Source organism: Sciurus carolinensis, chromosome 1 (assembly GCF_902686445.1).
Source record: "Sciurus carolinensis chromosome 1, mSciCar1.2, whole genome shotgun sequence".
In the NCBI taxonomy this organism is placed as follows: Eukaryota; Metazoa; Chordata; class Mammalia; order Rodentia; family Sciuridae; genus Sciurus; species Sciurus carolinensis.
The window spans coordinates 39,705,816-40,140,381 of record NC_062213.1 but is presented as its reverse complement, the minus strand read 5'-3'; the positions used below and the strand labels follow the sequence as shown (position 1 = coordinate 40,140,381).

General features: G+C 37.1%; 3 protein-coding genes across 3 annotated transcripts; 1 reads left to right on the top strand and 2 right to left on the bottom strand.

The window, feature by feature from the left end:
- Nucleotides 1-80,828: 80,828 nt before the first annotated feature.
- Nucleotides 80,829-81,321, bottom strand: LOC124980024 (polyubiquitin). The gene has a single exon (XM_047545147.1). The coding sequence runs from the start codon at nucleotides 81,288-81,290 to the stop codon at nucleotides 80,829-80,831; it is 462 nt and encodes a 153-aa protein (XP_047401103.1). The 5' UTR covers nucleotides 81,291-81,321.
- Nucleotides 81,322-94,110: 12,789 nt separating this feature from the next.
- Nucleotides 94,111-96,575, top strand: Kcns2 (potassium voltage-gated channel modifier subfamily S member 2). The gene is made up of 2 exons (XM_047526971.1): nucleotides 94,111-94,235; nucleotides 94,858-96,575. Exon 2 carries the CDS (start codon nucleotides 94,901-94,903, stop codon nucleotides 96,332-96,334), a length of 1,434 nt encoding a protein of 477 aa, XP_047382927.1. The 5' UTR covers nucleotides 94,111-94,235; nucleotides 94,858-94,900; the 3' UTR covers nucleotides 96,335-96,575.
- A 21,690-nt stretch (nucleotides 96,576-118,265) lies between these two features.
- Stk3 (serine/threonine kinase 3) lies at nucleotides 118,266-434,049 on the bottom strand. Its single transcript, XM_047563286.1, is given in 13 exon segments — nucleotides 118,266-119,631; nucleotides 187,667-187,713; nucleotides 187,716-187,760; nucleotides 187,763-187,840; nucleotides 206,214-206,406; nucleotides 232,393-232,518; nucleotides 249,170-249,307; nucleotides 338,448-338,615; nucleotides 339,118-339,282; nucleotides 368,517-368,631; nucleotides 378,272-378,400; nucleotides 384,893-384,973; nucleotides 433,836-434,049. Coding segments are annotated over 13 exon segments (1,470 nt in total). The 5' UTR covers nucleotides 433,862-434,049; the 3' UTR covers nucleotides 118,266-119,472.
- Between the last annotated feature and the right edge of the window lie 517 nt (nucleotides 434,050-434,566).

Here is a 434,566-nt window from a genome sequence, read left to right as displayed (position 1 = left end):
TAAACAAAGTTCACATTGGAATTTTACATTTTGAAGACTTTATGTGGTTATTGTCCTGGGCATGTTCCCTGGGGACAGCATTATGAGGCAGTTCCAGGCTTCCTGCTGCGTGATGAAAAATGCACATTTTATCTAGGAATAAAAGGTCCTCTTTTATCCTAGAAGTTTGTATCACTGGCAGCTTTATGCTTGAAGAGAAATCTTTTGAAATATTAATCTTTAGTAGAAGAGAAATTGTTATAGTCTTGGTCCTTTGGGACAAGAGGAAGAAAAATTTGGCAAAATATCTTGAACTCTACTTATAAAAGATGTAAATATATCTGCTATTGTGTTTGTGAAAAAATAACTTTGAATTTTTTAGAAAGTTTATCTGACTTTAAAATGTTCATGAAATTTACTAGAAACGGTTCCTTCCCTCCTCGAGTGCACATGCATGTGTATTACTTCTTCAGCTCATGGAAATGGCTGAAACCAATACTTAGGGATTCTCTCTATTGGATAATGTCAAATAGGGAATTTTTAACTTGATAACACATATTTTATGACACAGACCCCAAAGTCATTGTATTTGAATATTTGCACTCATGTACCATCGTAAAGCCTTAGAAATCAGAAAATTTTTGCTTAGTAACTGAAAGCAGATGCTCCAAAAGTCACTCTTAGACAAATCTTACTTGTCTTTGAATCTTTCCCTATAAAAACTCATTTCACAAAATACAGAGAATCCCACCTACTCATCAGTTCCCCGGGGAATTTCCACCACTTACTTCTAAATAATGATAGCTCTACTACACACTTATTTATTTTACTCATTAAAACTGGTTTCCAGGCAATCACTAATCTTCCCAACAGACTGTTAAGACAAGAAGATGGGATATAATTAATGTTTTAAAGCTGGAGAAGGAAAACATAAGAAGGGGAAGGCATTTCACACACACCATCTCATTTATTCTTTAAGAAACCCTCTGAGGTGGGAGTTACCCTCTTCACTTAGCCAATAAGGAAGCCAACCCAGATGGATTAATTAATGTGCTCAAGGTCACTATCTTTTAAAGTACCAGAACCAGGATTTAAACTCAGATCTGTCTGACTCTAGAAACTGTACTCTGTCCAGTGCAAGCTGTTTTTGTTTAAGTGACTTATTCAAAATTACATGATGAGGGATAATAGAATTGGACACAAAATTCCATGTCCATGTACTGGATTATGTTTGCACAGAATTCTCACAATAAAGCCCAACAGTCAATTTCTACTCCTCAATTGATAATATCCTACATTTTTCTTTCTTTTATTGCTAGTCCTGATTTATTCCACATACTCAATAACTTAACTAAATTTCAGATTTCCTTTCTCTTGAAATCTGCAAACCATCCTGAGAAGTTCAGTCCATAAAGCACCAAGGAGCTAAAATGTAAGGAAATCTCAAGAAGGACTACCATTCAAATGTGGTTTTTAACCACAGAGATGTACCATGGATATGATCAGCAAGCTTCTGTGTGCCCATGAATCAGGTCAATTGGGGCAGGATGAGGGGCATGGACTTGGCACCTTCTCATTGGTTCCATGCTCCAAATGTCATGTTCTCTGTAGCTCATTTCCTTCATTTCTTACTCTAGTTCAAATCATTGTTTCCAAAACAGAAGAGAAAGAGAAAGAAGAAAAACAAGAGTGCATGTACTTAGATTAGTTTAGTATTAAGTTATGTGAGGTTGATATCTCCTTAACAAGTAGAGGGTCAAAAAATTGAGGCAGTTTAAAATTCAGTCTTGTTTATTCAACATGGATCTCAACAGACTTAGGTGGTACCAAGTTTTTAAACTGACCCTAAATCAATGAGAGCAATGGAAATGAACCACTTTCTAACCAAATCGCTCTGGGTGATTGAGGCAATTTCTACTCTTGTGTCTAAAAGATGATCTCCAGTGTTTTTGAAAAGCTGCTAAGATCCTTCATAGGGTCACTTTGGACCCTGTTCTCAAAAGATTAGAGTACTGGGTGAGAAAGGACACAAGCCCTTGTTGAAAATTCAGTCTAATTGTTACCATTTTGTTCTTGGGAGGATGCAGAACGGGAGTAACCAGGGAGAGTGGAAGACTAATTTCACAGGAGCTGCACAAGTATTGTTTGTTGCTTCATTACCTTCTGGGAAGGATCATGGAGTTTAAGACACCTCTTCACTGGGATGTTTACTCTCAAATTGGTCCTGTGAGGGCTATTCAACACCTCACCCAGTCATGATCTTAAAAGTTGTCTTGTAAAAATACCAACTGTTCTGACACTATGGGAAAGAAGTTTCCATTGTTATGTGTTTGCATATTCTGTGCAAGGAAAAGAGAGAGGGTTTACCCTGGCTTATCTCTTTTACTAGGATTTTGGTTATGAAAGACCCAAAGCCTGGGTCACAGACCTTGCATCACTCTAGAGGACCTAGGCTTCCATGGCAAGATGACTGACAGCGTGGCTGCTGTCAGGGCCACCCTGAGATGAGCTAGAGATTTCAAATACTTCATATCTTCTACCTATTTGTTTTTCTGGGGTAAGCAAACTTTAATGCAAAGGTAAAGGGGAAAAAGGAAACTAATTCATGTTTCAAAATGGTAAGGTCTGAAACATCCATGTAACAAAAATAATCTAGGCTAGATAGAAATAACTGACTTTTGCAAATATTTGTACTGCAAGTGTCAGTGTGTGTATTTAAATGTTGTTTTATAGAATACTCAAATAATTCTCACCATAATGGACATTTTTCTTAATAATGGCATATTTCAAAGAAAATTGACTGGCTTACTTACCTTCAGTTGTTCTGATGCAATGAAAAGACAGCTGCCCTTTCTCTCTTTTATTTTTAGAAAGCGTTTCTTATCAAGGTTTGTATTCAACCTAACACTGATGACATGATTCTCTTCTCTGGCTCTGTACTATTATAGCCCAAGTCCACACTCTCAGCATTAATAAAGAAATAATAAAATGAATAGCAATAGCTATGAATTGATTAATGAATTAATGTATGGGCCATCATTGTGCTGAGAATTTCATATACATTACTTAATTTAATCCTCATGAAAGTAAGTAATTAAATGGGCAATATTAACACCAAATGTTCACTATGCGTGACGGTCAGTTGTGTCAACTTGGCTGGATAGCAGGTGCTCAGATTGGGCCACAGTTAAATGTTATTTCAGGGTGTATCTCTGAGGGTGTTTCTGTAAGACTTCAGCTTTTGAATTAGAGGACTGAGTAAAGCAGATGGCCTTCTTTGATACTGAAGGCCACATCTAGCCTGTTGAAGGCCCCATAGAACCAAAAGAAAGATTAGATTTGCAGTCTATTCCTGCTTGACCTGGGACACAGATCTATTCCCTCAGTGCTCCTAGCTCTCAGGCCTTCAGAGCTGGACTGGAATCCTCACAGTTAGCTCTCTGACTCTCAGGCCTTTGAACTATATCACCAGCCTTCCTGGTCTACAGTTTGCAGATGGCAGATCATGGGGTTTCACAGCCTCCATGATTGAGTGAGCTAGTTGGTTCTGCTTCTCTGGAGAACCCTGACTAACAGACTATGTATTTGGCATTATGAACATAATTTTTACAAATACTAACTTATTGATTCTCATAATCTTCATTACTCCTATAAGGTAGATATATATTTTATTTATTTATTTATTTATTTATTTATTTATTTTATCTACCCATTTATTTAAATTTACTTTATAGTACTCCGGGTTGAACTCAGCTACATCTGAACTACATCTCCAGTCTTTTTTTTTTTTTTTAATTTTAAAATTGAGACAGGGTCTCGCTAGGTTTCTGAGGCTGGTATCAAACTTGTGATCCTCCTGCCTCAGTCTTCTGAGTCTGTGGGATTGTAGGTGCATGCCACCATGCCCAGTTCTGTTTTATTTGTTCTAGAAACTACTATAATCACTTTACAGTTGAGATGAAGATATCTTCTGATAGGCTTAGAAATATTCAACAATCTGGCCCAAGTTTTGCATTTGGATAATGGAGAATATTAACTTCCAAAATGGTGACAATTCCTTCTTTGGTCATTCCATCATTAAGAGATATCAGAGTCTTGATCTTTTTTTCTTTTAAAACTTCAATGGCTTGCCATTGCTTCTACAGTGAATTCCAAACATCTCGGCATGGCCAAGATCCCCCTGGGCTACAGCCTGATTCCCATCTGTTTCTGCCATTCACTCTGGTTTGTGACTACTTTATGTGCATCTTCTCTGTGATACTCGGGTTCTTCTCCCATCTCTACATGCCATATTACTCTTTCCTAGGACCCCATCGTTTCTCACCTAAATTACTGCAGACACCTTCAGATGGGCTTCTTGCATCTACTCCCTCTCCCTTCCCATGTATTCTGTACTAAAGGACCAGAGCAATCTTTCTAAGTGGAAACCTGAACATTCATGCCCATGCTTAAGTCCTTGCAATAATTTCCCATTGCTAGAGGAATAAAACACAGATTTCTTCAAAGTGCCCTTTATGACCTCTTCTGCTGATCTCTCCAGCCTCCTCTCTCACTACCCTCCTCAATGGACCCTTTCATTCCCCAAGCCTTTGCACCAAAGGGCCCTTTTGCCCAGGATATTCTATCTCAGTCCTCACCTGGTTAATGCTACTTCAGATGGTCTCAGTTGGGAGGTTGTCTCCTCTAGAATTCTGTCCTTGACTCTTGGCCATGCTGATGTCTTCTCACTGGGAACATACTGTGCCTCCGTATGCCATTCCCAACAGAATAACTACTCACTCTTGTCCATGTCCCACTCTATGGTGATGCCCAGTTCTTAAGTTCTAGTCCTGGACTCTGCATTCCCTAATGGCAGGATTGTCATCTTATTCACTACTGTTGCTTCAATGCTTGCTACCTAATAGGAACTCAATAAATACTCAGCAAAGAAAGTGAACAAATGGAAAATAAATGAGTATCTGAATTCCTGGCTGGTAGAACCTTCTGCTTTGCTTCCAAAGTTGACTCAAACCTTATCTCTCCTTCCCCTGGCCCCTCTTAAGAATTAATAGTGCTGCTCTTCTTCCCATTTTTGGAAATGTGCTATAACACAAATACTATAGTTAGCAGGACTAAAATTATGGTTCTACAAAATTGAAAGCTCTTCGATGGTAGGGATTATGTTTTTATCCACTTCAAGCTTAGGCATTGACTCAGGGCCTGGCATTCAGTAGATGGTCAATAAACATCTGCTGAACTGAACACTGTACATCACATTGCTTGTCCATTCACCTCAGTTGAGATATTTTATTAGGATTATGTCACCACCAATGAAAGAAAATTAATTATACAAAGAGAAAAGAACTGAGAAAAGATGTAGCATTGTGACAAGAAAATGCATAACACCCATAAAAAGCAGTGTTCTGTTCCTGGAGCTCTCTGCTCCCTCTGCCTGGACACCTGGATCATACCTCAGAGCCTAAGTTCATCCTTAGCTTGGGAGCAGCACACATTTAGCCACTTAAAGAGCAAGTAGTGGTTCTTCTCTATCATGTTAACTTTCACTGATGAGCAGAAACTGTATGCAAGCAGGTGACAATCTCTCAGGAGGCCATGCCTTAATGTCATTTGACATCAGTCTAGGACTCATCCACTCGAAGGAGTTTTGTCTTCAAAAAGAGACAAGTTACCCTTTCACCTGACTCTGTGCTCTGTCCAGTCCATTCCTGGCCATCCAGCTAGAATTTTTTGGCCACTCAAATGCCAACATGGACACTATGCCTCCCTAGCACCCACTTCCATTCATTTATCACATCGCTTTTGTCTGTTTGGAGTTTCCCCTCCCCTCTTTTTGATTGCTCTTTTTGGGAGTTTATTACCGTTAGGATATGAAGGATCTCCCAAAGACTCATGTGTTGAAGGTTTATCCCTAACCCACCTTATGCAGAGGTGGGTGGGGCTTTTAAGAAGTGCTTGACTCATGAGGGCTCTGACCTCATCAGTAAATGAATCCATTGTCAAGTTCACAGCCAAATGGGCTATTAGGAGTGGGGCCCCGTTGGAGGAAGCAGGTCACTAGACTTGACTAGAGGGCATGTCATGTCCCTGAATCCCTCCTTGCTCTCTTCCTCTGCTTCCTGGTTGCCAGGAGGGAAGTGAGTTTCCTCCACTATGTCCTTCTATTGTACTGTTCTGCCTTGCCTCAGACCTAAAGTCATGGATCCAGCTGACCAAGGACTAAAGCTTCTGAAATTGTGGACCAAAATTAATCTTTTCTCCTTTAAATTGTTTTTCTCAGGTTTTTTGTCACAGCAATGAAAAGTTGACACTAACACAGAGTTTTTCAAATCTCATAATTAATTCGGTTTTTCCTCATAACCAGTTCTTTCTAAATAACTTTCTTCTCTTTGTCTGTATATCCATTGGTTCATATCTCTAGATCTCCTCATATCTCTAGATCTCCTCTAGGTGGTCCCCTGTGCTCCTCAGACTCCCTTTCAGTTCATTTCAAAAAGCATTTACAGAAGGTCCATTATGTTTTAGGCATTGGGGATAAATAACAGCAAATAATGAATAAGGCCTTCCCTCAAAAGAGCTATCTTAGAGACAGAGAAACACACACAACAAAGCAATTACTTAAAAATGGAAGTTTTTATAGGAGGTCTCTTGCTCCAAAAGTAAACCCTGCAATGAGGATTTGGACATCATTCATTTGTTTTGGAGGTGATCCAAAGAAGCACAATGAGGAAATGAAAAAGTGAAACAGAGAAGAAGGAAAAGGTGGCTACTAGTGTATTAAAAAGTGAGTCAACACTGGGCAACCTGAACTCCATCTTGCTGGGACCCCTCTGAGAAACAGTGTGGAGCACACTTTGGAATATCAGTGAATTCTTGTCTCTGATTAGTTAAGAGATTCTACTTGGGATTTAAGTCCCTGACCTCCCAGGGCTAGAGAAAGTCTTTAAGTCAAGATGCAGATGCTTGAGGAACAAAGCCATAGACATACAGGAATCATCCAATTCCCTCCATGTCATTTCTGGATAGTTCCAGGGAATTTGAGTTGAGGTGCCAACAGCACAAGTTACATGGACACAGAAATATGGGACGTGAGAGGGAGGGTACTGCCAATCAGGAAAATGTTCATCAAGGCGCTATCTGGGCAAGGTTATGATGGTGAATAAGAGTTCTCCCAGGTGCACAAGGGGACATTATGCACAAGAGCATGAGGGTGTGAGCTAGCATGCTAACATGGGCTCTTTCCAGTAGCTGGAGGAAGGAGGTGGGGTAAGTTGAGATTGGAGAGGTCTGATAGCATTTGTATTCTCTTTTTCCTGTGTCAAGAGACAAAATCCACAACAAAATGGTGACAGGGTTTTTGTCAGCATTGGCCACAACAAAAGGATTTGGTCATCATGGCCAAAACCCTCTCACCATTCTCTGGATCTGCAATACCCTCCCCGCCACACGCACACAAACTTCTGTGTCCATGTGACAGGTACTGGCTATGGATTTGAGGAACATGTGGGTGGAGAGGGAAGGAAGTCAATCAAGGATTGAGGATTTACAGAACAGATTTTAAATCTTCTATAGATTTTAGTTTCTGGCATCTTGTTTCCTTTGGTTAATTTACTCATTTGCATGAACGGAGAGTTTGTTCTTCCTGAACTTGTCAATTTTATTCTAGTCTCTAGCTGACTTGTGTGGAATAAAGATCTCAAGAAAAATGTGACATTTTCAACTCTTAGGAGGGAGTATAATTTGGGGCCCAAGGAAAACAACCTGTGTTATTGACAGGAGAAACATGATCCTCACAGGGGAAAAGAGAACAATATGGATTGGGAGACTCTGACTTCAAACATATGCCACTGTGTTCAAATAAACAAATAACCCAGAAATATCTACAGTGGAGAAAACACAATTAACAAATTATAACGATCACATTTCATCTATGTTTGAGGTGTTGGCCTCTCCGAATAGTTCACATAAGCAAGGTTTTTCTCCATGAGCTACTGTTAATCCTCAGCTGCAGCCTTTGATGATGTCTTTTCTTCCTTGTAATGTGTTTTACTACATCATCAGCAAAGAAAAAAGGGAAAAAAACCAACAGTTAAAATCAAGGGTATTGGGGGGTGTTGTTCTTATTTATTTAGTTTCCTTTTTCAAAAAAAAAAAGCTGGGAACAGGGGTGGGGGAGAGTATTTAATTATAGCATAAAAATCTTTTGAGAGCTCCATTCTGGCTTCTGTCACTGTACCAGCTTTGTCCTTATGTGTGAGTCAGAGCTACCCAGGGGTCAGGCTTGTGACTGTTGAGAAGCACTGTGGCATTTGGTTATGTTTGTGGAATTTTAGAATGCAGCTAGTGTGAGTCCTATCCCGTAACACAGGGCAGGGCTTCTCAACGCTGGCACTGTTGACATGAGGGCTGGATGATTCGTTCTTGTGGAGCTATTCTGCACATTGCTGGATTTTTAAAAAATGCATATATAGAGATATAAGTTGTAGATGGACATAGTACCTTTATTTTATTTATTTATTCATATGTGGGGCTGAGGATCAAACCCAGTGCCTCACGCGTGCCAGGCAAGCGCTCTGCCTCTGAGCCGCAACCCCAGGCCTGTAGGATGTGTCACACACCTCTGGCCTCCATCCACTAGGTGGATCCCAGTAGATATTCCTCTTTCAAGTTGTGACAGCCACAAATGTCTCCAGTCATTGCCAAATATCCCTCGGTGGGAGGGGATCACCCCTTTGAGAACCATTGATTTAGGGCCACAAAATCATTGCTAGGGAAGCAAACTTGTTCTACAAAATCTTTCAAATAGGTCATTTCAATTTTTCTTATCCAAAGGAAAAAAGAAGAAGCAGGTCTTTTGTCTTTCCCCTCTTTGGTCTAAAGTTGTTTTCTTTTAATTTCTAGAACCTTTTTCTTGCCCCGAAACACACATTCCCTTATAATACTTGTCCTTTGTTTGATTTTCTCAGTCTTTTCAGGCAGCCCATAGTTACTACACAAAACCTAGGATCCCTGTGGCTTGGGAAGCTTAGGTGAGCTGATAATCAAACATTTTCAGACTCTAAAAGGGAAAAGAAATATTATTTTCATGTCCTTCCTATGAAAAATGATCTATTATAGGTGAGGTTATTTTAAATTTCCAGAAAAATTATGGAGGTTATAGTCTCCTTGAAGCAAAGACTGTTTTCTGTTCCTATGCATATAATTGTTCAAAATGCTTGGCAAATAATAGATGCTCAATATATGTGCAATGGCTATTTGATTGAAATAGATCAACTAGCAGTTAGACTTCAGCAGTCTCAGCCATAGTGGACCTAAAAACAAGCAAGCAGGGATCTAGGAAGTGCTTTGTATATGAATGAGTCATTAGTGAGGAGATAAGTCTCCAAGTTCTTCTCAGTTCAAAACAGTTCAGTAAACATTTACCAAGTGCTTGGTGCAGTGAGACGGGAACACAGACATGAAAAAAGAGAAAGCACCGGTCTCTACACTCAAGGCACTCACGAAAAACTCATCATGGATAATTTCAATGGAATGTGGTACATTCTGAGACACAGGGAGTTAACCAGCTCTGTGGGAGCCCATTAGAGGGGCATCAATCCAGACTTGGCAAGAAGGAGCAGGATTGAAAGGGGCAACATCTGAACTACACTGTGATAAGGGACAACCAGCAGGTAGGCATGTGAAGAGGAATGGGAGTAAAGGAGTGAGGTTTCCACCTCCTCCCAGTCATCCAGTCATATTTTTTTAATCCATCAAATGGATTGATTAATCCACTGATGAGGTCAGAGCCCCGTGATCTAATCACTTGCTAAAAGCCTCACCCTGGGTACTGCTGTGCTGGGGACTTCAACACATGAGCTTTGAGGGAGCATTCCAGATCCAAACCATAATACTCATAGATGCCTTTGTGTTTATAAAGCTCTCTAAGTGTATCGAAGAAATAAAGTTGGATATCAAAGAAAGAGAAGTTAGTTTCCCCAAAGGATGGAGCTGAAGTGATGGGAAAGAAGAAAGGGGAGTCCAGACTTTGAAAGGAACAAAGGGTTGGTATCTCCAAGATGGCAAAGTCTGCAAATGGCCTGAGTCAGGAAACTATATTTACGTGCTGAATACCAGTGAGTTCAGGAATTCGCATGAGGTTCAAGGCAATGCTAAGATCTGGATAGGAACTGAGCAGGTCGAAAACTCATAAGGCTAGTAATGTGTTGGGCGGGCCATCCACAAAGCCCCTGAAATGTCCCACGGTAAAGTAGGGATTCAGTCCATCCTTAAGATTTGTGAAGCCTTGGCAAGAGGTGGAGGTGCCCTCCTTCTCCTTCCAATCCCAGCCTGTTTCATGGTGAGATGTGGAGCGGGAAGAACAGGGTAGGAGGATGAAGCAGGCTTGATTCCCATACCTGTGTCACACAAGCCCGAGAGGTGGAATCAGGGCTGTTTGGCAGGACGGAGAACCTGGATTCTAGGTACCAGACATAGTCTTGAAAGAGAAGGCATATGCTCCTGTGGGACTCTTTCTTTGGTCCTAAACTCCTTGTTCCTTGAAGAGTAGTATATTCTAAAAGATGTAGACCAGGGGGAGAACTCTTGTGGGCCACATCAAAGGGTAGCAATGACAGGCACTGAGTCAGGGACGTGGTCTTCATTGACTGAGTGTGTGTGTTTGTTTCATGTTGTGGGGAGGTGGACAGCAGTGATGAAGAATACAGAGGAAAAAAATATAAAGACATATAAGGAAAATAAAGAGGAAAAAGCAGCTTCATCCAACTCTATTGCCTCAGAATCAAATGAAATGTAAGGTTACTGCTCTCGCAGATTGATTCTCTGGTTTTCCCTGGTAACCTTAAGTTCCTGCAGAGTTAAAACAAGCGAGCAGAGTGGGACATGGTGGGAGACGACCCACTAAGCGGTAGCTGTCAGCACCAAAAAAAAAAAAAAGAGGGAGAAAGAGAGAGAGAGACAAAAGAGTCCCCAAATAGAAAAATGCATTAGTTGAGGGTCAGTTAGTGCCAGGGAAAATAGCTCTACATGCCTCTTCAGGACAAAACTCCATTACAGCATGGGACAATAATGAATGTGCTTTTAGAAGATTCCATTTTTGGGGAAAAGCATTTGCTTTCAGTTGCCTAAAAATGCATTAATTTAGAGGTCTTCATTCTCTTAACAATTTTGATACATTGGATACTGCTGCAGTTTCCAAATTAATCTGAACAGACTTTCTGTTGCCTCTCCTCTGGCTCAGTGTCATGGGACCAAGTTTTGGCATTGCTCCCCCTCCCCCTCCTCCTCCTCCTCCCTCTTTTCCTCCTCCTCCCTCTTTTCTTCCTCCCCCTCTCTCCCCTCCTCCTCCTGCGCCTCCTCTCCCTCCTGGGGAATTCCACCTGCCCCTCCACAGTGCTGCACTGCATGGCCCATTTCCTAGTCAGGCAGGATCAAGTCAGACCGACTAATCTAAGCCTGAAAATGAGGCAGCAATTCAGCTGTTATGCCCTAATTCACAGGCTCATCATTAAATTATCACAGTCTCAGATGGAACTTTCAATTCTCTTAAAACAGCTGGCAAAATGGCTGGAACAGACGCTCCCACTCAGTTGAGTGGCTTCCTCAGGAGCTGTGGACAAGACAGAAGATAATGGATACCAGCAAGGAAGGTCCAGCCACCCCTGCTCCCCAACTCCCAATGCTGGAACATCCAGGCTTCCACAGTGGATGCTTGTTGCCACTTACCAGGAGCTGGGTCATAGCCTGGCAGCAGGAGGAGTGGGCCGAGGAGAGCCCTGGCCTGGCCTTCAGGAGTTCACTGTGGTTCAAGGTGGAATCTTACCACTTCCCAGCTTCAAAGTCTTCTCCTTTGAAACCAGCCCTAAAAGGAAAAGTGGTTTTGACACTGGACTTATCCTCTTTCTCCTGAGCAAGAAGGCATGGTGGACCAGCCTAGCAACCAAGCCATTGTGAAGAATACAGGTGTTATGGTTAGGGATTCCAAGTGCCAAATGATTGACTTACAAACAAACGAGTAGGTTGGGGTCATCTTATTCGACCATGTGCGTTCTGTGCCTGTTTCCCCAAGGCTTATCTGCAGAATCAGCACCCAGGCTCTGGGGCCAGGCCTGATAAAAACGGGAAGATGAGATAAGGTGATGCTGATGGCAGTGGGGGAGGACAAGAGCTAACATGATCTCCACCCTTACTCCACACACTTAATTAAGTTTGGCCTAAAAGTTTCTCCATACCTAGTGAACTGAGCCCTCACTTTTTGTGTAACAGACTGTGATCAACTCATAACAAGTGCTAAGTCTCAGCTAATCACAGCAGCTGAGCTTCAGTCAACCACAGTCAAACCAGATTCAAGAAAGGCAAATGCTGAGCCTTAACCAATCTGGCTAATTGGAAAACCTCGTTTCTGTTTTCCATACATCGCTGCCCCTTTTCAGTCTATGATGTTACTCAGCCATGTGGAAGTCCCAGAGTCACTCTGAACCTATTCTGGTTCTGGGGACTGCCTGACTCACAAATTGTTCCTTGCTCCATTCCACTCTGTTAAGTTTAATATGTCTGAAGTTTTATTTTTAACAACTCCACTCTGTAGTATCAAGTGCTTTGAAACTATACTGCCATTGAAAGTCTCCAACTATTCTGTGAGTAGCAATTGCTAGCACCCTTTTAGAGATAAGGAAGCGGGGCTGGGAGAAATCATGTCACTTACTCCAGGTCCCTATAGGGGAGGTCAAAGAGCCAGGATTCCAAACTCTGCCCCTGTGCTAACCAGTGTGGAGCAGCGTCCCCTGTCAGGCACCTGGGGGTATTTATTCTGTGTACTTTGACAGTTCAGTTGTACTCAGTTGTCCTACAGTCCAGCTCTGATCTTGTCCCTTAATTCTAACAATTAGGGTCTGTTTTGTCCCCTGTAATCAGGACCTCCATTTCTCTCTCTCTCTCTCTCTCTCTCTCTTTCCTTCCCTCCCTCTTTCTGTGGTGTGTGTGTGTGTGTGTGTGTGTGTGTGTGTGTGTGTCCAGTGCTGGGATCAAACCCAGGGCCTTGAGCATGACAAGAAAACGATCATCAAGCCACCTCTCCAACCCCTGGACCTTCATTTCTCTAGGACGAAATAATTTGTCTGGGCTGTACCAGCACAGTCCATGAGTCCCAGTTACTGATTGGGCCCGCTCCCCAACTTCTTCTAGATTCATAGACACTTGTCACTTTCTTTCCCTCTTTCCCCCCGTTTCTGACCATCTTCTCACCTGATCCACACACATGCTGTCTCTCTGACCTCTGCACCTTCTCTCCTAGGCCCACCAATAAGCCAGACCCATCACTGTGGAATGCCTCGTCAACTCATCCCATCTGCCCCTCAGGTTTAGACCACTGAAGCATTTGGAGCAACAACAACAACACTCTACAAACAAGACTGGACTTCCTTTGGTGGGTGCCAGGGAGGCTGGACCACGCATTCTGCTTCTGCCATCACCTGGGCCATCCTGGTCTTCCCTTAAAGATCTATCCTTTGGAAGCCTTGCCCACCCCACTGTGTTGGCAATTAACGACCTTGGCCAACCTCTTAGGACCCATTTCATTACTACTGTGGTCTCCAGGGGCTCATTTGAAAGTGTTCTCAATTGCATTTCCCATCATTGATTAAATAGATAAGGAAGGAGAGTTTTATTCATTAGTAACTCTCCCTTAGACTGACTTCCAAGAAAAGCATTCAGAGCAAGGGAAGGACACAATTCCCAGGGATCCTGTGGAGAGCAAGGAAGGGCAGGGGAACATGGAGCCACAAGGTCTCACAGCTTTCCTAGTGTGGTCTGATAGGTGTGCTAACCCCTGTGGCAACTTCCGGTGGGGGAGTAAAGAAGAAAGTAATGATAGTGGAGAGAATCAAGTGTGAAAAAAGACCCCCAGGAAGTATGTCAGAGAAACTTTCAGAGAAGGTTGAGACAGATGGATGCTATCAGGTAGCCTTGGAATAGAGGGAACTGAAGAGGATCAAAAATTGATTGTACCTGCTATTGCCTGGGACTATACACTGGTCCCCATTTTCAAGAGATACAAGGAAAAACTAGTGTGCTTTGGAAAGCACTTTCAGTTTCTGAAATGTATTTCCTTTGAATATGATTTGGAGAAGATACTGAGTCATGTGGAACTCTAGAACCATAAAAGCTCCATTTGGACACTGTCCCAGGCCACCGAAGAACATGATTGTTTTGCAAATCATCTCGCAAGTCCTCAGGAGGACACTGTTTCCATCTGGAACTAAAGTTTAGCCAAATTTCACCACATTTTCTAATGCCACCATCCTCAGTTAGAAATCCCACTTCCTCCCTTGACTCCCTATATCTCTGGTTCAAAAGAAACAGTAATATTTACCTATGGCAAATACTCTGAGACTCCTCACAAAGCCAAGTTGCCAGGAAAACCCAACAACCCAAGAAGGAGAAAGAAGGGGAAATACGCTCAGCATAATTTAAGTATACTCCTTGCCCAAGGGCTTGTCGTGCTCTTGGCAAATGGCTTGGGTTTATTTCAAGAGTGGGCAAGATAAACTCAGCTGGGAAAAGGCAGCCCAGCTGGAGCACAGGAGCTGAGTAGGAAGCCAGGTGCTCCAAGACCCCGTGATCCCCTCACTACAGTAGTGTTGCAGGACAGTGGAAATCCTGCATTCCATCTCCAATCTTATAAAGGAGGCCTACACTTTTTTAAAAATCTGTCAAATATTTTTAGATCCACAGAGGCACAGAATGTTGGAGTCCTAGGTCTATGTGAGAACGTGGAAATAGATCATTTTAGTTTAAAACAAAGCAAATACAAAAAAGTATATTGCAAGTTACTGAATCTGATGTGGCTTAAGATGTGTGGAAGCTGGATCTAAAATATACATCCAAACTTCTGTAGCTCCTCTTGACGCTGATAATGGAAAAATGAACTCATAGTTATGAAGCAGAAGTGAACAACACAGCATGCTCCTCCCCATCCTTCCCCAGTGTCTACCCCTTGACCTCAGCACTATAGGTGCTAGGTGAGTCCCAGTGTTTTCCTTCATTTCTTCTTACTAGGAATCTCCACTCCCCTTTCCTGCTTTTGATCAGTCTAAGACTTTGGCAATGAGGAAGAGTTCCTTTCAAAATACTGGACACCAGATACAGGATTTGGAGAAATGGTGGTGGCAGCTGGGAAATGGGCTGGTGAAAAAGTAATAGCCTGAAGGTTGGGGAAAGAATCCTCTGAAAAGTTTCAAGTGAATGGTATCTGATGGTCGCACAGAGCGAGAAATCATGCCTGTTCTGACCAGGCACGCAAGAGGCAGGTAAACTCAAGCTCTAATAAAAATATTTGCAAAAGACGTATCTGATAAAGAACAGTTATCCAAAATACACAAAGAACGTTTAAAAGTCAACATTAAGAAAACAAACAACCCAATTAAAAAATGGGCAAAAGATCTGAACAGACACCTCACCAAGAAGATAAGCAGATGGCAAGTAAGCATATGAAAAGATACCCAACATTATGTGTCATTAGGGAATTGGAAATTTAAACAATGAGATACTACTGCACACTGTTGAGAACAGTCAGAATCCCAAACACTGGGAACACCAGATGCTGGCAAAGGATATGGAGCACCAGGATCTTTCCTTCACTGCAGGGAATGAGAAGTGAACAGCCACTCAGAAGACACTTTGCTAGTTTCTTAGAAAACCAAACTTATCCCTCCTATCATTTGATCCAGAAATCATGCTCCTTGGTATCTACCCAAAGGAGTTGAAAAGCTGTGTCTACACAAAGACCTGCGCATAGATATTTATAGCAACTTTATTCATAATTGCCAAAATTTGGAAGCAACCAAGATGTCCTTCAGTGGGTGAATGGATAAGTAAAATGGAATACATCCAGACAGTGGGATATTATTCAGTGCTAAAAAGACTTGGACTGTCAAGCCATAAAAAGACAAGAAGGAGCCTTAAACCCATATTACTAAGTGAAATAAGTCAATCTGAAAAGACTGTCTGATGCCAACTATATGACATTCTGGAAAAAGCAAACTATGGAGACAGTAAAAAGATCAGGCGTTGTCAGGGACTAGGGAATAGAGAAGGGGTAAAAATGCAGGACAGAGAGGGTGTTCAGGGTTGTGAAAACACTGTGTACTAGAATGATGGGTCCATATCATGATCCCTGTGTTCAAACCCACAGAATGTACAGCATTAAGAGTGAACCCTAATGCAAACTGCGGGCTTTGGGTGATGATGTGTCACTGTAAGTAACGACTGTGCCACTCTGGTATGGGGTGTTCATTGTTGGGGAGGCTGTGTATATGTGGGGGTAGAGAGCACATGGGAATCCATTCCAATTTGCTATGAATTTCAAACTTCTCTAAAAAATAAAACTTATCTTTTAAAAGCAAAGGGATGGTTAGAGATATATCACATTAAGCACTAAACTAATCAAGATGAAGCTGGAGTGGGTATATTAATAGCTGACAAGGATTTCAGAACAAATAATAGTATGAAGGACAAGCAAGGCTATTTTATAATAATAGCGTGGTCAGTTCTCTAGGAGGAAAAAGCACATCATGTACCTGGGAATACTGATCAGAATGACCAACTCTAATGTTTTTAAATAATGTAGATCTTTAGAGAAAAAAAAAAACCACTTTGAGCATTTAGAAAAGAGAGCATGTGGCATAAAAGAAAAAGAACATTAGATCATTATCATACTTTTTTGACAGTAATGCTTTGTGCCAGAAGAAAATGGAGTATGTTCAAGATGCTCAAGAAAAGAAAATAGGAGCCAAGGATTGTGTATTCAGAGAAACTGACTGTCAAGTAGGAAGGCTACAGACATTTTGTGAACCAACAATTTAGGGAAACTGGTCCCATAATCCCTCCCTAAGAAGTCTCTTAGAGAAAACCCTCAGATAATCAAAGTGACTAGAGAGACACCTGTGAGGAGCATTAGTTACTTGTGAAATCAAGACTGCACAAGGGCTCTATTTTCTGACAGTTCAGATAAACAGAAACCATATTTTTAAATGGGAATGGAAAGATCATATACAAAAATGTCTTAAAAATTTTTTTGGTCATCATAATATTGGTAGGATCAGTATCATTATTCTGGGTCTGCTCTGCATGCAACATGGGACAGAACAAATGAGTAATCATGGAATAGTCTAATTCTGTCATCCCCTCTTGGTGTAGAAAAAAGGGGATACAGATTTAGGAGGCTAATGAAAACTCTCAAATCAAATATGCTTTCTCATATATATATTATATGTGTACATATATAATACACACACACACACACACACACACACAAACACACACACATACACACACACTTCCTCCCCAGTCCCCACTCAGATCTGTTCATTGGAAAGGCCTAGAAACAATGATCGATTCAGTAACAATGGACATCCCTACACTCAAGCTGTTGTTAGAAGTCCATTTCATACTCAAAAGAAGGCAAAACTCCTTAAAGAAATGGCTGATTATAAATCCAAGGCAAGAAATGCACAAAATGAACAATTTGATATACCAGTTAACAAAGAAGTTATCAAAACTACTAGGTAGTTATCAAAACAACTGTGATAAGAAGGCTCAGAAGCAAACTTGTAGAGGATGACACCAATGGAAGATAGGAAAATTTTAGCTTCAATAATAATTGATAATAATTTCAGTGGATTGAAAGCCATTGTCTATGTTTAAATCCAGAATTCCATAACAGCTTTTAATATTTTAAAAGGAGAAATAGTCATCGAGGGAGGAGGTAGGCTTTTTATTTAACCTGCTTTTTCTGTACCTTGAAACTACAACTTTGGGTAACAAAATAGTAGATGGCAGCAAGAGCCTGTTTATAAATGTATCTCAACTGATAAATAAATATTGGTATATTACTAATTTGCAATTTCTGATGAATGAACAATCATAGGTAGATATATGTATAGAGGCCAAAGGAACCAGGAGGAGAATTATGGGAAAGACAGCCTTTTGTTGTTCTATAGGCAGTTGGAAATGATAGTGACCACACCTCCCCAAGCTGAGATGAGTCAGAGACAAAGTGGTAAAGCCAGCACATCAAGATCGGATCTTGACATCATTCTCTTCCCAGCCCCCTCTTGGGGCTCTGCCCTCTGAGAAACTCTCTACCTTAATTATAATAATGAGAACTCCAACAATAATTCCTATATTGGCGAGGTGCTTTCAGGTTTGATGAAGAACCCAGATAACACTGGGTAAAGAGGATTACTACAAGGATACCTGGGAAGGACACGACCTCCAAGATGGTGCCCTCTAATGCGCCTAGAACTTCCAAGTCAGGTGTGTAAACAGAACCCATGGAAATATGGAGCGATAGCTCAACTCCATTTTGGGGAGAGCCCTAACTCTTCCTGTGTGAGGTGATATCTGATTGGATCTTAAAGGCACCATTCATTATGGAAAGCCCCAACTAGACAGAAAGCTTCAACTAGAGAGACTTTCGAACCAACTCTCTTTCAAGTCTGAATTTCCTCATGTCAGTTCTACCTATGGTTGTAGGTAGGTTGAGAAGTCTTAAAGGAAGAGGGCACACCCTTCTCCCTTCCCTCCACCAGTAGCCAGGAGCAAGAACGTGGTAGTGCTTCTCCAGCCGTCTTATAACACAAGGGTAAGGTGTTCTGAGGGATGGTAGACCAGAGAACTGGGTGGGGAAGGTGGTACTTCAGTGACGATTTTGAGGAACTGCCATGACTGGCCTCAGGTTACTTACCTCCAGACTTTTGTGTGAGATAAATAAGCCACTGTTACTAGGTATGTACGGGTGTGTGGGTAGGTTCTCTTATAAGCAATTGAATATTTTCTTCATTATTATAACCTCTCTGTTTTCTAATTTATCAAAATAGACTTTTCCCTAATGACATCACCTAACCTGAAAAACATATCCACCATAGAGTGGCTATGATCACTAATAGTACTAGGTGTTAACTTTTCCAAGAGTCAGTATTCTAATAGGAATCTTCCAGACACTCAGTGCTCTTGACCTAAGTAATTACTGTCTGTGGTTAACCATCCTTTTTTGCATATGCAGTGTTGCCAACAGAGTTGCCAAATTTATTCTGTTATCAAGTATCTGTGTGCCAATGTGAGGCTGGGATTCTCTCTCTCTCTCCATGTGGTTTCTTCTGCCACAAGCCTGGCCCTGCCATTCAATTTTCTTGGTGTCTCCATGCATATGGCAGAAAATGGCTTTGCTATAATATACGTGTAACATACAGAGAAACTGTTTCTGAATCAGAATAATTTCTGGGAGAAAGAATGCTGATGGTTCAGCTTTAGTTAAGTGCATTCCTTTGATCCAACCTACTGACCCAAAGGAGGGCTGTGTAGTACCTACTTTGACAGCAACTGCTGGGACCATCCCATGAGTACGTAAAGTAAGTGAGGCACTCAGAGTAGAAGTTCAGGGCCTGGGCAGACACCTTAAGAGTGTCTATTACAAGCCTGACTGCTGTTCATTCACACTGACTGTGCTCTTACTGAAGATGGAGTCCAGAAAGGCCACTAACTTGCATAGGTATTGAAGAAGAACATTCACAGTTAAGTAGGTATGATGGACACAATAGCCATCTTGGACTGTCCTCCAAGATGTTGTCTTCTGGGAAGGTAGGATTTCATTCCCTGCCCCCACCCCAAGGTTGGGTGGCCCCATATGACCAGTTCTGGTTAATGAACTGTGAGCATTTAATTACTGGTGAAAGGCCTTCAAGATTGTCCTTGTTTTCTGCCATGATCACTGACAATGCTGCAGATAGTACTTTCTCCATCAGCTGTACTATATTGTGGATATTAAAATGCAACGAACCTATAGTAATCAGGCACTATTAGAAAGAAGTCACTGAGATCTGAGGTACTTGTTACTGCAGCACACCTACCCCATCATAGCTAGTACTCTGAAAACTGGGCTGGGCTTAGCAGCATTTCTGGAAAAAGACACTCAAAGACTCTAACTCACAGCACCAGGTTTGTCACAGAGATTCTTCTTCCCTCTTCTACGCTAGGTCTCCTATGAATCCCTTGTCTCTACCTCATCAAAAAAAGGGCTATATCCTAATAGCAATACCACCAAGAAGCAATATAGTCAGGAGTTTCTTTCTTGCTTGGCTGGGGGTGGTGCCTAAGGAGTGCTGGACACATGGACACAGTTTTGTCAGGGGAATTTAATGCTCAATCCAGCCTTAGAAAGGGCTGTCTCTTTGCTGAAGGTGGACCTGGTTTTCAGAAAGAACAGGGCTCAGGGCAGGGAGTACAGCATAACCCCAAACTGCCAGGTAAAGATCCTGATGCTGTCTCCAGTTCTGCAAAAGTCATGGAAGAGAGGCTTAAGAGACTGGAAAACTGAACTGCAAGGCCTGGGTGCTCCAGCACATGCAGATTCCAAAATGTGGGAATGCTATGTGATGATTTTATGAAATATAAAAGTCAAATGAATTTTTCATGAAGAAGTTATCTTCCCAAGATGCAATAATGGAAAATTCCTTTCAAGAACTTGTGTTTAGACCTCACAAAAATGCGCGGCAAATTGCATTGTGATTTATTTGTCAATGTTTTTATAGGTTAGGCGTTACTTTCTACCCCACAGCTGGAGTCAATTTTTAATATTTAAAAGTGGAAAGAAAGCAAAACCTAAACACATCCAGAGCTGTCTGTTTTAGATTGAGCTTTTCCCAAACAGTGCTGTTTAGAACTGAACCCTGAGCGTGGTCGGTCAGCAGCCAGCTGGCACTTACTTCCCTGCAACATAGAATTAAAATACCTGGGCCTGGGCAGATTACATATAAGACCTCCTAAATTGTAGTTGGTGGGTCTGGTGTTTATAACTGATTTCAAATGCACGTAGCCCGTCTGCCCTCTCAATTGAAGATGGAAAGAATCTTTAAACATTTTTTTCTGGGTTTCCCTTCATGCCTTAAGCTCAAGGTGAACATAATTTTCAAGTTCAGTGGTTTCTGGCCTCATTAGATGGCAGGTGAGCAGGGATCCCACAGTACGGAACCCTTGATAATTTCCCAACATGCCACCCAACTGCAGAGGAGCAAGCTGGTTCTTCCAGACTTTGACTCCCGTGAAATCTGGTCTGGAAAATGCCCATGGCCCATCTTGCCAAGCTTCTAGGTAAAACCACCACCTTGAATGTGGGTTCTCATGACCAGGATTCAAAACACCGAAGAGATGAAGCCTCGAAGCTTAATCCTGTTCCCTTAGACCAAGTCTCCAGGACCTAAGGAAGACCTCATTCTGTCAAGTGACAAGGAGTTCACAAAGCAAGACTGGGCTTCTGCATTATGGAACCCCACAGAACAGTGTTCCCAGAGCACAAGCATTCAAACCTCAGTACATGGCACGTCAGACTGCATGCTCCATTGTAGCCTCCATTGTTGAAGCCCTATGGCTGGCACTGGCAGTTGCTAAGGCAGCCATGTGTGTGCTTACCAACAAAGGATTCAGTAACACACAACATCTGGAGGGAGGAAAAACAACTCTAATTGTGACAGGCACAATCCCTTTGGGTAACAGGGTTGATACCCTTCCGACGGAGGGAGTATTTCTCCTTGCCCTCTCCTACCCACTCCCTCTTGATCATTCTGGAGCCAAGACCCACAGGAGGAGTTGACCTATTTCCAAATGTGTGCGTTGGTCCAGTTCAATCTGCCAGTGGAGGCTCCTGAGGCTGCTGACAACATCCCCCAGCTGGGTTTCAAGAAGTATCAGCCACTTCATGGAGACAAGCCTCAGGTTACAAGGAACCTCAGCAAACCATGAAAATGTCAGATGTGCAAGCATTTTGAGCTCAGTCTGAGCTACTGTGGCCTTTCTCTAAGAACATGCTCAGGGTTCTCATCAAAAATACCATCCTCAAGAAAACCCCTTCAATAACCCCCCACCAATCCACAGCATCAACCCCTGAAAGGAAGGGGAAGGGTAATGGGTAGTGATTATTCCCCCATCACAAAAGGATTTCTTGCCTCACAAAAGGATTTTCTACGGATTTCCTTTTAAAAGAGCACACCCCAAGAACACTGACCATATGATTGAATTTAGGCGAAAATCTTCAGCAACACACCCAATGCATAAAGCATGGTACACAGGCAATTGCAACCCAAGAGCAGCAGACCTGCCCACCAGCAGGGGGAGCTCTTCCCCCGATTCAGTCAGCTATGGCAGGTCTCAGTCGCCTACCCCGCTGCTCAATTAAAAAAAACTGGTGAGGATTAAAGAGGGAGGAGTCTGGACAGAACCTACTGTCCTAAAACACAGAGGGCAATGGGGAACCACTGAAGGATTCTCAGATGTGTGGCTCTGTATTGAGGCATCCTGTATTTTTCGCTCAATGTCTCTGATCTCTTTGAGGAACTCATTTTCCGGAATGGTGTTCCCTGTTTTCCGCTCCTCTTAAAATGCATCACAGTAATGATTCATGAACCAAGCACTTTCCAGGGAGCAAGGACAGGTTCAAGCTCAGGGAGTGTTTCTCAGGAAGTGTATTGCTTTGTTCTGTTGGGGGCTAAGGGAATGGGAGGCAGGTGGGAGGCAGAACAGACATCATTTTCTGTTCCCTTGGAACTCCAGACTTTGAAACAAGCAGCTTGGCACTGAAAACAATGCTGTTAGAAAGTTAATGGGCAAGACATTCTGTCAAAGGGGTTGTGCAGATAAGCATCAGGAGAAAAGTACACTGTTTTAAGTTCATCCACATCCAGGAAACCAAGAAAAGCAGAGCCACCCCTGAGCTGGACCGCAGCTCGCACACAAACACACGCATGGAATCCAAACACTGTCCAGAGACCAACAGCTCACAGAAGCAAATGAAGAGTGACTTTTCTGAAGAAAGAGCTGGGGAAATGGTATTTCCTTCCTGTGCCGAGGAACAAAGTCACGATATTCTGGAGAAGACATGAGCTCCCGAGGGCAGTGCTGGGGCACCAACCCTTTCTTGACTCTTGCCGACTGTTGATAGTAAAAGCATGAAGTCTTGACTTAAGAGACGCCAAAAGGCAGAGCAACCCAAGGCAAAGTGATGAAAAGGGGAAATAAGTGTTTTCTTGAACACTTTATACCAGAACCAGGCCACTGTGTTCTCCCTCAGAGTGACTGTAGTGTAGTTGTCTCCTCATGGTTTCCACTTCTGCTCTTCATCTTCTCCCCCAGGCACCCTCCATAGTCGGGGATCTTTTTAATCTGATTTGCTCAGAATCCTTCAGTGGCTTCCCACTGCCCTCAGGATAAAGTGCCAGCTCTTTAAGTTCTGAGGTCCTCCGACTCTCATCTCTGAGACCTCTTAGTCTCAGCTCTTGCCCATTCCTGGTATTGCCTTTTCTGCTCTGAAAATCTCACAACTCCTGGAAAGTACTATCTTCAGTGGCATAGGAAGGGTGAATGGTACTGGGGACATGGTAATGTACTTTACGTCCTTTCTCCTGGCATTGGCTAGATGTTGCCAGACTCACCTCTTTGAGGAGCCCCTGGAGAGTAGGATATGTGTCCTCCTCTGCCCTCTTCTTGGCTCTGTCCCTGTTTGGTTTTTACCCTCTGGGTCTTTGCATGTGGCTGGTGGCTCTTTTTTCATCCCCCCTCTTCTATTTTATGCTTCAAATGTTTGGCTATAAATTATTTCATTATGGAAGCCTTTCCTAGCCCCCCAAGACTGGGAAGACACCCCTGCTCTCTCTCTTCCTTGTTATCCCATGATTTTTCTCTTGTACCATTTGTATGTTGTGTGTGACTACCGCTGACCTCTCCAGTGACCCCTCAAACCTGTGAACTCTGCAAATGTGGAACCTTCTCTCCTAATGTGTCCCTATCACTAGTCTAGAACCTGTCATATGGAGGAGATCAAATAATGTTTCCTAAATGAATATATTCCTTTCCCCAGATTGCCAAGGCTATGTTAACTTTTGGGGCCAATTTTTCTGATCAGGAAAGATTGGTTATTAGTGATGCCACAGCTGGACTTGTGACTGATGCATCTGGCTGCCCTGCTTTTACTATGAGGAATATTCCTGCTTCCTTGAGAGCTCTCTCTCACACACAGACACTTCCATAATCTTAATATTTTATGATGTAGCCATTATTTCTGGATATAAGGGCATCATCTGTGTTTAACTGAATGCCTGGGTAGAGTAGGCAAGGCTAGTGGTTCACTTGGCACTCCAGCTAAGTTTAGAAAGCTTGGTTAACAGACCAGTTGGACTATAGCTACGGAATACATGCTCTCAACTTAGTTTAATGCAACATAATGCAAAGAAATAGAGACCAGGGATGGCTAAAACGCTTTCCAGGGGTGCCAGAGGGTCAGTAGAGTACATATTCAGTTTACTCTTTTGTATCTTCCATAGTTATAGGACCCAGTCTCTGAAGGAGAGTGTAAAATCAGATATTGGGGGCTGGGGAGATAGCTCAGTCGGTAGAGTGCTTGCCTTGCAAGCACAAGACCCTGGGTTCGATCCCCGGAACCCCCCCCAAAAAAAGGGAAAAAAAATCAGATATTATCAGTCTGATATTCTTCTGTTTTCAGACTTCTATAGACTCGGAAACCTGCGAAATGTGTACAACCCAGCGCGTTAGATTACATCAACACCCTCTTCCTCAACCAGAGTGGGAGACAGAGATTGTTCGCCTGATTTTAATGAGCACGCAGAGATGGCCAACACCTTTAGAGGCTGCAGAGCCACTTCCTGAGAATGTTCTGCATTCCAGGCTCTGCCTCCTTCTCGCCTTAGTGCTAGGGGCCTGGCTACAGAGAAGGATGCAGGGCTTCTTTTTAAAACTGGCATGATACCCTGTATCTAGCATGCTGTGGTGAAGGACACAGGCTCTCGTGCTAGGCTGTCTGCCACTTCCTAGCTTTGTGAACTCTGGGAGTCTATAAAACTCTCAGTACCTCTTTCTCATCTGAAGAATGGGAATAATCAGAATACCTACCTCTCAACGTTGTCGAGAGGATTAAATTATCTGAAAAAGTGCTTAGAATAGTTCTTGACACAAGTTAAACATTACAATAACCTGAGCTGTTTTTGTGATTTTCAGATCCACTTGCAGTGCCTGAAATTCTAAGAGTTCAGAACCCCCACCTGGGGCTCCCTAGCTGTGTCAATAATGCCAGAGCAGAGTACCTTGTGTAAAAGGTGTGGATTTGACTGGAACATTTGACGCTTTGACCCCTGGCATGCTGGCCTCTGGAAGGGACCTATAAATTAAGTGATTTTGTTGGTCTGATCAGGCTGGAGTGGGATATGGAGACAGGTCTTTAGAACGTGGCCTTGTGGTTTCAGGACAAGGAACCACAAGTGAGCTCTGTTGCTTCTTGGCTCAGGTCACACAGCATTTTGAACTCAAGCCAGTCCCAAGGGTTTGGTGATCTCAACTTAGTCCTTGCTGCCAGCCTGAGTCCTCTGTAAGCTGGAATTGGCTTTGTAGATGCTGCACAAGCTCCTGGCAGAGTCAGTTGGGCTGGATTCCAGGTGGCAAATGTCCCTCCGGGGAGGATTGTGCAAAAGTGTTCCTTCCTCACAGGAGGAAAGTAGGTTGACCCAGGCAAAGATGTTCTCAGAAGAGAGTAAAGTGGAATTCAGCCCCCCACCTCCCACCCCATAATAGTAAACAGACTCCTTCAGAGAGAGTACAGAGGTGAAGCCAGATGACTGTAGCTTGGCGGAAGCAGGAAGTGCCCAGGTTGGGGCTCTCTAGACTGAGTGGCAGTTGCATGTGAGGGGAAGACAATGGGCTCAAGAATGGCTCCAAGACTTTTTTGGAACAACTTAGTGGTTGATGAAGCCACTGTCTGCACACCCGCTTTCTAGGCTGAGCTGGTGGGGATGTGACTGCCCTGATGGTCCCTCCTCCATCATTCAGAACTCCCTTCCCTAGAGGTCAAGACAGACCCACTTTCCTTTAGAAGATCCAGGGTGATGGGAGACATATTGGGATGCCTTTCACTGGAATCAAGTCTGCATCCACCCAGCATCTAGCTGGTTCCCAGGTGAGTTGCTGGGATGATGTCCATCCTTTCTGAGATGGAGGCAAAGCCTGCATACAGGAGGGGAGCATCAGTTCCTCTGCCTCCCAGAGTCCTCCAGTGCAACTTTAGAAGTTGGGGTTAAAGGGAGCAAAAGGGTATTGCTTCCATCTGAATTACTGCCACACCGCCATGGCCAGACCCAGGGCTGTGCGGGTGAGGAGACTCCCTTCATTTCCTCAGCTGCACCTCTTCCCTTCATCCTTCTTTAGCCACCAAGGAGGATAGATACTCTGCAGTTCTAATTTGGGACAGCAAATTCTTTTTGCAGAAAATCATTTTAGATCTGACAAGAGTTAGCTATGTTTCTAGAAAGCTCCTATACAATAATTGTCAGTGATGCTCTCTCTCTCTCTCTCTCATACACACATATACACAATTTTGTTTACAGTTCAAAAAAGGCGCATACATTCTGAATACATACTCCACCCTCATCACAAACAACTGTAAAGTTCTAAAAACCTACACATGCTTGTAAATAGATCACCCTTAAATGGAGCAGAATCTCTGAATACCCCATGACTCATGCAGCTAAAATGTCCCCTGGGGAGCCCAACTTGGCAGTACACATTTTCCTATTTAAAAAATTGAGTTCAGAGCTTTCCATGGCACCCAGCTCAATGCCAGGAAGAGCCCATCTGTGTTTGGTGGGGAAACCAGTGGTCAGGAAACCTGTGAGACCAAGTGCTATGCTTGTCACCTGAAGGAAACACTCTCCCTAGGAGTCACTTAGAATAAGGAGGGAGCAGAATGAGCAATGGACAAGGAAGAAAAGACCCTGGTTCTAGTGCAGCCTCTGCCCTCACTGGATTCCCCTAGGAAACATGTCCACCTTCACTGGGCCTTCGTTTCCTTGTCTCTGAGAAGAAGGGGATAGACTGAATTGAACAACTACCGAGTGTCAGAAAGATGAAGGAGCAGTTTGTTATGGAATAAAAAATGATGGCAAGGGGTCCAAAATTCAGATCCAGTTCTCAAGGAACATGCAGATTCACTCTCTTCCAAATTCAGCAGGCTGAGGCTGGGGTCCCATCTAAGCCTTCCTTGACTGGAGCACCCCAGGTTGGGAGAATGTCATTACAGCTGAAAGAGGACCTGTGAACACCTTCTTTCCTTCTGCTACTGGCCAGGGCTGAACTACAGAACCTCTAAATTCAAACATCCCACCAAACACTAGAAATGTGCTGATGGCGACGTGAGAGGAGAAAAACAGGGCCAGGACCCAGGACGTGGCTCTGGCCTGAATTGCTCAGCGTTCTTCTTTCTCTGTCTCAGTCAAGCCAAGCAGACCTCAGAGAAGCCCAGAACTGAAAGAAATCTTAATGAGTGTCACTTTGTCTGCTGGAGGGCCACTGAGGGAGGCAGCTGGCCTGGGGTTCCTGGAGGTATCTTCAGTCCCCCACCCCCAGAGGCATCTGCAGACAGCCTGGAGCCTGGTTAGGAGGACGAGCAGCTCCCCAGGCAGCCTCAGGCTGAAGGGTGGTCTTGGCGGTAGGATCCTGCAGATGCTGAATCTCACCCACAGTGCTTCTCCTTCCCGCTGGCCTGCGTTCCATCAGCCGCCTGCTTCTTTCCACATCTGTGCACTCAGCAACCATGGCTACCTACAAACTCCTTGCTTGGAAGAAACAGTTGGGGCTTTTTAGCTTTTTAGCCAGTGTCAACTCTCCCTCCAGGCCCACCTTGAAGTCCCTATCCCCCGATCTGCTTCTCACACTGGGTCTCATGTGTCCTGCCAGTCTCTTTCTCTAGGGTCTCTGCAACAGCCCCAATTCCAAGCCATGTTATTTTCCCTTCTCTGGTTTCCATTTTCTTAACAATGACCTCTCTCACAGACAGTGTGGCTCAGTCTCTCCTCCTCTTCCAAACAAAACTGTGGCTATTACTCACTTAACTCCATGACTTGGATTCTTCAATTCTCTTTTTGTCCCTACCCACAGTAGATCTCTTCTCTGCTCTGGATGGTGGGGGAAGGATGGACTTCTGTGGACTTCATCTACCAAGATGCCTTATTTCTGGCTTCCTGTTGGGTTTAGCCAATGGAAGTTACCCAGAAGAGGTTAGTGCTGGGAGGAAAGAGTCAGGGTATTTTCCTTAGCCTGTGCCTTCTTGATGTGGTCTCTGGGTTTAGTGGAGGTCCTCTATGACTGCAGTTGCCATCAGGCATTCCTTCCTCTGGATTTTCAGTATTCACTGGGCTATAGTTACACTCTTCCTAACCCTTCTCCCTTTAGTCTTAGGGTCCTAAAGACCTGCCTCTTGCTGATTCCTGGGTCTTCACCATCCTTGTGTGTCCCCCATAATCCTGCCCATGCATTCTCATTTCTGAGACTTCCAGGGTGAATTCTGTTTCCTGTTGTGGCCCCACAGATGCAATAGTCCTCTAGCTTTTATTTCAGAGTTTGACTCATTGCACTTTTAGAAGTTATATAATTTATTTCCACCAAGATCACTGGAGTATTGCTTGGCTTTTAATATCATGCACGCTGTAAGTTCTACAAGGACTCTAGAGAAGTTAAATGACTTGATAAATCCAATGAGCCCCAGGAAGAAAAGACATTCTCTCAGAGACTAGATAAAAAGTCCCACAGAACAGCAAGAAGACACACCTGTGATTTATGGCATCCCTGACTGTTATTCCTTGATGAACAAGAGCTGGGTCATGGAAGGAAAAAAATGATACAGAATGATCTCAGGTCTGTTTATTTTATTCTATTTATTTATTTAGTTTTCTTTTTGGTACTGGGAATTGAACCCAAGAACCCAGGAACGCTTAACCACTGACTGACATTCCCAGTCCTTTTTAATATTTCATTTAGAGACAGGGTCTCATTTAGTTGCTTAACACCTTGCTAAGTTGCTGAGGCTGACTTTGAACTCCATCTCCTCCTGTCTCAACCTCCTGAGTTACTGGGATTACAGGCGTGTGCCAACAAGCCCAGATTAGAATTTTTTTAAGGAAAAAAAAAATTCTGGAGAGTTTCCATGTGCCTGCCATTCCAAATGATTAAATACTAACTTTGGAATTATTATTTCAGATCTTTACAGAAGAAGAAAGAAATTATTACAGACTTAAAATACTCCCTGTCCTCACAGCAGTCCTAGTCCCCTATTTCCTTCCTTAGAGCAACCACGGTGATAGATTCCACGTGTCCCAGGCCATGTCTTTATATGTTCACCATACCAAGTGAACAGATAAACAATATGTAATATTGTTCCAGGTTTAACTTGTATGAAAAATGGCATCATCCTATACTTAATATTCTGCAACTCATTTTTATCACTCCACACTGTGTTTTTAAGACCTAGCTATGTTGATACATGCAGATTTGATGCATGCATTCCAGCTACTGCATAGTATTTCCTATGGGTGCCCCATAGTTTACTAACTTTTTTCATACCCTCTATGGTGGGCACTTGGTAGGATTCATTCTTATTTATTCCTTTTGGTTCCTCTAAGCAATGTTTACAAAACACAGAAAAGTTTCACTAGGACATATCCAGAAAGGAGAGAGCTCAGTCATTGGGTATGCCTGTTTGCAATTTTGTTTGATTTTTCTGAAAATTTTCTCCAAAATGATTCTATCTACCTGCTGAATTCCTGTTTCCTCTACATTTTCACCAACACTTGGTTTTGTCATAATTTTAACAAGTTAAAAATGTGCAGTTAGATTACCTCTGCTTACTGAGGCTCAGACATCTTTTTGTATATTTATTGGACATTTAGCATTCCTTTATGATTGGCTCTTTACTCACTTTAATATTGAGTCTTTACTCACTTTAATATTGAGTTTTTATCCTTTTAAAAATTGACTTAAGTAGTTTTTGTATATTTTGACTATTCTTTTTTATGAATTATCTTTTACTTTATATATTTGAAGTTTTACATTTTAACATTTTCCATTTTGATTTCTGATATTAATGTCTTATAAAATAAATCCTCTTATTTCTAAGAAGCTAACATACCTATTGAATGGTTTGTAATTTCTTCAGTAATTTATAATGCCTCTCTATCATAACTAAGCTCCAATTTATGTTCTATCTATTTCTGGGCTTTCTATTCTGTTTTATTGATCTATTTTTCTATCCCTGTTACCATTCTTATTCTGGCTGAGGAAGTGAGATAAAACACATAGTCTCCTATCTCAACTCTTCTTCTCCAACATCTTCCTCCTCACTTTTGCCCCACACACATCTGCTAGATCTATCTTTCCAAGAATCATCATCGCCTTATTTATTGAGTGTCTACTCTGTGCCAGGCAGTGTGCTGACTACACATGCATAATATTCTCCAACGTGATTTCATCACTCATCATTGTGTTTGCAAGATCTAGCTATGCATACATATTTGATCCACTTATTCCTCACAACTTTAATAAGACAATCCCTTTTTGCCAATCAGGACATTGAGGCTCAAAAATTGAGTAACTTGCCCACTTCATCCAGCCAGTAAAAAGACAAAACATGGGCTGGAAGTCAGGTCTAACTGATTCTAGAGTATTAGTGGCACTTGATTTCCAACTTTTAGCCTTCAAGACTTCCACAATCCTTCCATCAGTAAAATGGGGTATTAATCCTGCCCTCAGAGTGTTGTCTTTCTTAAGACAACTGTGTGAAAGGATACATCTGAAAGCACTTAAAACACAATGTCTAGCAAGTAATAGGTACTCAACAGACATTAACTAACTTTGAATAAGAAGCAGGAAGCAGTGGATAAAAGCTTTAAAATATATACATATCAAACTTTACTCCATCCCACTTGCCCTGGCTTTGGAATCCCAGTAGGAGTTGAGAGTGAGTGAATGACTAGGGATAGAAATCATCTTTGGATAGCCCCCTTGCCACTCTGCTTCTGGTCACAGGTTCCCAGGAGCAAAAGGAAGACCAGCCTAGGGGAAGCTTACAAGGATGGGAAACCCTTCAAAATCTTATTTATTTCATGCTGAGCCTTGAGGGCTGAGGGCCAACAGCTGTTGTGCAGCTCTGGACTTGCACAGCAAGCCTGCGGATTGAATGGCCATCATGACCCAGATTTCACATCTCCCGGCACCCAGAGCTGGAGGAGGGTATCTTCTTCTCTGTATGGGTTGCCTGGGCTCAGGTTCAGGCTTGAAGCCCCATTCTTTCAAGGCAACATGGGCCTCCCTCGGAAGAGCAGGTGAAACAAGACAGCCTTTCTGGACAGTTCTCTGGCTAATGGGAACCACATTGATGAAGGAAGCTGATTGACTCAAAAAAATCCAGCATAGAGGCTGCTTTTAATGCTAGAGGATTACGATCACTTGCAATTTTCTTGCTGATTTAAGTGTTCTAGGAAAAGCAAACACACACACACACACACACACACACACACGTATGTATGTCCTTCCACGCTGATGCTGTTTCAGAAGCAGTGAGCTGTGTGCTTTGGTTATTGGCTTTCTTTGACTCCTCTGCTCACATCTGCACTGTGTCATTGACAGCTCTGGCCATGGCCCCAGGGTACTCTGCAGGGGTCAGAATAACAGAAAAACAGCAGTGGGGAGGATAGCACACCCGCTCCCTTGTTTGACTTGGAAATTCTTTCTGAGTCTTTCAAGAAGCAATATGTTGGGTCCTAATAGAGGTGAAAATTACATCAGGTTGCTGAGAAAGAAACCCAAAAGGGCTACAGCTTATTTTCCTAAGGTCTGGCTGGGAGTACTAAGGCATCTGCTCATTGCCATAGGATTCCTCTGAAAATAACTGATTTGGAAAGGGTAGGATTTTCCCCTTAATCAGTCTTTCTGGTTTCCAAAACCAAGGGGGCACCTTGGGCCCCATAACCTTTCTATATGGTTGAGAGAAAAGAATAACATTCAACTATTTAAGATTACAGCGGTCTGAGGGAGAACCTGTCCATCAGAGGATGCTAAAGGACACACCCCATTCCTTGACATGCTAATGTAGTGTCACACAGGTTCCCACACATGCCCAAAACACTCGACAGGTAACCTTCATTCACATACTACACACCAGTCCATGGACACATCTGGGGTTAGTCCAGCTCCAGGGAGTGTCGTCTACGGCCATGTCCACTTCTCCTGCATTCGTGGACATGCCAGAACACAGGTAAGTTACAGAAACATTGGAAAAGGAGCTCACTCACAAAGATAGGCTTGACCCTCTCTCACAGACTCATTGTAATGCATCTCACCACAGATGGTGCCATCTTGGAGGCAGGACACCCAGTTTCTAATGTTGGTGCTGGCCCTGACTTGGATAGAGGACTCCTCTGCGTGTTGCTCTCCTTAACTGTAAACAAGTTTGAGTGGGTGGCCTCTGAGAACACTGGCAGCAAAAACATTATCTAAGTCAAGCTCCTGTGGTACATTGGGTCACTAGACATTCTGAGATCCCTGGAAAAGATAGTATACCCAAACTTCCGGCTGTCTGACCCTTCCTGTTGGGTCCTGCAAGTCTTCCACCATGGAAGTTTCCATTTACTTTCTGCCTCCTTGACTACCAAACATCCTCCTCATCTCCATCCTTCCCCCACCCCCAAATTCTGATGGGATAATGATGTGCACACTGGGTATCAATTTCCAAAGGAGAGAAGTTGCCTTTTAACAGAATGAAAGTGTGAACCGAAGGAGTGAAACCCTAATTATGGAATTTTAACTGAACAGTTGAAGGTGAAGATTTTTGGAAGTGGGAGTCCTGACTACACAAAGCCTTTTCCATGGCTGTTGCCTAACATTTCACTGTTAGCAGTTGAGTCCTTTTGCTAAAACTATTGAGCTTCTTCTTTCCAGAAAAATAATGGACTATGATTTAGCAGTCATTTAAGTCTTTAAAGAGGAGAATTTTCTGATCCTTTTTTTTTTCAGTGCTTTTTAAATGTAGAGGGATGTATAGAGGTGAGGCAGAAAGTTGAGGGACTTATAGCTGAAGGATGTGAGAGGAATTCCTGAAGGAGAAAGAAAAATCACAATGGTAGACATGGGACTCCAGAAAATAAGCTTCATGTACCCCACAATTTTGGAGAGGGCCTGCCTGACCTAGGAACTTCCTGCAGGGAGGAGGAGGAACCCAGTAAAGAAATAAGGACAGAGAATTCCAGACATGTTGGAGCAGCACAGGTAGAGATAAAACAGAAGAGGCTGTGTTGAGTCACTCTACAGAGACCGGATGTCCCCTTCACCAGAAATTTGGTTTTCAGATGTCAAGATGGATGACACCACCCACACACCAAGAGGCTATTCCAAAGGCTTGTTCCTCACACAAGAAGGTTTGGAAGGGAGAGCATGACAGGGAAATGTCTTGGGGTTTCATGGTGGGTCAGCCAAGATGGGGGATAGGTTCCTGTGTGGCAGCAAACACCTGTGTGACTTGAAGCTCCTGCTAAAGAAAGATGAGCCCTGACTTTCTTCTTGGCCTGCCAGGATGTGGGCAGAAGGGGAAGGTTGTGATAGGGCTTGAAAGTTACCAGTAAACATCAAAAATGGAACTCGGATTGATTTTTACAGGCCGGCAAGGAATGATAGATCCTGATGTCTCCAAAGTCCATCGAGACCCTCCTTAACACTCCTAGACCCCCAGAAACTCTGGGCCTCCCAGGCCTTCAGTGTTGGGCAGAAGTTGAAGTGACTTCAACATTCTCAGGCAAGTAGACAGGGAACTTTCATTCTTTTAAGAAAGAGTGGAGTCTGTTTTCTGATTCCATAGACCTCCCAATCTTTGTGGCGTGCAAGGGTGTGTTTAAAAGAACATTGACTTTAACACTGACCCCAAGTTTCAGAGTCTTGTATAATGAAATGACTGAGCCTCTTAATCAAAACCCTACCATTTTGTGCCTGAAAAACTTGAAATATGCTAAAGAGAGTAGGATGGTGACTCCAAAGGCAAAGTCCATCTTGTCACAGCTACTCATGGAACACAAGTAAACCAGAGTCTGAGTGAAAATAGAAGCAGAGGACACACCAGGTTGTGGACTCTGATGAGCATTGTCCTTCCCAGCTGGTTGGTAGGAGTCCACACAGCATCGAGACATGCTGACATATCTCTCTTGTTCTTGGGACCAGCTTTCTGTGGGCAAGACTTTAGAGTCAGGTGAAAGCCATCTCGTTCTTGCAGAATTCCAGGTTTATAATGGTAGGTGGTATCCATCAGGACACAAGACTTTGGATCCTCACAGGTCAGGTTAAACTACATCTGTTCTATCCTCACATCTGAGCCTCAGTTCTCTCACCTGAAAAACAGGGATACTAAGACCAAAGAGGATGTTGTAAGAAGTGAGGGTGTTATGTGTGAAAGAACTTGCATAGAGTTAATGTATTTTAGGAAAGGAAAGAAGTGGGGAACGCTCACAAGATCTCAGTCCAGAAGGTTCTTAGAAAGATGAAGAGCCCAGAGGAGGGCTGGAGGGGAAAAATTACTATATTTGTTATTATATTTTTGTGCATGTCAGGACAAGCATTGATCTTATTATTCATGATATCCCTAGGACTGATCACAAAACCAGGTATACAGCAGGTGCTCAATAAACATTTGTTGAACTGGTGAAGCAATAACTGGTAAGTCCATCCCCTCTGGTTCCACTTAGTAAGGACAGGAAAGGGAAAGAAATGAACTTGTGATTCGTATCGGTTCGGTTAGGCAACTCTGATTAAGTATCAATGGTTGCATTTTGACAGGTACGAAGAGGTAAGCCTCCAGGAGGTTTGGAATAATACTCCCAAGGTTAAATTGCTAGTGAGAACTGGAGCTGGGCCTTCACCGGAAAGCCCACGGTCTTTCTAGGCTGCCAGACCACAAGTGTGGTGGGAGGCCATACAGGGCCAGCACATCAGAGGGGAGCCAGCAGGCAGGAATGTCACTCCGATATTTTCTTCAAATGTTCAACTCTCCTCAACACAAACACTTCCCAGATGTTTCCAGGACCTGGCAAGTCTTCAATCACCAAGCTGGGGATGGTCTGTCCCCACACCTGCAGGAGAACAGAACTTTGTAGACTGACCTTTCTAGATTGTTCTTTTTAATTTGTCCAAGGGCCATCATTAGAACCTTTGTCTCAGTTGCCTTGAGGGCTCTCAGACCACATGAGGTAGTACTTTTACCAAGTCCTAGGAAATGGCATTGCAGTGGGTTAAGTTGTGTCTCCCTGCCTCCAGACTCCCCCCAAAACACACATGATGAAGTCCTCACTGCCAGTACCTAGGGAAATTGACCTTATTCAGATATTGGGTCTTTGCAGATGTAATCAAGTTAAGATGAGGTCATATTGAGTCAGGGTAGGTCTCTAATCAAATACAACTAATGTCCTTATAAGATGAGAGGAATCTGGACCCAGACAACAACACCGGGAGCACTGTGCAGAGACAGAGGCAAAACTGCTGCCAGTCAAGGGATGGACACCTAGCAGAGCAGCCACCACCACAAGCTAGAAAGCAGCAAGGAAGGAAGCCACCCGGATTTTCAGAGGGATCATGGCTGTGAACATCTTGTTTTGGGACTTTTAAGTCTTCGCAACTGTGAGATAATCAATTTCTGTCGTTTCCAGCCACCCCGTTTGTTAAGGCAACCCTTGGAAACTAACACAGAAGTATCTTCCGGGCAGTCTCCAAGTTCCTGAGCCTGGAGCCTCAGCCATCAGTGAGGTAGGGCCTTAAGTCCCATCCGCCAGGCTCCCTCCACCAGCTCCTGAGAGCCCTGCAGACTTCACTTCCCTACACACATTTCCCCAGCAGGCTTGTTATTCCTCAAGCCTGGGCTCTGAGTGTCTTCCGTGGATTGAAGGAATAATGCAGCAACTTTCTGAGAACATAATCACCAACATCCTTGCTGCTATTTATACACTCCCCCAGTGTAGGCAGAAGGTCTTAGAACACTCCATCCCCTTCAGTCTGAGACACTGTTCTGTGCACGGGGAAGAGGCAGAGTGGGATCATGAGAAGAGCATGGGTTTTGAACTCGAACAGTTCAAATTCGAGCTCTGCTCCCGTCCAGCTGTGTTACTTTGGGAAAGCCTCTTGATCTCTGAACCTTGGTGTCCTCATCTTCAGTATGAGAAGGGGATACCCAGGCCATTGGGTTATTGTGAGAATTTTATGAGATAACGTACTTCAAGAACCTGGCACATAGAATATAACCAGTGCACATTGCTACTAATATCTTTGTCAATATTGTTGCTCTTACTTCATCTTTATTTTTAATGTTTCTGAAATGGGACAACCCACACCATAACATAACACCCCGGGGGAGACGTAGGAAGAAGCAGCTGAGGGGAAGGAAAGTCACTGGGTTTTTGGCCTAGCCTGTACTATTTTCTGAGACCAGCCCCTCCCATCATAGCTGGTACTCCATAAATGGCAGTTATTATTATTTTTTTTTTTATAATGTTGTTTCTAAGCTGTATCCAGGCCTCTAACAGTTCCTCTGTGCCTCTGCTAGGGTCAAAGTCACGGGTGACTGTGGTAGATCGGATGCTTTTCCTCCTCTTCGCTCCTCTGTGATAGGATTACTCATCCACAGTACAGTGCTTTTCATTCCATCATGGGCTGAAAATGCCTTCCATCTGACTTCCTTTGGCCAGTAGAATGTCGGAGGCATGACATCAGTGGAGGATATGGGCTGGCTAATTCTCTTGCCTTCCTGGAAATATGTACTGAATGCTTTGTGGCTACCTTTTTCGCCTTATTGAATTGTCACACTACTCTGTAGATGGCTCTATTTTAATGGCTGTTTTTACAGATAAGAAAACCAAGGCCTACAGAGATGAAGAAGGCTGTCCAGATCCACACACTGTGGCACCAGGGCTGAACCCAGGCTTGCGTGGCCACTGTAATCACTGCACCACCTAGGAGCCTGAAGAAGGCAGTAGAAATCTCTTCTAACGGCACAAAAAGGTAACATCTCTTTGTTTGTTTGTTTGTTTGTTTGTAGCACTAGGAATGTGCCAGGCACCATGTCATGTGTTTTATATTTCTTACCCCTTCATCCTTATAACCATTTCAGAGGTGTTATGTTTTGGATATGAGGCATTCCCCCCAAATTCCTGTGTTAATGGAGGAATATTCAAAAGAGCAGTATTTAGAGTATGAGAGCCGTAACTCAATGAGCTCGTCCTAGTTTGAATGGACTAACTGGGTACTAACTGTAGGCAGGTGGAGTGTGACTGGAAGGGGGGTCACTGGGGCATGCACTGGGCTTTATATCTTGTTCCCCCAGTTTCCCCTTCCTCTCTCTGCGTCCTGGCTGCCATGAGGTGAGCAACTTTCTTCTGCTGCACCCTTCAACCATAACGCTGCTCCTTATCTTGGGCCCAGAGTGATGGAACTGGCTGACCATGGACTGAACCTCTGTAACCATGAGCCCAAAATAAACTTTTTCTCCCCTAAGTTGGTCTTGTTAGATATTTTCATTACAGAAATGTAAGCTGGTACCTAGAAGGTGGATCATTGCTGTCACTAACCTGAACAGGTGGTTTGGAAGCCTTTGGAACAGTTTTGCAAGAAGAATTTGGAAAGTTTGGAGATATGTGATAGAGATGCCTTACAGTATTGTAAGTGACGCTCAAAGGGCAGTTCCAGTGGGAGCTCAGAAGCCCAAATGCCTGTAGGAATGCAGGTAGTAAAGATTATGAAACCATGAGGTTTCGGAGGGAACACGGATTTTATTGGGAATTGGACTAGAAGTCATTCATGTTATATCTGGCAAAGAATTTGTCTACATTTTGCCCATGTACTCAGACTTTTTGTGAGGTTGAATTTAAAGGCAATGGACTAATTAATCTGGTGGAGGAAATTTCAAGGCAGCCTGGCATTCAGGCTGTGGCATAGATACTGCCAGCAGACTTTAGCCAGGTTTACTGTGAGGCTCAAGGGCAGAAAGCAGAAAAAAATGATTTTTCTTTTTAAAATTTTTTTTATTGGTTCTAATTGGTTATACATGACAGTAGAATGCATTTTGACACACTGTACACAAATGGGAGCATAACTTCTCATTCCTGTTGCTGTACGTGGTGCTGAGTTACACCAGTAGTGTAATCACACATGTATATAGGGTAATAATGTCAATTTCATTCTACCGTCCTTCTCATCCCCACCACCCCACCCTTACCCTCACTGCATTAGCCAAAGTTTCTTCATTCTTCTCTACCCCTTTGCCCACACTATGGATCCGCATCTGCTTATCAGAGAAAACATTTGACCTTTGGTGCTTTGGGGATTGGCTTATTTCACTTAGCATGATATTCTCTGGTTCCATCCATTTCCCTGCAAATGTCATAATTTCATTCTTCTTTAAGACTGGATAATATTCCATTGTGTATATGTACCACATTTTCTTTATCCATTCATCTGTTGAAGGGCACCAAGGTTGGTTTCATAGTTTAGCTATTGTAAATTGAGCTGCTATAAACATTGATGTGACTGTGTCACTGTAGTATGCTGATTTTAAGTCCTTTGGTCATAAACCAAGGAATGGGATAGCTGGGTCAAATGTTTCCATTCCAAGTTTTCTGAGGAATCTCCATACTGCTTTCCATAGTGGTTGCACCAATCTGCAGTCCCACCGGCAATGTCTGAGTGTACCTTAGAAAAAAAGGATTTTAAACACTTGCAGTTTGACTAAAAAAGTGCCTGAAAAGTTGGGGCTAAGGAGGATGAGGTTGCTGAAAAGATTGCTGCTACTAAAGAGAAACTAAGTACTTTGCACAGTGACAATAGGAAGGATGGCTTGAAGGCATCTCAGGAATCAACAAATCACAATTATGCTATGCTCAAGGGTGTAGAGGTGGAAAATTCTTCAAGAGATCATGGAGGCACCCTGCTTACACAGGAGCATCTAGGAAATTATTTTCCCAAGATTAGTTTCACAGTGCTCAGATACCCAGGTACTCAGAGGCCACTGCAGCCATGATTCCAAGGGGCCCATCTACTGCTCAAGTTGGCATCACACACATGGTGCTGGTTCTGTAGGAAGTAAGGATGCTGGAATTATGGGGTCATGGAGGTTTCTACTCAGATTTCAAAGGAAATCATGGGAGGCTAGACAAAGTGTAGAATGGTCAGAATACCTGCAGGCAGTCCCTGACTCTGAGAGGGCAATGCATGAAGCTGTGAAGGTAAAGCCAAAGCTGGAATGGAGACCCCAGGATTATGAGATGCCAGTAACATGAATTCTCTACCAAGGAAAGCTACTGTGGAAAGAGCCAGGCAAAAAGGCCACAAGGACTAAAACCAGCAAGGATAAAGGGGAGATCACATCTTTGCCTTTTGGAGATCACATCTTGCCACCCTATATCCCAGATTTCTGATGTGGAACTATAGGAAATGTTTGCCCATTTGTTTTGGTCCCATTCCTTCTTTCTATGCCCTTATCCCTCCCTTTTGGAATAAGGATATTTACTCTATACGACTGTATATTGGATGTATGTAACTTGCTTTTAATCATTACAGGGTCTCACAACCAAGCATTTTCCCTGAGTCTCAGAAGAGACTTTGGACTTGGACTTTTGGGCAATATTGCAACTATTAAGACTATGGGGAGTCTTGGAAACTGACTAAATGAATTTTGCATTGCAAGATGGACATGAGCTTTTGGAGGCCAGGAGTGAAATGTTATTGTTTGGATATGAGGTATCCTCTCATGTGTTAATGTCCTGTGTTAATGCAGGAATATTCAAAGGAGCAATGGTGAGAGTAGGAGAGCTGTGATCTAATCAGTTCATCCTGGTTTGAATGAACTAACTGGGTGGTAACTGTAGGCAGGCGGGGCTTGACTAGAATAGGTGGGTCACTGGGGGTGTGACCTGAGGATTCATCTTCCCTGCAGCCCCTCCTCTCCCCTCTGCTTCCTAGCAGCCATGAGGTGAGTAGCTTTCCTTCGCTGTGTCCTTTGGCCATGATGCTCTACCTCACTATAGACCCAGAGTTATGGAGTCAGTGGACCAAGGATAAACCTTGAAACTGTGAACCCCAAATAAAATTCTCCTTCTCTAAGTTGTTCTTGTCAGGTATTCTGGTCACAGTGATATAAAATTGACATTAGTCATTATTTCTTCATGTCTTCCTCAGCACTGTACTCTTCCTCTTCTCTTTCTGGAACTCCCATGATATGCATGTTAATGTCTGAGTATTTTCCCACATATATTGAAGGCTCTATTCATTAATTTCTCTTTTTTCCCCATATTGTTCAGACTTAATGATTTCCACTGAGCTGTCTTTGAATTTATTAACTGTTTCATCTGTCATCTCTTTTCTGCCATTCAGTTCATTCAGTGAGATTTCTTTTTTAATTATGTGTACAGTCCACCTTCAATAGACTATGGTTCCAGTAGCCAATTCAGTTCTCAAAAGCCTTCTCTTGGTCTGTGGCTCAATCTTAGATATGCACCACCCAGGGGTCCCTCTGGGACCTAGCTAGAGGTTTATCAGTTCAGTTCTCAAAGTCTTTCACTTGTTAACAAGGATCATACCCACACATGTGCAGCTTAATGGTGAACTCTGAAGTTCACAAGCACCTTTATAGAGCTTTTCTTCCCTAGATCTCCCTTCTGCACACGCTCCCAGACACTTTCTAGTTCCCTGAGGCTTTCATTTGGTTCTCCGATTGGAACTTGGGGCTGTAGTTACTCTCCTCTGTTGTGTTTGGCCACATACTTCATCACTTGGGTTCAATCCCAGCCCACGTGGTGTGAGGACAGAAAGAGGGGTGGAAAGCACCAGGGATTTGCCACATCATCTCAGAACTGCAGATCGACCAGAGAGAGAGTTGCCCTTTCCTTAGCTCCTGTGGGTTTCCCAGGAGCCTGGGACACAGAGAAAGGAGAAGTGAGAAAATAAAACATTTTCCTCACTCCCTCCACAGCTAGAAGGTCCTTTGTCCAGTCCTTTAGCCAAAGCCAGAGGGATTCTTCTCAAGTTCTCTCTGCTCAACAGTGCTCACATCCAATTTTCTGGATGTTTCTGGTCATGGGATTACTGGTGGGAGGACAAATGGGAACTCATCACAAGTGGCACTCTGAGTTCTGGTTCCTTCTCAGTCTGACTGCTGCTGTTTACTTTCCACAGGCTTCGAATCCTCCGTATATTCTGCTTGGGCTTTAGAGTTATGCTCACTGCATTTGAAACTAGAACACACTCTTTCTAAACTAGAGCACACTCTTTCTATATTTATATGTCATATGAATGTATTGCCTATTCCAAATTTTTTAAAAATATTCAAATCAAGTGTGAAACACAGCCACATGAGTCCAACATTTTATATCCATATGAGCAGAGCAATCAAAAAAAAATGAGAGAATGCATATAACTTTCTAAAAAGCACAAAGGTCTTTAGAGTTTGACATAAAATACATGTATATAACTTAAAATTATATATTTATACAACATCTAGTGAAGCAATTAATTTAGATGGGAGTTTAAGACTTTGTGAATGAAGAATGCCATTGGTACCCTGGGACCTGGGCTAAATGTCATATAAACCCATGTTTCATAACACATCAGTGATTGTGGATTCTTTAATTTTGGTAAAAAAACAAACATTTACCATCGATGTGTTTTCCTTTTGCTCCTGCCCTTCTCCTAGGTGTTCCTTGACCCTGTTATGTGGGCTCCTTCCTCTCTCAGCATCTTTTCATTACCTACTCTTTTTACCTGAAGAGTCTTCTTCCAGATATCTGCTAAATCCCTCATGTTGAATGTCACCTGGGTGAAGTCTTATCTGGCCATATTAATTTTAATAAAACCAACCTCCCTAACCTCAGCTACCTGTCTCCAGCACTTACCGTCAACCAATGTGGTGAAATGATACCTACATCCATTTAAAACATGGTCAATGTGCCATTGGTTAGGAGCCAGAAGCTTACACTATTCTTTCCCACCTTGAGTCTGTATTTCTGTATTACTTTTCTAGCAGAATTTTAATTTAATAGAATTAGTTTTATGCTTGCAATGTTTATATTAAACATTGTTTCTGCAACAAAATAGACATTTCAATATATATATATGAACCATAATGTTCCCAATGTTGAAATATTTCTTCTGACTTAAACTATTGAATTATTAATAATTTTTAATAGTAAATGTCTACTGCACTTCACTGCATAATTGTCACAACTTCTATTCCAATTTTTTTTTTCAAAAAAGTGGGATAAGGCTATTATGTGAAATTTTTTTTAATTGTGATGGTATTACTTAAAAATAATTTATTACTAAACTGTCTTTGTTACAAGATTAGGCTGTATATTAATGTATATTAATGTGAATATACATTAATGTCACAATTATGCATTAAAATATGGTAATTAAAAAGAAATATAAATTATATTTATAATATTTATAAATATTAATTATTTGAAAATGTAAAAAAAATTTGAAAATCAGTTTTAAAAGGAAAAATACTTCACACACTACTTACATATGCTGTTTAATTCAATAGAGATCATGAGCCCTGAGAGGTGATCTGCAGTGCCTCCCTATTGTGGGCTACATCCAATTCTACTTCTTTTCTTCCTGGTTGGAAGCAATCAGTTAGGACATGGCTCAGGTCCGGGACTCCAGGTACTGCCCGCCTCAGTCACCCCCCATATTTGGGGCCTTGCAGCATATGAATGAAACAGGCCTCAGACAGGGAAGGGTTGTTTGTTGCCTTTTTTTTTTTTTTTTTTTTTTTTTTTTTTTTTTTGCAGTACTGGGGATCGAACCCAGGGCCTTGTGCTTGCAAGGCAAGCACTCTATCAACTGAGCTATATCCCCAGCCCTGTTGGGAAGGGTGTTGCTTAAGTAGCTGGTAAGGTTGAAGTTGCCCTGAGTCAATCTTGCCTCTTGTGGGGATGTTGATGCGGTGACCAAAGGTGGAGCCAGCAACCACACCAGACAGGAGATTGTCTGACTTCCTCAAAGGACTCATCTCTTGCAGGGCCGCATCCAGTCACATCTTCTGATCCAAAGGAGAGGTGAGGAGCAGAGGCAGACAGCCCTGGAAGGGTAACAGGCTCAAAAAGAAGCCATGCTTGACTGAGTGGATGGTTCCAGAAAGGCAACAATGAATTTAGAGGGCAAGAAGATGAGGTGGGACAGAGGAGCAGACCCCACAGGTCCCAGTCACCTACCCTGGACAGTTGGTTTACAAGAGTCTACCTTTCTCTGCAGCCAGGGGCTGAACAACAGTCTCTAGCACTTGGCTTCCTGAAGAGTTGTTTTGCAACTTTCTCATGTGTCAGAGCACTCTCTGCTTGCTCCCTCTTCTGTACCAGCTTTCTCCTGTGTGTTTCAGGATCAGTATCTTTATGTGGTTAAGAGCTTGGGTCTCAGATGGGCTCAGTGGCACATGCCTGTAATCCCAGTGGCTTGGCTGATGCAGAAGGATCAAGAGTTCAAAGTCAACCTCAATAAAAGCAAGGCACTAAGCAACTCAGTGAGACCCTGTCTCTAAGTAAAATACAAAATAGGGCTGGGGATGTGGCTCAGTGGTCGAGTGCCCCTGAGTTCAATCCCTAGTATCCCTCCCCAAAAAAAGCTTGGGTCTTGGAGAAAAATCTGAATTTGCACTTTAGCTGTGGCACTTACTAGCTGTGTGACTTGGGCCAGTCACTCAGATTTCCTAACCGTTGGTTTCCGCAAGCCTAGGATGAATATGAGAATAGTATCTGGAGTGTGTGGATCATGTGTGTAAAGCACTTTACTGCCTGACACACAGTATATGTGTTGCTATATGGTAGCTGTGCTTATCAGCAACCTCCCAGCAACACTTCCCCTCATCATCATCATGATTATTATTGATTTCAGGTTCCACTTTCTTCTCTGTCCTATTTAGTATTGGGAGGGCCCAGGATGGAAAGATCACACTGGCTGAGCATCACCTGCAAATATCTGTCCAGCCCTCAAAAAACAATTCTCCTTGTCAGCCCCTCTCCCCAGGACAAGGCCTCTCTGCACCAGTTGGACTTTGGCCTCCTTGATCCCCACTGACCTTTGGCAATGCTTTCAAGGCTCAGACGTTAGTGTGAAAAGCCCACCCAGAATTCTGTGGTGTTTGGGGGATGGGGTTGTAAATGGAGGAGGAAGCTGTGGAAAAACAAGGGCCACAGGAGGCTCCAAGTCCTGGCTGCTGGAGGTATTAATGACCCAGGTTTGAGGGTTCCTGAGTGTCTGTCTCGGCTAGTCTGCTTCCCACCTTGCTTAGGTGGGGCTTCGAAGAAGCATGGCTGGGGTAAGCCAAGTAGCTCAAGAGTTAACATCTCAGAGGTGTGCAGAATCATTAGAGTGTGTGGATTCTCAGCTCCTACAAGGAAAAATAAACTCTGTGAAAATACATTAAATTCAAAAATCAATTTGGTATTCCCCTAACAATGATCTGATCTGTTTGCAAAACTTACCTAAATGCAGCCACTAAGGGACACAAGCACTATTTGACCTTTACAGAATAATTAGCTTTAAACAATTATTAGCAGGTCTGCTCACAGGCTCTGTAGTATTAGATAATGCAATTGCTCTACTCCAAAACTTTGTTCTTTGTTATTATTAGGAGTCATATGCTGCAGTAAACTACACCAGGCCTCACAAATTCCTCCCACACTGTTCTGGCCACCTTGTTTTGCAATGACCTGCAGCTGGGAATCTGCTTCCAACCCCATTCCTCCTTCAAGTGCCCTGGGACTAGAGAACTGGATGCAACAGTTCCAAAAGTCACAGGTGCAGGGTCACCCACACCACACTCCCTTGCTCCACAGGACAATGGGACCCTCAAGTTTCTTCATTCTTAAAACAAAACTATTATAAAAGGTAACATGTGTTCGTTGTAGAAAATTGGAAGTACACAGAAAGCAGAAAGCAAAAAATAGAACTACCATATGATCCCGCAATTGCATTTCTGGGTGTTTATCCAAAAGAACTGAAATAAGGATCTCAAAGAGATTAAAACCCCCTGTTCTTAGCAGCACTATTCACAAAAGCCAAGCTACAGAAATAACCTAAATGTCCATCAACAGATGAATGGATAAAGAAAATGTGGTACATGCGTACAATGTAATACCATTCAGTTTTTAAAAGGAAGGAAATTTTGCGGTATGTGACATTAAGGACATCATGCTAATGAAATAAACCAATCACAGAAAGACAAATACTGCATGATTCCACTTACATGAGGTTTCTAAAATAGTCATATTATAGAATCAAAGAAAGCAATAGTGATTACCAGGCCTGGGAGGGAAAGTGGGAGTTACTAACCCACAGGCGTAAAGTTTCAGTTAAGCAAGATGAATAAGCTTTATAGCCAACCATAATGTATTGTGCACTTAAAAATGTGTTAAGAGGGTATATCTTGTGTTAAGTACTCTTGCTACTTTAGAATAAATGTTTTTTTAAAAAAGAAAAAAGCATAAAATGCAACTTACAATCATCACAACCATCACCCATTAATTCCCATTAACACTTTGATATCATCTACCTGTCTTCCTAGAAACTTAAAAAAATAATAATTCTCTATTGTAGGACACTCAGGTTTGTTCAGTGTCCCATTAATCAATTCTTTGTTGTAATTAACATTTTTGTCCACATCTCCTATTATTAGTTTAGCATAGATGTTATTTCAAGGAATGTCATTACTGAGTCAAAGATCTGGCACATAGAGCTTGCTGTTCAAGTTGTCCTCCAGAAAAATCTGTTCACTCTCCTTTCAGCAATGTCAAAGACTACCTATTTCCTTGGACCCTCATTGGTACCAGGAATTACCACACACAAAAAAAATTCTTGATTGGTATATGAAAATTTTTCATTCCTTTGATTATTGGTAATGTTGACCATGCTTTCATGAAATTCATGATCCTTTGTATTTCTTTATTTGTGAAATTACCTGTTTATATCTGCTTTCATTTTCCCACTGGGTATTCTTCATCTTTTTCTCATAGATTTATAAAAGTATAATATACAAAAGAAAATCAAACTGTCATATTAATTGCACATATTTCCATCAGATTGTTATACGTATTTTAATTTGTACTATCTTTGTTGACCCAAACATCGGCTCCAGGGTCCCACTGATCTGCACTTCCAGACTCTGACAGGGATCTTACCACTTCCAATCCTATCTGTTGGTATGCTTTATCCATCAATTAGTAGCTCTGGACGAGTTTCCTTTAACAAACAGACGTGACTCATCTGCTATGGACAGGTACTTGGGTTAGGTGCTAAAGAGATTATTTCTAGTTCACAACAACTCCTGTGAGGCCCAGGAGAAAACACCCAATGAGAAACCACAGAGGTGAGAACAAGGATTTAGGGACTAGCTACTACCTATTTTGTCTATCACCCCCCATTTAACCCACACAACAACTTTTGAGATAGCATTAGTGCCACAGTTTTACAGAGAAGGACGTAGAGGTTCAAAGCATTTTGGTCACTTAACCTAAAGTCACCCATCTGGTAGGTGGCAGAATGGGATCCAATGCATTGGGCAGTCTACACAAGTTCTGGGAACGAGAGTGTCACTTGGGGCCCAGGGAAGCGAATGAGTCATGTAAGTGTAAGTTGGATCAGACCTTTATTTAAGTTTAATGTTTTGTATATCATGTGTTGTTTTTGCATTCGTTTTGATTTTTCAAAATATATTGCATTAACATAGTGAGTGTTGAATAAGTGAGTGTTTCCCTTACATCAACCAAAGAATCTTCAGAGGAAACCAGATGGGTAGGCCCTGTGGACTGGTGAGGCCGGTGAGCAGAGCATAGAGAGGAAGGGAGGCCTGGGTGGGTCATGGTTCCCACAGTGGCACTGTGTGGCTGTATCACAGCTTGGCCCTTCTGTATCTCTGGGTTGGTCAGGCTTTTCTTTGCTTCCCACATAGGAATAGAAAATGAATTGAGGCTCCATAGACCCACTTTTTGAGTGAAAAGAAAGTTCTTCCACATAAATGTGCGTGATTTCAAATCTTACTGATGAGCAGTGTTCTCAGCAATGACAGAGTACATATCATTTTGTTTAAAAGGTACACGTTCTTCCCAGCCCAGGCTCTCAGCAGGCACAGGAGGTCAGACGAGACGTTCCCCAGTCAGCCAAGGTGACCTCCTCCATCCCCTAAACAAATCTTCATGAGAGTGGCCCGTGTTTCGAGGACTCCAGGGAGGAGGGGTTAGGTGGGGGACCTGAAAGGAAGGCTGCTTTTTAGCTCTGAGTTCACAGACCGCCCAGGGTCTGTCCAGGTCCCCAGGGCTCCCGCGTTCCCCATTCACATCCTAGCCTCTAGTCCCTCTCCCCATCTGAGACACACTTGCCTGCCTGGAAAGCGTCCTGACAGCTAATCACATTCCCACCAGCCTGTGTTGTCCACTCCAGCCGCCACATGACTGAAGGGAAATGGCAAGAAACCCGACTCCTGAAACAGGGCCCAACTGATAGGGTTCAGTTCCTGGAATCACAGCAGAGAGGCAGCCGGCAGGGGTGGGGACCAGTCTTCCCAGGGCTTGGGTTCCATCCTGTGTGGCAGGATTTCAAGGTCCAGGCAGGCCCAGCTGGGCCGCTTGCCTCTCACAAAAGAAATCCAGGCCCTGAGGTCCCTGCCTCTCTGGGAGGCAGCCTGAGGGACTCTGCGGGTTCCTAGCCTCCTCCTGGGCACCCTCTGCCTTGGCGCACAGTTGCTTGTGCTCTTACTTGCTGCTGGGTTTAGATATGGTTTGAGTGTGTCCCCCCAAAGGTCATGCATTACAAGTTTGGTCCTCAGTGAGAAGCGGTAAACAATTAAGAGGTGGGTCCTACAGGGAGGTGATTGGTCATGGGGTCCCCACCCTTAGAAGGGATTAATACTGGTCTCAAGGAGTGAGTCAGTTCCTAGGAGAGCACAATGTCATAAAGTGAGGCTACTCTACACGCTTGGCCCCTTCTGAATGTAGAAGTTCCTTTTCTGTTTCTCTGCCGTGATGTGATGCAGCCGGGAAGCACCTGATTCTAGATTTTAAGCATCCAAAACTGTGAGCTAAATAAACTTATTTTCTTTAGAAAGTATCCATCCCTAGGTATTTTGTTATAGCAACACAAAATTGACTTAGATACTTGCTTTAGAGGGTTAGACTCTGGTAAGCAGGGAATTGGTCTTGTCTTTATAGTAATGGCGTCTGTTTCTTAAGCTTCTATATATCTTATTTGCTCCTCACCCTGGGAGGTAGGCAACTATTATCATTGCCATTCTATAGACAGAGAGATTGAGGCTTCAAGAGGTAAAATTCAAGATCACCAGCTATTAAATGAGTCAAGATTTGAGTCTGTACATTGAAACCCCCATCCAGAGGTTTCAGACATAAGGTCCACAGGTGTCAGATCAGAAGTGTAAATGAGAGATTCAGGGAAAGCAGGATCTATCATAAAATAGAAAACACATGCCCATCTGAGGGAGCAGGTGCTCTACCCTTCTGGATGATTTGTCATTTGGGCCCACATGGCCATGTGGATTTTTCAAGGAAAGCTTGAAATCTACATTTTCAGGTGAAGTATCTTGATTTTTACATTTCAGCAATTAGTTAAAAATAAAATAAAGGGAAAAAAAAAAAACCACAATGGTCTCTAAACAATAGAAGTCATTGGATCAGATACAGTCCCTGAGCTAGCAGTTTGCAAATTCTGTCCTATGTACTTTTGCCATGTCGTTCCAGTGCATATGAACTACACAGTGAATGTTTGTTCTATTAAGTAGGAAATGTAACTGTCCTACTTCTGGGAGTCACTTTATCTGCAGGACATCTCAGACATGTCCAAGGGTGCACGATTACAAATGACTCAGCTCAGGTGTTGCCTGCTGGGCAGCAGATGGTCTGACAGACGCACCATGCAGACCGGCTAGTGTGATTATAAAAAGTCCTGAAATGAACTCCCTTCCCAAGTACCTAGGTGAGACCTCATCCTGAGAAGAAGGACATGACCATGTATTGCTTGACCCTGCAAAGAGTTGGCCTCTGAGGTGTCTTTCCTCTCTGTCTCCCTACCTCTTACACGTGGAAGCACTCCAGGACTTGGCCCTGGAAACTCAGTGACTGTCTCACTGTCTCATCTTCCAGAAAAGATGGGCTCTCAGCCCCTCCTGTGGATTTAGATATCACTTCTACACCTCACCCAAGCCTAAAGCCAAGTTCATGATCTTTCTTCCAGAACTGGCATGCCCACCTCCTGCTGGCCTTATTTCAGTCCCTTGTACTCTCTTAACCTTTAGCTTGGGAAACTCTAAAACCCAGTCTTGAAACTTCTCCTTCCTTCCTTCCTTTATCAGTCAGCCCCAGACCCTCAGCCAATGTCTCATTCCACCTCTCATCACGTCATACCTGGGCCATTGCTACATGCTTTTGACTGCAGTAATCAGGATACTGTCTGGAAATACTGAGGTCCCCACCCCCTGTGGCCCTCTTCCACCCCAACCAGACTCTGAGGCACTTATCCTTTATTACAGTTTAACCAAGCAGTCACCTTTAGAAGTCAGTGATTAGGGCTCCTTCAGAGCTTCCTCTTCATCTCTCTTCCATAGGTGAGAAATATTCCCTAAGCTGGGTATGGGGAAAGCTATGGAGGGTTTGGTGGGTTTCTGAGAAGAAACTCTGTACCTTCTATCCATACTCAGGTTGAGCCTTAGATATATATGGGGGGAAACATGTCTCATTTTCCAAGAAGAAGCCCAGCATAGCCCAGGGACTGGGGAGTAGGAATAGCTTCAGGAGGTGTCAAGAAGATAAGGACCTTAAATATCCTCCCAGAGTGTCCTGTGGTCACTGAGTGGTATGGTCACAGGGCTGGGGGGGGGGCAAAATCTGAATGGATAGAGATTAAATTTATAACCCCAGAGAAGAGGAAATATAAAATATGAATTGTTATCAAAAAATAAATTTGTGTCCTAAAATTCATAAGTCCTCCTTGCCTCTGTTCTCTCCATATTTCAAACTATTCTATATTCTGCAACTAGATTAATCTTTCTGAAATGCCAATTCATGCTTTCATGGATTCAAAGAATAATTATTGAATGACTTCAATGAGTCAGAAGCTGTGCTAGGGGATTAAAACCTTAAACTGAGCATAATAAGAATGATGTAAAATAACATTGCACCGAGATGCCATTTTTCAAGCAAAAAATCTCAAAGTTTGACAACATACTCTCTTAGGGAGGCAGTGTGGAACCAGACACTCAATACATTGCAATTGGAAATTAAAAAATGGAACAATTCCTAGGGAAGGGAATTTAGCAATAAATATCAAAATTGCACATGCATTTGCCCTTTCAACGATCTACCTCACTTTTAGGAATTGTATCAAAGGAACATTGACAAAACTGTGGAGGAACATGTGAAGACTATTAATTGCAGCACTAGTTAGAATCATAAAGAACTGGAAACAGCCCAAATAAATGCCTATGGATAGGGAACTGGTTGAGTCAATCATGCAGCTTATTTTTATTAAAACAGATAGTAAGATTTACCATGCAGCTATAAAAAGGAAGGAGAATGTTTGTACACATTGCATGAGTGATCTTAAGAATGTATTATTAAATGGAAAAAAGTGCTAAGTACCGTGAATAGTATGTGTATAGTATAGTATTTTGTCTGAAAAAGGGGTGAGATTATTTGGTTTTATAGACATACTGATTATGTATTCTTTAAATGCAGGCATGAAAAACCAATGGTTACACATAGAAAAAAGTAGCAAATAAAACAGAGAAGTTGGGGATGCAACAAAACTTCTCTGGATATACCTTATTTTATTGATTTTTAATTTTTAACTTAAAACCATGTAAATGCTTTATAAATTATAAAAATTAATGAAATAGAAAAATGCAATCCTTGAAAATGGAAAGTAAATAAAACAATTAAGACTAACTGTGTATCAATTCAGGGGCTAATTCAAATAGGGAAGAATTATTTCAATAATTTTAAAACAGTTATTTGATTATATAACTCTAGGGAGGTAAGGGAGATACATCATGATGATTTAAAAAAAAACCCTGCGTGTAAATACTAAACTATGATTCAGTAATTACATTGTTAATAATAATAGTTCTATTGCATTCTAAACCATAATTGTATTAGGATAAAACAAACAAATAATTCACCTTGGAATCCAGAATTTTCAGAATAAGAGAAAAGAGATACAAATATAAAGTCATAGAAGTAAAAGCCATGTGTTTTTACAATTGAATGGGGAACCCCAGCATGAGTTCATAATGTATTTTCTCTTTTAAAGAAAATTTGTTTCCCTTCTCTGTCTGCTGAACAGCCCTAGAGGCAATGACCTGTTTAGTCCTCATAAGCACCTCCAGTCTCTAAGTACTATTTCTCACCAAGAGGAATTGGAGTTCTTTGTGGAATGGTCTTTTATTCAGGTCTGGAGCAAAAAATGTACAAGATAAGCCTGGAAAGCAAAGGCTCCAGCGATCATACCAAAAGGCTCCAGATAATTTGGGCACCAGATCCATAAAATGACAATGGACTGAAACATATCAACATATTAAAACTCATGTGCCCACAATAACAATAACAAAACAAACTAACTGGTCATCTTTGGAGTATGCTAGGCAAATAATTCATTATTCTGAAACTTGCAAATAAAGAGAAAGAATCAAACATTTATTCTACCTTTTTGGAGTAGTCAAATAATTGATATGTGAAGGGTCTTTCTAGAAGAATTCTAGTCTATAAATAAGGAAGGAATGATAGAATAAGAATGTTATAATGGGACTTAGCAATGATATCAGTGGCTGCTAAAACCATTAGGTGAAGAACCTTGGGGAAACTTCATAAAGAACGGGCCAGGTGACTGGGGAACAACATTGGCCAAATTATATTGTTCTATTGTGAGCATGTACAGATATGTAACAATGGATCCCACCAAAATGTACAATTAAAAAAATTTTTTTTATTTGTTCTAACTGGTTGTACATGACAGTAGAATGCATGTATACGTTTTGATAAATAATATATAAATGGAGGATAATCTCTTATTTTTCTGATTGTACATATTGCAGGATCACATTGGTCATGCAGTCATACATGCACATGAGGTAATAATGTCTGTTTCACTCTACTATCCTTCCTACCCCCAGGCCCCTTCCTTCCAATGTACCAGCAAAAATATGGAAAAATAAATAAATAAAATAAAATCAGGAAAAAAAAAATGAGTCAGGTTGACAATGCTTGAACCCAATGATGACGAAGAGATGACCAAACACTGCATATCTCCTGATGTGATGCATTTGGAAGATCACACAACAACTTACTCCAAAAATAAACATGACTGTAATCAATCTTGAAGATCTAACTTAGGTTTCCAAGAAACACAAGGGACAAAAGAACATGCCAATTGATGCCACTGGGCTGAAGCCTGCAAAACTGAGAATCTCTCAAATAAATTGCAAAGAAAATAAGACGGAAGGGAACCTACAGAGTTTTAAGGAGACTCATAGTCTTTACTGACTAAATTCAGTTTCTGAACCTGAGATAGGATAGAAGGAATAAAAAATAGGTAGGAAGGAGATGTAAAAGAAGGGCAAGGAAACAATATCTTAATTCAGAAGCTCTGCAGACTCTCCAAGGCCTGTCCCTCCCTAAGCCACACTCTCTTTCAGGCCTGTTACTCCCAAATTGCTGGGAAATCTGTAAATCCATCTCTTTGCTCTTAATTAATTCCCTAATAAATAGATTGAGAAACCTATAATTTAGGGAACTTCCCAGCACCATCGACTAGTCAGCTAACAAAAGCCAAAGCAGCCTGAAGATACTGAGATTAACCAGACCACCATCAACTATCTTAAAATCAATAGATTGCTATCATTCATACATACTATTCCACCCCTCACCAAGTTTCCTTTAAAAGAGGAGCTGGGAATCCCCAAAAATGTGTCTCACTCTTGACATGGCCCATATTTTCCCTTTAACATGTACCTACTTTCCTAAACAAACCTCTGTCTTTGTGTCTGACTGATGTGTGATGAAATTCTTTTCCATCATATAAGACAAGGACCTGGTCCTGAGTCCAATTTCCCCTTCTCTCCAGGACTCCTCAGACCCTTCTTAGGAGATAACTCTTCTCCCATGACAGATCTTGTTTGGATCTTGAATCAAGCATGTCAATTTTCTTTAAAAGAAAGTTAATACAAATTTATGATGGACAATTTTAAGAAGTTGTTCTTGAATACTAACTGACATCTTTTGCTATATGATAAAAATTCACTCTGTGACCCAGCGTTCAGTGCCTCCATCTGAACCAAAGACTTGGTTTAAGCTCTATATCTGCCATTTACTAGATCATGTAGTCTCAAGGAAGCCATGAGTGACTCAGACCCCCTGTGAAGTGGACACCTCCCACTATGTCACCTTACCTGGTCCAATGACTAAAGTGGCAGTGCATTATAAAACACACATGCCATCTATTGTGACTGACTTCTGTGATTCCTTCAAGCATACCTGATTTTTGCCTTTGTTCCTGTACTTTCCCCCACCCAGAATGTCTCCTCTGTCTTATCTACCTGTGGATGACTCATCCTTCCTTCTACCTCCAGCCCAGGTTTTGCCTGCCCAGGAAAACCTTTTTAATCATGGGAATTTGTCCCCTCTCCTTGTCACTGCCTATCTTGTCTGTAATGCTCACTTGCTTTATGACACTTCTGGGTAAAAGTGTTTACACAACTAAACCGAAGGACTCTTGACAACAGGATTCTGTCAGTTAACTACTCTTCCCTGCACTGAAGACCCTTACACAATGTTAATGTACAAGAATGTGTTCCAAGATGGTGGTAGCTGAAGCTTCAAATAAATGGTATTATTAGGAACTCTTTTCACAGTGACAGTAACCCGATTCAATATAGCTTAAGTAAAAACAGATTAACTGACCCACATAACCAAATTACAGGGAGAACATGGGTAGCACTGGTCGTGAAGATGACTGCTGCTGGGGACTGGACATACTGGACTTGCTGTCACATGATTTTCCTGAATGTGCAGGAGAATGAGCTTTCCTTTGCATGTGACAGCAAGCATGTGACACGTCACTATACCTTTGCATGTGACAGCAAGCATGCCTGTAGATAGCTCCCTGTCCCACATCTCCCTGCTTAGTTGTAACTCAAGAATCCAGGAGGAAGCAATACAGAGCTCCTATTTGAATCATATACCTGACACGGAAGAGGCAAACAGTTGCCACCAGGTGGAAGAGGAGACAGATAGCTAAGCCACAATGTGTCTGCTTTGTGGGTCAATAATTGTTTAGTATGCGAACTACTTGAGACGATGATTATTCTATTTACTAAAAGCTACTCAATTGCCTACTCTGACAAATTTATTAAGCCATGGAGAACAACTGGATGTTGAATCTACCCACTATGTGCCAGGCTCTGTGCTAGGCATAAAGCCCAGAAAGTTGAAAATTTCAGTCTTCATGAAGTGAGACCTGACAGACCAAAAATAACAAAAAATATATATCATGGTGATGTTGAGTGCTCTGGAGAAAAAGCAGGGAATGAGATTATTGACAGGGTAGGAGGGGTTTTCGTTTTAAATAGAATGCTCAGGGAAGATCTCAATGAGATGGTGACATTTGATGAGATGGGACACCCCTGAACAAAGGACGCACATGATCTGATATTATCTCCCACTCTTATTCCCCTCCCATGACCCCTGCTTCCCCTCAAGCATTGGTTTTTAGAATTGCATTTTTAACTCATGCCCTTGGAGAACCCTCCAGATTGATATAAGAAACAGCTGAAATAGGAACACCTTTGCATTTTCAATGAAACTGTCTCCAGTCATTTACCATTTCTGTTGCCCTTCCTTCATTCTAAATGTTCCAAGTTCCCATCTTACCTCATTTTTCAGATGATGTAAGCTTCTTCCAAAGAATATCCCTTGCAATTCTTTTTTCTCCCACACTTCTTATTGGTGCATGATAGTTGTAAATAATGGTGGGAGTTATTGTTACATATTCATACATGCACACAGCTTAGCAATATGATTTAGCCAATATAAATTTTCAGAACTTCCCCTCTCCATACCTACCCCTTGGTCCTTTTCCTCTACTGATTTCCCTTGATTTTTAGGAGATCCATCCTACCTTTCTTTTTCTTTTTCCTCTCTAACTTCCACATATGAGAGAAAACATAAGACCCTTGATCTTCTGAGTTTGACTTATTTTGCTTAACGTGATGGTTTCTAGTTCTATCCATTTTCTTGCAAATGCCATAATTTCATTTTTCTTTATAGATGAATAAAACTCCATTGTGTCTGTGTGTGTGTATCACATTTTCTTTATTCATTCATCCATTGATCAACAGCTAGGTTGGTTACATAGCTTGGCTATTGTTAATTGTGCTGCTATAAACATGGGTATGCATGTATCACTGTAGTAAGATGATTTTAATTCTCCAGGGTAAATACCTAGAAGTGGTATAACTGGGTCATATGGTGGTTCCATGCCTGCTCTTTTGAGGAAACTCCATACTGATTTCCATTGTGGTTGTACTAATTTACAGTCCCACCAACAGTGTAAAAGTGGTCATTTTTTTTCTCTACATCCTCTCCAGCATTTATTATTTTTTGTATTCTTTTTTTTATTATCGTATACAAATGGGATACATGTTGTTTCTCTATTTGTACATAGAGTCAAGGCATACCATTTGTGTAATCATACGTTTACATGGGGCAATGATGTTTGATTATTCCCCCCCACCCCTCCCACCCCTCTTTCCCGTCTATACAGTCCTTCTTTCCTTCATTCTTACCGCTCTCCTTATCCCTAACCCTAAACCTAACCCTAAACCTAATGCTAACCCCTCCCACCCCCCATTATATGTCCTCATCCGCTTATCAGCGAGATCATTCGTCCTTTAGTTTTTTGAGATTGGCTTATCTCACTTAGCATGATATTCTCCAATTTCATCCATTTGCCTGCAAATGCCATAATTTTATCATTCTTCATTGCGGAGTAATATTCCATTGTATATATATGCCACAGTTTCTTTATCCATTCATCAATTGAAGGGCATCTAGGTTGGTTCCACAATCTGGCTATGGTGAATTGAGCAGCAATGAACATTGATGTGGCTGTATCTCTGTAGTATGCTGATTTTAAGTCCTTTGGGTATAGGCCAAGGAGTGGGATAGCTGGGTCAAATGGTGTTTCCATTCCAAGCTTTCTGAGGAATCTCCACACTGCTTTCCAGAGTGGCTGCACTAATTTGCAACCCCACCAGCAATGTATGAGTGTTCCTTTTTCACCACATCCTCGCCAACACCTATTGTTGCCTGTGTTCTTGATAATCGCCATTCTAATTGGGGTGAGATGAAATCTTAGGATAGTTTTGATTTGCATTTCCCTTATTACTAGGGATGTTGAACATTTTTTCATATATCTGTTGATTACTTGTACATCTTCTGTGAAGTGTCTGTTCGTTTCCTTAGCCCATTTGTTGATTGGATTATTTGTATTCTTGGTGTAGAGTTTTTTGAGTTCTTTATAGATTCTGGAAATTAGCGCTCTATCTGAAGTATGGTTGGCAAAGATATTCTCCCACTCTGTAGGATCTCTCTTCACATTGCTGATAGTTTCCTTTGCTGAGAGAAAACTTTTTAGTTTGAATCTATCCCAGTTGTTGATTCTTGCTTTTATTTCTTGTGCTATGGGAGTCCTGTTAAGGAAGTCTGATCCTAAGCCAACAAGTTGAAGATCTGGACCTACTTTTTCTTCTATAAGATGCAGGGTCTCTGGTCTGATTCCGAGGTCCTTGATCCATTTTGAGTTGAGTTTTGTGTAGGGTGAGAGATAGGGGTTTAATTTCATTCTATTGCATATGGTTTTCCAGTTTTCCCAGCACCATTTGTTGAAGAGGCTATCTTTTCTCCATTGCATATTGTTGGAACCTTTGTCTAGTATGAGAAAATTGTATTTATTTGGGTTTGTGTTCATGTCCTCTATTCTGTACCATTGATCTACCTGTCTATTTTGGTACCAATACCATGCCGTTTTTGTTACTATTGCTTTGTAGTAGAGTTGAAGATCTGGTATTGCAATACCCCCTGCTTCGCTCTTGCTACTGAGGATTGCTTTAGCTATTCTAGGTTTTTTATTCTTCCACATGAATTTCATAATTGCTTGCTCTATTTCTGCAAGGTACATCATTGGGATTTTAGTTGGAATTGCATTGAATCTGTATAGCACTTTAGGTAGTATGGCCATTTTGACAATATTAATTCTGTCTATCCAGGAACATGGGAGATCTGTCCATCTTCTAAGGTTTTCTTTAATTTCTTTCTTTAGTGTTCTGTAGTTCTCATTGTAGAGGTCTTTCACCTCTTTTGTGAGATTGATTCCCAAGTATTTTATTTTTTTGATGCTATTGTGAATGGGGTAGTTTTCCTAATTTCTCTTTCTGAAGATTCATCACTTATGTATAAAAATGCATTGGATTTATGAACATTGATCTTGTAACCTGCTACTTTACTGAATTCACTTATGAGTTCTAAAAGTTTTCTGGTGGAATTTCCAGGTTCCTCTAAATATATAATCATGTCATCAGCGAACAGGGATACTTTGAGTTCTTCTTTTCCTATTCGTATCCCTTTAATTTCTTTGGTTTGTCTAATTGCTCTGGCTAGAGTCTCAAGGACGATGTTGAATAGAAGTGGTGAAACAGGGCATCCCTGTCTTGTTCCAGTTTTTAGGGGGAACGCTTTCAGTTTTTCACCATTTAGAATGATATTAACCATGGGCTTAGCGTAGATGGCCTTTATAATGTTAAGGAATGTTCCCACTACCCAATTTTTTCTAGTGTTTTGAGCATGAAGGAGTGCTGTATTTTATCGAATGCTTTTTCTGCATCTATTGAAATAATCATGTGATTCTTAACTTTAAGTCTGTTGATATGGTGAATGACATTTATTGATTTCCGAATGTTGAACCAACCTTGCATCCCTGGGATAAAACCCACTTGATCGTGGTGCACTATCTTTTTAATATATATTTGTATGTGATTTGCTAAAATTTTGTTGAGAATTTTTGCGTCAATGTTCATTAAGGATATTGGTCTGAAATTTTCTTTCCTCGATGTGTCTCTGTCTGGTTTAGGTATCAGGGTGATATTGGCTTCATAGAACGAGTTTGGGAGGGTTCCCTCCTCTTCTATTTCATGGAATAGTTTGAGGAGTATTGGAATGAGCTCTTCTTTAAAGGTTTTGTAGAACTCGGCTGAGAACCCATCTGGTCCTGGACTTTTCTCTGTTGGTAGGCTTTTGATGACCTCTTCTATTTCATTGCTTGAAATTGGTTTATTTAAGTTGTGTATGTCCTCCTCGTTCAGTTTAGGTAATTCATATGTCTCTAGAAATTTGTTGATGTCTTCGAGGTTTTCTGTTTTGTTGGAGTATAGATTTTCGAAATAGCTTCTAATTATGTTTTGTATTTCACTCGTGTCTGTTGTGATGTTTCCTTGTTCATTCCGAATTTTAGTAATTTGAGTTTTCTCCCTCTTTCTCTTTGTTAGTGTGGCTAAGGGTTTATCAATTTTATTTATTTTTTCAAAGGACCAACTATTTATTTTGTTAATTTTTCCGATTGTTTCTTTTGTTTCGATTTCGTTGATTTCGGCTCTGATTTTAACTATTTCCTGTCTTCTACTACTTTTGGTATTGGTCTGCTCTTCTTTTTCTAGCGCTTTGAGCTGTAGTGTTAAGTCGTTTATTTGTTGATTTCTACTTCTTTTTTTGAATGCACCCCATGAAATAAATCTTCCTCTAAATACTGCTTTCATAGTGTCCCAGAGATTTTGATATGATGTGTCTTTGTTCTTGTTTACTTCTAAGAATATTTTTATTTCCCTCCTGATGTCTTCTGTTATCCATTCATCATATAATAGTGTATTATTTAATCTCCAGGTATTGGAGAAGTTTCTGTTTTTTATTCTGTCATTTATTTCTAATTTCAATCCATTATGATCTGATAGAGTACAAGGTAGTATCTCTATCTTCTTGTATTTGCTAACAGTAGCTTTGTGGCATAAAATATGGTCTATTTTAGAGAAGGATCCATGTGCTGCTGAGAAGAAAGTGTATTTTTTCTTGGTTGAATGGTATATTCTATATATGTCCGTTAAGTCTAAATTGTTGATTGTGTTGTTGAGATCTATAGTTTCTTTATTCAATTTTTGTTTGGACGATCTACCCAGTGGTGAGAGAGGTGTGTTAAAATCGCCTAGTATTATTGTGTTGTGGTCTATTTGATTTCTGGAATTGAGAAGGACTTGTTTGACGTACGTGGATGAACCAATGTTTGGGGCATAGATATTTATGATTGTTATGTCTTGCTATTTATGCTTCCCTTAAGCAGCATGTAATGTCCTTCTTTATCCCTTCTGACTAGTTTTGGTTTGAAGTCCACATTATCTGAAATGAGGATGGATACTCCAGCTTTTTTGCTGTGTCCGTGTGCATGGTATGTTTTTCCCCATCCTTTCACCTTTAGTCTGTGGGTGTCTCTTTCTATGAGATGAGTCTCTTGCAGGCAGCATATTGTTGGATTTTTCTTTTTAATCCAATCTGCCAGTCTATGTCTTTTGATTGATGAATTCAGGCCATTAACATTCAGGGTTATTATTGTGATATGATTTGTATTCCCAGTCAATTGACTCATATTTGTTTTTGACATGATTTGGTTTCTCCTTTATTTGGCTATTCCTTTAGGCTAGCGCCTCCTGTTGCTGATTTGCATCGTTGTTTTTCATCTCTTCCTCATGGAATATTTTGCTGAGAATGTTCTGTAATGCTGGCTTTCTTTTTGTAAATTCCTTTAGCTTTTGTTTATCATGGAAGGATCTTATTTCATCGTCAAGTTTGAAGGTAAGTTTTGCTGGGTATAAGATTCTTGATTGGCATCCGTTTTCTTTCAGGGCTTGGTATATGTTGTTCCAGGCCCTTCTAGCTTTTAGGATCTGGATTGAAAAATCTGCTGATATTCTTATTGGTTTCCCTCTGAATGTAATTTGATTCTTTTCTCTCGTGGCCTTTAAAATTCTGTCTTTATTTTGTATGTTAGGTATTTTCATAATAATGTGCCTTGGTGTGGGTCTGTTGTAATTTTGTATGTTTGGAGTTCTATAAGTCTCTTGTACTTGGTTTTCCATTTCATTCTTCAGATTTGGGAAATTTTCTGATATTATTTCATTGAATAGATTGTTCATTCCTTTGGTTTGTTCCTCTAAGCCTTCCTCAATCCCAATAATTCTTAAATTTGGCCTTTTCATGATATCCCATAATTCTTGTAGATTCTGTTCATGATTTCTTACCATCTTCTCTGTTTGGCCAACTTTGTTTTCGAGATTAAATAACTTGTCTTCAATGTCTGAGGTTCTGTCTTCCAGGTATTCTATCCTATTGGTTATGCTTTCTATGGAGTTTTTAACTTGGTTTATTGTTTCCTTCATTTCAAGGATTTCAGTTTTTGGTTTTTTTTTTCAGTATCTCTAACTCTTTATTGAAATGATCTCTTGCTTCCCGTATTTGGTCTTTTAACTGTTGATTGGTGCAATCATTTAATGCCTGCATTTGCTCTTTCATCTCCTCCTTCAATGCCTGCATTTGCTCTTTCATCTTCTCATTTGCTTCCCTGATCATTTTAATTATGTACATTCTGAACTCCCTTTCTGACATTTCTTCTGCTGTGCTGTCATTGGGTTTTATTGATGTAGTATCTAGGTTTATTTGGGACATTTTCTTACCTTGTTTTCTCATATTGGTCAGCTGTCAGTGGGACCCTGAGATATTGCAGATTTCCGCTATTGGCTTATAGTGTCCCAGTAGATTTCCAGTGTATCACCTCCCAGCCTTCAGTAGCCTGATGTCTTGGAGGAATTTGATAATGCAGTGCATCCAAAGAAAGCTGCCCCTAGCCCCCTACTGGTTCCAGGGTTTGGAGCTGGCTCTGTGCGGAAAGGCTCTCACTGGGGGCCTGCACTGTGCAGCTGGCCGTGTGGGAGGAGCCCACCGCCGGAGTGTGGAAGGCTACCTGGGGAAGACTCTAGCTGCCCTGCCCTGCTCTGATAAGCCACCCCTATCTGTGCCTGCCACCCAGGCCGAGCTTTACCCAGTGGGCAGACTCACCCGTGGCTCTATTTCAGTCCGAGTCTCTCAATGCCTCCCCTTCTTAACTCCTGGGTTCTGGAGTGACTGGGGATGCAGTCACCCTCTAGGCCGCCATCTTGGAACACCCCGTGGAAAGAGCCTGTGGCCAGAGTGGGCAGAGCCGCCTGAAGAGGTCTCTGGCTGCCCTGCCCTGATCCCAGAGGCTGCTTGCAGATCAAAGCTCTCCGTTGGTTCGGGGACTTGTGGCTGGTTCTATGTAGAAAGCCTCTCACTGGGCGGTCTGGTCTGAGAAGCTAGCCTTGAAAGGCACCTCCCACCGCCGGGGTCCAGGGTACTTGGGGAAGTCTCTGGCTGCCCTATCCTGGTCTCTGAAGCTGCTTGGGTGCCGGAGTATGCTGCGCTGCGCTGGCTCCAGGACTTGGAGCTTGTTCTGGTCAGAAAGGCTCTGACTAGGGGGCCTGCTCCGAGAACCTGGAGAAGCTGGCTGTGTGGGCGGGGCCCACCCCCGGAGTGCGCAGGGCTGCCTGTGGAAGACTCTAGCTGCCCTGCCCTGCTCCGATAAGCCACCTCTATCTGGGCCTGCCACCCGGGCCGAGCTTTACCCAGTGGGCAGACTCACCTGTGGCTCTATTTCAGTCCGAGTCTCTCAATGCCTCCCCTTCTTAACTCCTGGGTTCTGGAGCGACTGGGGGTGCAGTCACCCTCTAGGCCGCCATCTTGGATTGCCCCATGGAGAGAGCCTGCGGCCGGAGTGGGCAGAGCCGCCTGAAGAGGTCTCTGGCTGCCCTGCCCTGATCCCAGAGGCTGCTTGCGGATCGAAGCTCTCCGTTGGTTCGGGGACTTGTGGCTGGTTCTATGTAGAAAGCCTCTCACTGGGTGGTCTGGTCCGAGAAGATAGCCTTGAAAGGCACCTCTATTTTTTGTATTCTTGCTGTCATTCTAATGGGTGTGAGAATCTCAGTGTAGTTTTGATTTGCACTGCCCTAATTGCTAAAGATTTTGAACATTTTTTAATTTATTTGTTAGTCACTTGTGTTTCTTCTTTTGAGAAGTATTTGTTTAATTCATTTGCCCATTTATTAATTGGGTTATTTAATTTTTTTGGTTCAAAGGTTTTTGAGCTCTTTATATGTTCTAGATATTAATCCTCTGTAAGAAGAGTAGCTAGCAAATATTTTCTCCTATTCTATAGGTTCTTTCTTTACAACTCATTTCCTTTGCTGTGTAAAGCTTTTAAATTTGATGCTGTCCCATTTATTAACTCTTGATATTATTTCCTAAACTTTAGGAGTCCTATTGAGATCATTGTCTATGTCTAAAAGCTGGACTGTTGATCCTTCATTTTCTTCTAGGAGTTTGCAATTCTTTGTTCTCTTTATTCTGAATTTGTCTTTATTCCACCTTCTTTCTTGAAATATATTTTCATGAGATACATATTTCTGGGATGGCAGTTCTTTTCTTTCAACACTTGAAAACTGTTGTCGAATATTCTTTTGGCCTCCAAGATTTCTAATGAAAAGTCCTTAAGCATTTGAATTGTGTTTCACTGAAAGTAATGTGTTTTCCCCACTCTGGTTGTTTTCAAGATTTTCTCTTTGTCTTTAGTTTTTAGTAATTTGATTATGAAATGGGTGAGCATGAATTCTTAAATTTATCCTGTTTGGGGTTCATTCACTTTCTTCAATCTGTAGGTTTATGTCTTTCATCATACTTTGGGGGTTTTTAAGTCTTATTTCTTTAAATATTTTTCTCCAGCACTATACTCTTTCTCTTTTCTTTCTGGAACCCTGAACTTTGGGGTATTATGTGACAGGTCTCTTAGCCTCTATTCCCTTTTTTGATATATTTTTTCCTATCTGTTGTTCAGATTGGATCATTTCTGTTGATCTATCTTTAAATTCACTGAGTCTTTCCTGTCACTTCAATCCTGCCCATTCAATGTGTTTTAATTTCACTTATTATGTTTTTCAGCTATAAATTTTCTAGTTAGATCTTTGATGAGTCCTTCTTTTCCATTCATGTCAAGAGAATTCAACCCTTCTTTTTGGATCATTTTATTATAGCTACTCTGAAGTCTTTGTCAGGTGCTTCCAACATCTGTGTCATTTGAACTTTGGCATCGTTAATTCTATTTTCCCATGCAAGTTGAGGTTTGTCAAGTTATTTATATGCCAAGTAAATTTGAATTCTGTCCTGGACATTTTGATTATTATGTTAGAAAACTTTGGATCTTGTTTAAATCCCACAAAGAACATTGCTATTTTTGTCCTAGCAGGCCATGACCCTTGTTAAGTTCAGGACTCCATTTCCAATCCACCTTTTGAGGGCCAGAGCTCCAACTCCAGTTCAATTTTTCAGTCTTTGCCATACTGGTCAGGGTAGGCACCCCCTAGTGGTCAGTCTGGGATCTAAGTAGCAGCCCACGGGTTAAGAGTTTAGGCTGGTGTTTGGGTAGGATCAGATCCACACATGGGAGCCTCTGGAGTGAACCCTGCATTTTCTAAACACTTTCATACAACCACTTCCCTATGAATCTCCTTTTCTACTCTCCATTACTTAAAAGTCTCTCCTTTTCAGGTCCTTGGTCAGAAATCTGGGGCATTGGTTACCCCACTCTGCTGTGCACCTCCTGCAACTGTACCCACCTTTACGTTCAAGCTTCAAGAGGTCTGGAGGGGAAAAGTGGAAAATTCACTGCCAGTTCGATGGCACATCAACTTCTGGTTTTCTTCCCCAATTTGTCTACTATTTTATTTTCAGAGTCCTCAAGCAGCATCTTGTGCAATCTCTCCAAATGTTACAGCCACATTTCCCTGGGAGAGACAGGGTAGAATGTGCTAATTCCATCTCTCCTGGTGCCCGGACATAATAAAACTGCTTTAGAGGACATTCTTCAATATGCTCCTTGATGTACTTTATATCAAGACCCATTTTAGAAGCCAAAGCCAGAAAAAGGTGGCTTCCTAATGAATCTATGCAGATTTCTCTTATTAGAATTTTCCCTTTACCATGGCTACTGAAAAGCTCAGAAAAAAAGTGGTTTGGCCCACATGGTGGAATTGCAGTGTCTGGGACACAGGCGCTTCATAAACATTGGTCATCTCTGCCTATCCATCCGTCTATCCTTTTGTTCCTCAGGAGCTAAAAGCTGTGCTCAGTAGAAGAAACTCTTCTCGGTCTGATTTTTGGATATAATTTTACTCTTTCCATGCCTTTTATTACTTGGCTTTTTCTTGCAGTTCTGTGATAGTAGTTAGGGGACCTATTTTCACCACATTAATCTTGTAAGCTGCCTCAAATCCTGTTTGGAAGTAGCCAAGGCATAAATGGAAAAAAACCTACATTCATGGAGTGTTTCATATTGCTAAAGCTGCTTCTGTACCTTTTTCCATATTTCATCCTAAACAAGACCACAGATGAGTGAGAAAGAAAGATAGCATGAATCTTCTTTATAGAGGAGAAGCTGTTCTATAGTAGTATCAAGGTTAAAACAGTTTGGTATCCACACTAGAGAGCTCTGGGTATCCTCTGGGACCCCCATCCTAGGAACTCCAAGCCTGGGACTTCCTCACCAAGACACCCATAATTAATTTATGCATCCCCTTGGAACCAAAGACCTTAGAGGTGCTGGAGGTTTGGTGCCACTTGAAGAAGCTCTCCTAATATGACTAAAAATAGGGACTCAACTCCTGAGTCTACCTTTCCCCCAGGTGGGCTCTCCACTCCTGCCCATGAAACCAGGTAGCTCTTCTTGGGTTGGCACTGAGAGACAATCATCATAACCCTTTCCTGCTTTTCCTCTGCATCCAGGAGCCTCTTATCAATTCAGAGGAGGGAAATTTCAAATGAGCCCTGATCACAGAAGCATCAGGATGAACCCAGGATCAGGTCAATCTGTCTTATTCCTTCCCTCTCTCCCTCTCTCCTCAGTGATACTCAGGAGGCAAAGATTGCAGTCATCTCACTGTGAGGGGGAGCCTACCCAAAAGTGACTTACTTGCCAGGTCAGTGACACTAATAAATAAGCCAGGGACTAGGAAGGAGAGAATTGCTCAGGAGTCCCTTCTCCCATTGCTTGGTGAATTTTAGCAGTCACATCCAGGCCTCACATTTCTTGGGCTTAACTTGAACTTGGGCTATGTTTACTACCCTGGTGTTGACGTGTCTGAACATGGACAAGGTCAGCAAATCAGTACTGGGAGCAGGAGTGACTCTGAATGAGTCTAGATGTAATTCGGATGTCCCCTAGCTCCATGTCCATGGACTCTCTCCTCAGTTCCAGGCTGTGGAGGGTTACAAACGTGGCAACAATCCTTTACTTCTCTTGTGTCCATACCCTTTTCATGTGACTTTGTAGCTCCTCTCATCAAGAAACAGAGTCTCTCTCCCATCTCCTCGGTTCTGGGATGATCTAATAAATTACTTTGGTCAACAGAACCTGGTATAAAGATGTTCACCAGTTCTGAGCCCAGGCCTTCAGAGGCCTCACACCCTTGTGCTTTTTCTCTTGGGACCGTTGCCTCAGTCATGCTAGAGAATAAGATTCCGTGTGGATCAGAACTAGTCAGCCCAGTCTCCCAAATAAGACCCCAAGCATGTGAAAGAACCCAGTCAAGGGAAGTTGACCCACAGCTGGCCATAGACACAGGGGGAAACCCATCTAACTCCAGCCTAAATCCTCAACCTACAGAAGCAAGTGCTCTTCATTTTAACCCCTCAACTTTGGTGAAGTGTGTTGTGGTGCATTAGCTAGCCACTGCAGAGGCTGGGCACTAAAGGAGCTATTTTCCTACCATTTCTTGGTATATTGGGAGCACAGGGTTTTAGTGGTACCAGTCAGCCACAAACGAGGACAAGAAAGGATGGTGTGGTGGTGAGCTGCAGTATAAGCTTGTGTCTTTGGGGGATATTGCTGTGGTCCAGCTCTCACACCTAACCAGAGCAGGAGGAAATGAAACCAACAGAAGCCTGCAGTGGCTTGAGAAGAACTCTGAAAACCATCTCCAAGTACCCCCAGAAATAAAAAGAGACCAGAGATCTCACAGAGTGGATGTGGGTTGAGCCAGAGAGTCTGCAGAATTTGCATCGTACAGAGGAGGATACTCTGGTTGAATTTTTTTAACCTCAAATAAGAAAATTCAACTTTCCAAAAAATATTAGAAATAGGAAATTTTCACAAACTGATTGCAAACAAATTCTTACAAATAGTGAAAAAAAAAGCTCTCACTAGATTGAGTTACTTTATTCTTCTTCAAAGGATTCTATACTTTTGACTCTATTGCCAATTCTTTGGGAGCAAGAAAAATTAAAAGTGAAAAATGGGGGCAAAGAGTAGCAGCATTTATCACATATTCTTTGTAAACACGAAGAGCACCAGAACAACCATGGCAGAGAAGTCTGGAACTTACTTATATATGGTTCTCTTCTCCTTCCATCAAGCATGAGAATTATTTATCTCTGTTCCACTCACCAGTGAGAGAGGCCACAGGCTACCACTTGGCCAACAGGTGGTGATGGCAGCAACCTTTCTGAGACAAAGTATTTTGTTGGTATAAGACCATCCACCATTCTCACCTGTCACATTGACTGAGGAGGCTCTGGCTTCAGGACAATAGAACTGCAGGGTGTCTGCCTGGATCATTGAGTCAGACCATGGAGGGAAGCTGCTCTGAAAATCACAGACCTGCAATAGGCATTACTCAAACGTGAACACAACTTTGTTGTGTTGGGTCACTGAAATCTTGGCATTGCTTGTTACTGAAGCATCTCTTGACCTTGTCTGACTAATACCATATTGAAAAATCGACATCTAACTTAAAAAAAACTATCAATGCTGCTATTCAATTACAAACATGAGGGAAAATTTTGTTGTGCTATTGTTGAATGCAGATTATACATGGTTTAATTTTTGGCAAGAAAGATCTATTCAGAGGAACATCCAAAAATCTTTATGAGCATGAACATGATAATGGAAATTTATCCATTTGGCAGAAGTCACAGCAAAATTTGATAATATTATGGCAGAACATTTATGCATAATATAAATATTGACACCAAATAATATTGTACCTAATTAAGGAGTAAAATACAGAGATAAATAATTAAAATTGTAGCAGATGAAATCAATCTGAATAAGGTAAGAAGAGCAAAATATTACTCATTATTTTGACTATGCCATTGATGTTGTGTGTGAGACACAAGCCCTGATGAATGCACTAAAAACAATAATTTTTGTTGGATTCGTGGATTCTCAAAATGCAAATATTTCTCCATGTAAATGTATTTGGGAATTTTTCACTAAATGATACAACTGGAGAAGGATTATAAATAGGGTTAGTAGACAACTTACCTAAGCAATTAAAAAAAATAATTTCAGGGACCACAGATATCACAATGCTACAAATATGTGCAGAAAATACAACAGATTGAAACAGATGATTCTAAGAAACAATTCCAGGACATTTTCCCTTCCTGGACTGTGGCTATTTTAATCTTGTAGTGAATAGTGGAGCAAAAAGCTCTTCTGACACCACTGAAATTTTTTTATACCATTTGGGATCTATACAACTTCTTTTTAGCTTCACTAAAACATGTATTAAATACACATTTACCAAACATAAATTTGAAACATTGTCAAATGAATGATGGGAAAGTTGACTTTATGCCATTGTGGCAATAAAAATTCAATTAGAGATTATGCAATTTTTTTTAGAACATTTTAGTATATGAATAGAGACAGAGATTATACAATTCAAGCCAAAGGTAAACTTTCAAAACATCCACTATTAAATTTACTTTCTCAGGACTAATTTGGCATGTTTTTAAGTATGATTATTTCTATGTAGATTCAAAGTCATACAGGAGCTGAAATTCAACCTACCACCCAAGAGGCATCCAAAGAAGCGGTGTATCTGCAGATGGTGTTGTGTTGACTGGGAGGTGTGGTGATGGGGAGTTGCTTCCTGCTGAAGCCTGGAGGTTGTTTGCATCTGGACCCTAGGTAAGAGGGTGTGGTGGAAAAAGGTCCCTGGGGTATAAGCAACATCAGCCAGGAGAGGCCCCTGGGAAAGGACCTTTGCCCTTGAGATTTCAGCCTCTTCGGGTCTGACACGCAGTTATCAGTGATCTTCTGTCACCCAGACTTCAGCAAAAATGTGCCAAGCTCCACAGACTCCATATAGGTTCAGATTCAGAGGAAGACGTGCAGAATGTCCACCCCAGCCTGGGAGGCGGTGGACTGGGCAGCAAGACAGAATGAGATGCAGTGAGAACAGGCGGCAGAGGTGACAACCAACCGCAGTTCTCAGAGCAGAGCTTCCCACTGGTGTGCAAATCTGACAACTATGACAACTTTGCACCACACAAAGTCATTTACCATGTTTGACTCTGCCATTTCATTCCAATACCACAGATAAATTTTTGGAGCAATGACTATGTACCAAACTTCATCCTAAGTTCTTTGTGAATATTAATTAATTGAATCCTTGCAACCACCTTCATTGTGCCCGTTTTACAGATTAGGAAATTGAAACCCAAAGAGCTTTCTCAAGGTCAAATTAAATGTCAGAATCTGGCTCTAGCATGCATATTCCTAATCAGGGTGTGACAGAATCTGGATGTTACTCTTATAACCAAAGGGTTCACCAAGGTGTTTTAAGTTTTCATTCCTAAAAACTGAACCCACACACACAGAGATACCACCACTGCCAGAGATAAGTTCAAAACCTGCTGCCAGCTTGAACTGCTTCAGACCATCAATGTTTCAGGAATGCTGATGCCTTCTCAAAAGGGTCACATCATCTTCTCTAGGACAGGTGCTTCTCCTTGTCTGTGCCCCTGTGGAGTCTGTGGGATTCTCTAACCATTAGAGTGGGCCCAGAGCCTGTCACTGCCCTATACTGGGAGGAAAATCTGCTGATACTCCTCAGTACAGGGAGAAGGACTTGTACCTGAGAAAGGGACAGGTGACCTTCCACTCTTACAATGTGAGGGTAGGTGGGGAATTATCTCAGTCCATTTTCTGTAGTATAACATAATGTCACAGACTGAGTGATTTATAAGAAAAGGAAGTTTATTTCTTATAGCTATGGAGGCTGTGAAGTCCAAGAACATGGCACAGCCTCTGGTTAGGACCTTCTTCTGTGTCTTTCCAAGTGGAAGAGTGGAAGGTGAGTGAAAGTATGTGAAATAAAACATGAGGGATAGGATCCACTTACCAACAGTTGTTCTCACAATGGCCATTGGGTTTTTAACGGCCTTAGCCCACTCATGAGGGTGGTGCCCCCATGGTCTAATCACCCCTTAAAGGCCCTACTTCTTAGCACTGTTATAATGTTGCAATTAAATCTCAACATGAGTTTCAGAGGAGACAAATATTCAAACCAAAGCTTCAACATTTCATCCCAGGGCCTGAGGCCATGCAGCAGCCTTTTGGAAGAAAGTGACTCTCCCATCCCAACCCAAAGCTCTGGCTACATCCTAAGGCCTAACTTGCCAAAGTCAAGGGACATCCAAGTTAGGGTGATCAACTTGTCTTGCTTTGCCCAGAACTTTCCACTTCTTAGTACTGAAAGTCCCACATCCTGGGAACCTTCTTAGTCCCGGGCAAACTGGGACAGTTGGCACCATGATCAAAGTAAAATATTAAAGGAAACTCTTTTCACCCTAGCCTCAAGCTTTGAAAGGCCACATTTCTCCCATCCCATGAAAGCCGGAAGGTCCCAACACCCTCACTGTTGGACTAGAATCTGGTCTTCACTATTCTTAGTCCAAGGGGACTTGACATACCCTTGTAAGACTGAATCAAGTCAATGTGGACACAAGACACCAAATTCCATTGACATGTCCCCATGTCCCTAGTGGCTGAAAAAAAATGGACACAAGATGGAGATGCTTGGCAGACCTACATGGCCTGAGATTCAGAGATGCAGGGCATTGACCAAAGTGCCTTTTTCTGTGTTAAAGAAGCCATAAAGTTAAGTCCTGTGAATTAATCAAAAGGTAACAAAGCATTTTACATGATTTAACCAGGATAGAAAAAGAAGTCATGGCACCCCAAAGGGGCTTCCTGTCTCTACTGGTCTCAATCCTCAGCACAACTGCAGACTTCCACTGCATGTAATCCAGACCCATCGGATGATATAAGTAAATAAACTCTGAATATTCAGAGAAAACAAATCACCAGTCCATCAAAATCCTTGGGGTAAATTAGTTCAGCAGACTGGACCCGAGACACACTCCATGACTCACCCCCACCCAGAGTAAATAAGGGAAGATTAAGCACAACTTGATTGAATCATGCTGAAGCTTGGCATAGCTCAACAAACAGATCAGCCTGAAATCTCACATTAGGAACACATAATCTCATAAAATTTATGACTGTTATTGCTCACCACATATGTTTCTGGGTTACTGTGTGCTGGGCTCTAAGCAAGCTGCATTGTTGGGGTCTTGGAGGGCCTGCCTGCCTATCCACAATGTATTTTAAGAAGGAAGACACGTTCCTGGTTGACACTCTTTGGCATGATCTCCAGTATGGCCTGGCCACTGCAAAGAAGGAGGCTGGAGAGCGGTGTTGGCAACAGAGAGGGAGGTTTGTGCTGTGCCCCAAGTGGGCCCCTTTGCAAACTCCAGTTGAGATGCTGGTGGGGAGACTGGCAGGCAAACCTCCCTCCTCCATGCCTCAGTTTGCTGACTTATAAAATAAGGAGGTAGAATTAAATAATCTTTAAGTTCTCTGGGGGTTTTCTGTGGGGTTTATGAAAGAAGATCAAGGGGACAATGTATATGAAGAGAAACCTGAAAGTGCTGATCTCCTGTTCTCCATTGCCAAAGAATCCAGATCAAGAACTGACCCAAAACATCAACCACTGAGATCACTAGCACGTAAGGGTACAGGGGATGGAGGTGTGGCTTACAGAGGGCAGGACGGGTCCAGGATGACATGCAGTGCCAGCCCTGAGAATATGGGAGGAAAGGTAGATGACCAAGTGCTTGGAGAAGTTTGCCCTCAATCTTGCTGCCCAGAGTTAGGGAATTGTGCGAACTTCTATCACCACTTCCCTTCACTGCCAGTGGATCAAGGCCCTCTTTCCCTCTGAACCCAAATAGGATCCCTCATGATCCCTCCCAACACAAAAGCTGCTGTCCACCCATGAGATCCAGGATGGTGAGAGAGGGCTGCTTTCCAGCCAGGTCTGGCATCAGGGGTCCCAGGTCTGTCTGAAGGGACACACGAATGCAGAGTCGGTGGAAAGCTGCAGCAACGAGAGAGGGAGCAGGCATTGGGGGAAGAGCCCTCGTTTGCAGGAGATGGTCCCTGAGGTCAGAGTTCAAGGACTCCATGAAGAAAAGAGTTGAGGCCTGCAAGTCCTTGACCCACCTGCTGAAGCCCACTGTAGGGCAGGAGAACCCCAGTCATCACCATTGAGGGAGAACACACAAAGAAGCAGCAGGGGACATGGCAGAAAGTGCACTGGGGTTTGTCCTTTCCCCGCACCCAATCCAGGCTCTGCCCTGGATGCCTCATCTCTGCAGCGTCTCTCATGCATGCCTCTCTGCCAAGAGCCAAGGTCTGACCCTTCTGACCCTCAGGCACTCTTCCAGGCTTGTCCTGTTCAATTTCCAGCACTGCTCGCTCCTTCCAGAAAGAGTTTGAAAAGAGGCACACCACATTTTCTTTCTGGCTCGTTCATTTTCATTATGATTTTCACAGCCAATTCTGGTAAATCTGCTACAATAAAAGTCCCTAATCATCATCTATGTTCTTCTAAGTACTTTTAGATTAGATTTGAAGTCTACTTCTGTTAATATTTTGCCTTTAAAAAAAAAAACAAGAAAATAGTTTTGTTGTTTTTCCTGATTGTAATTCAGATATCAGCTGAGGGCCGCCCTGCCCCTCAACATTGTGAAATGTCTTATGCTGACTGTATTTTCCAAAAATGGCCACAGTGATATTTTCATTCCCATAGGCTCATTCCAGAACTTTGCTACTTTTCCATCAGGAGATGGGGGCTCTGTCGTCTCCCCTTGAACCTGGGTGGGCCTTTTGACGGCTTTGACTAATAGAACGCAGTGGAGGTGACTCTGTGTGACTTCCAAAAATCTGGGTCAGAAAGGCAGTACAGCTTCCACCTGGTGCTCATGCCCTCTCTCTCTCTCTCTCTCTCTCTCTCTCTCTCTCTCTCTCTCTCAGGACAGACAGCTTTGGAACCATGAGAAATTCACCCCAACCTCACACCCCAAAGGTACCTGCTGGAGACACCACATGAAGAGACCACATAGAGTCAGAAAGATGTCTGGAGGAGCCCCAGCTGTTCTAGCCTTTGCCGTCCAGCCCAGAGAGTAGACATGTGAATGAGGAAAGTTTTGCCATGGATGACTGCAGCTGCCATCTGACACAGCCACCACCTGATGGCCCCCTCAGGAGGGCCCCTGAGCAAGAACCACCCCTCTGAGACCCATCAACACCCAGAAAGTGAAGAAGTAACAACAAATGACTGTAATTGTTTTCTGCCACTAAGCGTGGGATGGCCTGCGGTGCAGCCATGGATAACAGGATCATTTGCCTTAAGCTCCATTGGTTCTATGCCCTGTGGAACTCCATAGTCTTCCCAAGATTTCTGCTGATTCCTGGGAGAATAGAATCAATTACTCACATGTGGGTAATGTGTCCTCACATGCTGCCTCTCTCCCATCCCACATTAACTTTGATATGAAATTTGGCCCCAATTTCAGTTCTCATGATTGAAAAAGTTTGGGAACAAGCATTTGGGTAAGTAGTAGAGTGAAAGCAAAATCCAGGATCATGTTGCTCACTACACAGGATCTGTCACTTTGCGGTCCCTTCTGCCACCTCTTCCTAGTCTCATTCTCCATTCAGTTTGCTCTGGTAACCCAAACTCTTCTGCTATGAAGAGTAATGTGTGCCCCCCCAAACTAACCTAAAAATTCTATTTCATGCACATCAAGAATCTAGCCTTTACTGGAATTCCTTGAGGCTAAAGGTGGGTGGTGTTCGTTATATGCATGTGCATTGTAAAAAGAAATTCAAGGAACAAACTGATAAGCAAAAGAAGAAAGTAAAAATTGTCCCTAAATCCCATTACTCAGAGAAAACTGCTAATGCTTGATAATCATCCTATCAGAGCACCACAATTTTACACACATGGGATCACACTATCCTTTCTCCAGGTATCATTAGTATTAACAAAGCTTTGCCATTTATTTAGCACCTGCTAAGTTCACAGCAGCTGCATAAATGTAACATCATATAACCCTTACTACATGTGTGAGGTATCTGCATTCTTTACCATGACCTTCTCTTTCTCAAGGGATCATGGGGGATCTAAGCCCAATTCTGCCCAACTCCACTCAACTCAGGCTTGTGCACTGTCCACGGCACCATTCAGTCATAGCAGGATCCTTTTCCAAAGGGACAGACACCACAGAAAGACTCTGCTGGCCCTGAACATCCTGACCTGGAGGTAGTGCCCTGACACACTCCTCTTTGTCCTTCAGAAAGTCAAAGGAATCAGAGCTCACTGGAGTCCGTGTGGCTCCTTTTGCCTGGTGAGGCTGACTTTCTGAGAGGAAAGGAGGGTCTAGGTGCCTTCGGGGGACAGGGAAGGTTCTTCGTCCCCAGTGTGGCAGAGCAAACCAGATAGGAGCCCCACTCTGCCTCCACATCTTCTGGATCAAGGGGGTTCTACTTTCCTGAGAGTCTGGGAATGGCTTCTCTGAGTTCGGCATGTGTCTCTGCCTCCCTGGAAGTATTTATCCCAAGTCACAAAGTCCAGTTCAGGAGGGAGGACACACCTTGGGGGTATTCTGTGCCTTTTCCCTCAGTCCATAGAAGGAACCACACCAGGAGAGACCTGCTCTTTCCTAGGAAGGAAGGTGGAGTGTATTCTCTGTCCATCTTCAAAGATGACTAATGTATTTTCCAGGCATAAGCCCAGGAGACCAGCAACTACTCTAGCCCCTCCCAGTGGGTGAAGTAAGAAACCCCACACTGGATGGACTGTACCAGGGAGCTGGCCTCTGATGACTCCCATGAGCCTTGAGCCTCCCAGGAAGAAGAATTCACCACACAGTTACCAATCTGTCCTTAAGCTGTTCCCACAGCTGCTGACACTGGAGGGAGGCCAAGAGTATCCAAATCCTCCCCTGCCACACAACCACACTTAACCCCCTCCTGAAGGTGGGCCCTGCCTTCAAAGGCCCTCTTTAACTCTAAAGACTCAGACACAGTTCTGGGTAGGAGGCAGTTCTGGGTAAAGGAGGCAGGGTTTGAATTTGTCAACCCCAGAGTCGAGTCTTGGCTGCTCACTAGTAACCTGGCAGCCTAGATGGTTTGCTTTACTTCTCTGAGCTGGAGGTACCTTGTCATCTTAGTTGAAACAGCGCCGATGTATGGATTGTAGGGCAAGTAGTTTCACTGGGAGGTGGTCCCAGGAGGCACTAGCAGGAGAATGGGTAAGAAAGGAGAGCAAGCCCATGAACTTGTCAGCAACAAGTGGGCAAAACTAAATCCCACTGGGGAATTCTTGGAGATGGGATAGAGCAAATGTTGGGAATTAGCCACCTCTCCTCTCCTCCCCTCAATGGCAAGGGAGATGGGGTATTGATCCCCAATTTCCATCTGTCCCTGGTTGAAAGTTGCTCCTGGGGAGGAGAGAGGGGCTCATAATTGTGTCCCACTGGCCTGCTCCATGCACAGAGAGCTCTCTGCTCTAGCAGGTAAAGAAAGCCCTTAGGCAGAACCACTTGTGCCGTGGTAAGTGCCAGGGGGACATGGCAGGCCACCCATGGACTCTGCTAGAACCACCTCTTAAATGAGGGAACTGACAACTCCCACCTAGAGTGACTGTGGGGATACACGCAGATTTTGTTTTGTTTGATTTGCAGTTAACTTGGTTGAACTCGGACTGCACATTCTGTCGCTTGGATGGCAGCTCTCTTCCCTGCCTGTGCATTGTTGAGGGGTCAGACAGAAATGTGGGCAGAGGTTATGAGAATTTGGGACTCCTCTTTTTTGATTGTTCCTTTCAAATGTTTCCCCTTCGTTTATAGTGATTACAGTTGCATCGAGCTCTGTCTTCCTGCCGGAAAGACGATGGGTTTCCTCTCAAGGCCTCGCCACTCTCCAGGACATAGCAAAGACACTGCAGCTCAGCCTCCTGCTGACTCATTGGAAGTTGTCCGTAGGCTTCCACTCTGCTCAGACAACGAGCCAGACACATAAGCACACATAACCAGGGTTTAGAGATCCAACCAAATAAACCTGCAATCAAGTTAAAGACCAACCCTGAATTCAGATACTCTGTCCCATTGTCCCTTCCATCTCCAACCACATGACTCAATTTCCAGTTTGGGAAAAAAAAGTGATCCTGTTATTATGTGACCTTTTATTGTTTCTGTAACACATCCATCCCATAGATATCAATAACCAAAAGTTCCTTTTTAGGCCCTGTTTTCTCATATCAGACCCCCTACCCTTGGAAGATCTGTTAATCCTCATAATCTCTCCCTACCCTCTCCTGGTCAGCTAAAGCTTTCTGAGAACCCACTGTGAGGATGCCCTTAAGAGAATGGTAGTATTTTTGTATGATGCCACCATTCAGGGTGTTCTGAGGATTGAACAATGCATGTAAAGTCCTTAAAACATGACAGGCACCATGTGAGCCCTTGATAAGGATGTGGTGGTGATGTTATTATATTATCATTATTTTCTCTTGCTTGTATGCTACAGAAACATAGAGTAGGAGGAACTCAACCATTTTGTGTGGAATTTAACTTAATTTGAAACCATGGCCTAGAACTTAGAAACCCTAGGGCCTCTCAGCAATGGGTTAGAAAATACAGATGCCACCTCAGAGGGGGTGATTAGAAGGGGACTTGGTTCAGTGTCACCAGGAAGCCTTCATCGCCTTCTGAATTCGGCACACTTTTTTTGTTTCCGTGGCCTACTTCTCTTTTACTAAAATAGACTCTGTTCAACCAAGCACCATGTCCATTCTCTGAACCTCCAGTGCCTGATGGTGCACAGCAAACAGACAGTAAGTGTCTGCTAAATGAATAAGGCTTACTTGTCTGCTCATGAATTTGAATGTCCATCATAGAACCTGGCCCACAGTAGGGACTGAAAGCTTTATTGCATGTATGAAGATCAAGGATTTCCTTCCTTACCTCCAGGTGAAAGAAACATACTTTTTCCCTTCTAAATCTAATTCAGCCTGACTCTGACCATCACGTGCCTGACAGACTGTCTGGTTGATTTGCCAACACCCAATTCTAATCCCCTTCTTTTGTAACTGCATCCACTATAGAAGGTACAGAAGCTAAAATGCTCTTTTTTCCCAACATCCCTTGCAATCAGGGGTGGTCATAAGACACAACATAGACCAATGAGATGTGAGGAGAAGTTTGCTAGCCCTGTTCCTTCCTCTTTCCTTCTTCTTGTCTGACATATAGAACTAAGTCTGGAGGTGCAGCAGTCCTCTTGAGAACATGGGGTAGCAGCCTAAGGAAAAGAGGAAAAGACTGAGACCCATGAGCCAGCCTTGGTGTTCCTGAGCCCTGAACATCTGCCTCCAGGCTGTTGGTTAAAATGGCTCCAGTTAAGTCTTCTGTTACTTGCAGTATAATGCATTTCGTCATTTAGAGCAGGTGGGGTACTTCTGATTATTTCCAGAGGAGCCTGCTGATCAGTAAATAAGTCATGGTTGGTCCAGTTATCTTATCACAAATGAGTGGAGACATCTACTTAGTCCTTAGTCCTTAGTCCAAAATTAAACCTGATTGCCCTTCTGTAAAAGAACAGGTTGAACCAAGTGACAGTAGAGGTTAGTCCCAGCCCTGGAGTCCAGTCTGAAAGAGAAGGCCACAGGAAGCTTCACAGGATGTCACCACAAGCTTCCCTTGCTGAGGGAGTGTGAGACCCAACAGGGATTGTTCAGGGTTATTGTTACATCCTTCACCCAACTTTGGACAAAAGAACTTCTGGACAGGAAGGGAGAGAGGACACATGCAGCAGGGGTTTTGGGACTGGAGGAGCCCCAAAACTGTGCATGAGTAAGCAGGCAGAAAGTCAAGGATCTAAAAGGGTTGGAAATTTCAGATCTGAGGAGCAGGTTGCCATGAACTTGTGGTGGGGGAGTACTCAAGGAGCTGATTTTCGAGATAAGGAACAGAGGCTGATGGGAAAGAAGTACCTCTCTCCTAACCACTGTGGATTTGAAATTCAGAGAGAAGCTCATCTGCTAGCTTGTAAAGACGTGTGCATGCGTGTGTTTTCACGTGCACAAGTATGCACCTGTACCTGTGTCTGTGCGTATGGGTGTGGCATGACTGCTGGGCCCTTATCTCCTGGCTGGTTGAGAGGGCTTAATGCTGTCACATCTCAGCCCCAGTGGGTTTCAGGATCTCTAAATGGAAGCTGTAATCACTTGGAGATGGGAGGAGAATGGGAACAGCTAACACCCACCGTGTGTCAGGTGTTGTGCTGGTATCCGCCATTCTCACGGAGAGCTTCAAGGTGAAGATGATCAAACCCACTCCACAGACCTTGGAGAGAGAGCCCCTTGAGGCAGGAACTCAGGACAGTCAGAATCACTCACCTTGGCCTCCATTCCTGCTGCCATAGCTTACTTCCACATAGCCAGGGGAACTTTAGAACCTCCATTTACCATCTGAAAAAGAGGGACTGTTGGGAGTTAGAGACCAAGATGAAAAGTCCTACTTTTCTGCATGATCTTCAGTGTTATAGCAAAGATGGAATTAAATAACGTTTGTGGATTTTTTAATTGTAAGGTACCATGACAATTAAAGGATTATAATTATTTTCCACAACAATAATAATAATCTAAATTTGATTCTAGACTAAAAATGCAAATAGTTGGAATTCAGTGATGGAGAACAGATAAATTTAGGGAAAATTATATTTCATCTGCATTTCACAAAACTAGTGGAAATGCACATTGCCACAGCCATGACAAGGACCAGAAGAAGAGAAAAGGTTCATTAATTCAGTAAATCTACCCAATTTCTGTTGAATCAAAGACACAACAATTTATTCATGAATACTCTGCTGGCTTAGGGGAAGACTCAATGATTAAAATATATTCTTAAAGCCTTTAAGAGAGTTTAAGCCATCATTTGTATTCCAAAGAGGTCTCACTGACACAACTTCCTCAAAATGTTGATCATGAAAAATCCAAAGCCAGAGGTTACCTGAAAATGCTTCTGCTGATTTTACAAAGCTGAACATGGGTTCCTCATTTGCTTAGACAATGGGTAGGAAAAATAAACACATAACTGGTTTAGGGATCTAAGCGAGTGAAACTTTCAATCATGTTAATCTGACACTGCTTTGGCAATTTTTCTGGGCCATTCCTGACTTTAGATGCACTATCCTATTATTCAATCGTGTTCCCCACCATATGACCCAATTTTGAGTTTGAAAGAAAATGGACTTTGACCATTTCTTTAATGCAACTTCCCTTGCTGTGCCTCTTAAAGATCAATGACCTAGAGTTCCTCTACTTGTCCCTCTGTTCACACAGGACAGCTCATCACGAAATCGTCTACTACGCCCCATGGTCCTGTCACTCAGCTGAAGCTTTCTGTGAATCCCTTTCTGACAACACCCCTTGAAAAAGGCTGATTATTTTGGGTGAGAGAGAGATGTCTTTTCTTGGGGTATCCAAAGTCTCCAGCTTGTGATATGTAAAAGCAGTGTTGGGTTCCTGCAAAGAGATAAGAATGGAGTCTCCCATGTTTTGTCTGTGAGCCTCATAGCATCCCTACTTATATACCCATAGTGTCCTTAACTTCCTCAAGAAAAAAAAAAAAAAACCCTTTGGTTTTCTTTATTATAAGCTCTCTATATTCATGGGAGGCCCCTGAGGGACTTTCATTCTGCCACTTGCCACATTCCTTAGTTTTTTCCCCTGGAAGGAGGACCACCAATTCCTTTCATGCTATCCAGGCAGCTAAGGCCCCATGCTTGCTCCCTTGTGTAAACAGGTGCTCAGAATTCCACAGATGGGCCATCAGCTCAACCAACAGCTAATCTCCAAATCCCACTCTGGACTCAGCTACAACATTCTGCAATGTGAATTTTCTAATTCCAGATTTTCTGTCCTATTGTAACCCATGTGCCAAACCATGTGTTTCAACTTTAAGGCTAGAAAAATATGGTCAACGTGGTTCTGGGACCTTGTACTGCCCTTAAGTCCCTTCTGACTCATTCTCAGCTGTCTTCAGACTCAGGGCAATCTCCCACACCTTCTCTGCCAGATGCCTTCTAGGCCAGGCTGGGTGACGGAGGAATGCTTGTGTCCCTCAAATACCCTAGTGGTCCCTCTTCTACCACTGAGTGCCAGGCATCCAAGAGGAAAGAACTGACCCAAGTCAGAGACCCAGTGATCAGATTTTGTTTAGGATATAAGGCCATCAAACGAGTCTTATTTATTTTCTCTGCACTCGTGTTTCCTAAGTTTTTCCACATTATTTCTAATTTTGGGCTGTTAGAAAAGGGAAAAATTAAAAAACCACTGATCTAGAGATAATGGAATATCTTGGTGGTTATTGCATTAAAAACCAGACATCTAAAAAGGGTTTGGAAGATCTTAGAAGGCAATCTCTGACTCAAACTCTGTACAGCCTGAAACTGGGAGAGTTCACAGGCCAAGGAGCAGCTGAAGCACTGAAGGCTCTGCCTTCCTCCCTAGGGGAAACACATGTGGAGACACGTGCACGCGGGCCTCCACCTTCATCTCCTTCTGGAAATACTAGAACACAGGAATAGAAATTGTCCTTCAGACTGGGGATCCTCAGACATCCCCTTATGTGTGACTCTATCCCCCTTTACCATCTTGCTCAAAACATAGTTCTCCCTCAATATCTGTAGGGCATTAATTTTGAAACTTCCACAGATACCAAAACCCACAAATGCTCAAGTCTTTTACATAAAATGGCAGAGAATTTGCATATAACCCATATACAACTTCCCATATACTTAAAAAACAATTTTTTTTTGAGACAGAATCTCTGTTGCCCAGGCTGGCTTGGAATTCATAATCCTTCTGCTTCAGCATCCTGAGCTCCCATATACTTTAAATCATCTCTAGATTGCTTATAATACCTAATTCAATGTAAATATTTTATAAATAGCAATTATACTGTACTGTTTAGGGAATAATGACAAGAAAAAAACTGCATACTCAGTACAGATGCAATTTAATCTTTCAAAAGTTAGAGATGCACAGTTGGTTGACTCTGTCACTGATACACAATTGAATAATTAGTAGTGAGTTTGTCTATAATATGACTCTGCTGTGCTCTGTTCTATCGTCCCTCTTACTTCTTACCTCACCTCCAGTAAGATTCTCTCTCTCTCTCTCTCTCTCTCTCTCTCTCTCTCTCACACACACACACACACACACACACACACACACACACACTTATTTTTTGCATGTCTACTGAAAGCCATTCACAGATGGCACAGGAGCTAGGAGGAAGAAGAAAGGAGGGGAATGGATTTCAAGTGCTTCTTTTCACTTAATAATTTACCCTCAGATCTTTAGGTACTTTGGTATAATCCATGGTCCTAAAACTGGGAACTAGTAACCAGCAGCATTTTCTTTTCTTTTCTTTTCTTTTTTTTTTTTTTTTTTTTTTTTTTTGGAATGCAAGAACTTTATTGAGAGAAAAGTGCAATGAAACTTGTCAAAAGCTTAAAAGAAAAGGGAAAGAAACTTAGACACCTCCCCTCAAGTGCAGGACCAAGTGCAGAGTGGACTCCTTCTGGATGTTGTAGTCAGAGAGGGTGCGCCCATCTTCCAGCTGTTTGCCGGCAAAGATCAACCTCTGCTGGTCGGGGAGGATGCCTTCCTTGTCTTGGATCTTTGCCTTGACATTCTCGATAGTGTCACTGGGATCCACCTCCAGGGTGATGGTCTTGCCTGTCAGGGTCTTCACGAAGATCTGCATCCCACCTCTGAGACGCAGCACCAGGTGCAGAGTGGACTCCTTCTGGATGTTGTAGTCAGACAGGGTGCGCCCATCTTCCAGCTGTTTGCCGGCAAAGATCAACCTCTGCTGGTCGGGGGGGATGCCTTCCTTGTCTTGGATCTTTGCCTTGACATTCTCGATGGTGTCACTGGGCTCCACCTCCAGGGTGATGGTCTTGCCAGTTAGAGTTTTCACAAAGATTTGCATTGTCGGCGGCGGCAGCACACAGCAGAGCGGCGACGGAACGACGGGCCTCGACGGAACTCCTTTCTTTTTTTTTTTAATATAAATTATTTTAATAATTAGTTCAATTACTTAGAGCAACTGTATAGCTTTTAACAAAAGCTAGTAAAATAGCAGCATATTCTTTATAACAATATTTCCTTATTACAATAAATCACATACTAATAAGGCATCTGTTACTACCTCCCAAAAGTTTGATCAATTGCTTTCAATACTTAGATGAGACTGACAGTGGTTCCCCTTTATCTTCAGTTTCATTTGCTGAAGTTTCAGTTACCCACAGTCGATAACAGTATGAAAATATTATATAAAAAGATCCAGAAATAAACCATTTATAAGTTTTACACTGAGGCCAGTATGAGAAGTATGATGAAATCTCACCCTGTCCTGTTGCATCCTGCATGGGATGTGAATCATGACTGTCCAGAGTATCCATGTTGTATATGCTAACTGCCCATTAATCACTTAGTGGTTCTTCTCAGCTTAACTGTGATTATTTTGCAGTGCCTGTATCCATGTAACCCTTATTTCACTTAATAATGTACCCAAAGTGCAAGAGTAATTATTGTGAAAGAGGCACCAAGACCTAAAACATGGGAAGACAGGTTAACTCTGATACTATGTGATAATGCTGCAGGGCATACAGGAAAATAGATAGTATACACAGGATTCAGTACCATCTTTAGTTTCAGGCATTTTCAGGGGGGCCTGGAACATATATCCCCCACAGATAAAGGGGTACTACTGTATTTTCAACCAGTCATAGCCACTTGTATGTGTCCATAAATTTGAGTGTCCTAATGGCCCTCTCAGTGCTTATGTAGTCAAAAAATAAACATTCAACTCTTAAATCCTTGAGGAATGGAGAGTTAGAGATGGATTTTCTGGATGGATGGCACAAGAAGTTTGTGATGCTCCAAATGTACTTCTCATGAAAAGTCACCAACCCATGCTTTGAATTTGATGCAATAAAATCCTTCAATCTTATTATAACTTTTCTAGAGCCAACAAATACATTTTATAACTCCCTTTCAGAAGTATGCAGAAACAACTGAAATACAGTATTGCTGTGCCCAATGAGTCCCTCCTCACACTCAATCCTTTCCCTCATTCATCCCAGATTCTCCTTTCTTCTCTGGTGATTTGGGGGTTTCAGGTGGAGGAATCTGCTGCCTCTTCAGCTTGCCCTGTGTACACCACCCCCAACCAGCCTCTTCCACCAACGTCTGCCCTCAGTGGTCTCCACAAAACCATATTAATTTGATTAACTAGATAAAATGATGGTTCTTGCCACAGATAAAGCACACATGCCACTTACTCCAAAGTTCAGGACATCCTGGGAGTGACACTCTCTCACTCATGTGGGGGCCTGAGAAATGCTGTGTGGTGTGACCCATGTCACCCCTAGGGATAAATCTGAGAACTTATCCAGGGATACTGTCTTCAACCTAAGTCTGGGCTCTTTCCAGGGTGTCCCCTGAATGGGACTAGAGAAGCTGATCTCCCACCCATCCTGCTTCTCAAGTTGAGGTATACTGGTCCCCAAAACCACCCTGGCTGCCCTAGTTTGACCTCCATTACTCAATCTTGCTTAGAGAAGTTGCCAAATTGCTTTTTGTTTCTCAGTCTTGATTAGCCACAGCAGTAGAAGAAATTCAGGAGGCCTGTCCAGTTTAAAATCAGACCCCAAATTGCTCAGCACTCTTTGCCAAAAGTTCCTGATCTTTTCCCCACAAGGATGGATCCAAATGCTTCTCATTATCCAGGCTAGCTTCTATTGCTCCCTTGAGGATGCCTTGCTGTAAGCAGCTCCTCCTACTGCAACATGGGAAGACATGTGCACCAGTGACAGATCCCTAGTTATGGATTCACAGAATAAACCTTCACTCTACCCTCTACTTCCTCTAAGCCTGTGAGGTGAGCAACCACTAAGTCAAACATCTGGTGGTTTCAGAGTTGCAAAAATATTCTCTACTGCTCAATACCATCTCTGCCATCTCTGAAATCTTCCAATGCTAATACAACCCAAAGTCCTTTTTTCTGGTTCCTTGCATGGAACTTCCTGTGAATTTCTTGCATTTCTAGATAGAGATCAGTTTGCATAGGCAGTCTTGAAGCCAACTTGATAGCAAGCCTCTTGATGGCAGGCCTGCTCCTGGGCAGCTGTTCTGAGCTAAAGGAGGGCAATCACTTGAACTCTGCTGAGTGCACTTGTCATTGACATTCATTCCTTGATTAAAGTTTGTTTAATTTTTTAGTTGTAGATGGACAGAATATCTTTATTTTTATTTTTTTATTTGTTTTTATGTGGTGCTGAGGATCGAACCCAGTGCCTTACAACTCTAGGCAAGAGCTCTACCACTGAGCTACAACTGCAGCACCAAGTCTCCTATTTCTTAAAACAGAGTTGGGCATCTATGAGGATTGGTTTAAGATTAATACTCAACTTGCAAGGAAGATTTTTTTGTAGGTATCTTCCATTTAACCAACTCACAGGACCCTGCATTATTTTGACTCTCTGTACAGTACTAAGACCTGAAAACCATATTCTTTTCTAAAATAGTAATTTTGATGTCCTGTCCTGAAAACAATATTATCCTATGAAACATTAATTTTGATGTCAGAGTAGTTTCTACCATTATCTCAGCCTTTTCCATGTCTTTTGTCTAATTCACCTACATTTGCTTGTATTATAAGCCCCCAAATTTGGCAATCCCAGAAGATATATCTGTGGCTCAGATTTATGATTATTATTTTAATCTAAAAAGCAGAAGCCTGCCTTAGACAAATTCCCACTCACCAACCCCCCAAATGTAAGCTACACAAAGCTGGGTTTACATGTGTGACTTTTTATACATGAAGTTACATTCTAATGCCCATTCAAACCCAACTTGGAAAGACTGGAGTCCTTTTGTAATATAAACTGGGTAACTCTTCATCAGACCTGATTCCCCCTCCTCCTGATCACATGACTAGATCACATTTCCCAGCCTGCCTTGCAATTAGGAGAGGTCATGTGACTGAATTCTGACCAGTGAAATCCTGGGGGCTGCTATGCAGCCTATTTCTAGACCTAAACTATGAAAACATTCCAAACCCATCAGCACCCTCTTTCCCCTTCTCCTGGCTTGATGTCCATGATCTCTGCAACAGAGGAAGGATATGTTGAAGATGGGAGGGAAACCAATCCCCCAAATCGACACTTGTATGAGAGCTGCCCACCAATTTAGATCAAATATTTTGGATTCTATGTGATAAGAAGTAAACTTCTCCCATGTTTGAGCCATTATATTATTTATTACAGCAATTAGCATCACCTTAACTAATACACCACCATGTGGGTTTTCTTGAAGGAGCAGCACATGACACAGAAAAGCTTCTTAAAATTCTTTACTTTTTTCCCTGCTACTCAGTCACTATTCTCTTCTAAAAGTCTGTTCTCCCCTCCTGAATCTGTCTGCACCCACAATCTAACTCCCTTTCTGGCCACTGTTCTTTTGAGGAGATGACTATACCCTTTCCCTGGCATCTTGGTAAGTTTCGTCGAAGTCATTCTGCCAACACACGTAAGTTTTATTCTAATAAGTCACAGATGCTGTCAGACAATTTCATTTAGATGCAGCAAAAGCAAACTTATCCCTCCTCCAGACTAAACTGGACAGATGATTTTTGAAATTCCAAAATAATCTAATATAAAAATAATTAAAATAATATGGCATTATTGTAAATGAATATTTAAACATTACTTAAATAGGATAAGAAAGACACTGCTGGAGAAACCACCAACTCTTCTGCTGTCAGTGAAAGAACCCGATCAGTTTCTCTCTCAAGCATACAAAATTTGCTTTGGACCCAGGAGATTCCAGGGCTGCTGGTCTCTATGGGTAACTCAGGGATCTGGGCTGCTTTGATCTTGGGGCACCATGGTCTCAACTTGTACCTCCATAGCAGAGGAAGGGAGCGCCAGAGCCTTGCACACTGGCAGTCGGTTGAGCAGGTCTGTAAATGGCTCGTCACTCCCAGTCACAGCTCATTGCCCGAAACGATGCACAGGGTTCCTCCTGACTTGGAGGGGGTGGGGAATGTGATCTTTTCATATGCTCAGAGAGTGAGAAGAACTGGATATGGGTGAACAGGAAGTTCTACAAGATCACCTTGACACCTTTGATTTTGATTTCTTAATATATATATACTATGAACTTCTGATCTAAATTTTTCTCAAAAATAATCCTGTAATTTAAACTTTTTGCATCAATTTATTTGTACCTTTTCTTCCCAGCCCCAGCTAGTTAGAGTGAGTGCAGGGCAAGGAAACCACTTTCCTTCAATATAAATCAGAGAAAAGGAAATGAGAATCCCAAGGGAAGACAACTCCCTCCCTCTGGAGATGTGCTCAGTGGGGGTGGTCTGGGAGGCCAGTCTGGGGTGGGAGGGGGCCTGGGATGGAGGCATTTCTAGCATTGTGTTCCCCACCAATCTTCTTCCCAAGTCACATTGCTTCCTACCATGATAAAAATATCCAGAGCCTCCGTCATTTTAGCACGATTTAATTAAAACTACCCTAAATTAAGAAAATCTAGTCATTGTTTGCATTCCTAGATGCCTATGTTTAGTTGAATCACACGTAAGCAGAGAAATGGAAAAATTAGCTTAATTTTTTGGCTGCAGGGAAGAGTGTGAATTGGTTTTCTGTCACTCGTGGGAATCCCACTCAGCTGGGTTTCTCTGACAGGATTGCTTCTTCCCCTCCCAGAGGCCTCTGAGGATAAGCTGCAGCTTGGTTCTGACCTGGAGAAAACTCTAGAGCCCACAGACAGACCAAATCAGGGGTCAGAGGGCAGGGGGCTCCTCCTGTGAACAGCTGTGGCCCACCCTGGCTTATGAGTAACTGACAGCTGCTCCTGAGTGGGCCTACAGTGGAAAGGGGGGCTTTACACATATGGGCACTTCTCACCCTCAGAGCAGAGCTGAGTGCTGGGGAGGTGTTCAGGAACCTCCTGTCTGGAAAAAATGACTCAGGGAAACTTCCAGAATCCCTAGGTGGGAGGAATGGCTACAGAGAGGCTGTGAACACAGTGTTTAAGAACACAGCCTCTGGAGTGAGCCCATTTTGCTTTGAATCCCAGTGCTAGTCCTGGTTAGCTCTGTACCCTTAACGGTGGCACTCAAGCTTTCTGTGACTGCTTCCCCCTCAGATAATCACAGTGCATACCCCATAGGGCTGTTGTGTGGATTAATCTGATTCCTAGATGTTAATCCTTAGAACAGTGCCTGGATTATAGTAAATGCCCCCAAAATGCTAACTTTCATGATTATTACAAAGGGATCCTCCCTCCCAAGCACCTCCCTACTTCCAGGGACTCCCACTCGGCTCCCTGTGGCAGTTTACCAGACATCCTTCCCGAGTGGATTGCTGTTCAAATACTGGAGTTTGGGGTTCTATTTTTAATCCCAGTAGCTCACCACCGTGATGGGCCAATATGCAAGCAATGTGGGATCTGTGGGGAGGGAGAGCTGTAAGTGGGGTGGGACCACAGAAGCCAGCCAGAGTTCAGGTCCAGCAGCAAGGCTGCCATGGGGAACAGCCTGGAGCTGGAGAATCTTTCAGCAAACCCAGAGCAGACTCAGGCCCTGGAAGTAACCATGGAAACCGGAGCCCACAGAGGCATCCAGGGTGTGGGATGGGTAGGTGGGTGGATGGATCGATGGGCGATGGATGGGTAGAAAAGTGGGTGGATGTCACTTTCACAGCAGAAAGGTGAGGGCCAGGGCAACAGTGGTGAGCACCTCTGGGCTGGGGGAGGTTTGGGGAGTTGGGAGGGTATCCTAAGTGGACAGCTGGGCATGATATAGGACAAACGGTTCAGGGCAGAAAGGAAATCTTTTTGTAACAGTTTCTCCCAAGTTCCCAGACTAGGGAAGGAGTAAAGTTCAAGGGAGAAGGGGCTAGAGATCTTAGAGTAGGGTCCGCGTGCTTCTGCCCCACGTCTGGATGAACTCTGCCTCACCTGTAGTTCTGCATGTGAGGCTTCCCCCTGGCACTCCCACCCCTCTACACCAGCTGGGAGGCAGGCACAGAAGAGCAGCTAGTGCAATAAGAACCAGTATGGCTGAGTACCTCCCACCAGCCTTGGTGCTGCCTGTGGAGTCGTGCCCTGCACTGTGGTGGGACTAGAGCATCTTGTCACTAACTGTGTGCAATTCCTGACTCTGTAGCTTCCAAGTCTGGCTCCTGGCCTCCAGAGTCTATGACCTACCTAACATCCTTTATTACATTCTTCTGCCTAATTTCCTGCTCCTTCAACCCAGAATCTGGACCAACACCTTTCTCTACATATGCATCACAGATAAGTGCAAAGCAGAAAACCTTGTTCTGAGAAAAAGGAAACAAAATCTTATCCAAGACTGAGAATGTTCTTCTGTGTCAGCCCAGGACTCCTAGGAAGACAGAGCACACTGGGCCTATGTTCCAGAGTGAAGTCCCTATAGCTAAGGATAGTGACTGGGACCTTTGCTGTGCTCCCTGTCTCCATCTTAGGAGAAAGGAACACAGGATGTCTGCCAGCTTCTACTCATCCATTAGCAGCAGAGAACACCAGTGTCCCCAATTTCTGTGATCCTCTTTATCTTCCTATGACATCAACACCCACCCTGTGCCTATATATGGGGCAGCATGATTGAGTTCCAGCCAAGCAATATGGACATAAGCCACTTCTATACCTGGCTCGAACCTATCTGGTGCCATCCTTCACATTCTTTCTTTCCTCTCATCTCTTGACTTGGTACAGAGAATCCTAGGCAAAGATTTCCAGGCCCTAGAAACTGACAGAGCTCTAGATGGAAGAAGCTTGGGCCTGGAATCCCCCTGTGGAAAGCTACTCCCAAACACCCAATAGGATTGTAATATATATGAGAAATAACCTCTGTATTACATTAAGCCCCTGGGGTCGGAGGGCTCTTTGTTATAGCCATTCGCCTACCCTAAGTTATCCTACACCTCCTTGAGAGAGTTAAGAATGCAGATCTTGGTACCAGAGAGACATGCTTGAGTCTAAGTACTCCACTTAATGGATTTCAGTAAAATGAAGGTCATTGTAGTAGCCAAGTGAAGGGTCAGAGGCAAGCAGAGAGTTTCCCAGGGTGAGCATATAAGAGCTCACAACTGCCACTAGGCCTGACTGACATTGCAAGCACTTACTGTGCTAGACCTTGGCTCTTTAATGCTTCTTTTTATTCTTGCCATAATCTTACGAATTAGGTGCTATGAGGGTTTAAATGGGCAATGCCAGGTACAGAGAGACTAAGTGTTGTGCCCAAGGCCATGTGCTAAAGGAGCTGGATTGGAATAACCTCACTCCAGGACACTCACTTGGGCCAGCCTGGTTTTCCTCCACTGCTGCCCTCCTCCTCATCAACGTCATTTTCTCTGCTGTCTTTGTCTTCATTAGTCACCTGACACGATTGGTGGTTGCTGAGATGCTACCACTCCTTGAGCACACAGCAGACCCTCAAGGTGAATGGTGTTGATGCAGGCATCCCACTGGATTGAAAGACTACCGCCTGTATGAGGGGCTGGGGACTTCAGTCTAGCTCTCAATCACACAGAAGGAGGTTGGCAGGAGAGAATGACAGTCCAAGTCAGAATATACCTGGGCAGATGCATAGGGAGCTCTTGGGTGTCTGGACTTCAAACTAAATCTATTCTGTGGGGTATAAGGAGGACGAGGGGAAGAGGGGAAAGATCATCAGGCCCCCAGGGCAGGTGAGGATGGGGCTGAGAGTGGCTCCTAGAGGAAGGTGACTGCTCCCACTTTTGCAGCCATGTTGTCCTAATGTCATTAAATGGTTGTGGTGACCATAAGCCTCAAATTAATCAAGTTTCTCTCAATTGTTTCAGCTTTGCCCTAGGATGTTCTAGAGAATTCATTGAAAGGCCCAAGGGAGTAGTGCCCAGTAGGGCTGCCCACTTCTCCTCCCCTGCAGAAGGGACTCAAGGTAGAAGCATAAGAGGTGAGACTCTAGCCCTCCAGGAGCAGGCTTTGTGCATGCCAGGTGTGGATGATCTGGTCCCCTTTTTATCAACGGGCTCCTCAACAACCACAGCCTGCTCTCTCCTGTTGGGCTCCAGAGAGCACACAGGGATGGAAGGGAGGTCATTGGATAAGGGAGGCAACCTCTGGGGATAAAGCCGAAAGGCCTACAAAAGGACTCACAACCATTAAGAAAATGCAGTCCTGCTTCCAGAGACGATGCAAAACTCCGTATACATTTACTGTTGCCTCCTGACAAAACACTTAATGAGGAATTGCACTCACAATGTGTAGCCAAACTTCATAAGACACTTTTTCCCCAACTTTTCTCCCCATCATGCCCCTCCCCCACTCAGCCTTCCCAAGGCTCAGACATGGCTTCCCCCACTCAGGGTCTCCCTTGACTGCTTTCCTCCTCTCCCCCAGGCAGGCCTCCATCCCCAACCCCCAGAAACTCTCTGTGTCTTCCCTACTGTTAATCCACCCAGACAGACCTTGTCTCTAGTCCCATACAATTGTCAATATGTAACACCAGGAGCTAACTGCCTTCTGAGGAGAAGAAACTGTAGCTATTCCTAATTACAAATTATTCCCACGGCAAAGGATTCTGAGAGGAGCAATCACAAGGACTCCTGCAGGAGGTTGGGATGGAGGGACGTGATGGCTAAGAGAGTCTTTGTGATGTGACCACTGCAAGTGTCACTCCAAGAGCTGGCAGTGTGGGGAGACTACCAAGCTGAGATGCAGCCCCCATCCTTGGTGCTGACCACTGGGTGCAGGCTCCTGGGCACAGAGCTCTGGGTGGGCCCCCGAAGACAGGCTGCTCAGTCTCTCAACCCTGACTCCACACTGGACTCTCACAGAGAGCTTTAAGAAATCATTGATTTCTCATGTCCTCCACCAGAAATTCTGATTTAATTGATTTGGTGTGAGACTCAAGGGATCTAGGAGCACAGGCTATTTTGTTATATGATTCATTTTTATCAGTGCATTATAATTATACATAATGGTGGGATTCACTGTCACATACAAGCACATAACATAATTTGGTCAATTTCATCCCCTGTACCTCCTCTACTCCCCTTCTCCTCCCCCTAGTCCCCTTCCTCTACTCTACTGCTCTCCTTCTATTTTCAGAGCATTGGCTATTTTTAAAACTCTCCAGGTGATTCTAATGTGCAGCTAGGGACAAGATCCAACTGGGTTGCTAGACCAAATTGGTTGCTGCGGAGAGTACCCCAGAGCCTAGGGCCTCCAGACCATAGTCCCAGGCACAGCAACACCCCTCCAGGCCCTTTTTTGATCCACCAGGAGGAACAAGAGATGGGATCAAGACTCTGGCTGGCACAGAATAACTTAAGATAGCAGTTAGAGTCTCCTTCATTCATCATTCAATTATGTATTCAGCAACTATCTGAGTGTGGTGAAGACAACGGTAGACAGTGACTGAGGGGTCCAGCTTAGACTGGGTAGTCAGGCCTCTCTGAGGAGATGACATTTAAACCAAGACCCAAGTGACAAGACAAAGCTTGCCATGTGAAGCTGCCATGACAAGCGAGAGAACAATGGATGCAGAGGTCCTGCACAGAAAGCAAAGGGGACATGTGGCTGAGGCACAATGGATAGAGAAGAGAAAGAGATGCTATCTGTGAGGTGGGCAGGCCAGGACACATCATGGAAGGTCTGGGAGTGGGTGAGTGGCTTTCCTCCTCTGTACAGTGGGCAACCCCTGGAAGGTTTCAGGAGGGAAGGACATGATGCAGGTGTGTTTTTAGGAGACACTTGGGCTGCAGTGGGAGGGTGGCTGGTGGGTAGCGGGATGGGCACAAGTGAATAGCACATTGCCATCAGAGTCCCAGGCACACCTGTGACACCACCCATTGGAAGGACTGGGACTCAGCTCTTCCGGGCAGTAGGGAATGTAGGCCAAGGAGGCCAGCTCGCTCAGCCAAGCCACTAATGCAGCCCCCTTGCCTGTCAGGGGGGAAAACTGAGTCTGAGATGCGTGGGCTCAGCTGAACTCTGTGTTGGTAGTGGAGACAGAGATAATCACCCAGGTGCAAGGATCAGGGTCATTCCTGGAGTCCCCTGGTCCTCCTTCCCAGGGTGCCCTTCCCATGATCTCCCAGGCCAGCCTTGACATGTGCAGGGAGCAGGCAGCTGTATTTTAAGATCAGGATTCAGACCTTTAAATAAACCATAAACAAAGCCAGCCTCCCCCGTACAGAAGGAGGGAGACGGCTCCATTTCTCTTCAGCACAGTGACTAGGAAATAAACAAGTGGCTCTGCCTGTCACATACACTTAACCCTCTGCAGAGGCATCTGTCAGACCCAAAAGCTTCCACCTCAGCCTTTCCAAGAAATAACTGATGTGCCCCAAACTCCCCCGCCGTGGGTTCCAAGTTCCCTTTGACGTTTCAGGAAAGGTTGGCATGGGGCTTGTCCCTGGCCCCAGCCTCACAGGTAAAGCTAACCAAAAGCAGATACAGATGAGGAACACAAGTGTAGCTCAGGACACGGAAGAGGACAAGGGGGATGAGTGAGTGAAAGGAAAAGTAGGAGGCAGAGTGGGGTTGGCAGGGGTGGGGGCTGAAGCAGTGTTGAGAGGGACAGAGTGACCCCTAATAGAGACATAGGAAGGGTTAGAGCCTCAGCGGCCAGGCAGAGCCCACGCAGCCTGGTGTGGGAGGGACAAGGAGAAGGCAAAGGGGCTCTCTCTGTATGGGCAAAGTCTCCCACAAGCACAAAGGAAAAAGGAACAAGCAAGAACAAAACAACCAGGAGCAGAAGGAACAGGCAGATAAGTAAAGCAGGGGAGGAAGGAAAACTCCAGAGTCATCAACCCAAGAGTTTCCAGGAGAAAGGACCCTCCAAGAACAACAAGTACAGGTGATTTATGCATGGAACACAACCAGAGGAGTCAGAAGCTGAGGCCTTAGGCGCGGGAGTGACTGGGAATGAAGGGTGGCACTCAGTGGGAGGGGTTTGAAAAAGAGTGAAAGAAGCAGCAACCCAGTGATTACACACACACCAAAACACGCCCCTCTGCAGAGGCTGGCACGCTTTCCCATGGAGATGGAGCTGGGGCCTCTGGACTGCAGCCCAGCCAGGTGTGGGGGAGCCACAAACTCAAGTGATAGATCCAGCAGAGTTAGACAGAGGATAAGGTGAAAATATGCCCAGATTCTGAGAGAAATTGACGTGGAGACCAATGGCCCCCTCTCCCCCCCATCACACACACACTCAGAGGCAAGTGGTTGGCACAGGGGATGGGTCAGGCTTGCATCCAGGAGTCCCCACATGACACCAGATCAAGGGTTCTCCCAAAGCACTCTACTGCTACAGAGTAGAGTGGGATGGCATTGCCACAGCTGTGTAAAGAGGATGTGCTTCTCACTGTGGCTGTGGTGGCTGCTCTATGAATCCAGCCACCCCGTAAGGGCTGTCCCAGGACTTCTAACCATGACACATAGATTCTCGCTCCCTGTTAAATTATTCACACACTCCACAGTGCTCCAGTCATTGCAAATGGGAACCATGGAAAAAGGCTGAGAGGCCAAAGGGAAGGGACTCACAGGGACTGCAGGTCCATTTCTCACTTCAGCTCATCAGGAGAGTCTTAAGGACAATTCTAGGACACCAAGAACTCAGATCTGTGCCACAAGTCTTGTGAATGGGGATACAAATACTTAGCATATCTATGCTGGGTACAGACACTGCACACAACACACAGTCCCACATTATATACACACATCACACACATGTCCCAGATTCTGCCTATACTGACACTACATACATCTCCCCGCCCAGCAGAGGACTGATTTCAGTGTCTGAAAATTCCTACTGTTCTCAGACCACACCACACACACACACACACACACACGTACTTCCTTGCAGCCTACACACCACACTAGCCTGTACACACACGGTGCCCACACAGAGTTCCCAAACAGAACTCCATGACTCCCTCCCACACTGATGGGGCCTGGACCCCCGCCATCTCCTCAACCAAGGCCTCTGGCAAGCTAAGCCAAACTCAACCTTAGGCTTCCCTGACCTCTCCTCTTCCATTCAGCTTCAGTTTCCCAATGACCCCAGACTCAGGCTTGGGGAAACTTTTCTTCAGGTCCCTAAACTAGAAAACCCAGAGATTTCTGATTCTGCTCTATTCCTTGAACAAGCACAAGTCAGGGATCTCCTGCCAGACCCAGCAGGGCAAGGTCACGGAAGGCAACCCTCTGTCTGCTCCCTGGGGGTGGTGGCAACAACAGCTGTAATCGGAGGATGTGTCGGGGGTAGGGAAAGGTGTCGACCCCGCGCCGAGTTGGGGGAGCTAGGAGGGTCGCAGTGACGCGCCCGAGAAGCTCAGAGAATCTGCTGCTGCTGCTGCTGCTGCTGCTGCTGCTGCTGCTGCTGTGCTGCATCTTCCAAGTCTGGGGCGACAGCCGCGCCCCCGGCTGAGGCGCGCGGAGCTGTCCGTTCAGCACCACCGCGCCGCGCCCGGGCGCAGGGCCCGCGCCAAAGCGCACCAGCTCCGCTCCCGCTCCTGCTCCGCGGGCGCCTGCAGCGTGGGTTCCTGCCTCTCCCAGAGGGTGAGGGGCACGCGGATCTGGAGACCGGGGCTCCAGGAGCGTTGGGGCCACGCAGACACCTGTGAGCCTCCCGCAACTGCTGGCCGCGGCGGAGTGCGGGACCCGAGACTGGAGGAAACGCTGGGTGGACCCCGCCCGCTGGCCCGCCGGGCGCACACACAGGCGCACACACACTCGCACCCGCGCGCACACGCACAGCCAGCCGACAGCGGACACCGCTGCGATGCTCGCTAGCAGGTCGTGCAAGTTTCCCGCCGGCCTCGGCCACGGGCGCCGGTGCTCCCAGGTAAGCGCTTCCAGAACGCGCAGGGCGAGCCCGGGCAGCTCCGCTGGGTTAAGGCGCAGCGCACGCGGCCCCGGGGCACCGCGCCAGGAGGGCGGGGGAACCCAGGGAGGGGAGATGCCAAAGGGGCTTCAGTCGTGGGGGCTGGACACAGGGGACGCCGAGCAGTCCCCCTTTCTCCCGGCCCGGGAGACTCGAGTGGTGAATTTCCCCGCCCCCTCCCAAATCTACGTGTCCCCCTTCTCGGCCCAGCCCTGCCGGTGCGTATCTCAGCTGTGGTCCCGCCTGTCTGCGGCGCGCGGGCGGGGGCGTCTTCTCCGCCTGCCTACGGGCAAGGTCAGCACTCAGCCCCCTGGGCTCTCAGAGCCGCGGGGGCGGGACGCTGGCTCGCGAAAGACCCCCGGGGTGGGAGGGGAGGAGCTGCCATACTAGTAGAAACATAGACCCCTGCCTTTCCTTGTGAGAGAGCCAACCCCACAGAGCCGTCCCCCACCCCAGTGCCCTTCAGCACTCAGAGACCCTCCTGGAGAGTACTGGGCCCGCCAGGTACTCCTGGGGCGAGAGAGGAGGGCGCTGGGGCGGGGAGCGCCGGACGCTCAGCTCTTGCGGTTCCCTGGGCTTTCAGGTGTAGCGCCCCCGCGCGGTGCGGGCTGCTGGGCATCTCCAGCATGACCGGCCAGAGCCTGTGGGACCTGTCGGAGGCCAACGTCGAGGATGGGGAGATCCGCATCAATGTGGGCGGCTTCAAGAGACGACTGCGCTCGCACACTCTGCTGCGCTTCCCCGAGACCCGCCTGGGCCGCCTGCTGCTCTGCCACTCGCGGGAGGCCATTCTGGAACTTTGCGATGACTACGATGACGTCCAGCGTGAGTTCTATTTCGACCGTAACCCCGAACTCTTCCCTTACGTGTTGCATTTCTACCACACCGGCAAACTTCACGTCATGGCCGAGTTGTGCGTCTTCTCCTTCAGCCAGGAGATTGAGTACTGGGGCATCAACGAGTTCTTCATCGACTCCTGTTGCAGCTACAGTTATCACGGCCGCAAAGTGGAGCCTGAGCAGGAGAAGTGGGATGAGCAGAGTGACCAGGAGAGCACCACGTCCTCCTTCGATGAGATCCTGGCCTTCTACAACGACGCCTCCAAGTTCGACGGGCAGCCTCTGGGCAACTTCCGTAGGCAGCTATGGCTGGCGCTGGACAACCCTGGCTACTCAGTACTGAGCAGGGTCTTCAGCATCCTGTCCATCCTGGTGGTGTTGGGGTCCATCATCACCATGTGCCTCAATAGCCTACCAGATTTCCAAATCCCGGATGGCCAGGGCAACCCTGGCGAGGACCCCAGGTTTGAAATTGTGGAGCACTTTGGCATTGCCTGGTTCACATTTGAGCTTGTGGCCAGGTTTGCTGTGGCCCCTGATTTCCTCAAGTTCTTCAAGAATGCACTAAACCTTATTGACCTCATGTCCATTGTCCCCTTTTACATCACTCTAGTGGTGAACCTGGTGGTGGAGAGTTCACCTACTTTGGCCAACTTGGGCAGGGTGGCCCAGGTCCTGAGGCTGATGCGGATCTTCCGCATCTTAAAGCTTGCCAGACACTCCACTGGCCTCCGCTCCCTGGGGGCTACCTTGAAATACAGCTACAAAGAAGTAGGGCTGCTCTTGCTCTACCTCTCTGTGGGAATTTCCATCTTCTCTGTGGTGGCCTACACCATTGAGAAGGAGGAGAATGAGGGCCTGGCCACCATCCCTGCTTGCTGGTGGTGGGCCACAGTCAGTATGACCACAGTGGGGTATGGGGATGTGGTCCCAGGGACCACAGCAGGGAAGCTGACTGCCTCTGCTTGCATCTTGGCAGGGATCCTCGTGGTAGTACTGCCCATCACCTTGATCTTCAATAAGTTCTCCCACTTTTATCGCCGCCAAAAGCAACTTGAGAGTGCCATGCGCAGCTGTGACTTTGGAGATGGAATGAAGGAAGTCCCTTCTGTCAATTTAAGGGACTACTATGCCCATAAAGTTAAATCCCTCATGGCAAGCCTGACGAACATGAGCAGGAGTTCACCAAGTGAACTGAGTTTAAACGATTCCCTACATTAGCTGGGAGGACTTGCTATCCTCAAACCCACATTACTGAGCTGCCTCTTGTGCCTCTGGCACAGTACAGGCACCTTAGGGTTGTGGCGTAAGGAGTCTGCCTAACCCCAGAAGGGAGAGATGCATGGAATATGCGTCCCTGGTTGCTTTTACAGTATTTAAAATAATTTTTAGAGGGTGGTGTGTCTGACACCATGCCTTTGCACCTTTCAACGAAATGACACTCACTGGTCTTTGCATCGTGGGTGTAAAATGTTCATCTTTCTGCCAGATGAGTACCCAGAATTCCAATTTCTCTGTCCACTGTGTACACTATTCTAGTGCTTGTGCCCTGGTATTATGTGTGAGTTGTTTGTGTTCCTGTTTCTGAGGTTGTTGTGTGAGTTTTGTATAAAAAGCCCCCTCAAGTCTATCCAGTGGAAACGCATCTATCTATAAGGTCAGCAAGGATATCATGGGATTTTGCTCACAGTCATGTGAAAAAAAAATCTCAGCTATTTATCCATTGCTTTCATTTAGTTTTAATACCAAATCAAAGAGAATGCAAAGTTAAGCACACAGGACCAATGCAAGCCTGTGAGTTCTTTTTCTAGATGATCTGTAGCTCTGTGCCTTGCATGGGTACACCAAACATATTTAGAAAGATATATACTGATGTTCATCTCGTAAATGTCACTCTTTAGAGAATGTTACTGTTAAAAATGTAGTGAAGATGAATTTATTTTTCCCAAAAAAGAGGTACATTAGGGACAGGGACTTCAGCTAAGCACAGGCCAACTCCCAGGATGCTTAAATCTGAGTTCATGAGTCCATTCGAGCTAAGCTCTTTCATCCATGTCTAGGCCTCCCTTTTTCCTAGGGTGATCATACAGACATTTATTTCTGGCTGAGGTAGGTTCCTGGCCTAAACCATTTGACCAAAGTTTGCTGTGTCTTAGATATTAGCATGTTCTTGAAATATTTAATTTTTAAGATGTTTAGGAATAAGGTTGTGTTGTCTTTCTCAGCCTAGAAGAGGCATACTGTTATATCGTCTCCCTAAGGTGAACATTGTTAGTTTGCTAGCAAGGGCAGTAGCTTAAATACTTTTGTTGACTGCTCTAAAAGCTCATAAAATAAGAGCACTTTATTTCCAAGCAGAATTTGCCCAGATAGTTTTGCTTCTAGGATATAGTATATTGTATTTGATGTTAAGGTCGCCCCAGAATTCCTGCCATGACATGGGAACCTGGTGATATAGAAGTGTATACTCAAAATTTAGATGTGCATGAAGGCAGTGTGACTTACCCGGGTTGGAAACACTAGAGTTTTATTTCCATTCCAATTGCCATTTATTGGGGGAGGATGGGTAGAGGCCATGAGAAAGTTATAAACAAAAAATTGCTACTTCATAAAATGTTATAAATGATTGTGAACTTCTTGAAAAGCGTAAGGCTATTTAAAAGACCTTTAAACTGCTAAGCTTGTGTTGTAGGGAGACTTCCATTTCCTTCTCCAAAATGCCCTACCTCCTCTTCTTCAGTTAACCAGCACATGACATTGGGAAGGGGAACCTGGGTCCCTTTGTAAGATAATTCTTTTCTGTCATCTTCTAGGTAATCTGATGGTTTTCCAGTCCAGGTGGCTTTCAATATAGTTCAGTCTTCGGCAAAGCTGTAGAATCCAGGGATCTATGCATGAAGTTCGGCAGGCTTTTATCCAAAGCTTGGGCCTTCCCTTATGAGGTCCATTTTGTGTTAGTAGGTTGAGGATAATCCATACCTCACAAGGGTGTGGAAAGGATCTTCTCAGAGGTCTTTGTGTACTTGTAGTTGCCATGGCTACCACAGTGTGGGCAATTGTTGAATGAATACATAGGCCAGTTAACCCCTTGAGCCTCCAGTTCAAATCCTTCCATCAGACCGAAGTGTCATGGTGGGGGCTGGGGGAGGTGGCCACCTCCTAGTGCCTACGTGCAGATGTGTCTGTCTGTTTCTTAAAAGCATCAGGAAAGAGAGATGATGTAAAGACAACAGGCCAGTGAGTCAGAAGAGCAGGGTTATTTTTCAGATTTTGCACATGGAACTCTTGGCTTTGGGTGTTGTTTCCAGCCCTGAAGGGCAGAAAATTTACAAAATCATCCCAGCTGCACTGAAGGTAGGTGAAGGTACAAACTTGTGAGTACTGTCACAAGTTTGCCAGGGTTGATGTTATCAGGTCACTGAGCTTGGTATCTATAGTCACTGACCGTGAAGCTGTGCAAAGTAGAAACAAGGAAGGAGGCAGAATAACTGAGTCACTCTCCTGAGGATCTTTCTAAACGAACAGGTTTACCACCCAAAAAAGAGGTACCCCTAGTGGTTACCTTCGCAGATGTGAAAGCTGGAAAACTTGACTTTTCTTTTTGGTAATGACTTGCATTTATCTGGTGCCTTTCATTGGGGGAATCCCAAAATGCTTTACAGACTGTCTTTTTAACATCTCTTGTACATATATATATATATATATTATATTCACTTGTAAAAATATTCCTTTGCCCACTTGGATCTTCAGTCACTTTTCAGCTTGAGAATATCTCAGTAGTATATGAGATACTCAATAGTATTGAGTGGTGGTGGTTTCAAATAACTGAAAGATAGCAACCCAGCCAGCTTGAACACTGCAGTGAGTTCCCACAATAGATGGAGAGTAAACTCTAACCAGGGAACCTTCCCCTCCCACAAAGTCCCACTGAAATGTGAAGTTCACAGTGCTGCCTCAGAGACAAGGTGTTTGGTTGACCTTGCTAGATTACTTGACCTCTCATAGCAATCCCCTCTGGTCCGAGTAGCTAATCAGGGAGGTTGATTTTCTGTTCCATTATGGGAGTAAAGGTTACCAGCATGAGGTGACATGTTTGGCCACCAGGCTATCAGACAGACCAGTAAACCTCCTTAGGAGGACACAGTAGAAATGATATCACTCATTTCCGAAAGCTGTTAGCTTGAGAGCCGTGTGACTTCCAACATTTGAAGATGGTTCTTTTCAAAGAACATTGGGACAAATATTTGGGCCGGGTTTTCTCACAATACATGGGATGAGCATTTTGAAAGAACTGGGTTGGGAAGTGATACACATTTATTGCATGAACGCATTTTGGTCACAGGTTTGTGTTTGCCGCCAAACCCCCATGTTTCCTGGGTTTGCTATTGAGGAGGGGCATGTTGTAATGCCGAGCTGATTTGTAGCTCATCAGGTAGTAATTGATATTTAATATTTGGGTTTGTTATTTCTACTTCTCTTAGCACTCAAATAATCAAACCACCTGCTAATTCTTGTCTCCTTTCCAAGAAAATGATTTGTTATGCAGTTTGGGATAGTAGCGGTCTGTACGGGCTGTGTGGTGTCTACTTGAAGGCTTAACTGGTATTTCTTGTATGTTTTAACAGCATGACTTGTTACAGAGTTGTAATTTTAAACATTGAGAACGCTGTATTTGCGATGTCAGTTTTAACACTCATTAACACACTACTGTGCAAGCATCGAGGCGGGCTCTGCTCAACCATTATGTCTGATTGCTACACTTCAATCTCCGCGCCTTGACTTGGGAATGAGGAGCGTGGCCAACACACTCAGGACTCCAGGCTTGCAAAGCGTGCAGATTAAATAGGAAAGTATGAGGCCCTTCACTTACATATGGAGTTGCAAACACAGACTGGGGACTGGATTTCCTAAGGAAGCCTGGGCTTTTTCAGCAATGGTTGGGAATGGTTGGTTGTCTGTCCTTCAGGCAGATAGATGTGGCATCCCTTTCTTGCCAGGATATAGAGCCACTGGAGTGCTTGGTAGAAGGAACAGTCACATGCTCTTGGAGCCCTAGTGAATCAGAGGTGCCTGCAGGGCTTCCCCTGCACTGCTTGGCACCTTTGCTGGCAGCCCTGCCATTCTGGTACACTTCCTGCGACTGAAGTAGCTCCCATGGTGAATTGGGTGCTGGGTAACCATGAGTGTCTTGCCTTGTTGGATGTGAATACTGGTGGGAATTCCTGGGGCCAGCTCTTAGCTCTACTTAACCCTGGACTTAATCTGAGCCCTATGGGAGACTGTGGGGGAACCTGAGGAAGGGCGCTGGGCTAACTGGCCTCCATAACCTTTTGCCTCTCTGAGACTCATTTGCATGGCTGTAAAATTAAGAGATTAGATTAGAAGATCTTTATGGCCCTGTCCAGTTGTTTACCTCATTGTAAAAACAGAATTTTGCTTGCTTCCCTATATTCTCACGATAGCAGTGAGTAGTTTCTGATATACCTAATATATTTTTAAGCAGAGCAGAGGGACTGCTTACAAACAACCTCCTATTTGGCTTCATTTTTCTCTGCAGCAGGCAGCTACAATAGAAAACAGTTTCAGGGACAACCGTACCAGAGAAATGCTTGGGCTGGTGTCTGTTCCAAGTGAATAGAGTTTTAAAATCGTCAGTGATTGTCTCTTTTGGGCTTTATATTATGTACACTTATTTACACCTAATTTGAATTCCTGCTATTAAAAATCATTAGGCAGAGAAGAAAATCATACTGATCCCTTTTGGTTTTAGGGCTAACTGCTCACTTGTGTTTGCCACTTTGTGATGCCTGGCAGATCCCCTAACCCAGCTCCCATAGGTTCTTGGTCTGCACCAAAGCCCCTGAGTGTGCAGGGCAGATGAATCTCCCTATCCCACACTTCACTCAAACTGCTGAGCGGAGGAATTCACAGTGTCCTCTGCCTAAGTCGAGCCTAAGAAAGGACCCATGGGGCCCATGTGCTGCACTGAGAAGGTTCTGGAACCTTACCATAGCCCTTGAATTTCCATGATTCATCTCCTCCCTCCTGCAGGGGTATAAACAGATGTGAGGGCTATTTTGGGGCCAGGAGGCCTTGCATCTTAAGAGGAGAAGCAAGCACCTCCTCTGGAAGGAAGAGCTTAAGCATTGCATTCATGTGGTTATTGTCTCCTCTTCTTTTCAGGAAAACTTTTAACTAGCACTTGCAGCCAAGGACCTGACATGGGCGTCACATCCCATTGATACTGCAGATCTGAAAAATGGCAGCGCTTTCCTCCTTCTATGACCCCATTTATCACTAACACCATCCTCCTGACTAGATTCTCCCAAGCAGATGACGAGGTCAACAGCTGACAGCCCAATGCATTTGGAAAGACAGACATAAGCCCAGCCTCAAAGACCTGGCCTAGGGACAGAGGCAGGTGGGGGAGGGAGAGAGTGCAGGCATGACTTGGAGCTGGTATAAGTTCCTACTGAAGGAAAAGGGGATAGTAAGAAGCCAGGAAAAAGAGAGAGGGGAGAAAAAGATACAGGAGAGAGTGAAAAAGAAAAAAGAGAAGGGCAAGAGCAGAGGGAAAATCAGGGAGAGGCAATTTTAATGAAGTTCTTTTAGGCCTTCCTTTGAATTTATTGCATTTCCAGCAAACATAGGATGTTCCCAGACCTCTGGCCCCCATGGCCTTCTGAGAGGTTACTATTGCTGGATCATTCCCTTCCTCTCCTCCAAGAGCCTCCCCTTTCCTCCCACCTAACTTAAGGTTTCTGTGGAACAGAGGCCATGGGGAAGACTGAACACATTTTGGGTGTAGAGGGTTGTGAGGACACAAAGGAAGGAGTGGCTCCTCTGGGAAGATAGGACATTGGGCTGTAAACAGGGAGGGAGCTGGGTGTGTTGGCCAGACAGAGGATGCAGGTGGGAGTCAAGGATGGAGAGGTGGAGGGAAGAGAACAGGAGGAGAGCTCTTCCTCCATAAGCAGGAATCTGCACAAACCAAACCACAGAGGCAGAAGCTGCCCATTCAAATCAGTATGACTGAAAAGAATCCTGAGCAAAACCATCTACAATGCTTGAGCTGCACTCTTTTGTCACTGTGTGGGACATCCTGACTAGATTTATGATATTAGAATGTGACTGGCAGTAGCTTGGTGGCATGGGAAGGGGCCTAGGCCTCCTTGAGGTCACGGCCTTAGTGCAGGCCAGATTCAAAGGGAGTGGGATGAGGAGGAGAGGGCAGGCAGGCTGACCCGGAGACCTGCATCAGGACAGGGTGGAGGACAGACAGAGGGACAGGGAGGACAGCTTCTGGGTTCTGGCTGGATTGGTGGCTGCATGGACAGTGGTGTGGAGAGGGGCAGGGGACCCTCAGATCCCTCCCTGAGCCTATGAGATGCACAGGTGGAGGTGTGGAGTGTGCAGAGGGAGGCCTGGATGAGAGTCATCAGCTTAGAGGTGGAAGCTGAGGCCACAGGAGCAGGACAGGAGCACAGACAAGAAAGGAAAAGCACTCCTTTCAGAAGACTGGTATTTGAGGGGCAGCCAGAGGAGTGAGTGGGCCCCAGGACCTGGAAAGCCCTTCTTTCCCCTGAGAAGTGCCAGCGTGGGCAATCACCACCGGAGCCTCAGCTCTCCTCTTCAGCCATTTCCTTATTTTATCTCTGTGATTGGTTTCTGTTCCTGCCTCTCCTGCAAAACTGCTCTCTTTGATGGTCAGTGGCCCAACACAGTGGCCTATCCTCGGTTCTCAGTTCCCAAATTCTTTGACTGCATAGGTGAACCTCTAAGTCCTCTGTTACCCCTCCTCTGAGTTTTGGGCCCCACATGCTGTTGGCTCTGCTGGTTTTTCATTCTCTGCCTGACTTTCTTCATCCCCCATAGCCTGCAGTGCTCCTCAGCCACACCCCAGCCCTGCTAGTATGTGGATGAGGCCCACATCTCTTCCTGGCCCCACCTCACTCCCAGGCCCCTTGCCCAAGTTACCTATGTGCATCCAGAAGTCACCAGGTATAAAGTGGGACTTACCACCTTCATTCCAAATTTCCTACTGACTTCTTCCTCATTTCTATTAATGGGACCACAGTGCTCCCAGCCACTTAGGGTGAAATTTCTTTTACTCTTCCTCATTCATTTATCTTTTTTTTTTTTTTTTTTTTGCCATAGCAGTCATTTACCAACAGCTGACTAACTACCCAGTACTACACTAGATTTAAGGAAGTAAATGGAAGGGTTTATTCACAGTCATTAACCAGTATAGACTTTCAAGTCACTTGGCATCAAAATCACCTGGGGAGTTTTCAACAAAGTAGATCTCTGGACATCACCCATCTATAAAATCAAACTCTTGGGGTGGAAGCAGGAATCTGCAGTTAAAAGGCAGTCAGTGCTGGGGATCAGACCCAGGGCCTCATGCATGTTAGGCAATCACTCTACCACTGAGATACAGCCCCAAATGTCCCAGGTGATTTTTCTTTTGCTTTTTAAAGACAAAGTCTCACTAAGTTGCTGAGGCTGGCCTTGAACTTGTGATCCTCCTGCCTCTGCCTTGGAGTCACTTGGGATTACTGGCATGTACCATCACCACACCTAGACCAGTGATTTTGAAGCAGGTGGTTTTCAGACCATGCCTGGAGAAATGTCACCTAGGGGTGCCCCTTCACTGTCCAGGCAGTCTCCCTCATTCCACACCCACTGGACCTCAGCTCAGGTCGTACCAATGCTTTCATCAGAGTGTAGCCATGCACAGGCCCATCATTTCTGTTTCCAAGAGACTCTCACTTGGCTTCAGACCTTATTAACTTGTGTTTTATTAATTCCCAACAGACTCAGGTCCTGGGCTGCCCCAACTGATTCTCCCTTTACCATCTCATATCTCACCCCCCGAGCTCATCCTTCCCCGTCCAGTATCTTAGACTTACTGGTGACTTCTTTGGCCACTACTGGTGCTTATGTTAAATACAACCACAGACACAAAGGCTAGGATTGAGAAAGTGTAAAATCCTCATGGGCCCATTAAGGGTCCAAGACAGAGAAAAGGGCCTGTTTAGAAAGGAGCTGCCTTTCAATGGGGGCAATGGGGGTAGGCCACAGGGTTATAAGAGGTTTGTAGCAAGGGACACAAAGTTGACAGCACAGAGAGTCTGGGGATATGTTGGAGGATGGGAATTCTCACCCCTTCACCGATGGCCAGTTCTGAGTCCCAGACAAACAGTCTCTCAGAGATATATGGGCTGTCCAGTGGTCCCTGGACATCCAGGGATGTGGCCTGGGCGTACTGACTGGGCGATGTGGCAGGAACAGAACTGGGGTTCTTGGGGAGGGTTTTTGCACTCAAAACTCTTTTCATCGCCTACATCTCCAGACATTTAAAGAATTCTGAGCTATTTTCAGACCTACTATGAAAAGAACCGAGGTGTCAGCAGTCAGACACCCGTCTAACTGTTTCCTAAGAGCAGAGCTGGCACGACTCACTTTTGATCTGTCAGCCTTCTATCGACTTTTCTGGCAAACTTTGTGAGTCTGTCAGGGCTGACTCTACAGGGAGCAGCTGGATTGTAACCCGCTGTGTTCAGGGTCAGTTATTACAAAGGTCACCCTCATGGGGCTGCATTCTGCATTTCTTTTTGTGGAAAGTGTGGGAGGAGAGGAGGGAAACAACCATGCACAGAAACCAGGGTGTCCCTGGGCTTTCCCTCTGGCTCCTACAGAGAAGCCAGGCAACTTTCTTTATGCCTTTCTTGGATTTGAGGATTGCTTTTGGAATGAGGAGCTGGTGGGAACAGACAGAACCCCAGAAGTAAACCAATTCCACTCTGGCCTTCACTCTGCCTAGGAACTTGGGAGCCAATGAGTTGAGGCTCAGAAGGAGGATGGTGATGTTCTATGTGCAGCATTTAAATATATTGCTATGTAATTTTCCAATTTTAAAGCATGAGCTCACTGATTATTCAGTAGCTTCCCCATTTTTTTTACATCTGTGCGTGTGTGTGTGTATGTGTGTGTGTTTGTGTGTGTGTGTGTGTGTGTGTGTTTAAAGCCCTTTTATGCTTAAAAAAAAATTCCAGCCAACCCCAAATCTATTGACCTTCACATTTGCCTGGGCTTCTCTTCCTTCAGTGGAATATGCAAATGTGTGTGGAACCTTTAGCACAAGCAAGACTTTTCTGTGTCTAAGGGACTCGTTTGTTGTGCTGATATTTCAGGGAAGAGTTTGATGCTTGAAAACTGGAATGTGCAGATGTCACATAGTCAATGAGACTGGAGTGCAGGCCTCAGCACACACTGCCAGCAGAGCAACCAAGAAGCAGAATTGCATCGAGCAAGAGCCATTGTTTACTGGGTGCAAAGTCATTGGCCACACCCTGTACCAGATGCAATGAGAATGACCCCTGCCCCCCACTTCCCATACCCTGAGCCTCCAATATTTTTATATGGGAGCCATGGGGTGAAAAGGCACCTCAGATGGCCTTTCAGAAGCAGGTTTGATAAGCCATAAAGGGATGTGTGTCTGTGTATGTGTGTGTGTGCACGTGCCTGTGAGCATCTGTGCATGTATTTGTCTATATGGGTCTGTGTGTGTGTTTCTGTGTAGCCACATACATGCCTGTTTGTCTTGTACATACCTATGTGTGTGTGTCTGTGTATGTATGTACCTACGTGTCTGTCTTAGTGTCTGTGTGAATCTCTGTGTTTGTCCACGTGCCAAGTTGCATGTTTGGATCCATTTGTGCCTTTGTGTGTCTTTGAACAGTGTCTTTGAACAGGAGACAGGGCAGCCTTACCCTTTAGGAGAAGGGGGTGGAAACAGCTGTTCCCCGGGGCTCCCGTGAGACGTTACTTCCATAGAGAGCTTCCTCTGCACCACCCGAACTACATTTAAACTACATTTTCTGCCACAATGTCTCTCGCTTATGTTGTCTTATAGCATCTGATCCTTTTCTTTCCTAGGCATTATAGTAATTTGTCATTTGTGTTAGTGGGTGATATCTCTCACCCCCACTGGCCTGGAAGCTCCTCCAGTGTGGGAATATTTTTCTCCAGTGCCCAGCACAGTACCTGACCAGAATAAATGCTGACAGATAACAAATCAAGGACAGAGGGCCTCTCTCATTGCCATGATGCTGGGTAAATTGCGTAGCCCTGGGGAGCCAATTTAACCCACAGCACAGCTGAAGCAAGGATTGGGAGGCCTCTGTATGGGTTTGCACTGCGCAGCACCTTTAGCAAAACTTCCCAGGCTAGAGACTTCTGATGTGCTGGTCAGGCAATGCCACCAACGAGATGGCAAGGGACAGCCTTCCTGGGAGACCCATTTCCAAATGAGTTCTGGGACTGAGAAAGACTTGTCAGATGTTCCCATTGGTTAATGACTAATGTGCGAGCCAGTTTACAGGTGAATCATGTCAAAAAGAATATAAGCACCTCATTTCTCTGGGGCAGGGTCCAGCAGAGAGCACCCAGGTTGCCAGGCTTTAGAGTGGAGATCACTAGATGTGCCCATGGTTGGAATGGTAAGTATCTCTTGGGCTGGTTAGAGGGACAGTCTTAACATTAATTAATATTTCATTGCTTGTCTTCCAGCAACAAACAAAACACAAAAACCAAATGTGAGCTCTTCATTTAAATGTATCCTCTCTGTGGCAAGCTAAGCAGAATGTGGTCTGCATACTGATTCCGCCCTGCAGTTCACTGGCTGGAACTCAGATGGAGCTGGGAGGGCTTGTGCTGGTGTGGAAAGAGCAACTTGCAGTGCGCGGGAGTCCCCCTGTCCTGTGAGATGCGAGGCAAGACGGCACCTCTCTGGCCTTCGCTGAGGTGGTAACGCAGAGCTAGGACTTACCGGGGAGGGGAGAAGGGTCATCAGAGGGACAAGCCCTGTCCAGATTCCTGGGAACAGGACCAGGCAGGACCAGGGACAGCTGCTGCCAGCCTCAAACGCACTCCACTGAGTCAAGCTAGACCAGACGAAAAAGGCAGGGAAGGCTTGGGCGGCGGCTGGGAGGCACTGATGGGTGGATGGTGGGGCCTCGGGTGAGGGAAGGAATCCAGACCAGGCCAATGTGGAAGGCGCAGCCGGAGGCCGAGAGCCCCACGCATAGGCAAGGACATTTGGCTCGGGTTCCAGTTTCTAGGCTGACAGTCTTCAGGCAAATTTATTCTATTTCGGTTATTAAAAACTTATTTTTCTAAATTTTCATTGTGATAAAATACATATAGCATAAACTTTATGATGTTAAGTGTGCAATTCAGTGGCATTAGGTACATTCACATTGTAGGGCAGACATCATCTCTGTCTCTCGAGGACTTTTTCATTATCCCAAAGGAAAACTCTATATTCCTTAAAGCACACATCCCCGTCCCCTGCCCTGGTCCGTATTTTGTTTTCTATTCAGTTTTACTACGTGTGTGTGTGTGTGTCTACATACCACTGCCCAGTGTAAAAACCTTACAGAGATCTTCGTTAAAATTCTAGGTCAGACATTTACTAGCTGCGTCAACTTTAAGTAATATCTTTTTGAGCAGTTGTGTTCTAAGGTCAAGAATATAGATGATAATGTCACGTTAATAGTTAATATTCACTAACCACTATTCCAAGAACTTCATATGTATCTAATTTCTTAACATACCTATAAAATAGGTCTTATTATTATTCCCTGTGGTAGATGAGGAATCTGAAGCACAGAGAGGTTAAGTAACTAGCCCAATGTCACACATAACATCTACCTTGTAGGAAGGCCCATTGTAAAGAAAGTGACTGGTGTGGAGTTGGGGCTTAGAACTGAGGTTCTCATTGCCCCTACCCCAAGTAACTGCTATTACTGAATTGGGGTTATCCCTTCAGAGTTTTCTATGAATTTACGTATCTTCATACCTGGAGAATTGAAAAGTGGTTTTGTGGATGGCTCTATTCTGGAAACTTCTAAGCACTTTTCAGAAATTTTCTATAGCCATTTAAAAAGATCATTCTCATTCTTTTCAACTGCATTGTGTGTTTATACCTGACTTCATTTAAACACCTCCCTCTGATGATCAATTAGGCGCATAATAGCTTCATCTGGAGCCTGGGTGCCTTGTTCATGGCCAACCCTGTGGAAAGTGGCAGAGCTGGGCTCCACCCCCCTTCTTTCTGTCTCCAAAGCTGAGCCACACCACTAAAATATAAATCAATGCAATGAAAAGGGTTTTCTTTAAAGTCAGATGGAAAGTCAGTATTACCCTCCACATTTATTTGTTCAAGACTCTGCTCTGTGCCATCACAGATATTGGGGAATCTCTGGGCTTCCATCTCTGCCCGGACCTCCTGGTCTGTTGTCAAATCTGTCAGCCATTCCTCCTGCTCTGCCTTTCCCCCAGGTTTGGCACAGTTCTCGTGGTCCTTTTTACCCACTCCTCTACCTGAAAAATAAAAACATCTCTTCATTTTCATTCACACTTCTATACCAACTATACAATTATAAGAACAAAAAGCAACTGTTGTATAGCTAAAGCAAAAAAAAAAAAAATTCATTCTCTTTTTCTTATTTTTGTGAAGCATCTGTGACACATCAGTCTGTCTTGCATGAATCAGTCTAGACATGAAGAATTCTGGAGATGTGACCATTTTCACTCCACACTAACAGTAAAGAAGCTCACATCTCTCCCTTTAGAAACTGGGCCTTATTCATCCAGGCCTTTACAATGTGGTTGAATGCAGGCAACAGAACAACATGTGTCACCTAAATGTTCATGACCAATTAGATAATTATTTGTTCCAGAGCAAAATAAATGCTTCCTCAGGTTTCAGGGTACTGTGACTGAATGATCTGATGTGGGTTTGGGAAACGATACAGATAATAATTTTGTGATTGTTAGGCCTATTGTCACGGAAGCAGTTTGTTTTCAATACACTTCTCTGCCTGCATCTCTGTTCATTCACTCGTCTTTCCATTCACTCATCCTGCAAACACTGAATGGTATTGGAGACGCAGTGGTGAGAAAAATAGGCATGATTCATGTCTTCATGGAGACAAACAAGGGCATTTACCACTTAAAAATTGGGTTTTTAAGACTTTAAGCCATTTTTCTAGATTCAAAATTTAAGTCACATTTCTTTTACCTGCAGTTCATTAGTATTCAGCAAACATTGGTTAAGCATTGTTATTTTGGGGTCTGCAGAGGTGCTCTGGAGATGAAAAAAATGTGGCACAGTCCAGGCCCTCCGGCAGCTTATGGTTGGCAGGGAAGACAGACCAAGTAGATCCTATAACAACATGGAAGGTACAGTGGTAGTGATCCTTATCTGGACATATGGGGGAGATGTTCCTGAGCTGGGCTGACAGGATGAGGAGTTGGTCACTTCAAGTTCAGGAGGGTGGGCAGGAGCTCTGGCAGACACGGATCACTGAGAGTATCCAGAGATGGGAAGAGAGAGAAGGAGGCAAGGTTCTGGTCATAGAGAGCCATGTCTGCTTTAATGAACTTGGTCTTACAAGTGATGGAAATTCGTGGCATTCTAGAGTGACCATGCCAGCAGATGATGGTGGGGATCGATTTAGGAGCCAGGAGCAAAGATCAGTTAAGGGGTTGCTGCAATAGTCCAGTCGGGAGACATTAAGGACCTGGATAGAAGCGGGAGAATAGACAGGAGGACTCGGATTGGAGAACTATTTGGAAGCCTGAACTGGCAGAGAGATATAATGTCATGAGTGAAAGGCAATGAAGGTTCAAGGTGGAATCCCGATTACTAGCACTGACCACTGGAGGGAAGATGGTGGTACAAACTGGACAGAAAATACAGGGAAAGAGTGTTTGGTCACATTTAAATTGAGGTATCTGTGGGGCATTAAGAATGCCTGGCTGTGGAATTTTAAGAAGTCTAGGTTGAAGGTAGGAATTTGGGAGCCATTAGTGTGGAGGTCCTCTCTGCCACATCCTGTGTGGATGAGAAAAGTGTTAACTGACAGAAGATGATGTTGGCGGTTTTTCCATTTATTACCCAAAAAACTTATCTACTCAATGAACACACAAGAGCCAATACTCTTTTTAAATGAGAGGGGGCATGACAGGTCTGTCCATACCACCTCTGGCCTCTTACAACAACAACACGCCCAACTCTCTTTTATATATAATACACAGGTAAAGGGGACCAGAAGTGGGAGGAGCTTCTTCTGTGATGGACAGATTAGGGTGGAGTTAGGGGAGCCATTCTCTTAGGGGTAATATTCCAGGAGACAGGGAACCACTCCCACTCACTGCCACAGGCTTCTGGGCTGTTCCTAGAAGCCAGGCATCTGTGCCCCATGGGTCAACCTAGTCTGATTCTGCTAAATAAGGATGGCTTTCCCACACATTAGCATACATATATTTACAGAATCAAACATGATGCCACTGGAAAATATTGGAAACACCGTAAAAGACAGACCTGCATAATTCACCCATGTGTTTACTCTTGAGAATATGGATAATTGAATACTGATATTGGATTGAATATTGATGGTGTGCTATCCAGAGGTTGCCCTTAGAGAGCCACTTCCTATCGGTGCTAATAGTTGGGTTTTATGCTTTTATCTTTTGTTTTCTCAAGTTCAAAAGCTTTTTTCATCTTTATGGTTATAATAAAGATACGTTCATTTTTTAAGGTTTATAATTCAGTGGTTTTAAACATATTTACAGAGTTGTACAATCATCACCATAATCAATTTTAGAACATTTTTATTACCCTAGAAAGAAACTCTGTACCCCATTATTTCATTCCTTTTTAACTGATGAACTATATTCCCTGTATGGATATACCACATTTTATTTTCCATTCATTGGTTGATGGATGCTTTTATCTAATACGTTATCACTATCCAATAGAAATATAATATGAACTACAAATGTGAACTACATATGTAAATTTTCTAGTAGCCATATTTTTAAAAAGAAAACAGATCAAATTAATTTTAATATTTTAACCTAAAATATTATTTTAATAGGTAATACATATAAAAAACCACTATATTTTACCTTTTTTGTACTGTTTGGAATACAACATGTATTTTATACTCGCAGCACATCTCAGTTTGAACTGGTGACATTTCAAGTGCTAGTGGCTGTCATTTTGTGCAGCGCAGTTAGACAACATAAACTCTTTCTGGTTTCCTTTTTCACTTTGGCTTCTAAGGAAGCTTTAGACTAAATTTGCAGTAAAAAATTTTTCATTAATATGATCCAGATTTCTTTCTTACATTTGGTTTCTATTAACTTTTCTCATTTGTCTTAATTTATGCTAATTTGTTATTCTAGATACATCTTTCTTAGTAAATTGCATTAAAAGTGGGGTCTGGGTGTTGTGCTTAAGCACTGAGGTTAGTATCTTTTCTACACTTAGGCAAGCCCTCTGCAGCTAAGTGGTAAAGCAGTCTAGCATGCACAAGGGCCTGGGTCCAATCCCAAGCAAGGGAGTGGGGTGGAAAGTAGAAATTACTGACAAAATGAAGATGAACTTTCCACTCAGAGCATGTGGCTAGTGAACCACAACTGAAGAGCTAGACTTCAGCCTGTTTCCTCAGGTGCTCTGCCAACCATCTGCCCACCTCTCTCCACACTCTTTGCCCAACACCTAACTTCAGCAAGCTTCTGCAGGTACCATTATTTCTAAATACTTATTAAATAATAGAAATAAGTACAGTTGAGTATAGCTAGTACATCTTGGAACCATGGAATAGCTCAGCTATTACTTGGAATCAACTTATCTAGAAAATAAAGAGTTTTGTTTGTTTGTTTGTTTTGTGGGATAGACCACATGGTTCTGTAAATTCTCCTCAAGTGTAGACAGAGGGCAATACAAATCATCAACACATTTTTCCTAAATGTTTATTACTGGGTAATGAACTTTCTCAGACACTGAAAGGTACACTAAAGATTCTTTCTCACCTCTGCCTTTCTGTATGTTTTTCCCTCCTCCAAATGCCATTCTCCCTGTCCTGTCCTTCCAAGCCTCAAGACCCAGTTTGAATATGTCTTCAGTGCGGCCTTCCTCACTGCCACTTGCTACCACAGGACTTGTTTATGTCTCCCTTAGTGCCATGACCATGCTTGCTCTCCAGGCCTTCCTCTAGGCTATAAGCACTAGCTGTTGGGCAGAAACTATGTCACCTTTTCTGTGACCCCACTTAACATAGAAGCTGGCACAGAGAAGTCATCAGTGGATGGTTGTGGATAGTAGAGAAAGAGCAGGCCTCTGGTGCTCGGTGGGTTCCAGGTACTGTTCTGAGGGTTTTGTATAATCCTGTCGCATTTACTCTGCGTAACCCTCAGGTTGTCTTCTCTTGAAAAGAAGGGGAGATGTTTAGGAAGGATTAAGTAACTCATTCATGTTCATAAAGCAAGTTAGTGGCAAGCTTCAAAAGTACCTACCTTTGATGAGTTTCAGTGTGTAGGAGATATGTGTTCTTGTCTTTTACAACTGAAGAAATGGATTTACCTCAGTTTGGACAAGGTAAGGATAGGTCTTTTCTGCCAGGAGAAGCTGTTGTTTCTGTTCAGTCAAGTTAGAAATGGTTCAGAACCATGGGCAGATATTATGCGTATTTGTGTATATTTGCTATCACTGCTTTGGATAAATGTCAGGGTACTGGGCAAGGCATCAGGGTTCACTGAACAAGAATAAAACCCCAGCAACTCATTAGATTTATGTGAAATTGAAATAACCTCGCATAAAGCACTTTAAAACATTCTCAGTGAACTTCTATGACTGCCTACCACATTCTAATTCAAATCATACTCCAAATGATGTGTTAAAGTGATTAATTTGACTTCAAAATAATGAAACGCTTTGTGGCAACATTTAAGGCCCAGATTCAGTAGTCCATTCATATCAGGTACTGTCAGGTATAATTCTTAAAGATCACATTCTAAGTGTGTGAACTGATTTATGGTCATTAGCTGGCATGCTTTTTTTAAAAAAAGTTTCTATATGCTTTCTGAAAGGTCAGCAGAGAATGAATTCATGAATTTTCATATCAATTCATTAATAATGAAACAGTTCTACATTTCAGATTTCTCAGTGTATCTTTTTTTTTAACATCAAAGTCTTCTGTTCCAAGTGCTATTATGTCTTCTCATTTGAATATTCTTGCCAAGAATATTTTCTTTTTAAATAGGAAAGAAAGCTGTCATGGAATAAATGGAAAAGCTGAAAAATGCACAGCTGCAGGATTGCCCCCATCCAGCATGCTCTGTACACACTGGAACATTAGAAAGAGAATATTTAAAAGCTGAGTGCTCTAGTCTTAGGTTTTATTTAGCTTCCACTCAACTAATTACAGTTCACCTTGGAAAATCCTATAAAAATTTAAAAGACAACTAGTTGCTTGGTTAAACACAGGCAGACACTGGGTTTTCTACAAGAAAAAATTTTAGAACTCATTAACTCTTAGTGCTTTCTCATAAAAGGGATATATGGGTATGATTCTGTTTTGTAATTTTTGGTTAAAATTGTCATTGGTGTCATGTTTTAAAATTTTTTCCTTTTGTTCTTGTTCATATCCTTCTCTTTTCATTTTAAATATGTAGTAGCTTATGAATAGAATAATAAAAATGGTAAAATACAAAGCTAAACAGGTTGTTTTTAGGGATTATGACCTGTCAGTTCCTGAGAAGAAGGTACTTGCCTGGTCAGTTTTTGTGTAAATGTGATTTGAACAGGTCAGGGGGCAGGAGGTGTGAGAACCAAGGACAATTATGGAATTTTATCTTAGTTCCTTCCAGAAGAGGAAGGAGAGAGTTTTCTGAGTCTTCTGGAACTCAGGTGGCATACCCTACTACAGTAGTGCTCCAGGTCCAGAACCTGAACAACTAATCACCCTGACACACTCCTAAGTACCCTGTGAAAACAAGATAAAGACTACACATGGTATGGAACCAGCTCTTTCTAGGTATAGTGAAAGAACTCATACCTCCAGATAATTCCTTTAAAACATATTTTCCCTTTTTATAAATACAGGATCAGGAAATGTAGATTTGCAAATCACAGAATCTCATAAAGCTATTAAAAAATGTAAACTTGATTTTGAGTTTCCTGGAACCAAAGTAAACTGAAGCCAAATCAATTACATAATTCATCTTTGTGAGGAACAAGAATGCTAAAACTTTGGTGAAACAAAACTCCAGGGGCTAAAATTTCCTAATGGGTCTTCACAGATGGCAATAAATGAATAAATGTTGATCTTAATAATAATCCCTACAACAAAAATAGTCATAAAGTGAGGGTAAAAAAGCCCCTGCAACACTATGTCCTCTCTCTCTATATATAAAGGAAATACTTTTAAAAAAATCAAATGTTAGATTTTCCTCAGTACAAACCACTACCACCTGAGAGTAGACTGAACCCTTAATGGAAAACACGTCTGGGTTCTAGAAGGGTCTAATGCACCATGGAAGTAGCAATAAATTTGCTTATTAATGAACAGAACCTTTTTCTTTATTCTTACAAAAACAATGCACTAAACTAAAAAGGATTAAAAATTTCTTTTTAAGCTAACATTCAGTGTCCTATGCTAAGAACTTTATTGTGTTACATATACATATTTGATCTTCACAACTGCTGCATTATTACAGATAAAGAAATGGAAACATATTGGTTAGTTATTTTTGCCCAGGGTAACAAATATGTAAAGGAAGAACTGGGATTTGAACCCTTGTCACCTAGCTTCTGATGCCAGGCTCCTTCCACTATGCTGACTAATGTTTTTCTAAAGTACTCATTATCAAAGAAAAACTGGTAAGGGAGGTAACAGAATACATCATAATTTACCAAAAAACAGTGTTCAAGGTGCAAGAACTCCACATGTATCCTAATAATAAAGGAAAAACACCTTGTATAACTCATCTTGGAAGTTTGAGTAAATGCACCCTGCATTTTTCTGAACGTGCAGAAAGGATGTCATTTCAGGAAACGTAGGTTTCCAATGAAATGTGAAATGTAAAATCAGCTAACAATGATCCTCTTTTAAGTTTTAATTATCTCCTAAATAGATGAGCAGACAGGCTTAGCAACCCTCTCCAACATTCTAGAGCCAGACCTCCTGTGTTTATTAGGCAATGTGGTCTGGTGGAAAAAGCAAAGATTTTGGAGACAGACAGATGGAAGTTTAAAGCCCATTCTGGCATTAACTAGCTATGTGACCTCATTTAATCTCTCTAATCCTTTTCTTTTAATCTTGCCTTTCTTCTTCATTGTAAGGAATATGCATCTTGCTATAAAGTTGTGAGATAATGTATCAAAAGTACACGACTTGGCTCAAAAAATGGTAGATGTTGTTGTTACAGTGACTGGATGCTTAAGACACAGCCTATATGATTAATGATGACAATTTCATTGTCTGAGCACATTGCATTCAATGAAACTTTAATATCAATTTACATCTAATATACTGGCAAGAAATGTAGTGAAACAAGATGGATAAACATCTCTGCTTTCAAAAACCTCACAACCCAGCAAGATAAAAAATAATTATAATGGGGTTGGTAGCAGTTCTCTTTAGAAAGAAAGTTCTCAAATAAAGAAATAACAGTAGATGAGGCCATAAATGTCAGTTGAGGATATTGCAGGTCTTGAATATCAGGATGCAGAGTTCATCTGTAACTTGGTAGGCAATACAGTGTGAGCAGAAAAGTAAAAAAAAAAAAATCAGAACTTTTATGTAGATCGATTAATTCAGTGAAGAAATTAGAGGCAGGAGTCTGGCTAATGATGTGACCCACTGTGAGGATGACAAGAACTTGGAATTGTTTTTCCAGGATTGATGGAAGAATAGAGTTGGTTTTGTGTCTTTCTATGACCCATAAAGGACTGGGAAGTGGTTGGCTGAGGTTCAAGGAGTTTTGTGTGGACATGGATTGGGTCCCTGGAGGACATGTCACCTTGGAGGACATGTTCAGTGGTATCAGACTGTCCACCTAAAATACACAAAATTTCTTGGGTCTAGCCTGTATCACATTGCTCAAATAGCAAAGAAAAATGGCTCTCATTTAGATTCTAGATTCCTAGTTTTGTGCTAAAAAAAGAATACCTGTACTCCAAAATAGCATTTTGATGAACTATCTAATTAAATGTCTGTGACTAATAATGGTTAAGTGAAGCAATGTAACTCCAATTATTTTTTTAATATTCTATTTAGAGTATCAGTATTTTCAGGGTTTATTTTTATCATTAATCTTTAACATATAGAATAGGAAACAAAAATAGCATTCCTATTGAATGTTAATGTATCAGTAATTTGAAAAGATTTCCTGTGACTAAGTTAAAAACATCTTATTAAAGTATTATATAATTTCCGTTAGAGAAGCTACATATCCGTGAGTGAACAGAGCGTGACTTGGGGGCTGTGATTCAATAAATAAGCAGAAGAAAAAAATATAAAAGCATGTAAGTAATGTAGGTAAGGTTGTCTGACACATAGTAAGTGCCCCAAAAGTAGGTGTTCTTATTTTGACATCCATTTTAATAAATACTTTTTCCCTCCAATTTATATTGGCCAAAGTAGCTCATAATTTGAACATAAAACTATGCTAAAAATAAGCTGTGTAAAGGTACTGTAAGTCTGGAGAAATGAGTCATCTAAGTTCATTAAGTCAAAGAAAAAACTTTCTTATCTACAGGACAATATATACAACAATGCTGGTTTTGCAGTGAGATGAAACCTTGACTCATTAGCTTCACTTACATTCACATACTGTATTTATTAAAGGGTGGGGTGTTCAGAAAGTATGCTTACCTATTTTTGGAAAGTTCTCAGCAACCAAGGTCAAAATAAGAGGTTTTTTCGAAGACACATTAAAATAATTCAAAAAACTCTTCCCTAAGTTTCATGATTAAGAAAAGCTTAACTAGATTTGATGGTTACTTTCATGGGTTATAGTTCTTAAAAAACTGTTTTTTTTTTTTTTTTTTTTTTTTTTTTTTCAGGTAGGGGTGGAAGCTAGAAGATAGGAAAAGGAAAAATTTAGAGATAGATCATCCTAAAATGTTTTGGAGTTTCCTACAGTTCTAAAATAAAACATCACCCATTGTTCTTAATTTTCTTAAATATGTTTGTGTTCATATATGTAGTATTTAAATAGACATAGATACAACAGGGAAAAGTCTATTCACATAAAATTTACAATGTGATTGGAACATGACATTATTAAAAGATGAACTCTTGTTCATACTGAATTAGTACAAGTGGCTAACAAACAGGCCTCGTTGAATTAATTTGCGCAGATTTTCTGATTTAGCAAACTGAAGAGAACTCATCTTCATTAATGTAGGTGGTTTGCCTTGGATGATAGCAAATCAGTCATTTGATTCTGTCATATTAGGTCAGGTGTTAGGTTGGTGGAGAGGAAAAAAAAAAAGTTAAATTGGGTAGAGTAAGTTGATCAACTCATCTGACTGACCCAAATAGATTCCAATAAAGATCAGCTGAAGGACTAAGTTAAAAACATCTTAATATATAAAGCTCCAGCATATGCAAAATAAGCTGTTATTTTTAGTCATGTCTTATTTTATTTATTAACCTTTATAAACTTCTCAATACTTATCACTATTTTCACAATCTTACATTTTATATGCAATTATGTACTTTACTATTTTTAAGGACTTAACAGAGCAGAGACAAATTTGATTTCAAAACACAATCTTGTGTACAAATGCCATTTTAAAAAGGAATGGAAGCTTTCCAGAGATGACATACCTACTGTGGTAGACACTGGCAGATTCCAGCCACATGGTAAGGCTGCACTAAACTTGCTTTTTTTGGTCCAAGTGTTCATTCATTTCTTTGTTTTTAAACATCATTGGTCTGTTTGGGCTATATAGTTAGGAGTGACCATGTGACTGAATACTGAGTTGTGGCTTACTTGACACATGTCACTGCTGGCTAGAGTGAGCGTGACTTGCCAGGGCCCTCTTCCAATTATGGTAACCACAAATGTTGTATCAGCATGTCTGTGGGTGTGGATGAGAGAAGCAGGGTGCCCTGCCAATATGGGATGGACCTGGAGCTCAAGTGACTAGCCTTGTCAAGTTAAGTCACTGAAATTTTAGGTTTGCTATCCCTGCATAATCTAGCCCTTCCTGCCTACTATATCTTCTTTGCTTGGAAAAGACAGTCTAGGTTGTGAATTTTAAAAAAGATACAGAGATGAAATGTGCTGGGTGGCACAGTAAAATTTATTTGTCTTTATGACTTACACATAATAATTAAAGACAGAAAAGAACAAACACTGTCAAGATGGCCATATGTAGCTTAGGAAACAACTGGTCCCAGTTCAATTATACAAATACAAATGTTCATTCAGCTTAGAAATGAGTTTCTTTTTAATGTTTTTAACCTTTTTTTTTTTTTTCAGTCCCCAAGGCTTGCACAGTTTAGTACAAATGTTTTTGCTATTTTGTTATCATCAGGCACATGATGTTTACCAATTCCAGGAAATAAATGAAATCAACAAAATGTCCTGGCCTATATAGAGCCCAGTTTCACAGAAATAAGTTTGATGAGCTTAATATAGTTTGATTAAGTTTAGCTATCAGACCTACACATGAAACTTGAAAACAGTATTAACAAATTACATTCATCTTAAGGTTTCGTTTCTTTTAAAATATTTAGCATATTTCTTTTTGTGCAAGTTTCATTCCTTTGGTTTTACACATTATTGGTTTGTTTGACTATATATATATATTTCTACTTGTACCAAATATCAAAAATCAAAAAATTAAAAATTTGAAAAGTAAAAATGTATTGTTTCAATATAAAAAGACCTAGCCCATTTGGGTACTACTCCTATTACTGCTTTGCTTCTATTGGAAAACTATCCTGGAAATCAAGATATGTACCTCATAGCATAGTTCCCTGCTTAAAATATAATTTGGTTGAACATTATCACCTGTTAACTTTCACAAAGCTATCCTGTCTTGTTTTTAAAAACAAAATTAAGTGAAACAGCATAAATAAATAAGTCTATCTAAGGAGATACAATAAATAGGCTTCTAGATAGGAATAAAGGATATTGTAACATAAAGCCCTTCAGTGCTATACAATTAAACAATAGCTTTGGATCTTCAAGGTCTCTACATATAGCCTTCATTTTATAAAAGTTTTATTGCTGGTATTCAGCTGACGGACAAAGAAAAGAACACATTTCTATTGTTTTTATAGTTTAAAAAAACAAAACACAGTGGATACAACTGTAAATTGTGTCATTTGGGAATTTACCTAAGTATGTGTCATCATTAGTTTTGATCTTTGCCTAGTTGTAGAGCATAAATCTTAGGGATTAAAAAAAATCATAATATTCTTTTAATTCTTAGTGGTTTCTTGGTCTCTAGAGTAGCTACAAAACAGAGAAATTAGACTGACTCAAAAGTTTTGCTGCCTTCTTTTCTTCGCATCCATTGCATCCAGAATAGGCTGTCTTTTTGCAGTGTATCTTTGACGAAGTTCTTCTATTTCTCGTTCCATCATGGGGTCCAGTGCTTTTAACCGCATCTGTAGTTCTTCTAAACTTAGATTTTTTAACTAGATATTAAGAAAAACACACAATGGTATTAATATAGTAAAATTATCCATGATACATTGAAGTCTAATGAGTTTTAGCATAAATAACTCAGCAGATTCTTTACATGGCCTTTGAAGTGTGGTTTAAATATTAAAACAGGAATTCCTTCCCTGAAAAACCCAGAAGCCACACTTTGCAAGATCTTAAGAAATTTGCAACAAAACAATCAAAACTTCTGCTTTTAGGAAAGGGAAAATAAGGAAAAATAAGCTGATGAAAAGTATCTGTTAAAAAAAAGTACAAAGACAAATCCATCACTCTCAACAAGCAGATGTTCAGGATATGTTCCAGTCACTATAATCTCATATCTTTGCTGGCCATCTAGTGTTATAATAATCACGAACACTTAACAGAGATCACTTAAGAATGGGTCAGGATCAAATGAACATTAAATTAACAGGTTTATCCTCCATTTTACTAATTGCTTAAATTTTAAGCACACAGTTAAACAGAAAATTACTTTATCCAGAAGAGTTTTACCCTAAGTATTTTGATAAAATAAGATTTTAAATTCATGAGTCAAAATATCCCAAACCTGATATAAACTGTGTAAGTGCTGATGTGGGTTTGGCCAATCAGAAAATGAAGTGCCTGTGAAATTTTCACTGTATACATTACAGTTTGATTATGTTGGTTTCAGGAGATGACAGCAGCATATCTTTTACTGGTTTCCTGTGTAACAGCAGGAGAGAGTCCTTGTGTCATGTGTAAAGGGGATAAAATCTGTTCTGCTATATAACAGGATCTATGGCATCTGAGCTTTACTGTATTTATTTATATGTTAAAACAGGAAGATATGGATTATCTCCTGAGAAACACATTTTAGGGACTATCATCTGGGGCTTAAAGGATGCCCTATAATATGTAACCTAACATGCTGAGCTTTTATCTTATAAACAACAAAAAAAAACATTAAAACTCTGTCTCTTAGAAAAACCAAATGTGACAGTGACAGCAATGGTAGCAGACAGGTAGTTCAAAAAAACAAAAAACAAAAAACAAAAAAACCTGTTAAACCCCAATAACTTTCAGAATGCTATCATTACATACTCAGCAATTTGGCAAATACAGTAAGGAAAGCAAAAAAAGTGCTATTTCCTTACTCATAAGAAACTTGGAGGTTAGCTGGAAGGGTAAAGATCGAAGGACTGATGCAAGACCCCATACAATAAAGCTCCACTTGTACATGGAAATGATAGTGAGAAGTTCATGAACGAGCTTCTCATGGGTAAAATTCTTCAACATGTATGTTTTTTCCTGTGATGGCATCCTTTTTTTTTTGTTTTGTTACTGAAGATTCAACTCAGGGACAATCAACCAGTGAGCTACATCCCAGCCCTCCTCCCTATTTTTTTATTTTATTAGAGACAAGGTCTTGCTGAGTTGCTTAGGGCCTTGCTAAGTTGCTGAGACTGGCTTTGAACTCAAGATCCTCCTGCCTCAGCCTCTGGAGTCGCTGGGATTACAGGTGTGTGCCACCTCACCCAGCCATCCATTGTTTTTTGAATAGACCTTCACTCAAAAAGAGAGGAGCCTCACTATAAATTCAGTGGAACTCAGGGAGTGAAAAGATTCCCTTCCAGGAGTAGGGAATGGACTAGTCCTTGAAAGGGAGGGTACTTCAGAGCAGTGCATAGGGCCCTGAGGAGGAGGCTTTCCCATGTTAAGTCAAAGGACTTTGGACACCAGAGAACAAGAGGCTCAGAAGATGACTCTGTAGTGGGAATGTGGGAAGAGAGAACGGACAGGTTTCATGGGATTCAGAGACAAAGCAGGTCAGGATTCTGGGGAACAACAACTAATTCTGGGGCAAAAAAAATTACATAAGAGCAATCAGACTAGGCTTTAAAATGATCAAACTTCCAATTTATCTTCTGTTTTATGATGATAACTATCTTTGGTTATTTTATGAGTCAAACTAGAAAACACTCTCATTACTTATAGTTACCAAAAATAGCACTTCTCAGCTGATTTTCTGCTTTACTCACCATTCCTGACCCTAAGTGACTTTTGCTTCCTAAATTCAAATCTACTCTCAGTTGAAAAATATTCTGAGGATACTGAAAAGAGTGAGTCAGCCTCTGAAGGAAATTCAGAGGAGGAGTTCCAAAGATATTTTGAGGAATGGCAGTGTTACGGGAAAGAGTGAACAGGTTCCCATAATAGAATGGGAAGGTGAATACCACTCACTTTGGGGTAGAAGCTCTGGTATGTGCAAAATAAGTCCTGTTATTCTTTGTGTCACAAAATAACCTAGCTTTTAATGTTATGGTATAATACACATATAAATATATAATTTGTAGCATTATATCTTTATTAATTTTTAACCCAAGTATTAGTCATACATCTGTTTTATGCTCAGTTCTGCTCAAATTACTGTAAGGGATAAATGAGCCAATAGGGAACCTTGAAACTTTCTCAACAGGTGATACTGAGTTGAAGGGCCAATGGACACCTGGTCACATTTCCCTGAGAAAGAAAGACAAGCCCAGTTGTGTCTACCACGAATCCAGTTTCACTTCAGTGTTCTTCAAGACATCATTTCTATTTTAGTCCACATTAATCTTTCCCATTTCTGAACTTCTGTATCACTCATAAACACCACAATTTAGCATTTAGTTTTAAAGTCATGTAGAGATTGTACACACTTCTAGAAACTATCCAATTATACTGCTAAACATGATGACATGAAGGTGAATAAACAGGAAGGAATAATAAAAAATGAATGGGCTACTCTAACACTAGAGGAACTAACATCATACAAAGGAAACGATTATTGTTATTTTAATTTTTTTTGCACTAAGATACACCTGTGAATATCTTGTATTACTTATACTGGGGGCAAAGTGCCAGTAATTTATAAATATTATATTATATTATGGTAATGAACTGAATTCAGGAAAGAAACTGCACAAAAGAAAAATTTCCTTCCTTCAACAGACTTCTATATTTTCAATATGTAAAATCTGTGAAAAAAAAGCCCTGTGATACTGAAGAGCTTATCTGACAGCATTAAAGAATTAGATGTTCCATATAAGGTAAATTAATAAACTACCTAAACTGTAGTTATTTAAATGATAAAACTTCGTGTCAATCATTTTGAACAGAATATTTCTTTATGAAGTATTTTACAGAATATACTGCCTTCTAAAGCAGAAGACATAGGAACTAAAACAACCTTTCCTCGATGATGATTCATCATTATTAATTCATATTACTAATCTGTGCCAAAATTAGTTTTCTCCTTTTTTGGGGGGGAGGTTTTATCTTCTTCATTTGAGGAAAATATGTCAGCCCATTTTCCTGCCCATCATGGGACATACACTCTTATATTTCTACACTGAGTCTGTTCACCTACTGGGAACTAGAAAAGCAAATAAACAATCTTAGAAAACATTAAACTGAATAAGAATAGGTTGTGAATAAAAGTCTAAGGCTGTGTGAAAATGATAGCGCATGTCTCTAATGCTGAAGCTTGTTATATCTATTTCTAGTGCTTGCATATTTTTAAAAATCTGATTTTGTGTAAGGTACATATTTGGTTGACTAAAAAGGGCTGGCAAGGAACTTCAGAGGACTCAATATATTTATTGCTATTTCCTACAGATTAAGCACTGTAGACACAGAGATGAATAAAACAGTCTTCTCATAATGAGCTTGCAATGTGGCTGGTAAGACAGGTACATGCACAGATAACTTGCTAAAGAGCAGAAAATCAGAAAAAGGATGGTTGTGGGGAAAAAGCAAAACAGATGAGCAGATACATACAAAGCATATGAACGTGTGGCATCTTAGGGTATGTCTAACAGGTTGTTGAGATTCAAGAAGATCTATGTGGGAAGAGGAATAGAAGATGAAGCAGGAAAGAATGGGAAAAGTCAGATCAATAAGGATCTTAAGTGTACTGCTACAAACTTCATGTGATAAGAAAAAAATGCTAGATGTGACATGATCAAATATGAGCTTCAGAAAAATATTTCCAATAGCAGATATGGAAAGTGGATTACCATGGGAAAAACGGAGGCAGGAAAGCCCATCAGCAGATTACTGCAACAGTCTAGTAAGAAAATGTTTCAATAGGGAAAATGGAAGTGAAGACTGGAAAGGAAAGAGGGATATGAGAATGTGAAAGTAGAATGGGTAGGGCTTTCTTTGCTTACTGGATGATTATGAAGGGTTTGGAGAAAGGAAGGTTACAGGGTGATTTTGGTTTCAAGTTTGGTGACCCTATAATTCTTGAATTCTTCATGCCTATAAAACCAGCATCATGCAGACAAGGTCAAGGTCTGCCACTGATTTGAAGAGTAGCAGAGTCTTCTTGGATCACAAATGCAAGTGGACTCTGAGTGCCTGGACATCTGAATATGGAGGACTGAATTCCAGGGGACCAAGTCCCTAGGCAAACTTGTATAAGAAGCAACCTTCCCCTAACCCACAAATAAAGTCTTTCAAACAAGCTTACACCTTTATGTCCTTGACCCTGTGAAGTTGGGGGTGGGGCAGGGGGTCTAGTCCATTCCTGAGATGCCCTCAAGGCATCTTTTTATTTTCCCAGTGCAAAGTACTTGGCTTCTTCTTAATTGTGTTAATCTCTTCAGCAACCACACCTTCCATGGCCCCAACTTTACACAGACTTCTTTTCTGGTTAAACTGTTTTTTGCTCCTTATTCTTACTGCAAATCTGAAAGCAGCCTTGAAATTTCCTTTACCACATAAACTAGTCCATCACCTTTAATCACAGTCTTACTCAAAGTTCCAGGGCATGGAAAAAATATAGACAAACTCTTTGGTAGTATATAACATGAATCACCTCTACTCCAATTCCAAACAGAGTCCTCATTTCCCTCATTGATCTCATGAGCACAATCTTCACTATTTGCATTCCTATCAGCATCCTGGTCTTTCAAGTTCACATCAGAATCATCCATTAAGCTCCACTTACAATATTCTAGGCTTCTCTAGAGTGCATTTACAAACCCTTTCAAACTTCTTTAACAAATCAGTTCCAAAGGCTTCTGAACCACAAGGTCAGGTACAGTCAGAGCAACAACTTTACTTCTCAATACCAATTTTCCTAAGTTAGTCAGCTTTTTGTTGATGTGGCAAAATATCTAAGAAAAACAACCTAAAAGGTGGAAAGATTTATTTTGGCTCACAATTTCAAAGGTTTTAGTTCACAGCTGCTTGGTCTCATCTGGTGGGGCTTGTGGTTAGGCAGAACACTGTTGAACAGGGGCAGAGGGAGGGAGGGAGAGGGTGGGTGGAGAAGGGCAGAGGGGAAAAGGAGAGAGGAAAGAGAGAATAAATGCTTCAAAGGCATTACTCCTTTGATCCTCCTGTCTCCAACTATGTCCCATCTCCTAAAGCTTCCATCACCTCCCAATAGTACTATCAATGGAGATCAAGCCAACACATGAGCTTTTGAGGTACATTCCAGATCTAAATCTGGAATGGGTAATGAGGTAGAGATTGATACTCTCAGTAAGGCAGGTGGTTAATAAAACTGACTTTAGTCCTAGTAAGTTTGAGATATGAGCAATGTATCAAATTGGAGACATCATATATGGGATTTTAATTTTGGGGGTGTAAGAAGCCAAGAAAAGATTCGAGCTAAAAATATAGCCTGATGTATAACTAATTAGAACAAAAAAAAATTAAAAAAATAAAAATATAGTCTGAGGGTATCATTAGCATTTAGGCTACCACTGAAGTCCTGGTTGAAGAGAATATCCAGGAAAAGGAAGTTTTCTCCCTGAGGTTACAATCTATCTATAGTGTCCAGTAGAAAACGATCCCCAAACCTTGGCATTTGCACTCAGAGGCTCTTCTCATTTTAAAAGAACATAATATTGGTAGGTTTCTAAATAACTCTAGATTATGATGTTATGGTTTGGACCTAGAAAGTCCCCAAAGGTTCATATGTTGAAGGCTTATTCTCCAATGTAGTGATGTTTGGAGGTGGGGATTTGGGGAAGTGATTGGATCATGAGGGTTCCGACTTCATCAATGTATTTATGAGTTAAGAGATTCATAGCTGAATTAAATACTGAGAGGCGGTAGAAACTGTAGCAGGCAGAAACTACTTGGAGGGAGTGGGTCCTTGGAGGCATGCCCTTGGGGACTATATCTTGTCCCTGGTCTTCCTTCTCTATGCTTCCCAGATACCATGAGGTGAGTAGCTCTGCTTCAATCTACCCTCTCTGCCATGATGCTTTGCCTCATCGTAGGTCCACAGCAACTAAGCCAGAAGACCATGGACTGAAATTTCTGAAACTGTGAATCAAAACAAATCTTTCCTCCTTAAAGTTGATTTTCTCAAGGATTTTGTCACAGTGACAGAAATATGACTAATATAGATGTCAGATATAGAAAAAACAAAGAAAAAATTAGATTAACAGAATTTTTTACTTTTAATATACTGGGTATCATTAATAGATATAAATCTGTGGCTGGGTTTTATTTCTGGTTAAACTCTACTAATATATATTTGGCACTTGATTTCTGTAGCTATTAAGTCTCCCACAGGAATGAAAATGTTCGGGAAGGGAAACATGGCAGAAATGGCTTTTTTAGTGTCTTGGAAAACAGAATTGCTCAATGCCTTAGTAGTAAAGAGACTCACAGATCAGATAAAATTTTATGGATACTCATAATGATAAGAATGGCCCTGCAATAGCATAATATCCACTATCACCATTTTAAAATGCTAATCCAAATTGAAACTTTTTTCAGCAAATAAGAATAGAATTAGAAGGAAAAGATGAGCTTCCTGAATTAAGTGTTAATATTATTATGACCACAGTTTCCTTAATCACAATCAGGTTCCTGAAATCTTTATGAAAAGGAAGGTAATCACTTTAGAATTGCTATGTTTATGAATTAACACAGTTTATGATAAATCAACTTGAATTTACATTTTTCAATATAGGAAAAGAAATGTTACATATGAGCCATCTTTCAATGGTGTATAAATCACAATGTAGCTTATTATCATAGCTTTATACCAGTATATTAATTCAAAAATAAATTCATATGTGAACTAGAATTGAAGTAAGATTATTTGTTGGAATTTAGAATCTGGTAAGCCAAGTCAGCAAATAAAATAATTTTAAACTATACATACATTGTGGGTTTTGTACATTGTGAACAAACGTAAAAAATGAGTAACTCATCTGGAAATGGCTTTCATATGTTTTAAGCTAATTCTGTTTAATATAATTTAATTTTGAATTTAATGATGACATAGAACTTATACAACAAATTGTTCTTAAATATACAAGTGTTCACACTGTGAGAGAATACTGTAGTCTGACAATCTTTACAGACATTACAGTCACAAGCTTGATTAATGAACAAACTCATGTGCAGTGAGAGGAAGACTCTGAATGCAAAGGCAGTGGAAAGTACAACTTTTTCAAAAACAAATACTGAAATGAGAGGGAGGAAGGATATGAAAAATGGTGGAATGAAACAGACATCATTTCCCTATGTACATGTATGATTACATGAATGGTATGAATCTACATCGTGCACGACCATAGAAACAAAAAGATGTACCCCATTTGTGTACAATGAATCAAAATGCAGTCTGTAAAAATAAAAAAAAAATAATTAAAGAAAAAATATCTAAAAAACAACAAATACTGACTGAAGAAGTGATGTTTCAGAACAATATTGGTTCATTATCTGAGGTTTTTTTTTTTTTTTAATCTATTCACAATTTTGCTTTTCCTGGAAATCTGAGATAATAAATATCAGGGGACAAGAAGTATTAATGAGAATTAAAATCAATTTCCATAAAAACGTTTAAACAGAGATTGGATAAACTGTATGGGCCTGAAAAAAAAATTTTGGTATGGCATTGTTAAAAGTCATTTTTATGACTAAGTCATCTATTTCACAGAAGGATAAAGATAGGTTATTATGTTAAACTTTCATATATCTCAATGAAAAATGGAATTTCGGCAATAATGTACTTTAACTTCCTTATTTTAAGTGAGGAAACAAAAGCTAGTTTGCTCAAGGTTATACACTTGGTTAATGGCTGACCTCTGCACCAATGTCTCCCTTTCCCATTATACCATATTGACTACTGGCACTCAATTACTACATTTTGTACATAAGTTTGGGGTGAAAAATCTCAAATTTACCTTTTCAAATCCTATTTCTTCTCTGTGTGTGTGTGTGTGTGTGTGTGTGTGTATAGACTGGGCCACTGGTAAAACCATGCTGGGCATGGTGGTGCACACCTGTAATCCCAGTGACTTGGGAGCTGAGGCAGGAGGATTCCAAGTTCGAAGCCAGCCTCGACAACTCAGTGAGACCCTGACTCAAAATAAAAAGAACTGGAGATGTAGCTCAGCAGTAAAGTGCCCCTGGGTTCAATCCCCAGTAATCCACCTCCTCCTCCCCCCCAAAAAAGAAAAGAAACCAAATTGATGAGACAGCAAAAGTGTTGTAAAGGGATGCAGTAAGCTCAGGTTCAGAAACAAACAAGACCCATAATCCAGTTTGATTTGTATCATTTGGGAAGGAGAAGATTCACAATAGCTTCTAATTATTTCTGACCCATTAGGTTTCAACCTCAACAAGCTAAAATGTTTTGTTCTTCTTTGATGAAAACTTAACAGATTTTCTTAAATGGTTTTAAAATAGGAAAGAGAAGAAAGAAGGCAGAATAAAGTAGAGACATGTTAACTACTTTCTCATTAGAGGACAAACATACCTTTTCATTTTGTAAGTTCAAATTAACTAATTATTTAACATGACATTTCACTGGAAACTTGGTCATGTTTCCAAATAGCACAAGTTATTCAAATGGAAATCCACAGTAACTAAGTGTGATATTCTTAATCTCATTAGCACTGTCAAGAGTTGAAAACGTGAAATCACCATAATGGGGTGCAGTGCTGATAAATTCCCACAGTCTTCAACCTGAGCTGAAAATGAAAATATTTTGTAAGTATTCAGATAAGAAGGCCACAGTGAATTGAAAATCTGTGTGCAATATGTTTGTAGAGCCGTCTTCTGCAATGGAATAAAAAGCAAAAAATCAGCAAAAGGTAGAATTCTTTTTTTTTTTTTTTTTTTTTTTTTTTTTTTTTTTGTGGTGCTGGGGATCAAACCCAGGGCCTTGTGCTTGCAAGGTAAGCACTCTACCAACTGAGCTATCTCCCCAGCCCTAAAGGTAGAATTCTTTAAGCTTCATATCAGCTGGTAATCTAGGATCTCCCAGCTTTTTTTTTTTTTTTAAACAAATTAAAAACTTTAAAGGAAAGCCCCAAACCTCTTAAGAATAATAATTAGATAGATGAATAAACAGATGCTTGTTCTCAAGTTGAAAAAGTCAAAATTTTTTTATAGACATAAACATTCTGGTACTGGAGTTGTGGCTCAGTGGTGGAGTGCTTGCCTTGCATGTGTGAGGCACTGGTTTGATTCTCAGCACCACATATAAATAAATGAATAAAATAAAGGTCCATCAAAAAAAAAAAAAAGAAATAAACATTCTCTTTGAAAATTGGTAGAGTTTGGTATAAGAAACTCATTTTGTTAATTTGGATTATCATAGGAAGGGAAGGAAGGGAAGGAAGGGAAAGAAGGGCAGGAAGGGAAGGAAGGGAAGGAAGGAAAGGAAGGGAAGGAAGGGAAGGAAGGGAAGGAAGGAAGGAAGGAAGCCAGGCAGGCAACCCACCCAAGTAAAAGATGCAAACTAATAACTCATTTTTTATTTCTTACATAAAATAGCAGTACAAATAACTAAGTGATATGAGAAGTTAAGATTAAGATTCAATCAGCAAGATTAAATCAAATCACTGATAATATTAGAATTATTTCTGAACTCTGAGTAGTGAAAGGCTGCTTATAAATGATCAGGAAGAGCAGTCAGTAAAATTAAAACTTCCTTTTAAGTTTACACATCTAATCTACTTATAAAAACTTAAAACACCATAGTCAAGTGATAAGATGGAATTACTTTCTAAAATAATTTTTTTTTTGTCTATGGGAAGACCCTTAGGTTTTTATATTATTTTCTGTTTTGTCAAAACAGTCCTAATTACATTAGAGATTCTTTAAGTCTTAATCTCAAAAAGTAGCAGAAAGGATTATAAAGTTTTTAAATGTACAAATGTGGTAACATTTCAAGACTTAATGGATCTATAAATTGCTGGAATAATCAGTATGTCAAAATAATGAGACAACATCACAATGAAGTAAATGCTCCTATATGTTAAGTCAAACACATGTACATACATTTAAAGAGTCAATCAAGAAAATCCTGTACAAGGTTTGCTGTGTTTACTGAGAAAAACAAACTCTTCCTAGCAACTATTTAAATAAATCTCACAGATGCTACAGACCTTATTAGTAGCCTGTGATTAAAAAAATATGGATTGCTAATACTGTATCCTGACTCATCTATTTTCCCATCTGCTAGCAATTCTAACAATATGAACTATCAACAGAATGGCTAACAACAATAATCTTCTATGGCGATTTTAATGTTGAATTGCCTATAGCATTTTGTAAGACTTACCAGTGCATGCCTTAGACTATTTTGAGATGTTTGTGGCCTGGAGCAACATATTCCTTTTTCCCTTAATGTTCCATTTTAGCTGAAATTTTTACTGTGTTGAACAGAATCTGATTTGGTTTTAGAAAACATTGTTCATGGAGGCTGCCACACTCATTTTACTAAATAAGAGCAGGAAATACACTGAAGAACTAGCAAAACTCAGTTAGGTCCTATGACTGGCTTCTATATATACCAGGTAAGATGCTTTTACCAATAAGATTGAGCAACAGGGATCATTTTTCTGGTTTATTTTCTGGCACTGAGCAGAATATGATAAATTTTCAGATTAATTCAAATAACTATGAAGCCTGTTTAAAGAAAAATCTACATAAACATTAAGACAGGCATTTTCAAAATAACTGAGTGATAATTTCAGGCACTTAATACATTTAGAAGAAAAGTAATTAACTGTAATCCCTTAAAACATGATCTCAAATATCTGTATTATCATCAAATCTACTAGTAGACCTCTTCTTCAAACAGACATTATTACCCTGTTTGGGGCTAAGTAACCTATGTGTCTTCTGGTGACTGAATGACTATAAATACTCTGGGACTGTAACTGTAAACTGCTACAAAGTGTTGTTTTGGCTTTTTAACCTCAGAGCATCTAGAAGAAATTAAAGACATTTAGATTTTCATTCCCAAAGAAAAGACAGAAAATGGTTTCTTGTGGATATCAATGAAAAGAAGGGGACAGTGTCAATTACTGATCATTTGCAACATGCTGGATACTATCGTAGGTCCTGTGCACAAAATCGTTTCATCCTAACAATCACCTTTAGGAGTAGATGTTACCAATCTCATTTTACAGTGTGGGCACTCAGGTGACCCGTATTAGATCAAATAGCTAGAGATGCTTATGCAGGACACAAAGGCAACATCAAACCCACTAACAAAAGAGCTATTTCTTGGGTCTCCAAGAATTACAAAAGCACTTCTTTATCATATCCAGCATTTTTTAACAAGTAGTTTATAGACTGAAAATAGTGAAACAATATTTTTTTAAAAATCTCATCTTTCTTCCCAGGTTGTGCCTAGTGAAATATTTTACTAAGATTAATGTATTTTAGTCATAATTGGTCTTATGAAAAAGTGTATACATTTATTAATCATTTTTCTGTTGAACTGGCTGTTTAGCAAAATAAACATTTCTACATAGCCCTTTGGGATCAGTTCCATAATTTTATCAATATGCTCTGACAAAACCAATAAGGCATTTTTTTTTTTCAGATACAGGCAAGACTTTCAGACTGTCCCCATGCTTGATTTGGTGCTGTATTCAGTTTGGATCTAGTAGATGAGCTATAAACTGATGAGTATTACAACAATTACCTTGTCTTAGAGAAATCTTGGTCACCCATTTAAATGATGAATGATGGTATTTTAGTTGCACTCCTCAATAGCAGTTGGATAACATTTCCTTTTATGTTTTTCAGTTTCTATAAAGTAGTTTTGTCTGCTAAGAATATCAGGTAGGACTGGGGAAATAGCTCAGTTGGTAGAGTGCCTGCCTCGCATGCACAAGGCTCTGGGTTCAATCCCCAGCACCACACACAAAAAAAGAATATCAGGTAAAACATGATTCACATGCTGTTCTGCTCTTAAAATATATTGTAAGTAGCTTTAAAGTTATAGTCCCAAGATAACAAAATTTGACTAATTCGAAACCAACCAGCAATGAAATTTTTCTGGATATACTAAGGGCAGATGAAAAAGTTTTATTACCTTTGTTTGATGTCTTATCTCAGTAACACTTTGAATAGTTTAAAACACTGATGAAGCCACAAATAAGTGCTTCACAAATTTATGTACTCAATTCTTAAAAATTAACAATATGACAAACATAAGATCATAAACATCAAACAAAATGGCTTAAATATATCTGTAAGTAGGTGATTGTTAGTTGAATCTCTGGAGCTATTATATAAATTTAAAACAACTTAATTTTTCTCCAGTCACACTTTTTCAGAGCTATTATGCCAAATTTCCCTGACATATCCCTTAAGAAAACTTGGACAGATCTCACAGATTTCTGGTCACTTCTAGTTATTCAAAGTCCAGAGCAATTATTAACTTTAATCTCATATTGAATATGAATCTTGCCCCTTCCTGTCAGCATGGGTTATATGAAGAACCTTTTCCCCATTCCTTTCCAAGGTCTAGCACCTCCGTTGTTGGGAACCAGAAAAGAGACAGGGATCTTCTTAGGTAAATGATGACTGTCAGTGAGTGAGGGTTCCCTGGGCTTACTGTGCTGTGGGTGATTATTTATGGTGTTTGCACAGAAAGAGCCTGTGTATTTCCTGGGCTTGCTGTGTTGTGGGTGATTATTCGTGGTGTGTGCACAGAAAGAGCCTGTGTATTTCCCGATGTGGTCAATATTATCCTGGTGTAAAGGGGCAGCCTAGTCCTCTTCTAGGTTGGGTATTATTTCCTCTGGCCTGGGAACTATCTGTGCAGCATTAACACTCCTGACCTCCTCTTCTAGAGGACAGAGATCATGGAAATTATGCTTCACACTCTCCAGGGACCACCGGGACCCATGGAAGGTGAGAAGTCTCCTTGACTATTCTTTCCTAGCATAGTACAACATGGTCCTGTTATCCCGCAGGACTTAGCTCTACCTACAAAAGTCTCTTACCTGCAAAACTCTTAGAGAGAAGCAGGCATGAGTGTCTATGTTAATAAACCACGCTTCCTCCTGGAATAACTGGAAACTTGCTCACTGAGCTGTTTCAGTGGATTTGCAGGCTTAACTACCTCAGTAGGCAGCTGGCTGGGGTACCACATGCCAGTCTCTTTTTCTAACAGAACCACCATACTTTGTGAATGGTTCTCTGGAAGTCCCTTCACTTGACTTTAATCTAGGTAAATAGAGTTCCTGTCTCCCCTTCCACTAGATTGTCAATTCCATTAGGATAAGGATTTTGTCTTGTAAACAGCTGTATCCCCAGTGCCTAGAACACTGCCTGGAACATAGAAAGTGCTTAACAAATAGTTACAGAATAAGTGAATAATCCCCAGAGGGAGGTGTGTCTGGCCTTAATTGTTGGTGACTTTCTTTAGAACATGGGATTCCTACTGTAGACTCTAGTGTCAATTCTGCAGTAACAGTTCTTTTCAATAATGAAGTGTACATATCTAATTACTTTAACAAGTGCATATGTGATATATGCGTGTGTGGGGAGGGAGATAAAGTAGGTGAATTTGTAATTGAAGCAAAGCAAAAAGAGTATCTGGGAAAATTAGGGTATTTTTCACATATCTCATTAATTTTACTCCAGGATGGTCTCATGCTCCATTACATGTTTATTCTGCATGTCTGGTAATACATTTAGTTTGATAAAGGACTCATCATTTTCATTCACAAAGATGTAAAATTTCACTTTTTAAATCTATAAAAATTTTAAAATAAAGATGAGCTAAAAGCCATAAATCATGAAATTCAGATTGTAATGGCTAATACAATATAATTATTAGGATATTTTATAATTATTACAATATAATACTTTTAGCAGTGAAGCAACTGGGAAATAAATAGGATCCCTAAATTCTTCAGTTTTGAACCATTTAAACCAGTAGTTCTTTTAAAATACTCAAGAATCATGGTTTGATAACTATCTATAAAATATGAACTCCAAATACAGCAAATGTGGTTTTAGAAAAACTTAAAAACAAAATAAATTTGATCAAAGTTCTTCATTCTTACTTTAGAAAATAAAATTTACCAACAAGAAAACATTTTAGCATTTTCAAACTTAAAGTGGTATGCTTTGTGGCTGAAATGGTATTTTCATTTTCCCAGCTACTAAGACAAATATACAAATTCAATTAAAACTCCATGGTGGGGCTGGGGAGATAGCTCAGTTGGTAGAGTGCTTGCCTTGCAAGCACAAGGCCCTGAGTTCGATCCCCAGCACCCAAAAAAAAAAAAAAAAAAAAAACAAAAAAAAAAAAAAAAAAAAAACTCCATGGAAAGAGTCAGGTATTTAAAAGGATAGAAGGGGGAAAAAAAAAAAAAAGAAGGATAGGAAGATTCCTGTGAAAATGTTTAAACATAAAATCCAAGCCTACTCTAATAATAATCACTTATGCAAACCACTAACTGAATCAAACATAAGCTGACAGCCTCTGCCCTTGTCCTTTCATTAATATTTGTTTAAAAAATAAGTCCATAAATGCTACAAATATAAGGGAGAAAATGATACTCAAGGACATAAAACTAGCTAATTATTAACTTAAATGTGTCCTATGAGTGAGATGCCAATTTTCAAAAGTAAATGCTTCATACTTTAGAGAGAGATGCATACCCACCCATGTTTACATCAGCACAATTCAAGATATCCAAGTTCTGAAACCAACCTATGTGCTTGTCAACAGATGAATGGATAAAGAAAACGCAGTATGTATGTAGAATGAAGTTTTACTCAGTCATAAAGAACAAAATTATGAAAATAAAATTAAGAAGAACAAATTTATGAAAAAATGGTCAACATCTCTAGCATTAGAGAAATTCAAATTAAAACTACACTGAGATTTCATCTCTCTCCATTCGGAATGGCAATTATCAAGAATACAAGTAACAATAAGTGTTGGTGAGGATGTGGGGGAAAAGATACACTCATACATTGGTGGGACTGCAAACTGGTGAAACTATTCTGGAAAGCAGTTAGGAGATTCCTCAAAAAACTAGGAATTGTTTGACCTAGTTATCCCACTCCTCAGTATATATCCAAAGTAGTTAAAATCAGCACACCTCTGTGACACAGTCATAACAATGTTCATAGCAGCTCAATTCATAATAGCTAAGTTATGGAGCCAACCTAGTTGCCCTTCAACCAATGAAAGGATAAAGAAAATGTGGTACACATACACAATGGAATATTACTCAGCCAGAAAGAACAACTTCATGGCATTTGCCACTACATGGATGAAACGAGACTATCATACTAAGTGAAATAAGCCAATCCCAAAAAACTAAAGGTCAAATGTTTTTTTCAATCGTGGAAGGCTAACCCACAATGTGGGGTGTGTGTGGTACAGAAGTTCAGTGGATTAGATAAAAGGGAATGAAGGGAGGGGAGTGAAGATAGGAAAACGAAAGACTGGAATGAATCTGACATAACTTTCCTATGTACATGTATGAATATACCACAGTGAATCTCACCATTGTGTACATCCATAGAAATTAATTTTAAGAAATAACTGGGTAAATGGCAGAAAGATCAATAGAGGGAAGGGAACAGGAGGTGGGGAAAGGGAAGGGGAAGGAGAGGTACTGGGGTCAGAATTAGAATAAGACATATTCAGTGCTTGTATAATTACATCAAAATGGATTCTACTGTCACATATAATTAAAAGAACCAGTACAATAAAAAATCATGTAATTTGCAGGAAAATGGATGGAACTGGAGACTATCATGTTAAATGAATAAGCCCGACTCAGAAAGAAAAGAATGACATGATTTTCTCACATAAGGAAGCTAGAGGGACAAAAAGAAAAGAAAAAGGGAAAAAAAAAAGGGGGGGGTGCTGGGAGGGGAACCCATGAAAATAAAAGGGAGACCATTAGGGGAGAGGAAGGGGATTGGAGGAGGGGGGAAGGAGGGCAAAGGAGGTACTGTGGAGGGAAACAGATCAAACTATGTTACAGGCATATATAACTAGGCCACAATGAAACCACTATTCTGTATAATTAACATGCACCAAAAAACCACAAAAGTAAATGCTTCAAACTCTCATCATTCTGGTGTGTGGAGCATACAATAGCGTTTGTGGGTTATGTCAACATCTTAGACTGAAAATAATGACAAGAAAGTAATATGCCAGTGTCATTTGCAAACATAATAGCTTACAGTAAACATTTATTACAAACTAAAATTTTCACACTTAGATGACTACAGTAAATGAATGGCCCACCAAGTAAAGCCTTATAGAGAGGAGTGTCTGAGAATTGTATCAAATTAAGTTTTCTAAGATTATTTTTTGGTATCAACTAATTTAGTAGAGGATGTGACACTAAAATTTTACCTCTAATATTACCTTATAAAATGAGTGCCTTCCCAAAGTTTCCCAGAAGTTGTCAGGGCTAGGTGGGACCCAGATGCTGCTCCTCCCAGAGGAAGCAAAGCTTTGGTTTCCTCTTCCCTTGAGCCAGACATCTACTTTCTGAGTGGCCTCACTAGTAAGACATGGAAGTGGAGGCAGAGACTGTGGTTGGGGGACTTTACAATGAGTAACTGATCTCACCTTGCATCTATGAACTGGAAAGTCAGGAGATTATGGTCTTGAGTGGAAACTTGGGGATCAGAATTTGAGCTCTGGTTTGAATAATGTACATTAATATGAAGTAGTTTTACTCATAAATCTTTACATTTTATTTTTCAGGATGAAATTTCAGCTCAGTCTTTAAAAAGTCCATTTTAATAAGGATAAAAGGAAAAATGCATCTTTAATTACTAACCAAATGAAAGACATACTGTTAGTTTACTTCCTGTGGAAAAAATAATAAAAGAGCTATGTGCATATTAAATTCAATGTATTCCTGAGGAACTTTCCATAAGATATTGTTAGCAAGTGACTGACATATACTGTTATTCAAAGACTAGTATATCTACTGGATAGTTATTCGGATATTGTTTTATAGTCACAGACAATGTCATGTAACTCTCAATCCCAAACAAATGCTTCATCAGCCCTAGTGATGAGTACCTAGTACCTGGTATCAACAGATACTGGAATTCTCTAAAGCATGCTTAAACAAGTATAGTGTTGAGTGAAATTTTCTTTGCCTTATTAGATTCAGAGTAGAGATGCAATACCAGAAAGAGAGAAATTAATTTGGAAAAACACTGCATGCACACTCAAATACTGCAAATTGGTTCACATAACAGCACATTTCTTGATGCCCCTATTTACCTTAGTTCTTCTAGTCTACTTTCAGCTAGAAATGTCCATATGACCAAACCTTTCCCTGCTGGAGTTCTTTTAACCAGAGTGCATGATCTTGTAACCCTGTGAAGCCCACTCAGTCTTGCCACCCCAAACCATAGATATCTTCTTATCACCCTCAGCCATGGGAAACAGGCAGGGCTGGCCTGCCCTAACTGTTGCTTTTTTCTTGGGAATATCTATTTCTCATAGGTGTGTTTACTGCCTCATCTCACCTGTACCTACTACAAAGGTTTGTTCAGCAGACCACTCTCACTCTCATTGTTAGTCACAACTGCCAGCGGTGCTAGGTCATTTTGCCAAAAGAAAAGAGAAAGAACTCTTAAATGTTGAGGCAGCTTTCAGGTTGTTAGCTACCTTCTAATTTTCAATCGCCAGAAATTGTTTTTCACTGGTCTTTTCCCTTGGCAAATCTTTGCTCTAAATATTAAAACAAAACCAACCAAACAAAAAGACACTGTTTATTGACTCTTAAAAGATAATGAGTTTTTAACCTTGCTGAGTGACCAAGTATTGAATAACTTAACTATTCTGTAGAATCTTTTAAATTTCGTTAATGAAGTAACTTACAGAATGCCTGAGTCGTAGTGGCAAAAGGGCAACCAGTAGAATGGAAAAAAATTAAACAATACTAAATCAACTGAACTGTAACCAAAGCAAACTCTGAATAAGCAGGGCTGTTCTGAAAAGGGTGTGGATGAAGTTAAACTGTTTGACTCAGGGAATTTAAAGGTTTGTGGAGGATGGGAGGCTTCCACCTGCATCATTGGTTCCGAAGAGTCAAGAAGATGGGCCATCTTCAGATCAATGATATTTGGAACTCAAAACAGAGGCCACTGCACTCCATGGATATGAACAGAGGCATCTGCAAAAAGCCTCTCTCAAGAGGGCAAGATTTCAGCCTCTAAGAGAGGCCCAGGTCGCTGGCTATCCAGCACCCTCTGGTGGTCAGATCTGGCCCTCAGATTATCTACACTTTAAGAGACCTGCTTCCCACTCTCTTCTTTTTTTTTGGGGGGGGGGGGGGGTGCTGGGGATCGAACCCAGGGCCTTGTGCTTACAAGGCAAGCACTCTACCGACTGAGCTATCTCCCCAGCCTCTCTCCTCTTTTTTTTTTTTTAGCACAATATATTTAAAATCTTTTCTAGATAAAGAAGGTATCAACAATAGCACTGCTATTGGTGTGAAACTACTTCTGTGTAAATTTGGCACCCAAAAAAGTAAGCTATTATAATGCTTCCAAGAGAGAAAATGTACTCTGAATGTGTTTAAAATCCCATGGGTGAAGCTACTTAAATGAAAAATATCTGGTCAATATTTAGCAATTTAAAACTAATTCTTTTCAGGCACTTACACTACATGAAATATTCTTTTATATATAGATTCATATTACTATGAATATCATGCACATAATAGCTAACACGCATGAGTACTTACCACTAGCAAATACTATGCTGTTATCTCACATAAAAGGCAATAATCCTATGACACAGTATTATTAATATCACCAGTTTTCAGAGTTTAAACTTTCAGATGCACCATGAAGTTTAAGTTTCCCCAAGATATTTAGCTATTAAAAGGTGTGACTAGGACTTAAATCCAAGGTAACTTAATTTCAGAGCTATCTTTTTTTGGGGGGTGGGGGGTGCCAGGTGTTTAACTCAAGGGCATCAACCACTGAGCCACTTGCCCAGTCCTATTTTGTATTTTATTTGGAGACAGAGTTTCACTAAGTTGCTTAGTACCTCGACTTTGCTGAGGCTGGCTTTGAACTCAAGATCCTCCTGCCTCAGCCTCCCAAGTCCCTAGGATTACAGGCATGTGCCACTGTGCCAGGATAAAACTAGCATTTTTAAAGACTGAACAAAATAATTAGAGATACATAGTTTGGCCATAATAAACTTTTCCAGAAAAAAAAGATTTTCTTAAAGATGTTAAATTAGATTCAGATTGGCAGAGATTAGGTCAATGATGCTTAAAAACTAAACTAAAAGAGCATGCCAGCTGAGTGTTCATTTCCTAGAATGCTTATTCACATAAACCTTACTGAGTGGGTGGGGAGCTTATAACTGATCGCAAAAGCCTGAGATAGAGTATTTTAAACATCATAATATATTTTATGGTACTTAACAATTCACATAGCATGTTTACATAGCATGTTTACATGAAATCCTTCATAATCATTTTGTGAATTGAATTTGTAAATAGGCATTCTTACTTTACAGGTAAAATTAATGAGGCTTAAAATTATTAACTTCCTTAAGCAATAAAATTCCCCCAGAATCTAAGATAGCCCAATGACTGAATCTAGAATGAATTTATAGTCTTTACACTCTGTTCTACAGAATAAAAATGAAGCTTTTCACAACAGGCCAAAAGAAAATTTTACTTATGCTAGAAAATGTGGTGTCACTTTATTTGTGCTTTATCTACAATAAATATTTCAACAGTAATTACTGCTGAATTGCAAAAACCCATATAAACAGGAAATAAAAATCAGAAAACAGAACAAGTGTAGATCACAAAATCCACACTGATTGGACAAAACGGTACACGAATTACCAGAGAAAGAGCAATGATTATACCAAGCATTCTGCATTTTTATAATTTTTTAATTTTGTAAAGGGCTTTCAAAATGTGTTACTCTTTTATAACCCCTAAGAGATTGTTGGGTGGCATAAAAACCTTTATATGATTGATGAAGAACACTTCAGAAGTACTATGAAAATAAGTTACTACTTTGTTTCAAAGAAAACTTCTTGCAATTCTCATCACAACACAAAGCCCTTGAAGCTTTCTGAACACAAAGTAATACCATTTACAAATATTCCTGCTGCCTCATCTACTGCACTAGTTTTAACGGAGCCTCCCCATATGACAGGTGACTTACTCCAGGGCGGTCTTCTTAGAACCTAACAAAAAATTATTTCTCCCATCTCAAACAAGTCAAGAAAACTAATCCTGCCATGACTTTCACCTACCTACCCCTCCAGTTGTTGCAATTCCATCTTTTTCTCCTTTTCAAAGTAAAATTTCTCAGTATGGAGAGAACAGTCTCCACTTTGAAAATTGAAAATCATTCTTCAACTCATACCACACTGGCTTCTGTCTGTCTCATGCTTTCCAAACTGCTCTTGTTAAGTCACCAAAATCAAACAAATTCTTTTTAGTTTCTACCTTGTCTCTACAAGCTGCACTTTGTATTCTCTTCACACCCTTCTTCTCAAAACCTTCTGGACTCTCTCATAATTTTGTCCTTACTATATGGTCACTTCTTTGCCTCTTTTACTGGCTGCTGCTTCTCAGCTTCTAAGTTACAGAACTAATCAAGGTTCTCTGAGTTTTTACCATATACTCCATTTTCTAGGTAGTCTCATGTATGCCCTTAGCTTTAAATACTATCTCTCTGATAACAACTCTCAATTTGGTATCTCTAATGTACACCTGTCTTCTCAGTTCCAGAACTTAGCAGTTCTGTCTAGAGGCCTCCAGGGCACTGCAGTATTCAATAAGCCCATCTTTTCTGACCCATCTATCTTTGAACATTTTCTATTTCACTAAATGGCTCCTCCTCCATCCATCTCATTGTTACTGCCAATAACTTAATCATATTCAAATGTTATCATGCTTTATCATACTACCTACCAATGTATGTGCTTCTCTTCATCTATGCTGCCACCTCCTTGGCTAAGGCCCTCAGCCCATGTAGGCTGTTTCAATAGCCTACTAACTAGTTTCCTTCCTCAATTCTTGCTTCCCTGCAATTCACCATACAGCAGGCAGAAGAAGCACTATTTAAAAATTTGTATTGGGCCATGTCATGTCTCTAAGACCCTAAACTAGTTCTTTCTTGCATATGAAATCCTAATGTGGCCTTGTATGAACCTACCCCTGCTGAAGCCTGCAGTTTCAGCTTGTGCTACTCTTGCCATTAAGCCTGTTATCAGGCTTTCTTTAGTTCCTCATCTTCAACAAGCTCTTTCCACAATGAGTTAGGGTAACATGGTTCAAAAATTAAGAGCTAAGGATTAATGACTACATGCCTCTCCTTTACTTAGAACATTCTTTCATACTCCCACCTTGGATCTAAGGCTTTGTTAACACAGTTCCTGTGGCAAGTGTTCCTGGGCTCAATCACTGGTAAAATAAATAAATAAATAAATAAATAAATAAATAAATAAATAAATACCCATTTATAAGAAAAACAATGGGCAGAAGAGACATGGCAAAGATGGCATATTTTGGCTTACTCCAAAAGTCATTCCTTTCTTTCTTTTTCTTTAAAAATCACATTATTAGAAATATTAATCAACAAAATTATTGAACACAATGTAGTAAAGAATAGATTCCATGTAATATTACAAAAATGAGATCTGAGCTGAAGTACCATGAATCCAAAATATTGAAAAATAAAAATAGATGACTTTCTTAAGGACATCTTTTAAAGCATTGTCTGACATCTATACTATGATAAAAACTCAGCATTTAAAAAGAAGTGAAATCAAACATTCTCCTCAAGGTCCTGTTGGCTAAAAGGTTGAGAATCTTGTAGACAGCAGACTTAACCATGACCACCTTCCTTTTTTTGCCAAATTTGAAACAGATAGTGCTAGTTCCTCCCCAAGAATTTCTTGGTCTTTCTACCTATGACCTTCTCAGTTTACCCCCAAGTAGTATTACAAAAATGGCTCTGACTAGACTGCTGTTTTATCATAAAAGTTTGTCACAGTTAAATATGGTGAACAGAGGAACATGATGTTCTAGTTCACTCTGTGAATTATTTAAGACTCAAAGGGTCAGATACACTTCAAGCAAAGGTATACTGGGCAGAAAGAACATCAGGATTTGACTTCTAATTCTACATATAACTACCTATAAATTAAAAGATTTTATTCAAACCCTTAGGGTAGAAAAGTTTAATGTTCCATAAGCATTCAACATAATAATATCGGGTTTTATCCAGACATTTGTCAAAACCAGGAGGGTGGAGGGAAGGGTGAGAATCATGCAGTGATTTCCTTACAGACATGAAACCTGGGAACACTTTAGTGCAGTGCAGAGAGCTTTATTGCCCCACATTTTAATACTGAACAAGTTGGGTTTATACTGGTTAGGTGATGAAAGGTTCAAGGTAATTATGGGGACTAATCAGAACTGTAAAGGGCATTGACATGAGGTCATTATAATAGAGTTATACTTTATATTTATCTCCAGTGTTAAAGTATATAAGTTAATGTTTGGGTTGTATCCACCCCAGTCCCCACCCTTGTAACTAGGATTTTCCAATAGAGAAATGAAAAAAAAAATTGATTTCAGGTGGGAACAATGTTCCCTGCCTTCTGGTCACCCCTCTTTTTAAAGTTGAGAACTGTTAATCACCTTGGGGGGGGGCGGGGAGGCAAATTCATGAATGAATTTTAGTGCTGCAATAAACTTTAACACAAAACTGTGGCATCTTAATGACATGAATAATAGATATTGAGCAAGTGATAATTATTCATAATTGATTTCATCTAAAAATAACCATATCCAAAATTATTTTTATGGTCAATCCAAAATGTTTTCAGATTCTCTTAACATCTATAAATTAAATCACCCTTGATGATTTCCCCCATAACCATGTATGGTTACTTTTACAACAAAGGAGTTTAAAACATGCCACCTCAAAATAAGCCACTGTAGCATGCTGTTTTGAGTTAAAGACAGTTGAAAATGACCAAGTGCAAAAAGATCACACTGACCTTCCCTCTTCTTAAAAAGCAGGAGATGAAAAATTCCCATGTGAAACATGTCTCCCTATGCCAGAAGCAAAGTGTCATTTTTATCATTAAGTATGGGGAACTGAGAGCACAGGAATCTGTACAAACAAATCACACTGAACCAGTCTTTATCTTCCTAGTTACTTCTCTACCCAGTTACTGATCCTAGTCTAAGCTCTTATCACGTTTTTACATTTTACTACTTTTTGTCCAATTCAGTGTATGTGTTCAGCTCCATTTGCATTTGTATCTTTGTTTCTTCATGAAGGCTCCTGTGCCATGTAAAACAAACTTATATAAAACAAATTGGTATGCTTTTCTCTTGTTGATCTATGTCGATGTAATTTTCAGGCCCAGCTGAAAAAACCCTAAGTATATAAAGGTTAAGTTTTTCCTTACCTACAATATCCTTAAAAAAGCACACATCTTAACTCCAGCTCCCTAGAAGCCACAGTTCACTGTCAATGCCCACACTGAGGACTGAGGGTTCCTGTATTCCTCTACACAAATTCCACCAGGGCTCCACTCCAAAAGTCCATTAAATACTCATCTCTGTTCTCCATCAGAAAGGGCTAACCCTGTAGTTCTGAAATGTTGGATGGGTCTGGGAAGCTATAATTTCATGGTATAAATTTGCAATGGCTTCCCTAACACAATCACCACACCAGAGGCGTGGCCTAATTAGGGGAAGGGATGGTGAAGGGACACAGAAAAAAAGGCTCTAGGAGTCTTCAACCTCAGCACTAGTGATGGGCAATTCTTTGCCATGTGCTTCCTAGTGTATGTGTGTGTGTGTGTGTGTATATATATATATTTTTATAAATATATAATTTTTAGTTGTAGTTGGACACAATACTTTTATTTATTTATTTATTTATTTTTTGTGGTGCTGAGAATCAAACCCAGTGCCTCCACAGGTGCTAGGCAAGTGCTCTATCACTGAGCTACGACCCAGCCTCTGTTTCCTAGTATATTGAATAGCATCCCTGGCTTCTACTCACTAAATGCAAATAGAATTCCTCAAGTTGGGATACCAAAAGTTTCTAGACATTACCAAATGGTCCATGGAAGGCAAAGTCCCTCCTAGATGAGAACTAATGATCTATTCCAGGGTCTTGGGCATAAAAAGGAGTAGGAAGAAAATTAAAGAGAGAATAACTTGGATTTAGACCCTTGGGCTATGTGTGGAAGAAGTTAAAAGTCTCTTGGTTACAAGATTCTCTCTCTTCCTAAAGGAAATTTCAGAGTGAGCATGAGGACAAGAGCATCAGAGATCAGAGGGCATGAGAGAATGTGTAAGGAAGAATTCCAGGCCCAAATAATCTACCCCTCACTGATAAGGTAATCCCTGTGTATCTACTGAACAGCACTCAAGTTCTTCTTAAGGGTCTGGTTCATAAACCCTCTTAGGAAGCAGATGACTTGGGAATTGGGGTGGGGTAGAAGAGGTAAAGAGCTAACCATGGCTGAACTAAGTTGAAGATCAATCAAGTTTACTTTTTGAATAAAGCAAAGAACTGGGGGGGGTAGGGTGTGGTTCAGTAGCAGAGTGCTTGCCTAACACATATGAGATGCTGGGTTCGATCCTTAGCACCACATAATAAATAAAATAAAGGCATTCTGTGTGTCTACAACTACCAAAAAAACAAAACAACAACAACAACAAAAAAAAAAGAAGCAAAGAACTGGAACATGTAAAAGGGTTGTAGTGCAGCTTTTCAGCTACTTTTCCCAAGCCAGGAACCTGGGGTTGCCACTGAACAAGTTGGCAGAACCTGAAAGACCCTTACCACTCCCTATGGTTCCCAGAGGAACTTCAGATGACTCAAACAAACTAAACTTAGGAAAGCAAAAGGGCATCTTCTTTTCTGCCTAGCCATTTATAAAATTGTGTGTGGGGAAAATCATCTGTGTTCTTTCAGTTTCTGAGACTCAAATACAATGGAAATACTGCAAATCATTTTGGAGTTGTTCTGAAGATTACAGAGACCACAGATGTTAAACGCCTAATGCAAAGGCGGGTACAGCTGGCTCCTTCCCCTCCCTTCTTAATTCTCCTTCCGTTTTGGTTCATGTACATGCATGCCCACATCTGTGCCAACAGTTTTCCTTCATTAGTTTTCATATACTATTTTTATCTTTATCTTGTTGTGGGATTTTCCTCTTTCCTTTTGTTCCTGATGAGGTGGCAGTGGTACTTGTCAGTGCATCTAAATCCTTTCATTTCTGGTGACCAAAGAGTACATGTTATGAGTAGCAGTGGGGAAGATGCAGGAAAAAGGACGCAGTTCTGAGCATGACAAACTTCATTCTTACCACTGTTTTACCATGGCAGCTCTGACTGACTCCACCTGGGCAAAGAAATGAGGGAATTTCTTTCTGCATAATAGTGCAGGGCCGTAGTTTAACAGGAAATTTGAGAAGCAATTAAAGGATAATGAAGTATATCTGAAGTTCAGCTTTTGCTATGTCAGAGAAAGTTTTTAATAGATAAAACTCTTTCACAGATAATAATCTTAAACTGTGGACAAAAACCAACTACTGAAGGCTCTGCAGAACAAATGAAACAAAATTTCCTCTCCATAGGAAAACATTTCCCAAGAAAACAGACAATCAAGAGACCAAGTAAAGGACTGTAAAGCTGCTGTAATTATACTCAGTGAGATAAGGGAAAATATGCTTATAATAGATGAAAAAATGTGAAGACTTAGTGTAGAAATAGGATATACAACATCAACAAAACATGGTCAAAAAAAACAAAAAACAAAACATGGTCATTTTAGAAATGAAAAATTCAATATCTGTTACTAGGTAGGCTTAATAGCAGAATGGAGATGACAAAATAATCTATTGGAAAAAGATCAATAGAAATAATTCAATCTGAAGAGAGAGTAAATATTGGGGGGAAAAAAACCCACAACAGTTTCAGGGAACTTGTTACCAATAGCAAAAGGTGTAACATAAACCTTCTTTGGAGTCCAGAAGATGGGAATAAGAGAATGTGGCCGGACAAAATGTCTGAATAATAACAGCTGAAAATGTTCCTAAATTTGAACAAGATGAACATTTACAAATTCAAGATGCTCATGAACTGAAAAACAACATGAAAGAACATAAGCTCAGGTTTGATAAAAACCAAAAATAATGAAAAAGTTTTGAAAGGATAATGAGAAAAATGATAGGTTATGTACAAGGGGGCAACGATTTGATCATCAGACTTCACCCTAGAAAATATAAAGTCCAGAAGACAAGTGGAAGAACATTTTAAACATTTGGGATGCGGAGTGGAAAGTATGCTTTGCTTTAAACATAGAGGCACAGAGAAGTCAAAGTGAATGGATATAAAAGCATATGGCATGTAAAGAGTAAAGACAAAAAGAATAGAGTGACTATATTAATATCATGGGGAAAGGGAAGCCTATTGCTTATCTAGCTGTCACAATATAATTTTTAAAAACCCACTCATCAAGAGCAAACAAAAACTCTTCAAATGTACCATGACACTGAATTCAGAATGCATCAGATAATCTAGATGATAACATCTCTCTATAATAATCTCGAGCAGCACATAAACAATACTGTAGAGGCTAACCGAAAGGAAATCCAACCTTAATATGCCTTCTACTACTGTCTTCCTATCCCTGCAATAAAATCAAACAGAATTCTTCATCATCATCATCATCATCATCAAAGTCAAAGATTCTCTGGAGAAATAATTCAGAATACACTCTTGCATCAAAATTGGCTAGGGAAAATAACAGCAAATATGGAAAAATGTTTATAGTTGTTGGATCTAGAAGTGTAAGTCTTTACTGCACTTTTTCAGCTTCCTGAATGTATAAAGATTTCCATAATGAAAAAAGTTAAAGGAAAATTAGCTGGAAATTATTCAAAATGCCTTCATTCCCTTTCCTCCATATTTTGGTATTCTCTTGTTGGGGAGAGATGTTAAGGTACCACCAACTATGTTTTGAAAAAGAATCTCACATGATTCTGATATACATCAGCTACAGCTAGAAAATTCACATGAATAAACACTAGAATGAGAACTAGAACTTTTTCTAGTTTGTCCACTACTGCACCTGGCACCCAGTAAGTTTTCAAGGGGGTATTTGTTTAATCCATGAATGAAAAATAGCTACCCTGGATGGTTAAGACTCCTAGATTTTATACTGTCAAGGTAGATTTTTTGCATTTGTTCTTTTTAGATATACATGACAGTAAAGTATATTTTGACATATCATACATACATGGACTATAATTTATTCTAATTAGGATCCCATTCTTGTCATTGTATATGATGTGGAGTTTTACTGGTAGTGTATTCATACATGAACATATAGGAAAGTTATGTCTGAATCATTCTACTGGCTTTCCCATTCCTATCTCCCTCCCTTCCCTTCATTCCCCTTTGTCTAATCCAATGAATTTCTATTCCTCCTTCCCCACTGTGTGTTAGCATCATGTATCAGAGAACATTCAGTCTTTGATTTTTTGGGACCAGCTTATTTCACTTGGCATGATAGTCTCCAGTTCCATCCATTTACTGGCAAATGCCATAATTTCATTCTCCTTTATGGCTGAAGCAAAAACATAAATTCTGAACATTATCTGGAAAAGTAATCAGAATATGTTTGGTGTTTTTTAAATGATGGAATGAAGTTTTGACAATCAGGTTTTTCCTGTACTTGTCACTTTGTAACCTTTCATAGAAAAAAAAATTCACTGCAGTGTAATATTTTTCAACTGATGCTAGTTCCATACATTTCTCACACTGCAAAGATTAACTTAAAAGGGCATGGAGGGATTAAAATTCAAGTTTTTCTTTTTTTCTGTCTTCCCCATCTCAACACTCTGCAGTAAAAGCAAACATATACTAATGTCATTTCATCTATAGCATTCACCTTTTTGAGGAGGTCTAGAAGAAAACAGCCTTTCTAGAAGAAAACAGGTGAATTTTTGACAGGCAAGTCTTGCAGATAAAATAATACAGCATTCTTCCAGATCAATTACATATTTTTGAAATCTTTTTCCCTCTTGAATAAATAAACCCAAAGGTTTTCATCCTAAGAGGGATTAAGTTTAAAGCCAAATGTTGTCAAAATTATTGTATTTAGTTCTTTCTAAATTGTTCTTATTATATTTTAAAGAATGACTAATGACAGCTAAATGTTTTTTATCTAAGATTAAAAAGAAATATACATACAAAATACAATAAGTTGTAAATGAAGGCAGAGACTAGCAAGGTCTAGAGTGGGTAAAGACTTGTTTTCTGGCACTTAGGTCACTTTGTCCTCTATGAGATGACCCTCAGGAGTTAAGTCTCAACATTTGCTCAGCAACTATTCAATTCAATAACCAATATTTAAACAGCGCTCCTCAGAGACTGTGCATGACCTCTAACTGCTTGGTGCCTAACTCTCCACATATGTCAAACAGAGAGAAGAATAATTGCTAGCTACCTCCCAGCAATTCTAGAAGATTTAATGAGACAAGGAGCCAGACCTCCATGGTGAGTCAATTATTCCCTGGGTAGAAGTTATGTTATTTGTGAGGTGCTGTAACTCTTTAAGGATAATAGAGTATTGTGCAGGCATTTCAAACAGCTATTTCTTGATTTCCCACAATGTTTACATTAACTCTTTCAGAAAAACACGCCAGCCTAGAAACAAATGATCCAATGTTTTATAAAACAGTTTGAGTTTGATGGAATGAAATCATCATACAGATTTTATAATGTTGTTTCTCTTTTGATTATTAATGAAAGAGGAAGAACAGCAATGTTTTAGAACAAATAGATTTAAAGGAATAGATAAGGTAGAAGCTCTCAAATTGAACTATCAGAAAGGCCTGTCATCATAAACTATGTATTCCATTAAGCCAAGTCCACAGTCTACTAATTTCAGCTTGTCCAAAGCGAGGTTTAGGATGCTGCCCTGGTTAGAAAAGATATGAATCTGCTGATGAAATGTGATTCAATTATTATTAAGAAATGTGGCCCAATATTTATTTACATGATTAATATAGTACACATAAATAACAGCAGTAACAAACAATTTTGGATTAGTGAAGTCACAGGCTCTTTAAATAGTTCACACAGGATGGTCATGCTCTCATAAGTTAAAATGGATAAAATTGATTTTTTACAGTGGATTAGCCACACAATATTAATCATATAAAATATTTCCCTGAAAGTCTTGGCACAAAAATGGGCCAATGTGTTCTGCTGTGGCAATTTTTTTCCAAAGTAAATTCAGGCTGGGGTTGGGGGTGACTTTAGAAAGTAATCACAAATTTCAAAATCAATAAATTCAAATTGTTTTGAAGGCAGTAAATACACAGTCCTGCCAAATGCTGCAGGAAATTGATGTACAATCTGTCTGGCAGCTGGACCATGTGAAAAAATTTTAGGAAAGACCTTAAAATAACCAAAACTCTGAAGGCTCAACAAATCTTGTTTTAGTAAGACTATTTTCCTGGTTCATAAAAAAGATAAAGAAGCAAGGAGTGGAATAACCAATTTAACTTAGGGTGTGGTGAATTATCTTGGGTATTTTAAACTGGTAATTTCATTTGGCTTGGACTCAGAAGAAATGGTTTACCATGGTGATTCATGCCAGCTGCTAAGTGGCATGAATTTAAGTTATCCAAAGGAACATAGGGGTCTGCCTGAAGACAGGTGGTAAGACAGTCTCAAAAAAAACCTAAGAGTGCTACCTTGATTCAGTGAAAATTAGACAGTCTTTTATTGCCTTTTAAGACCTGCCTCTACTGATTTAGCCTTGAACATTAACAGAGTCAGAAGATTCAGTTTTCCAACATGTGTGCCACCATGGTTTAAAGACAATATAGTTTACTTTATTCTAAGTTCCACAATTTTTCAAGACCAGGAAGCCATGTGAAAAAGAAAATAATTGCCTTCTTTTAAAAATTGAGGGAAAATGTCAAATTTTGTCATTAAAAATACTTCTAGTTCAATACCAAAGTTATCACTATTCTTTGAAGAGAAGCACTACCTTATTTTATTGTTCACTCAAAAATTAGAAAAAAGTAACAAATGCTTAATTAAAAACCCAATAACATTGCAAAAAATGTTCAAAATAAAGTTTGAAAGTCTATCTCTGACTCTTCACCCCCCAACCACTCAACTCATCCAGGGAAAACTACTGTGATTTGTTGTGCAACTTACAAACCTTTTCACAACAGACATATGCACATATGAATATTTTTATAAAAAATGCATGCAACTATTTTCTGTCCTGCAACTTGTCCCACTCTGTTTTTTAAAATGGGAGCATTTTAAAATAGAACCTTTGCTCAATGGAGATGTACATATTTAATTGCTAAGTTTTTTCACTTGTTCATTCATTTGTTCTACCAACTTCTGTTGAATACCTGCCATACATAGTTCAGGTGTGAAGCTAGGCTGGGCGAGGTAATTGTTGGGTTGAGAGCAACTTCAGGTGTTTCAATTATAGATTGAGTGAAGAGTTAGAAAAACTTTACTGGATGACAGATACCTAAGATTAGTCTTAAAGAGTAGATAAGAGGATTGCTCAATAAAGAATAGTCCACATTAAATTAAAATAGAATAACACAGGTTTATGGACTACTAATACCAATGTATGTTCTTTTAGTGTAAATTATTTTACTGTTTTTCTTTTAACAAAGTAAACATAAAGAAAATAATACTGGAACTAGGTTTTCCACAGTGCAGTTAAAAATGACTAGTCTAAAACAAACACACACACACACACAAATTAAGATTTAACATGTCGATACTCTTTGTGACATAAATCATATATGCATATGTATAATACACACATGTACATATATACACAAAACTATATATGATAGTACACTATTGAAGAATAATCTAATCTTTTTTAATATTCTTGGCAAAAGTAAACACAATCATTTGATTTATAAGGAGAATTTTATTTATAAATTTAATGCTTTAATGGCAGGCCAGCAGACTAATTCAATTAGTCAATTGAATTTTATGTAGAACCAACAGTTGTTCCAGAAGACAGATTCATTTTAGACATACAAAATTTTAGGTACAAAACTCTAGAAAATAGCTAAAGACACACTCCTTATTCTCAAAGGACTTCCAATGAACTATCAAGGACATAACCTAGTCACAAACAATTACAACTCAAATGCAACATATAGAAAAAGAGATTGATTCCAACTAGAAGAAATATTTAATGGTAGAGATAAATTTAAACTGGATGGAATTTCAACTAACAACACAGAAAGAAAGGGAACTCCAAAACAGCACAGTAAGACACAAGTAAAGGCAAAGAAGTAGAAGACAGTTATGTATGTGTACAGGATAGTGATGTGGCAGGGTAAGATTAGAGTTTAGGATGTACAGAGAAGGCAACAGTGGGAGGTAAGGTTGGAGAGGTAGATAAGGGCAAAAGTGGAGATGAGTTATGTACCCCAAAGTTCCGCTTTTATCCTACAAGAAGTGAGGAGCTATTCAAGGCTTCTCAAAGGGAATAACATGATCAGAATAACAATGCATGAGCTAGAGTGGAAAAGAAGACAAGAACAGATAGGTAGAATAGGGGCATATGACAAAATTCAAAGGAGATGTCAAGTTGATTAAAGACAATAACCATGGAAACTAGAAGAAAGGAATACACTGAAAGACATATTTTGGAGGCAAAAAAAATTATATATATAGAAGATATAGGGAAAAGCGGCTGGGCCTCAGGAAGCCCTGAATTTGAATTATAGCTCTTCCAAGTATTTGTTCTTTGGTATTGGGTAAGCTTAACTCCTTTAAACTGTAAGGTTCCTCATCTATAAAGTAGAAATAATGCATCTGCCAATGTGGAAAAAAACTATGACAAAAATATAGGGAGTTATCTAGATATATCACATCCATACTTATTTATTCAATATCATAAAATAATAAAATGTAGCCCCTATATGGCTATGGAAACATATACAAACATCTCAAGTGTAATAATATAGTGTAACCAGATCTATACTAGAAGGAAGATCAAACACAGAAACACAGAGGAAAGAGGGTGTATAAGGGTGTTAAAGACTGTGTAAAAATGGTGAAATGATTAAATGAAGTCTTTATGGAAGTGATATTTGAACCAGGCCACTCACAACTTTGATGTGTTTTACTTTCACTCTGAATGACCAAGTTCTCCACTTTGTCACATAAATTATAGTATACAAGTTCTAGGATACTGTTTGCTGTCTGAATTCAAGGGGATGAAGGGAAAGTCAAGAGGAAGTGGTGGGGAAAAACGATGTGAGATGAAGTGGGGAAGGGGAGAGGAACATGAATGATTTTAGTCAAATACCTTCTCAGGAAACAATACTTGAGAAAAAGCCAGATAATATTTAGACTCCTGGTGAGACACAATGTCAAGGCTGCAAAACTCAAATGGGAGAATCTAATGAATTCCAGGTACTGTTTGGTAATTTTTTTTTTTTCAAGAAGGTAAAGCTGAGTTGAGGTGATACTATCAGTGTCAATGCCTTGTCTGAACAAGTTTTAATCCAACCTCAAGTAATGAAGTTGAAGACTTTTGTTCAAACTGTTTATATGCATTTGTCTACTGCTGATAAGAGTCAAAATAACCTTTACTGAGAAAATGAGAGAAAAACATGATTGCAAAAATGTTTGTTTTTAATCCTTGCATGCATCAGGTAAATTTATGTAATTCATTCAACAAGTGTTTATTGCATGATTACTCTGTGTAAGGCACAGTAGGGTATAGAGTAAATATAATGTAATACAGATTTTGCTGCCAAGAACCTCTGAGACTTGTAAGTTAGCTGTAAAGGAGAAAGTGATAAATTAAAAATAAGGTATAGATAAAACCACACACAGTATAATGGAGTGGGAGATTTTTCTGAGCTGGGAAGATCAAGGATGTGGTACTGGTATTAAGACAGAGGTACTATGGTATGCCGTTCACTCAACAAACATGTACTGAGCATATACAGCATGCAAGTCACTTACCTAAATGCAATGAAACTCTGGGGTAATTTAGTCCAATTCCTTCACTTAATTCACCAGGAAGTCAATGCTCAGAAACTTAAATAGCAAATTCAAGGCAAACAGTATATCATAGGAGATAAAATTTTAATCACTATCTGTGGACTCCAAGCATAGTACTTTCTATTACTTCACTGTCTCAGTCAATTTTGTAATTCATAATCATTATTTCAAAGGCATTCCGTTTCATTCCTTTTCTGCAAATTCTATTTTGTTATAAAATATCTTCTCTAACAATTAAAATTTGTCTTCATTTCGAACCAGTGGCTCCCTCTGGAACTACAAAGAACAATCCATATAATCCTGTGGCCATATGACCATACTTCACATATATGAAGACCATCCTCATGTCCTCACTCTTATTATTAGGGACTCAGTATATTTCTTACCATGGATGGAGAGCAAGAACTAGTATTAGGCAGTATTAGGTAGACCTGGATTTGATTCTCAGCTTCAACATTCACTACTTTGGTAATAAGCAATGTGCAGATCTGTGTGTCAGTTTAGACAACAGGAATGTTTATGTCTTTCATGCCTCCTGTTCAATATAGGAGCTAACAGCTATAATGGAGAGGTAAAAGTTGGGTATAACTGTCAAGAACACCAGTTTCTCTATATGCATTAAGCTACCATTGAATCATTTAAGGGACAAAGTTGAAAAACTGAAAAAGATAGCAGTGTCTGTCTGTCTCTCTTGCCTACTCCTTTCCCTCTCTGGCACAGATCAGTCACAGAGTGATAACTGTGAAATACTGAATTAGACAAGTTAAGTAGTACAGCTTCACCAAATAACCCATGAGATAGAGCTGCCGGCAAAAGTATACTCATTTTACAGAGATAAAATATTGAAAATAATTTTCTTATTATGTAAGGCACAGATGTGTTCTTTTTAATTAAAAAGAAGTTAAGAAAAAATTCAGGGTAGAATTTGGATACAGTTTTGAAACTTGCAGAGTGCCTTAAATTATTAAGAGAGAAAATGGTAGAGGGACTGTCCCCTCTATACCTCTAAGTTCTCCTAAACAATGCAGTACAAAATGCTTGTGTTTCTAGTTATTGGGGTAGGGTTTGGAGAGGGTGGAAAGGAAGAACAGAAGATTTACAGTTTATTCTTTTCCTACTTCTAAATGCTACAAACCAGCTGGTAATGTTTAGTAGCAATAACCTCATCTGCTATGCACTGTAACTAATTTCCCATATTTGGGTAGGAAAAATACATCTTCTCAAAGAATGACATATTGACAGAGAATTTAGTGACTGACTGACACTAACAGTGGATATGTAGCTCCAGAGAATGAGAAAGCAGTCAAGGATTCACCTAGATGATCTACGGACTGGACACAAAGTTTGTGGAAGTAAAGACAGACTGAGTTTCCTTTAAAAAAAAGACAGAACTAAGAATGGAAGATGAAAATGCAGAGGATATGTGGTATGGCAGATGGGTGGCTGTCCCCCAATATCTGTTCTTTCTTCCATAGAAATAACATTTTTAGCTGGGCATATGACCATTTAAAATAAAGACAACACTTTGCAGTCTCTCTTGAAATGAGGTGTAGCCATGAGACTAAGTACTGGCCAGCATTACATGGCAGCTTCGGGGCACCTTCCTCAAAAGATGGCTAGTCTCCAACTTGCTGCCTGGAATGGAGATGTTTTCACCTTTGACCATGAAAATGAGAGCATGAGGAATGGTGAGTGGGAGCTTGGAAGGAGTGGGTCTCTAGATAAAGAATCATTAAGTAATACTGTCAAAAATGTCCTTAAAACTGTCTTTTGCACATATCTACTTTCTTAGCTTACATTTCTAGAAGTGAGTAAAAGGATATGAAGCCATTCTAAAGCTTCTGATAGATATGACCAAATTGTTCTTTCAAAGTTTAAATTTACATGTGTTCTCTGTCTTCCCAGTCCAATATTAGGAGTTAATTTTATCATTAATTGGTAGAGCTCTTTTTATCTTAAGGGTGTAGACACCATGTTTGATACACTTCATTCCAATTTATTTATTTTTACTTTTTCAATTTAGTCAATTATTTTGATGTATAGAAGCTTAAAATATTTATGCAGTCCAATCAAATCTTTTTAAAAAAGTGACTTCTGCTTTTACTATTATACACTGAAGAGCCTTCCTCCATGTGAAGTATATACACATGTGCCTATATTTTTCTTTTAAATTTTTACTTTCAGTTAATCTTTAATCCACATTGAATTTATTCTTCAACACATTTAGCTGATTGTACCAGCACTAAATTGAACACATTCAATAAATATTACTGAATATTTTTACTAATAAAAATTTCAAATTTATTATGATTTCCTGAGCTCGTACTAATTGTTTTAATTATTGTGACTTTAAAAATTGGTTTTTAATATGTACTCATATAAATAATTCACATTACTTTTTTGTTTTCAAAAGTCTGCTTGGTGTACTGGCCTCAAATAAATTTTAGATATATACTGTTAGTTTTTGCAAAAATAAAAACAAACAAAAAACCCTGAAATTTTAATTCTAATTATATTAAATAATAGAAATGGAAGGGGTAGAATACATAACTTTCTTTTTATTGGTGCACCAAAATTACATATAATAGTGGAATTGGTTATGCCATATTCATACAGGATACCTAATTTTAAAATATTGTCTTCCCATTATTTCCACAAATATGGAATGTTTCTTCACTTACTAAGTTGTTTTTATGTTCCCCATTAGTTTACTTCCTAAGTTGTAGAGTTTACTTAAGTTCATAGGCAAATTTCTTAAGTATGGTTGTAGATCTTATATACTACTGGATTTATGATAAGAAAGATCTTTAAACACATACTTCTCTGTGCTAATATAGAGGAAATATTAATTTAAAAATTATTTTGTAACTGACCATCTTACTGTAATACTTTTAATAATGTTCTAAGTGTTAGTTGATTATCTTGTGTTTTCTTAGACCATAAAATATTTTCAATTTCAAATAATGATGGTATTTCTCACATCCTCTATAATATTTATACTTCATTTTATCTTTCAAAACAATATTAAATAATAGAAGTAGTAACTTGACATTCGTACCTCCTCCCCTTTAATTCTTAGGGCACTTTCCTCTTTTACCACTATATAACAGCTGCTACATATCCATCTTTTTGAGATTTTTTTACACTGGACCCAACCCCAACTCCCAAATATACTGTAAGTTCCTTGAAGCAAAAACTATGATTTGCTAATCTTTTTGATCACTGTAGCATGCAGCACAGTATCTTGCACAGAAAAAAACAAATCATTAAACTGGTGGTTCTCAAACCTGGTGAATCACTAAAATCACATGAAAGCTTTTTAAAAAACCATCTGAAAGTTTCATAAACTATTCACTAACTACAAATTCCCTATTTGTGAAGGAGGGAATCTAAAAGCTTTTTTTGTGATTCTGATGATCCACTAGGTTAAGAGATCCACTAATATTATGTTTGAACTCCTGAATATTCTGTTTCAGAGCCAGGGGCTTGATTTTTAATAAATCTTCCTACATGATTCAGATAGTGGTAGATTTAGAAATTATTCAGTTAGACAGTAAATCAAAGAGGGGATAAGAGTTTTATTTTTTTCTTATGCTTCCTGTAATTTTTATTTTTCATACACAAAAGTGAAAAAAAAAAACCCAGAAAGGTATATCAAGTAAAAGCTAATCTTTCCCACTTGTGACTCCTAAAAGTACCATTGATAACTGCCCAGTGGTATCCTTCCATACCTCTTTCCTTGTTACCACAAAATAAACATGAGAACGAGAGAACTTATGTATGTAAAACAAAGTAAAAGAAAACATTACTTTGTAGTTTGGTAGTATGCCTAAAATAATTATTTCAAACAAATAATGATGAAAATTTTGGGAAACTCAGCTAGGAAATTCCAAAACTAGAAGTGAAGTTAATATACCAAAGTATATGGGTTCATAGGTCAAACAGTGAGAGAAGAATGGAGGAACTTTAGATTATAGGAATTTAGAGGGAATTGAGAGGGAGGAGGCAGCAGGGGTATGAAAGATGGTGGAATGAGACAGACATCATTACCCTATGTACACGTATGATTACACAAATGGTATGAACCTACATCATGCACAGAAATGAAAAGAAATGAAAAGTTGTACCCCATTTGTGTACAATGAATCAAACTACAGCCCGTAAAAATAAAAAATAAAAAAAGAGGAAAGCATTGGCATATAAAACTCTTTTCTACACAGATAATTAAGTAATTTAAAACCATAAAAAGAACTCCTGTTATAATGTTGCTTATGCTTAGCTATTACCTATCTTTTAAGTAGAGCTATTTCTAATACACAAGCAAAACGAAGGCTAGCCTGACCTCCACTTGCATGTTTTAACAAAATATAAAAGGTCGCACTCAAATGTATGTGTGAAATACAAAACATTGTCAAAATAGAATTGCAAATAAAAGGAAAGTAAATTACCAGTTAAGACAAAAAGATTATATTTTATAAGACTAAGTCATGACTGGTGAAATCACTACATTATTCACTTGTTATTAGTAAATTTTCATAAAGTTTCTCCAAAAGCTCAGTGCAACATACTAATGATGATTAAATAGTACAATGAATATTTCTAAATTCTCCAATAATGAACATTAGGCGACAGCATGAGAGTGGCAGAGAACAAGAATAAAATAAAAGCAACAAGGAACACAAGTTATTTTCCACCATCAAAGTTAATTCAGTTGCAACCTGATTCACTACACAACACAGGCAAGATTTGGGAATAATCTATAATAAAAGACATCATAAAAATGATGTCTTCCTGCCTATCAGGAGTTTGTGAAGGATATTTGATTCTGTTAAATTACGAGAATGAGAACACATTGGAGAGCCAAGTTAATCTGAAAAAGGTGTGAAACTGAAGAAAGGCCTAAAAATCAAATATGAACATGCTGAAAAATATATGAAAGGAAAATAAAAAGGGGAAATAATTTTTAAAAAGAGAGTAATATTCCATGTAGTGGTTGATGAAAGTCATCCTAAAATAGTGTTTTGTTAATTTGGGGATAGTGATGGAATGGGTTTTATGGGTGGAGAAATCAGAGACCTACTCCAGCAGATCTGGTTTGAAATTACTAGCTATTTGGCAAGAGGATTAATAAAAAAAGAGAGAAATAATTACTAGGTGGCATTCATAGCTCCAAGCCTGCACCAACCTTATTCTCTAATTTCTTTGACCCAGAATACATTTCTCCCTCTTTTCATTCAGACTTAGGTTTCTCAGTCAATGCTCTGGGTCCCATTCCACCGGTTATCTTTAGTCAATCCTCACATTCCTGTCATCAGATCTTTCTTTTAGCATTAAGTAAATCCTCAAGTTTTTTCATATCTAAAAGCAAATAAGACAAAAAGCTTCCTTGCTGAGCACAGTGACACAACATCTATAGTCCCAGTTACTGGGAGGCAAAGGCAGGAGGATCATTTGAGCCCAGGGAATTCAGGGCGAGTCTGGACAACCCAGTGAGATGGAGACAAACAAACAAAACAAAATTTCATTAACTTTATGTTCCCCTTTCCCTATCTACTTAGATCTTTCTTTTCACAATTAACTCTTAGAAAGAGGTCTACTTCTTTCTCTCTAGTCACTTCTCGTCCTGAAGCAATATGGTTTTAAGGTCTCACCATCTCAGAGTGGCTGCTTCACTTAAAAGCAACACTGACTTCCTAAATGTCATAACCAATCTCCAGTTTTAGTTCTCTCATGATTTAATCTCACCTGAAGCCTTTCCTACATTCACCTCTTTCTCAAAATGCTCTCTTTCCTCAGCATCTAAGATATCACATGCCCTCCTGTTGTTGCTCCATAGGAACCCATCTCAGTCTGTCTAAAAAAATTCTCCCTCTATATTCATGACTTCGACTATACCAGTAAGAAAATGACCTGCAATTCTGAATCTCTAGCCCAGATTGACATCATTGTAGAGCTCAGTTCAGAATATGTCTATGAAAAAGCTCTTCCTGAATATCTGATAGTACTTATACATCCAAAATTGATTCATCTGAAAAAGTCACATGGATCCTTGAGTGGATCCATGACTCCTCCCCGCTGCCTGTCCCAAGAGTTAGGTAAACATTTGGGAATCATTTGAGATTATTCCCTCTCTTTTGCTTCCCAGATCTATTACCAAGGACTAGAGGTTCTCTTAAAACTATCCTTTTCTACCAATTTCACTGCCTTTCTTCATTCTTATTCGTATGCGTCATATTGCAACATTCTCCTTCATGATTCTCTACTTCTAATAGGTTTCTAGAGGACATCAGTTCACTGTAATTTCTCCAATGCCTCTTAATTACTTACAGGCTAAACTTGTAACTTTTCTGTATGGCATAAATGTACCTGCCTACTCTTCAGTCTCATTTCCACCACTTTCAACTCAATTTCATGTTCTGGCAACACTGAACATGTTTTACCATGCCCAATTCTTCTGTACATCTCATAGCACATTTTTTTCCCACTTGTCTGTCTGATACATTCTTACTTGTTTTTTGGTATCCGTTTAAATGCTAAGTTCTCTAACAGGTTCTCCTTTCTCAATTGGTCTTTGGTCTTTGTTGTTCCCTACAGATTTTCAATTGTAGTTTTGATGACTTCCACTGAATGATTATTTTATTGCATTATAACTGGTTGTGTGAGCATCTTAACTACTTAAGGGGTAGGGAATTAAAATAAATATTGTGTGCCAGATCAGTAGTTATCCCATATTCTGCTAACTTAAAAAAGTTCTATAACAACATATGCCCAGACCAGAAAAAGTTTACTAAGATCACTTACTATTTTTTAACATTACCTACTACAGTGTCTAGCACACAGTTTTTAATACATGCATTACTTTTGATTTAAATCTTGTTCTTATTAAAAACTCTGTAGCATTATGTAATAAATATTTCCCTTAAGCAATACTGTTTGCGCAACTACTATTGGCCAGAAACCACCTTGAGAGCAAGGTTTCTGTGCTGAACACAACAGGCACAATCTCTATCCCAGAGGCATTTAAAACATGGAAGAGAAGGGAGTTAAAAAAAGGTTAGTTACTAAAGTATATAATGGGAGCCTAACAAGAAACTATGGAAACATTCACTGAGAGACCTAACATACATATGTTCATACATACATACATACATAAACAAATATATATATATTTTTCATTGAAGAAATCAATCTTAAACAATGCCTAGAAAGACAGCCAAAGGGTAGGTGGATAAAAATAAGAGTGATGCTAGAGAACAGTAGAAAAACTACAACACAGATATTACAGGCGAAAGAATGTAGAAGAAACTGGATAGGCACCAGGAGGCAAACTGCAAAAGGGATTTCTACGAGAAGTTTACATTTTGTGCTCCCAGTTACTGATTCAAATTTTCACCATGAATCAAACCTCTAAATTAAACACCTGTTTTCTAAAAGCACCACATTCCTAGACCATAAAAAATATTCCAAATAAAACACTTCCCAGAAGAAAAACATACCCCATGGCACCCACTGTGACTAGGCACGAGGAAACAGATTAAACCAGGGAGGTTTACTTGCACATCTCCAGGCTGTGTGAAATGAAAACAACTGAGACTCAGAACGCTCACAAGTTACACAGTTCTAACTGGGAGCCAGTGTGCCAAGTAACACATTAAATGTTCATTTATGAAACAGGAGGAATAACGTTTTACCTTTTAACGAGATAGGAGATTAGATTCTAATCTTTTCTGGTTTTCCCTTTAGATGAGCACTCTAAGTGGGATCACACTTCAATATTACAGGTACATTTTTTTTTGAAAGTCTGTGAATACTTTAATTTAAAGCATGGACAGCAACCCAAAGGATCTCTGATCATGCAAAATGTTTTATAAATAGTTCCATGTGCACTGTTCATCTGGAGTCTCACTAGAGATGGATAATGACCTTGTATTTTGTACTCATTTACTCTGAATTAGCCAAACCTTCTGTTTTTAATTACATACTTAATTCACCTACCATGGTCTAATTACAGAAAACAACACATAATTTAAACAAAGGTGCCTTGAACTTAATCTATCAAAACACCAGTTAGTTTTAAAAGTTTTCAGTTCTCAACAAACTGCCAAGACATGCAATAGTAATTTTCCAAATGTGATCATAGGCTTTTATAGCAACAGATTTACTATATAATCAAAACATCTGCATATACTTTGAAAATCTGATGTGTTATTAATGCAAATCTCCTTAAATTCTGATAGACCTAAAAAAATCCTAAAGCTGAAGTTTGTATTATACAATAATTTATAAATATCCAAGGTTATTTGGCCTTGAAATGACAAGTTCCCAAAACCATGGCTACTTATTTACAAAATGGTCCAGATCTCTATACACTCATGTATAGAATTTCCCCTAACTCCCCCCAGTATAAATTAGTAGCCCTTCTCTGTGCTATTGTAGTTCTATATATCTCTCACAGTACTTACAATGATGAATTGTTTTATTGGTTTAAGGATCTGTTTCCTAACTAGATTGAAAAATTCATGAAAGCAAAGTTTGTGCCTTTATCTCTATATTCCAGCATGGAGCACAATGTCTGACACAAAGTAGGTTCTCATATATAGACATGCTGAATTGCTGTATTGATACATAGTGCCCTTTGTTTTAACTAAATTTTCAGATTACAAGATCTTGCATATAGAAAATCCTAAGAAGACCACCAAAAATCTATTAGAACTAATAAGTGAGTTCCACAAGGTTGCAGAATACAAGTTTAATATATAAAATCAATTATGTTTCCATACAACAGCAAGAAGGAGTTAAAAAATAAAAATTCCATTTATAATAGCATCAAAATCAATAAAATATTTAGTTATCAATTTAACAAAAAAGTATAAAACTTATATTCTGAAAACTATAAAATTACAGAAAAAACTAAAATGAGCCAAGAAAACGGAGAGATATTCCCTGTTCATGGACTGAAAGAATATTACTAAATATCAATACTTCTCAAATTGATCTATAGATTGTAGACATTCAATACAATCTCTACCAAAATCTTAGCTGACCTCTTTGTCGAAACTGACAGGCCAAATCTAAAATTCAAATGGAAACCCAAGGAATTCAAAATATCTAAAACATACAGTGGAGTATTATTCAACCTTAAAAAGCAAGGAAATTCTATCACATGCTACAACATGGCTGAACTTGAGGACATTATGCCAAGTGTAATAGATCAGTCACAGACAACTACTGCATGCATCCACTTAAGTGAGGTACTAAAATAGTCAAATTCAGAGAAACAGAAAGCAAGAATGGAGTTATGGGGGGATGAAGGAAGAGGAAAAAGGAAAGGTGTTTAAAGAGCATAAAGTTTCAGATTTTTCAAGATGAAAAAGTTCTAGAAATCTGTTTCACAACAATGTGAATATTATTTGTTTTAGCTTTTGCATCACTGTGACCAAAATACCTGACAAGAAAAACTTTCTGAAGAAAAAGTTATTTGAGACTCACTGTTTCAGAGATCTCAGTTCATAGATGGCCAACTCTACTGCTCTGGCCCCAAAGTGAGGTAGCACATTATGAGGGAGGAGCCCAGTGGAAGAAGCTGCTCAGAGCTCATGGTGGGGTCAGGGAATAGAGAGGGGCAAAGGGGAGAAAGAAAGGGGAAAGAAGTTGCAGGAAGATGTACCCTGCCAGGCCATGTGCTCAGTGATCCTACCTCCTCCAGCCATACCCCACCTGCCTTCATTTACCACCCAGTCAGCCCATTAAAACAAGGACAGACTGATTAGGTTATAGCTCTCATAAACTAATCACTTCACTCTGAATGTGTGTATTAACAGGAGTTTGGGCAGGACACCTCACATCCAAACCTAAATACTGTGGAATTTAAAAAATAATTTTAAAGATTAAAAACCTCCAAACAAGCTTGAAAAAATAACAAAATTGGAGGACATATACTTCCAATTTCAAAACTTCCTACAGTGCTATAGCAATCAAGACAGTGTGGTAGTGGTATGAAGATAGGTTAGGCCAATGGAACAAAACTAAGAGTCTAGAAATAAACCCATGTATGGCCAAAGTATTACTATTTTTTTTTTTTTTTTTGCAATGCTGGTGATTGAACCCAGGGCCTTGTGCTTGCAAGGTAAGTACTCTACCAACTGAGCTATATCCCCAGCCCAAAAGAATGCATTTATTTATTTATTTATTTTGGCAGTGCTGGGATTGAACCCAGGGCATTATGCTTGACAGGTAAGCACTCTACAAACTGAGCTTATATCCCCAGCCCCCAAATTGATTTTTGAGAGATGTTCTAAGCTCACTCAATAGAGAAAGACCAATTGTTTTAATAAATGATCCAGAGACAACTGGTGGCTATGTGTAAAAGACTAAAGTTGGACACTGAACTCACATCATATACAAAAGTTAACTTGGAATGGATCAAAGACCTAAATATAACAGTTAAACTTTAAGACTCTTAGAAGAAAACATAAATGTAAATATTTGGGACCTGTATTGGGCAATAATTTCTTAGCTATAACACCAAAAGCACAAACAAAAGGAGACCCCCCCCCAAAAAAAAAAGAAAAGAAAAGAAAAAACAACAACAACAAACCGAACCTCACTGAAATTTAACAATGTTACATTTCAAAGGATACTTTCAAGACAGGGAAAATATAACCCAGGTTATAAACCTAGGAGTAGAATTGCTATAATGGAAGAAAATACTTGTAAATAAAATAGCTGATAAAGGACTTGTATGCAAAATATATAAAAATCCCTAACTCACCTTCATGCTCAAAACACTAGAAAAAATTGGGGTAATGGGAACATTCCTAAACATTATAAAGGCCATCTACGCTAAGCCCATGGCTAATATCATTCTAAATGGTGAAAAACTGAAAGCGTTCCCCCTAAAAACTGGAACAAGGCAGGTATGCCCTCTTTCACCGCTTCTATTCAACATCGTCCTTGAGACTCTAGCCAGAGCAATCAGACAAACCAAAGAAATTAAAGGGATACGAATAGGAAAAGAAGAACTCAAACTATCCCTGTTCGCTGATGACATGATTATATATTTAGAGGAACCTGGAAATTCCACCAGAAAACTTTTAGAACTCATAAGTGAATTCAGTAAAGTAGCAGGTTACAAGATCAATGCTCATAAATCCAATGCATTTTTATACATAAGTGATGAATCTTCAGAAAGAGAAATTAGGAAAACTACCCCATTCACAATAGCATCGAAAAAAATAAAATACTTGGGAATCAATCTCACAAAAGAGGTGAAAGACCTCTACAATGAGAACTACAGAACACTAAAGAAAGAAATTCAAGAAAACCTTAGAAGATGGAAAGATCTCCCATGTTCCTGGATAGGCAGAATTAATATCGTCAAAATGGCTATACTACCTAAAGTTCTATACAGATTCAATGCAATTCCAATTAAAATCCCAATGATGTACCTCGCAGAAATAGAGCAAGCAATTATGAAATTCATCTGGAAGAATAAAAAACCTAGAATAGCTAAAGCAATCCTCAGTAGCAAGAGCGAAGCAGGGGTATTGCAATACCAGATCTTCAACTCTACTACAAAGCAATAGTAACAAAAACGGCATGGTATTGGTACCAAAATAGACAGGTAGATCAATGGTACAGAATAGAGGACATGGACACAAACCCAAATAAATACAATTTTCTCATACTAGACAAAGGTTCCAACAATATGCAATGGAGAAAAGATAGCCTCTTCAACAAATGGTGCTGGGAAAACTGGAAAACTATATGCAATAGAATGAAACTAAACCCCTATCTCTCACCCTACACAAAACTCAACTCAAAATGGATCAAGGACCTCGGAATCAGACCAGAGACCCTGCATCTTATAGAAGAAAAAGTAGGTCCAATCTTCAACTTGTTGGCTCAGGATCAGATTTCCTTAACAGGACTCCCATAGCACAAGAAATAAAAGCAAGAATAAACAACTGGGATAGATTCAAACTAAAAAGCTTTCTCTCAGCAAAGGAAACTATCAGAAATGTGAAGAGAGAGCCTACAGAGTGGGAGAATATCTTTGCCAACCATACCTCAGATAGAGCGCTAATTTCCAGAATCTATAAAGAACTCAAAAAACTCTACACGAAGAATACAAATAATCCAATCAACAAATGGGCTAAGGAAATGAACAGACACTTCACAGAAGAAGATGTACAAGTAATCACCAGATATATGAAAAAATGTTCAACATCCCTAGTAATAAGGGAAATGCAAATCAAAACTACCCTAAGATTTCATCTCACCCCAATTAGAATGGCGATTATCAAGAATACAAGCAACAATAGGTGTTGGCGAGGATGTGGTGAAAAAGGAACACTCATACATTGCTGGTGGGGTTGCAAATTAGTGCAACCACTCTGGAAAGCAGTGTGGAGATTCCTCAGAAAGCTTGGAATGGAAACACCATTTGACCCAGCTATCCCACTCCTTGGCCTATACCCAAAGGACTTAAAATCAGCATACTACAGAGATACAGCCACATCAATGTTCATTGCTGCTCAATTCACCATAGCCAGATTGTGGAACCAACCTAGATGCCCTTCAGTTGATGAATGGATAAAGAAACTGTGGCATATTTATACAAGGAATATTACTCCGCAATGAAGAATGATAAAATTATGGCATTTGTAGGCAAATGGTCGAAATTGGAGAATATCATGCTAAGTGAGATAAGCCAATCTCAAAAAACTAAGGACGAATGATCTCGCTGATAAGCGGTATGATGACATAAATGGGGGGTGGGACGGGCTAGCATTAGGTTTAGGGTTAGGTTTAGAGTTAGGCCAAGGAGAGCAGTAGAATGAAGGAAAGAAGGACTGTGTAGAGGGAAAAGAGGGTGGGAGGGGTGGGAGGGGTGGGAGGGGTGGGGGGGAGGGGAAAAATATAATAAACATCATTACACTATGTAAACGTAAAAAAATAAATAAATAAAAAAAAAAAGAAAAAAAAAATCCCTAACTCAGTAAAAGACGAATAACTCAATTTTAAAATAGGTAAAGTGTCTGAATAGGCATTTCTCCAAAGAAGATATGCCAATGGACAACAAACCCCCAAAATGATGTTCTACATCATTAGCCATGGGGAAAATGCAAATCAAAACCACATGGAATACCATTTCACACCCATTTAGACGCCTATAAACAAGAAAATAGAAAATAGCAAGTGTTGCATGAAAGTGAGAAAACTGGAACCCTCATACATTGCTGACAAGAATACAACATGGTGTGATCACTTTTGCTGAGAAAATCAATCCTCCTCAAAAAGTTAACCTTGGGGCTGGAGCTATGGCTCAGTGGTACAGTGCTTGCCTGGCATGTGTGAAGTCCTGGATTTGATACTTAGCACCACATATAAATAAATAAAAGATCCATTGACAACTAAAAATAATTTTTAAAAATAAAGGAGTTAACCTTCTGCGAAAAGTTAAACATATCACTATCACATGATTTAGTAATTCTATGCCTAGGTATATACCCAAGAAAAATTTAAAAAACACACCTACATAAAAACATGTACAAAATTATTCACAGCAGCATTTTACATAATAGTTAAAGGGTAAAAGCAACCCAAATATCTATCAATTGATGAATAAATAAAATATAAAATATTCATAGAATGGAATATTATTCAGCCAAGAAAAGAAATGAAGTATTGATAAATACTATATAACATGGATGAAAATAAACTAATGATTGCCTAAGGCAGTGAGAGGGAAGTGGAAGAGGGAGAAGCTAGGGGGTGCTGAGTTTCTTTTGGGTTAACAAAAATTTTCTAAAATCGATCATGGTGATGAATGCCCAAACTGAATATACTAAAAGTCACTGAATCATACACTTTACATGAGCAAGTTATAAATTATAACTCTATAAAGCTGTGAGAAAACTTACATTATATTTAGAATACCAAATGACCCAAATATTTTTCTTAGAAAGCAGCAAATGATATGAAAGTAAAAGGCTGAAAACAACTGAAGCAATGTCTTCATATCTACATTGTTTGCTGATTCCTGAATGAAGTTACCAGAAATAGAAGCAACTTGATTATACTTTAAATATAACAGAGATAACTATACACTATCCTCAGATAAGAATGTGTGGCTGATATATTGATAATAAATAATTAAGGAAACAGTAGTTAAAATTTTGGAGTCACTTTTTTCCTAAAAAATGCAATTAGACAGGCCATAAGAAAAAAACTTGCCACAAGAGAATATTAGAAATGTTCATATACAAAATGGTAGCAGCAATCAAAGAAAAACAATCATTGAATAAGAAAAGACCACAAAATTGTGGCAGTGTAGTAAAATGAAAAACTCGAAGTGGGTCTACTGAAATGAGATCTGGGTACTTAAAAGAGAATTCATAAAAGAAAAAGTCTAGAAGTACCTGAAAGATAGAAAGGAACAGTAATTAGATAAAACTAAGGCTCAGAAAGGCATAGAAGTTTGAGCAAGCAAGGGCTCAGAGTCAAAATACATATATATGTATAAATTCATAAATAAATACAAAAATACATATGCATGTATGTATATATACACATATATCTATACTTCCCACCCATTTATAGATATATGTGTGTACATACACACACACGTCTCCCCAAACTCTGTCTTTAAACCCCTGTGTGAAGATCTGGAGTGATTAATGAATAAAAAAAAGGCCTGTTATCAATCCTTCCCTTGCAGTTGTGGTCTGGATGGGGCAGGTGGGGGAGGGAGAAGTCTAAGCAAGCTACTAACTAGAAGAAATCCCAGAAGCCATTCCCTGTGTTGCATTCTGCAATAACATGTCATCTCCACTGAGTGACAGCACAGGAATAGTACCCCCTGTGGTAGGTACTACACAAAACGTGATGTGGCTCTGCCTTCTGAGAGATTCTGTTCATAAAATAAATCACCATTTTATGTTACTATAATAATTTTTTGGTCATTATCTGGAGTATTATGGAGGATTTTCTGCACTTAAAGTGTTAATAAACCAAAAGTGCTCTTGTCAAGATCATCAATGACATCCTAGTTACTAAATATCCAATAGTAAATTATTAGTCCTCATCTTGAGCTTTAGTGGAATCTGAACCAACTCATCAGTCCTTCCTTTTAGAACTCTTTCTTCTCTTCACTTCCAGAGTATCACATTCTCCTGGTTATCTTCCTACCCCAGGAGTGGGCTTGTAGCTGTGACTAACTTGACCATGTGGTTCAGAAGCTTTTGGGGCTTTTTGGAATTGGTTGGAGGAATTTTGAGATACTTAGCAGTACAAGCTGGAAATGCTTTAGATTGTTGTAAGTGGAGATTAATGGATGATTATGGTGGGAGCTCAGAAAACCAGAATGCCAACAGGACAGTGAACAGTGAAGACAGGGATCAAGAGGAAAATAAGGATACTATTGGAATTTGGAGTAGAAGCCATCTGTGTTATGTTCTGTGTTCTGCCCATTCTATTATTGTATTTTGGGGGCAAATAACTTGTTTTCTAATTTTATATGTTCACAGAGAGGAATTCTGTCCCAAGATAGATCATAACTACAGAAAAACTCATGCCTGATTTATATAATGAAATTTGGGACTTTTAACCTGATAATCTTTAGATGAGATTTCAAATTCTGAGTTGGTGCTGTAGTGAGTAGAGACTTTGGGGAATACTGGGATGTGAACCCCTGGGGACCAGAGGGCAGACTATGGGAAGGTACATAATGGCCTCCCAATATGTTCATGTCCTGATTCCTAGAATCTCTTGATGTTACTTTATATTGGAAAGACTTTACAGATATAAACTAAGGATTTTTTTTTTTTTTTTTTTTTTTTTTGGTACCAGGGATTGAACCCAGAGGTACTTAATCACTTAGTCACAATCCCAGCCCTCTTTTATTTTACTTAGAGACAGAATTTTGCTGATTTTCTTAGGTCCTCACTAAGTTGCTGAGGCTGGCTCTGAACTTGAGATCCTCCTGCCTTACCCTCCCAAGCTGCTGGGATTACAGGAGTATGCCACTGCGCCTGGCTATTTTAAGAATCTTGGGGCAGGGAGATTATCCTGGATTATAGGAATGGGTCTGAAATGCAATCACAAGTGTCCTATAGGAGAGAGAGACAGGAAGATGTTACATAGAAGAAAAAAGTCAGGTGACAGAAGCAGTGTAAGGAGCAAAATTAAATGTGTGATATTCTGTGTGCTGTGTAACTTGCAAAAAAACAACTTGTTTACTCTGTGCTGTGTAACTTACAAAAAACAACTTGTGCTGTGTAACTTGCAAAAAAATAGAGTGCTCTGTGCTGTAATGAGGTAATGATGTGGTATTGCCCCAAGACAGGATTGACGTTGCCCCCAAGTTGGAGACATGTGCAACTGATCCCCAGTAAGATAACTAACTTCCCTCCGACCAACACCGGCTGGCAGGGTCTGATAAAAAGGATTTAAAAGGACTCATAATGAGCCTAGCTCCAGTCCCCATTTTACACCAATGACGCCAGTGTTGTGTCAAGCCTGAAGGGGACTCACTGACTTGCTCGTTGCTTGCTGGAACATCCATCATCCTGACTGTGACCTAGACATTCCCGTGGAAGTTACAGCGGAGCTGCCCGTGTGCATCCTGCCTGAGACGTCTCCGCCCGGCCTGCCTGCCGTGACCTCGCTGCCCTCATTCGCCTTCCAACCGTCCTCCCCAATCAGGACTCTGGTCGGAGGGAGTTCCCCAGTGAGATCTCCTGAGCTGTCTTCCTGACTGACCTCTGGGAGTCGCTGCCCTTCAACTCAAGACACGTCACAGGACTTTAGGAATGGGTCTCAGTAAGGAGTGAGTCTTGTTTATTCGGGGCTTATGATAATTAGTGATTAAGTTATGTGTGATATTGGTGTGACTAAAAGAATAACTATAAATAATTGTGTGATCAGCATCAAATAAAAGCCAGTTGATTTTGGACCAAATTTACTCTCATTGACTCCTCCTTGCCGTTCGTGACAAGCAGAAAGTAGCAGAATAAGAAAGCAAAGATGCTACACCACTGACTTTCAAAATGGAGAAATGGGCTTTGAACTACGATTCAAGGAATATATAGCTCTAGATGCTGAAAAACAAAACATATTCTCTGCTAGAGTCTTTTCAGGGAGTGCAACCCTGTAGACAGCCTCATTTTGACTCCTAAGATTTTTAGTTCAGATTTCTGTCCTCCAGAACTGCTAAAATTTTTTTCTATTGTTTTGAGCCACTAAATTTTGGTAATTTGTTACAGCAGTCACAGGAAAGTGATAGAGACCCCTTTCCTTTTCTAAGCATATTCATTCCTTTGGAGAGTTCCTGGAAGATCCATTTGGTCTTAAAGCTTTAAAAACCATTTATACCTATTTCTTTTAGAATAAATGCCCTAAACCTCATGATGCCCTACACCTTCAAGACCCTACTATCTTGTCACCCTGACATTTCAACACCCTGGTCTTTTGACTTCATCTTTTTATGCTATGGTCTTCATTCACTTAGTTCCCACAAATGTGTTTCTTTGCTGTTCTCCCAACACACCAAAAGAAGCTTCCACTTCAGAGTTTTTGCAGTGGATGGTTCTTCTGTGTAGAATCTTCTTCCTCCAAATATCACGTGTTCACTCCCTGCTTGACCTTTATCTTCTTTACTTAAATGTCTCTTTCAATGAAGCCCCTCCAGGCACTCTATTTAATATTGCAAACTCTTCCCCCTAATGCTGGACCCACCTGACTTTTTTTTTCCTCTCCATAGCATCGATCATCTTTTATCACATGGTATAACTTAATAATTTATCATTATAACTTACTAATTTATTATTATTTTCTCCATTAGAATGTATACTCTAATGTGAAGGTAGAAATTTTTATCAGTTTTATTTACTGATATATCACTAAATCTAGAAAAGTGTCATATATTAGCCACTTTTGGCTGTTTTTGACACCTTACAGTTAGTTCCATATACAATTCAGAATCAACATGTCAGGTCCTACAAAATACCATTTTGACACTGTTGAATGAATTCTGAGCAATGACGAAAGCTTATCACCCTCACCTTTACCCTCTCAAAACAAACAAATAAACAAAACACAAAAGTATCTACATATGTTAACAAAGTGTAGTTATTTGTGGAAGCTTTTGAAAGAATCAAATCACAGAATACACAAAACAAAACCAGCAGGACCAAAGAATGTATTGTTTAGGAACATATATGTGGATGGTAAACATTCAAAGAAAGGAAGAGGAGTAATTACCACAAAATCAAGGATTGTATGTATATTTCTATGGGGAAAGGAAGAGAATATGTAGGGGTTCTCAGGAACTGTAATTTATTTTCCTTGACTTAGGTGGCAAAAATTTGGGTATATATAATAATTCTTTATACAGTGTTTGGTGTATAATATATAAGAATATAAATAGAAATGTAAGAATTATAAAAGGTAAAAATAGAAACAAATGAAATAAAGCAAATGCAGAAAGACAAACAAAACTGATATATGCTAAATCCTGGGTTATTTTAAAATGTCATATACCTTGACAAAAAGGCACAGATTACAGAAAAGGCATGTATATATTTTCCCTCTTTATTATAATTCCAAATATCCATAGAAAATAATGTACACATTCTTATAACTCCTGTTTCAATAATTCACATTTATCAGTTTCGTTTACTTCCTTGCTTTCTATATACACATACACAATTTTAATATTTGAACCTTCCTGCACAATACTGTGTGCAGAACATCACAACACTTCCCATCTAAATACTTAGCATGCATCCTCTAAGAACACATTATCACACTGGGCTGCAGCTCAGTGGCAGAGCATTTGCCTGGCACATGTGAGGTGTTGGGGTTTGATCCTTAGCATGGCATAAAAAAATAAATAAAGGCATGTTCTTCATCTACAACTACAAAAAATAAAAATAAAAATGAATATTTTATCACAGAATTACTTTCATGCTTAAGAAAATGGTTGCTGAATCTATAAAATACCTAATATCCAATGAATATATAGTAAGAACAGAAAGTATGGGAAACACACATAATAATCAACCTAACTGAAAAGTTACCCATTAGGTGCTTAAAAATCTAGATACATAGCATTAAAATAAGCATTAAAATAAGCTACCTTGTGTCAAAAATGTTTCAATTAGATGATTACTATGCAGACTGGAAAATCTAATGAAAATACCTCAATGAAGTTATTAAGAATTACTTTGATATACCTTAAATTTGATTTGAAATAATCCTATTAATCAAATAGCTCCTTTAGCAATAATTTAGCAATAAATTACCTCAAAAATCTAAACCAGAGTTCATCATTGATTAAAACTTTTAAACTTTAAATTGACCAGAAAGCAAATAAATACTGGGAAATAAAACAAATACTGAATGAGAAGTACTATGAAAAAGTTTTTTAACAAGAGTGCAATTAAACCTAAAGTTTATCATTATTAAATGATCACCTATATATTAAAATTAGTATTCCATATTCTATCAAAAATTCTATTTTCTACTCAAGAAGTTATCACATAATAAAATGTATTTGAAATTAATCTAATATTTTGATCATTTGCTAAGACTTTATTTGAAATATATCAAATGTTCCTTGATATCAGTTCATTTCTTTTTAAATAAAAACAAGTTCTCTACTTTGAAATTCTGTAGGGTTCATTAATCAGGATATTTTGTGAAATGTGAACTTAGGATGAATTCAAAAGGAAGGTTAAAAAAAAGGAATGAATCCTGTTAATACTGGTGATCAGGTGATCATAAATATAAATCAAAGCAGAAACTGGTAAAATGGAAAAACAATCTCAACATTTGTTATTCTAATACACAAGAATTTCTATAATAAAGAAAGTATTACTAGGGACATTAAATGCCATTTTCTTATGTGCTATTCAGTACTGTTAACTGTCAAATTCAATTAAGACTTAATCCAGAGCACACTGAAAATATGCAAGCCATATTTTTGTCTATGTAAGAATATAGTTATGTATATTTTTCTCCTTCTGATTTCTTAACTAGTTTTGCCAATAATTAAAATATTTTTACCAGGTCCACCCTCCTTACATTCACCCATAGATTTCCCTTCTTATTTTAGCCCCTGAAATATCAGAGGTTTTTTTTTTTGTTTAACTGTAAATAAATCCTAACTAGTTACAAGACTAATTTCTAGCTACTCTCAATGAATGGGAACTATTGTACTTTTCAACTATTAATCATTTGTATAAAATATTTACATTCAGCTTTTTTTGTTTGTTTTTAGAATTTAACCTTTATTTATTTGTTTTTATGTGGTGCTGAGGATTGAACCCAGGGCCTCACCCATGCTAGGCAAGTACTCAACCATTAAGCCACAACCCCAACCTTAATTCCAGTTTCTTACAGTTAGAATTCACATTTGAACAAACAAGAAAAGGCCAAACTGAAGGTAAATATGCCAATTTAAAATTATGCTTACAAGTAATTAATTCTCTGTTAAGTTTAATAAAGTAGCTAGCAGAGGGATGGAGGAATTAAAGCTATTTGCTTTAATTGCATCTGATCTGACTGGGTGGCAAACCAATTGTCTATATTAGACTTTAAACCCTACCAGCCATATGGAATAGATAAAATAGGATGCCATTTATTTTAAGATGGGAGAAACAAATGATTGCAGAAGGGTATTTCACAAGTCTCCACTGACTAAGTTACTTCTAGAAAAGAAAAGAAACATAGAGGGTACTTAAAATACTTTTGTTGACTAAATGAAACATTAAAAACTAAAAAGGAGGTTTAATTGTTAGTATGTTATTCTAGAAAAAGCTAAAACTAGACATTAAATATTTATGTTTAAATCAAATAATTTCAAGTGAATCTTAAAAAATATGAAGAAAAATATATTCTAACTCACTAACCTTATTAAAAATTTCCAATGTTCTGGGAAGTTAATTAAAGCAAAAGTAGTTGCTGTTAAGTAAACAAATAAAACCTGCAAGATAACTGCTTGTCAGATTTGTTAAATTTGAATCACCTCAAATGCAGTACCTAGTAATTCAATATCTACATATCTCACTTTTTACATACACAATGTAACATACTAGATCATAAAAAAGGAAGTAGCTATTGCATATCTTATATACCTGTGATTATTTTAATTTATTAAATATGCAAAAATTATTTTTAGCCTAAAAATAAAAGACTATAAATATATAGTCACACATAAGCATTTTACAATATTTTCCCTGAAAGGAAAGCTAACTGATGATACAAAAACTAAAATATTGTAAAGTAGATCAATATGAAATTGAACACTATGAACTCTTGAATGTTTTCTCTTATATTATTACTACTTATATTTAGAATTTATCTTAAGTTTAAAATATTATTTCCTAAAAAATCTTTAGGTAAATATATGGATACAGACATCCCATCCACTTTCCCCTGGAAATATATTATCCACCCAAATAAGATTGGGTAAAATCAAAATAGATTTCCTATTCAGATTAAGAGAGAATCTAAATAGAAAAGCTCAAGTATTTTAAAAATATTTTCCCCAACTGTAGAAACTGGTTTTATTATCTAATGCTTGTTTAAAATATTAACATAGAACTGGTTTTCCCTAAATTATAAAGTAAAGGTGACTTTAAAGGGTTTTCATTTCACTGAGAGAATATGCACCAAATTGTCATCAATAAATAACCTGATATACATGAGACTGTTTTTAATGTTTTAGTTATGAAACAGAAATTAGGTGTGAAAAAAATCCCATATGCATTATATTTAAAAATAGCCTTTAGTTTTTAAGATGGGTAAGATTTTTTTAACTTTCAAAGTAATAATACCATAACCATAAAAGGAGATAATGGTATTTAATTGGCCTGAATCTTCAATTTTTCTAAGTTCCTTAACATGGGTTGTTGTTTTTTTAAGGTTAAACTTTCAAATTCAACATTTTGAAATTTGAATTTGAAATTTACAAGATAAATTATAAAACGCTACTCTAGAGGCATAAGATAAGAATAATTTTGAGGAAGTCTCATTATTGAATTCCTGATGAGACACATAATAAACTGATGCCACATATGTGAAGTACTCATTACTTTACTTTATTAGTATGAGGTTCAATGTTTCTTGGCAAAAAGTTTAATAATACCTTTAAAGTACACAGTATCTTATTATCTTAAACTCTTCTCTTTGAAAAAACTTTAAGCCTTTAAGAAACTGATCTGTAAGAATTATCAGTGTGGTCCATGTGACTGCATTACCTTGTGTACATAAGGTCACCCTAAATTCTAATCTCACAGACAATGAATTCTGAATGTCAGTGAGACATTGCTGGTTCAATAAAAAAATGACTTCAATTAAAACATAACATTTTAACTTTCTTGTAATTATTTATAAGCTCTTCCATAGTGGTATCTGGTTAATTTATCTATGGGTAAATAAGCCTTCACATATCTATCCTTGTCAGTGCTTCTTGGAAAGCAATCTGCTTAAATTGCCAGTATCTAGTGCTTGGCATCTAGCAAGGACAGAAAATGCTTAATGGACAAATGATAAATGAAAGAACAAAAACTTAAATATTTCTATAGAAACAGAAATATGAAATACTCTAAAATATATTTTAAGTAATTGTTTATTCTTATAAAAGAATACTGAGTAGAAGTTTTTAGCTGCTCCTGAATTGAAGATTAAGACTCACAATAAAGATAATAGTGATGTATAAGCAACCCCTTATATTGAAAAAAGTCACCAATCAAATGGGTCAATTGCTGACTTCATGTTTACCAAGAGGTTGCAGAATAAACCCCACCACTCTCAAATTATCACCCTAGCCTACATAAGAGGGAAAGGGTGAACCAGGAGCATCGGGATGCAGTGTTTTATGAAAGTTTCCTCATTCAAGCTGAGCTGGAGAGCACTAAGATATTCCACCAAAGACACTGTGGTTCCTTGTAAGAAGGGGAGATGTCTTTCACTTCTTAGCTGGACTGATTACTGAACAGGGAACCTGCAAACTTGCTCTGGTGCTGCCAATGGACACCATTAGATGACTTGATGTAGTCTTGGAAGTAGGAAAAATATATTTACCTAGAAACTTGTATACTTATTGTCCAGAGATTTCTGAGGATGGGAGCAAGGCTTGGTGAAGCCTCCTACAAAAGCAGAATCAATAGGGCCAGAGAAATAGTATAGTCGAGAAAATGGGAGAACTTCATGTTTTCCCTGCTGACTCTCTGAGACACCAGAACTAGAACATCATTGATGCCTATGGCTCATGTGAAGGAACCCAGACATTAGGGAATAAGGGCTTCTGGTCAAATGTGTCAATGCCTTGCCTCAAAAAGGGTAGAGGTTGAATTGATAGAATGGAAAGGAAATACAGCTGCTCATTTCTAAAGGAGAGTTCAGTGATAAAGGGAGCCAAGAGAAAATGATCACTCCAAGAAAACCATACATATCCCCCATATGAAAACTGCAACTCCGTTAGAGACACACTGCAGCAGTTAGAACCAGATTATGCTAGTGTAATACTACTGTCTGAGATAACTAGTTTTAGATGATGACCCCTGCCTCTTCTATCCTTCTATACTGCCCCCTCCTCCACCTCTCCATGAGCTAAAACAGAAGGCCACCTACGGTCACTTAGGTGGCTTGCCCTAAGATGCAGAATGGGGAAGAAACAGGTGGGATTTAAATCAAATATGAGATTAAAATTTTTAACTTCAGACTTTTGCTGACCAAAAATGACCAAAAGCTGTAGCATTTGTCTGAAGTCATACTTAAGGGCAGAAAAGAAGATTAGAAAGATAATGCTTCAAAGGAGATGTGTTTAAAAAAAAAAAAGAAGGAAGGAAGGAAAGAGAGAGAGAAGTCATTTCAGGTCTATACTTAATAGGTTGTAACTGTTTTAAAAGTGTTTATGTCATTTACTTACATATCCTGGCACCAGGAAAAATCCTTAAAGAACTGCTAACAAAAAACCTTACAGCTCAAACTATTGTTTAATTCAAGGACAGGCTGATATATTTCCCCACCAAAGAAACAAACCAGCAGTAATATCTTATCTATGATAAATTCTCAGGTGACAGTTGTTAATTTGCCTTCACTTAATTTAAGCTTGGCTGGTTGAATATATACCCAATGCTAGATAAAGCCAGTCTCCTCTGCTCACTGCTCCTGCTCTGCCACCTTAAACCTGGAATTCCTTCGAAATCCTTTTTGACAACCATTTCTCCTTACTTCAAGGTCCTTTCTGATTCATTTCATATATATAAAGTGTGTGCATATACATACAGATTATGCACATATAATTTTTAATGATGCATTGTACTTATACATCCTAGTGGGATTCACTGTTAACATATTTGTATTTCATGTACTCTTCCTATGCTGAATATTCCCCCAATTCACAGGTTCATTCTATATTTTCAACCACCTAGTGGATGTGTATGTAGTCCAGGAACTGCAAACCTAACACATCCACAATAGAACTTACTACCTCGCCCTCCACATAAAATCTGTTCTTTCCACTTTTTCTACTCTCTGCTTCAAGCAAAGGCAATATCATCAGTCTAATTCTCTAAATCAGAAACCACCTTTGCCCTATTTCTCTGTACATAACTGGTTATCAGATGTGGGTGATTTTTAAATGATCTAACCCAGATGATTTCTTGAACCTAGCCTCTCTTTGCCTTAATCCACTCTGACAATTTTCAAATGGTCTTTAATCCAGTTCTCCTAGATCTCCAATGCCTCAATTCCTGTAAATTTCACCTTGACACTAAAGACCAAGTTTGATGAGTATTCCTTTGGTAACAATTCTGTACCAGCTATTCACTGTCCAAAGGATTAGGATTAAATCCATGCAAGCTTGGTAGCATGCCTCAGCTTGGCAGCATAGGTCCCTGCTTTATCATATCCAGTATTACTCTGCTCAGTAGCTTCCTGTCATCAATCATGGCAAAATGTTTCAGAGTAGCCCAAATTAATGGCAGCCTAATAGTTAAAAAAAGAGGGAAAAAAGGTATAGGTAACTACAAATAGGAAGTAAATTCTTTTATTTTTATTAGTTTTATATTTATACATACTAGTTGGGTTCATCCCAATAAACTCATACTCGAATTTCAGTTCGAGATTCCCCCCCTTTTCCATACTCCTCTTCCCTTCCATTCTCCCTTCCCCCTCCCATTTGCCATCCTCTACTAGTCTTCCTTTCGTTCATCTATTAATGTGTATTTGATTGGTTCTTCATGTTATCCTATCCTGCCCTCCCCCTTTCCTTTATTTTACTCTAGCTTCCACATATGAGAGAAAACATTCAACACTTGAGTTTCTAAGTTTGGCTAATTTCACTTAGCATGATATTCTCAATTCCATCCAGTTACCAGCAAATGTCATAATTTCATTCCTTTTTTATGACTGAGTAGAACTCCATTGTATGTGTATGTATGTGTATGTATGTATGTGTGTGTGTGTGTGTGTGTGTGTGTGTGTATCTCACAATTTCTTAATCCATCATCTATTGATGGGCATCTGAGCTGATCCCATATTTAGCTATCAACATTGATGTGGGCTGTGTTGCTGTAGTATGCCAATTTTAGTTCTTTTGGGAAACACTAAGGAGTAGGATAGCTAGGTCACATGTGATTCCATCCCCAGTTTTTTGAGGAATCTTCACACAGCTTAGGAAATAATTCTTAAAAGTGAAACATGAATTTCTAGCATACTGAAAGAGCTGTTCTGAAATGATGTCTACTTGGATAACTTGGATTATTTAGTTTCCTAACTCAGTTTTTTCCCTGGAAGATTAAATTCTCTAATAAAGGGCATATGGGAAAATAGATGTTTGTAGGCTGTAGTTGCAATTCACCGGCTTCTGCAAACCAAATGAGAACTTATCTGCACTATATTTCTATTGTGCCTTATACTCTAAGGGAAAATCTTTAGTGTTCATAGGACAAGAATGATTGAATGTTTAAAACCAAAAATAAGGCCATTTCAAGAATTTGTCTCACTGAAGTTATAATGAGTTAGACTGTAAATTTCTTCTCACTGAAGAATAGTAAGACTACAATAATATAAAAATGACTGTTTTAGATCTTCTCTATTAGTAAAGATAATCCGCAATTGACTACTCATTTCATTAATACAAGAACATGGCTAGTTATTAGTTTTCATGTACTAAGTATTATGTATTTGTAGCTTTGCATATTATGCAGCTTTATTTGCATTCTCATATCAAGATACAGAGTTCTAAACTAAAATGGAGGTCTGTGGAATTACAATTTGGTACTACAACTACAGTTGCTGGGTTAACAGTATATAAAGTATACTACATATCAAATTTTAACATGCGTCATTTCTTAATGCATAAGGAAAAAGTTTCTTAAAACTATGAGGTAAATCAATGAAATTAAGATATAATTTTCTAAAACTCTTTTATATGCTATGATATATACCTTAGTTCATCTCCTTAAGATCTGTCTATAATTCTGGGGAGAAAATGTTTTGCACTATTGATAGACAAGTTACAAACAAGATGACTTTGATTTTGAATCAAGAAAATTAGGTTTCTAATTTTAAAAATAGTGGTTACTAAGAGAAATTCTTCCAACATGAATGCAACTTAATAAAGCTTTCTATTTAATAAGAGAATGGATACTACGGAAAAGGCTGCTAACCTATAAGTAAGGACATGAAAAAAGGTGTCAGTTTAGCTCAACCAGATCAATAAATGAACAGACTCTAAGAATAATCTACTTCTAAACATGAATATAAACATCGGAAGTAAAATAAAGATTCAATTATGGAAAGTTTTCTAATATGAATTACTATGTCCATTCTGAAAAGCTGACTAAATTATGAAAGTATAAAAGTATTTCAGATTTAAAGAAATCTGAGTTATGACAAGTTTGACATAAAAACCAACTATTCCATTATCAAAACACCCTGATAAATGCATTACTAATTGCCTCAAACAATTATAACAACTTATTTGAAATCTATTGATTTCAAGAGGTAAACCAGTATGGGTCATCAGTCTTAAACTAAAAGATTATAGATTAGATTGCCCACTCTTTGATCCTAAATTCCACTATTGGTTAACATTTCTTTGTTGTCATTCGCTCCCAGTCCTCAAAGCTTACTGACTAAACATCCAAAATGAGGTTATGAACAGAAAGCCTCAGAGTCAAAATAACTTCCCAGACATCAACATTAGCCAAAACATATGTTTGGAGTTCAACATTTTTTAAAAATGTAAAATAGCCAATTTTTCAACACAATCTTCTAAATAAATTACAATTTAAAAAGAACAAATTACTGTGAGGAAAGTTTGTACTTTCTGGAACTCTTTTTTTTGTAAGACATTTTTCTTTTTGCCATGTGCTTTAAACATCTTAATAAATTCCAACATGGTGACAAGAAACCACATACTGCACCTGTGCTTTCTATTTTAATTAATCCAATAAGTACAGGTCTGCTCACTTTAATTGTAAAGGAAATGATATGTGTTTTAACTTAAGGTAAGAATTACCTAAATAAGCAGAATTTGCTTAATGTTTCAATAGACTTTACCTAGTCATACCATAAATAAAAATTTCAGAAACTATGGAATCCTTAAATGACATATCTAGAAATAAGAAAGCAAAATGCTCATGCTACCTCGGTAGCCCAAGTGAATTACTGAAGATAGAAACCAGTGGAGCAATTCAGAGTCACTAAATTTTTTATCTGTAACTACTACAGAATCAGTTAAATCCAGTTTAGTTGCTTAATGACTATTAACCTTCATTTCAACTTGTATATAAACACTGTCTTTGAAGCAGGTCACTTTCCTTTCTGAACAATGGTATGTCTGTCTTAAATATCTCAGTAGACTGATGGTCAAAACCTTACAACAAGTCTACATGGACCTAGACAACCACATGACACAACTGTACACACACTGCACCATCTGTTGGATATGGCTGCCAGTACAATTTCGTGAGCTGGCAAAGGACCGAAAGAGTCAAGAATTCTGCAAGTATTTCAAAGTGCAGGCTTCTCATTAATTTTAATTTCCTGTTGGCTCTACAAGGAATGACTGAGAAGTGAAAGCACAACTGTGCCACATACACTCGAGTTTATGCCACATGTACACCTGTAATCATAAACTCTATCCAGTGCTATCCACTGGCACATTTAAGATTTTTATGTGTTTTCTTTTTTACCCTAGAAGAAATAAATCTGAAACATACACAGTTATCTTTTCATTACTTTGCTAATACTCTCCCAAACATCTGGAAATGCTTGACGATACATTTAATTAATGCAAAGCTAATGGATGACAATGTGCTTAAAACCTTCACTCAAATTAAGTGGTTTCCTCAGTCCACAGAACCAAGAACTGAAGAGAACGAGCAGTCCTTTGACTAAGAAGTACCCTACAAGAGAAACTTTTAGTCATCATCTCTTTAAAACACAAAGACATCATCTGTATTTAAACAGATAAAGTAGATGATAGCAAACTGCCAGTGGGTAAGAGTGGGAAAGAAACTGGTCACTGCTGCTGCTTAGGTTCTCCTTAAGGCTTTCTACAGGCCTATCTTGTTGAGGGCTTTCTAAAGCGCTGCCTTTTGAGAGCTGCTGTAATCCACTGCTGTCTCCAAGTCTCTTAATTGCCCTTTCACTACTGCTGGCAACATAGAAAGGTGAAAAGACCCTGATGAGATAATGTTTCTCCAGAACAAGGGGAGATGCTGAAAAGGCCCACGTGGCTCCAGCAACAGAGCTGTCACTTTCTGAGTTTACTATTTTCTGCATATTGCAGAAATAACTTATTTTGTGTTGTTTCCCTATAACCATACTGAATTACCAACTAAGGAATCAGAGGTAGGATGGCAAAAACCTAGAAAAGCTCCAGGCAAGTTTACACTTAGAGGAGAGGATTTGTTTATCCTCTGCTACAATTATTGAGATTTTTTCCTCCAGCACTGCCCTAGAAGATTCTTATATGCCTTAGCTCAAAAGAACAACATGAACTGAATAAATATTTAAGAATCAGAGTAATCAAGAAATGTTAACTGACAATTCAGTTTGGGTCAAAAACAAAAATGATTGATTTACCTAATTCCTCCACTAGTAATTATTGTCAATCTAATTTCTTTCTTTTTTAAAAATTTGGAACCAATATAGTGGGTTTAACAGATGGCTTTTAAAGTTTTTGTTCTTATTCCAAAATCTTTATGTTACCCAAAATATATCTATTTAAATATGATACTGTAATTTTTGCAAAACAAGATCTACATGTGCTCTATTTAACACTAAACAATCTGGATGCTAAGGCTGTTTGGAAATAATTCTAACAAAAACCGAAACATTAGACAAGTGCTATAATAAACAGATTTGCCTTTTACATTTGTTTTGGAAATCTTCATAGACAGTCTAAATAGAATTATTTAGTAGAATTAAAATTATTACCACAGGTCAATTAGTCAAAATGTACTTTACCTCCTATCTTTATATGATAACCCCCAAATTGGTGACATCATAAACTATATTATCATCTTATTACATCCAGTAACATAAGATGAAATACACTTCACAGAACATCCAAAAGACAAATGCTAAAATGACTTAAAAGAAAATACACAAATTATATGGCATTCAGGCTTAAGATTAAAAGTACTTCCTACTCTGCACATCTGTCTAGCAGGTGCCTCAATGAATAAGCTTTGCCATTTAGTAATCTGCCTGAGTGCCTCAAGACAATGAAGTGTCCTCTCTCATAATTCTTTCTTGAAACCTATTTTCCTCAAGGCAGAAGGATAAACATTCTATGTCCTGCAAATATGGTCAAAACAACTGCAGCTTGTTTTAAGCAACTTGTGTTATTCATAGAAATCAAACAAATTCAGTTCTCTTCTGGAAGGCAGCTTTAAAATACATCATGAAGAGAGGAGATAACAAAACCTTAGCACAATTTACACTTTGATGAGTCACATTTTTAAACATCTATATCTAAGAGATGACAGAGTGATTGAGACCAGATTTTCCGTATCATTAACAGCAGGCATCTCAAGTGGAAGTCTACCTTTGCTCTTAGTCCACTTCCCTATTTTGTGAGCAAAGTATTCTGCCAAATCACTTACACTGTGCCCATCTATGCCTCTTCTCCAATTACTCTTTCTGTCTCCTTACACACTTTTCTTGTCTTTTGCCACACTCACTATGACTCTTAGCAATTCTTTACTAATTTCCTGGCAATCATTCCTTTATTCATCTTTATTTATTCCCATTTACACTTCCTCAAAGGGATGAGAGGGCTGAGCACAGTTCCAGTCAACAGTGTAATAAATGCTGGGGAAGGAAGCACTGTTCTCGTCACTCCCTTACTCTCCATTCCCCAGTCAAGGCTATCTGCCCTGTAAAGTCAGAAAAGTAATTAGTCTGTAAAAATGGATCCAGTCATATAATCCTGTCAGATTTCTTTCTTACTGAAAGGGCTCCTTCCCTGTTTTTAACATTTTTACCTTTAATTCCTCACTTTGATAGTACTCTTCAATCTAGTAAGTCAGCTATTTTGTTGAATGATCTTTTTTAATGTTTCCTACATCAATTTCTGTTTTCATTTTTCTATTTCATTATTATTTTATTTCAAGGCCTTGCTACATACCTGATTTTCCCATCTCTAGTCAATTAGCCCAAATATAGTTACAGATATACAGCTCTACTTCTCCCTCCATCCCTGCCCTTTAAGCTTTTCATTTTATAAATCATTCTTTGAAATGACTGCCTTTTCTCTTTCTTCTCTCTTTTTTTGGGGGGCGGGGTATTAGGGATTGAACCCAGGGGCACTCTACCACTGAACTACAACCCCAGTTCTTTTATTTTTTGAGACAGGATCTTGCTAAGTTACTGATCTGGCCTCCAACTTGTGATCCTCCTGTCTCAGCCTCCGAAGTTGCTGGGATTATAGGTGTGTGCCACCTCACCTGGCTTCTGCTATTCACCTATTAATACTCACAAATGGTCACCCACCACATAATTTCATAAACAACTCCGTCCTTTACTAAATTCCCTTTTATCCCAAATCAAAATTATTACTCTGAAACACAACTTAACATTTCTTAATAAATATGTATAAAATTTATTTTTACCCATATTGCTTAGCACAGTCCAAAGCACAAAACAGTAATTTGTTAAATTAGCTTAACATTTTCTAATAAAATTCTTAATTCCTAGATAAAAGGTCTCCAAAATCTATGTTAAGCCGAAAATGTTACCAAAAATTTACTTATAAGAGTTAGTTGGCTGGGCTGGAGCTATAATTCAGTGGTACAGCACATGCCTAGCACACATGAGGTTCTGGATTAGAACTTAGCACTGAAAAAAAAATAAATAAATAAACTTAAAAAAAAAGTGCTAGCCACTGGGAAAAAAGTCTTACAACTAGAATAAATTTAAGAGAGACAATGGAAGGCTACATGACAAAAACTGTTGGCATGTATATGAAAATTTTAAAAGTGGGGTACTGAAATGGCCCTTATTGAAGTCATTAAAGTTCTTCCATCTCCTGAATTCAATATTCTAAGTTCTCTTGAATTCTAACTATCACACTTTCAGTAGATTGTTTGCAAAGATAACTGCCACCATTTCTTAGGGTCCTTTGCAAATGTGACTGCTGTTTTTCCCAAAATGAAGTGAAATTTATTTCGATATCCCTTGAATCTGGACTAGTTTTCTGACATATTTGGACTAACATAATACGGCAACAGTGATAGTACTTATGAATTTATTTAAAAAAATTTTTTTAGTTGTAGATGGATCTTTATTTTATTTATTTATATGTGGTGCTGAAAATGAACCGAGTGCCTCACACATGCTAGGCAAGTGCTCTTCCACTGGGCCACAGCCTCAGCCCCAATGTTTTTTTTTTTTTATTGTGGTAAAATATACATAAAATTAACTCTTTAAAAAAACATAATTCTTATGTTTAGATCTTTGATCCATTTTGAGTAATTTTTTTTTATATAAAGTAAGGAAAGGACTGAACTACATTTTTTTTCATGTGGATATCCAGTTTTCCCAGAACCATTTATTTAAAATGTTCTTTACACACTGAATGGTGCTATAGTTTGGATGTTGAATATCACCCAAAGACCCATGCATTAAAGGCTGGTACTACTGGAAACTGTTAGACTGTTTGAGAGGTGGGATCTAATGCGAGATTCTTAGGTTATTGGGGGCATGCCCATAAAGGGGACTGAAGAGACATGGCCCCTTCATTTTTCTCTTTTGCTTCCTGGTCATGAGATGAAAAGTTTGCTCTGCTACTTGCTCCCTGCCACTGTCAGGCAACACTCCCACCAGAGGTTTAAAACCAATGGGTTTACCTGATTATGAACTGTAACCTTTAAAACTATAAGCCCAAACAAACTTTTTATTTTCATATACTAATTACTCAGGTGTTAATTAAGAATGGCAGAAAGCTAATACAAATGGTCTTGGTAATCTTGTCAAAATCTTTTGACCACAGATACGAGGATTTAGTTCTGAGCTCTATATTCTATTCTACTGGTATACATGTTAGTTTTTATGCCAATATCACACTGTTTTCATAAGAGTAGCTTTGGAGCAAGTTTTGGAATCAGGAAATATAAGACCTTCAACTTTGTTCTCTTTTCCAAGATTGTGTTCACTATAAAGGGTACTGTGGAAACCCAAATCAATTTTAGCATGAACTTTTCTACTTTTACAGAAGTGTTACTAGAATTTTGATGAAGATTATACTGAATCTATAGATCACTTTGGGTGGTATTAATATCTTAATAATATATTAAGTCTTCCACTCCATGAATAGGAGATGTTTTTCCATGTATTCTTTAACTCTCTTCAGCAACATTTTGCAGTTTTCAAATGTACAAGTCTTTTACCTCCTTGGTTAGGAACATTCCTAAATATTTCATTCTTTTTGATGCTACTGTAAATGGACAGTGTGTATGTTCTAAACTGAGATCAAGAAAACTTGCAATTTCTGTTTTCAAGCTCTTGGAAGGCTGCTACTGCCACATAAAAACCTCAGGCTTGCCTAGTGGGATCACATGAGATACCCAACACTCAGAACAACTGCCAGAAACAGGAGCAGGTCATTTTAGAGAAACTATACAGCTGCCTTAGTCAAGTTGGCAGATAACTACAGCCACTTGAGAAACCCCAAGTGAAACCAGCAGAAGAATCACTTAGCTAAACCTGACTAAACTGTTATCCCACAAAACAGTGAGCAAATAAAATAGTTATCTTAAGTCATTAAGTTTTGGAATGGTAGCAAAGTATAACAAAAACAAAATTAAATCACTTTATGTGCTCTTTCTTAACTATGATAATTTATTCATTACTTATAGCTCACTCATTTCAAACCACTTCCCAGAGGCTGTTAAGATTTATTCCAACTGAGACAAGACAGAGTTTTTGATTCTAAGTACTCTACATTATTCATCATGTTCATGAATGTTTTAAAGCTTGAATGTCAGCATCCTAAATCATTTATAAATTTTTTAAAAAGTAGATAACTTAAAATGAAATCTTACCAGAACTAAACAAACGCAAATTTTTTTTCTAATTTCTTACTTCAATATTGAAAAAAATGGCAAACAGGCATTACAACCTGTGATTTACACTGCTAATATTTGTTAGTAATTAGTACTAAATTTATTGAGGATGGAATTTTAAATTTTAACCTCTTGTTATTAGAAAACTCAAATAATCACACTATTTAGGAGAACAGTACTTAAACTTAAAAATATTCCAAATCCCAAAGCATTTAGGTGACATGGTATCTAGGAAAGTGGCTTAATATTGCTTAAAAATTTTAAAGATATGCAAGTATCAAAATTTTTATTTACTTACAAGTTATGTGTTTATTTAATAAATATAAAGAACTGCAATTTTATTTGGAAAAAAATCTTCAGAAAACTATCAAAAGTAACAAATTATTTAAAATTGCAAAAACAAAGATTTACTTCATAAAAATTTTTACTTCATTAAATAATTTATTTTGAGAATCTATTCTTTCAAATTCTGCAAAAAGTTGCTTTAAAACAGAGTATCTAATTTCTTGATTCTTAAAAAGAAATAATAATGAGTGGGGCAAAAGAAATAAAGAAAAAAATGTAACTAAATAGGCAATAAAGAGGTTTATACTGAAGTTTATATGTGACCTAGATACATATAGTACAGGACTATTATTTCTGACAAACCAAGTGGAATTATCACTCAAGTAGAAACTAATTCAGTTAACTTTCAAAGTCAAAGCAAATTCTTCAAAGTCTATGTCATAAATACCTTTGCATCATTTATTTTGGTAACTAGTTTACAGTCAGAAGTATCTCATATTTGCACTATTGAAAATATTTTTTGTAATAGATGTCATTTTAGTTTTAAGGAATTTATTTCTCTAAATTTGAGGTCGTGATTATTTAACTATAAGCAATTAATTATTTTTCCCTGTAAATATATTTCTGCAACTACAATTTCACCATTTCCCTACTCATACACATGGCTATATGTTAAATATTAATAGTCCATAATTTCACATACATAATTTGTATTTATAAACTATATGTCTCAATGTGATGATAAAATACAAATGTAGAAAACATAAGTGGAAGAATTAAAATGTACTTACAAAGTCAAAGTCTCCATCTTGAGGAACTTTCCAGTTATCAGGAAAACATTTTTGGGCATAGGGAAGGGTTCATGCATGTTCTGATTACAGTTTCATGATTCTTATTCTTGAAGTCCTGCTTATCAAAGTAGTCCATGAAAGATGGTCTTTGTACTTGTGGTGAGGTTGCATTTCCTTAGGTAAACAAAGAATATAAAGAGGGTATAAGTCTTAGATATAAAGAAGTATGATTTTTATTTAAGTGTGATTTTTTAATTGAACCATATAATAAATCTGTACTGCTCAAAATCAAAGCTGACATATCAATTTATGAAAGTAGAATAAAATACACATTTTTAAAATATCCAAACCAAATAAAAATTAAACTAATAACAGACAGATCTAGAATATTCTCAGAGTATGGAAACATTTTAGACTTCTAGCAGAATATCATTTTATTGAAAATCACATCAGATGCCTTTGAATTTGTCAAAGAAAATAAACTTTAAAAATCCAAGTGTTTTTGGTGTTCTTCTTAATATTTAAGCCTGTATTATTATTGAAATTAACAAAATTTCAGCTGTTGGAAATTATAAGAACTTACCCAAGGTTTCTCTTATGTCTATTTCACTACTCCCTCATCATCTCACTAGCTGATTTTCCTTCCTCTGGTCTTTCAAGGCTTTGCCTGACATATTTATATCCATGTCTTCCATAGCTATTTTCCCCAGCCCAGACCTTGCTCCTAAATTCCATATCCAACTTTATAACTGCTTGCTGTTATACTATTTAATCTGACATGACTTTGAGTTACTAAACACCAATTCTCAAAGTAAATACAAGATCCTTTCCCTCAAACCTGCAGCTCCTCCCCAAATGTTCCATCTTGGTTAAGGTCAACATTATTTATTGAATCCCCAAACTAATAAAGTTAAGAATTAACTAAAAGAATCTCTTCTCATCATATTGAGGCAAGAAAGTAGACCCTATACCTTCAGACAGTTAGGACAAAGGGCCTCTAAAGAAAGGAAATAGGAAATGAGACCATGCCATCCTAGGAGGAGACACTGTGCCTGAGGAACATTCTGTCACTATCCATGAAAGTTTCAGCCCCCAACACTCCTTTCTTAGCTAGAACATTCTCTTACTGTTCCTAACAGCTTCAATCACAAGAGTTCTTCCTTAGCTACCTCTAACCCCTACTGCTAGCAAATGCTAACCACCAGATTTCCCCTTACTCAAAGCACTTCCTCTCCTGAACAGATATGCCAAACCATAAGGTTGAACTTATCCTCTCAATTTTGTAAATAAGGGATTGAAATTACACATTTCTGATTGGTGCATAAGCTCAGAGCTTGAAGAGCTTGATTGGTCCATGCAAGCATCCCTCACCCCACCAATCACCTGTGCTAGGTCATCAGATATAGCTTTAAAAACCCCTAGATAACAGAAACCCACTGGTGTCCCTCTCTTGAGAACCCTCTCTTTTCAGGAGCTCTGCTCTCTTTCTATTACTCTAATAAATACTGTTACTTTGCTCTTACCCTTGTGCCTGTGGATTTCATTCTTCAAATATGTGAGATGAAGAACCCACCTGACACAATACCAAAATGATCATTAGGTGTTTTTAATTCTACTATTCGACTGAGTTTAAATAACCCTTTTTCTGTATACATCATGCTATCATCTAGTTTAGTTTCTAATGATTTCTTGCCAAGGGCACTGTAGCAGCCTCCAAAACTAGTCTCCATGCTTCCAGTACTTCAGTTTTGATTTAAACTGTCAATATAGTGACATTTTTCAATACAAATCAAACCATGGTCATTCTGCTTAGAATCTTTCAATCAGTCCCTATTTTTTATACTGAGAATTAAAGAGGAAAGTAAGCATCTAGAATAACTAGATTTTTAATCTGGCAGTTAAGGTCTGATCAGTAGTTTCCAAATTAAATTCTTTAAAGCTCTAGGGCTCCAAATGAATTGTTAGGGATCACCAAGAAAGGCATTTCCCACCCAATTTTCCAGAAAAGAAAGCAAGCTACCTTCTAAAAACTTCATGAGGGAATATAGGACATTAAGTCATCTCTCCTGTAATTTACACTCATGCTCCAAATCCTCTTTTACAATTTTTGTCTTTCAAATATATGAAGACAGAGATATGGCTCCTGTCTTGGCTATCTGTTTTTCAGATGAAACAGTCCAGTTCTTCTTATGTATGTTTTTCAGACTCATCACCATCTTGTTTACTTGCCTCTGGGGGACACTTTTGTCTTGCAATGTTCCTATAAATTGAAACATAATATTCATAATAGTGATCCAGCTAATCTAGAATGCATTTTGCAATCGTACCAGGTAGGTTGAAACTACTATGAGTACTACTATTACAACTAAGTAACACTGTTGGCTGAGGATAGACAGAAGGTCATTTGGTCCAAAGAATGCCCAAATCTTTTAGTTTTTTAGGAATATGAATGAATTGGAATTGATGCCTATTTTTTGTGGTAAATGCAAGGATCTACAATTCTTCAACATCAACAATAACAAAATAGAGTGGGATGAGAAGAATGGAATTGTCAGGCAAGTATCCCTTCAGCTCTTTCCTTTCCCTGGTTCTTAGATTTCTGTGTGGGCTATTTGGCAGAATTGGAGTGTAGGTGAGTATGCTTAGGTGAGGACACAAGAGAAAGTGGTACTGATGGCATTTATTAATTAAAAAAAAATTTCATTGCCTAAAAATGACATGATTTCCCCAACCAAACCAAGTTTTTATTGTCTTCATAGAGTAGGTGTTTTTCTTTTATAAACTGTGGGAAAAAAAAAATCACATAACACAAAATGTACCACCTTACATTTGGTTATATACCCAAAAGATTTTTAAAAAGGGTCATGAAGAAATAATAGAGGTATTTGTATATCCAGGTTCTCTATAGCATTATTCACAAGAACTAAACATGGAAGCTACCCAATAGTTTACTGACAAAATGGATAAGCAAAATATAAGTAAGGAAACTCTGACACATGCTACGACAAGGATAAGACTTGGCTAACAGAATGCCAGTCACAAAGAGACAAATATTGCATGATTCCATTTGTGTGAGGTAGTTAGAGTAGTCAAAATCTCAGATAGCAAGAAGTCAGAGAGAACAGAAAATGGGAGGAGTTAAAATTTAACAGGTACAGAGTTTCAGTTCTAATTCTAGAAAGTGAAAAGAATAGCTGGATATAGTGGTGCATCTCTGCAATCCCAGCTACTTGGGAGGCTGAGACAGGAGGATCTCAAGTTTGGAGGTCAATATCTGGCAATTTAGCAAGACTCCACCACAAATCCAAAAATAAAAAGGGAGGGGATATAGCTCATGGTAAGAGTGCTTGCCTGGCACCCATGAGGCCCTGGATTGAATCCCTCCCACTCCCGCAACCAAAAAAAAAGAAGGAATGGATATGAATAGTGGTGGTGACTGCACAATATGATGTATTTAATACTACTGAACTGTATGCTTAAAATGGTGAAGACATTTTTCCACTTTTATTGTGCTAAAATATACATACATAACATTTAGCCATTTTTAAGTGTATGATTCAGTAGTATTACATATTACTTAGGGACTGACCTCCACAATGCATCTTGCAAAATTAAAATTCTGTACCCATTAAACAAAAGTTCCCCATTTTCCCTCTCCTAGCCCCTGGTCAACCACCATTTTATTTCTTTTTTATGAATTCCACTTCTTTCTACCTCTATTAGTGGAATCATTACAGTATTTCCCCTTTTTATGATTGCTTTATTTCACTTAGCATGTCCTGAATGTTGATTCATATTGTATTGTGTCAGAATTTCCTTACTTTTCAAGGCTAATATTCCATTGTATATATTACACCACATTTTGTTTATCCATTCATCTGTCAATGGACATTGGGTTGCTCCCATCTTTTAGTTATTGGGAATCAAGCTGTTGTAATGATGGGTATACCAATATACCCTAGACACATGGTTGACTGTGGTTTTAAATTAACTATCAATTTAAGTAACTAAGTCTTTTTCTATATATGTACAGATATTATTTACAAGTGATCTTAATTTAATACCTACACAGAAGCCTTTTACATTTTCTTGTGGGTCTTTTTTTTTTTTTTTTTTTTTTTTTTACATTTACATAGGGTAATGATGTTTATTTTACTTTTCCCCTGCCCCCACCCCTCCCACCCCTCTTTTCCCTCTACACAGTCCTTCTTTCCTTCATTCTTGCCACTGTCCTTAGCCTAACTCTAAACCTAACCCTAAACCTAATGCTAGCCCCTCCCACCCCCCATTATATGTTCTTGTGGGTCTTTTGATGGTTGAGCTTAAACTCTGATCAAGTGAATCATGAATCAAGATATGTGAGGAATATAACTTTCAGTAATATGCTTATTTTTATTTTTTTTCAAAGTCTGAATTATATCTTTTAAATGTGTTTCTGTCTTAACTTTTCATTAAACTGTAAGATCCCTAGTACAGGAACCTAAACCCTTTGCCTGAATAATTTCACAGATAATTCTGACGATAAACAAGTGTTTCTATCTGCCCAGAGGTTCAATCTCTATATACCTGGAGAGGAGCTATGAGATGCTATGTGTTTTTTCATCAACAATTTTTAATTGGTGGAGGCTACTGGTCTTTCATCACTATCAAGTGTATTGTGATAATGTACTTCAGACATTATTATAACTAGAAAAATTGTCCCAGTAGAATCAGGAAAACTATGATATTCATAATGTGCATATATTAGTAGAAAAACAGAAGCTGATTCTCAATACAACTCTTTGTCTAAGTACCCATTTTATAATTTCAGGTGTTAAACTGCTTGAAAATAAGTTTGATAAAATATACAGAACTCAAATCATACCCACTGAAAATATACTGAGGTATTCAAAATTAGAATAGTATAAAGTAACAGTATTTGAGGCAAACCCTCTGAACTTAGAGCATCTTCATATTTCACATACAAAAATACACAGAATAAAATTTAAAAACCTAACCAACCAAACAAATAAAAGCTCCTTTTGTACAGTTCATCAAGATAATAGCTAAAACTGCCTTTAAATCACTGGTCAGAAAAGATTTTACTAATATGTTAACATATTAGTTAACAATGGAAATATATATCTCAGGCATATTTGCACAAGGCAGGTATTCTATTTCAATGATCAATAAACATGTTAAAAGTCAAGATTTTGTTTTTATGGTGTTCAACTTCAACTTTGTTTCCCGAAATCCCAGAAGAAACAGAGGGAGGGAAGATAGTTAATTTGACAAGATTGTATGACTGACATTTGGACAGGACACAAATATTCCATTAACATTTTCAAAAGATTTTAAGTATCCTTGATTTGTCTCTGGGTCTCATCATTAACTAGACATACTTCTCTATCTCCAGAATCAAAATTTTGTTCCTATGGCAACCTCTTATTCCAAAATAGTGGTTAGAAATTTAACCTTGATTATTCTCCACCTCTGCCCCATTTTATGAGAATAAGGGGGAAAGTACATTGAAGTATGGCTAAACTTAACAAACTTCCTACAAAATATTTGAGAAAATCAAGGTCACAGAGTAGGGCATGGGATAAGGAGATATCCCATAAAGGAATCCTTTGCTCAATATTCTTTTTCTATTTTGCATGCTTGCAAACATGCTCTTTCTTAAGAGATGAGTAATTTTTTTGGTTGAACTGGGGATCAAACCTAGGGCATCATGCATGCTATGCACAAATAAACTGAGCTACACACCCAGTTCAAGAAGAGTAATTCTGTAATGGAATTACATTTTAGTTCTAAATTCTGATTTGCATCAGAAAGTCTAAAATGGTTTAAAACACATAAAGACATCTTCAAACTTGAATTTTTCAGTATATTAAGGGTTATTAATGCTTATATAGGAAAGTAAAAATCAGAAGAAAGGGAAATGGGATTTGGGGGGAAACTACATTGGAAGATTAAGAACCCACGAAGATTGCCATTATCAACTGACAAAGGTATAGAAATGTTTCATTGAAGTGTATTTTTAAATAGTGTTCTTTAAAAAATAACTTCAACGGCTTTGGTAAACCAACACACACAGACACATACAAATGGCACTTCTAAGCATCGAAGAAAACAGTACTCCATGACCCATGTCCCTCCCCAAATCTTCCTATTCTCCCTACACAGGGCCAGGACCTCATTGCTCTTACTGTTTTCCTTTCTACCCACCACTTGCTTCACTGCAAAGATTCTAGTTACGGTCTCTTTGTTCTCTCTTCAAGTCAAAGTTAGGGAAATTCTTCATCCAGAGTCTTTACCAATACCCTGGCACCATAATGAAAGAGTCAGGGGTATTTTGATAAACCAGTGACTCTTAATTCAGATCTTTGAATCAGAGAAAATACACCCATAGCATTTTAGGAATAAATAGAAGACTAACTTTTTCCCACCAGAAACTAACATAAAGCAGCTACTCTAGTATGACCTATACATTAAAAGCAGTAGTATATACTGGAAAGGAGGAGAAAAATAAAATCTCAAAATTTATTTATTTATTTCTATTATGGAGAATAAAGTGGGAAAAACTTTTTATCTTTTATAAAAACTTTCACAAAAAAAAAGTAAGATGGGCTCAGGAGGTATTTCCTTAAGAGAAAGAACAGGGAGAAGGCTAAAAGAAAGATAGTATTCTGTTCTGGTAAGAGTCAGCAAAGTGGGGCTGGGGTTGTGGCTCAGTGCTAGAGCGCTTGCCTAGCACATTCAAGACACTGGGTTCAATTCTCATCACCACATATAAATAAAAGGTCCACAGACAACTAAAAAAAAAATTTTTTTTTAAATGTCAGCAAAGCAGAAACTAGGTAACAGTAGCAACAGAAAGGGCAAAGGCAGACCAATCTGTAAGGCTGAACAAAATGAAATCATTGGGAAATTTCATTCCAGAAATCTACTTTCCCATCCCTATAGTCCTGAGCCTGCTTCTAACATTCGCCTATCAGAAAACTTCTAATCTATTCTATGAGCTACTATCAGCATTGAAGTTTCTCAAACAGTTGCCTACCTAATATCTATAATCCCTTATTCCAAAGCAAGAGTGCCTCTATTATGGGTAGAGTGACCATATAAATTAATTGTGGTCAATGATACATAAAATAGTCCTCTATGAAAGTTCTGTTTTCTTGATTGAGGCCACCACCCCTTCTGTTCTTGCTTTTCCCTCCTACCTGGAATGCAATCTGGAGAATAAGCATTATTCTGTAAGCAGAAGGATGAGAGTAACACCCAAAAGATGGTATTACAGAAAGGCTTTTTAATGACATCACAAAATCACTTTCTCAGTGCAAAATTCTCTGCTTCTGGATTCTTGTTAAGTGAAAAAGAAATGAATCCTATTTGTATTTAAACCATTGCTACTTGGGTTTTCTGGTACATGCGGCCAAGTTCAGCACTTAATGGTACATTTCTATTCACAAGTGGAAGATGTAGGAAGAAGTAGAAGGAGCGGGAATGAAGGCTTTGTTACAGGAACATCTCGATTTGAAATTTGAAATCCACTATTATATAATTGAAATCCACATAACAGTTTAGTTATCACTACATTTCAGACACATTTATAATTTTAAGTATGTTTTACCAGCTGACTTAAAAATTGATGGTAAAATGCCTCAGTAGTTATACACTCAAAAGTTTGGAAAATTATCCATTCTTAGGTTAGAAATAAACATTCTTACAGAGATGTTAACAAAGTCCAAATATCAAACCAATAGGCAGTCTGTACCATTAATTTTTTTGGAAGACCTTATAACAAGATGATTTTATTCAAAATATGCTTATACCACAATTTTCTGTTCAAATGTGTGCTTATATCTCTAAACATTTTCCATTAATTTAAAACGAGTATTAACATTTAGAATGTCTTTGTTATACACAAAGAAAGGTAAAGAAATAATTTTTAAAAAGTTTCTAAAGAGGAATAGACAAGTTTGTTTTGAAAGTTAATGAGAGGGGGCAGCTGTAATTGTCCAGTAATGTTTAACTATACAATACGAAACACATGCCACAGTGTGCAGTTGAGTCTCCAGGGAGATACCTATTCACAGAAGTGGGGCAGAAAGGATGATGTCTTGAACTTGCAATTTATTTAAAGGAAAGGGAAAAAAAAAAAAAAAAAAAAGGAATCCTGGGTCCTTCCATGGGAGAATGAAGCAGGAAATCTCAAGATAGTAACCACTGTCATATGTGATTGTGGTTGCTATGGCAAATACTTTTTTTAAACACAGAATCATCACATAAAATTGACATCAATTTCTCAAGCTGCAGTTAAATTTTGACCCTAGCTTATAAAAATATATTTTACTCTAATAATAAAGTATTTTCAAAATTACCCAGTTTCCTCAAATTTGGCCCAAATCTTCAACTTCCTTGTTTGTAGAAATAAAAACCCATTAGTAATAAAATAACCACTACTCATTCCTTTGAGCCTGTAAATTTTAAAGAAAAAGATGTCTTCTCATTTCCTTCATGTATTCTTCAAAACATTTACAAGGATATTATATTGTGTGGAATACAATACCTTACAAATATGCTAATCCAGTCACAATTATTCATTAGCTTTCCCAATCTGCATGTTTTCTAAATAAGTGAAGTCTTAATGAAAATTTTAATATACAAAGAAATTTAAAAATACTTTAACAAAATGTAAATTTGTTTTTAATTCTTAGAATGATTATGACACAATACCAAGTGTAAAAAATGAAATAAACAAGTATAATTTTAGTATAATATGTACCACATCAAAGGTATTTATGAATATTCCCTAACTTCTTCTTCCAAAAATATTTTAAGTTGTAGGTATTTCACCTGACTAAAGACCTTGGAAATGTGTCTTTTAATTTGCTTCCAAGAGTAAAGAGTATACATATAAAACCAGGATGTTAATACGGAAGCTACTGACATCAATTTTCCCCCTAACTTCATCAGATTGTGTTTTAAAACAAAGGAGGATACATACAACAAGGAGAAGGTCCAGAGGCTAGTCAAAAAGAAATTAAGAGCTTAGAAAATAATATTTGCACAAAGGTTAAAGGGCCTGAAATTATCCAGTCAGGAAAAGAAAAGTCTAAAGAACAATTAAATAAGTACCTGAGTACATATGAAAGGTTCTTACACATAAAATAGTGACCAGCTGTTTTCCATCTCCAATGAGAGCAAAATAGAAGGAAACAGACAAATTGAAGCCCAGGATTTTAGTTAAATAAAAGGAATGGTTTCCTGTGTGAGTAATAAACATTAGAATGTTCTGTCCATGTCTATGGAAGTTCTTTCTTCAGAGTTCTTTGTAAGAAAGCGATTTTCATGCACAAGGAAGAACTAAGATTGGGGCTGGGATGGTGGCTCAGTGGTAGAGCTCAGTGGTAGAGTGGAAGCCCCTACCTAGCAGGCGTGATGCACTGGGTTTGAGTCTCAGCACCACATATAAATAAGTAAATAAAATAAAGGTCCATCAACAACTAATAAAAATAATTTTTAAAAGGGAGAATATTTACTTGCGTGCCTGTGCTTTGAGGTAATAAACCAGGCACCCTACAACCAAAAGACATACAATGACAGGACTCAACTGGGTCATACCTCATTAACCATCTGACAGACACAGGGAACACAGAAAAGTAGACTATGTTCCATGCTTCCAAGGAGTTCCAAATCACTGTAGCCACATAGAAGCTAGATAGCTAGTACTTCTGAAGAGAAAAACAAAGTGTTTCTAATATCCCAGATAAATTACAGGTATTTGCATCCTGTTTTAAGAGGGACCTGTTTACTACTGTCACTTTTACTGCCATGTCCTGGCAAGATTAATGAAATAGAAACATAACCCTTCTACACACTCTTCTTCCCTTTTTGATTATTTCTTGGTCCTGGACACTCCATCCTTACTGATTTATTCAAGCCTTTGCAGTTATGGGGCAAAAAAAGTATTTCATGAGGATTTCATACATTATACCTATGTATCTAATCCTTTCCTGAAATGGGTTTTAGAAGGAAAAAAGGAAAGGATGCAAACCGGAACTGGGAGAGAGAAAAAAAAAAAAAAAAGACTGACTAAGGTCTGGGAAGATAGCTCAGCTGGTAGATAGAGGGCTTGCCTCGCAAGCACAGGCCCTGAGTTCAATCCCAGTACCACAGAAAAGACTGACTAAGCAAAGAATCAAACTTAGAAGTGGATGCCCAGGGCAAACTGCGTTGGACTTAACGATTCTGACTAGAGATATAAAGCAAACTAGGGAGCAGCAATATTTAATGGTCAGTCTTCCCTTCTTGGTGTCTCTCCTAAACATTTTGAAATCAATCTATTACCTCTTTCCAGAATAAATTCCTAAATATATAAAGGAGAATCCCATTTCCTCTCTTTCACTAATTAAGTGAAACTGTCTATATAAATACTAACCAAAATAAACTGATTTTTTTTGGTTTTTATTTTTTGTGGTGCTAAAATTTAAAACCATAGCTTTATACACACTAGGCAAGATTCTACCATCAAGCTACAGCCCCAGTTCAACTTTTCATTTTATCTGAGACAGCGACTAAGTTACCCAGGCTGGTCTCAAAACTATAATCCTCCTGCCTCAGCCTCTTAAGTCACTGGGATTATAGGTATGTGCCACCATACCTGGCAACTGTGATGCACTCTGTAAATCCCTATACATTATAGGTATGAAAAAGAAATTTTAAAATGTGTATCCAATTAAAATTTCTTAACCTAGCAATAACTGATAAAAAGTTATGAAAAGTTAATGTAAGTGAAGAATAGAAAGCCTAAATTTTACCAAGTGTTTCTTTTTTTTTTTTTCTTTCTTTTTTCTGGGGGCGGGGCAGGTACCGGGGATTGAACTCAAACCCAAGAGCCTTCTACCACTGAGCTACATCCCTAGCTCTTGTCTTTTATTTTTGAGACAGTCTCACTAAGTTGCTTAAGACACTGCTAAGTTTCTGAGGCTGGCCTTGAACTTTTGCTCTGTCTCAGCCTCCTGAGTTGCTGGGATCATAGGCATGAGCCACAACACCAGACTCTACCTGTTCTTAACACAAAATGTATTACTTCACTATCAAGGTCCCTCTTTGCTCAGTGTGCTCCAGGGTATCTCCATCATTATTAAATACTCTAGGTAGGTTCTAAATGTAACTTGAGTTCTGGTCCAGAGATTACAAAGTAGGTGTTATTTCCTTGTTCCAAGAAGTGGTTATCAGTCCTAGTTGCACCTCAGAGGCACTTGTAGAGTTTTGTTGCTGTTTGTTTAATTAGGGTTTTAAACAGAGATGCCAGGCCCTGCTCTGGCCTGCAAAACTAGCATCTCTAAAGGGCAACTGCTATGATATACGTTCTGAGGTTAGTGATTTGTATCCAAGAATAGAGTTCATCTTGTAAATCAAGTCCACTGCTTCAGCTCATGAAAATCTTTTAAGAATCTGATTCTATCTTAGAATGTATTTTTATTTTGCCTCACTTCATGACATTTGCAATTCTGATGGACTTCATTCTAGAGCTTCATCCCAGTTTCTATAAAAAATGTTCAGTTAGCCAGCATTGAGGCTTAGGCTCTGTGGCACACAATGACAAACTTTCTCCCTGAAAACAACTTATTATTTAATTGTATGTTTAACAGAAATTTAGCAACCAATGACACCTACCTTTGGTCAGCCTTCATATTACACAGGTTGGAAAGCTAAACAAACACTACATTTCCTAGAATTCCTTGCAATTTACAGTTCTGAGTAAATACAGGAAAGTTACCAAATAAGCAGAGGCCAGGTTTTTTCAGTTATTTCCTTCTGGTAAGCAGTCAAAGGGACCTGGAGGTTTTTACAGCAGCATTCCAGCATCTAGTCACCAGTTTCACAAGTGCTGAAGAGGGCAAAAGTAGCACTGGTAGCTTTCTAATCACTGAGTTGCAATAGGGTTAATTTCAATCTGTATTACTCAACTCACTAAGTACCGAGGACAGCCTTTGGATTGCAATTCCCGATTGTGTCAATCATAGCAGCTCCACACAAGCTCACTTTTGTGATTTTGTGGAGGTCGGTCCTGGAACCTAATACAATCTTTTCCTTCAGCCCCTTCCACTGATTTTGTTAACAAATATAGCTCTAACTTAAATCTCATTATGTTTAAAATACCTATAGGAATTTCTATATCCTCTTAAAAAAAAAAAAAAACCCTCTGACTGATAAATGTACATTTGGGTGTTAACAACTGGGTCAAGCTATATAATGTTACTAAAAGATATCATTAAAGACTTGTCAAAGACTTTTCCAGTGTCCTGAGACCCAGCACCTATACCCTGAATTTTCTCTCACCTAGTAGTGTAGCAATGATGTCAAAAAAAGGACATTATGTTATTCTGGCATGATTTGTTCTTGGGAACCTATGCTAATTTATAATGATCCTGATCTCTCCTAAAAGACTCACAGATGTTCCAGAATCCTCCCCAAGAGGGACATCCAGCTCACCAGCCCCTGACTAGTTATGTGATTTTAATGTCAAATCTGAGTCTATATGCTGGTTCCATCACTGACTTGCTAAGAAATCTTGAATAAGTTACTCAACATTATCAAATTTCCATTTCATTAGTGGTAAATGGTGATAAAATGCTATTTAACAGGATCTTTGTGAGGAATACATGAGACAATGTATATAAAGTCCTAAGCACAATGCTTGGCCCAAAGTAGGCCCTCAATGATAGCTGTAAGTTGAGAAATTCATTTTTCCCCTTTCCACAAAAAAGTAACTTATTGTACTCTTTCAAGCTTTCATGGTACTTTTCCCATCTGTTCAAAAAGATGTTGAATTTTACAAACAGTGGAATATTCTCTCGTCTCAATTTATCTCAATATACTTCATCAAATATACTTCCAGTCAGGAGATGCCAGGTCAGCTGATCACTCCCTGACCATTCCCTTGTCTTGTCACATTTCAAATCCCTCTTATTCATCTTGTGCTACTCAGTTCATTTTGTAGATCATTGTTCTCTACAGATTCTTTCTGGCTAAAAGGAATGGAACAAGGTATAGGAGGAAGCAGGGAGAGGTGGGAGCAAGAACTGCTATGGGAAGAGAAAATGGAGCTGTTCAATGGCTCTGGGCCCAAGAAAATCAGGCCTTTATCACTGCTTGGGGAAGCAGGGCTGGGCAAAGTTCACAGCTCCAGATGCTCCAGCTTCCTAAGTTGTTATGAGGATAAACTGACAGGATGAGTAGATGGGAGATGAATCTTTATTGACTACCTGCTATATTTAATGCTTTCTGCTAGGTGCTTTATGTATTTACATAAATTCATACACACATGCACACATACACAGATATACATCACTAAAACTCAGTAAAGATTAACTAATACATAGTAAGTGGTCTGACTTCAGATTCCATTTTCTTTTCACTATGCCACATTATTTGTTCAGAAACTCTTTAATGAACTTATAAATGTGCTAAGTATTTTATTAGATACTGAAATAAAGTGGAAAAAAACAGATAACCACACTGAAGCAGGAACTTACAATACAGTGTGATGGGTACTATAAAAGCATGAGGTAAGATGGCAGCATATAGGAAGGGGGCCCATCCCTAACCTGGGTCAATTGGGAGTCTCCTAACTAAGCCTAAGAATGAATTAGCCAAGGAAGCAGGAATCCAAATGGAAAGATTAGGGCAGTGTGAATACTCAAAGGTAAGAAAGAGCACTGTAACAGCTGAGGAGCTGAGGGAATAAAGAGACACAAGAGTAGAAAGATAACAGGGATCTGAGCATGTACTACCTTTTAACCATGTTGACCTTTAGGCTGAGAGCAACCAGGAGTCAATGGAAGGTTATAAACAGCAGAGAAATGTGATGAGATCTGCAGGGAGAGTAGGGAACAAACAATGGAGGAAGGCAATCCATTAGGAAGACTTACAAGTGAGAGACTATGAGCACCTGCACTAGGAAATATAGCAGATGGAAAGAAGAGGACAGATATTTTGCAGCCAGTATAGTTGAGAGTTAATGTTAATACAATGAGGGGTGAAGGCAGAAAGAGAAAAACCAAGAAGGACTTCAAGCTGGGCGTGGTGGCGCATGCCTGTAACCCCAGTGATTCAGGAGGCTGAGACAGGAGGATTGCAAGTTCAAAGCTAGCCTGAGCAACTTAGTGAGGCTCTAAGCAACTAGATGAGACCCTGTCTCTAATAAAATATTGGGGGGGGGGCGCACAGCTGGGATGTGGCTCAGTGGTTAAGCATCCCTGGGTTCAATCCCCAGTACCAAAATAAAAACGAATGACTCCAACATTTCTATCTTATTTTAAAGTCCACATTCAAAACAACTACACACCATCTCTAACTTCTTTTATGATAGTATTCCCCTTTAGTCTATAAAGTAGGAAGAAAGGTCATCCACTAAAACTAAAAGGGAGGGTTGCAGGAAATTTAGAAGGTCTAAAATAGCCATTCTGCAGAACAAGAAAAGAGTTGAAACACAGGCCTATAGGAAAGCTCCGAGGGCCCAAATGGGGCTGAAAGTCTTGAACTGGTGGCCTTCATCTATGCAGATTTGAGATTTTTCTCCAGCATCACTCAGAAACCAGTGTGAAAATGCAGAGAAGATGGGCAAATCAATCCTGCCAATTTTTTCAGGAGGGCAAGTAAGAAAAGACATTATGGCACAGGAGTTAAGGATATGAGTAAGAGTGGCTGAAAGAAATGAAACATTGCCTTGAATCTGAACACGGAAGTGAAAGGTGGGTGTAATAACAAAAAGAAAGCAGCTGACTCAAGGAATTAGAGGACTCCCGTGACAGCATTTCCTCAAATGTGTTTCTTAGACACTAATTACATAGGATATTAATCACTGAAATGCTCCTCATTAAAAACTTTCATGGCTAAGTAAGTTAAAGCCTGGGTAAAATCTTTTGAACAGGTTTCCCTTCTGCATTACCTGCAGACCACTTAATAAGCTAGTAAAATATTACTATAGTCTCCAAACACTTCTGAATACTGTAAATTGTCTATATTTATTAGAGAATCTCCATTGATATGAATCTTAAGGAACACATTTTCAGAAGGTGTGCTCTATGAAATGAAATGTATGGTTAGTATAACACTTTTAAAGAAAGTAGTCTTACAGATAATAGCTTACTAAGGCAGGGGGTTTACCTGAAAATTCTTTTAGTTCTGAAAGCTTTAAATCTTTAATCCTACTATAAGCAGTACCTAAAGAGAAAGTTTTGACTCTGACTATAATGTAATTAGTATTCATCAATGAAATCAATATTCCAAGGACATCTATTTTTATGTGGCAAAGGAGATTTAGATGGCATTCTAACAAGAACAAAACTCACTATCTGTTTGAGAAAAACATACACACACACACACAACTTGGGTGAAGAGCATGGCTCTTTCTCACATATCAACAAGGTAGAGTTTCCCAGGGCAACTTTATTTATGTCCTCCATAAAGACAGCTACAAGGTAAAAGGCAACAGTCTTCTCTTTGTTGAAGCAACTACTCTCCCGGAGTCACCACAATGAAATAATTTCCACTAGCCCATCATTTTGCTAACAACAGATTCTTAACATGATGCTAATGAAATCTTTCAGGATAAAAAGCTTTGAAAGTTAATTTCCTTAAATGACAAACAGTGTTAATCATTCAGAATTCCAACTGGCATGGACCAATAAGGGTAGAACATAATATACAAGGAAGAAGTAAAGATCCATGTGTAAATATTGGTGATGTCATATGGTAAAGACCTTGGTTACCAAGCTGATGCCCAGGCATTCCAAGGGTAATGGAACAGGAAGAGTGAGAGTAAGAGGGTAAAAACAATGTCATGACTGCTGAAAACAGGTCTGGAATTCTTCTTGGGACATGACTGCAGGGCCCATGCCCTTTTTTGTTTGTTTATTGGTTTGTTAAAATAAATCAAATTTTAAAATATTTTTCTGTCAATTTCTTTACTTCACTTCTAAAGGTCTTTGAATAATTTTGTTCCTAGATTTAAATTTCCTTTTCAGAGGAAGGAAAACAGATCTGTAATTTCTAGCTTTGTGGATAAAAATATAAAAGAGAAGACATAAACCTAATTTAAACTGACAAGAATGTTAAATCAGGGAACTCACTTGAAACACTAATGGAAAGGGAGAAGGAAATGAGAATCTTCAGCACAGAATGTAACAATCTAGAGTGTTTAGAAAACAAAAAATAATACATTGCTATAATCTTTTTAGGTAACAAAAATGCTTAAAACACAAATGAGGCTTTGATGTGACATAACCTCGTACCAACTAATGTCATCTTTAAGAAATATGTATATCATGAGTAAAAGCAAAATTAAAGTAGTTACGTGGTTAAAGTAAATATTTCTTCAAGGACACATTTGTTACTCTTGCTATATACTACAGTATGGCAATCCCTAGAGGTTAGACTAATATCAGCTGATTAGATTTTGGGGAACATCAAAATTCCACACCACGGAATGATGTCTCATCTATAGAAACACAAAATACAGATAGTTGGCCCAGGGGATTTAAAGCTTGCTGAGGCACATAAAACAATTGCAGCTACATAAACCACTATCTGCTTAACTTAAAAATGGACTTTTAATAAAATCATTTTGTGACAAAAAGGTACAACTATGTAATCATTATCATCAAATTATAACATATGTTGATTTCTGTAGTGTCATAGCTAAACATCACAACGTGAATTATGTGGAAATCTGTAGTGTAATTTTAAAGTGTGATATTTTTCAAATCATCATCACGATCTCCTCCTTGAAATATAATAACTTGACCCAAATGAGATTCCATTTTTACCACTGTATATATGCTGATGTTGAACTACAACTACATAAAAAGCTGTTATATAGTTATTTTTTTAATTTTTAGTTGTAGATGGACACAATATCTTTATTTTGTTTATTTATGTGGTGCTGAAGATTGAACCCAGTGCCTCATGCATGCGAGGCAAGCGCTCTACCACTGAGCCACAATCCCAGCCCCTGTTTATATAGTTTTGTAGGAAGCTCCATAGTTCATTAGAGACATAATAAAGCATAGCAGATCTCCTAACTTGTATGCTAAAATTCTAACCTTTGAAAGAATTTTATCAGTTGCAGAAAAGTAATGCTACATGCGGATGGGAAATGTGTTAACTACCTTAACAAAGGGTATTTTTTATCTACAGGACATATGCCTTGTACCCAAACACCAACTGGCTTTGGAGGCCACAAGAACATCCTTATGCTTTTGAGTTAGGCATGTTATGGTGTAGAAGGTCTGTTCTATTCAGGAGCCCAGTTAGAAATTTTAGGAAATCAAAGATTTAGGCTGTTTTCCAGGGCAAAGCAGGAGATCCACAAGTGGTAGGAGATAGAAAATTTATACACTTCGGCATCTGTTTGCATTTCATGCTTCATGATTTTCCCCTTCAAATATGCCATCACAATGTACACTAGGAATGTGAAGAAAGCATCAGCAGTGAGGCTAATGACTTGAAGCTATGAGACAGGACCTCAGAGAGGGAGCAACAACATGGAGGCAGCAGCAATAAGAAAGGGGTGGACTAAAAGAAAATAGAAATGTCAACAGAGGAAATTCCAATATCCATTTTGCAGTTCCAGCAATCATTTGAATATTAATAACTTCTCAGGCTGTATGATAGCATTAAGTCATGTAATCCTGCTTTCCTACCACTTAGAAGCAAAACCGTATAGTAGAAAACACTTAGGGCTTAGACTTCAACATTAACCACACAGGACTAGGGTAGCAGGAAGAAAAGAAGAGAAGGTCAGTAGATATGAAGAGATAATTAATCTGTTTTTGCCTATCACCATGAAACACAATGTCCTACACTGTTAACTGCATTATCTTCAAAAACTTTTTTTAAAATTTATTTTAAGAAAGAAATGCTAGTCCATGGAAGAACTCCTATCTTCATTGCTCTCTAAGCAACAGAGGTCAGAGAAAATGGCTTGATCAGCATTTCAGCCCCTGCAGCTCCCCTGGCATTGTGCCTCAAACACAAATGATAAGCAGCAGTAAACATGCATGGAATGTAACTTTCTCTATGAGCACCCCTGTCTCCTGATCCCTCTTGCTAGTATTTCTTATTTTCTCACCTCAGCTCTCATTTCTTTCTACAGCACTTCTGTCTCTGTGGCTTAACTGATAATTTAGACAACATGAAATAATATTATGTTGTACTTATTGGAACAGAATTTTAGGTTTACTTTTTTAATTGGAAAAGTAAATGTTAGGAACACTATCTTCTTTTCTCTAGAATACTTTACAAATCAAATTATGGGCTAGCAACCTTCAACAGAAAAAAAAGTTCCATAATCCTAAGTTAAAAATGCATTCCTTTGTGCTATATTAAAATAAAATTTTGAAAGTTGACTTGTGCCATATTCTTCTTTTAATTGTCAAATAAAGTAAAGAAACAAAATTTTCCACATCTGGCTCTAAAAAGTAACACAGAACTACTCTGGTTCCTTGTACACTTTGAAAGAGAAAACTAATGTTCAATGGGAAAAGCCACATACTTTTCATAGTTCCATCTTCTTCTTCCTCATCCTCACTGTTTATAACCATGGTCCCCAAATCAGACTCTAACATCGTGCTGTTATGTTCAATCATGGTCTGGGCTCCTTCACTCATTGTGCTTGTAGCCCGCATCGTGCCCACACTTTCTGAACTAGTCTTCACCATGGTGTGGGAATCCAGCTCATCTTCATCCTGCAAGCAAATTACCACAGTGAAGAAAGACTTCTCTAAGACAGCTGCATTTCTTAATTCTTAACAAGAGTATACATATATTATATCTTAATAATGATACTACTACTATTATAATTAATTTTAAGGTAAACACATACAAATGTTATCTTAGTTAAAATTATGAAAAACAACCAAACATTTTCAGTAATTAAACTCCAGAAAGCCAGGTGCACACCCCTGTAAGCCCAGTGACTTGGGAGGCTGAGACAGAAGGATCACAAGTTTGAGGTCAGCCTCAGCAACTTAGTGAGACCCTGATTCAAATAAGTACTCCACACTAAAAAAATAAAACAAAAACCTAAAACAACAAAAACTGTTTTATGAAACAGAAAACTACTAGATGCCTTTGAAATAAGAATTAAAATTGGTAATCATGGGCTGGGGTAGAGCCCTGCCTAGCATGTGTGAGGCACTGGGTTCAATCCTCAGCACCACATAAAATAATAAATAAATAAATAAATAAATAAAGGTAATGTGTACATCTATAACTGAAAATATAAAAAAATAGGTAAATTATCCACAGGTATAGGTATATAAAAATATGGTGACAAAGTAAATAAAAATACAAAAGAGAATACCTTTAAGATCAAAGATGTTGGCACCTTCTTTTATAATAAGCATAATGATGTTTATATCCTCTATAATAGCCATTAACTTTTTCTCTTAAATTGTGGTAAAATACACATATAAAATTTACCATTTTACAGATTTTTAAATGTCTAGTTCAATGGCATTAAGTACATTCACAATGTTATACAACCAATCACCACAACACATTTCCAGAATGTTTTCATCATTTCATTCAGAAATTGCATACCCACTAAACGAAAATTCCTCATTCCCCACTTTCCCCAATGCCTGGTACCACACTTTTTTCCCCTATGAATTGCCTCTTCTAGATACCTCATATAAGTAGAGTCATACAATATATACTCTTTGGTGTCTGGCTAATTTCACTTAGCATATTGATTTCAAGATTAATCCATGCAATACCATGTGTTAGAACTTCATTAAGGCTAAATGATATTCTATTCTATGTATCTCAAACATTTTATTTTCCCATTCATTTGTTGATGGTTGTTTGGGTTGTTTATAACTTTTAGCTACTGTGAATAATGTTGCAATGAACTCTGGTATACAAGTATCTGTGTGAGTCCCTGCTTTCAATATTCTTGGGTGTATATTCAATACAGTGCTGGTAACTTTCTGTTTCATTTTTTGAGGAATCACCAAATTGTTTTCCACAGTACTTTTACATTTCCACCAGTAATGCATAAGTGTTTTAGTCAGCTTTTTCACCACTGTGACCAAAAGACCTGACAAAAACAATGTAGAGAAGGAAAGTTTATTTAGGGCTCACAGTTTCAGAGGTCTCAGTTCACAGATGACCAACTCCATTGCTCTGGGCACAAAGTGAGGCAAAACATCAAGGTGCAAGGGTATGGCAGAGGAAGGCAGCTCAGGACATGGCACCAGAAAGGAGAGAGAACTCTTGCTCACCAGGGACAAAATGTGTACCCCAAGGCACACCCCCAATGACCCACCTTCTTCAGCCACACCCTACCTATCTACAGTTACTAACCAATTAATCCCTGCTAGGGAATTAATGCACTGATTAGGTCAAAATGCTCATAAACCAATCATTTCACTTCTAAACTTCCTTGCACTGTCTCACACATGAGCTTCTGGGGGACACTTCATCTAAACCATAACACTAGATTTCCAGTTTCTCTACATCTTTGACAACACATTATTTTTCATTTTAAAAAATAACAGTCATCTTAATGAATATGAAGTGAAATCTCACTGTGGTTTGGTTTGTATTTCCTTTATCTGCAATGATGCTGAGTCATCTTTCACATACTTAGTGGTCGTTTGTATATATCTTCTTTGGAGAAATGTCTACTCAAGTCTTTTGCCCATTTTTTTTAAAATAAAGTTTGTTTTTTGTCATTGTAGAGTTGTCATATATTCTGAAATTATTGAATTATATATTCTAGATATTAATCTCTTATCAGATAAATGATTTGCAAATATTTTACTCTCATTCTGTGGGTAGTTTTCACTCTGTTGTAAGTCTTGATGCACAAAAGTTTTTAATTTTAATGGAGTCTATTTTATCTGTTTTTCTTTTCTTGCCTGTGCTTTTGTCATGTTCCAGCCATAATCTTTTAAATATTTCACAGGAAAAAAAACAAGTCTATAATAGGTATGAACAAAAAATCTTCCATAAAATATTCACCAAAAGATGTATCAGAATAGGGTGGTAAAAGTAAACTAATAAATCCATTTGAGATATTAAAGAATCTGCAATTTGAAAAAGAAAAAGAAAAAAGAAAAACTTGATCAGGCACTGAAATTCATTTATATCTATTCCACTTCTAAAAATACAAGCAAAATCTAGTTCTGGCAGAGGTCAAAATGCAAATGAGGAGAATAGGAACTTCAGTGCTGTGTGTCAGCAACTTAAGTGATTTGAGGCAACAGCTGAACAGTGTGTGATAGCCCTCCTCTTCCTAAACCTACATGATAAGCTTGGATACTAGATATTAAAAGTTTTTTGCTCTTCTTTCATGGTCCTCCCTCTTTTAGAAGACCTCTTCATTCTCATGATTTCAATTATCTAATATATCTCTACTACTTTCATGACATCTAAAACAATATTTTCGCTCACTCTTTGCTTTTTCTTGGCCACTGTGGTGCATGTGCCTGATTCTGTTCTTCACCATATCTTCTCACAAGACTCTCGGGATCAAGTGATTTCTGTCCAAGAAACAAAAGCAAAATTGTCCCATTTCCAATGGATTTGAATGAAAAAGGAGACACTAGAGGAGAATCAAGCTGGGTCTATAAGGTATCATACCATGAAATGTCACACATATTTATGCTGCATCTGGATTATGATCACCTCATCACATCAAGCTACAAATGTCACCGCTGGATAGTGGGTATATTTAGCTGCAGATCCTGAAACCAGTGCTATAGTACTGGTTTGGTTGGTTCAGTAATAAATATGTGGAGTTTAAAAAATACCTCCACATTCTCAAACTGAATATTATTCCATTTCTCTATTCCCTTTTATTTGCCTCACTTCCTAACAGTTACCACTACAAAACACAATAATTTTCACTAGCTTCACAATTTGATATCTTCTTACATTCATTCTATTTTATTTCTATATTCAGTTCTCTTTAACTTTTATCTCTTCTCTTCCATTTCCATGGCAAGTGGTATATGCACCATTGCCCTATACCTGGGTTACTGCAAGTAATACCTCCTGACTGAAGACGCTTCCATCTAACCTTCTACAATCAGGCAGATGTTAGTTCAAATCTCATCTCAAATCACTTGCTAGCCATCAGATCTTTTGATAAACTATTTAAATTCTCTAAACTTTAGATTCTTCCATTGGTGTTATGATGACTAAATGAAAAAAGGTATGCAAAATGTCTACGTGCTACCTGGAATAAAGTAGTTTCATACCCTCTTCAAAGTACACAGCACTACACAAATCTTTCCTGAATACTATTTGTATCAATAATATTCTACTGAATAATCTATAATGACTCCTAGTCCTTGTCTACAATAAAGCTAAATATTTCTGCCTAGGTTTTAATGTTCTATTTTTATCTCATTCTACCTCACCAATCTTATTTTCCCATTATTCATATATCCCCCTTTACAGGCAGGCTGACTTTGAATCCTCCTATATATCATAATCCCATGTGATGCTCTATTCATTAAGACTTCCTCTTCAATCGTGTCCTCTTTACCCAGAATGTCCTTCCCTCTAACCATTTAACAAAATCTACTGGTCATATATATATATTACCTCAACAGCTAATGCAGTTTTTGCTAGTTTTCTTCTTCTCCAAGCTTCTGCAGAACTTACAACATGCACCACATACTTTTGCATTTAAATTTATGATCTCTTGTTTTATAAAATGTTTTAAAAATGTCAGTACCATATGAACATAATGTCTTACAATACTTCTCAATCCACTAAAGTGTTTCGTTCTATATTCATACAGTAAGCATTCAATATATATTTATTTTTTAAAGAATCTTTCTAGTTGGAAAGAAGTTAGTTCTACCCCTCAATTCATATTTGAAAAACTAAGGGACACAGAAAATAAGAGACTTCCCTAAGGTCACACACACTTAAAAGTAGTGCTGGAACTAAGAAAGAAGTTCTTGGGGCTAGGGATATAGCTCAGTTGGTAGAATGCCTGCCTTGCATGCTCAGGACCCTGGGTTTAATCCCCAGCACCACAAAATAATAATAATTTCTTAGCCTATTATTCCACCACATACATATACCTTACTTACATTTAAATTTTTACCTGCTTTGAGGGTTTAGGTTAGGGGTACTGGTTTATAATGTTAACAGCTTATGTTAACAGCACCTATTCTCAGAGTCCTATACAAATTATTCAGTCCATCCTACTCCAGGTCACCATCTTCTCTCATTTGGACTATTAAAATACCCTCCTGTTTTTACCGTTCCCATTCTTGCCTCTCTTAGCTTCGCATACAACAGGCAGATCAAGCCTTTTGAAATACAAATCTCATCATATTATTCTCACTGCAAATTCTGCATTTGGCCTTCCATTACATTTAGAATATAATCCAAAATCTTTATCATGGCCAAATGTGATCTGGCCTAGTAACATCTGCCAATCCCATCTCCTATCACATTCCTTCTTGCTCACCAAGCTACAGTCACTGGCCTCCTTGCTATTTCTTGATCAAGCAAAGCATGTTCCTCTTTGAGTCTTTAAATTGGCTCATCTCTCAGACTGAAATGCTTTTCTACAAGACAGTTTGATAAATTATTTAACTGGGGTATCTACCTGTTATCACTTCCTCGGTGAGGATTTTTGTGACTACCAATTTAAACTGAAGCCTCCATCATTCTCTGTTCTTTTATTCTACATTTTTCACAGTCTGTACCTTGCCTTGTCTACCTCTAGAACTTAAGTTTGATGAAGGCAAGAGAATTTTTCAAAATTTTGAATTCCCACTGCTAAAATACCTAGTACATAGTAGACACTTGACAAATATTTATTTAATGAATGAATCAATTTGTATTTTAACTTATTAATACCTTCAATGAGTACTTATCACACATTTGTAATATCTCAAGTAGTAAACAAGGCATTGGAGATACAGAGATGAGTTAAGACAGTTTTGTTTCCACTTTGTTTTTTATGTAGTTTAAGTCAAGGAGAAATTTTCTGGCATGTGAACAATAAACTACAGGATAATTTTTTTAAGTGCTATAAGAAGAGTGTTGACAGTACAATGGAAATCCAACAATATAGTCTCTAATTTTGCCTTTAAAAAGTGAAGGTCTCACAAAGAAGACTGCCCTGGAGTTGTTATTTTTTTCCTTAAAGACATTTTTAAATTTTTTGATTCACATCTAATAAGTACAAATTTGTGGAGCATAGCATGGTATTTCAATACATTTATACAATATGTACTAGTAATCAGGGTAATTACTATTTCCATCTCCTTATCATTACTATGGTTTTTGGATATTTGAGCTTTTCTCTTTTAGTTAGTAAACATATAAACATAGATTTGGGTGGAGTATTTTATATTACAACTACTTTTTATATCAAAATGACACTCAGATAGTTTCTCAGCTCACCATCCCAAAATTGAATTAGGTGTCACAGATTCCTGTAGTACCCTAGTGTTTGGGTTGCTCATATACTTATTACACCATGCTATAATTGTCTATATACTTGACTTGTCTCAATTCCCCACTAGATCTAAAATATGTAAGAGCAGTAATCATATTTTTAAAAGTTATTCCTGATAACCAGTTCAAAGTATTGCTCTTATTATGTATTTACTGAATGAATGCTCAGTTTTTCATTATGAAGTAGTCCTGAAGCACAGAACTAACAACAACGTTGTGAGGTTCTACTGATACTATTTTATTTAACTTATTACTATAAACATAGTGTGACTATTGAAGAAACATTGGGAAGAGAATGCTACTAACTAAAATTATTTGGTTGATCATTTAATAATGATAAACTCAGTTATCATCAATGAGTTAAAGCACTTGATTAAAGCACTACATTTTTATAGGCTACCCCCATTTAATTCTCTTATTAACCCACTAAGGTATTATTCTCTCTCTTGTACCAATGATAAATCTGAGGCTCAATTAGGTTTACAAATTTGCTCAAAGTTGTATAACAAATAAGAAGAGAAGAATTCTAAAAAGGTCTATCTGATGCTAAACCTCAAAATCTAACTTCCAATTGTGTAAGGTATTAAAATATCAATAACATTTTCAAGTCCAATTTCACTTATATTACATGTTTCCTAGAGCATCTTTCATTTTGCTAAATTAAGAGATGAAGAAAGTTACATACACAAATGATGGATTTGCACCTGGTCAGTTCATTTTTTTTTAAGTTGGGGTTTATTCTTTCTAATACTCTGCCTCAAGGACACAGACAAAAGCTGATTTTCTATCACTTCCTTTTAAAAATCTACTTCTTTAATATTTTATCATGGTTGCAACCTGTTTATTCCCAAAACATTCAATCTATTTTTATATGAGTCATTTGTCTCTTATTCCTGTGAGATTTAATGCTGTGACCAGTAGAAATATAAAAGCCAGTTGGTATAAAATAGGATTTTTAGTCTTCCTATAGTCTATGTTGGAGTTGAATCTACAAAAGAATAACGAAGTTTGTGCCTCTGAATTCATACAACTGTCTTAGATGATCTATAAAATTGTAAAAACACTGATCAAGTTTGGAAGGGATGTTCCTTACTCAGATTATTTTCATATATATAATTACTTTGCTAAAGAATGACAATATGATTTACAAACTGACATCTAAAAATAGCAATGAACACTCAATCCGCTAACAAAAGGGTGGTACATAAACAGTAATCAAAGAAGTACAAATGAAATGAGAACTAATTTATTATGAAATTAGAAAATTCAAACACTAATAACTTGGTGATGGTGGTGAAAACTTTTCAGCAACACTTTCTTTTTTTAAAAAAATCATTACTTCTGAACTTATTCTTGATATTTTAGAGCACTATTAAAATTTTATTTGATGCTTTTATATTTTTATTACAGAAAAATTAAAATGTTTTTTTCAAAATTACACTTTACTTATAGTCTGTTATTCCTTAGGTGAAGAAAAGCAGAAGAAAAACATGTTGATATTTTATAGAAAAAGGTCTGCAGAACAGATGCTTCCCCACTGCAGAAAGCAGCCAATTTCAGTAAGGAATACAATAGCATTTTCAATCAGTGGCCATCATGTGCCAGGAATGCAAAACAGAGTACTGATGATAATCCAAGCTCATGAATCATAAAATCCACATGGAATACAAATATTTGAAAACATTATTAGGAAATCCTACTCCATTGCTAAGACAGATTTATGCTATAACAGTCTAAGAAATAATCAGAGACTTTTGCATTAGGTATCTTCACATATGCCATACCTACTGCCTTAAATATTCAGCAAATAAATGAATGATTTCAAGGCTATTTACTCAAACATTCTTAAAAGGATCTGTCATCTATAATACTACTGAAATATTTAGGCTGCTCCTCCTCTGCTCTTTAGGTATATAGATATACTAATTGAGAAACATTTAAATCATTTTCTCTTCTTGAATGATATGAAATAATTCTTTATTGCAAATGAAGTCACATAACAGTACAGTATCACTTTTACAGCAGAGATCATAATGACTTTCATTCAGATGGACAATGCTAATGAGTATGCATTTTACTTCAACATGAAAAAAATTGTTCTTCAGGAATAAAATGAGCATGTAAAATTTATATTTTAATACCTCTTAAAGAGGCTAATGAAACAGCAAACAATGTAGCAAATATATATAAATGCATGACTGAGCTTTCAAGATAGTAAGGGAGATCCCCAAGTGCCCAGAACATATACAGCTATGATAGTAAGATAAATCTGATCTTAGGGCTGCCCCTAAGGGGCATTGCCATAATGGGAATGAAAGATTCTGGTTAACTAAGGTTTATAATTTGGTAGATAAATAGGAAAAGAAGTCCCTGGGTTCTCTTCAAAGTAAAACTGGAACCCCCTGCATAAAATCAGGAATTTTGATGTTCTATATCCATAGTGGAAGGGTAAATGAGGAAAGATTTAACCACAGGCAAAGGAGATGACAATTACCTGAGTTAAGGGTAAGGGTGAGGATAAGCAAGCCCTCCTTTAGAATTTACAACCATGTGTTTGGCTTTCAATTTCACATTACCCACTTGTTTTGCAGAACTTCATACTCAGAAAGTAACTTACTGCAGTCTTAGTATAGTAGCACCCCAGATGCCTGATAGAAACAAATGCAAATACATCCTAGAGGAAATCATTTATATTCAACCCTCAAGCCAGAACTGACATTATTTTTTGAGATAAAATACAGATAAACAAAAACCCACAATCCCAAAGATAAATACATGAATAAACACGCTACTGAGAATGACAAAAAATAATGAACAAGAGAATTAGGACACACCCTTAGAATTAAGTTAGGGCCCTTATAAAGTTGGATCATAGTATAAAAATAGATGAGTAGGCACAAATGTAGAAATATCCTGGCTAGAATGAAAAGCAATAAGGGATTGCCTATAGTTTACAAAATGCTTTAAACAGCAGACACCTAAATAAGTTGCTTGTCAGAGAAGTGATAGGAAATATGGAAATTAAAGGATGAACTGGTGAAAAACAAGACTGAAAAAAGAGATTGGAATCGGAAAGCTATTACTGAAAGCTGAGCATGGCGGCACAAGCCTGTAATCCCAGCCTTTGGGAGGCTGAGGCAGGAGATGGCAAGTTCAAAGTCAGCCTGAACAACTCAGTGAGACTCTGTCTCTAAATAAAATATTTTAAAAGGGCTGGAGATGTGGCTCAGTGGTTAAGTGTACCTGGGTTCAATTCCTAGTACCCCCCCTCCCTCCACTTCCAAAAACAGATATTACTGAAATCCAGATTTCAGGTTAATTAGAACCTATACTAAAAAGTGTCCTACAGCAACAGAAGTGCTAAGTTAAATCCGAATAAAATCATGAAAAAAAAAAAAAACCCAACATATTCTAGAAATTTTCTAACAGTCAAACATAATGGATCAAAAATAATTATAATATTCTGGACCAAGAGACCAAATAGATTCTAAAGAGAAGCTATTAAAGATTCTTATTTAAATAAATAAAGACAAAATAAAATAGATGATGCTGATTTTTAAAACCAAAATATGACTTAATGGACTTCTCCAATTCAGCACATGATGAAGGAAACAAAACTAACTGTTTATTTATGGTGAATGAGTCAACTAAGAAGTCAGCAAAGGATGTGCCGTGCAACTTCAAGGAGATGTGCATAAAACAGGAAAGCTATGGCAGAAATCTTTCACTCCATTCCCTGTACATAACTGAATTTGGCGGCTGGTGATTACTTAAAACTAACACACTAACCTTGTGCTAATCATGACTTGAGTTAGAAAAGGCAAAAAAAAAAAACCAAAGGCCTCTTTTATATTTGCCTTAAGGTCTCCAATCATGGAAGAGTTCTATTAAATCTTCTCATACAGCAACCTGAAACTACTTAAGTGACCCAACTGAGCATATGCGCAAATTCCACTTCCAAATACAGTTACAGACTGCACTTACTCCACTGTCTTTGTTGTAACACACAAGGTTGTATCTGTTTGTTCTTTCAGTGAAAAGAACCAGAGTAGGATCAACTGGTTGAATCTGGTCTCATTAATACCATGCTTAACCTAAATGGGATAAGAACTACTGAGAAAACAAAAAATGTTCTCTCTCACACAGCAGCCTGTAAGCACAACTTCCATGTCTGACAGGCAAAAAAAAAAGAGTAACAAACAGATATTCAACCACTTAAAATGACTAAGATTTTCAGTGTCTAAAAAATCGGCACAAAGAATGAAGTTTCTCTCCACTGCTATAAGTAGGTGGTCCATCCATTCACTACAAAGTCAGTATATAGATTATACAGCTGCCGTCTTTGACATACCTGTCCTTGACAAACAGAAATTTCATGGATCCTAACTTTTTGCATGTTCACAGGCATGTTTTAAAGTTACTTCAAAGCATTTAGTATCTCCAAAAGTCATAAAAGACTTGTTCATCAGTACAACAAGCCTAAATGGTGAGAAGGCTTATGGGCAGGACTTCAGAGGCACCATGATGCAAGACTGAACAAGTTCTTGGCATCATACTAAAAGTTTCCAAACAAAAGATTATCTTCCATTCCCTATGCACAATACAGATGTACAACAGAGTAAATTAAGAGTAAAAGCAATCTCAACCATGACTTTTATTTTTTTTCTCCAAGCCAAAAGCATGTCAAAAGATTAACAAAATATAAAGGAGACTGTAAATCAAATATTTTAGAATAAATGTAACACCTTTAAAAACTATCGTGTTGTTACAAGCAGTTCACTAAAATTCCACAAGAGGGCACCAAAGACAAAAGACTAAATTCCATTAACTGGAGATTCAAATAGGTTCATAAAATAGGTCAACATATTTACTAATATACTATCAATATTTTCAGAACCAAACTGGTAAACACTTATATTTTTAAATTTGAGATAGTTAAAAATACTGTAACTACTTTCATGTCATATTTTGTAAAAAGTAGTTGTATTTTATAAAAGCAATATTTAAGGTCAATGGATATCATCTACATTTGGGAATTTCCACAATGACTTGCATATAATAGCAAAGTTCAATGAATAGCTATTGAGTCCATAAAAGTAATAAAAGGATACAACAGGAAATAAATTTTCATAAAACTTTATCATTGCATTATAAATTGTTTTTATATAAAGACTTCTGACTGTATCTCACGTTCCTATAAAAAATATATTTAAGTGCTAATTCGTCTTGAAAAGAATTTTTTTCTTCACTCTTTTCTGTTCCTTTATGATGGTGTTAAAGAGCAAACAGAAACTTTAATACACATTTAACAAAAGAATCATTGCTTGCATAAATTTAAAAATGATACTATTAGTGATTTTAAGAAATCAACCTGAAAAACATACAGTTCAAAAGAAGACTGCTTGAAACACACTAAAATAATAGTATTAATTTTAACATGCAGTTTAGATTACTGAAACTTCTGATACAAAAGAAATTTGGGGGCAGATGATGATAAGCTAAGTAAAAAATGACCACCCCCCACAACCCAAATATTTATCATATAATTGACTTAAGCATTGCTGGAGAAACCCCTCATGTACAAGCATTTATATACCTTATTAACTTTTAAGTGTACATACAAGTTGAGTATTCCTTATCTGAAATGCCTGGCACCAGAAGTGTTTCAGATTCCTTCAGATTTTAGGATATTTACATATATTTACATATGAGGTATCTTAGGAGATACAAGTCTAAACATAAAATTGTTTTACATCTCCTTACATACATGGCCTGAAGGTAATTTCATGCAATATTTTTAGTGTACCTGCATTTTCACTGAAACCCATTACATGAGGTCAAATACGGAATTTATCACTTCTGGTGTCATGTCAGTGTTAGAAAGATTTCATATCTCAGAGCATTTAAGATTTCAGATTTTCAGATTAGGGATGTTCAACATGTACATTCTGTGATGATAATTTTGTAGTACTTTCCAAAACAACAGGGAATAAAAAAGTCGGGTAAAACCTACTATAAAGCAGTTTGTATATATGTAGTTTCAGTATTTACCAATTAAATATATTCATAATAAATACTTTGTGCCAGTCAGTGTGCTAAGATATGCCTTTTGTCCTTGAGAAAAATATACTTTAATGAAGTAAGTGAGAAACTAGACAAATACAACAATATAAATATTCTCGTAGAGCTAAATAAAGTATACCATTGGACCATACAGGAGCACGTGACCAGCTGAGGCAAGAAGAGCACCAAGAAAGTTTCGCTCTTCCCAGAGATAGCAATGGCTAACATGTCCAAGCAAAAGCAGCAACGTAGGTTTTTCTTTAAATACTTTTGAGCAATCCTACCTGTGTAATCATGGTTTAACTGCCAACTATAGAAAGCACTGATTCCCAAATTGCTTGAGTTCTCTCTTGGGATTCAGATCTACACATCCAACCCCCTGCTACACAAAATGACTAGGATGAGCTCCCAATTAAGTAGGTGCTGAAGTATTCTCATCTTACCCAGAAAGTCATCATGAAGACAGTATTGCTGGAGAATATTTCAGCCCCAATATAGAGTGAAAAAAAACAAAGGCTTTGACTGTTCTTTCAAAAAAAAGTCTGTTAAGAATGATTTGTCTTTTTCTGTAAAGTTTTTCAATGGTCAAAAGATAAATACATTCTTAGAATAAGGAGAAAGGCCCCAGAAAGTGGATAATGTGGCTGGACTGACAAGACACGCAGAAAAAGGATCTTTTTTGAAGGAGGTGAAAAGTTAGAAAACAAAAAGTAAAAAAACAATTTCTGCATATCTCAATCACAGTACTTGTTATACTGCACTTGGGCTATCAACAGTTTACTTGTTGTCTCACTCACTAGCCTACAATAATATCTTTACAGATAAACACCATGTCTGATGTTCTATATCAATATTTATGAATGGAAAAAAAGACATCCTCTGAAACAGAAAAAGAAATGCACTCAGAGTTGGATGTGGTGGTATACCCTGTAGTCCTAGCTACTTGGTAGGTGAAGTGAGGCCTGAGGATTCCTTGACCCTAGATTTTCAAGACCAGCCTGGGTAACACAGCAAGACCCCATCTTGACAACAACAACAAAAATAAATAAGTATAAAAGAAAGAAAGAAAGAAAGAAAGAAAGAAAGAAAGAAAGAAAGAAAGAAAGAAAGAAAGAAAGAAAGAAAAGAAAAAAGGAATGTATGGAGCGTACAAAACATATTAAGAATTAAAGAAAATGTACATCCATTTAATATAATAAATAAATGTTATAAAGACCAGACAGAAATATCTCTATTCACAGATGACATAATTATCTATGTAGAAAATTTTCAAAAATGTACCCAAAAACTCTTGATGGATTGGTTGGCAGAATACTTACCCAGCACATGCAAGAACCTGGGTTTGATCCTGAATACTACCAAAAAAAGAACAACAACAACAACAACAAAAATCACACACACACACACAAAAACAACACCACTCCTAGAAGTTATACGTGAGTATGGCAAGGACACAGGACATAAGGACAAGTATGCAAATTCAACTGCCTTCCTATATGCCAGCAATAAACAACTAGAATAAGAAAAATTTTTAAATCTTTTTCAATAACATCAGGAAGAAAATATGACACATTTGGGTCTTAACATATAAAAATATGTACAGAATCTGTGCGTGTTAAGAAATAAATGATGATATAAATAGTCATTACAAGTTAATGGATTAGAACGGATTTCTTTTATATTAATGGACAGATTCAGTTCCATCCAATAAAAATTCCAGTAAGCTAATTTGTAAATGTTGATAAAATGATCCTAAAGATCATGTGGAAAGGCAAAAGGCCTAGGACAGTCAACACAAAACTGTACTGAATACAAAAAATAAAGTTCATAGACTCACATTATCAATTCTTAAAATTTCTATAACGCTACAGTAATCAAGATGGCAGTAATAATATCAGCAAAAGGATGTTGACTCATATATCAATTATATACCAGTGGAACAGAATAAAGAGCTCAGACTCAGATCACAAAGATGTGGTCTGATTTTTGAAAAATGAACAGAGGCAACTCAATGGAGAAAGGATAGTCTTTTAAACAAATGATACTGGAATGAGTGGATAGTTATATGCCAAAACAGACAAAAACAACAAAAAAACCCAACCTAGAAACAGACTTTAAAGCTTTCCCCAAAAGTTTCACAGAACTTAATATAACATGCAAAACCATTAAATTTTCATGAGAAAACACATGAAAAAATAAAAAAATTTGTGTATCTTGAACTTTGTGTTGAGTTTACAGGCACCTAAAATATGACCCATGGGTGAAAAGTTTATAAGGTGACTTAACATTAAAATCTGCTCTGTAAGAGACACTGTTAAAAAAATAAATAAGACAAAACACATAATGGAAGAAAATACTGGTAAAACACATACTTTGGAAAAATACACAGAAAACTTGAAAATCAGCAATATGAAAACACCACCATGTCATTCTAAAAATGTGGAAAAGTACTAAACAGACACTTTACCAAAGAAGATATATGAACAGTACATAAGCGCAGAGAAGATGCCCAACATCTTTATCATTATGGAATTGCAAATTAAAAAGGAAATACCACTAAATACCTATTACAATGGTTAAAATGTGAAAAACTGACACTATGAATTGCTAGCATATATTAACAGAAACTCTTGTTGATTGCTGGTGGGAAAATAAAATGGTATGATTTTAGAGTTTGGCAGTATCTTACAAAGCTAAATACACTATAAGATCCAGCACATTTCAGTCCTAGGTATTTACCAAACTGACTTGAAAACTTACATCTACATGAAAGCCAGCATTGTAAATGTTCTTAGCAGCTTTATACATAATTGCCCCAAACTAGTAAGGAACTAAGATGTCCTTCCAATAGGCTAATGGATAAAGAGTGATAACATGCATCAAATAATCCTATTTAGTGATAAGGTGAGATTAAGCCACAAAAAGAAATTGATGAATCAATGATGTATATTGTTAAGTGAAAGAAGCCAGACTGAAAAAATGCTGCATAGTGTACAATTCAAATTATAGCTATTATAGAAAAGGCAAAACTAGGAACTATAAACAGATCAGCAGTTGCACAGTTTAGGGGTTGGAGAGCACTGAATAGTATTCTTTTAGGTTGGTGAAATCTTTGTTTGATACTGTAATAATGGATACAAATCACCATATACTTCATAGAACTTAATAAAGAGTGAACCTTCATATAAACATATTTTTACAAAATCATTTAGGAGATCAGGGGGAAAAAATCTTTGTTATACATGTATAAAAGAACTTCACTGAAGGGTGAGGGGAGAAAAGGTATAACCTTAAGTAATTCTGGAAGTGAGTGAAATCTATAAAACCAAAGACAAAAGGAATCGTACACAGGCACTGTAGTCAATAACATTGTTTCCAATGTGGAATAATTGGAATAATATGGGATAATGACTGAAGTCACTATACATGTACTGGAAGTGAAAAACTCAGTGAATGAATGATGGATGGTGGGAGTTGGGTTTCTCAACACTGGGGTAGTAGGTTATAAGTAAGCAAGGGAAAACAGCTAGAACAATCCATGTGGTAAAAAAGTCAGAGACATCAAATGAACTCATATTAAATTTAATATAGATACAGTTGGATACATATACACATGTGTGCATACACACACACACACATATAATTATGATTTGTATATATTCACAGCTTAGTACACATATACATATCTTGCTTTATTAACTAAGAGAGCATAGAAACAACAACTGTCCAAAGCAAACACACAGAGTTCTTCTTTGTTTACAATACTATCCTGCAGTAAAAAGAACTGAGCTCCATATTCTAGATCTTTAAACTCTTATATGATAGGGACAATTCATGTAGATTTGCTTTATACTACTGACAATATACTATAAAAGCTCCTTAGTAACACTAAAGTATTGTAAATTTGTACAGCATAGAAAATTGGTTAATACACACTTTTTAAAAGGTATATTTCCCATAGGTAATTCAGATATTTATAGTAAATATGAACAAATATAGATATGTTATTTAATTAACTCAGAGTAAAGATCTGGGAATGTGCTCCAGAAAACAAATTCTTTCTTACTATGTAATACAGATGACCTAGCACACCAATAGTATATCACTGCTGGGAAAAGCTCCCCCTGCTGCCCTGGCCAAAAAAAAAAGAGATGTTTGTCACACTTAGCAATGCTTAAACTAACACAAAAACTTTGATACTGGGATTAGCCTGTTAAAGAAATCTGTTTGCAATTTGTTTTATTTTAAATATCTGCACAATTACCCTAGGACCTATTAAAACATGTCAATTTAAGATGTATTCTAATCAATGAGAAAATGCTTTTCCATAAGAACAAAAATCAAATTCATAAGACACTTTTCCAATAATGTTCCAAATCTTTCTAGAATAAAAAATATTTAAGGAGGTTTGTTTATAGTAGTTACACAGGGCACAGGAATACAGCACTAAAATTTAAAAACCAACATATTTTGAGATGGTTATCATGTACTGTTTCCTTTACAAAAGTTACACTGAAGTTAATGGAAATGTCAATTTAATTTTAGGTCATTAACTTTCCTTCAACTCTTAAGTTAAACTATATAGAAGAAAATTAAAATTGGAAAAATGTTAAACAGATAATGGAATAACCCATAAACTCTCTGAAAATTGCACTTACTCAGAATGGAAAAATCAGGATCCACAATTGGTCCATATATTAAGATTGAATATCAAATATAAATGATCTCTTATAATACAGAAATTCAATATGGTAAATTTCACAATTCTGGAATTTTGAAATCAGGGAAAGAATGTGACATACATTTTCTCAAAATTTAGCTTTATAAAATTCTTCAATGGTCCAATGTCAAAAGTGTTCTGCGTTATATTAGCCCAATTACTGGATAAGGACTAATCCAGGGTCTGGACTAGATGTAGCTACAATAAAGTCCACCAAAGAACATAGGTCCTCTGGGCTAAATATTAATGCAAAAGCAAAACTTGGCAACACAGATCTCCCACCATGCTGAAAAAAAGCCTTTGATTTTTGAAATAAATATGAAAATGAAAAAAATGAAAAATGGAAAAAATAGGACAAAGGAATGAGGGAAAATGCATTGAAAACAAACAAGATACTAAAATGTTAATCCAAAAAGACAACTAATACACAGTACCATAACAAAGCAGGTATTAAAAAATTAATTTCCCAAGTACAAGCAAATTAAAAAAAAAAAAAAAGCAGCAAGTGTCATGGCCAAAGGTAACCTCGATGAGCTGCAAATGGAAAGTTAAGAGGTTACAAAGCAACAATCTTGACTTCATAGATAGAGATGAACGGGAAGAGAAGACAGTAGACAAAGGATATCCAAAAATCTAGAAGCTAGGAAAATTTTTTAATGTTATAAAGCTGGTAAATATTTAAACACTAGCTAACTCAATAGACCAAAAGCACCTGAAACTTAGGGTTGCAAGCTGAGAAATCACAAGAACTAAGCAAAGTCAAGCCAAAAGAAGTGAACCTTAACATCTTTTACAGCAAGATTTATTAGTCAACAAGTTCTGTTCTTCCACACTTAACTTCCAGAAGGTAATTTTAGACCTTCTCTCAAATATAATTGCTAAACATCTGAAGAAGTCCATAAAGTAAAAAGTTGGAGATCAAAATAAATATAAAGGCAAGAGAGAAAAGGCAGGGAGTAAAGAAAAATTCAGAATGATTATGACAATGTAACAACGAAGAGGAGGAAGAGGATATATTGGAAATTAAATAATCCATAGCATATGGAAAAATATAGAAAAGTTAGAATATAAACTGGGGGGACCTGCCAGAAAACAAAGAGAGAAAAAGAACGGGGGGTGGGGAAGGGAGCATAGAGAGATGAGATCATTAAAAGATTAATCTAAGAGGTTCAACAACCAAATAAAAGGAGTTGCAGAAGGAGAGAAACAGAAAGAAAAAAAAAAGAGTTGGTGAAAATTATCAAGAAAAAAATTACACAAAACTGACTGGTAATTCCAGATTGAAAAAGCTAAAAGATACTCCACACAATGAATTTGAAAAAGAGGTCCATAAAGGCACATTACAAATAGAAGGAAGAATGTGAAGATCCATACATTCAAAGGATAGGCTTCTGTCCTTCCATCAGCATTATTGCTGCAAGCAAAGAGAGCAAGGTCTTCAAAATTGGAAGGGAACATTATTTCTAATCCAGAATTTTATACTCAAATAATCAAGAGTAAAGATTTTAAAAAACAGTCATATATGCAAGGCCTGAAAAAAAGTTAATATAAGAAGAGACTACCAGGAAATAATGGCACAACAAAATACCTAAGTTAAACAAGAAAGCCAAAGACAAAATCCAGGCAGCACAGATCAATTACAAAGAGGAAGAAAAGGAAATTCTCATAATAATGTTGAGGGGAAATCTAAGGTTAACAGCTGTACAGTACTCCAAAAGAGCAATGAGTTCAGATGACAGTGAGAGAAGGAATAAGTCAAGAAAAAAGTAAGATACTAATAAATTGCTTGTACTTGGATTTACACAGAAGAGTTTACAGTTCCTGAAGAGAGTCTGGGAATATACCACTTGAGAACAAATTATTGATAGGTACACAGAAAGCTAACAAGAATAGTAAAAGAAACTGATACAATTATTAGTTCCAGAAAACATGAAATACACATTATCATTATATACTACAATGTTTATGAACAGAATTTACATAGTCATAGCAATGGAAACAGCAAGTAGGAATTTTTCTCAAGTGTGACTTAATTACCCAGGAAAAAATAAGAAATAACAAGCAATCAATTCTATTCAAAGATTTTGATTTGTGGTTAATAATTTCCACAAATATAAATATTTCCCTACTAAATCTAATGTACTTTTCAAGAAGCAAAGAAATAGGAATAAATAAATTTTGTTTATTCAATTTATTTTTTTACAGTTTAAAGGTACATTTATAAAAATTTCTACCCACTCTTTCAAACACATTTGGCCACTTAAAATTTGTTTTTAAAAGTTTGAAAAAGAAATCTTGAGTCTGTTCGTGCCTGATCAATGCCATTGTTTTAGTGGTTCTTAGATAGCAAAACAAGCAGCAATAACAATTACCATCAAAGAAACTAGAAATTAAACAAAAAACAAAAAACAAAAACAAAACCTGGCCAAAATGTTATAGTAAAGCAGTAGTGGCAGTACAAGTAGTAGCATTAAAAGAAACAAAAGCTAAACATTGAATATGCTATGTGTAAAACACTGTTCTGAGTGCTTATAGATATAAAATCATTATATCCTCTTAATTCTATTATAGATGGTGAAAATGAAGCAAAGAGTTTGCCAAGGGCCTAAGAGTCATTTGGGAATGGAATTAGGATTCAAACACAATCTGTCCCGTGACAGTTTCAAGATGTTGGAAGAGAGGAGGTTGAGTTCCATCGCATGAACCCAAGAAAGCATACAGGTAGCTTATCGGCAAGGTGGGTGAAGGGGGGCCACTTTACTGGGAATTAATGCTAGACATTCAAAGCAGACTGGGGAGTCAGGAGGTTGGATGGAATAAAATAAACCCCCAGTGCCACTGCCGCCAAAGGTGCTAGTCTGAGCAGTCCCCCAGTGAGCAAAGTGGAGGGATAAGAGAATCAAAGCAATCTGCATTTTTAGGAGGCCTGTAGTGTATCTTGAGTCTGGGTACAGAGAGATCAAAGACCAAAGACACTGCCAGGCTAACCTCAAAGGCATGCTGCACAATATCCTTGTGCTGGAGGGAAGCTGCATCTCTCCTGGCTGGCTATGGAAGACATGGGAAGGAGACATTTTGCACTCGTGCCTGGGGTCCCGCAGCTGGGGGAGCCAATTCCTTGCAAACTCAAACTGGGCCCCAAATAGAGGCCTGGCAAACCCACATAGCACTACATAGAGAGTGCCTAAATGACCAGGAGAAAATCAAACCCAAGAGGGGTTTACACAGGGGAATACAGGTCATGGAAACCCACATGGGTCCCCTTCCCTTTCAGTCCATCAGCTCTCAGGACAAGCTGGGAGAGAAGCGCCTGGCAGGGAATTTGAAAGGGGGGGGGGGTGCAGGGAATTTGAAAGCGGGGGTGGTGTTTGAGTTTGGAGACTGAACCAGAGAGACCAGGAAACGGGGTGGCGGGGGGGACAATGGGTAACAGAGGGGACAAAGTATGGGCTCTTCTACTGCACAAGTAGAGTTCAGGGGAGATAGCTGGGGTGCAGTCTTCCAGGGTGGACCAGTAACTGCTGAGCCCTTGATGTGCACTGACCTAAAATCTTCAGACCAACTGCCATTCAATGAAGAATCTGGAGCCTACCTAGGATTAAAACACCACTTCCAGGAATTCCACCTTTGGGAGTCTCATCTCATACTCCAGCAACCCCACCCTGAGGATGGAGCAAACAAACATCACACTCCAGCCCACCTCACCTAACACTGCGGAGAAGGGAAATTGAGAAGATCTTGAACTCCAAGGAAACAATTCTTTAACTTTTTATTGAGATTTTTTTTTTTCTTTTCTCTGTTTGTGAACTGAATGATTCACACAGATTAATATATATGTATATTTGTCTCTTTGTTCTCATTTGTACCATTTTTGAAGGCAGTTATTTTTCAAGGCTCAGTTTTTTGAGGGTTAGGATGTTTGATGAGTATATTTCAGTTTTCTTTTTTATTCTTTTTTTCATTTTTAAAATTTTTATTTTATATATTTTTTCTTACTTATCTGTTCCCCTTGATTCTCTTTCTTCTGCTAACAGCCAAACTCTATTGTTCCCTTTTTCACTCTTCATTTAATTTTTTATTTCTCTTTTCTCTCCTCCTCCCTTATCATCATCATATCATACATCTCTTCTGTTCTCTCCCTGTTCATCGTCCAAAAATTTAAACCCTTTTGCATACTTATGTTTCTATTGTGGACAATAACTGATCACATCATTTCTGTTTATTGGGACAATTAGCATTGTAGATGTCATAGCAGGAACTATTTGGTTCAATGCTATATATTGTTTGTATTGGTTGTTATTATTTGCCTCCCCCAAAACCATGAGGTACTGGAAACCTTCAGGGATATTATAAGTCCACAGGGTAGAAACTCCACTGTCTCAAATCCATCATGCTAGATGGGTATTCACACAAATAACATGAAAAAAGCAAGGAAACAAACTACCCCAAGTGAAACAAAATACGTCAGTAACAGAATCCATGGACACCACAGTGGAAGAAATGTCAGAGAGTTTAGAAAGTTCATTATTAAACTGATCAGCAAGGTAAAGGATAATGTAATAAATGAAATCAGAGAGAAAATGCAGGAAGTGAAAGATTACTTCAATAAAGAGAGATTCTGAAACAAAATCAAGCAGAAATCCTCAAAATGAATCAATAAACTAAATTAAAAATTCAATGGAAAGCATCACTAGCAGACTGGACCACTTAGAATACAGAGTTTCAGGCAACAAATACAAACTACATTATCTTGAAAATAAAGTTGTCCATGGAGAAAAGATGTTTAGTGATCATCAACAGAATTTCCAAGAAATATGGGATAACATGAAAAGACATAATTTAAGATTTATTGAGATAGATGGAAAGCTCAGAGATACAAACCAGAGGAATACACAATCTTTTCAATAATATCAGATAATTTCTCAAACTTAAAGGATGAAATGGAAAATCAAATACAGGAGGCTTAAAGGACCCCAAATATATAAACTTAAAACAGACCCACACCAAGACATATTATTTTTAAAATGAATAATATACAGACCAATCATAGTATTTTAAAGGCTACCAGAGAAAAATGTCAAATTACATTTAGAAGGAAACCAATTCAGATCTCAACTGATTTCTCAACCCAGACCCTCAAAGCTAGGAGGTCCTGGAATAATACACACTAAGCTCTGAAAGAAAATGGATGCCAACCAAGAATACTATACCCAGCAAAACTAAGCTTCAGATTTGAAAATGATATAAAAACCTTCCATGATAAACAAACTTTAAAAGAATTCACAACTATACAGCCTAGACTACAGAACATTCTCAGGAAAATATTTCAAGAAGATAAAATGAAAAATAAAAATGAAAACCAGCAAAGGGAGGAAATACACTAAAGAAATAGTCATTAAAGGAGAAACTAATTCAAATCAAACACCAGAAATAAGCCAAAAAGTTTGGGAATACAAATCATACCTCATAATAACTTTGAACATAAATGGCCTAAACTCATCAATCAAAAGACAGACTGGCAGACTGGATTAAAAAACAAGACCCAACAATACACTATCACCAAGAGATTCACCTCACAGGCAAAGACACAGACTGAAGGTAAAAGGATGGGAAAAAAACATATCAGATAAAGTAGACTTCAAAGTTATTCAGAAGGGACCAAGAAGGTCATTTCATACTGCTTAAGGGAATTATACAACAAGAAATAACAATCATAAATATTTATGCCCCAAACAATGGAGCATCTACATACATCAAACAAACCCTTCTCAATTTCAAGAATCAAATAAACCACAACACAATAATACTGGTTGATTTTAACATTTCTCTCTCTCCTCTCTCTCTCTCTCTCTCTCTCTCTCTCTCTCTCACATACACCCAAAGAAAAAATTAAAGAAAAGAAACAAACAATTTAATCAATACATGGGCAAAGGAACTAAACAGGCACTTCACAGAAGAAATACAGTCAACAAATACACGAAAAAATGTTCAATATTTCTAGCAATTAGAATAATGCAAATTAAAACTATGCTGAAATTCCAACTCAGTCCAGTCAGAATAGCAATTATCAAGAATACAAACAACAATAAATGGTGGTGATGATGTGGGGGAAAAGGAATATTCAAACTCTGCTGGTAGAACTGCAAATTGTAGCAACCCCTCTGGAAAGCAGTATGGAGATTCCTCAAAAAACTTGGAATGAACCACCATTTGACTCAGTTATCCCATTCCTCAGTACATATTCAAAGGACTTAAAATCTGCATACTACAGTGGCACAGGCATGTCAATGTTTACAGCAGCTCAATTCATAATACCTAAGCTATGGAACCAACCTAGGTGCCCTTGAACAGATGATGGATAACAAAAATGTGGTATATATATACACAATGGAATATTACTCAGCCATAAAAAAGAATGGCTTTATGACTTTTGCCAGTACATGGATGACTCTAGAGACTATCATGCTGAGAGAAATAAACCAATCCTAAAATACCGAAGGCTGAATGTTATCTCTGATATGTGGATGCTAACGATGAGAGGGGGAGACTGAAGTTCATTGGATTAGACAAAGGGGAATAAATAGGCGATGGGAATAAGAAAGATAGGAGAATGAATCAGACATAATGTTCTTATGTTCATATATGAATATTCTGCCAATGAAACTCCACATCATGCACAACCACAAGAATGGGATTCTAATTAGAATAAGTTATATTCGATGCATGTTAATATGTCAAAATATACTCTACTGTTATGTATATCTAAGAAGAACAAATTTAAAAAAGAAAAACAAACATACATAATCTGTCATATTCTTTTATCATTCTGCCTCTCTCATTTAACCAGCTAGACACATGAGAGGTTTCTGGACTGGCATGGGCTGATTCTGGTACTGTTCTATTCTTTACCCAGTTCAGATGGTTCTTGAAAAGTGACTTAAAGTTTCCTATTCAATAAGAATAGGGAAGGTTCTAAGAAATGCTTATCTATAGGCTATAACATCAGCAGTAAGGGAGGGGGGTTCCAAAGCACCCCGGCATTCCTCCCCACACCCATGATGAGAACTACTGCTTCACTGAATCAGATTTGATAGGGATACGCCATTGTTGAGACATAAAGGACCACAGTCTGAAAGCTCAGAGTTCAGAACATTAAAAAGTCACCAGAAAGTCCCCATTTCTCTTCCAGAGGTAGAAGTTCTAAGACATAGTATAAGGACAATTAATAAGCAAAACTGTTTTCTTTGAGTCTTTACTAAGTTAATACTTTCTTTAGATAAAAGTGGAAATAAAGGGCATGTAAGTGAAAAAAATCTCATGCAAGTCTAACATGAAGAAACCTGAAAGGCATATGGGTGTAGATCATGTTCCTAGCATTCATGAAGCCCTGAGTGCCATCACCAACATTGCAAAAAATAAAGAAAAAAGTACCCCATCTTTTGTTCATTATTTCACTTAATGTAAAATTCTATATTCATTCAACTCCTTCAGTTAACATCGTTACCTATAAAGGAAATACCCGAGTTCCAGTGACAAAGCAAGTTTTGTAAATTCCGAATTGGTCTTTTCATTTACTATAAAAACTAGTGCTTGTCAATGATGAATTCTATGCTTTATCTTACAAATTCAATTTAACACCATCCATTTCACTTTTAAATAATCATACAATGTAATATGTGTGGAATTTTTGCCTTGTATTTTATTTAAAACAGCAGGCACTAACTCTTTCACTGTGTAATATGTTTACACTCTTTTAAAAGCCTGTATAGCATATCAATAAGTCATACTGGCAGATTTAGAATTGTCATAAAAATCATCAACTCATTAGTTAGTTTAAATATTACATGAGAATAAGTACTGCTTGAAGTATAATTAATAAGTTACCAAATGTCTTGCTTACATCTAGAATCTACAGGTAAATTATCATATCTAAATCAGAATAAGAAAATGTCCTATATTCCTACAACATTTATACATAACCTAAATCAAAGTTTGTGTTAGTCTGTTCAAAAATAAGTACAATGATTGTGAAAATATTTGACTTTTATGAAAAAAGTATCATTTTAATGACACAAATTGGCCTTCTAACAAACATCAAGAGATGCATAGTTCTTTGATCAGTTAGCTATTTTGAAACTGTACATGTGATCCTATTTAGACCCATTTGCAAAAAAAAATCCCTAAAGAATGAATAGTATAAACTCTCTATATAAAATGTGAGACTTCAATGTGGATAAACATTTCTGAGAAAATATAACTACTGATTTTAAATTTTGCCAAAAATGAATGGCAATATAGAATATACTTTTTACTATGTGTAAAAGTACTTCAGAGTCATTCTGCATATTTCTGGGTTCTTATAAATGTTTCTATGTGTGTGTCACGTACATATATACATATGTATTTTATATTCGGGGCAACAATTCATGAAAGCTGCTGCCTGAGAACATAGTCTTTGTAAAGCAAAGTATGTGAATATTGCTCAATGTGTGATTCTGGAATGACTTTTAATCTTTTTCATATAATTCAAGTTAAATATAAGAAGCGTAATAGTTTCACTCAGAACCACCTTACTCCAGGGAATAAATGCTTATTTGAAGGAAAAAAAGGGAAAAATCCTAAAAACATGATAGGATGTTAAAATTTGTCCACAGCATTTTCACAGTCTCATCCTCAAAAAGAAGAACCTAATTCCTGTCACCTTGAATACAAACATTTAATCCACCTAACCTACTGAACATCATAGCTTAGCCAAACCTACCTAACATGTGCTCAGAACACCTACTTTAGCCTGCACACGGACAAAACCACATAGATGATATTGGAATAAAGTACTGAATATCTCAGGTAAATTAATGAACACTGGAGTGAGAGTGAGAAACAAAGGGTTGTATGGGTACTTTCACATCACTGTTAAGTTGAAAAATCAGTAAGTTGAACCATCATTAGTTGGGCACCACTCTATGCACTCTACAAGTCAAATTACTGAATCTGTTTAACTTTCTACAAAACCACCAAACTCTTCTCCTCAGAGGCTTTACCACTTCACATTTACCAGTGAACAAATGCTTCAATTTCTCCACACATTTATCAACACTCGTTATTTTCACAGCAAAGTTGATGACCAGGTAAAAGTTCCAGAAGATATGACACAAAATTGTCCAAATGTAAAACAACTTTTGTTCAACAAACAAAAAAAGTGTTAACCAGACACTAGATACAGTGTACTGCTACTATATCAACTTTACATTTCACTAATTATTAATTCCTAAGGCAAAAGGAAAGGATAGCAGACATTTAATACAAAGAAAATGTATTTTTTAAGATTTAATGAAGAAATATACCTCACTTGTGTAATAAAATGATAAACTCTATTAATATATCTTAAGAAAAAAATTATAGAAAAATGACCTGGTAGATTTTTAAAAATCAATTTTTGAGAAAAATTACAAACCGAATTTTCTTCTTCCTCTTCTAATTCTCGCTGTTGTTCTTCATGTCTTTTAGCTTTGATCTCCATTGCTTCTGTTATCAGGTCTCTTAATATTGAAACAGGTTTTGCATTCTTGATAAAAGGATGCTAGAAAAGTAAAATTTAATGATACAAATTTAAAATTTTTACAAATTTTTACTAACAAATAGTAAAACAGAGCTGGGATTGTGGCTCAATGGTAGAACACGGGTGAGGCACTGGGTTCGATTCTCAGCACCACAAGTAAATAAAAAATTAAATAAATAATCCATTGACAAGAAATATTTTTTTAAAAAACAGTAAAACAACAGTAAATGCTAACCAGGATTATAGACTTCAGTAATTATTTTTCACCTACAAGTAAATGTGTTAATTAAGAAAGTCAAATTTTGGCTGCTTTAGAAAAAATAGAGTTTGTGGGTAGTTGTTTTAAAAAAATCATGGAAGTACACACACAAAAATATAACTCTTGTCAATACTACTACATTATCTTTAAAGATATAACTGTACAAAGAAAGTATACATTAGGTTGTAAAAATAATTTTTTTAAAGATCAGTGATTATGTTACATATATAATAAACTTATTTTGGTATTGAGTTACAAAATTTAACTAATCTTATTGATAAAATGATAGCCAAAAATCAGTTGTCAAAAGAAAGGCAACTTATTTGTTACTTTTTTCTCACAGTCTCTATTTTATTTGAGCTTGAATAATTTAACCATTTCCAACAAAAACAGAAAAATATTTTTCAAAATATAAGAATGGCCTCAACTTTATACTATATATAAAACAATTTATTGTTTCTTGTTTATGTCACTCTAATCTAGGTCAAATACCTAAGTTCTCTATTATGTTACATATTATATACACACTCTAAACAAAAAAGGGAACCCATCATAATAGAATGGCATTTTTTATTGAGAGGGAGGACCACAAGAGGAGGAGGGAGGGAGAAATCATAATTTGAAATAGATAAGCTTATTTTGAGGCAGCAGCTTCAAAACGTAAATTTTATAATTATGTCAGAGGTATAAGGTAAAATCAACCGGTTTATTTTAATGAAGAGCAATAGAACACAAAATATACTCAAAGACAACAAAAATTAAGTGATAAAGAAGAAAATATAGACACCTAAGAAGGCAAACATATCATTTGGAAAAACTACGAATAAGAATTTTAGCAGAATCCAGAAATTCTAGGATCAATTACTAAGAACAACCAAATTCTTGCATAACAGTACAGATTAATCATCAGATAAATTAAGTCCTATTAACAAATCTGTGGGAGAGACTCCTGGTCATCTACTAAAACAGAAACTCTTTTAAATGGTCGTGACCACGAAACAAAGTTGTCACCAAATGAATGTGAGTGCAAGTGCTGTGTTCTATTTCCTGGTCTGGGTAGTAAAACACTACATATACACTTATCTTTTAACCCTTCCTTTTGCGCTAAGTTAGAAAACAGAGGTACTGGTGATGCAACTGCAAATAATTACAAAGACAAAGACATGCCCTCCAGGATGGCAGAGCAACAAGAAGCAAGGAACTCCTCCTACTCAGAAAGTTTCTGAGGAATGCTAGCAAAAAGTCACCAAAAAACACACATAAAAAAGAAGCTATATTCTTTGCCCTCAAGGAACTTACTAATTAGAATGAGGAATGAAAAATAAACATGTTTAAAAGTTACAACATGACATATGAGCTACAGTCATAGAGGTTTAGCACAACCTATATGTTAAAAAGATGTAAAACAGAATAGGCTAGAGGTATACAGCTCAGTGATATGGGTATGGTTTTCACAGATGCCTCATACATACAGAAGAAAATTGTCATTTTAGGAGAACAGAATGAAAAAAGACACAAAGATAGGGGTATATCCTGGAACACAATAGAGCACCTACCTGGACAAAGTGGGTACACCATTTAGGGAAATGGTGTTCTGTGAGTTCAGACAAGTAACAATGAAGCAAGTAGAATAATGTTTAGAATGACATGCCTCAATTCTGTCTGAGAGCCACTTCAATTACATAAAAAAGACAACAATATATAGAAAAAATCTTTGATATAATCTGGTGGTACAGCTTAGAAATGAATGAAGTGGGGAGAGCCTGTAAAAATACAAGTGTTCATTATTAGGAAACTGGCTTAAAAATATTATGCTAAGTGAAATAAGCCAATCCCACAGAATCAAGGGCCAAATATTTTCTCTGATATGCAAATGCTAATTCACAATAAGGGGGAGAGGGATAGGGAAGAATAGAGGTACTGTGAATTAGAGGGGAGTGAAGGGAGAGTAACGGGTATGGGAATAGGAATGATAGTAGAATGAATTGGACCTTATTTCCCTATGTGCATATATGATTACATGACAGGTATAGCTCTACATTATGTACAATTGGAAGAATGAGAAGTTATAATCCACTTATGTATGATGTGTCAAAATACATTCTACTGTCATGTATAATAATTAACTAGAACAAGTAACATAAAAAGTATTTTTTAAAAAGTATTTGCCAAAATAGAGGGGAAATGTTGAATTTTATGAAAAATGAGAGGGATTTAGTAGATACAACATATAAAACAAAAAAATATCGTCATGAATAACATGACCAAAAAAAAAAATAGAAGGAAGATTTAGTGAACAAGGCGGTCAAAAAGTTTCACAGTATTCTAAGAATTCTGAAACATTTTTGTTGTGGTTTGGATATAAGGTGTCACTCAAAAGCTCCTGTTAATGCGGGAATATTCAAAGGTAAATGATTAGATTATGAGAGCTATGACCTAATCATTCCATCCTTGTTTGAAGGAACTGACTGGGCAGTAATATCGACAGGTGGGGCATGATTGGAGGAGGTGGGTCATGGGGAATGGGCTGCTAGAAGGGTTTATTCTCCTTGGAGCCTCTCCCCTGCCCTGCCTGCCAGCTTCCTGAGCTGAGCAGCTATTCCTGAGCTGGGTCCTTCCCCCATGATGTGCTGCCTCACCTTGGGCCTAAAGCAATGGAGTCTGCCAGCAGAAACCTCTGAAACCATGAACAAACTTTTCCTCCTCTAAGGTGTTCTTGTCAGTCTATTGGTCACAGCAACACAAAAGTTAAAACAATTTTCAATGTCAAATTAGGAATCCAACTGGTAATCTATAAATATTCCAAAATAAAAAAAAAAACTCTGAAGTCTGAAACATATTTGGTCAAAGCATTTCAAATAAGAAATATTCCACCTAATACAGAAGTAAGAGATCAACATAGGAAAACCGGGAACCACTAAAGTTACATCTCTTGAAAAACACACAGAAATCTCAAACTGTATTATACCTTGTTATCTCAGGGAAAATTATGACTCATGCCTTCAAGTCATAGTTATTTCTAAGAAATGATAAAGTACATATCTGGGTTATCCAACCTACTGCAACCTTGCCTTTGTGCATCACTATGTTCGTCTATGAAGTTCAACACTCCTAAATTCAAAATCTCCCTATGTCCAATTCATTTCTACTTGTCCTTTCTCTATGTAACTGCTATACATATAATACTGACCAAAAAGGAGGGACTGGTTAGTAAAGTTAAAAAGGTACTTGAAGAATACCACCATATTATTTGAGCATTCTGGATAGTAATGAAAGCAGTTTTATGAGAAACACTGTTAAATTTTTAAGTATATCTTTGTTTTTAAAACAGCAGGTGGGTAAAATTAAAACTGTAAAGCAACATTAAAAACAATGCAGAAAAAACAAGATGGCAAAAGTAATATATGAAAATTGTGGTAAAAATGGTATTATCATATAATTATATACCAGTGTAAAAAAAAGGTTGAATTTCCATTTACTGTGTTTTATTTAAGTATTAAGAAACAAAGATTCACTTGATTTATAAGATAATATATAATAAAAACTAGACATAAGGTTGATCTAAATAAGTAAAACAAGGGAGATTTTAATGCTCCTTTTTAAAAATAACTGAAAATAATACAGGCAAAAATAAAGATATAAATAGTCTGAATAGTATGAATGATTGAACAAAAAAAAATCATACTTTATACCCAATAAACAGAAGCTACGTTTTTTGTTAAAAAGCCTATAAAAGTATATGGTTTCTGTATGAGAATAGAAAGAACAACAAAACAAAATAGAATGCCTAGAAATGGAATGTAATATATGAAGGAAACTGGCATATTATGAAGAAAGCATTGCTAATCAGTGAGGTGAAAATATAATTAAACCAAAACTGAGTTAACTGCCAGCCTTTTTTGTGGGGGGGGGGTATATGGTGGGGGTATTAAACTAGAGCCTTACCACAAAAACACCAAAATAAATTTCAGCCATTTAAGGAGTTAAATGTTTAAACAAAATGGAAATAGGAAAGAACTACAGGGTAATATTGGAAAATATTTATATATTCAATTCAATGTCATAAAATGAAAGAAAAAGGATGATTTGAATATAGAGAACTTAAAAATGCATAAATGGGGGGCTGAGGATATAGCTCAGTGGTAAAGCATGTACTTAAGTCATGAATGGCAAAAAAAAAAAAAAGATAAACAAAAACAATATGTCCACAAGGGGCTGATTATACAAAGGTGCTTTTTTCTTAAAAAGTACTTTAACGAGAAAAAGATGAGCATATCAAATCTAAAAGTAAAAAAAAAGGTTTCACTATTTCTAAATGTATATAAAGTAAAAATTAGGAGTAGGTAAGAATTCTTAAATCACCTAAATTAGTTTACAAAAAACATAAATTATCCCTAAAGGAACCTATCACATTCTTGATCAGGTATTTTAAAAATTAAGACTCCATGAAAATTTGTTCTTTTAAAATCTGGAACACTCTTAAAATTTCTTATGTTCTGAATTATCAGTTTCTAAACTGATAATAGTTTAATGACTTAACAAAAAACTTTCAGAGAAAATGAGTTAAAAATGATTTGGAAAATGATTTCTGCTTCTAGATAGAATGAGAAGATTTTTCTCTGTATTTCTCCATTGAGGTACTACTGATATCTTAGTTATGTATAAAATCAATCTAGAAAGGTTCTAAAAGGTAGAAAGACAACAGTGGACTGCCTAGAGATGGTGGAATGGAAGCAAGGAACAACAGAGTGTATATTCCATGGGTTTTCTTTTTACCCCATTTATCTGGGTACTGGAAAAGCCAGAAAACACCAGAGGGCACAAACTTTACAAGCCCCTACAGCTGGGGTTGTGGCTCAGCAGTAGAGTACTTGCCTAGCATGTGTGAGGCACGGGGTTCAATTCTCAGCACTGCATATAAATAAATGAATAAGATAAAAGTCCATCAATATCTAAAAAAAAATATTTTAAAAAAAGGCCCTACAAAAGTTTGCTCTGTTAAGCCAAAGAACTAGGAAATGAACAGCCTAGCAATACAGAAAAATTTTAACCAAACACCACAGGGAAGAAAAAAAAAGTGTGGCCCCCAACCCCATTAGCAAAGTATGAGTAAGGAACTTAAGACTTCAACCCTTTTGAACCTGTCCAGGTTTCCTACTGATAAGTGCCAAGCTCAGAAATTCGGGTATTCATCTCTACAAGGTATTCTAAAAAGAACCCACTCCCCAACCAACTTCACTTAGTGTGTCAGTGAAGACCACACTGGAGCCTGGACCTAAGATTCCTACTAAGTAGTAATCCCCACATTCTCCCTCGTAAGAGTGGGGTCACAAGCAAACAAGTGGAGGGACAGAACTATCCCCACCACTCTGCTATAATGAGACCATGCCCCACAGTACCAACAGAGGCTATGGGGGAACTAAAGCTCTCACTGCCCTGCATGGCAAAAGAGACTCTAACTAGCATAAATATGAAGTACTCCCTACCCTCAGTGGAACAGTTACTGAGGAGACCTGCTATAGACAGAAGACTTAAATAAGGGGCTAGAAGTGTAGCTCTGATAGAATACTTGCCTAGCAAGCACGAGGCACTGAGTTTGATCCCCTTCATAAAAAAAGGAAGAAAGAAGAAAGAAAAAGATGATGAGGAAGATTTAAATAAGACTCAAGAGTCTTATACACTGTCCAGATTTCAACTGAAAGCACTTCATTGTACCAAGAAAAAGGAAATGTTCAATTTAAATGGGAAAAAGGCAATCAGAAGACCTTAACAGAATAGCATGGATGTTACAATTATACTATAAGGATTTTAAAACAACCATCATAAAAATTCAATAGCAATTACAAATATGCTTGTAAACAAATAGAAATTTGAATTTATCAGTAAAGAAGCAAAAGTTATAAAAAAGAAACATGAACATTTTAGAACTGAAAAATATAACAATTTTAAAAATTCAATAGATATACGTAAGAACAAAAAGGAGAGAAAAAAATCAGTGAATTGGAAGATAAGAGAAAATACACAATACATACAGTATAAGCAATAAAGAAAACAGACTGGGTGTTAGGGACTTGTTGGACTAAAACAAACGATCTAACATTTGTGCTGTGTTAGACTGAGTAAAAGAGAGAAAAATGTTGTGGCTAAAGAAAGTATTTGAAGAAGAAATGTGGCTGAAAACTCCCTGAATTTGGCAATAGATGTAAACCTACAGATTAAAGAAGTTAAACAAAATTTCATCAGAACAAACCCAAATAGGTTCTTGTCAAGATACATCATAATTAAACTTCTGAGAACTCAAACAAAAAAAAAATTCTTGGAAAAAGCAAAGTGTAAAACAATCCAAATTACAGTAGATCTCTTATAAGAAACCATGGAGCACATAAGGAAATAGTGTGATATTTTCAAATGTTGCAAGAAAAAGAACTGTCAATCCAGAATACTATTGTCCAAGGAAAATATCTTTCATGAGTGAAGGATAAATCAAGACGTTATCAGATGAAGGAAAATTAAGAGAATTTGTCACAATAGACCTATCCTAAAAGAATGGCTAAAATAGTTCTCTAAACAGAAAGGAAATTAGAAAATGTATTAATTTTTTTTAAAAAAGGAAATAGAAAAGAGGAACCTGTGAAATCAAGAAAAGTGAATAAGAGAAAGAGCAAAAATAGGGTAAATACAATAAATTTCACTCCTTTTGAGTTTTCTCAATTATGTTTAAGGTTAAAGTAAATATCATAATACTCCATGGTTCTCCATGTGTGCAGAGGAAGTACTTAGGGTGACTTTATTGTAACAGGAGGTTTAGAAAGGGAAGCAAAGTTTCTTCTACATCACACTTGAACTGGTAAAAGGCAAGTAAGTCACACACCATGGGAGTTCACAGAGATAACACCTGTTCCAGCAAAGCCCAAGGGTGACTCAGATAATGGCAGATCTCAATTAGCCTAATATGCTAATATAGTAAAATATGCACAACATGTTTATGGGAACACAAAGGAAGGCTTCCTGGAGATCTAATTTGAATTAGAAACAAAAGCAATGAGTAAGAAAACCAGATAAAAGGGGGAATTTCCAAACTGGGGGATCCAAGGTATAAGAAAAGGTACAGAGGACTGAAAATACATGGCCTAAAAAAAAAATGTTGATTTCAGTATTATAGAGGTACATGGAGGTAGAAAAAGGGGAGATAAGAGACCAGACAAGGACATTTGTAAATGTCCGTGTAACAGACGGCCTTGAGTGGTAAACAGTACGACAGAAAACATAAAAAACAAGGAAGCAAATACTGGCTAATAAAAATACTATATAAGCATTATGCAAAAACAGTTGTGTTGCTTGCCTTATTATAAAGAAGGATGCATGCTTAAGCCAAATCCAACTAGAGATACAGGGTAACGCATCTTGTTAATGTAATCCATACTAATCAACCTTCAAGGACAGAAAGGAGAGAGAAGAAGGAGTAAAGAACAGGGCTAGAGTCAATGGAATATGCCTAGTACAATATTTAATCACTATGGGATCTTTGAAGAGTCGATTAACCTTTCTGGGTTACAATATCCTTACACACAAATATTTTCAAGTGCTCTGGTAAAAATTAGAAAAGATTGTAGAAGGAAAAATTAGAAAGAAATATAGGTTAATCTATAAAAATAAGTTATCAGATACATTTGATTTATTTTCACCATCATATTTGGTGGTGTTTCACTTTTTCAACTTTTCCCCCCTTCTCCTTTGTTGCCTTCTTTGGGTTGAAAAATTAAGGTACTTATGACAAAAAATAAAAAAATACCAATAGGCCTTCAATTTATTTATGTGCTTGAAGCATTCTTTTGAAATAATGACAGTATTTTAAAATTTTTAATACATATAACATAAAATTTACCATCTTAACCATTACTTTATTTCTGAAAAGCAATACCTGCATATAACTCTAAACTCAAAAGTCTCATAAGCAAAAAGTTAAGTCTCAATCCCACTCCTGCTGCTTACCCTTGCAATTATCTTCTCTGAAGGCCAGTTTCTTACTTTTCTAGAGATACTCCTTTAAGAACATTGACATGAACATATAAAATGTATATGGATGTGTATGTATTTTTCCCAGTCACTCCTTCAATTATTTCTAATTCATTGGCAGATATTTATGCTGCTTCCAACCTTTTGCTACTATAATGTTCTATGTCTATTTTTACACATACATCATTTCACCCATGACTGAATTTTTCGGTCGAATAATTTCTTAGAAGTGTAATTTCTAGGACAAAGAACATAGAGATTTTTATTTAAAATACATACTGCTAAATGAGCTTCCATGGATATTGATTACTAAGTTAAATTTTTCACAACAATTAAAATTATATTTATAAGCCCATTTGCCCCTCAACAAATCTTTTTTTTTTTAAATGGAAATGGGCTGGGCACAGTTCATACCTGTAAGTCTACCACCAGCTCAGGAGGTTGAGGCAGGAGGATTGCAAATTCAAGACCAGCTTCAGCAACTTTGCAAGATCCTGTCTCAAAATTTAAAACAATAAATAAAGGGTCTAAGGATGTACTTCAGTGGTAAAGCACCCCTGGGTTCTATTCCCAGTACAAAAAAAAAACAAGAAAGGAAGAAAGGAAGAAAGAAAGAAAGAAAGAAAGAAAAAGTAAAGAATAACAATGGAAAAGGAAACTTGCGAACTGCGGATACAGCTCAGTGGTAGACGACTTGCTAAGCATGTGCAAGGTCCTGGGTTAATCCTCGTTACCACCAATTTAAAAAAAAAAAAAAAGAAAAAAGGAATCTTTTGGAAGTCACTTTTTTATCAGAAAAATGTTTTGAATTCTTTTGTCACCTAACAGTAAGAAGTATTTTACAAATATCAAATTTGTTAATGTTAGACACACTTACTAGTTGAAGGTCCTCAGGCAATTTTGTTGGAAAAACAAAGATTCACAAATACTTATTGTAAGTAGCAAATTACTTATTTTTTGCACTGAATTATAAGGCAGATTTTTTTAAAAACAAAAACAAAAAAACCCACCAAACATTCTGGATACAAAGTTTAATAAAGCAAAGATACTAAAACTCTTCACTTAAGTAATCTTGTAACTAATATTATAGCATGTAATAATTTTTTCAAGGTACTCAGGAATCTTGTTTTTGTTTATTTATTGGGGGTGGTGATAACTGGGGACTGAACTCAGGGGCACTCGACCACTGACCCACAGCCCCAGCCCTATTTAGAGACACGGTCTCACTGAGGTGCTTAGTGTTTCACTTTTGCTGAGGGTGACTTTAAACTCTCAATCCTCCCGCCTCAGCCTCCTGAGCCACTAGAATTACAGGCATGCACCACCACTCCTGGCCAGAAATATTTATATGTCTCATAGTGGAAAAACATGTCAATGAAGAAATGCTGAGTCAAGGAACATAAGGAGGGAGGGTTTCAAGATGGCGGACTAGAGGGTGGCTGCATTTCATGTTGCTCCAGGACTCAGGATTCAAAAGAGGAGATATTGAGAGACTTGGAACCAACTCAAAACCACCGGGTGAGTCTCTCCCATTGGGGAGGCGTCCTGGATGGGGCGGTAATCCCAGAACGCAGGGAACTTTGTGAAGTAGAGTTGCCCAGCGAGACACCCCTCCCTCCTCTGGAGCAGTGAACACAGACAACTGGGAGCTTTGTAGAGGAGACCGCTCAGCACAGCGCTTGGTTTCAGAGCAACCCGCTGGGCTCCAGTGGCTGCCCAGAGGAGGGGCCGCATAGACAGACGAATAGGTGCAGAGCAGGGTCCCAGGACCTAGGCGGCTTCTCGGTGGAAGAGCTGCAGAGACAAGCTGAGGGGTGGAGCGAAGGTTCCAGGACTGCGGGCAGATTCTCTGAGGAGGGGCAGCCTAAGGAGACTCGTCTACAAAGGGTGAGGCTCCCAGAACCAGGAGGTAGGTTCGGGCGTCTGGGAATGTTGCAGAGAAAGTCAGCCCAGCCCAGGCGGCAAGACACTCCTCCCCCCGCTGGAGCAGTGAACACGGACAACTGGGAGCTTTGCAGAGGAGGCCGCTCAGCACCATGCTTGGTATTGGAGCAACCCGCCGGGGCTCCGGCGGCTACCCAGAGGAAGAGCTGCGCGGCGAGCTGTTTGGACTCAGAGCAATCTCCTGAACAACGGGGGGACTGCCCTGAGGAACAGGAGGTGCGCAGTGAGTTGCTTGGTCTTGAAGCAACCACACAGAACACCGGGTGGCTGCCTGGAGGAAGAGGCGTGCGGCAGGTCACTGGGACTCAGAGCATCTGTATGAGGCTCCAGGTGGCTGCTCAGAGGAGGGGCCACATAGCCAGGCGATTAGCTAAAGCAGGGTCCTGGGACCTAGGCGGCTTCTCGGTGGAACAGCTGCACAGAGACAAGCTGAGGGGCAGAGTGAAGGTTCCAGGACTGCGGGCAGCTTCTCTGAGGAGGGGCAGCCTAAGGAGCCTCGTCTGCGAAGGGCAAGGCTCCCAGGCCCAGGAGGTAGGTCCAGGCCCCTGGGAACGTTGCCTAGGAAGGTTGCCCTGCCCAGGCGGTAGTTGTGGATTGAGGGGAACCTCCAGGAGGGGAACTGACCACCAAGACCTCCCCACTGGGTGAGTCTTCCCCGCTGGGTGAGGTTTTCCCACAAGGATGGTAAAACCAGAAACACAGGCACAAACAGGCCTTGCCTCAGCCCGCAGCCTAGTTCCCCTTCGGTTGACCATTGGTCAACAAGTGGAGGCACCTCTGCCCACTAGCAGGGAATATACCCCACCTGAAGGCCAACACCCCTAGAGAGGCAGCGTCCGTGTGGAGCACTGCATTATTAACTTCCTCCAACACTTCAGGCTACTGAAGGCTAAGAGGGGATATACTAGAAATCTTCAGGGACATTATAAGTCAATAGAGGAAATCGGCAACATTTCAACAGTCCACTGATACCTGAACAATATGAGAAAACAAGGGAAGAAAATGCCCCAAACAAATCTAGATGTTACATCAATAAAATCCAATGACAGCATGGCAGAAGAAATGACAGAAAGGGAGTTCACAATGTACATAATTAACATGATAAGGGAAGCAAACGAAATGAAATGCAGGCATTGAATGATCACACCAATCGACAGTTAAAAGAGCAAATACAGGAAGCAAAAGATCACTTCAATTAAGAGTTAGAGATATTGAAAAAAAAACAAACAGAAATCCTTGAAATGAAGGAAACAATAAGCCAAATTAAGAACTCCACAGGAAGCATAACCAACAGGACAGAACACCTGGAAGACAGAACCTCAGATATTGAAGACAAAATATTTAACCTTGAGAACAAAGTTGAACAGAGAGGATGGTAAGAAATCATGAACAGAATCTCCAAGAATTATGGGATATCATGTAAAGGCCAAATTTAAGAATTATTTGGATTGAGGAAGGCTTAGAGAAACAAACCAAAGGAATGAACAATCTATTCAATGAAATAATATCAGAAAATTTCCCAAATCTGAAGAATGAAATGGAAAATCCAGTCCAAGAGGCTTATAGGACTCCAAATACACAAAATTACAACAGACCCACACCAAGGCACATTACAATGAAAATACCTAACACACAAAATAAAGACAGAATTTTAAAGGCTGTGAGAGAGAAGAACCAAATTAAATTCAGGGGGAAACCAATACGGATATCACCAGATTTTTCAATTCAGACCCTAAAACCTAGAAGGGCCTGGAACAACATTTTTCAAGCCCTGAAAGAAAATGGATGCCAACCAAGAATCTTATACCCAGCAAAACTTACCTTAAATTTGACGATGAAATAAAATCCTTCCATGATAAACAAAAGCTAAAAGAATTTACAAAAAGAAAGCCAGCATTACAGAACATTCTCAGCAAAATATTCCATGAGGAAGAGATGAAAAACAAAGAAGCAAATCAGCAAAGGGAGGAATTATCCTAAAGGAATTGTCAAATAAAGGAGGAACCAAGTTGTGTCAAAAAAATAAGTTAATTAATTAAATTAAAAAAATGAACCAAATGACCCGGAATACAAATCATATCTCAATAATAAACCTGAATGTTAATGGCCTGAATTCATCAATCAAAAGACACAGACTGGCAGATTGGATTAAAAAAGAAAGATCCAACAATATGTTGCCTGCAAGAGACTCACCTCATAGAAAGAGATACCCATAGACTAAAGGATGGGGAAAAACATACCATGCACATGGACTCAGCAAAAAAGCTGGAGTATCCATCCTCATTTCACATAATGTGGACTTCAAGCCAAAGTTAGTCAGAAGGGATAAAGAAGGACATTTCATACTGCTTAAGGGAAGCATAAATCAGCAAGATATAACAATCATAAATATCTATGCCCCAAATAGTGGCTCATCCATGTATGTCAAACAAATCCTTTTCAATTTCAGAAACCAAATAGACCATAACACAATAATACTAGGTGATTTTAACACGCCTCTCTCACCACTGGACAGATCTTCCAAACAAAAATTGAACAAAGAAACCATAGATCTCAATAACACAATCAATAATTTACTTAACAGACATTTATAGAATATACCATCCAACCAAGAGCAAATACACTTTCTTGTCAGCAGCACATGGATCCTTCTCTAAAACAGACCATATACTATACCACAAAGCTAATGTCAGCAAATACAAGAAGATAGAGACACTACCTTGTATTCTATCAGATCATAATGGATTAAAGTTAGAAATAAATGAAAGAGTAAAAAACAGAAACTACTCCAACACCTGGAGATTAAACAATATGCTATTATATGATGAATGGATAACAAAAGATATTAGGAAGGAAATTAAAAAATTCTTAGTGGTAAATGAGAACAAAGAAACCTCATATCAAAATCTCTGGGACACTATGAAAGCAGTACTTAGAGGAAGATTTATTTCATGGAGCGCATTTAATAAAAGAAGTAAAACTCAAAAAATAAATGACCTCACACTACAGCTCAAAGCCCTAGAAAAAGAATAGACCAACCAAAAGTAGTAGAAGACAGGAAATAGTTAAACTCAGAGCTGAAATCAACAAAATTGAAACAAAAAAAACAATACAAAAAATTGACAAAATAAATAGTTGGTTCTTCGAAAAAATAAACAAAATTGATAAACCTTAAGCCACACTAACAAAGAGAAGACGAGAGAAAACCCAAATCACCAAAATTCGGAATGAACAAGGAAATATCACAACAGACATGATCGAAATACAAAACATAATTAGAAGCTATTTTGAAAATCTATACTCCAACAAAATAGAAAATTTCGAAGACATCAACAGGTTTCTAGAGACATATGAATTGCCTAAACTGAATGAGGAGAACATACACATTTAAATAGACCAATTTCAAGTAATGAAATAGAAGTCACCAAAAGCCTACCAACAAAGAAAAGTCCAGGACCAGATGGGTTCTCAGCCGAGTTCTACAAAGCCTTTAAAGAAGAGCTCATTCCAATACTTCTCAAAGTATTCCATAAAATAGAAGAGGAGGGAACCCTCTCAAACTCATTCTATGAAGCCAATATCACCCTGATACCTAAACCAGACAGAGACACATCGAAGAAAGAAAATTTCAGACCAATATCCTTAATGAACATCGACGCAAAAATTCTCAACAAAATTTTAGCAAATCGCATACAAAAATATATTAAAAAGATAGTGCACCATGATCAAGTGGGTTTCATCCCAGGGATGCAAGGTTGGTTCAACATCAGGAAATCAATAAATGTCATTCACCATATCAATAGACTTAAAGTCAAGAATCACATGATTATTTCAATAGATGCAGAAAAAGCATTTGATAAAATACAGCACCCCTTCATGCTCAAAATACTAGAAAAAATAGGGATAGTGGGAACATTCCTTAACATTGTAAAGGCCATCTATGCTAAGCCCATGGTTAATATCATTCTAAATGGTGAAAAACTGAAAGCGTTCCCCCTAAAAACTGGAACAAGGCAGGGATGCCCTCTTTCACCACTTCTTTTCAATATCGTCCTTGAAACTCTACCCAGAGCAATTAGACAGACCAAAGAAATTAAAGGGATACGACTAGGAAAAGAAGAACTCAAACTATCCCTATTTGTTGATGATATGATTATATACTTAGAGGAACCAGGAAATTCCACCACAAAACTTTTAGAACTCATAAGTGAATTCAGTAAAGTAGCGGGATATAAGATCAATGCACATAAATCTAATGCATTTTTATACATAAGTGATGAATCTTCAGAAAGAGAAATTAGGAAAACTACCCCATTCACAATAGCTTCGAAAAAAATAAAAATACTTGGGAATCAATCTCACAAAAGAGGTGAAAGATCTCTACAATGAGAAATACAGAACACTAAAGAAAGAAATTAAAGAAAACTTTAGAAGATGGAAAGATCTCCCACGTTCTTGGATAGGAAGAATTAATATTGTCAAAATGGCCATACTACCAAAAGCACTATACAGATTCAATGCAATTCCAATTAAAATCCCAATGACGTACCTTACAGAAATAGAGCAAGCAATTATGAAATTCATCTGGAATAATAAGAAACCCAGAATAGCTAAAGCAATTCTTAGCAGGAAGAGCAAAGCAGGGGGTGTCACAATACCAGATCCTCGACTCTACTACAAAGCAATAGTAACAAAAACAGCATGGTATTGGTACCAAAATAGAAAGGTAGATCAATGGTACAGAATAGAGGACACGGACACAAACCCAAATAAATACAATTTTCTCATACTAGGCAAAGGTGCCAAAAATATGCAATGGAGAAAAGATAGCCTCTTCAACAAATGGTGCTGGGAGAATTGGAAATCCATATGCAACAGAATGAAACTAAACCCATATCTCTCACCATGCACGAAACTAAACTCAAAATGGATTAAGGACCTCGGAATCAGACCAGAGATCCCGTAGATTATAAAAGAAAAAGTAGGTCCAGATCTTCAACATGTCGGCTTAGGACCAGACTTCCTCAACAGGACTCCCATAGCACAAGAAATAAAAGCAAGAATCAATAACTGGGATAGATTCAAACTAAAAAGCTTTCTCTCAGCAAAGGAAACTATCAGCAATGTGAAGAGAGAGACTACAGAGTGGGAGAAAATCTTTGCCATTCATACTTCAGATAGAGCACTAATTTCCAGATTATATAAAGAACTCAAAAAACTCTACACCAAGAATACAAATCACCCAATCGACAAATGGGCTAAGGAAATAATAGACAATTCACAGAAGATCTACAAGCAATCAACAAACATATGGAAAAATGTTCAACATCTCTAGTAATAAGAGAAATGCAAATCAAAACCACCCTAAGATTCCATCTCACCCCAATTAGAATGGCGATTATCAAGAATACAAGCAACAATAGGTGTTGGCGAGGATGTGGGGAGAAAGGTACACTCATACTTTGCTGGTGGGGTTGCAAATTAGTGCAGCCACTTTGGAAAGCAGTGTGGAGATTCCTTAGAAAACTTGGAATGGAACTACCATTTGACCCAGCTATCCCACTCCTTGGCCTATACCCAAAGGACTTAAAATCAGCATATTACAGAGATACAGCCACATCAATGTTCATAGTTGCTCAGTTCACAATAGCCAGATTGTGGAACCAACCTAGATGTCCTTCAATTGATGAATGGATAAAGAAACTGTGGCATATATATACAATGGAATATTACTCCGCCATAAAGAATGATAAAGTTATGGCATTTTCAGGCAAATGGATGAAATTGGAGAATATCATGCTAAGTGAGATGAGCCAATCTCAAAAAACCAAAGGCTGAATGATATCGCTAATAAGTGGATGATGACACATAATGGGGGGTGGGAGGGGTTAGTGTTAGGGTTAGAGCTAGGGTTAGGGAGGGGGGCAAGAATGGAGGAAGGAAAGACTGTATAGAGGGAAAAGAGGGGTGGGAGGGGTGGGGGGAAGGGAAAAAATAACAGAATGAATCAAACAACATTACCCTATGTAAATTTATGATTACACAAATGGTATGCCTTTACGCCATGTAGAAACAGAGAAACAACATAAACAACATGTATCCCAAAAAAAAAAAAAAAAAAGGAACATAAGATAAAGCAATAAGAAATAACTATAGAGACAAGAACTCATTTCTAAAAAGAGAATCCTTTGGAAGTTTTGTTTTAAAACCGCTATAAGAGGAAAAGAGAAAAAAGGGAAAAAAAAAAAAAGGAAAAAGGCAGAAACTAAACCTGGAAAACAGAATATGAGACAAATAAAACTTACAGCAGAATGGGCTGTGTGTGTTTTATAGCTCCATATTTCCTAGAGACGTTTAAGTTTTCGGAAAAAAGTTGTAAAACTCAGAGCATTTCTAGCCAATGTCAAATGCTAAAAGGTATGAAGAAAATGTTCTTTCCTTACAAGTACTAACCTGTAATAGTTGTGTTGCAGTAGCTCTCTGCTCAGGATTCTTCACTAAGCACTTTTTAACAAAATCGGTGAAATCATCAGACCAAAGTTCAGGCTTCCTGAATGTTGGTGGTGGATTGGTGGGAATCATAAAAATAGCCTAGTACAAATGAAGCATCCAAAAGACATAGTTAGAATCACAATAGCACAACCAAATAAACAAATCTCTTTATCTTTTTATCAGTCTTCAAATATCAAAAACAATTTTAGGCTCTTCTAGGATTTCCAGTAAGACTGCAATAAAGGAAGTAAGTCCATTTGCTGCTAATGTAATCATTTCCCATTAAATTTCCTCTGTTTGAACTGTATGTCATTGAGCACATCATTCTTTATCTATTATTTTCTTATCAGTCTCCAAGGAAAGACTTTGCATTTGTGACCCTTTTACCAAAGACATTCCTAGATAACATATATATATTCAGAAATTATGGTACTGCACACCAGACTTACTTCCCATTTCAATTTTATATAAATATCCCTGCTCAAAATGGCTAGTAGTTGTTCAATTTGCATCTGCAATCCAAAATATTTAAGTATAAATGAAATTTATGCTGTGATTTGAAGTAATGCTTGAAAAAGCCAACATTTTCATTTCTCTTCTTAACTAAAGGCAGGATGCCAAATGAAAAAGTTTCAAAGGTGATATACTACTTTATTAGCAATGATTTAATACTTGTAATTTAAAAGTAATGAAAAAAGATTCAGATAGTTCAAAATTTAAAAGCTACAAAAAGCCTCCATCTCATCTCTGTCCTACTAGTTATCCAGTCACCCATTTTCAATCAAGAGAATTAATCCCCAATGTTCTTAGGAAATCACTGTACACAATGAATTAGCTTCTCTTCTTGGCATCTGGAGTAGTTCCTGTTAAAATACCATCACTATTTTATGTTTAAAACATCATTTTCCTTGAAAAGATATAAAAACAATGAAGTAAAACAAATGTATCAAACATTCAGTACATGTTATCATTTGTATTTCCATGTAATATAAAAAGACAAGAGGCCAACACAGCTATGACAAAAATTTTACAAAGTGAATTGGCACATGTTAAAATTAACTGTAGCTTAAGATAAGTTTATGCAACTACACAATCAACAAAATGTCTCTTAGGTAATTTTAATCCATATAAGCATGTGTAGCCTACAATCATGGGCCTCTCTTAGACAGATCCAGTCATGTAGCATGCCCAAATCTCCCTGTTTAAGCTTTAGAATTCTTTGACTTTCCAGAAGATTTCTGTCTCTGGAGTGTCACTTTTCTGTCCTGGTTTTTGGTGGTTCTCTCTTTCATGTGCAAACTAATCCATGCCCATTCTCCTTAATGCATTAAGAAGATAAAGGAAGTGGGCTGGGGTCGTGGCTCAGTGGTACAGCACTTACCTAGCATGTGTGAGGCACTGGATTCAATTCTCAGCACCACATATAAATAAATAAATAAAAAATAAAGATCTATCAACATCTAAAAAATGTTTTTAAAAAAGACAGAGGTAGTAATACTATAAATTACTATAATACCTAGAAACTGCCAGGTGCAGTGGAACATGTCTGTGATCCCAATGGCTCAAGAGGCTGAAGCAGGAGGATCAAGAGTTCAAAGAAAGTCTCAGCAACTTAAAGAGGTCCTAAGCAACTCAGTGAAACCCTGTCTTTAAACAAAATATTTAAAAAGGGCTGGGGAGGTGGCCTAGTGTTTAAGTACCCCAGGGTTCAATCCCTGGTACAAAAAAACAAACAAAAATAAACCCCAGAAACCAAGCTTTTTACCATTGAAAGAAACTAACCATGACTATATTTAAAACATCTATTCACATAAGGAAAAAACACCACAACTATAGACAAAGTTATAAAGATAATATATTATAGGAATATCAATTTTAATATATTCCTTACATAATATAAAGGTCTTCTATTCTCTACTAAATTTTTATTAACCAATTAAAAACCACTCAAGTACTTCCACATTGGAGGATATACAGCATACATTTAGTTCAATTATTTCATTTTTACATTAAAAACATTGAAAATTCAGAGGTTAATTAACTAAAAAACAAATTTTCAGACATACAAAAGGGCAATCACTTAAAAGATTAAAAACATACTCCATTGCTTCTACTTCTATGTTTCAAGTAGCAAGATGGTAAAGTACAAAGCAAAGATGAATAATTAATCTTAACAAACACCTAATTAGAGATATGAGCTGATAAATGGTACATCTGTTGTCAATGTATAGAATCTGTTGAGTCTTTCCTTTTATTTTCAAGTGGTAAAGAAAGTAAAGCAAATTCTGAGCTTTTAAGATAAGGTAATAACAGGAAAGATTACAACTTTTACTACAATTACAACTGATAGTTGATAAAGTTAAAGATCATTCGATCAAATATAAATGAGAGAAAGAACAATGGAAAAAACGGTCTTTTCAAAAAGAGGGGTGGGACGGGTGAGGGTAAGAAAAAATAACAGAATGAGACAAACATCATTATCCTATGTTCATGTATGATTACACAAATGGTATGACTCTACTTCATGCACAACCAGAGAAATAAGTCGTACCCCATTTGTTTACAATGAATCAAAATAAATAAATTATTTTTAAAAAAGTCTTTTTAACAAATGATGTCAGGAAGACTGGATATGCAAAAAAAATTAAACTGGATGATCACGTTATAACATATTCAAAAACAATCTCAAAATGATCAAAAACCAAGAGCTAAAACTATAAAAGTCTTAATAGGATACACAAGGTCAAAGTTTCATTGCATTGAATTTGGCAATGATTTCAGGGATAGAACAAAAGTCCAGGCAATAAATGAAAAAATAGATGAGCTGGACTTCATTAAAATTTAAAAATTTATGCATCAAAGGACATTATCAAAAGAATGAAAAGGCAATCCACAGAATGGAGAAGATATATGCAAGTCATATCTGATAAGCAGTTAATAGCTAAAATATATAAAGAACTCACAAACTCAATAACAACAAACACACACAAAACCCAATTTTTTATATGGATAAAGGACTGAAATAAACACTTCTCCAAAGAAAATAAACATATAACCAACAAGAACACAAAAAGATACTCAACATTACTAGTTGGTCAGAAAAATTAAAATTAAAACCATGAAGATAAACCACTTCACACCCAAGAGGATGGCAAAAAGGAGGAAGGGGATGAGAAGGGGACTGGAGAAAAAGAAAAAGAAAGAATGAAGGAACCAACCAAATGTTGGCAAGAATATGAAGCAATGAATCCTTGCTATTGGAAATGTAAAATGGCAGTCACTGTGTATAGTGATTCAAAAAAATTAAACACAGAGTTACCATATGATCCAACAATTCCACTTTGGTGTATACACCCAAAAGAATTAAAAGTAGAGACTTGAACAGACATTTATACACCCATATTTATAGCAATATTATTCACAATAGCCAAAAACTAAAAAGTGTTCCATGTGTCCACTGACAGGTGTATGGATTTTTTTTTAGTATGGTCTATAAATAAAATGGAATATTACTCAGCCTTTAAAAGGAAGAAAATTTTGACACATACTACAATATGGATGAATCTTAAAGATATTATGCTGTGTGAAATAAGGTTACCGGTAGCAAAAGAATAAATATTTTATGACTCCTTTTATACCAAATGCAAGAAGACAGAGTAGATTCATGGTTCCAAGGGACTGGGGAAAAGACAGAACAAGGGATCAGAGTTCAATGGGCATGGAGTTTCAGTTGGTCAAAAAGAAAAAGTTCTGGAGACAGATGGCATTGACTGTTGTACAGAAATGTGAATGTACTTTATTCCATGAACTGTATATTTTAAAATGGTGAATTTTAAGTATTATACATTTACCACATAAATATGAATGAAGGAAGATATAAAGTAAAACTCCAGTTCAGAAACAGTTGTTGAGTGCTAGTACATAAGAGCATGGTAGTAGATATTAAACGGAGCTCAAAGGTTCAGCAGGGAACAAACTCACTATACCTAAAACACTTCTAAACAAGTCTGGTGATAAAAGAACAAAAAGTAAATGATTCAAAGAAAAGTACAATAACAGAAGAAGTGATAAAAGGTATAAAAAAGAGGAGTCATCCCCATTAGAAGAAATACCATAATGGAAAGGAAAAGAGTAGAATATGGCTGCTTGTAGAGAACAAGTCCTTTTAAAGGACAAGGGAAAGATTAGGAAGAGACGAAGTGTAGGGGAGTTCCACAATAAAGAGTTCAGTCTTCAAGAAGTTACCTAACTGAGAGGATGTGGGGTGAGAGGATGTGAGGAGGTCCTATGTTTATTTTTACTTTAAATCAGAATATGTTTATGACTCACAATGTAAATTTTTTTAAAATCTGGAGACAGAATAAATATGGAATATAAAAGTCAGTTTGGGCTGTATTTACAGGAATGAAAGAGGAGAAATGAAGCAGGAAAGACTTCCATTAAGTACCAAGAATGCATGTTAACAATGTTCTTTGGGAAAGGTGGAGAAAGAAAGAATGAAAGATTAATCCAAAATTCAAGAAATAAGAAATAATAAAAGAAAAATAGAAACCTTAATTGGAAAGCACATAGGTTTTCCAATAATTCACTATATCATTTTTTGTTTTGTTTTGCTTTGTCTGCGATGGGGTCTTACTACATCATCAAGGCTGGCCTCCAACAGGAGATTCTCCCACTTCGGCCACCCAGGTAGCTGAAGTATCATTCTTTTCATGGCCTCAGATATAAAGCCATTTTATCACTGATTCTAATTTGGAAAGTAATTCAAAGGACTTTCCATGGACATAGCAATAAAGACTCAAAACCCAAGCCTACTGCTTCTAGGGTAGAAGTTAATCTCCTTCAAAAAGAGAAAATCCTTTAATAGATAAGAACATTCTCACACATCTTATAACACATTATACATGTTACATCTGTGATAATCCTGCAAGAGTAGTGTATCCAGTATTACAAAACAATAAGCAACTTTTAGTCAAACAAGTATTTATAAAGCCATTTTCTATGTGTTCAGAAGATGCACTAATTTAAAAGCAGTAAACTAAGAGATCACAAGCCAAATAACTCCAGTGGGTTAATTTTTAGACAACATCAAGCTCACAATCCCACAAGACAAGAATATTCTGGAATTAATGGCTGATTTAAAACGGGATGCTTATTCAGTCTTTTGTCTGGGCCCATTCTACCCTGGCTCAAATCATCTACCGAATAGTCCCTTTAAGTATCTGACTTTGTAAGCTCTGCTACTACAGATTTTCAAATAGATTTTCAAAGATTTTCCAATCTTTGACCCACAGAGTTTCTAATCAACTTAGAGAGGAAAAAAAATTAACATATTATAAAACAAATTGCAAACAACGTAGTGCCATTTCATTAATTTTATCTGTAAATAATTAATCTAAGACAGTTCCATAGTTGTTAGAACCTAATAAGGCTTTGAGGGTGGATAAAATGGGGTTAACAGCAGTTGATGAAAAAGGCATACAAATCCACTGCTACTTCAAATTAGAAAATAAAAATAAAATTGAACGTCTCTGCAAAACAGTGCAAAGGACTACATAAACCTCTGTATAGAATGACCTCAAACTGTAGGTAAAAGATACTAGATTGTCTTGATAAATGTTGTTCAACTGCACTTTTGTTACAAATTGGTAGATAATGACTCAGTGATTTATGTCCTTGAAGCTAATGCTCTCCTTTGAACTTTGAGCCAATAAGCAGTGGTCTTATCTTAAGATAATCTTAACATAAAGGGTCACCTCAGCAGTAGCTATTAGAAGCCCAAGGATAAAAAGCTTAACTCTAACTCTTATTTACCCAGTACTATCATAAAGAGAACCTAAAATATCTCATTCTAGTCTCAAACAAGCAAGAAAACTAAGCATATAGTTCAAACAAATAAGTTTTATGATCTACTAAAATGTCTCCAGGAAAACCACTATACCTTTTATTTCCATTTGTAATGTTAGAAAATCAGTAACAAACTAAATGATTTTCTCACTGACATTACTCTGTTTAACTCATTTAACATAACCATGGATCAGAGAAGATCCTCTTAAGAATCTTCACATTTTGTAGGAACTGAGTAGGTAATATGCCCCTGCTGTAGAAAGTGGTTAGCCTTAGATTAACAATTCACTCCCTTCCCACCAATCAGATCACACAGAGACACATTACAGCCATAAAATTTATCTTATCTCTAACACCATTTTGATTGAAGAATGTTAGTATAATAACTTTTATGATTATCCTGTATTTGTTTCTACACAATGTGTTCCTTAACTACATACTGAACCTCTGATTACGTTTTAAAAAGAACTTCCCTGATCACAAGTAGTTTTAAGAAGCCAAGAAACAGAGGTGCCTCAAAACAACTAATTATCTTCATGCTTGGAATTCCATGCCTTGGACTCCAGGAGGACCCAGAAGATGTGGAAAGGGGTTCACCTGAGAAGTCACGATGCCTGAACTGCAGCCTCAGTGGAATGAGTGAACACATACGTCTGAAGCTAAGGCAGCTGGATTTGTGGATGTGCAGAAGCAGTGAGCATGCCAGAGTAACAAGACACAGGCCACTACTTAAGAATCTCAGGTACATGAGCCAAAGGTCATCTTCATGATAAATAAATGAGACAGATGCTGAGAAAGCACTTTACAAAACTACAAACACCTAAACAAAGAAAGTTGTTTCCTGACAACAAACACAATGTAAGTAGCTATCAAGTAAAATAAAAATTAGTAATTTCTGAGAAAAAAATATAAATACATTTGGTTTTGGTTTTGGTTCTGGTTTTGTTGTTGTTGCTTTTATTATTGTTGCTTTGTTTTTTGTCCTGGGGATTAAACCCAAAGGCACTTTATCACTGAGCTATATTCCAGCCCTTTTTATTTTCTATTTTGAGACAGGGTCTCACTAAGTTGCTTAGGGCCTCATTAAGCTTCTAAGACTGACCTCAAACTTGGATCCTCTTGTCTCAATCTCCTGAGATGCTGGGATAACAGGTATGCACCATTGCAAATGGCTCAGTAATAACAATTTCTAAAAGACCACTACAAACATACGGTACAATGCAACAAAGGCAACATTTCCATCATTGCAGAACATTCCACCGGGCAGTCCTACCCTAGATCTAACTTCTTGGTTATAGGAAACACAGGGAATAAAGGAAAAGCTAAAAGTTTTACATTAAGGCAAATCCAGATTATGGGAGATTCTACCAAAGGTGGGGGGAGTCTTATTTATTCAAAAAGTCAATGTCACAAAGAAAAAAAAATGTGTATGTATGCTGAAGGAGGAGGAGGTGTGAATGAATTCAATTTAAAAAGGTCAAACATAACATGTCAACTGAAAAAAGACTATTAGAAAAATCACCGATAATTTTCTTAGACATACATTCTTATTATTCAAGGATGCATGTAAAAGTAAATGTTCAAGGATGAAACACAAAATGCTTGAAAAAATGAAGACAGACCAACTAGATAAGAAAGGGAGAGAGAGGAAAGACTGGATGGATGGATGGATGGATGGATGGATGGATGGATGGATGGAAAGAAGGAAGTAAAGATGGACAGTGTAGTCACAAGAGTCCAGAAAAGTGGAAGAGGGAGGCAAAAGAAGAGTCAGAGGGAAAAGTGACTATGGAAGAATGTTCTTTGAAACGTTGTTCAAATGCAGTTGCTCTGATGATGAGGTAACAACTAAGGAATGTGGGCAGTCTTCAGAAGCTGGAAAGTTCAAGCAGATAAATTTTCACCTACTAGAGAGCCCAAAAAGAAAGGCAGCCCTGCCAACATTTCAGTTTTAGTCCTGTGAGAGATCTGTGTTAGACTTCTAACCTATAGAGCTGTATAAATACACTTGTGTTGTATAAATCATTAAGTATAAATCATTAAGTATGTTACAGTAGAAATAGGACACTGAAATAGGATGACAGTTGGGGATGGGAGGGAAGATAGGGCAGTAAGACCAAGAGAGGAAGAAGCTGTCATGATCCAGATATGGGCAGGACAAGGCTAGTATAGGAGAGCTACAATGCCATCAAGATTTGTTCTCCACATTTCAGGTTACCTCACGGCCTGAGATGGGTATCTACCATCTCCAACACTATCTACCACATCCTCACTTCAGATATCAAGGAAGAAGTGGGGGAATGGCAATACAGGGTATCAAGTATCTTTATCCATCTTCTTTAAAGGTCCAACCCAACACTTTTCCTTTGAAGTGTTCTAAACATTCTTGGAAGCTCTATTCCAAAGACCTTCAAAAACCCCTGGAATTTCCTTGGAGTATATTTCTTGTGCTAATAAGATGAATCAGGTAAGGCCCAGGACAGCTTCAGGATGACAGCCAGGCATGGGAAAGAAACAACTATATGATTAATGTAACTTTTCAGCAGCCTGACCTCTGGGAAGGGGAAGTTGAAGACTGAGTCCAAACACATGGTCCAAGATTTATTTACTCACATATGCCTACTGAATAAAATCCCAGTAAAATCTCTGTCCACTGAGGCTTGATGGATCCTCCTGGTTGGAAAAAACATTCATGTGCCAGGAGAGACATCTCCTGATTCTGCAAGAAGGCACAGAAGCTCTGTGTTTCTTCCCAGACACTGTGGTATGTGTCTCTTCATTTGATCCTCCTGATTTCTAACCTGAAACTGTAATCATAAATTTAGAGCTTTCTTGAGTTCTTTAGTCATTTTTGCAAATTATCAAGTTGAGGGGGTTAAAGAAACTAGTGAGTTTATAGTCAGTGAATCAGAAGTATGGATAATCTGGTATCAAATAAATAATCTAATATTACATCTCAAGAATTAGAAGAACAAACCAACACCAAAATCAGTAGAAGACAGGAAATTATTAAAATTGGAGCCAAAATCAATGAAATTGAGATTAAACAATATGAAAGACTGATGAAACAAAGAGTTGTGGTTTTATTTTGAAAGGATAAACAAAACTGATAAACCCTTCACCAAAGTAACCAAAAGGGAAAAAATTCAAATTATCAAAATACAAGATGAAAAAAAGAATGTCACCACAGACACTACTGAAATCAAGAAGATCATCAAAAGATTTTTAAAAATTTATACTCCAATAAGCTAGTATATCTTGAAGATATAGACAAATTCCTAAAGACATACAACCTATCCAAATTGAACTAGGAAGACACAGAAAACTTAAACATATCAATTTCAAGTAATGTAACTGAAGTAGCCATCAAAAGCCTTCCAATAAAGAAAAGCCTAAGTCTGGATGGATTCTCAATCGAGTTCTCCTATACCTTCAAAGAAGAACTAACACCTATCCTCCTCAAACTGTTCTATGAAATAGAAAAGGAGAGAACTCTGCCAAACTCATTCTACAAAGTCAGTATCACCCTGATACCAAAATCAGACAAAGACACATCAAGGAAAGAAAATTTCAGACCAATATCCCTGATGAATATAGATGCAAAAATTCTTAAGAAAATATTGGCAAACTGCATACAAAAGCACATTAAAATGATAATGCACCACGATTAAGTGGGTTTCATCTCAGGGATGCAAGGTTGATTTAACATACAGAAATCAATACATGTAATTCACCACAAAAATATACTAAAAGACAAGGATCACACGGTTATTTCAATAGATGCAGAAAAAGCATTTGACAAAGTACAGCACCCATTCATGTTTAAAACACTAAAAAAATTAAGGAAAGAAGAAACTTAAACTTACCTCACAATTGTAAAGCCTATCTATGACAAACCCAAGGCCAACATTATTCTTAATGGAGAAAAACTAAAAGCATTTCCTCAAACAAGAACAAGATGCCAACTTTCACCACTGCTATTCAACATAGTACTTGAAAGTCTAGCCAGAGCAAATTAGGCAAGAGAGGGAAATTAGAGAGAGAGAGATATGGGAAAAGAAGAACTTAAATTATCTTTTTTTTCTGATGACATGATCCTATATTTAGAAGACCTTTAAAACTCCACCTGAACACTTCAAGAGCTCCTAAATGAATTCAGCAAAGTAGCGGCATACAAAATCAACACCCATAAATCAATTCCATTCCTATACTCCAATGATGAATCTGCTGAAAAAGAATTAGGAAACAATTCCATTCACAAAAACTAAAATACCTGGGAATCAATCTAACAAAAGAGGTGAAGGGCCTCTACACTGTAAACCTAAGTACACTAAAGAAAAAAATTGAAGAAGACCTTAGAAGACGGAAAGACCTCCCAAGTTCATGGACAAGCAAAATTAATATTGTCAAAATGACCATACTACCAAAGGCACTAAACAGATTTACTGAAATTCCCATCAAAATTTCAATGACATTCTTCACAAAAATAGAAAAAGCAGTCATGAAAATCATTTGGAAAAGTGAGAGACCCAGAATAGTCAAAGCAAACCTTAGTGAGAAAAGTGAGCAAGATGCATTTCCATACTGGACCTCAAATTATACTACAGAGAGCTATAGTAACAAAAATATCAAGGTACTGACATCAAATTAGACATGCAACCCAATGAAACAGAAAAGAAAACACAAAGACAAGCCCACATAAATCTCATATTAGACAAAGATGCCAAGAACATGCATTGGAGAAAAGATACCCTTTTCAACAAATTATGCTGGGAAAACTGGAAATCCATATGTAGTAGAATGAAATTTAACCCCTATCTCTCACCCTGCATAAAGTTCAACTCAAAGTGGATCAAAGACTTAAAATTTAGATCAGAAACCCTGCATCCACTACTGTTGCCCAACACTCCAACAAGTCGGCTGGGGAAATGACTTCCTTAACAAGACTCCTAAAGTACTAGAAGTACAATAAAAAAAATCAATAAAGGATGGCACAAAATTAAAAAGCTTCTTCACAGAAAAGGAAATAATCAAGAGTGTGAAGAGAAAGTCAACAAAATGAAAGAAAATCTTTGCCGCCTGCTCCTCAGGGCATTACCATCCAGGATATACAAAGAACTCAAATAACACCCAAAACAAACAAAAAAACCAAATAATAAATGGGAAAAGGAACTAAAAAGGCACTTCTCAAAAGAAGAAATACAAATGGTCAATAAATATGTTAAAAAATGTTCAACATCTCTAGCAATTAGGGAAATGTAAATTAAAACTACACTGAGATTTCACCTCACTCCAATTACAATGGTATAATCTTTAAAAATAAATAATGGACCAAAACACACATTATAAAAGAACCAAATAAATGTAAGATTATGTAGAAAATATCAGTGCAGCAACTAAAAGTTTAGAAAAAATATACTTACTCAATATGAAAATATCAATAAAACAGACTGATGAACTAATCAAAATAAAAATGTCATAATAAGAATCATGACCTAGTTGGTTTGCATTTACCAAAAAAACTTAAGGGAAGATAAAATTTTGGAAATAATGGATATACATTAGCCAGACTATCTGCATGTGTTATCAAAGCAAATTTCAGAAACAGATTAAAATCTAGAATCTAGAAGAAAACTTCTATTATAAAGTATTGTAGGAATAAAAGAGAAAATCATGTCAGCACTTCAAAAGGCATAATGAGGAAATATTCCTATCCAAAGGAACTATCTGGTATGTATCAAAATGTTTCAAAACCAAAACAACTAACAAATAATATGATTACAAGATGGAAAATGGAAATCCTAAACAAAAGACTCAAGAAATGTTACTTATAGTAACTGGACCATGAGATCAGGAAAATAAATTAATACTCATCATTAATAGTTTTTGTATCAACTGGTTAAAAGGGATTTCTAGGACAAGTTCAAGACATGAAATACTATTCAATGATCAGAATACTACATGCAACATCAATAATTCCTGGTTTCATTTTACCAATATTTAATAGTAATTCAAATCAATCCAAAGTAAATCAACAGCATCCATACCTATTATTAGGCTTCCTATTATCATTTGTGGTGCCCAGAGCAAGACCTGAGATCTACAGCTTAATTATCTTCTATTCCCACCTGACTCCAAGAATAACCTAGCACATACTTGGCTCTATCTCAATGTTCCCAAAACCAAATGCCAGCTTTCTAATAGTCTACCACTAGCCTATTGCAGTCTGCCTTCATGTGGACAATCCCAAGAAAAACCCTTAAGTGCCATTTAGACAGGGAATTCTGGGATCTTGGGTATGCAGAGCATGATCTAGGAGGAAAAGTTACAGTCTCTGGCAGAGGGATGTAGCATGGCCTGAGGAAGTCAATGTGGAAAACTTGTGAAGAACAATCTCCAAGTAAAGGTTTCAAACAACTAGGTCTAGTACCTCTAAATGACACTCCACCCTCAAAATTATCATTTGGCATTAAATCACCCTATGATTATAGTTTTAAAAAATGATTCACAAGCAACAAAATGCAAAGACTGAATTATTATAGAATCTATGATAGTTTATCAAATAATCAAAGCAGCAAAATGTGAAAAGGTAATACTAATTATAAACAACATATTAATCAATCTGTATCATACAGAAATTGCAAAACTTAAGTGGATGCTTATACTAAGGTCTATAAATCCAAACTGATACAAACACTGTGTTAAAGCTAAAAAAAAGCACTTGCTGATAAGTAGATGATGACACATAGTGGGGGGTGGGAGGAGGGCAAGAATGGAGGAAGGAGGGACTGTATAGAGGGAAAAGAAGGGGGGAGGGGTGGAGGGGAGGAAAAAATAACAATGAATCAAACGCCATTACCCAATGTAAATGTATGATTGCACAAATGTATGCCTTTACTTCATGTACAATCAAGAAACAACATGTATCCCATTTGTTTACAATAAAAAATAAATAAATAAATAAATTCAATGGAAAATATCAAAAGAAAAAAAAAAAAAGCAAAGGTCAACATAGAGCTCCAAAGACTGAATTAAAATAAAACAATAAACTAGTCCTAAGATAATAGGAGTGTCACTCAATAAATGTGACTTTAGTTCAAGCAATTACAATACCCAGTAAAAATCAAATTTAACAAAATCACTATCGATATAAAGTCAGTATAAATTAAGAAAAAACTCAAAATTATTTCACAAATGATATATGATAAACAAATAAACTAATAATTGAAAATGTAGAAAGTCTAAAACAAAAAAAGACAGGCACATGTGCACAGAAGCCCAGTCAGGAAAATTTATCTTCAGAATTCAGTGTGAAGGTTTACAAAGTACATTTGAGAAGACAAAACATCTGTTGACATGGTCCTTCATCTTGCCTTGGAAATTCTTTTATCTATAGCTGTGGTCAAATATGATACCCAAATAAATAAATTTTTAGATTCTACCAAAGGTTAGCAAAAATGATAAAAATTTTCATATATTTGTGTTATAGTTTAGGTATTAGGTGTCCCACAAAAACTCACGTGTAAAACAATAAAGAAATTTAGAGGTGAAATGATTAGGTTATGAGATCCTTAACCCAATCTGTGATAGAGAGTAACTGAGTGGTAAGTGAAGGCAAGCAGGGTGTTAACTGGAGGAGGTGGGTCACTGAGGGTATGATTTTGGGGTATATATTTTGTCCCTGAAGAGTGGAGCTCGTTCTCTGCTTCCTGGTATGATACCTTGAGCTGCTTTCCTCTACTACACCCTTCCACCAAGATGTTCTGTCTCACCTCAAGCCCCTAGGAATGGAGCCAGCTATCAACGGACTGAGATGTCTGAAACCATGAGCCCTCAAATAAACATTTCCTCCTCTAAAGTTGTTCTTGTCAATCTCTTGGTCACAGCAGCAAAAGAGCTCACTAAAACAGTTTCTTATTCTGTACTCTTCAAGGAAATCTTAAGAACCATAGGCAACCACCCAATTCCAAATACTAAATCAGTGGTTCTGAACATAGGCTACATACTAGAATAACATGGGAAACATTTTTAAACGATTGATGCTTGGACCAACCCAAAGAGTCGGATCCAGATTGGACCTAGATGTTTGTTTGTTTGTTTGTTCTCCCTGTATCAGTACAGGCATATCCAGGGTGGGAGAAAAAAAAATTACATTCTGAAGGAAACAGTACGGAGCCAAAGTATTTACTTCCAAAATCTACTACATTAGGCACAAGTTTCGGGGTATTCTGAAAACATAATATTTTTAAAGACTTAGAATTTACTCATAAATACAGGGAAGAAACCGTGAAAACATACTAATTCAGAGGTCAACTCTAGTCAACAACCACCAAACTGTTTCCCTTGCTACATATATACATAAAATACATATTTATATATTTTCTATATATGTTTATGCATCACTATATTTTACCTAAAATTCCATCAGTTACAAAGTAAATGCCATTTAAAAATTTTACATGAGTGGAGTATATGTACTTTTCGTTATTCCTTCCATCAACTGCAACCAAAATCCATGGAAATTAATTATGTTTAAGCAAACACAAGAAGATCTAAAAGGAAAGATGGCAGACCAGCGAAGGACCTTGAAATCCAAGGAACAACACTGGTGAGTTGCCTGGATATTTGTTTTTGCCTTATATATTGCAGACTAGGAGCTGAAGAAAGTCAACAACAAAAGAGCCAACAAGTACAAATTTTTTAAACTCCAACAAAACCTACTTTCTCTAGCTAAAAGACCTGGAAAAGAACAGCCTAAAAAGGAAAAAAAAAATAGTTCTTATTCTACTTCAGCCAAATATTAATTAAAAAAAAAAAAGTAACCAATCCCAATTACATCAGCAAGGCGAGTGGGCAACCTGAACTTTCACTTTCATAAGACTAAAAATAGGTACCATAATTCTCCTGCCATGGTGTTGTCAGAAAAGACCAAATAGGGAACTGAGCCTTTCCCCAACTCTGGAGATAATAAGACATCTCCCCCTCCCTCCAGCAGTGTCACTGGATAACCATTCAGAGCCTAGACTTCCACCTCAATTAGCAGTGATGAGGTGACCCTGCCCCTACCTACTGCAGAGGACTTGGAGAACAATTAAGATGTTCACTATTGCCCAGCAGTAAAGGGGTTAGCCCCAGTGTAATGAAGACTGCCTGGGAGCCAGAATCACCACCCCTACCCAGCAGTAACAGGAGTCACCTCTACCACTGGGTGTCAACAAAGACTGAGTGGGGAACCTCAAATTCTACCTGGCAATAATTAGCTCCCTTCCCCTGCTGAAGCAGTATCACAGAAGTCCTGTTAAAATAGAAAGTGTAAATAAGAGCCAGAATCTGGGAATATGATTTTTTTAATGTCTAGTTTTCAACAAAAAATTATTCTTGAGATGTGGCCAACAACCAGGAAGATCACAAATTGAAAAAAAAAAAAAAAAAAAGATAGTAGATGTAGACCCCAAAAGGACTGAGATGTCAGAATTATATGAAAAATATTTTTAAAACAGTGATGGAAAAATGCTTCAATGAACAACTATGAAAATGGCTGAAACAAATATAAAAATAGAAAGCCTCAGCAAAGAAAATGGAACTTTAAAAATTTTAAACTATAATAACCAAAATAAAAATTTTATTGTTTGGGCTTAAGAACAAAATGAAGGAATAGAGAAATGAAACAGTACACTGGAAGATAGAACAATAAAAGTATACTACATCAACAAAAGAGAGAGAGAGACTGGGAGGAAAAATGAACCTAGGGACCTATGATATAAAATCAAAAAGATTTACCATTCATGTCTTTGTAAGTTACAGAAGGAAAAGAGAGTGTGGCTGAAAATGTATTTGAAAACATAATGACTGAAAACTTCCCACATCTGGAAAGATGTAAACCTATATATTCAAGAAGCTCAACAAACCACAAAGAAGATAAACTGGAAGTCCACACCAAGACACAACATAATTAACTTCTGAAAGTCAAAAGCTAAAGCAAAAGTTTTGAGTGCAAAGAAAAATGATGCATTGATTCACAGAAGGAAGAAAATGATGGTAGAATTCTCATTAGAAACAATGGATAATAAAAGGAAGTGGCAAATAGTACTGAAAATTTTAAAACTGTTAACCCAGTAAAAATATCCTTGATGAGTATAGAGGAAATTAAGTCACTCTCAGATGAAGTAAAACAATTTGTTCTCACAGTCAACAATTAAAAATAAATGGCGATTCCTGAGACACCCTCAATCCATCTTTCCTATTGTCTCTATGCAAAGTACTTCTCTTTAGTGGTGGTAATCTCTTCACACCTTCCATGGCCTGTTTTTTTCTGGCCAAATTACAAGTTTTAAAAATCTTTCTTGAGTTTCAAGATGGCGGCCTAGAGGGCAGCTGCATTTCACGTTGCTCCAGGACGCAGGATTCAAAAGAGGAGATAGTGAGAGACTTGGGACCAACTCAAAGCCGCCAGGTGAGTCTCTCCCACTGGGGAGGCGTCCCGGATGGGGCAGTAGCCCCGGAACGCAGGGAATTTGTGAAGTGGAGCTGCTCGGGGAGACGCCCCTCCCCCCGCTGGAGCGGTAAACACGGACAACTGGGATCATCGTAGAGGAGGCGGCTCAGCATAGCGCTTGGACTCAGAGCAACCACTGGGGCTCCGGGCGGCTGCCTGAGGAGGAGCTGCGTGGTGAGCTGTTTAGACCCAGAACGACCGCTTCTGAACACCGGGAGGCTGCCCAGAGGAAGAGGAGGAGCGCGGTGGGTCGCTTGGTCTAGGAGTGACTGCATCAGAGCCACAGGCAGTTGCCAGAGGAGGAGCTGCACAGCGAGCTGTTTGAACTCAGAACAACCCCTCCTGAACACCGGGGGGTTGCCCGGAGGAAGAGGAGAAGCGCGGTGGGTCGCTTGGTCTAGGAGTGACTGCATCAGAGCCACAGGCGGTTGTCAGAGGAGGAGGCGAGTGGTGAGTTGATTGCACTCAAAGCGACCGCTCCTGAACAACGGTGGCCTGCCTGGAGGAGGAGCGCGGTGGGTCACTTGGTCTCGGAGTCACCGCCCCTGAACACCCGGGGGGCTATCCCGAGAAGGAGGAGGAGGAACAGGGCGAGTCACTTAGACTTGGAGTGACTGCCTAGGGCTACAGGCGGTTGGCGGGAGGAGGAGACGTGAAGTGAGTTGCTTGGACTCCTAGTGACTGCGTCAGAAACCGGGCTGCTGTCCAGTGGAGGAGGTGTGTGGCGGGTCTCTGGGTATGGAAGCTAATGTACAGGGCTCCAGGTGGCGGCTCAGAGGAGGGGCTGCATAGCCAGGTGATTAGGTGCAGAGTAGGGTCCCAGGAGCTAGGTGGCTTATTGCTGGAAGAGCCACACAGAGACACGCCTAGGGGCGGAGCGAAGTTTCCAGGACTGCGGGCAGATTCTCTGGGAGAGGCAGCCTAAGGAGACTCGCCTGTGGAGGGTGAGGCTCCTAGGCCCAGGAGGTAGGTCTGGGCCCCTGGGAACGTTGCAGAGGAAGACAGCCCAGCCCAGGCGGTAGTTGTAGATTGAGGGGAACCTCTAGGAGGGGAACTGACCAGCGAGACGTTCCCACCAAGTGAGTCTTCCCTACCGGGAGAGGTTTTCCCACAGGGACAGTAAAACCAGAGACACAGGCACAAACAGGCCTTGCCTCAGCCCGCAGCCTAGTTCCCTGTTGGATGACCATTGGTCAACAAGTGGAGACACCTCTGACCACTAGCAGGGAATATACGCCACCTGAGGGTCACCACCCTAGAGAGGCAGCTTCTTCGTGGAGCTCTGCATTATCAACTTGCTCCAAGACTTCAGGCTACTGAAGGATAAGAGGGGATATACTAGCAATCTTCAGGGACATTAAAAGTCGATAGAGGAAATCTGCAATATCTTAATGACCCTCTGATTCCTGAACAATATGAGAAAACAAGGGAAGAAAATGCCCCAAACAAATCTAGATGTTACATCAATAGAATCCAACGACAGCATGGCAGAAGAAATGACAGAAAGGGAGTTCAGAATGTACACAATTAAAATGATTAGGGAAGCAAACGATGAGATGAAAGAGCAAATGCAGGCATTGAATGATGAGATGAAAGAGCAAATGCAGGCACTGAATGATCGCACCAATCGACAGTTAACAGAGCAAATTCAGGAAGCAAAAGATCATTTCAATAAAGAGTTAGAGATATTGAAAAAAAACCAAACAGAAATCCTTGAAACGAAGGAAACAATAAACCAAATTAAGAACTCCATAGAAAGCATAACCAATAGGATAGAACACCTGGAAGACAGAACTTCAGATATTGAAGACAAAATATTTAACCTCGAAAACAAAGTTGAACAAACAGAGAAGATGGTAAGAAATCATGAACAGAATCTGCAAGAACTATGGGATATCATGAAAAGGCCAAATTTGAGAATTATTGGGATTGAGGAAGGCTCAGAGAAACAAACCAAAGGAATGAACAATCTATTCAATGAAATAATATCAGAAAATTTCCCAAATCTGAAGAATGAAATGGAAAATCAAGTTCAAGAGGCTTATAGGACTCCGAATACACAAAATTACAACAGACCCACAGCGAGGCACATTATAATGAAAATACCTAACATACAAAATAAAGACAGAATTTTAAAGGCTGTGAGAGAAAAGAACCAAATTACATTCAGGGGGAAACCAATACGGATATCACCAGATTTTTCAATCCAGACCCTAAAAGCTAGAAGGGCCTGGAACAATATTTTTCAAGCTCTGAAAGAAAATGGATGCCAACCAAGAATCTTATACCCAGCAAAGCTTACCTTCAAATTTGATGATGAAATAAAATCATTCCATGATAAACAAGAGCTAAAAGAATTTACAAAAAGAAAGCCAGCATTACAGAACATTCTCAGCAAAATATTTCATGAGGAAGACATAAAAAACAAAGAAGCAAATCAGCAAAGGGAGGAATTATCCTAAAGGAATTGTCAAATAAAGGAGGAACCAAGATGTGTCAAAAAAGAAATAAATAAATAAAATTTTAAAAATGAACCAAATGACCGGAAATACAAATCATATCTCAATAATAAACCTGAATGTTAATGGCCTGAATTCATCAATCAAAAGACATAGACTGGCGGATTGGATTAAAAAGAAAGATCCAACAATATGTTGCCTGCAAGAGACTCACCTCATAGAAAGAGATACCCATAGACTAAAGGTGAAAGGATGGGAAAAAACATACCATGCACATGGACTCAGCAAAAAAGCTGGAGTATCCATCCTCATTTCAGATAATGTGGACTTCAAGCCAATGTTAGTCAGAAGGGATAAGGAAGGACATTTCATACTGCTTAAGGGAAGCATAAATCAGCAAGATATAACAATCATAAACATCTATGCCCCAAACAGTGGCTCATCCATGTATGTTAAACAAATCCTTCTCAATTTTAGAAACCAAATAGACTATAACACAATAATACTAGGTGATTTTAACACACCTCTCTCACCACTGGACAGATCTTCCAAACAAAAATTGAACAAAGAAACCACAGATCTCAATAACACAATCTATAATTTAGACTTAACAGACATTTATAGAATATACCATCCAACCAAGAGCAAATACACTTTCTTCTCAGCAGCACATGGATCTTTCTCTAAAATAGACCATATATTATGCCACAAAGCTAATGTCAGCAAATACAAGAAGATAGAGACACTACCTTGTATTCTATCAGATCATAATGGATTGAAGTTAGAAATAAATGAAAGAGTAAAAACAGAAACTACTCCAACACCTGGAGATTAAACAATATGCTATTATATGATGAATGGATAACAAAAGATATTAGGAAGGAAATTAAAAAATTCTTAGAGGTAAACAAGAACAAAGAAACATCATATCAAAATCTCTGGGACACTCTGAAAGCAGTACTTAGAGGAAGATTAATTTCATGGAGCGCATTTAATAAAAGAAGTAAAACTCAACAAATAAACGACCTGACACTACAGCTCAAAGCCCTAGAAAAAGAAGAACAGACCAACACCAAAAGTAGTAGAAGACAGGAAATAGTCAAACTCAGAGCTGAAATCAACAAAATTGAAACAAAAGAAACAATACAAAAAATTGACAAAATAAATAGTTGGTTCTTCGAAAAAATAAACAAAATTGATAAACCTTAAGCCACACTAACAAAGAGAAGACGAGAGAGAACCCAAATCACTAAAATTCGGAATGAACAAGGAAATATCACAACAGACACGATCGAAATACAAAACATAATTAGAAGCTATTTTGAAAATCTATACTCCAACAAAATAGAAAATTTCGAAGACATCAACAGGTTTCTAGAGACATATGAATTGCCTAAACTGAATGAGGAGGACATACACAATTTAAATAGACCAATTTCAAGTAATGAAATAGAAGAAGTCATCAATAGCCTACCAACAAAGAAAAGTCCAGGACCAGATGGGTTCTCAGCTGAATTCTACAAAACCTTTAAAGAAGATCTCATTCCAATACTCCTCAAACTATTCCATGAAATAGAAGAGGAGGGAACCCTCCCAAACTCATTCTATGAAGCCAATATTACCCTGATACCTAAACCAGATAGAGACACATCGAGGAAAGAAAATTTCAAACCAATATCCTTAATGAACATCGACGCAAAAATTCTCAACAAAATTTTAGCAAATCGCATACAAAACCATATTAAAAAGATAGTGCACCATGATCAAGTGGGTTTCATCCCAGGGATGCAAGGTTGGTTCAACATCAGGAAATCAATAAATGTCATTCACCATATCAATAGACTTAAAGTCAAGAATCACATGATTATTTCGATAGATGCAGAAAAAGCATTTGATAAAATACAGCACCCCTTCATGCTCAAAACACTAGAAAAAATAGGGATAGTGGGATCATTCCTTAACATTGTAAAGGCCATCTACGCTAAGCCCATGGCTAATATTATTCTAAATGGTGAAAAACTGAAAGCATTCCCTCTAAAAACTGGAACAAGGCAGGGATGCCCTCTTTCACCACTTCTATTCAATATCGTCCTTGAAACTCTAGCCAGAGCAATTAGACAGACCAAAGAAATTAAAGGGATACGAATAGGAAAAGAAGAACTCAAACTATCCCTATTTGCTGATATGATTATATACTTAGAGGAACCAGGAAATTCCACCAGAAAACTGTTAGATCTCATAAGTGAATTCAGTAAAGTAGCGGGATATAAGATCAATGCACATAAATCTAATGCATTTTTATACATAAGTGATGAATCTTCAGAAAGAGAAATTAGGAAAACTACCCCATTCACAATAGCTTCGAAAAAAATAAAATACTTGGGAATCAATCTCACAAAAGAGGTGAAAGACCTGTACTTGAGAACTACAGAACACTAAAGAAAGAAATTAAAGAAAACCTCAGAAGATGGAAAGATCTCCCACGTTCTTGGATAGGAAGAATTAATATTGTCAAAATGACCATACTACCAAAAGTGCTATACAGATTCAATGCAATTCCAATTAAAATCCCAATGATGTACCTTACAGAAATAGAGCAAGAAATTATGAAATTCATCTGGAAGAATAAAAAACCCAGAATAGCTAAAGCAATCCTTGGCAGAAAGAGTGAAGCAGGGGGTATTGCAATACCAGATCTTCAACTCTACTACAAAGCAATAGTAACAAAAATGGCATGGTATTGGTACCAAAATAGAAAGGTGGATCAATGGTACAGAATAGAGGACACAGACACAAACCCAAATAAATACAATTTTCTCATACTAGACAAAGGTTCCAAAAATATGCAATGGAGAAAAGATAGCCTCTTCAACAAATGGTGCTGGGAGAATTGGAAATCCATATGCAACAGAATGAAACTAAACCCATATCTCTCACCATGCACGAAACTAAACTCAAAATGGATTAAGGATCTCGGAATCAGACCAGAGACCTTGCATCTTATAGAAGAAAAAGTAGGTCCAGAGCTTCAACATGTCGGCTTAGGACCAGACTTCCTCAACAGGACTCCAATAGCACAAGAAATAAAAGCAAGAATTAATAACTGGGATAGATTCAAACTAAAAAGCTTTCTCTCACCAAAGGAAACTATCAGCAATGTGAAGAAAGAGCCTACAGAGTGGGAGAAAATCTTTTACAATCATACTTCAGATAGAGCACTAATCTCCAGAATCTATAAAGAACTCAAAAAACTCTACACCAAGAATGCAAGTAATCCAATCGACAAATGGGCTAAGGAAATGAACAGACACTTCACAGAAGAAGATCTACAAACAATCAACAAACATATGGAAAAATGTTCAACATCTCTAGTAATAAGAGAAATGCAAATCAAAACCACCCTAATATTCCATCTCACTCCAATTAGAATGGCGATTATCAAGAATACAAGCAACAACAGGTGTTGGCGAGGTGTGGGGAGAAAGGTACACTCACACTTTGCTGGTGGGGCTGCAAATTAGTGCAGCCACTCTGGAAAGCAGTATGGAGACTCCTTAGAAAACTTGGAATGGAACCACCATTTGACCCAGCTATCCCACTCCTTGGCCTATACCCAAAGGACTTAAAATCAGCATATTACAGAGATACAGCCACATCAATGTTCATAGCTGCTCAGTTCACAATAGCCAGATTGTGGAACCAACCTAGATGCCCTTCAATTGATGAATGGATAAAGAAACTGTGGTATACATATACAATGGAATATTACTCTGCCATAAAGAATGATAAAATTATGGCATTTGCAGGCAAATGGATGAAACTGGAGAATATCATGCTAAGTGAGATAAGCCAATCTCAAAAAACCAAAGGAAGAATGGTATCGCTAATAAGTGGATGAGGACACATAATGGGGGGTGGGAAGAGTTAATGTTAGCGTTAGAGTTAGGTTTAGGGAGGGGGGCAAGAATGGAGGAAAGAAGGACTGTATAGAGGGAAAAGAGGGGTGGGAGGGGTGGGGGGAAGGGAAAAAAATAACAGAATGAATCAAACATTACCCTATGTAAATTTATGATTACACAAATGGTATGCCTTTACGCCATGTACAAATAGAGAAACAACATGTATCCCATTTGTGTACAATAATAAAAAAATAAATAAATAATAAAAAAATAAAAAATAAATAAATAAAAAATAAATGGCTGAAGTAATCTTTCTAAACATAAAGGAAACTATAAAAATAGGAGCCGGGCACGGTGGTGGTGCATGCCTGTAATCCCAGCAGCTTGAGATGCTGAGGAAGAAGGACTGGGTGTTCAAAGGCTAACTCACTAATTTACTGAGGCTCTTAACAACTCAGGGAGACCCTTTCTCTAAATAAAATACAAAAAAGGGCTGGGGATGTGGCTCAGTGGTTAAATGCCCCTGGGTTAAATTCCCAATATTAAAAAAAAAAAAAAAACAACTTAAATCATTAGGAAGATAGATACAGTAGAAAAATGATAAGCCAAATACAATAGATTTTACTTTTACTCTTTAATTTTTATTTTTTGACTATTTAATCCAAAGTTATGGTACTGTCTGATGTGACTGTAAATATATAAAGAAGAAATATTTAATATAATTAATAAATGGGAGAAGATATGAAAACATTAAGGAAAGTAGGGTTTCTATACTTTACCTGAATTAGTTAAAGAGATATACACATGAATACTTTAGATAAATAAATGCACACAAAAATATGTTTAAAATAATCCATTCAAGAGAAAACAAACACAAAATGGAAACTAAAATGCAAGACTTATGCTCTAGCATAATAATTACAATAAATGTAAATGGCCTAAATATGCCATTGACTATAAGAGCACATAAAAAACACTATTCAACTCTATGTAGTCTATAAGAAATTCACTTTAAATATAACATAGGCATGTTTAAAGCAAAATGATGGAAAACATGCAAATATTAATCAAGGAAAACAGAGGTGGCTATACTAACATCAGGTAAAGTAAATTTCAAAAAGGAAAATTACCAGAGATCAAAAAGGCATGCTATCTGATGATAAGATATAATCTAACAAGAAGATAAAACAAATATGTGCACATAAAAAAAAAGCCTTAAAATATGTGAAGCAAAACTGAAAATTGAAACACATGGACAACCTTCCATTATAGTTAGAGACTCCAACACCCTGTTAAAACAACTAATAACATAGACAGAAAATCAGCAAGGATATAGAAAAATGCAACACCATCAACTAACAGGCTCTAAATGCCATACACACAGCACTCCACTCAACAACAGGGTACACATTCTTTTCAAGGAACATATACGAAGAAAGACCATATCCTGGAGCATAAAACATACATCAACAAATTAAAAAGAACAGACATCACTGTCTCCAGTAAAATGGAATCAAATTAGAAATTAATAACAGAAAGAAGACAAGAAGACAAAACACTTGGAAACTAAGTCACACATTTTTAAATAATTGATGGGTCAAAAAGGAAGTCTCGAGGGGAATTTTAAAACACACTAAACTGAATAAAATAAAAATTTTCATATCAAATCAATAACTTGGATAGGAAGGAAACTACCAAAGGAAACTATCAGCAATGTGAAAAGAGAGCCTACAGAGTGGGAGAAAATCTTTGCCAGTCATATTTCAGATAGAGCACTAATTTCCAGATTATATAAAGAACTCAAAAAACTCTACACCAAGAATACAAATAACCCAATCAATAAATGGGCTAAGGAAATGAAGAGAACTTCAGAGAAGATCCACGAGCAATCAACAGATATATGAAAAAATGTTCAACATCTCTAGTAATAAAAGAAATGCAAATCAAAACTACCCTAAATTCCATCTCACCCCAATTAGAATGGCCATTATCAAGAATACAAGCAACAACAGGTGTTGGAGAGGATGTGGGGAAAAAGGTACACTCATACATTGCTGATGGGGTTGCAAATTAGGGCAGCCACTCTGGAAAGCAGTGTGGAGATTCCTCAGAAAACTTAGAATGGAACCACCATGTGACCCAGCTATCCCACTCCTTGGCCGATACCCAAAGGACTTAAAATCAGCAAACTACAGAGATACAGTCGCATCAATGTTCATAGCTGCTCAATTCACAATAGCTAGATTGTGGAACCAACCTAGATGTCCTTCAATTGATGAATGGATAAAGAAACTGTGGTCTATATATACAATGGAATACTACTCAGTCATAAAGAAATGATAAAATTATGGCATTTGCAGGCAAATGGATGAAATTAGAGAATATCATGCTAAGTGAGATAAGCCAATCTCAAAAAACCAATGGACGAATGATCTCTCTGATAAGTGGATGATGACACATAATGGGGGGTGGGAGGAAGGCAAGAACGGAGGAAGGAGGGACTGTATAGAGGGAAAAGAGAGGTGGGAGGGGTGGGAGGGGTGGGGGGGAGGAAAAATAACAGAATGAATCAAACACCATTAGCCTATGTAAATGTATGATTACACAAATGGTATGCCTCTACTTCATGCACAAACAGAGAAACAAGATGTAATCCATTTGTTTACAATAAAAATAAATTTTTTTTAAAAAGTATCTGGAAACTATGACCTAAACAAAAAACAAACAAAAATTGTAAGACACAGCTGAAGCAGGCTGAGAGGGAAATTACTAACACTAAATGTATGTATTTAAAAAGAGCAAAAGTCTAAGTTAATAATCTATGCTTCTACCTCAAGAACCTATAAAAGAGCAAAACAAACATGAAGCAAGCCAAAGAAAGTAATAAAGAACAGAAATCAATGAAATTTAAAATGAAATCAATAAAGCACTATTTTTAAGAATAAAATTGACAAAAATCTCCCAAGACCAACAATGAAGAAAAAAGTCAAAAAGGGTAGTAAAGTTTCTACACATAAAATGTTTTTCTTTTTCTTAAGTGTTTGTAAATGGCACCGCATTCCTAACAATGATGGTTACATATTCCTTATTAAAGGATACAGAAATACAATTTACTTCCGTATATTTATCTTGCATCCTGTAACTTCTGAACTCATAACTTCTACAAGTGGTTTTTTTTTTGGGGGGGGAGGGTAGCTTCTTTTGTATTTTCTACACAGAAAATCATATAATTTCCATGAAGAACAGTTTTATTTCTTCCTTCCTAATCTGTATGCATTTTACTTTCACTTCTTGACTTTCTGCACTGGCAAGAACTCCCAGTTGTGTTAAATAAGAGTGATGAGAGCAGACATTTTTCTTGTTCCCAATATTAGGAAGAAAACATTCAGTCTTTCACCATTGATTATAATGTTAGTTGAAACCTTTTTTATCTGATGTTTACCAAGTTGAGGTTTTTTATTACTATTATTCTGAGATTAGTCAACACTATAAATGGGTGATAAATTCTGTCAAATGTCATGTTCTGCATTATGTGATTTTTTTTCTTTAGCCTGTTGATATGGTGGATTATACTGATTCACTGTGAATGTATGGTACCCCTCCCCACCCAACAACACAGTTATTTCTAGGTTCTTGAGGAGGAACCTTAGAGCTATTTAACAGTATGACTCTAGACAGAGCAATATATTTACATAGCCAGTCCCAGAATCAGTGGTAACTGCTCACATATAAAGCTCAACCTGCACAAATGATACAATTGTGCACATTCAGGAAACAAACCTTGTTACAAACAAAATATTTCTGTGATTAAGAAAAATACTATCAACCCTAGAAATCTACATACAAAAAAATAGAATCTGTTGTTTAATCTCCCTAATTCTATTAATCATGACAATAAACCATATACTAAATAGAATTAGTTGTGGCTTTAAATATATATATAAGGATATGTATTATATTGTCATTCACTCACTCTGTAAACTTCCTACAGCTATAGTCTAATAGTTTACCAAAGTTAATGATATAGCACAACTGGAGTTGGTACAACCAAGTATAAATAAGTACTACAATTTATCATGGTACATTCACAGATCCATAAAAAAAATCAAATTTTTGACAATCAGTTTTAAAGAGAAATATTTTACTATAGAAATCTCTGTAACTTGACAGAGAATTTCCCAAAATGGCTACACTTAAAATACTTAACACATTTCAATGTCTCAGAAGAAGATGGAAATTAATGTACTTATATGTTCTAATGTATTAAATTGGTATTATAATAGTTTTAATACTCTTTCAATATTACAGTAGAAATATTCTATCAAAATTGGAAATGGAAACTGCTCTAAAACTGTAAAAACCCAGGCTGTTTCACTTTCTAAAATCAAAAGGATTGCTTCTATAGCATTTAGATTATGACCTACTTTGTAATAACATTATAAATAACATAATATGATCTTACACTGTCATGGTAGCAGTAGTGAAAGAACAGCAGGAATGTTTACATACTGATAAGAAGAAGAAATTGAAAAAGAAGAAATTGGAGAAGAAGAAATCAAAAAAATAAATGGGGAGAATGAACACATGATACAGTAATGCTCAAAAAATATGGAAGAGGAAGAATGGAATTCAGAATACAGGTTAAGAGATTAAATTTTGGCAGAGAAAAAGAACTCTCCTCCTCTACATGAAGGATGTTGTAAAGGAAAAGGGATGAATGAAACAAGAAATGAAAAAAAGAATCAAAGGAAGAAAAAAATAAACAGCTAAGAAAAGAAGAAAAAACAAAAAGGAAGGAGGAATGGAAGGAATGTTATGGATACTATCATGGACTGAATTGTGTCTCTCTAATCCTAACCTCCAATGTTACTACTATATTTGCAGCTTCATAAACAACATGTACTGTGGTTATTACTATGGGATTGGTCTAGAGTTGATACACTGCTAGATGCACAAAAAGAGCACAAAAATAAGGGTATTAAAGGTAGTTTAAGAAATGGGGAAGAGTCAAGTTAGACAGCTGAAGAAAGCAACTGAAAATTTTTCAAGGAGGAAAAATAAATGATCTGAAGATAATGACCAGTTGGATTTTAAGCCCAAGAAAGCAGTTTAGAAAGTGAGAAAGATTGGAAAGAAATTAGAACCAAAACCTCCTGAGATGACTGTTAAGACTGTAAGTCAGCACTTACTTCTTATGTATACATAACACAACAGGGAAAGATGGCATAAAAGAAACCCAGACTAAATGGTCTTGACTTTTTTGCTAGGTAACTGTACATACAACAAGTCATTTGAAAGGTCTGAGCCTGAGTGCAACTCAAGTTGTTACTGGCTCTGGTTTCTCCTTTATCCTGTTTCCCCTGCCCCCATTCCTCCTAACACATACATACACATACCCATCCTCATTACAGGTAAAGATCAAGAAAGGCAACAAAGAAGGGGAAAGATCTGAAAAACGGGCAAATTCTCTGACATCTGTCTTGCACACTCGCCAATGTCCCTTTTCTCTCTTCCAGGCCCATCTCTGCAAGTCCCCAAAACCCCAGCTCTCACTGCTGGCTACCCTCCCAAAAAAGGCCCCAAGTTCCATCTTCTTTTCTCTTTTCTAACCTTTCTTCCTTCTTCTTACACATACAAACTTCCATTAAGTATATCTCAGTTCAATGACAGGAAAGCAAACTGAGTAACTCTAATTATCTATGCGTCAACTTCACAAAGGTGTTTTGCTTATAATTCCAAATGAATTTATTTGGCAAAAATTCAGGCAGAATGAAAGGGAATAATTGGAAACAAGAAAATTTGCTTATCTTCCAATTTTAAAATTGTAAAAAAGAAAAAGGAGTGTTTGTAGTAACTGAGAACAGACAAGAAACCACAGAAAAGACACCCACAGCAAATCAGAAATTTACACTAATTTAAGGGCATTTCTTAGGAGTACAGGCCTGAACAGCTGCTAAAGTGAGGACATTATGAAAGCAAAAGGGTGGCATAAGAAAGCTGTCCACCCTACTACAACCCTAAAGACACTGGTTCAGTTCTATCAACTAGGACAATATAATTCTATTAACCAGATCTCAAGTCATAGTTATTTGCTGTTAAAAGTGGAGAAAGAAAACCTGCAGCCTAAAAACTTAAACTGCTGATGACATTTTTATTTATGGAAGATGCTAAAGCAGAATATATCTTAAGAGATAAGCATAAAATACAATGATTTCCTTTTCCTTTTTTTAAACTAAAACATTTTTACTATAGATAATTTGAAACCCATTTCTTACTTTCATTCTTTCAGATATCTGGGCCAAAAATTTAGGCCTAAAATCCTTGACTCACTCACTCTTTCACATCCCACATTTAGGCAACCAGGAAATATAAAATTATATCCAGAATCTGACCACTTCTTAACATCTTCACTACCTGGTCCAAGCCACTATCACCCCTTACCTGGATACTGAAGAAATACCATCCTCACTGTTCACTGTTTCCATTCTTATACTGTTACTATCCCTTCTCAACAAAGAATAGATCTTTTAAATCACACATCAGTCTGACTCCTTTGCTCAAAACCTTCCAATGGTTTTCTGAATTGCTCAGAGTAAAAGCTAAAGGTAACAACGTGGTTTATGAATGCTCTAAATGATCTCGTCCCTTGCTATTCCTCTGGTCTCATCTCCTACTTCCCTTGTCATCCAGCCCCAGATATTTAAACCTCCTTGCTGTTCCTTATACCCAACAAACTCCCATATCTGTTTACTCTGACTCAAACATTCTTTCCCCAGAAATCTGCATGGTTCATTTATTTTCCTCCTTTTTATATCTATACTAAGAACCATTTCAGCAGATAGGTCTTTCTTGCACATCCTGTATATAATATCACAAACACACTTGTCATTCTGTAACCTTCTTTTCCTGCTTCATTTTTCTTCACAGCAGTTATCAGCACTTGATAAGTTATACTTTTTGTGTAATTTATTATCTCTCTCCACTATAATAAAAGCACCTAAAAGGTTGGAACTTTGTTTCATTCACTGCTATAACTCAGTACCTAAAACAGTATTAGACAAGCCAATCAATAGGGATAAGGCTGGGGGTTGTACCTCAGTGGCAGAGCACTAACTGAGCATGCAAAAGGTCCTGGGTTTGATTACCAGTACTAAAAAATGAATGAATAGATGAATGAATGAATGAATGAATGAATGAATGAATGAATGAATGCATACAGGCTGAATTAATATACCAAGAACTCAGATGTTCTGAGGGAGTTACACTGGTACACCTTTGAAATCTGTAAGTCTGGCAAAGACGCAGAACTGGATAGCTAGTGGGAATATATAAAAATGTCACCCAGTCTTCTTAGAAAGATGGAAGACATGACAGTAAATGATTAACTACCAAAAGAATAAAGTATACATGAGAAACTGGCAAACAAGTGAATTCACCTTGAGAGAAAAATAGGTACCTATAAATAAATATGTGAAAAATTTTATAATAAAACTATATAATTAAGCACAGAGAGCAAGACTATCTGGCCATGATTTGCTATCATTGGCAAACATCCATATTAAACTCAGCTTCCCCAATTCCAGATACAAATGGAATTGTGAATCTGGCAACTCACTGGAGAGAAAGACTGCATTACAATCTGGGTTCACATTAAAGTTACCTCATTCTTCTACACTTAGATCTGACCTGGAGGAAAATTTTTAACAGATTCTATTGGACAAGTGCCATACTAGAGTCAGTAAAGTTCAAAATTAGCATTTTAGATGCTACCCTAAAGGATTTCTATTTTGTTTCCCTAAAACTAAACTAGACTAAAAATAAAATATGATGGATTGTGAGTATAAAATGGGTTATTTAAAGAAACATTTTGCCAAGGAAAAAGCAAATTATAACACCAGTCCTTCCCTCCTTTTACTTTTGATTTCATTCATGTAGTACCTCACCCTGGGCTGAACACATGGTAACACTTAAGATGTTAACTGATAAGAGAGAGATAATGCTGTTCTTTCCTTCCAGGTTTATTCCAATTAATGACATGCAATATAGCTATGTCCACCTTAACCTTCCTCATTATTAAAAAGTTCAAATGAAAATTGTGTTCTCCAAATTTGTGTATAAATATATTAATCTCATCTACTTAGTAGCTACTATGTCACAACACATTGCATTATACACTAAAAACACAAGATAAAAAGTTGCACATGCTGCTGTCAACAGATTCATAATTTGGTAGAGAAGACATACAAACTCTAAGAGTGTAATGATGTTTGTGACCTTGGGGTGCACAGGTGCTAAGGAAGTTCTGAAGAGGGTTCCCAGGTTAGAATTTGTAGGAGAGAGATGGGAGGAAATGAAGGCACAAATTAACACTGAACAAAGGGGCAGAGCTAAGAACATAAAGTACTTACAAAGGATAGTATGGCTAAAGCAAAGGAGATCTCACACAACCAGAGAAGTGCACAGAGTCAAAGGCCTTCTATGACAACCTTAAGAGTTTGACTCTTAATCTAGGGACAAATTTTTTAATTCCTTTTTAATGGGGAGGATTTGAAGTAAGGGATTTATGTTTTCTCTTAAAATGATGAATCTAGCAGTATCATGAAGGTTACTTTGGAAAGGGGAATGAGACTGAAGGCCATATCATTTAGGAGTTGGATGTACAAATCCAGAGTGGGGAAAAAACATGAAGCCTGAAATAAAGAAATAAACATGTAGATGAAAAGGAGATATTATCTGGAAGATATTAAGGAAGTAAAATGGATGGAAATTGGTGAATAATGAAAACCTGAATTATCTTTGTCCACTACCTGGAGAGAGAAGAGAGGAGGCAACAAAAGGATCAAAGGTGGAAGACTAGATAGATGAAAGATAATCTCTAAATTTTCAACCTAGTCACTAGTTGGATGTAGTGCCATTAAATAAGATAGAAAATACAAAGTAAAAATGAATTTAGAGACACTGAATTTGAAGGATTTCAACAGTATAGAAAAGATAATTATCCAAATAGAACATTTGAAATAAGTCTACAACTCAAGAGAGAGATAAAAACTGCAAGTTGGGAAATAAGAGATATACAAAAAAATAAAAACAAAACAAAAACAGAAGCAGAAATAAAGTCAAATAGGAGCAAAACTTAATCATTTTGGTAGAGTGGTGGGAAAGAAATAACCAAAATCTATTCAGGGAGAAATGGGAGGGAACTTAAAACGGAGCTTACATCTGAGTCTGTAAGCTTCCATAAGGGAAAAAAGTGAGAGGTAGAAAACAGAAGACAAGAAGGAGCACATCCTTCTACTAAAGCCTAGATAAGAGAAAATTGAGCCCCAAAGTTCAGATCTGTAACAGTCACTTAACCACATATTTTTTAATGATGAGCATCCTATCTCTAGGCTATGTTCAAATTATTTTTATATTTTTATTATGTAAATTTTGATACATTTAGGTATTATATGTAGTAATACTTATTATTGTTAGTGTTACATCAACTGTATATAGCACTTACTATTTACATGGCAATGTTCTAAGTAGCTTTAAAAATTTTATTTGCTGGGGACAGTGGCATGCGCCTATAATCACAGCAGCTCAGGAGGCTGAAGCAGGAGGATCGAGAGTCCAAAGCCAGCCTCAGCAAAAGCAAGGCACTAAACAACTCAGTGAGACCCTTTCTCTAAATAAAAAATACAAAACAAGGCTGGGGATGTGGCTCAGTGGTTGATTGCCCCTGAGTTCAATCCCTGGTACCCCCCCCCAAATTATTTATTTACTCCTTACCAAAACTCTTATGAAAAATTATTTCTCCACTTTATATTCCACGAGAAAATGGAGGTATAAGTAAGTGAAATGATTGGCCCTTGAATACTACATATAGAATTGGAAACTAAAAGCAGATAGCTTAGCACCAAAGCTCACATTCTTAATCCTCAAACTATTCTGTCTTCTCTACACACAGACAGAATACTTCTGGTTCATGAAGCAACATATTTGCTAACAGAAAATATTTCTAATTTTAGCATAGATGTAGGGGAAAAAATTGGAGTTTGCTGATCAGTAAGTACCTTGCTAGACTACATTTAATATATTAAGAAACCTAGAGAATAGTACTATTACTAAAAACATCATCAGTAAACAGTTTTCTCATCTGTATAAATACATAAGGTCAACAATGATTCTTAAATTTTGCCATGCATCAAAATTTTCTTTGAGAGATTAATGCTATGCAGATTGCTAAACTCCACCCTGAGTTTCCGATTCAACAGGCCTGAGACAGGGCCCAAGAATATGCATTTCTAATAAGTTCCCAGATGATGCTTGTCTAGGAACCACACTTTGAAACCTATTACATTACAGTAACTCTATAAGGACTGAGATGAATATAAAAGCACCTGACATATGGTAAGTAGTCAACAAGTGGGGTCTTCAATTATTAACAATACAAATGATGAAGATGAGAACCATTATCCTTTTCTTCATTATCTACATAGTTTCTTAGATTTTAATCAATTTTTACTCAAAGACAATACAAAACTGACCTGACATTTTAAGATTAATATAATCTGCCTACCAGCTCTAATTGTCTCCAGAGTTTTTCTTCCATACTGCTCACAAAACAGCTTTTCTAAAATGTACATCTAAATATCAGTCCCTACTCTAAGCCAATCTTTATCACTTATAAAGTACAAACTTAAAAAAAAAAAAAAAGTACAAACTTATCAACCTGGCTTATAGACTCTTTGGCCCATGAGCCACTGTCTAATGCTTATCCTTCAATATGCATTTAGAACATTACTATTTTTAGATAGTTTCCCTGAACAAACCCTCCTTTTTAATAACACTACACTTCCATGATTCTAAACTACCTCTAAAACAATAATAAACAGAACAATATTAATATCAATCAATATTTATGGGTCATTCCCAAAGGACTTTACAAGCATCATCTCATTTAATCCTAACAATTCCTGATGACAGAGACTATAAGTATTCTTACTCTGCATATAAGGGGAAAAAAGTGTGATATGGAAAGATTAAATATGCCCAAGGTGATACAGTCAGGAAGTATCTGGATTCTACTACTGCAATTATATTACAATTATATTAAAATATAACTGAGAATGGATTCTACTGTTGCAATTATACTACATGATTAATGGATTGTTCAGCATGTACTGTTTAGATACTAGATTACTATAAATGTAATTTAAGTAAATCTTATTCATTTTACTTTTATTTAACCAATATTTACTGAGTACTTTTAACATTTTATGCCAGGGATTGTGTTAAGCACTAAAAGTCCTCAGTGCTTTAGTCAACATTAAGAAAAAGAAAGACTCAGTGTTTGCTCTATGGAGACATGCAATCTAGAGGAAGACAGATATTTCTAAAAGTGTCAAAAACCAAAAAGTGTCAAGTAAACTGAGATTACAGTAGAAAGATTTAACCTGTTTATAGTTATTGTACTTTACCTTCAGTTCTAACAATAATGTAAGTTACACAGAATGACTTTTAGAATGACAAATAACTCAATTTAAAAATGACACTCTCAAAATCAAATTAAGTATTTAATTATACAATCAAAATCACATAGTTAAGATTTAAAACATATTATTTAAAATGGCATTTAAATTCTTCAGTTCTTTTTGCCCTTGACATGAATACCTCTCTGAAATACAATGTAAGAAATATAAATTATCCAAACTAATAAAAACAGCATTTGAAAATGTTTTTGCAATATTGATCAAGATAAAGGTAAAATACGCCAAGTTCCCAAAAGTACTTCAATTTTGGACAATATCACCTTCTGTGATTAAAGAGGAATTAGATTCAAAACAAGGTACTGCATTTGTAAGATTTAAAAAAAAAAAAAGTGTAGTAAGTTTTAAAGGAAAAAACAGTATTTTTTTACATAGGAAAAATGCCTAAAAGTCCAAATACTGATCTAACAAAAAGACATGAAAGGTAAAATCAAGTATGAACCAGGTCTGGATCCCCATATCTTTAGTTTCTATTTATCAAACAGAAAAATCTTTCCAACTTTCTCCTTTCCTGTATAAGACCAAAACTATGCGATATTCTGTTTGTATTACAATTATACTAATTCAATGCAGGTCACTTGCTTTTTACTGAGTCCAGATGACATTTGGTAAACTAAACATGGGCCAATTAGTTTATTTAAAAAAAAAAAAAAAAAGAGGAAGAAGAAGAAGAAGAAAGAAAAAAAGAAAGAAGTGCATTTTGATTGCCTCTGGGTAGGTCATACAGTGGCTACAAAGCATCACAGCCTGAACTTCATTTTGGCTAAAACCAACCACATGGCTAACATGAGGACTAGCATTTTTTTATTCCTTTCAGATTTCTCATATTTGGAGATTCTAATTTAAATATATTTTCTGGTGAATGTCAGGACAGTACTCCTGTACAATGTTGGTGTCCCCTCCTTTAATTCAAATGTCTTACTCTGCCGTTCCCAAAATAGAATCTTTATGTCTAAAACAAGTATAAGGATTCATTTGAAACTAGTTGTTTTTTATTTATCACAGGTATAAATCAGCAAATGAAACAGATGATCTGACTGACACAACCACAAAAAAGATAATCTAAGGCTATAAAATTTCAATATCAATATATGTATTCTCAAATCAACCTGAATCACAATGTAATTAGGCATATGATAAACACGGTAGTAGGAAGAAATATTCATAATTACAAGCAACACTGTGTTCTAATATATTTCCATGAGCTGGCACTCAATGTTTTCTTATAAATCTATCATATAAAAATTGTGGTTTAATATTCCTTTTAAACTCTGCTCTCTAAATGGTTTTTTGACTAAAAAAAATAAGCAGCTTTAAAATACTATAACAAAATGGACACAAAATCAAACTTTGAAATCAGATTGCACTCAAACAAAAAAAATCTATATTAATTCCTCACTAAGTTTACACTTCAGTTGATGGTATTTTAAATTAAATACTATTCACTTACCATTAATAGAAAAATAGAAGTCTCTGAGTGTTTAAATTAGCCCAGTTTTTAAAATCATGTTATTTTGAGCGTGAGGTTTTTAAACTTCTCCAAATTTAACAGAAGAATATTATGTTCCTGTAAGTATTCATGAATATAAAGATACACTAATGGGGATGGAAATTATTTACTCTGAAAATTCTGACTGCATGACTGTTAAATCACTTTCATACGACCAAATGATCTACAAGGAAGCAGGGAGGTCCTGAAATTGTGTACTCATATCCATTTTCAACTACTGCACTGGTGACACAACCAATCAAGTCAATACTGAAACAGAATGGGAATAGAAGGCACTTAGTGTATAAAGGTGACTTCTTTAGACAAAATGAAAAAAACATACTATCACTATCTTGTGTTAAAAAGTAGTCAATGGCTGCAGGTTATTTTCTAGTCTTTATGATGTTCAGTAATGTGAGTCTAACTTTGGACCTTATATTTGTTGTATTCTATATACAGAAGAAATCAGAAAATAACCAATCCCTGATGATAAAATTTCTTTAATCACCTGCAGAGGTTAGCAAGTGATTAAGGAAGAAGATGAAGCAACACTATCCTTAGCACAGAAATATAACAGGCACACAAAGGACTAAACCCGCCTCAAGGGAAAAGCTCATCCACATTACCAGCACTCTGATGGTTCAAGAGGCATATGTGGCCCTATGCATAGGTTAGTGGAGTGGCATTCACCCAGTATAACTGAAGAGATGAGGTAGTCCATCCAACCTTACTTAGAAATATCTAAGGAAGGAAATACATATTCTGAACTGAATTACAATGAAACAGAACTTATACCCTGGAACATAACTCTTTAAGGCTATCATTTTTCAATAGCTGACAACAAAGTATGCTATCAGTAACTTCCTTAACATAAGTACTTTCTATTTTAAAGAAATGCAATTTTAAGTGACTTGAGTATAAATATTAACACAAAATGGGTCAACAAATGTTTACTGAATCACATAGTTCCAGTATATAAATCAACTATATATGAGTCACAAAAAAGTACAATATACATGAGTAATCCAAGATAACATAACCTTTCCTGCATAGAGAATTCACTGTCAACCAAAACTCCTAAATGCTTTTTATATATATGCTGTTGTTAATCTATCACTTGGGTCAGGCCTGACTTCCTACCTATCCTCTTTCACTGGGAGTTAGGGTAGGCAAGCATTTAAACCTAATAAATGTTTAATTTTATCTTTTTGGATTCAAATTATTCCTAAAACCCACAATATATTTCCAGATTCCAACTATTCTGCCATTTAATAACACCTATTTTCCCTTCTTTCTCTTTATATCTGTAAGTTTAAAAACATAACTTCATTATCCTACCAGAAGTCATCTACAAAAGATTTTCAACCACTAAGAAAAACTAAGAAACTCAATAACGTATTTCTTGTATCTACTTACAACAGCTGAGGGCAAGAATTCATACAGAAGTTAAAATAAGCTGGGAAAACCAGTTATATACTAGCACCAGGGCAAGAAACCAGTGACAGGAACAAGTAGTAGCACTGGGATCTGCTGTTGCTATTCCCATAAAAAAAGGAATTTAGATAATCAAGAGGCAAAAGGTGGAATATAGTAACACCAGAACACCGGCAGAGAGAGGCAGCATTGAGGCTATATTAAGAACAGTATTTTTTAATAAAAAAAAATAAGAATAGATCTATTAGGTCATATACATCTACATTATTAAACTAAATATTTTAAACACTGTTATGGACTACCTCTAAAATTCATATGCTTAAATCCTAATCTTCAATGTGACAGTATTAGGGGGTTAGAAATTATTTCTCTCTCCTCTGTGTGAAGTCATAAGAAGATGGCTATCTACAAGCTAGGAAGCAAATCTTCAACAGTCATGGGACCTTTTAGCACTCTGATCTTAGACTTGCCAGTCTCCAGAACTATGAGAAATAAATTGCGGTTGTTTAAGCCATGCAAGCCTATGATATGTTTATTAACAGCATCCTGAACTGATTAGGATAAACATTTTAACTCTATCAAATAGCTTAAAGAGTTGAACATGGAGCACAGATGGGGTAGAGGAAAATACTAGTTTCAATCAAATATTTATAGGTGAGTTCTCAGTATAAAATCATTAAATCAGTAAGTGCTATTTCCAAAAACCTGGAAAAAACTGGGAATTATTTTACAATGAAAGGTTGATTATGTAAAAATTTTATTCAATAAAATACATTTTTAGAGAAAATAATTTAAATATTAAATTTAAAATAATAGACTTAAATGGATTTCTCTTCTGAAAAATACTATATATTATCCTTCTGAAATCAATGGCATTTTAAAATGCAAATTGCCTCAGTTTCCAAGTTGACACTTGTTCTTCCTTTGTTGAAAATGACATGACACTATAAATGCTTTAAATTTTCATAATATTTATTAATTTCAATCAGTTACATGACTGCTAATGCTCTGAAATTCTTTTGTTTCTTCATTTGTTTCTCAAATATAAGTTCTCCTCTTCCACATTCATTTTATTCAAAAAGTTTTGTATACAAAATTATGCAAAGTTTCAAGGAAGAATATTTTCTTTTGTAATTCTATAATTCAAAGGAGAAAATGTGATATAGAAAAAGTAGTAGTTAAGGAGGCACTATTGAAGTAGTATTCATTCCAACAAACTCTGATTTTATTCTCAATTCATTTTATAATAAGTATTATTCTTATAAAAAGTTGATATTTTCATTGTTTCCAATAAACATTAATCTGTATTCATTATTAAAGTATCAAATTAAAAACCCCAAAGCACCTTCTTGAATGGAACATTTCAATGTAATTCAATTATTCTTGATCAATTGCTTGTATTTCACTCTCTATAAATATATTTTAAATAACAAATTCCTATATAAACGTAGTTATAAATATCATCAAGTTTATAATTTTTTATTCTAAGAAAGAAAATGTGCTCAAATAATTAAATTCAACAATAATATCTACCTTCCAGGGCCAGGAGAGGTGGTGCATGACTGTAATTCCAGCAGCTTGGGAAGCTGAGGCAGGAGGATTGCAAGTTCAAAGTTAGCCTCAGCAACTTAGCAAGTCCCTAAGCAACTTAGCAAGACCATGTCTCTAAATAATATATAAAAAGGGTTGGGGATGTGGCTCAGAGGTTAAGTGCACCTGGGTTCAATCCTTGGTACCAAAAAATAAATAAATAAAATATGAAAATCTATCTTCCATCTCATTGGGGAAAAACATGAAAAATGGGTGATTGAACTATTTACCAGTCTTAAATATTTAAAAGAAATTCTGTACATTTAGTCTTGTGACTTTCCAAATACATTTCCTGAATTCCTTTCATTATCACTTTTAACTTTGTACTTTACAATTAATAAATTTATGTACTATCTCTTCTAATGGGAGGAGCTCCCCCAACAAGTGGTTACAAATATAGCACATTTAAGGATTACTTATTCATAGATTGGCTATTGAAGTTGTAAAGTTCAGACCTTTTATTTCCATTTTTCTTTCCTGCTTACTGCTTTTTGACCACTTTAGTACTTACTAAGCTAAAAATCTAAATCAGCTAAATCCCTGCCCTCTGAACTAGGAGCTACTGTAAGAAAAAGTCAACAGTTGACAAGTTCTAATGGAATTTATCTATGGATTTAACATCAGTTCTAGACCATTTGTCAAATCTGACCTAATCTAATGCCAAAAGAATATTCTTAAATATTAAAGTTTTATCTTTGGTATATAAGATTCATTCATCCAACAAATACTAGACCAACTGAACAATCTTGTCTTTCAGATTTACTAAAGAACTCTCTGGGTATTTGTAATAAAATACATTAAAACCAAAACTGAAAACATCTTATTAGTTAAGATTGAAAGTATTATTTTCTAATCAATCACACCACTTAAATTTATCCAAAGATGAGTCCAACATATAATAAACTCCTCACAAGGTCTCACTTTATTTTTCTTCTTTTCCAATAGTGCTTCGTGCTTGGGGTATGTAAACCAAGAGGTGACATGAAACAGAAGGTGAAATCATTACCATTAATCTGAGCATGTTAGAAACCAAGGGGAGAATGAGTGTTATTATACACAGACCATGAATTGGAGTCAATGAAGAACCAGGCTGAACTATGTGTTGCAAGTTTGGACAGAATGATTGCCCCTTGTTAGCAACCAAGAAAAGGATTCTCTCAGGATGAAATTCAATTAACATCTATAAAATTTCTAGATTTACTGTGGGCTTCAACAGTCCCTACATCTTTAACTTTTATTCATTTGAAGACATTAGCTACCATTATTTATGTGCCTTCAGGAGGAAATGCAGTGTGCACACCCTTTACATAATATTTCTGAGTCTTAATGTGTCTTATAGATAGATCTTTTTATCCTTTAGTTTTGCAGGTAAGAAAAGAGCATCACAGGGATTATGTAATTTGCCAAAGATTGTACAATAGGCTGGAATATAAAGTGAATCAGCCTGAACATGAAATCAGGGATCTTTCAATATACCTCATAACTTCCCACTCCCATAGAGTCTAAAAATTGATATTAAATCCACTTTTTTGGTTATTTGTAATCATCATACATATAGATACATATGTGAACTGAGTTAAAATAGTTTACATCTTTGTGGAAAACAGGATCACACATTATTAGCTAGCTAACCAGAGAGAGAAAAATGAATTCCTAAGTATAATGTTATCCAAAATTCATTAAATCTACTCCACAGTTTTCTTGTAAGTTGCAGTGGCAGGTTCATTAATTTACTTCTCAAAAAAATTAAAGAAAAAAATAAACATATATTGAGATTTTTTGCAACAATTTTACCACCTCCATTACTTCATCTCCTATTACCATTCCCGTGGATCATGTTAGCCAACTTGGTCTCCTGGGTAAACCTCAAAGAGCCAAGCATATTCCCATCTCATAGACTTTATACCATCTATTTCCTCTAATCAAAGTGGTCTTACTCCAACTATCCACATGGCTCATTCCTTCATGTCCTTCAGGCTTTAATTTAAATGTCTCATTTTTAGCAAGGCCTCCAGGCTATCATATCTAAAAGTGCAATCAGAATATCATATTCCCTTAAGTATTTTCCCCAAAACTACTCAACATCTAATTATATATTTTATGTATTGTATTTGTTTCATTTATTATCTAACACAACAGTAACATAAACATAATGGAAGCAGAAATTTTTGTTGTATTCAGTCTTGTATCTCTTGCCCATGGAACAGCACCTGGCACTCAATAAATAAATATTTGTTGACTGAAGAACTGAATTTTACCATTTGGGACCTAAAAAGGAAGTGAATCCCTTAGGTTTCATCACTTCCAAAGAATTCAGTTAAGGCATTTTCTGAAGTACAGTTTTATATTATTTGCCACACACTGAACTTGTCCTTCTTATAAAATGCTTATCTCTTTACCTAGTCAACAATCTTCTTTTGTTGCTCTTTAGAAATTTAACATGGCTGGGCACAGTAGTGCATGCCTAGAATCCCAGTAACTTGGGAGGCTGAGCCAGGAGGATCAAAAGTTCAAGGCTAGTCTCAGCACTCATTGAGACTCTGTCTTAAAATAAAAAATAAAAAGGGCTGGAGATGTGGCTCAGTGGTAGAGTGCTCCTGGGTTAGATCCTCAGTACAGGAAAAAAAGAAAAAGAAAAAGAAAAGAAATTTAACATGAAATGAAATCAGCCTTTATAAATCAAAGTTTGAATGAAACCAAACTTGAAAAGATACATCTCTTGGCTCTTATTTCCATAAACTGTTATTAATAAACATATAAACATTTAAAAGAGAGACATTCATAGATTAAGAATTGAAATTAGATTTTCTTTGATGCTGTATAGCATATCTCTATGTGACATGAGCATTAACAGACATTATGTATTTGCATATTTTTTAATATTTCTAAATCTTTAGAAAAGTGTATAAAAAAAATCTAAGTTTGTGTGTTACATAAAGACATTTTATAACCAAAATTTTATTATAAAATAGTCACATTAATAGTTTAGGTCCCAAACAAACAGAAATTATCATGCCACTTAAGCTTTCAACTATCCACATCCTTTACGTCACCTAAAAATCTTTCTTGCCAGGTGTATTGGCACACACCTGCCTCAAGAGGCTGAGGCAGGAGAGTCTCAGTTTCAAGGACAGTCTGCACAGTTCAGTAAGATCCTATCAAAATAAAAATAAAAAGGGCTGTGAATGTAGTTCACTGATACTTGGCTAGCATGTGCAAGGCCCTGGGGGTGGTGTGGGGGTGGGGGTGGACAAAGAATAAAAAATAGAAAAAAAGAAATCTTTTGTTCTCAAAAATAACTTTTTTCTCTTAAGGTAAATGAAGACATGTGACTCCCCACTCCCAATTAAATAACTTTATTATTTCAACTAAATAATTAACTGATACCAACATCTTTTAATACCATTCCTGCATATTTAGAAGAAGTAAATAACTTAGAGATCAAAATAAACAGTAAAACTGCAGGAACAGCAGTTTTTCATTGCTAGCTTTGTCTGTATAAACAGTGAATGCAATTCCATGGAAGCATGGCTCCACATATTAAGATGAAGAATATGTCTGTTTACATGTATTTCTTTCCTGCTCCATATTATACTGGAACCTGTGTGTGCCTATGTGGTTTAGATTTACTGTATGTTCATACTGAAGTTCCATTTTCAACATTTAAACATACAGCCCCAAAACTAACTAAAACAGTTATTAGTACAACTCGGTGTACCAAAGATCTGGAAGTTCATAAAGCTGGAATTGATTGTTTACAGAGAATTACAGGTACTGAAATGATTTAAAACACTTCAATTTTTGTTTCTGCTCTGAACCAGACTCATTTAAACGACAAAACCAGATACAGAGACTTAACTAAATATCAACTTCTAACCAAAATCACCACTAATGTCTTAGCAAGATGGCCATCCTCCAACTCATCAGAATTCTTTAAAGGACTTTGAGAACAAAGTAATATTAGGTTCACAACACTTTTAAAATAAATGCCTAGCAAAAATATGTCAAACTTGACTTTTGACTTAAAGTGACACATAATTTCTATTTACTGTAGAGCAATTAAGTTTTCTAAATTTATAAAGCTGTTGTAGCTTTCATACGCAAATAGTATGAAAAGTATTTTCTTGCTACTTTATTATACATCAAACTAGCAAAAGCAAGTGCATCTATCAGAAAAACATCAAATTAATACTTCCAAGTACCAACATAACGTCATATCTATAAATTGTGAGCTACTTTATAATAAGGTATGTCTGATTTATCCATCCTTGAACTCCCAGTGCTTAAATACATAATTGATATTCAATAAATACTGAGTCAACAAATAAGTAAATACAACATGATAATTACAATGATAATTACATCATGTAGTTTCTGTTAAAAAACAACAGTTTTACTATTTTCAATGTGGACTTAAAAAGACAAATGTACCTCTCCAAAGTTTAAAGCTAACCTAAACTCTTAAGAATCAATACTAAAAATGGAGATGTGAAAACTAAAAACTGAGTCAGTCAGTTGAATATCACTATACTCTCAGACTGTCATTAAATTCTTCAGTGTTATAACACTCCAAATGCTGTTACTATGATATGCACTCCCCCTTGGCTATCTGCCACTTCTTCTAGTGATAAGCAAAGAAAAATTTATAGTATTTTTTATTTAAAGGGCAGTTATAAGGCTTCTGTCCCACTTCAAACTCTCCTTAAAGCCAAATAGGTACTTGGGATTCAGTTGTTCTTTGACTGAACACAGTAGCTTAACTGTCCTCAGGATGATTTCCTTCTGTAGCTGCTAACCAGCCTGGCTCCTATTGTCATGTCTGTTCTATAAATACAACTCTCTATAAAACTTGGTCTGCTTCAAACCTTCAAGCAGAAGTGAAATCTACCTTTTGTCTATTAACATGTCAATTCCAGCATAGTACAATAACACTGACAGCAGCTGTCTCTGCCATCACCAAACTTTGGCCAAGCCTTAACTCTGAAAACAGAAAGCCTTCACTGTAAAAGGAAAGATCAGTTGCTCTAGCACATCGTGCACAATGTAACCATGCCAGTAGTGTCCTCTCCTTTCCCCATGTATCTATGAAATCTCAGCACTACAACACTGACCCATTTCCCATGCCAAACACTGGAAAGAGAAAGGAGTGAAAGGTCACTTTGAAAATGTCAAAAATTAACTAGAGCTAATCCTGTTCACCACACTTACCTTCCCACCCATCCTTCTAAAGTCCCCAACTCTTGAAATCAATCTGAAATTTCAGGAATGTTCACTGCAAAAGGAAGCATCTATTATTTTTAGCAAGAAAATGAGGCCACCATTTCCTAAATAATACTCAATTAAGTAGTTTAATTTAGAAAAAACTATACTAACTGAAGGTCAATAAAAGTCAAATTAAGTATATTTCTGAATAACTGTTTATCATTTAATAAGGGAGAATTAAATGTAGTCAATATCATTGACAAAAATCAAAAAATTTAAAAATGAGCAACACAGAACACAACTTTTGAATGCAAGCAATTCTAATAGACATATAAAGTGGGGAACAGACCTTATCATTCTAATTCCCATTTCTTTCTATGGATCATACAGGTTACCTGGCAAACTTGCCAGCAAGTACCACACCAGAACACTAAGAAAAAGAAGCAGATTTCTTGGAAACACTGTCTTTCAAAATTTGAATGTCAGCCCCTGCCATTTCGCTGACAAGTTATTCAGAAGAATTAAATTTTGAATTTCCCCAAAAGGTTAAATTGGAATAATTTCTCTTTTCCTTTAAATCCCCTTATATTGCCCAGACATATCTGGAATGTTAAGAATTTCAGCAATATTTTAATTTGTCACAACCTCCATCAGCAATAATAGTTTTATCCCCACTTCACCTCTATCATTGTCCAGTCGCCATCCACTTATTACTATAAAAACAACTCCAGTTTTTAATAGAACAAATTCATTGCTTCCTAAAATGAAGAATCCTATTTCAATGTCCTTTACCAGGTAATAGGAGAAAGACTCTCTCTATTGTTAATGCTGACTCCTTTTCTTGATTTTAACCTCTCCAGATAAGAATTCCTATTTGTTAATTCATTCTCTTAAGGACTTTATTTTCTGCACTAGCTTTAAAATACACTTGACCTAATTCCCACAAGATACCCACTTTTCCTTTTCTACATCTGCTGTAATAACTCAATACAATTATCTATACAGAGCACATCTTATGGAAAAGAAAGAACAGCAGGCTTCTAGATGTGATTTAATTGATAAACAAAGAGTCCCAACACTAACATATACAAACATGCATATCTGCTAGAGACTAAAATTAGAGGTGCATTCCCAGTCAATTAGGAAATTCTGTTGGTTCTAATTTCAAAATACATACAAATTCTAACCAGATCTTACCATCTCCTCTACGACCAACCTAATGTATGCCACCATCATTCTCAAATTGGACTACTGCAATAGCTTCCCTACTGGTTTCTTTAGTTCAACCTTTGCACATCCCCACCACAAGCTACTCTCAAAAAAACCAGGATAATCCTTCAAAATATAAAGAGACCTTAACCGTCTTCTGCTCAATCCCTGCAAGAGTCTACAAAGCACTACTCCTGATCGAACCTATCTCCACCATCTCCTCCCTTACTTCTTTGATCTTATCACCTACTTATTCTTCCTTGGATCATGTTGTTCCTTTCTGTTCCCCAAACACACAAGGGTTTTCCATGGACAACAACTTCTGCCTGGAATGGTCTCCCCAGGTTTATGCATCATTTGCTCCTACAATTCCTTCAATTCTTTGCTCAAATAGTACCTTCTCAATCAGGCCCTGACCACCATATTTAAAATTGCACATCTGTCTACTCAAATGCTTTTTATCCTTCTTACCCTATGCTCTATTTTTTCATGTCCAAAACATCTATCACTTTTTAAATATACTATATAAACTACTTATTATATTTATTGTTAATTGTCTATTTCCCTCTGCTAGAATATAATCTCTTATATCTCAAGTGCCTAGAACTGTGTCAGGCATAGCATGAAAATAGAATTGAGTATATTTAAATATAATGAATACATATCTAATATGTATACATATCAAATATTAAATATAATGAATATATATATATATCTCCTGATGCCATTTTCTAATGCCTCCTACCTAATAATTATTAATAACTCTAAATAAAGTGGCCAACATACTTTTTGTGACTAGACTCTAAATGTATGCTCCATGAACTTGGTATGTATCCACAGGTCTCTTTTTTTGTTTGTTTGTTTGTTTGTTTCAAGGCCTTCACTGCTACAGTGTTAGCATTCTACCTGGGCCCTATTCAAACAGAGCCTGTAACAATTGAATCTTTTACTCTCCTTGCAACTTTTCCACTCTTGATCTTTCTCCTACCATTATCCACAACTCTAGGTGACCAACACTAACACCTTGATATGTACCACTCTTTACCTTGCTTATTATCCATATAATCACATACAAACAAATGTACCAAGTTTGAGATTTTGTTTTCCTCCACAGGGAGTAGAGTTTTCTCAACACACACTCCTCTGCATCTCAGTTTTCTCATTCACAGTAGGCAGTGGGCTATATCCACATCAGCCAGCATATGCAGAACTCATTCTTTTTAAAGGCTGCATAATGTTATAAACGACTGAAATGTATCAAATGTAGTCAACAAAAAAAAAATTTACAGTATTTTGCCATTACTGACAAAACTGCAAAAGATTCTTACATAAAATACATACATTACGTTGATGCATATATATTGATGTTTTTATGTTTGAGATAGATTCTTAGAACTAAAACTGCCAATTTTCTAAAGAGCCATTAAACAACATGTCTACCACTACACTCTTTTCCCTAATTTCCCACCAGCACTGAGTATCATAACTCTTTAATTAAGATGTCAAATGGTATCTCAAAGTTACTTTAATTTGCATTTCCCAAAGTACTACTGATCATCTTCCTATGTATTATTGACTATTTGTTCTTCTGTTAAGTATCTATTTAAAACTTTTTTTGTTTTAAACACTAGTTTGACTTCTATTATTGTAATTTTTTATCTTAGATATCAACCATTCATTAGTTGAGGTATTTTTTTTCAACCTACTATTTGTCTACTGAGTTTATAAAATTCCATGCCAAAATCATAAAACTTAGTATCATTTATTTTTCTTTCATACTTTTCATACTTTTGTGTGTGTATATATATATATACACACATATATATGTATAAAGAGAGTGAGTCTAGAAATGTTATTTTTTCACTTGTCTTTAGTACATCTAGAATTTATTTAGATATCATAAAAGACCATCCCATTTCCTTGAGATGACTAGACAATTCTGATAGCATAATTATAATTTTCCTGCTGAGTTCAATTTTTACTTTTATATTAAATTCCATTCATATTAGAATCTGTTTCTGGCCTCTATATTCACAGACATATGTCAATATCATGCTATTTTGATTATAGTGGCTTTGGAGTTTATTTTCATTTCTGGTAAGGCTAGTCACTCCTCACTTTTCCCCTTAATTATCTTTGTCAACAAACATTAACATCATTTTACTCAATTCCAACATAAACCATGATGGAATTTTGATTATAACTATAATATCTTTTTTTTAATAATATCTGGTAAAAGGGAATTGTGACTTAATATGGAAATGTAGTTTATGAAGCCAGCATGCTCTTTTATTTCAAGCCTAATGTAATGTCTTTCAATGAGATTTTTATAACTTTTCTAATATTTGTAACTGATTATTACTTTTTTTCACCTTAATGAACATGCTACAGCATACAAAACACTAAATTCTAATAACAGAGGGCATACCTGCTATTAAAAATAGCAGGTATTAAACATTATGACATTTATTAAAAATAAATGTCAAAATGGTGTTTGCTTTTGTTTATGGACTTAAGATAGCTGTTGAATTTTATCATATTCTTTCACCATCTATTGATATAATTTTCAATTTTTTTTTCTAATCCATCTAATTTTCTTCCTTCAATCTACTGAGTCCTATATGCACTGACTCTAATTCTTCCAGAGTTAATGTTTTGGTAAAAGGTCACTAATTCGTATGTCCTTTATACTTCAACAATTTTTTTTTCTTTTTTTAAAGTTATAGATAGACACAATACTTTTATTTTATTTATCTATCTTTATGTGATGCTAAGGATCAACCCAGGGCCTTACATGTGCTAGGCAAGCACTCTACCACAGAGCTACAACTCCAGTCCATATACTTCAATAGTTCTTATTTAACCTACCTTCCAGTCACTTTATCATTGTCCATTTATTTAGTAATATATATCAATCAAAAGATCCACTACTTATAATTTCTTCCTCTTCATAACATTCAAGGTCTCAGTTATAATTCATTTGCTGTTTGGTTGGAACTTGTTCAAGTATTTTCTTCAAATGAGGTAAATGAGAGACATATCCTGTCAATCTCTGGATAGCTTAAAATACTTTTCACTGAGAGACAAAAAGAATAATGGTTGAGTCACTCATTTGTTTAATAAAAATTTATAGTATGTTATATAATGGGGATAAGCATGGGGGAAAAAAGTATCTCTGCCTTTAAAGAACATGTATTCTAGTTGAGAGATAAAATAATAAGCACATTAAATGAATGAATAAATAAAATATAAGTGATTAAGGAACCAAGAAAAAAAAAAGTCAAGAAAAAAAAAGAATAATGCTATGTTATAAATGCAGAAAGATGACTATGCTGACAATGACAACTACAACAATGATGATGACAGCAGTTATCCCATGAAGTACTCACAGTGCCAGGGACTGTGCTATTATGTATTCATTAAGATATTCAATCTTAAACAACTTTATTAGGTAGTTATATTAAAGGAAAAATGTTATAACTGAGAAAACTGAGTAACAGGTTGATTTTCCCCAAGGTAAAACAGAAAGTTAGTAGTAGAGTCAAGCTATCCAGATCTTAGCTTTTATTCTATGCTATTATTTTGATAATAAGGCATTTTAGCAAACAATAAAATAAAATAGGGATGGAAGAAAGTCATAGGGTTATGTGAAAGAAGAGAACTTCCTGCTGGATGGAATAGCCACTACAAAGAATGTTTAAGGGCATACCTTACAAACTTAATGAAGAAAATCAATATACAAGTGCATTAAAATATCTATTATATCCACAGATTTAACTTTAAAATATGTGGTCAAACAATTCATCACATCTACAGAAAAATATTTGTTATATTAAGTCATCCTATTAGTCAAGAACTGATCAAATAATGTACTCAGTTTTAAAATGCTAAAAAATAAAATAGGTTTTAAGAGTCTCCTAATGTGGTTTTTAAAAAACGTTCTAGAACTAAACATTAGAATTATACAAAATGAAAAATAACGGAATGAATCAAACATCATTACTCTATGTAAATGTATGAATATGCAAATGTTATGATGTTACTCCGTGTACAAACAGAAACAACATGTATCCCATTTGTTTACAATAAAAATAAATTTAAAAAAAAAAGAATTATACAAAATGAAGAAACATATTCACAATAAAGATGATATAAGACTAGTATGTCAGATGCCACTCTTTTTGGTACTATGCATTACCAATATTGTACTGGATATACATTTAATCCTTCCAATAAGCCTGTGGTTTCAAATAAATCTGTGATGTTTATTTTATATATGAAGAAGGTAGAGTTTAAAAGAATCACCATCTTGCCCTAAAGTCACATAATAGAAAAAAAGAAATAAAAATATGAACTTGTAAAAAAATCAAGTTGTAGGGGCTAGGGCTGTAGCTCAGTAGTAGACTGCTTACCTCGATTGTGCGAGGCTCTCTGTTTGCTCCTTAACAATACAAAAATAAATAAATAAATAAATAAATAAATAAATATATTGTGTCCATCTACAACTAAAAAAAATTTTTTAAAAACTAAGTTCTATACTTTGAATATATACAATTTTATGTGTCAGTATCTTATAAAGTTGTTAAAAACACCAATTTGTACACTGGCATGATCAATGACCATATTTCCAATAACATCAACTTAAAACATGAAATAAAAGAGTTAAAGTTATAGGATATAGGGTAAATCCAAAAAAGTGATTCTCTATAACAGGTAGATTGTACAGTAGAAAGAAAATGAGCTTTGGATCTAAGTAGAGGTAGAACAGCCCAGAGAGTTAACTGAAAAGGGAATGTGGCTGACCTTACTATCTACATGGTCACTCTTGTGATAACCCTAATGCATGATGCACCAGAGACAAAGTTGCTCAGCAACAACAGAAAACTTAACAATCATAAAATACCTGATCAAACAGTTCATTCCTGGTCCTGAAAGATCAAAAGGCAATTATCCCAAATGTCTTCTCAAGTACTATCTTCACCTTCTGTTAACTATCTCACTCTTTTCCCTCTCTATTGGACAGTTTTTTTTTTTCCTTCTGATTCTTCCCTACTCCCTCTCATCTTTCATCTTTTACCTCAATTAAGCACCTTTTCTAAAATTTTCTTCCCTCTCATCCAAGTGTGGTTTCAAAAGCATTCATACGTAATTTCCTTACCTTCAAATAAATTCGGATCTCAAGGGCCATATTTCTTCTTCCAATACTAGTAATTTAAGGAAAACAGATAATTCAGTATTTCACTGAATAAAAAAAGTATTAAATAAAAATAGCCTGGGTATGCTATACTATGAAGCTTTAGAAAAGATTATCCCCTAAGTACAAATGTATGTTAAAAATTATTTTATATAATATTTCATTATTTTTGCAAAATTCAACAAGTTAAGACACAACTAAATTTCTTTTCCATTTGGACTTAATAATATCTCACATATATAAATGATTCACAAAAGAAAGACAAGTCATCTACAGTTTATCATCATGGGAATTAGAAACCAGTAATCACACAATGCTTTTAATTCTTATCATATTACTAAAATTTTATCGGAAACAGATGTCGACAGCACAAGTTTGATGGAATTACTTAACTTTTCTTTCACTTTCATAACAAATTAAGCAATGCTCAGTTGAAAAGTAATAATGTCACAAGCCTTGAGGCACTGCTAGGTGCTATAATTTAAACCAGTGCAGTATAAAGTTTGTACACTCTTGGAAAATTAGCCTTGTAATGATAATTATTTAATTGACAAAGTCTCATGTTCTTTTAAAACTTCTAATCAATGAAGTCTCTAAGGACATCAATGAACAAACTCAAAGACTTCCAAGTGAATAATACAGCAATGTACAAATCAGCAACAGAGTTAAAAAACAGGTAGAAAATATAACTATTAACATGATTTTCAAAGAACAAGCCAAGCAAATAATTTATGTCCCTAAATAGGCTAAAATCCAGAAATACAGAAACTTAACAGGTGAAAAAGAAAGATAATCCAGAATAAAAACAAAACAAAACAAAAAATTGAACAAAGGGGATGAATAAACAAAATGTATACATACATACAATGAACATTATTTAGTCTTAAAAGAGAGGAACTCCTGTCACATGCTACAATATGAATGAAACTTGAAATTGTGCTAAGTGAAATAAGTCAGCTACAAAAAGATAAATACTGTATGTTTCCACTTACATGGGTTATCTAAAGTGAAGTCAAAGAAACAGCAAGTAAAATGGTTGTTACCAGGGGCTGGAAGGATCAGAAATCAGGGAATGCTTAGTGGGTACAGAATTTCAGTTTTGCAATATGAAAAGTTGTGGGGATCTGTTGCATAATAATATAAATACATTTATCATTACTGAGCAGTACATTTGAAAATAGGGTGAATTTTATGTTTTTTAGTCACAATTTAAATTTTTTTAAAGAAATGCAGAATGAAAATAAGAAGATATAAGTCACAATTTTTCTCATAGAAATGGTCCATCTTACAGGTAAAACGCATGTGTGTTGCAGGAAAGTGAAAATGTTTTAATAATAACAGATGCCCAATGAATGTGATATAATAGCTTTCTCAATATCAATAATGACAAGCACTATCAAAATTATTTCTTAGCATCATCCCCTTAGCTATATTTATTTTTCCTCACACCAAAGTTCTAGGGTTGCAAGTCAATATCTATCTACTGCTCTAAGCCCTTCACCAATGCAATCGGACCCCAATATACAACTTGCAACAGTAATGGTCAGTCAAGACACAACAATAGGATTTTCCTTCCCTCCTCTCTTCACTTTCCTATTTCACTGTAGAATCTACTGCTATCTGGGATTTCCCTCCCTTCTCAAACATAAAAAAGAAATTAAGACAACCCCAGATTATCAGGCATACTGGTGAGACTAGTCCCAAGATCCTTGGGAGGATGTAAGAAGGATCACTTGAAGTCAGTCTGGGCAACATAAAGAGTGAGACCATGTCATTTAAAAAAAAAAAAAAAAAAAGACAACCCCCAAATAAATAAAGCCAGAAAATTCATTGCTAACAGACCTGTGGTAAAAGAAACACAAGGGGAAGATCTTGAGATTGAAATGAGAGGACCTTATACAGTGACTCAAATCCACACAATGAAATTAAGAGCACCAAGCAAAGACAACTACATAGGTAAATGTTAAAGACAGTATAAATATATTGTTGTCACTTAATATAGCACCTCTATTGTAAAGAAAAATTATAACTTTTTAAAAAAGAAGGAATAGTGAACTCATTTCGAGAATGAGGTTTTCTATCTTCTGGAATAGAGAAATTAAAGAAGGAATTAAAGGAAATATATAAGCATCTTTGAAAATAAGAAAACATTTCAAAATAAACCTGTATTGAACCTACTACCCCTCTTCATGTTATATAATTACACTTACACACTCATAACTTGATAGGCTCAATGCAGTTTTTAAATGCTAACCTCATTTATTTATCTTACTTCCTTTCTATGTCTTGAATCTGTCTCCCCTTCTCTCCATCACAGCTAATACTTTAAGGTATCATTTCTCACCCAGATTATTGACAGATTCCAAATGGGTCTTCCTAACTTAAGTCCTGCTCCACCCTAATCTATTTCCTATATTACTACCTTTAATAACACCAAAAATATTTTTTAAAAAACCTGATCCCATCATTCTGCTTAAAAATTTTCCAATGGCGCCACATAATCTTCAGGGGAGAAAAGGAAAATTACCAACACAAAACAGAACACTTCATGATACAACCATTACTTTTGCTCCAGAATTAGTATGACAATATACGCAATATACACGTGGATGTGTGCATGCGTGCGTGCATGCGTGCGTGTGTGTAATCTCTATACTCATGTTCCCTACTATAAGCCCTTGGGAGCAACTCAGGATCCTGGAATGATACACATCTCCCTTTGCACATGCTACTTTCTCTAATGAGAAAAATATTGCCTTTACCACACCTCCACCTCAAAGACTTCCTTATTCTTCAGGACTCAACAATTATACCAACACTAACCTCACTTCCATAATGCTGAGTTTTATCATCCCACAGACTCTAGATAAACTTACCATAGTACTTAATCAAGATATGCTATAAACATCTGTGATCTATCTCATCTATATACTATGATCCATTTGAGTATAAGAATTGTTTTTTATTCCTATTCTTTTTATCCCTAGAACATACACAAAGTGACTAGTATAGAATATGTTAGGTTAATGTTTGTAAAAACTGAATCAATAGAAGAAACAGGTTGTGCATTAGTAGACCTATGGAGAACACAGTGAATTTTTACTACATATACCCAAAACAAATATCTGAATTAACTAAATAAAAATGAAATACCAAAATTAATCTTTATAATTTTATTTATTTATTTATTTTTATGTAGTCCTGAGGATTGAACCCAGTACCTCACATGTGCTGGGCAAGCACTATACCACTAAGCTACAATCCTAGCCCTACTTCTTGAATTTTGTAGTTCAATCTTTAAAACATTTTCTTCCACTACAAGAAAGTGGAATCCAGCAAAAATATAAATACATTCACCCAAAACTTTACAATCACAAAATGAGTTTCTTTCAAATTCTGGTCAAAATTCTCAAGTTAACCTTGCAAGCAATTGAACAACATGACTTATGATTCATATTTAGAACTTAACTCCATATGTAGGAGATACTAAACTTGCTTTATTTTATTATACAAATTAATAATATCAGGAAGTTTTTAAAATGCTATGATAAAAAAAGCAAAGATCTGAACTTTTTAAACTAGAAGAGGAAAGCTTAAATAACACCCTATCAATAGCTTTGCAAGTGTATTTAAAAAGTCTCTGAAGCTACAAATTTTTTAAAACCTAAAATGTGTACATATAAAGGTAGGAGAAAGGTCCCATAGTTGCATAGAATTAAAGGTCCCTTTAATTTCACTTTTCCTCACATGTAAAAGAGCTAATAACAGTACCTCCTTGTAATAGGATTGTTAAGAGGACTAGAATTCACGTATTATACTAATACACAGTAAAAACTTTGTACATGTTTAGGTATTTTTATTACTATAATTACAAAATGCCTAAATTCCAAAAAGTTACCAATATTATGTTCCACAAAGGAAAAGAAAGCACATACTCAGAGCAATCTATGCTTATTAAACTATCCATACTAAACCTCTCCCTACTTCTTTCTACTGATTCCCATTTAACTGAAAAAAAAAAAAAAAATTCAGTGTTCTGTCATAGATTCACTCTTAAATAAATAAATAAATAAATCATAAATAAAATACTGTGAAAATATAACCACCATCACCAAAAAGTAAAAACAGGAAGATCAGTACTTAATTACAAGCCTGGTCTAGACTACAAGAGGACTGTTCAGAAGCTACTACAGTCTGGGTCTCCATTTCTTCATTTGTCCAGTGATGCTCACAGTACCTTTCTGAGCTCATAAAGTTAGTTTTGAGAGTTAAAGAAAATAACTTATGTTGAACTACATGCTAAAGTGAAAATACTTAAAAAACACGTTAATATTATTGGTGGAAAAATATATATTCCACATGTTAAGCAAATTGGTCTTGCTTTCTTTCAGAACCAGGTCTTAACTCCTTTTAGCCCAACTTTATTTGTATTGGGTATACACATATACTTTATATTACCACACATTACAAACGCTTTCTACAATTGATTGAAAAGAGATGAAAAGACCAACAACTTCCATCAAAGCATAAATAATAAAGAGGTGAAAGAGAATATTCTTTGGCTCAGGAATTTCTCTTAGACATGTTTAGGTATAAGTTGAATTAAAAATAGTCCTAGAAACATAGATCTTAAGTCCTACCCTAATTCTTATTAGGACACATTACACATGCTCTACTTTGTTCTTGGGGTACTGGGCATTAAGGCAAATTCATGGAAAGAATGAAGAATATAAGAGTAAATGTGTAAAAGAGTAACTCTTACTAACTTCCTACCATGTGTCAAGTACCACGCCAGGCACCTTCACCTGGTTTCTTACTTGTCACATCAATCTTGACAGGTATTATCATCTTTTTTTTAACAGATGATTAAGCTATTTGCTTATGTCACAGAGTTTAGAACAAAATGGTAAAAGTAAGGATCTTCAAACATTGTCACGCCTGTAATCCCAGTGGCTCAGGTGTCTGAGGCAGGAAGATTGTGAGTTCAAAGCTAGTCTCAGCAAAAGTGAGGAGCTAAGCAATTCAGTGAGTCCCTGTCTCAAAATAAAATACAAAATAGGGTTGGGGATATAGCTCAGTGGTCCAGTGCCCCTGAGTTCAATCCCTGGTACTCCCCCCCACAAAAAAAAAGATGTTCAAAGCCAGTTCTTGCCATTTTACCCAATAAAACAAACCAAAAATTTTAAATGTCAGCAGGAGGTCTTATCCCATTGAAGTTGCTAGTTATACAAGCCATCGAGATTTTTAGGGAAACTTTAACCTAAGTTCTTCTAGTTCCTTCCAAATGATTGGAACCCCTCATTCAAATAGCATTCTGTTAAACCAGATTTCCTTACCCTGACACAATGGTTTTGTAAATGTCAATAAAAAAAAAAAGAAAGAAAAGAAAAAGAAAACAGAAAATTATGCTAAGAAATTCTGATTCATCCAAGGACATGTTCTAGATATATACAAGAAAATCTTGGAGAATCTTATTCAGTCACAAGTTGCTCAGTAATAAAAATGGCTTATCTTGAAAAAGTACTCTTATAGTAAAGAACAGCAGAATTTCACTGTTAACAGACGTCAAACATTTAGTGTCTTTATTGATTCTAGATAAAGGGCTGCCTAACTAAGTTAGATTTAGAGAATCAACCTCCTATAAATATTTCCATGGCAGGATATAATCTGCATTTAAAAACATAAGGCAAATTTAAATGAAATAAAGATTTGCTTATCTATACACCCAATTCTTTCAATATAAACCAAAACACTGCCATATGAATTTTTCTTTGGAGAACACAGTAATAAATCCCATTTGATCAGGAAATTGCTAAAAGAATACATGTTAATCTAATATGTCTGCCTCAGTTTGCCTATTATATGGCATGCAATTCTCATCTCCAGAAATGGAAAATTAGTAACTTTCAGCCATTTGTTTTACTGTATTTAAGTCTCAATTACTCACAATTAAAACGGAATAATGACATCAGGTCCCAAACACATGAATTTATTGGGGGGGGGGGTGCAGACTCTATTTGAAGAGGTAACCTTTCTGTCAGATGTACCTCTCTCTTGATAAGTCTTGATAAATGTTGACTTTAATTCACATTAATTCACATACTGTGATTGCTCAGAACCTTCCAGAAAAAAAAGGATTATACTGTCTTTTTGGATTTTTTTAACCTCAATACTCAGTAAATGAATGAAAGAAACCATAGCTTTCCATGGCAACTTTCTAAGTCCAGATATTTTTGTTGCTGTCAGTCACTCTTCTAATTTCTAAATCTAATAAAAATTTAGCATAACTAAAAAAGACAAACCAAAATCACTCAGGGATTTTTATGCAAAACTCTGAATTATATGTCCTAAACTCTTTAACTCCAAAGAGAGTTCACAAACTCTGACAGATGTTTTATGACTCTGCTTAAATATTTAGTCAGAAAAAGGATGAAATTTTTAAAAAGCAGAATGATTTCATTCTTCTTTAAAACCCGGGTGGTCTATGGGCAATTTTGGTACCAGTGGTGTTGCCGAGGAAACAAAATGAAAACAGGTGCCATCAAATTCAAATTAAAGATTTAGTTCTATTTTAAACCACCTTAAACAATGTTTCCATAAACTTTCTATCTGATACTACTATAAATTTGACAATATTTTATAACAAGAAAAGGATTATAAATTGTCTGTAGACCATCAAATTTTAACTGTAACAAATTTAGACTGATTGGCAACACTTCCTTTTTAATAAACTTTCTTTCATTAAATATGCAGCATCACTTTGAAAATGGAATGAATATATAAAGTAAATCGAAATGAGAGAAAGTAGTCTTTGACACACTTTTCTGAAAGATTTTACTATGTTCTGAGCCCATGTTGTTTTAAAACTTAAAACTCAAGTGCAAATTTAAATTCATAACACTTAAGAAAAAGTTATGCAATTAGTAACACTATGAAAAGCCTGACTTTTCCTCATAAACCTAATTATGCCATAATCATTAGTGTTAAGAAATGGAGTTTTTTCTACAAGAAAAATCCAGTAACTTTTATTTCTTATTGTAGTATTGGGTCAGGGGAGGAAGGAAGGAAGGAAGGGAAGAGGTGGGGGAGGAAGAACTTGGCTTCTACTACTAAACATTACTTTTTTTCCCATTTAAAGGAGATGAAGCAAGTGCATCCTAATATATGTTAATCAATATTTTATAATATATTACTGTATTAGACACTTTTCTTCTTTTTTCTTTGGGGGGGTAGTTACTGAGGATTGAACTCAGAGTTTCCCTATCACTGAGCCACATCCCTAACCATTTTTTTCATTTTGAGACAAAGACTCTATAAATTGCCCAAGCTGAACTTGAACTTACAGTCCTCCAGTCTCAGCCTCCCAGGTAGCTGGAATTACAGGTATGTACCACCACACCTGTCCCTAGACACTTTAATACAGTAACAGTGACAAATATTTTATTTATTAAAAGTTTTAATGTAAGAAATGAACATATGAGAAATTCATAAATAGGTGACATGGCATATAATTCAATGTTCATGATACAACTGTATAAGAATCTTTCAGAACAGGTTAAGTCATTTACTCCAGCAAGGATTCCAGAAACATATGTAAGATGAGGAACACGTTCTTCAGGATTATTAACTGAATTAGAAAATAATTCTTATCAGTTTTGACACTTGAAATTTTTTAAACTGTAAATTTTTAATATTGTACTAAAGAGTCTTTTTAATTCTGTTCACAAATAATCAATTCCATTGGTACTTCGAAACTTTCAGACAGGTCAAAGTTTTATTTTTATTTTAAAAAAAAGTTTTATTATTTATTTTTAGCAGTGCTCTAGGGAAATACAAAGAGGTTCATTAGTGTGGAAGCATAACTTATGGTCAGTTCCATTAGTTGGTTTCTTTCTAGTGTTTAACCACAATAAGGGTTTCATCAGTTAGTTTTCAAAAAAGCTTAAAGTTTGCAGTATTAATAGATAAATATCACTGAAACTAATATTTCTACTTTAAAAAGTCCTCCATTAAATTGTATTTGCAAAAATAATAGAAACAGAATCTTTTCAGAATAGATGTGTTTGAATCTAAAATTCACATTATATAAAGTTGGCCAATATAAAACTTCCTTTACAGTTACATTAGTTAAAGTTTCAAATAATCTCACGTGTATAATTACAAATTACTGTACTGGTCTACTGCTTACTTTGAAAGTGATTAATCAAAGTCAGAGAAAGCCAACCATCAACTGAAGTGTGTTTCAAATTTCCTTTGCAAAAACACGTTAAAAAAAAAAAAGATGAGCCAATTTTAGTTTAATTAAAACCTCATTTAGAAATATGAAATGTTTTCCATTTAATTCCAATTAGATTTCAATTGTGTCCAGCTTTCAAATTGCTTCTGCTACTTGATTACACATGCCAAATTAATCTTATGATTCATGTAAACAGAAGCGAAAGACTTGTTTTTTTAATTTTCTAGTAGGTATACAGTATTTTTTTAAAAATGTGTCTTATTTTCAATCAAACAGCTAGTTAACAGACAAATTAAGTACAAACAAATTAGTATCAACTCATTAATGACATCTCTTCAGCACTGCATTAGGAAAGAATAAATATCTAAATTTAATTCTTCAAATCTTAGAAATCTTGAGGTTTTATTAAATTCTTTTTGTCGTACATTCTCTGCCCATCTCATAAAAACACAACAAATCTATTTCTATTTATGAACTGCTCTGCCAGAGTTAGAAGTAACTCTTCTTGCTGGAACCAGGATTTTTTTAAAGGAACCTAATCAAAAAAAGCCTTAAGTTCTGTGACCAGGCAAGATTCCTCTCACACTAAATGATTATAATGACAAGCTTATACACTATCCTAGCTGACTCTCAGAGATGTATATCTGGTTAGCCCAAATAGAGGAAGACTTGTCTTTTGTACATCCTAAATAGTCAAAGAAAAAGATGGCAGGGGAAACAGAAACATCTAAAATATTTGTTTGACCAATAAGCAGCAGTCATCCAAAACTTTAAAAAGTGAAAATTTTAGAGAAAAGACGCTTTTTACCATCTCTTAAGGTGTTTCACACAGATAGTCAAGGAAATATCCCCAAATCTACTATGAAATAAAAGAACAAAGAATTTTTAACAGAACCAAGCAATGTGGAACACAACTGAAGTTAATACAGGACCATTCTCTACAGCACAAGCGTCAAACAATTTTGCTCCTCCCCTTACATCACTTACCTCCTTCCTTCTACTGCTCTCCTATGGCCTAGCCCCTCAAAGACATCCAGAGGCAGGACAGATTCAAGAAGCCTTTCACAGGCAAGAGTTAACTCAGTGATGAAACAGATGTTCACAGATAGCTCTAGCTCCTTTTTCAACCATAAGCTACTCTATGTATATCTCTAGTAGTTAAATGTACTTATAAATAACTTTTTAAACCTTTTCATAGGTCTCATGTTGACAAATAATTTAAATTATTGAAATAATTTAAATAATGAAAATTATTTAAAAAATAATTTAAATAACAAAAATTAGTATTCACTGCACGGTATAAAAAATGTATAGAAATGGAAAAAAGAAAGGCCTGACTCATGATAAGAGCAACAATCAAGATACAAATAGATATCATTAGGTTTAATATAAAATATTAAGGTTCATTTGGAAACTCAAGTGAGTGAACACTTGAGTGAACACTTTAAATCTGAAAAAACATACTAGTAGAGAACATGAGTAAACTGCTAAAATATATACTACTGATAAGGAAAAATGAAACTAAAGAATGTATAATAAAGTTCTCAGGGTTAAGAACCTTCTCATAACATTTCTGTCATTGTTCTGACTTTCAGACTTTCTGACTTTCAGAAACATTACCTACAATTAAAGACAGACTGTATGAACAGAACAGTTAATTCCTTACATGGAGACTTAGCACCTAGAACTACTGTCTAAATCCACCTGGTGGGGGGTGGGGGGTAGTTCACTTCCTACCAGGAGGAGGAAAGCAAAAGATAAATTATAGCTGCAAAAAATTAAAATGTCATACATTCAAGAACAGTTGACACAAAAAAGAAATTAGCAATGTGGTTATTTATACACATACTAAGATAGCAAGAAATAAAACATTGTTTTATATTATGTGAAAATAAAATGCTTAAGGACTCACTGATAAATTTCTGATACAAATGTTAAGATTTTTGGATGTAAATTTTTTAGTGGTTTGCAAAATATATTTTCTACCTTATTACATACTGTAATTATGACTCAAAAATTTCTCATCTACATGTCATCAAATTAATTACTTAGACATTGCCATCTCTTCTACAGACTCTAGAAGATTTAGAAAAGAAAGAAATTTGGGTATGTAGTATTCAACATTCAGCAATAAGAAAAGGTATATAAAAGAAACCTTTAATGATTTCCCCAAAGGTTTCAAAACGATAGTTGCAGTAAATCAAAAGGATGCTTTCCTATTAACCAAATCATATAATTTAAGAGTAAAAGATTATTTAAACTGATTAAACTTTTCTCAAAGAAAGAAGGGGAAAGTTAGATGGAAATAAGGTTAATGACCAGAATTCAGCAAAGTTGTCAAATTCTGGCACATTTTGATCATCCAGTTATAACTGTTTGACAGAGGTAGGGGTACTCATGAAGAACAGTTTATACGGAAAGAATTTTACATAAAGGGAAATTAGATAATGTAAAATGTTTCAAAGGTTTCAAGAAGAAGCTACCACACTTTGGTGTGCTTCTTTTTTAAAAAAAATTTGCACATGATTGACTTTGGATAATATTTAGCTCCAAAAATACCAAAAGTATCAGAAATATAATGATTATAACCAAAGTTTGGTTGTACATATTTTGGCCTCTAAACTTTCTCATAGCCCAGACATTCAGTTATATGACCTAAAGTTTTCCAGTAGCCTCAATACCACTGAATTCTCTTTTCAATTAGGTTCAGACATACACAGGATCTACTTTGTACAAGGATGAATAAAAAACTATTTCACTTCTAAGTTAACAGACCAAAATCTAGAATCCATTGTCTGGGTTCTAATCCTATTGTTAGAATTATTATTTATTTAATCTCTCTATGCTTTAATTTTATGGTCTATGAGCTAGCCAATAGCAGTAATACCTGAATCATAGGATTGTTGTAAAAATCAAATAAATTAACACTTATTACTTAATACTAAGAACACAACCATTAAGAGAAATAAATAATGATATATATTACTGCAACATGGATGAAGCTCAAAAACATTATGCTAAGTGAAAGAAGTCAGACACAAATGATCACATTTTGCATGATTCCATTTAGATGCACATGAGTGGTTGCAAGGCCTGAAGGGAAGGGGAAAGGTTATAAAATGCTTAATGGTTAAAGAGCTTGAGTGTGATAAAAATTCAAGAACTAGTATGCTGTGAAAGTATTACATGTCACTAAATGGTTTACTTTTGAACGGTTTATGTTATATGAATTTCATCTCAATAATTTTAATATTAAAAAAGTAATAAATGATTTATTGACATCTTCAAAAATACTCAGAACAATGGTAAGGATATAGAAAGAGTTTAATAAACGTTAACTAAAATAATTATCCATGCCACATGAACTGATAAATACATAGCACCCTATGTTACATCCTAAAAATTCAAATAATAAACATGAGTTTGGGGTTTCATGTTTACTTTTTAGGCAGTGTTGGGGTTATGCTTACTTTTAAGAATTCATTTTAATAGTTTATTTCTTTTAAATTAAACATGAAATTATTTTCTTCATCTAACAGCAACTCATTTACTTCGACAAAAAAATACTCAGAAAATACATATGAAAAATAGCAATTAAAAATTTACTTTGGGCTGGAAAATACCTCTGTGGTAGAGTGCTTACCCAGCTTGCAAGAGGCTCTGGGTTCAATCCCCAGCACCAAAATTAATTAATTAATTAACGACTAATTAGTTTGTATATTTACTGCAGTATTTTATCCAAGTTATGTTATTCCTGACAGTGTTTATGTGTTAAACTGTCATCTGGGAAAAAAAGAGCTAAATCATCAAAAAAATACACACAAAATGACAATCAAAGAACTATTTTATGAATTTAACTCCACAAATTGTAAACATCATATGGTTACACTAAGATGTTTGAATAATGTAATATGTAAAATACCATGAAAAGACTCACATATATATTTACAAACATAAAGGAAGGTTCAATTTGTGATGAAACAAAATTCCAGAAAAATTCTTCATAATAGAACACAAAAAATGGGAAATGAGAACTACATCAGGGTGAGGAAAGCAAATTTTAAAAAGGACATAAAATCATAATGCAAAATCTCTGGTTATGAGACAACAACAAATTCATTTTTATTTATCAGGCAAAAAAAAAGTGTAAGAGGAAAAAAAATATTTTCACATACCAAACTTTAAGCATCCTATAGTTTACAGAGAATGTGTCAACAAGAAGAGATCACAATCAGTTCCCAAAAACTATAGCAACCTAGAGATCACGGCTAAAAATCCTTCACTTCAAGAAGGAAGAAACTTGTGCTATTTTCTACTAGTATCTCTAAAAAAAAAAAAACAATCATGAAATATTTTTAAATCAAGAGAACAATTCAGGCACTGGGGTTGTGGCTCAGTGATAGAGCACCTGCCCAGCATGTGTAAGACATTAGGTTGGATTCTCAGCACCACATATAAATAAATAAACAAAATAAAGGTCCATCAACATCTAAAAAAATCAGAGAACAATTCATATTTTGTGGCTGTTTTTTTTGTTTTGTTTTGTCTGTCATTCCTAATGTTTATCTTAGAAATTTCCATTATATTGTTATAAAAGGTTCCTATTCGGAATAATAACCATATCAAATACACACAAACAACAAAAAAGAAAACTATCATTAATTTTAATATGAAATTAAATTGTTGAATAAACTTTCAAATACTACACAGTGACATCAGTCAAAAAGTTGAGGCATGATCCTTGCAACCTTTACTTTTTCAAAAGAATTCAAGGGCAAGCTTCTTAAAACTACCAAATGTTTAACAAATGAAGAAAAATATACATAAAGTGTTTTATAAATAAAAATAGTTCAAGTGAACTATCTGGTTTGTGAAAAATAAAACATTCAACAGATTTTATATCACACGTACCAAGACTAAGCTTTATATTATATATGAGGAAAAAATGTAAAACTATTAAGGATTATTATAGAAAACATACATAGTTATCTCTTTCTATGAAGATCTTTGAGTTACACAAGAAGTGATTATCTTGCATCTCATGAGTTCCATAAATTTTGTTTTGTTTTTGAAACACGGTCTCACTGTGTTGCCCAAGGTGGCCTCAAAACTCCTGGGTTTACAAATTATCCTGCCTCAGTCTCCCAATAGTTAGGATTACAGGTATGCACCACTGCACCCAGATGAGTCTATAAATTTTCTGATAAAAATATTACACATTCTGTATGTCAAAAACAGGGAGAAGAGTAGACTATGCAAAACAATATGGCAGGAAAGAAAGGAAAGAAAGGAAGAAAGAAAGAAAAGAAAAGAAAAGAAAAGAAAAGAAAAGAAAGAAAAAAGAAAAGAGAAAAGAGAAGGGAAGAAGGAAAGAAGGAAAGAGAAAGAAAGAAAGAAAGAAAGAAAGAAAGAAAGAAAGAAAGAAAGAAAGAAAGAAAGGAAGGAAAAGAAAAGAAAAGAAAAGAAAGAAAGAAAAGAAAAGAAAAGAAAAGAAAAGAAAAGAAAAGAAAAGAAAAGAAAAGAAAAGAAAAGAAAAGAAAAGAAAAGAAAAGAAAAGAAAAGAAAGAAATCTAAGCATAGAATTGCCATACAACCCAGCAATTCCATTTCTGGGTATATACCCAGAAGACAGAAAAGCAAAAACTAAACAGACACTTATACACTCATGTTCACAGCAGCATTATTCATAATATCTAAAAAGTAGAAACAATCCAAGTGTCCACCAACAGACAGATGACAGGTAAACAAAACATGGTGTGTTTGTGTGTATGTGTGTGTGTGTGTGTGTGTGTGTATACAAGGGGTTTTTATTCAGTCTTAAAAGGGAATGAATTCTGATATATACTACAACATGAATAAACCTAGAAGGCATTATGATACGTAAAGAACTCAGACACAAAAGACAAGTATTATATGATTCTACTTATATGAGATAATTACAAAAGTTAAATTTATAGAGGCAGAAAGTGGAATGGTGGTTACCTGAGGTTAGAGGGAAGAAGTGGTAAGGAATTATTGTTTAAATAGGCAGAGAGTTTCAGTTTGGGATGATGAAAACTTCTGGAGGTGGACAGTGGTGATGATTGCAGAATAATATAAATGCATTCAATGCCATCTAAAAACAGTTAAGATGGCAAATTTTATGTATATTTTACTATAAATTTTTTAAAGCTGGATAAAGTCATTCAGTAATCAGTTTCACTCTGAAATGTTTTTAGAGCACGTCCAACCATAATTGCTAAGAGACTTCTAAATACTTTGTAAGCAAGTGCACTACCACTAAAGTTAGTCAGCACTTCTAAATCAATTATTGCCTAGCAAAACTATTATTGCCCTTCAACCCAATGGTTATTCATGACAAGTCCCTTAAAATTCTTTTATCCCTTGCCTAAGACAAGATTCTCCTCTTTTCTTTCTGAACTCTTTTACCTCCCTCCTTCAAATCTCCAAATATGTAATATTGTCCTTCTTCCCTTTCTTTCCTATCTCCTAGGAACTTTTCAGAAAGTTCTTCTTGAAACTTTGCAAAATGTTTTTTTTAAATAAATGCAGAATACCATCAGTATGAGAGGTACCAGGAGGAGTCATGTAGTGGGAAAATAATTCTACTCCAGTAAATAAGTAGCTGACAATAGAGGAATGCTTCCCTACTGCACATGTACCAGTGTTCAAGGTCAACAAAACCACATTTGTGTTTTTTGGCAGGTGAAATACATTTTAAATGAAAAAACATTAGAATGTTTTCTTTGTAAAATGACTTTACTGCTAGAAGGAAGTATCTAACAATCTGTTTATTATTAATTGCATGTTTTCTGATATGGTTAATTATTTAGGCTTGATGCAATCATTCAGTTGGTTAAGACTGCTTACTGATGCAAAGTTAAAGATAGGATGTATACGTTGCAATGTACATATCAATTTCTTAAAGTTAAAACAATAATTCCCTCTAAAAGAGTTTTTAAGATTCCATGTAGAAATAATATTTGTAAAACAGAAAAATGAAATCCATGCCAAATTGATATGTTATACCTTAATTTAAAAGATGTCATCCAGAATACTTACCTTCTCCAAAGGTATATTTATGAAAATTAATGAAAAACTTATGAGAATGAAACATTAAAACCAGGACATTTTTATACACATTAAGACTAATGACTAGTAATGACTTCTTCACCTAAGTTGTTCTCTTCTTCCTTAAAGAAACTATTCTTTTTAAAGCTTGATCATAAAAACAGTGTTTATTAAATGAATTTATTTAAGCCATTTTTAAAACATTTTAAGGATATGGGGAAGTGATAAAAAGATAATGTTAAATAAAAAAATTATAAAGTAATATAATCTCATGATTCCAGTTTTGGTTAGAAAATAAGATGGACATGGTAAATACAACAAAAAGAAAGACCATATATTAAAATGTTACCTTTAAATTTCTTAGTAGTAAAGTAGATTTTATTTTCTTCCTTATACTTTGCTTTTTTCCTTTACATCTTTCCTTCCTTTCTACAACAAACACTTACTACACTTAAGAGTCAGGTTTCCAGGAGAATAAACTAAAATACTCCATTCAATACCTGCCTTTCACCTACATTCTGACAAAGTAGAAAGACCACCAAAACAGCACAGAGTGACCTTCTGTACTATGAGTATACTCATGTGCCTGATTCATCAATAAATCTTGTTAATCACTTTCAAAATACATCAGAATCCAATGACTTCTCACTGTTTTCATGGCTATTCTTATCCAAGAAACTATCATCTCTCAGGTTTTGCAAAATTTTCCAAACTAGTCTACACGATCCCTGCCTTACCCTTCAGGCTATGCTCAGGTCAGAAACTCCTCTACTCAGAAATCTCAATGACTTTTCAATTTATTTAGAATAAAAGCCTTAGCACTGACTGTAACCTTCTAGACTTTATGTTCTGCACCAGAAGTCCAAGAAACACTCCCACTTCAGTGCCAGTGCCACTGGACACTAGTTAGTTACCTCTACCTTACATATACTAAACCTAGATATTCTCATTTCCTTTTTTTTATTCAAGTGTCACTTCACTGGAAATCCATCAACAGTGCACCCAACCCTGAGGTTTCCTGATTCATTCTCGTAGTACTACTACCTACATATTAGGAGCTGTAATTTATTTCTTTTCTACATTCTGTCTCTCTCCTTCAATAGCATATCAACTCAGTAAAGAGACATCTTCATCTTTTCCTTATATTGTTTCCTCCCTAGCACACAGAACTATGTCTAACACAAAGTAGGTAGCCAGTAAATATCAGATTGCTAATATTGCTGATACTAAAAAGTAAGCAATACTACCTAAAATCATATAGTTACTCTTCTAATTTTTTCACTAGAATATTCAATTCCAGTCTGAGACTGGATATAAAACTTTCCTTATGTATAAACAAAATAGCAGCTGAATATCATACTACTATGCACCTGAGTATCTGTTATCTAAAAGATCTTGGGATCTTTTATAAACATCAATCAATGCTATGCAAAGAAAGCTAAGGGGAAAAGGCAATTAGATACTGTGAAAAAATGGAGGCAATCAGAAGAAATACAGTCCATGGTGGCAGTGACATAAACTAAGCAGGAGGTACGGATAATCTGGGTAAGTGCCATGGAAAAATAAATATCATGATTGGACTTGAGGCAAATGGAAACAGTTCAAATTGGCTTTGCACAGTACTCTGTGGAACATATGATGTCCATATGTCCATTACCAACAAACTGAAACATGGAAAATAACAAAAGCCAATGCTATGATGGCTATAAGAACACACCCAATGCCAATCTCTACCACACCACAGCAGCATAACTTACTACAGCTGTCAGGTAAGTTGGCTATGAAGTCAGAAGCAATAAGAAAAGAAAAGCAGAAAGGACTAACTATAAATTGTCCTCTTTCCCTACAGAAGAAAAAGTTAGGATCTATATGAGAAAGTAGAATGTGATCATAGTAAAGGCTGAAAAATAAAGCACTATTTTTTCCTGGTAGACAGTTTCCAAAAGTATAAAATACTTCAGAATTAAAGAAGGCAGAAATTTTAGGGCTGTGATTGTGGCTTAGTGGTAGAGCACTTACCTAGCACACGTGAGGCACTGAGTTCGATCCTCAGCACCACATAAAAATAAATAAAATAAAGGTACTGAGTCCATCTACAACTTAAAAAAAAAATAAATAAATAAATAAAAAAAATTTAAAGGCAGAATTTTATCCAAACTACAAATGATTTCAGATCCAGAAAACTAAACAAGAGAGAAACATGATGGAATAACTTTCAAAAGAATTGAAAACAGGACCTCTTAAGTTTTGAAATAAATAATTAAGAAGAAAAACAGACTGACCAAAAGATGTGAAGGGAATTCCATTAATGCTTTATGCTAGTGTTAACAAGTCTACCAAACTTCTTTTCTATATTCTCTAGCTCCCAAATTGATGTATCTTCAAGACACAATCACAGTTGATATAAAAGAAGTAAAGCTTAGGCAAAAGTCATGAAGGATCAATAACACAGAAAAGTCAAAACTCTAAAACAAAAAATTATGAAAAGCAATGCTACCATCCTAGGAAGGACAGGTGGTTCTGACCTTTTCAACCAATCAAAACCAGGTATTTCCAGATAGATGAACGGCATAAAGATAATCTTACCTCTAATGCAGAAATATACTAGTTGTCATTCACTGAACTGTATTACTAATAAAATCCAGCAGTTAAAAATACATAACTATTTTATAGTAAACATCAATGTCATTACTGTTTTAACCTGACTTCCCATTCTACCCCTAAACCCCCAAATTTGAAACCAACTACAATTTCTTGAGTAGCTGGAGTGTGGTTAAGGAAAGGAAGCTATGCTTGTTTGTATGGAATCTGCCATTTCCTCCCTGCCAAAACACTTGTTTAAAAAGTCATGTAATATTTCTATTAAATTGTAAATGCAGCCGACAAGGAAATGGCCTACTGGCAGCGTACTACCTTTGTGGCAGTGCCAATGGGCCTACAGCAAAATAGAGCACATGATAATTTCAACATGCATTCCCAAGCAACAAAATTGTGCTTTACATAAATACCACAGAACCTGAGCAAGATCCAGAAAAAGCAAGGAAAATTTGCCCAAGCTTTCATGCTTGCCTATATCAATTGTATGTCATAACTAAAGCAAAATAGAAAAGCATCTACATATGTTCAAGAAGCCTGTGAAGTTAGATCATATAACCCTGGGAAAACTATTGCAACTTAAATCTGTGTATTTCTTGTTAACCACTGTAACAACTCACTAATAAAAATTAAGAAAAACTGTGGGTATCAAATGAACCAAAATGTACTAACTACATACAAGTCCTTAAAGATCATAATGTAACTTATTAACAGGAACATATGTTCAGTATAAGCCACAATTGTTATATTACATCTTCCTTTGATATCATTCGATTACAGAATTTAAGAGATTCACAAGCCTTCCAATTAAAATGGTGACCTTCAATTTATAAGTCACTTACTGCTGTGCTTACAAAGTCACCTCTGATCACTTATTCCTTACCTTTCATTACACAGTAAAATTTCATGTAATTATGCTATTCAAATGATCCCAGATGTAATGAAGATGGCTTTATTCATGTAAAAGTTATATTTAAAACTAAGCTAGGGCTGGGGATGTAGCTCAGTAGTAAAGTACATGACTAGCACATGTTAGGCCCCAAGTCTGATCCACAGTCACACACACACATACACACACACACACACACACACACACACAAAACTTACATTGACATAATCAAATAATGTATCTTTGATTAATACAGTCTTCTAGGCTAGTTGAATAATTCTATTCTGCAGGAATTTAATTAAAATGAATACTTAAATTAAGTATGTCTTATCTACATTTTTAAAAAAATATATCTATCTAGGCATAATTTCAAAAACTGAATTTGACAGAAACAGAATTTACTCCAAAAATATTATAAATTTTCAAATGTTATACACTTGAAATTACAGTCAACACCTACTCTCAGCATTCCTCCCAACCTCCCAGCCCACACACACCTAGGTATTTATTTCTTCTAAAATAAATGCTAGCTTAGGTCTCTAACATGAACAGTTACTATGACTAATTCAAAACAAAACACCTACGATGATCAAGATAGTAACCCTACACAATTATTTTTAAGACATAAATCTTCAATAAGGCTAACAATTAAATCCCATTTGTAAACCAAAGCTACTGTGTCTGGAGGCTAACACTAAGGGGGTTCACTAGTCTTCTTTCTGATGGATTTCAATAAAAGAACAGGCCAGGCACAGTGATGCACACTGCAATTCCAGCTATTTGGGAGGCTAGAATAAGAGGATCACAAGCTTGAGGTCAGCCTGGGAAACTTGGCAAGACTCTGTCTCAAATATATATATAGATACATATATATATTTAAAAGGGCTAGGGATATAGCTCAGTGGTGAAGTACTTGCCTAGCATTTATGAAACCCTGGGTTCAATCCCCAACACCTCAAAAAAAATAAAAATTAAAATAAGGAAACATGATCTAAAGCACCGGAAAAATAAAATAAAGAATATGAATTATCTCAATTTAAATTTTAAATTTTAAATAAATAAATTGAACTAAGTAAAAGGTTGAAAGGCAAGATATAAGGGATGATAGGCCTTTCAAGTTGTATTTAATTAGCATTTAATTACTTTCATTTTTAAGTTTATTTCACTGGCTCTTATTCTAAGTCATAAGTATAACATTTATTATTTTAAGAAAGAATAATGTGAGCTTTCCAGACTTCAACACCACAGAAGTGTCTTTGAGATAGAAAAGGGAATCAAGCATACGCTCAACAAAAATATTTATCAGATACTTTCGTGTATAAGTCACCCTGCTAGGTTCAATTAGATACAAAAATGAAACATGCATGCATTTAAAACTCAGATCTAATAGGAAAAATAAAACAAATGTATCAAATAAACTATGACAATATCTAGTAAGTTAAAAAGTACCAGAAAAAAGCTAAAAGGGATGGATATGAGAATTCAGAGAGGTTTTTAAGCAGTCGAATGAAAAACTTCTGAAAGTAAATAGACTTACCTAAAACTAGCCTTTCCAGAAGTAAGGGGGAGGAAGGAAAATAGTGGATGTCATACATACATACATACATACATACATACATACATACATATAATGATTCCAGATTAAAATGTAGAAATGTCACCTGCTATGACAATGTAAATAGTAAGCAAAACAATATTCTAAATGTGTAACAAGAAATCCTCTTGAGATATGATAATGATCCTCTATTATCCTTGACAGTCAACTGTTTTGGGTCAAGATACCCTTGTTTCAAAGAGCCACTATTTTCATTTGATAAAAACTATGAGACATCTTGCCAGGAAAAAAAAGCACAGCTGCACAAACACCAATGTCTAAGTGTAACTTCTTGGAGTCCACTGACTGAATGTACTGTCCCAATAAAGCCCATTCTCCCCTGTTGTGAAACACAGTTTCCATTACTGGACCGTATATAGGTAAAAATGAGGAAGTAAGAAGTATTGGTTTATCAATGTACCACATTACTTTCTACTTCTATATGGTTTCTAGTAGAATCTACAGAAGTCATCTCAGTAGCCATATTCAGCAACCTCCCCTGGCAGGCAAAAGAATGACACTAAGCACTTCAGATGTGGAAGGAATACTTGGATATACTGTGCAAAGTTCCAGTTCATCCACCATCCTTCTGGATGCCCCAAAGCAAAGTCAGATGATAATAAATAATTGCTTGTTCCTTCCCACAGCTATAAATCCCTTAAGTAACAATGGTTAATGTTAAATAGGTATCTTCTTCAAGAACTTGAATTTAGTAATAGTCTCAGTATAAAACTTGAAAATAAACTTCATGTTACCTAGTATTCCTACAATATATAATAATTTGTCTATTGCTCATATACAGTATTTTATATGATCTTCACTAGCAACTGTGTGAAGCAGACAGATGAGTATCCAATACACAATTCACAGACAAAAAAAACTGATTCAGGACTCAAAAGTCTCAAAACCCAGGTCAAATCACTACTCTGTAGAAACAATAAAAGCATCCTGGCATTGGGAAAATTCAGATTTCAAAAGCCTGATTCAGTGACTCTTGCCTATGAATTTGACTTGGTCATAAAATCAATTTAATAAATGTGTACCATCCTTTGATACAGGGGATTGAGCTTGACCACTACATCACACACCCAGCCCTTTTTATATTTATTTTAAGACAGGGTATCAATAATCGACTTAGGGCCTAAATTGCTGAAGTTTGTCTCAAATTTGCGATCCTCCTGCCTTAGCCTCCCAAGTTTCTGGGATTATAGGTGTATGTCACCAGGCCTAGTACCATTCATTTTTAAACGAAAGAATGAAACAGTCAAGCATGGTGGCACATGTCTATAATCCCAGCTACTTGGAAGAGGAGGGAGGGCAATCGCAAATTCAAGGTCAACCTAAGCAACTTAGCAAGACCCTCTCTCAAAAATTTTTAGAAAAGGACTTGGGGATGTAGCTCAGTGGTACAGTACTTACCTAGCAAGTGTAACTGCATGGGTTCAATCCCCAGTACAGAAGGGAAAAAAAAGCATGTAACAGAAAAGAAAAAGAAAATATTATGATAGGATAGAAATCTGAGTAGATGACAGATAGTAAGAGTGAGTACAGTTTCATATACATTATTTCAGTTCGCATATTCATGTCCATCCATATGTATAATGCATCACAATGTGAAATACATTTCATAATGTGGATCACAATCCAAGAATCTGAACTGTAAATGCCATCTTTCAATCATTAAAAGTCAATTTAAATTGTCTTCTTTAAACTCCCCAAATACAGAAAAATATTCTGTTTTCAGTGTTCCACATTAAAAATCTTAAAAAGATGGATTATGGTATAATTCTTTCTCAATGATTACTACTCTAAGCAATACTTAATGGAAACATATCTCCAAAACTACAATTCATATTCATGTAATTTATGTCCGTAGGAAAATGATAATTACTTTCTCAATAGTTACCAAACTAATCATGTATACAGAGTGCTTGGCAACACCAATAGCAAAGTTTGAATACAGATTAAGAGTGGGAATTCCTCTTTCCTGTGTAAGCCCCAGGGATGACCCCCAGAAGGTTCAATCAAGTGTAGTTCAGATCTGTTTATGCTGTTCCTTGCTTTCTCATCTCTTTAAGAATAATTCTGATGGACAGAAATAAGGTAAAACTGTCACTGTAATAAACCGTAATCCCCAATTCAGGAGCCAGAATGCCTTGTATTCCCATGTGTAACAGGACCACACAGCAGAAGAACTCTTTCAAATGGAATTAAAAAAAAAAAAAGTATATAGGGAAGTAATATTAGAATTCTCCAATGATCCAATATACCCCATTCTTCTGGATTCTTCACTAGTTCTGCTCTGAAAGTATCATTAACAATATCAAGGTATCACTTAAAATAATCAGGTAGAAAAATGTAGGGAAGATAGATTGAAGAAGAAAGAAAATAAGAAAACAAAGTAAAGCGCATGGAAAGAAAACCAAAGCTGGAGAGGTGGGCAAGGTATGAGCATATGCCTATACTCTCTGTCAGGAGATGAGAAAACAAAAGAGGCAGTGGAAAGAAAAGGCAGAAAAAGGAAGAGAATACATTTAAGGAAAAAAGCAAGTGCCATTTATAGTAGTCCCCATTTATCTATGGGGATATGTTCCAAGACTTGCAGTGGATGTTTGAAACTGAAACGCATCAACTCCTACACATACTATGTCATTTCCTATATATACATACCTATGAAAAAGTTTAACTCACAAATTAGGCACAGTAGAAGAGTAAGAACAATAATAATAAAATACTATAATAACAATATACTATAATCAAAGTAATGTGAATGTGCTCTCACTTTCAAAATATACCATATTCACCCTGTAGTGTCTACATGATGAAATGAATCAAGTCGAATGAGGTAGCCACTGTGACCCGGAGGTGGGCCTTACTAAGTAAGGACTCAAGTACAAGCACTGTGATATCTCACGGTCAATCTGATAACCAAGACAACAACTAAGTGACAGCACAGATAAGTGTGGATATGCTAAACTAAGGGATAATATACAATCAGACAAGACTGTGTGAGATTCCACCTCACTACTCAGAACAGGACACAATTTAAACCTTATGAATTATTTGTGGTATTTTCCACTACTTTTTGGACAGTGGCAGTGGACTTGGGTAAGTATACAATTACAAAAAGTGAAGTCTCAGCAGGGGCACTACACAATGACAAAATAACAAAATTCTTATCTATACTCATGATTACATACATGCACACCTAAAACCGAATCAAAGTAGTTACAATGTAGAGTCATATTAATAACATTTATCTACCTCTTACCTTCCTTCCCCCAAAAAATAGAAAGTTAAATAATTCTAGCCTTCGAATTCTAGTTATCACTGGATCAGAAGTTCCAAGAATTGAGGGAATATGTCTGCTCTGCTTTCCACTACTTTCTCAAAGACCAACTAAAAGTTACATGATAAATATGCTCTAAATGTGTAGAAGGAAATAAAGGGAAGGGGAACAGAAGTAAAAATATGAGAGGGCAATACCAAGGTACTTATCCTCAAAAAGCAAACAAACATTCATATCTTGATGACACTTGGCTTCTCTGGTGTAAAACAACAAAGTAGGAGAGCAGATATACTCTCTAACTGGTCTCAAGGCTGAATTCTCTGCCTCCACATTAGAATATGCTTTTCTTCAATTTTAACATTAATACTAAATCAAAAACATTTTAATATTAATGAGTAAATTTTATATTACTGATGAGTATGTCCCACTTTCAAAATAAATATTTATGTGAAAGATGATTTTCATAATTATTGTTGGTATTGCCAAAGAATTCATTAATTTTTTTAATCCAAAGAATCTTAAATGCTATTTAAAACTATAAATATTTACACAATGTCTTTAGAATACATCTACTGCAAAAAGTACACATACATTATTAAATACTAGTAAACAATCCTCTACTTGGTAGATAAGCAAGTGGTTTACATATAAATACAGTGAAAACTATTATGATTCAAAGACCTCTCCATGGACTGATTACAAAGAAAGAAATACAAATGAATTTAGACAATTAAAATTGAGGTGCTGAAAATGATAGAAGAGACAATTAGAAGAATAAAGAAAGGCAGTAAAAATGTCAAAGGTCTACAAGACTTATATCAGAAATAAGAAAAATACAGATAGTACTAAGAGAAGTCAATAAAAATGAGACCAGAAACTAAACACACACACACACACACACACACACACACACGAAAAAAAAAAAAAAAAAAAAAAGACTATTTAAAACAGGCAAAGGGGCTCTGGAGACGTAGCTCAGTGGTAGACCACTTGCCTAACAGGCACAAGGCCCTGGGTTGGGTCACCAGTACTGGGGTGGGGCGGGGGGACCCTCAGTATCACAAGTCATTTGGAAAATGGGGAAATGCAAATCAAACTCACAATTAGATACCACTTTACCACTTTACACTCAATACAACAACTATAATCAAGGATAAAAACAGAAAATAAAAGTATTGGCAAGGATATGGAAAAACTGAAAGACATTGCTGGTGGAAAACAGTATGGAGATTCCTCAAAAAATTAAACAAAGACTTACTAAATGATGCTGCATTTCCACCTAAGGAACCAGAGGCAAAACAACTAACAGGAGAGTCTTAAAGAGATGACTGCATACTGATGTTCATAGTAGCAATATTCACAATATACAAAAGGTGGAAGAAACCCAAGTATCTATCAGCAGATGACTGAATAATCAAAATACACACACACAATGAAATATTATTCAACCTTCATAAAGAAGGAAATTCTGATACATGCTATAATGTAGATGAATCATGAAATCATTAGGCTAAGAGAAAAAAAAGTCACACAAAAGAACAAATATTGTATGATTCTACTCAAAGCAGGAAGAATAGTCAAACTCATCAAGACAGAAAATAGAATAGTGGCTACCAAGTGCTGGGGCAAGAGGATATGGAAAATTATTGATTAATGGGTACAAAGTTTCAGTGTAGGATGATAAAAAAAATTTTCTGGAAATTAACATTGATGATAGTTGCAGAAGAGTGTAAATGCACTTAATGCCAAGGAACTGTATACTTTAAAATGATTACAACAGTAAATTTCATGCAATATAGTAATCATTCATTTTCATTTTTTTAATTATTATAATTAATCTTATATTCCATACACACACACGCGCACACTACATGCTCATGCACAAAAATAATCTGAAAGAGAACAGATTATATGGAGTATAGTAGGTTGAATGGGAACCTTCCCAAGATATTTCCTTGTCTTAATCCCCAAAGCCTCTAAATGTAATCTTATTTGGGGGGAAAAAATGCTCTTTGAAGAAAGAAAGATTATCTGAGTGGGCCCTAAAATTCAATGATAAGTGTACTAATAAGAGAAAGACAGAAATTTATGACAAAGGAAAAGGCACAGACACTTGGAGGAGAATGCATGTGAAGATGCAGTCAGACTAGAGTGATGTAACTACAACAAAAGGAAAACTAAGGACTGCAGGCAGCCACCAAAAGCTGGAATAGGCAAAGAATTGGATTATCCCTTGGAGCTTCTGCAAGGAGGGCAGCACAGCCAACACTTGATTTCAGATTTCTGGCTTCCTCGTCTAAATTAAAATACTTATCCTCTACACCACCCCTACTCCTTCACCTTGGATTAAATGCTTGCAAGGAATTGTCCAAGAAGTGGTGCCTGATGCCTGCTATCTACTGAGCCCTACAGAGCAGACTGGCAGACAGAAGGTATGTAAGTAGTGTGCCAGGTGAAGTACTACCCAACTTTCATTACTACCAAGGCCCAGTCTTCCAGAACTCAACCAAATTTCATTATAATTGGGCAGAAAAGAGGCCACAAATTCCCTTTTTTCCCCCAGTGTTGTTTTGTTCTGTTCTGTTTTACTATTTTTTTAAAATATAAACTTGGTTTTCACTCCATAGATGTGGATACCAATTATGCTCTAGCATCCTATATATAGGATAAGAGTTAACTACATTTTTGGTTTTGATTTTTTTTTTTCATAAAGAAATCATGTTGGATTAGGGGTATACTTGCCTGTAAAAAAGGTAGTGCCATATGATTAGCAATAGGGAAAAGCTATAGTATTTTCATTATGCATTGAAAAGGGCAAACCCCACTGCCATCAATGTCTGTTTTCACCCTGTATGTACTATTTATTTCACCTATTAAATTGCTGTTTCTCAAAAGAAGGTGCAGGAGTGGGCACTAGCAAATATAAGCCTCTGGGTTGGATGCCCAGCACCAAAAATTTTAAAAGTTCACGGGGGTAGGGGGAGATCAGTTGGAAAACATAGCAAGGTTAAGGAAAACATTCTTTAATTTAAAAACTACATTATTTTCAAAAAACCATCAGTTATCAAAATTACCTTTTTCCATGTTTGAAAACATCTACAGGGGGCTGGAATTGTGGCCTGGCATGTCTGAGGTCTTGGGTTCGATCCTCAGCACCGCATACACATAAATAAATACAGTAAAAACTCCATTGACAACTAAAAAAACAGAAAACATCTACAGGGATTCTTTCTTTAAAAGCAGGTGGTGTGAGGACACAAAGAGAGGGAGGCTTTTTTCTTCAGTCTAAATTAATTCCCAATTTACTCTCAAAACAGAGATTATGCCAGGTGGGGTGGCACCTGCCTGTAATCCCAGCAATTCAGGAGACTGAGGTAGGAGGATCAGGAGTTCAAAGCCAGCCTCAGCAACAGCAAGGAACTAAGCAACTAAGTCAGACCTCATCTCTAAATAAAATACAAAAAAAAAAAAAAGGCTCAGTGGTTGAATGCCTGAGTTCAAGTACCAGTGTGTGTGTGTGTGTGGGGGGGGGGGGGGGGGGGGGGGGACCAGAAGATTATCATGCTTTATACACACTGAATTTCCAGAAAACTGTCATCCTTTAAGTACCTCCAATAGTTTCAAATCACTTTTGATACAAATCTTTCCAAAATACACAACATATTTGTACATCTTTTTTTAAAGGGGTGATAAACATTTTGCATTGAATTATTTAGAAGTAAATTTGTTTGATTTTTTTCTTTCCTTCCACTTAATTCAAGAAATCATCAGACATTTTCGCTACTGTTCTCATTCCAACTCTAACAGTTTTTTCCTTACCCTTTTCATTATGCTAAGCAATGGGAAAACAAACATGAAAGACAGTTTAAAAAAATCAAAACTGCGTTTAAATAGAATTCATTTGGTTTAGTGCTAAGGAACCAAGTATTTGAATTTGGTAGTAGAGTTAACAGACATTTAATAAAATGATACTATTTCTCTCATAAAAAAACTAAAAAGAGCTATATCAGAACTAACAATATAGTTAATCCCTTGAAATATAGTTAATCCCTTGCTATCAAACAAAATCAGTATTTTTAATAGCTCTTTTTAATACAAAATTCTTCCTTGAATATCTGCACTCCAAAAACCTCTTTTTTTATCTCAGGAATGATAAAACAAAGTATCTGATAAGTCAAAGTACATAAACAAATGACCTCAGCCTTAACACCATCAAAAGATCAATGCTCAATTAATTGCAAATTTCTAACTTAATCACTTTCATTTCCCATTGAATGCCATCTTTAAGTTCTTCATATTCCCTTCAAATATATGTTCTACAAAAAGCTTAATTATTGAAAAATACAATATTAATCTGTGACTACTTAAGCAGAAGCAACTCTATTCTAAATTATTCAAGCTCACTCCCACACGTTTTTTCCCCCTTTTCAGCTGACCTAAGCAAGAATAAGTTCAAAGCAGGGCGGGAAACTGGGCATGATAAAAGGATGGTATATAATAACTGGGAAATCAAATCCCTGATCACTAAGTCAACACTACTGTTCTGGAGTGTTCCTAATATATGTTTCTAGTTACAGGCATGGTGGAAAGGGAGAGAACCATATGAGAACAGCCAATGGGAATTTTTATTTATATTAAAAGAATAATACTCTCTTGGTCTTTCTGTTAATTATACATTCATCCCCTTGTGACAACTTTGTAGATTACTCTAATTAACCCAAAAATAGTGGATGAGAAAAACAAATTTTAAAAATGAAACCTGCTATTTCCTTACTTCATAGAAAACTTGGAGGAATCACATTTTAATAATTATGAGATTATATGGTTTGTGCATCTCTTACTTTTGCTAGCCACTACTATACATACACAGAGTTGAGGTGTAAATACAAAAGGCTTTATGGTATCTAGGAAAGTGTGGGGGTTCCCGGGAACCCCAGCCTTGGGCGTGGTCAAGATGGCGCCTGACGCTGAGCCAAAAGCGGCCAGCTATACAGTAAACAACCAGCAAATTCCAATGATTGGCTAGTTAACGATGTGACTAGAGCATGCCCCCTCGTGTACCCATCCCGCGCCTGCAGCTGTCCACGTTTATCTCGTGTACTCTCCCCTGATTGATTGAAGTGTATATAAGCCTGGTGGGTGGGAGAGCGAGGGGGAAAGGGAACGGAATGGAAGAAGCGGCGGCGGCGGCGGGAGCTGAGCTGGAAGGAGGGAGTACGCGGGAGTGGAAGAAGCTGGGAAAAGGGAAGCTGGGAGTGCGCAGAAGCTAGGGGTAAGAGAAGCGTAGGAAAGGAACTGTGCACAATAAACTTCCAAAGCTTCAGACATTTGTCGTGTCTCTCTCTGCGGCCAGAGGGGACGCGATAACTGGTGCCGAAACCCGGGAAGATGAAGGCCTTATAAAAGAAAACAAGGTAAGATATTTGAAAGAATTTTTTTTTGTATACAAGTTGAACCGGTTATAAAAAAAAAAGGGTGTCAGGATGCGCCATTGGCGGTCCTGGGGACACACGGAGTGCGGTCCGGTTGAAAGGTATCAGGAGTCCTGACGCGTAGAACGCGGGTTGAAAGGTATTGGGGTCCTGACGCGTGGAACGCGGGTATCGGGGCGCGCCATTAGCGGTCCTGACGCGTGGAACGCGGGTTGAGGGGTACCGGGATCCTAACGCGTAGAACGTGGGTCGGGGGGGTATCGGGACACGCCATTAGCGGTCCTGGCGCGTGGAACGCGGTCTAATTAAAGTGAAAGTAGAAACACGCTTGGAGCGGTCCAATTAGGTAGTACGTGAAAAGCCGCTATAAAAATTTTAATGCGCACTTGATAGTTTTCCCTTCAGTAATCTCGTTGCTCCTGGCAGCTAGGCCACTGTTATTGTAATTGCCATAACTAAAGTTATTCAAATTAGTAACAATGGGGTCTGAATGCAGCAACCCCTCAGGGAACCATTAAAAAACAATGGGAGCCATTGAGGAAAAAAACAGCTAAGTAAGAAAAGCTGCTCAGTGTGCCACAAGGGGGATCTTCATAAACAGGATTTAATAGTAACAGAAAAGAACGCTTAAAGAGAATGAAGTGAGGAAAGATTGAGTGGTGGTGACCTAGAAAATAATTGCTCAAAAAATCTAAGAACAAGGGAAAAAGGGGAACTAAGTCTAACACAAAGAACCCCCAAAAAGGAATAACCAAGTGGTAGTGAAAACTTAAGAACAAGGGAAAAAGGTAGGAGAAACCTAAGCCTAATAGAAAGAGCTTCAAGATTTGTAGAACCTGCCCGTATTTGAGGAGCAAATGGAGATACCATCAACCATTAGAAAAACCTTAAAGAGGCAGTTAAGACTATTGGAGACAGGTATGCAGAGCAGTGTTATCTGGAGAACAATGGCTAATTGGAGAAGCTCAGTGGCAAGAAATAGCTGTTGAAACTGCTTGCAGAAACATAGTGGCAAGGTTTCCCGATAGAAATGTTAATAGGAGAAGGCCAATACGTTTCAATAGATGCACAAAATCAGCAGCAAGGAGATAATGCCCTAACAAAAGATAAGAGATAACTATAGTAAAATCTGTTACACCTTATGTCCCAGGGCTATGTCCAAGATGCAGAAGAGGAAGTCATCGGAATAGTGCCTGTCAGCCTATTAGAGATAGGGAGGATAATTTCCTAGGGTCGAATCCTGAACTTCAAAAAAACGGGAGACAGGGCCCTCCCCGGGGCCCGCAACAAATATACGGGGTAATTCAACAAGTTCCCCGACGGTGGTATCCTCCCACAGAGAAGGGGAGCGCAGAGCCACCTCAGGAAGTGCCGGATTGGACATCTGTGCCACCTCCAGACTCATACTAACCCCAGATATGGGGGTGCAGATGATTGATACTGATTGGCATGAAAAAATCCCACAGAATAGTGTAGGACTATTACTAGGTAGAGGTTCCTCAACACTAAAAGGACTTATAGTACACCCAGGGGTTATTGATCCTGATTTCACTGGACAAATAAAAGCCTTGGTCTCTTCACCAAAAGGAATTACGGTCATCTCTCCAGGGGATCGCATTGCACAAATGCTTATATTGCCCAGTCGACATTCCTTGTGGCCCAGTGAAAATACAAATAAAAGACAAGGAGGTTTTGGATCAACAGGAACCACTTTAATAAACCTTACTATGGATATGGAACAGAGGCCCCTCCTAAAATTAAAAGTGGGAAATATGGAATTTACAGGTTTATTAGATACGGGAGCAGACAAAAGTATTATTAGCGCAATGGTCTGGCCAAAGCACTGGCCATTGATCACAGCAGCTCAGAGCTTGAGAGGCTTAGGAGTAGCAGAGAGCCCCAATCAAGGTGCTTCCTCATTATCGTGGAAAGATACAGAGGGACACACAGGAATATTTCAGCCATATGTCTGTAATGTTCCTATTAGCCTATGGGGACGAGACGTCCTGCAGCAAATGGATATGAAACTCACCACTGACCAGATTTACCAAGGGACTCCTGTAAGAAATATGTTACAAAATATGAATTATGATGATAAAAAAGGATTAGGAAGACATAGTCAAGGATCTACCCAACCACTGCCTTTACTTCCACCAAAAAATGATTCTCATGGATTGGGTTTTTCCTAGGGGCCACTGATAAACCATCAATCCCTATAATATGGAAAGATGATAAGCCTCGCTGGATTCCACAGTGGCCCCTAACAAAAGAAAAGCTAGAGGCAGCTCATAAGTTAGTACAAGAGCAGATACAAGCAGGTCATTTACAACATTCTACCTCTCCTTGGAATACTCCAATATTCTTAACAAAGAAAAAATCAGGAAAATGGAGGTTATTACATGATTTAAGAGCCATAAACGAACAAATGTACCCTATGGGATCCGTCCAATGTGGACTCCCTCTTGTTACTGCACTACCAAAAAATTGGCCTACTATTATTCTGGATTTAAAAGATTGCTTTTTCTCTATACCCTTACACAAAAATGATTGTTGGAGATTTGCCTTTACTTTGCCCTCTCTTAATCACACTCAGCCTGACCAGAGATTCGAATGGACTGTGTTGCCTCAAGGTATGGCTAACAGTCCTACTATATGTCAAATATACGTAGATAAAGCGTTAACAACTACTAGACAAAAGTTTAAGAGATTGTTGATTTATCACTATATGGACGACATACTTATTTGTCATCCAGAAAAAGAAGTTTTGTTAGAAGCATTACAATTTATAACTCAAGTATTAGAAAAAAGAGGACTAACGATAGCCCCTGAAAAATTACAATTAGAGGAGATCCAAGAATATCTGGGTACAAGGCTCACTGCTACTACAGTCAGACCAATAAGGTTGACCATCAGGACAGATCAATTGAATACCTTGAACGATTTTCAGAAACTCTTAGGTGACATTAACTGGATCAGATCCTATTTAAAATTATCTACAGGGGAATTAAAACCTTTATTCGATATATTAAAAGGTAATCCTGACTTGAATTCCCCTAGGAGACTTGCTCCTGAAGCACGGATATCCTTACAGCTAGTAGAGAATAGACTTCAGCAGTGTTACGTTGATCGTTGTGATCCTACTCAACCATTAAGTTTAATCATAATCTCAGAGAAGCATACCCCTTTTTGCATAGTTTGGCAAGGAGGACCTCTGCAAAGTGTAAATCTCCCTAGCTCTCCAGCTAAAACATTGCAATCATATCCCCAAGCTATTGCTCAGGTAATATTCAAAGGAATAGAATCTTGCATTACTGTTTTTGGAATCCATCCGTCTATTATTATAACTCCTTATTCCACTCAGCAAATTAAATGGCTAATTAATAATGATGATGATTGGTCAGTATTATATTGTTCTACTTCAGCTCAGTTCGATAACCATTATCCCCAACATCCCTGGATTCAATTCTGTAAAAATACTCCCATAGTTTTTCCAAAAGTGACTAGTGTCCAGCCTCTTAAAGACTGTGTAACCATTTTTACTGATGGCTCCAAAAATGGAGTAGGTGCAGTACTTATCGGTAAACAACTTCACACCATAATAGTTCCACCCAACTCTGCACAGGTTACTGAACTTGCAGCTGTAATATTAGCCTTTAAATTAGCAGATAATCAGCCATTCAATCTTCTATCTGATAGCTTATATATCGTTAACGCTTTACAGGTTCTTGAAACGGTACTCCATATTTCTTCCATGTCCACGGTAGCTTCTTACTTTACTACGCTACAAAACCTTATCCTACAGCGTAAACATCTATTCTATGTAGGACATATTAGAGCTCATTCTAATTTACCAGGACCTTTGGCCAATGCTAATGACTTGGTAGATATGGCCACCAAATCAATTTTTGTTTTTTCCATAGAGGAACAAGCAAAACTCTTTCATGAAAAATTTCATGTAAATTCCACTACTTTGAGCAGAAAATTTCCTATATCTAAATGTAAGGCTCGACAAATAGTAAAAAATTGTCAACATTGTGCTCCTTTAATCCCAGTACAATCCTTTGGAGTTAACCCCAGGGGACTGCTGCCTGGTCATATTTGGCAGATGGATGTAACCCATATTTCTGAATTTGGTACTGTTAAGTATGTACATGTGTCAGTAGACACTGCTTCAGGGGTCATTATGGCTTCTGCTCATTCTGGAGAAAAGGTAAAAGATGTCATTCAACACTGCCTACAAGCATTTGCTGGCTGGGGCATACCTAACGTTATTAAAACAGATAATGGTCCTGCTTATACTTCCAAAAGCTTCCGGTTGTTTTTACAAACATTTAACATCCAATCAGTCACTGGCATCCCCTATAATCCTCAGGGACAGGGCATTGTGGAAAGAGCACATCTTACTTTAAAAAATTGTTTAAATAAACAAAAAGGGGGAATAGGAGCCTCCTACAAGTCTCCTAAAGATAAACTTAATTTAGTTCTTTTCATTTTAAATTTCTTAACTCTGGATAGGGACGGCCATTCTGCAGCTGATCGACATTATAATCCCCATAATACTCCTCAAGTATGGGCAAAATGGAAAGATATCCTGACAGGTTGTTGGAAAGGACCGGATCCAGTCCTTCGTTGGGTCCGAGGGTCTGTTTGTATTTTCCCACAGGATCAACAGACTCCAGTCTGGATTCCAGAAAGGCTAATCAGAGTTTTACAGCATGCAAATGATGCTGCTCCTCTTCACAATGGCGAGTCTGAGCCTTCCTCCAATAACGAAAACTCAGACGGAAAGGCAAACCCGGAACCTATGGGCCATTGTTAGCCTGGCCATATTTTTCATTTCTGACTAACATATTTTTTATCCTTCCTTTTCTTGTTTTTCACCAATTTCTCTACAAGTCTGTCAATTCTACTGATGATTTTTCAGGTCGTGCTGTTTTTGGTGACAAGGATATTTCTAGCCTTTCTTTGCTTTAACAGGAGGAATTTCTGTACTTTGCCGTTGGAATCATACTACAAATCAGACCCAGAGTAGAGCAACTCGTTCTGCTGACCCTAGCTGTGATATTGCTTTTCCTCCTACGTCAGCTTGTGTATTTCCTCCCTTTTATGTTTCTACCAACTAACATTTCTAATAATACCTCTTAACTGTTCACTAACTGTGTGCTATCTTTCACAATACTGGAATGATTCTTTTGTCATCCGTGCAATTTGCACATTTCTATCTTCCTACCAGTCCTAGTTTCTGTTGCAGATATAGAATTGCCAGTGCTATTATCAAGAAGCAGGAGAGGCTTTGACATTGCAACAGCCGTGATCATTGCCACCACAGTCCTTGCAGTAGCAGCATTGACACAACCATAACAACGATCATTCGGCCGAGAATGCAGCTGCAGCCTTACAGACCATAGAGACTCTATCAGAGAATGGACTCTATAAGAACAAGTGGATACCTTGCAAGAACTTTTGGGACTGGGATGCGTTTATTCCCTGAGAGCTGCTTTGTGTTACCCGTATTGTAACTCCATTGGGACGTATATTGTTTCTGTATTTAATATGGCTATAAGGTTCCTCTTCTGTTTATAGATTTGTCAAACAGCGGGCAAGCTTAGGAGCTATGGTGGTACTCCTCTGCCTTGGCCTTCTTCTCTTCATTCGTTTTGGCATGCATCTGCAAGCTAGCCAATAGAGAGATCAAATTATCTTTCATCAGGCCATGACCGCCCTAAAGGCTGACAGCCCCCCATTAGTATGGCTCTTGATGCTGGATCGGTAGTCAAAGACGGGTAATGAAGGAGGTGGCTGTGTACCGACCTAAGACAGGAGCTGCAGCATGCTCTGCAGGCTCTGATGACGGGTAAGGACATATGCTGACCACTCAGCCTAAGACAGACACGATCCCGAGCCTTAGTTTAATATTAAAGAAGGGGGATCTGTGGGGGTTCCCGGGAACCCCAGCCTTGGGCGTGGTCAAGATGGCGCCTGACGCTGAGCCAAAAGCGGCCAGCTATACAGTAAACAACCAGCAAATTCCAATGATTGGCTAGTTAACGATGTGACTAGAGCATGCCCCCTCGTGTACCCATCCCGCGCCTGCAGCTGTCCACGTTTATCTCGTGTACTCTCCCCTGATTGATTGAAGTGTATATAAGCCTGGTGGGTGGGAGAGCGAGGGGGAAAGGGAACGGAATGGAAGAAGCGGCGGCGGCGGCGGGAGCTGAGCTGGAAGGAGGGAGTACGCGGGAGTGGAAGAAGCTGGGAAAAGGGAAGCTGGGAGTGCGCAGAAGCTAGGGGTAAGAGAAGCGTAGGAAAGGAACTGTGCACAATAAACTTCCAAAGCTTCAGACATTTGTCGTGTCTCTCTCTGCGGCCAGAGGGGACGCGATAGGAAAGAACATGGACTGGCCTGAGTTTATATCTCAGTGTTGCTATTAACAGGCTATGTCATCTCAACAAATAATGCAGTACTTTAAATATCCATTTAATTTTATCTACCCATTAAATGAAGATTTTAATACTTCTTTCACAAAGCTATTATACTAAAAAAAATTTAATGAAAATAGGAAATTTTCCATATTTCACTCACTAATCACATTTTCTTATCCTACCAGATTTCACACCTTAACTACCCCTTTATCTGCTCTCTAACCTCACTGAAAAGATTGAGATTATAATTTAATCAGTTTAGAATCCTACTCTAGCTCCTTGGTTTCTCCATTTCTTTCTACTCTCCTCTCTCTCTCCAGACTGTAACTCACTGGTACCTAAACTACTCAACAGCATCCTTAAATTCTTCATAGTCCCATCCTTCCAAGAAAGTCATTCATTAAAACCTAAATCTGGATATCAAGACCAAGATGCACTACACTCCACAGCTGAGTGCTGCCAGAAGGTCAAGGAACTAAGATTGGTATCAGTATAATTCCTCAATGTCCAATTTTAGCTGTGCCTTCAATAATCCTTTTTTCCTCTCTTAGTTCTCTCTTTTATGGGTCAAGGGTATTCACCACCAAACTACTGCAAACCCTGATGAAACATTAAAGATTATTAATCTCATTAAATTTCCACCTGTGAATATGTCTTTTTAATATATTTGTGACAAAATGATAAATACACATGGAACACTTCTCTGAATACCAAAGAACAATAATCATCCCAAGAAAAAAGCACCTTGTGTGGTAAAGACGTAGCTCAGTGACACAGCATTTGCCTAGCATGTGTAAAGACCTGAGTTCAATTCCCAGCACTGCCAGAAAGAGTTGCTAAACCATTACAGAAGTCATGAAATAAAGATTAAAGAAGAAAGAAAAAGAAAGAAAGAAAGAAAAAGCACTTTGTGACTAAACTGCAAGCTAATTAAGGTACAACTCTTTTTTCAAGGAACACCATTTAAAAAAAAAAAAAAAAACTAGCATTACCAGGACTTGAGTATGTGACAGACATTTTCTCAAAAATGAACCAAGTAAGTCTGTCATTTCAAGTAAAACAACAAAAAGTACTTGTTGCCAATGCTAAATTTGAGCTTTCAGAGGTTGGGGTTGTGGCTCAGCAGTTAGAACTCACCTAGCGCATGTGAGGTACTGGGTTCAATCCTCAGCACCACATAAAAATAAATAAAAAAAGAGGTATTTTGTCCATCTACAATTAAAATATATATATGTATACACACACAAAAAAATTTGAGCTTTCAAGTGAAGATTCAAATTTTGAAAAAATTAGATCTTAAAAGCTTCCCAACACTCTAAATAGTTCAATACTATCTAGTTCAATACTCTAAACTGTGAAAGAGCTCACAAACATGAGAAAAGTTAAATAATGACAACATCATTTCAACAGGAACCTAAAACTATGTGTGTTTGGAAATGCACAAGGCAACACTTGATAAACTATGCAAAGAACCGTAGAGTCAAAAAGGACCTATATACAAATTATGAGGAAAAAGAGAAGTCTACTTGGGTGGTAGCTGTCAAGGAAGGCTCTGTATAAACAAAATCTGCATTGGGACTTGAAAAATTGGTAGAATTTAAATTAATTTTTAAAAAGTGAGCAAGGCATCCTAGGAAGTTTGCAATATATACAACTTATGTATATTTGTTTAAAGAAAAATACTGTTTTCAGGTATAATTACTATTTCATATGTATGAATTCAAACTCTTATATTTAAGACTCTAGAAGCAAAGCCATGTATTTCAATTCTTTGCTATAAACCAGGGACTAGTGCAAAGTCAAATTTAACATGATAAAATATTTGTTTAAAACTTTAAGATTTACATAGGGAGGGGCAGAAAAGCAATAATATAAGATCTATATTAAATTCCAGCTCTGAAACTTGGCCTTGGATAATTTAGTAATCCTTACTGCTTTAATCTCAGATATAACTCATTTGAGGGTCACCCTACAAATATCTTAATAAATAATGATTAGAAAAGAGAATTTGTGTCCCTGTTTCTATGCTGATCTTGCTATTTATGTTATTTCCAAATAAAGAATTGATGCTATCTTTATTTCAGCAAAATAAATTTATATATACAGAGAAGATGTATACAACTGTATTACTCAAAGAATTATTTCTGTAAAATGTCTCAATATGGCATACAGATACTTTCAGTATAATATACTTATCTTATTAAAATTTAATGAATAACAATAGCAGACATAATTCCAATTTATTCCTCTTCAGATATTTTAAAATACTGCATTATTTTTTCCTTCCATCTATTTACTTCACACATTTCTCCAGTCGCCCTATCATCTTCCACAAACACATACACGATATACATTCTTCCAATTTTCATTCCTATATCCTTATTGGGGTAACTATAGCCACTAGAGGGCAATAAATTTACAAAGAAATGTACTTATCTATAAGAATTGAAATTCACATAATAAATCTAGAAAAGAAAATGTCATTAGGAACCCTTTCAAAGCATAGGAAATCAGATTTGAATAAGCAAGGCATATCCTCCAAAAGGAATTCATAGGAGCATATAGAAGTGTTCAAAAAAGGAATTCTATTTTCTCAGCAAGTACTAGCTAAAGAAATATACTTAATTCCCTTAAAGGTAGATAGTAATATTAGAAACTGGGATTTCAATAATATCAATAATAATATTTAGTCACAGACTAAAGAAGATAAGGGAAAAAAGAAAAACATAAACAAGTAGAACTACAGAGTGGGTAGAAAACTGTTTCCCAACCCTTTTTACTATTGAAAAACAAGGGTTTCCCGGATTACTTCTGGGGGAAAAAATAGTGATTGTACAGATATGACTAGTCCGTAGTTCTTTTCTCACAATTAACAATGCAGGTGACACTCTACTACAATGTATATCTAAAAAAAAAAAAAAAAAAAAAAATTACAATTTTTTTTTTTAAATTAAAAAAAAGAAAATAAGAATGCAAGGGAGCCAGCATGGTGGCACACCTATAATCCCAGCAACTAGCAAGTCTGAGGCAGGACAATCACAAGTTCAAAGTCAGCCTCAGCAATTTTGTGAGGCCCTAAGCAACTTAGTGAGACCCTGTCTCACAAAATACAAAGGACTAGGGATGTGGCTCAGTGGTTGAAGTGACCCTAGGTTCAATTCCTGGCACTGTAAAAAAAAAAAGAATACAAGGGGAAGAGAAATTAACAGTCACCAATATTTGACAGATAATTTTACTACATTTTGCACAGAATCTAAACTCAAATGAACTTATTTATTTAATATTTACTTATTCTGCGTATGCATTGCAACACTGAAACACTTGCAAGGTTGACATAATTAACAAACTATAATTTTCTTACCCTCATGGGATGTATATCAGCATAAGGTGGTTTTCCTTCAGCCATTTCTATAGAAGTGATGCCAAGGGACCAGATATCAGCCACACAGTTATATCCTATTTCTTGAATTACCTCAGGGGCCATCCAAAATGGAGTTCCTATCACAGTATTGCGTTTTGCCATTGTATCCTGCAATACATTATATAGATATGAATACTACTACAAAACACAAAGGAAATCTATACATATTCTTTAAATATTCATGTTAAAATGTTGAAATCTAGTGTCAAATTCTATGGGAAATAGACTATTTTCCTAAAACCTCAACTAGTTATAGCAATGATATATTTAGGAATTTTAAATTCTGAAATAACCAAGTAACTTTTCTCCACTTCATTAAAGACAGTCATTGAAGATAGTATTATGACAATAAAAACTACAAAAACCAATGTGCCAAGGGAAATAATGTAGCTTCCCTTTTACAACACTTAAACATTATGATGACAAGATGTATTTTCCTATTCACTATCCCTTAAATTGTAAATTTACAATTTGGCTCAGTTATGGCTCCTCCACAAGAAAAATGAAGTTACACATTTCTTTCCAGACACCTCAAAAGTTATCAAAGTTTAGTTACAATCAAGCCTCAACCAATAAACAAATGTTTACAAAAGTATTAAAGTCAACTTACTGTTAACTGACCAGCCACTCCAAAATCTGCCAATTTTGCATGTCCTTCTGTATTAAGGAGAATATTTCCAGCCTTTATATCTCTGTGTATTTTTCTCATGAAGTGTAAATATTCTAATCCTTTCAATGTAGATTTTAGAATGGTTGCAATTTCATCTTCTGTTAACTGGAAAGGAATATTTTAAAAACTATATTGAAATACCATGTTAGATAAACTCTTACCAGAGAGCACAAGTAACAAGTATTTCTTTCTAATGGCCATTAAACCTCTACTAGAAAGCTAAAGAGAAAATAATCAAGAACCTCTTCCACATCCTTCACTATGCTCGTAACACATTTTACTGATAAAAGGATGATCAAAATTTTCTATAAAATTCCCAATTTTGAAAAACAAAAGGGGAAAAAAAGAAAAAAAATTACCAATGTCATTCATAAAGCAAAAAAAAATCCCCAAAATCAGCATGACCATAAGAAATCACTATTTCACATGTTGTCTAACACTTGGGTGGCATTACTGTAGTTAGCTGTCCTGAAAAGGCAAGTTCAGACACTCCTCTCTCTGATGCCTGCAATTCTTGAAGAAAATGAAGACCAATAGCTGTACACCAAGGAAAGGAAATAGTGTTGCAAGCCTCCTGCAGGAAGCACTTACACCAATGCCACCCCTCCTGCTTCCAGTCCCTCATCTAAGTCCTGGACTTCTGACCTAATACTAAAAGCTCAAAAGTGAAACTGTCAGAGAAAGATTAGGAAACTGGAAATATAAATGAAGGCATCATAAGGAAACAAGAGAGAAGGTGGAGAAAGGGAGGTGGGAGGGAAGGAAAACATTCTGGACTGTTTTAGTAATGGAGCCACTGCTATTTGTACCAAGAATTGCTAGGAGTTCTGCGTGCATTGTCTCATTTATCCTTACAACAATCCTCTAAAGTAGTAAGATATTATGAAATGATAATAAAACATTTGGTCTTCTTTCCAGGTTCCTGTCACAGGAGTTTCTAAACACCTTGGAATTAGCTGAATGATAGGGATGAAAGCACTACTTTTTATTATTCCTAATATGTTCCTTTCAACCTCACAGAGTTTATGCTAAGGAAGTGACTCTTGAGGGCCCCCATGTAACTTCAGAGGAGAGACAGCTGCCAAAGAAAACCACCTTGTGATTAGAGGGTTAGAAATTTCAGCCCCATCCCCTGACTTATGAGTATCACCAATGTTCAATGACTTACTCAATTATGACCATATAATTAAACAACCATAAACACCCCAAATGACAAGGACTATTCTCATGAAACTTATATTCTGTGTACATAGAAAGGCATAATTTGATAGAAAACATATTAACACAAGAAAAGATCAGTGATAATTGCTAAGAAAGTAATAAAATTTCTGAGAACTAAGTAAAAATAACTAAGAAGCTACTTTAGATTAGATATACAAGAAAACCTGAATTTCTGTTGTTGTTGGTTTGGCCGGAGGCTGGGGGATGTCGTTGTTTTCTAATGGGTAGGGGCAGAGTGCTGGGGATCCAACCCAGTGCCTCACATATGATAAGAACACACTGTACCACTGAGTTACACTCCCAGGAAAGACATTTTTACTGAGATCTAAACAATATGAAGAAGCCAATCATGTAAATGGCTATCCAGGAACACAACATTCTACACTAAAAGACAGGAGGCAGGGGTAAAAATTCCTTGATTCAATTTCTCAACTTCTCAAAACTTTCCAAAAAATTAAGGAGGAAGGAACACTTCTAAAACTCCTATTATCCCAAAAAAGCTACTATAAGAAAACTACCACCAATATCCTTTATGAACACTGATGCAAAAATCTTCAACAAAATATTGGCAAATGCAATTAAGTAGGAAAGTAAAGGATTATACACCAGGACCAAATGAAATATATTCCTAGAATATAAGGATGGTGCAACATACAAAATTTAAACAATGTAGTACAGCACCTTGCCAAAACAAAGGAAAAGAAACCACAAGATCATCTCAACTGATAACAGAAAAATCATTTGACTAAATTTAAGGTCCTTTCACAATAAAAACACACAAAAAACTGGAAATAGAAGAAAACTACATTATCTCAACATAATAAAATCCATATATAAAAACCCTACAGTGAACAAAAGACTGAAAGGTTTTCTTCAAAGATCAGAAACAAGGCAAGGATGCCTATTTTCACCACATCTATCAAACACAGTACTAGGTATTTCTAGCCAGAGCAATTAGGCAAGAAAACCAGATAAATAAGGGCCAAGTCAAGTAAGGTTTTCACCAGCTGTAAGGAGTCTGGATTATTTGAAAATTCTGGTACTGGCAGGAACTTTTCTCTATCTCAGATGAGATGGTCTGACTTGATGATCCACAGAAAGTGCACGCTATGCTCTAAAGTCTATCAGTCAGTAGCCACTAACTATACATGATTCCTAAAAATTGAAATAAGACATAAAGGTAAAATATACATCAAAGATCAAGGCTTAATAGAAAAAAGAGAATGTTAGATATCTTACTAATAATTTGTAACTAATTCCCTTTTAAGTTTGTTACATATTGTTTTAATATTAATGTTGACTAATATTAATTATAAAAGACTAGTGTTTAATACATTAAAATCATATTATTTCATATTATATCATATTGATATACAGTAATACATAATGCTTTATTAAAATTAATTTCACAAGTGTTTTTTTTTTTCCTTTTAAATGTGACTACTAGAAATTTTACATGTGACTCATGTTGTTTCTATTGGACAGCACTGCATTAGGAAAGGGCCAACAAGAGCAAGGATCTTTGTTTTGTTCACTGATGAACATGAACATGCCTGGCATACAGTTAGCATTCAATAAGGAGTGAATGAGTGGATATAGACTTGTTGATACAAGAAGGTTGATACAAGAAGGTATCCTGGAGCAGGAGCAATTTTCTTTAAAAAGTAAAAAGACATTAAGGACAAGGAAATATAATTTTAATCTTAGTTTCTAATACAAGGCCAGTCACTCCCAATTTTCTAGGAAATCAGTAAATCTACCTTGTGCACTGTTAGTTCACCAAAAAACAGATAAAGCAAAGAAAGATATGGTATTTTAAGAACACTATAACTTAGGAGACTTTCCAGCACTCTCTCCTGATCAGATAATGGATACCACATCAGCCTAAAGACTCTCAGAATGACCAGAGCACAATAAACTAGCCTGTAACCACCAGACTGATGTTATCCCTACGTAGCATCCCATACTCACCCTTCACCAAGTTTCAAGAGGAGCGAGGAACCCCCCCAAAAACAGTCTCCACTCTCAAGAGAACTGGCATTCTTCCTTGAATATGTATTCCTTGCTCTCCCTAAATAAATCTGTGCCGCTACCGACACGTGCCGAAATTCTTTTCTGTCATATATGTCAAGTTCCGTGTTTTTCTGGGAATTCCTCGGGACCCTCTTTCTGGAATAGCTCTTCTCAGATGACAATCTGATGTTCCCAATCTTTTTGTTTGGTTGGTTTTTTTCCATGTTTTACTGGGGCATTATAGTTGTACAAAATGATGGGATTTCTTGTTACATGTTCTTTTTTTTTCTTTGGTACTGGGGATTGAATTCAGAGGCACTCAACCACTGACCAACATTCCCAGCCCTATTTTGTATATTTTGTATTTTATTTAGAGACAGGTTATCACTGAGTTGCTTAGAGCCTTGCTTTTGCTGAGGCTGGCTTTGAACTCATAATCCTCCTATCTCAGCCTCCTGAGCTGCTGGGATTACAGGTGTGCACCACTGTGCCCAGCTATTGTTACATATTCTTACATGTGATGTTCCCAATCCTACTAAATTAGTTGTTAACAACCAAGGCCTGTGATTTGGAGGTAGGAATGTTATTTAGGGTCATACACTGTATCACTGCAGAAGATGTGCAAAGTGGTAAAGCTACATAAGTGTCTGGGTTTCGGTCTCTCTCCCTACCCACCACTAACTGCCTAAAAATTAAAGAGCATGGGATGTTTATCAGTCAATAAAACTATGTCCTGTTTAATTACTTCAGTGATGACCTTTCTGGTTATCTAGACTTCAATTTTTATCCTCTCAACAGTACAGAATTTCCAATCAGTAAATGTAACTAATGCTCCATTAACTCTCTGATTTGTTATCTCTGCTCCTGTAAGTCTTAATTTGGAGCTACACTAGAGAAAGTTCAGAATTAAATAGATCCAGTGTACTTCAGGATCTCAAGATCTGTCTGATTTCCCTGGAAAAAAATCACATACTTAAAAAAGACTTGCCAGAGATCTTATACTGATTCACAAACTGTCTGGCTTTGCTAGATGATTTAAAAGGTTCATTCCAATTCTATGGTTCTATAAGACATTAACAAAAGATTTTCACGTGAAAGCAGTCCATTCTTAACAACTAAATAAATTCATGCTCATTTGGATATCAATCTTTTTGTTCATTCAACAAATACCTACTTGCCTGGGCTCTACTGTACAAATATTATTGAAAATGCTGGGTATACAGTGATGAAGGAAACTGACAGTCCCTGTCCTCATAAAGCTTACAAGAATACAAGAAAGCCTGGCCTAAATATGGCTACAAACATTAAAAGTGGAAGAAGGTAGACCTGTAGCAAATTCCATTATGCTTTTCTCCTGTTAGTAATAAATCCTTCCCCTGCTTTAAGGAGTCACTTTCTTCTTACTCATTTCATATCCTCTTCTAATCAAAAATGACAGAATAAGCCATCCTTTACACTAGTACATAAATAGTAAAAATTATTTGTAGTACAGTATTATTTTAAAGACCCATTTGGGGGCTGGGAATGTGGTTCAGTGGTGGAGCACTTGCCTAGCATGTGCAAGGCCCTGGGTTCAATTCCCACCACCATAGCAACAAAAAAAAAAAAATTTTTTTTTTAATGTTAAGGCTCAAAAATGTATCTAGGCATCTTTACACAAAATTTTGACTTCAATTCTGAAAAGTTTCTACCTCTCAATAAAAATCATTATAATAAGTGAATATTTTCTACAACATGGAAGCTTATATTCTCTTAAATTTTTACTTTAGAGTATAAATTAAAAATTATAGAGGCCATTATTTTAGACAGAGCTCCTGCACTAGACCTAAATACACAGTAATAAAATTTCAAATGGAGTAACTCATAAAAAAGTTATAAGTCATCAAACTGAAACTAAAATTCTTATCTGACATTCTTAGAAACCAGTAGAATGACAGATAGCAGTCAAGTTTCCTAAATGGACCAGTTTCAAATAACATGATAATGAAGATTCTCTCTGCTTTAATCCTTACAAAAAAGTAACCTGATGTTAACTAGTTATTTCTCTATTATTCTGTTTCCCTCTTCATGCTTTATGAGGAAAGAAATTTTTTTCCAGTACTGGGGGCTAAAGCCAGGGCCTCAACCATGCTAAGCAGGAACTCTACCACTGAGTTACATCCCCAGTTCTTTTCATTTTATTTTGAGACAGCATCTTGCTGAATTGTCCAGGCTGGCCTGAAACTTGTGATCCTCCTGCAATTACACGTATGCACCACCATGCTCAGCTACAAGGAAAGTAACTTTGAAAAAAATCAAGCTGCCTTCCGTTTTTTGTTTCTACTTTTTCCAGCCTTTCTTTCTTTACAAAACCAATCTCTTCTGCTTTGCTCATTGGAATATTCAATTTATTTTATAGAATGAAGTACTGTCTGATTCTAGAATTCCAAATAAAGCCAATTTAGATCTTTACTAAATTTGTTATAATTTTGTCTTGCTAGGTAAGCGCTCCACCATTGAATTCTATCATATCCCTAGCTCCTTTTTTGAGACAGGGTTTTGATAAGTTGCCTACCTCTGCCTCCCAAGTTAACTGGGGTAATTCTGTCTTTAGACAATAGTTTATAACACGTATTTTAGGTGATTTCACAATTACTCAAATAGGCAAGCACGAACATTATTATCCTTTTTATAGATGAGGAAACAAATTCAGAGAAATTACATAGTCTGTCAGATGTCATATAAACAATAAGTGGCAAAGCCCACAAGTCTTCTGCAGTCATACTCCTTTGTCACACCATTCCCAGATGTCACAAACATGAATGTATGAACTGACTCAAAATTAAAAAGGGGCTTGTTCCAAGGGTGATATCAAAATGTTTGACAATCAGTAAAGCAAATGTCTAATCAGAATAGCTGCCAATCATAACATTAATCAATCTGAACAGCCACCTATGGTTAACAAGATCCATACACAAAAAGTAAAAACTACAAGCCCTGAATATCAGACAGAGTGCCTGCTCTACCTCAGCATTAAAATTTATTAAAAATGACATCAGTTAAACAAGACAGGTATACCTGTTACTATATCCTTCAAATAAGCACACTTACCTGGTCTAAAAAGTAATCCTAAACACATTATGAGTGTCTTTATAAGTAATGTATCAAAAACAGATGTTAAATCCCACTAATACAAATATATAGATCAATGACTTTTAAAGATATTTAAGTAAAAATAGAAAATCAAAGTAGGTTTCAAATCACAAGGCAGGAAGAATAGTTTCTAATAAAAAAGTAAACAAAATATTATGGAAATTTATTAGGTTTGTCTACCTTAAAATATAGGTTTAGCAAAATAATCACAGTAAACACAGTAAGATATTTAAATGTACAGATTTATTTAGATCATAAAGAGCTTGCATACTTCGGAAAAACAATCAAATCCCAATAAATAAGCAGACCAATGAAAGGAATATATGATTCACAAATCTAACAAGGAGACAGTTAACATACATGGAAAATGAACACTAATTATCAAAGAAAAGCAAATTAAAAAATGGAGTTCCAATTATAAATTATCCCATATGGGTCACAATGTTAAGAATAACAGCACATATGTGGTGACAAAAAGATTGTAAACCATGTGTAAAAGTGACCTAAGAATGAACGAGTGTTTACTTAAAAAAAAAAAACCTACAAAACATCTGTTCACTAAAAAATCATTTACCTAGCACCTATTGTACACTAAATAAGGAAGAAAAAAAAAAAAAAACTTTAACCTAACCTTGAGGGGTTTCCATCTAGTAGGAATGACATAAACTCAAACTATTACAAAAAGCACTTTCAAAGGGAAATGGAATCACAAAGAAGGACAATTATTCAAGGAAGGAAAGAAGCAGCATTAAAACTAAAACTGCCAGGCATGGTGACATACCCCTTTAATCCCAGTGGTGAGGCTGAGGCAGGAGGATCACAAGTTCAAAGCAGCCTCACCAATTTAGCAATGCCCTAATAACTTAGCAAGACCCTGCCTTAAAATAAAAAAGGGTTGGGGATGTGGCTCAGTGATTAAGCACCCCTGGGTTCAATCCCTGGTAATGAGAAAAAAAAAAAAAAAAAAAAAACTCAAGACTTTGGATAAGAAAAGTAAAACAGTATCCAGAGAAAGGGAAGACTACAAATATACTAACTCAAAGAATGAACTGAAAATCAGAAATGTAAAATTCATAAAATGATACTTAGAAACCAGTAAGGCCATTTTCTTCTTTCATTAAGATGAGGAAAATGGTAGAAAATAATGGGTCAAATTTCAGTCCTGTAGTACCAAAATGCAGATAAATCTTGAAAATTTGGAGGATAAATTCTTGCCTAGCCTCTAAATATAAGGGAACTGAATGAACTTTAGACAAGAACAATATCCATATCAAGATTTAAGTCACTCCTCAAGTACTGTGTCACTAGTGGAGGAGAGTGGAGTGAGACAGGAACACATATTTTTTTAGAGAAAACTACAAAGGGGGCCCTTATCTAGATGTTTATGTCATGTTTATTTCATGTTAGATACATGTTGACCAAAAAATAAAGAAATGGACAGTCATTTTACTAAATAAATGGAGATTTGTTTTCAAATAATATCTAGTTGTTTCAACAAATTTCATTTACATGTAAACAGAGTCAATCACCAAAAGTAGCTAGATTTTTATTTGGAAACTATTTCTTCCCACTACTACATAAAACTTAAAAGTACTAACTTTTTCAATTATATCAGAGTTTCGTCAGTTCAAACAGGTCCATGTTCAACTACTTGAAAATAATCAGGTTTATACTGAAAACAGTTGGGAAATAAAACATGAAAAAGGATCTGTTTCAATGGAAGGAGGTAATGGAAGATTTTGGTTCTAAAATCCATTCTCAAGCCACAGTTAACAGTCCTTTAAATAATATGTCAAGAATCAAATGAAAACTTTTATCAACAGCACTTCACTTACAGATTTAATTAGGTTTTTCTCAATACATTATAGGTTTAATTTCATTTCTGTCCCTATACAAATGGACAATATCATTTTAAGATCACTTGAATCACATTTTATAGTCTCTTTTATAAAAGAGAGAGAAAGAGAATGGTAAAGAGATTGTAAACCATGAATGAAATACTCAGCAATCAGGGATGAAAATAAGACTTTCATAGCTGAGCTAATACATTAAAAGACGGAAGTCTACATCTGGTTTCAATACTAGTATGAATTCTCTGGCAAATTTAAAAAGAATTTCATTGCACAAAAACAAAAAGATGGTTTTGATAGAATCTAGTCCTCTCGTTACTTTTGTTTCTAGAGTCATATGATTAGTATAATAATATGATACATTTAATATGTCACTGTGTATATGGTTTTGATAAAATTGCACCCACCAACTTGTCTCAAGGGCACATGCACAACAGGTTTAAGGTATACAGACTGCCTTAATGTTTTTAGGTCAGTAAAAATGAACAGAAGTGAAGGTTTTGTAAGTTCCTATACAATTACATTTTTAACAGAATTTTTTTTAATTTTTAATTTTAATAGAATTTAAATTTTCTAAAAGTGAGTAGTTGACAATCTTAGCTAAAACCCTACCTTTCTGACATATTTATTTATGCATATAAAACAATGTGTTAATTCTACCTTTAGTACCTATTAGGTAAGGATACAACAGATAGTTCCCCTTTTCAAGTATCACAGACAGATGGGTATTTTATTTAAAAATTTTAAGTTTCATTCTTATAATGACTCTAAAAAATTTTAAGTTTCATTCTTATAATGACTCTATAAAAACTGTTGGATTAAAACTCACCAATATAATCCTTACATGGTCTTTTAAGGCCTGAACCAAATCTCATTTCTTTCAAGAAATCACCCCATATTCCCCAAGTCAGAATTTATCTATCCAGTGCTAACAAAAGTTATTGAGTTTACTGAGTTACTACTATCAACCACTCTACATGTATCATTTTATTTAATACGCAAACGCAACCATAGAAAGTAGGCACCAAAGAAAATTTACTGAAAGCCTGTTACACTGTTGCTGTCTTCATCATGCTCAGAGTTTTGTGGAATGAGAAAAGCATAAATCATTACAATGCTATTGACGCCTTAAAAAACAAGATGAACTACAACAACACTACAGGACAGTGGTTCTTGAAGCTATAAGTGCATCAGAATCAGTACTCTTAAAATAAAAAATCCAGCCCATCTGATAAAACCTCCAACACAAATGGTACAGGTCTGGCCAGCCTTAACAATCTTTTTCTTTCTATTTTTTTTTTTGGGGGGGGGGGTACTGAGGATTGAACTCAGGGACACTCAACCACTGACTGAGTTGCTTAGTACCGTGCTTCTGCTGAGGATGGCTTTTAACTCGTGGAGGCTTTACCTCAGCCTCCTGAGCTGGTGGAATTACAGGCATGCACCACCATGCCCAGCTCAGTCTTAACAATATTACCTCACCATTCTCCCCACTTTGGAGAGGAGGAGGTGACTTCTGAGCCAACTCTTGAAGAATGAACAAAATTTATTAAGTGGCCAAAGAGGGAAGGAAATATCATCCTATGCAAAGGCAATGGGAATAAAAATATATGAAGTTGAATACCTGAAGTGAATAACTCTTTGGGTTTCGATGTAATGTGTATGGATAAACAGGGCAAAATGGGAAGTGAGGGTAAGGACAAACTATTTATACACCTATAAATTTTCAAATGGAAAGATAACGAGATCATATAAGAACTTTTGGAAAGACAACTCTGACAGTAAACTCAAAACCATAACTAAAAAGAGAAAAATTAAAGGAGTATACAATATTAACTTAGAGTAATAATAGGAGTAACTATAGTAGTAGTGGTAGCTAATAGGTCTCACAACCTTGCTTAGAATTCTAAGGGAAAGTTCTTCAGTAGGATTAATTTTTAAAAAACATATTAAACAAAATTAGAAAAAGTCAAAGAAGCATTGGAAAGGTACCAAAAGCAAAATTCATATCTCTTGCATAATTTAAGTAAGCTGAATACTGGAGTCTATCTATGATATTTTACCACAAATAAAATTGTCCTACTCCTAAAATAATCATATATGAAGTAGCACCCTTGCAGACCCACAGGAAAACTATTATTAAAAATGATTATGCCTTTGACTTAGTAATTTCATTTCTCAGAATGTATCCAAAGAATGACACAAATATGCCCATACATACATATAAAAGTTTCAGGAATTTTAATAACAAAAAGTAAAAAGTTGGAACTCATTTTATCTAGAGACTGGGAAAAAATGACTCAGTTAAAAATATACATACTGGCATAAAAAGGTGTATAAAGTATATCATAAGTTTAGAAAAAGGCAAAGTATACAATTTCACACATAAGTATGACTCTCTTGTTTAAAACAAGATATACATACAAAGGAGCTGAAAGAACTCATAAGAAATTAATTGACATGATCTCAAGGAAGTAAAGAAGTGAGTGTGGCAACATTAACTTTCTCTTTTCTACTATTTGAGTTTTTTACAAGGTGCTTAATTTTTTTCCTTAATTTTTTATAATTAAAAGGTGAGAGAGGAGAAAGTTGCACACAGGATAGAAATACAAATAATTAGCTTGGTATGGTGGCACACACCTATAATCCCAGTGACTTGGGAGGTTAAGGCAGGAGGAGGGTGGCAAGTTGAAACCCAGGCTCAGCAACTTAGCAAGGTCCTGTCTCAAAATATTTTTTAAAAAGTGGGGGCTGCTGGGGCTGAAGATAAAGTTCAGTAGTTGAGTGCCTCTGAGTTCAATGCACAGTACCAAAAAGAAAGTACAAATAATTGTGCTGACCATTTTTAAAAAGTTCCATCAAACATAATTAAAATTCAAGATTTGCCATTCAAGGAGTTAAATTTACATTTTCTGGAAAATTAAGTACATTTTTTATTCCTTAAGATTAAACAATACTGGGGCTGGGGAGATAGCTCAGTCGGTAGAGTGCTTGCCTTGTAAGCACAAGGCCCTGGGTTCGATCCCCAGCACCCAAAAAAAAAAAAAAAAAAAAAAAAGGAAAAAAATATTAAACAATACTGCTAAATAAGACAATGATTTTTATATGTTTTCTAATAATATTGGAGAAGATCCATTATTTCAACAAATATGAAATTATTAAACCATTAGTAATGGGCTGGGGTTGTGGCTCAGTGGTAGAGTGCTTGCCTAGCATGTGTGAGGCACTGGGTTCAATCCTCAGAACCACATAAAAATGAATAAATAAATAAAGGTATTATCCATCTACAACCAAAAAAAATTTAAAAAGAAAAACCATTAGTAACTTAAAATTAAATCACCATTTTTTAAAGTTTTTGCCTTAACAGTAATAATGTAGAAATTTACATCTATACAGAACTTCTTGGGTTACAGTTATGTTGACACTCATCAGTTTTGTCCCTTACAAGAAAACACTCATGTTTTTGTAAGTTTTGTTCATGTTACTTGTAAGGCAAGTAACAAGTAATGTGATATTAAATCCATTTTAGGATTAGGAATTTGAAGTTAAGAGGAGTTACACAAATATACCTAGGACTACAAAGCTAGTAAGTAAAAACTCAGGCATTGAAACTTGGTCTTCCAGTTCCATAGCCAGGGGTCCTTCCGCTAAACCACATCACTACAAATAACCATTTTCACAGTGTGCTAATGGGTGAGGTTTTTAACAGGAGATAGGGCTCACTGCAGATCTGATATGACAGGCAATAGGCCTGGAGAGCAATGGACATATAAAAATAAAGTGTATGAAGGTGGATCTGACTGGTGAAAGAAAAACAGAACTGGGAGAAATGCCAATAAGAATAGCAATAAAGGTGAAACTGGGCAACTTACCAGTAAGGGAAGCCAAGGAAATACTTTTGTAAGCTCAATTACTTAGTTAAGGTAAAGGGATAGTCTACTCAGGGGACTATATTGTAACACAGAAAAATTACAAAGTACTTATAATCCAATCAAAAAGTTTAGAAAAGATATAATGAAGCATGATGTGTACAATTTATGCTATAAAAATTTAATAGTGCAATATTACAATGCATAGTCATTAGTTTCTTCCATTATTTTCTCTGCTGTGAGTTGGAATTTCAAGAAGCAAGCATGAAGAACACTCAGAACTCAATCTCATCAGGCACAGTGGTGCACACCTATAATTCCAGAGGCTCAGGAGGCTAAAGCAGAAGGATCACCAGTTCAAAGTTAGCCTCAGGAACTTAGTAAGACTCTGTCTCAAAATAAAAAATAAAAAGGGCTGGGCATGTTGCTCATCAGTTAAGTGCCCCTGAGTTCAATCCCTGTTACCAAAACTAAAAAAATAAAAATAAAAAAGAACTCAATCTCACTCCGGGGAAGACACCAAATAAAGAGCAAAAAGAATAACTTTCTATACAGAAGGACTCATTCTCCCACAATTCTAGTATGACCCTGAACAGAAGTACCTTCCCAGGGTGAGAAAATGAGTTTAAGTGAAGGGGACAAGAACACCAGAAATAACACGAGAGTCAATTCTAAAAGGTCTAAAGGGAACCATGGGTCTTCAATACTGATGGGTAGATTTTCTAAGAGAATTCTTACAGTAAACATTACTGCTGATATAGCAGGAATGGGATCCTTGAGAATCATGAACCATACCCTTAACTGTGATGCAGAAGGAGTTGGGGGCTCAACATCTCTGACACTCAGTGTCACCAGATTACCTTGTCCAAAGCTTAACATTCATTTGGGAGCTATTTCAGAAGGGTTTTTTTTTTTTTTTTTAAATCCCTGATATATTTTTGTCTTGATTTTTAGATTTAGTAAATATGTGTTTCTATATATATTTTTTTCTTTTTTACCAGACTAGCACCCATTCACCCTTCTGCTAAAATACTCTGGTTTCCTCTTAGAAAATCACTACTTCCCCATCTTCAGGCCATGTAGTTGCAGTAGTCAGCTTCTTCCAGATTCCAGGTTGGACACATGACCTGGGTCTAAGTCAATTATCGTATCACATTTTTGGCCAAACTAATTTGCTCAGAAAAAGTCATTCTGAAGCAATGCAGCACAAGACTATCATACTTTCCTGCTGGATTTCAACTGCAAAAGTGTAACTGCTGGTAGTCATTTTGTAACTACAAGGAGAGAGTATGTGAAAGTGGAATCAATAAAGAGATACCAGAACAAGAAGATGAATTCAAGTAATTCCTTTAACCCTGAACCAAGTCATGCACAAAACTAACTCTGTGAAATTTTTTAGTTATTTTAGCAAATAAATTTCCCTTTTTGTTTAAGCAAGAAAGTTTAGGCCATTTTCTGTAACTCATAACCAAGAGTTGAAATTGATAAAAACTTGAAGGTAACACCAAAGACGGGGAAATCCTAGAAAAAGAGGTTTATACAAAGCACAAGCCATGAACTCCAGAAATTCTAGAGTACATAACATAACAGTATAAAATACATTTTAGATACATAACAGTATAAAATGTCTAAACTGATTTCCACTTTCAGCCCCCAAACAAAGGTACAATAATTGAAGGTAGTAGAATAAACATGTCTTTTAAAAAGAATAGGAACACTTCAAACAAAAGGTCCCCCTTTTTGCCTTCGTTTTCCTAGTACCACCTCCTCCAGCTAACAAATGCTTATGTCAAATTGTATTAATATTGCTTTTAGAATTCATTTTACAGAACTCCTCAAATGTTTCTGTTTCCATTAGTTTTTATGACATATGTGATAAAATTGCACACAATGGTGACCAAAACCCCTCCTGAAAAACTAATGGTTCAAAGAAACTTGAGGAATATGTAGTCATCTCTGGAATATACTTAAATCTCAAAAGTAATATACAAGCTTACGAGCAAAGACTTTAATTTGAACATCTATCAAGCCTCAAGCCTCTTATTCCAACTCTTTTAAAACCAAAATTTCTCTCCTCCTCTCCCCTGAGGAAATAACCCTTAACACGGTGTGCAGGATCAAGAAAACACTGGGGAAAAAACAGCAGAACAGCTCAGGGACTCCCTACCATCCTATCTCATTCCACCCAAAAAAAGGAAAGTTGAGAGTATAAAATATCCAAGGTTTTAAACAACAAAAAAGGCTGTAAGATTCTTTCAGAAAACACAAATATTCTGCTGTTCAATACAAACTACATACATTAGGAAACATTACTGGAATATTTTAACCATTATTATATACAAAAGGGCAGAGAGAGGTTGTCTTTCATGAAATCTGGATTGCACATGTCTGGCAAGAAAAAAAAAAAAAAAAGATTAATAATCTATCACAAAGTCCCACAACTGGTGATTCAAAGTGAAAGCTTTCACTACTTACACCATATGTAAATACACATATATACATGCTGCTTATAATCCCTTGATCTGCAGAGAAAGAGAACTGATACTCTACTGTGAAAATCGTCAGTGGGTAGACATTTTAAAATCCTTTCCCACATGAAAAGATTCCTGAAAAAGAGATCAGAAGACAACAAAAAAGCACTCAATATATAAGGAGTTGTAAATCCACTATGAAGTAGTATCTATTACACAAAGGGAGAACATGCAACAGAGTGATTAGGAAAGTCAAACATGAATTAGTTCAGTAACACAGGGGCAAATATAAACACCCCAAAAGCATTTTATGAAACACAAATCAATATATATCAAAAAAGACTTCTATTATTAGCAATGAGATAATAGCAAGCCAAATAAATCTTAATAATTAACAGTACATTTTATTATACCTTCTCCAAGATGGGGAAAAAAAAGAATCTGTTTGAAGAAGCACATAATTAATCTCAAGGCAGAATATATACCTTTTTTTAAGTACCACAAGTCAAATTTTTACTATAAAGGTTGTTAATATGCAAGACATTAACTCTAGAGACATTAGGATAAAATATTCTATATATTTTGAATGATCATTGCCTGCTTCTATTAAAGAAACTCTTACTGTATCTAAATATGTAAGCTCTATGTTATAGAGTATATACTTTATTAACAACAATTCAAAGTACCAATGGTGAATGCTAGGTATTATTCTACCCAAACACATCTGAAAGACAATGTTCACAATGCAAAGACACTCCATCTATCTACCTAAGTGAGATGATAGAATGATGACGACAATATCAACAGCAAATATATATGGGGCTTTTAATGTGCCAGGTGTTCTTCTGATGCTTTAAATACATTTCATCCTCAGAAACACTCAATGAAGTAGGGTAGTCTTCTTACCCATTTAATGTAGGTCTAAGTCACAAAGTTTAAAAATTGCCCAAGTTTACACATTTAATATACAGCAGAGGCAGCATTCAAACCAGGCATTCTGGCTCCAGATTCTATACTGTACACAATTACATTATGAAATTATAGTAAACTATAACTTCAACCTTTTATTTCCCTATAATTTGTCTTTGATTTCAGTTCTCATCTAGAAAATAGATCAACATTAGCTCTCACCTTAGAGTTGTTAAATCCTCATATGAACATTAAATGCAGTAACATACAAAAAGTAATGAGTTTTGAAAGTACCTGGCACATAACAAGTACTATATAAGTACTGTTCTTAAAATACACAGCAATGTCTGATGGTGGAGTGAGATAAACATCACTGTTCTGTGTCTATCTGAATTGCCCAAGCAAAAATGATCCTAATGTGTCCTTTATACTTCTAAAAATGTGGTAATTAAAGAAAACTGGAGTCGGGTGCGATGGTCCCAACAGCTCAGGAGTCCAAGGCCGAAGGACTGCAAGTTCAAAGCTAGCCTCACCAACTAAACAGCTTCTAAGCAACTGAGCGAGACCTATCTCAAAATTAAAAAAAAAAAGGGGGGGGACAGGGGCTGTGGATGTGGCTCAGTAGTTAAGCGTCCCTGGGTTCAAACCCCAGATTGAAAAAAAGAAAACTGAATTTTCCAATTATTTTCTTTATAAAATAACAAGACTATTACCAGTCTTCAGGAAAAACTACATCTATCACTTAAAAGTTGCTCTCTTCAATGCTGGAATTTCCTTTCCATTATTCTCCATTCCACCGGTATCACAGAAATAGAGCTCATCCTGCTAAAGGTAGATACTAACAAGTTCTCTAATATAAAAACTGAACATTTACATGAGTTAAGACACAAAACCTATTTGGTATTTTATATAATCCTCATCTGCACAGCTGTGTACTCCAAAGGGTTTCAACCAGAGTACTACTCTCAATCAGAGCTTGACTTTATTAAATAGCTACAAATTATGAAGACTAAAACCCACAGCGATTCCCTAGTCCAGGATCCACTGCTGATCAACATTTAAATCTGCTTCCATTTTTTTGGGTTTACAACATTCTTGTACAAGTCACATTGTACAAGTATGCTGAGGTTTCTCAAAGTTACAGGAGGAGAACCATCAAATGGATACTATAGTACATATATACTCTACTATAAGAGATTATCAAATTACTCCTCAAAGTAGCTGTTCTAATTTAAACTCCTAAGAGTATGAAACTATACAGAATATGCATATGACAAAAGGAGGTGAGGAGAGAATAACACTGATTCAAGTACAAGAATCAACCTGAATTTATGGTTAATTTGTTGTTATTTGTCTCTCCTCTGAAACTTCAAACTGAAAGAGAATTTTTTTAAACAAAATAAATAACAAAAGAATTAGCACAGAAGAGTCTTAAAAATATAGGAACATTTCCAAGGAGAGAGTCAAAGTCAAGAATAGAAAAAGAATCTGTAACAAAGGAGTAATCTATTGAGTAAACTTAAGAGGGCTCCAAGCTTAGAATCACAGCATAGGGTCAAAGGGCTATAAAAGGGGATGAAAGGTAGTTTTTTCACAGAAAGGAGAAGAAGAAAATAGCATTAGTCTCCAGTATGCCTCCATTCCCAAGTACCTGCAGATTACATATATTTTGGCATCACTCCCCAGAACAGAACAAAACAAAGGGGAGAGAGGGTTCTCTTTAAAGAAATTGAGTAATAGCCTTTCTGGTCTCCCTCTGAAAGCAAGCTTCCCAACTCATTCACCCTCATGTTACGAATGTCAGTGAGAGCCGGTCAGCCTTCCCTGTCCCAAAGGCAAGACAAGGATAAATAAAATAAGTGAAATGATACCCCAGAATAAAACAGATGATTCAGGAATCAGAAAATAACTTTTTAAAGGACCCATTATTCTTACAGCAATTTGAAAAGTGTTTGCTTCAATGTATCAATCAGCATCACTACATTATGGGGAAAAAAATAATCAGAACAGAAAGATTTCTTATAAATTAAAATATAAAAAGGAAGAGTTCTTACAAATTAAAATATAATTGCTGAAATAAAAAGTTCTGTTAGAAGAATTAGAAAATAAAGTAGAATAAACCACCTTCATTTCCCATAAGAAGGCAAAAAGACAAAAAGCAAAAAATATATTATTTATATACACACACATATATAACTTTTTTTTTCCAGGAGACTCACTCATCCAATGAAGAAAATAGAGGGGGAATTATCAAAGAAAAATTTCCAAAACTGAAGAAAGACAAGTGTTTATATTAAAAGGAAATACTGAATGCTAAGTATAACTAGTAAAAAGGACTCACACCTACGCACATCTTTGTGAAACTATCTTATTTCTTGTAAAATATCAGGATAAAAAGAAAAGTCCAAAAATTTCCACAGGAGAGGGGGAACCTACAAATAAATAGAATGATGGCAGACAACACTGGCTGCTAGAAGAAAATGGAGGAAAAGTCTCAAGCTCTGAGGAAAAAAAGCTATTTCCAATTTAAAGTTAACTATCAACCAAATTAAAGATATTTTTGGATATGTAACTCAAATAGTTGACCTTTATTCTTGTATCATAAAGATGATTATTTAGGAAGAATATAAACAAAGGTGAAAACCAAGGAAACAGGAAATATATATAAGAAAATGGTGGCACTAACCCAAGAATCCAGTGAAAAGAAATTCCAAGGATGCCGCTGTACAGCAGACCTAAAAAGCAATGAGTCTATATTAGAACAAGAAATTAGGAAGCTCCAAAGACTGTCTTCTCAAAGAAGTATCATAAACATATCAAGAAACAGATAAAATAAGTAGGAAGCTAGAAGACATTAGCAAAATGATAAGAATGGCATATGCTGCTCTTTACAACATGGAAAAGAAAGTAGGAAAACTCCAAGAAAAACAAAAAGTATATAATAACATGATCCTAACAGAGATCCAACAACTTAACGTAGTCAACAATTTTCAGCAACTGATGAAGTGTGAGAAAAGTAAAATCCATTAAACCAGATGCTGCCTTTAGAAATGGAAATATAATTTTAGCATACACTTGTTTCTTCTTCTAAAATATCCTCTGCCCTCTCTTCCCTGACTCATTCATTTATTCATTCAATCCTTCAACAAATATTTACTGATCATCCTATATGTCAAGCATTATACAGAAGCTAGAGATATACAGTGAACAATGACAGTAATAATACACACATCCTGCCCTTTTGGATCCTATATTCAATGACTTCTATCAATCTACTAAGCATTTCTTTCTCTGAACTACGACAGGGTAAGTGCTTCTCCTTTATTTGCTCCTAAAGAACTCTTAATTCTTTACAGAATTGAATTTAGCTTTTTACATACCTCGCACCTCATCTTCTATTTAAATTCATACAAAAAGAACATTTATTATTGTTACTTATATCTCCAGTGAGGTACATTAAGCCTAGATCAATAAATGTGTTTTGAACCTTTCCATCTAACTGACACGTAAATAAAGCTGTCGATGTGAAGTACTATACTAATGTTATTTGCTGCTTAACAGATGAGGAAAATAGGAAAATGAAGTCCTTTTCAATTAAATGATTTTCCTCACACTATAAATCTAGTTTTAGAGAACCAAAACTAAAATACATACTGCTGAAAATCTGGGGTCATACTCTTTCTACTATACTAGGCTGAATTAAAACAAGTGGCCAAATCAAAAAAAAACGAGCCTAAATGGGAAAGAATATCCTTAGGCAATTTCTTAAAATGTTTCCAAGTATACAATAAACATCTGAGACACAGGACTCTATTCTTCCATATGTGAAAACATAGCTTTACAATTATGTAATGATCATTTGAAAGCCTCTAATCAAAATATAACCTATCTTTTAAAGCTTCAATTCACAGTTGTACATTTCTATTTTGCAGTATATAATATTTGAAATGCACAAATGTTTAGAGATGTTAAATGGCATTTAATATAAAATAAATTGGTTTATAAAAATTTTCTTACAAGGAAAGCTCAAATGGTATTTCCCTAAATATGTGGACCTTTTAGTTCCTTTTAACTCAATTAGTTGCTTAAGAAAAATAAAGCTTACCTTAACTTACATCAACAACAAAACACAGCCCGTACTCATGAACCAAAGAAAGCTATAAAGTTATCAAGACACACATGTTTAAAATAAAAGCAAAAAAATCAAATGCAGAAACATTTCCTAACTTTTGTAAAAATCAGAGAACTAAGGTAACATATCCTGATATTTCACACATTCCAGAGCTACTAACAAGCACACTTTTATGGCCTTTGTAGATGGCATAGCTGATCAATAATTCACGTTATTAATATCAAATAGTGATAGTTCTGCAAATTACAACTTATCCACAAAAATATAACATCAAATGCATGGGTTGGGTCATTTTATAGTCACAGAATAAGCAGTCAAGAAATTGAGCCTATTTCAATTCAAGGAACATTTATCAAAGACTTTAAAGGTATCAGTTATTCTAGATACTTAGAATATTTCCAAGATGAATACATTAAAACTCCCAGGTAAAGGGCAACCACAACTACTCTTACTCTTCTCTCAAATACTAAAACTAACTAAGGAAATATGAGTTCCAAGAATAGAACAACATAGCAGAGTTATCTACAAAGAGTTTACACCAAATTTAAATGATGCTTTAAATAATATAAAAACATCAGTTACCAAATGTATATGATACCAAGACTTAAGCTGTGTTTGTAAGTTTGACTACAGAAATTTGGAATTAAGTCACATATACAACTTTACAGATTCCTCAATACTTATAACTAAAGAATTCAAAGAATACTAACAAAAGTAGTGATTTCTACTCATAATAAAACCAGGAGTGTCAGAGAAACTATTAACAACCACTGGGATATAATGTAGTTTATTTTCATTGAAATTCTAATACCACTATATTAACTGCCACAATTAAAATTCTTTACCAACTTAACTGCCAACTATGAACTATCCACTCCATATCAAGCATCAGTACTTAGACACAGTCCCCACACTTAACTACTCGGCCTCAGGTACAATAATTAGAATGTGCCTAATCAACCCCCAAACTTAATTCTAGGCCTTTCTTTTTTCTTTCCTAAATGCCCAACCCCGAGGATGCGAGGGAAAAACAAGTCAAATTTTGAAGCTCCTTCTTTAATATCTTTGCTACTAATCAGATACTTCATATTTTAACTTTTAAATGGTATGTGAATATTAAGTACATCCAACTATTAGCAAACAGTCCAGTCCTGCAAATTGATCAAAAGAGGCCAACAACAACAAAAGGCAAAGGATAGGCACAAAAAGGAAATGTAACTACAATGATAACTGTTTATTGTGCTGTTTATGTGATAATTAGTATGTGATACTTACCAAATTAATTAATTAATTACTATATAAACAATAAAAAAAAACTACTTGGGAAATTTCAAATAAAAGATGACATTTTAAGCCAGGCATTCATGGATGCAAATTCACTAAGTCAAAAAGGAAGAGGAACACTCAAAAGTGGAGGAGAGATTGAGGTAATAGCAGACACACAAATACCAAATATGAATCCAGTTTTTATTCCAGGAGCCAGTTCTTACTGTGAAGCAGGAGTCTACAGGGTATGATAAAACAGTGGCAAGTTATGAAACTGTATGGACAGAAGGGAAGGAAGATATAAACAGTATTTAGACCTCAGTCTTAAAAAAAAATGGATTAAATGTTTTTTTAAAAGGCACATAACAATCGGATTTGTTTTTTCCTGTGCTTGAATTTTTAAATTTTGAAGGAAACATTTGATCAAAATAGAAAACAGTTGATTATTTAAATCAAGAATTCTTTTTCCCTAAAGAGATTTCTTTCAAAAATAAGCAAAAATCTACAAAATGTATGTTATTTGGGTGGTATTCCAAGATTCATTGCTCTTAAAATATATTAAAAAAATTTAAAGACCCTATCAACTTTCTACACCATCACCTATTTTTGTTTCTTCTCTATAATGAAACTTGATATATGTAAATTATAGTCAAGATCAAAAAGTTCCGAATAATGTTATGTGAATTAACCATTCCTCTGAGAAAATTTACTATAAAAAGGGCAATATATTAAAAAATCAACTGAATTAAATTTAAGGTCTCATGTCTGAACAGAACTATGCTATGTCAGAGCATCAGAGTCTACTTGAGCACTAATCTGACATTATTCTCTACAAGTATTTTATTAATTTATTCACCATTTTGGACAAACATAAAAATAAGAATTTCAATGACTGTATTTTACCTTTTTTAGATTTATAAATGTCAAAGTTGTTAATACAGTCTTACACCCCAAGACCATATATGAATTTATTTTAGTGAATATAATTACCAGAAAGTCATTTTAAGGGGCTCTGCTAGACAAACCACAGGACAGAGTAAAAGGAAAGTAAACCTCTAAGAATTCCACACCAAGGAACGCACCCTAAACAGAATGTGGATTTCAGGGACAAGATTAAAACGACTAAAATGATTCAGAGGGAGCACTAGGGTATTAGGCAAGAACCAACACAAAAAGTCAAATAGGACCTTACTGATAAAAAAAGGGTACCTGGATGAAAGTAAAATGCCAAATGATTAATTGACAAAATTAAGTAACATGGTCAAACAGGGATAGACCAACAGCAAGAAAAGGGTGCAACAATGAATAATAAGAATATATAAAGTACTGTTCTTATTAACCAACTGGAAAATATACTGACAACAAAAAGAACACATGATTCATGACAGTAGTAAAAATGACAAAGCTCTGAGACACAAGTCAAACTTAAAATGTGAAGATTTTTCAAGGAAAAGATTTACAAGAGCATTTAAAAATACAAGGAGAACTGAATACAAAGACATTCTATGATCATGGGTGGAAAAATATCAATCAAACCAATTAACTCTACTACAAAGCAATAGTAACAAAAACGGCATGGTATTGGTACCAAATAGACAGGTAGATCAATGGTACAGAATAGAGGACATGGACACAAACCCAAATAAATACAATTTTCTCATACTAGACAAAGGTTCCAAAAATATGCAATGGAGGAAAGATAGCCTCTTCAACAATGGTGCTGGGAAAACTGGAAAACCATATGCAATAGAATGAAATTAAACCCCTATTTCTCACCCTACACAAAACTCAACTCAAATGGATCAAGGACCCCGGAATCAGACCAGAGACCCTGCATCTTATAGAAGAAAAAGTAGGTCCAAATCTTCAACTTGTTGGCTTAGGATCAGACTTCCTTAACAGGACTCTCATAGCACAAGAAATAAAAGCAAGAATCAACAACTGGGATAGATTCAACTAAAAAGCTTTCTCTCAGCAAAGGAAACTATCAGAAATGTGAAGAGAGAGCCTACGGAGTGGGACAATATCTTTGCCAACCATACCTCAGATAGAGCGCTAATTTCCAGAATCTATAAACAACTCAAAAAACTCTACACGAAGAATACAAATAATCCAATCAACAAATGGGCTAAGGAAATGAACAGACACTTCACAGAAGAAGATGTACAAGTAATCACCAGATATATGAAAAAATGTTCAACATCCCTAGTAATAAGGGAAATGCAAATCAAAACTACCCTAAGATTTCATCTCACCCAATTAGAATGGCGATTATCAAGAATACAAGCAACAATAGGTGTTGGCGAGGATGTGGTGAAAAAGGAACACTCATACATTGCTGGTGGGGTTGCAAATTAGTGCAGCCACTCTGGAAAGCAGTGTGGAGATTCCTCAGAAGCTTGGAATGGAAACACCCATTCGACCCAGCTATCCACTCCTTGGCCTATACCCAAAGGACTTAAAATCAGCATACTACAGAGATACAGCCACATCAATGTTCATTGCTGCTCAATTCACCATAGCCAGATTGTGGAACCAACCTAGATGCCCTTCAGTTGATGAATGGATAAAGAACTGGTGGCATATTTATACAATGGAATATTACTCCGCAATGAAGAATGATAAAATTATGGCATTTGTAGGCAAAATGGACGAAATTGGAGAATATCATGCTAAGTGAGATAAGCCAATCTCAAAAAACTAAAGGACGAATGATCTCGCTGATAAGCGGATGAGGACATATAATGGGGGGTGGGAGGGGTTAGCATTAGGTTTAGGGTTAGGTTTAGGGTTAGGGATAAGGAGAGCGGTAAGAATGAAGGAAAGATGGACTGTATAGAGGGAAAAGAGGGGGGGGGGGGTGGGGGGGGAAGGGAAAGAAAAATAAACATCATTGCCCTATGTAAACGTATGATTACACAAATGGTATGCCTTGACTCTATGTACAAATAGAGAAACAACATGTATCCCATTTGTATACAATTAAAAAAAATAAATAAATATATATAAAAAAATTATTGGTCAAAGGTTAGAATCTTCAGAGATTGTATAATTATAAAAATGTTCAAGGGAAGAGATAATTAGGTTTAATGTATTATGAGACAAGAAATTATTTTAAAAATAAAATCTTAATTTAGACAGCAAAAAAAAAAAGACTATGCAGTTTTTTATATTCAGGAAAGTTTCAGAAATTATGATATCCTATGTAGTTTTTCTGTAGTTGCAATCCACAGTTGGAAAGTGCAATGATAGGAGCTTTGTGTAGCTCTAAGGCAGTCCATTGTTAAAAGATACTATAAGGCAAGCAGGAAAAAAAAAAAAAAAAAAAATTAACCTAGAAATTAAATGTAATTCCACTCAAAAATCCGGCAAGATTTTTTATGGAATTTGATATCTTATTCAAAATATCACATAGATGGCCAAGGAAATAAAAATAATTAAAGGAACTTGCATCCCAGATATCAAACATACCACAAAGGAAAAGCATACTTTTGTTGCAAAAGTAAACAAATAATTCAACAAAATAGCTGGAACAGAGAGACCAAATACAGAACCATGTATATATGGAATCTTAGTAGAGAAGGTTTACAAATCAGTTGGAAAGCAATAGATAACTGTGTTAATGACAATTAGATTTCCACACAAAAGCAAAATAAAAACAGAATCCTTCCTCACCTCACTCACACAAAAAAATTTCAGCTAAAGATCTAACTGTTAAAAACTCAAACTTTTAGAAAAGAGTTCTACTTTGGGTATGGTGCACTAGATAATTGGACCATTGTCTGCTGGGAAAAAAAAAAGAAAAGTAAATATCTGGGCAAAATATATACTTTTATATGTGTTTAAGTACTAAGAAAGATACAAAGAAGTTTCTCTTGTCTGGAGTCAAGATGTAATAAAAGAAGTTAACCTAGCAATGAGGGTCACTTTTCTCAAGTGCTATCTGTAAATTATGGATTAGAGCTCAAGAGACTAGGAAACAGCCAGATTTTGAAGGACGTTCAAAAAAAAAGAGAGGTGGAGGAGATAAGAGAGAGAGAGGGGATAAACATGGGAAATCAAAACCTACCAAGATGTTGGAAAGCCCAAGAACTTAAAGGACAATACCCTAGACATAACAGAAAATCAAAACCCAGATTCAATTTTTTTTCTAATCCTGACTGGATTAAGGTGATCCAGGATTGCTAATTTTAACCACCAGGGAACAAACAAAACCTTCCCTAGAAAATGACTTCATTATTCAGAAATTTAAGTAATCTGTATTACTTTTTATATAATGTCTATCACTCTTTCAAATATAACCAACACAGACAAAAACCATAAAAATCAGGAGAAACAATAAATAGAAACAGACCCAAAGAAGACTGAAATAATGAAGTTATCAGGTAAAATTAGATAATTATGATGTTCTATGAAATAAGGGATAAGATTTTATATTTCTGCAAGAATCTGGAGACTTTTTTAAAAGAATCAAACTGAAATTCTAGAATCTAAAATGTCAGTATCTAAAATTTAAAAAGGAGTGGATCATTTTAAAGCCTATCAGAGACAAAGAGAGAACTAGTAATACTGGAAGACACATCAGAAGAAAATAGCCTGAAGCTTGCAGGAAAAAAAAAAAAGAAAGAAAGAAAGAAGGGGGAAACTAAACTAAAATACATACCATTGTTTCCCAGAAGAAGACAGAAAGAGCTAAAAACATTAGAGTAAAAATAAATGAGTTTTCCAAAACTAATGACAAATATCAAATTACAGAAACAAAATGCTCTTGCATCCCAACAAGGGATAAATATCAAGAAAACTACTACCAAACATATGAAAGTAAAGCTTCTAAAAACCAAAGGTAAAAATCTTAACAGCAACTAAAGAGGAAGGAAAAAAAAAAAAAAAAAAAAAGATTACCTTCAAAGAAGCAACAGCAAAATATATCAGTAGAGACAATGGAAGCTAAACAATTATGAAATGACTATCTTCAAATGTCTTAAGAAATTGCTACCCTAGAATTCTTTACCCAGTAAACATATGGTTCAAAAATGAAGTAAGGGGTTAGAGTTATAACTCAGTGGTAGAACACTTGCCTAGCATGTATGAGGCACTGGGTTTGATTCTCAGCACTACATACGAATAAATAAATAAATAAAATAAATGTCCATCAATGACCAAAAAAAAATTTCTTTTAATGAAGTGAAACATTTTTAGCCAAAAAAAAAAAAAAAAAAAAAAAAAAAAGAGAGAGAGAGAGAGAGAGAGAGAGACCTTGTTACCATTTACCCATACAACATGAAAAATGAATAGATGATCTTCAGGCAACTGAGAAATATAGAAAGAGATAAACAGCAATAAAAAGCTAGGTATATGGATAAATATAAATGATGACAATATAAAATAACAAAAAAGCACTTGTGCTGTTTAAAATGTACATACAACTAAAAGAAACAACAAAGCATATAACAAAAGCAAAAGAGCATATAAGCCCTAAGAAAAAATAAATTGGCATATTCTTAGGAAAAGATAGTTCAATGAAAAGATAGATCAAGAAAACAACTACTTGAGTGAGTTTTATAACTGTTTAATAGACAAATGATTACTGTTTCACTGGTTATATTTCTGAAAGTTAGCCAGTCAGTAACAGACATGTCTCTGAAACTCAGACAACCAAGATTATCACTACAGTGAACATTCCCATAAAATGATCAAATATTTACAATGTCTCAGCATTAAAAAAAAAAAAAAATGAGATGATACAAATCCTATATTGGTAACCTTAGCAATAATAGTAGTATTTTCAGATATCAGTGAAGGCAAATATCCTCATTTTAGAAAAGAATAAAACTAATGTTCTTGAGATCTGACAGGAGTTATCTGTCATCAAGACAACACACAAACAATAAACCTATAGCTCCTGATCAATCTGTTGTGTAGCTCTGGGTCTTTTTTCGCATATAAAAATTAGACTGTTACTATGATGTCCCAGAACTTCAAGATAACTGTTTCCTGAGAATAACAATTATACTATTCAAAATGTATTACTCCCTAAAATACTCAATGAACTCTGTCTTCTAACAGAGAATATAAAGAGGTAAAATATTTTTCTGTGATAACTAGTGAAGGTATGTCCTGAGCAAAATGATCACATCCATACCTATCATAAAGAACTATAGTGTACCTGCAAGGTTTGTTAATTATTGGCAACAAGAAATAAATGTCTTGGATCAAATACTTTCTATGTACTCAACATGTAACATTAAATGGTAATTTAAAATCATGAAAATAGAAATGTTTAATTTTTTTTATTTCATTCACTTTTACTTCATACTCCTACCTGATAATTTTAAATACCAAATACACCAATTTTAGCTCTGAAATTATTTTGAAATACTTCTCTAATTGGAGTATAATTTTTTTCAATTGAAGTACTGTTCTGCCAGAAAAGTCATCTGATTTACATACATGTTAGGTTAAGCATCACAGATATTCTAAAATATATAATCAGAATGTCACAGATCACTTAATCCATTCTGTCAAAACAGGGATTATTTTAACTTCTGCTTTATTTTCTTCAAATAAATGGATCAAGGAACTGGACAGACACTTTATAGAAGACATACAGGCAATTAATAAATACATGAAAAAGTGTTCAACATCTCTAGTAATTAGAGAAATGCAAATTAAAACAACTCTAAGATTTCATCTTACTCCAATTAGAATGGTTGTTATTAAAAACACAAACAATAATAGATGTTGGCGTGGATGTGGGGGAAAAGGCACACTTTTACATTGCTGGTGGAGTTGCAAATTGGTGCAGCCACTCTGGAAAGCAATGTGGAGAATCCTCAGAAAACTTGGAATGGACCCACCTTTTGACCCAGTTATCCCACTTCTCGGTTTATAACCAAAGGACTTAAAATCAGCATACTACAGTAACACGGTCACATCAATGTTTTTAGCAGCTCAGTTCACAACAGCTAGATTGTGGAACCAACCTAGATGCCCTTCAACAGATGAATGGATTAAAAAAAAACTGTGGTATATACACAATGGAATATTATTCAGCCATAAAGAAGAATAATATTATGGCATTTGCAAACAAATGGATGAAACTGGAGAATATCATGCTAAGTGAAACAAGTCAGTCCCAGAAAACCAAAGGCCCAATGCTTTCCATGGTAAGTGGAGTATGATATATAATGGGGGTGGGGAGGTGAGGAGTGAGAGAAGAATAGGGGAACTTTAGATTATGTAGAAGGAAATGAGAGGGATGGGCGGTATGAAAAATGGTGGAATGAGACAGACATCATTACCCTATGTACATGATTACACAAATGGTATGAATCTACATCATGTACAACCATAGAAAAGAAATGATATACCCCATTTTTGTACAATGAATAAAAATGCAGGTTGTAAAAAATTTAAAAATAAATAATTTTTTTAAAAAATTCTATTATTTTCTTTAATAGACAAAAAAATTAGTAGGATAAACTTACAATGTATTTTCCCAGTCAAACTTTAAAATTATTCTGGTTAACCACAACTGACTCAACTAGTTAAGTATTTTTTCTAAATGTATTTCATTGAAACAAGTCTAACACATAATAATGTCATATAGTAACTGAATTACTGTTCAACAGAATTATAAATTATTTCACTGGTTATTCTTCTTAATCAGTCATAGATAAAAAGGTAGCTTTGGACCTTGGAATCTATCCAAATAAATTAGATGCATTGCTAGCCTAAAGTAAACAAATCTGTAAGTAATTCTTCTATTTAGGATTAAACATAACCATAAAACTTTTATTAAGTAACATACATCACTAAACTGTCTTCACAAAAATAAAAACATATATAAATTACCTAACTCTATCACTTTCACACATCTAGACAATATTTGGAAAAATAGGAAATTTTATTTCAATTATTTTTAAAAATTCAGAACCATGTAATTTCTTCAACCGTGAATATTATGAACTTAAAATGATTCAAGCCATGATTTATGGAACTCACAATAAAAAAAACACAAACACACTGATTCTAAATGAAGAAGGAAAGTACCATGATAGTAGTTTCTCAGTGATTTGTCAAAAATTATTGTAATAAATAAGTAATCATGCATTTCTTAACTCTGCCATGAAAAGGTATGTGTACATGACTGAATGACCAATGTGATCCTACAACATGTATAATCAGAAAAATGAGATTACACTCTATTTATGTGTGATCAAAATGTATAAATGCATTCTACTGTCAAGTACAACAAATTAGAACAAATAATAAAAAACTTTTTTAAAAAGGTATTGTGGTTGCTTCTTCCTACTACATGCCTTTCCACTGCTTAAAATTTTTCTTTTTTCTTTGTTTCCTTTTTATTTTTTTCACACTACTATACTATTTTCTTTGTAACAAAATACTATCCGGTCAGATTCTAAGATGGAAATCTCTAGAAATGAGATTAGCAAAACAATTTTTAAATACTTACTGTCTTGTTTCGTAATCTAATTATGTCTGAAACGGAGCCAGCTCCACAGTACTCCATAACAATCCACAGGTCTGTGTTCTTAAAGTAACTGCCATAGTACTTTACAACATATGGGCTAAAGCAAAATACAATTAAATTTAATTAATTCCCAAAGAAAAAATTTTCATAATCCCAATACAAAGTATTTTCAACATTTCATAGTGTTCCAATAAGTAAACCTAATAAGTAAACTTCTATTGTACACAGAATTGTCTATATCTAGAGTTCACTAACTGTGTATAATTAAGCTTTAATTCATGGATGAAATTTAACAGGAATATAAACTAGAGGGGACTCAAATGTTTTCAGTGATTCCCAAGGGAAAATAATGCTTCATTCTGGCAAAGGATTTACTATTTAACATAAAGAACAAACAAAAATATTTTCCATTAACTAAAACATTTTAAATATAAATCTTCTAAAGAATTCTGCAATGCAGTCAAATATTAACACTCTAAAGTGCTCTATATTTTAATGAAGTCAAACTTTTAAAATTTTTCTTTCAAAAATTTTGGCCTTCGCAAATTCTGGAAAAAAAATTTGCTTAAATTAAGGTAATTAAAATTATTAACAATTTAAAGTATTTCTCAACTGAGATTTGTAAGTCTTCTAGTGCAGAAGAGACTATCAAGTTGTTTTCAGAAATACTTAGAAAGGGATCATCACCATTAATACTTATTAAGGATATACTATATAAATTCATCTTACCCAACTCAAAGAGGCAGAATACCCATACTCACAGAATACATAAGGTAAAAAATACAAGAACTCAACGAACCATGGTGGAGCAATAAGAAAGAACTTTGTGGAAGGGATTTGATTTGAATGGGATTATGAAAAAAAAAGTTTAAATCTCCAAAATGTGGGTGGAAAAGAGAAATAAAAATATTCTAGAAAAGGGAAAGAACATGAGCAAAGAGACAAAAGGAAAAATCAAATATTGCATGTTTAGAGGATAACAGGTTCAATACATACTTCCATCTGGTAATAGCTGCTGTTAAACTGATAGCTACTTTACTAGGCATCAGTGTCAGATAAATAAGACACAGGAATCAAATAATCAAAAAACTTTAAAATTACAGAATTTTAAATTACAGTATTAAAAGAATTACAGTATTTAATTAATTTAATTAATTACAGTATTTAAAAGAATACACAGATACACCATCAAAAGAGATTAAGGGAAGGCTTCTCAGTAGAGTCTTTAGGATTTTAGCCAAGTATTGAGGTCAAAGGTACTTCAGGTTGATTGGAGCTTAAGGGCCTGAACTCAAGTGGCTACAGGGTTAGAATTTAATTGTTGTCCTATCTCTACTGTTCCTCATTACCTCTTGCATAGAATAGCTTCTCACTTTCATCATTTTCTCCCCCATTCTAATCTATACTCCACACTGTTGGCAAGGTTACTGTCCTTTAAAACGAAACTAAACTGATCACATATGCTCTTCTGATTTAAAAAACTCCAACTGCTCTTCATTATCCAAAGAAGAAAGTCATAATTGCTTCATAGCACACAATCTTTCAAAGTCTACCTCTTTACCCATATCTCTCATTATTCCCTGTCTTATGCTGAAAGTTTACAGACATACTGAACTGTGCCAGGTGTTAGGAATGGAAAGTAAGTATTAGAAGTTCACACCAGGCAAGGGCAGGGGTGCACCCCTATAATTCTTGCTACTCAGGAGTCTGAGGCAGGAGGATCACAAGTTCAAGGCCAGTCTCAGCAAGTTAAGGAGTAGCAACTTGGTGAGACCCTGTCTCAAAAAGTAAAAAGGACTGGGAATGTAACTCAGTGATAAAGTGCTTCTGGGTTCAATTCCTAGTACCCCAAAAAAAGGAATTCATAAATGTTCACTTGAACCATTTAACTAAAACACCTGTTTATACACAAATAAAACGGACAGACTCAGGGCATACAGAAAGTCAAAGCAAAGGAATCAAGTGTGCTTTCTTTACATACGCTTCTTTGAGGTATGAGTGCCTATTGTACAAACTTATTATAGGGAATAGTATTCTTACTGACTGCATTAGAACTACTTGTGACCCAGGTCCCATACCTAAGAAGTACTGACTCAGTAGGTCTTTTCAAAGCACTGCAGGTGACTCAGATTTACACCTAGAGTACAGCTTCACTTTGAAAGACAGCATATTTTTCAAGGAAAAAAAAACTCTTCAAATATTAATCTTTCTCATTCAGAATTGTAAAAGGTGTTATAGTGAGAGTAAGATTATATTCACTGAGAAGTGCATAAAGATATGTATTTTATCTTGCCATATACCCAAAATAGTCAACAATGCTAAGGGTAGAACTAACAGTTCTTATGAAAATTAGGAATTCTAACCTGGGCAGCTACCTGAAAACAATGTTCTCCATCTTTCCTTAGAAATAAATAAAAGGAACATTTTAGGAAAAGATAAAATTATCTTCAAAAAAATAATTTCTGGTCCATTCAAATACACAATCAGGTAGATGAATCAAGTTTCAACAAATCCATATCATAAAATAAGAACTCAATAATTTTAACCTAGAAAAGCATGTAAACAAGTAGGACTGAACAGTCATATTAAGGACACAAATTATAATATAGTTTCTATCATTCCCTCAACATTCACTCTCTTCTTAGGCCAGGCATTAGACCAGATAGCTGGTATACAGAGGTGAACCAGACACAATTCTGACCCTTACACCGCATACACCAGAATGAAATACAGAAGTATTAGAAAGTAAATCCATAAATGAATATAATTATTAACCATGGTAAGAACAGCAGGAGAAATGTTATGAAAATTACTGGCTATGACTTTAGTTTGCATTCATCATTTCTGTAAATAAAACTGTTCTAGTTTATACAAAGGAATGTAATATATTCATTTTAAATGGCAGCCGCAGACTTGGAAAGCAATGAAGTATATGAATAAACTTTGAAAGTAGACATGGGTAGACTTTAACAATACAGTGTTCTCCCATCCATTGAGATGTTGTGAATTCCAAAATTCAGAGATTTGGAAAAGAAGAAAATGCTTGAACCCTAGACTTCACATGTGTATAGTATTACTTATTGGTCATCATCTGATATTCTCTACATCAACACCCTTTTTATTTTAAAGCATTTATTCTAATTTGCAATTACTTTGTCATTAACTTTTATTTGCTTTCCCCAGAAAAAAATAAGATGTTCCATGAGGAGGTGACTATGTCTTGCAATCCATTTTAACTTCAGTACCTTCCTTTTCATATGTACAAACTAAAGAAGCAATGAATAAATGAAAAAAGAAATGATCAGAAAAATTAACAGATGGGACCTTAATGAGTCCTTTATCAATAGAATAATATTTTTAAGCTAAGATACAATGGTTGACTAAAAGTTGTCAGAACATCTAAGCACCAAGAACTGCCCATGCAAAAGTCTAAGAAAGAACAAAACACATTTGAAAAACTGAAAGGAGATCGGTATGCCTAGATAAAGTGAGTGAACATATTGGCATAATAAAGTAGATGCCAGATCATGAAAGGTCTTAAAAACAAGGTATGGCTGAGTTTTGCTATACAATAGAAAATTGGAGAATTTTAAGAAGAGGTATAACATGATCTAATTTACACCTTTAAGGTTTCTTTAGCTGCTGGGCAAGCTAGATTGTATATGCTTCTTTGAAACCTGGGACTTTGCTGAAACTGGAGGGACTGCACTCTTGAGGGTTAGCTTATTCCTAGAGTTAACAAAGAAATTAGCTGTGAGCGTGCCCTCTGTGTGAAAACCAATCATTCTGGAACACATGCATCCAACTCTCATAATTTTATTCCAGATTCACTATTGCCCTGCCCTAATAACCCCAGGGATAGCACCAGAAGACTAAGGACAACCTAGGCCACAGAGTTCAATGAAATTTTATTCCAACTAGTCAATCTTTAGTAAGCACTGTTGAACCCTGTCTCTCCTACTCTTTTCCAGAGAAACCCCAATAAAAACTCTAGCCCATGCTCTCCCTTCACTTGCTCTGTCTCCTGACAGACCCATACAGTGTTTCAATGTATAGCCCCCAGTGACACGCTTCCTTTTGTTAAGATCTGAGCCTAACAATATATCTTTGTTGTTGTTATTACTATATCTTTTTAGCTTTTTTCCATGGCAATCATCTCATTCTGTTAGTCTTATCATAACTAAATAATAATAAAACATTTTTTGGCACTAAGAGATTGAACCCAGGAAGGTTCTATCACTGAGATACATACCTAGTCCCTTTTTTGTTGTTGTTGTTTTATTTTGAATCAGGGTCTGACTAAATTGCCAAGGTTGACCTCAAATTTTGTGATCCTCCTGCCTCAGCTTCCCAAGTCACTGGGATTATAGTCATGTACCACTGTGCCCAGCAAAACATACATTTTAAAAGAGAGAGTGGTAGGTAGACTGAATTAGAGTGAGCATAGTAGAGACAGCAAAGAGAAGAAAATTCAAGAGATGTTTTCAAGGTACATTCCACACAACTGGCTAATGACATGGACAGGGAGCTGGGAATCTGTAAACAAGTTTTCTTCTGTGCTTTAACCAGTGTCTCTCTTCAGTTGCACACTGAATATGCATTAAATTTCAAAGTCACCTTTTCTTAAAATATTGAAAGTAACACAGATACCATTCTCTAGGTTAAACATGTGGGAATAGATCATTTCCAGTTGGCCTGCTCACTGTCACTGGTTTCTTTTACTCTGTTGTCTATTCTGTTTATTCTTGTTTCTGGGTAAGATTCCATTTGAACACTGTTTCTGAGGACCTATGCCCCCCAAGTTTGAAAAACTACCATTTGGAGGATGAGTGATGAACTTTGGCAGTGTATGTTTATTCATGTGTATGTTCATTCTTGTGTATGTTTATTCAGTTTTGGGTAGGCCAAGAAATAAATTTCTGTGATCAAGATTTATATTAGAAGCAGTTCAGTTTTTATAGGAGAATATTCTCATCGTTTTTATTAAAAAACACTGTATTACTCCTATGGAGTTATAGAACATCATACTATCAAGATTGTAATAGGAGATGGGGAAGTAGCTCATTGATAGAGTACCTACCTAGATGAGGCCTTGGGTTCGTTCCCAGCATTGAGAATAAACAAAAAGATTGTAGGAGGAGGTTGTGAACATTATGTAATGAAAACTGCCATTTCTTTAGTATTTTAATTTTCACATGCTTGTAACAGGAAGACTTTAAAATAAAAAATATTCTTTAGCAATAAATACATGGTTTTCTTCAATTCTGATGAAATTCAAGTTAATATTTATAAAATCACCAGTTAAGCACTAAAAATGAACATCTGAATATCACTTTAAAAAAAAATGTTAGCTCTTAATTATCCTCTGTAGCCTATTTGGATTTATATTTTCTAGTAAGGAAGAGCAAAAATCAGCATATATCGTTAATTCAATTGTATACTTTCTAAATCAGTACATGCATGCCTTATGATTTTTAAATTTATTTTCCTTTTTTTTTTTTTGTACCAGGGATTAAACTCAGGGGCACTCAACCACTAAGCCACATTTCCAGCCCTATTTTATATTTTATTTAGAGACAGGATCTCTCTGAGTTGCTTAGTGCATCTCTTTTGCTGAGGCTGGCTTTGAACTCCTGATCCTCCTGCCTCAGCCTCCTGAGCCCCTGAGATTACAGGCATGCACCACTGCATCTGGTTAAATTTATTTTTCTTTGTGCATTATAATTATACATAATAGTAGACTTCATTATCCCATATTTGTACATGCGCATATAAAAATCAATCTCATTTCCCCTTTCCTTTCCTTTTCCCATCGGCTTGCTTTACTCTACTAAATCTCCCTTCTATTATTATTATTATCAATATTTTAATTAGTGCATTATAATCATATGTATAATGGGAATTCATTGTGGTATATTCATGCAAGGACATAATGTGTCAGATTTTGTTCCCCAGTATTTTCCCATTCCCTGCCTTTTTCCTTCCCTCCAGATCCCAGCTCTGCTCTATTCATATGATGTTTTGAAGTATATATACATTGTAGAATAACTAAATCTAGCTAATTGACATATGCAATACCTCAGTTATTGTTTTTGTGGTGAGAACTCTTAACATCTACTTTTCTAGCCTTCTTAAATATATAATATTGTTAATATTGTTATTAAATATAGTCACCAGGTTGTACAGTAGATATCTTGAGCTTATTCCTTCTGTGCAATGAAATTTTATATCACTTGGCCATCTTTTTTACCCTCTCTCCTAATCAACTATCCCAGCTCCTGGTAACCACTCTCTAATTCTGTGAAATCACCTTTTTTAGATTCTGCACGTAAGTAAGATCATACGGTATTTGTCTTTCCAGGCATGGTTTATTTCAGCTAAATGATATCCAAGAGGTTCATTCATGTTGTCACAATTCATGTTGTTTGAATTTGTATGCTGAATTCTCTATCCATTCATCTGTTGCTGAGGCTGGTTTGGAACTCGTGATCCTCCTGCCTCAGCCTCCTACATTAATGCTAGAAATTAGTAGCTAACACATAAGGCTTAAACTTGTCATTTTCTACTTGCCCTTTTAGCATTATTTAGGATCTTTTAACTGATCTTTGATTCCTCACAATTTCATACTTACAATACAAATTTGAGGGTGAATCTAAAAGGCAGGAATCATTTTTTATCAATACTAGTCTCATTTATTTCGTTCAACAAATATTTGAGAAGTACCCACTATGTGCAAGGCATTCTGCTGTTAAGTGGTAGAATAGTTCCAAAATTCTATTCTTGTTTTCTTTCCCTTGTATTCTTTACTTCTCTTACCCTTTAGAAGTTTTCACGTACAATGAGAATAAGGACCTGATTTCCATAGGGTTCCTTCAATCTATAATGCTCATCCCTATACTCCTCATATATACCATATCCACTCATCCATTCAACATACGAAATGAAAATATAATTCTCTTAAGGAATAAAAAAGATAATGAAGACATTTCAGAAGGGCTATCTACAAGCCTTAGTGTCATTATTAGCATCAAAAAAAAAAAAAGAATAAAGTTAATTCTCAGTTTTGCTGTTGAAAAACTAAATAGACAGATCCCAAGTTCTAGGCATGACTGGGCAACTTAGGGAGACCCTTTTTAAAAAGGACTAGAGATGTAACTCAGTGGCAGAGCACTTGCCTAGCATGTGCAAGACCCTGGGTTCAATCCCCAGTACCATATTTAAAAATAAATAAAAACTATATATGATGATGCCATTAACCCACCAAGAATTAGAAAGGCTTTCTGGGATGATTAAAAATTTGGCTGTTGAACCTTAAATGTGAAGACTACTTGAGCTGTCCCAACAGGAACCGCAAATACTTGTTAGTATTTGAGTAATCCCTTTGGGGCAGAATCCAAGGACAATGAATAAAACATCATCCCTGAATTCAAGGAATATAGGAGTGAAAAGACAAAAAAAAAAAAAAAAAAAAAAAAAAAGACAAGTAAAACAGGGCTTAAAAGAGAAACTTAGGAAAGAGACTAAAGCACTGTCTGAGAACAAAACCAACTTTTATGCCATCCTCAGGAAATTGGATTTATCTAGGTAACAAGGAGACACTAAACAGTTTTAAATAGGTAATGGCTTGATTCAATTTGTATTTTAGAATGATCACTCCAGGTTCAGGAAGCAAGGAGGCAAAAATGAAAGGCACAGTGAACAAATAAGATGCTATTATAAACATATGAGTAAGAGTTGACTAATTCCAAAATGTACAAAGGTTAGAAGAAAAGATATACAATAGATAATACTTGACACCCTGCCTTTCCTATACAACATTCAACTAAAATCTCCAAACTGTAGCACTAGGGGCTAGGGATGTAGCTTAATATGCATGTTCAGGATGCACAAGGCCCTGGATTTGAACCCCAGCACCAACAAAATAAAAATTAAAAAATATAGTATTAGTTCCTGAGTTTTTAACAATAATAAAATAATAATAGCACCAGGTGATTAGTAAGCATAACTTACAGACCCAGCACTATTCTACACTCAATCTTTCCTTTTCTATATCAAACTGTGGGAATCACATTCTCCTCAAGTTACAAAATTAATAGTAAGATTTAGAAATACCTTTTAATTATATGCTTTGATCTGGGGGACTGAGGTTCATTGCTTTTTTCTATTATTTAAATTTCAAGTTACACAGCCTTTATGAACAATATTTAACAATCTAAATAAATACTCTAAAAAAAAGCAAAATTGAACAAATAAGATGAACAAATAGGATGAACAAGTTTAACAACATAATAAACTAATACACTGAAGGGTATCACTTGTTTCCCCTTGTGGTCACATGGCTGACTGGGAACTGTAGCTCAGAATCTACTGTAACTACTGCTGCTCAGAATCACAAGAACACTATACTATATCACTAACCTAGGAAGATAAAAATTCAAAATTCAAAGTGCTGAACTGGTTTAGCACCAATGTAAAGTTGAAAAATTATGAATTCAAGTCATAGTCAATTGGAGACAATCTGTATAGATCTTATACATTTTTAAAAGAGAACATAGTCCATGGATATCTTACTAATATGGCTCTTAAGTGATTAGGGGGTGAAAGTGTATCCAGACTCCCCTAAGTCACCAGTTCTAAGTTATCATGTGAGACAATTCTAACAGAGACATAAGCTGAAGGCTTCTAGGAAAGTTCTTTACTACTTCTTCCTTTCTTCTACTACCTGGAATATAGACACTAGGTTTGGTCTGGAGCAAACCTCTTATATTCATGAGATAATAAAAACACAAAGATAAATATATGTTAAAAATAAAAGATACAGAAAAGCATCCTGAAACACAGCTATTATTTCGTTGTTGCTATACAATCCTACCTTCAAACTTTTTATAAAAGGAGAATAACACATCCCTCTTTGGTTAATTGACTACAGACTACACAATGTCTAATTTACACACTTCAAATCCCTTATAGAATAAAAATCATACTACTTAACATTCCATATAGGACCTTTTTATCATCAGCTCCATTTACCTATTCACCCTCATTTCATACCAATCTCTTCTCCATATTTCCCACTAGAATAGTTCTAAAATGTTGTCAAAATAGCACAGACCAGTAAGCTGTTTTTTCTCTCTACCTATAATTCTCTTTACTCTCTCAACCCTTTGATACTTCACCAAATTAACTCTTCCTCAGCATTCCAGACTTCTGACTCCCCTGGCAGAAGGAAGGTGCCCTGCCTTCTTATTTTCATATAAACCCCATGCACCAGTCAGTGCTGTGACTATGCTGTTAGGATTACTTATTTATATAGTTGTCCTAGACCAGTTATACATTACCTGGTCAACAGGGGATGCTCAGTAAACACTTTTGAACAGATCATACTTACATAAAATAAGACTATTTTTAATTAGTTTAAAATGATTATATCATACAGACTGCTAAATGACCTGTTTAACATCAAAAACTTTTTTTTTCATCCATAAACATCTCCTGTAGTAGGAAAACTGCTTGAGTATTTTCTTCATTACAAGTTTCTCTAGGTTATAATATTTATACTTTACAAGCAAAGAACTATAAATCCAAAAGACAATCCTACAAAGCTGTCCTCACCTTCCTCAGTCTCACTTGGAATGGGATGTCAGGGGAAAAAAAGTAACAAAAAAATACATATTATTATACATTATTAATAAAATTCACCAAAATGAAAATAAACAAAAAAAAAAATTTCTTCATACCTGTCACATTGCTGCATTATGGAAATTTCTTTGATTATTTCCTGAAGATCTGACTCAACAGGTACCTGTTTAATTGCGACAACTTGACCAGATTCCTTATGTATTGCTTTAAAAACACTTCCATAAGACCTAAAAAAATCAAAATGTTATTTTTTTCCTAGCAAACATCATAGCTATTAAAGTCTGAGTCTCTGTAGTGTTTTCTAGCTTAAAACACTATTTAAATGCTAAAAAATAAAAGTAAACAAGAAAAGTTAATGAATTAGCTTTATTGCTTCAGTTATAAATTTACAGTCAAGTTAATAAAATAAGTTACTATTTTTCTTATGAATAAAAGAAAAAGACTTACGGTTTGTCAACTCAAATGCAGCATTAAGAAGATACAAATGGAAATTAAAAGAATGAAAGGTAGATTAAAAACATTCAAAGTCCCAAGTTAGGAGAAAGGGGTAGCATTAAGCAAAATAAACCCCAGAATATCAAGTCCCACCTCTACTCATAGTACTTAAGAGCAGCTGAAACCCGCTACCAAGGTTAAGAGATGCAGGGAATCTTCAACCTTCTGGTTCTCCTCAAGAGTTACAAACCTAAAGTCCCCTCAAATGCTCCTTTCACTCTTTTCTCCTCAACAGAAAGAACACACCCTCAAGGTAAATGAGACAGTATTTAATGATCATTTGCTAAAAAACAGCCTCTACTTCAACTCTCGAACTTTGCTAACTAAATATTCATGTGTTTTAAAAAGCAAAAAGAATGAGGGAACAAGTCATTTGTAATTTAGTATGAAATAGGAAACAAGGTTAAAAACTACTATCATTTGCTGAGTTCTTACTGGTAGATACCAGGTACTATGGTAGATGTTTTACATGTATTATCAAATTCATCCCTCCCACCATGAGGAAGAATATCATCACCATCAAAAGATGGGGAAACAGGTTTAGATACCAGTAACTAGCAAATTCGAAATTCAAAGATTTTCTGATTCCAAAGATCATGGTCTTCACATGACATCATTTCTACAGAACAGAAAAAGGAACAAGTCACAGGAAAACCTAGGATGTTTCCTATTTCCTAACATTAGGAACCTATGCAGAATCATACAAGTCTTTCAAAACAAGTGAAAAAATGACAAGTAGTAAACCAACTATTTAAATAAAATGAAATTGATCCCATTTCCTGTTTCTTTAGCTCCTCTGAAGTACTCACATTCAGTTTGATACTCAAAGTCACTTTGGGATAGGGGTGTGAATGTATATGTAACTTCCCTCAAAAAGCATTTGTATGTATATTCCCTCAAAAACTAACATAGAATTCAGTAGTAGATTATCCATTATCATATAAGAAACACCATCACTCCTTTCTAAGGATTCCTCAGCATTGCAAAGAAGAAGTTGAGAACTCCATTTCCCAGACTCTCCTTCCCTGAATGGTCCCAGTGAAATATCTGCCAGTGAGAACATGCATGAAAGCTAAATGCAAAAAGGAGAAATCATTATTCTCCAGATACACGTGTAGCAAATGCACTGGCAGAGATAAGATGCACAGGGGCTTACTGTTGAGCTCCTAATATTCATCACACTGCTGTATACTGAGATAGTGGAAGCTTCTCAAAGATTCTTTAGGATTCCAGCAGATTGCAGGAAAACTTCTGAGAAACTTCTGCCTCAGCACTTCAGGCTGGGATCTTCAGTGTTGGCTTCTCCCAAATTTTGCAAAAGTTTCTATGACCTTTGTATGCCAAGTTCAAACAACTGGCTTCAGCTCTGAAATATATACCAGATTCTTTGTACTCAGAATATGTAGAGTAGGTTTTCTCTCTTCCTGACCATCGTCAGCTACCAGTATAATTTTAGTGGAGGAAGTAGTTCCAAAGAAAAGAATCTTAAAAGATGGAAATCTTAAATTAGTTCTTTCTTAGATTTGAAAACAGTAAAGTGACAAATAAAATATCGATGGCTTTGGCATTCAGGGGCAAAACTTAAGTCATTTGAATTATCACCCTTAGTTGCTTGGAGTCTAGGCAAAGCTTTGGCAGATCAAGTAGCTACATCAATAGATTGCACTGTGTCAATTTGATACAATTTGATACAATACAGTCCATTGACATATATTAATATACATTCACATATATTTTCAAATGCTCTAATCCTTCACCTATTCACTTTCTCTCAAGAACAGAACCCTAAGACCATAAAATTTATTTTAAAAATTACTGTAAGTGGTACATTTGTTGCTCAATTTAAGTTTTTATAGGTATTCCACATCTGGAATGATGGGACTTAATGAGTAAAACAGGCACTGAATTCCTTTATTTTTTTGCCATTCTTCATTAGTAATGAAAGAATTAAAAGTTAAAGTTTTTTTAATAAAATACATTTTTAATTTTCAAAAGCAAAAAGTTATAACTTTATATAAACTGCTGACAAGACAGCTGATATCTAGTTAATCTCATACAACATTGTTTTCCTTTTCTTGAAAATATTCAAATACATTTGTATCATATCCTTTAAAAAGCACACTAAAGGCCAGGAGCAGTGGCTCACACCTATAACGCCAGCAGCTCGAGAGACTGAAGCAGGAGGATCACAAGTTCAAAGCTAACCTCAGCAAACTGATGAGGCGTTAAGCAACTTAGCAACATCCTGTCTCAAAATTTAAAAAATAAAATGAAAAAAAAATGGGTTAGGGGTTGGCTCAGTGGCTGAATGCCCCTGGGTTCAATCATTGGTACAAAAAATAAATAAAACACACTAAAGGATACTTGCTTTTAATAATTTCTGTGAATAACAAAATTCTAACACAAGCATGTTTTTCATGACTCTTGAAATATTGTTATATGCCAATCTAACCTATCTCTTAGAAGAAACCTATCACTTTTCACAATGAGAAAATAATATATAATCAAAAGGAACAAAGCTGAATCATTTATTCTCTCTGTCAAAGGAGAAAAGATTTACATATGGGGTCAACACAACTATAAAGACAGACTACTTACATTTCTAACATTTAACTCCAGCTCAGGAGATAATAAATAGCAATATACAATATGTTGGTGAATATGAATTCCCTATCAAATTCTCCCCAATTTTATAAGGAAAGGGAAAAAATTTTAATATTTAAGGGAAGAATTAGTGTGACATTATTACTAAAACACAATTTTGCTATTATCACAACTCAAAAAATGTCTATAGGAACCTCTTAGAAAACAGGTTACTGTCCATTCCCCCCATTTCAGCAATAAAGTAATCCTAAATTCAAATGAGAGAAAAAATTAAATTTTTTGAACTACACATACTGCTTTTAACTCTGTATAAAATTCAGAGTAAATGGCTTTTGAAGATCACTTCTGCTATGGTTTGGATATAGTTTAAGAACATCCCTCAAGGGCTCATGTACTGGAAGCTTGGGTTCCCAATGTGGCAATGTTAAGAAATGAGGGAGGGGTAGGCCTAGTGAGAAATCATCATCAGTCCCTCCCCACCCCGGTGTTCTGTTTCACCAAGCAATCTCTCTCTCTCTCAAGGCCTCCTCTGTGGATTGTGATGCCATCCACTATGAAGTGATGTAGCAAGAGGGGTCCTCACCAGAGCCAGTGCTATGCTACTTGGACTTTTAGCCTCCAAAAGTATGAGCTAAAAAAAACTTCTTTTCTTTATAACTTAGCCAGTCTTGGGTATTTCATTATAACTGAAAACAGACTAATATAGCTTCTATTTTAGCAACTTAACATAAATGAAAATTTTCTTTTCTAATAAGAATCATTAGCACCATAACACCATCTTTAAACTGCAAATGGAACTCTCAGTATGTGAGAACATGAGTTAAACAGAAAATTCTTGTATCTAGACAATTATTTTCTGTAACTAAAATAAGTATGACTTGAACCTCTCAAATTATTTTCTACTCAAGTAAAGACAATTAGGCCAGTGGAGTTTTTTTATTTACCTTTTAGTTCCAGTTGTCCTGAATCTTTGTGTACAATTAAAATAGTTTTCCTCTCAAGACCCTTTTAGGATCTGCATCATTGGAACAAAGGTTTTTCATTTTAATATTTGGCAATTTCTTCAGATCATAAATCCATTCCCTAAAAGTTTTCACATTGTTTGCATTTAAAATGTCAGAGATCAAGTCCATATCCTTCGCATTGCTGTCACTCGCATTCCATCATCTACTTGATGACTATTTCCCAGAAATAGTGACACCTTCCCTGCCTGTCCTTGATGCTGTTATATAACTCAATTTGCTCCAGCTCATTGTTACATTTATTTAAATATCAATTAATTCACAAGCATCTTTCTTTGAATATACCATTTTGGGGGGGATCCAGATAAATCTGAAACCACTGCAGTTTTTCACAATTTGAGGTGCAAGGTCTTCTCGTTCTTCAATTTTTTTCCCTTGTTTGTGGGCCTCTCTCATAATATGAGCTGCTTTTCTACTATGTGGATGGATAGCTTTTTTCCCTATCCTTTACTTCTTCCCTTCGGTACTTTAGATGAAAAGGTTCAGGAAAAAAGGAGGGGCTCACCATGGTGACCACCAGGAAGGAACCTTAGCACTCCAGACCCAACAATCACCAACCCAAAACTAAAGCTATTTATCTAATTAGTTCTGCTGCATTCTTTAGATACTGGTATGAAGTGCTCTTCTTTTCAAGGTTTTCTACATAATCTGTAATATCCTCCTCAATCCATAGGTTTGAGGAAGATTATACTTCCTAATTTCCAATTAGTGGGATTTCTGTTGCTTTGTAATTACTTATTTCTAATGTAGAAGACTAGGATCAGAAAAATGTGACCTGGAAAAATACCTATATATAGAATTTGTCATTTTTTAAGTCTACAAACATACCCCAAAATAAGAGAAATGCAATGTGAAGATAAATATCATCAATCTATAAATGTATATATATACATATATATACATACACACATGTATGCATATGTACATATATATACAAATATACACAAATAAGTACTTTATATATGTATACATATAATCCATTGTACAGACAATAACATTTAATCTCACTATATCTTATTTTCCTATTATATCTGTCCAATTCTGAAAGAGAAACCCTGAAATATCCTATACAATTACACTTTTATTAGATTCCCCTGACATTACTAATGGCTTTTCTATCATAACTTTAGCTTTGTATTACGTAACACAAATGTTTTATTATAAATTATACTTGATTTCATTACCTAAAGTTCCTATTATGCCAGACCATTTAATTTCAACTACTCATCTAATATAAATTCTGATGTTCCTACTTTGTTTTTTATTCATGTTTATCCCTAAGTGATTTTTATAGTAAATATCTCATTTCCATTTTTTGTTTTACATGGATCTCACAGCATACAGCTAGCTAGGTGTTATATTTTTAATTTTCCAACAGTTTACCTTTTAACAAACTGTTACAATGAGAGTTAACATTCAGTGAATATATACCTGATTTTATTCCTTCCATTTTAAATGTTGAGTTTATTATTTTATTTTTCCCTTTATTTCCTTTTCCTTGTTCTTGCTAATTTAAGCTGATATTCATCCTGTTTTGTACCTTTTATTGTTTTGAAAGCTTTCTTACGTTTTGTCATTCCAATAATTACTCCCCACTTTTCTCTATGCTCTATGTTAGCTGGGCATGTTGGCACATGCCTATAATATGAGCAACTCAGGAGGCTGAGGCAGGAGGATCACAAGTTCAAGGCCCATCTCAGCAACTTAGGGAGGCTCTAAACAACTTAGTGAGACCCTGTCTCAAAATGTTTTAAAAAAAAATTTTTAAGACAGGGCTGGGATTGTGGCTCATTGGTAGAGTGTTCACCTAACATGTGAGGCACTGAGTTAGATCCTCAGCACCACATAAAAATAAATAAATGAAATAAAAGTACTGTGTCCATCTACAACTAAATTTTTTTTTTAATTTTTTAAAGAGTTGGGAATGCAGCTTCAATGATAATGTGCAGCTGGGTTCCCCAATATAAAAAAAAAAAAAATATGCTGTATGTTTCTCTACTATTATTTTGAAACCATGTTAATTATTCCTCTGCATACACATACTGATTTCTTCATCAAGATACTCAATTCATGGTCTGGGGTTGTGGCTCAGTGGTAGAGTGCTTGTCTATCTGCATGAGACACTGGGTTTGATCCTCACCACCACATAAAAATGAATAAATAAAATAAAGGTATTGTGCCCATCTATAATGAAAAATATTTTTTTAAAAAAGACACTCAATTTATACCTACTATTTACCTGTTCCCAAATAAAATGGGCCTAACTAGGCTAAAAGGTGAACCAATGTCACTTACCTAACAAAGTCAAAATTTTTCAAGTTTATTATTAATGAGCATGCCTATGAGATGAACTATAAACCTTTGGAAATCACTTAATAGCACACTTCTAGTTTTCATACACACACACACATACACACACACAGACTTCTCTGAAAGACACTATTACCAGATCTAACCCCATCTGATCTTTGAAATTCCATATTAACTGCCAGATTTACTTGTCAATTCAAGCAAATATACTCTACTTGAAAGATTAATAAAGTTTTTATAACAGTTCTATCATTATCTAAACATTACTTTCATATTTTTTATACTTACCCTTCTCCAAGCTTCTCTAATACATCAAAAACTTCTTCAGGCTGCTTAGTCAAACTGTCTTCACTTAGCTTTTTTAGCTTACTGAGAAAAAAAAAGAAGAAATATTTTCCTTAAGACCTTTTAAATTTTTTTTATTTTTAATAGTCAATATAATCAGATGGCTTGAAAAATCAATAAATATAAAAAGTTATAGAGCGAACAGTCTCCTATACTGTTTCTCATGTGCCAAGCAACATCCCCAAAAATAACCTGAATATATGAATATATGTATTTAATTCTACCCCTTCTGAATATACATACTATTTTGTTCTATTATTTCCACTTAATATAGAGTCATGTGTCACTTAACAAGGGGGATATATTCTGAGAAATGTAACATTAGGCAATTTCATCACAGTACTAACTTCATAGAGTATACTTACACAAACCTAGATAGCAAAACCTATTACACACAGAGACCATATAGTACATATAAATGGTATAACTTATTACTACTAGAGCCATGATGAACAAAATAACATTGGAAAATGATATAATCAAGAGAAATGGACAACAGGAGACATGAGGTTGCTACCAGTACAATATGTCATACTGTTTTATAGTAAACTTTCTTTATAAGTAGAAGTACACTCTAAAATAATGATAAAAATATAGTCAAGTAAATATATAAACTGGTAAAAATCATTTATTATCATTAATAAGTATTGTAGTTCTGAGGATATAGCTCAGCTGATAAAGTGCCTGCCTCACATGCACAAGGTCCTGGGTTCAATCCCCAGCACCACAAAAAAATAAATAAATAATAATAATAATATCGTATACCAAACATATTTGTATGTTATTACATTTTTATACAGTTAGTGTACCACAGTTTGTTTACTCAAGCATCACCACACACAGTGAGTAATGTGTTGTACTACAAGGTCACAGGGTCTACAATGTCACCAAGAATTAGAAATTTTTCAGCTGTTATACTCTTGTGGGACTGCCATGACATATACAGTATGTCACTGAAACATTATTATGCAACAAACTAACCTTACTGACAAGCATATGCAAGCATAATCATAAGTAATAATTTCAAAATCACTATTATAATTTTATAGTAATTAAAACTGTTGATTACATTATATATTTTAATTGTATGCTATATAAATATGTGTATGTATAGTAGTCCCTCTCCCCTATCATTTTGCTTTCCAAAACTTCAGTTACCAGAAGTACAAATGTTACATGAAAACGTCCAGAAATAATCAATTCATAAGTTTTTAATGACATACTACTCTCAGTAGCATGAGGAATTTCACTCTGCCACTCCCAGGCCGTGAATCATCCCTTTGTCCAATATACATACACTATGTGTGCTACCCACCTGTTAATCACTTAGAGTCATTTGATAACAGAAGAAAAGAATTTGTTCAAACAAAAATTTATTTCTCATAGTTCTGGAGGCTGAAAGTACAAAATCAAGGGCCCAGAAGATTCGTTGTCTAGTGAGGGTGTACTTTCTGATTCACAGAATGGCATCTTCTTGCTTCCTGACAGGGTGGAGAGGGCAAGGGAGCTTGCTGGAAACTATTTTGTAAGAGCACTAATCGCATTATGGGGATGATCAGGATCTAATCACCTAATACCATCACCTTGGGGGTTAGGATTTCAACATATGAATTTAAGGAAAGAAACATTCAGACTATAGTATATTGTGTTTTCCTTTTTCCACTAGCAGCTGATTGACTTATCTAAGGTTCCTCAATTAATTGGTTGCAGAGTCAAGATTCCAACAGATGCAATGTCTTTTTCAGTGCTATCTACCTGTCAAATTCCACCTGTTTCATTAAGCTTTCGTCGTGCCTCCTTATGTAGATCAGAATCATTCTTTTTCTGTTCTGTACTGTGTCTAGACCATTGTTAGAGATATGACAACACCATCCTACTTATATGGGGTTTCCTGTTTACTGTGTTTTTATCTCCAGAGGGTAAAAACTTACCATGATTCATTATCTTTGTACCTACCACCAGCACTGAGCATACTGCCTTGTATATTATTGTACTCAATAAACATTCATAGACTTGGAAAAAAGAAAAAGTATGTATTCAGTTACATACTTACATACATACATACATACAGTCGTGGAACACGACTGTAATCACAGCAGCTTGGGAGGCTGAGGTAGGAGGATCAAGAGTTCGAAGACAACCTCAGCAACTTAGTGAGTCCTAAGCAACTCAGGGAGACCCTGTCTCTAAATAAAATATTTTTTAAAAGGGCTGTGGATGTGGCTCAGTGGTTAAGGACCCTGGGTTCAATTCTTGGTACCAAGCAAAAAAAATACATTGTATTCGAGTAACCTTTATTTTACTTAATAATGGCCCTCAAGTGCAATATTAGCTGCCAACTGAAACATGTAAAAGAAAACTATAAAGTGCTTCCTTTAAGTGAAAAGATGAGAAGTACAAAAAGATATTTTGAGAGACCATACTCAAAGAATTTTGATTATTGTAAATTGTTATATTGTTCTATTTCATTATTGTGGTTACTCTCTTCTTATGTCTGATTTATAAATTAAAGTTGACTGTAGGTATATATGTGTAAGAAACCTTACACATATATACCTTAAAACCCTAGTAAACATAAGGTTCAGTAAAATTTCAGGCATTCTCTGGAGGTCTTGGAATGTCTCCCTCATGGATAAGATAGATATTAGCAAGTTGCCTCAAATGGGTTTGTAACAATTCTTTTCTCCCACAAATAATACATAAAAGAGCATCTTTTCCCACAGTTTCACCAACAGGGTGAAATTAGTAGGTAAATATCCTATAAAAAGATGTTATGAATAGGCCCACAGGTACTCTCAGATATTAAAGGAAATGGAAGACAGCAGGGAAAGTTAAATGAAAAATTAAGGAAGGAAAAATATGATAACTGGAAGGAAACATTCATTAGATAAGATTAAAAGCAGATTAGCTCATATAGCAGGAAAAAAAATGCCTCACTCAAAGAGGAAAATAAGTTTATGAAAAACAGGAAGAAAGAAAAAGTTTGAGGCCCAAACGAAAAAAAAAAAAAAAAAAAAAAGGAAAATAGGAAAAACGAATGGGATAGAAGGGATGGGAAGGAAGGAAAAAAGGAAGACAGGTGGATGAATGGAGGAGAGAAGCGGGCAGGTCAAATATTTTTCAAATTTTATAAAAACAATAAACTCACAGAAACAACAAAAGCATAAGACAAAATAAGATATATTATAAATAAACTGCTGACCACCACTGGGAAAGTAAGAACACTCTAAGTTGTCACAGAAAGATACATAACTTAAATAAGAACAAAAAGAGGGATGATTCTAGATGTCTTATCAGTCTCTAAAAAAGCCTCACCTAGAGTAACACAGATAAACATAACTCCCCCACAAAACAGGGCAAAACTTCTTCTAAAGAACACATGAGTGGGCTGGGGTTACAGCTTTGTGGTAGAGTGCTTGCCTAGCATGCATGAGGCACCAAGTTTGATTCTCAGCACCACATATAAATCAATAAATAAAGGTCCATCAACAACTAAAAAAATAAATAAATAAAAAATAAAAAAAAAAAAAGAACACAATGGGCAAAGGTTTCAAGATGGCAGAATAGAGAAGAGCACTTTCCTGGCTGCTCCATAGTGTGAAAACAAGAAAGGAGATAACAGCTTCTCAGCAAGTTGGGTGAACAAAAAATGTGGGGGCCTTTACTGGAGCTTAAAACTGCTTTAAAGCAGATCAGTGACTCAGAAGGTTGAAAATAATAAAATATGGAAGAAATTCCCAGGGTCATGGCCACTGCCACAGCTGGAAGCACCAAACAGAACTGTCCCTCCACGAGCTAAGTGGAGGGATAAGGGAATTAAAGGAAACCGCATTTTTTGGAGGCCTGAGGAGAGTTTGGGTATGGAGAGTACTGCCCAACTAAACTGAAAGTCACACTGCACAATATCCTTGTGCAGGAAAGAAAGTGAATCTCTCCCAGCTGCATGCGGAGGACAACAGAAAGAACATTTTGCAGCTGCAGCACAGAGGCCAGTAGCTGGGGGAGCCAATTCCTGGCAAACCCACACTGCACAACATAGAGTGTGCCTAAGTGACCAGGAAAAATAATCAAACATGGAGAGAGGTTTATACAGGGAAATATTGGTCGTGGAAACCCACCCAGCTCTCCAGTGCAGATGCTTGCTGGGAGAGACATGCCTGGCTGGGAACTGGAAAGGGTGGGGGTGGGAGAGATTAATGTGGGATTATCAGGTGGACTAAGAATTGGCTCCTCCACCAGACTAGGAAAACCCAGGGGGGATCCATGGGGTACAATCTTCCATCTTGGACTGGCAATTGCTGGGCACTGGAGGTGCTCTGATATAAAATCTCCAGAATGACTGGCATTCAGTGAACAGCCTGGAGACTACCTAAGCCTAAACCCCACCACCCATAGTTCTGCCTGTGAAAGGAACTGTCTCACTACAGCAATCCACCAGAGGGTGGAGCATCGCATTCAGAAAACCCCACCAACACTGCTGACAGGAGAAGCTGAGAATCTTTTTTCTTTTCTACTTTTTTTAGTTGTTGATGGACATTTATTTTGTTCAATTCTTTATATGCAGTGCTGAGAATCAAACCCAGTGCCTCACACATGCCAAGCAAGCGCTCTACCACTGAGTTCACAACCTCAGCCCCCTGAAAATCTTTTGAACCTCCATAGAAACAATTCTTTAACTTTTCATCAAGATTTTTTCTTTCTTCTCTTTTGTTTCTTTCTTTTTTCTTTTCTCTGTTTAACTGTGACCTTAATGGTTCATGGACATTGACTCATTCATATTTGTATTTTTCTCATTTCTAGCATATTTGAAGCCAGTTATTTTTCATGGATCAATATTTTGAGGACTAAGATATTTATTTAGTATATTTCAGTTTTGGTATGTATTTTTTTATTTTTATTGTCAATTTTATAAATTTCTACTTAATATATTTTTTCTCTCACCTGGTTCCCTTCATTCTCTTCCTCACTTTTCCTCCATTTACAGTCACTCTTTAATTCATACATTCTTCCTTTAATTTTTTACTTCTATCTTCTTTCCTCCTCATTCATAATCATTACAACCTAATCACTTCTGTTCTCTCCATGTCTACTACTTGAAATTTTAAACCCTTTTGCCAACTTACTGTTTTTTATTATAGGCAATAACTCATCATTTCTGTTTCTTGTAACAACATTGAACACATCATAGCAGGAACTATCTGGCTTACTGCTGTATATTGTTTGCATTGGTTGTTGCTATCATTTGCCTCCCCCTAAACCATGAGGTACTGGAAAACTTCAGGGACACTATAAGTACACAGGGTAAAAACTCTACTGTCTCAGGTGCATACTGCTGTATAGGTATTCACACAAACAACATAAAAAAGCAAGGGAATAAACTGCACCAAACAAACCAAAATACTTCAATAATAGAATCAATTGACACCATAGTGGAAGAAATGTCAGAAAAAGTTTAGAAAGTTAATTGTTAAACTGGTCAGCAAGGTAAAGGATGATGTAAGGTGTGGTATCAGAGAGAAAATGCAGGAAGTGAAAGATCAACTAATAAGGAGAGATTCTGAAACAAAACCAAGGGGAAATTCCTCAAATTGAAGGACTGAATAAATCAAATTAAAACTTCAATGGAAAGCATCACCAGAAAACTGGACCACTTAGAATATAGAGCTTCAGGCAACATATGTACATATACAACATATTTTTGTATATAAAAAATATACAAACTTGAAAATAAAGTTGACCATGGAGAAGAAATATTAAGAGACCATGAACAGCATTTCTAAGACATATAGGATACCTTGAAAAGACCAAATTTAAGATTTATCAGAACAGATGAAAGCACAAAGATATAAACCAAAGGAATGAATAATTTTTTCAATAATATCAGAAAATTTCCCAAACCTAAAGATTAAAATGGAAAATCAAATACAAGGGGCTTACAGGATCCCAAATACACAAAATTGCAACACACCCACACCAAGGCATATTATTATGAAAATGCATAAAATACAGAACAAGGACAGAATTTAAACTCTCCCAGAGAAAAATAACAGGTTACATTTAGAGGGAAACCAAGCTGGATCTCAGCTGATTTCGCAACCCAGACCTTCAATGCTGGGAGGTCTTGGAATAATATATACCAAGTTCTGAAAGAAAATGATGCCAACCAAGAATACTAAACTCAGTAAAATTTAGCTTCACAATTAACAATGAAAAAAAACCTACAAGGATAAAAGTTAAAAGAACTCACAATAAAAAAGCCTGGACTACAAAACATATTGAAGGTTCTCCATGAAGAAGAAATGAAAAACAGAAGTAAAAACCAGCAAAAGGAGGAACTACACTAGAAGAATAATCATATAAGGAGGAACTAATTCAAACTGAAAATCAGAAATGAATCAAAATGACAGGGAATAAAAATCATTTATCAATAACACTTAATGTGAATGACCTAAACTCATCAATCAAAAGACACAGGCTTGCAGATTAGATTAAAACACAAAACCCAACAATATGGTGTCTCAAAGAGATTCACCTCAAAAGAAAGACATCCACAAACTGAAGGTAAAACGATGGGAAAAAATATATCATTCACATGAATCTCGAAAACAAGATGAGGGTTCTAGCTTCATATCAGATAAAGAGGACTTCAAGACAAAGTTAATAGGATTGGGGTTATAGCTCAGTGATAGAGTGCTTGCCTAGCATGTGTGAGGCACTAGGTTTGATTCTCAGTACCACATATAAATTAAAGTCCAACAACAACTAAAAAATAATAACAATAATAAAAAACATTTCTTGTTTTAAAAAAACTAAATTAATTAAAAGAGACAAAGAAGGACATTTGATACTGCTTAAGGATAATATACATCAACAAGATATAACAATCATAAATATACATGCCCCAAACACTGAAGTATCTACATACATCAAACAAACCCTTCTCAATTTCAAGAATCAAATAGACCACGACACAATAATTCTAGTTGACTTTAACAGACCTCACTCACCACTGGATAGATACTCTAAAAAAAAAAAAAACTAAATATAGAACTAAAAATATAATCAACAATTTAGATTTAACAGACAACATAGAATATCTTATACATCAATGACTGAATATATTTTCTTCTAAGCAGCACAAGGATCCTTCTCTAAAACAGACCATACCTTAGGCCACAAAGAAAATATTAGCAAATACAAAAAATAGAAATAATATCTTGCGTTCTATCAGATCAATGAAATAAAATTACAAATCAACAATAAAATAAAAAACAGAAGCTACGCTAACACCTGGAGACTGATACACTATTGAATGACCAATAGATAGCAGAAGAAATCGGGGATGAAATTTAAAAATACTTAGAGGTCAATGAGAATAGCAACACAACATATCAAAATCTCTGGGATAGTATGAAGACAGTTCTAAGACAAAAGTTCATTGCTTTGAGCTGGTTCATTAAAAGAACAGTCACCAAATAATCTAACATTACATCTCAAAACCCTAGAAAAAGAAGAATAAATCAACACCAAAAGCAGCAGAAGACAGGAAATAATTAAAATTAGAGATGAAATCAATAAAAGTGAAACAAAAAAAAATCCAAAACACTGAAACAACAAAAAGTTTCTTTAAAAAAATAAATAAAATTGATAAACCCTTAGCCAAGCTAATGAAGAGAGAGAGAAAACTCAAAATTACCAAACTTTGTGATGAAAAAGGAAGTATCACAACAAACACTACTGAAATTCAAATGATAATCAGAGACTATTTTGAAAATGTATACTCTAATAAAACAGAAAATCTTGAAGACATTGGCAAATTTCTACAAACACATGAACTACTGAAATTGAATTAGGAGGACATACACAATTTAAACATAGAAATTTCAAGAAATGAAATTAAGATGCCATCAAAAGCCTACCAAAAAAGAAAAGCCCAGGACTGGATGGATTCTCAGTCAAGTTCTACCATATCTTCAAAGAACTAACACCAATCCTCCTCAAATTATTCCAGGACATACATTCCATGAAGGTATCACCTGACACCAAAACCAAAAAAGATACATCAAGGAAAGAAAACTTCAGACCAATATCCCTGATGAATATAGATGCAAATATTCTTAATAAAATATTGGCAAATTGCATAAAAATAATTAAATTAAAATAACCTTTTAATCATATTAAAAGGTTAGTGTACCATGATCATGTGAAGTTCATTCCATGGATGCAAGGCTGGTTCAACATATGGAAATCAAAAAACATAATTCATCACATCAACAGACTTAAAGACAAGATCACATGATTATCTCAATAGATGCAGAAAAAGCATGACATACTACAGCATCCATTCAGGTTCAAAACACTAGAAAATCTAGGGATAGTAGGAATATACCTTCATATTGTAAAAACTATGTATGTTAAACTCAAGGTCAACATAATTCTAAAAGGAGAACAATTGAAAGAATTCTCTCTAAAAACAGGAACAAAACAGGGATGCCCTCTTTCACCACTTCTATTCAACATCATCCTTGAAACTCTAGCCAGAGCAATTAGACAGAAGAAAGAAATTCAAGGGATGCAAACAGGAAAAGAAAAAGTCAAACTATCCCTATTTGATAGCAACATGATTATATATTTAGAAAACTCAAAAACTCCACCAGAAAACTTCTAGAACTAATAAATGAGTTCAGCAAAGTAGCAAGATATACAATTAACACCCATAAATCAAGTGCATTCCTATACATTAGTGATAAAAAAAAATGAAAGAAAAATTTGGAAAACTATCCCATTCACAAGAGCTTCAAAAAAAAAAAAAAAAAAAAACTCAGGAATCAATCTAACTAAAGTAAAAGGCCTCTACTATGAAAACTATAGAACACTACAGAAAGAAATGAAAGAAGATCTTAGAAAATGGAAAGATCTCACATACTCTTGGATAGGCAGAATTAACATTGTCAATATGGCCATACTACCAAAACACTATACATACAAATTTAATGCAATTCCTATTAAAATCCCAAAGACATTCTTTATAGAAAGAAAAGGCAATCATGAATTCATTTGAAATAATAAAGAGACCCAGAATAGCCAAAGCAATCCTTGGCAAGAAAAGTGAAGCAGGAGGCATCACAATACCAGAACTTAAATTATACTAAAGAGCTACAGTAACAAAAAGAGCATGGTACTGGCACCACCACTATAGACATAAAGACCAATGGTACAGAATAGAAGACAGAGAGTCAAACTCACATAAATACAATTATACTAGACAAAGGCACCAAAACATACAGTGAAGAAAAGATAGCCTCTTCAATAAATGATGTCATAGAAAAGTGGAAATCCATAAGTAGCAAATTGAAATTAGACTCCTGTCTCTCTCCCTGTACAAAATTCAACTCAAAGTGGATGAAGAACCTTGGCATTAGACCAAAGACCCTGTGTCTAACAGAAGAAAAAGTAGGCCCAAATCTATATCATGTGGGCTTAGGAACTGACATCCTTAATAAGACTTCTAAAGCACAAGAAGTAAAATCAAGAGTCAATAAATGGGATGGATTCACACTAAAAAGTTTCTTCACAGCAAAGGAAATAGACAAGAATGTGAAGAGAAAGCCTACAGAATGGGAGAAAATCTTTGACACCTGTACCTCAGAGCATTAATCTCCAGAATATATAAAAAACTCAAAAACTTTAACACCAAGAAAAACAAATAACCCAGTCAATGAATGGGGAAAGGAACTGGTCAACAGAGATATGAAAATATGTTAAATATCTCTAGCAATTAGAGAAATGCAAACCAAAACTACACTGAGATTTCACCTCTCCACAGTCAGAATGACTATTATCAAGAATATAAGTAACAATAAATGTTGGTGAGGATGTGGGATAAGAGGTACACTTGTACATTACTGGAAGGACTGCAAATTGGTACAACCACTATGGAAAGTAGTATGGAGATTCTCAGAAAACTTGGAAAGGAAACATCATTTGACCCAGCTATCCCACTCCTTGGTATATACCCAAAGGACTTAAATTCAGCATACTACAGTGACACAACCACATCAATGTTTATAGCAGCTCAATTCACAATAGCTAGGCTATGGAACCAACCTAGGTGCCCTTGAACAGATGAATATAAACACACAGAATATTATTCAACCACAAAGTATAATAAAATGATGGCTTTTGCCAGTAAATGGATGGAACTGGAGACTATCATGCTAAGTGAAATGAGCCAACCCCAAAAAACCAAAGACCTCAAATATTCTCCCTGATATGTGGATGAATAAGCCAATAAGCAGAGGTGGGGATAGAGGTTCACTGGATCAGACAATGGGGAATGAAGGGAAGGGAGAGAGATGGGAATAGGAAAGACAGTAGAATGAATGAGACATAACTTTCCTAGGTTCATATATGAATACATGACCAGCATAACTCCACATCATGTACAACCACAAAAATGGAAAGTTATACCCCATGTATGTATATGTCAAAATACATTCTACTGTCATGTATAACTAAAAAGAACAAATAATTTTTAAAAAAGAAAGAAAAAAAAAAAAAAAAAGAACACATGGAAGCCAGCACCTGGTAAATATCTAAATCCAAACTACTCAGGAGGGTCCCAAATTCAAGGCCAACTTATGCAATTCTCCAAGACCCTGTCTTAAAAGGAAAAAGGACTAGGGATATACCTCAGAGAGAGCTTTATCTGACATGCACAGGCCCTGGGTTTACTCCCCAGCACCAAAAAAAAAAAAAAAAGGAAAAAGGAAAAACCACACAGGACATTCTCCAAGATAAAGCACAGGTTATGCCAAAAACCAATTTAAGAAGACTGCAATTATACAGAGTATCATCTCTGACCTTAATGGAATGAAACCAGAAATCAATACCAGCAAGAAAACAGAAAAATCCACAAATATCTAGAAAGTAATTCAACTCACTCTTAAACTCTTACACAACCAATGGATCAAAGAGGAAATCACTAGGACTCAAGAAAAATCTCAATACAAATAAACATGAAAAACATCGTACCTAAGCTTATGAGCTGGCGCTAAAGCAGTACTAAGAGGAGAGGTTAGAGCAGTAAATACACAAAAAATGAATGCCTTAATAAACAAACTTACTTTACACTGTAAAAAGAATAAATTAAACAAATTAGAAAAAGGGAAAGAAATAATAAAGATGAGAGAAGATAGGAATGAAACAGAAAATAGAAAAATATAAATTCAACCAAGAGTTAATTATTGTTTAAAAAACACATACACACAGCCCCCTAGGAATACAAAGAAAAAAAAAAAAAAACAGAAAACTCAAATAACTATAATAAAAAATGAAAAAGGGAAATAATACAATTGATTTCACAGATACAAAAAGGACAGTAAGGGACTATTAAGAACTATCCATCAACAAATTAGATAATCTAGAAGAACTGGATAAAGTCCTAGAAATATACAATCTACCACAACTGAATCATAAAGAAAAAGAAATCATATGAACAGACCTATAATTATTAAAGAGATTGAAGCAGTAATCAAAAACTTTCAACAAAGCCCCCAAAACAATTGAATTCATTGGAGAATTCTATTGAAAATTTAAAGGAAAATTGACACCAGTCCTCCTCAAAGTTTTCCAAAGAATTCAAGAGAAGGGAAGATTTCTAAATTCAATTTGTGATGAAAGCATTATTCTGACACCAAAACTGGACAAGGATTCAAGATCACTATACATATACTAAAATGGCTGAAATTAAAGGCTAACAGTACCAATTAACAGCAAGGATATGGAAGTAGGAGAACTCTTATACATTGCTGTTGGAATGCAAAAGTAAATAGCTACTTTAGAGACATGTAAGCAGTTCTTCTAAAGTTATACTGCATACTTATACAACTCAGTAATTCCACTAGTAGTATTTATCCAAGAAAAATGAAAATACATCTCCACCAAGGACACAAATATTCAAAGTACCTTATTCCTAACAACCAAAAACAAAAAATTCCAATGTCTACCAACTGGTAACTGAACAAACAAACTATGATAAACTCATTCAATGGCATACTATTTATTCAGCAATAAAACACAACAAAGTACTCATTCAAGATTCAGAAAAAAAAATCTTAAAATTATTACTGCTCACTAAAAGGAGCATTTGTTTTATGTATATTCGACCTCAATAAAATTAACTCCCCAAAAAAGTATCTAGATATAGTGGTAAGGAAATTACTGGTAATGATAGCAAGAGCAATTTAGTGAAACTGTGGAGGCAGAAACCAGATGGCAATTATGGGGAGCAGTACTGTGGATCAAGGTGTCTGATAGTCTCATGGTTGTGATGCAGTTGTGCTGGGATTCCCACAGTGTAAATTCCTCAGTTGCTATGTTGATGGCGGCCCACAGTCTCTCTGGGCAAATGCCCAGAGATATCAGTTCTGACCTTTAAACACGGACATGACTCCTACAGATAGAGGATTCTGAGCATAGCAAGATAACCATAATGTCTCATCCCGGCTGTGCAGAAACTTTCTCACAACCTTTTGTTGATAAAACCTACATAATAACTGTGTGAAGCCAGCTCTGGGTCACTGTTCTCAATCAGACTTCAGTTTCCCACCTGATCCTGGTTTTCTCTCTAAAGGGTTGTTTTCCTTAATCCCCCAAAGGCCCCTTGCAGGTAACAGTCTTGCACGGCTCAGCAGTTGGCACCAGAACAGGGACCAGACACAGGGGAACTTCTCTTTGATGATTATTAGATGAAGGGTTGGCTCCTAGGATACTGTCATTTAAATAAAGGTAAGGAACATAGTACAGTCATGTGTAAAACATGGGACATATATGACCCAAAGAAAGGGATTTCTTTGTTGCTTTAAGATTATGCTTAAGGGCTGGGGCTAGGGCTGGGGCTCAGCGGTGGAGCACTTGCCTGGCAAGTGAGGCTCTGGGTTGGATCCTCATTATCACATAAAAATAAATAAAACAAAAATATTGTGTCCATCTACAACTAAAAATAAAAATAAATAAATTATGCTTAAATCAAGAAAGATACAGTTGTCACAGATTTGAAACTTTGCTACTAAAACTAAACCCTGGTTTCCTAAAGAGGGAGTGGTAAATGTAGAGACACAGGAGAGACTTGGTAAACCTCCTAGGGGTACAGCTGAAGACACAGACAAGATACCTGTGGTTTATTTTACTTTATGGTCTTTTGTATGAGACTGTCTCAACTCATCTCATGAAAGTGTGATGTGGTCAGCTTCTGACATGATTCCTGGCCTTAAAAACACCATTAAGGGTTATAAACAGTTAACAAGAAGTCCTCTGCTTATGGTGTCTCTCCCTCCCCCACCAGAGCCCTTGCTGCCAGAGTAAACAGGAATTGGAGGAGGAGGGGCTATCCAGAAAAAAATTAAAATTATAAGTACCCAGGTCAGCAATGTTGTCACCACTGCAACCGGGTCTCCAGAGAAAACATAAACTATAGCACCACATTTTAAGAGACTAATTTTGCAAAAAAAAAAAAGTTAATAAACAACAGCCCTGCTTGCTTCTTAGTTTCTGTTATATCTCTATCTCTCCTAGGCATACATTTAAGATGTAAATTACACAGCTTGCAAGATTTACAAGGCTTACAGAAAACCAGTTAAGAAAAAAAAGAGAGAAAAATTATCCTTTTAAATTCAAGCCACTTCGGGCTGGGGATATAGCTTAGTTGGTAGAGTGTGCTTGCCTCTCAAGCAAAAGCCCTGGGTTCAATCAACAACACCAAAATAAATAAATAAACAAATAAATAAATAAATAAATAAATTCAAGCCACTTCAACCTGGGTATCTTGTTTACCTCTGGCACTCTGCCACACTACTTTCTTAACAAATTCCTCCCTAAATGCTATAGTACAGAAAGAGAAAAATGGAAAAACTGACTCTCATCTAAGCTAAAAGTGAACTTTGATTTGATAAAGATGTTCTACATAATCTTTTACTAAATTATTGCAGCTCTATAATTTTTTCTACACCTCTTGTTTTTTCTTAATTCTGTATTTTTGAGCTCATATTTTCATGGTGAATTCACATTTAATCTTGCATGCCTAAATTAATGTATTTTTCTGATCAGTCTTCTTTTATCCAACTATAAAGGTTTTTACACTGTCTTTGTTCAGAGGCCAATTTTTCTAGGGTTAACTCTCAAATACATTGAAAAAGTTCTTTTTACTAAATCCTAAAAAGGATATAGACATGGTGATGGACTCCTCTTACAAAAAGTTACAAAATCTTTGCTTCCTGTTTTGTGTATGTGTGCCCACCTATGTATTGTGTGGTTGAGTCTACATATGTGCTAATGTCTATATATCAGGTACATGGCATCAAAATTGGTGTATAAATGAGTACTCATAAATTAAAACTTAAATAAGAAATGGATCCAAATATTTTTTAGCTTACATGACTGGGACTGAGTTAATAGATAAAAATAAAGATGTCTTTAAAATTACTAACTCACATTTTTCTAGGTGGTCAGACAATAAAGTGTTGATTACAAAATGTTTTAGATGTAATATCCATTACCTCTAGAATTTTTCTTCAACAGGAAAGAGATGACTAACACTGTTAACTACGATTGTTTGATATCTTGGCTTTTACAGTTAAAACTAAGTAAATTAGATATAACATGAATGAGATTAATTTTCATTTGCTTTGTTTCTGTGTCTTCACTAAAAACAAAGTTGTTAAGATTCTGAGCTGAGGTTGTAGTTCAGTGGTTTAATGCTTGCCTAGTACACGTGAGGCCCTGGGTTCAATCCTCAGCACAACATAAAAATAAATTAAAAAACAAAGGTACTGTCGATCTACAACTTAAAAAATATATTTATAAAAAAGTTAAGATTCTATCAGGTGTGATTTGTACACTAAGAGTGTAAAAATATTTAGTTGGGCTTCAATTAAAGTACTATAAAAACAAAAGTAATTCATCTTATTAAAGTGGAGTCATTTGTCTAAATTTTTAAAATTTCATAAGGATTGTTTCAGAATGTAAATTTTAAGAGATAAGAAGGTTTTAGGCATAGAAATATATTTTAATAAAAAAGTAAAAAGTTTTTGGATGAAAAAGCCTTTTGTTTGATCAAGTAAAAGGTTGTAAAAATTTTAAGTTACAAAAGATTTGTGCAGGATAAATTTCGAATAGTTTGTATATAATTAAAATGGTTATATATAATTTATCAGTTAAAGTTATTTAAGGCTTTTTCCTCTTTTAAAAAAATAAAATTCCTGGGGGTTTCAAGATGGCAGACTAGAGGGCGGCTGCATTTCATGTTGCTCCAGGACTCAGGACTCAAAAGAGGAGATATTGAGAGACTTGGGACCAACTCAAAGCCGCTGGGTGAGTCCCTCCCGTTAGGGAGCCGTCCCAGATGGGGCGGTAGCCCCGGAATGCAGGAAACTTTGTGAAGTAGAGTCGCCCAGCGAGACACCCCTCCCCCCGCTGGAGCTGTAAACACGGACAACTGGGAACTTTGTAGAGGAAGCCGCTCAGCACAGCGCTTGGTTTCAGAGTAACCCGCCAGGCTTCGGCGGCTGCCCAGAGGAGGGGCCACATAGGCAGGCGATTAGGTGAAGAGCAGGGTCCCAGGACCTAGGCGGCTTTGAGTTGGTCCCAAGTCCACCTAGGTGGAAGAGCTGCAGAGATAAGCTGAGGGGCGAAGCAAAGGTTCCAGGACTGTGGGCAGATTCTCTGAGGAGAGGCAGCCTAAGGAGACTCGTCTGCGAAGGGTGAGGCTCCCAGGCCCAGGAGGTAGGTCCGGGCCCCTGGGAACATTGCCTGGGAAGGCTGCCCTGCCCAGGCAGCAAGATACCCCTCTCCCCGCTGGAGCAGTGAACACGGACAGCTGGGAACTTAGCAGAGGAGGCCACTCAGCACAACACTTGGTTTCAGAGCAACCCGCTGGGGCTCCGGCGGCTGCCAGAGGAAGAGCTGGGCGGTGAGCTATTTGGACTCATAGCAACCTCCTGAACAACAGGGGGGGGCTGTTCTGAGGAGGTGGAGGTGCCCAGTGAGTTGCTTGGTCTTGAAGCGCGCACACAGAACACCGGGTGGCTGCCTGGAGGAAGAGGCGTGCGGACGAGGCTCCAGGTGGCTGCTCAGAGGAAGGGTCACATAGCCAGGTGATTAGGTGCAAAGCACAGTCCGGGGACCCAGGTGCTTTTTGGTGGAAGAGCTGCACAGAGACAAGCTAGGGGCGGAGCAAAGGTTCCAGGACTGCGGGCAGCTTCTCTGAGGAGGGGCAACCTAAGGAGACTCGTCTGTGAAGGGCAGGGCTCCCAGGCCCAGGAGGTAGGTCTGGGCCCCTGGGAACATTGCCTGGGAAGGCTGCCTTGCCCAGGCGGTAGTTGTGGACTGAGGGGAACCTCCAGGAGGGGAACTGACCACCAAGACCTCCCCACCGGGTAAAATTCCCTGCCTGGTGAGGTTTACCCACAAGGACGGTAAAACCAGAGACACAGATACAAACAGGCCTTGCCTCAGCCCGCAGCCTAGTTCCCCTTTGGTTGACCATTGGTCAACAAGTGGAGGCACCTCACCTGAAGGCCAACACCCCTAGAGCGGCAGCTTCCTTGGGTAGCACCGCATTATCAACTTCCTCCAAGACTTCAGGCTACTGAAGGATAAGAGGGGATATACTAGCAATCTTCAGGGACATTATAAGTCAATAGAGGAAATCTGCCACATGGCAGCAGTCCACTGATACCTGAACAACATGAGAAAACAAGGGAAGAAAATGCCCCAAACAAATCTAGATGTTACATCAATAAAATCCAACGACAGCATGGCAGAAGAAATGACAGAAAGGGAGTTCAGAATGTACATAACTAAAATGATCAGGGAAGCAAACGATGAAATGAAAGAGCAAATGCAGGCATTGAATGAGTGCACCAATCGACAGTTAAAAGAGCAAATACAGGAAGCAAAAGACTATTTCAATAAAGAGTTAGAGATATTGAAAAAAAAACAAACAGAAATCCTTGAAATGAAGGAAACAATAAACCAAATTAAGAACTCCATTGAAAGCACAACCAATAGGATAGAACACATGGAAGACAGAACCTCAGATATTGAAGACAAAATATTTAACCTTGAAAACAAAGTTGAACAAACAGAGAAGATGGTAAGAAATCATGAACAGAATCTCCAAGAACTATGGCATATCATGAAAAGGCCAAATTTAAGAATTATTGGGATTGAGGAAGGCTTAGAGAAACAAACCAAAGGAATGAACAATCTATTCAATGAAATAATTTCAGAAAATTTCCCAAATCTGAAGAATGAAATGGAAAATCAAGTTCAAGAGGCTTATAGGACTCCAAATACACAAAATTACAACAGACCCATACCAAGGCAAATTATAATGAAAATACCTAACATACAAAATAAAGACAGAATTGTAAAGGCTGTGAGAGAAAAGAACCAAATTACATTCAGGGGGAAACCAATACGGATATCAGCAGATTTTTTCAATCCAGACCTTAAAAGATAGAAGGGCCTGGAACGACATTTTTCAAGCCCTGAAAGAAAATGGATCCCAACCAAGAATCTTATACCCAGCAAAACTTACCTTCAAATTTGACGATGAAATAAAATCCTTCCATGATAAACAAAAGCTAAAAGAATTTACAAAAAGAAAGTCAGCATTACAGAACATTCTCAGCAAAATATTCCAAGAGGAAGAGATGAAAAACAAAGAAGCAAATCAGCAAAGGGAGGAGCTATCCTAAAGGAACTCTCAAATAAAGAGGAACCAAGTCGAGTCAAAAATAAACAAATAAATGAATAAAATGAGTCAAATGACCGGGAATACAAATCATATCTCAATAATAACCCTGAATATTAATGGCCTGAATTCATCAATCAAAAGACATAGACTGGCAGATTGGATAAAAAAGAAAGATCCAACAATATGTTGCCTACAAGAGACTCATCTCATAGAAAGAGATACCCATAGATTAAAGGTGAAAGGATGGGGAAAAACATACCATGCACATGGACTCAGCAAAAAAGCTGGGGTATCCATCCTCATTTCAGATAATGTGGACTTCAAGCCAAAGTTAGTCAGAGGGATAAAGAAGGACATCTCATACTGCTTAAGGGAACCATAAATCAGCAAGACATAAGAATCATATATACCTATGCCCCAAACAGTGGCTCATCCATGTATGTCAAACAAATCCTTCTCAATCTCAGAAACCAAATAGACCATAATACAATAATACTAGGTGATTTTAACACGCCTCTCTCACCACTGGACAGATCTTCCAAACAAAAATTGAACAAAGAAACCATAGAACTCAATAACACAATGAATAATTTAGACATAACAGACATTTATAGAATATACCATCCAATGAAGAGTGAATACACTTTCTTCTCAGCAGCACATGGATCCTTCTCTAAAATAGACCATATATTATGCCACAAAGCTAATGTTAGCAAATACAAGAAGACAGAGACACTACCTTGTATTCTATCAGATCATAATGGATTGAAGTTAGAAATAAATGAAAGAGTAAAAAACAGAAATTACTCCAAAACCTGGAGATTAAACAATATGCTATTATATGATGAATGGATAACAGAAGATATTAGGAAGGAAATTTAAAAATTCTTAGAGGTAAATGAGAACAAAGAAACATCAAATCAAAATCTCTGGGACACTATGAAAGCAGTACTTAGAGAAAAATTTATTTCATGGAGCACATTCAATAAAAGAAGTAAAACTCAACAAATAAACGACCTAACATTACAGCTCAAAGCCCTAGAAAAAGAACAGACCAACACCAAAAGTAGTAGAAGACAGGAAATAGTTAAACTCAGAGCTGAAATCAACAAATTTGAAACAAAAGAAACAATACAAAAAACTGACAAAATAAATAGTTGGTTCTTCGAAAAAATAAACAAAATTGATAAACCTTAAGCCACACTAACAAAGAGAAGACGAGAGAGAACCCAAATCACCAAAATTCGAAATGAACAAAAATATCACAACAGACACGATTGAAATACAAAACATAATTAGAAGCTATTTTGAAAATCTATACTCCAAAAAAATAGGAAATTTCAAAGATATCAACAAGTTTCTAGAGACATATGAATTGCCTAAACTAAACGAGGAGGACATACACAATTTAAATAGACGAATTTCAAGTAATGAAATAGAAGTCATCAAAAGCCTACCAACAAAAAAAAGTCCAGGACCTGATGGGTTCTCAGCCGAGTTCTACAAAACTTTTAAAGAAGAGCTCATTCCAATACTTCTCAAAGTATTCCATGAAATAGAAGAGGAAGGAACTCTCCCAAACTCATTCTATGAAGCCAATATCACCCTGATACCTAAACTAGACAGAGACACATTGAGGAAAGAAAATTTTAGACCAATATCCTTAATGAACATCGACGCAAAAATTCTCAACAAAATTTTAGCAAATCACATACAAAACCATATTAAAAAGACAGTGCACCATGATCAAGTGGGTTTCATCCCAGGGATGCAAGGTTGGTTCAACATCAGGAAATCAATAAATGTCATTCACCATATCAATAGACTTAAAGTCAAGAATCACATGATTATTTCGATAGATGCAGAAAAAGCATTTGATAAAATACAGCATCCCTTCATGCTCAAAACACTAGAAAAAATAGGGATAGTGGGACCATTCCTTAACATTGTAAAGGCCATCTACGCTAAGCCCATGGCTAATATTATTCTAAATGGTGAAAAACTGAAAGCATTCCCTCTAAAAACTGGAACAAGGCAGGGATGCCCTCTTTCACCACTTCTATTCAATATCGTCCTTGAAACTCTAGCCAGAGCAATTAGACAGACCAAAGAAATTAAAGGGATACGAATAGGAAAAGAAGAACTCAAACTATCCCTATTTGCTGATGATATGATTGTATACTTAGAGGAACCAGGAAATTCCACCAGAAAACTGTTAGATCTCATAAGTGAATTCAGTAAAGTAGCGGGATATAAGATCAATGCACATAAATCTAAGGCATTTCTATACATAAGCGATGACTCTTCAGAAAGAGGAATTAGGAAAACTACCCCATTCACAATAGCTTCGAAAAAAATAAAATACTTGGGAATCAATCTCACAAAAGAGGTGAAAGACCTCTACAATGAGAACTACAGAACACTAAAGAAAGAAATTAAAGAAAACCTCAGAAGATGGAAAGATCTCCCATGTTCTTGAATAGGCAGAACTAATATTGTCAAAATGGCCATACTACCAAAAGTGCTATACAGATTCAATGCAATTCCAATTAAAATCCCAATGATGTACCTTACAGAAATAGAGCAAGCAATTATGAAATTCATCTGGAATAATAAGAAACCCAGAATAGCTAAAGCAATTCTTAGCAGGAAGAATGAAACGGGGTATTGAAATACCAGAACTTCAACTATAATACAAAGCAATAGTAACAAAAACAGCATGGTATTGGCACCAAAATAGACAGGTAGACCAATGGTATGGAATGGAGGACACAGACACAAACCCAAATAAATACAATTTTCTCATACTAGACAAAGGGGCCAAAAATATGCAATGGAGAAAAGATAGCCTCTTCAACAAATGGTGCTGGGAAAACTGGAAATCCAGATGCAACAGAATGAAACTAAACCCATCTCTCTCACCGTGCATGAAACTAAACTCAAAATGGATTAAGGACCTCGGAATCAGACCAGAGACCCTGCATCTTATAGAAGAAAAAATAGGTCCAGATCTTCAACATGTCAGCTTAGGACCAGACTTCCTCAACAAGACTCCCATAGCACAAGAAATAAAAGCAAGATTCGACAACTGGGATAGATTCAAGCTAAAAAGCTTTCTCTCAGCAAAGGAAACTATCAGCAATGCGAAGAAAGAGCCTACAGAGTGGGAGAAAATCTTTGCCAACCATACTTCAGATAGAGCACTAATCTCCAGACTCTATAAAGAACTCAAAAACTCAACACCAAGATTACAAATAACCCAATCGACAAATGGTCTAAGGAAATGAACAGACACTTCACAGAAGAAGACCTACAAGCAATCAACAAACATATGGAAAAATGTTCAACATCTCTAGTAATAAGAGAAATGCAAATCAAAACCACCCTAAGATTCCATCTCACCCCAATTAGAATGGCGATTATCAAGAATACAAGCAACAACAGGTGTTGGCGAAGATGTGGGGAAAAAGGTACACTCATACATTGCTGGTGGGGTTGCAAATTAGTGCAGCCACTCTGGAAAGCAGTGTGGAGATTCCTCAGAAAGCTTGGAATGGAACCACCATTTGACCCAGCTATCCCACTCCTTGGCCTATACCCAAAGGACTTACAATCAGCATACTACAGAGATACAGCCACATCAATGTTCATCGCTGCTCAATTCACCATAGCCAGATTGTGGAACCAACCTAGATGCCCTTCAGTTGATGAATGGATAAAGAAACTGGCATATATATATACAATGGAATATTACTCAGCCATAAAGAACGATAAAATTATGGCATTTGCAGGCAAATGGATGAAATTGGAGAATATCATGCTAAGTGAGATAAGCCAATCTCAAAAAACCAAAGGAAAAATGATCTCACTGATAAGTGGATGATGATACATAATGGGGCGTGGGAGGGGTTAGTTTTAGGGTTAGAGTTAGGGTTAGGGAGGGGAGCAAGAATGGGGGAAGGAAGGGCTGTATAGAGGGAAAAGAGGGGTGGGAGTGGTGGGGGGAAGGGAAAAAATAACAGAATGAATCAACCAACATTACCCTATGTAAATTTATGATTACACAAATGGTATGCCTTTACTCCATGTACAAACAGAGAAACAACATGTATCCCATTTGTTTACAATAAGAAAAAATAAAAAATAAAAAATAAAATTCCTAATCTGTGAGTTCAAAGGCCCTGAACAGGGTTTCTGGCATGGAGCATGCTTACAAAAACAGGTAAGAGGGCTGGGGTTGTGGCTCAGTGGTGAAGCACATGCTAATGTGTGAAGAACTGGGTTCAATTCTCAGTCCCACATAAAAATAAATGAGTAATATAAAGGTCCATCAATAACTGCAAATATATAAAAAAAAATTTTTAAACAGATAAAAAAAACTGTTCTTTTCATAAACATTTGTTACATTTCAAAAGAAAATAGACTCCTAAGACAGGGACTCATGGTTAATTAAGCTTCCTAAAAAACACTGGGAGAGGAAAGGGGAACTGACCCTTTCCCCAGATTAAGTCAAATATTAATGTACTGATAAAAACCAAAGTTAAACCCTCCAAATGTTAAAATAATAAGGATCATTTATTATTATTTATACTAGGGATTTCTTCAAACATTAATTTCTTCTTACTTATATAACAAGATAATTTCTTGTGTCTTAAGTTTTCTTATTTAGAAAAACTAATCTTAAGCAAATTATTGTTTGTCTAACTGGTTAAATAACTATTATTTTAGAGTATTAAACGACATTTCAGATTCTAAATTGTTCTTCAAAAACTAAACTTGGTTAATACAAGTACATTAGTGTAATTGTGGTGCTATTACTGACTTCTTTGTATTCTAAAAGCATTCATATGAAAGATCTCTGAAATATAATATTTCGGAGAAGATTTTACCAAGCTACTGTTCTCCAAACTAAAGTTCTCTGTAACAGTGGTCTCTTAAAAACTTATATAAAAATAATAAATTTAATTGGAAATTTATCATTTAATATTTTATAAAGATACAGATAATCTATCATAAGTTATAAAATTTTATATTACTCTTTACACTGAGTTGGGAACTTCAATACATTTTTTAAAGATAATGGGGAGAGCCTGATTTATTTAAAGGTTGATAATATGGGATGTAAAGATATTTTTCCACTTTCCCACAAAAGGAGATTAAAAGCTCTCTTAACTTGATTCATATTTCAGATGTAATGTTAAATTATGTTAACTGATTAATATAGACTCAAAAATAATTTATTAAAAACTTTATAAAATAATATTTTAAAAAGAAACTAGGAGAGATCCAAGATGGCAGACTAGAGGAAGGCTGCGTTCCTTGTCGCTCCATAACTCAGTTTCAAGCAGAAGATATCTGTTTCTTGGTGAGGCAGTTTTTGCTGCTTATCAATCCCCTGCTGTTTACCCCATTTGTCTACTGCGATCACCTGGAGTCTGCCAGTGTATCAACACCTTTTTGAGTGCAGATTGCTCACTGTCAGGCACCTACCATCTGCCATTTGCCTGCCTCTTGCCTGTCCATCGCCTGCCTTTCACCTACCCATCACCCACCACCCAAGGTTCACCTCCCTATCATCCAACACCAGTCAGCAAACTCACCACAGACCACCAGTGGAGCGCCAGCTGCCTGCTGTTGCCTGGAAGTTCACTATCACAGTACCTGCACGTTTGGTTACATGAGGCTGCCTCCATTTTGAGACAACAGCCAGGCCCCGTAGGACTCCAGGATCCCTCAGCCCACTGATCACTTCCTGCCTCTGGGGCCCCCACATTGACTGCTCCCCGCCACCAGGACCCCCAGAACCCCCAGACCAACTGACTGCACCCTATCACCAGGACCCCAGACTGACTGCACCCCGCCTCCAGGATCCCACAACCAGACCGACCACACCCCACCTCCAGGACCCCTGCCCGACCAACTGCACCGTGCCTCCAGGACCTCCAGCCAACCACGCCCACACCCCAAGCTGCAGCTCCCCATTTGCCAACACATTTGGAAACCAGAGTGGCCATCTTGGATAATCCTAGAAGCCGTAGGTCCAATCTATAGGTGGGGCAAATCCCATCCTGAGACACCTGCTGGAGACTTGAAGCTCATTGTCAGGTACCTCTCATACATCAGGCTATGGAAGACTGGGAGGTCTGAATATTATATGACTGTTATAGTGTAGATTTTCTTTTTTCTCCTTATTGAAAATTTTTAAGTTTTTATTTCTTTACTTTTTCGCTCTCTTTTCCTTTTGTTTACCTGTTACCTTGGAGTCTCTTTCTCCTTTTTCGCATGCTAACAACCGACTTCTTTTGATTACACCCTCACTCTTTCTACTATCTAGAACTTTTATATATTCTTTTCTTATTCCATTAACAGCAACATCTTACACCTCTCCACATCCTTTTTGTCCTCCATTAGAAACTGCAGATCTTATTGCAAATCTATTTGTTATACTGAAGATAATAATTGAACTCATTCTGTTTATTATGAAAATATTGTTAATGTCCTCATAGGGGTTTTGGTCTAGAGTTGCATACTGTCTGAACTGGGCACTGCTAATATTGATCTCCCCCTTAAAGAAAAGGTTTTAAAAACCTATAGGATCACTATAAGCCTATAGGGGGGAAACTGCAATACCCCAGATCTGCATTGCTAGAGGGGAAGATACATGAACAACATGAAAAAACAAGGGAAAAAAATGATCCAAACAAATCTAGATTCTATATTAACAGAATATAGCGTCAGTATGGTAGAAGAAATGTGAAAAAAGGACTTCAGATTATACAGGATTAAGATAATTTGTGAAGCAAAGGATGAGATAAGAGAGCAAATGCAGGCATTGAATGATCATACCAATAAGCAGTTGAAAGAGCAACTGCAGGAAGCAAAAGATCATTTCAACAAAGAGATAGAGATTCTCAAAAAAACAAAACAAAACAAACAAACAAACAAAAAAAAAAAAAACAAATGGAAATCCTTGAAATGAAGGAAACAATAAACCAAATAAAAAACTCAATGGAAAGCATTACTGACAGAGTAGACCACTTGGAAGACAGAACCTCAGACAATGAAGACAAAATATTTAATCTTGAAAATAAAGTTGCCCAAATGGAGAAGATGGTAAAAAATCATGAACAGAATCTCCAAGAACTATGGGATATCATGAAAAGACCAAATTTAAGAATTACTGGGATTGAGGAAGGCACAGAGATACAAACCAAAGGAATGAACAATGAAATAATAGCAGAAAATTTCCCAAGCCTGAAGAATGAAATGGAAAATCAAATACAAGAACACCAAATGCACAAAATCACAACAGATCCACACCAAGGCACATTATAATAAAAATGCCTAACACACAAAATAAAGATAGGATTTTGAAGGCTGCAAGAGAAAAGCATCAGATTACCTACAGGGGGAAACCAATACAATATCAGAAGATTTCTCAGCCCAGACTCTAAAAGCTAGAAGGGCCTGGAACAACATATTTCACGCTCTGAAAGAACATGGCTCCAACCAAGAATCCTACACCCAGCAAAACTAACCTTCAGATTTGAAGAGAAAATAAAATCCTTCCATGATAAACAAAAGTTAAAAGAATTTACAAATAGAAAGCCTGCGCTACAGAATATTCTCAACAAAATATTCCATGAGGAGTAAATGAAAAACAACAATGTAGGTCAGCAAAGGGAGGAACTACCTTAAAGGAAAATCCATTCAAAGGAGAAACCAAGTCAGGTTAAAAACCAAAATAAGCCCAGATGACTGGGAATACAAATCCTATCTCAATAATAACCCTGAATGTTAATGGCCTAAACTCACCAATCAAAAAGACACAGACTGGCAGAATGGATTAAAAAGAAAGACCCAACAATATGCAGCCTTCGAGCCTTTTTATCTCATAGAAAAAGACATCCACAGACTAAAGGTGAAAGGATGGGAAAAAACCTACCACACGCACGGACTCAGTTAAAAAGTGGAGGTTTCCATCCTTATTTCAGATAAACTGGACTTCAAGCCGAAGTTAGTGAGAAAGGATAAAGAAGGACATTTCATACTACTTAAGGGAACCATAAATCAGGAAGACATAATGATCGTAAATATTTATGTCCCAAATAACAGTGCATCCATATACATCAAACAAATCCTTCTCAATTCCAGGAATAAAATAGACCACAACACAATTATTCTGGGTGACTTAAACACACTGCTATCACCACTGGATAGATCTTCCAAACAAAAACTAAACAAAGAAACCACAGAACTCAGTAACACAATCAATAACCTAGACTTAACAGACATATATAGAATATTCCATCCATCAACGAGCAGATTCACTTTCTTCTCAGCATCACATGGAACCTTCTCGAAAACAGACCACATGTCATGCCACAAAGCAGCCCTTAGTAAGTGCAAAAAAATAGAGATACTATCTTGTGTTCCATCAGATCATAATGGAATGAAATTAGAAATCAAAGACAAAATAAAAAACAAATTACTCTAACACCTGGAGACTAAATAATATGCTACTGAATGAAACACGGATAACAGAAAACATCAGGGAGGAGATAAAAAAATTCTTAAGAGGTAAATGAGAACAACAATATATCAAAATCTCTGGAACACTATGAAAGCAGTACTAAGAGGAAAATTCATTGCATGGAGAGCATTCAAGAAAAGAATGAAAAGTCAACAATTGAATGACCTAACATTACAGCTCAAAGCCCTAGAAAAAGAACAGAATAATAGCAAAAATAGAAGACAGGAAATAATTAAAATCAGAGCTGAAATCAATGAAATTGAAACAAAAGAAACAATTCAAAAAATTGACAAGAAGTTGGTTCTTTGAAAAAGTGAACAAAATAGACAAACCCTGTTGGGAGAAATCCTAATTCTTGGCTCGCAGGAGTTAATGTCTCAAGTGTGTAAACTTGCAGAGAGGAGCATTTCGCTCTGAACACCTAGGAATGTAAACAACTGCCCCCAAATTTCCCTAGTGTTACTAAGGGAACCTGTATAGGGGCCTGGTGATCTGATCCCCCATGGCACATTGTGATTGGGTTAAAAGTCTATAAAATGTATGGTTTTTCCTGTGATAAACGAGTTTGCAGGTTGCTTGCCACAAGCCTGCTTTTACCCAACTCCCAGGGTCTGGGTTATGACTCCATCGGCTCTTACCTGCGCCTGAGCTAGCCTGGCACCCCTACAAAGCCCTTAGGCACATTAACAAAGAGTAGGAGAGAGAAAATTCAAATTACTAGAATTTGTGATGGAAAAGGAAATATCACGACAGACATCACTGAGATACATAACATAATGAGAAGCTACTTTGAAAATCTGTATTCCAACAAAATAGAAAATACCAAAGACATTGACAAATTTCTAGAGACAAATGCCCCTCCCAAACTGAACCAGGAGGACATACACAATTTAAACAGATCAATATCAAGCAATGAAATAGAAGAAGCCATCGAAAGCCTACCATCCAAGAAAAGCCCAGGATCAGATGGATTCTCAGCTGAGTTCTACAAGACCTTCAAGGAGGAACTCATTCCAATACTTTTCAAAGTATTCCAGGAAATAGAAAAGGAGGGAACCCTACCAAACTCATTCTATGAAGTAATATCAACCTCATACCCAAACCAGGCAAAGACACATCAAAGAAAGAAAAATTTTAGACCAATATCCTTGATGAATATAGATGCAAAGATCCTTAACAAAATACTGGCAAAACGTACCCAAAAACATTAAGAAAATTGTGCACCAGGATCAAGTGGAGTTCATCCCAGGAATGCAAGGTTGGTTCAACATTCGTAAATCAATAAACAGAATCCATCATGTCAATAGACTTAAGGATAAGAATCATACGGTTATTTCAATTGATGCAGAAAAAGTATTCGACAAAATACAACACCTCTTCGTGCTCAAAACACTAGAAAAAACAGGGATAGTAGGAACATACCTGAACATTATAAAGGCTATTTATGCTAAACCCACAGACAACATCATTCTTAATGGAGAAAAACTGAAAGTATTCCCTTTAAAAATGGGAACAAGACAGGGATGCCCTCTTTCACCACTTCTATTTAACATTGTACTTGAAATACTAGCCAGATCAATTAGACAGTCTAAAGAAACTAAAGGGATATGAATAGGAAAAGAGGAACTTAAGCTGTCACTATTTGCTGATGACATGATTCTCTATTTAGAGGACCCAAAAAACTTCAGAAAACTAGACCTCATAAATGAATTCAGCAAAATAGCAGGTTATAAAACCAATACGCATAAATCTAAAGTATTTTATACATAAGCCATGAAAAATCTGAAAGGGAAATGAGGAAAACAACTCCGTCTGCAAAAGCCTCAAAAAAGATAAAACTTGGGAATCAACCTAACCAAAGAGGTAAAAGATTTCTACAATGAAATCTCTACTACAAAATATTGAACAAATAAATTGAGGAAGACCTTAGAAGATGGAAAGATCTCCCATGTTCTTGGATAGGCAGAATTAATATTATCAAAATGGCCATACTTCCAAAGCGCTATATAGATTTAAGGCAATTCCAATTAAAATCCCTATGACCTTTCTCACAGAAACAGAAAAAGCAATCATGAAATTCGTCTGGAAGAACAAAAGACCCACAATAGTCAAAGCAATCCTAGTCAGGAAGAGTGATGCAGGAGGTATCACTATACCAGACCTTAAACTCTACTATAGGGCAAGAATAACAAAAACGGCATGGTACTGGCACCAAAATAGACAGGTAGATCAATGGTACAGGATAGAAGACACGGAGACATACCCACATAAGTACAGTTATCTCACACTAGACAATGGTGCCAAAAACTTACAATGGAGAAAAGATAGCCTCTTCAACAAATGGTGCTGGGAAAACTGGAAATCCATATGCAGTAAAATTAAATTAAACCCCTATCTCTCACCCTGTACAAAACTCAACTCAAAATGGATCAAGGATCTAGGAATTAGACCTGAGATCCTTCACCAAACAGAAGAAAAAGTAGGTCTGAATCTCCATCATGTTGGCTTAGGACGAGACTTCCTTAACAAGACCCCCATAGCACGAGAAATAAAAGCAAGATTCAATAAATGGGATAGATTCAAACTAAACAGTTTTTTCTCAGCACAGGAAACAATCAATAATGTGAAGAGAGAGCCTACAGAGTGGGAGAAAATTTTTTCCACACACACTTCAGACAGAGCACTCACTCCAAAGTTTATAAAGAACTTAAACAACTTTACACCCAAAATGCAAAGAACCCAATCAATAAATGGGCTAAGGAAATGGGCAGATACTTCACAGAAGAAGATATACAGGTGATCAACAAATATATGAAAAAGTGCTCATCATCCCTAGTAATTAGAGAAATGCAAATTAAAACCACCCTAAGATTTCATCCAACTCCAATTAGAATGGCTGTTATCAAGAACACAAGCAATAATAAGTGTTGGTGTGGATGTGGGCAAAAAGGCACACTCATACATTGCTGGTAGAGTTACAAATTGGTACAGACACTCTGGAAAGCAGTATGGAGATTACTCAGAAAGCTTGGAATGGATCCATAATTTGATCCAGCTATCCCACTCCTCGATTTATACCCAAAGGACTTAAAATCAGCATACTACAGAGATGCAGCCACATCCATGTTCATAGCAGCTCAATTCACAATAGCTAGATTGTGGAACCAACCTAGATGCCCTTTAACTGACAAATGGATAAGAAACTGTGGTATATACACACAATGGACTATTACTCAGCCATAAAGAAGAGTAAAATTATGGCATTTGCTGGTAAATGGATGAAGTTGGAAAATATCATGCTAAGTGAAATAGGCCAAGCCCAAAAAACCAAAGGCTGAATGTTTTCTCTTTTAAGTGCATGACAATATATAATGATGGGGGGTGGCAGGGTGAAGAGAAGAATTAAGGAACTTTGGATGTGTAGAGGAGAAAGGGGTGGGAGGGGGTGGGAATGGAAAAAGAGTAGAATGAAACAGACAGTATTTCCCTATATATATGCATGATTACATGAATGGTGTGAATCTACATTGTATACAACCATAGATATGAAAAGCTATACCCCATTTGTGTACAATGAATCAAAATGTGCCTATAAAAATAAAAAATATTTTAATAAAAAAAGAGACTAAGATCAGTTTCAAAAATAAAACACCTTACTTAAGATTTGTCAAGAGGCCATCTCACCTGAGTTGACTCTGCCTCTCACCTTATTCCATGTTAAGATAACCACTCAAGTTCATTTCTATTATAAAAATTACTATAATCTTACAATAAACAGGAATACAATATATAGCTAAATAAAGGTTTGGGATTATAAAAAAATTATGTTTCTTGGTTCATAGCTATTGTACAAACTAAATATATTTTTACTTTTGTTAATTTCATTTTGTATTTTCCTTGTAAACTTTATAATTGTTGCCTGCTAGTGCCTTACATAAGTACAACTTTTAATATAACAGCCTGAGTTAATTTGAGATAATAAGGCCATCGCCTATACAACAGAGAAGATGTAAGGCTGACTTCCAGTACTTATAATGACGCCATTTCATAATTTTGTTGCTCATGTTATTATTAAGACAAAAGTCAACTCATACTATCGGTGGGAGCTGAGCCTTTTTTCATCGTGTTGCCCTTTTTAGTTTAACAACATTCGCTATCACAATTATGTGACTGGCAAGTGACTTTTGCTAATTTTCCTGGCAAAGTAAAAAATATACATCAAGTCATTTTCCACTATTTAGTTACTTTTACAGTGTTGGGCCATCCTCTACAAGTTAAAACTAATAAAGTTCCAGATTATACCAGTTCTTCTCTTCAACAGTTTTATAAACAATATCATATTGATCACCAAACAGGTATCCCTTATAATCCTTCAGGTCAAGTCACTGTAGAGCAAGCTCACTTGTCCACTAACTTACAATTACAAAAACGAAAGGGGGAGATAGAACCCCTCGAATTGTTTGAATCATGCTCTTTTTGCTTTACATTCTTTAAATTGTAATGTAGAAGGTCAAACTGCTGCTGAGCAACACATGACTCTCACTACAATAGGCCTGATAAGACTAGTCTGGTGGAGAGACTTACAAACAGGACAATGGAATGGACCAAATCCATTAATGACATGGGGTAGAGGCCATGCTTCTGTATTTCCAGAAGGTGCAGCTCATCCTATCTGGGTACCTGAGCATGCTGTTCATCTTCACCATGGGAGATCTCAAGCCACAGTTCAAACAACTGAAGAATCTGACTCCTGTCAGGCTGACCAGATGGTCAAACGGCAGGGAAGCACTAAGTCTCCAGTCATCATGTTTGTGGCTATGTTGGTTTTTTTTAAGCTGTCAGATAAATACGGTTCATGCAGAAACTTACTGTACTTATTTCCCAGATCCACCTTTAGGATACCCAGTTGTGTGGATTGGAGAATCTATTCCAGTATTTACTAATGATACTCTAATGATGGGAGGTTTCTCAGATAAATATAGTACACCTGTTCATACCACTGGATTTAATTATACTGGATATAGTGGGAGTCCACCTGTATGTTGGTCCCACAATAAAAATGCTGGCTTTTTAAGAATAGCCCCAGAGAAAAGGTCAGTGTAAAAGGAAGCCAGGGTAGCCATTATCACTGGCCCCTGGGAATTAAAAATGTATGTCCAGACAGTTACAAAAATGGAACTCCCCAATGACAAAATCATATTTCCCACAAAGCATCCACCAATACCTTACTGCCCTAATCATACTACAGTAGAATTGGATGCTTTTCTTAAATAGGGGGAGTGTACCAATATTATGCCAGTGCATAATATTATGCCAGAGACATAATGTCTCTGGCAGTAATAAATTTATTCTGGACTGGTCTCATAGATTTGATAAGAGGCACCCACATAAGAAATTTATGACTTCTGGAGGATTTGTTAGTGATGTTCTAACCTTCAACAGTGGGGGCATACAAAGAAATCTGTGGTATTTGATAGCCGCCTGAAATTTTGTCAATTATAGTGGCAATTCTCAAATTCATCTTGTGGACAAGAGTTATAAAGTAATTCCCTGCTATGGCCTGCGGGCCTGAGTGCAATCCCCTTATGTTTTAATCTCTGAGAATATAAAAGTAAATAGAATCAGAGAAAAATACCATTAACTTGTCAAAACTGCAATCTGACTAACTGTATTACTATGTATAATAGAAGCCAAGGAGTAATTGTGTTATACCAATTTTATCATTACCTAGCTAGCATTTCAGAGCCCTCGTATTTTGATACTGGAGTTCAACTTTCACAACAGATTTCATTTACAGTTACAACAACACCAGCTTGCTCTTGGTCTTGTTGTATTTGGAAGAGTCACTTTGATACCTATTTTGGTCTCTGCCATGACATCCACCATGAATACTTAATCCGAAAGTATTCAAAATGCTCATTTTCTTAATAATGTGGCTCAGAACACTTCTAAAGCCCTGAAAAATCAGGCAGACATTGATGATAAGACAGAAACTAAATTAAATGCCCTGGAAGCTACAGTCATAAATATAGGAAATGAGCTTGTTGCTCTCAAATTTAGAGAGTGGCTTCTCTGCCAAGTTAACTACAAATATATTTGCATTACGACAGCAAAGTAAAATGCTTCTCAATGGGATTGGGAGAAAATTAAAAATCATTTAATGGGCATTTGGCAGAGAAATAATGAGAGTCTAGAGCTTATGGAATTACATCACCACATCCAGGATATTCAGGAAAACAGGGATGATTTTAGGGATCCCGTATGGTTTGCTAAACAAATACCTGATAATTGGTACGGTTTTAATCCTTGAAATATGTTAAACAATACAATATGGTACATATTTGGAATTAAGTGCTTGCTACGAATTCTCTTTTGTGCTATAATAATAGGATGCAACAAAGGAAAGATAATGGAATGAGACAAACATCAATACCCTATGTACATGTATGATTACACAAATGATATAAATCTACATAGAACCATAGAAATGAAAAGTTATACCCCATTTGTGTACAATGAATCAAAATGCAGTCTGTAAAACTAAACATAAAGAAAAAATAATAATAATAGGATGCTGCATCCTCCAAGAAATCTGACAGCTTCAAATAACACATAATTTGTACTTAAAAAATAGAAAAGGGGAGATGTGGGGAGCAGTGATGTGTTTGAGGTGTCTGAGGGCCTCATGGCTGTAGTGTGCTTGCACTGGGATTCCCCCTGTGCAAAAGTACAGGGTTAACATTTCCCAGTTGCTATTGTGACCGCCAGCCCTTGGTCTCTCTGAGCAAATGCCCAGAGATATCATTTCTGACCTTTAAACACCAACACTGAGTCCTATGGATAGAGGATTCTGAGCACAGCAAGAGAGCCATAATGCCTCGTCCATGCTGTGATCTTTAAGCCATCCTGCTTCGCAGAAACTTTCTCACAATAACCTTTTTTTTTTTTTTTTTTTTTTTTTTTTTTTTTGCGGTGCTGGGGATCGAACCCAGGGTTTTGTGCTTGTGAGGCAAGCACTCTACCAACTGAGCTATCTCCCCAGCCCCACAAATAACCTTTTGATAATAAAACCTATATAATAAATGTGTGGAGCCAGCTCTGGGTCACTGTTTCCAATAGGAGTTCGGTTTCCCACCTGATCCCAGTTTTCTCTCTAAATGTTTGTGTGTTTTTTCTTAATCCCCCATCGCCATTCACCAGTTTCTGAAGTGACAGTCATGCAGGTGGCAGCAGGCAATGGCTTGGGACAATGGATAAGTGAAGAAGTAGAGATAATAATTATGAATCACTCTACAATTAAGGATTCTGCAAAGGATGGTTATTGTGGAAACAAGCATTTGAGAAAAATTACAGCAAAACAAACCATACACATACACACAAGGAAAAAACCCCACACATGAAATGCCTGAGCAAGTGTAAATGATATTTGGGATGAATCAGTAAAATACAAGAAAGCTAAAGTTACAAGATGACAAAAGAAACAAGATAAAGCCCATCCATGAAAAGACTGGGATCCAAAAGCACATGTGGATGAGACTGCTTTAACCTCAGAGTTGTTAAGGACACCTCTCAGATTATAATACTAGGAAAGGATACGCAAAGTTACAGATAAGATGGGTGGTGGCAGCCAGCTAGGGATTTCTCATATATTGGTTTGTATTTGTTTTATGAAATAACAGGGTTATTTCATCTGTTGTGAGGTTGAAACAGAGAAAGAAGAGAAAAAAAAAAAACCTTAACTTTACAAAGGTTAGCAGGATCACTAAACAGAATGTAGGCCTTGTTGAGGTTAAGAGACCACAAATATAAAATGGCAATCTTTCAGACTGTGTACTTTCTTCACTGTTGCTCCAAAATCTGAATGTAGGCAAAGAAAAGAATCTGCCCAGCTTTAGAATTATATCAGGTATGTTCTATAGAAGAAAAATGAGATAAGGAAGTTAAAAATATTGAAAAAAGAATGGTTGAACAATAACATCAGTAAGAGATAGAAATAAAAATGCGGGGGGGCTGGCATCATAGCACAGTGTAGAGCACTAGACTAGCATGTGTGAGGCTGGGTTTGATTCTCATAATCACATATAAATAACAAAATAAAGGTCTACTGACAACTAAATACACATACAGACACACACACATACACAGGAAGAAGCTAATGAGCAGGGAGAAAGAATAAAGTGAAAAGATATTATTATGTACCAGAAAAGAGTACAGTCCTATCAGAAAGAAAAGTCATCTCTTAAATTTTCAAAAAACAAAACTGACAATTGTACCTCAGAAATCAAAAGTGCTTCATGTTCGTCAAACTTGGAAAAAAAAAAAAAAAACTCAAGTGGAACCATAGTTATGGAGGCAGCATTATTATTAACAATTCTCTTAAATATTAAGCCAAAGTAACCTAATCACTACATACTTGAGAGTTATACAAGTTTGCTTCAAAGTAAGCTCATACTCTGACTCACTTTAAACAAACAAATCATAGGTTCCCCAAATGACTCCAGTAAACACAATAAATATTTTCTATTAGTCCACAGAACTTAATTTTCAATATGTAAAACAATTGATATATCAGTTGCCCAATTTAACTTAGGCAAAAAGAGTGTCTCTGGGGTATTTATCAAGTGAAAACACATGATTTATTTTGGTAAACAATTCATGTTTTATGTCATTGTCTCTTTATTTCCTCTTTCTCTTCCGGTGTTTTAAATGAAAATTGATCTTTTCAGTTACAGTTTATAATTTAAAATATTTTTATATTGTTTACTTTTTAAATCTTTGTAGTTCAAAAAATTCTCATAATTAAAAGTCAGTCCAAAGATTCAAGATGGGGGGAGGGGTTGGGGAAGACTACATTCCTAGTTGCTCTGTGACCTGGGATTCAAGCAGGATTACTGCTGCTCTGCAAGGTGGGTAAAAGAGAGATTGCACTAAAACTCAATACTGGACAAAGTGTCTTGGACACTCAGATATTGGGTACATTAAACAAAGAAGAAAGAATACATTGGAACCAAGCCTGTTGCAGCAGTAGTAGTAGCAACAGTGTAGCTGGTTCAGCACAGAGGGAGGGAGAACACTGAGAAACACCACAGATAGATTTAGTACATAAAATCCTGAGATCAGAAAAGCAGCATGCCCTTAGTCGATGCAGAGGCTGCACTGTGTACTGGTGCATGAAAAGTGCCCCATGTTTCCCAATGGCCACAGACAGCTGGAATCCATCTTGAGGTGACCACGCTGCAGCAGCTACAGCTGTGGGAGCCAGAAGATCTGAGCAAAGTTGGGACACAATCCTTACAAGAGCCTGCCATGTGACCCAGGGTGTACCTAGAAGAATGAGAGAAACAGGCACCAAGAACATTATACTCCGGCTGGGGAGATAGCTCAGCTGGTAGAGTGCTTGCCTTGCAAGCACAAGGCCCTGAGTTCGATCCCCAGTACCGCCAAAAAAAAAAAAAAAAAGAACATTATACTCAAGTGGATTCATGTTGGAGGTAAGGGGAGCCTAACTCACTTCCCCCTGAGTCTGGTGGCTCACATGACCAGTTGAACCAGGTTGAGAAGCTGAACAGGTAGATGTGAATATACTCAGGGTCTAAGCCCAGGAAGCCTGGAAAGGCTGTATTCATAGGCAGCAGAGGGGATGAAGGATTGGCTCCCCCGCCCCACAAGTAGAATCCCTTGGGAGGTCCCTGAGATACAGATTCCCAGCAGAGATTTGCAATTCCCAGCCCCACAATGGGTGTGTTGACCTAATCTCTCCAGATCAGTCACAATCCAACAAAGCCCCCAAAGCCAAATTAGACCCAAGCACTACTATCAGAACTCCACTCACAGATCCTAATTAGAATAAGTAATAATCCATGTATGTATAATATGTCAAAATACACTCATCTGTCATATTTATCTACAAAGAAAAAGAAAACTCCATTCATAGAACTCTGCAGCAGCACCACCCTGGGAATGCATCAACCTGGTCTGTGCAAAGAAAATTTTAACTGATAGGACTTACCATCTAATCCCACCTCATACTGGAAAGAAGAGAAGCTGAGAATTTCTGAACTCCAACTGCAACAACATGGTGAGCAACACAAAAAGAGGAAGGGTTTAATAACCCTCGGTCCTTGCTCTCTCACTCAGTACATAACTCAAGAAGAAGACAGATCAAAGAAATTAAAGGGATACGAACAGGAAAAGAAGAACTCAAACTATCACTATTTGCTGACAACATAATTCTAAACTTAGAGGATCCAAAAAATTCCACCAGAAAACTTCTAGACCTCATAAATGAATTCAGCAAAGTAGCAGGACATAAAATCAATACACATAAATCTAATACATTTCTATTCATAAGTGATAAATCCTCTGAAAGAGAAATTAGGAAAACTACCCCATTCACAATAGCTTCAAAAAATAAAATACTTGGGAATCAATCTAACAAAAGAGTTTTGTGAAAGACCTCTACTTTGAAAACTAGAGAACACTAAAGAAAGAAATTAAAGAAAACTTTAGAAAATGGACAGATCTCCCATGTTCTTGGATAGACAAAAGTAATAATGTCAAAATGGCCATACTTTCCAAAAGCACCATACAAATTCAATGCAATTCCAACTAACCCCATTGACATACCTCATAGAAAGAGATAAAGCAATCATACTATTCATTTGGAAAAATAAGAGACCCAGAATAGCCAAAGCAATCCTTAGCAGGAAGAATGAAGAAAGAGGTATCACAATACCAGACTTTAACTATACTACAGAGCAATAGTAACAAAAATGGAATAGTACTGGCACTAAAATAGGCAGGTAGAGCAAAGGTATAGAAGACACAGAGACAAACCCACATAAATACAGTTATTTCATACTAGACAAAGGTGCCAAAAACATACAATAGAAAAAGATAGCCTCTTCAACAAATAGTGCTGGGAAAATTGGAAATTCATATGTAACAAAATGAAATTAAACCCCTATCTCTCACCCTACACAAAATTCAACTCAAAGTGGATCAAAGACTTAGGCACTAGAACAGAGACCCCATGCCTCCTAGAAGAAAAGGTAGGCCCAAATCTTCATTTCGGCTTCGAAACTGACTTCCTTAACAAGACTCCTAAAGCATAAGAAGTAAAATTAAGAATCAATAAATGGGATGGATTCAAACTAAAAAGTTCCTTCGCTGCAAAATAAACAATCACTAACATGAAGAGAGAGCCTACAAAATGGTAGAAAATTTTTACCACATGTACCTCAGATAGAGCACTAATCTCCAGGATATATAAAGAACTCAAAAAACTTAACACCAGAAAAACAAATAACCCAATCAATAAATGGACTAAGGAACTGAACAGACCCTTCACAGAAGAAATATGATCAGTCAACAAACATAAAAAAAGTTCATCATCTCTTGCAATTAGAGAAATGCAAATCAAAACTAAGATTTCACCTCACTCCAGTCAGAATGGCAATTATCAAGAATACAAGCAATAGTAAGTGTTGGCAAGGATGTGGGGGAAAAGGCACACTCATACATTGTAGGTGGGACTGCAGATTGGTGCAGCCATTCTGGAGAGCAGCATGAAGATTCCTCAGAAAACTTGGAATAGAACCACCATTTGACTGAGTTATCCCACTCCTCCATTTATACACAAAGGACTTAAAATCAGCATACTACAGTGACACAACCACATCAATGCTCAATTCACAATAGCTAAACTATGGAAACAATCTAGATGCCCTTCCGCAGATGAATGGATAAAGAAAATGTGGTACATATACACAAAGGAATAGTACTCAGCCTTGAAAAAGAATGAAATTATGGCATTTGCAGGTAATGAATAAAATTAGAGAATATCAAGCTAAGTGAAATAAGTCAATCCCAAAAAACCAAAGGCCGAATGTTTTCTCTAGTAAGTGATGCTGATCCACAGTGGGAGGTGGTGGGGAGGGTGGTAGGGAAGAATGAAGGAACTTTGGATTGTGCAGAGGGGAATGAAAGGAGGGCTGGGGTGGTGGGGATGGGAGGACAATAGAATGAGACAGACATCATTACCCTATATACATGTATGATTACACTACTGGGGTGACTCAGCTCCATGTATAGCCAGAGGAATGAGAAGTTAAGTTCCATTTGCATACAATGTGTCAAAATGCTTCTCCTGACATGTATAATGGATTAGAACAATTTTAAAAATTAACAAAAAAATAATATAACATAAAAAAGAGTAATCAGAATAAAAATGTAGAACCATGAAGATAAACAGTCTACTCTAATTTCTGCTACATAATTTGAGTCTATTCACACTTAATTTCTGACTGGAACCTAGAAAACAAATGTTGGAGAGATATTAACCAGAGACAGGAGCTCAAAAACTAACAGTACCATCACATTTTTTAACAAATATCCCATAGTCTGAAAGATTTAATCAGTTCTCCTACCTATTAATTAAAATCTACTAAAATTAACAGTCTATCAGTACCCAGGTTTGGGTCCTTGAAATACCATTTCTCATTGAAAGAAACGAGCTTCTTGGCAACTTGGTTGATTCTGGATCTGGAACATGAAATGTACAAGACAAGCCCTGGTATCTTATCACAGCAGACAGCAAGGAAACTATCAAAGACCAGTAGGGTCATGTTCTCTCCTGAAAAGACCCCCATAGACCAAAGACAGGACAATTTGAGCTTCAATAACAGTAATCACAACAAAAAAAACCATCAGATCATAATGGCATTTAAAACAAAGAAAAAAAGAGATCCCCTTTGGAAAAGAGGGAATTCATTCATTATCTTGAAAACTGATAAATAATGGGAAAGAAGTAAGCATTTATCCTGTCTTTCCTTTACAAATGATACCTCTGGGAGGTATCAAACAGGAAGTGAGGGGAAATGACTTACAAAAACATTCATAATAAATGGAAACAAAATGATACATTCAGAAGTTCACCATTTTGCACACTCAATGACTTAAATGAGTACTAATCATTAACAGCTGCTAACCTCACACAAAAAAAGAGACCATTAAATATTAAAAGATTCCTACTGTCTTGCCAAACCCCATCTCTAACAATGCCTAAGGGATCCAATTTGAGTTTCATCAATCTCTGGATCCAGATGCCCATCTGCAGGAAAGAAGAGGACAAAGGAATATGTTGAACCAAACCTTGAGTAAGCAATCAGCAAAATGAAGATTGTGAGAAAGTACAGTTCAAACAACCTAGGTTTCTTAAACAAGAAAAGGAAAAGAAAAAACTATAGAGGGCTAATCTAAAGATTAAAAGTGACAACTCATATCAAAACTACTTTTTAATCAGCAAGGCTAACCTAGAGTATCTAGCAACACATATTTAAGTTATTACTTATGAAAGTCAGGATAATGGTTTACTTGGGATGAAAATGATTGTGATGGTGATGGAGAACACAGAAGAGACTTCTAGGGAGTGAGGCAAGTTTTATTTCTTAACCTGACTGATACAAAGGTATCTGCCTTATAATACACCAGGCCATATTTTTGTGCTGATATTTTATAATGCAATATAAAAGATTAAAAAAAAAAAAAAAGCAGTTCAGCAACAAATGTGAACATTTCAATTCCCTAACAAAGACTAGGTATGGTTCCCATTTTTAACCTGCTGTAAGCAAGAGATTAAAAAAAAAAAAAAAAAAAAAAACTCAGTGTCCATTATTTCCTCCCTACCCACTTCTTCTTCTAAAGGAATCACCTAATACCACATCTTGGACCAATTAAGAATCACTTTCCTGTAAGTATGGAATTCCAAGGAAGAGATTATAGACACCTAATCCTGTTCCTCTTTCAGTCTTCACCCAAAACTGCTCAACCCAACCCCAAGTTGCCTCAAACGCAAAAAACAAGAGCCAGGATTGATACTTCTTTCTTCATCATTCCTTTTAGCTACTCTATCAATAAGTCCTTCATTTCTAACTTCAAAACTTAACCCAAATCTGTCCACTTCTCTCCACCTCCACTGAAACCCTCTCTAAACAAGAATTTTTGCTGTAGCATTTGTTTCTGACTTAACTTTTGTTTCTCTATTTGTACATGGAGTCAAGGCATACCATTTGGGTAATCATAAATTTACATAGGGCAATGATGTTTGATTCATTATTTTTCCCCTCACCTCCCCACCCCTCCCACCCCTCTTTTCCCTCTATACAGTCCTTCTATCCTTCATTCTTACCACCCTCCTTATCCCTAACCCTAACCCTAACCCTAATGCTAACACCTCCCACTCCCCATTATATATCCTCATCCGCTTATCAGCGAGATCATTCGTCCTTTAGTTTTTTGAGTTTGGCTTATCTCACTTAGCATGATATCCTCCAATTTCATCCATTTGCCTGCAAATGCCATAATTTTATCATTCTTCATTGCGGAGTAAAATTCCATTATATATATATGCCACAGTTTCTTTATCCATTCATCAACTGAAGGGCATCTAGGTTGGTTCCACAATCTGGCTATGGTGAATTGAGCAGCAATGAACATTGATGTGGCACTCTTTACCCTCTATAATCTACTCCAACCAAAGCAACCAGAATGATTCTTTTAAAATGCAAATTGCTGGTCTGGGATTGTGGCTCAATGGTAGAGCACTTGCCTAGCATGTGTGAGGCACTGGGTTCTATCCTCAGCACCATATAAAAATAAATAAATGAAGATATTATGTCCATCCACAACTAAAAAAATTTTTTTTAAATACAAATTGCTTAAAATCCTGCTTAAAACCCTTAACGAGAGCCCATGGCACTTTGACAAATCCAAATTCTTTTCCATCCCCTGTATCACTGACTCTCGGCCCATCTCTCTGACCTCATGGACAGCCACTTTTTAGCACCAGCCACAAGGCCTCATTTCAATTCCTCCCACACACTAAGTTCTTCACCCCTCCAATAATTTTCATGGATTTTTTTCTGGACTACTTCTCCCCCTGGCTACTCACATAGATAATTTCTCAAAGTCATGTAGCAGCTTAAATATCATCTCAAAGAAGCCTCCTCCAACTGCCCTATTAAAAAGATTTTACCATGTTTTCTCTATCAATACATGCTACTTTTATCTTTCATAGCTCAAGCTCCAACTACAGTGTATGTTCTATGAAGGCAAAGATCCCATCTGTTTTGTTTACCAACATACTTAGCATCTGGAATTTGGGCAATCAATTAATAATTATGAAACATATGAAAAATAAGCAGATGAATGAACCAAGGCTGAGAGTCAATTTCTGCCAGGAGAAGTAACCACTAAGAAAGCCAGTTTGAGAAGAAAGAGAAGAATGAGCAACCCAGCAGAGACAAGACTATGTGGCTCCAGAGAGACAAAATAAGGGCAATTAGCTGCCTATTACCTTCAGTTTTTGCTCTCCTCAAATATAAAAAGTTCACTTACATTACAAAAAGAAGTTAAACTTGCATTCCTTTTAATTATAGGACTCTAGGTCCCACATTTCAGAAAATCAAAAATTCTAAAAATGAAAAAGAATATTCTAGGGCTGGGAAGATAGCTCAGCTGGTAGAGCGCTTGCCTCGCAAGCACAAGGCCCTGAGTTCGATCCCCAGTACCGCAAAAAAAAAAAGAAAAAGAATATTCTATATTTTGACTACAGAAACTACCCCATCCATGGAATCCTTAAGCTCAACAATTTCTCCAATTATAAAAATGTATGTATCAGCCAGGTGCAGAGGCACACAACTGTAATCCCAGTAACTCGGAAGGCTGAGGCAGGAAGATCTCGAGTTCAAACCCAGCCTCAGCAACTTAGCAAGGCCCTGAGCAACTCAGCGAGACCCTGTCTCTAATAAAATATAAAACAGGGCTGGGGATGTGGCTCGGTAGTGAAGCCCTCTGGATTCAATCCCTGGTTCAAAACAAAAACAAATGTATGTATCAAAAAACTGATATGATTCACATATTCATAACTGGAAACATCTGAAAAATTTGCTCGATTCACCTCTATTAAGATGCCTAGTATCATATAAATCTATAGACTAATTTAGAACCCAATATAATACTACTTACTAAGCATCATAGTTAATAGCTTTCAGTAATTCTCATTTCTTTTTTTGTTAATGCTTAAAAACTAATGAGATCTGATTTATTTGCAGTACTAGAAATTGAAAAAAACAACTTTTAACATGTACCTGTAACAAGATATAAGTTCAAATAGCTTGGGTTGATTAATAGAGTTCATTTTACATGAATTAAAAAATACTATAGAATTTCCTGTTTCAGGGCTAGTCTGTATAGCAGAGCTCTCACCTAATGTGCATAAGGCCCTGGGCTTGATCCCCCAGTACTGCAAAAAAAAAACAAGAAAAAAAGAAAAAAAAAAGAATTTCCCATTTTGATCCTAACTGGTACTAGTATTTAGAAATGCCACTTTGTAAATGCACTTCCATCTTCCCCCACCAAAAAGAAATCTGTGTAAAAATTAAAATTAGGAACAGTTTTCCTCTAGATTAAGTAATTCTCATTTCATATGAAGTCATTTTTCAAGATACAACTTTTGATGAACTCTCAGAAATTTAAGGTAATGTGAACTTTAATAACCATAGCATGTAACAAAAAATTATTTTAAATATTCATATATGTTTTTATATTTGCTACTTCCACTTAGTCAACTTGAGACTACAGAAAAAAGTGATAACATTTCAAAACACAGGACTCTTTATTCTAAGGTTAAAGCCTTCTTGAAATTAGAACAATCCTAACATGTGAGGTAATTCAAATAAAATCATGACAAAAAAGGAGCTCAAAGTAAAGTTTAAAAAAAAAAAAAAGCAAGCTTTTTTATCAGAGAGGATAAGACCTTCGGTAGTTAGAAAGGGTAGAAACTGGTAGGAAGTCAGAAACTGAGGGCATCATAATTACAGTTGGACATTTCCAATGAAGGGGGTCAGTTTACACTAGAAGACAAATGAGTCTTTGCCTCAAAGCAACTTTCGTATATTACATTTTCCTCTATAAAGTGTCAGACTTCACAGATAATCATTTCTCATTTTCCCATACTTTGAGTCAATAGGAAGTATTCCAAATACTATCATTTTTTAAATGTAAGTTTCTTATCTCTCCTTCACCTCTTTCCTTTCTAGAATCTTAAAAGATTATGCACGGATAGGTTGTTACAATAACACCCTTCCAGACTTCTTTGATAATGTCATCACCTATATTAAGTATCAGGATGAAGATGAAAATAAAATCAATTTTCTGTCTCTAATACTTACATAATATTTTTTCAAACTATAAATCATAACCCATCAATGGGTCATGAAAATAATTTGGTGGATCACAATCATAGTTTTTTTAATGAAACAGAATAGAAAACATTTCATGAAACTTCTGTTTGAGTTGTATATATGTAGCTCTGTACTGAGTCTCAGTATCTGCGTTTAAAAGATGTTTTTTGAATCTGGGCACAGTGGCGCACAACTGTAATCCTAGTGGTTGGGGAGGCCAAGGCAGGAGGATCCAGAGTTCAAAAGCCAGCCTCAGCAAAAGCAAGGCACTAAACTCAGGGAGACCCTGTCTCTAAATAAAATACAAAATTGGGCTGGGGATGTGGCTCAGTGATCTAGTGCCCCTGAGTTCAATCCTGGTACCCCCCAAAATAAAAGAACTAATATACAATGGCCTGAAGTGAAAATATCTCTAAGTCAACATGGGCTTTTTTAAAAAAAGAAAAATGAAATTCTTCACAAATTCTAAGCACTCCTGTTCCCTTACAATCCAAACAGAAATGTTAGATTTAAACCTGTCATTATTAAGTTTTGTGGAATGAGCACTTATATTATTTCAGAAAAGCAAATTTTAGCCTAGTTTGTTTCATATGTATTTACCTTTCTTTACATTCTCACATCTTCAACACTTGTACATTCTACATCTTATCCCCTTAATGAATAATAGATAAATTAACCATTGCCTAGAGTCAACACACTGTTTTCTCACTGTCTTAAAGTACAAATGAAGACTGCTCACCTGGAATGGCTCCAAATTTCATACTCTGTCTCTCCAACAAGGAAATGTCAATTGACTATTCCACTCAATATGGCCTAAATCAATTTATTAGCATTGATGTCACCCTAAATTAACCAATAAAAACTAAAGAGAGCATATGCTTTGAGGAACAAGCTGTTAAAGAGATGTTCCTATTTGCTGTATTCTTTTCTCCTTGGACTGCTTTAGACATTTTATTCACTTGCTTGCCTCTAAAGTTGGAAACTTCCAGGCTGGGAATATAGAACACTGGTCAAGATGTGCTTAGCATGTGTGAAACCCAGGGTTCAATGCCCAGCAACACAAAAAATAAGATAAAGCAAATGAAATAAAATTAGAAATTTCCCATAGCCCCCCAAGGATGCTGCTGTCTTTGTGTTTTGTTTTTTAAGATTTCTCAGAGTTCATTCTCTCAAAAACAACTCCAGCTCTTCAATGGTGAATCCCTCCAACAATAAGCACACAGGTATTTACCTTCCAACATTCTAAGGACATATAAATAAGCAAAATGGATATAAAATAAAGTCCACCCCCTCTTCTCATTACAGTTATCTTTGTGATATTCCTGATATTCCACCATCTAGTTATTGGTTTGTTGCTTTGTCCCACCCAATTCAACTCCTAAGAGCTGAGAGTTCTCTGTCATCTGTATTTCTAATTCCAGGCTTAGGATCAGTGCTACAGATGCTACAGCTTATAAGGCTCTTCATGTTAAGAAGTACATGAAGACTTCCTACATTATCCTGCTATATCTTCATCATTTTAATCTTCCATTTTCATTCCATAATAATCATCTCACTGATAATCCATCTATTCATAGCAACATTTGCCCTTACCATTTGCTCTCATATTTTTCTTACCTTCACTTTTCATTTGTGTTAATGTACTTTTCAGTACTAGGAAATGAACCCAGGGACACTGTACAACTGAGCTACATCCCTGCTCCTCTTCTTCATTTTTTGTTAAAGACAGGGGGTCAACTAGGTTGCCAATGTGGGCCTCAAACTTGTGATCCTCCTGCCCCAGTCTCCCCAGGTCACTGGTAGTACAGGTATGTACCACCAGGTCCTGCTATATGAATATATTCTGAAACCCTAACAATTTGACTTCAATCTTCAACTTCCCTCAAGCTATCCTTTCATACTATTAAAAAACCACAGAATCTAACTATAACTTAAATCAAAGAACTTTCCTCATCTGTCTTGAGCTCATGTTTAAATAACTCTATTATTATTCTTCCAGTGTTTTCACTATTTCTCACCAACACCAACTCTCTTCTAATTATACCTTAATTGACAACTGTTATTAAATAACTACTAATCTTATAACCTAGTTGAGGAACAAGACCTATCTGGGAAAGTAGCTTTCTTTAGTCAATATTATTCTATCTCTTTTTGCAGAATATTTTATATAATTACATACCTCCCAACAATCAGAGTTCTCGTGCTTCTAAGACTTCTATAACAGATCTGTCAAGGAAATCTGGAAATGTAAGTCAGTTTGGCACCTCAAGTCAGTGACAAGGGTGACCACATTTATTGCCCATGTTATACACAAGCCTTGTCAGAAAACTAAATGAAGGTATATGAGGGTGAGAGGTACCTTTCAGACTGTCTAGAACTCTTGAGTCATGATTCTTAAACCTACAATCTCCAACTCCCAGCAAAGAATGATACCCAAAGAAGCAAATTCAAAGTCAGTTTTGAGGCTGAGCTTAATACTAGATATGTGTATATGTGTGGTGTGTGTTTGTGATAAAAATATAAAACAGATATAGGAAGGACATATGCCCAATTCAGAACTGTGATCACCCTTTGGGGAGTAGGAAGGGAATATTGGAGAAGAGATTTACACAGAGGTCTTCAAATAAATTGGAAATATTGTCTCTCTTAAGTTGGGGGGGAGATACATATTTATTAAATTAGTTCCCATTATCTTCTGGAGGCCCAAAATGTTATAATAAAAAATAAGAAGATGTCATATAATCAAATTAGTATCATATTAGGAATACAGAGAAATAGTTCAGTTAGAGCCTCATTTAATAAGGAAAACACAAGTTAACAACTAACATTACTGAACATATTATGAAGTACTGTGCTAAGAACTTGACTGTGACCTCATTTAATCCCCATATTTTACAGATGAAGAAATTTAAATTTAGAACATAGTAAGTGACAGAGGCAGAATTACTACTTCTTAAGATGATTAAACAGGGGCTGGAGATATGGCTCAGTTGGTAGAGGCTTGCCTAGCATGCACAAAGCCCTGGGTTCAATTCTCAGCACCAAAAAAAAAAAGATGATTAAACAAAAAATGTATATACAGTCATGTGCCACATAGCAACAACATGAACATGTCTGTTCAATAACAGACAACACACTCTACAGTACATAGTGACATTACAGCCTTCTACCTAGCTTTACACTCTACGTATTTGCACGACAAAATCACCAAACCTTTCTACAAACAAGTTCCAATGTTAAACAGCACATTACTGTATAAATTTCCTGGAAAATAGTACGACCTCAAAAATGGTAACTATGCTTTATTATTAGGATGTAATGATCAGTAGGGACAACACAAAAACTGTCAGTAATTCCTGTCATAGCATTCCATGTGGCAAGCTCTTACAAGTCCTCAGTTATAAAACAGGATTACTATCTGTAATTCAACCTACTATGGGGTTGCCATGAAGATTAAACATAATAAATATGAAAATGCTATTAAATTTTTAAGAGATTCAAATAAAGGGGATTAACATCATTTATGTTTTGCTCTTCAAAAATGTCTAAGCTGGGGGCAACAGTGTGTACCTGTAGCCTCAGCAACTCAGATGGCTGAGGCAGGAGGATCTTTTGAGCCTCAGAGTTCAAGGATAGGCTGGGCAACTTGTTGAGACCCTGTCTTTTAAGGAAAGGGGAGAAAAAAAAAAAAGTAAAAAAGAAATGCCTTTCTGGGTCAAAATAAATCTCTGAAGAGAGTTAAAAATAAGTCTGTTATATATGCAGTCACCAATTTGAAAAGCATTAAAACCATGGAATTACCACCCACACCTTCCCCTGACTCCTCCAGGTTGTTTAGAACACAAGGGAGTCTTTTTTTTTTTTTCAGTTGTAGATGGACACAATACTTTTATTTATTTTATTTTATGTGGTGCTGAGGGTTGAACCAAGTGCCTCCTCACACATGGGAGGCAAGCACTCCACTACTGAGCTACAACCTCAGCCCAAGGGATTCTCTTAATACCTATAAAGAAACTCTGATAATTCACATAGAACTAATCAATACAGAGAGCTTCTACTTCAATGCAGAATTGTTCAACTTGGTCTATGGCATCATGTCAGCAGTGCCCCCTTACAGTCCTTCCAAAGCAGAGAGAAAGAAAAAAATGATTTTTTCTTCCATAGTATCTTCCTGATTTTCTTCCATAGTATCAAAACTAAGTACACAGTGAGTACCAGAAGAAAGACACCTTACAAAATGATCAATAGATCCCTCCACTGACTTGCTTCCACAGCTGACAGTAGGTCCTTTTTGGAAACTCTCCACACCCTCCCTTTTCTCACTTGAACAGATGGTTTCCAGGTCTTATGGCTCAGATAACTAGTCACACAATTCACAATAGGTCCCAAAGTCCCTACCTTTTTAATTATTCCAAGTTCAAGAATATAACACTTTTCATCTATCTAGGTATCAAAGCACATGAACTCTTTAATCTTCACAACAGCACTCTCTGGGAGAAAGATTAGTACCCTTATTTTACAAATTACAAACAAAAGACTAAGGTTAAATGTTTTATCCAGCATCAAACTATTAGTTGATTCATTCCTGGGAGGGAGGGACGCACACTATGAACTTATATCAATGGACAACACTGATTTAGCTTCCCTAAGGATCATTGCAAATTTAAGTTCAAACATAATTTGTTCCCCCACCCCGTACATTTTCAATATATCAAAGATCAAATATAAACTAACAATAAATGCCATATCAATGCATCACTATTTTTACAAGCAAAACTATATGGGAAGGGGTTCTAATTTAAGATTCCTACTGTCTTGCATGCATAAATTCTTTTGAACTTGAGGGGGTAGGGAGAAGAACACCTGTCAGTGCAACATATCCACAGTGAGTTTTACACACTGTGTGGCTATTAATACTTATTCCTTAAACTGTGAAACAAACAACCCGATTTCTCAAAAAAGTAAATAAATGTAATATCACGAAGAACGTTTGACAAGAAAGACTACATGGTTGCAAGAAAACCAACTAATTTCCTCGTTTTAGGTCAGGCTCCGTGAAGTTGCCTCCAGGGAAAACCCTACTCGCCCCAAGGTCGGGCCGCGCGGAGCCCGGCGCTGCCCACACAACTCTCCACGCCCGCCAGGCCCCGCCGGCCGCGGGGGAGGGGAGCGGAGGCGAGGCTCCGACCCCTGGGGCCCCGTGGCCTCCGGGACCGACGCGGAGAAGCTCTCGGACTGCCTCGAGACCCCGGTTACGCCAGGATCGGGCCGGGAGAGGGTCGCAGCAGGACCGGGCCTAGCCACCCGCGCCCGCGCCCTTCCCTCTTTCTCCCCGTTCCCCGCGTTCGTTACCTCTTAGGCGCTGGCGGCTGCTCCATGGCGGCCCAGGGCAGAAAGAGGGACCGGGTGAACTGCAAAGGCCGGAGGGAGAAAAGGAGCCGGGGCCCCGGCCGGCCGAGCTCCAGGGAAACTCCAAGAACTCGGACCAACTTTCCCGTAACTCCGCGGCGGATCTCCCCCAACACCCCGCCCTGGAGCGCCGCTCCTCCGCGCCCGCCCCGCAGCGCCGCGAGGGGTGGGAGGAGCCGGTCGCGGCCAAGGCGGGGTGGGCGGGGCAAGGACTGTGAATGGGCGGGGCCGGGACTGGGAGGGTGGGCAGAGGCGGGGCGGAAGGAGAGCGTCCAGCCACACATCCTACGGAGCGAAGAAAGAGGCGGTGCTAGAAGAGCCGCTCCAGGCTGGTGAGGGTCGCTGGCCCAGGGCTGCGCTCCTCGCCTGCCGTTACTGTTTTCCCCAGTCTAATTTGACTCATTTCTCTAGATTTGTCAGCGATACATCCCAAACATCTTGTGAAGCCTTTTGAAGTATAACTAACTGCCCACGCTTCCCACTCTAGTTCTGTTTATAATTATTGGTTGTGTTTTCCCCCAGCCAGTTGACATTTGTAGCTCCAATAGCAGGGATACTTCTGGAAATTCTTGTTTGATTTTGACTGTGGACAAGCGCCTCATTATGTTTCACAATAATTACATTTAATTACACAAAAAATATTTACTGCAGTGATCTCTCGGTGCACCAAACTC

Bases quoted from the DNA above. Each gene is read 5' to 3' on its own strand.
- LOC124980024 (XM_047545147.1), bottom strand. From the start codon at position 81,290: ATGCAAATCTTTGTGAAAACTCTAACTGGCAAGACCATCACCCTGGAG.
- Kcns2 (XM_047526971.1), top strand. From the start codon at position 94,901: ATGACCGGCCAGAGCCTGTGGGACCTGTCGGAGGCCAACGTCGAGGAT.